Consider the following 576,716-nt stretch of genomic DNA (forward strand, 5'->3'; position numbering starts at 1 on the left):
TCCCCGACCCTTCCTGCCCGCTGTCACTAAGGTTGGCTCTCATTGCCTCTGCTGAAACTTAAAACACCGACGTCACTTGTGCTATAGTCTTTCAGTGTGGTCGCCACATGAGAGCTTGGGAAAGGACTTTTTTCTTTGAGGGGCAATAAAATGCTGTCTCAAACAGAGGCCCTGGGGGCAGTTTACCAGCATGGTCGTCTTCACAGCTTCTGTATGTACTCTTAGAAGTGAATCAAAGCGAAAGAGTCCTTTCCTTTCTACTTCATCCTTGCAGAAAAATAAATACCTTTACACCAAAGGAACTCACTCTGTCTGTAAGTTGTTTAGCAGGCAACCTTCTTCCACCTCTCCCCGCTTCCCCCCATTTGTCTAAAGGCCATCATCTCTTTGTGGAATTACTTCTACCGTCACTAATTGCTAAGCTTCAAGGACAATGTTTTTATAATTGGACATCAGCCAAAACAACAAGTGTATCTAAACTTCTCAACTGTGTACCTATTGCCAATTTTACTGCTGCTTAACCTCGAGGAATTCAGCTTTGCTTTGAAACAGTTCATTGTTTTGAGTCAGACTTACTTTTAATTCCCTTTCATCATTTAAGGGAAAGTTCTGCCAACTCCATAGAGCTGGTGAAGGGCATAATTGTAATGGATGAATATATCTGATTTCCTCACTTAAATGTACATTTTCACTCATCATGTCTCAAATTTTATGCTCCACAAAGTCGAGGTTGTCTAAATCCTTGGATTTAACACGCTGTAAGGAATCTTAGCTCAGAATTAAAACCAGTTAAGGGACTAGGCTATTATGAGAGAAGGGCTGGGATGCTGTGACCAGTGAAATCAGTAGGAGTCTTTCTTCCTGATTTTAATGGATGTTAGATTGGGTAATGGGTGGAAACAGGCATAATTGCCTGAAAAGCCTGTGTCTGTCATCAGGACGAACAGTATGAGGTGCATGCTCAGACTGACAAGGAAGCCATGCTCAGATCTGCTGGTTCCCACTCCACAGATAGCTACCATTTTGTGAGAGAGCTTTAAATTCCACTGCTTTTAGTGTAAATGGGCAAAGGAAAACAAGGAAGAGATTAATATCCCCAGGAAACTCATGAACTGTTTATCCAACTCAGAAAGCAAAGCAAACCGCATACAGAAATCCTTTCAAGGCATGATCTATTGGTGCAATATGAAATTGGAGCAATTTCCATGACAAATGCTGACAACAATCTCTAAATATTTCTTCCAAAAGTCAGTGGGAGCCGAGACAGTCCAGAGCACCACACCATCAGGCCAGTTCCCTCTTCCCTGCCTACATAAAATGTGAGATGAGACCTTTACTTCAATATATCCCATGAAAGACCTCCTTGGACAAACTGCCAGTGACGTTAGTATGATCAAAGCATGGGTGAAGCTCCCAGAAGAATAAGACTTGGACACAAAAGTTTTCTGGCCCTCAAGGACAGCATGCCCTTAACAGCAAGGAATTCCTCCACGACCATATTACAGCCATCCGTGTCCTTGCTTCTCTTCAAGGCCTTGGCTTCAACGGACGACGTCACACCCAAGCAGCTGTTTGTGCTTACAGACTCGTGACTGCACACAGAGGGACCTGCCCAAGCGTGTCTGCGGTGTAATTGCTGTGCTTTCTTGGCATGATAGGAAAGCGATACGGGTTTTTCCTGAGCATCTAGGAGAAATACATATTCCATCTGACACTGGCTTAATGTTATGATAACCATCTCCGTAGTATCTAAACAGCTTCTAAGATTTAAATCTTCCTCAGTTCAGGGCTGCTGGAACAGAGCGTTCTCCTTCCTCATACTTTCTCTCACCATGTGCTTTATTTCAGGCACTATAGCTAAGTGGAACAGGTCACAACATATAGAACATCAGTTGCATTTTCTTTTAAAAAAATGGGAGAAATAGCATATCTTTTGATGGGCAAGTGAAGAATCTAACCTTAAAAAATGCTGGACTTCCTCACTTTCAATATTATTCTGAATTATGTTACAGTTGTAATCTTTTAGGGACTGCAGTTGTACTCTTTCACTGACACAAAGTAAATAAAAAGGAACAATTTGAATGTTTTACTAGTGACCTGTTAATTCTTTGAGCCAACAGCTGTGCAAGCTGACTGATTATATTTATTGAAATTAATATTAACTATGCAAATCTTAAAATCCTCCTTCTTGTAGCTGTTGCTTCTGTGTAAAAAGCACATGAAAATTTGTAATAGTTTGTAATTCTTTATGTTAAAAAAATCTAATTCAACAAGAGGAGTGTTTATTTTTCCAGGGTTGCACGCATAGAAGAGAAAAATTGGAAACAGCACTTTTCTTCTATCTGTCTTCATGCATTTTAATAAATGTTCTTGTTATCACTGTCTTGGTTCCAATATGATGGAATTGATAGGGAGGGAGAGTCAACTGGCCATAATCATGTAATGACAGGACCAGAATGTGAAGACAGCGTGCATGATGTTGCCGTGATGCCCCCTCAACGCTACTCCTAGAATATGGCAATGCAAAATGAAAATACACAAAAGCAGAAAAGGGTTGAGAGAAAAAAACCTGTGCCCCTCACCTCAACCTTCAGAAGAAAGTCTCAGTCCCAGATAATGCTACAAAGTTCACCAATAGCATGATGTTGGGGCTGGACTGGAAATATCCACCACTATTCCAGTTTACAACAACAACAACCACAACAACAACAAACCCAACAGAAAAACAGCATTATTACTGTGTCCAGCTCTGAAGCCCTCAGCAAGGACAAAGACCTGTTGGAGCGGGTCCAGAGGAGGGCCACGAAGATGGTCTGAGGGCTGGAGCACCTCTCCTATGAAGAAAGGTTGAGAGAGTTGGGGTTGTTCAGCCTGGAGAAGAGAAGGCTCCGCGGAGACCTTATAGTGGCCTTCCAGTACCTGAAGGGGGCCTACAGGAAAGCTGGGGAAGGGCTGTTTGCAAGGGCACATAGCAACAGGACGAGGGGCAATGGTTTTAAACTAGAGCAGGGTAGGTTTAGATTAGACATTAGGAAGAAGTTCTTTCCAGTGAGGGTGGTGAGACACTGGCACAGGTTGCCCAGAGAGGTGGTGGAGGCCCCATCCCTGGAGACACTGAAGGCCAGGCTTGATGAGGCTCTGAGCAACCTGATCTAGTTGAAGATGCCCCTGCTTGCTGCAGGGGGGTTGGACTAGATGGCCTTTAAAGGTCCCTTCCAACCCAACACATTCTATGACTCTATGATTCTATGATTATTAATGTAGCTATGCTAGAAGAAGGCATTTTTTTGTCAGCTCACCTTACTTTGTCTGAAAGCCATGCCTCGTTAGCAGGAAAATCTCCTGATGCCATGCCCTGTATTCCTACCAGGGTACTAAGCAGTTACTCATAAGGGAACAACCTTAGAGCACAGGCAAGGCTCGTACATGGCTTGTACAAAATGGCACCATGGAGCGTGATGATTAGTGACAGACCTGGGGGAGGCAGGGGAGAGGAGGGGATGCAGGGAGAGATGGGAGAAAAAAGCTTTACATGTTTTTCTCTGAAGTAAACTGATTGCGGTTCTAATTTAATTAGCTGATACTGGGGTTAATTCAAGTTTTAATTAGCAAAATGTTCCTACTAATTATAATTCACATTACCATGGAAGGCTGTTAATTGGTGTAATTGACAGTGTTATTAATGTCCATGACTGCTATGGAAAACGCTCTCCATGGCTAATGGGACTATCCTCTCCTTTAAACTGCTAATCCATTATCTTCTGACTCTCTTTCCCACTGCCGTGGCAGCGTGGTCCAAGCTCGCCTGTCTGCCTCACATCCGCAGGCTGGGTCGCCGATGCATCAGCCATGGGAGAACCAAGACACGGCACAAATGACTCTGGCAGGCTGAAGCTCGACAAAGCAGGGGCATGAAGGGGCAGTTAGCAAGCAGTAGCTTTGCCAGTGTAGTCCAAGTCCCATTCACACAGCAAGACAAAACACCATACTGTTTTGTTTTTTCTCCAGCTAAGGCTCAGTCATCTTACAAACTCCTGGTGATTTTTTTCCACAGTGGGCTTTTTCCATTGTTGGCTGTTGATCCACAATCTGCTTTCAAAATCATCTCTGTAAGGCTCACTTTAACTCAGTCAGTTGCACTCCCAAGAGTTTGCAATGATTTAGACACTTCAGATCTGCTAAGACCTCTAATGCCTGCAACAAGCTTCCCTCTTGCCCTATTTAGTTCAGTCTTTTCATAAAAGTGAAAGAATGCGGAAACATAAATACCGTGTTCCCCCTAGGGAGTACTTACACAGACAAAATGTATTCCTCAAACCAAGCATTTAATTGATGATCTATATAGAAATTAACTAAAATATCCCAGAGGTTCATTTATATTCACAAAATACAAAATGGAAACATACAGAATGATTCTTTTCTAAACACTGGTTTCAGATTTTAACAGAACTACAGCCCTTGCTGTCTTCCTCATGTTAAGAGTGAATACCAGAGGAGGGAGTAAGCGTATCTTATGTGTATCTATCCCTGGAGGTGTTCAAGGCCAGGTTTGATGGGGCTTTGAGCAACCTGGTATAGTGGGAGGTGTCCCTGCCCATGGCGGGGGGGTTGGAACTAAATGATCTTTAAGGTCCCTTCCAACCCAAACCATTCTATGATCTACAAATCTTTATATTTTTTTTTCTTCTTCTTCTTTTTAATATGGTCCTGCTGACTTGCACAAGCCTTTTGAACAGAAAAAGGAAGTGGAGCTTTTAATTTTTTTCTGGTTTCATACTTGATTATGAGTATTCTTATTCAGTTCTTGCTACTAACAAACATTTGCATGCTTCCTTCTTTGTAAATATTGTATTCAAAAATCTGAGCGAAGACAAAATAAGGGAAAACATAGCCGGAGAGCATTCCAGTCTTCTGATTGGTAGAGTAAGCTTTGGTCCAGAAACGTTGGAATTTAAAATGGGTTAAAATCTGCAGCTTGACTGTAAATCCCAAAAAAGGAAGAAGGAATCAAATACCAGGCATACTGGTCATGGAAAATAAACCTTAAGACAACCATTCTGCCAAAGGGTATCTTTTTAAAAACCCACAACACAGAAGTTGCACTTAGTTTTAACGACAGTAAGGTATTAGTGGGCAAGAAAAATAATAAGCTAAATTACTTTATCTTGGGAATACCCATTATTAACTGGAATGCAGTTTCTCATGGCATGTCCTGTAAGAATACATCTTGTTCTTTACAGGTCTTCCCTTTTCCATTACTCCATTGCATTTGCCGTGAATAGTTTGGAGTATGTCAGCCTTTCCACTGTAAAACCTTTCTTCTCCAAAATGCATTCCTGGTGCCTAAGTGTGTGCTCCAGCCTAAACCTTGGCCAGCAGATTTGCAAGCTATGGGTGGGGTTTTGTGTAGAGAGCGAATTTAAAAAAAAAAAAAAAAAAAAAAAAAAAAGTGACTGTTTACGTAGTAAAAATAACGGAGAAATTTACAGAACAGATGCTCTGCTAGTGTATATCAGCAGAACTCTTCCTGTCATAACCAGGGGGAGGTCTGACTCTGTATGTTGTCGCCCTCTATGTCAATGACAGCTGGAGTGCATGGAGCTTGGCCTGGGGATGGATGAGGAGCTGGCCAAGAGTTCATGTATCGGGATTAAAGGGAGGGCAGGGACAGGTGACATTATAGTGGGGGTCTGCTACAGACCACCCAGCCAGGAAGACTGAGCAGATGAAGCCCTCTATAGACAGATAAGAGTAGCCTCATGTTCACAAGCCCTGGTCCTCATAGGGGACTTCAGCAACTGCAATATCTGTTGGAGGGACAACACAGGAGGCAATCCAGGAGGTTCTTGGAATGTGTGGATGATAACTGCTTCTCTAAGTGACAGAGGAGACAACGAGAAGTACCATGTTGAACCATGTTCTCACCAACAAGGAGGGGCTGGTGGGGAATGTGGAGCTCAAGGGCAGCCTTGGCTGCAGTGAGCATGAAATGGTGGAGTTCAAGATCCTTAGTGTAAGGAAGAGGGTGCGCAGCAAGCTTACTACCCTGGACTTCAAGTGAGTAGACTTTTGCCTCTTGAGGGATCTGCTTGGTAGAGTACCATGGGATAAAGCCCTGGAGGGAAGAGGGGCCCAAGAAAGCTGATTAATGTGCAAGGATCAGCTCCTCCAAGCTGAGAAGCAATGAATCCCAACAAAGAGGAATTCAGGCAAAAATGCCAGGAGGCCTGCATGGATGAACAAGGAGCTCTTGGACAAACTCAAACACAAAAAGGAAGCCTACAGAGGGTGGAAGCAAGGGCAGGCAGCCTGAGAGTAATACAGAGAAATTGTCTGAGCAGCCAAGGATGAGGTTAGGAAAGCTAAAGCCCTGATAGAATTAAATCTAGCCAGGGACATCAAGGGCAACAAAAAAAGCTTCTATAGAAACACCAGTGATAAATAGACTAGTGAAAATATGGGCCCTCTCTGGAAGGAAATGGGAGACCCAGAAATGGGGTTGCCCAGGATAAGGAGAAGACTGAGGTACTCAACAACTTTCTTGCCTCGGTCTTCACTGGCAAGTGCTCTAGCCACACCATCCAAGTCACAGAAGGCAAAGGCAGGGACTGGGAGAGTGAAGAACTGCCTACTGTAGGTGATATTATGTTCGAGACCATCTAAGGAACCTAAAGGTGCACAAGTCTATGGGACCTGATGAGATACATCCATAAGAACTGGCAGATAAAGTTGGTGAGCCACTACCCATCATATTTGAGAAGTCATGGCAGTCCAGTGAAGTTCCCACTGACTGGAAAAGGGGAAACATAACCCTAATTTTAACATGGGAAAAAAGAAAGACCTAAGGAACCACAGGCTGGTCAGTCTCACCTCTGTGCCCAGCAAGATAATGGAACAGATCCTCCTGAAAACTATGCTAAGGCACATGCAAAACAAAGAGGTAACTGGTGACAGCCAACATGGCTTCACTAAAGGCAAATCGTGCCTGAAAAATATGGTGAATTTCTATGATGGGGTTACAGCATTGATGGATAAGAGAAGAGCAACTGACAACACCTACCTGTATTTGTGCAAAGCATTTGACACTGTCCTGCATGATGTCCTTGTCTCTAAATTGGAGAGATATAGATTTGACAGATAGGCCACTCGGTGGATAAGGAATTGGCTGGATTGTCGCACTCAAAGAGTTGTGGTCAATGGCTCAATGTCCACATGGCGATCAGTGACATGTGGCGTTCCTCAGGGATTGCTACTGGGACTGACGCTGTTTAACACCTTTGTCAGTGACAAGGACAGTGGGATTGAGTGCACCCTCAGCAAGTTTACCACCAACAACGAGTTGTGTGGAGTGGTCGACACACTGGAGGGAAGGTATGCCATCCAGAGGGACCTGGACAGGCTTGAGACGTGGGTCCGTGCAAACCTCGTGAAGTTCAACCAAGACAAGTGCAAGGTCCTGCACCTGGGTCATGGCAATACCAAGCATAAATATAGGTTGGACAGAGAATGGACTGAGAGCAGCCCTGTGGAAAAGGACTTGGGGGTATTGGTGGATGAGAAGCTCAACATGAGCCAGCAATAGGCACTCACAGCCCAGAAAGCCAACAGCATCCTGGGCTGCATCAAAAGAAGTGTGGCCAGCAGGTCAAGGGAGGTGATTTTGCCCCTCTACTCTGCTCTGGTGAGACCCCACCTGGAGTACCGTGTCCGGCTCTGGAGTCCCCAACATAAGAAGGACATGGACCTGTTGGAGCTGGTCCAGAGGAGGGCCACAAAGATGATCAGAGGGCTGGAGCACCTCTGCTATGAGGACAGGCTGAGAGAGTTGGGGTTGTTCAGCCTGGAGAAGAGAAGGCTTCAGGGACACCTTAGAGTGGCTTTCCAGTACCTAAAGGGGGCCTGTAGGAGAGATGGGGAGGGACTCTTTATGAGGGATTGTAGTGATAGGATGAGGGGTAACAGTTTTAAACTGAAAGAGGGGAAATTTAGATTAGATATTAGGAAGCAATTCTTTACTGTGTGGTGAGACACTGGCACAGGTTGCCCAGAGAAGCTGTGGATGTCCCACCCCTGGAAGTGTTCAAGCCCGGGTTGGATGGGACTTTGAGCAGCCTGGTGTAGTAGGAGGTGTCCCTGGCCATGGCAGGGGTGCTGGAACTAGATGATCTTTAAGGTCACTTCCAACCCAAATTTTATGATTCTATGTGTAAGTTTTGTTGACTCATGTTATCAAACTTTGGTTTTGCAGGTAACTTACTATAGCTTCTATAATTAACCTGACTGGTTCTGAAGAATGAAAGAGTTGGGTAAATTGTCATTCCATAAAAACAGCGTTTTTAATTGGAAAAGATTAGTCATCAGCCTTAATAATCCTTCAAATTAGAACACCTCTCTTTTCTATGAAAACCTAGAGAAAGAACTGTTTTTCCTGAAATACAACTGAAATCACCTCAAAAGTGCCCATTTTGCATTACAAGTTTAAAGCATAAGTGCAACGTACCTCAGAAATAATAGCTTGGATTCCTCCTCAGGGTTGTTTCATATTCTTCTTGTAATGGGATGCTAAAGCCTAGTTAGAAAGACTGACAGAGTGTGAACAGAAACAAAAAAAAAGTAAATAAAATAAACAAAGGCTCCTTTCAACAAGAATGAGTCTACACTCAAAGGGTTTTCAATATCTTTCCTATTAAAATTCCCATTTGTCAGTCAAGACACCTTCTAGACTCCTAAGATTTTTGGTTTGTTTTTTCTTCTGATAAATAGCTTGAAAGCAAGTTTCATCATTTTATATTGGATATACTGCTGAGATAACCATGCAGTGACAATAAACACAGTCCTCTTTGTGCATACTTCAGCGAGCATCTGGGATTCATCTGGAATCTGTAGTTTGCATCAGGAGGTAACAGTGGTCCCTCCACATGACTCTACTTTGGTCAGCATTTTGTTTTCATTTAAGTTGTAGTGTGTCAACATCTGTCATTTCTTTAATCACCAGAAGAAGAATTCAATTACTATTTCATAAATGAACACTGACAAATAATTTTCTCTTGGGATCAGCAAGAGAAGAGGGGAAGTGAAGGCTGATGCATCTCCTTGCCTGCAGAACAATGCAGCACAGCCTTGTAGGGGTTTGTGCAAGGAGTTTATGAACTGTGCTTCAGAGTCAGGGATGGTATTAGCCTCACTTCATGGCAGCGGTGGCTAACAGGAGCGATTAGAGCCTTAGGGTTGAAAAGCTTTCCACATATGCTTTGCAACTGTCCCAGGTTGTGATCATTACTCTCTGCTTCTGGCTGAGTGGATGGGCTGTAAACTAAACAGAAGGCCCATTAAATCATCATACCTGTATGCTGCAGGGTAGACTAAAGAGCGCCCAAGCCCCAGTATTCACACAGTGGGAATCCATCCCTCCTTGTGTCGATGCACAAATCAAGAACATACCTGAATGCAGTACATAATTCTCCAGGAGAATGTCTCCCTTCTTCAGTATCGGTAGGTTTCTGTACATGGGAAGCTGCCTTGGTTTTAGACTAATGAAGCTACTGTGGGGCCTTCTTATTTTTTATCAATACTGCTGTATTCCAAAGAGGAACAAAGCCTCATTACTGTCTCCTTTCTGACTTATTACCTGAAAGTCTAAACAGCTCAAAACCAGGTAAGATCTCCTGCTGCAAGCTGATAGATGTACTGTGGAGCTAAAAATGACACCAGGGAGCCCCACGCAAAATCTAACCCCAGTTCTTTCTTTCTTTCTTTCTTTCTTTCCGTGTGCTCGGTGTTCCGTGCAGATGTGAGCACTGCCAGGTATAGTTGGGTAGGTCACTGGGGTCCTGCTCCAGAGGTCAGCGTCAAAGGGGCAAAGGGTCATGGTGCTCCCTTCATTCAGCGTGGAAACCCCAACACTCACAGCAAATCCTTGCTGTAAAACAACAAGCACAACAAAGCCTCATGCTTAAGGTGCCATGCTGTTGAACCGAAATACCATGTGGCACTGCTTGTTTTTAAAGCAAGTCCATTTTTCCATCCCTCTTTTGGGCTTTCACATGATTATCAGCACATGTCATTCAACCAGGAATTGTTTAAAAAAAATAAAACGAGCAGTTAATTCCTTCAGTTTCCATGTTTTTCTAGAAGCTCAGAGTTCAGCAGAATGAGATACTACCTTTCAGAGAACTCAAGGCTGATAAGCTGTTTTGTGTTGAAACCACGTCAGCCTCATCATTTCACTAAACGGGCATTGAAAAAGAAATAAAAGTAATCCTGGACCTTGCATGTAAAACTTCTTCATTGTAAGGCAGTTTGAAAGATGTAACTGTATGATAAAATATGTAAGTTCTACCTGTGTATGTGCAGGAACACTTAGTCCTGTGTACCAATAATGCAGAAATGGTGTCAAATGAAAACACCCAAAATGTGTGATGAGGCAACCAAGACAATGAAGACTGTCATTAATCGCTGCAAATCAAGGCTGTTAAGATGCATCAGTGAAGTACCTTTTTGACACAGCTACAGAGTTATTCTAAACCATTTTACTGGATTTCAGACAAGTGCTCTGCCGATCCATTGGCATGAAGGAAGTAGACACCAAAGCAGTTCTCAGGCCAGTCACAAATGCAATCATCTGGGAGGTAGCTTGGGCTGGGAAAGGATATGCACAGAGGAAAAGAACACAAAAATTAGGTTACTGCATGGGAGGTGGCACATGCTTTATGGATTTGGTGAGTAGCCCCTTGAATTTCTCAGTTCTTTTTCATTTATGTCTTTTTTTTTTCTGAAGGATCAGGAAGTAGGACATAGAAAATGTGAGGCTGAAACTGAAACTGAAATTGACTCCTGCTGCTGCTTCAGGCACCACCATCCTTAGCAGAGGATGCAGGTTTCTGCAGGTTGAGAGTTTCCACCTCTTCTCTGCTACAAGGGCCTGAGACCAGGGTTATATGTACCAGCACTGGCTCTCCCAGGCAGGCTGTACCCGGGTCAGTGAGGGAGTGTGCTGAGTTGTCCCATCCCATTTTGGTTCTGGCAGTGTCCAGGGGCCTTTGGGGAATAGGACTCTTGTCCATCATCTCTTTCTCTCAGAAGTCCACGCTGAAAAGGATTAGAGATGAAAAAAAAAATAAAAAGGAAGAATAAAATAGGAATAGAATAGAATAGAATAGAATAGAATAGAATAGAATAGAATAGAATGAAATCGAATAATATGAAAAATAAATAAATTAAATTAAAGTGGGGCTATTGTTTTTATTCTTAGAGATAAGCAATTCAGAGACAGAATCACTGTGGCCATTCTGCAGTGATACCGCACCTTACATTTGAGTGGTGCTATACAATGAAGCCATTCCTCATATTTTTCACAGCACTTATTAATCCAGTTGTCATTCCAGCAATCAATATATACATTTTTGGAATTAGTGAAATGCAAAATCATAAGGGCAGTAAAACTGCAATTTACTCTTCAGTTCTCTGCTGATTCAGAAGTTTTTTGGGGGTAACTTAAATGCTTCTGCTTCTGCTTTGAATCTGTATGTTACGTTCTTGGCATACTACGTGGAAGTATTGCAAAAGTTTTTATCGTTATCAGTATCAGATGCCCCTTCTTCTAAAATAATTCTAAACGAGAAACTGTGACACTATGTGGTTCTTTTGTATTCTGGCATTTTTCACTTACTTTGAAAAACTATACACGTAAAGAGATGGGTTATAAATAATCTTCCTAGTTTGCAGATTTTTTTGAGATTTAAACTATATTCTCATTCCTCATCAGAAGAAAATGAGGAAAAAATCTTCTTAGATATCAGACATGTCCCCACTCCACCCTGTGCTCCCTTCCCAGCGCTGATGGTGCTTTGGCACATAGATCCCTAAATCACTGCTCCAAAGCTTGAAGGAGATTACTTCTCCTTGAGACCTCAAGGGGTTTGTGGGCAAATGGGGAAGAAGAGGGAGTATTTGTCATTTGGCATTGCTGGAAAACTTCTCCCAGTCTGAAATTTCTAGTGGGCTGGCTGGGACCCCTGGAGATACCTCCCGTGTGCCGCCAAACCTCCCCTGTAAGGAGCCACGTGGGGGTAGGGAGCATAGTGACGCAGCGAAATGGGAAAAGGAAACTTCTTTAGAAAATGGAAGGTATAAAAAAAAGGCATTAGTGGGTGCAGTCTTTTCTACTGTCGTGGTATTCTCCCCTCCAGCAAAGGACACAATGTTTTGTTTTTGTACGTTTTGTAGTCAACTGTCTTTCTTCAAAATTCAGTGGGCAGATTCTGCTTTCGTAAGTAGCCATCAGCACAATGAAAACCAACGGCACATGATTTCTCTTACTATAGCATTTAATAATTGTAGCTTGGAGCTGCGTTCGTCCCAGAACCTTTTAAAGAACTTAGATCTTAAAGAATTAAAGGTCATTACAGCTGCAGTCATTATTAATAAGCTCACGGAATTAAAGGGAGCAAAAACTGAAAATAAGTAATTATGAGATGACTTTCATGCATGGTACCTACCAGATGAAAAGAAGGAATATTTTTAAAAAAGCTTTTTTTTTTTTTTGGCAAAACAATTGACGTTTTCTTTGCTATTAATCCCAAAACTAGTGGGGTACAGTGTTCGGCCACCCCTCCTGAAGTCTCCTCTGCAGCCCCAGTGATGTGTTTTTGGAACAGCCCAGTCAGTTTCTAGAGAAGTGAGTATGAAGCTAGAAATTTTAATTAAGACTTTACAGTAAGATCCCATAAAGGAGGGCTGTGGGCAAGGAATAAACAAACTGTGAAACGTACATTTTCTCAGACAAAGAGCACATCCATTCAGTCTGCTGAGAGCCCTACACAAGCAAATAAAAATAATGCTGAAATACAAGGTCTTAGCCCACATAAAACCATTTTCCAGGGGTACTTCTGCTTCAACACAGGAGTGGGTAGTAAATTAAAACTGCTGCCCACACCCAATGCTACGTATTCAAAATAGTGTTTGCATGTTTTGGAAAATATATGTCAAATCCTAGGTTTTTTAATTTTGATAGCAGCCGTTTCTTGGATAAAAATTAAAGTGGGTGTCTCGGGCTGAGCTCTCACCAAGCCAAGGAGTGTGTTTTAGCAGGACTGTGCTAAAATCAAGCCCTTGGCCTGGCAAGACGTCTTTTCCACAGCTTAAACCAACCGACTTACACAAAGCGGGGGAGTTTTGCCTGTGTAAAGCGGCGATGGGGAAGCAGAAGATTAGCTGATGAAATTGATTTAAACACTTTATCAGTTTACCATTTTATCATCTTTTATCCTATTTTAACAGTTCTGTTTTGGTGTTTTTTTCAAGAGACACTGGGTTATAACTCAGCAGAGCTAACTTCCACAGCATTCACACACTAAATTGTACAGGTACTTTTTGCCAAAATAGAGACAAAATTTCCAGATTTTAAAGTTGTATGGGTTTCTTTGCTGGAAAATTCAAACTTGGAGAGAGAAAAAGACCTCAGTCTTCTCTACAAGGACTGCAAAAAGAAAAATCTTAAGAACAATCAAAATACTGCAAATTTAAACAAAACTGGATTTTCAAAATGTTACATTCAAAAGGAAAGCTTTAAAAAAGCCTCATTCTTTTTACTGTTGGTTTCTTTTTTTCAAGTTTGAGCAACTTTTTTCAAGTTTTTAGTTCTCAGGGGAAAGTACAGGCTAACGAGCCTTTTCAGGATTAAAACCAAGGCTGCCTTTGACCCACTCGCCTCCGACCAGGAGCAATGTATTTTACTATGGGAGCCTGTTGGTGTTGAGTGTTATTAGCCGCGAGAAGCATTGCTCGTGTCTGCTCTGCAGATTGCCTGGTTTAAAAGAGGATGATGTAATGTGGCGCAGGAACAAGCAATTATTTTCCCTGCAGTAATTTTACCCAGTCCTTGTGAGGGGGCCACTTTCTAAGAGATAATCTGTCCTCATCACCACCAACACCAGCTTTGCGCCTTTTATTTTATTTGCCTTGATGTTCCACTAGGAAGGACGGTTCAATGCCTACATTCCAGAACTGGGACCAGAGCGGTCGGCTTCCAAACTGACATCTCAGCTAATCAGGAAATGGAGCCGGCTTAACATCTGGCTCTTATTTGACAGTAGCTTTGCATCTGAACAGTGAACTCAGGGAGTGGAGACAGCAGCAGGACTTTGATCTGCCACTGCTTAATTTTGCTTGGATTACCGAGGTCGTCATTAATGTCAGGGGGGATCCAACAACAGCTTTGCACTGAGGGCTTCCTGCTTGAAATTATTCTGCCTTTACTGGACTTGCTGCCCATGCTAATGATGTATTTCTGTGGCTGGCACCAAGGTACCTGAGGTAACCTCCCTGAGGGCTGTAGATATAATTAAATAGCTAAAATTAAGAGTGGGAGCTACATCGTCTCCTTCCATGAGATTTCTGCAAGCACAAAGGTGTGGAGGATGATGGAGCTCTTGTCTGTGGGCGCGGAATCCAGCTTATTTCTCACTTCGGTGTAGATCTTCTATATCCTCATGGATACCAGTGAACCTTCTCTTAAAATGGGGTGAATGAATGGTGCTGCACGGCAAGTCCTTCTGCTGGAATAAACTGGCTGCTTTCAGCACTACCAAGTAATAATTACTGTGCTTAATATCTCTTGATGGTGAATCTGGACAGCAACAATTTTTTTCACCATAAGCACTTGAAGCATCTGTTGATACATTGGGTTTTTTCCAGCATGTATGTAATCTAATTACCCACTGCTGTTGAATCACATCTAGGCACCCTAGTCTTGTCTTCAAACATCTAACTCCAGAGGACTTTTTTTTCTTTGCCCAGTGGAAAGCAAACTGATAACCAGATCATTTTTATCATTATACTAGTTTAGCTATTTTTATTTACTTAAATTGCTCTTAAACATGCATACGTAGAAAACCTGAAAGTTATCCGCTAGTCACAAAATAAGTGTTTGATCAAAATACAATCATGCATGTAATATGTTTCTTTAATCACTGACCTGAATGCCTTTAAAAATTTGAAAACGAGTGAGAAATGAGTATCTAAGGAGCTAAGTGACAGGTGAGAGTGGTTGAGGATGTTGGCAGTACCAATCATAGAATCATAGAACCATTTAGATTGGAAAAGACCCTTGAGATCGAGTCCAATCATGAATGGGACGTGGCCCAGACATCTCAGCATCACAGCACAATCCTTGGTCCTAGAGGAGCATTTTCTGGATTATGATGAGGAAGAGGCAAGAGGGAGGACCTCGGAAGAGTTTTCCTTAAGGGACAGATCCATTAGTCTTTGGACCATAACAAATCTTAGTCTGATGGTGTCTGAGGTCCTGGTAGCTGAGTGTTCACTGAATTTTCAGGCTGTGCTTCTGGGTGCAGATGGAGCCAGAGACATTGCTTTCATATCACTATGCAATGCCAGCTTTTATCAAAACCGAGCACTGAAGATCTAGTAAATTAATAGTTATGGGCATTATAAATCTTAATGGAGACTTCATATAAGCATTTTGCTTTTATTGAGTGGTTAAGAAGTACAGGTTTCATCACAGCACACATGGAGCAAAGGAGAGCAAGAAAGAATGGCTCATCAAATGATTAAATTAAAGGAGAAAAAGGCTTTGGCCAAAATAATTTATACTTATTTAGTTTATTATTTAGATTTATATAGGAGTTTAACAAAGACATCTAACCCAGTGCTCCAGGCACTTTTGCTCCATATTAAGGAGAAGAAAAAATAAACACAGCTGTCCTCCCTAAAACTAAAAGAAAACCATTATCAGTGCTCTGGTTCAGCAGCAGCTTAAAGTTGATCACCACCTTAAGTGCTTTGCTGGATCCATGGCAGAACTGGAGTGCTAATTTTCCAACTTGGGCAATGATGCAATGTTTATCTATCTATTTCCAAACTATTATTTGAAAAGGATTTACTTCACAGTCTTTAAGTGTCTTAAAAAAAAAAAAAAAAAAAGAAGAGCATTTGTCCATCACCATATCAGGCCTCAGTGAAGGATTTCGTTGTATTTATTACCTTTTGTAGTTGTTTTCACCTCGTTTCATTGATTTATAATTTTTTCCCCACTAAGGGGATGATAGGCATGCAGTAGCTGGTTTTAACTTGCAACAAGCACACGTTTATGAGTGCACATCGTCCAGGAAAAGCTTGTTCAGTCACTTGCACCTAATCAAGAAACAGAGCTAAATTTAACAAAACAAAAATGGAGTGGAGGACAAAGACAGGCTGAGGCTTTATCTGGCAGGCAAACCGAAGAGGTCTTTGGAATGGTTTCAGAAGGTTTCCATTAAGAGAGAATAGAAAGTTCAAAAAGACTGTTCATCAACAGCTTTTTTAAAAGCATCATTGTAAAATGGATGGTAATGATAAATAATGGGGAAAGATTTGTGCAAAGGGAGATTAAAGCAAAATATCTCACACCAAACGTTGCTGTGTTGGAACAGAGGCAAAACATTCAAGAATACCTCACTGTTGCAAACTTCCAGCTAACGTGATTTAGCAGCAGCGTAACTGTCTCACAGTGGCTGGGAGCTGCCGCCAGACATTCAGTACTGTATATTTTTCTTCATGTTATTGAGAGTGAAAGGTTAGACAGAGACAGGGTTTATAAAAAGCAGACTTTGCTCCAAATATTTTGTTTAACCTTCATAAAATATCCCCAGCTTCAGTGCAGAATTCCAGGACTGGGGAAGGAGAAAATATGAGGGATTTCAGTTAGTACATTTATTCTGCCTTAATTAGAATTCCTCTTTTGACAAACAAAAAAAAAAAAAAAGTTTTAATTTGGATGTAGCAAGACAGCAATAACCCTTGCCTTATCAAGGCGAGTCATCAGTGCGGTATAACAGAGTATCCCAAGCCCTTCAGAGCTGAGGTAATGTTGCTATATGTGACTGCCCTGTAGCTCAACGTGCTCAGAAAAAGTTATTTGATGCTTTTATCACCTCACAGTCCATGGCATTTGGCCACAGTGAGGTGCTCTCGTCAGCTTTTGCACTTAGGGAAGCAAAGTCACCATAAGTGTTAGTCAAAAACTGGGGAAAACAGTAAAGTTATTTTAATTCCACAGTCTTTCAAAAGGATATTAGGAGTTGTTTACCCCATAAAAAACACAGAAAGGGCCTTGTCTGTTGTTGGGATGCTTCTGGTGCATTGACATGCAGAAAATTAGGAGAGGGAAGATGAAAAGCACTACATTTTGTCTTCCAGCTTCGGCCAGCACATGAAAATTTGGAGGCAAATAAATGCTAAATTTAGAAAAAAATTGTGTCTGGGTGTGAGGTTTTGGTTCTTGATCAGCTGCAGAGAGAAGCAGTAACAGAAAGAAGAAGCTTCATCAAGTTTCTTCCTTTTTTGCACTGGTTTGGGAAGGTGTTTCTTCTTCAACTCTCGCTCTCTGTTCATTCCCGCACTTGCCCTTCACCCTTTCTGGGTAGAGGATTGCGATTGCTTTTCTCTGCATGGCTGATGTACTCCTCCCCACGTCCAAAAGTAGACGGTCAGGTCCCTCTGTGGGGATGCTCAGGCCCATAGGTGCCTTCTCTAACCAGTTTTTCTCACCCTTTGGGGTTCCCCGGTCACTGGTTGAGGAGGGGCACTGGGGTCTGCAAAGCTGCTCATGAGCAACGGGACTCGTGTCCCATAGCAGGCTGTGTGAGTTCAGAAGTCACGAGACTTCAGCAAAAGGAGATACCTGCAAACAGCCAACAGCATTGTCTGAGCCATGTAAACTGCTTAATGATTCCTAGACGGAGTCATCACTGTGGTCTTGTAAAACCAAAAGCAAGGCTCACAGGGAGATCAGTCTGCTCTCGATTATCATCATGTATGTCATCTGAAGAGTGTCCCACACCTCAGGAACTCATTGGCTACTGAAGGCAGTTTTAAACTTATCCAGGATGCATATATTCTGCTGTAAAGAGACGGAGGGTTTTTTTCCCTTTTGGGGTGGGTATTTCTGACTTGACACTGAAAATTTTCCGTAACAAAATAGAAGAAATCACAGCAGCCCTTCTGTTTCTTTGTTTCTTGAGATCCTTGTCTATCCAGAAATAGCTAATTTACAGTGCCAAGGGAAAGAAAGATTGCTGTTGCATTATTTATTCATGAAAGTGGTGCAGTGATAATATCCAGAGAATGAAGCAAATATTAAATTAAGTCCACGAATTTTCCCTGAACTGTGCACTGGATAAATGCACAGTTAGTGAGGATGTAGAAGGACTGCACAACAGATGAAAAGCACCATGGAGAGAGGAGAAACAAAGCAGAGATTGCAAGGCAAAAATTATTTGTCCTGACCTAAAAGCTGTCATGTAGGAGACCAGATAGGCCACCATAAGATTTAGGTTAAAAACCACAACATACTGCTGTGCTCCTGCCATTTAAGAATAAATGCTTCACAGTTGTACCGGTCTTTTTGGTTGCTGTCCTCCATGAAAGGCTCACACTACTTGAACCCAGGTAAGCCTTGTGGTATGGCAAGGGGCCCACCCCAAGCCTGGGGAACGTAAGGAGTTCTCCTGTAGACTACGGACACGTGACGTCCAACACCTCACGCATCTGCACTGCAAGGGACTGGATGTAGTGGGGCTTGGAAAATGGGAGAGACAACATCCCCTCCTTTATAAACCACTTCACATTTGTAGGTTAATTTGTAAAAATCCAAATTGCATCTTAGTGCTTTTAATAATGAGAACTAATCTCCATCTTTTGGAGCTCACATTCTGTTTGTAATGTAACAGGAACAGTGTTGGGATGATGAGGCTTCCAGAAACAACCTCAGTGTTCACGCCCTACCTGCAGCCCCAGGCAGCCAGCTGATGGGCAGAGCAACCTCCAAGATCTCTCCAGCCCAAAGATCTGTTTCCAGAACATCCAGCAGTTACCTGACTCCCGGGACACAAGCCCCAAAGCACTTGTCAAAGCCCTGCACAATGTCAGGTCCATGGAAAATGATCAGGAAGTAAAAATGCAATATCCTTGCAGCAGTAGACATTTTCTTGAGTATGTGGGCTGTGTCCTGTCCTGTTCTGAAGCACAGGACAGGAAAAACAGACAGGAGTCCTGGCTGAACTGAAGGAGGGAGGGAACATTTCCTAGTGCCAAAGCAGTCTGTCAGTTTAATCCTTAATGCATGAGGAAGATGTGACAAGAAGCCACCTAAGAAATCTTCCTACCCATAAGACTACGGGAGGATCTTACGCTCCTCCTCTCTCTGCAACTGTTCCCTGTGCTGCAGAGGAGCGGAAAAAACTCTTCCTATCCAGAAACCAGGATCTGGGAGGCAGGAGAGGAAAGACTGATTCGGGAGGGAAGGAGGGAGAAGGAAAAGAGAAGACAGCTCTCTGGCACTTAGTAGCAGAAAGCAGAAGGAGTTGTGCTCCATTGCAAATCTTCACCTTTCGCCCCTTCCTTTTCACGCTCTTCTCTGCAGCAAGTGGAAGCTGTGCCCTGTTTATTTTTGCTGTTCTGATTTATAAGGAGATGGCATAGAGAAGTGGAAAACTTTTTGTTCAAGCCAGAGGGAAGGATTTGAGGGCTTAGATACACTGGAAAAACCATATATGGTAAAGGCTGAGGGATTTTCCAAGACATTTTGAATATCTTCTTCATACTCATTATTATATATATTTTATTATTGTATCTATAGTATCAGACTATATATATAGTGTCAGACTATAGATACTATTATGAATATTGCATATATTTTTATATATATAGTACCAGACTGATGTTTATTAATAGCGAGGCTTTTGGAGTGAGGAGGCACTTGGGCTGTGCGGTGTTATCAGAGGGCATGGTCCCCTCTGGGCCAGGTGAAGGCAGAAGGCGAGAAGGGTGCCAGTACACCATACGAACCCGCCACTGCAACACCCACGTGGTAACCCAGACTAAACACAGCAGGATGGAAAAACAGATGAAAGTGACAGAAAGAGCGTCTTGAAATGATTTAACTCAGAGAAACGTTTTCCATTTTGGGAACAAAGCTTTCTAGACTTGGCTGTAGCCTTTAAAGATACACTATCTCAGAAGATTTTTTTTTTCCTCTCTGATTTTTCATAGTAGTAATCATGTGCACGGGCAGGGGGAAGGAAGGGGTAGTGATAAAAGAAAAATTGCACTCAATTTACCCTCAGGAAGGAATTTGATTATAAAGTAATTAAATGAATGTTACCCCTGAGTGATTTCCAGGCAAATTTTACAGATTAGCATTATTCCCTGTGAAAATGTTGGTGATTTTGTGTTTAAGCTTACAATAGTTGGAGACTGGGAGATATACTGGCACGTGCTGCTGTTGCAACTTCACAAACCCATCAGTCTTCAAATTTATGAGGAGCTGCCGGCTTTTTATTTCATTTTTTTCATCCTGCTTGTGTTTGGCAGTACGAGTTTGGGAGTGCATTCCCAGGGGCATTTCCCAAAGCAGTAAATGAAAGAGGAAAAGGGAAAAAAAAATAAGATGGGCCCCTTTTGTCTTGAGAGTCTAGTGTTGTATATCTTACATGCATTTCAAGAGCCTTATTCTACCCTCAGCCTTCACACCACAGCTCAGCTTACCTTCTCCTCCACCCACAAAGCCTGTAAGACTGAACCTTTTATTGCACTTTATAATATTTCCCTGCACTGTCACTGGTTTCTTCCCCTCTCTGATGCTTCCATTTCTATTTTGGATGTTATTCATTGAACAAATCTGGTAGCAGTTAAAATCAGATATCCGTTGTCATAGGACCTACATAGCGTGTAGCAAGAACTGGCCTGCTCCAAGCAGCTTGATACTGAGTGAGACAAGCGGAGACTGTATGAGGGAAAAAGATATGCTAGTGTGTTCAACTGAGGGTGCACGATTGTTAAGAAAATAGCTTAGGGTCATCCGGAAAATTATAGCAGAGCCAGGAACGGAATTCATGTTTCCTTATTCTTTACTAGAAACCCGTGCTTCCTTCTCCACATTAGCAATTTTCCATAAGCTGTCTTATAAAACAAATGAAACGTGTAATTCAAAAATACTGCGGGAACTAGATGTTTAGGGAATGTCTCCGTGAGAATGACATATTTTTTTCCTGAAATACAACTAGAAATATTAAATTATGCAGTGCTCATTAAACTTATTTTTTACAGGCCTCTTCTATAAGATTGAAACCACTTCTTCCATATCCACTGCTGAGAAAGGCATGATTATGTGATTTTATACTTACATCAGAGAACACCTATTTGTGATTTATTTCCAGAACACTTGAGTATCTTTCAAAATAGAACAGGATAGTAATAGCCCTTCTTTATAGCCACTCAGTGTTTTTTCCTCTTCAGAAAAAAGAAAAAGAAAAATTACTGATTTGATAGTGAGCTATGAGACTATTCATTTCTAAAGGCTGAGAAGTGATTATGCAGCAATTTTGCCTATGAATTTAAGCTTTGTCCTTTCCTGTCATACAGAGGATTTGAGACTGCAGCCAATGCTTAGTTAATGGTAAAGCGAGGATATGCCTCACAACATGCTGAAAGAAAACAGTTACAGAATAAATATTCAGGATTTACACTAGGCAGCCAATATCCACTTCACATCATAAAGTAACTTGAGTTTCGTTAGGCTGACTGCTTTCTTGGTATACTGAGCTGACATTTACAGTTCCACTTCTGTAGAGAGGCCCACATTCCCTGTTATATTATTCTCATGTGCCCATGTAATCTGGTAAACTTTGCTTTTGTTTAAAAGCTAAAGGTCTTTGCCTTATCTCAAGACATCCTGGCCAAAGAAAGAACTAACCTAGTCCCTCTCAACGTACTACACTAATTCAGATTGATGCTTAGGGAATTGGTCAAATTTAGTGCCGACCTAGTTAGATCAACTTGAGTTCTGGCAGGAGAGTAAATGCATGCGTGTTTTTAATTAATCCCCTGCCTAAATCAAGGGAAAGGGTATTGCGTTTTTCAGCAGAATTGCTCCACACAGTGCTGACTGCATAGATTTAACAATTTTTACTCATGTAACTGAGAAAAGCCATTGGAAACCTTCCAAACCTTGTGCAGTTTTTGCCTACCTCTGTTCGAACTCCCCTCTACCTGGTGTAGGGCTGGAGCACTTGAGCTGGCAGCCCCAGGAGGAGATCAGTACCTGCAGTCCTGGTAGCAGAGGCCGGTTCAACGAGGAACTTCACATTTATGGAGTACATTCCCCCAGGGTATGGCCCCAGCTCAGTCCAGCCATCAACATTAAACGTCATGAATAATCCCATCCATTCCTGTGAAAGACATCACGCATGTGCTTAATTTTCAAGTAAGTCCTTGGTGGGAAACTAGGTATTGTGTTGAGGTACGTCATTGAAATAGTCACCAAACAAGCTCATTATTTAGTGTTTGCAGAATGTATACATTACTTTTTTTTTTTTGGTCTATGCTTTGTTGTCTAGCTTTTCAGTGAACAGGTTAGTCCTTTCTTTTCTTCCTTTTTCCTTTTCCTTTTCCTTTTCCCTTTTCCTTTTCCTTTCCCTTTTCCTTTCCCATTCCTTTTCCTTTTCCTTTTCCTTTTCCTTTTCCTTTCCCTTTCCCTTTCCCTTTCCCTTTCCCTTTCCCTTTTCCTTTTCCTTTTCCTTTCCCTTTCCTTTTCCCTTTCCCTTTCCCTTTCCCTTTCCCTTTCCCTTTTCCTTTTCCTTTTCCTTTTCCTTTTCCTTTTCCTTTTCCTTTTCCTTTTCCTTTTCCTTTTTTTCCTTTCCCTTCCCCTTTTCCTTTCCCCTTCCCCTTCCCTTTTCCCCTTTCCCCTTCCCCTTCCTCTTCCCCTTCCCCTTCCCTTTCCCCTCTCTCTTCTTTCCCTTTTACTTTTCTCCTTTTTTTCTTCTTTCTATTTTCTCTTTTTTCTTTTTCTTCTTACCTTTTTTTTTTTGGTCCTAGTTATTTTCTTTTGAAGGATTTGGTCAGATTTTGGTTTCTCCAACTTCCTGGTCTGTTTAGGAATCAAATGACTCTTGAAACACGAAGCCTTTCAGGCCTTTTGATTCAGCTAACCACAGAGGTCAGTTTTTCATTTATAATTTAAATTATTCCAGATGCTAGCACAAATGAGAATTGCAAAGAGATCAGTTTTGACATGCTCTTTAATACAACATGTGGTTACAATTTATAATCAAAAGTCACCTTTCCCAAAATAGCTTGTATTTTGGAGGTCAGAGCAGGTAAGATATTTATTTCTCGATTAAGACAGTGAAAAGTGCTAAAGGCTGATTTGCAGTGTCTTAAAATATGTAAATCTATATGTAGGAAGAGAAAGAAACAGTCATTAAAAAGGCAGGAATCCTATCAGGGATGTTTTCCCAAGTTCCCTCACTATTGCAGAACAGATGTACAGAAGAAGCATTAAAGGAAAGACAACCTTGCCAGACTACATGTAAGGAAAGCCTTTGGGAATAGAAAATGAGCTCCAAAGGACAGAAGAGATGCTTGAAATCCCTTTCTGCTAGGCAAAGGACAGTGATCCAGACTGGACTATTGAAATTACTAAATTTACATAGTCTTTTCTTTACCATTTTACCATTACAAACCACTAAAAAATATTATTATTATTATTATTATTATTATTATTATTATTATTATTATTATTATTATTATTATTATTATTATTATTATTATATATTATAATATAATAATATATTATAGTTGGTGTTCGCTGAGGTGAGTAAGTCACAAACAAGTGACTGACCAATCAGACCATCTCCCCGGCATTGCCCCTGTCCCTTCCACATGCTGCAAATGATACAACCAAAAAATAGCCATTTTTCTTTGCCAGGTTAGCTCTCTGATGGATCGTCTCCTTGAACTGTCTTACTGCCCGCTTATACAGACTGATGAAGGAGGCTGGAAGGGAAAATTTTGCAGTACGTGGAAAGATGGGGCAGCATGTGGAAGCGGCAGCCATGGCTTAGGCTGATTTCAAAATTGCTGTGAAAGCAAGCCCCAGGTATGTACAGGTCATGGTGTTTCAGGGCACTGCTACGAAAAGGAAAGCTTGTGTTCAATATTCCTCATCTTTCCAGCCTTTTAGAGTTTTTCCAAAACCTACATTTTGTCAGAGCAGGAGACACTGCTTAAGTTGGCTTTCACAAGACGTTGACCACAACTCTTTGTAGCAACTTTTTTCTCACTTAATTATTTTTTTTATCCCAGCACGATGAGAAATATCCCTTGCAGGAGGTGGAGTTCAGTCATACAGTATAAACATATGGGTTAATAGCTCAGATGCTGGTTAACTTAGAGGTAATGCACGCCATGTAATTTTTCAGTGTATTTTTCTACTTTGTGCTGGATAGTTTCAGAAAGCTCTTGAGCCAGTGAAGTCTTTACAAGAAGCGATGAGACACATTACAGCAGATAAAAAGAATTACAAAAAAAACAGCAAAACACAACAATGAAAATAAAACTCTTGGGTTTACATCCCAAAGATGAATACAAGTAGGTACATCAAGTGAGATGACTCTTCTCCCTCTCCATCCTTCAGCACTATTTCCAAAGCCACCAGCACACAGAAAAGTAGCCCCTCGTGCTCTGGCACAGTCTGCACGTACAGAGGCAGGAGCTTATTTGGAGAGTGACGTTCTTGAGGCCATCCACACTGTGCCACACCAACGGTCCAGCTTCTTCCATATGCTGTTTCCAGCAGGCACTTTAAGTGTGTACCTGGGAAGCAATATGCACAGGCCAAGTATATACAGCACTTCTCTTTAACAACTCACCACTCTCCAGGTATTTGCACTTGAGGGTGTTTCCTGCACTTGCATGTGTTTCCGTGTAGTTAGCTAACCCCAGTGGCCCTTTGGCCATGTAAACCCCTACTATGGCAGCATCTTTTGGCAAGGAGTTTCACAGACCTGTTGCCTGGATAATCATCTCCCACTGTCTGTTTTTAACCTGGTTCCCACTCTCTGAATTTGGTGCCCCTTTGTTCTAGAACTGGGTGACAGTGAACTCGATCAGTCCTTCTCTGGTATTCATGATTTTATAGGTAGATGTCTACAATGACACCTAATTTTCTCTCTTTTGCAGCTTAAGGTGTCCCCATCTACTCAGCAGTTCCCTATACAGAAAATTCTTTATCTTTGAACATCCTTGACTTACCCTGCCCCAACTAAATTATATCTAATCTGGGATTACAGTGCCAAAATTACACACAGTATTCAAAGGGTGAGCAAAACACTAATTTATTCAGCGGCACTATGATATCCTCTGGTTTGTTCTCTGTCCCTTGCTAGCTTTTGGCTTGGCTTTTTTTTACCACTATTTCACACTGAGCTGACATTTTCTCAGCACTATCTGCCACAACCCTAAAACCTCTCTCCAAAGAAGTCTTCATCTGCTTGAGTCCATTATTTTATGGGGAAAGCTCAGATGATATTTCCCCTTGTGGAACACTTTATGTTTAACTTCCTTACACTGAATTTCATGTTGGTTTCTCACCCAGTCATTCAGATCTTTCTGCAGCTTTTCACACTTGGCACTTCTACTTGCTACCCTCAGTGCCATCCACCCATAGCTCACCCTTTTTCCTGGCTTGTTTATGAATACATTGGCTAACACAGGCCCGTGACTTCCAATAGCTTGACCTCTCAATTACTTATTCTTGCCAGGATCTTTTCTTACAACATGATGGCATAGTCTCCTTGAAACTTTGATACAGATCGTGAAATAATTGGACACGCATTTATATAGACACATAGCTTGAAAAGAAAAAGAAAGTGGCATTTTCCATCTTACGACAGCGGCAGCATGCTAGCTTTTAATGAGATCAAGGCACAAATCCTTGAGTCAGACTTCCAGTTCATGGTGTTCTTCAGCTTGCCCAGTTGTAATGACCTTTCTGTAGCTCAAATAATTATTTTAAAGCTTCTTGCCACGCGATAGTAATGAGAAGAGAAATAAATAGGATTCCCATCTGACAAAAACCTGTCTGTTCCAGTCAGGTACAATAACTCCCCTTTCAAGACAGTGTGTTTAAACATGCTGACTAGATACATTTCTCAGCGCTACATCAGGGAGGGAAAACATCCATGAGTCATCCTGCTCCTGGCTGAGGAGCACCTTCTGCTTCTACTTGTTCTTCTGAGGCTGACATTGCTGCGTTGCAGGGGAGCGGGCACAGGGTTGGGTCTTACGGCAGCACTTCTGCAGGATTAGGTGGTGATTTGACAGTGATCTTTCAGAGAAAGAAGCTGCATGGTACAAGAAACCTGAACATTGGCTGGAATGTTTTTTGCATCAGATGACATTTATTAATATGCACAGAAGCCAGAAGCATGATGAGAGTGCTGTATTGTAGTTTTCCCTGAGAAACATCTAGTTTGCAGTAGTTTAGATTTCCTTTGCGCCAAGCAGCAGCCAAGCACCCTGCTAAGCATCATTTTTCAGGGGGGGCACCCAGAATGTAGATGTAGACTGGAAGGTCCTGATTTCTCATCACTGACACCCACTGACATGTTCTCCTCTAATTTCTGAAGGATTTTAAAACACGGTGAACGCTATCGCGCTATTCAAATCAAACAAAAAGTGGTCAGCCTTTCCTACCAAAAGTACAAGTTATGAAGATCTCTGCAGGTTCATGGCACTTCCACTCACTGATCCTGTGTGCACTGACGTTGTTTCGGTACTTCTAGTTCCTTGTTTTTCTGTAAGACTTCACACACTTTTATCACAGTCTGTGAAGTTTGCAATGAGGGCACAAAGCTCAGCTAACAAACCCAGGCTCAGTGAATACAAGTTTGGACCATTTATACCAGAAAGGTGCTATAAAAATTACATAATCTGAGAAGAAAGTACAGCAGGAGTCCTTTGCAAATTACATCATCCCTCTCTGTAATTTTGTATTAGACATAAAGCAAAGACAAAATAATTTCTAGGGCACACCAAGGCTAACACAGGGAGATTAAATACAGTCAGCAAACCAAAACAGCATCTGGACTCAGTGGTTAATGGAACATTTCAGTATGGAGTTATAATGCAACATAATGCAGTAATGTTAGCTGATTTTTCACAGACTGATAGTCATACATCATTAAAGCTTTTTATGCCCTGATCAGCAGCTCTGAGTGCTGCTCCTGCTTGCAGACTAGGATCAGCCATGAATAAAATTTTTTTTAATGTCTTGGAGTGCATTTTCGGAGTATACAAAGAAAACCTAGACTTGAAAATACTAATTCTGCCATAGCCTTACTCGAGCCATGCATGACACCACAACACAGCTATTCCTTCTTCCAAAAATGGCTCTTTGGAAAGGGGAGGAGTTTCCTTTGGAATAAGTATCTACCAAGACGGATTTTAAAAACTAAGCTCTGTTTGCTTGGTCGTTTGTCCTGTCGTGAGTCACGTCTTGCAGCAGAGCCCAAGGCCAGATGCCATCCCCAGTTCTGTGTAGGTCCTGTGGTCAAACACTGGGGACTTGCATCATGTTTTTTTCTTAAGGAGAAAAGCATAAGATTGTTTCTGTCCCTTATACATATATTATCCTGTCTGCTCAGTGGCACCTCCATCCATTTAAGCTGCCACCCTCCGTTTATAGAACACTTCAATACTCCACGCTCACTTATATTTGGGCCAGCAAGTTAATGCCAACAGTGCACTGTACCATGCCACATGCAGTTAGGTGAAGAAATGATGCCAAGAAAAATAAGAAGGGGACTGAGGGACACACTGTTGTTTTTCTAGAATGGACTGCAACTGCGACACCAGGTTATCCCATGAGCATTATCATCTGATGAACTGCAGTTTGCAGAGATTACAAAACTTCTGTGTTTTCTACACACCTACAAAGGTTAAACTGAAAAATAGTTGCACCTTGTGGTAATATATGAGGCTGCTGATTCTCTATTGATCTTACATAAATTAGGAGTAAAATCTGTAAAATGAAGAAGTTGAGTTTCCCTTTGATAAAGGTCAACACTGTTAATCTAGAGCAACGCAGTCAATAATACTTCAGTTTACTGCAAGTAAATCAAGACGACCCTAAAGAGGTGTGGTGCAGAAATGTCTTTCTCAGCAAAAGCCCCTTTGTGACAGTACTTGTACTTTAGTGTCAGACAGAGCCAAGTGTTATAAAGACAGAGCCAATATTATAAAATTAATATTTTTCCCCATACAGCCCAGAAGGCATTTTTCTTGAACATAGAAACAAGTGTCATCAAGCCTCATGATAGTTACTGTTCTCCCTCAGGATCTCACATAGACTAGCTTTTTTAATGGTTCTTAACTCACATCAGGAGGAACACTGTACAGTCATGTCATTCTCAATGTGAATACAGCAGCCTAATTTCATGTGGATCTTAGGAATGGGACAAAAACAAGGAGGGTGTATTACACCCAGGCAGTGCCCTTTTGGGTAGCAGTGTAGCTCCACATCCTCTGTAAGATCTGCATCACACAGCCAGCCTGCAGGATGAATGCTGCCCAAACTGACCCTCACGGGCTTGACATATGCCTGTCCGTAATGGGATTACTTACTCCCTGTTAGGTAGGCAAAAAGCGAAAGCAAAGCTTTGCTGCTTCAGAGCTTGAATTCGTTTGCTTCCATACCCTAGATACAGCATGATATGAAAACTCAGCACTTTGCAGAAGTTGCTCAAATGGAAAGACAAAGATCCCATGGCACTATTTGAAAAGATATATGTAGATAACCTGCGATTACGAATTAGAGGAATAGTGCCACTAATTGGAGAAGATAAGAGAAGGCTGGGAAAGATGACCAGAGGGATGGAGTCATCCTTTCTTGCAAGTGATGGCTGTGCAGTCTGAGGTTTGTTAGCCTGGAAAGAGATGAACTGCGGGAAGCATGGTAGAAATCTATGGTAGAAATCTATGAACGGCTTGAAGAGGCATTTTTGGCTGAAGGATGCTGCGGGTGCTGAAGGGCTACTGAGGTTCAAAGGGTGAGTCTACAAGCCTGTGGCAGCAAAGTCCAGAGAGGATTATATCCACCTCAGGAAACCTCTGAGCCTCAAATGACTGGAGAACACTTGGAGGAAGCATCATATATGATCGCCCTTTTAGTGCATGCATTATTCCCTAAGGGCTTGCTATGGCCTGCTAGGCAATGGCTCTTTCATCTGACGCGATCGAGTTGCTCTTGGATTGTATGACTGCCTTGGAGCTGTAACTTGTAAGCTTGCCTAGATGATCTGACTGTCTTTTTCTCCATCAACAAAATGGTTTCTTACATCAAGACTGCTGTGGAGAATAAAGGATAAGAGTGGAAAGTAGCAGTCATATTGCTTTTAATATTGCAGCTCTGGACACGAAGTATTTAATTCTTTATTAGGCATTGTGCTTTGGCAAAGCTGCAGAGAGAAATGAGTCTTATTTTACTAAAAATGGGTCAAGGAAACAGAATTTAACCTTTTAAATAATTGGAGTCTAGCCAGAATAATTATTTTTGCCATCAACATGAGTTTGAGGTGCAAAGAATGCAGGACATTCTTGCAAATTGAGTAATTTGCAGTTAAAATGGACTGTCTTCGTTTGACAATGCAAGCATTTATTTCATGTGAGAAGATAAACATATTTGTTGGGAATAAACACTGCTATACTGAACTAAATGGTCTACAGTGCTGACAATGGATTTTGTGTGACTAACCTAAGACACCACAGAAGATCCTCATTTCCAAAATACTCTAAGCCTGCCACAAATTACTTATTTCAATTCTGTATGCCCTAAAACACGGTTTTATTTTCGCTCTTCTTTTTAATATAGGATAATAGGCTTCTTTAAGAAGAAGAAGACGACAACATAACTTTAATTTCCTTTGGGAAAGATGGATGCCAGATTCACTTCTAGGAAATAAGCCAAAGGAACACGCTTCCTTCCCTGATTCCAAAGCACGTGTTGTACTAACAATTATTTCAGAAAGACTGATGGGCTAGAGGAATTAGGCAGACAGACGTTAGCAGTCTGACCAAAAATCCGTCTATTATGCATCCAGTTTAACAATTCCAGTAACACTGTACTGATGATGCAGTAAACAAGTGTAAAAATCACAAAAGTATCTTGATTCTCAGAAGTTAGGAAACACCTGAATTCAGGAAAAACTAATAAATAAGTGTCTCCAATAACTCACACATTTTTTATCTTTTTTATAAACTTATATTTTTAGACATTGTGGTATCTAAGTTTATCTAAGACCTTACTCAGTCGTTACTAATAGAAGGTCAATCAAGTCATGATGTACCGTAGCAATAAAATATCTTCAGGGTACACCACAGGGAAGAAGCTCTGAAATGCATTAGACTGCATTGGTTTTGTATCAGATGCAGATCAGAAAGTAGGAGAGGAGCATAAGGACTTGGCTAACGGGATCATTGCTCACTTACTTACATTTTCTGAGACATCTAAAGGGCCTGCATGTATTTAAGACTTGACTCACTAGTGCTTGGCCTCAGTTATTCTTAACTGAGGAGCTGTTGTGTTCAACAAGAAATTATGTAACTGAATTTTCTTTTGATGTTTCAATGAAGATGATCTCATGGGAAAGGAGTGTGGATGGGAGGGTAAGACATCCTTTGCAGAGAAGCACGTTTGCTACATCTTGCATGGAAGCAGAACAATGATGTACCCAGATGTTGTAGCAGGGAATGATCACCCTCCACCATCACAGCTGAGAGAAACTCCTGGACCTGAGAAAAAAGCAGGGTCAGTCTTAAAAACTGGAACAGGAATTTTACGTATCAGATGGCCAGACTGCACTGTCGAATGTCATCATCCAAAATGTGTATGTTCCTATAAATGAAGCGGCAGGATGCTTTTCACAGGTGTGGCTGAAGACTCCATGCAGCAACACCTCCAATGGGACAAGTAAGAGCAAGCCAAGCTGCTATTCCCTAGCACATCAGCTGGCAACAGTGATATTGTTTTGACCCTTGAACTCCTCGCTGAATGGTGGTGAATTAACTGAAAGAAGCCTGAATGAGTGAAAGTAAAACCAAGTAATGCAAAACACCCCAAAGTACCTTGAAAAATCACTAAGCCTTTCCCAGGACACTTACAAAGTCATGTGTTTACACCTGAGATGAGGTGTACATACAGGTGTACCACAGCCATGCTGATCTGAGGATGAAACATCTGGTATAGATAGATGCAGTGACATCACAATTTTTTCCAGGAATGACAACATTCTGTCATTAAATAGGAGAGGTAATTATTATAGAGGTTTCAGAGGAGGAAATTCAGATGCCCCATCCCTGGAAGTGGTCAAGGCCAGGTTGGATGGGGCTTTGAGTAACCTGGTCTGGTGCAGTTAAGAAAAAACTGTAGACTGCTAAAAGTGCTTTCCTTGAGTACTGTTCATGTTCCAGTCGCTAGCCTCGCCTCCAAAATAACATTAATTCTGGTTTTAGGTACCGAGCCGATTTTTGTTTGCTTTTTCTACAGGCATTGAAATTCTTATTATCCCAAATAATCTTTAATCAGTCCTCATTGTCAAATGTTGAACCAGAGTTTTACTTATAAAACTAGGACACTTTCAAATTTCCACTACTTGTTTGACATATTTCTGAAATTGTTGGATGCTGTGCCCAGGGAGGAACATGAGATGACTTCTACAAGTGTTAACACACCTTAACAATGTCTTCTCAATGGATCAGAAAAGGAGATTTTACCATTGTATTGTTAATGGCTGTAGGAAGGAGGCTGATCCATGAGGCTGATTCATTGAGCAAAACAAATGCCTGTGACAACCACCTGATGCAATCAAGCCGTTTGGCTTTTCTTGTGAGGGATGTCTTCTAATTAAATATGCTTGAGATGATGAAATGAGATGAGATGTTGATTTCAAGCAATAGGGCCCCTGACATAACTGAAGGTTAGACACTTTCACGGATTCCAGTCCAGACACATAAAAAGAAAGGGCAAAACCTCTTCCCTCATCGTTGGCATTAATTACATATGAATGTGCTGATAGCCAAAGCAATGTATTTTTCACACCACACCTTTCATTTTAGATTATACATACAGATTTACAGAAGTTTCACATGCTTTTAATGTCTGCATCCAAAACATAACTTATACAAATCTAATCACAGATTAAATCTATCAGTTAGCAATCTGAAGTAGACAAGAAAATGGAGGCTTTCTGATTTATCATTTGAGGACTGAGGTAAAACTATCACTTCCTTCCCTTTCCCTTTCTCCTAACATTCCTTCCTCCTGTCTTATCAAACAATATTCAGGGGATGGCAGTGCTGGACAGACATGAAATAGGTTATGCAAATGTTGAAGCTCTCATGAACATTCAATAAAATACACACTTTAAAGGAATCATGGCTGGGTGGTCTTGCAGTACAAAATGAATGTTGCCAGCAGTGCTCTATTGGTAACAGATATGGTTGCTCTGCAAAATTGCTGTTCCAGCAAAAGCCCTTGTTGTACTTCAGCTGATCTTATTTCACAGAGTGATACTGGTGTAAATTCTTTTGACCAAAAGACAGTTTTGCCAGGTACAGCCGCTGGCTCTAGAGTTTTCACTGGTACAGGTTTGTTGATGAAAGTATATTAAAAAAAAATAGTATGATGTGGGTTTGTTATAGACATAGACCTGACAATGCTTTAGGACTTTGATCCTCAGCTGACAACATGCTGCATTCATTAAAACTCACATCAAACTTGCTGACAGCTTGTTTGGATGCTGCCCTTGGTAGGCTGCTGAGTCCCTGCTGTGGCCCTTCATTCCCACTCCTGCTGAGGTGTTATCTGAGCTGCAGCTGGAAGGTGGGACTGCAGCATAGGGAACGGGCCCACAGTAGCTTTGTGTTAGCTGCCCTGGGTAGCAGCAGAACATCTGTGCAAATTGCACCCTGGATACTGAATTCGACAGCTAACCAACACAGCAGAGGCCCCGCTACTTTATTACCCAAGTTATACGAATTTAAGCTAGCATGGACATGCTTTTCCTTTCTGCAGACGAGCCACATCTTGGACTGCACTTTGTTCAACACTTGTGCAGTGGCTGGCACAATGCACGTCTTTATGCATGGCCAGGCTGCTACTGGAATCCAAATAATGACAGATTCTTTTTTTTTTTTCTAGGTAATGGATGGCATCAGCTATCCATACAAAGGCAGTGGAGTTTAGAGATGATCAGTTATTCTTCCCTTCCCCACCCTGCACTGCCCTCCCCTCCTCTCCATTGCCCTCTCCTCCTCTTCCCTTATTTTTCTCCCCCTTTTCAGCTTCCTGAAACACTAAAGGTTAGGATGCGTCTTGGACTCCTCGACAATGAAATCAATACTTTCATGCTGTATCTGCAGTCCCTGCTGGATTTTTAGGAATATTACATCTTTTTTACTGTCTCACAGGGCTCAGTCTTCAGTTGAGTCACCAGTGGCACAAGGGAGTAATGGCTCTGTCGAAGGAACAAAACAACCTCTGTATAGTGCCTGTAGGAAATTCAATTGGTGTCTGTCTGGCTGCTTCCCCTTTCTTCACGGGGACACTTCTGAGGCACTATAATTGGCTTAGCCGGGGAGATAAGTGACAATTGTGGATGGGAGGAGGAAAAACAGGAGGAGGAAATCTCTCCACTTTTTATCTGTCTATTGAGAGGTCAGAGTCAGCCAAGAAGCACTTAAAAGAGATCTTCTGCTCTTATCTGGCAAGAACAAGGACACATGGAAAGATCTAGTCATGAGAGAAAAAGCCAGCTACAAGGCTGCACGTGCCTAGGGCTTTCTGTAATGTTTCCTGACGAGCGGCTTACTGGCACACTCAGGGCTACATCCCTGCTCCGGGAGACGATGAGAGAGAAAAAGTTCAAACCTTTGGGTTTCTACCAGCCACATGCATAGGTTCGTAGTCACAAACACTCAACTCTTCGGGTACCTTCTCCCACATTAAGTCAGTCCAGCCCCACTGATTTGCTCGATCTCGAAAGCATGCACGCCTGTTTCCCACAAGTCTTCCAGCGTCACAGGCTGGCTTACACGGACCCATCAAATTCAACCTGATATGGCTTTGCCTGCTTTTCTTAAAAAAAGTGCCTCTGTGTGTGATGGGGACACTTTGGAGTCTAATTACATGCAGGTTGATTCAAATGGTACCAAGCCATATGAAAATGAGAGAGCCACTGGAGCTCTGAGGGCCTCTGTGTTTCCTGGTTGTGTACAAAAGACACTGCAGCAAATTGTTTCGATTGGCATAATCAGATGAATGAATCATAAAGCAGACAAACAGCAATTCATCCCTCCATGCAGCTTCTCTCTCTAATAGCATTGTAGTTATTCATCTCAGTAATGATATTTTCAATAGAATTTCGCTTGCAGTCAGGTCCCTCTGCTTTTAATCCCACACTAACCAGAGAGGATAATGTACTCTCACAGGTGTTTTCCGTAAAATAAAACAGGTTTGCGACTCCACAGAATTTAATCCCAGGTACAAAGATCAGAGTTCGCCTTACCAGACACATGCCCATCAGCAGTCTCTGACCCAGGATAACCTTGGAAATGAATGTTCAACTCATTTTCATAGACTGGACCAGTACAAATCCCATTGAACGCGGCATGAGCTTCAAGCTGTTCATCAACTGGGCAGAATACCCACCAACCTGACTCTACAAAACCTGAGGTTTTTGTAGGACCTGAGTAGGCTTAACAAAAAAGTTTCTGGTCAGAGGCCAAAGCTTGTTTTTGTACTTTTTTGAGATCAGAGTTTTCAGTTGGTAGAGGTTTCATATATTGGCACATTGTAAAAAATGTTTTCCTGATTGTTGAGTTTCATTGCTCGATAGTGTAAATATAAAATGCTAAATTCTGCAAACTCTTCTCCTCTTGCCTTCACAGCTATTTGCAGAGAAAACAGCAGCTTTTAGGAACATCTTCTGTGTTCAAAACTATGCAGCAAAAATTACAAGGTAGTAATTGGCAGCATAGGCATTATCTTTGAAGCATGCAAAGGTTAGGTGGTGGTATTTGAGCTTCTGGATCTTTCCTGAACATACAGTTTTGACATCAGTCAAGGGTGGCATTATCAAAGATCTGTTCTGAGTCAAATGTCTTTTGACATTGAACTGTCTAGCTTGCCTCCTTGGCATTCTTTATTTGTAAATACTAAGGGATTAAGCGAAGTCAGACCCCAGCATCCATATATTATTTTCTGAAAAAGTTGCTTTGGCTTTCAGCCACCTCTTCCTACAAGCTCTGGAAGTCATTAGAGTTCTTCTTTTCTCATTACTACTGTAGATAATGATGCAAAAGATTAAAAAAAAATAATATGGGGTTTGTGGATAAAACATAGAGGAGGATATAAAGAAGTTTCCAGTGTCAGCAGTTTATGTCAGCCTGGAGTTTATTTTACACCACAAAAGGACTGCTTCAGGAGACTGGTGAAAGCTTTGCATGCCCTTAGCTAGACGCAAGCAGTCATGTATGTTACACACCAAATTGGGTCATACTTCAAGTCACTGGCCTGAACCAACCTAATAACAGGCTCTGACCCATCTGTTATATCTGCCTTGGCTAGTTGAGAATTTGTGTTCATTTCTATACTTTGATTCCTCTGACCTTTAGTTCAGCACTGAGTTGATATCCCCAAACTTGGTTCAGATTTGAGTGCTTCTTTTTTTCTGCATGGTATTTGCTTACATTGCCTTTCTCTAAAGTGTTTTTTTTTTACTTGCTTGTCTTTACCACCAGTCTTTTAAAATAACTATACCTCAGTCTGTTTTTTCTGGTCACCAGCTTCAGCTATTTGGTAGTTGAGAAAAGGCATTTCCTAGAGATCATGTGTCTTCAATGAGAATGCTCTTGTGCTGACGGATTTCAAATGTGATTTTCTGCAATATTCATTTAAGGCTCTGTCTTCATGTGTGTGCCTGCCAGTTCAATTAGTTGTCCATTTTTAGAAGGCCATGCACAAATGGGTGGGTTAATAGTCAAAACTAATCTGCTGAAAAAAGTTTGAACACTTACAGACAATGTTTAGTTTTTGTTATGGTTACAGACAAATGGCACTTTGCAACCCTCTTTAGTCACTGTCAGTTGTCATCTGCAGATGACTAACGTGGCTATCAGATCCTCCTTCAAGCCCTCACTTTAGGTGGCTGATGGCTTCCGTATTACCTTTTGGGGACTGATTTGTGCATGTGCCAGTGTCCCGCTATCCAGTGCCCTACCAAAACTTAGTCTGCCTTCTGAGGAAGATGGTTGGTATGATGTAACGAAGACGCATGGATGCATATTTTGCATCCATGACAATGCGTGTCTCACTGTTACTGAATAGGTTGCAGTGTATCTGAATTTGCCTTAGGACAGAGAGGTGCACCACAGGCATGTCCAAAGTACTTCCAGTCCTATCTTTGGCATCCATGAACAAGGTACCAATTGTAAATGACAGCTGTGCTTGCAAGCCCTTCTTGCATGGAGTCCTATTAGATCAGTTCTTGTATTGGGTGGCGGGGGGGGCGGGTAGGGGGTACCCAACAGCTGCCCAGTCTGTTCCTCCTCATCTGGAGCAAGGCTACCTACACACAGCTTCCTTCTAGGAGGAAGAAAATAAATCTCAATTCAATGGTCCTGCTTTTTGAAAGTAATTTCTTACTGGCAATCACACCTTTCTCTTATAACTAATAAAGGTGCTCTGAACAACCATGTTCACTTTGGAAAAGTGACTAAACATGCTTTTCCCTCTGGATACCCATGTAGGTTTTAGGTCAGAACCTGCATAATGTAAACAGGCAGCTGAGTATAAACAGAAAAAGCAATTGGAAAGGATTTCTTTTAAAACATCAGAAAATAACAAGGAAAGGGCTGGAACAGTAAACAAGCTTCAGTAAGAGAATGCAAATAGCAAAACCGAGAGAGAAAAACGTCAGAGCAACTGTCTGTGGGCACCCACAGGCACAGCTGTTAGACTGGCAGCAGTTTGATCTGATTTACAGGGGAAAGAGATGGCCCACGTCTTTCTGGCACAGTGCGCTGCTTTGTAAGTGAGTAAGCACCTTAAAGTATATTGAAGAGCTTCAGCAAAGGCAGATTAGAGGAAAAACGACTAAAAACTACTAGAAGCTGCAGCCAGCTGTAACCAGCAAGCAGAAGAAAAGGCAGCGAAACGCAGTGTTTTCAGTCTTTGCTTTCCAAGGCCTTTTAACTCCAGCAGAAAAGTATGGATGGTCCTCAGCCTTCACAAGGGAAGATATTAAGACTTCATCCCTGCCTCTGATGCACAGGGATGCCACGGCCATGCCTGCTCCACAGCCACAGCAAAATAGCTCTGCTGTGAGGTCCCCAGTGCTGCAGCCATTTTATTCACACTTTCTTGTTGTTGTTTGTTTGACTCCCTGAGTCTTTGGTGGGGGCCAGATTAGCTGGAGCAGGGGCAGAGCTTCATCTGTTTTCCCTCTGTGTTGCATCGAAGCATGCAGTGTTTTTCCTGCAGGTCCATGAAGAGGGTGTAAGGCAGATGAGCCACAGCTCCTCCTGATGCACCACGGGAAAAGAGGAGGGGTGGACGTACCCACACCTCGTGACCCCAAGAAAGTTGCAGGGTGGCAAAGTACAGCTCATTTACCAAGGAGGTTACCTGAGCCAAGTCTGCTCATTTTTTGTCATTGGTCTTGATTACTGTCACAGCTTAAATAACTCTGAATTTTCCGGACGTCAGCTCACAGAGACCTCCAAATAAGTTTTCTGCTGTGGAGAGCATCTTTCCAGAAGAAAACTTGATGTCCAACTTTACTAAATCTTAAAGACAGAATTAATGAATGACACTTAGCTTGTCCCACTGCAATAAAATGAATCCAAGAAGGGGACCTGATCTTAATTTTCTGGCTGAGAGTAGCCTGCAGAGCCTGAAATTCAAAGATACAATATCTGCTTTGTTACTCTATGAGCTTGCTGTAAAATATGCTGTAATCTTTGCCAGGGGTATGTTGCGCATTCCCTGGAGGTTTTTCAGCGCTGAGGAACACTTCAGACTGCTTAACAGTTTGTTCAGGCTTTGCCTTATAAGGCCTTTTAACTCCAGCACAAGCGCATGACAACCCCTGCAAGTGTCAGCCTGTTGGGAACAGATCACAGCAACAGTTTTCTCTGCTGAGGGAGCCGCGTTTGTCCTGTCTGTCTTGACCTGCTGCCCTTCTAGCCCCTCTCCTGACAGCTAGCATAAAAATGTGGCCTTTGGGTAAAGGGTGGGGAGGGCAAAAGCTTGACTGTGCCCGTGTCCATGTCCTTGCTGCAAAGGTTGAGTTACTTTGAATGCACCGAGGTATTTTTGTGTACTGCAGTGGCCCCGGCTCCGGCTGTGATGCCCTGAGAAGATCAGTGGTCTACCACTGATACACATTCTTCATGCAGTAAGGCATGGGATCTGCTGCTTTTGGGGAGACATCTAATCTGCCAGTAAAGCTGAGGGAGCAGTGAGTGAAAAGCCGCTCCGGGTTCATTCCGGCTGAGTGAAGATATGCAGCTGCAAAGGTAGCAGCAACTCTGTATCAGGGCAGCAGAAACATTTTCGCTTTTCTTTTCTCAGTGTGTGTGTATGTCTTATTTTAGCAGCTCTGAAACATCAGCAGATTAGGCTAAAGTATTGAAATGGGGAATGTAAACCACTGAAAGCAGAATATGCTCTGCTAGGACTTAAAATATCCTCTCTGAAAGCTGGCTGAGTTATAAGCCATGGGAAACAGCCATTTGTGGAAATCCAGGAGGACTCTTCGGCCTCTCCCGCAGTTCCCAGCAGTGTTCCCGTCATGGCTTGGCCAAGCTGCGTGTCGGTGGAGACCGCACTGGGCTTTGCAAGTGTTTGTAGCTGTGGGGAGAAGGAGCCCTATGTGGGAGGGACACAGGGGGGCAAAACAGGCAGGAACAGACCTCAGACCTCCTGCACCCCAGTCCCGCTTCAGAAGGCTGTAGAAAAAAGCCCTCTCCTTCAGCCCTCTCTGCACCCAAGGAAGCCTTCTGCGGTTCAAAACCCTACAAGTGGTAGCATCTTGTACTGCACAGACTCATCAGTTGAGTAAATCCAGAATGTCTGGGGCAAAACATGCAAAAGAGGCCACCCGAGCAGAGGGCTAGGTGGTTTCAGTGGGGTTACCGCTTGCAGGACATCTGTTCAAGGGCTCTGAGCAGAAACCAGGGCTTGTCACCTGCTCTGGGGGTGAAAGGTACAATGAAACATCACACTCCATGTCATCCGCATCGTCATAGCCACTATTTGTCATCACACAGTGATTTTTCCCGAGCCAAAAAGCAACAACTTAATTAAGCATTAAAGCTGTAATAACCACAGTATCCACAGTATTCATGGGCCTTAGGTTGCTCAGAGTTAGGGGTACAACGGGCTGAGTTTTTCAGCAAAAGGAAAAAGAACTGCCGAAGTTGCACATAGAGATCGTTATACAGGTGGGCACATTTATGTAAAAATTTAAGCTGCATCTGCTGGTCTCCAAAACAAACTAAACTACCTCTTAAAGCCTTTCAAACCAATTTTTATTCACAGTCCTCTCTGATGTGGGCAGTGCCAAAAGGTTTATCGACCCTCCTACCTGCAGCAAAACTGCATTTGACTCTTTGGCTTTGAAGCTGCTGAAATTGCACTCAAGGCAAACAAGAGCCAAGATAATGCTTATTGTGGAATCTTTTACATAAAAATAACAGACTAAAATACTTGCTCTGCTTCCCCTGAAACATCATTTTAATTCCACAATGCACACCAGATCTCCAGTCTAAAGGCAACCCCTGTTTTTCCTGCCATTTTTACATTATTAACTCATTTTTCTCAGTGCATTCTTTGTTTCTCTTCAAAGTATTAAGAATGTTCCTTTTGTTTTGCATCTTTCTTCCTCTCTGCCTCACTCCAGAAGATTATGAGCTACACTTTGTTTCTGCAATAGTGTGTTTTCTGTGGTGTTTGGGAAAACTGTGCTCATATTGATTGCAGGAACGATTCCCATTATAAAATTTCTCAGCTGGTACACTTTCATCATGGGATGAAATAGGCAGCCTAGAGTATGAAATCAAACCTCTGATAGCTGGAAAACAGGTACAGTGAAACCAAGAAAAAAAACAAATGGCGATTAAAAAGGCACAATTTTTGGAGCTAGTTTGTGGAACTCCTTGCCACAATATACCGCTGACAGTCCAAACTAACTGTAAGTCAGTAGAGGGCTGGAAACTTAGGTTGATAACAAGTGCAACATGGTTCAATAACAGGATCTTTGGAAAGAGAAATCAAATCCAGAGTTGTTCTTCAAGCTCTGATTATGAGTTCCCAGGCAAAGCAATATTATTTTGAAGAGATTAAAAGGCAGGGTTTCAAATAATTTTTTAGCAAAAAATAGAAACACTTCACATCATTTGAAAGTTTATATTCTCGCATTTACTTCATACAAAAGTAAAAAACACTGTCAACTCCTTTTTTCACAGGATGTATGTTACCTTCAGGAAAAAAATCAAACCTTTTGAGAAATTCACCAAATAAAACGGGAGTGGTTTTTAGTCTTTCTATCTCATTAAAATTAATGCATATCCTGTGTGTAAGCTAGATTTTAAAAAAAAAATCATTATTCTGCCACTCATGGTACTTCTCCTTAAACACTAAGTATCAGCTTAATTTTTTTGAGGTGCAGCTATAGCGATGCCAGACGTAATTTAACTAATCGTCATCCTTCCTCAGGAGCCACACAGCAAGCAGTCCCAGCACTGAGAAGTTCACATTAAGAGAACAGGCAGACAGCAGGCAAAGAAGCACCTTCATGAAAGGAGAAGTGATTTGCAAGTTGTCAGGGCTTGATTAGTAACCACATCTCCAGAATATCTGCTTATTGATCTACTCTACTAAATAAAATTGTCTAATGTTGTTTACGTTAGGGTTTCTTTTCTAAGTGGCGTTACTGATTTGGAGACAGATAAGCTTGTTATTCAAGTAGACTACTCGGGGCTTGAAATCATCACTTACACGCCCCATGTGAAATAAACTGCAAATGTTGTTACACTTCTACAGCTTTCTATGTGTGTAATCGGGGGGAAAAATACTAAGATTCCTAGACAGACCTGAAATGTCAGAAATCAAAATATAACTTTAAAAGTCCTTTCTTTCAAAGGGTCCCAGTTTTCTGAAAAGTGCCATCATCCTTAAATGGGACTCTCACATCAACACGGAGAGGTGTGCATTCAGTATAGCGGAATTGGGGTTCAATCAGTACTTTGGCAACTAGAAGATCTGTTGAAGATGTTATTTAAAACAGACACATCAGGGTGCCTTTCACCTCATTGCCATCACACACCAGATACAATATTGGCATCTGCTGTAGATACATGTACGTAGGTTTACGCAGGCTAGAGGTATCCTGAAACAGTTATAAAACCACACTGTGTGATTTCCTAGGCACTAGACTCAACAAACACTTTGTCTTCTGCCAAATCTCAACTGGAAGTATTTTATCAGTCTTTAAAAAAGTATATTTTTATAGGATAGGAACGGTCTAACATGTGGAGAAAGTTAAGTTGCCTAAGTAGGTCTGATGCAGACAGTATAGCACTCTCCATGCCTTTGGTGAATGCCCAAACTGCAAATGTATTGCCCATAACATCCGAAGATCAAAATAAATCATTCACCTAAAGAAATCAAGGGAAAACATAGAAAAAGGGAGATCATTTTTGTTTTCTATGAGAAAAGAGTAGACCGTCACGTTGGGTAACATCATGAAGAAGAGATGTGTTTTTTTCATTAGTGTATCTCTTTCTCTTTTTATAATCTCATAAGCAAAGCAAAGCTCCTGTACCATCCTTATGAAAGAGTGTCAGACTGTTATGCTGTGAAGAGTGGGCAGTGGCAGGAGCAGGCCTCAACTAACGGATTTTCTTCACTTTCACTAAATTGATTCAAACCTCCTAGGAGAAATTTGCAAGGCTGTAGTTCTGCACAAGAATTATTCAAGAAAAGAGAAAAAAAGTCTTATTTTGTCAAATTAACAACCTAATGTTTTTTCTTCTCCATTTGTGCAGAGGGCCCTGCTACATGGTTACTATTTTTTTATGATGAACCAGTGCCTAGAGCATATAACTATAGCAGACTCTGTCGTGCTACCTGCATGTTGTAAACCAGTCCCAGCCTCACAGGGAGCCTCTTTCTTTTCATTCCTGGCACACCTAGCAGTAATTATCCAGCTACGGGTGAACGCCCCTGCAGACCTCTCTCCGGAGGTCTGAATTTACCATGAGGTTGAGGATAGCTGCAGCCTTGCTCCATGTTTTTTTATTCTCCAGTACAAGAGACACCAACCAGAGCAAGTTGGAGAAAGATGAAAAGCCTGCTTCAGTACTAAATTAAGACATAACTAGAAGTTTTCACGACTAAAGCATTCAGCCTCTTCCCAAATATCTTTATTTAAAAGATTGGGTGACTGCTTACTGTTGAAACAATTACGTATTGTACTCTCTTCCAGATTCAAAAATTGGAATATATGCAGAAACTTAAAATGTAGACATGTTGACAGGGATTTTCAAAGCAGTCTAGAGGATTAAGAATCATTTTCCACTAAAATTAGTGGAAGACAATGTCAATCATTTTGACTAATTTGTAGATCATCATTAAATTTCATCCTAGGAACTGCTGACTACTAGGTTTAATGAATACTGTCTCTTCTGAATGCTACTTACCAGAGAAGGCATTTGTACATTAGAGGTGCAAGATATAAAGATGATTTCCTAATTAGCTGCACACCAGAGATACGAGTTTAATAGTAATCTCGAGTGAGGCTTGTATGCAGTATGCAATATAACGTAAAACAGTTCTCCAGTTTGTACTTTATAACATTAAAGTATGAAATAATACCATTAGAGTGACATGAATAGGAAGTCAGTGGAACTGGCATCTTCCTCAGGAAGCCTGATTATGATTTTTCTCAGCATCTACCGCTGCTGTCAGTAGCACTAGTCTTTAAAAAGCATTAGAGGGAATACTACATACTTGCCGCCGCCCTAGGCAAGGAGCCACTGGGGATGCCTTTCCCATGAAAGGGACATCACAGTGTGCTTGTGCCTTTCTGTTGTGCACTGGAAGTGGGACCATGGAGAAGAAACAACAGCCGTAACGATCCTTGGAAGAAATCACTTGCACATATGCAAGGCAGTGGCTTTGCATAATACATACCCGTGTTACGCTGGTTCAAGGCAAACCCTTGGCACCTTGTGGCTGCCTCAGGCTGTGAAAAGCTTAATGAATTCCCTAGCTAACAATGAAAGCTGGATGTACCAATTTGGGAGCAGCGTAGACTGATCCAAAATTCATATTAAATTTTCAGCATGGATCCAGAAAGTAGCCAGTTATTTTTTGTCTCTGCTCCTCCTATGTGACTTTCTGTCACGATCTGAAGCAGAGGCCAAAAGGCCAAAAGACGATTTCAGTGCAAAAGGTTTCCATTTTTTTCAGGTCAGAGGACCAAAGGTGGGATACTGCCTAAAAATGTGTGATTAGGGGGTCCTTTTTTTAGGACTAGCACCAATAGCTAGGAGGCTCAGCGGCTACGTGACAGGCCCCTACCTGACTCCAAGCTGACTTGCTCCACTTTCAAAGTTCTATCATACCCCTTATTTGAATGGATTGACTTAACTCCTTTTCATCAAAGAGAGAAAATCAAAATTCCAGCTCTTTCATGGCTGTAATGTGTTGAAGTGGACTGATCTGAAACTCCCATCATTAAATTATGGTCTTGATGCAGACAAGCTAAAGACACCTTTCTGTGCAGCCCCTCCGTGGAGGAGGAAGGCGTGCTGTCATAAATTTCCTGGTTATTTAAGCTTAGCTGAAATCTTATCATTAACAAAAGCTGCCCTTGTAGACTGGAGTGGGCTCCTTATTACTTTTTTGGCATTGCAAATTCACTGCCAATCCCCTAGTCCTTCTTTGAGGGGCCTGTTAGGATAGGAAACCAAACTGAGAATGGACTAGAGGGTCTGGAGCCAAAAGGATGTTTAAAAAGGAGGTATAAAGTTATCTTTTTGTCATATATGGGGGAACTGAAACAAAGGTCACAGTGATCGGATCATCAATAAAACCCAAATATTCAGATTCCGGCCCCAGTTACCTTCTGGGGCAGTAGTTAATTTTCACCTCTTCTATAGTTTTGCCAGTTGGGCTGCAGGTAGCTTCTTTCTTTTCTTTACTGTCACACTTCTGAAGCAAAATCTAGTGTACTAACACAAACCTCAGCAGTAAATATTTTGCAGTTTTTAAGGGAATATCATCTCAGCTATGTACTATATGTGGAGGATGATCAGCAGGCACAAGAACAGAAATAAATGCTGCTAAAAGCAGCTTTCCCACTACAGTCTGGGTTGTTTGAACAGAAAGGAGAGGGACATGACAGAATCTACAGGAACCAAGCTCTAGTTTTTAAATCCAAAATAAAAAAAATGTACATTTTTTTCCTCTTTCTATTGGCAGATTTGAATTGCCAAGCTACCCTTAAGGGACAAGAGGGGCAAGAGTCTCTTCCCTATCAGCATCAAAGTTGTCAGGATCCATGGAAACTCAATGCCACAAAATATTTCTAATGGGGTGGGTAACACAAGTCCTGGTGTACTCGTGTATCTCAGCCCGTTAACAGCTACAGAGGGATGCGCAGCTAAGGGGTGGTGATCTGTTTCAGTGCCATCATTATGCTGATGGAATAGAAATTCAAAAAAAATTCTCTTTTTAGTGAAGAGGAATATAATTATTTCAACAAAAATTCCCATTTTAGTGAAGAGTTGTCCCATTTACAGATGTGTATCTGCCCTGCACTGTAGTGCTGGAAGTATTACTTGCTCTCATCACCCTTCTCTCCCCAAGATGGATGTAAAGTGTCAAGGGGGGCTCTGAGATTAGAAAGTGGAAGGTAAGGACTAACCAGGATTTTCTTTTTGTGTAATGTCAGAGAGTAAAGGAAGCTGGGAAAGGTTGCCTTACGTTTCTCCACTGCAGTTCATCCAATCCCCCCCTGCTCCCCAGGAGCTCAGGCTGGGTAAGCGAGCTGCAGTGCTGGTAGCCAGCACTGAAATCCCAAGAGGAGACTGGCTGCTTCCTCCACCTGGGAAGCTTCAAATAACCCCAGCTAGCAGGAGAGGAAAGAAGGGACAAGGGTGAAATGCGTACATCATTTCTTCTTGTTCTTCCCTACCTCAGGAAAAGTCACTGCAAACGGGCAGGATCTCCTGCTTTACTGACCTGCAGGCTCTGACTGGGGGTGCTTTGTGGCTTGCTTCATTAATTACTGACAAGGACTGGAGGTGTTGAATAAATCTCAGACTAACACAAGGCTATTTAAGCATAGCAGGGGAGCTGGCAGGACATGAGGTCTCAGGAGACCCATTGCTTCTTGTCCCTGCTACCAGCAGAACTTACAAGCAGCTCTTTGTGGACAACAGATATCATTTGGCCAGGAGACCTCTGCTCTATGGAGGCTTTTGAGGGCCCCTTCCACACACAGTATCTGGTGGTCCCTTGCGATGAGGTGTCCTGCCGCTGGCATGACTGCATGGAGACCACTCTAGTCAGAGGACCTCTCAGTGCAAGCTCCCCATGGCTGCAGAGCGAAACCAAGCAAACACGGAAAAAAACCTAATAGGCTGCACTTATTAATAAATGATGGCTTACCTATTCATAAGCCTGCTGTCTTGGGAAGGTTTAAAACAAAGCCCTGTGCTCCAGCTTTTTATTTCTCAAACAATGCCACCTCTTGCTGTGTGTGCTTCAACTCCATGTCTTGCTAGCAATAGCAAAACTGAAAAAAACAGAAAAAGGGAAGAAGAAACATCTTCAGTTAAACCAAGTTTGATATAAAGATTTTTTTCAATGAAGAAAGCATGATCTTGTGCTCTTACAGAACTGGACTCAGAGGTACGGGTTGAGTTCTGTTACTGCCCTCCTGTTCAACTTCAGGCATGTCGCTGATGGCTTCGCCATCTGTATCTTCCAGGTGTGAAATGGTGGTGGGAGATGGAGGGGATCTTTCCCAGCCTTTGCTTGTCCTGTCGGTCAGGCTGGTTTTCCCATGAAAGCCCGCGCGAGGGGCAGTGGGGGATGGAGACGGTGTACCGGTGATAGCATCCGCCCCCCGGCAGTGGAGGGGTGAAGGCACATATTCGGGTGTTCAGCCACTTCTCACTTACACCATTACAAGTCATGAGTGGCAACAGACACCCCCCACCACCAGCCACCCAGGGTGGGTGTGCAAGGGCTTGGACACACAGCTCACACCATGCAGCCACCACTTACTGGGTTAACATGCCCGGGTGGGAGGAGAACAACTGTCACGGGGTGATGGCTCGCTGGGAGGGGTATCCCCAAGGTGCAGCTCACAGTGGTGAGGTTCCAGGTGGCCTGAGCACAACCTTTGGTGCTGCAGCCACTCTGCACCCCCAGCCAGCAGCCTGGAGAGAGAAGGGCAGCAAGAGACTGCTGTCTGACGAGGCTGAGCGCCCCAATTAAAACTGCAGATGGAGTAGGCTCTCCTGGAAATGTCGGGTGGTGCCACTGCCAAAAATTTCGAAGGCCGTGTTGTGTGAGACACTGTGTTTCAGGGAGTCCAAAAAGTGAGCATGGACGATGGGCTCTGGAACCTAAAAGTTTAGACGAACTTTTCATTCCTGGCCTATTTTAATATAGCATCTGAGGCCAGAGTCTGGTAAGGAAGATAAAAAACAGATTAATCAAACCTCAGAATTTCAACTTCGATGAAAATAATATGGTTCAACTATGCCCTGGGGAGGAATGCTTGACAATAGTGAGGGTGCCAGCACAGTGTTAGTGCAGCACAATGCAACATGCTGGCATGTGGTAATTTTAAGAGCCAGAAGTATCTCCTCTTAAACGATCTGAAATGCAAATGTGAAGCCTGTTTTCCCTCCTTGCTCTGTGTTTTCTTGACAACCACTGCCAGGATCCAGCCACTAACTTGTCACCACAAAAGTATGCCGATGTATTTGCAATGGCTGAGGCGTTAATCCTGACCTTCATGTGTATGCATGTGCCTTCCTTATGCAGTCTTCAGGCCAAAGTCTGGTTTCTTAGAACGAACCAGTCCTAGGAACAGCCAGGAGGGTGGGAAGCCAAAGGTTTTGCTCTGAGGACAGGATGCCCAGCATCATGCAGAAGGGTTCTGATTGTATGCAGGGCAGCGGTCAAAAAAACCCCTGTTTGTCAAAAAAAAAAAGGGGGAAAAAAAAAGAGAAGGTTTGTTAAAAATCAAACACAGGTGATTTAAACTAGAACCTTTCTTAATCCAACTCCATGGCAAGGACAATTGATTTCCACCATACACCACTTTCGTTAAAAGTTCACGCTATACATTGCTCAGGGTGCTTTCAGGATCCTCTCCAGCATTGAGCAGGGACTACAGATTGTTTCCTGCACTCTTTTCCAAAGAAATGAAAATAAAAATCTGTTTTGCATGGAAATGGGATGCAATTCACACATTATTAAGATGTAGCAGTTTTTGCTCTTTTAAAAATTGCAGTGAAAAGAACAGCCTTTTAACTGACATTTGGAAAATAATAGGGACATTTTCCCTTTCTTCTTCATTTCCAGCTACTGAACAAAGTCTATTAAAATACTTCTTTCCTCTTGCTTGCCTACTCTTCTAGAATCTTCTTACTTCTCCCTACACGCTCCAACCTCTCTTGTTTACTTAGTGTCTTCAAAATTTGGAAATACCACCATGCCTTACTGCCCTAAAAGTAAATCAAAAGAAATAAAAATCTGTGAGGCTTAACAAAATTTCCATTTTTTTTTTTTTATTAAGGTTCCTTACTAACAGAGCAAAACATTACGGAAACAAAAATCTTAACCAACATGGAAAAAAAATGTGTAAAAGCAGACTGGGTAGTTTTTTTGTTTTGTTTCATTTAAAGCTGCCTTCACTAACCAAATGTCCACAGGGGCTGTCCTCTGCAGACTCTGTCATGACCTCGTAAGTCACCTTATAGAGGTTGTTTCACCTGGGTGCGCTCTGTGAACCACCCGGGTGAAGGATTCACACCTCACTGCATCACAGGCTTCAAGCTATACAAGACACTGGAGTGAAATTAGTGGCTATTGTTATTGCATGACTGCCAGCCTTTCCTCTGCATGGTAAGTCACCAGCAAGAAGCTGCTCCACTGCTCATGCATCCTCTGTCATTCCTGTACAATCGTAAAGAGCCAGCAGGGCGGGCTGCCACACATTTCCTTGATGATGCGCATTTCACAGAATCACAGAATCACATAATGGTAGGGTTGGAAGGGACCTCTGGAGATCATCTAGTCCAACCCCCTGCCAGAGCAGGGTCACCCAGAGCAGGTGGCACAGGAACGTGTCCAGGCGGGTTTTGAATGTCTCCAGAGACGGAGACTCCACCACCTCTCTGGGCAGCCTGTGCCAGGGCTCTGCCACCCTCAAAGGAAAGAAGTTCCTCCTCATGTTTAGGTGGAACTTCCTATGCTCAAGTTTGTGCCTGATACCCCTTGTCCTGTCCTCGGGCACCACTGAAAAGATCCTGGCCCCATCCTCCTGACACCCACCCTTTAAGTATTTATAAGCGTTGATAAGATCCCCCCTCAGTTGTCTTTTTTCCAGACTGAAGAGACCCAAATCCCTCAGCATTTCTTCATAAGAGAGATGTTCCAGTGCCCGAATCAGCTTGGTAGCCCTTTGCTGTACCCTTGCCAGGAGTCACCTGTACTTCTTGAACCAGGCAGCCCAGAACTGGACACAGTACTCCAGATACAACTAGACTGAAGACGGGTGTGCAGCCTTGCAGCATGTTTCACTGGAGCCAGGAGCGCCCCAGCACTCACTAGGATGTACCCTGCTTACGCCTCACCTGCAACAACCACTGCAGTTAAATGGGAGAGAGGATAATAAACGTGGGGCAAATACAGTGTCTGGCTCAGCTGCAGTTACTCTTCATGAACCGTCGCGAGGTTTCATATCAGAAGTGAGGTGCGCACGTGCGCTTTTATATACAACTACCTTGAATGCGCTTTAATATATGTTTAAATGCTTTGCTGAGTAGATGTCACGCGGAAGGAAAGAGGGGGTGGCTTAAAGTGGTGCATCTCACACACCACTTCAGCAGCATCTCATGTGACTACAGGTCGTCAAGTCAATAGGTTGACCGTCTCAGCTCCAGTTAGCACTGGGGCATAGCCTTGCCTTTGCTGGATATAGCCTGTGGCAGCATTCCTCCCTTTGGCAGGGCTTAAGAGCAAAACATGAGAAGGGTACTGAAGGGATTTAATTGCATAGCTTGCAAGTCTTAGTAGGAGCTGCCCATGTATGTTCCCAGTGCACATGTGGGAGTATAGATGTCTGGATCCTGTGTGACAGGATATGTCAAAACCAGCTGTAGTAATATAAGCAGCAATACATGGACCTTTATGTGGTGACTGAAAACCAAAAAAAAAAAGAGAGGCTTTGAAGAAAAACAACAAGCTGAGGACCAAATAAGCTAAAGGACAGTTGCCATCCAACAAATTACTTAAAGCTGGAAGACTGAAAGAGTGTCCCGGTTTAATCTGGAGCTGTTGCATTTCCCCTAGCTGTGAGCCCACCCCAACACCCACTTACAGATACAACCTCACTTAGGATACAGCAATAAAACTTTGCCTTTTGGCCACAGAAACTACCGGAATTATATAATGTTCAGTGAGTTTTCTATACAACAAAGAACCTCTTTCATGGAGGCAAAGCTAAGCCAGAAGTCACTTTGACATGCTGTCCCGAGACAAGGAGGCTGGGCACCAGTAAGGGAAACGGGACCGAGAGGTGGAAACACTGGAGAAAGCAGCTGCCTTGGAAAGCACCCTGCAGCAAGTAGCACATCCCGGAGCTGGAAGTGGGACGGAGGTGGAGGATGGCTGGGAGAGGAGGCAGGAGTGCCAGCAGAGAGGTGAAATGCCAGGCTGGGTGGTACACAAAAGGGCAGGCACACGGAGAGCAGGGTGACCTCCAGTCCGCTTTCCTCCAAGATGATGGAGTTTCCCTGCTTTGTCAGCGTGGGTTTTTTAAACCAAAATTACATGCTGCAAAATGCACTTCTGCTCCTCGTGTCGGGATGGCAGCAGGATGGCGGGCTCAGCCCTGGCCTGGCCTGGGGGCATCCCTCCACTGGGGCAGCCCTGTGATCACCCCGTGGGACCAGGCTGATGGGGTGGGGAGCACTTTGCTGTTTATGAGAAAACAAAGCAGATGGGAGATTATACAGAAAGAAAGAAAGAAAAAGAGGTGGAGGAGGAGGAGGTGGTGGAGTCTCTGTCTCTGGAGACATTCAAAACCCACCTGGACACATTCCGGTGCAGCCTGCTCTGGGTGACCCTGCTTTGGTAGGGGGGGTGGACTAGATGATCTCCAGAGGTCCCTTCCAAGCCCTACCGTTCTGTGATTCTGTGGAAAAAAAAAAAAAAGTAAAAAAAAAAGCGAGGAGGTTGCATGCAAAACCGAAGCCACCCTTGAAATCAGGGTACCCTCACGATGCTGGCTCAGGCCTCCCCTCCCTTCCCCACCCGCCTCCTTCCCTATTTATAACGCACCTGGGGTCTTTAGTCAGATTGTTTTTACATGCGGCTTTGTCACTTACGAGTGCCTGATGCCAGTACAGTGCTTTAATGCGCAATGCACGTGCAGGGTTGGATGGACACCTTCCCTCTTCCCCTCCTCCCACACATGCTTTTCCCCGCTGCCCTGCAGCAGCAGCAGCCGCCTTTCTCAGCATGCCGTGCTCCCGCTGCATTCCCGAGCAGCTGTGCTGTCCCTGTCCTCCCTCCTCCAGCCATCCCTGTCCTTTCCCTTGGCCGAACCTGCTTTCGCTCAGGCGGCAGCCGCTGCCTGCCGCAGCTCCCGCTCACCGTCCCCGGTGCCACCGTCCTTCCCTCCCCACTCGCTAAGGACATGCTGTGGCACAGCCGCCCGGCCGCCGCTGCTGCTGCAGTCATGCAGGTTTGGATTACTGTGCACGCCACCGATGTCGAGCTCCTGTCGTGACCCAGCGCCCCATAGGAGGAGCAAATGAGCTGAGACGTCAACGCGAAAAATTATAGCCATGCGAGCTATCCCTGCGCTCAGCTGCTTGGGGAGCGCATACATGGCTTGTGTGACAGCAGCGGCACACAGAAGCAGCAATGAAATGCAGTTAGCAATACAGCTGGGAGACAGGCAGCCAGGCAGGCACTGGTCCAGTGACTAAAATGATCCTACCGTGAGCCAGCCCGCAGAGCCTCCAAAAGTGGCTGACTACTACACAGGAGCTCGACTTGCTTTGCAATTACTCCAGTTCCCCCCGGGTGACTGCAGTGTGTGCTCCGTTTTGGTTTCGTTTGCCTTTTTGTTGCCCTTCTTTTTTCTCTTTTTTTTTTTCCCTCCCCACCATCCATCTCCCTCTCTCTCCTCCTGTGTCCTTCTCTCCAGGATGGCGGAAGCAGAGTTGCACAAGGAAAGGCTCCAAGCCATAGCAGTAAGTCAGTTTCATTTTACTCGCTCTTTTGTCCGTCGCCGTGGGTTTGCGGAGGGAAGGGAGGGATCCTGGCAGGGTGGCTGGGAAGCGGCCGGAGAGCCTGGCTTTCCCAAAGTTGTGCATGGAGTTCCCCGTTCGGGAAGCGAGTGGTTAAAAGTCTGCTTTGCAGGGTTTGGCGGAGAAAGAGGGCTCTGAGGAAGAGCGTTGAGCTGACACGTGCAGAAAGAAAAATGTGAATGCACAGTGGCACGCTTAAAAGATTGATGATGGAGAAGAAAAGAAGGAATAAGTGAGGAGGAGGGGAGATAGCGGGAGAAAATCACTACTCTGCTGAAAAGATATTTTCTCACGGTGGGAGCTTTAGCTTAGCTGATTAAGAAGTTAAACAAAATGATCTGCTGCAGGGTGGCTTTTACCGCAGAAAGTAATTGTGATATTACAAATTTTTAAAACAATCGAATACAAACACTACATTATCAAATTTGTGTAATTATTTGATCTACTACTTAAACTGTCACCTCAGCTCTGTAGCTGAGCACACGCTTTCAGACAAATTCCCTGACAAATTGCACCCCGCCAGGGTGAAAGTTTAGGCAGGATTTTGCCCCATTTTAGTTAAAACTTTTGTTTTCACGGCTAGGACCGTAATATGGAGTGAGGTATGGGCTCAGCTGGTGCAGACCTCAGAGGAACGCGGGCAGTGACACCCAGTGAGGATTGGGCCTGGGTGTTGAAAAACCACCATCGCCCCGGCACACAGAAATTGCCAGCTCATCTTCTAGCACGGCACAGGCGCCGTGTCAAAAGGCCTGTGTTCCTGTGGGCACTGCCAGCCTGCCAGCCCCACACAGCCTGCCCTTGTTCCAGTGACACCCGGCTCATCTTCTTCTTTTTCCTCCCTGCGGCTGGGATGCTGCTGCAGCTGTGCCGGTCCCGGTGGGATGGCACGGTCCATGCCGGGGACCGCACACCTGGAGGTCTGAAGGGAAATGACAGACGACAGCAGAGCCCGCATGGGTTTTACATTCCCTTCCCCAGTTCCCCCAGTGATCAACAGATGCTACGGTTTACTGTAGCCGGCAGAGATTACAGATTTCCTTTGTAGTAAGAGGAATGGCTGCTGCTGCTGCTGCTGCTGCTGCTGTTCCAAGCTGTTTTCTTTAAGTCCGCTAATAGGTCCGTGGAGATTTAAAATAACCCAATGTAAAACAAATAGGTTGGGGGGTTTCTCTCTCTAAAATATTTCCTAAAATAGAGCAAATGGTATCATTTGATGGGGGGGGGGATACCATAACTGTTTAATTTTCAGGCGGCGGAAAGTAGATGCATATTTTTAAGCTGGTTCACAGTTTTCTGTCAGCAGTAGGCATTGCCAAATCTCCAAATGGAAACACAGGGAACATTCCCCTGGCAGCCACCCTCACCACTGCTTCTGGTTTTGGACTCCCGTATGGCACAACCATTCTGCAGAGCTGCTCCGTGCATTGCTGCTGTGCATAGCTCTGAAAAACTTCCATCTTCGCATTAAAAAACAATGGTTTACATTATTACAGCTTCTTTTGGCTGCTCTATAACAGAAAACCAAGTGGCACCCTTTTCCACTCCACATGATGTGCTTAAACTTTTCACCAAAGTAAATTAGATGCTCTGCTTCTTGGTGCTTTGCATTTCACACCAATGAGGCTACTATGGATGTAAAATTATCACCTGGTGTATTGCAGCTTTTTACAGTAGGTTTATGCTGGTATAAGAGAAGGCTTTGAGAATCTGGATATTCATTTTCTATATATATATAGAAAATATATATATTAGTGTGGTGAGCCGGACTAGGGAAGTGATCATCCCCCTGTACTCGGCACTGGTGAGGCCCCACCTCGAGTACTGTGTTCAGTTTTGGGCCCCTCGCTACAAGAGGGACATTGAGGTGTTGGAGTGTGTCCAGAGAAGGGCTACAAAGCTGGTGAGGGGTCTGGAGGACAAACCTTATGAAGAACGACTGAGGGAGCTGGGGTTGTTTAGCTTGGAGAAGAGGAGGCTGAGGGGAGACCTCATCACCCTCTACAACTACCTGAAAGGAGGTGGTAGAGAGGTGGGGGCTGACCTCTTCTCCCTGGTGACAAGTGATAGGACGAGAGGAAACGGGTTCAAGTTACGTCAGAGGAGGTTTAGGTTGGATATTAGAAAACATTTTTTCACTGAAAGGGTTATTAAACATTGGAATAGGCTGCCCAGGGAGGTGGTGGATTCACCATCCCTGGAGGTGTTTAAAAAAAGGGTAGCTGGGGCACTTAGGGACATGGTTTAGAAGTGGCTTTTGTCAGGGTAGGTTAAAGGTTGAACTCGATGATCTTAAAGGCCCCTTCCAACCTCAGCAATTCTATGATTCTATGATTCTATGATTCTATATTTCCTCTTTGGTTTCTATACCTTGCAACAAATAAAGCATAGGATAGCAATGTATGCAGTGAATTAGACTGACATAATTTTACTTCAGCTTCAAAAATATTCAGCCTTATTTTAAGCTTGAATGTGGTTCCATGAACTGGCGTGATCGCTTACCCATTCTGCAGAGCAACAGGTTTTCCATATAAGCTTGTTCGGTAACTTTTCTCCCATGCCTGGGCTGCTGCAAATGTTTGTCAGAATGCAGAGAAGTTATTTCTAGTGTAAGCTTTGCTCCATGAGGATGAGTAACATGACACAAGTTAGGCATTTCTCTTCGGCCACCAGTTGGCTAAAATAAGATCCATCCTCAAAAGTTGCATGGCCTTTCTTAGAAGAAGGAACAAGGCGGCATTTCGGTTCAACTTGGTTTTCCCTTTATTTTCAGAAGCTGCAGTATCTCACTCAGATAAGCAGGAGCTTACACCAGCACTCTTAAAACAAGCTGGCCAAATACTAGGCATATGGAAAGAAATCCATTTACCTTTGGGACTTCTACACACTGTTGCCTGTGCATTTGTTCTTGCCTCCATAATCAACACGGCAAATGAGCTTGCCAGGAAGACAGGCAGAGTAAATTTTAAGTGTGCATCACTAAGTATTTAAGGAAAACAAAATCCAAACATGAAAATATGAATATTTGCACCAGAAGGCTGATGCCTTGTGAAGAGTTTGATTTCGTACTTTGTTGCTGTGGCTAATCAGAGCTTTAATGTATGCCTGTCTGGCACAGAGGCAAGTGTCACGGGAAGAGGAAAAAAGGGGTCTAACTGTTAGGACGTTAGTCTAAACCTTGGTGAACATGAGTTAGCCACTTGTTTTGCCAGCAGCAAGCACTCAGCCTCTCTGTGCATTCATTTTCCTTCTGTAAACTGTGAATAATGGACTTTGGCCTTGTCTCAGAGAGCTGTTAGGGATGCATGCAAGATTGAGGAGAACTTGGATGCAAGATTGAGGAGAACTTGGTTTAGCAGGGCAAGAAACAGCTAAACAAGTCTTTAAAAAATAGAAAAAAAGAAGCTTTAAATGTATATGTTTTTAATATCATTGTACATGCTTAAGCTGTGATTTTTAGATCTTTCTATTTCTGAAGTTCCTAAAATTCACAAACTGAGAGACTGCAGAGTCTGTAAAACTCAGAGCACTGTGGCAGTCCAGTTTGAGAAGTGGGAAGATGTGAGACAACTACTGAAAAGTGGAACCCAGTTCTCTCTGCCTGGGAGGAAAGCATAAGCTCTGTGTCCTGGGGATGTCCTATGATGGCCAGGAGCAATTGGTTTTCTGATCCTTCCGTGAGCAGAGGTCACATCACATCTCGCCACTTGGGCATCACGTGTGCCACAGACAGATACTGGTAAATCTTTCTATCATGCTCTTAGCATTTGTTTGAGCCTGACCCTAAATCACCATAGCACAATTCTGCTGCTCTACTGCTAATGGAGCCAAGCAGTGCCCGCCCTGAACACTGCGGGAAGATGGCTTGCAGGAGGAAAGCAAGAGGTTAAAAGAGGAGGTCAGAAGCCTTCCCCTCTCTGAGCTTGTTCCTACGGCACACTTCAGTGCTTGCATCTGCTCTTTTCCTGAAAGGGGGTGTGTGTGTAAAATTTTGGGTGAAAAAGGACACATTTTTGTAGCTTTAAAAAGTATGCCTGCTGTGTGTGGCTCAGAAGTTTGGAATGCGACTAGTCCCAGAGGAAGCAAGCTCGGTGGCCAGGGGACAGGTGAGCTGAGTTAGTTGATCCCATTTTTGATAAATAAAGTGTGTGACTCTGCACACTCCACACACTCCGCAGTCTCTGTGGCTGCAGAGTTCACCACCAGATAGTGATGTAAATATAGACAAGCATTTTCAAAATGTAAATATTTTCCATCGGTTAGCAATCATAAATCTGGGAAGTGGGGGTATTGTGTATGTATCGGTGCATCTGGGGCACAAATGCACATACAATGCAGTGCCTTGTGAGTTGAAGGGAATCACTGAGGGACAGCACTGAGGAGAAACCATCCACTAGAGCAACAACGAACGCAGGAGCTGGAGGAGGTTTTCAGGTTAAGTATGTGCCCAGCCTACAGATGTAAGTGGGAAGCTAGTAAAATGTACTGATTTCTTAGCAAATAAAACCAGTGCCCATCTCTGAGAACCAGGAGCTCAGTGAAGCATTAAAGAAAAGTAATTATTGACATTCAATTAGCCATGTCAAAGATACCTCCTGTCGAATAAGACTATTCTTGCTTTTTCTATGAGATCATGAGTTTGTTGGGCTGGATCTAACATCACTTAAATGTCACCAGGTGTTTCACTTAGTATGTCAGGACACTGTTGTTTAAAAATAGCCCCCTCCTGTATCAGTGGGGTCTGCCTTAGATGGATTAAGGACTGGGTCTCAAAAAGTTGCTGGTAGCGAGGGAGACTGCTGAACAGAGCCTTGTTCCTTGAGAGCAAGGGCAGGGGAGAGCTTATAGGAAGCAGCTTTTCAAGGCTTGAAGGTGTTCTCTGTTGGTACTTTGAGGTAAATGAAAAATCAAAATCAATAGTGTGCAGGTAGCATAAAGAGAGGTGGAGGAGCAAATACAACGACAAAAACCAGTCCTGCAGAGCAAGTTGGATTATTTGGTAAACGGGGTCCTCCATTTAAAGAAGTCCTTCACCCACTATACAGCTGGTATTAAGACAGGCCAATGCAGGATGGTGCATCAGAATAAAAGTGAGTAGAGCCCAGGCCCACAGACGAGGGCTCTGCGGTCTGAGCAGTGCTGCCTTTCGTGGGGGACTAGAACTAGTGCAGGAGGTAATTCAACAGGGATGAGGTGGGGGAGATCCTTGTCCTGCAAAGGAGATTAATTTCATACCAGTTAAACCTATCCCATGTGAGGTTTGAGAGTCCTCCCAAAGGGGAGGCAGGTGCATGTATGTTTGCATATAGCATTGCACTAATTTTTCAGCAGGTCTTTCAGAATAGTAATACAATTATCTTTTGGAAAGGTAGTACTGGTTAGTTTCAGTATCATAATTGCTGGTAACCTAGGCATTCTACGTTTCTGGGTGGGACACTCAGCAACTTCAGTGAGTATCATGTGGTGTCCATAAACTTCAGAAAATTTATTGACAGAAAAGCCAGTATCTCTTTTTTTCCCCACATTCACCTATTGTCTATTACCCCACAAAATTAAAACTCATGACTAGTAGCTAATATGTGCAAGGTCATTTTACTGTGACACTTCTCCACAATTTTTGTGAGTCCTTTCAGAGAACACTGTTCATGAAAATTAGAATCTCTGGTGTTGGGGATCACATAGAAAGAAGAGGCAAATTCATTTAATCAACAGTTTACTATTTCTGTGATTACTTAATACACTAGTTTCCTATGCCTTCATTTAAGAAGTAATGTTTTTGTCCTTATAGTTAAGCACGTGATCAAATCTGTCTGAATTCAGTTGTTTTCAGACCTAAAGCCTGCAGAAAAAAAGGGCAGCAAGATACGGAAAGAGAAAGCAGGGTGGGACTTTTCTGCTTGGAAAATATGTGAGTAAGAAGAATCTGCAGAAGACTGTAAGGCCATGAGTGTTATGGAGAGAGAAGATAAGGAAATACTATTCACACCTTTTAGGACAAGAATTAATAGGTGTCTAAGGAGGGTAGCAGTTGTGGACAAAACAAACACAAAGAGATGTTCTTCCTAAAATGAGCTGTTGAGCTGTAGAGCCTCTCTCTCCAGCACGTGGTGGACACTCAGAGTGCACCTGGGCTTGAGGAGAGCTCAGGCATGCTCATGAAAGTGGAATCCATTAAGGCCTTTCTCATTACACAGAAGTAATTTTTGAGTTGCAAATTACTAGAGGCTGGCAGAGAAGTTTTACATGTACTTGCCATGTTCCTGAAGTCTTCTGCTTTAGGCACTGCGCTAGCATGGAGCATGGGCTAGATGGTCTGGTGCAGTGCAGCCCATCCTGTGTACTCAAACACATTCATGGAGTAACCATGTCTTTAAGTGCTTTCATGAGTTTCGGCACTAAAGAAAGCCCCCCTCGCAACTCATCGTGAAGCTTATTTGAACATTGCTGCAACATATTTTGATCCCATTTTTCCATTCCCATTTTTCCCTCATTATCCTATTTGAAATTGTATTTAAGGCTCTGATTAATCAAAACCATTCCTCTGCCATCTCGTTACTCAGCAGTCCTAACATCCAACTACCTGAAACAGAAAATCCTCCTGTAGCTGTGTCTGTCCTCCTTTTATATTCTGAGCTGAAAAAACTTGAGGGCTAGTCAGACCTTAACAGATTTCCAGAGTACTCTACGGTGAGGAAAACCTGGCAGGGTTGGGGAGAGTCTGTATCCTGCTGCAAACATTTCCAGGAATGGGCTTAGTGTGTGTAAACTGGGGATTATCGCAATGTAAATCTAAATGAGATCTTTATTGTGAGCACGATGTGAACCTGTGAGGTTCCTGTGAACCTCAGTGGGAATCAGTCATGGGAGAGGAAGCGTTATGTTTACATTTGCTGTAAGGGATGAAGAGAGGTTTCTCTCACACAAATCTGCAGCCCTGCCCTGGACTGCAGCGATATCATGAGTCAGCTCCGTGGCAGGCCTTGCAGAGAGAAACCCGGGCGAACACAGTTGTATCTTGTCTTGACTTCTAGAGAATATAAAACACTGCGAGATCGTGCACAGTGCAAGAAATGCTATGGCCTTTGACCATTCTAAGCCAAGAGCCAAAGAAAAATGCCAGTAATGTCTGAAAACTAAAATTACCATCTTGGGTTTTATCTGTACTTTTGCTTTAGGAATGTCTGCATGACAGCAAGAGAAACGGAAATATGACGAAAAAATATTGCTGTCAAGGTATCAGTGAAAACTAGGAACAAATAGAAACCAGAAACCAGCTTGCTCTCGAGAAATTTCTAGACAGTCTCCAGACTTACCCAAACTCAACTGTTTAAATTTAGAATTGTTTCCACAGCACATTCCTCGCCCTTAACACATCACCAACATCTCTTGAGCACAGACAAGGAGCTGAGATACTGGATTTTGTTTTGTGCCTTTCAAATTTATGTTTTGCAAAAGAAGTTGAAAATGGGTGATGTGTTTTTGTGATTTTCCTGTTGCTGTTAAGTCACTCTGGTAAAGTAAAATGGTTGTGAAAGATTTACCTTTTTGGAAACTATTAAACAGCTCTAGCCTGGCGTGTAACTTTAAGGACAGACGCCGCACACCATGGGTGCAGCAGTGGGGTAGATGTTGATGTGAAGTCAGAGGTGAGACTTTGGGATTTACATGCCATGATAAAACTGATGAATAGACAGATAGGTGGGACAACGGCGGGATGGGGCTGGAATCGGGTGCACGGTGATGCTCAGCCTCTCCTCGAGCACTCTTGCTCTTCCAGGAATCACTCCTTGTATCTAACTTCTTACCAGCTTTAGAAACACTGCTTTATTCTTGTACAGGATGAAGTCTACTCCTTCATCAGCTGAATACTTGCAAAGTAGAGTCAACAGCGAGATGGTTGGTCTGCAGGATGTATTTGGGAAAGCAGCGGACCATGCATGTGTAGTAAATTATGAGGACCCACACTAGTAATATATAGCTTCTGAGCCTCTTTGTAAGTGGGTCCCAAGGAACTCTGCAAAGATTTTAGTGTATTTGTTTATTGACAGGGGAAAGGAAGCTTGGGCAAGGGATTTGTTTGCCTGTTTCACCAAGAAACTTAACAGAGCCATGAACTCAACCCTGTGCTTCCTTATTTAGGTAGTATGGGGCTGAAATGTGATCACAAACCTTGGCCCCTCTTGAACGGCATGTGAGCCCGTCCTGAGCCTGCACGTGCTGAGGCACTGTTCGGACTCAGGATGCCATTCAGGAGCAGGACGCGGGAGCTCAGGGATGCTACACCTGCCTCTGGCCCTGATTTCTGTTGCAAATTCTGATCCATAAAAGCCACGTGCCTGCAAGGGTTAACATCACCTGACAGGTCCGGTGGCAGTGAAATGAGTATGGTCTTTTGGCAATTGCACACCAGACCTGTGTAGCTCTTGACACACAGATGCTTTTTGTTACTTAGCTGACTTGCAGCAAGGTTAGGCGCTGGAGGCATGTAAAGCTTTCTTCCTCTTCGCCAGTAAAAACAAATGCTCTCTGTGCACACACACACAAAAAAAGGCCAACAACCAATGCAGTTTGGGGAGCTCTTTTTTTCGAAGGAGACAGACCTGCTCTCATCTATGAGTTGCAGCCCTTTCCAGACGGCGCGGGACTCAGGTTGTTGATTTAGGCAGTGCTCTGATTATTTTAATTTGAGCTGCCAGCATCATTTGTCAGGATCCAGAGACAACGGTTAGCAGGGTGGGGCTCAGCCCCCCTGCAGTGCCTAAGAGTCGCAGTGGCTGACAATCAGCTCAAGATCTGGACAGCAGAGGTGTGCTCAGATTTTAAAAAATACATACCTTGAAAGAAAGCCCTCAGTTTACCAGCAGAGGGCTGAATAAAAGGTGCTTTCCAGCCTTTTGGGGACATGCCATTGTCAGCTCCTCTGCTTCAGCCATGTTCTTTTGCCATGCGGGGTTGTAAGCAGCACTGCGGTAGGAGAAAGTAACCTGGGCAGGTAATGGCTAAGGAGCCCCTGTTAAGAGGCTGAAAATTGCAGACAGAAATTAGAAGGCAGATTGCTGTGTAATTTATTGCTGGAGGAGGAAGAGTTGAGCCGCCCGCAATGCTTGCTGCAGAGAGTCACACAGCTGCAGTGTCTTTATGGCAGCAGCAGGAGCAAGTGCGGAGCTGAGATTACTGGGGAGCGGGCAGCGGTGCTAAATGCAGGCGTCTAGCTGTTAACCAGCTGAGTGCCGCGTGCTGCAGTGCCAGCATCAGGCTGAATGATCCTTCCCAGTGGGCTTGGAGTACACACACACACACAGACACACACGCACGCGCGCGCACACACACACTTGTTAGCCTCTCGTGGAACAGGTCTGCACTGCGACATGCGTCAGGTCCTTGGAAAAACTCCCGCTGACATCCATGGGTTTTTAAAGGATCCCTAGTCATCTAACTGTTTCCCGTTTGGAGCATAAAGCAAGCATTTGGCAACCAAGGTGTCACTAAATTTACGGTAACTGCAGCACAGGGGACTGGATTGTCTTATGCACTGGCTTTGGTTCAAAATTACTATCTTGGATGTGTTGGCAAGTCCTGGCAGCTTTGTGCAGATAGTATAGTGTTTGTGAGTTAATCCCTTATCTATTTTGAATTCCTACCTACATTGACATAAAAAGTGAGACATGGTTGTTAATCACGTATCTGTTCTTAATAAGTATAAGCATATGCAAGCACTTGCTGCACTTTGGAGAAGTAGACTCCAGCAGAAGGCTGGTTCTTTTTCCAGCATTTTAAGCTGGACCTTTAAGACCACTCCTTGTGGCAGGGATAGCTACTGAATTAAGAATGTACATAAACACATCCCAGCATCATGGTAAACTTTGTAAACTGTACTGGTTAAGGAAGTAACTTCTAACTAGACAGGAAAAGAAAAAAATCTCCGTTTCTTAAAAAATGAAATAAAGAACAGTCTAAACATAACATCTTTAAGAACTGTGCCCCTGTATCAGTAAGACAGTAAGAAATACCAGCTAAATTTATGCTTGCTATTGCTGAAGTTTCAAAAAGTACAAAATTTAGACTGAAATCCATCCAGGATATCTGCAACTCATCTGCGAAATAGAAACCCGCTCATACTTTTCATGCTTTTCATTATCAGCTGCCTGATCTCCAGAGAAAAAATAATAGAATCTAAGTGGTTTACAAGTGTTTTTGTCCTTATCATGTACAACATTGCATATAATGCTGAGCAAAGGTTTTGATGAGATTGATGTGACACTGAACAGTGCAGACCTCCTCCTCTGTGAATTTCTCAGCAATTCACACAACTGAATGTCCCACAGAGGAGTTGTTCCAGAATCAATAAAGTTTCTAATATAGATAACTCTTTATATTAATGATGATTTTTTTTTTCTGGGCTTTTAAAACAGTATAATAATTCATAGTTAAAGAGACGAGGTATCTTTTAAAGATTATTCCACTGCTAAGAAGGAGGGGACAGACAACGCTGCTGAATTGGAGAGAGCTGGTAGGAGTTGCTGCTACAACTCTGCCACTAATCTTGGGGCGCTGGGAATAATTCTCCTTTGCATTTGGTCCCTGTCTCTCAGGAGAGCAATGCACCATCCTTCTTTGCCTGAGAACTCACAGCCCATGAAAAGCAGACATAAGGAAACAAGACTAGTATTTTGGTGGTCCAAGTACCTACAGCTCCAGTTTCTACTTCGTGTCGGTTTGTGATGTTGTAGGGCAAACCACTCTCCTCGCTTAGACATGTAAGGGAACAAAAATAGTCTTTGGTCTCTGTTACTTTGAAAATACATGTTCCTCGATGAAAAAAATCCAGTTTACATTGATGTGGCTAATATTGACCATGTGATTGCGGGCCAGTCATAGGTGGCTGGTTGCAAGGTGGTAAGGTGCCCCTGGTTATATATTGTCACTATCTTTATGGATTGGAGTGTGGTTTAACTAAACTGAAGGCAGATGTGGTATCGGGCTGTGTGCTTCCTCGGTGACACCAGTGAGCTCACTGACCAGAAAAACATACCTGCAGGGCTTGTTGCGTGGTTTGTGCTTTTGGCTGCAATCGGCACACTGAGCTGAAGGAGGTTTCAATTAGAAGGTGGTAGATCTGGTTTATCATTGGCGTTGTTGTGTTGGTCACCTCTCTGTCTAGCTGAAGCTAACAGGTGCAAAAGTGGATGGAGAACTGAAGCAAGAGTATATATACTAGCAATCAGTTGTCACAGTGGAAACCTGTACCAAAGAGTGTCCAGCCTGGGTCTGACCCTGTTCCAGTTCTAGACAGCATGTCACGGACCTGGATCAGATAATGCAGGACAATCACTGTATCTGTAACCTGGGCTTCACTGAAAGGGACTGTGAATGCATGTGAAAAAGAGAGTTTAAAATGGTACTGGCAGATTACTAGCCTTTTTCACATGGTGTCTTCAAAACAAATGAAGGATTCTTAACACCTAGTACTAAACCATTGCTGGATAGCAGCTCTAAAGAAAAGATGATAGTGGATAGTCCAGGGAACATCAGTCAGCAGTGTCATCCATCGTGGAAAAGGCAAACAGGCTAGTATATATAAACAGGAATGCTGCCTATAAGGCACATGAAATGGTGCTTTGTTGAGACCCATGCTGAACGTTAATCTCCAAGAAAGTCATGGATTAAATGGAGAACAGTACAGGAGAGCCAGGAATGATCAGAAGTGGAGAAAAATTACTTCTGAGGGAAGACAGAATAAATCAGAGTTGTCTGGCCTAGTGAAGAAAATACCGAGGTTTAGCTGATCTTGTTTAAGGGTAGGAAAAACTTTCCATATTCCTCCACTATTTTTGTTTGTTCTCAGATGTTGCTCAATCAGCCAGTGATAAGTAGCTTACATATAAAGGGTTCTTCTGCAGCCAGTCAGTTTTCTCGTGATGCCAAGCACAATCCTTCCCTGAGACTTGGCAAGCGACATATGGATGCTTGGAGACCCAGGAGAACAATTTGATCCAACCGCAGTGAAAGAAGTCTGAAGCTGGGTTGGTCTACTTTGCATTTTGGATAGGCTTAGTGTCTGGGTAGTCATACACTGGAGTTCCGATATGTTGGGTAACATGATCATGTCCGAGTACATAAAATTACCTCTTTTGTTGGATTTAGAACACCAGTCCCTATACTATTCTCCTGCAGTAGGACTTCATCCTGTTCCCCACCAAGTTAATAGGAATTTTACTGCTAGTTTCAGTGATGAACAGGAACAGACCCGTAGTATCCCCAAAAGTGTTCACACTATTTCTGACTCCTTGTCATCATAAAAAGTGCCAGATATGTGCCAGATCACACATCTAAATCAGACTTTCCAGGACAACCAGTTATAAGGCTGAGGGTAAATAGAGAAAGTGGAATTCACAATTCCTCTAAACTTGAGAGGTGCATACTTTGCCACTCGACGCATATTCTTACATGGCTAAACTCACTTATCAAAAGTTTCGTGTAAAAGAATGACTAGATTTTAGACTCCACGTGTTCTCATTCACCCACAGGAGACAGCTAGTTTGAGAACCTGCGTGTCTTAATAGCCACTACTCTTGACTTCTTCTCTTGTACATTACCAAGAGGCCTGATATTTAATAACCTTTACTGAAATAAGCTTCCTGTACTTTACCTGCGCTTTCTAAGTAGGTGCTTTTTCAGTTGACTCTTCCGTCCAGCAAAAGCTTTTTCTCTTGCTAGAAATGTTACCAACAGAAAAAAAATATGTAGTAACAGCCTTATTTTTCCAGAAAGATGATGGGGAAGGAAAAATGGAGAAAAAAAAAAGTGGGGGTGTATTTTCAGTTTTGGGCAAATCATGTTTGTGGTTTCTTTGTTGCTCCTGGGAGGTGTGAAACTGTGAAGGCTTAGCAAGCTGAAATTTCTCTAATGCTCTAGCCTAAAATCAAAGGGGTCGAGTCCCCCGCCCTTCAGCTCACATAGAATAATGCTAGCAGAAGCAAATCAGGCCAATACTGTCACTGAATTTCATTGCTTTTCTCTTTCTTCAGCCTAACTCGTTTCTGAGTTGTCTTTGCAAATCAATGCAAAACTTTGCCCTGAAACTTCGTAGCAGATCCTTAGGACATTGTTGTGAGCTGGAAAACGCATTACGTGTAATCTGTAGGGCAGATGAATTGTCAAAGTCCTCTAGAAAGCTCAACTTCAGGCAGGTGATTTCATTGTGGCTGCATTTTGACCTGTATGTGCAGAAAGGCTTTCTGCATGCTTTAAAGGTAGGGTATCAGGTGCTCAGAATGTAGCACAACCTTACAGATTTATCTTTCTTTGTTTCTAAGTTTTGAGACAGTTCACATAAGTTTAAGAAACTGATCAGAGAGCTTCACTGCTGATGTGCTGTTAGCATTGCACTCCATTTCAAGCAGTTTCTCCTTTTTTAGCAGAATTTTTTGACTTAATAAAACCCCTCTTAAACCATGAACAATGAACAATTGCTTTGCTTGTGGATATATTGCTGAAGCATGATATGTTACCATGTGTCATCCAGAATCACAGATACTGGATACTTAACTAAAGTGCAAAGGTGGTGAACTTGGTGACAACCTTTTACTGTGTTGTAGCAGAAATTACCTCCTGAATTTTAAACCGTTGTGATTGCCACATTGGCCTGTGATTTGACAACTTAACTCCCTCTTTTTTGACCAATTTTCTTCCCTTTAAAAAAAAATTTAAAAACAAAAACAAAAAGACCCCTGCTTTGGCTGATTGAGAAGTATCAGCAGTTGGTTTGGTTGGTCCAAGAATTGGGATGTTTTTTACTGTGAAGTGCATCGCTTTCTTAAAAATGACTGTGTAAATGGCACTCAGCAATTCAAGTTGTATTGTCTTTCAAAGGTTACCATAGCATATTCCATCTAGAACATGTTGGAAATGTTTTCCTTGGCTAAAAGGCACCAAAAGAATAATTACGATCCTTTAGGGCATGTCTACATCTTACACTGAAGTACCTACATCTGTACAAAGGTGCACATCTGGCTTTTGGGTCTGCTAGGTATCCAAAACAAGTCCACATTGTGGCAAATCAAATGTTTATTGAAGTGGGTGTACAACAGATATCAAAGGTAATGGAAGCAAGCTGGTAACTCACTCCAAGTTCAGTAAAAAGCCACTAGGATGAGCACAGCTGCCGCTGCAGAGTGCTGTGGTGTATGGCATCGATTAACTCCCCATCTGACTGAAAAATACATGCCAAAGAGCCTTACTCAGTAAACTCAGCATGAAGTCTAAACTTCTGTTTCAGAAAGGAGGCATTGCAGTTGTTTATTATTCTCCTTAGTGTCCTTATTCAGACATTTTTCTCCCAACAACTACCGTCACAATTTTTTTATTTATTTTCCATTGCTCTGATGAGGACTAGCTGTCTCACCACTTTTTTCCTCACGCATGAGCAAGAGCAAAATTGTCAAAAGTATCCACTAACTCTGAACATTCAGCATGAGGCATTTTCAAAGCCTGCATTTTTCAGAAAATGTGTTGTTGTGTAATGCTTTGTATATCCAGAGTACCTCTTGTATTGATGTGAAAGACACTGTGAAACTTCAGTGCATCTGACTTTTGCATCTGCTAGACATACAACCAAATCTCCATTGTGGCAAGTCAAGTGTTTATGGAAGTGCTTTAGCCTGAAGAGACTTAGAGCATTTTGTAGGGGGAAAATAGTTTTTCTGAGGCAGCTGACCAGTTTCACAAGTGGCAAATTGAACAGTACACAGTTTGTGATAGGAGAAAATTGCATCCACTTACCTTTTTAACATTGATTGCATCATTGAGCTCTGTGCTTTTAAAATTCAATCAATCAATATTAATTTTGGGTTGGTTTGTTTCTTTGCCATGAAACACAGATAAAAGGAAGAAGGAGAGAAACCAAATCTATTCAGTAGTAAGGAATACAGGACATGCCATTGGAGGCCACGACATTTGTCATGCAAAAAGAGCAAAAAACCCACACCTCTATAACAGAATTAGTTTTGGTTTTGTCACTGAATTCAGGCCACTTACTTAAACTTCTGTCCCCATCCTTCCCTACAAAATGTGGACTGTGGTACTTACTGTTGAACTATATGAAAATCATCTAAAACAAGTCTAAATGGTCCTTTGAAGATGGGACTTCAGGCACAAGCACTTCCCAGAGCTTTATTATTCTGTCTCCAGCAGTTAGTGAAACTTGGTGCTACAAGGGAGGGAAAGGGAACCCCATCATGCACCTTCTGAGTAGTTTCAGGGTAGTTTTCTTTCTGTTTTGGCAGTGGAGAAGACGAATCTCTAGTGTTCGTTACTGGCATTAAAGCAGCGCCAGCTGAGGTCTGTGCCCTGTTGTGCTAGCGCAACAGCAAACGCATGCCCGACATCAGCCTCCAGCAGAGCAGAGACCACAGAAGATGAGAAATGAGTGCCGAAAAGTGAAATCATTTACCCAAGGACATTCGGCAAACTGAACCCTATAGGTACTTCATTTGACTCCAACATTGGCAGGCTACACGCTGAACGCCACTGTTCACGTCCACATTAACTGCTCTGGTCAAAGGTTCCCACCCCACACTGAAACCCACAGCCCACTGAAGTGCTTCTTTATGGGTGCAGAAGGGCCCTATGTAAGCACAGGAATCTTGTCTTGCCTACCTTCTTCCCTGCAGGATGCTCTGACCCTTTGGTGGCCCAAGCTCTCCACCACCTCCACCACAGCAAGCACTTCAGAAGAGCATCTTCAGTAGAGTTGTCATGCAGTTTGGTTAGCCGGCATCAGTAGACTTCATACTCCAACCTGTGGTGCAGCGCTGATCCTCTGCAGTGTTGCATATATTCTGTGACTACAATGTGTGCAGTCAATTAACCCATCATTTTTCTTTTTTTATGCCTTCCTGCATACAAGCAGAGTAATACCAATAACGCACTTTCATAGATCCTTCAGAGATGTCTCAGCACCAGAATTTGCATTGAACCTCTGCCTGCCAACTCCAGTTCAGAGGCATCTGAAGCCAGGGAAGGAACCTGGATCCAGCCCTTCTGACCTGGTGGTTCTTCCTTTTGCTCACATTCATAATCACTGTTATTGATTGCCTGGTCTAATTTGGAGTGTACAGGGGCAGGTTTTGTTAGTACCTTTGCAATGAGGGACAGAGAGAGTTTAGAAGCTGATGGGCCATCACACAGAATATGTAGTACAGCATTGCACCACTGAATACCTCATGCTTCTGTATTTCTAGGGAAGCAAAACAAGAACGTCTCTGCACAGTCTAGCATGACATAGGAAATAAATAGATTGCATTTCCTTCTCTGCAGCAACACCACCTATAGCTTGATTTCTCTCCCCTTCTATTTTGATTCACAGACACATCCAAAGACACTGTCCCTCGGCAAGTAATAACTCTTAGAAAGAAAAAATCATTTACACTGTGAGTAAAGAACGGCTTTAAGGAGGAGAAGCATAGATGGGAATATTTTCAGCTGTGCAGAACTGTTCTGTCCAAGTCATTACAAATCACGTAACTGTGGCATGTATTTTCAAAACCCTGTCAGTGGAAGAGATCATTTTTGCCTCTGCCTTTCAAGCTGTGATCTTGGACAGGTGGTGGGAAATTCTGAGTTTTTAAGGCTATTAAGATTCAGAGAGGAAAAGCAAAAAGGTGAAAGTGCTGGCACCGGTTTCCTAGCATGCCTCTTGGAAGGAAGAGGGCCTTTTTCTACCATTGCCAGTTATCAGGACTGTCAGCCAGCTAGTTGCATCCTTGTGACAAGCATCATATTTTATTAGTATGTCTGTCTTCTCTGTATGCCAGCTGTTCAGCACAGGACTGCAAAAAAGATCATTACGGCAGACTTTGACTTGGCAAAAGTTACATAAGATGTATCAGAAAAGAAGATTTTTTTTTCTGTATGTCTTTCCATTATAGAGGGCTGTCTTGTAAATGGGAGATAGGAGTATTACCGCCATTCCCATTGAATGCCCCACATGGGCCAAGATATGCTGTTAACAGTTTAGAAAAGTATTTCTAAACCTTCTCCCTTTTTAATGAATCCATGCAGATTTAATTTTTGGCCTCCACCTGGCATACCATTATCAAGCACCAGAGATTAAACCATTTGTGGATGTGACTGAACTTATGTTTGTTTCATTATCAAACTAATTTGATCAGATTTCGTTTTTAACTTTCTTCATTGCTTCTGACATCAGTGTGCCTTTGAGCTAAGCAAAGTAGCAATCCCGTGCTGTGCTCCAGCATGGCAACTGGCCACAGTGTAGACAAGTCAAGTCACCTCTTGCAGGTATTGCCTGGTGGCTCGAGCCTACCAAAGGTATTTGGGTGGCAGCCAGGGCCCAGCTTGATGCGTCGTAGAAAACACTCAGTAGAAATGTACAATGGCCAAAAAATACTTTACTATGGAAAACTCCATTGTTCAGCACCATGCTGTCTTTCTCCTTAACTGCTTTCTCCTTCCCCTTGACAAGAAAACTCAGGAGCTGCCGGCCATTTCATCCTTGGTGTGTGTGTATTTGCACATTTTTAATATCACTCCTTAATGTTTTTCATGTTTCTTTTCTTACCCCATGACCAACTTGGCTTGCAGTTTTTCTTCAGAATGCAAAGTCTTGACCAGATTTGCAGAAGAATTCAGCATGCAATGTAGAATAGGAAAGGGTTTCAATGGAAGAAGCACCCTTGGAAATACAGGCTCTGCTGTGCCCTGCCCCTTACTGCTTCTGTATGCAATGGTTATATTTTCATAACATACCTCTAAATGTAGTGAACATGTTTACGATAAACTCCTGGTGGGTGGATCCCATCTGTTTGTCACACTGTAAGAAAGCATTTCAGAAACCTAAAGGAAAAGAAAGTCATAAATGTACCCATCCTTACATCCTGTGCAGGCTTCTTGTTTCCTTGTCCTGTTTGATGTCTGTCTATGCAAATGCCAAGACTGAAATTCAGCTCTCTTCCCAATTTTTTTTCACGCAAAACTTTACCTTCATGTTTCTCTTATCAGCGTTTGAAACTCTGTCTTTCAATTTTCCTTTCAAATAGGGTAAATAAGATATATTCTTCTCACACTTACATGGCAATAACTTTTTTTCCCCTGCAATCCAGTATTTTTAGACACTGTTTCTGGAGAATCAGCTACAAGATACACTTTAGATGAGAAACATACATAGTAATTACCAGCTAAATCTTTTCTCATATCACACTTTAAAGGAAATTATTCCAGAGGGAAATTCTTAGCAAACTCACTATTATAAATACTGCTTAAATTAGTTCATGGTTATAGAAAATTAGAAGGAATGGGAAGCTCTGCAGGAACTACTGTTTTCTCCACCTTTAGATTGTAAACCAAGTCTAAGGAATTGTGGAAAGGCTACAGACATTTGGAAAAGAAAACTATGCAGATCTGAGCAAGAGTTAAGTTTTAATTTGCATTCCGTCACTTCCTTGGCAACTTTATTGCTTTAAACGTATCAGCCTTGTTTCCTGATGACAATGTGTTACTGACTTCAGCTCAAGTTGATGGCAAAGATATTACTGATTTAGAAAATAAACTGTCATCCATCAGAAATGATCTGCCTTTGACAGTTTGATGCACACCGAAGTGCCAGTTGGAGCTGTGGAGTCGTAACGTTCAGTTTTGGGCCCCTTGCTACAAGAGGGACATTGAGGTGTTGGAGTGTGTCCAGAGAAGGGCTACAAAGCTGGTGAGGGGTCTGGAGGACAAACCTTATGAAGAACGACTGAGGGAGCTGGGGTTGTTTAGCTTGGAGAAGAGGAGGCTGAGGGGAGACCTCATCACCCTCTACAACTACCTGAAAGGAGGTGGTAGAGAGGTGGGGGCTGACCTCTTCTCCCTGGTGACAAGTGATAGGACGAGAGAAAACGGGTTCAAGTTACGTCAGAGGAGGTTTAGGTTGGATATTAGGAAACATTTTTTCACTGAAAGGGTTATTAAACATTGGAATAGGCTGCCCAGGGAGGTGGTGGATTCACCATCCCTGGAGGTGTTTAAAAAAAGGGTAGATGGGGCACTTAGGGACATGGTTTAGAAGTGGCTTTTGTCAGGGTAGGTTAAAGGTTGAACTCGATGATCTTAAAGGCCCCTTCCAACCTCAGCAATTCTATGATTCTATGATTCTATGATTCTAACATTACCACTACTTGGGGAAACAAAAGGGATCACAAAGTCCCTACAGTGCAATAAAAGGAGGTGTTCACCCTTGCCAGTTTGCATGGAAGAATATGGTTTTATGTTGGCTTCATAATGAAGTGGAGATTTGGCTTGTAAAATACAGGTAACAAGAAAAAATCACAATATTTTATATACTTTGTTTCCCTTGCACATCAAATAAATGGTGACGATAAGTCTGATTTTAAAAATTAGTAGTGCCCTGTTAAGCTAATACATCTGCACTCCACTCCCTGCACTCATTTATCATCTCAAAGCAGGTTCAATGCGCTCTTCTCTCTCAAAGTATTGATTTAGAGTTTTGCCAAGTTGTAAGTGCTGGGCACAGAGGCACTGGAGAGCCTGAAGACATGTCGCAGGGGCGCACAGTCATGGCACGTTGTCCCCACGTACACGCTGGGACCTGGTCCCCAGAAGATACTTCAGCTGCACTTGCAGCTGTGGTACATGTTGGAGGCTGAGGCACAGCAGAGCATGAAAGCGTAGAACATGCAACATACGGTTCAGAGAATTTTACTGCTTTGGGGTTGTTTCTTTTTGTGTTGATGCAGTTAAGTCACTGCCGTTCACAGCTGGCTGACTGGGTTTTAGAAGCCACCACAAGGAAATCTTTTTTAGGAATGCCCATACAGCCAATTGATCTACCAGAAGGTGGAGAAGGGAGATGTTTCTGTGAAGAAGAATGTATAGAAGACAAGGTTTTCTAATTGGGTGGGAAAAAAAATTAGCGCTATTTGTCCTTTCTAAGAATCGATGGAAAACTGAATAAATTATTCTTTGCAAATCCTATTATCCTGTGCAGCTGCAGGAAAGGGCTGTATAATTTATGTGCGTTCTTGAACTAGAATGTGTGGTCTGGTGACTAGACGTGGTATGAGGGCAAGCATTCCTCTCACTCCACAGGATTTCAAAGATTCTGACTTGTCCTTTCAAAAATAAAAATGAAAGACTTTATCCAAAAAGTAAAAGCTCATCTTTCCTTTTAATCAGATGAAATATTTTACTATTAAAAAATAATTTCTTTATTTCTGCTTAATATTTGATTGTGACAACATGAAATGCAAACATGGCTTGTGGAATAGCTTAAAAGTAAAAATCTAAATTTTTAATTTCTACAGTGGCCCCCACTTGAGTCACACTGTGTGGTCATTAATAGCTCTTCGTTGTCAGTCCATCTTATAAGATGGCCACATAGCTAATTTCCCTACTGTGCGACATGATGAAACACAGAGCTGGGTTTGTGGGCTGCATGTCACATACAGGCTAGTTTGTTTTGCAGGTATCCTGCAGCAGGTCTCCCCCAAAGGGTGACAGAGACTCTGAAACAGTCCTTAAAAGTAGCATAATATCTGCTCAATAACATCCATCGGGTCTGGTGAAGAAGCGGCCAGCCATGAGTTATGGTTCAGTATGGCATAGAAACCCTGTTAAATCCAGTGTTTTGTATGCCAGTGACATTGCGGGTTGGAAACTGATCCTTTCTAATGCAATTTTGCTCTCCTGTTAGACAGGAGCTGACAGCTGTTAAGAAAGCATGTTGAGCAGGTTAGAGAATCCAACCTTTTATGAATCCCAGAACATAGTGAAGATAAAATTTGCTTAACTGTTAATTTTTAATAGGATTAGACTGGAACAGCAATAGAGGAAAACCTCAATTGTTTTAAATCTGCAGTATTCATTAAAAAACAGCAAACATGCCACTTTATGGTATCCAGGGGAACGATGTATGCAAATGTACTTAGAGGACCCCATCTTCATTTTGGCTAGCCAGAACCTGCGTGGCGTACGCCCCGAGCACCTCTGCTGCTGGGGCTGTTGGCACGCACAGTGTCAGGCCGTCGTGGCCGGCTGGTTTCAGGAGGCTTCTGCGAGAAACCGTGAGCAGGCGCCTATTAGCTCACCTGCGGTTATTTTCCCAGAATCACATGGGTTGGTTGAATACACTGTCCAAACACTTGAAAGGGACAGTGAAGGGGGAAAAACAGCAAGCCCATGCAATCCCCCTTTTGTAGACCAGAAAGCCGTGCCATGGACAGAAGCACATACATGTGCTATGAAGGAGATGCCAATATTTCTTAGTTACTAATTGCAGATCCTATATTCTGTGCTCAGACTGCACTGTAGAAGAGTTAAATTAAAAAAAAAAAAAATTAATTAGAAAAACTTAATGCAGGCTTTTAAGATCTTCGTAGCTGAACCGGAATGGAGGAAATTCTTATACAAAAGTGGTGGGGCCAGCAGTGTTCTTGGCTGAGCACAAACAGACAGTAGGACTGTAGGATCAGCATTTTCAAGAATACCTTGTGTATTAGTCCTGTTATGCACCGGCAACTTAAGTGTGTAGGAGCAGAGGAATATAGTCAGGCGCTCCGGCCACAGCTGCAGCCCTGAGGAGGTGGCAACACCCAGATGCTGGGCCACATTTTGGTAGAGGCTCCACAGTCAGTGGAGCAGAAAACCTGTTTCCTCCATTTAAAGCAAGGTGGCTGACTTTGCACTGAAGCAGATGCCTCGGAGCAGAAACATTACTGCAGAGCAATGTGGCTTCTGGGTGGAAGGCAGTTGCAAGCAGCTGGAGAGCAGTAATCTCCTGCAACAGTGAAGTCCTTTGGAAAGCAGGTATGTGCCTGCGCCTTCATTTGCAGTGAGACATAGGTCCTAAGTCCTATGGTCCCCAGGCGTATGAGTCCTGTGCAAAATATATCTGGAATGTTATGCATTTACTGCATGAATCTTTATGAAAATTTCTGACAAATTTTACTTTAAAAAATGAGATTTTTTAGTAGATAACATTTGCTCCTAGATAACAAATTAAAAAAATCAAGCAGGCACGGCATGCTTGTTAACTATAAAGGGAAGAGGTATTTTCTTTCATTGCCCTAGGGATGCTATCAGTATCTCTCTGTATAAAATGGAGTTCAAATGATTGCTAGAAGATGTGTGCATTCACCATTCATCATCTTCATGAGCACCTTTACCCAACAGTAAGTGAAGACTCCCCCAAATAACAAAACTTAGCAAGAGAAAAAGAGGTGGACAGATTCAAGTGTTTGTTTCACTGGAAACATCTGGAAAACAGAAGATAATGTTCCACAGACTTGTCTTTTGATTGATTGCTGGAAATTAGTTGCAAAGCTGAAACAGTGGAGGAAGCTTGATACAGAAGATGAAAAAATACCCTGTCTTTGCAGTGGCTTCACGGGTTTGTTGACATTTTTAGGACCTGGCACTTAGTCTGAGTAGCAAAAAAAAAACTTTGTGGTTATCATTATTTACAGGGAAATCTGTTTCAAGCTCAGGTAGGTGTTGGTCAGCTTCTTTGCATTATATCCCTGCAAAAACTCTTGGTTTTGTCAGCCTACAGTGCAGTTCAAGACTTTCTGCTTCCACATGACTGTCCCTAACGCCACTATCTCCATTGTCCATACATTCGCCTCATGCAAAAACCTCCAGCTCTGTGTCAGTTAAATCCCTAGCCACAGAGAAATTCAGTTAAAGAAATCTCATTATGTCTATTCATTTGCGAAGCAACTGAAAATAAATGCGGTTTTTTTATTATTCCAGAATCAATTAATTTAGTTTAAAAGGTCTGTTTTCAGGGAAGTCTCCAAGCCTGCCTGTGGTGGAAATCACAAGGTCTACCTGCAAACTTTTGCTATTGCATGTTCTGCCATACACAGAGCAATAGCGATGTGAGAGGCACAGAGGAAAAATCTTTCTAGTTCATCTTTTAAGCATGTAACTTAAGTCGCACATGTGTAACTTCTTCCTGTTGGAAGATAAACCAAATATTTCCCTAATGAGCTTAGTGGGGCATAGAGATGGCTATCCCGCCTTTGCAAAATGATCAGTAAGCAGTTGTTTATCTTTGGAGTCAAACATGAGCTTCCCTTGGCACTACATAGCTCTGAGTTAGACTTTGGGTTTGTGCTGCGTCTCCAGCACATGCCCGTGACAGTGATCCGGGAGTCGTGTCTCCCTCTGGGCCCTCCCAGCAGAGATGGCAATGGCTCAGCTGCCTTAAGGAAACCCCTGGTTGACCTTAACGTGGGGAATGAATGTTCCTTGGAATAAACAGTTTGCAGAAGGAGGCTGCTAATAGCAAAACCTCAAAGGCTCTTGCACAACTTCTGAAGGAGGAAGCTGGTGCTTTTGACTTTTCCCAGCTTTGAGTCTTCTGGGATGAGGGCAACAAAGGAGCTGTTGACATCCGCGCTCCGAGTGGCTCATGATGTACTCCTGGTGGGAAAAAAAATTACATTCTTGGGTTTCATAGAAACCAAAGACTTTGGGTTTTCAAAAAACTGCACTTTTTGAAGCTTTTTATAGCTGGTAGAATTTGCCTAGGTGAGCCCAGTTAGAGAGAGACTAGTGTATCACATCAGGAATAGTGTTAAAGGCTAAATAGCTCAAAGGAGGAGCCTCCAGGCTTCATCCTGATGCAAAAGTTTAAAATCCTCTGCTGCTTCTGTTGCAGAAGCAATGATTTTTGTGTCTCAGGAGTAGTCACTGTTCAATAAATATTATCATTTTTCATCTGTCGTCTCAGACAACAAAACGCACGCACAGGGAGCTTGCTGTGCCATTTGGCACAGATTTGGTGCCATTGCAATTTATAGACCATGGCCCCATTTCGAGCAGCAGCTTAGACACCTACCTCAGGGAGGCCAGAGGGACTCACACAAATGCACAAGAGCTTCCTTAAGTGGGGCAGACAAACAGCAGGGTACTTGTTGTTAAAAGCTTTTGAACACATAATCACCACATCTTATCCCAGCGAATTCTGATTATAATTATAAGAAGGAGGAAATGACAAACAGAGGCATTGACACGACTGTGTGGGCCAAGAAAAGAGAGAGACACTCGGAGAGAAGGGCAAGGATGAAATCAGTGTGCAGCCTTCGGGAGGCTCATGCAATTATTCATCAGGTGGGAAGGGATGGAGGTGGAGATGAAAAAAGTAGAGAGCCAGGCTTTGCTGCCGTGAGCTTAAGAAAATGACGGGAAGACTGAGCTCAAGCCTGCCGAAGTCGAGGGGAAGCTTGCCATTAGTTCCAGCTTGCTTCGCAGCAGGCTTTAATAGCCTCATCTTTGCTTCCAAATCCCTGTCTGAAATGCTTCTGGCCAGCCCTCAAAACCAGGTTTTGGGGATGTTCCTTCAAGCCTTTCGCCTGTGCATCCCTTGGAAGCACAGCAGCGGTCTGCCTACCATGTTCCGCGTGACAGCCTGTCTCGGGACGCACAAGGCTGCAGGGAGCTAATGGGGTTTTTATTATCATTTTTACGGGCATCGGAGAAAAGGGCCATTCAGTTCATCCAGTCTTTTGTACCATCCTGATGGTAACGAAAGCATTACTGCATTTGCCCAGTGCCCTACCTTCTAGGGGAATACAGTGCAGCTGTAAACCAGCTGTGCTTCATTTGCACTCAGAAACAGAGCCCTTTTGTCTGCTTCAACTGTTATTTACCATCTTTTCTTTCACCCTCCCTTCCTTCTCCTTCTCCCCCTACTTTTGGCTCTTTACAGGCAAAGTGGTTGCTGAAAGACAGGTTCACGCTTTGAAATGTGCCATTCACTGGGACTTAGCATCTATCCTGAGAATATTAAATGTAAGGCAGCTTTCCCTATTTGTCATACGAAGCGAAGTGAAGAATGACTCCTGTTGAGTGGGTTCAAAAGGGCGGTGTGTTGCTGCCCTGGCTGCAGTTTTGTTGGAAAGAATGGATTTCTCCCGGAGCTTTAAGCACTTGGCAGAGGCCCTGATCTGTTGATGTACTGAAGCAAGTTTGCCAGTCAGCCATGACCGCTCTGCAGACTCCACATTTAAAATCATTTCCACCAGCCACCTAGAGATGCTGTGTTTGATCATTGAAAAGAAGTGTCCCACTTCTAGCATCTCCAGGGTGCCTCCAGTGTGGCAGGAAAACAAAAATTTAAAAAAATCCACATTTCCCATTTTATCCCTAAATCAAGGACAAAGTGAGTCAGACAACAGGCACCTTTTCTAAGGCAAGATACCAAAATGAAAGCATAGAGCCTGGTTCTTCAAATGCTAGTGGGAAAGTTTGCTGTGAGCATCTCCATCAACACCATTTGGAGCACGGGTAGCAGCAGACTGCTTCTCTCACTTTAGCCCAGCATAATGTCCCCCACATTCCAATGTCATCTTTGCTGAAAAAAAAACCCAAAAACGACAGGGTTTGGTGCAAGTACTAATATGGCAGGAGCAAGTGGACCATTTGTAGTGGACAGATCAAAAGAAGATAGTGACATACTACTTTCATTTATTTCTTGCTCCCCTAATCCAATGGAGGGGGAGTTGCATCCATCCAACAGGCAGCAGAATTGATCCATTTCTTAAATGACTTTTCAAGTACAACATTATGGCCACAAATCCCCCAAAAGATTTGGTGCAGCCCAAATTCCTGGTGTGCAGCTATGGTAAACAACAAAGCGACATATTTTGCAGTGGTTTATATCACTTTTCCTCTGACCTGTGCAATTTTGGCAGAGATGGAATTTGTGTTGCAGGCTGCCCCAGGGTCCTGTTTTGAGTGGCTTTTTTAAGATCCGAGGTTTTTTTCTTGGCCAAACAAAGGCAGGACTGGCAGTGATATTTTGGATGCTAGTGCCATCCAGTGGCCCATAAAGAATGCCATAGGGTACTTCCGTGTCCCCAGGATAGACTAATGTGCTGCATTTTCAGCCAAAGTAGGGCCATGCTAAAAATACATGATCAAAAAAGTGAAAGCCATGCATTTTTGAGAGGTCCCTTTCTTATTATTACTTTAAGCACTATGAGCACAGGCCCATTTGCAAAAAGGAGCTAAGTCCTTGGCTGTGTTTACTTCCAATTCGGTGCTCTCTGAACAAAGGTGGGTAGTCGGAAGTCAGCACAACTGTCTTATGTTGCAGACCCTTGGTCATTTTTGTCAGCATTTAAAGCAGATTATCAGAAAATAATTCTGCTCATGCGAAAAAGGGGAAAAAACCCACAAACTCTGCTACTACAGTATGTTTGGGGTGGACAGTAATTCTGCAATGTAGCAAAAGGACTTTTCTGGCATCTTCTATGTATCTATTCAGGAACACATATACATGCATCCGCATGTCATAAGAAAACAAGGCAAAGTTTATTGGACCAGGTGATATGGCTGGAAAAAAACCAGACATTATTCAGGTAAGGGAAAACGAAGCAGTAAACTTCAGGCTACACATGAACCATTGCTCTGAATTGCATTACTGAGAAAAATACCAAAAGGGAATTTCAGTGTAAGTAACGGAATTATAGTGTGGGCCATTGGGAAAATTGACAGGTGCTCTGAAATTTGCCATATCTTTGCTGTCCTTACATGCTCTTCTTCAAGGGCGAAGTGTTTTTCTCCATGGGAATTTTTCTTCTGTTCATAAGGGTAGGTTCAGGAAAAATATTATTTTAAGATGTGAGCCATAAAATAGATGTTTGTAACCCAAGTGTATTTGCCAGTCTTTTTTGTCTATATAGAAGGTTTTGCTCTTTAAAGTGCTTTTCTACCCCCCATCCTATGGTTTCCAAAACTTGAAGGACCTTGAACATAAAAGACTAACACAAAATAAGCATCTATTGTGCTGAGCAGAGCAGGACCAGGATTTTTATCCTGTGGAAATTTTGAATCAGTCTTCGAGATTTCTGCTGAAAATTGCAGCTCGCAAAATGCCTTCCAGGAGGAATGTGAGCCGCATGATCTATAGACTACACAGCTCTGACCATAGCTAGCTACAGGAAAACAAACAGCCGTCTTCCAGTAAAATACAGACCTGAGGCATAAACCCTGGCAATGGAATTAAAGTGTGGATACACACGGCCTCAGAGTCTAGCCCGATCCCTTGATTGCTTCACACGAACAGAATAAATTGTTGGTAACAAACAGAAAACACGCATTGCGGAGAACTTTGCCCTGCACTGGCTTGGATGTGATGATTCTCGTGACATTAATATGAATAGACTGATTCACTATTTGTGTCCCTGCCTAGAAGATGGTATCTTTATAAAAACATATTTCCAGTTCTCGGAAGAGTGCTAAAAATAGTAGAAGTGCTAAACCAACAGCAGGAAGCAGACTCTATGGATCATCATTTTATACTCCAACCTAGTTAGCTACATTGGCTCCTAAAGAATAATAATGTGGGGAGGGACTTGGAAGAAATTATCCTTGTTCTTTTTATGCATGTATTATATTTGTTAAGGATGAAACACAATCTTATCTGCAAGGAACAGCGTAGCATTGTGCAGCTCCAAAGGGAGACCAGAAAAGAAATCATGGCTCCAGGAATCACGATTTATTTTAAGTCTCCTATTTTAGGAGCTCAAAAGTTCCCACTGATTCCCCTTCAGAGCTCAAATTTTCTGCACTGTTGATACCTCAGGGTATTTCCCTCCAGCCATGCTGCTGCGTGATGAAAGGAGTTCAGCATGGTTCCCAGGCCTCTTCTCACCTTGTGCAGCTTCCCAAGGCATGAATAGCTTGTGTAAAAAAAGTTCAGACCCTTCAAGCACTTTCCGTTACCTTCAATGTCACGGCAGCCTGGCAAGGTATCTAGAGCTAAATGACCAGTTGTGCTATGGGGTATACTCCTGCTCCGGGGGAGTGACATGGGGTCCAGCTATTGCTACCACCACTGTGCCAGAATGACCTCCTGTAATTCATGCCTGGAAGACTGATGAAAAGGACCCAGTAATAACAAAGTGTTGTGTTGCGTTGCTCTGGAGTCTGCCTTGGCTTTCTGCCATTGAAGTAGAAGCTCCTGAAGAAAAGGGGTAGATTGTGGGAACCAAACTATATATTCTGTGGGTAGCAACCAAGATCCTGTTGTGTTGTAGTGCCTGTAACTCTTCTGCATAGTTGTTGTAGTCAAATGATTAGCTGAATATGTGCTTTTCAGAGTTATGTTAACTAATTACCTTTATTTCACAAGAAAGGACAATGAGAACCAAGTTTAGCATGTGCTGGAGGAAGAGGCCATATAAGGGAAGATGTGTAGTTGTGTAGGGTTGCTTGCACCCAAAGAAATGTTCTAGGAAAGGTCTTGCTTTTTTCAGTAGTGTGACTGAGCTGATGCTTACTACAGTACAGTGCAGAGCAGATCTTGAGCCTGAAGGCACCTGGTGGAACAACACTGTTTTCCTAACCTTTGGTTAAAAATATTCCTTCTACAATGTGTACCTTCTATTCTGTCCTTTTTATTTTTTTTTCCTTCTTTTCACAGAAGTTCTCTGTTCCGTAGTGGTCAATGGTGGTTTTGAGTGCTTTTTGCTCACCACAAGGGTGAGCAGGAAGAGGTTTATTTAAGTCCCTTTTTTTTCTACCGGAGCAGGAGCAAGAGCCAGATTTTATGTACAGGTATCTCCAGAAGGAGCTTCTAGATATTGTGATGTTCACAGCTCTTCTACCACCTGGCAAAAGTAAACTGAAAACTCTTGCTCTCTCCAGGCTCACCCTTCGGGTGATGTTTAGTAACTAACCTAAATTACAAATTGTGGTTTGCCCTACATAACACTACTCAGGGGAATGCGATGATTTAGGTTTTGTTTTCACTATCAAAAGCTAGATGGAAGGAGGTTTGAGTTTGGGCTTTTTGGAGGGTGGCAAGGAGTCAGCTCTTTTTCTTCCCACAGAGCACAGACTGAGAAAGTGTGGACACCTGCAGATGAAACACTTTCTCTTCTACTGGAACCCAGCATTTTTGCCATTGGCAAAATCCACCATTTTGTCACAGACATAAATATTATGAAAGAGCTTGTGATTGTAGTGATTCTTACCAGCACACCTCGTCCCCCATCCATGCACATGGGAGTCCGTCTTGTAACCTGTTGTAGGCTGTCTGCTGGGAAAAAGGGAGACCCCGCCTGTCGTGTGAAAGGGGTAAAGCGGTTTTGGCAGAAAATAAACCCCCTTGCCTTCTAACACTCCTCACCGAGGTGGGAGGCTATGTGCGGCTAGGTTTAAGTTCTGAGTGATGCCCAATTCAGCACTATTAGTCCAATCGCATTTAATATATATTAAACTATTACGATTTGGATACACTAATAGTGGACTGCACCTTCAGTCTAGTCGTGCTCATGAACTAGCACGGCCACTCTCGAGTCTTTGGTCGCGTTCAGTGAGAAACCGAAACGACTAGCTACTTAAACAGTGCAGTTTATTTAAACAACAGATAGGTAGGTTCTTAGGATTGCCGGTGATAAATACACTGTCTGCAAAGCACGTGCAAATGAAAGTATTGTTACATCTACAAAACACGCGACAAAGTTATAAACGGTACACCCTGGCTATAAATGTAGAAAGAGACTCTCTAGAGAAATTTCTAAGTTTCCTGAGGACGCACTCGGTATAATCGAAGTCTTACCCAAAGGCGTCCCCATGGGGGGGAAGAGAGGCTCAGCCCCTCGACTGATCCTGGAAGTCAGTGAGGGAATTCTTCGCGATGGTGTCTTCCCTGGGTATCCCCCCTCTCTTTGGCTATTTTTATACTATTTGTTATCTTCAAGGTGGAGTTTGAGTGACTTTAGTCATACATACTTTTATCATGATTGGTGTAATTTTCTCTCGCTTCACAATTAAAGGTATAGTTTACGAGAAATTCAGGATGCAGACTCAAGAAGGAGTGGTCGCACCTTGGAGATGGGTAGCCTTCGGCATAGAGGTGTGTTTTGGTATTATAATGACATTATCATGAGCAAAGTTCACACAAAGGACAGCATTTCATCAAAATTTGACAAAATGTTGGCTCCGAGTATCGAGCAGGCAGCTAATTGGCAGTTTATCTGTTTCATGGTATCATCCCATTTCCGTATCCGCTATACATCATAAGGTAAAGCCGCAGAATAATTGCATCCCGTCCCGTACGTCATGTAGCTTCACAAGCATCCTTATCAGGGAACCACAGGTGTTGTATTCTTCATGCCAGCTGCGGCTATTTTCTACCTCAGAAGCCTCTTGATTTTATACTTTTCTTTAATGTGTGAACAATGCTGTACTTTTGTATTTTTAGTCAATTTAGTAATTATTCCACACCGCCTTCCCCATCTCTTCCTGGCAACAGGGAGTTTTGCACATTTGATTTTCAGGGGATGGTGGAAAGCACAGGTAGAGTGGCTTGAACCGATCAATAGCACCTTGCCTTCAGGCTGCACCATCCCAATCATCGCGGAGCAACCTGCTCGGCAGTGAACTCATCGTGAACTGTCTTCTTGCTGGAGCACTTCTGTAAATCAGTCCTTGCTTGAGTGGAGGGATACCTAGGAAACTCCCAGCATTTCAGGGACAGAAGTTCGCAGTTCATTAGCCTCACTACTAGCAGCCTTTCCGTGATGTGATTTTAGTGCCAGTGTGCACGCTCTGTCAAGAAAAACTCAGCTTGCTGTAAAAGCTTAGCGCTGTGCCCTCTTTTCTTTGCGGTATGTAGCTAGTCTTATAGCTTGTCATTTTTAACATTTTAGTTGCTGCAGCTGTCGTCTACAGACAGGGAAAATCTATTATTTCTGGGGGGTGCACAGAGGGATGATTTTGCAAGCAAGCTGACCCTTGTCAAAAGTGGGTTGCAGATGATTTCAGTGGTACAGGATGCTTGCCCGATCGGTGATGTAGTCTGTAAAGTTTATTCTGGTGCACTGGAAGAGCATGCACTGCAGATGTGCAAACAGTGACCTCATTCTGTTCATATTAAAGACAATGGGTGAAGCCATTTGAAAATCCCAGTGATAATAAACTTAAAGTACTACTGTTTTCTTAACAGTTACGCAGTTATACTATTAGAGCTTGATGGGGTGTCAAACTAGTGTCCTTCAACAGAAAAAAAGCCTGAATCATATAAACAAATTATAGATCCTGAGCAAATCTTTGTGGAAAATCAGTTCTCCCTGCTTTTATGAGCCACCACCTCAGGAATCTTTCCCCCTGACAGTTAGAAAACATCCTGATTCCATCAGTGTCCATCTATAGCACTGCTGAATATGATTAATGTTTAATGGCAAACATTATGTGCTCTTCCTTGAGCTTCCACTGTGCTTGTACTCACACACTGGAATGTGACAGGAGGAAAAGCTCAGGTACGTTTTGGTTGTTTCTTCCTGGAGAAACACAACGCTACATCTCTGCGAGATACTTGTCCAAGAATCTGAGCCACAAAAATTCACGAAATGCCTGGTAATGATCCATCTGGGCTCAGGATTTGGGAGTCCATTTAGTTTGCACAGAACTCTTGTGCAGAGGTTAGGTCTGGCTGCGAGACTATTGCCGTCATAACATAAGAACCCCAGGCAGGAACTAGGACCTCTTTATGTCAGATTTTGTGCAAATATGGAAGAGAGAGTCTGTTTCTGCAGCCTAAAAAGTTTCCCATCTCTGTCAGCAGAGCAGTTGGAAGCCCAATCAAGATAGTGTGGATAGTGCTGTCTCTGCCATGGATTTAGAGATCCAAAGAGGCCACCAAAGAAACAAGAGTGAGTGGCAGGATGGTCAGGGATGGAGGTACTTCTCTCTTTTTAAATGACCTTACAAAAAGTGAATATTTTAACACTCTACACACTGTCTGCAGCCCAAGCCTGGTTTTCCAAACTCTCTATGAGCACAAAGTAAAACATGTTTCTAACCTGACCTTACCGAGGCCTCTAAGTCCTCTCCTTATCTGAACTATTTTGTCCCCTCCTGTGTTGGCACTTGCAGCCAAGCGTGACAATGACCTGGGCTGTGGGAACTGGCTTTCATACAGAGCTCAGCAGCTCCTGCCTATGCAGGATGAGTGGTTCACACCTCCGTGAAAAACCTCCCTCAGACTCCTTCGTTATGAGGGATAACTGAATTACATATCACGGAATCACGGAATCACGGAATCATGGAATCTTCAGAGTTGGAAGGGACCTCTAGAGATCATCTAGTCCAACTCCCCTGCTAGAGCAGGATTGCCTAAAGCACATCCCTCAGGGCTGCATCCAGGCGGGTCTTGAAAATCTCCAGAGAAGGGGACTCCACAACCTCCCTGGGCAGCCTGTTCCAGTGCTCTGTCACCCTCACCGTAAAGAAGTTTTTCCGTGTGTTTGAACGGAACTTCCTATGTTCTAGCTTGTGCCCATTGCCCCTTGTCCTGTCGCTGGGAACCATTGAAAAGAGCCTGGCTCCGTCCTCCTTAAACCCACCCTTTAGGTACTTGTAAACATTAATCAGGTCCCCCCTCAACCTTCTCTTCTCCAGGCTAAAGAGTCCCAGCTCTTTCAGCCTTTCCTCATAAGGGAGGTGCTCCAGTCCCATAATCATCTTGGTTGCCCTACGCTGGACTCGCTCCAGTAGTTCCCTGTCCCTCTTGAACTGGGGAGCCCAAAACTGGACACAGTACTCCAGTTGTGGCCTCACCAGTGCAGAGTAGAGGGGGAGAATGACCTCCCTCGACCTACTGGCCACAGTCTTCCCTATGCAGCCCAGGATGCCATTGGCCTTCTTGGCGACAAGGGCACACTGCTGGCTCATGGATAATTTGCTGTCTACCAGGACCCCCAGGTCCTTCTCCTCAGAGCTGCTTCCCAGCATGTCCGCCCCTAACCTTTACTGGTGTTTGGCATTCTTCCTTCCCAGGTGCAGGACCCTACACTTGCTTTTGTTGAACCTCATTAGGTTCTTCTCTGCCCAGCTCTCCAGCCTGTCCAGGTCACGCTGGATGGCAGCACGGCCCTCTGGAGTGTCGGCCACCCCTCCCAGCTTGGTATCATCAGCAAACTTGCTGAGGATACACTCTGTCCCCTCATCTAGGTCACTAATGAATATATTGAACAAAATTGGTCCAAGTATTGACCCCTGAGGGACACCACTCGTTACAGGCCTCCAACTGGCCTCTGTGCCGCTGATCACAACCCTCTGAGTTCTGTCACTCAGCCAGCTCTCAATCCACCTCACTGTCACCTCGTCTAGCCCATACTTCCTCAGCTTCCTAATGAGGATGTTATGGGAGACAGTGTCAAAAGCCTTGCTAAGGTCAAGGTAGATGACATCTACGGCTCTCCCCTCATCCAGCCAACCCGTTATAACATCATAGAAAGCTATCAGATTGGTCAAGCATGATCTACCCTTGGTAAATCCATGCTGACCACTTCCAATCACTTCCTGTTCCTCAATGTGTTTGGAGACGACATCCAGAATGAGTCGCTCCATTACCTTCGCAGGGACAGAGGTGAGACTAACCGGCCTGTAGTTCCCTGGGTCCTCCTTCTTGCCTTTTTTGAAGATTGGAGTGATGTCAGCCTTCCTCCAGTCCTCAGGCACCTCTCCTGTTCCCCATGACCTTGCAAAGACAATGGAGAGTGGTCTAGTGATAACATCTGCCAGCTCTCTCAGCACTCGCGGGTGCATCCCGTCAGGGCCCATGGATTTATGAATGTCCAGATTGGCCAAGTGGTCTCTGACCCGGTCCTCCTCAACTAAGGGAAAATCTTCCTCTCTCCAGACCTCCCCCCTTGCCTCCAGGGTATGGGATGCGTGAGGGACGGCTTTATCAGTGAAGACCGAAGAAAAGAAGGCATTCAGTAACTCTGCCTTCTCTGTGTCTTCCACCACTAGGGCACCCGTCTCATTCATCAGTGGACCTATATTTTCCCTAGTTTTCCTTTTTCTGTTGATATACTGGAAAAATCTCTTCTTGTTGTCTTAACTGCAGTGGCCAAGCTGAGTTCTGATTGAGCTTTGGCCCTTCTAATCTTCCCCCTGCATAGCTTTGTTATATCTTGATAATCCTCATAAGTTGCTAAGCCCCTTTTCCAGAGAATGTAAGCTTTCCTTTTTTTCCTGAGGTCCAGCCAAAGCTCTCTATTTAGCCAGGCTGGCCTTCTTCCCCGTCGGCTCGTCTTTCGGGACATGGGGATGGCCTTCACCTGTGCTTCTAAGAGCACCTGCTTGAAGTATGACCAGCTTTCCTGGGCACCTTTGCTCTTCAAAACTGCCTCCCAAGGGACACTCTCAACCGTGCTCCTAAACAGGCTAAAGTCTGCCCTTCGGAAATCCAAGGTGGCAATTTTGCTGGCTCCCCGCCTCCCTTCACCAAGAATTGAAAACTCTGTCATTTCATGGTCACTCTGCCCAAGACGACCTCCAACCTTTACATCCCCCACAAGACCTTCTCTGTTAACAAACAGTAGGTCCAGTAGGGCACTTCCCCTAGTAGGTTCCTTCACCAGCTGTGTTAGGAAGTTGTCTTCCACACACTCCAGGAACCTCCAGGACTGTTCCCTCTCTGCTGTGTAGTATTCCCAGCGGACATCCGGGAAGTTGAAATCCCCCACAAGGACAAGGGCAGATGATCGCGAGACCTCTGCCAGCCGCTTATAGAATACTTCATCGGTTTCTACATCCTGATTAGGGGGTCTATAACAAACTCCCATCATGATATCTGCCTTGTTGGCCTTCCCCTTGATTTTTATCCATACACACTCAACACTGTCATTCACACTGTTGAGTTCTAGACATTCAAAACCGCCCCTAACATAGAGGGCCACCCCACCACCTCTCTTCCCTTGCCTATCTCTTCTGAAAAGCTGGTAGCCATCAATTACAGCACTCCACTTGTGTGTGTCTTCCCACCACGTTTCCGTGATGGCAACCACATCATAGTTTCCCTGCTGCACGATGGCCTCCAGCTCGTCCTGCTTATTCCCCATGCTGCGTGCATTAGTGTAGATGCACTTCAGTTGGGTTAATTGTCCTGCCACTTTCTTGGGGGTACAGGCCCTGATTTGCACCTGATCATTCTCGGACACTACTGTAGTTACCAAATTATCACTACTCCTTGTGTCTATGCTGCCACACAATTCACTATCCCCCACCATCGCTGAGACAGGCTGCAAGACCTTGCTATCACTTTTACCCATGAGCACTGCTATGTTGCTCCTAGGCACCACTTTTGTGATCCTGGTTTCGTCCCCATCCCCCATCAAACCTAGTTTAAAGCCTTATGGATAAGCCCTGCTGATTCTTGTCCCAGTCTCTTTCTTCCCCTTCGGGTTAGGCTTCCCCTGCCTGATGCCAGCATGCCTGGTTTCCTGTAGATCAGCCCATGTTCAAAAAAGCCAAAGTCCTGCCGGACGCACCAGTCGCGGAGCCAGGAGTTAATTTGCTGGCTCCTCCTATTTATCCCCTCGTCTACCCCTGCAAATGGTGGGATAGAGGAGAACACTATTTGTGCTCCCGATCCCTTAACCAGCCGTCCCAGGGCCCTAAAGTCATTCTTCATTGCCCTCAGACTTCTGGTACCTACTTCGTCACTGCCTACCTGAAATATCAGTAGCGGATAGTAATCTGATGACTGGACCAGGGAAGGGAGTTTCCTCCGTATGTCCTTAATTCTGGCCCCAAGGAGGCAGCTGACTTCCCTGTGGGATATCACACAATTACTAATGCCCAGAGGAGGGGGATTTTTCATCCTCTCTTCTGTACCTGGAAATAAATTCCTAGCACTCTTCCCAGACTCTCCTGTAATCCCTGGGAAAGCATTGGGTATGTTGTTTCTTAGTGGACCATGGGTGTTGGTTTTACAACCCCTCCTGCAGGTCCCTGCAAAGATCAAACTGTAATTAGCTTTGTGTTGAAGATGCAAGTAGTTCAATGGAGAGCCAGCAGTTTTCTTGAAAACATGAAGAAATGAAAAACACTGGGTGTTTCTCAGCAAAGCTGGTTTTAGCTTAGTTTGAAACAAATAAAAACATTAGTTTTGATTCTCACCTTATTCTGGCAAATGTTCCCCATTAGATAGGTAGGGAGCTGTTGTTGTCCCTGTATGTCTCTCCTTTTTCCTTTACCTCTAGCTGAAAAAAGAGACAATATGAGCACTTTACAAATGTAATAGAGTATCCCTGAGGAAGTTTGCCAGTAACATGTCCAGAAATGACATATCTCTGCTCCATATGCTGGCCGAGTCAGTTCTGCCAAGACAAAGCCAGCATTGCCCAAGAAACTGTGGAGCAACCTGGCCATCAAGGGCAGATCCCATTAAATGTGGTTTATGGAGCAAGATAGCTTTTTACTTCTCAAATTTATGATCATGATGTTAAATGCAGGGAGCACACACAAGAGTGGTTGATTTAATTTAGCATGTGTGGAGCAAATAGTATGTTGAATTCAGTGACAAAGTGACCTTACACTAGGGTTAGAGGGGCAGGTGCTTGAATTTATGTAGCGCTTTCCGTCTCTCTTGGCCAACATCCTCCAACATCTTTTGCCTTTTGAGCATGTTTCTTAAGGTCTTTCCATTTAAAAGGCCAGAGAGCTTCCTTGTGGATGTCTTTCAGGCCAAAGAGAGGATGCAGGGAGGGGCGGTGGGGTGGGTTCCTCGGACCCTGCTGGCTCTGCTGTGCTATGGCTTCAACGGCACAGACAGCTTAGGAGATCAGACCTTCGCTTCTTCTACGAGCTCCTGCAGGAGATCAGAGTGTAGAAGCCATATAAAATATCGCAACCTGCCCATAAGCTGTATTTTGCACCTTAAATCCAGGAGCTGAGTAAAGAGAAATATGCATTTCGCACAGACCTGAATCAAAACAAATCCTTCACCAGGGACTCCTACAGGGATGTGCAGAGCAACAGTTTGAAGACAGCAGCAGGTGATGACTATTGACCAACTTTATGTTGCCTAAATCCCTGGAGGTGACTAAGCTACCCATCTTAAAAAGATAAAGCCTGAAGGAAGGGTGATAAACCTCCTGGGGCAGCCTCAGAGAAGGATCTGACCTTCTTTGAGGAAGATCAGGTGTGTCCTGTATGTCAGGATGGAGTAACGATAGGAGGAAGAAAGAATATGACTTTTGGGAGGGGAACCTATCTGCAGTTGTATCCTCTCCCTCCTTCAGCTTCCTGGGAGTAATTGCTGCAGAGATGCATTTTCAAGCTAACAGAAGAGTAAAACTGGTGGAAATGCCCAATGGAAGGAGGAGAGGAGCTATTCCAAAATCCGAGGCTATAAAATAATAAGACCTCCTTTGCACAGAGGTCTCCAGAAGACCCAGGCAATGACAGAGGAGTTGCACAGGAGCAGTTAAGCAGTACCCATGTGGCATCCTGTTGGGGTTCAGAAGGAGAGTTCATATTGCTCTGAATGGAGGATGCAGGCTGGAAGAGGCAGGAATCAACCCGCATCCCTGAAGCTTCTTCTGGTATCCGCATGTTTAGGTGATTTTCACGCGCTGTTTGCTGTTTAATAAGCCATTCAAATGGTTCACAGTTTTATAAGCCTGTCAGGTGTGTCAGCTGAGTGTGAAATTCACCCAGACTGTACAGACTTTGTTATTTCAACCCGCCCAACACACCCTGAGCACCTGTGCAGGCAAACCTGCAAAAACCACGCAGCAGTTGTGTGGGTCGCTGAGATGACCTTGAGGCTGTGAATTCCCAGATATACCTCACAGCAGGAATGCCAATCACAGAGAAATGCAGGCAGTTTTCTGAAGGGAGGGAACCTTTGGCAGCACAGCAGAAATTTGCCCATCTATAAATGGATCCAGGTTCTGGAGCCAAGCATCAAAGCTGTCAGACCCAGTCTGCGCTCTTGCTGCACTGCCGCCGGTCTCCCGCATCAGCGCAGCAGACTGACACTGTGCATGCCTCTGCGTCCTGCCCAAAGCCACTGTGACCTGCAGCTGTGAGCACCCTGCCTCAAGGACCTGCAGCTAACCCATCCATGGAGAGACAAGCGGACACACGTCGCGGGCCTCACGTGCTTACCTGTTCCTCCTTACTAAAGGCGACACGCTGGTGGCGAGAAGCTGCTGTGGGATCTGTTTGTCTCTGCCTTTGATGGTACAGGGAGAAGGCTGGCAGATTAATTTCTTATGCAATCCATAGCATAGTGTCCCAACTGTTCCTATTCACGCAGCGAGCATTGGGATGCCTGACCTAAAGGAATGACATAGCAGTAATGCCTCCCACATACTGCTAAGGTTCAGTGTTGAAGCATGTGATCCCACACCTGTCAGATTAAATAAGCTTTCCAGAAGTAAGCTGGTTGGAGATGAAGCCAGTTCTTTTATGTGCTGCGTAGGCAAGACGCCAAGGCCAAGGCTGGGTAGGATTTTTAGCATACCTAGATCACACACCAAGCATGCTTTTTTGCCAAGCAGATAGATATATCCGCCCTCTCAGTCACGATCGTGTTTGTCATTTATGGGCTTTGGTCTCCCTAAGGTCCCATCGTGGAGTAACATGACTCTCCCAATGGACTTCAGAGGAGGCAGAGATGGCATGTCCAGCAGCCCCATCAGGCTCCGGGGCTCAGCATCGCAAGTTTGAGAGGATGCTGACAGCTGGAAGGTGGCAAGACTCAGGCTCCCAATTGCATCCCCCTGTGCTTATAGGGAAGTTTGTCTCCCTCTTTCTTTTCAGTGTAAAACAAGGCAGCATTTCCCTTCCTGAATGTAGAGGTTAGACCCCAAACACACCGGCAGCTGCAACTCATATCAGCCAATCCCTGAGCATCCGATGATGTGGGTATCCTTCGCTCATGACCAATGGTAGACAAAAGCTTAAAGACGGGGTTTTGAGCTAACAACTTTGTCTCGCAAATGACAAGAAGCGCTTTTCAGCAGCAGAGGAGCCCTGTAGAGTAGAGCTGCTAAACACGGCCCTGCGACCCCAGGAGATCCGGCGCGGTGCCATGCGGGTCGGCACTGACAGCCTCTGTGCCGGCAGGCAAGCTGCCACGCAAAGGGAGGAAGCCTCAGTAAAAACATTTTGATGTGGGGCATTGAGACTCTGAAATAATTGGCTAATCCAGCCAGACTGTAAGGATTAAAGCACAAAGCCCAGCTCTATATATTAATTCCTTCATTTGGGTCTTTTCTAGCATTACTTTGAAAATAACAAGCGAAAATCTGGATGTGATTCAAGTACCAGAATTAGCACCAGTGTCGTCCCTATGGGTCCTGGCCATTGCTCTGTGCTGACCAGCCAGACCAGTTTGTTCCCTTCCCACTGCAGAAAATCCAATTTCTTCTTCCCATTTAATATGCTGTGTCCTGGGGAAGTTTAAGTTTCTTGAAGTGGAGATGCCTGTCATATGTGTGATTAAACTGGATAAAGAGGGAAAACACAGCCTTGGTGATTCTGATCTAAGTTCTCACAGAGTGAAAAATAGCACATAGAGATCCTCACTAGGCAATTGCTTACGAGGAAACCAGCATCAGGTATCACAGCTTCAGCTTGGATGCCTTGACTTAAAAACCTTGTGATTTATTTTTAATTGCTTAATGCAAAAGTTAGAAATTCCTTAATAGTTTTCATAGTCTTACGCACCTTTTCTAGGTCAAGATCAGCCCTGTATAGGTGTTTTCATGCACATTCAGCGTCTTGCTGCAATCAGACATGTTTCCCCAAGTTTTACAACGCCCTGTTTGGCAGCTTGAAGAGATATTTGAGAGTGTATGGGACAGAAGGGTAAAAAAGAGACATGCACTTTTCATTGGAGATGTGGAAATATGATTAATTTAAGCCCACACTGACCAAATCCTGTCTTTCTCCTTTTCAGCAACAAACAGTGAAAGGATGTACGTTGAACAGCATGGATTTAAACCAAGGCCAATTAGTGGCAACATGAAAGTAGGGAGAGTTAATGAACTGGTTTTCTACAAGTGGTCTATTCAGCCTAAAGAAAACTCCTTGTTGTATATTTTTATGAATGAAAACTTAGATCAAAGCCTGCTTAACATTCTTTAACCAAAATATATTTTTAAGAAAAATACAGGAAAATATAGTTGATAAAAAGTTGCTTCTTTCAGAATTTTGCTGGTGTTCTAGAGAAAATAGAAGTTATAGAATTTGTTCGATGTAACATTATTTAGAAAATGTGACTTTATTTTTAGGAAGAAAAATAATTTGCCAGATGGAGACACTAAATTTGCCATCCAGCTCAGGCTGCAGTAGAACAAGGTCAGTGCTAGCAAGCAATAGACATGACCTTGGAGGTTAGCTGAAGCAGATGCCAGGTAATGAAGTTCAGCTGCCTATCATTTATGACTGGTATTCAGAATAATGGATAAATCTATTTAATGATTTGTACTAACAGTGTGCCCTGTACAGTCTTTTGAGCATTTTCCAGAAATAATTGATGCCTCAGAGAAGTTCACTACAGGAGTCAGGTGGTCCTGAGCTCTTACCCTTTTTCAGGGTTGGTGTAAAAACTTGTAAGTTTGTAGAGAAATGCTGATATAGAGGTAATAAGGGGTGTGAATCTGGCATTCATAGGTCATCGGTTTGATTCACTGCCACATCTCCCAGAAAAGATACTCAAACTCCAATGCCCCGATCACCTCTTAGCAGCCGTTTAAGAGCCTGACACCCTTGATCAAATTGTAATGCATAGGAAAGTGTGTCTTAATTCCTGTCAGTGACACAAGGGAAGCAGCATCTGTGGATCTCAGCCCATGTCCGGTTTCAGTTCAGACATGGGAGGAAAGAAGCAAAGCCAACCACTTCAAGGACTCATTATGGTGGTGGCCCAGTCAAAAATGTACATGGGTTGTCTTAGACCTGAAACGCTGCTTCCAGTGACCCAGTACCATCCAGTGAAAGGAGAATATTACAGGTAAAATCTTGGTTGTATCAAAATGGGGATGACTGCTCCATCAAAGTGGGAATTTCCCCATGGGATATCAGAGGAACCATGTTTTCTCCTAAAATAAATTTACTTCACCATCTCAATGAGACATTTTTCCATTGTGTCCCCTTTCAAAGTGTTAACGAGGGAGTTTTTCAAAAGGAAATTCCTTCCCGCGTTCATCACTTTTCATTAAGAGCTGTTGTTCTGGGAGCAGTGCCATCCTTTATTTGTTGTTTGAGATGCATGGTGATTTTAATTAAGTGGTCATTGTCTGTGTGCATCGTGGTGGTTGCATTCAGTGACCAGGGAGCTATAATTAAAAGCGTGCAGGGCAGATGAAGTTTTTCCTGCAACCCTTTAGCAGATTGTTGTCTTCACCAGAGAGGATCCTTTCTCATCTTGGACAGCTTTGTCCTGCACCTGCATAGTTTCAGGTATGACATTAGCAGCAGGCTTGTGGCAGTCATGAAATGTTCACATTCAGAAGCTCAGTGTGGATGAAGTCCTCCTTCGTTGTCCCAAACACACAGGATGACTCTTACAGTTCTCTTACTTCAACCTGGGTTGTGGGCAACGCACACGTGGAGGCAGAACTACTCTATTTTCTTTAGCAGGTCAGCACAGGAGAGACCCATCCTTTGACATCATGCAAGTGTTAGATGAAAAGGAGAAAACTAATTTTGCAAGCGCATCTTCCCCATCAGAGCAAGAATTGTTATTTTGCATGCAAGTGACAAAACCAGCTTTTTCTTTCTCAGAAAAGAAAGGGGGCTGCAGAGCAGAAAGAAACATTTGCTCCTTTACTGCAAACACTTAAGTTGGTTACAGGGAGCTATATCTCTTTATCTCTCTCAAACCACTCCGTTCTTGTACATAAGGAAATAACTTGTCTGACACTACTGGAGTAAAGGGTGCCAGGATGCCATGAAAGCCAGTGTATTTCTGGGCTGAGGGCATTTTCTTTCTTCATAATGAGGGTTCAGCTCTCTGCAAGTGATTTGCCTTCCCCTTAGCAGGAACCTGTTCAATGTATGAGAAACAAAGCATTTCCGTAAATTCCAGGCTTTTCTACTCACTCCCTCACCAGGGTCTGCCTCTGTGAATTAAGTCTGTTCTGTGTCCAAAATCAACATGCCAAGACATTTCCTGCATGCTGTGGCAAGCTGTCTATTCAATGGGAATCAACCCTTGTAACAGCAATCTCCAGTTTAAACCAGTTTCACAAGAGAGGAGGTGGAGGGCATGCCTGATCATTAACTGTTCACCTTGTCTCAAATCTCTCCTTGGCTTCCTGCTGTGCATGCAACCATGGAAAGAGCAAGCATGAGGAAGGGAGCTAAACCCAGACCTTATCTTTTAGGTGGTTTTCACCTGCTCCCCTCAGGGATTTATCTGCTCCACCTGTGCAATTGGGAACTCCTGTTGTTCATTCCTAAATAACCCGTCTTCTTGTTGCTTGGAGCGACAGAAATGGACATGGCTTTTTCATAAGATATGTGGGTATATGGAAGATACAGGGAAAGCATTAAAGCAGCACCTTGTACTCTTTCTGTCCCTGCATCCCACCTAGAACTCTACAGCGTACAATTCACTTTGTTCAGGTATGGAGAGGGTCCAGCAAAGTGAGCCACCAAGGTCCGAGGTATTTAGGACATTTGAAATCATGAATCTGGCTTTGAGTAATAAACCTCCTACACAGGGAGAATTTAGGCAGAAAAGGATGGCGTTTTTTTAAATGCTACATGGGAGCACAGAGTGCATTTTTCATAAGTTCAGAAGCTGGATTCCAGTATGCAGATGCAGGGAAATTGTCCCTGACTCATGTTTTAAGTGAAACAAAGCTTAGCCAGGTGGCCACGGATTTCAGGCAACTGGAGCAGAGAGGGTCTTGCAGGAGAATGCCTAAAGAAGCAAAGCCAATAGCTTACACTTATGTGTCGTTATTGGTGTAACTGCAGAGAAAAATGGACCTTGGAAACAGACAAGCACAGAACCACAAGACTGTGGTTCTGCTGGGAGCAGGGTTAGGAGAGGAGCTGCGGGAGGAGTCATTTCCCATAATCTGAAACAACACATATTTCCCAGTGCTCGAAACAGGAGACCGGACAAGCCTCCAGCTCGCAATTACGGAGGCTGTGTGGCTACCCATAACAACAAGATTTTCACCAAGCACAGTCATGCCAGTGCATATGGTGATCTAGTTTGATACACTTGGCAGGATGACGGGCTCCACCTTCTTGTACTGGCAGCAAGTATTGAAAGTGGGCATTGATGATCCAAAAGGAGCAGGCATCCTGCCACCAACATTTTAGGCATGTTTATTCTGCTGTAACAGTGTCTCTGCTTCAGTTCTGCATCCTGCCCCTTCTGGTGCTGTGATTTCTATTGTATGCTGTTTACAACAGCAGCAAATGTTTAGCACTGCATTTTGCAAAGTGCTGCCAGTACCGGGCTGCATCATTGCAACTGGTAGGGATGGTTGCTGTCAGGAGAGTTTCCCACTCTTCAAACTCAACAGGAAAATAAAACAATTGACCCAGCAGGAATGAAGCGGGTGGGGAAAAAAAGGAAGGGAAAAAAAAAAAGAAAGAAAAAAAAAGGGAGAAAATTAGCCTCCTGTCTGTCTTAGTATTTTCTTTCCTGTGAACCATTACAGTTGAACCACAAAAGAGGAAACAAATTTATAGATTTGATTTCAGTGCTGAGAGATGTGATGTCACCACAGTGAGGATGGTCATTTAAACTACCACCCTGGTGAAATTTTCAGTTTCCACAAGGAGTGATTTCTTGGGATTATGCTAACTGCAAGTTGGAATCGTTAGCAGAACCCAGATGCTCCTTTTCCCCTAGAGTTCTGGATGTCCCTGAACTGGCAACAGAAAAATGAGGTGTCAGCAGCTCTTTTGCTTGTTTGTTTCCTTACTTGCTGCCCTAAAAATCTGTGATCTTTAAATAAACAGGGAATAATATCTGCCAACTGTGCAGAGTGGAGAAAATAGTGTCTTGCTGAAGAAATTCACGTGATTCTTTGAAGGCAATTCTTTGTAACTGTTTTCCTTGCTTTGAAGCAGACTATAATTTTCCACAACCTGTGCCATTTTTGGGTGCATTTGTTTGGATTTGTTTGTTTGACAGCACCCATTCCTCCGTGGTGGGCTGGACACTTGCTTGGCGTGCAGGATGAAGCCAATAGGAAACCTCTTCACTGAAACTACCAGTGTCGTGCTACCCATCTTTTCAAGGGTCACAAGATCCCTGTCAAGTTTTTTGTTGTGTCAGGGATTTTTTTTTTCCCCACCATGTTTTTCTCGATACCTGTACCATAAGCCTGTACCTGCCATCAGATTTGGGCATCTATTTTCCCAATGAGGTCAATCAAATTGCATTTAGTTTCTGTGCTACCCCATGAAGTGCTTTCTGCACGTGTCTGTGATGGCTTTAAACCAGAGAAATCCGGTGCTTCTGCCAGCGCGAGGGGAATAAAGGTCTTTACCAAGGCCTCACTGCCCCAAGGATTTACATGGCTTTAGAGGTGCATGTTTCTCCGCAGTTACGACTCTGTGAGCTGAATAATCTCTGTATCACTTCCCACACTGTGCAGGCAGATTTCTAAACAAGAGAAAAAATGATTTAGTAATGGAAAATTGAAGTATTCTGTGACTGCAGTGTCACAGAGAAGCATTTTGGTATAGCTTGTTTTTCTCAAGGTCATATGTTTGCTTTGGGTTTGGGGTGTTCTATTTCATTGTTGTTGGGTTGTGGTTGGTTAGGTTTTTTTGACTGGGACAGTTTGACAAGTCTGATACTAAGCTGTAGGTTATTTTGATCAAATGTAACACACAAAATTCAGACAAAAATCCTGCACCCATTCTCTGGTGAATGAAAAATCAGTGGTGGTGGGATGAGCGTGAGAGAAGGGCAAGCATTCAAAAATTTAGCAAACACCCTCAAAACCAACAGTGGTTCAGGGGCTTCCTGCACCAGATGTAATTTCAGTTTGTGTAGTAACCCTCACAGTGTTCCTTCTCTCTAACTGTCCACATGCTCCCCTGGCACCCCCATCAGCTTTAGCACCCACAGCATCCTGAGACAGGGATTTCCACAGCGGAACGCTGCCTTGGCTTGAAACCTGTCCCCACCAGTTTCGTTTGATACCCCTTTTTTTCTTACAGGGGAAGACAGAGTGAGCAGTAGATGCCCACTGTCTATCTCCATGCCCCCATTCAGGATTTTACAGATCCCCATTGGGTCCTCCCGACACCTCTCTCTCTTCCAAGGGAACGGGTTCTTACAGAGTATCTGATTTATTCAGGTTTTAGCGACAGAAAAGTGGCACTGGCCACCTTTACCACTAATAAGCAATTGCTTCCTTTCCGAAATTAAGCTTCTTGATAAAGGAAATAAATTTGTGGTTCCCATGTTGCACATCCACATGTGAATGCCTGAGTGCAAATCTCATTTTTCATTGAAGAGATTTCAGGATGTGAGTAACCTTGCCATTTGACCTATGTTCTTTTCCCATCATTTGGGTCTGTGAGTAAAAAAATCAAGTACTTTCACTCTCCCATTTTCCTAGTATTTTTAGAGAAGGGAGGGATGTAATGTTTAAATCTTATTTAACTCATGAATATCCCAAATATTCAGAGTGTCCTGAGTGTACCTCCCAAATGGTATTCCTCTACCATTTTGGAAAGGTGATGATTACCTGTATTCTTACGAAAGCAGCACATCTTAAATAGGTTAAAATCTTTTCTTTTAGACCTACGACATTCACAGTAAACCTGGCTTCAGTGCCTGTTTTCTCCACCTCTTTTCAACCTAGTTTCTAAAATTCCTTCATTTCTTGGAAAAAAAACACAAAAAAACCAACCAAAACCAACCACTTGGTGCCCACAGAATAGCTTCAAGAAACTGTGTGTATTTGTGTTTGACATCCCAGCCAACAGTTTTCACTACTCCCCTCAAAAGATGCAGGAACTGTACAAAATCCAGTCATCCTTTATACACTCAAGCATCCTCCTGGCTCCTGCCTTCCCCTTGTGGCTCAAGCTCCACGCATCCTTGCCCCCGGGGAGGAGATCAGGGTTGCTCTTGGGGGTTACTTCTTGAAGATTATTTTTTTAATCTTTATATAGATAAAGATAAGTACACGAACAGAGTAATGAGGAACATTTACTGGCTTCAACCTAGAAAAGTGCCTTAATAAATGCTCAGGTGTAGGCATGTGCTTTACATCCCAGTTTTTTCAGTAAAGCACTGCTTTACGACTTTGCTGATCAGGAGCCTCCTTAAGTGCGTTTCATCTACTGAATGTCTAAAATCCTTGATATGCTGATTTCAGTGTGATTTTTGTCAGCCATTTTTTCAGAGCACGCCCATATGAACCGGGAACACATACAGTCACAGCCTTCAGTGACTGGGAGAAACCTAAATGGAATGTGATCTAGTGACCTGAAGGTGAAACATCCTAATAGCTAATTACCAATGCTGCGATTCACGCAATCTTCAGATAAAAGAAAATACTTTTGCTATCATACTCCTCAGCCATAGCTGTGGTACAAAATCAGAGGGTAAAAGGGATTCAGCCAGGCTGACCGAAAGCCAGTGATATAGAAATGTGAGCAATATTCCAATTTAACTCCACAGAAGCCCACTAGTTAGTAAGTAGTTCAAGTATTTTAGTGCCTGCTGTGTTGCTGCCTACAGGGAAAATACTCTAAGTGCTTTCCCTTTCTCACAAAGAAAAGAAGTTTCCATCTATGTTTTATAAGGCTGTCTTGTCACATCCATTATACAGCATGACACAACCAGCCAGAAGAGGTACTGTGGTGATTTCCATCATGTGCTTTATGAAGAAGGTCTTTGTGAAGGGTAGAACACATATATCTATACAAAAACATGTGTATGTATATACACACATGCAAATGTAGGTCAGCTAACTGAAGATGTAGGTGCCTTATGCTGGCCTATGAAGTGTCAGATGTGGGGTGTTAATGCCTACATATGTGAAATCCAAACATTCTGTCATCTGGCCAGCTTGGCTTAAATAGGGCAGAATTATCCTTATGCTGAGAATATTAGGCCATTAACTGAAACGGCTTTTAGAACTACTTTATTCCGGTCCATGGCTGACCAGCTATTTGAGGAAATAGCAAAGAACAAATTCTGTTTTTCAGTCTCCAAAGTATGCTGTTAATATCGATGAATGAAGAAAATTAGATCCCTGAAAAATGAAAAAAAAAGAGATCCCTGAACAGTGTTGGGTTTTTTTAATCCCTGAGCCATCCAATATCCCGTTCCATTCAAAAATGCAATGGGGGGATGGGGATTGGAGAAGTGATAGGAGGGATGATCCACAGACTATCAATTTTATATAAGGAAGGATTTTTAAAGGTGCATGCATAAATTTTATACGCTTGTGTGTGCAGAAATGCAAACTATCCCCTGCATGCACAGAGTAGTGAGATGTCAAGTTTTCAGCTGAAGACAGGCACCGTTGGTGACATTTTAGTTATCCAAACAGCCAATTTTGCTATTCTGAAACAACTGCAGCAGAATAATTTTTTTTCAGCAGTGATATGCTTATGTATTTCAGACAGTGGGGAGTGTGTGTGTGTGTGTAGATGTAGATGTACACAAATAATCATCATGTAAGAGCGTGCAGTGTATTACAGAACTGCTTGACATGTGCATCATTTGACTACTTTGCCTCTTCTGGGTTCATTACTCCAGCCCTCCCATCGCTGTTCTGATGTCTCACTCTTCGGCAGACAGTTAGGTAGCTCCATGTTTTGCTCTGTTTTGAGTAAGCCTGGCATTAAAAAAAATAGTTTCCTGATCTTCCTTGTAAATGTAATGCTTTCACTCAAATGCCCTGGTTTGAGGTCCAATATAAATACAATTAATTTCTGCATAGGCAGCATCTTATCGTATGCCCCTTGAGGATGAGGCATGAAGGTTTGAAATCCCTGGAAAGCACAGAATTCCCTGAGCATCAGTAGGGCACCTAGAGATGAGACAGAAAAATTACTTTGGGGATTTAAGGAATGCTCAAATGTCTTGAAGCCCAACCTTACACATACTGAAATATTTAAATAACAAAAACATGCTTTCACACGCAGGGAATAAAAAATGCTTTTCCCGTAAAAACTGAGGCTTTATGTTTATTTGACTGCCTCCATTTACTACTTAGTATTTCTGTCTTGGCTGCAAAATCTACAACGAGAAAAGACCTCCAGGAGAGGGAACCTGATCTGGGCTGGGGATGGGTGAGGAGAATCTCTCCCCACAAGGTGCAGAAGGCTGACAGAAGGCAAACAGTTGATCCTTCGTAAGAGGAAAGTGTTGCAGGGGCGAAAAGCAGGGCGTTCTCCTCTTGAAACACCTGAGAGAGTCTGCTGAAGGGAACAGCCTGGGCACGGATCAGTGGCCATGTTCATGAGCGTGACCGTGAAAACCCTCAGCTGTGGAAATGACCATGCTGTCCTCGGCCACTTGGCCAGCCCAGTTCCTGGGAGCCAGTAAGGGCCAGTTGCTGGTGCGTGCCAGTGGCTTGAATTTTAAACAAAGCCAGCTGGGGGCCACCCATCCCATTTGCTTTGCAGGTAAATCCCATGCAATCTGGTAGAAGCACCTTTTCGCCATTGAGCCTGGGGAAAGCCTTACCACTGACCTCACCAGGGAAAAACGCGTTGTGCAACCCAGCTCCCTTCCTCGGTGATGCCACCCACTGCTTTCGTGTCGCCTCACTGTCACACCATTGCACCACGCAATCCGTGTTTTTGAACACCCAGCGTCTCAAATGCAAAAACACATCTTTGTCCCTTTAACTTCCCTCTCAGCTGTTATGCCTGTTTTCTCCCCTCCTCTGGGACTGTGCACTCTGTTGCTGCTCCGGCTGCCGGGAGCGAGTGAGGAGAATTTCTCCTGCTGGCGAGCGACCGGCTAGTCTGGGGCTGGCGTCTTCCCCAGGACACTGCTGTTTGCATACCAGCAGGCAGAGGAGCAGGTGAAATGGGACTGGTGACATCTGTACAGATGCCTTTGACTGCTTACATGCTCTTACGAATCTGCTACCCTTAAAGCCTCCGTTTCTCTAACGAGATCTCTCTCTCTCTCTCTCTCTCTCAAATTATTTTTCCAAGGAGAAAAGGAAAAGGCAGACAGAAATAGAAGGCAAGAGACAACAGCTTGAGGACCAGATACTTCAGCTGCAGCATTTCAAGGTAAGGGACTGATGCCAGAAATGATGGATTGACTAAATCTGTTCATTATTAGACATGCAGATCACACGTCTGAAAGCTGGGAAGAGCCCACTCCGACATGAAGCAGCTTTCACTGCCGGAGCCTATCTCTTGCAGTGATCGTGTCCTGCCTGCTTTTCATTCCGTGTGCTTCATGCACAGGACCATGTTGCAGAAACGGCTTCAGAGCATGGAGTCGGAAGGGTGGGAGCGCAGGCAGCACGGCGGTGCTGTCATTATTAAACGCTGTTATTTATTATACATAATGATAAGACACCAATCGCCGTGGATTGGGTGTGCACTGCATGGCTTCAGTGAGCACTTTCTGCCTGCAGAGCTGCGTTGGATTTTTCTGGTGCCTGTCATTAGGTTTTGTGTGTGTGTGTTGCAGAGAGGGTGTTAGTTAGCATGCGTGTATGTGCGTGTGTAAAGCTTTAATTGTAGGATGAAGTTATTAGGTGTACGTGGCATAATAAAAAGGGCATGTATGCACACACGGGGAAGGTGTTGATGCATATGCGCGCGTCTACATGGAGAGGCACCTTGATATTTAACAGGGTGCCGAGCAGCCCCCATCCCTGTTGGACTCCATGACAGCTGCAGATAGCATCGTTTGAAAGCCATCCTGGTTATTTCTATCATTCATCCTTCCTGTCAGTATCAGAGTTTGTCTTTACATTTGTGTATAGCAAAGAGAAGAACAAAAAATATACGTGTGATCTTTTTGTAACCAGTACGTGTTTGTGGGTCAAATCTCATTAGGTTAGTTCAGCAGGGGAGCCTGAGGAATTTCAGTGATTATAATATCTGAGAAAGATGATCAGGACTGGACAGCTTGTCCTTGCAGCAAGTGAGCTGAGCTGTGTTTTTAAAAATATGATATTTAGGTTTCTTGTGCAATAGTGCGTGTGTGTGTGTGTGTGAGCAGTGCACCTGCGTGGGGAGATGGTGCGCAGAATATCGCCTCTGCCCACGCATGCACTTGAAGACCAGACTTCAAGTTATGCTATAGACAGGATCCTTCTCCTGCCTCTCCAAGCCCCTGCCGTCATGTTCTGTAAGCTATTCCTCATTTTCTGGTAAACTTGATGCAGTTAAACCCAAGTAATTGATTGCAGCCTACAGAAATGTTCCATAAGGTTCACCATAAATCTGTGAATGTCACGCATTGTTTTTGGTGTTATCAGTCAATGATGCGATTGCATTTCTGTGGGGCAACAGGAGTTGCTGTTTCATTCAGGCTGCCATTGACTACAGGCAAGGGAGCATTTCTTCTGACGACCGTAGGTTGATGCAGCAGGGCACTTAGATGCCTTTCCAGTGCCTTCATGATGCTTGCTTCTTTTTTTTTTTTTTTTTTGCTGCAAAGCTGAGGACTTCCTCTATCATGTTAACTGTTTCCAGGCTAACTGATTTATGCTTTTGCATGGAACGCTTTAAGCACAGCCTTTTGGAAAGACAATTCTGGCAATTTTCTACTTCATCTGGTTTATTTTGATATAGCTGTTGCTAAACTGAGTTTTATCATCACCCGTAGCGAAAAGTAAGACCTTTCAAGGTGGTGCAGTGAGGCCAGCCCCCCAGCTGGTGTAAACTGGCACTGACTTCAGCCCTGCTAGGCTGATTGCCACTTGTGCAGGTTCAGTCTTGCTGCACCGATTTCTAGAGTGACACACATGAAAATGAACTATTTTCCTTTATTATTTAGCTTACAGCCTGGAGCAAAAGCAGTAATCACAGGGGAAGCTAAGAGGAGATCAGGGTACAGAAATTTAAAATGGCAGCTTTCTCAGCTAAAAGCACAGGAGACTAAGGTCTGTAAACCTGGGTGTAAGGATGAACATCAAGATACCATAGGAGCTTCTTTACCTCTCCATTCAGTGGCATCACTTGTCATGGGAGGAGAAGTATGTTGCTTTTGCTGAAGTAGTCACGGTGACTGCTGCTCCAGGACACCAGTTGTTCCCTAAGTACCCAGACCCCTGAGCTAGAAGACAGGGATGGGGAGCAGAATAAAGCCCCCATAGGGGAAAGGGTGAATGACCTACTACTTAGACACACACAAGTCTATGGGGCCAGATGGGATCCACCCAAGGGTACTGAGGGAGCTGGCGGGAGTGCTCGTCAAGTCACTTTCTGTTATTTACCAGCAGGCCTGGCTAACCAGGGAGGTCCCAGTTGACTGGAGGTTAGCAAACATGATGCCCATCTACAAGAAGGACCTGAAGGAAGATCGAGGGAACTACAGGCCTGTCAGTCTGACCTCGGTGCCAGGGAAGGTTGTGGTGTAGACCATTTTGAATGCCATCACGCAGCATATACAGGACAACCAGGTGATCAGGCCCAGTCAACATGGGTTCATGAAAGGCAGGTCCCACTTGACAAACCTGATCTCCTTCTATGACAAGGTGACCCGCTTAGTGGATGAGGGAAAGCAGTGGATGTTGTTTACCTAGACTTTAGTAAAGCCTTGTTGTTTACCTAGACTTTAGTAAAGCCTTTGACACTGTTTCCCACATCATAATCCCAGAGAAACTGGATGCTCATGGCCTGGACAGGTGTACTCTCCGCTGGGTGAAAAACTGGCTGGATGACCAGGCCCAGATAGTTGTGGTGAATGGAGTTAAATCCAGTTGGTGGCCAGTCATGAGTGGTGTTCCCCAGGGCTTGGTATCGGGAGTGGTTCTGTTGAATGTCTTTATCAATGATCTGGACAAGGGGATCGAGTCTACCCTCAGTAAGTTTGCAGACAACACCAAGTTGGGTTGGACTGTTGACCTGCTTGAGGGTAGAGAGGCTTTGCAGGGGGATCTGGACAGGCTGGATGGATGGGCCGAGGCCAATAGTATGAGGTTCAACAAGGCCAAGGGCCAGGTCCTGCACTTGAGTCAAAACAACCCCATGAATGCTACAGGCTTGGGGAGGAATGTCTGGAAAGCTGCTGAGCGGAAAAGCATCTAGGGGTATTGTTTAACAGCCGGCAGTGTGCCCAGGTGGCCAAGAAGGCCAGCAGCATCCTGGCCTGTATCAGAAATAGTGTGGTGAGTAGCACTAGGGAAGTGATTGTCCCCCTGTACTTGGCACTGGTGAGGCCCACCTCAAATACAGTGTTCATTTTTCGGCCCCTCACCGCAAGAAAGACAGTGAGGTGCTGGAGCGTGTCCAGAGAAAGGCAATGAAGCTGGTGAGGGGTCTGGAGAATAAGTCTTATAAGGAGCAGCTGAGGGAGCTGGGGTTGTTCAGCCTGGAGAAAAGGAGGCTGAGCGGGACCTTATCGCTCTCTACGACTACCTGAAAGGAGGTTGTACAGAGGTGGGGGTTGGTCTCTACTCCCAAGTAATAGGCAACAGGACGAGAGGAAATGGCCTCAATAGTTGCATCAGGGGAGGTTTAGATTGGATATTAGGAAAAATTTCTTCACTGAAAGGGTTGTGAAGCACTGGAACAGACTGCCCAGGGAAGTGTTTGAGTCACCATCCTCGAGGTATTTAAAAGAGGTGTAGATGTGGCATTTAGGGACATAGTTTAGTAGTGGATGTGGCAGTGCTAGGTTAGCGGTTGGACTCAATGATCTTAAAGGTCTTTTCCAAGCAATTTCCAAATGATTCTAAATGACTCTATGATTCTGTGATCTGTTTTCTTCATAAATGCTAGGTTTAATATTAAGGCTGAGCGACTGGGGTCTTTTTAGTCTGGAAAAAAAGAAGACTATTGGGGGTCTTATGAATGTTTATAAATACTTCAAGAGTGGGTGTCAGAAGGATGGGGTCAGTCTTTTTTCAGTGATGCCCAGTAATGGGCATGAACTTGAACATAGGAAGTTCCATCTCAACACAAGGAAGAACTTCTTTCCTTTGAGGGTGGCAGAGCACTGGAACAGGCTGCCCAGAGAGGTGGTGGAGTCTCCATCTCTGGAGACATTTAAAACCCGCCTGGACGCGTTCCAGTGCAAGCTGCTCTGGATGACCCTGCTGTGGCAGGGGGTTGGACTAGACGATCTCCAACGCCTTCCAACCCCTGTCATTCTGTGATTCTGTGATTCTGTAGTATGGTTTATCTCCCGAATTATGTGGAATCCAACTAATTCTATGCAAGACATAAATTCAGGTCAGAAAGACCAGGCTTGTCTAGGAAGCCCATGCCTCAAATGCTTTGAGGTAGTTGATGTCAGTGTAGAGTGTAAGGACTTCATATCAGTGTTTATTAAAATCTGCTGTGGAGAAACCTTTGAAAATAGTATCTGGGTTAATCCTGTGTCTGCAGTATCTGGGTTGATCCTGCAAGTGTAACTGCTTTAGTTCACCCGAAGACATTCATGCCAGGATTCAATGGGTTTAGTTCATTTTTGTGCAATGCCAGAGTAATTTTCTTTTAAAAATACACTGTGTAAAATAGCATGTTTGGTTACCTAATAAAGGTTCTGAAAGCTACAGGGTTTCTGTTAATTTCAGACAATTTTATTCATGTAGGGAAAATATCTAATAGAAATAGTTTATTGCAAATGTTTATGCTGGATTACCTACAGTTTTCAAGTTGCTGATGCCAATTAGACCTGTGGCAAAATGACTTAACTCCACTACCAGTTCATTCATTTTTCCCTTGCTACATACCTGACTGAAAATTAGGGAACAGCAGCTGCTGTCCCATCATTTTAGGCAGAACAGCCCAGCAAATGCTAGAGTTAGTAAATGTCAGTACTGAATGTGGATGCGGCTTTGGCAACACGTTTTGCAAAGGCTTGTGAGAATGAGGCCAATGGCATTATGGCTGAGGACACCAGGAGAAAAACGTGGCTCAACTATTAATGGTCTGTGTGAGTTTCTGAGTTAATCAAGTGAAACCCTCCAAGTGTGAAAGTCTGGAGTAGGAGAGTCTGGAGTAGCAGCATAGGCTCTAAAAACTGAATCCCTTCGTTGCTGGCAGTGAGAGCCACATCACCTCTTCTGAGAGTCACTGGAAAGTAGAGACACTGGCAGGCACAGAGCATCCATGTGGTCCTTCAGAGCTGTCAGGACACTCCGTTGAAGGCAGAAGGCGTATTTGTCTATGTTACAATCAGATGCTGCATTGGAAGGGCCCTTGGTGTTGGAAAACATATAAAGGTACTTTGAAGTCCCATTTTTTGAGACTGAACGTGCTGTTGATAATAGGCAATTTACAACAGCTCTCCTTACCTCCCACCTATTTTAATACCAAAATCATCCTTCTTCTTTCATATAACAATATAACAATGCGTTTTGGTTTGTTTTTCAACAGCAGATAGAGTTTAAACTTCACGCATCAGCAGCTCTTTGGCCATACTTTTACAAATGGGGCTTGCCACATGTGTGGAAATAGGAGTTGTCACCATCTTCCATAGTTTGAAATCAGAAAAGTGGTCAAAATTCACCTTATGCAAACACACTGCCTTCAGTATCCATCAACATGATGTGGTTTCTTGAGGAAAACAATAATTTATTTTGGTTGATTAGTTGCACTGGAGAGAGAATCCGTAAGCAACAGCTGCTTTTAAGAGCTTGTTCAACTAGGCAGAAGTTGGGCAGGCCATTTTAATGAGGTGTTTACAATTTCAAAGAAACTCTAGGGTAGAAGTGTTTCTTCCAAGATCTGGCTGCCTCTGTAGTTAGTTCAACAGAATTTCTGTAATTGTTTACTGTAGCTCTGTTTGGTGGTGGCTGGTAATAAAATAAACAGCACAAAACCTCCTAATTGAATGAAAAATTACTTCTCTGCTGTTACTCTAACTATTACAATAAATCCATTTACCACAGTTATTTTATTTCTGGAGTGGTATAAATATTAGGGACCAATTTCTGTTAACATCTGCTGCTTAAAGACGGCAGTTCATGAACACTTAATCTATAACACAATTACTTCTTTATTCTGAAGGAAAGAAAGCCTTTTTATGTTATAGAGATTTTATTAGGGTGTGGTTTTAGCTGAAACTATCTTATCTATAAATAAATTTTAATTTTATTGTTCCACAGTTATATTGCTATCCTCAATTTATTCTAGTCTTAAAATAACTACTGTCAGAGGATATAAATAGATATATATATCTCTCTCTCCACATATATATGTATAAGCAACAGTGTGGAAAAACAGAGATAACTTTTGTGAATGAAGGAATCTTGTTATGCCTTTATGTTGAATCCCTTTATGATTGTCAAGTAAATTAACCCTTAAACTGAGTGACGACTCTGAAGCACACAAAAAGTGTTTGATGATGTCATGAACAGTCTCCATCTCTACAGGGTCAGTGCAATAGCCCACAAAACCTATTCTTATTAATAGTCAAGCACTCCTTCTGGTATGTGATGTCTGCTATGACAGTCCCAGGCTGACCCTCTGTTTTTAATGTACTGGACCCCACTACACCCCTGTGAGACTGGAAGGTCCTGCCATGTCCATTTCCCAACCGCAGCTCTGGGGCATGGGGAGGTTAAGAGGTAATTTGGAGAGAAATTTCCATTTCCAGAGCACAGGGGACCCCTATTCGTCCCATTCTGTGCATTAGCATCTTTGGGCTGACACCCACCTTACCCTGGGAATCTCACCTTCCACCAGGATTTAAGCTGAGAAGTGAGAGGCTCTCTGCCTCTCTGCTAACCTGTTTTATGATCCAGAAGAGAAATCCAGATTCGTTAGACAAGAAAGGGAGTGGGAGAGGGAATAAGACTGCACAGCTTATGGATTTAGGGCACTTGCTCATTCTGAATTGCTTACGGAGTGCAAAACCTTAGGATATCCTTCCCGGGAGCTAGTGTTTGGAAAGGAGGGATTTTAAAAATACCTATATGTTTCCTTTTCAAGTAATCAGAAAACAAACATACCTATTCCCAGATAACATCTTTTAGACACAATAGAATAGTTTCTCCAGGCCAGCAATACAAATTGACTAGCCCAAACAGATGAAAGTCTTAGTCCTTTAACTCATATTTCTTATCTGCTTGCATGTCATTGCCACGCAGCTGAATATACTGTAATCATTCCGGCATGATCTCTCTGTGAGAATGCTTTTATTCAGGAAAAAGTTATTGTTGTGTGAGTTGTACTTCGAACTGGGGCAGAGTTATCCTGGGATGACCATGTAAGTACGTGTCCCCATACAGGCAGGACTTCCTTGAAACTCACCAAAATCGGCACTCATGTTTCCACCACTAACAAGGCCCTTCAAGGAGGTCACTGCCACTCAGGCAGTTTTTCGTTTAGCCAGAATGTGCCAAAGTAGCTGGAGGATGTTTACAGCTTACTTCAACCCAAGAGCCTCCTAATGGCCTGATACGTACTCAAAAACTAATACACATGACCTGAATCCAGCTTTTTAAAACAGTGAATATAGGAATTTTTAAGACCAGAAAAGAAAGGAATCTCTGAAAAATAGCTTTTATTTTTGCCTTTTTTGACTGATGTATGTATGTGGGGAGGAGTGATAAACTGAAGCCGAGGATAGGCTGAATGTAGAGAGGAAATTATTCTTTCAGAAGATAATAATAAAAACAACTGTGGCCATGTATTAATGATGATAACTTGCAAAGCCTATTTGTTTTGGGCGGAGAGGGTTGCCAGTTTTTGAAATCTCATAAGTTAACAATTCCAAAAAAAGTTGATTTAATTTTCTTTCACTCTCAAAACCATGCTATATTTCCTTTGAAAACATGGAGTGAGTACTCGTAGGAAAAGCCAAAGCACACCTAAATTTCTGTCTCCAGGAGGTAAAAGTGTGATCAAACTCTTTTCATGTGTGTATCTGTAAAAGAGGGTCTTGTTCAATTTTTCAGTCCAATCACACAAAGTCCAGAAACTTCAGCTAGCTTGAAACTATTTCTTACTCTAGGTCCAATATTCCCTGGGAAACAGAGATGTTCTCATGGACTCATAAAGTAATTTATGTGTGAGGGGATGCTGGAGGTCTCCTTATTCCCCTGCCAACAGGAGCAGGTTGCTCCCATGCCCATCCTCGTTCCATTACATTTGGACTCTTGCCCAGGATGGAGGTCCCATGGCCCCCCTGGGAAACCTGCTCCCAGGTCACGCCACCATCCTGAGGACTACTTGTGCCCTCACTGCAGCATCCCCTTTTGCAAGCTGTGTCCCCGCGCTGCCCATGTGTGCCTGCTGGGACAGCCTGGTCCCCTCCTCCCTCCCCTCGCCTCTGCAGCAGCCACTGGCAGTTGTTTATTGTTTATTCTCATTATGGTGCTTATTCTCGCCACAAGGGAAACATCAAATAATTGGACAGAGCCAATATTATCATCCTGACATGAAGAAGTCTGAAATCTTAAATAGACGTTCTAAGAAGAGAAACTGAAAAATAAACTCCAACTCTCAAGCTTAGACATCAGAGTCTTTGTTTTCACCTGTTACTTCAAGCAGAACTTTCTGGTAGCCCAAATGTGTAGAAAATATATGTAGATAAGAGCTTGGTTTTGAATTATTTTTCATCTTATTGGTTGTTGGGTTTTTTTCTCTCTATGTCATCTCAAGTCTTTAAAGAATATTAGAAACTCTTACCTTGTATCAGGCCATACCTATGATCCCCTTCAATGAAACTAGTCTGTACAGACCAGGGCTCTGTGGCTGATCAATGGTGTAAGCAAGAGAGACACAAACTTTGTGTCTTCTCACATAAAGCCTTGACAGTGTCTCTTGCTGTGGTGGGCTTCCTTGCAGCTGAAAGAGTCTAGCATTTATATCTTCTTCATCGTCTTTGTATGGAAACAACTGTCTACTTGGTTTACAAAGTCAAATAAAATATGAGACCTGAGCAATTTAAAAGCAATGCACACAAAATATTTACACTGGTGATCTGGCTAATGGATGGAAAGCTTACTTTGAGGACCTAAAACAATTGGTGCTTTTTTCCCCCAAAGCATTCTTAACTGGCCCTCTATCTGTACAGCTGCAATATCTGTTCCTGAGAGCTTTTAAACAGAGAAAGCATGAGACCTTCATGAAGGACTACAGCTATCATCGTACCCATTCCTCAGGTAGCTTGCCACGGATGTGCCTTCCCCGTGCATCCGCAGCTCCACTTGCATGTGGCTTACATCGCAGTCGTGCTCCTGCATCCCCCCCCTTGCCCCTCAGCTTGCACCCAGATGAGATCTAGCCCTTCCCAAGTGAACACGAGTCATGCCAGCTTTCTCAGGCTTCCCTCAGCCATTTCTGCAGTCACATTGCACTGTTTAATGGGTTCCTGTCTGCTCTGTTGCTGTGCCGAACGCGTGCTTTGAGGAAGAGCAGTGACTGAGTAAATACTCAGGGGAGCTGAAGGGCTGTCAAATGTACCAGCGACAGCAAACAAACAAGGGGGAAAGATTATCTCTGCAAAGTCTTTTGGCTGCCTCGATTCCAGGTGGTGCTTATCATAATACTGGCCATTGTTTATTTATTTACTTATTTACTATTCTTTTACTCATCTCTCCGTGTGCACCCCTTCCATCCCTGCACAGTGGCTCACTGGTGCTGTAACAAACCTCTGCCACCCCAGCAGCTGTGGGGAAAGAGGAGGCTCCCTGGGGACAGGTAGGACACTAGTCCCTTCGATGAGCAGACTGCCTTGAAGGCATCAGGAAACTTTTGAGCAGCTCTGAAACAAGACCTGAGGACCAGTGATCCTGAGCCCCAGGGTCTGCTGCAGTAAGGGTTTTATGAAAAGGGAATCATCAGGCAAGTGACACGGTAGATGGTGACCTGTGTGGCTGAGAAGAAGCTTTGGAAGAGGTTAAGCCATCGGTCTGCAATGCCTGGTCACAAAAGTTTGTCAATTATAGTGGGCAGGTCTTAACATGCTTGAAAAAAAGTTAGTTAATGTGTTTTAATGTTCTGTGTGATGAATACACATTAACTGACTCCTGAAAAATGTTTGTGATGCTTGGTCTAAATGTGGGCTTCTTAAAAAAATTTTTAAGACATCACTTCCTTAAGGTATTTCTAAGACATGTTTTGTTCATTTCTTGAACAAAGAATAACAACACCAAACTTGCAACTTTACAGGATAATGTTTAATCTGCTTTATAAACATGCTATTTGGTCTTGGGCTGGCTAAGCTCTACCAGCTAACATACTTTTTTTGTTGAATTATACTTATGTTATCTATGACATTGTGGTTGCAATCAAGACTACGATCAAGCTGCAAATTTTTCAGCATGACTTAATTCCCTAATCTGGGCAATGCTTAATTCATATCCATGTATCATGCAGGCACACTCCTTAGGCTAGAACAAGTGTCTTAGATGACTGGAAAGGCAATGGAAAGTTTTGCTGCTATGCAAAACCGGACTGTACCAGCAAGCCGGAAATGGCTGCTTCTTATGTTCCAGGGCCAGCCATGCAGTACAAGGCCACATCCATCTTGTGGCAGAGCAGAGTAAAATCCCCTGTGTTTGCTGAGGACCACACCTCTCCCCTCTTTTTGCAAGCAGACTCTCTCGCACTGAATCCCCACATAGGAAAACTCCGCATCAGTCTGGGCAACGAGTCAGACTGTTTTGTTCGCCTATGGGAAAATGAAGTACTACAGCATCACTCAGGAATACATGTTGAGGAGATGCTTATTTCAAAATGGACCTACCTGTCATACTGCTTATGTCTGCAGCCTTTCTCTGCATTTGCGTATTTAATCATGAATGGTTAAGAGCATCTAACATTAACGTGCCTGCTCACACTACAGCCACACCACGCAAACAATTTTTTTCCCTCTGTTTTTTGGAAGGCAAGGGAAGGCCTGCTGGCAAAGGAACAAGTCTTTCTATCATCTTGGTACACGTCCCAGTAACCTCTTTGCTAATGCTGGCAATTGTGCTTGCACGCCAGCAGCTCAGACCCAGCCCTGCTGGGTAACCTGCACTAGCTGGGTTCGGGCCAGCTGGACGGCAGGGGAAGCTGCCTAAAAATATGGCAAGCAAGAGATGCAGCGTTCAGAGTGGCTGTGGGAACTGGGTAGAAAAGAAAAAGGAGGAATCCCAGGGGAGTTTCAGTGATGGTCATTCTTGCACTTGTTTTCCTTGCAAATTCAGTTTTACCGACCCAGGAGGAGCAGGCTCTGCTGCTGCAGGAAGCCCTCTTTCTTTTAGCTGATCTGCTGCTGACAAACGTGGGTGAGGGGCTCCAGGTAGCTGCTGAACAGGAAAGCCGGGCTCATTGCTGCTCCCAGAGCTCCTGATCTGCCTGGAAAACTCAGCCTTTTTGTACCGAGGGAGCCTTCTGAAATGCAAAGAGCAAATCTGAAATGCAGCCAGTTATGCTAGCATCCTAATGGGAGTGTTCAGGGCTAATATCTGACTCTCACACTGCCAGGTGAAGGAAGAGGTTTATTGCACTCTTTTAGTGGGGCAGGAGCTGGTTATATGCAGATTTGAGAATACGAAGAACCAGCCTCGTGCATTCACCTTTTTTCCAGGACAGAAATACTGAATGCATGTAAGGAGAAAAGAATTTCATAATAATAAATAATTCCAGCTCTAAATTGTTAATGTTTGGTGGTCTTCAAACCTCAAATCCCAATGAATTTTGGCAAATCTTCAATTTGGCAAAGATTTCAGTAAAAGTGCCTTTGATGTAGCACTACTGATTTCAGTGGAATTACTCCAGGGATCATTATTGCCCATTTTGCAGAGAAGAGCATCATTACCCTGAATAGTCCACATCCAGTAGTGTTTCTCAAGAGCAGGCACATTTTACTGGAGGAGGCTGTCTTGGGTCAACTTTTGACCTCTGTTTCTCCTCAGGGTTATCAGCTTCCTTGAAAATTACTCAGCAGCCAGAGGAGTGCTCTGATAGCACTGATTGCCCCTCTAACCACTTGTAAATACAAAAAAAAAAAAAAAAAAAAAACACCAAAAAATAAACCTCAAACTGCTTGAAGAAACTACCTCAAAAGGTAGCAGCAGAGCAAGAACTGGCTTTTATATTGTTATAAAGAGTCAAATGGCAAATCTGGCAAATGCATCTGGGACTCAGGTTAAGACACTGCCACACTTCATGTGGGACTGGAAATGTGTTATTCTTTACGAGCAATGTTTATGGAAGTAGGTCCGAAATCAGCAAGGCTGACGGCTAGTGTTACTCACCTCTCACAAGCAGGGAGTCCAGAGGTGGCATGTAATGGGCATAATGGTATATGAAAATGGTGCTAAAAAGATTTACTTGCTATAATAAAATGTCCCCCAACACTTAATTTTTTGATGCAACGTTAAAGCAAAATGCAACTTGGAAAGTAAAGATCTTCTTTTCAATACAGCATTAATTCTACTATGTGCATTTGAGGGACTGTGCATTATTTCCTTGCTAACACTAAATGTAAACAACTCAAAGCCCTTGGGCTTTACTGTCCCGAAGCATGAAGCTGGAATAAATAGCATGTATGGGAGCTGTGCACCACATTTATGGCCATCACTGTGTCTACTGCATTCAAACATTTGGCATGATTTCTTTCTGTCCTGTCCAACATCTGTTCACTTATTTCTGTCCTCACCATGATCAGTTCACAGAATCATGACATGCTTTTTTTCCTTTTTTTTTTTGCATGGTGCAGGAAAGTCACTCTGCTTTCCTACACCTGAACAAAACAAACGTGGAACGGCCAGTTATCTCTGCAATCTCACTTGTGTGCAGAGAAACCAAACCACCTGAGAGCGGTGGTGACCTAGAGCATCGCAAGCCCAGTGCCCTTTCCACTTCACTAACAGAGAGCCTTTTTAATGACATGATCTAATTTCTGCTGAAGGATTTAGCCCTGAAGAAATTGTACTCTTGCAGTAAATGAAGGAATACTTATACCAAACTGTACATAGTGTAGCTGTTGTTGTACCAGTGAAATGGTGCCTTCTGAAAGTACAGCACATTCACCTTCCAGTATTGGAATGAGCTGTACAAATACCTGCATTTTTACAATAGTGTACCTGGCCACTCTTGGAGCCCTTTATCATTTTGACAATGTCTAATCATACAGCACAACTTTGGTGCATAAAGAAGCTCCAAGATGCAGTAGGGAGTTAAAGCTCACAACAGACAATGAAGGAGGAGCCATGCTGAAATACTAGCTTGTGGCCATTTTAATCACAGACTTAAGTAAAGCAAATGCACAACATTGTTAAGCAGGGGGAACTCGTACAGCTAGCTATTTTTAGGCTCCATCCTCATGCAAGCATTCTCCTTTTAGCAGATTTGAGAAACACCCCCTGTGCTGCCTGGGATAAGATTTTGCAAGATTTTTTCAAGAAGCATAACCCAGATTTCGTAGCTGTGGAGGACAGATGGCCGCAAAATGTCTTTTGTTTCCAAGCCACATCTGTCTCTGGTTTGCATCTGGCTGGAGTGCCTCGATGCTGACTGCCTCACTGGAGTGTCTGGTACCCAGGCGCTGTGCCCGAGCACCCAGCGCAGCCCTACCACCACCTCCCTGTTGCCCCCTACCCACCCTTGGTCTCACCACGTGTGACAAAGCCTTCCCCCCCAGGTTTCTGATGAAAATGCCCTGGGAGAGGTTTGCTCTAAGCAGCTGAGAGATTCTCCCACCCCTACCCACTGCCTCAGCGCTGTGTCAGTCATCTGGCAGGGGAGAAAATGTTTCCCGGGCAGCCAGGCAGTCGCGCACAGTCCCCTGACGTGTGCCTGCCTGTTTGCCCATTGTATTTGCAGTGGGTGTATAAATATATGTAACCTCAACAGCTTGGCAAATGGAACGCCTGAATTTTGGGAAATGCTTCTTATAAATGTTTCCATTTCTCAGAATCTTCTTGTCTGGATTCCTCAGCGTAGTATTTAACGAATGCCTTAATTTTCATCTTAAAAAGGAGAGCCAGAAACATCAAAGCTACCAGCTTTCCTGTTATAGATAAAATATGCTGACATTTCACCCAAGAGGGAGGATTTTTAGTAGATCATAGCATTCTTGTCTCTAAATATGTCTTTTAAAAAATCCCATTGATGCTTTCCAGTTTCAAATTCATGCTATTAATAGGTCAAAAAAGGAGGCTTCTGGGAGAAAGCAATCATGTGATTTCGTAGCTTAAATGTTTCACATAAACAAAGACCAAAACGAAAGCTTCACAAAAAATCTTATTTTTGGTGTACAGCAGTTGTACTGAAGGGATTGGCTTGTCCCTGTCTGAGCATCAGCATGGAGATTCTGTAAAAGCACATTGAAAAAGTCTGGATTTTATCTGTCCTCCTGTAGCAAATGAGGAGTGACTGTTAACTGAACCTCTTTGGTGCCGTCCAAGCAGCACTTTGCCAAAGGCTTTATTAGGACTGCTGGAGACACATCTAAAACAGGTTTAATATAGGGAAGACTGCCTTCATCTTTAGTGTTCAGTGTTTAGAAACTTGGGTGGGTTTTTTTCCAACTGGGTATTACTCAGGATTTCAGATTCGAGGCCACAGCTGGGTATGACACATGGAGCAACACAGTGCCACATGCAACCGGCCACATTTCTTTTTAAAGAAAAGACAGCAATTTTCTAAAGAGCAATCAGCCTTCACACCACTTTGCACTGGACCAAGCCCAGCAGGTGCCCACTGAGTAGTACTACTGAGACTTCTTAAATGCCAAAGCACAGGCTGTTAAATGCTTAGCGTCTCAGGACCTGTAAATCCATCTTTGACTGTCTCACTTTGTTTCTTGGTATATGTGATGACTTGTGAGTCCTCTGTTGAGGGGACATTTCAATGGCACATTGGGCCTGAAAGAGCTGATGAAACTTCTGGGCAGTAGTCGGCCAGCTTGAACAGGAAAGCAGTCCCACAGAGGAATCTCACTACCGGCCCATGAAATGTGGCAGAAAGCACTTAGTAGATGGTAGTGGCAGCAAAAGGAGCAGCAAGCTGCAGAAACTGTAGCTGGAGATAGCCATCCCTAATGTTTTGTGCACTAGCAAACACCACTTTCTCCAAGTTCAGGATTGGTGCATCCCTAAGAGCAAGAAATTGGGCAAGAGACGCAGGAGACCTGCATGGCTGAGCAGGGAGCTTCTGAAAAAGCTCAAGTGGAAGAAGGAAGTTTACAGTAAGTGGAAGAAGGGACTGACCGCTTGGGAAGATTACAAGAATGCCGCCAGGGTGTGCGGGGATGAAACAAGGAAAGCCAAGGCCTCCTTGGAATTAAACCTGGCAAGGGATGTCAACCTCAACAGGAAGGGCTTCTTCAAGTATATTGGAGGCAAAACGAAAACTAGAGAAGCTGTGGGCCCGCTGTTGAACGAGACAGGAGCCATGGTGACAGAGGATGTGGAGAAGGCAGAGTTACTGAATGCCTTCTTTGCTTCAGTCTTTACTGCTCAGACCAGCCCTCAGGAGTCCTAGACTTCAGAGAAAGTGACAGGGAAAGAGGAACACTTCCCCTTGGTTGAGGAGGATCAAGTGAGAGATCAATTAGGTCAATTTGATATCCACAAGTCCATGGTTCCCAATGGGATGCACCCGAGAGTGCTGAGAGAGCTGGTGGAAGTCATTGCTGGGCCATTCTCCATCATCTTTGAAAGGTCCTGGAGAACAGCTGAGGTGCCTGAGGACTGGAGGAAAGCCAATGTCATTTCAGTCTTCAAAAAGGGCAAGAACGAAGGCCTGGGGAACTACAGGCCGGTCAGCCTCACCTCCATCCCTGGAAAGGTGATGGAACAGCTTGTTCTGCGCGTCATCTCAAAGCACGTGGAGGAAAAGAAAGCTATCAGAAGTACTCAACATGGATTCACCAAGGGGAAATCAAGTCTGAGTAATCTGATAGCCTTCTATGATGGCATGACTGGATGGATAGATGAGGGGATGCTGGTGGATGTTGTCTACCTTGACTTCAGCAAGGCGTTTGACACAGTCTCCCACCACATCATCATAGGGAAGCTTAGGAAGTGTGGGTTGGATGAATGCGCAGTGGAGTGGATAGAAGACTGGCTAAATGGCAGAGCTCAGAGGGTCATCATTAGGGGCACAGAGTCTAGTTGGAGGTCAGTGATGAGTGGTGTTCCCCAGGGGTCAGTACTGGGTCCAGTCCTCTTCAATATATCCATCAATGACCTGGATGAGGGGACAGAGTGCACCCTCAGCAAGTTTGCTGATGACACAAAGCTGGGAGGGGTGGCTGACACAGCAGAAGGCTGTGCTGCCATTCAGTGAGATCTGGACAGGCTGAAGAGTTGGGCAGAGATAAACCTTATGGAATTCAATAAGGGCAAGTGTGGGGTGCTGCACCTGGGGAGGAATAACCCCATGCACCAGGACAGGTTGGGGGCTGACCTACTGGAGAACAGCTCCTGTGGAAAGAGACCTGGGAGTCCTGGTGGACAACGGGATGACCATGAGCCAGCAATGTGCCCTCGTGGCCAAGAAGGCCAATGGCATCCTGGGGCGCATCAAGAGGAGTGTGACCAGCAGGTCGAGGGAGGTCATCCTCCCCCTCTGTTATGCCTTGGTGAGGCCGCACCTGGAGTACTGTGTCCAGTTCTGGGCTCCCCGGTTCAAGAGGGACAGGGAACTGCTGGAGAGGGTGCAGCAAAGGGCTACCAAGATGATTAGGGGATTGGCGCACCTGTCTTATGAAGAAAGGCTGAAGGATTTGTGTCTCTTCAGTCTGGAAAAGAGACGACTGAGGGGGGATCTTATCAACACTTATGAATACTTAAAGGGTGGGTGTCAGGAGGATGGGGCCAGGATCTTTTCAGTGGTGCCCGGCAACAGGACAAGAGGTAATGGGCACAAACTTGAGCATAGGAATTTCCACCTAAACATGAGGAGGAACTTCTTTCCTTTGAGGGTGGCAGAGCACTGGCACAGGCTGCCCAGAGGGGTGGTGGAGTCTCCGTCTCTGGAGACATTCAAAACCCGCCTGGACGCGTTCCTGTGCAACCTGCTCTGGGTGACCCTGCTCTGGCAGTGGGTTTGACTAGATGATCTCCAGAGGTCCCTTCCAACCCTACCATTCTGTGATTCTGTGAACACCTGGGAGGCCACGAGCAAAGCTGATTTCAGACAGGTAATATGTGTCTCCAGCATCAGTGGGTCCGACTGTTGAACACGACTGTATGGTACAAGAGCACGAGACCTTTTCTGTCATGCAGGAGTCCTAATTCATGTCGAAATTACTTAAAACCTACATAGAAATCCTCTAGTGCACAGCACAGTTACAGTTGGTGAAAGCTGGAGTCATTTATAACATCTAATTCAGTTGTGTGTTTTGTATTGCTTTCTGTCTGCTGCCTTATTAAAATCTAATTGCCTGATATCAAATAGGCCATGGAATGACAAGAATAGTTTGCGCATAGATACTATGTCTATTTATACACTCAAAAACTAACAAGTAAGCCGTGTCTGTCATGTCAAAAATCTTTCTATTTTGGGCTGGGTTTGAAGCCTGCTTTTGGTGGTGAATGTTTTTCTGTTATACGTAGTTTGCACAAGTCAGGTTCCATTCCAGAGAGGAACATGGCATCGAAAAGAATGATACTGCACATTCGGGCAGCCTCTGAAACTCAATTTCTTTGAACTGATGATTTCCTTATTAGCTTATTTTTGCTAGAGAGGATACATACTCTAACAGCTTGTTCCTTGAACTAGCACTACGAATCACTTTGCAAATTCAAAAACAAGGCTCCCCTTTTCTGGTCAATGCGAAGGGCTAGCTTGGTTGGTCCCTTGGCTGACCATTTTTTCCACCAGTTCCATTTCTTTCTTGCCAGGGGGCAAAGTCCTGCGTGGCTTTGGGCTCCTGATCTTCCTTTCAATGGGTGCTGTGACAGAGAGAAGAAGACTTCACTGAGAGGTTCAAATTAACAATTTATTTGGACTACACTCACAGGTCCTATACACCACTATTGTAAGTTCTTATGGATACAATGGAAGAATGCACTATTGCAATTCAAGGGGAAAAGAACAAAACAATTCACAGAATACACTATTACCACCTAACAAGTGATCCCAAAAAGTAACAACACAAACCACCTGCACACCAGATATGAATACCTTAAATGAGTGCACAAATCACAATCTTAGAGCATGCTAGACATCATACGTATGTTATTAAATCACTTACCCTCTCTCTCTCAGGTAAGGCCACTCAGCCCCGGGAAGTTACCTTGCACAGCGTCCTGGACAAGGCGGGGCAGAAATCTCCTACAGACCAGCTGTATCTTTGGAGGATTCCCCCTTTTTTCTCCCCAAAACTTTGGACTTAAATATCCTTTTTATGGGACTGTGCTTGAATGGATGACACTATCTGGGGTGGTTATCCCCGGTGGTTTGATGGCCCCTCAGATAGCAATGTTTATTTTGTGATGTCTGGCCTCACACTCACTGAATAGCGGTGGGGCGTGACTCAGGGCATTTTGTTTGTTAAAGGCACCATTCGGGTTTCAGTTCGGGTTTCAGTTCTTATTGTAACGCAGTGTTGAGACCACCCCGGGCCGAGCCATTTCCACAGCTCCCCCCAAGTTATCTCTGCATAGATAGGGATCGATAAGGGTCCGCTGCCGAGGTGAGATGGAGATGAGTCGAATGACAATTCCTGCATCTCACCTTTTGTGTTCTGAAACCGGTTTAGCCAGGTGCTCCCATTCAGGTGCTTGTCCTGTCTGCCAACTGATCTGCCACATCCCTCTGGCAGGATTTGGGCCAAACAAGACACAGAGGCTGATATGCTGTTTAAAGCGTTGCTTACAATCAGTGCATCTCCACTGGTGAACTCACCTGGGCGAACTGCGGCTGGATTAGACAGTGTCCTGCCGAGGTTGTAGCCATGTGTTTGATGTAGAAAGCAAAGCAAAACTCCCAGGACTAACTCTGCTGGCTGCAGGGTATTCCGCTCTCTGCAACGGTATTGCTGTGCCCTGAGATAGCCATGGTTTCTGGAAGACTTTTGTTCATCTGTTTTGATTTGTGTCTGGCTAAGATGTGATGTGTGCGCTTGTGTGCATGTTTGTGTCTGTATGCCTGTAAATGTATGGAGACACATCCGTGGTATAAGTCAAAAATAACATCTTTTGCTGATTTAGTAGCAGGCTAATTTGATCCTTCATGAAATGCATTTACATTTAGAGCACACTGCTCTTTTGGTTTTGAAGTTTTAAGAAGTTTATGACTTTAGGCCTTCCAGGACATGCCTTATCACAGAATCATAGAATCATAGAATCATTTAGGTTGGAAAAGACCCTTGGGATCATCGAGTCCAACCATTAACTCCACTCTACAAAGTTCTCCCCTACACCATATCTCCCAACACCACATCTAAACAACTCTTAAACACATCCAGGGATGGTGACTCCACCACCTCCCAGGGCAGCCTATTCCAGTGTCTAACCACTTTCTGTGAAGAATTTTTTCCTAATGTCCAGTCTAAACCTACCCTGCTGCAGCTTGAACCCATTCCCTCTTGTTCTATCGTTAATTACCTGTGAGAAGAGACCAGCACCAACCTCTCTACAATGTCCTTTCAAGTAGTTGTAGAGAGTGATGAGGTCTCCCCTCAGCCTCCTCTTTCTCAAACTGAACAGTCCCAGCTCATTCAATCGCTCCTCATAAGATTTATTCTCCAGGCCCTCCACCAGCTTCGTTGCCCTCCTCTGCGCTCGCTCCAGCACCTCGATATCTCTCTCGTATTGAGGTGCCCAAAACTGGACACAATACTCAAGGTGTGGCCTCACCAGTGCTGAGTACAGGGGGACAATCACCTCCCTCCTTCTGCTGGTCACACTGTTTCTGATACAAGCCAGGATTATGATTCATGAGAGATACACACTTTTGTTCAAAGATTTCAGTTCTTGCAGGACTGGTTAATTTGCATGGTTTAAACTCTTATTTTTATTAGGAACTAAAAAGAACTTCACATTAAGTCATTGATGGTGAATTAAGTGTACGCTGTAAAACTGACACACCTAAATCTGGAAGACCTGACACCTGGATAAACAGCTGATGGATTGCCTGAAATCAACTAGCTAAAGCAGTAATCAGAAATTCAGTCGGGAAAAGCTAATACTCAAAAGAAGAGGCAGCTCCTTCTCAATCTTCAGATTTTTTTTGTTCAGTCTGTTCCTAATGTTTGGGGTTTTTTACCTTACAGTCAAAAGCTCTTCGGGAAAAATGGCTGCTACAGGGAATTCCTGCTGGCTCTGCAGAAGAGGAAGAAGCCAGAAGGAGGCAGTCAGAAGAGGATGAGCTGAAGGTGAAAAAGCTGGAAGAAAACATACACAGGTAGGGACAGTTTCCCTTTGCTTTGTCTAAGAACACTCACTCCCATTAAGGCCAGAGGCCGTCCTTGACCATGTCCCCATCTCTGGTAGCAGCTGATAGCAGCTGCCCAGGGGAGAGTATAAGAGGCAGGCACATGTACAGCCAAATGTGCCCAGAATTTTTCTCCCAGGTGTCCATGGTTTGCAAGGTAGAGCCATCATGGTATCTTTGTGTTTAATGGACTTCTCTCGCAAGGGAGCTAAACAGAGGGCTGAGTTCCCCCTTCAGATGCATGTGTATGACTTGGTCAACACTTAAGAGTTTCTCCATTGCTTTACACCTCCTACAGCCAAAAAGAGTTCAAAGAGGGGTGGCACTCTTTTGCACTTACTGTTCACTGGTGCAAACGATTTTCAAAATGCAACAGCAGATGCCACCAGCAGATCAAATATCTACTGCTGTCAGAAGCAAAGTTTGGCCGTTACAATTATTTCCTTTTATCAATTTCCCTCTGCAGTCTGAGTTGACATTTGTCCTCTTTTTTTTTGTGTTTTCCTTTGTTTTGCTGCAAAAAATGGGCTCTAAAGCTCATAAGAAAAATGCTTTTATCCCTCACAGAACAAATTCCACAGCTGCTTCTTCTGCCATTTAGGCTATGTGGATTCAAAGTTTTTTCAGCTGGCAGAAAATTGGCAAAAGTTAGTCAAATTTGGCACCACAGCTTTTACAAATGTGTCAGCTGAGGCATATAAGTGACAGAAAAAAGCAAATAGGACCAACGGTGCAAGGGCTGAAGCATTAGTCTAGCATCTGGTGAACTCAGCTTCCCTTATGCCAGATTTCTTGTGAAATTTCTTGGAGAAATCACCGAGAATGTTTCTCTGGGGATATACCCGAGCAAACCTACCCTGAGCTTGGATGACACTAAATGGCTTCTGTGCAGAAGTAACAGATGAGCATGAATGTAAGGGTTGTCTCTTACCACTGGTCTCTATATTGTGATTCCTATTAATTAAAACTGATCTGAGAATGTGTATTGTTCTTTTACATCTGTGGTAACATAAGGCAAGAAAGCTTTTTCTTTTTTTTTTAAATTTCACATGCTACCTGATGTTTTACTCCATAAATTAATGCAGTAGATGAAAGAATACATGGACTGAACTTCAGAAGTGCCTACTGTAATACGTTATTTCACCTAGTGCTGAATGCTGCAAGGTGCTAAGTGCTCTGACCCTATTGAGCAAAACACATCAGCATGTGCTTAATTTCAGCTATGTAAGTACCACCACTGAAGGCAATGAAACCTGCATTGCTCAGTTGGCTCAAAGTGTAGGATAGAAGTCTGTGTAAAGCCTTTGCCCCTGTGGTTTGTTTTTTAGTTCCTTAACCTCAGCAATGAAATAAAATCTTTGAATATTTTGGAAGTAAGAGAGCTCTCTTCTGCTGTGACCACCTCCCTGTCAAGTGACAGGTCAGCTGCTTGCTCCTGAGTTGAAAGGACATTTGTTTGACAGCTTGGCTAGCATGCTTAACTTCCCTGTTATCTTTCTAAGGGAACTCCAAAGACAGTAAAAAAGTATTTTAATTTAAATGAGAAAATATTATACCTGAACTGTAGAGATAAGACAGTAGAGGTTGAGATCATTAGTCTAATTACAATTTACGTCCATGACAACATGACACATCCAGAGCCTATCAAGATAGACTGAGAAGGCAAAGGGCTGTAGAAGGGATTACAAGAAGAAAGATGTCAAGAACATTATCTGGAGGAGTGAAGTAAAATGAACTCATCCCTGAAAGGACTTTTTTTGCTGCCTGCGCACCACATTTCCCCTCTGCATTCTGGCCGCAGGAGCAGCAAAGGAGACAGTTGTCTAGCAGTGATACCAGGGAGGACTGAAAGAGGGGAGATTTAGATTAGATATTAGGAAGAAATTCTTTCCTGTGAGGGTGGTGAGGCACTGGAACAGGTTGCCCAGAGAAGTCATGGATACCCCTTCCCTGGAGGTGTTCAAGGCCAGGCTGGATGGGGCTTCGAGCAACCTGGTCTGGTGGGAGGTGTCCCTGCCCATGGCAGGGGTGTCGGAACTCAATGATCTCTAAGGTCCCTTCTAACCTGAACCATTCTATGATTCTATGATTATGGGGGGACCATTTGTATGTTCGTGTTTGCAGGAGCCCGATGGTCCTTTGAGGTTCACTGTGCGTCCAACGGGACCACTATGAAACAGCCCAAACCCTCTCCATGAGGGAGACAGAGGACAGACTAAGCTGGTTAACCAGGAGGATAGAAAATACTGCAAGACCGGCCATGGAATTGATGCCAGGGGACTGTATGACTGCTCTGCCATGGATCTTGACGATCCATTAGAGTCAAACTGCATTGTATGTGCAAGAACAGAGCAGCTGCAGTATTAAGATGTATGTGAGAGAGTCTTGTGGCACACATGCTAGGTTTGTCCCTGCTGGAAAATATGCAGTCTTTTACATCTGCTTACTTGTGAAGCTTACTCATGAAGGCCAATGCCCATCCTCTGCTGGCAGCCAGCACCTGTGACCCTCCTTTAACAAGGGGAACCCCCCCCACCGGCTTCTTCTTGCAGCAGAGCATCCCATCATCAACTCAGAGAGCACCGTTTGCTCTGCTTACACTGAACCACTCAGGAAGGTCCCTTCCTCACACATCTGAGGTTACCAGATCAACAGCCACGGCACAAGAGAAATATCTATCTATATTTGCAGGCTGGGTGTAAACAGTAGGTCTGACAAGCTGAGTGAACTGCAACACTTAGAACAGAAAACTGAAGGATATAGTGTTTGAGACCAGACTAACATTCACAGATGAGGATGTGGGCTCATGTAGGTTTGTGCTGTCCAGAAGGGGGCAAATATCTCTACCGCAGGGAAACAGTAAGGATAGCTATGTGTTTGTAGATGGTGTTGAAGGCCTTGCACATAATGCAAATGCTTCAGTTGAGTATTGCTTTTTCTAATTCAGTTTTAAATTACTTTCCCACTAAAATCAGACATTTTGCAAGATGTACACGTGCTTGTAGTGTTTATTCTTAGGCTAGGATAACCAGTTCTCCTTTGTGTGGGAGGTGTGTAATTCAAATGGGGAAGAAAAAATGCATGAATCCGCAGACTGCTGTTTATTTATTAGACTCCCATGTTATCAAGATACAAGAAATCACAAGCTTGTAGCTTGCAAGGATACGTGCATATGAGTAAACTTAGACGTGAGTAAGTGTAATGATTTAATGAGCTCCCTCATCTGCAAAAGCATTTGGAAGAAGGATGCCTACATTAGTCAGCATTTCTGCACACTCCATGCCAAGAAACTGAAAAAATGTCTGCATCACAAAAAAAAGAAATGAAGCGGAACAAAGAATGCAATACAAATAATTAAATAATATAATTATGCTGATAATTACCAACAGGAGGATAGAAGTACAAGACGCACATACAAGTTAAAAAAAGCAGGCAGTGCAAGATGAAGACAAGATGCAGGCATGGGAATAGTGTAAGAGTGGATTACAGACAGAATGATCGTTTGATAGTTGGGATTAGTTTAATATGTTTAGAGATTTTGAAATGTATGAACATTAGAAACAGTCTTCGTATCAAAGAATGCAAACTGGAAATAAAAGAATAAGCAGAGCTGAAGCAAGTTTGGTCCTGAACTCCTAGCATTCCTGCTTGCCTAACTGGAGTTTTCAGAATACAATTTATGCGACCTCGTTTAAAAACCCTGGTATAACGCCTTGCATTTCTTTAAAGAAGTGGTTCGTCTGGTGCACTTAACAAGGAGACTGGACCCCTTATTCAACATTCATTGAGTTCTTAAGTGGGATGGCAATCTGTCAGTAGTGTGAAGGATGGAAAGGTATTGCTGCATTATTAAATGTTTGAAACCTGGCTGCAAGATTGGTGGTGCCATTGTACCAACGGCAGAGTGAAGCCAGACGTGGGTTTAAGATATCTCTCGGCACAAACTGTCCTTAGACATAGACAAGCTTTGAAGCTGGTTTAGTTTTTTGTGTTCTCCTAAAGATCCCAGGTCAGTATTAGAGGAAAACAGCCATTTCTGAGTTTCTTTCACCTTGTCATACAGTGAGAAAGCGCTCTCCTGTTTCCTGCAGCTAGCTTAGATTTGGGGTAAATGATGCCAAAGGAGTAAAAAAATGAAATAAAAATGTTTCCCTTCCCTTAAACTTGTTCTCCAAACCACAGACCTGAAACATATTGTTTGGGATAGCATTGGTACAGATGCCCAGTGAACTTCCACAGACACATTCTGATAGTGTGTTGTAGGTGAAACAAGCACTGGAATGTGTTGCATGCCTCCCATGGTTATTTTTACCGCGTGACAGTCTGTTATTTTGCAGAAGTGAATGGAAAGTTGGCATTCGACATCTGGGTATTAACAGGCAGCATTCGTAGAGCAGAGCAGCCCACCCACAGCCTGCTATTCCTCCACAGCATTTGAAAGGCTCCCAAAATTATTTTGTTTTACTCGATTACATTATAGTACGTGCTGGCGGCCTGTGTTTACTACAAAAGGTGAAGAGTTCTCATTGCTCTGAAGCTTTCATGTAGCATGCCAACACGAAATGCTCTGTGACAACATATCTGCCTACTTGATGACAGGCACTGGCACGAAGTACAAGGACTGGACATGTTGTGCTCCTGGGGAAAAGAAACCCACTGCAATAAATCCTCAGTAAAGTGGAATATCCCTTCAGAAATCAACAGGGCATCTGTTCACGTTGGATGAGAAGGTGTGCATCAACTCCACGGAAAGACAGATTATTGTTCTAGCAGAGCAGCCTCTTTGGACACAGGGACCAGTAGACAGCTTAGAGCAGTGTGTGCTAAAAGGATCCCAAAAAGCACATGCAAGAGATGCTTGTGGCACTTTGGCCCTGTGGCAGCTCTTGGTGGTGAAGCAAGGCAGGACAACAGCCAAGGTGTACGTGTATCCCCTGTTCTTTACTCAGGGCTATTCAGCTGTCAGCACATCCATCTCCTAAAATTTGCAAAAGCCCTTTGGGATTGTGGAGTGTTTCATGCTCATGCATGCTGGTGGTGAACTGCAGCTGTGTCACCTATAGGAGAAGGCTTTTCCATGGTGGTCCAGCACGGAGTGAGACCCCCACCGTTAATGGTGGCAGGGGCAGGTCTGTGCTTTCGGCCATAGGTCGTGAGCTCTTTCCTGGGACGAGCACGTATCTTTGCTGGTTGCTGTCATCTTGCTGATGTGGTCAGGTGGTGAGTACATGCAAAAAATCACTCCCTCCCAGCAGCTGCCATCTCGGAGTGCTGCTGTTCTACATTTACAAAACCTTGGAAAGTATTTTAAAGAAGTGCTGAGCTGAAAGAAGCCTGTGAGAGGGACTGCAGGACGAGCACAGCTTCTACCAAAAAAAAGCATTTAATCTGATGGACCAAAAGAGATGTTGAATGTAAGCTTACACAAGAGAGATGAGCAGTGACAGAGGAAGAGAGATGACACTATGTCTCTCGAGCAAAAGGTTCCTCGGTTGTGTAAGCCTCTCTGTTGTTTTACTGCACTCAACCTATGTCTGCTTACTGAGTACTAGACAGAAGTCCTAGTCTAGATAGAAGCAGATACAAAATAGAGTAAAACTTCTCCAAAGCTGGCAGAATTATTTTTTTTCTTCCACTAGTATAATTGAATCTTTCCAGGTAAATGCTTAGATTTGAGTATTGTCAGAGAGAGTGGGCTAAGCCCTGAGAAAAAAACGCTCAATAAGCTGATTTGATATCAATATTTGATATTAATAGATTATGAGGGCTTCACAGATCTCTGATCTTAGATGGGGTCTACACTAAAAGCCTCATCTCATTGCAGAGTCCAGCAAATACAGGCTTGTGTTTCAGCTGAGCTTGTCGTGGCTGCTCCACCTTTAGCATTTTCTCTCCTCCCAGTGTCCATTCTTTCATTTCTTTCTAATGTCGTTTGTTTCCTACTTCTTCTTCTTCCCAGGATAAATACTTAGCATGTCTCAGACTGGGAACTCTGGATATAATTCAGTCTCTCTTGGGACTGTTACTAATAGTCTGCATGACAGAGGGAGAGAGAGCACGTAAGACACATGTGAGTGCACTCCGTCAAAAGAAGGATCATCTGATGTCTGGTTCTCTGCTAAGATTGATCAATATCAGATCTCATCTGCTGAAGCTCCACAAGTTCCAATTTCAGCAACCCCTAAGGACTGCGGTTTCCAAACCAGCACATCCTTCACCTCCCATAAAGCTTTTGCTGGGGTGCATTTCATATGTGATACATTTCTTAGGAAAACGGAGACCAAAACAAAACCAGGCAAAAAGCCTCAACAACAGGAAATCTCAGTTTTCCAAAGCAACCCTCTCTGCAACGTGATTAGAGAATCCCTCAGGACATGCAGGATGATCTCAGAAAAGCAATGAGTTAAGAGCTGCTGGGTGGCAATGGGTTTGAGGTTTTTACATGTGGTATAATATATTCAGATGTAGCACTTAAACAAAAAAACCCCACATTTAAGAATAATAATACAGCTTACTACCTCAGTTCTGAAACATGACCCATTTAACAGTTGCCTAAATGTTGGTGTGCAGCTCCTAGGCATTGCTAGCTTGTAATTATTTAATTATGCCTATGCGTCTTATAAAGCGGGTAAAAGGGTTGACTGCTCAATTTGAGCACAGACTCCCTCCACTCTAGCTGCTATGTCTGCTGTCCTCAGATATGTGTACCAGATATCGACCTTGATAAAGACACCCATGTGACTAATTTGGAAGCAAGATACAGAAGAAATTCCAAAGCCCCATCTCTACCTATCAAGGAATTTCCACCTCAAGTGCTTCTGACACTTCATCCATGTCAGTATGCTATAGATTAAGAGACATGTTCCTCAAGGAGAAGGAGGCACATAGGCTTAAATTCAGCTCTGGAGAGAAGCAGGTTTTCAAGGACACCTTTTTTAGGCAAGCTAACACATTGTAAAGTAACCTCAGTTTCTAAATGGATTAAAAGCTTCAATACAGTAGATCACATGCTACACCCCTTGTGAAAGGGGCAGTTAGCACCTCTGGGCCAGGTTCAGCAAGAAAAGTTCAATTTCAATCATTGCAGCCTTTCAATAACGTGGACTTTCTGCACAAGGCTGGGTTTCTGTTGCCATACTATATGAGACCCAGTGACAGATTATCGAGTGCAAAACTTCAGAGCCTCCTTGGCTTTAACATTTCAAAGCTAAAAAATGCACATGACTCTCCATGTGATGCTGTTTGCAAGATGGGGAAATCTCTTCATAACTCATGTATTTATCATATGTGTTGAATCACCACACTCCTTCTGTGTGCAAAGCCATCTAAGATCTTCACACTTCTTTTAAGCCTAGTAGAACTGACAGGGGTTTCCTAAAGCAGTAAATTGTGGTATAGCATAAAGAGTAGGAACTGTTGACTTCATTACATCGGAATTAAATCTTAATCAAGGGCCAAGTGGGATTGTTGCCTGGAGTAAAACAAAAAGGACCAGTCTTTATTCCTTTCCTTGTTATGCTTATCTTTGCTGGAGTTGGCTGGTTGATTGGCTTTCCTTCTATGCTGGCCCTACCACAGGGCAGTCCTAGTGGTGAAACAGCTCCTTCCACACAGTCTAAATAGAGCTTAGTGGATGGAAAAAACAATAATGAGGAAATTCTGCCACAGAAAGATGTGTTTGTGTGGAGGTGACATACACGTGCACAATTTTGAAAGAGATGACAAGCCCGGAGAATATTTACAAAGAGAAGGCACAGAGTTAGGCAACAGGCTGGGTTGATTTTATTGTGTTGGAGCTTTACAGTGATTATTTACTCTGTCTTCACCTTAAATCAGAGGACCTTCCTCTTCCTGGACAAACCTGTCTTTAAGTGCTGTATCTGTGTCTGGCAAGGCCAGAACGTGCAGCGTATACATGCACTCACGCACACGTGCTTGCAGAGCCAGGGTAGACACCCCTGTGGTTCTGGTCCTTGGTAGCTCCCTTTTTCCCCAAAGGCTCAGGTTCATGCTGTATAACTGTGGGAGTTTAAATAAGTCACCTACACTTAGAGCATTATCTCCTTTAGCCCCCCATGCAGTCAGCGAGGAAAGAGCATCACCTCCGTGGCCGGTGTAAGTCCATCTCTCTCACTCGAGTACAGGCGCATCAGTTAAGTGCCTTTAGTGCAACGGGTGGCATTTAAGCCTTCATGTTACTTCCTGCACAGGCACCCTCCACTGGGCCGCTGGGCGCTACCGTGGTGCAAATGGTCATTAATAGGCATTAATTATGTATCTGGTGCATCATGTGTTTGTTACCCCTGTCATTCTTGCTTGTAGTCAGCGCTTGCACGTATTTCTGCAGGTCTGGGCTAGCGCTGAGTAGGAAGAGGTACAGTTAGAGAAGGAGCGAGGTGCAGTGTCTGGAGCCACCCAGTGGGCATTGCAAGTCTTAGCCTCTTTTTTAAAAAAACTGCAGTCTGAAAAGCACGTCACCTTCCCTGGAGGGTTTTTAAACTGATGCAGTACGTAAATTCTAAGGCAAAAAATAATGCAAATCCCAGCTGGTGGTCCACAGAAGACAATGAAAGACTGGATGTGCAATCAGGAATCCTGACTGCTTTGGAATAACTGGATCACTGGTGAGATAGAAATTTCAAAAAGCTGTGAAACATGTTGTAGATTGTAACTGCTGTACAAAACCTGGCAGAACAATGCCATACTCATGCCGTCCCGCGCCCAGGAAAATGCAATTAGTCCTTCATGTGAAAGATTGTTAAATTATGCCTACTCTGCGCTATAACTTTTTTACTAATTCAACTACACAAGCAAAGCTTCCCTTTGTGGATTTGTTTTTTACCGGCAAAAACTACAGACACTTAAATGGAATGAGCTCTACAGGCAGAGATTATTGTAGCTCTGTATAACCATCTCTTTACTAGAAAAGATACTGAAATAAAAAGTGTTTAAAAATAATCTACCCACTAAGCAACAAAGGCACGTCAGCAGGATAGTCTGAAGTTAGTAACCGGAGAGAGATGCAGGGACCAGGTCTTCACATCCTACATCCCTCTAGATGATGCAAGCGGTGCAGAGTGTCCCTGTGAATTGCCTCAAAGGGAAAAAAACAGCCATGGCAGGATGAAGCCCAGGATTACCCCTGGATTAAACCCTGACCTCTGCCACTGATTTCTTGCATGACTTGGAGCATGGTGCTTCAACAGTTCTTCCCCATCTCCTATTCCAGTGTTCATTTCTGTAATTGTCTTTCACACACTTTCAGCATAACGTGAGCTCTTTGGTACAGGAATTGCTTCTCACTCTACAGAAAGGACCTCACTGGTGCCACTTCGATAGCCTGAGCGAGTTTTCTTTCTTCAGAATTCTTCTCTTATTTGGCAGTGGCAAGACAAACTGCAGTAGGTAGATGCTTATAGATAATAGATCCTTATTAACACAAATGGTTCATGCTTCTAGAGAAAGCATGGAAAGAACAGCCTTTCACTGAACAGAGTGATTCACACCGTGACTGGACTTGCACTTCTTGCTAACACTGCAAATCTGGCTCTTGGTTGTCACACCATTCTTATGTTTCAGAGCAGCACGATTTGAAAGCAGAAAAGCAACCCAGTATTTGGGTGGTGTGTGCAAGTCATGGTGTAAAACTTATGCTTTAACTCTATAATATGCAAAACACAGAGACAGGCGAGTTTAAAAAGTTCATCAGCATCTACTAGATATAGGCTCTGGTGATGACAACGTACAAAATCTGTGAGCTGGCTCTGAACCTCTGTGCTGGTTGCACTGCAGCTGTAGCAAGATGGAGCAGCTCTGTGAGTACCCAGGTGGTTGACTGTGCACTCCCTCAGCTGCTGGTGGTGTCTAAGCTAGCTTAGGTATCTTAACGCTGTGTTGGCATAGCACTGAAACTAGTGTGAACTGTTACACTGCAGCAGGATTACATCAAAACCAGAGGGCTGGCTTCAGCCCCAGTGGCTGTGGTAGTTTCCACTCGTCTGTAGGTAGCTGGTGCAGGACAAGCAGAAGCTGCAGCATGGTCCACCAAGACACTCAGCCACCTAGCATGAGCTGGTGTCTGAGTTGCTGCAGCGTCACCCATACCAATGCTCAAACAGTGCAAGCTCTATGTGGATAAGGCACATCCGTCCGTTCTGAGATCATACTTCTGGTGGTGCTGAAGACATGGTTTGAAGTGCCTCAGGCCTATGAGGTGACACAGGTGCATAATTAAAGAGGTAGCTTTTGTTGATAATTCCTGGGGGTGTTTTATTTTTTAATTCAGCTATCAAAATCCAGCTCCCAAATGATTCATTCAACTCTTTAATGTGATGGTGTTTTTCTTGTCCTTGCCCATTAACCACTGGGCTTGTTTTATTTATGTCTTAAAGAGCTTCTTTTAGTCATTTGTGTGAAGAAGAAAAATCTGCAGCCTACTAAATCCACAGTACTTTTGGGCAGGGTTACCGAAAATGGCAGAAGCATTTCATGGTTTTCCATGCAAACAGACGAAACATTGATTTTTGTGGCTTCTTTTTCTCCTGCTGTCATTCTCTGTATGCAGTGATCCAGGAATCCTGTATCCCCACTGGATCCCCAGGTGGGGTCCATCACCCCGCCAGGTGCCGTGCACAGTGATATATTTTCTTTCCCGCAAAGACTTTATAATGCAAGCCAGTGAGGCAAACAGTCACTAGAAAAAAAAGTGGGGACCAAAAACATGGGCTAAAGCATAGGTTTTCAAAGCTTGAATGGCCTGCCGAATAGATAAATCAAGCCTGCAGACAACTGATGGAATCAAACCACAGCATAGGTCTTTAACACCAGAAGAAATGCGTGTTCTCTACAAACAGATACGAGAGAGAGAAGCACAGACCCTGTCATCTTTAGTGGTAGACCATGGAAATGGCCTAAATGGTGGAGTTATTGCTGTGTTATTTGAAGGATGTTTTATTTGTAGGAAGCCCATTTGGGAAAAATGACGTTGCCTACAGAAACTTAACTACACAAAATGTGAATAAAATAGATATTCCTAGTAAACATGTTACTGGTGAATAGGTAAGAGTTGAGTGTGTATGTGTGTGGGAGTGTGTAACACTCTAGTTAAAGAAGTGACCAGAGAAAACAACTTTCAATTAAGTCTTGGAGCCCTAAGTCTTATATTGCAAGTTTTCTATTCAGTTTTAATTTTGTGCATATTTTTATTTTTATGTATTTAGAAAATTGCAAATACAGTTTCCTTGTATGAGTCCCTCTTTAGCCTCCTTTCTACTCTGTGAATTTAAGGGTACTTGTTAATCAGGACAGTAAATTTTATACAAGTAATCCTCACAAGAACCCGTATTGCAATCAGGATATGGGCTGGCAGCCTGGTCTGCAGTGAGATATTTTTCTTTAGGTCCATCAGATAAAGGGACAGTCACAACAACCCAGGTAAGGTTTGTTAAGACTTTCAGTTGAAGCTAAAGCTCTTAGTTCTGAAAGAATAGTGGGGGAAAATCAAAGACTAGTAAGTCACAGCGAAAACCTAAGGGTTTTCTCACTTGTCTGATCATCCTTGAGCTTTGTGACTTGGGACATCTGGAATATGGTCAGAAAGGCCAAAAGCTGCTAAATTTAGAAGCGTATTTGAGGCAGCAGTTGCTGCTGAGCGGCAGCATGTCACCAACAGAGCTGGGCTTGTAAGCTTTGTCTTGCTGGCAGCATCCAGGTTGGGAAACCAGAGAATCCAGTTCAGCCTCCAAATGCCATTCCAGACAGGTCGCACGGGGTCATCCATCGATCTGGTCCTGTGGGGACAATCAGTCCCACTGTTCACAAGTTATTCCCAGGAGCTTAAGATATCACTCCAGACCCGGAGGGAGGTGGTTCATATCTGTTACACTGCCATTCCAGTTTTCATGCCATAGGATTTTCAGCTGAGACAATAAATAAATAAACAAACAAACAAACAAATAAATAAATAAATGAAAAGCCATCATAACAGCATTCTGATATAGGAAAGGTTGTAGCAGGGGAAAACAATGGAGCTGCCACAGGCTTTGCACATGTACCATGTTTACATCCCAAAAACATGCAAGGGGAATGCCTCATGCCTTTGAGCCCTTGTCCCATTGCGACAGCTTTTTGGGGAGAGCTGTAGTGCCCAGGAGCGGGGCCCAGCGTGAGACAACTGTGGGGTGTCACCGTGCCAAGAACATGGTGATCCTCATCTCTGTTTTCTTCATGTGCAAAAACTGCACTTTCACCTAGGCACGACCTAAAAAGTTTTACCACCTGCCAAAGGCTGTAAGTACTCACCAAGCCAGATGTAACTTGGTATGTCACACATATGATCACTGAAAGCCCAGTTTTAAGGCTATGGTTAACATTAAGTAGTCTTCCAGGCAGGCAGCAGTGGCCAACACTCGCTTGTATAGTCTTTTAGACAAGTAATTTCACGAGCAACCACCCGACAAGCAAAAAAAAAGCCATGTAATTCTCTGCTCTTTGCTACTTAACATCAGCTTGACAAGTGTGGAGCATCAATCATACTGAAGCTATGTCACAGAAAAATCATCCTGTTTTCCAGTTGAGGCTATCAAGGAAAGTTTTTCATGGTTGTGTAGCATTAAGTGTCAGGTAGGAAGTCCAGCTTGGTCTGGACAGCAATCTCTGAAAATGGTATAATTTTCTGGAGGCATGGATTGAAAACAGGTTCCAGTAATAGAAGTCTGCATCACACCAGGGTTTTGAGAAGTTGTTTTTCCTTAATTAGCTGCGGTTTTTTCTTAATACTGGTAGTATATAGTTTCCACGCAGAGAACTTCAATTGTCAGGGATTGGTATAATCAAAATGATGTCACCTAAGGCAATGCAAAACGTAGGTGTAACAGAGAGACACTGCTGTGTTACCACTGGTTTGTTAAATGCTTTGATTTAAAACAGAGCATGAACAGAAAACGTTGTCAAACCCCTACAGATCAGACTAATGTCCCGCATATAGGAGTCATCTGAAATTCCACACACACGAAAGTGGACTTGCTCTCTCTCATCACTGTTCATTTTTCTAGCAGAAGAGACAGGCTTGAAATACCACATGAAAGACAAAAAATCGTTGTTGCAGCAGATACAAGAGAGAAAGAACTTCGGAACAAAACTCGAACTGAGAAATGCCCTTCCCTTCATCCATGCCTCAACATTTCCCTCTCTTAGGACTGGGAATGTGATAGTTGACAGACAGCTGACAAATGCGTTGATATCTGCAAACAATAAGCAACATACACAAGAGCCACATCCTGACTTCCTGACTCACGGTGCCCAAGTCTACCAGGGAGCCCAGGACCACACCACTTTCTTGCCTGCAGTATAGGTTGCTTCACACCACTTTTTTGAAGACTGCTGTTGCACAGCATTTTGTAGTCAGTCATTTCACACTTCAAGTGTTCTGAAGAAAGGAGAACAGAATATCCACACTTTCTCCCTCTCAAGTGTGAACAGAGGACAGGAGACTGCACTATGGTTCTCAGGTAGTGAAAACACCTGCTAAATACAGCATGTGACATATGAAGACATTTAATGAACAGGATGGCTCTGTGCTTCGTTAGGCCCCAGCAAGCACCACTGGACCTCCCTTGGGCACCAGGTTTGCTTTATGTGCCACAGGAGTGCTGTCGGATTTTCTTGACCAAACACAAACTTGCTTGCTTCAGTGAAGCTGTTCTCGTCTTGCCTTGTTTGCAAATGAGATAATGTGGATTTTCTTTTGGAAGACTACCAGATCAACAATATCCTTGTACAGCAATGGATGTGAAACAAAATGTCTGAAGCAAAATAGTGTGTCTGATATTACTTCCTTATTTCCAGTACTTACTTCATCATCTGTAGTGTCTGTAGGGGGTGACTGCAAAATTACCTATCCTGAAAATGTCTTTTTTCTCATTAAGAGCAGTGGTATTTAATCATTTCACAGCTTCATTAAGTGGCTTGTCTTAACACTGCATCAGTGCAGACTCCAAAGATCATACTGGCATCTTGAACGAGATAAGGAATGTATTGATATTTTTCCATCCTAGCAGCCCCTGCTGAGCCATCTCATCCCCCCATGGAGAAGACATTTGAAAAACCTGATGCAATGACACAGCATTTCTGAAAGGTGACTCTTTCTTCATTAGTCTTTGCTTTTCACGCTGCTGAGCTGAAAAGGATTCAGTGCAATAAAAGAAAGAAATAGCGATAGCTGGTGTTGCATTGGGAAAGAGGTAGATAGTGTTTAGCAGTCTCTGGCTTAACTGCTTGTTGTTGTATTAGGTATCGACATAGCCTAAATGACTATACATGAACAAAGCGGAAAATGGATTGTAACTGGGTATTTTACTTCTTTTTCTAAACACAAATTACCTTCTTTCAAAGAACAATAATTAAGGGAGTGATATGTACTATGGAGATCTGAGGTTTTTCGTTGAAGTATGCTTTGAAATATGTGAAGTTTTTTACTGGCTGTCACAAAAAAAAAATAAATTAAGATATTCTCAGAAGCTGTTGTAGCCAATAATATACCAATTTTGCCCCTAGGTGTTCGGGGCAAATTAACCCTTTCATGAATCTATGTTGGATTAATCTGATTTTTTGGTAAGGGAAGCTTTTCCTGATAGTACCTAGACAGTAAAATGGGACACGGAGCATCTTGATTTTACCTAAATTTCCTGTTTTATGATTTACTGGTGAAAAGTTCATGCTGTTCTACATACTGAGAACAATTTGTAGAGCTGCATATTTCAGAAGGAATGATTATCTTCATCCGAACACGTGTATTTTGGACATGGTCCAATCTTACGTAATTCTTTGAAGGATTTTCTTTCCTTCACAGGAAAGTGTCTTTAAAACAAATAATAGTGTTTTGTGTCTACCGTGGGAGGAATGCTAGCTGGGAAATAGCCCAGAGTGTACGAAGTGTGTTAATGTGTCCGTTTGCCCCAGGGATGCTGAATCATGTTTTTTGTGAGACTGTGCTGAGGGGGTTTGCATAATGAGAGGTTTGAAAATTCCATTTTCTCCAGCTTTTCCTCAAGAGCAAGAGACCAGTTTTTGCTGGATGAAAATTTACCTTTAACAAAGAACTGAGAAACCTTTGCAGGGAGAGAAGAGAGTTTCCCAAGGAGAACCAAGGTGAAGTGATAAAGCATCACCTTCAAAATCACCAAAAGCGCTCCAGCAGCTGCCATTGCTGCTTTTTTTTTTTTTTTTTTTTTTTTTTTAAGTAGCTGTTCTGTAGTGGTTAGCTGCATTTCTGCTTTTCAAGGCCAGGCGGTTTTCATACCATGGGTACTGCTTGTGAGATGTATGAAATACAGGCTAAGGAGCATGCACCAGTTCTTCATTAGGAGATAAGATATTCGTTGTCCCTCCTCTCTCTTCAGCAGCCAGGACGAATGAGAGGAAGGGGAAGGAACAGAAAAGCATTCCCTTTTTGCTGCAGTTGGGTGGGTTTAGCTTCTTGTTGGTAGGGTGAATCGTAAGGATTTATAGCTCTCAGGGCTATTAAAATTGCCCAGTCTTTAAGAGCTCCCACAGCTTTCTCTCTTTTAATTGCTGTTCACAGCCATCTTTTCCCCTCCTGCCAAGCCTCTGCTTTCTGTTTGATTTCATTGTTATATTTTTATGAGTTTGATAGCTTCTTCAATATCGCAATTCAAAGGGCTTGTGGGAAACAGCTGTTTTTTGCAGATTTCTCTCCTCTCACATCCCAGTAAGGTGACCTGCCTTACAGGCAGCCTTGAATGCAGGCAGCTAGGTCTGCAGGCAACATTTGGGTTCCTGCAGCCCTCTTTCACTGCTGATACCTCTTTTATGTCTGAACAGCAACGTGGCATGGCTCTGTGGTGAAACCCTTCTTTCCCTCCACACCTCCTCACCTCTCTGCACCCGTCGGTGGTGTGGTCCTCCCTGCCGCCCTGTCCCACCCTACCTGCTCCTCCCCAGGGCCACGGGCAGGGATGCTCTTGTCCTCTCCAGCAGAACGGGTACTGGGGAGCGCAAGAAGATTTTCCAGGCTTTATCATTAGCCTTTCTGCCACCTTTCATCCCAGAGATCCCAAAGGGGAGCACTTGCAAACCCACACCCATGAGTTGTACTTGGCGGCATTGCAGACCCTTGTATCTGCTGGCTATGTCTTCCGTGCTCGCTGAACCGTGCCCACAATGGGCTTCAGGCATAACCCAGCCCGCGTCAGAGTGTCTGGAGAGGGCCGGACTACACAGACAGATCCTATTAATCCAGAAAGAATGGATCACAGGTGGTATGGGAGTGATTCTTTACTCCCAGAAGGAATCAGGAGACGTCAAAATTACATCTTCTGTTTCAGCACAGGTTTCTTTCTAGTTCTGCTCCGCACTCCCTCTTTTTCCTCATTATCTTCCAAGGGACACTATTTTTTAATTAAGTGGGAGGGTAGATTTGGAGAAGAGAGGGAAAATCTTTGTTCTTCATGTCCTAAATTGATTAGCATTCTTTCAGCTCCGCTGTTTGCTTATCTAAAAAGAAGCTGTGGTTTGACTGAGGGAAGAATCGCTTTTGCATTTTAATTTTCTCCTAACCAAAAGCTTCTAAGATACCCTAATTATACTGGCAAAGATTTTAGGACTCACTCGCCATTCTTAAATTCGTCTAACTAGTAACATCCCCTGACAGGTCCAGTAGAAGAAACACTTACAGGAAGAGCAAGTCCTTAAAAACCCCTGCTTATTTAAAAAAAAAAAAAAAAAAAAGTCATAATCATCTTAACCTCACCTTGCCCAGGGAAGGAAATCTTTGGAGCATTAACTCGTCTTTTTAGCTAACTATGCAGAAAGAGGAAGCCCATGAACTGCATACCAGAGTGATCAGTCCACAGCGAGAGCCCCTAAGATGGAAAGGTTAGACACCCTCTAGGATGACTGTAATATCACCAAGTCTGTGATTTATGAACGGAAAAGTAAACTAAGAAGAATGGATTTGGGGTAGGCAGATTTCAGTAAGCTCAAGAGTATTCAAACTGAAAGCTTTGATGGATAGAGCAGTTATATAGGGTGAATGACAATAAAAGCACAAACTGGCCCAGAGGAAAGGTAGGAGGTGTAGTAAGAGACTCCTCGTACTAAATCACTGGCTTTTCCTTGGCTTTAAGCAAAGAAGAAAGTTCACAGAAAATGGAAAATAGTTCAGATCACTAAGCATAACTTGAATAGAGTTGCAAAAGCATGTGAGGACGAAAACCAAAAAGTCAGAGGCACAATGTGTCCTGTACTGTAATAGGAAATGATTCCGTGGCAGCCTTACTGGTTGAGAGAAAGCAAAGGAAAGTGTTGATCTCCTGTTCCACAGAGAGGAAAGACAATACATGACACTGAAATAAGAGCCTTTTTTTATGCTTCAGTCTTCGCTGGAAAGGTTTGCTGCAATCATATGGCAAATGCAGTTACACAAGGTGCATATCCAGAGCACAGCTGGGAAAAACAACTTGGAGGGTACTTGGACTAATCAACTGTTTTCAGATCCTCTGAGCATGGTGAGATCTGTCTCCAGACCGAAGAATTGTCTGAAGCAGCCTCAGAGCCTTTTCTGTTTGAGATCTTGAAAAGGCCTGCTTATAGGAAGAGAAAATGTCACACTTAACATTACCAATGGGACAGGGAAAAGAGGAGCTAGGGAATACGAGCTGCACTTCAGTCCTTGGAGAAGTACTTGTGGTTACCTAGAAGAAAACACAGTGAATTATAAACAACCTGAATGTATCAAATAAGGCCTGACAAGACCCATAATCTTCCTTGAGAGGCAGCTAGCAGACCTTACAGCTCTGGGTCGGTTGAGGATGCCAATTATCTTGACAGTAAGGAGACTTTGACACTTTTATAATCAAGCAGTACAAATATGGTTTGGACAAAATTTCCATAAGGCAGATACAGTACTGGCAAGAAACTATTCAGTCAAAATTGAAGCAAAGAGTTTTGATGGGCTCTCTGCTGGGTCTGAAACCATTTATTCCTCTCATTAACACCTTAGGTGATGAGGCAGTGTATGAGTAGAGGATCCATTCATTAAACTTGAAGACCACATCAAACCTAGGGGCACACAGTGAAGAACAGTATGATGATTACAAATCAGAGATGCTCTTAAAAATGCAATAGAAGACAAGTGAAAAATTTTACCTTTAGGCAGGAATAACCAACTGCGCAGACAGGGTGGGCTGTGGCTGTCAGCCCAGTTCTCTCAAAAGGATGTGGGAATTAGAGTGAATAAGAAGCTGGATATGAACCAAGGATTTTGTGCTGTAAAGACACATTGGTATGTAGGTAATGAGACATAAAAGAAACCCTCCTCTGCTGATCATTAATAAGGCCTCAGCTGGATTAATGTGCAGTTGGAGTGCTGCACTGGAAGTACAATGTGGACTGCCAGAAAATCAGGAGGAGAAAATGGAATGGTTGGGCAACATGGTCTACAAGGAAAGGCCGCTTGCTCAGTCTAATGCAGAGAGTAGGTCTTCAAATATTTCATCAGCCGTTGCAATGGAAAGGAGTTCTTTGTGTTCACGGTAGAAAGGACAGCTACTGAGATTAAGTGTTGGCAATGAAAATTCATTAGGGAAATCCTTCCAACGATAAGGACAGTGAAGCACTGGGGAGGCCATGGAGCCTCCATTGATTTGGGTCTCTGAGACGAGGTCAGAGGCACAGTCATCAGCAGCAGTGCCAGTTCAGCCAACAGAGCCTGCCATCAAGGACCTGCCCAGACCCCTGCTCCCGAGCCGCTGGGACTCAGCACTTGCATCCGGCCCTCTCCCAGACTTTGCTCCCTGTTTCTGATCACAAAGATCCACAACCTACAAAAGAAAACTATGTATTTAGGGAGAAGAAAGGTAAACAGGGACACGATAATGTCTGCAACTAGTTTGAAAACAGCTATAAATATGAGGCAAATAAATTCCAAAGAAAAGAGAAGTTGGATTAAAATGCCAGAAGTCCAGACCATTAAAAAGAAGTCAAGCACTCTTCCCCTAAACCTTTTCCAAGATTGAGCACAGTGGAGCAATGGAGTAGGTTGCCAATTGCCACAGGGGGATCTCTGCTCACAATTTTCAGAAGGGGCTTGACAGGGCTTTGTTGAGATACTAGAGGTAAGGGGGACAGCTGCACTATATGTTTCTGTAATGCTCTTGGAGAAAGGAAGTGCTAAATGTATATGTAAATGAAACAGAGAGGTGAGAGCAGGAACTGCTTTTTTACCAGAGCAAATGACAGACTGTGAAACCCAAACCAGGAAATTAAAAAAATGCGGACAGGGGAACAGAAATTTTTTCCATTATAACAATCAGCTTGTCGCACTTGTTGATTCCTCATAGTGATGTATTTTGCAAAATTCAAGGCAGAGTCTCCAGGGATTTACAGAATAAATTAGAGTTTAGGAAAGGGTGTTGGCTCTTACAGTGTAGAACAAAGCCAACTTCTTGCACTGCAGGTAAGGAAGAAACTTTCCTCCCTGAAAGTTGACTCTGAATTTTTGGTACATTTCCATGAAATATCTGGAAACAGCCACTGCCAGGCACAGAACTGGGTGGACTAACAGTCCAAACCAGCCTGCTAGCTCCCGGTACAACTGCTTGAAATCGTGATGGAGTTTTCTTTCCATTCCTCCTCCACTTGGTAGCTGGCAAAATATTTCTGTATTGGAGTCACTTATTTTAGAGTTCTCATTTGAAGACATAAATAAATCTGCTGGTTTGCATTCAGAGCTCCAGTTTTGTTCTCCAAATAATTTTACATTGTTTCATCACTCTGAAACAGGCTGTGGATTTTCATCCTTTGTCATTAGAGTTGGAACGGACATCTGTGAAGAGGAACAGAAGGCATAAATTTTAGACTCCATGCATCCTAGAGGGCAGGATGGTGAAAAGCTGAAGCTATAAATGAAATTGTAGCATAAAGTAAGATGTGAATGGGTCAAACTTAAAATTTCCATTTTACAGAAAATTCCGAGACTTTGAAATTTCACCTTGTCTCAAACACAGGTGAAGAACAAGTTTATCAGAAATACTACGAAAGAGAGGAATTTATGTTATTTGTTTAACCTCCTGGAAACATTTATTTTGATAAGACTGAAAGGTTGTCAACATTGCCACTTTAACACTTCTATCTGTTCATAGTTTAAACGGCAACATAAAAAGCAGATGTTTCTGCTTCACAGAAACAAAATATTGAGATAATCTCCTGTCAGATTATCATGAAATGGATACATTCCCATAAACATTTTACATTTAATTAAGTCAATGATTTCCAAAGGAATAACACTTCTCATCCCTGTTCTCATCAGGGAAATCATCAACCACATGCAATCATTTTCTAGTGTCCTGTAATCCCACAAATGTCAAAATGGTAGTATATACTTCTTAACAAAGAAAGAAAAATGACCTATGGTCAGGGAGATACAAAGCCATTTCTAGAGTGAAACAAAACTGCATAATACTTCATATGAACACTCTATAATTATTTAAGAGCTATTTAGCTCCTTGTATCTGTGAGGAGAATTAAACAGATATATTTTCTGTCCTAGCAGTTGCTCCATACAAATGGGTCTTATGAGTATTGTACTTCCCTTAGGTAGTTTGTTATATCTCTTCATTTCATATCTTCCAGGTTTCTGTTGAGAAATGCCAGGAGCATTTTCCATTCTCAGCTATTGATATAGCATGTTAAACATCCAAGGCAACAGGGAATTTATTAAGCTAGTTCCCTAACCTATATGGCATTGCTAATCTTGTCACAGGCAAATTGTGTTTCTCTTCCTTCCTCCTGCTTTGCTGTTGTGCTGCTGGGACCAGGTCTGGTGTGCTCGGCGCTGTACACGTCCCACACCGGGCGGTCCTTCTCCTGTGCCTTTGTCCTTGGCGTGGACAGGACAGACACCTCGCAGAAAGGGACCCAGGAGAGGTCAATGCTGGACCCAGGAGGGGAGCCCAGCCCTCTGCCTGTTGCTACCAGTCCTTCCGGGCAGGGACCACCGTGCTTCTGAGCTGATCTGTTCCCTCTCCTTTAAGCAATAACATAGCTGTGATTGATCCCACCTTGCAATGTGGAGGATGGGGCAATGCCTTCTCACTAAGCTGGCTTCCCGGTCCCAAAACACATAGTCAGCACTCCTGAGTTTGTGCTGCCATAGCACTATGGTCTCCAGCAGCACTGCTCTGCTGGAGCAGGACCGCTCCACAGCTACTCAAGCATCACAAGGCTTCCTGCCTCCAGAGTAGAAGTCTTCATTTGGCTTGTGTTCAGTCATGACTTTGGCTTCCTGCTCTGTCCTGTCACAAAAGCAGATTTTATACATACAACAGCTCTCCTGCCATGCTTAGTGTTAAGTGTGAGGCAAAGCAGTATGAGATTTTGTGGTGTTCCAAACATGGACAGTGGAGATGCTGCTTTTCAAGGCCGCCAAGGCAGATGTGTCCAACAGTCTGCATGCCAACAGGCAAACCAGGAATCAGGTTCCAGGAGGGACACTGGATGTTTACCATGGTGGCATGATGCCTGCCTTCCCTAGGGGCTCCTGTGACCCAAATGCTACCAGGTCACCTTTCCTAAGAGTACAACTGCCTGCCTCCCCCTTCCATGTATTTATTTATTTCTGTACAGTGGTCTTCTGTCTAAACACTTCACCCTCCATCAGCTGCTCCTTTCAAATTGAGAAGAGCAAAATTCTAGAGCATTTCTTGTATGGAAATCAGGTGTTTCTTGCTATAATCCCTTCTGAGGACATGTGGAAAGAGTCAGCAGCAGCCTGACCCCATATCTGCTTCACAACATAAATGTAATCAATGTCAAAAAGTACGTGCTTTTTGCATACTTTTTTTTTTTTTTTTTTTTTTACTACTGGAGACTAGGTCCTGACTGAATTGTCCAAAATACAAATAGTTAACTAAAATATCGAGGGCTTACATAACCCAGTTTCCATGAAATAATGTCAAGATTCCACCCCAGAGAGCGGGCAGCTGTCTGCAACCATCAGGAAGTGTCCCTGGGAAGGCTCTGGTTAACCACAGAAAGGTATTTTTAAGTCCCTCACATCCTCAGCTAAAACTGGAAGGCGGCTGTACATTTCATCTATTTTCGGATGTGGGACACGCAGGTCACCTGCCGGTCAGTGTGGCGTGGGAACAGGCTGCAGTGATGCGCAGAGCATCCAGGCTCACCGAGAACGAGCTGCTCCAGCCCCGGCGGAGAGCGGAGTGCCCTGCTGCCATTCCCCGCTGGCCCGTCTGCCGGCAGAGATGACACCACCAGCTGGCCCTAGGTCAGGAGAGCATCTCAGCACAGGTTTCTGCCAGGCTTAAGCATATTTTAAATGTGCTCCTTAATCAAACCTGGTTTTGACGGACCAAGACCAGCATGAGGATTCTGCAAATAAAATCAGCCGAAGCAAGATGCCTCCCAAAAGCTACCCAGAAAGACACTGGACTGTTTCCTTTCTTAAAAATACTGCGACTAAATTCAAGGGAAAAGTCTGGTGGAAATCAAGGATCAGAATATCAACAAACATTACACTGAAGTGTGCTCAGCAGATATCAGAGCTCATTTTGGCAGGCCTTCAGAAATTCATTATATTGAACATATCCCTTTAAAATTCTCATTCATAAACACTTCCTTGCATTCTTTGGGGAGCCCCCGCAGCCCCCTATGCAGCAGCCCTGCAGAGGACTATGGTTTCACATCTCCGCTATAGTTTTCTTCTTACCGTCTGGGGTTTTAACGTGAGCTTTCTGCCTGCTGTGCGTCATTTCCAGTGCTCTGCTCTCACTGCAGCCCAGGGGTTAACTCCTAGATGACTGTAACCACTGGAGGGTTAAAACACAGATTGCCAGCTCCACATCTGGAACAGCTTCTTCCCTATTATAACATTTACATCTGGAAAGTTCAGTGTTGTATTTTGGACTGTGTGATCCATTTTGATGACAGCTGTTAATAGCCTTCTCCTGCCCGTAGGATACCAATGCAGGATCTGTCTAGCTGTTCTTAAACCAAGGAGATGTAGGCAAGAACTGGAAGTGCAACACATGCAGAAATTGCCATTTTCGTTGTATTTTCCGAGTGAAAGGCAGCGTGTGAGAAGTCACCACAAGTGTGGTTGTCTTGATGCCTCAGTCAGTGGAAACATTTCTTGCTTTAGGGTTTGTAACTTGCAGAAATCATGAGGATGACCTGCTATCTGGATAGTAAAGAAGGCTCTACTGGCCTGCTCACAGGTATTCACCTGCAGAGCAGATTGAGGGCAGTGGTTGCAGTCTTCTTTTTTCTTTCGGTGATAGAAAATGTCAGCTGGCACCTCACTAAGAATAGAGAAGATGCCATCTGTGAATCAAGTAATTTCTATTTTCATATTTCCAGAGTACCCACAAAGGGATGCTTCAGGGCAAGAAGTTCAGTGAATGTAAGCAATGGAAAACGAAACCACAGGCTTTCTCTCTTTGACACGTTTTAAAGGATAAAGTCTTGCTCTTTGCCAGGCACAACCTGAGTATGAATGGACTGCAGGAGAAAGTTTTAGATGGATTGATGTCAAAAGTAATTAGTTCAATAGTGAAAGTATATGGTACCAAAGACCATGTTTTATGCCTTCTTTTTTTCTGGTGTGATAATGAGGTGGCTTGCATTTATTTCTCTTACAATGAATATTGAGAATAGAAGAATAGAAGAATATTAAGAAGGCAACTCTATCTAGAATAAAAATAAATTTGCATAAAATTACAGCCAGCAAAGCCAAAGAGATCTGCTTTCCTAAAATCTGGCACCACGTTTTGATGCCCATGTGTGCCCATCCACCAGGGGATGTATACTATAGTCTCCCAGACAGTTATAGTCAGGAATGTGGGTGTTCAGACTCCTAAAGAAACAGAGTACTTTTTTTGTTTAAGGAACTGACAGATCACCTGAAAGATTTTAAGCAACAAAACCTTCTGGGGAAAAAAAAGAAAACAACTTTGAGAACAAATCTGGATTTTATTTGCATGCAAATAATACTACTGTTATATCATAGTTTCCAGTCTTTAATCTAGAAACAAAATGTATCCGTCCTCCACTGAAACAATCCAAAGACTGTTTTTTTTATAGCAGTGTTACAGAAGATGTTTTCTATGGATTAAAAAAGTTGCTTTCATGTAACAAATTCTACCATAATTACAAGGATGTAACAGTAATTCCTTAAATGAGGAAAAGCTCCATAAGAAACTTTTTCTCTTGTGCCTTCACAGTGGCTTCACGTTTTTGAAATACCAGCCTGATGGTCTTTCAGAGAGTGACATAGCCTTTTCATATGAGTTGGCACATCTGTATAACATCCTTCCTAGATTGAGGACACTGTAAGGAGCAGGAAATGAGAATTTTGATTCAAGCCAAGCAATTGTTTTCCATAAATATGAAGAAAAGTGCCATGTGAGGTATACTAAAATCATCTGGTGAATTCAACGGAAAGAAAAGTATGGAGTTTTTTTCTAATGCAGAAATGTTATATTTTAACACTTTGCTGTTTCAAAATACCTGTTTTTGCTACAAAATTATAGTGATTTCAGAAATAAAAGTGCAGGGAAGCATTACTTAAACAGTACATAATCTATAAAAAGAAAAAAGAACTGTAGTAAAAGGCTCTATTTTGTCTTTCTCCTGAAGAGCTTTCTATTTTTATGCAACACCTACCAGTTTCCACCTCCTCTACCCACTGTCACTGTCCTGCATCTATTTCCTAATTTTCTAGTTTAGCAACATAGATCCAGCAACCCAACCTTGATCACAAACTGGCATTTCAGTGTGGTCTGGTCTTTCGCACATAGGCTGTGAAATAGTGTTTGCTGTCACATTCAATAACATTAAACTCACATGTGTTGTTTTATTATTACAGCATTTGGGAACTTTTTTAAAGAAATTTAGATTTGAGGCCTATAAGATTATTTCTGTCTTTAAATTAGATGTGGAGAAATTATCCCTTGAAAAAAGACTCTTCTGAAGAGTATCCCCAGTGCATTGAGCTGGGAAATAGGTAGGTCTCCATCTCCCATCTACAATGTGATGAAGTTGCACTCAAAAACTTCTTATGACAAAAAATAAGCACGCTTTTTATACGAAGCTAAGAATTTTTTGTTTAGGTAATTGAAATCCTACCAATCTAATAACAGAACTGTTTTTAGTCTCAAAGTATTATAGGAAGGGAAAAAGGAACAGTATTACATAAAAAGTCTCCAGAATAACAGTTACAACTGTTAAGCCTTCCTAGTACCTGCCGCTTTCTCTGCTCTTACAGTCATGCTTCCACAACCCCTTTGAATCAGTCCTGGAAAGAGATAAAAGACATGGCAAGTCATCAGCATCTCCAGCTCCTGATCAAGGCAAATATTACATTGATGGTGAGGGTTTCTTCCCTTTGCCAGGATGAATGTGATGTAGACGTTGATCGTTTCCTTCTTTTCAGCCTTAAGGCCACTGGAGGCAATTCGTATATATTTTCTAACACCCTTTATACCTTGGTCTTTCCTCGTAGGTCTGCAATTCCATATCAGATAGGAATTTGCTTTGTATGGAATGCATTGTAGATACTTGTTGTATGTTCTTTTTGTTGTTCTTAAGGTGGTTTTGTCCAGCTCTAGGTCTGTGTATCTCTACCTGACCATCGTGAATTTGCTCTTAGTGATGCGGTGCCCCGTCTCTTGTCATCCCACCCCATCCTCCTCTTCGCAGCACCCTGTGTCCCTCTTTCCAGGCTTCAGCCGTGGCATCAAGCCCATCTTCCTCTGCACTAAATCACTACAGTGGGGTCATAAATATTTCTTTCTACAGAAAAAAATGCTTGACACTGCTGACTGAAAAATGTAGCTACACCATATGATTATACAAACATGCAGAAGTAAGATAAATGGGGCAAGCTTAGACAGAGCCTGACAAGTCCTAAGAGCCTTGCAAAGCTATTACAAAGATTGGGACCTGTTACTAGCAATGGCAATACTGTATTTACTGGGCTGCAGGGCTACAAAGCTAATTATATTTTATTTCTCCTGTCCGCAGCCTGTATAAACACACACAGACGCATGTTGAAATAACAAATGCTTCCAGATGTGCACACACATATTCACTGGGACTAATAACGACATGCTGAAAGCTAATTTGGTATCCTAACATTTGCTGGTCAATACTTCAATGACAAGTCAGGAGAACGTGAAACAGTTTGTCATTATTATAATTACCAAGCTCCAGGTTTACATCTGTCCCAGAGACAAGCTGGTGGACATGAAGAGTTCACCCTTGAGGCAGGTCCAAGCAGGTCAAATAAGTATCCAAGAAATGAGGTAGTGGATGCATTCATTCTGCTGAAGGTAGATAAACTAGTAGGTGTTGTGCTCATCTGGCTTCTAGCATTCAATGAGATTGAACTGTCATTGGCTAGATAAGGATCTTCCAATGTTTCCCTTCCAGTTTTCTGAGGTACCTCTAATGCAACAGAAAAAACTTGTTTAAAACACTTAAGCCTATGCTGAAAGTGGAAAGTGTCACTGGGGAGTCAGGAGTCACATGCTAACACCTGAAATGCCCAAATACCCTCCTGTGCTCACATTCTCCGGCGTTGTACTGCTGGCTGAGCATGCATGGTTTGTATCAGAAGCTACCAAAATCCCCAGATGTTAATTGTTGCTCTCATAATCTGTCAGCCTCACAGGAGGCACAGGAGAGTGAATGGCCAGCACTGGTGGTCGCTTGTTCATCCCCAGGCAATCACTCCGGTCTGCTCAGAGGCGAAGCGTGGTGACAGGACTTTGTGGGTATAATGCTTTGCATTGCTGCAGTTTCCCTTCCAGGACTATCAGTCCAGCAACATGCAAAACACGAGCAATCAGTTCTCTGAGATCTTGAAATCATTAACACATCGCTTTCCCATTCCCTTGCCCCTCACCAGGTCTTTGTCACAGAAACTGCCACACAATGTCGAGGATCCAATGCCTCGTTGCTCCTCACAAGGTTTCATCACCGCCTCAATTGCTGTGGTGTCCCCTGGCTGAGCAGTTCCCCTTGTCAGCACCAGCTCTGCAGCTGAGGGCACAATTCAGTGGAAACTCACACGCCGCCTTTCCACTGCCAGTGTAGCTGTATTTCTGCCTTTCCAAGAAACCCAGGGCACCAAGAGCCCTGGCATCCGCTACCCCATTTCTCCTGTCGTCCTCTCCCCTTCCGCAGTAGTTTTCCTCCTTTCACCTTGCAGTGGAGAATATTGTTAAAGCGCATGAGTGTACCTTGTTGGCAGCAAGTGTGTGAAGCCTGGTCTTGGGGATCAGCAGGACAGAGAGTGCAATGGAGAAAGTGGAGCTGTTATAATGCCCGGGCTCACTAGATGGCCCCGTACACTGCAGAGAAACTCTTCCTCCGTCAATCCCACCGTGTAAAACCTGTTATGCATGCGGTGGTAAGGATTTTTGTTATTACTATTTTCCTGGCTTTTTAATAGCTAGAGCTGCATCCTTCTCCTTGATTCTCCACCGCTGTGGCAGATCTCTTTCTGTTCCCTGGGCAGCGGTGGTGTGTCTGCAGAGCAATGCTTTCCGATTACCAAAGCAAGCCACATAGCACGCAGCAAGAATGGGAAGCAGAAAGGGAAGCTAGTATGTGACCTTCATGATAATACTCTTTGTACAAACTGGTGCAGGAGCACAAGTGAAGGTTAGCGCTTGGGGCCATTCTGCAGTGCTCCATAGGTCCATTGAGGTATATTTAGCATGCACATCTGAAGTTTTGTTGTATTATTTTTATTAGGGGACAAAACTCTGCTAAACAAGCATTTCCTATACTGTGATATGTGACTCCACACAACCTGTTATGGGAAGACCCACGGCTCAGCAAAGGAGAAATGCGCACGGGAGGGCTAAGGGGAAATGAGAAAAGAGAAAATAGCTATGGGTTGTGCAAGATGTACTGGACATTTAGCGCTCTCTATTAAAAAGCTGCATCTATCTGCAATATTTTCTTGGTCACCACGGCCACAGTCTTTGAGTGCGATCATGTCAGGCAGGTATTTACTGCAATACTGATTTCAGGGATAGGAGTTTGAAACAGAAAGAGAGGCAGGGCTCAAAGTCACGGCCGAGTTATAAGAGTGCATCACCTTACCATGTTACAGATGAGCCATGGTAATGAGCCACAGCCCACCACCAGCCCTCCGCAAACATGAGTAAAACACAACTTCAACCACCTCCCCAGAGGGTTAAGAGACCACAGACAGGGTGGCTCTTGGCTGACAGGTGAGCTGGACAAGCTACAGCAGCTAAACTTCTGTTTCTGGGTGGAAATAATCCATCCGCAATTACCTACATCACGTTCACGAACGTGATAAAGTGAACGTGGATCTTCCCAGCTCTTGCTGGTGTGCTGTTGGACAAAACCACTCTCCTCCTTTGTTCTGCATCTTTTTTTACTGAGCGTTGGACCTCTTCACATTTGCAATTGTACCAACCTCTTCAAAAGCAGCAGCACCCCTCTGCTTCCTTTCCCAGCTGACTGTAACACCAGGACAGCAGTGGCGAGGCAGTTTGCCTGGTACTTTTGGAAATTATTTCTACTTTCTCTCTCAATGGCACCCACCTGAGCCAGCCATATACAGAAATAATGCTATGAAAACATGATGGTGAGAGATGTGCCACAGGGCCAGGCAGGAGACATCCTCTGTGACACCAGCATGCCCACCAAGCTCTGTGTGGGACAGCAACAACCTTCTGGGCTGAGCCTTCACACCGGTGGTTGTTGCATGGCCACCCTTTCCAATGCAAGTAGATGTTCCTGTCATCTTTAGGTTCAAACTTCAAGCCATCCAAAAGTAGCCTCAATCAGGCAACTTACATTTCCCCATCTGAACTGTGGTTCATGTCCTTCTACAAATCTACCCAAGCAGACTTTTTGGAGCTCAGCACAAGGTTGTTCCCAGGATTCTCTTGTTTCACAGAAACTGATGTTTTCAAGGACTTCTTGGACTTGAGCCTTTGGTACTTCCCAAAGATGACTTGCCAGTGAAGAAGGTAGGAACAAGGAAATGCAGGAAGACTTTCTGCAAAAGGAAATTCTGACTTTGATGCCACAAGTCCCAAATACATAGCAGAAGTAATGCAGTGGGGCAAGGAGCAGAGACCAGAGCAGCCCTATAGCCAGCCCACAAGAGCTCTGTTTGGGTTTGGATTGCTGGGGAGAATGCAGGGAGGCTTACAGGCATAGCTGGTTTGGGCACAAATCTCCATCTTTAGACCGTTCCTACTTACCAGTGTTAACATAGCATAAGGTGGCAAATATCAGCAGTCCTGTACCAACATCGCAAAATGCCTCTTTGACTGATCACAACAGCTGACATGAATATGAGAAGTCCAAAAAAAATAAAAAAGTAAAGGAAAGTGGAAAGAAATGGTGCTGTGGGTGTTTCACACTGCTAATGATGCAAATTTTGTTAGAGTAGGTCATGACCGTCAAACCCACAGCTCCTGCAGGGACTGTCACGCTGACCAGAGCTTGCATGCTGGCTGCAGGGTGTACGCCAAGGGGGCTGCCAACAGTGGAGCTGAGAAGCGCAGGCAGAGCCAGGGAGCTCAGGCACAAATGAGGCCAATTACAAATGTGGGAGAAAGCATTTAGACAGTTGGTGGTGTCCATCTGGTGCATAGTGACTAACCTGGCAGCCCTTTGGCCAGTCATCTCGACAGTCTGCACTTCCAACTGCCCTCGTCTAGTGGTAGTCGTAATGCAGCCGATGCCGTTCCAGCTCCCAGAATATTATTGCTGCTCTCAATTTCTATGCCTTATTTCAAATAAGGCCTCTTTAGTTTAATTTCATTTTTAATCTGCCCATTCCAAAGCACTGGGACAACTTTCGTATTTCTGAGCTGTCTTCGGCAGACTAATGTGGTTACCCTTTAAGCCTTGAGTCAATTTGCCTATTCAAACCACTGAAACTACATACATACCTACAATTTAATGCCTGCTTCTCTCTCTTGTTTAAATTTAAGGCTTTGACCAATGCTCTGTCATCAACCATAAACATCCATAGATGCAGTCCCTTTAAACAATAAAGCTGGAAAAGTGTTCATATGCTAATTAGCATGGAAAGCACAGGATACAAACTTTCAGAAGTACCTTCATCCCGTTTTCAATAGCACCTCTATCACTTTTAAGCTTTTTTGTAAATCCCTGAAGGTGTCTGTTTACATCTTCTGTAACTTAAAACCTGGTCAGTAATGTCATAAGTTCACATGCCGTGAGGGTGTACACACTTACCTGCATGAAGTCACCTGCGAAATGGGACATAACCTTTTCAATAATATGGGCATCTGAGAAGCCTTTGCCCTTGGTCTCATGTTGTTGTGAAATTTTAGGCAAAGCAAATGAAAATGTTCTGTCAGTGCTGTAAACCCGAGCAGATTTTCACAATGGCCTTACATTTACGATTGCCCATTCTTACAAGAACTTCTTTTACTTGAATGCCTTGTTCAAATACCAACATGAAAAAATAGCAGACACAGAAAGGAGATGAAGGGGGTCAATTGTACAGGTAAAACCAAGAAGGTTCACAGGTTTGCCAAGATTCAGAAGAGGTTTTCTCCATGCCAGGATCCTTGAGCATTAAGATCACTGTCCAAATAAACCATTTAGACTTTAGGAAACTCCTGCAAAACTCTAGCTTCTTTTCCCTAATTACATGGCAGGAATTTCCAGACATGTGACCATGAACCAGTTGCCTTTGCTACCCCATCCTTCAGAACCGCCATTCCAGGTGTGGAGATTGGCACAGGTGAGGAGACCCCTGGGAGGATGTTTTGCATGGTCCTGGGATCCAGTGAAATCACAGAAGGTGAACCAGCTCCTCACAACCAGCCAGCCCCTCCCCAGGAACCTGTCAGGCTATGCCTGGCTTTCCTCAGCTTGCTGCAGAAAGAATAATGAACTGAGTGCAAAGTAATTTATTAGAAAGTAGTGCGTTACCACATGCTGTATGGCTTTGAGGTTCTCTATATTTACCCTCAAAAATGCAGTCCCTTGCCACCTCACTTCTATGTCCCATGGCCAGCTGCAGGCCAACCATCAAAATGTAGACCCTGGCATGCTTTTAAAAGTTCTCTTAAAAAGGAAAATAATCCCTTTTCTAATCCATCCTGGGCTGCAGGTGCTCTACTGGCTGGTTTTTGCTCCCCTGAACTGAATCAGCCCAGATGTTTGCTTTATCCTGACTTAGAAGCTCTGTGGTTCTTGGGAAGTCCAGGGGTCAAGAATTTCACCCGTCCGAGACCCACGCAGGCAGGAAGCCATCAGCTGACTCCTACCACAAACACACGGCGCAAAGTTAAGACAAACTTTGCAGCTTCCCACAACTAAAACCATGCATCGTTCCAACTTTCCATGAGGCAGTAAGGGGGACTCGCAATCCACCATGGAAAATAAAAAGGAGGGCATTATCATGTTATTAAACTCACTCTCCTTTTCTTTAATTCCCACTCTAACACCATAAGGGATCAGAGAGCAATGACTCAGGTGTGGCTGATGTTAGGTAATGTGGAGAAAAAGGCCAGAAAAGTAAGCCCGAAGCAATCTCAGAGCAATTTTTCCCACTCATTTCTTCATTCACACAGCTGTGTAGCTGGCTCTGTTCACCAGTACAGCTCAGAAACACCAACACACTTCCAGGGATGTCTATTCAGACTTACAGATGCTGTCTGAGCACAAATTCAGTCTCACAATTTCTCCACAGCACAGGAAGTGTCCTACACCATAGATGAAAACCAAAGATGTGTTCATGATTACCGGAGCAGGTGGAGGCGATCTAGGAACTGGTTTGCTGTGATTTCCAGTTGAGACTGGAGCCTGAGGACTGCAGCACCCAGCTCTTCCTGGTCCTTCCCACTGCAGGTAGAAAACTATGAGATGCATATGATGAAAGAAAAGTGTACTTGTCAAACTCGGAGAATTAAAAAATGAGACATGGGCATTGTCCGTGGGTGGCCTGGATGGTTATAGCTCCTCTGGTCCTCTAATGGTGTGATGGGGTTAGGCCGTTGTAGATGACCTCCTGTACTCCTGGCAAGAGAAAACCAGGCTCTGGATGGCAGAGATAAAACTAGAGCAGTCAATTTCCAGAGTACAGTCAGTAATTCCTCAGCTTTCTACAGCTCTCAATGAATTCCAGGATGCTGGGGACTTGCTGCTTCCACCTACCCACCTTCTGCTTCTCCTGGGGTGGTAAGCAATTTTCTTGAGCTAGAATTCATTCATCATTTTATGGCATGATTTCATTCTTGTCTGGCTAAGCACGGCCAGCGAGAAAAGGCACTTTGCTTTGCTCACCGAGACGCAATTACCACCCCAGCCCCACCTTCTGTGCACTTGTATGCCGGAAATTTGTGCTGGGAGTCTGCGAAAGGAACAGCACAAAGCTCTCCATGTGCCCAAGAGGACCAGAGACCTCCCCAAAAACCCTTGCCAGCGGTAGCAGCACCACCCACCAGGCCGGTGGACACTCAGAGAAAATGACAAGAACAATAGCAGGAAATGTCTAAGGGTGGAAACAACAAACTGAGCACAACCCACGTTTCTGGGGGCTTCCTGATTGGCTTGATTTGCCTCGGCAGGAGCACTTTGGATAACCCTGGAGTTATCCCACCAGAGCAAAGCCTCTCCCCAGTGAAGCCACGTTTGTTCCAGTGTTTTCTGGGGCATGGGGACGCTTGCTGCCAAGCATAAATAAACGAACAAACACAAAAGCTCTAAGGTAGATCAGACAGATGAAGCGGGATCAGGACACTGCCGTTGCTGTGCTCAAGGCGGCAGCAGCTTGGTGCATCCCTTGTCGCCCCCAGTGGAGAGTCTGTCCGTTCCCACGGGACACGTTCCTGGCCTCACATCAGCCTTCACCCTAGAAAAATGGACTGTGAGTTCCTGCAAGTGAATGACAGTAGACGACATATTCGCAAAGCTCAAATCCAATAAACTGTTTGCATCCAGAAACAAACAAAAACAAGTTACAGCTCCTACTGGGTGTTCCCCTTCCTGCCCCGCTGCTTTTTTTCTGTCCCTGCCGTCCAAGTCGCTCTTGGCAAGCAGTGCAGGGGAAAGCATTTGTGCATTTGTGAGGGGCACGTAATATGGGGAATCTTTAAAGAGACCTAATAAAGCTGAGTGCCTGAGGCACGCTGACTGTCAGCTGCACATACCCATCCAACTCCATTGTTAAGGGCTTCTGAGGGCACTTACAGGTTCAGGCACTCTGACTAAAGCACAACAAAAAAGGCAAGGAAATGTTTGTTAAAAAAGGTTTGAGGGAGGCGGATAGAATCCCTGTAAATTGCAGCTTCCCATGGTAGTAAGTGGCTTTAACAGCCACATCACAGCAGGATGAAGGGAAGGTGTCATCACACCAATTATAGTACTTTTGTTAGGGTTTTCACATTTTCAGGGTAACAGCCTGGGGCTCAATTTTCATTTTTAGTATTATTCACAGACTATATTCAATCAATCGCATGGGGTACCTTGGATCAGTGTGCTGGATGCTGTGCAGAACTTACGTCTTATGCCAACAAGTAAGCTTGTAAGCACCATGTTCCTTGAAACAGCATATTTTATGCCACCACTGCAGAACGCAAATACCTAATGCCTTGTTTGCACCACAAATCCACTATAAAGTCCATGCAGTCCTTAGCAGCAAATCTGAGTCAGATCAAACCAAAATCATAGAAACCTCACATGTACAGGGAGTATCTATAACTAATAATATCAGTTAACATATCTACCAGGGATAGTGCTCTGCCTCGCAGAGGAGGAAAGCTCAGCTGCAGTCTGGTGTGAAAATAACCTGTGCAGGAACTCAAAGAAGACAAGAAATATCAATGAGGAGGGGAAAAAAGGAAAAAAAAAAAAAAAAGTGGCCCATACCAGGAGAAAGTTTGTCTTTCACTCAATGTGCACACACCTACGTATAGATGTAATAGGCAGATCCACAAATCGGAGCATTTTCATGTGTGCTCTCAGGTATTCCTGGTTAGGCTTGGACTATAATATAGCTAACATATGTGTTAACTAGTATATAATTTCCTTAAACAACCTTTAGTCTTCTCATTTACTTGAACAGGCATTACAGTGTGCTGATAATACTGTGCTTTTTGGTGCTGGTGTTTAGCCAGACAACTTGTGTGAACAGTAAGACCAGGGATATTACAGTGTAGCTCAGTGCATTATTTCAAATAATTTCTTCAGAAGAAATACAACCTTTGCAGTTGTATTTCTGCACCCAGAGTGAAACTCTGGTGCACATCTTCAAGGCAATAAAGAACTTCTGCATCTTATCAACACAGCCAGAAAATTAGAATTGTCCGTGACTTTTTTTTTCACAGCTCTACTATTTATCTTAACAAAGATCCTGAGTTTGCTAAGAGCCATGTGGAGCTCCAAAGAAATAAACAAATACTGACGTAACCACTGCTAGGTTGTACTAGCTTCCATTCCAGGCAACCTAAGTAATAGGTACATCAGAGGAAGAATAATATTTACATCAAAAATATTTATATCCTTGAGGTTGGAAAAAAAAAATAAAAATCTTTGGCCCAAAACAAGTGGAAAGAATTGTCACCACAAGCTGAGCAAGAGAGGAAAAATACAGTTCAGAAAAAAATTTAGAAGGGAAAAACCAGCAGCACACACTCTGCTGTATGTAGACTGGCTACAGAGAAAGTCTTTTCGTTAGGTCCGTTGCTGGCTCTGTAAAATGGCAGACCTTCTGCCAGACTTTCTTTCTCCTCAGAAAGTTTGGGCGCATATGTATCTTTGCTGGTATTTGTATGGCACAGTGAAAAGGGCTTTTCTGAGCAACCCCATGGAGGGGCTGAGTAGTGCACATCCCACCTCAGTGCTTCCTTCACCCTGGGTCGGCAGAGCTGCAGATCAGCACTGCACGGGCTCATGGTCCTTCCCTCATCATCCCTCTGCGTTCACTCTTCTCCAAGCAAAAGAGTCACAGACACAGCTCAGGGAAAGACATAGGGGAAAAAATATTACCAAGTGTCTCCAAAACCCATGAACTCTTTTCACTCATGAAAAAAACTCTTTTCACTCATGAAAAAAACTCTTTTCACTCAGGCCCTTTTAGGTGAAAGTTCTATACACAAACTGAAAATTGCATTGGGCTAACAAGAGGTCCATTGCTGGTAGCACGGTCAGGCGTCTCTCAACATCAACAGCAGCTTTCATGCAGCCTGATTCATCATTTCCCGATGGTTATGACAAGAAGAAAGGCACCAGAAAGTGAGTGATAATTTTAAGGCAATTGTTCTCTCATATATATATATACACACTATATGTGGTGGTTTATATATAACAATATATAATGAGTCAGATATAACACTGTACAGTGTGAGCACACAGGAATCCCTCCTTTGAAATGTGGCTGTTCCCATCAGCTGCAGCTGATGTGTAGATTTTCCACTTTCTATAATGTTTATAGAGCACACACTCCACCCTAGAAACTGGGAAGGGTCTTGGTCCCCTGTAAAGCATGATCCCCTGTGCTCTGAAGACCTCTTTACTGAAAAGCACAACCTTTAGTGAAGGCAACAAGACAGCCAGCCCACAGACATGAATGTTTGTTGAACAGTCAAAAGTGAATGCCCTCATCTTATGTAAGGGAGAGAGGAGAAGAAGACAAAGGACAATGGGGAGACAGTACATATGGGGATGATGTTTAAATAGGAAAGGAAGTGATATGATTGGAGAAGTCGTGAATGGAGACTAGCACAGGGAGGCAGGAGTGGCCAGGAGGTTTCAGGACAGGCATGGGACATGGCAAAAGGTGATGAAGGGACAGGATCCACCAGGAATGGCAGCACGTGAGTGAGAAAGGATGCAGCAAGTAGCAGGAAGAGGAGGTAGAATAGGAAAGAGAGCAGGTGGAGGAAAAAGAAAAGGAGGTGGACAAGGCTGGTTTATAACATGTTTCCCTGTCCTCTGGTCTTCTGCACTGTATCAGCAGAAAACAGTACTAGCATGCTGGGGCTTAGAGCTAGCTTAAATCAAGGGAACCTATAGGTCTCTGGTTACCTGAAACTGACAGCAAGTCACAGCAACATTTGTCTCTGGTCCAAGCAGGCAGCTGTGGTTGATAAACAAGGCTGGAGGGATGGCAGATACTGGAAGAAGCAGAGCAAAGGAGTCAGGACTGAGTAGCTCCAGAGAGCAAAGCTGGGTTCAGCAAGTTGGGAAAACCTGTCATGCTTCTAAGGCACCATCCAGTGTTGCCCTTGATCCCCATGTTCCACAGAAATAACTGCGATCAGTTCACTTGTTGCCTGAGCATGTCCTGTGGGCACAAGAGCGCTCCACTGCTCAGGAGCAGACAAGCATCACCAAGTCCCCAAACACTACTGTGGGTCACCACCAGATCTGACGTTCTGGCGCCCTGGAGTTCCGCCAGGTGCTGCTCTTGTGGTGTTCCCTCTGCCCTTGCCCTTCATGGCCCATGGGTGACCCGGAGGAACCAGAGCACTCATCTCTGCAAGACTCGCTGAGCAAGATCCTCATCAGGTCCTTGGGAAGAGCAGACGGGAGCACAGAGACCACCTCCCCAAGTCTTGCAGTCCAAGGGCAGGCGGCCAGAGCAGATGGTTGAGGAAAAGGCTGCAGTGACCTGAGGTAGGCAGAAGACAACGCACTCACTCCAGCCCTAGCTAATGGTGCTGCTTTTAAGCACAGCCTCCCATATGTTTTGCTTTTCAGTGCAGCACTGCTTGCACTCCAAGCTTGCAGAAGTTGATTGCATTTCTGCTGCAGCCCTTCCAGAAGCATCTGTAATTTTCTATAAGGGTGGAAAATGAAGAGCCAGTGTCTGCCTGGAGTTTCTGCTGTGGATAGCCACTTAACCTGGAGGTTACAGTGCCCACCTTGCAGCAGCTGGCTGCTACGGTATCCTCGTGGCCATTCTGCCACAACCCGAGGGGTGTAAATCTGGTGTCATGCTCTGCTCTGAGCTCCCCGTGACCCTGAGCAGCTCATCTCTCAGCTGACATTGTAAATCAGGGACAAAGGTGTATTCCCAGTCTGTACATGGGAAGCTGAAGTCTTTTCAGAGCAAATACTTTTGGTAATTTTTTTTTTTTTTTACTTCCCTTCATTTAAAAAGAAGGTGGAGATAAAACTCACACCCTTTTCCAGGCTTCCTGCCTTCCCTGTAAGTGCTGCTAGGTAACTGACTGTGTGTCTCCAGTAAACCAGTATGTCTATAGGAATTGCACAAAAACATCCTCCTTCCTTGGCAGCTTGCGGTATGGTTGCTGCGTAAGGTCACGCGTTCATTTTGATCGTACATCTGCGCTAACCTTGGGTAACGCTGCAGTAGCCAGCGCTGCTGTATTATGGAAGAATGAGCACTCAACAGTCATCCCCCTATTGCTCTCCCTCTATTTCTTGGACCTCTCCCAAGATATAAATAACGCAGTCCACTGTACAGCTGAACTGCTGGCATCTGTTGCTAAACCTAAATGAATTTTCATGTGCATATCTGCAATGTGCCAGCAAACTGTTTTTCACAGGGCTGGCCACACCTGCGTTGCTTTTTTAGTCTCTGGGTGTGTGCTGCCGTGTCTGGGGACTTTGTGCTGGGGAGAACTGCACGTGCAACCCTCCTTCGCCTCGGACACATCTTGCAACACGTGCCCTCCAACCCCAGGTCCAGCCACAATCATTGTGAGCTTTCTGGAGCCTATTCCCTGTGCTCAGAGTGCCCGATCAGTCCCCTGAAGAATACCTCAGTGGTAGGAGCAAAGCGTAGCATGGGAGGGGGAGAGGATTTCATGACAGCAAGCCACATGGGCACGTTTGTCCCTTGTACTCTTGTGTGCCCGCAGGCATCACAGGGGCAGCGTTGCTGGTGCTTGTCCTGCCATGTTTATTTAAAGCTGTGGGAAAGCAACCAAGTTTCCGCAAGGTTCAGTGTCTTCCCTGAGCCTTTGCACCTTCACTTTCCAATTAATTGCAAAGTACAGCACACATGTCCTCTCTCAGATGGATATTTTATCTTCCCTGCCTTTCTCCTGCCATCCTAGCAGGTACTGAACAATGAACCACAGATGACGCATCCCTGTACTTGCAGTGTAAGTCCCATTCATTGTCTGATGTGACTCCTGTCTGTCTGGACACAGAGAGCTGTGTGTCTGGCTTTGTGCAGCCCGAGTGTTTTATATCAGTTGTGGCTTTCACTTCGTTTACTTTATTTTAATGTTTTGGACACTGGACCAAGAGGATCCAGAAGCAGGACATTTGCCCTCTCTCTGGGATGGGAGGGAAAAAGAAAATGACAGCGCTGGTGAAGAGGAGAGATAAAATCCATCTTCAGCAGGAGGAGACATTTTCATCTCACAGGGCTGGGCCAAGAAACCAGGACATTTGTGCCATTTGTTTTAAGCACAGGTCCTCCAAGAGATAGATGATTCAAAAGCCAGACTCTGCCAGAGCAGGTTAAGCTATCAGGGTCTGTACTTGGCTGGTCAGGGAAATAAAGATCTGCCAGGTCCTTCCTGGAGCCTGGTCAGGAGCACAAATAGGAGCTTTCAGATCAGAACACTCTGGTATAAACAGACAGAAAGAAAATAAGTGGACTTTTTGCTCTTTCACCTCTTTGGCCACTGACCAGGGGACTGGGTTCAGACCAGGGTTGGTTTTTTTTCCTTTTTTCCCCTCCATTTCCCAAAGGAGGGTCAAGTCATGTGCTCCACTGCTGTAAGGGCAAGCATCCAAGGCATAGTGATTCACTGATTTCCAGTCAGCGATCTGCCCTCTTGTGAAGCAGTAGGAAGATTTTAATGTTGCAGTCTCACCCAGGCTGGAGACATCTCCTGGTTGAAGAAGACTGGAAGAAATTGGTGCTGGAAGACTCACACTTGTAAAAGTCCACAAACATGTGTGGACTGTAAATGCCACAGGGGCAAGAAGTTGTGTGTCCAGTTGGTATGGGAAGATGATACTGGAATGAGAGAACTTCCTTCTAAAACAGACAAAAAGCAAGTCATGAAAAAGTGATTCCAGCTGGAAGAAGAGTCACCCCAGAGAGCGCTGGAGGTCCCTGTGCTTGGAAGTTTGAACGCTGTATCAGGCAAACCACAGACAAAAATTAATACACAAATACAGTGTTGCTTTGGCAAGGAAAAGGACTCGATTGTACAACTGTTGAAATTTCAGGTCAAAGCATTTGCGTCACCTTGACACTAAGTCTTCTACACCTGGAGCAGGCAGCATTTTACTAAGTCAGGGTAATGATTGTTGGGTTTATACCTCATCATGTTTAGCACAAGAAATCCTGTGCCCAGTGCTTGACTTGCTGGCCTTGGTTTGTCTAACTTAGCAGGGATTAACCTGGTCCTAAATGAGGCAGATGCAAAATATCAACATAGGGCTCTCTTTCTATGTATGCGTGTATATGCATTTACTTCAAAAAGTAAAGGGAATTATAGAGAGTATTTCCTCTCTTCACAAGTTCATCATGGATTCACCCAGGGGAAATCATGCTTGACCAATCTGATAGCCTTCTATGATGGCATGACTGGCTGGGTGGATGAGGGGAGAGCAGTGGCTGTTGTCTGCCTTGACTTCAGCAAGGCTTTTAACACGGTCTCCCACAGCATCCTCATAGGTAAGCTTGGGAAGTGTGGGTTAGATGAGTGGACAGGGAGGTGGATTGAGAACTGGCTGAATGGCATAGCTCAGAGGGTTGTGACAAGCAGCACAGAGTCTAGTCAGAGGCCTGTAACTAGTGATGCTCCCCAGGGGTCAGTACTGGGTCCAGTCTTGTTCAACATATTCATCAGTGAGCTGGATGAGGGCACAGAGTGCACCCTCAGCAAGTTTGCTGATGACACAAAGCTGGGAGGGGTGGCTGACACACCAGAAGGCTGTACTGCCATTCAGACCTGGACAGGTTGGAGAGCTGGGTGGAAAGGAACATAATAAAGTTCAACAAGGGCAAGTGTAGGGTCCTGCACAGAGGGAGGAATAACCCCATGCACCAGTACAGATTAGGGGTTGCCCTGCTGGAGAGCAGCTCTGCAAAGAAGGACCTGGGAGTCCTGGTGGACAACAAGTTGACCATGAGCCAGCAATGTGCCCTTGTGGCCAAGAAGGCCAATGATCTCCTGGGTTTCATTAAAAAAACCATAGCCAGCAGGTCAAGGGAAGTCATCCTCCCCCTCTGCTCTGCCCTGGTGAGGCCACATCTGCAGTACTGTGTCTGGTTCTGGGCTCCTCGGTTCAAGAAAGACAAGGAACTACTGGAGAGAGATCAGCGGAGGACTACGAAGATGATCAAGGGACTGGAGCACTTCTCTTATGAGGACAGACTGAGAGACCTGGGTCTGTTTAGCCTGGAGAAGAAAAGACTGAGAGGGGACCTCATTTACACTTAAAAATCTCTAAAGGGTTGGTATCAAGAGGATGGTGCCAGACTCTTTTCAGTGGTGCCCAGTGACAGGACAAGGGGCAACAGGCACGAGCTGGAACACAGGAAATTGCATCTGAACATGAGGAAAAGCTTCTTTACTTGAGGGTGACAGAGCACTGGAACAGGCTGCCCAGAGAGGTGGTGAAGTTTCCTCTGAAGGTATTAAAAACCTGCCTGGATGCAATTCTGCGCAACCTGTTTTAGGTGATCCTGCTTTAGCAGGAGTGTTGATCTCCAAAGATGGGTAGATGATCTCAAAAGGTCTCTTCAAACCCCTATCATTCTGTGATTCTGTGATCAGCTGGTACTGGGATGCAACTTTTGCTTGGTGAAGGGAATGTTTTCCCTTTCTGTGTATTCAGGAAGATTCATATAGATTACCAGAGCAACTCATTCAGCATTGTGCCTGAATCTCATTTCCAAGCATTGATTGGTGATAATGTATTCTCAGTCTTTCAAGGCACAGAGGTTTGCCTTTTCAAAGATGCTAATTAAGTTTGCTGCTCTTGATTATCAGCTTCACTCTGTAAACAACAGCCTTTTAGAAATCATAAGATGTGCACTGCCAGCTTTCCTCTTTGAGGGTGAGCCGTTCAAAAAGAATGATCTCTGCAGAAAGACTAAACTTAGAGGCATTGAATTACTCAGCTCTGGAATCCCATTTCAGATCCTGCAACAGACCTGAAATCAAGCAGGTTTTTGCCATCAGCACTGGCTGTGTGTTGATATACAGTGACATCCACAAATGGTCCAGCTGGCTGCGGCACAACTGCCAGTGTTTGCTAAGAAAACTAAGCCAATGTGGAAACCAAACCAAGTACTGTTCAGTGATTTCCCCTTCCCCTACAGCAGATGAAGGGCACTGTTCATGGCTGCGGCATGTGGGTTTCAGCTCGTTTCTTAGGCATGTTGGTTTACAGACAGGTTGCTGGTGCTTGGCAGTTGATACGGGTATAGGAATCATGTCAAGGGCTGAGGTGCTGGACTGGGATTTAGGGTACAGTTCCTCATATCTTCTTCAGTTGTGTTGGTTTAAAGAGCCTAAATGCAAGACTTGCACATCTTGCAGGGGTAACCCTTTCCCCACCCCAATTCAAAGTAACTTATTCCTTCCCTTGCAAGTTCATTTTCCAAGGTTTTTTTGAGCCTGGGTGAGCTAACAGGTTCACTGCTGCCCCAAAAATCTCTACAGTGACCAAGAAGTGGTAATGAGAGCCCCATGGGGTGGAACATTTTTGCCAGTGCTCTTTGGCACTGTGGGAAAAGGCACATGGCTCTGCGCTCGCCGAAGGGTGGACCCTGCACATTAGGTTTCAGTCTCTGGTTTTACTGTGTGGTCAAAGGCTTTGTGTCGGCAAGACCCTTGAGATGAGTTTGCGCAGAGATCATTTTCATCCCTACAGGCAAGCACGGTTATCCCTGAACTTGGTGTTTAACTTTCTGTTTAGTAAGCATCAGAGGGGTTTGTGGCAGTTCTGTGCTTGTGAATCTGACATTTTATTACCAGCTGTAACACCTCAGGGTGTTCAGCTCTGAGAGACCTGGCACTAATTACTAATATACAGGCCCATGTCTTCTTTGTGCCTTTTTATATGAAATTGATTTAGGGCGTCAGGCAAGCAATAGCAAAATAATCAGTTTACAGCTGAACTGTCCCCCACCCTACGTATGCATCCGTCACCTTTTCCCTTCGAGTGTTTACTCTGATTAGGTCTTTCCTGTTTTCCTCTTAAGTTCTGGATACTTGTATATTTTCCTTATTAGTGCTGATGAACGTTCTTTTTTCCACTGACATGTCAGTATGTGCGCTGCAGACATAACCTCTATTACATTTCTATCTTCACTGCAGAAATGACATGGGTATTTCTCAGGTGCAACCCAGCATGCAGAGCTAGTACAGGCTAAAGAAAGTGGTCCATAAACCTGTAGCTGTTCTTCCCTGTTTATAATGCTGTTACCATTCCACCCCGAAAAACAGAACACAGCTGAACCAAATGCAGGTATCTCTAGAAATCATGTGTCTGCCAGAGTTAATGAGCTGGATAGAGGAGGCTGTTTTCTTCAGGCGTAGTTCTGCTTGCTTAGGATTTGTGTGTTGCTCTTGCAAAGCAGTGTGACTCTGCACCGGTTGTGTGATTGCCCTGCAGGGTCCTGCTCAGGGTCCCTGCTGGCGTCAAGGTAAAGGCACCTTGTGCCAGAACAGCCTCTGCCTTTCAGCAGAGAGGACAGTGACAGCCGAAGTCTGTGGGTTTCAACAACTCAGCATGAGAGACAGAGGAAATCCTTCACCTAGAGTAAGTGCATTCATCACCTTCAGGCTGGAGCACAAAACAGAGCCCTATATCCAAACATAACGTTTGCTGGATTTGCTAAACGTAAATGCACATGTACACATACCACAGTAACAAACCTCTTCTGCCTTTTCACCTTTTAGATCTCCCTTCTTAACTCCCCTTTTCATCACCTAAATTAAAGTCTTCTGTGCTGCCTGGTAGCTCCTTTGGTCCCTGATCCCAGCATCCCTGCAGGAGGCTTCATTTGCTGCTTCTACCTTCTGTCCTCTCAGAAACTGCCCTGCCCACCTTGCCTGCACTCCTGTGGCCACCTGGTTGGGTCGAAATCCCACCACATACACAGACCAGACTTCCTTTAGTAGTCTGGTGCATTGCCTTGCCCTGCAGTACTGAATGGTTCTGGTCTGAATTTTGCAGGGCATAACGTCTGATAGCTACAGACTATAAAAGAGAAAGCCTGAGAGTAGCCTTAAAATTATTCATTTTCCCACCAATCACTGGGGAGTTTCAAGCCTCAACTGCATGAAGCCGTGAACATCCTGGTCTGATCTCACGGCTGACCCTGCTTGGAGCAGGAGATTGGGCTACAGACCTCCCGAGGTCACTTCCAGCCTGAATCATCCTACAAGCCTGTAATCTTACTAACCAAGGAATCAGGGTCCTCCTAAAATGACAGCAATATGCTGTGCAAGAGACAGCATCCCTTCTGCTGCTCGTGGTTTCTTCCTCTTCATAGAGGGACAGTGCTGTTGACGTGAGCAGGAGGGACACCTAGCTTACATGGCCAGCTCTTCTCAGCCCCCCCAAAAATCCTGTTACACCCTCAGGTGCTTATGGCAGCCGTCCATTAAAGAAAGCTGTGGGACAGACAGACTAGCAGCAAGGCAGGCTTGGCTTTCTGAATGGAGAAATCTGCCCTGTTCATTTCTATGATATTCAGGGAAACAGGGCTCTGCATACATCCACGGAAAAAGCATGTCCATGCCAAAGTGACTCCAGACTCCCCAACCCATTTTTTCTCCTTGTATAAACAGTTTAGCAAATCCCAGTGATCAGATAACTGCTTGGGCCAGTAAGCAACAATACTAACGGTCTGTCTTACACCACTTCTGCCTCATCTGGATCTCTGTTTTCTTTCTTACTGTTTCCCTACAGCACTCCAGATACTGCAGTTGTTTATTTAACTAGCTTTATTGCTGTGACCGTCTTTCAAACGCCAGCCTGAAATCTGCTAAGAAGCCAGGAACAAGGGAATTATAAGGTTTCCTTGCCAGGTGTCAAATGACAATTAAGGCACATCCTTTTTAAACAGGGCTAGAAGAAAAGGACATTATTGAATATTTAACAAGTTTACATGGGAAGAATGTAAGCACTTTATATATGTCCGTACGTGCACATGTGCACTCTGAATGGATTTATTACTGTTTAAACCATTGTATAGCATGTTGCTCAAAACAGATGTGATAGTAGTGCATTTTGGTTTTCAGACCAAATTTGCATCTCTCTGTTGGATCTTGTTACTAAAAAAGCAGGCAGTTCTCCTTATCACTCAGCAATTCTGATGGTACAAAGCTCACTAAAAAAATAAAGGGTGTGAAAACCTCTTCAGCTTTCATTGTGATTTTAATTTTTGCATTGCCGGCCCCTATGTAAAAAGGCAGCCCAAAGGAAGTGGTGAGGACTCTAGGACCAAATTTTCCAGTAAGGTCTGTGATGCCTAGACGGTTTACTGATGAATGTATACAACAGCTCATGTGGAAACTGTAACCTTGAGTATTTCTGTTACGTCAGTACCTCAGCATCGTTACCTCAGCCTTTATGCCTAGAGAGAACAGATGAGGGGGGTATAAAATTGAGCAAAAAGGTATAAAGCAACCTCCTGTGGATACTAATGCTTGGTATATGACCCCTGTGCTATGTAACAGGTACTTTCTGGATTGATGATCCGTATTTTTCCTGCCACGATTAGGAATTCAGACCCATTCTGCACAGGGCCTGGGAGACTCTCATTCTATCTGCATTGATTTCAGTGGAAAAAGGGCAATTTGCCCTATGGGATGAGTTTGTATGCATTCTTACTCAGCGTCACATAGGAAATCTGTGTCCCTACCACCTTCACCCATGTTTCTAAATCCTGGCAGTTCTGTCTCCATCCCTTTCCTCTTTAGTGAGTTGTTGTTAATACTGCTTCTGAAAGGAACTGAAGAAGGGATTAAAAAAAAAAAATCAAAACAAAATGTTGTCAAAACAGGGTAACCTAATGTTGCATTGTCCCAAGTAATTTTAATGGCGTGGGTAAGCTGGCACAAATAAAGCAGAAACTGAGGAATTGACTCAGGAGGGGAGGATAAAAGAGACACCAACAAGTAAAAAAAAAAGAGCAAGTAGCCAGAAAGTAAGAAAATATAAATCCAATCAATTGCTGGGAGTGCATGTGCAAGTGCATATGTGCATGCATTATAAGCAAACTTTCTCTGGAAGACCAAACAATTAATGACCAACCTTCTACAGAGTTTTGAGCTGGTGCACAAAAAATGGTGCACTTATGATCACCCCAAATTACAAGGAGTCTATCTTGCTTATAACCTTGCTGACATCAAATAAGTTGCCTTATACCATGTACGCTCAGAGTGTTGTCATTGTCATAAATTATTAACTAGTACCCAGATCATTTGAAAGAAAAAGGACTTCTGTCTTTCCCTGCATTTTGTTGTTGCTGACTTCTGTGCACTCCCATTTTCCAGTCTCATCCTGGATCATGTAGCGAGCAAAACGTACCAGGCTACAGAAGATATACCCTGAAAATTCTGCTTAGTGATTCACGCGGGAAGAAAAGAAACATACCAATAAGCCCTGACTCACCCATCTCCACAATGTAGTTTCACCCAACAACACAACAGAATATTTAAAATGTCTTTATCAGCAAGGTGTAAATGTATGTGGATCTACTGATTGTTTCCAGGGATAAGGAACGAAAAGAAGCCGCTTTCCTGTTGACTTCTAAATTCATTAAGTAGGAGCATGGCAATGGCTGACCTCAGTGACCAAAAAAACAAACAAAAAAATATTTTTTTTTCACTTCACTAGGTATTTTAAAACAATTCCTGGGGAGAAAAGTCAAGATGAAACAGTATTTTTTGAAAGCTGTTTCCCTGAATCATAACACAAGGGGGAAAATGCATCCTGTATCAAATTGTTCCATTTCATCAAAACGAAATATTTCATTTCAAAATATTTGGCGTTTTTAAAATTTTATATTAATTTGGAGAAAACGTTAAGTGGATTGGCGCAGTCCTTTCCAGCAGTCCAATTTAAAATCACTGCAATTAAGCCATTTCAACTTGGAGATGAGGAGTTTGCCTTTAAGAGACAAAAACGGTGGTTCGACAAACCACCACGAATTTGAGACTATTAAGTATTCACATACTTCATGAGAGCAAAAATCTGCCTTTTTTCCATATGCAACAACTTGAGGCTGTGACACTTCTGCCTCACTCCAATGAAAAGCATTATCAGCAATTGCCACACGTCTTTCATCCTTGCACAATTAGGAAGTGGGGGAAAATTTCCCAGGTGTGTGCCTTAAGTTAGATCCTTGCATCTATATTTAGACACATGAATTTCACAAGCAACTCAAGCTGTCAAGCCCCTGAAAGGAGCAATCCCTCCCTCCCTTCTCCCTACCTGCTCACTCACTGTCACCTTCTCCTTGCCCTCTGCCATGTGATCAAACAAGAATTAATGAAGTCCTGTGCTGAGCAGGGCTGGGAAAGAGCAAAAACGTGTCTGTCCCCTTAGCTTGAATCAGTGCCCTGATCCTTCACTTGAGAAGTGGTGGCAGAAAGGCAGGAGCAAGCAGCCGTGGGTAACGAAAGTGCCGGGCAACGCTGCTCTGTTGCATTCAAAGAAATATGGTCCAACAAGCTGTCAGCAGCTGCAGCCCTTTCTGTAGACAAAGGGAGATTTAGGCAACCAGCCATGTTCAAAAGTGTTCATCTTAGCTCATATTACACAAGTTTTTAATTTTTTATTTTTTTTTTGGTCAAAAGTGGGAAAATAAAGAAGGTGGTATATATAAAAATAGAGAGAAAGAAAGAGGGAATATTCCTGCACCTGCACAAATCATGTTAAAAAAAGGAGGTTTGAGTTAAAGTAATGGAGAATCTAACCCTGGTTAAAGTGTATCCCAAATCACAATCAACGCATCTTAAGGAGTGAGTGCCATTAGGTCTCGACAAGAGAAACAAGAGTGCTGAATGCTTACCGCCTAGCAAAATAAGTCTGTTTTCTGAGCAGCCTGTGTATTTTATTACCTGAAGCCTCTGGGGTCCCCAGTATCATGCAGTAACCGTAGAAAGCACAGATGGATATCCCAAAGTGTTATTGTCAGGAGCGGGCAAAGTACTGATTCAAGAGAAACTCCTAACACAACAGGTTCACTGCCAGCTTCCAACAACTACTTCCAGTTTCATTGTATGCAGTATGGAGCATACTCTTCTAATTATTACTGCATATTTATGGTTATATCCCTGTGATTTCTAAAATGAAAGTGCACATCTGAGATACCAAGGTATATTTTCAGTTAATCTGCACATGCTTTTGCAGAAGTGGATAGTAAGTGAATTACTGTTTTTCTTTTACATAGATCTTTCTGTTTTACAAATAATCCACATGCCCTTCCTGCGCTAGGAAAGCAATTGTGAATAACAACAGTGAAAGTTTTTCCTGATGACATTTGAAATGCTAATTAATACCTACGAAATACAGCTCATTGAAAAAAATTTTACATGTTTTATTTTTGTGTGTATGTGCATGTCTGTATGTCTTCTGCAGGCTGGAACAAGAAATACAGAAATTAGAAAGTGAGGAATCCCAAATATCTGCCAAAGAACAAATCATTTTGGAGAAACTAAAGGAGACTGAGAAATCCTTCGACAACTTTCAAAAGGTATTTAAAAAAAAACCAACAAAACCTACACTTTGAGTACAGATTGAAACCAAGGTAGACTCTTAGCACTGTTCAAAAGCATCGGTTAAAATTGGTGCCCTTATGGGAAGATTGAGGGCAGTTGAAGAGCACATAGCTCAAACCAGGATGAACAAGACTAGAAAGGATATAGAGGCTTCAGATCTGGTTTGGTTGGGTTATTTGGATTTCCCATTCCCACTACAGCTTTTTTTTGAAGAGGGATTTCAGAGACTATCTCCCTAGCTTATCCGCAGGGAAACAATGTGAGCTTACGGCCCCACTGAAAGATGTCAGCATGATCCTGAAAGGCATCTCAAACTTCCCTGCTCCCAGTGGCACCCAGAGATAGTGGCATTCACCACAAACACGACCTCTGAACATCACAGCCTGCAACAAACAGCAGCGTTCTCCTTTTAGTTACACCATGTCCCTCTCCCTCAGCCTCTAATGGCACTTAAACCTGAGAAGCCACATCCCCAGTTACCCGTTTAAAATTACAAAGAACCGTAAAAGCAAGCCTCGCATAAAAATCAAGACTTCATGCAAATTATACCCAAAATATAAAAGGTTTAACCAAATATCTTATTTTTTCCCTTCACAGAGTTTTTCACACCAGGACGGTGGTAAGTGCCTTTTTATTATTGCATAGCTTTGGGTTTAACAAGGGTTGTTACTATGGCTTTGTTGCAAAGGTTTACGGAGTGGGGGTTCTTCTCTTCATTGTATGTTTCTGATTTATTGCCAGAGCCATTACTTTTTTCTTTGGTGTTGCTATAGTGCAAGCACACACGTCACTATTGTGGTGAAACAGTATTCCTTTGGCAGAGCTCCACGTCTTCTTATGTGCACACAAGGGGAAAGAACAGTATGGATGGTTTAAAACAGACATCATACAACTTCTGTGTTACTGACCCCTTCCACCACATGATAGCCCTGCACTGCAGGCTCCTTTTCACCTCTCTGTGGTCAATCTTCTCCATTGTATGTGCTCGTGCTCTGTTCATAAACAGTTAAATGCAATGAGGAGTATTCCTAATATACAGGAACAACTATTAAAATTAGATTATTTCACTGATGAATGATACTCTCTGTGTGATGATTCTTCAAAAGGAAAACCTCACATGGGTGGATGAGAATGTAATAATTCCTAGTTTATGAACTGTGTCACAGTATGTGTGATCAGTCTAAATATTGAGCTATAAATCTAGGTGTCTGAGTGAGCAAATAATATGGTCCGTTCCCAGGAAGATAGAGTAGTGCTTGTAGTGCCTCTCCAGGACCCAGGAAGGATCTCATGCTCATCCATCTGCAGATAAATCTGTGGTCCAAACATTAATTCTCAATACATGTCTTTGAACTGACCAGATTCAAAATACTGGGGTCAAGACTATCTCCTCCAGCTGCTGACAAAGCCATGCCCAACTGTACTGTGAGTAGAGATGAGGAATATGTCAGATAATCCTAACATTAGAGCACTGGGACGTAATGGAAGGTTAATACATAGTATGTGATCTGACTCAGAGCTATCTTTTTGAGGTGATTAATATTACTTAGTAAGAGGGTTTTCTTTTTAACTCAAGGATCTAGTTAAGAAATGCTCACTTCTGTTAGCAATATAATTCAAGTTTTATGTTAAATTCCATTGTCACGAAAAGAAAAAAAAAGAAAAAGAAAGAAGTCCCGGATAGGATGCTCCATAGTAAGAATTTACTCTTCCTTCCTCCTGGAGCATTTGAAATTGGCTCCCACAAAGTAAGTAAAAATGCAGAATGGCACATATTTTGTACCTGTGCAGAGTTTCACCATAGTTGTTGGTAAGTTTCCAAAAGAGGAATGGTGCCTACGGGAATTAGCACCCGAAGTACGCAGGAGCTTGCAAGACGCGGCATGAATCTGCCTCTTCATGCATGTTGTGATAAAATGGGAACCAAAGGAAGCCTCAGCTAGCAAATACGAAGCGGTGGTTGTCAAAAATGTATTTTCTTGTAGCAGTGTAGTATTTCAGTGGGTTCAAGAGGAGCCTCGCTGTTCTCCAGATTTTGCCTGCTTTCAGTGGATCCCTCCCTCACAGACTGAGCGAGAAGCAAGGGCAGCTCATGATTTCTGAAGGGTAACAGAAAACTGCAAAGTTATGCCAATGAGAAGAGGGCACGTCCGGAATAAATGTGCAAGCAGAGGGAGCAGCGGGTACAGCTACGTGAACTGGTACCTATTCTCTTCCAGACCACTTGCTTTACAGATCTTGTCTCTTCCTCTCGGCAGCTGGTCCTTGTGGGCTGAGGTGGTCCAGGGTCATCCTCTAAGCACTACCGTGCTCTGCTCCTCTAGGGATGACCGAGGCTTCAAGCTGTCCTGTTAACCCTCCCACTGTGGGCACGATGTGACTGTACATCTTCACATGGTGAAAAGCTGAGTGGGTCCTCTCTGTTTTGTGGGCCCTCTCTGACAACAGTCTGTGAGGGTAGCTGGTCAGAGCAGGAAGAGAACACATAGATATTTCCTTCCTTCAAACACGTAGGACTTGCTTTGTTGCAGCAGATCAGCCATCTGGCCAGCAATCATTTGTAACACATGCTGCAGAGGAAAATGGTAAGAGCCATTGGATAATACAGGAAGGCTGTGTAAAACACAGACACCAACCAGCACTGACCTGTTGGGGCAATTTCTTCAATTGCTGCCACATCCTGAAAGACTTCCAGTCCATAAACCTCACATTAGCTTGCCCTGTGTCCATCCATCCCTTTATTCTAAATGCCGTGACAGTACAGAAAGTGGCTTATCTCATCTTCGTGTCCCCGTGCATGTTTTTGTGCCATAGATACGGTGGTGACAGAGATTTTGAGTGTGCAGAAAGCACAACTACAGGGAGCTCAGAGCCCAGAGGGGTCCAGGTGAAGGCTGTGAGGGGAGGATGGAAGTGGTGGTGAGCACCACTGCCAATCAAGTGACACTGTGTCCTTCCCACCCTTCCGAGGAAACAGTTGTTGTATGAGTATTTCTGAGCTTGAAGTCATTCAGGCACAATAAACACAAATTACATGTTTTCCAGAGTAAGAACACACTTTGCCTTCATAGATCACTACATGAGAGAAAGGAGACCAGAAATGCTGAGGCTGGGGGCTGTGGCCCTGTCACCTGCAGTCATGCTTCTGCGAGCTTCTTGGTGGCTTGTCACTGACAAGCTCTCCATTAAACAAGGCCTGAGGTGATGCTAAAAAATTATGAACAAAACACCATTTGTTGCTGCTCAGGTCCGCAGTCAAAACCAGGCATGTTGTACTGCTGTTCTGCATGCATACCATGAATGGAAAGGAGAGGGCTCTTACTCTGTGTATGCATATGTTTATGGCTCAATGTATATATAAAATAAAAGCCACATTAAGATCTGATGTAAATCCCTTGACTGCTGAATTTGCCTCAGGGGTATATTTGTCCTCTGCAGTCTTTGGCCGTCTCTATGCAAACTACACGCTGCTACTTACGAGCAATGTGCGCTCACAGCACAGAAAGCCAACCGTATCCTGGGCTTCATCCTCAGCAGTGTGGCCAGCAGGTCGAGGGAGGTGATTTTGCCCCTCTACTCTGCTCTGGTGAGACCCCACATGGAGTACTGCATCCATCTCTGGAGTCCTCAGCACAGGAAGGACGTAGACTTGTTGGAATGGGTCCAGCAGAGGGCCACGAAGATGATCATATGGCTGGAGCACCTCTGCTATGGAGACAGGCTGAGAGAGTTGGGGTTGTTCAGCCTGGAGAAGGCTCCGGGGAGACCTTATTGCACCCCTCCAGTACTTAAAGAGGGCTTATAAGAAAGATGGGGACAAACTTTTTAGTAGGGCCTGTTGTGATAGGACAAGGGGTAATGGTTTTAAACTAAAAGAGGATAGATTCAGACTGGATGTAAGGAAGGAATTTTTTACAATGAGGGTGGTGAAACAATGGTGAACAGGTTGCCCAGAGAGGTGGTAGATGCCCCATCCCTGGAAACATTCAAGGCCAGGTTGGATGGGGCTCTGAGCAACCCAATCTAATGAAAGATGTCCCTGCTCATTGCAGGGCGTTGGACTAGATGACCTTTAAAGGTCCCTTCCAACTGAAGCTATTCTATGATTCTTTGACTCTATGCTTCAGCCAACATGGATAAGCCACAATTACAGTAACTCTACAGTTTGTACAAACCTCTGTTTGAATTTAGTATGTATTAGCATATATTTGGCAAAGCTGTGTCTCTGGAAACCTGTCCTGCATCGTTAAGTTCCCAGCACACTGCTTAGAGACCCTCCTGGTTTTACGTCCTCTGATCTTGATCAGCTGTGCAGTGCAACAGCAAAACAGACGAGCATGTCCTCAGAGGAGCCAAGTACAGATCTTTATAGAGTGCTTTCCACGTGTCCTGTAAAAACTCCTCTAAGATTGTTTTTCAGTTGTAGGGTTTCAAGTAACTTTTTAATTTGATCTGCTTCTATGGCTGCCACAATTACAGCACCTCTGGCCACCTGAGTAAAAATCATTGATCACCAACCTCTGACTGCAGCTTGTTAGCCAACTTCCTTCCTATCTCACAGATCACCCGTCCAATCTGTATCTTGCCAGTTTGTCCAGGAGAAGGCTGTGGGAAACAGTGTCAAACACTTTGCAGAAGCCCAAGTAAACAACATCCACTGCTCTCCCTATGTCAACAGATGTTACTTTGTTGTAGAAAGTCATCAGGCTAGTCTGTCATAATTTGCCCTTTGTAAATCTGTGCTGGTTTTTCCCAATCACCTGCTTCATTTGGTTTGCAGTAGTTTCTAGGAAGACTCATTCCACCACTTTCCCAGCAATGAAGTAAGAGTATGGGCCCCTAGTTTCCTGGGTCTTCTTTTGCTCCCTTCCTGTAGATGGGTATGACATTTGCCATCTTCCAGTCATCAGGGACATCCCCTTATCTCCAAGACTTCCACATATTATAGACAGCAGCCCTGCAACCATGTCAGCCACTTCTCTTAACAACCTAGGGTGGATTCTGACCAGACCCACAGATTTATGTGCTTTGGGCCCTTGCAAACGCCCATAGACCAGCTCTTCCTTCACTACTGGAGGGCCAACACATGAGTTGTCATAGCTACTTGATCTTGCGATCTGGGGTCCAACTACACCAGTAAAGGCAACGGCAAAGAAGGTATTGAGAACCTCTGCCTTGTCAGCATTGTTAGTGACTAGTTTTCCTTCCCTGTTTAGTAATAGGCCTATGTCTTCCCTGTGCTTCTGCTTACTGCTCACAAATCTGAAGAACCCTTTCTTGTTGTACTTGACATCTTTGGCCAATTTCAGTTCTAGCTGAGCCTTAGCCTTCCTGACTGCATTTATGCATGCTCTAGCAAGGTTCTTGTAGTCCTCAACGGCTATTTGTCTTCCTTTCCATAGCCAGTGTGCTTCTTTTTTGCTTTTAATTACACCTAAAAGCTCATTGTTAAGCCAAGGTGGTCTTTAGTTCAGCCTTCTTCCTTTTCCTTTGTAGAGGAGGGACTGTTCTTGTGCTTGTAGCAGGCAATAAGTCCCAGTAACCCTCAGTAACTCCCAGTAACTTCCGGTACTCACAAGCTCCTTTCAAGCTCACATCCATTCCGTGGATGCTTTCCATGAAATCCCTTGCAGCAGTGCTCTGAGCATATTGAAGTTGGCTGTTCTGTAATTCAGGGCCTTCGTCCTACTTTTGTCCTACTACTAGTCTTCAGTGTGCTCAGCAGGATCATAAATTCCTCAATTTTGTGGTCACTGTATCCAAGGCCGCCAGTCATCATGGTACTTACATTGTCAAGGAAGTCTTCTCATTCTCAGTTTGTGAGTAGTAAATGTAGCAATGTACTGCCCTTAGTTGGCGTGTCCAGCATCTGTAGCAGGAAGCAGCCCTCAATGCGTTCCAGAAACCTGATGGACGCATGGCCCCACTGTGTTTTTTTCCCAGCAAATATCTGGGTATCTGAAGACATCTATGAGGACCAGGTACTGTTGGCCCAAGACTTCCTTGAGCAGCCAAAATATGGTTTTGTCAGCTTTGTCATCCTGATAGGAGGTCAGTAAGATAACATAACGTAAGATCCCCCTTGGTGATGATCCCTCTAATCTTGATCCAAAAGCATTCATTTAATAGAACTGTGTATGGTCTCCAGAGCTCTCCTCAAATTTCTCTTTTACATAAAGTGCAAGTCCACCTCCTCTTCTTCCTTTCCTATCGTTTTGAAAGAGTTTGTAGTCATCTGTCTTGTGGTCTTTACATCATGTGAGTTTCCCCACCAAGTTTCTGTGATTCCTATGACATCTCTCAGACTGCACAGAGGTCTAGTTCCTCCTGCTTTCTTCCCAGATTACATACATGCACTTGAGGTGGCTGAACTTAGGGTTCTTGCCTTTGGTAAGTGTTGGGGAGCATTCTTAACTGCTCTGGTAGGTGCACTCATCCACTGTGTTGCTTATAGATAAACAGGTGGCAGCTGTGGACCCCACCCCCCAAGTTCATTAGTTTAAATCATGATTCACCAAGTCAGAGCTAGGCTATCAGCCTGCTTAAACCTCTGTTTGTGGTCTTATAAACTTGGTGGGAGGGTCATAATCTCTCTTCCCTCTGACTTAGTCCCATGGAGCCCTAGAGGACTTTGCAGGTGGAACAGCCCTGCCCTGGGGGCCAGTATTTGCAGAAGACCAGGCACTAATTTTAGTGGTAGTCAGACTTTTTAAAGATAGTCCAGCCCTTAGAAAATTAGCTTGTCTGACATTTGGCCACAAACCTCTATGTGTGAGCTATTCTGAGCAGTTCTGAAGGTTTAGTTTTGTGTAAGCACCCTCGAAGGATTATCTGGCCCAATATGTTTTCTGAAGCACTTGTCTGTTTCGTAATATGGAAGACTGCCATAGTCCTAAACTAGTTTATTTTAAGTAGTACAAAAAGCCAGAGGACATGTTTTATGACATCTTTAGATATTAATAACTCATCAAAGGTTGACATGAAGATATTGAATGCAGTCAGTTCAAATGCTTTAATTTATGTTCTGTCTTATTCCTCATGCAAATGAAATGCTAATTTGTGTCTCATACACTTCTTATAAAATTGATCTCTTATATCCTTTTTAAAGGTTCTAAATGAAACGGACCTTGTTGCCAGTGAGATAAAGGAAAATGAGCGTGTTCGTTTTGTTTTGGGGGATGGGGGGTGGCAGCAGCTAGACAGAAACTGGCAGAACCATCCAAACCCCAACTTCTTCTTGTCAAATATCCCATTTCTGACACGTAGCACCACCACTTGCTTCAGAAGAAAATACACTAGAAGCCTACCCTCACCACGGTGTGCCCTTCTCAGGACAGTAATGAGAGATTATCTGGAGCCCTGAAGATAATTTTTTAATATTTTATTCTAAGTAACATCCAGAGATATTTCTAAACTGAGTCAATATTAACAATACCTAACACTTACCTAGGTATTTTCTCCTAATGCAGGAAGAAAAAAAGAACACATAACAAAACAAAAAACCAAAAAGGTCCACAGACATGTACAGCATCAAAGTGAGAGTTTCACCATCAAGCTGTGCGGCTGATCTTGTTTACTGCTAGGCTTCAGTGATGCTAGCTGCCAGGATGGCCAGCTCAGTTCCCTGTACAGGCACCAGGGAAAAACAAACACTTGCAAAGGATTTTGTCTCCCGGAGTGCCCTGGGATGAGAACTCTACCCTCACCATGCCTATTTGTTCTCATGCACTGCAAAAGAAATAAGGATGATTAGTTAAGCAGCACAAGCCTGCATTACACCCACGTGTGGACAGAGAGGTCTGTCACTCAAGTCGCTGGATGAGTGTAGACTGAAACTACTGTTCCAGCAGAACACTCGACAGGGTGAATAATTGCTAAATTTCTGCCATTTCCAGAACACAAAGTGCCTTCTTATTCTCACCCAGAAACACAGTCCCCACTTCTTTCTTCTGAGAAATTACTTTGGTTTTCAATAATAGCCTGCTCATTTGCTGGTGATATTTCCCAGAATAACAACACCAATCATTGTACCAATTTCTCATCAGAGGCAAGAAACCCCGCAAAAGAAAGCAGCTGTTGCTGGCCGTTGCTCAGTCAGCTGTGTCCTAAACAATTATTTCTCCTAGGCTCTTCTGCTAAAAATAAAAAACTTTGAGGAAACACTATGCATTGAAAATATAAAAGCCCATTTGCCAAGACTGCCATTTGTCCACTGAAGTATGAAATAAAATAATATTTCCCTGGATTAGTTGATTTTTTTTTTTCAAATTCATCTGTTACAAGCTGGAAGTATATACTAACTTCCTGGGTTTCTGGAATGAATTTGCATTAAACCTCTGTGCAATTCTCCTCTTCTGTCCTATTCTCCTCTGAGGCTGAAAGGGGGAAAAGGGACTGCCTTACCTGAGTCACCTACAGTGCTCCATGGAGGGATGGAGAGTCTTCCTGGGGACTGTGATTACTATCTTCCTGCACCCAGCAGCACTGGTGGCCACTGCAGGCTGTGAAGGTGGTTAAACCATTTCACTAATACCAGGCCCAACTTTCCTGTCATAGGAGCAGACTTTGGAATTAGAGGTGGCACATCATGTCTTCGCTGAGGATGCCACCAGGTGCATTTTCTGGGACGGGTGTTAGCCCATAGGGAACGTGATCAAAGTATCTGCCTCTGCCAGATGCAGTCAAGCAGCCTACGACAGGAAACTTCATTTTTCTCTCCTTCCACCAGTTGACTTTTATGGTCTTCCTATCTCACCTGCTTATAACAACAAGGGGCACCAAGGAAGGCAGATTCTGCCTCCTACCCTGACACACGGACCGGGCTGTACCAAGAGGTCGACAAATTATTACCAGCAAAGTACCTTTGGAGGAAAAAGAATGCTCTGTTTCACACCAGATAGAATCTTATGTTTGAACAGAAACATAACCATTTCCATACAAAACTGAAAACGTTTCCAGTTGATAGCAAAGAATGTGATTTTTAGGTTTTTTTTTTCTTTTTTGTTTTGGTTTGGCGCCTGAACTGTAAGTTAGTTATTTTCACATCTCTGCTCTGAGCTCTGTGTTTAGTTCATCCACTGAATGCTAGCAGAAGGACATACACTATCTAGTTCTGTTCAGCCACAAAACATCTCCCAGTAAATATTTGTAAATTTCTTTAATGTCTCATCTAAAGAACATATTTAGCTTATGTTAAACAACCATAAGCTCAAATGTAAAATACGTCAGTTCTTTAAGATAGCTTTCTCCTGTTTCAGGGTTTGTTAATGAATGATGCCACTACAGAACTGGCAGGCGCTTAATATCTACTGAAGGTCACATTGGGCACCCTATCGGTATCTATTCGTGATTTCATCATTAGCTAAATTTCAGCTTGAAGAACAAAATGCCAAAGACCGGTTCAATAATATCGGAAACAACCAGGACAAAAGAGTTGGCCTTTCATCCCATTCAGTTGACACTAGCATTTTTAGGCTTTTATATCTCTATTTGAAATGCCATGTATTCTGGGTATCACGTTAGGTTTGTTCCTTACCTTCCCCCTCTCTCTCCCACATTTTAAAGGTCACGGACGTGATAAATCCAGAACCTCCTGACAAATAATTTTATGTGTTCAACTGACATAAGGTTTGAGTCATCTGGACCCATTCCCTCCTGCCTCAGCTAGTCTATTGAACACCAATCACACGACAGTGACTTTGCACTTTGTTTGCTTTGATCCAATTATCTAGTACAAAGCTCCGGTGACTATTGTCGGGGCTGACAACACTCTGCTGTCTAAGCAATGAAGCCACTGGGGCTCATAGCACGAATCTAACTGTTTCCTGTTCTCTGACACCAGATGCAGTAAATTACATTTACTCCCAGATCCCTGAACTCCCAACCCTCTATTCACGAACAGCAGAGCCAGTTCCTGGGCGGGACGGAGCAAGCAGAGTAGCTGGTAAGTCTCAAGGAGCAAAGTATTATAATACCAGTCCAGTAGCCATGAACTCTTTTTGTTGTATTACCTTAATGGGTCTGGTGTCCCGATATCATTTAAATGCCAGGAAATGCCGCTTGATTTGTATTTTGTAAATAAGTCAAGGCTTTTTGAGCAGCAATGAGCACTCTGAAAACAATGTAGTTGAATGACATGCAAGTAACATAGGAAATGCGTCCCATTTTTTTACATGGAAACATTCAGTTCTTTCCATCTCTGCTGATACAAATACATGGTATTTAGGCCAAGGTTTTGCCTCCTCCGTTGTACCCATGCAACTTCCATTAAGATGAATGAGTCAGACGGGCACTCACAAGACCCCATACGTGCTTCAAACTTTTATGTCATTTTATATTTATTTGTATGGCATTCTTTCTTTTTGGGGAAAAAGTGGGGAGAAGCACGGCACGTTTTGTGCTTCGAGTCATATAGAGAATTTTCTAACACTTATTTTTCAGATTGAGTATGTGTCTTAAATGTAACAATGTTGATTGTGAAAAGCTGTATGTTTTTCTTATTTCAAGATCCTTCTTTTCTAAACAATGTATTCCCTATGTTAAGACCAAAGCGCTGGTGGCTACTTAAGAGGTGTCCCAAGGAGTGGGAATGAAAGGTGGCTTACTTGAAGAACAGGTTAACAAGCGTAGCAAAGCAATGTCTGCAGCTAAGATGCTATACGCAGCTACGGGATATGTTGTTTTGTTCAGAGGTCCCGTTGCAAGCCATCCCAAAAGCTTCCCTTCCACCGGTGCTTACCCTGATCTGTCTTAAAATCAAGCTTTCCCTTGTGTGTTTTGTGCCATTTGGTCAACACCAAGAATACAATAATTTATTTAATTCTTCAAATGACCCAGAAACCTTGTTCATGCAGTCCTTATAAGAGTATTATGTGTGTGCAATAGCTTAAAGAAAAGGCACCAGCATATGTCCTCAAAGGTAGACAGTAAGCATACATCTTAAAACAAGCTCAAAGTCTATTAAGATTATTTTTATTCTTTTTAAAGAACAGCCTTTGAATCCACATAACAGGCAGAAGCCAGATCTTTCGTCTGCACGTTGGGATCTTGTTGTCATGAAGCACTGCATCATGTTACACTGTAATTAAAGCTCGTGCAGAAAACTTGTGCTTGTGAATACGGGCTGTCATCTTCATGTACTGCTGTCACTTTCAACTCTGTTGACAGATAGTTTTGCTTTTTGTATTAATAGAGCACATTTTGCAGTAAATAAGCTCTGGTTAAATAAAGACATTTTAGAAGTCAACATTAGTTCAATTTTCAGCTATTTTGACAAGCTGGGCTGTTAGGTTTTCCTGCACAGAACGAACATTATGCATACAGGCAGATGAGGCAGGTTCTGTTATTCGCTTCTCCCACGGCAAAGCACTTCACTAGTGAACAGCTTTCTAAGAAACTCACGTACATTTATGCATTTACTTGCACAAGTAGATTTAATGCCACCCCTGGGGCAGGTCATAAACAGCATGTTATGTAAATATCTTAAAAACAGTGCTGCTGATATCACAGTAGAAGAAATGAAAAGAAAATGTTGACAGTGGCAAATGCTTAAGCAAATTAGCCAAACATAAGGGAAAAAACATACACAAGGACCAAACCTGTTAATTTTCTAGATCAGATCAGGCTGTAGGACAGTCTTCCAAGCAGTGTTAGAACTTGTTGCCCAAAGTGTTCCTAATAAGTAGGACGTTGTTACTTATCAGTGCTCCATCCCATACATAAAAAGATGTATCTTGCAACTCTTCCTAAGTATGGCTGGGTCCACATGATTTAACTATCAGATTGTTGCCATCTGCTTCTGAATTCAGGCCCATTATACAAGCCTTCCTTTAACGCACACTACTGAATGAAATTTGTTCATCAAAACAGAGAGGGTCTGGCAGATTGCACCTTCTTCTGCACTAAAAATATATGCAATAACATGGTACTCGACTATTTCACAGGAAAAGCAGCACCCTTTATTGAAACGTCATGCCCTAGACAATATTTATATTTTTCAAAGAAGGGCAGAAGCACAGGAGCTCCAGGGGAACTCCTCACCAAGAAGGTGGCAGGCAGCCAGTTGGTGGGCTGGCAGTGCCCTCTCTGCAGGGCTGTGGTGCTCAGGACAAATGAGGAACTTCTGCCCATCAGAGATGATTTTTCTGGGTGTGCTGTTGCTCCTTTGTAGTTCAGCTTTGCTGCAGTTCAGTTGTCTGCCACTCAAAAACGTACCAGTGTGTCAGTTTTAGCATCTGCACCATAGGCTAGCCAACCCCTACTTTTACCTCTGTAATGTTTGCAGTTGTTGAACAATATCTGCCTGGGCAGCCCTGGAGAGGTCAAATGATGTTCAGAGCCCACTCGCCCAAAACCTGGGGGCAAGCTAATGAACAAAATTCCTCTTCCTTTCCTACTCCCCTTGCCACCGCTCACGAAACTGCACCTAGAAGGGAGCAAACTCCAGACAGTTAGTGGTGGCACCTGCACCTTTTTGTTTTATTACCCCTACTCGTTAGATTAAAGGCTTCAGGGTGGAGTTACTTGCATAAGACTTGAAGGACACTTGCCCACCAGCTCCTGGGCTGGGACTGTCCCAAGCAAGTGACCCATGCCAGCTGCTCTCTGAGCCACACCATGATGCAGCCTGCCACAGCTCCTCGGAGCAACATGCTCCAGGGCTTCACTGCTACTCGCCTTGTGGCAACAGCACTTTTCCTTATTTCCAGCCTAAATCTCCCGTTTCAGTCCATGTCAGCTGCCCCTCAGCCTCCTGCGGCACACCACAGAGCAGAGCCCAGCTCTTGCCCCTGCAGCCCCCTCCTGGCTGCTGTGGCTGCTGTGGGATGGCCAGGCATGAAAACTCCAGCACGGGGAGGGAGATGAGAAAGCTGATGTCCCTTCTTCCTTGTGAAAACGGGCATCCTGTGCTCAGGGTGGTGACAGCTGTGGATACAGCTAGCCCGCAAACTTCCCGCAGTGGTGGTAAAACACAGTCCTTAGCGATATCCCCCTGTCTTGGAATGGGCAAGGTGAGACCCCTGCCTCAGGAGCCCACTCCAGCAACCCCTTGCTCTCAGAGGCAGCACTGCTCCTTCACCCAGCAGCACCTCAATCCTCCGGCGTTTGTCTGGCATTGCGCTTGACCTAACCAGCCCTTCCAGGGCCGGCCAAGGTCTGAGCAGAGGCGCACAGCACGTAGACAGCCAGACCCCAATTTGTCTGGGCTGCCTACCAGGCGGCACTCCCAGGGCCAGAGGAGGGGCCAGCATGCACCATGCTTGAATTTTCTGCCTAGAGCTGTAGGGGGAGGGTCATGATGCACGTCATGATAAACTTCCTGTTGTTAATGAAACACTTTGCTTTAAAAACACAGGAAAAAAAATTCTACTCTGCGTGAATAATAAGGCTGAGGGAATATATTAAAGCAAGAGTAATTTTTTTTCATTCATGACTTTTTAAACACAAATACACCAAGCTACATGGGGTTTGGGGCAAGGACATTATACACTCACTTGAAAATAAGTCATGAAAAAAAGCCAACGTGTCAGTTTGTGGTGTCCCCACGTAAGACAAAGCACAATTATACCATTGAGATTCATCAGTGGAAACGGTCACCGTAAGTTTCACGAACACTTGTCACTGCCCGTGGTAATTCATAAGTAAGTGTCTGTGGATGTCTGTCCAGGAGACAAAATGTCTTCATCTGCATACAAGGAATGCTTAAACAGCTGACAACTTTGCACATTTTTCTTTGAAAAGCTGTCTAGTGAGATGCCATCGTATCTCAAAATGGGTGTTAGAGTGGTGTAGGCTGCCTGTCTATTCCTACTGTGTGGTCTCTACAATTTTCATCTTGTTACTGCGTCCTTCTTAACTGCCAGAAAGGCTTCTTTGCTATTCTAAAGCAGCATCCCTCACATGCATGTTTTTACCTGTTGTTTCATGGCACGTTGAAAATCAGTTCTTTTTTCTTCAACTTTGGCAATGGTGCTTAGGGCCCAATTAAAATAACTGAAGGAGCACTTCTTGTCCATTTTGTACATTCTCTTAAGCTGCAAGCAGAGGTCACTGTCGATGCCTTGGTGTGGAAGCTGAGAGATCTGCCCTGCCACGCATCCGCGGGAGAAATTATCCCATTCCTGTGTGATTTTGTTTTCCCACCTGTAGAACAGGGGTAAACAATGTTTCTTCACCTCTCTAAAATGTTTTGAATGCTACGGATGGAAGAGTTAAGCAAGAACAAGCATTGATAATAAAACAGTCTGGGTGTTACTTGCAGCAGTCAAAACTTGTTACCAGCTAACTGGCAGTTTGATGGCAGAGAAGGAAAAGAGAGTACAGAGGTTCCTGGAGATGAGTTTCTGTCTGAATTTTGAGGCAAGTTCAGAATGGAAAGGTTGAGGACAACCTGCATGCTGTCACCTCCCTTTGTCTAAATTACACCTAACCCAAGTGCTCTTGGCTCTCCTAGTTGATCAGAGAGAGCTCCTCGCAGCATGAGCGGGAAGACTAGGTCCTGTTTGACGCAGGTATGCCTACCCTCCAGCTGCACAGACAGCCGTAGTGTAATAACTATCTCCGTCCACAGCGTTGTGTCCCACCTTTTAACGTAGCACACTTGGCCCTTCAGAAGCAGGAGGTAGGAAAAGGGGCACAGTAGTTTTCTTTGTCTGTTTGGCAATTAACCATTCACTGGCTTTTTTTGTTGTAACATGCACTTCCTCTCTTGTTTTCATTCAAGCTTTGTGCACCATGGAAATTAATGTGGAGAAAGACAAACAGACAGGAGAGACCAAGATTGTCTCTGCTTCACCTATTGGCCCAGATGAGGCCCATCAAAGAGGATTCAAAGTCTATGATGATGGTACCAAGGTAGTCTATGAGGTTCACTCTGGTGGCACAGTAGTAGAAAATGGAGTACATAAATTAAGTTCAAAGGACGTAGATGAACTTATGCAAAAAGCTGGACAATCAAGTGTAAAAGGAGGGTATGAAACAATGACTGTGTCAGAGAGAAATGCGGTAGCCGATGGAAACCTTAGCCATATGAAGGAGCAAATGCTCTTCAAGGAGGCAAAGCTGGAAATGGTACACAAACCCAGCAAAGGGCATGCTGTGATCCCTCAGCCCCAAGACAAACCCTGCGGTGGCGAAGCCCTGGAGGCCAGCGCAGATCAGCCAGTGACAATGATATTTATGGGCTACCAAAACATTGACGACGAAGAGGAGACGAAGAAAGTGCTGGGCTATGATGAGACCATCAAGGCAGAGCTGGTCCTCATCGACGAAGACGACGAGAAGTCATTGCGGGAGAAGACGGTGACGGACGTCTCCACCATGGATGGGAATGCCGCTGAGCTGGTCTCTGGCAGGCCCCTGTCGGACACGACAGAGCCCTCCTCTCCCGAGGGGAAGGAAGAGAGCCTGCCCTTGGAAGCTGCCCCAGGTACACAAAAGAAAAAGCGTTGTCAATGCTGTATTGTCATGTGAACACCTCCTCCTCCCCCGCTCCGGGCAGCTCCTGCTCCATCACTTACCTAGACCTCACTGTACTTCTAACTGCAATACTGTGAACTGGAAGTGAATGCCTCCATTGCCTTGCAGTTGGGTTGCTTTGCTTTCTAGTTCTTCAGGAAGAGGAACGCATGGTTATTTTCCCATCAGACGTACTATTTGGGGTTTGGGGAGGGGGTTGGGGGGGTTTTTCCTTCTTTTTTTTCTGTTGTTGGGTGTTTTTTTTCCTTAATATTGCAGAGTGAAAGATAAATGGGAAATGGAACAAATGTTTTCATATTTATTTGATTTTTATATATATATATTATATATATAATGAAAACACTTTTTACGTTTTTTCTTTGGATATCTGACAGGCTTGATCAGATTCCTAGAATTTTGTGGGAGTCTGAGTTTCACAGCAGACATATGAGAGCCTTAAAAAAATATTGCTTCTCTTTTTTAAGAAAAATCACATTTAAACATTATTTTATAGATCCTATTTTTTATTTCCTGCGAGAAGGCTTAGATCATTTTACTGTTTTAATTTCCTAAAACTCGGGCAAGTCTTTCCCAAAAAAGTTCGCATAGTTTTGTTTTATAGTATCTTTCCGGTTTAGTTTGCGGTGTCAGAAAAACCCATTAGCCATTTCTGCTTATTGGTGATACCAAAAGTGGACCTTAATTATTCTTTCTAGAAAATGTATGAATGATGATTTTGCCTTATATAAATCTTCCAGATTACAGTATTGTATGTATATTTCATCTCCCCAAATTACAGTTGAAATTAACTTGACGTGAAAAAGATGCAGCTGTCACACCAACTGAAATGGAGTCACTGATCTAATTACCTGCCTTTCAGTAACTCTGCCAATGTTTATACATGAAGTTTTCCTGCTGAACTCCAGTAGATGAGAGATATTGCTTTCTATTTCCTTAGAATATAAATGAACTTCTCTCACAGTCTGACCCTGTTCCTGCTGGATTCAGTGACAAAATTCTCAGTGCTGGGAATGGGGGCAGGGCCAGGGATTAATTTTGTAATTCTTAGGGAAGTGTAATTTCTCATAGAGTGTACCTCCAGTGCACCTACGTAATGACAGGTGATGGGTCTGATCCTGCCCTGCTTATCCAGGTAAAACTCCCGTGGAGGCCCACTGGAGTTTTGTCAGAGCAGCTGTTTCGGGAGAAGATTCTACAGCCACAAGGCTAACATTTTCAAAACCTGCCGGTGGTTTTGGATGCTTCATTTTCAGGTGTGGGAGACTTCAAAGAGGTCTGATTTCCAGCAAATTTTTCTTCATCTGCCCTCTGAAAATCAGGCCTGTTAAAAACAGCTCAAGGTGAAAATGTATAAAGGCAAAGGCATCCAAAATCAGTAGATGTTTCTTTGTTTCTTGGTCCTTCGATTCTTCTACCTACTATGAAAAAGCAGCCAGCTTTTTCATGGCGAGATATCATGAGCCTGATTCTTGTCTCACACCGGTTTTGCTCAAGCGTAGCTTCACTCACTCTAGTGGAGTTAGTCTGGATTTAAAACTACATAAGTGAGATTAAAAATCAGGATTTATATTTTCTGATAGTGTGAAAAAGTACTGAAGATTATTTTGAAGTGTCTTTAAAACTATCAGACTTTAAAAATCAACAACAGCAACTGAAAAAAAAATAAAAAAGTAAAAAAAAAAAAAGAAAGAAAGAAAACAACAAAAAGCCTCTTTTCAGTCTGAGGTCGTTCCTATGATATTTCTGTTCTTTCTTGGATGGTGCTTTTACTGCATTAATTGTTAGTTCAGAGCATCTGATTAAACAGAGTTCTTGCTCTGTACTCTTTTCTTTCTGTGCCAGTAAAAAAGACACTTGTTCGTGGTGGTGGTGATATGAGGCACACTGAAAACATACACACACAAAAAAAATGCAAGAGAGTTCCTGCATTAGGTCACTCAGCCGTCAGTATAGAGCTGGTCAGTGTAACTTCTCACCACCGCTCAGGTGACGGTCAGGAAAAAAAAAGCAAGCGGAGAGTAGGAAAAGACAGCCACATCCGTATGACACCTCCAGAAATTTTGCTGGCCTCCATATCTGCTGCAGTGGCCGGATTTAATGGACTTCCACACGCTCCCTCCGCCTCCCCTGCGGGCTTTTGGATGGGAGAAGGACCAAACTCACACACAGAAGCTCTGCACATCCTCCCTTGACTCAGGCTTAGGTGGTTAAGTTTTATCAAAGAGGGCAACGGCCTCAGAGCCCCGCGTTGTGACAATAGGTCTGGTGGCTGTTTGTTGGAAACTAGCAACCTGTAGTTTGGGTTTTTTTGGTTGGGTTATGTGTTTTTTTTCTTTTTTATTTCCCAGAAATGCTAAGCATTTACATATCTCAACACTTCTTAAAATGAGACCCTGAGTTTTCAGCCCCAGGGTGGCCTGGCGAGGCTGTCCCAAGGCACTTTTAGGACCCCAAATCACTGCAACGCAAGGGGTGAAGCCCTTTCCCTCTCATCCCTACCCCGTGAGCGCTGCAGGAGCCAGGTACGCTTTGCAATAGTTCTCTCACTCTGGGGCCTGTTCACCTCACCAGTAATGCTCGAAAACAAATCTTCCAGCCATCTCCTCCTGGCCTGGCCAGTCGTCTTGTTGCTCACCACCCTTTCCTCTCCAGGTGTGATGCCACTTTCATGGCTACCCTGGCCTCCCGGTGTCTTCCCAGCCCGATCTTTGTTCCCTTGCTGCTCCTCTCCCCTACGGACATTTTTTCCCAAAGCCCTCTGCTTGGGAAATCTGGGGTGTCGTCTTTACCCTAACCGGCTCTGCCCATGCATCTCTTCAGCCACGCGCTCCCCTATCAGATGTCCTTCTGGTTCAGCACAGACTCAGCATTTGGGGATGACTCCCTCAGCGGCCAGCTTTGGGAGATGCTTGCTGAGGCTGGGACCAGAATGTGTCTGAGACCACTGCACCGTCTGAGGCACAATGTGGCGGGGAGGTGGTGGCACGCAAGAGTCCAGAAGTGGCCCTTTAGTGGTTAGAAGTAGAGCACAAGCCTTAAACCTTAAACCTGCCAAATATCTACTGCTCAGTACTTGTAGCTAACATTGAGTGCCTAGGAAGGCCAGTGTTTTTTATGTGTTCGTATTAACTCCATGGTTAATGGGCCCCAAAAGATCCAGAAAAGCTAAAGGTTTGTCTGCATAGGGTTTGTCTTTACGGGTCAAAGGCAGTTCCATGCCTGAGGTCAGGAAAAATGCGAAACAGGAGCAAGTCAGTCTGAACTCAGAAGGCTTTAGCCATGTTGGCTGAAACACATTGACTCCAATCATCCTCCTCCGCACAGGCAGCAGCCGTGCCTGGCCATCGGTGTGTCCCTTCTAGCCATTAGCCTGCAGCCAAGTAGCATGGGAATTCAAATGCGTTACCCTAGGCTGATGAATGTAAACTGGTTTTCCAGGGCTGCTTTGGGCTTCAAAGGCATTGGGTTTTTCCCCTCGCCCTCAGATAGGAAACTGCCAGTGGAAATTCATGCACAATCAGGCGCAAAGGAAGAGGTCTGCTCTATGGTCAAGCAGAGAGACATTTCTGCGAGGATCATTAGGGGAGGAGTTTTTTTCATAGTTTTAAGTAAACTCCCTATCTGTTTAGCTTATGCCATTCCATGTACATTGTCCATTTCAGCATGAGGGGATACAAAAAAGTAGAGTCAGAAACTGGTTCAGTGAAAGCATTTTGCCACAACAAACTGCTCGCCTTAACTTTTGTAAGAAAAACAAAAAAAAACCTCTTTTCAGTGTATCTTTTCCTAGACTGGGAAAAAGTAACCTATGAAACTTTTTTATATTTTGTATTTTCTAAGTTTCTATGAACCCACTTTCCATGTTGTCCCTTGTTTGCATTCAGGGACTGTTTCTTTTGCAAACCACTGCATTTTACTTCCATTCTCTCCTTTTTTTTTAACAGAAGGAAAACACAAATCAAAAAACACAGCATTATGATTAGTGGCTAGGCAATCTCTTTCAATTACAAGAATATCAATACAGAAAGAAAAGAATTACAGGGTTGTTTTCTTTTTTTAATTTCCCGTGGCTGATGTACTGTATGGTATATGTTTACAGAACTCCTCTGGTCTGCCTTTGTGATGTTATCTAAATGAATGACAAAGTAGGTATGATGTGCCATTTGACAGTTTGCCTTAGCACTCTTGGGTTTCCTTCTCCTTTTTGTATCTTTCTTTTCCTTATTTTTTTTCCAAAAAGTGCAGGCTGTATTCCAAAGCTGTATAAACACAACATTATCTTTCAATCCCCATCAAGAGAAGTGTGCACAAGCCCTTCTCCATGAAGTGTACCTCTACTGGTGCAATAGAAGACCTCAGCCCTGCGAACAAAAACGCATACGCCTAATTCTGCTGTGAGTGGACCTATTTCAGTCAACAGGACTACTCACAGGAGGGCCGTGTGTAGGTGTTTGCAAGATCAGGGCACGAATGATTAACACAGGATGTAGTTTGGGTGTTATTTGCGTACCTGTACCTATTTTATGCACTGCTGAGTTGGCCTGGCGTGTTGTAATTCTGGAGGCTAACTCTGAGCATTGCTACTTCTGCCGAGAAAAATACAAAACAAAATGGTGCTTAGCATCTGGTGGGATCAGGTCCCGAGTCAGCATTTGTACCACAGCAGTGGTATTCATGAGCAAATATTAAGTGGGACTTCCCTGACTGCTAATATGTTAGTCCCCTGCGGTTCTACCTAAGTTCACTACTCACTAAAATTATAGAGATACAACAAATTAGTCAGAGCAGAAAGATAGCATACAGTGTTGCTAGAGAAAGAAAAGGTGTTCTACCTTTTGATTTAGTCCAACATCCAAATGGCATACTTGGAAAGTAAGAGGGGATATAGTAGAAAACGTAGTATTTTACATTTGTGTATTTTTTTAAGGAATAAATATTTTTGTAATGAGATAAAAACCCTAAATGGGAATTGAGTTTCTGAGTATCATCCTACCCATGACATTGAGCCTTTGAACTTTTTCATATGTTTATGACAATGCCCAGCTTCTTGGGATCTTTTGTAGACCTAACCACAATTTTCTCCAGGAAGCAGGATCACAACACTTTTTAAAGAGTAAAGTTAGAAGAGTAGAATCCAATATACCTGCTATGAACACAGCTAAATAAATGATTTTTTTTTCACACAAAAAGGTGGACCTATGCTTACTATAGCTAGACAAACTTCTTTATCTGGAAAGCCAACATGGTAGACAATAGCTACCTACTTTCAGTAGAGAGGTATGGCTAAATAGGAGAACTATATGTTTTTTCACTTTGTCATACTTTATCCAACACAAGATTTCAAAATGCAAGGCATGGTGCCACTTGAAAGAGTAGAACAAAACCATTTAGACAAAGTAGAGGATTTTCCCACAGGCTGAAATGTGACGTCTTTATTTTTAATAAACTCATTCAGTTACAACCAGTTCTCTCTGTCTATTAGAAAGTTTAGGATATGCTCAGATTATGTTTCATCAGCCTTCTGGGCCACAAGAGTAAACTTTATTTCTGAGCTTAATCAGAGGTCGCAGGCTATGACAATATCCAACAAAAATGTGGACTGTAATTTTTGTATGTAAAAGAGTAAGTTGTATAAAATGACTGAATTTATTAAGTTTAGAATATAAATGGATTGTCATCTAGTCCAAAGAGAATATAAATCCAACTTGTAATATAAACTTATAATAATAGCTTAGCTTGTAAATAGTGACAAGGGTGCATGAAGTTCTTAAATATGTCCCACTTGTATTTAAAATCAAAGTATTATAAAACTGAGCCTTTTTCCTCATGGGTTCAAAGAGTCTTGCAAAATCCATAGCTTTTCTTAAGGTAAAACTTGTGGAGAATTCTGAGCCCCTTCCTCCAGTTTGCAAAATCTTCTCTTATTTTGAGGGTTTTTGCTGTTACTGTATTGCAAAGCTTTCCTGCAATTGTTTCCCAAGTTCTTCTCAAAGAAGGATTTAGGGGTTTGTTTTAAGAATTAATCTACTTCAGAAACTGGGAAAAAAAAACCAACAACAACAACAAACCCCAACCTTAATTAATTTTTTAGAATTAGCTAAGTTACTCAAGAACACCAACTCGAGCATATTTGTATATTTTTAACTTGCATTGGTATGTTCATGATTCATACCTGAATTTAGACCCTGCATATCTATTCAGTAGGTCTGTGAGACCTAAAGACTTGCCCATGGGCATAAAATTAAGCACCCAAGCAGCCCTTTTTAGTTTAATGGGATGACCCAGATGAGTGAAATTTAAGCACATGCACAAATGCTTATAGGGTCTGGTCTCTAAACAATATGCTACAAGCAAGGCTTATGCCGCTTTAACTGTGTCTTCTCATTCCTTTAATTAGGTAGCTTTTTAAATGGTGTTGTGAAACTGGTGCACTTTTCTGCAGAGAGGGGTTTAGAGCATGGTCTCCTTGCTGACTGTGTTTGAAAACAGACAAACACCCCCTGGGAACTCACAAAACCCTCTGTGCCTGAAAAGGGTGGGGGTGAATTTCATTCCTGCACAAAAAAAAAAAAAAACCAAAACCAAAAAAAACCCCACAACATAAAAGAGGCAGTGTAAGTTTTTCTTCCAAATTTTTCCCTCTGCACGCCTCTGCTCCAGACTCAGCCTGTCTCTGAACTTGCTCTCACGCTGGACACCATGGATCAGATGCTCCTTTTTTCCCCCCCTCTCTCTGCTTCCCTTTCTGTGCTCTCCAAAGAGCAAGGATAAGGGTAAGAAAGAGAGACTGGAGTTAAAAGCCTCACCTCAGGCCTGTTGGCATGAGTCCCAAGTTAAAAGAAATGACGGTATCCTGTCCTCAGCGTTTGAACATCTTCCTGCATGTTCCTAGACTCCTAGGGCAAATTCGATACTAGAGGAGCACTCTCCCCGTCTATACATCTGGCATCCCATGGGTTGCCCAAACAGTGGGTTCCAGTAAAATCTTACTGTTTAGGTAAATCTGCTGTCTCTCTTCCCATTCCTGTGGGAACGCACTAAGTCCCCCAAGCCCATGTGAGCTAGATATGCCCAAGTGCATAAAATATCAGCATCCAGATGCCACTTACAGGAGCAGAAGGCAAGCCATCCCCTAATTGTCGGGTTGCTGCTGGCAGGGTAAAGGAGCCAGGAGAAAGTGTGAACTTCCCCACAGACTGATCCAGCGTGCAAAGGCATTCTCACTAAAATTAGCTGCCAAGAAGCTACTGGTATCCCTCCAAGTTAACGTGTCGGTCAGAGAGTTGCAATCTCAAAAATAAAGAAGGTTTTGTGCAACCATATGAAGTCCCAATTGAAGGTGGCACTTAAACTCTGCTGGTCTTAAGCTTGAAGTGTAACATGTCCTTAAGCACTGTGCTGGTTAGGGATAGCCTAGAGGATATGTTAAGATCAGCCCATATCTATGGTTAAGGTGCTTTACTGATGATGAGCTCAAATTTTGTCCCTGCTATTTCACAAGTATGGATGTAGGCGCTGCTTAGGGGCAGATACGGGAGATAAATCCATTTGAAAGCTTTTTGCTTTTCCAGTGGCCACTGGACCTGAGTGCAGCAAAGATAGCCAAGCAAAAGCAGGTCAGGACAAAGGCAAAGAACACATTTCTCAAGGCTTGCTGCCTCTCCCGACTACGTTCGCTCCATAGATGGATGACTCTTTATAGGGGTTCAAGAAAATGTTGTGTAAAATGCAGCTTTTATGGTGAATGTAGGTTGTGGTTGAGATTTTTTTTAAGCTTTAGTCTCCCACTTTCTTTGTGAGCTAATGTAAATAAAATCCCATTTTGTTGGGGAAAAACTGCTGTGCTAACACTGGATTAGAATTGCTGGGGATAGCTGCTGTACTTTGTAACCTGAAGTGTACTTTTTTGACTGTTATGTTTTTTCTTCAGATTAAAAAAAATGAGTACAAAAAAAAAAAACAAAAATAAAAAACCAAGAACACTGCCAGCAACAGCCATGCTGTAACTGTGGCTTCTCTCTTTTTTTTTTTCTCTGTACAATATTACTAGTAAATAAATCTGCCTTTTCACTGCGCCTACTTCTGTGTCTTTTTACTGTGTTTCTCTCTAACTACCACTCTTCAAGATGCTCTGTGAACTCAAGGATGTACCGCACTGGAGCTGCCTCTCTCACTGAAAGAATTAAAGTACTAACTCCACAGTTGGTTGGTTTGTTTTTTTCCTTTCCTCCACTGATCTGCCCTGCTGCTCTGACTGTTATTTTTATTAGATGCTTCAACACATATTAACTCAATGTACCTGTTAACTGTCTCATTTCTCTTTCCCCTTTCCTTCTCATGTGATACTTTGCCAAGCATATTGTGGACCCTGTTGCTCTAGGATCCCATGGCATCTTTTCATATTTGCAGAAGATAAAGGATTGGCTTTGGTCAGCAAGGCAGCATGTCCCGGGTCAACTTATTTCCTAACTGGGGAAAGTATTCTATATGGCATATATAATCCCCCAGAAATAATCACTAGAAAATTTAGGGACTGCCAGAATAAACAGTGTGCATTTTTCTTCCAGGGCTTATCGCAGACAGTGTCCTCTGCACTTCAGCACTGGAAGAAGTTTGCCATAGTCTGATCTGTAGGGTAAAAAAGAAAAAAAGACAAAACCCTGGTGTAGTTTTTTCCCAAGATGTTATATGTACCTGAGCTTAGAACAGTGACAGGATGGGTAATGCAGCCCCGCATCATGAACCTCCTTCGCAGAAGTTTAAAAATTCAGCTCGAACTCTGCCATTTAAGAAACTCACCACAAATTGCCCATTGCTACATAAGTACCCTCCCTCTGCTCCTTTTAACCAGTAGCCATACAGATGAATGTATACGCACGCGCACATATGTATCTGAGCCTTTGTAATGTAGTATGTTTTAGTGTCACAGAAGGCAAAGTGGCCATGTGCCCTGCTTTGCTGCTTTATAGTTTAGTCCTGAAAGTTTTGCTGTAGGTGGGCCTTCAAGTTGGTTTCTTTCCCACTTGTGCTTGAGTGACAGAAAGCCAATTTTGTCTGTCCTAGAAGACTTTGTGAAAGACTGGATAACTGGTACGTTTCTGTCACCAAAGGATGAGCGTTGATTCAGCTGAGAAGAGTGATCATAACAATTTAAATTTGATTTGCAAAGACCTTCCTAATTCAGAAGGTGTGTGAACATGGCAAAAGGAAGGACCATGACCCTGAGTTAGCAGAAGTGTCTGTGTGAAGACCATGAAATAACAAGAGCATTATTGTGTGCAACTAATTTAGTGCTTGGAAACTTGGACATGTCAGGTACATATTCCATTTGTTGGTGCATACCACAGCTTGTGACATACTCTTATTTTCATTCCACTTCATTTAATTTTATAGCCAGGAGAAGGTTTTCAGCTGAAAACTCCTCCACTGCACAAAAGAGAGTCATACAAGAAAACACCAAAACCAGACTAGACAATTTTGATATCACTGTTGTTACTAAAGTTTCAGAAACAAAATATTTCCATGCATTTCCCCATTTCAAATCTCTAGGAAAAATGTGATTTTTTTTTTTTTATTTTTTCCCACCCTCATAGCACGTAGGAAGAAAGAAAAGGTTTAGCAGCTGGTGAGACAGTGTGGCACTCCCCTGAAACTCTTCCAGAGTGGTTCCCTGGAGGTCAATGACTTAACAGAGTAAGGGCATATTCAGCATGTGGAAGGTCAGCTCTCTCAGGTTTTTGTTCTTTTTCCTTTATTTTAATAGTTCTGCATGCTTCTGGTAACAGAAGAAAGATAGGCGCCTAGTCTGGAAGTTCAACACTCTAGGAGTTTCAGTAGTTTGTCTGGGGGTTGAGGTGCAATAGTTCATTATCAGACAGCCACTTTCTTTCCCACAGCAGCCTGCCCTTTATCCCTCAAAACTCATACCAACCCAGCAACTCTTCTTGCTTCACACGACGATATTTTTGAGGTTACAGGAAGAAACTTCTAAGGCTAATAACTGTAGGAGTGAATAATAAAAAGGGACAATAAATTAATAACAATTTTTGCTGTTCTAAGACCTCCATTCGCATTCCCCACCTGCTGCAAAAGGTCTGCTCAGATGTCCACTGCATGGTCACATATAAATCCTCTGTAACTGCTCATGGGGAAAGCATAGGTTGGTCCCTAAACAAGTTTACAAAACCACAGAATATGGTGCAGCTGTGCAAAATATCATCCACATTCACCTGTGATAGAAAAACTACCTGTTTCTTTGTCGCAAGTGTCTACTTGACAGTGACCACCCTCTCCGATGAGACAAGGAAGGAGATACTTGCATAGGAGTAGAGTTTGCTATATCAGACTCGGAGGAGGGAACTTGCTAGCATATAACCCAAAAAAGAATCGAAGGAATAATCAGCTGGCAGAGAGAGCGATTGGGTCACTCCAAATCAGAGGTAGGGAAGAGTTGTGTTGCTGCGCAGGCACTGGCCTGCAGACCTAGGGAGTCGGTAGCCTCAGGAAGGGAATTGCCTCCTGTCTTTTCTAGGCAGCAGTTCCTCCCAGTGTAAGTAAGCAAGTTCACCGGCCTCACTGAGCACTAATAAAGATGCTGGTCCAGGTCCTGGGAAACATCATTTCCAATTGCTGCTGCTCCATGCGGTTCAGCATGTCCTCACAAAAAGTCCCTCATCTCCAGATCTACACAGGTACGTAGAGACATTACCCCCTTGATTTGGATGGGAAGAATAGGTACCTAAATACCTCCGTCCGTCCAAGTTTTTTCATCTCAGTTTTAGGTCTGTAATTTAGGATAATTAGTACTACTCTACCTCATGGGGCTGTGGTGATGTGTCCGTTAGTGTCTGTCACAAAACTGCAAGAATGTGGGGCATGCCCTGGGTACACAGCATCATAAATGTCTTCCTACCGTTACAGTTTTTGGAGAGGTTCTGCTTGTAACGGCACTGATGAACCAAAAAAATAGGCTATATTGCAATCAAAACCGTCCATTCACGGGAGTCAGGCATTTGCGGGGAATAATGGGTTTGGCATGAACTAGGAATAAAAGATGCAGCAGTAGCACATTTGGTTGCTTGTAGGTGGGAGAACAAAGGGAGAAGAATGAGTGGAGGGGGGAAAGGAGACAAATGCAAAAATGGGTCACTTTCTCAGACAAGACAAACCAGTTCATCTTCCTTTTTCAGTATTTCCATAGTGTGGGATGCATCACTGGCTACAGATCCCCTCGGGCTATAGATGAGTCTGCTCCAGCGCTGGCAGCAATATGGCAGCTTTGGGGGGCAGGGGCGAGTTGGTTAAGCTAATTAGCCCTGCTGAGAAAGAGGCTATCTATTCGCTTGAGCATAGTCCCCTGCTCAAATAACTGTACTGCTCTTTTGCCGGTGTGGTTACCTCTGGACAGCATTACATTGTGGTTTGTAAGCATCTTACGGTTTAAAAGGAAAGATACTGTTTAATACCAGCAGAAGGTCTTGATTATTATATTTCAGTGGAGTGTGCTACATTTATCATTCAGTTTAAAGCAAATGAGATTACTTAACCCTGACAATTTTTAAACAGATTGTTGTGATGCTCCATTTTTGTTACATGGTAAGAGGTTTCTTCTTAAGACACTGCACAGTTATAGAAGCATCTTTATCACTGGAGAAATAAGGGTTCATAGACAAATTGGTGGTGAGATAGGATAAATTCTTCCTTCTGCCAACCAGCTTAGGCAATTTTATATTATTAGGTGTGGTTAAGTTACTAGGGAGATGGGGTAAAGTGATCAAACTGTTAAATACCATGTGCAGTTGCACACTGGGAACAGGGCTGACATCTGGAAATTCTCCACTGCTGCTATTTCAGTCTCGATTTTTTGTTACAGAAGCTGAAGGTCACCAGGGGGTTAGTAAATTGGGAGAGTTAACCAAGATAGATAGTTTCCACTTACACCAGCCTGGGAAGAAAACAGCCCTTAACATGGGAGAAGTCATTCCCATTTTTGCTGCTACAACTTCTGCTGCAAATCTAGTGCTATTTAGGGTCCTTTTTGAGTCTCCAGCTCATGGAGTCAAGCAATTTGGAGAGAGCCTTTGCTATGATTTAAAAGAGACAAGAAGAGAAGTACTAGTTTCTGGGATTCATGGCTGAGGATGAAATCCGGAAAATTGTTGCTCTAGCTGCATGTACATTGCCCTGCAGAGCTGTGATGCTCTGAGTTCCCTTTTCTGTGGTATTTGAGAGACTACAGACACTATTCTTAGGCACTGTTGAATACAATGAGGAAATGACAATAAGACATACGGAGAAGCTACTGAAAGATCACGCACAGTTTATTTTCTTCACTTATTTTACACAACAGGATTTAGAATTCACAGAGCTGGAAATACTGATTACTTTACTGATTTATCTTCACAATGTGCCAAACGTTTGCCAAATATAAACAAATCCAAGACCTACCACAGAGGCTGTAGCCTGCTTGCCTCCATTTTGTCTACTCATTACAACTCCTATAGACGAAACCTCAGGGATGAAAGCTGTAGACAACATTCAGAGTGTTTAAAAGCTGTAACTGAAAGTGGAAATAAAAGGAAAGCAACCCTTTTCTCTCGTCCAGCATCAAGAAGGGTCCTCCTCTAATCCATACAATTAGAGGGATTAAATCCAGTCTGGTGTCAGAGGACAACTTTCACAGCCTAACAGCTGCAAATACTACAAGCAGGGCCATCAAGCCCCTTAGAAAAAAAATCCACATGTGCTTTCAGGATCAGGACCTTACACCCCAAGCCAGCCCAGTGAACTCAGAGTGCCTGTGTGGGAAGTCAGTCAGGGCAGACATTTGCCACAAAGCACTAGAAATAAAGAAAAGTCTTGAAATTAGTTTGAAAAACCCTCTCTGATGCAATAATATTTTTACAGATAGGTCCCTGAGTGTGGGAGAGATTGCAGGCTGTAAATAACCAGTTCCAGAAGAGACAATCAGGGAGAGGAGCACAGGCTCTGGTCCAGATACCAAAGAAAGCACGCCCAGCAGATAGTGCACTACCTGTCATTGGCAGCACTGGAGAAGCAATTGCTTTGTCCTTTATAAGGAAAATAAGTGGCACACAAGCAAGATCTTCTGTTCAGCAAGGGCTCTGGTGTGGGCAGACCTTCAAACAGCAAATCTGCTTACGGCAGCAAGAGCCAAACGGCGGTCAAGGTTCCAGTTACACTGCCTGGGGCATCTGGCGTGTACCAATATTACCCACTAGAAAAGCACTTGACTCCCTCACAAGTTCTAGCCTTAATTTTCCTCTTATCTGTTCACTCATTTTCAACTATGTACAATTATGTTAAGAAAAGTTTGTCCAGAAGAGTTTATAGAAAAGCTAATAATTTTTTCTTTTATAATAAGCATGCAGGTTAGTGAATTATGATGATTCATGTTGCTGAAAGCCATGTTGTGCAGATGGGTGAGAAAAAAAAAGTCCAGTGAAATATAAAGGATACTTCCAGAGAACACACCTGTAAAAGATAAGTTGGAGAAAAATGTAACTCTTCTACTAGTGTTTGAATCCCCAGGAATGGCATTTGCCCTAACAGAAAAGAACCAGACATGTGCTTGAATTTTAATAACATGGGTAGCAACATTTACTTCCATGGATCTGCTCCTATCATCCCATTTTATTAAACACTTCTTCACAAAGCCTCAAACAACTGGGAACAGCAGAACAGTCCTCCAGATGAGCCATCCTATAAAGCAAACACCATTTTTGGAGAACAGGATTATTAAACAGTATCAGGCAGAGAGCAAGGTAATGATGAAATGCAGTTAAGTGCCTCAAATGAGCTAATCCGGCCCAACGTGCAGTGCTCAAGGTTTTGCTTTCTGTGTAACTAACAGTTTTTCTTCCAAAATCTCTATTTTGCAGAGACACCTTCCTTGGCCTTCCACTGCTAGTGGACTTGGGAGCCAACCATGCATGGTCCTAGAGCGCATGGGCAGCCGGGTTGGTGCTGGGCAGGGAAGCGAAGACAAAATTATTGCTGTATGCTTCTCTGTCTGAATTAGGCTGAGAATGCTGTCAGCATTAGAGCAAAGTAAATAACATTGTTTTGATTCACTGGTGAAAATGAACCAGAGCAGAGCAGGGGATTCTACCATGCTGAACTCAAACTGAAACTTTCTCAATTGACCAGTTCTTTCAAAGCAAACATGGGTTTTTTTCAAAATTGTAAGTTGCAATGCCAGCTGGAGGCATTTCAAAAACAAGAACAAAAAAGAACAAAACAAAATAAAACAAAAAACCCCAAATACCTCATTTGAAATACATTTAAAATATTGCTTTGACATTAACAGAACATTCCCTTCAACTTTTTCTATCCAAAATTATGAGTGGAATTCAATACGACTTAATTCTCTCAGAGCTCATTTTTCTCCAGAAACTTTGCTGTTCAGATTCAAAGGGGAAATTCACTTGGCTTCAGCCAGCACAGCACTCCTAGCTGAAGCCTGGAGGGCTGACACTATGATTTCAAGTCAAGTGTGTGTGATAATGAAGGGCTAGCCACGGGCAACAGACCCACAGCTATACGTTATCAGTACTGGGCGATGCTCCTTTCTCTCTTGACTCTGATTTTCCTTTCCCTCCTGCCTGCTGCTTCTTTCCCTTTGGCCACAAGCATATTTGCACGGCATCCAGCGAGCCACGCTGCACTGCATGGATGTCTCTGGAGCGGAGAGCGCTCTGATCCAGCTTGATGCTACCACCAGAAAGGAAGACTCTAACACCTCAGACATGGCCTAACATCCCTTTGCCATGCGTATGAAGAGTAGCACACTCTTTAACAGATGCTAAAGCTCATCAAGAACAAAACACTGATGGGGAGTGAGTGCTATTACTGGACTCGTCCTCCCCTGTACACAAATCACCCTTCCAGTGCCATGCGTGCATCATGAAAAACATAGGCAATACTGACGTCTGTAGAAAAAAGGGCTTCAAGCCAGGTGTAATGTCTGATCTGAAAATAAACCTTCTCTTTCTCACTTCCACTGCGTAAAGTAAGGAAAACTCAAACCAGGTAGTAGAGGTTGAGGCAAGAACATGATGTTTGTGCTAAAAAGATCTTACTGAAAAAATGTCTGGCAGATCCCCTAGCTCTCCAGAGAGCTCTCAGAGGTGAGAAGCAATTAGGGAGGTATTGTCCAGAGAGAAGAACACAGCCTGAAAGGCAGAAACTCTTCAGATTTGGTCACCGCTCAGAGGCACTGGTCTCTGCATCCCTTATTCAAGTCATCTGAGCTCTCTCCCTCAACATATCTGCTGCATATTTTTTCAGGTGGAGACACTGTACATCTTATGATAGCAATGTGAGCATTAATTAGTGTTTATAGGGACTACTCCAGAAGGTTTTAGAGCAGTTCTGGTGGCTTCTGCCTGTTCCAATATGAATAATTAACACTGAATATAATGGAGTTACCAAGACAGAGTTGCTAGCTCTGTTCAATTAATTTTGTCCTTAAGGAGAAATCCTCTCTTGAATAAAGTCTATGTGTGTTGGTAGAGGTAAGTTGGCACTCTCTGTCCGTATAAGCCCATAGTTCTGTGTAAATGTCCATAGTAAGTGCAAGATAATTCAAGGCCCATGTGTTGATTAGTCACAGGAAGAGGACAGATTAGAAAATTGCCCCTGGCACTGTCAGGGAACAGGATGCCCTCTCTACTGAAGCAAAGTGGCATCAGTGCTCCCCAGCAGGCTGTAAGATGGGTGATTTTTTGTAGTTTGACACACATTCCCACTCTGGCTCTTGCAGTGGGATTCAGTAAAGACAGACAGGTGCCTAGTTGGGCAAGGCATGGCAGACACCCCCAACCTCATCTGAGGTGAAGGCAAGTCAGTCGAGGAGAAACCAGACCTAGTGGTGGAAAGGAGTCCCATGAGAGGAGAAAAGGGGCAATTCAATCCTGTTTGCAGCTTTTCTCCACTCTGCAGGAGATAGGGAAGCATCAGGCAGCCCAATAAATTGCAGGTGGACAAAAAGCCAATTCTTCACAGCACAAATGCTGAACATGGGGTCTGGGCTCCGGCCTGCTTGGCAGATCCATCAGGGAGACCTCATGCCATTTACAAATCAGGGTCTTTTTTTTCTGAGAGCAACCAACACATCATCTAGTCTGCAATAAACAAAAAGTCAACAGGCAAGGGTAAACCTGGGAAACACACTGGAAAGCTTGTTTTTAATCATTTTTTGTTCTGTACTGCAGCTTATTGCAAGCCTTCCTTAGGTCAGAACTACCACAGCCTAAACACGGGTCTGCTGTCCCTGTAATTCAGAGCAGAGAGGAGCATAGGCCACAAAGATCAGGAGCCAAGCCAACCCCAAACTTCAGGGCCAGGCAAAGCACGGGTTTTGCACAAGGGTGAGAGACAGCCATATGATTTAGAGCTGGACCCAGGTCCAGACTTCCCCAGAAAATGGGTGAGCCAGCACCTGTGGTTTGGTGTGGACCCATCCCTGTCTGTGCTGTACAGAGCATTATGTCCACACCATGCCTACTATTAACCAGAGCTGTAGACAAAGATGAAGTGCCTCCACAACATTAACTTCAAACACGAAACATCCAAACCTGATCTAGACAAATTCCCAGACCTAAAGGTAAAAGGTCAGCTTCACCCAGAATAAAAATGACAGCATTCAGGTCTGCAGATGTGAACTTCCCTCCCGTTTTCTGTTTAGGTTTAAAAATAATCTTTCTGTGGAAAGTCATTATTGTGGCAGGATCAGCCCTTATAAGTTTTGTCTTGCAGGCTTCAATCAGTCTCAAAGATTGCCTTGGCTTTTTGCTGGACTCAGCACTGGACTGAGTTTGACCACAGACCTCGTAGTCATGAATAGTTCTATACTTGCAGAAGTCCTGGCTTGTGTGTGAGTGTGTGTGTGTTCATGTATGCGCAGACAACTTCCGCCTCTCCTGACACAACAAATACAGGCTTGAGTTTATGAAAAGATATTTGGGATTAATTCTAAACAGTCTGTCTTTTTCTCAGTGTTTGCCTTTGGATTTTTCAAATTTATCAGATCTCAAGCTCGATGAGACAGGAGTCACTTTTTTCTTGTTGGCAGTATGTCAGAAATATCCTAGAATACGACGAGAATTGGGCAAAGGTGGAAAAGTTCTTACGTCTCATGTCAAAAAGCTGGCCTCAGACCCTACATCTTACAAAATCTGGTAAACTTTCAGCTGTGTAGTACTACTCTCTCTGGAAGCAGCACCTGGAGTCCCGGCTCCACTGCAATCAATGGAAGTCTTGTTTCTGATTTCTTGGGACCAGGATACACAATGAAGCTGTGTGTGTAAATCTTTGCAGTCCTGGATCCTAAAAAATTTACATGGAAGGATGTACTACTTTACAGAAGCCATAAATTTAAATCAATATACTAGTATTACAAATACCTGCTTTCCATGGAGGGAAGTTAAGCTTAAAAGAAAAGTCTATTCTGCTGCCATAAGGTCCTGAATATCCTGTAAAGCTTCCCAATGTAAAAAAAGTATTTATAATTCTATGAATACAGTCAGTGTAGTGTATCCCTTTCCCCTAGTAAAGATATAAGAGTTCAGTCTGGACATCAAATATGTATGAAAAATATATTAAAAAAAAAAGTACTTCCAGCATAGCCATCAGGGATAGCCTACTGCAAGTATGCAGAAAACTTTACTTGGCATTTGTTTACTTCTTGAAACTCTGCCTATACAGACTTTTGCTGATCATTGACCCACCTTCAAGATTTTGCAGTGACGTCTGCGCGTGCCCAGCTTTGAGAAGAGCAAACTCGATTTCCAAAGTTGATGAAAGTACAAATTGTCCAAAGAAAAATTAGGATGACATTTGGATTAGTTATTACCAGCAAAGCTGTGTGGTTTAGTACAAGTTCTTGTTCTTTTAGAGTTCCTCTTTTTCATTTGTATTTGAATCAAAATTGTCGTTTGCACAGTACTGTGAATGAAGGTATCCGTAAGACAGAGGGCAGCGTAGTTATTTTTATTAGAAATAATATGTGGTTCCAGGACACTATAATTTTTGTTTTCAGGTAAAGCAATAAACCCAAGGTGGTTTCACATATGAGCCTTGGCTTGGCAGCTGACACAGTGTAAAGTTAGACCTCCCTCAAGAGTCATAACTAGTTTAATGACAACTTAATACTGCTAATAGCAAAGTGATAGCATCTTGCATTATAGCATGTGTGCCTTGTGCAACCGAATTGGTACATTTGGTTTTACTAAAGTACCAAGCAATGTAAGTATTTGTGGAATACTCCTCATTATTTCCAGGCAGTAAGTGAAGAATTGAATGGAAGTGGTCTTTAAAGATGCTGTAAGCTATATTTTAACATTTAGTGTATTTTAAGATAAGGCAAAGTTATTATGTAATTGTAAGGAAGGTGGCTTCTCACCATAAGAGTTAGCATCTTATGACCGTTCTGTGGAATAGGCGTCAGGGTACTTTCAAATGCACTTCAAATGACTACTGAATTAAATCAAATGACTCCTGCACTAAAATAATTCGTGTTCCAAAATTTTTTCTTAGGATCAGAAGGAAGATGAACTGGATTAAATTCTTGGGGTCCTACAATATAGTTTGCTGGTAAAAAAACTCCTAAGAAAGCAATAAAATAGTTCCACTTCTGCTCCCTGAAAGACTCAAAGAATGGCGGCACAGTATATAAAGATAGCAGATACCTGTCTCCAGAGGCAAGCATACTAGGACATCCTGTCTGCGTCCTGCTAGGATTAGCGCTTGAAATTCTGCTGTCTCTGACTGAGGCTGCTTTTAGTGTATTTCTGATGAAAACTAACAGATCATGCAGCGACACCACATAAAAGCCATTCTTGTGATGTTGAGAGTTTTAAGTTCCTCCAGTGCATGGGTATGGCATGGCTAACAACATTTTCATCCAGACCCGGACACTGCCACATCTGAGCAATTCACGGTCTTCAATATAGTGAAATTTCACAGCATCCTGTTAAGGCAGAGAAGTCCTATCGTTGTTATATGAAAAATGAGGAACTGAGGCAGAAGGAAATAAGTGGCAGCCTATGATGTGGGAGCCCAGGCAGTTCCTCAGAAACAAACATTTTCTGATGACAATGTGGCCCTTCACACGTTTCATCTGCGTGGAGGACAAGTCATGAACAGAAAAGCTACCAGGCCGGTAACGCCACTTCTCAGCTGCAGGGAGCCCTGTTAAAAACCCGTACACCCCTTGGGTGTTTCTATGCCCAGGGTGGGAAAGTTAACGGACCCAAAACCTCTCGTATGTGTAATACATCCCATCAGCTAACACTCTGCCTAGCAATGACCTAGCAACCATCATAAGGAGAGAATCTCCTGCCCTGTAAGTGTGCATCGTTGGCATTGGGAGCTGCTAGGTCTGGAGACAAGTTCTTTTTATTTTACAGACCAGCCTGTGCTGCAGAGTGTGCTTACGCAGCGCCAAAGGAAGATTACCCACTGTTGCTTTATGGCTGTCTTTGTGCTAGTGCACTGATACAGGGTGGGAGGGAAATGCCATGGCATTACACAACAGAAGCATGACTGTTCCCATTAGAGACACCGTCTTCTACTGCTTTCTTGTACAAGCGGCATTCTGACAGTGTTTTTGGAGGGAAAAAGAAAAACAAACAAGAACACAAATGCTATGTCTTCCTTTCTCTTTTTCCTTTCTTTTTTCAATTTTCTGCAACATTCTGGTAACTCCACCTCAACTAATGCATAGTTTGCCAGCAAGGATTATCCAAGTCACTGATTTGCAGCAGGAGCACCCTGACAGAGGCAGGCAAGGCAATCAATATGCTTTGAACCACAGTAGCCGGAGATGTCATTACACAGCAGCAAATGCAAATTAATATCCCATTTTACCATGATAAGATCTACCTTTTAATTTTATATCCAAAATAAAATAACAAATTACAAACCAGGAGTGGTCTGGCAAACACTGATCCATTAAAAAGGAAAAGGTGAGCCACCGCCCATGTGAAGATGAAGGGAGAGTATTTGGTATCCCGTTAGTCTCCGTGCCTTGTTTCTCAGATCCCCCACAGCTGAAGGCACCAAGACAGAAGGGAAAAGCAGAAATGGTGAAATGCTAGCTTCCAATTCTCATTCTCCAAATATTTATTTAGAGAATGAATACACTTCCCATTGTAATTCTAAGCAGAGTTGGGCACCCAGCAGTGACTCCTGTAGAAACCCAAAAATTAAGAGACCTTGCTCAGATTCAGGGAACAAGGATTCATAGTCCCATTGCGTTTAATTGCACTGAACAAGCCTCTGCTTGTATCTCCATCTGTTAATTTCCATTATGTATACACAAAGCCTTAGGCCAGGCACTGTCTCTCAACTGTATTTGCTTTATGCAGGAAACATCTCTGCACTAAAGTCTATTAGTTTTTAAAGCGCAGGCTCTAGGGTAGCACTGCAAAATTCATATGACCATCCCTGTTTTCCAAACAAACAAAAAAAAAATTATATCTGAATTCAACTTTTCACCTCTTTCTGCTAAACAGAGAGAAGCAAATTCAGCCCTGATACAAACATGTGAATATCTCATTGACTTCAATGATCATTCGGCTTAGCTATGTCAAAGCTGAATTAGGCCTTGGGTCTCAAACTGTCTTGTCTGCTCTTGCCATCTGTCTTTCTTTGCTAACCTAATTCCTTATTAAATAGGGTGTCCAAAGCGAATGTGAACCCATTCTGCTGCTCCTTTCCCTGCAACAAACATTGCTAGAGGCTAAAATTCCTGAAAGTTATGACTACTTTGACTGCCTCTGCTTATGGATATTACGTGAGGTTCTTTTAAGGTGGCCTGAAATTCAGACTGAATGCTTAAATTCCTGAGCATCCAATCCCTTTGCAGCCATATATTAGACATTCAAAATTACTAAGCTGTTTAGCAAATAATAATTTATAACAGTACCTGGATTCATTGTCCATCCTTCTTAGAGGTTTCTGAGCTGGTAGGGATAAACATGGTAGTTCACACACCATGTAGATGATGATGGCGTTGTACAGAAAACAAAAAAAAAGAAAAAACAACCCCAATACAGAGACAGGTAAATGTCTCCATGTTAACAAACCAATGGACAACAGATCCAGAAAACATATTAAAGGGATAGGGCAGAGATATGTCAAATGACATCCCTAGTCTAGTGATTGTGGATGCTGAAGGAAGTACAGGGGAGGGTCTGAAGGTACAGGCTGGGTGCAGGCATAGTCCCTGTATGAAGTCTCTTTCTGCTGCTGTCAAAGACCATTGCTCTGGGCCAGTGGAGCATTTCTTGTGTTCTTAGAAACTGCCTTCTGCTGAGCTAGGAAAAGTCTCACTGCTGTTCTCAGAAACAGAATGTGGAAAGTCCAAACAACCTACCTGCATGGTTAAAATAAATTAAGCATGATGGTTATTTTTATCTTACTCGGTGCAGGTCATGAAGAGAAAATTTGAATAGCCTGAATGAAGGAAAAAGCAGACGTGAACTTAATTTAAACTCAGACTGAACTATTCAGAAATTGAGAGCTGCTGAGGATCAAGTCATTTGGTTGTCATTTAAAGAAAAAAAAACAACAAAAAACCCTAAAAAAACCCACATCTCATCTATTCATTATGACTCCATGATTTCATGTTCCAGGCAAGACTTGACATGAAAGCACAGTGGTTCTTTCAAAAAGAGGCTTTCTAATACATTTCTAATTTCTAGAAATTTCACAAGAAATGTAGCTTGCTAGATTTCAACAGGAAACGTTTGAATTTGCAGCCTGACATTTCAGGACTTACTCTTAAACCTTTTGAAATTTCCTGATCTTTGTTTGTTTTCAGAGCTGGAATCTCTCTACAGGGCAGACTGTCTCTTTAAAATGTTACAGTTTAAAATCTTATAAGAGTAAGTAATAACTCAAGAACAGAAGCAGTAAGTATTTGAGTTACAGGTAATATGAAAGTTAATTGAAGTCTTGATGTAATTTTATGCTTTCTTCATGCTCTATTCCACTGGTATTACGGCCTTATTGTCAAGATGAGAGCTGTTAAAAATGTTTATTGGTACCCTGGTACAGGCTCTGTGCTGCTTTTTCTCAACAGGGTAGCTCATTCTCTTAGGAAGACACTTTACTGAATCAACACTCCTCACTGTTCATCCCAAGGAGGAGCAGAGGGAACAAAAGAAACAGGGCAGACAAAGGGCGATGCATGTACGCTACAAAAGCTACATTTTAGAAGGAGGTCAGCTTTTTTTACCATACCTTTAGCACACCCCCAGCTAGGCTCAGGGCTCAAGTTCTGCAAAAACTCTCTGGTCACATATAGTGTCCATGCATCAGCTTCCACTTTGGTGTAACCTGCCCAGATGGACTGCCTCATCAGGCAGGGAAACCTATCACATCATGAGACTGCCTTGCACGTGAGTTCTGTCCCAGCAGATAATGAGGGTGCTGTAAGTTAAAATCATGAGGCTCCGAAAGCGTGAATGCAAGCATAGCTACCAAAGGTGAAGAATCAGCCTTAGCTGTTCTTTGATGCACTGGGGAATGCAAGTGCTTAAATACATTCATTGCGTTGGGAATGTTTTTAATTTCGAATTTTGACAATGCACATCACAGGACAGATAAACAGCTGAGAGAGAACAAATAGAACTGAGCTAATAGTTTCCACAGGTCTGCAGAAGTCAACAGCATTTTCATATTGACTTTGGTCTGTACCGTAGCTGTTTGTTCTACCCTTGAAGAGCCATGTTTAGCATACCATGGACATAAGATATTTTGCATTGCATCAGCAGGGCATGCTTTAAGTCACAAGTTGGGACTTTGAAGAACTGATGGAGGACAAAGCCAGGATCCTGTCCCCTTGGGAATACATGGCTGGCCTGTGCTCATTTAGGAAGTGCAGAGGGAAAGCACGTCTTTAATGTCCCATCATGTTTATTAATGTGGAGGTTTGGTGGGCCTCCCAGGCAGAATCCAGGTTTTATGTTTCAGGATGCCACCTTTGCATGAGCCCCCAAAGTGTGGGACAGCCTGGAAAGTTGTATCCGGTTAGCCCATCAGGACTCAAAAAGTGCTCATGAAATGTAGCTTGTTATCCTTCTCATAATGCCCTAAGTATTGGCTGGAAGGTGACGGATGTGGCATCATTTGACATTGCACATTAATTTGTGATCTTTCTTTAAATATTAAACTTTTTAGGTACAATATATAGCCTAATATCATGACACCAAAATCATAACTTATTTTCTTTTTAGTTTGACTTTTTCTTTCAAAGCACTTGATCTCTTCCTCTATTAGACAGCCAAGCAATCCTTTATTGAACTCTTTCAAGCATATGGCTTCAGTAAGAAACATCACTGGAGTTTTGACCAGCAAGTCATGCCTGTTTTGAATCTTGTGGCTGGGAAATGAAACATTTCGCTACCTATTTTAATTCTGGGGAGGTGATACGTGAATAACTGAGGAGGATACAACATATCTGGATATTATGTTTGCCTGTCAGTTTGCTTTTTTGGGAAAACAAATAGTACTTTGAAAGCAAACACTATAATTTTTCCTAATTATATGTCATTTTCTAAGATTGCCAACCTTATCCACAGAGGCCAGAAGCATCTTCTCTAATTGAGCAGTAACTTACTCTATAAGTACTCCCTCTGAAATTACTGAAACCGATTACCATGCAGCACAGCTAAGTTTAGGTGAAGACAGGTGTCGTCACCCTTAAACGTCTGGATCTTATCTCTGAGGTCCTTTTGTTAAAAGTCATATTATATTAACCTTACATCAAGCAGTGATTTTAATCTGACTGTACAGTTACTAACCCTGTTCAGTGCTCTGGATCTTTTCTTGAAGATAATAGTTCTACTCTCAACTTCAGGTGAACCAAATATCTGGCCTGAAAGGGTCCGCTCCCCTGGACAGCATGGCTTTCCAGCAGTGTCATGGCTTATGCCATTATAACACCAGGTCACCTGCACCTTTCAACTCTCATGTGCCTGTCTAGGGAAGAGCAAGATTTGACTCCACCATTGCAGAATCTACAGGTTTTGCACTAACTTGGGTGTCTAGTACAAGTGCAGGGTTGAGGTGGGTTCTTTCATGCCTGGCACATTACTCTTCAGCACAACAGAAGATAGTGACAAGGCATTAATTAATGCCACCTTCTGTCAAGCAAACTGGCAGTTTTAGCTTTGCAATGAAATGTTGATGCAAATTTGTCTGATTGATTGATAGAAAAAAAATGCACATTTCTTCAAAGGAACTGACAGTACAAGCTTAACTCAAAAGTATGCAAAACTGGAGTTCAGCTATAAGGCCAGTCCAGACAGTTTGGGCTAGGTCTGCCTCATTGCAGTTTGGCCTTTAACAGCTACAATCTAATCAGGCAGATGAGCCCACCCTTAGTCTACTCAGGGGTCTTGCTGTTGCCTTGTCAAGGACTGAAATACTTCTTCAGGGTCTTATGATGTAAAACCCCCTTGTTTTATTTGTTTAATTCCTGGGTTAGCTGTGAAAATCTTGCAACATGGCTTTTTTAGCAGGGTGGAAGGAGGCTTCCCAGAATAAACTATACCTGTTTATTCCTAAATCCATGAGGTGGATGTGTGCAGTTCAGTCGTTTCTACTGTGCCTTCAGTGAGCCTGCCATTTTTGTCAGACCTCAAAACGCAAACCAGATCCAAAATGTCACCCCTGAAGGAGACCATGAGCTGTGAGACGAAAATCGGCAGTGATAGGTCCTCTTATATGCACTTTATTACACGCAGCTAAATGTCAGCAGAGTATGATCGTCCCTCCTCCTCAGCAGTAATGCAATCTGACACATACAAGGATTTACCCTGTTGAGACAGACTGCTTGCTCACCACAGGAAAGAGCAGAAAAGCATAATTGGAAGAGTCATTTAAAGACATAGTTTGCTGGAAAATGGAGATTGCTTTCCTCCCGTCCCCATCAGGTACACTGCAGAGGCATGGCCATTTACTTCAGCAGTAGTAACCGCTAATGGGGAATGTCCTGCCTGCTGCTAAAAGTCACCAAGGAGGAAATTAGGTTTAACTGGATACATACCACTTTTGACTGTTGGAGATGCATCCAGAGCATCCTCTGCATATGCGTGTAGCACTCCCAACTGTTGGTACATGCAGCTGCAGGTCTAACTCCAGGTAACAGAAGGGGTCATAAAAATACGCCTCGTCTGCTTCAGTGTGGGCAAGATTAATGTGATGATGACAGGAGATAAACTGTCTCACTTTGCAGCCAAGGAAACTGGACACAGCTCTTGCAGTCCTCCCGGTTGGCTCTGCTGAGAGGCTTAGAAGCTCATCTGCATCGTATTTACACACAGGCATTTCTTGGGGACAAGAAGTCCTCCAGGCAGATGCGGTGAGATGAGCACCAACAAGCTGTTCATCTCCCTCACTGCTTTATAGAAACACACTTTCAGAACTGTTTGTGTAACTGATAGCTTTTCTTTCTCCTAGTAGAGAAAATAGTCTTTCTGCTACCTTCTGCTTTCTTTCTGCAGTTGAGCTTAAGATGTCATGATTAAAAAGAATTTGCATGAGTCACTTGTGCTTCCTTTCTTTGTGTCATTCAAGGAGTTCTCTGCTATTTTTAAACCCTTGTGCAAGGCAATGAATTCACTGCTTGGCTGCACTGCTGCCACATTACAGGAACTAACTCTACGCAAAGTAAAGAGGCTCTCTGCTCTTTTAATGACAGAACATCACACTTCTTACCTGGCATTTCCAAACAAGAGAATGTACTCAAGGCAAATTATCACAAGTAATAGAAACAAAATTCACAATTTCTCCCTTTCTCATGCCTCCCAGTTCATGTCAGAATTTCAGCTTATTTCCTACAGACGTTTTTTCCTCCAAAAACTTCAGCATTTCTCTCTCAATTTCATCACAAACTGTTCACTGTGAACAAGATTGCTGAGATTGGGAGCAATTTTCTAAGCAACATTGCAATCTCATTCTCTTAGAATAGCTTTAACCCTAGGGCTGGTGTATACTTAAGGTTTCATTGCAAAATATACGTAGATTATGGTTCTGAGGGCTTTTTGCTTGCTTCACAGCAGAAATGGTGAACTTCATAGTACGCTTGCAGTTATTTTATGCTACTACAACCAACTATTAAAAGGGTTTTGCCCACAAAGTTAAATCTGTGAGAAAATGCATGCACAATCTGAACCAACATTAGTTTATCACTGCTGGTCACCAGAAATGATGTTGGTAGGTAGAAATTCTTACCAGGGACAAAGCGTGAGACTGGTGTTGCGTGACCTTGTAGTGAATGGCTGAAGATATGGCTGTTCTCCCAAGCTGCCATCACTTCCCACACAGAAGCATGCAAAAGCCACGTCAGAGTATTGTTAGCTAGTTCCAATCACTCCTGAAAGCCTGAGTGAGCTAAAGAGGGCTAATCCATCTCAGGGATGGAGATCTGCAATGCCTTTGACTGCTCCACTTGCATCCACCAATGCAAGGCTGTTTAGGTGTTTCCCAAAATGGTGCCAGACTACAGCTGCAACTAAAACGTGCACCTGAATTTTGGAGACTGAGCCTTCAACACCTATTTTAGTACAGACACAGCACAGTGCCTTTGGCACGGTCACAATCCAACCAACACCCGCCGACGGATGACACCAGCCAACGCTCCTTTTTAATGGGGCATAAGTAGCCCTAGTAGGGAGATTTCTGCCTTATTTGTATTTAAGTCTAAAATAAATAACAGTGTGAAAGCTGGGAAAAAAAATAGTTCAGAAGAGAAAAGCAAATCAGCAAAAGAGAACTGTGCCATTAGCCTTATAACCTGTGCATCCACCCCAGTGAATAACATTGCTATCAGATGCAGAAAAACAGATTAAGTGAGCTAGCGCTCTTAAGACAATTGCTATCAGAAAGACACTCACATCTCAAGAGAAGTGGCACCTAAAGTACTCTCTGTAATAGTTTTTCTAAAAATGAAGATTCTATGGAAACCGAGACTGAAATACTTTCTTAACTCTTAGAGGTGAGCCCTCAAAGCATTGTTAAAAGGGTGACAAAGTTTTCTTACTATTGTTTCAAAATATATCAATGCCTAAACATAGCATATATTAAAGAAAAGCAATGCAAAAAAAACCCCAACAGATAAATGAGTGGTTTTCTTCACCACTTAAGCTATGGCTTTTTCTTCTTGCTGATATGTGACCTCCTCCAATCTGAACTCCATGAAGCCACCAAGGCACCAATAAATAAACATGTCAGCACTCTTGCTGAAAGGTCTTTTTTTCTAGACTGTGTCCCTTTTTTCCTCTCCCTCTCCTTCTTTGACGATTTCATTTTTCTGTGTGACCTTTTATTATTCACAGGAATAATTGGTGACAAACTGTACCCTGTAGTTTAACATGGCATCTGTCTGCTGGCTCAGCTGGGCACTGCCAAGACAGCAACACAAGGACATAGTTTGGCTTTCGTTTTTAATGACAAGTTGTATGTAGCTGAAAGAAAGCAGATTCTTTGAGAAACAGCAGGAATCCCTGTGGTTCAAGTCAAGTGAAAATAGTTGCCCTAATAAATTGCCTCCTTGGCCTCTTCAAGACCAAATGGGCTGATTTAGTGATGATCCAGGATTTATGTGGTGGGCACTGGCCTGTTTCCTTCCAATCTGAACAGGGCAGGACACACTCTGGTGAGCAACAGACCAGCCGGTAGATCTGAGGTGGCAGCACCTTCCAGCAGGCAGAGAGGGACAAACTGGGAGCAGTAACATGTCCTTTTGGCACATGTGTGCAACATGCCTTGGCTCTGAAGAGGACTGAAAATGCTCCCACAAACAACCTGTCTCAGTGGAAGAGGATAATAAATCTTAAACTGCTCCATCTGCCACGCAAACGAACATTTGACTATGCCCTTACTTTTCATAGCAGGTATAAATGACTGTCGTGTGAGAAATGAAGAAAGCTTGATTTAGTATGATTCGATCACTGCAGGAGTTTTTGTGGTGAACACCCCTAAGTGCTTTATCTACCTTTTCCCCTGAGGAGTCCAATCTTTGCCCTAAAGCTGTTCTCTGATTCAGCTCCTCTTATGCCACAACCTGCCCCTTTACTGCACCAGTTTCTTTTGCAAGAGGATGTCGGCTGCCAGGTTTCAGACGGATACCGACTACCCCAGGGTTAATGCTTGTGTGGTACAGGGCTCGGAGTTGTTTCCTGCCAGCTTAGCAACACAGGAGCGGAGTTTACATGCTGAAGACATAGAGTACTCTGTTACTAAACAAATAGCAAAATTAAGACCCCAAGTCTGTGGTTTCTGGGTAATTTTCAAATTTGTGAAGGATCTTCTAAGGGAGTTGTGGGCCCCTGTAGAAAGTTCACATATTTTGGTAGATGAATTGCACCTTAAAGTTTTCTTTCTTTGTCCAGGTCCTATAGAAGTAGAACAGAAGCCTAAAGGGGTTGAGAGGCTGAGAAGGGTGGAGCAAGCACCCTTGAGATGAGTGTGCTGCCCCAGGTCAGCGCTACCTAATACAGAGGCGCTTCCCCCATGGTCACAGTGTTGACCACGAAGGCCACAAAGAATGTGATTCAGGAGCAAACTGCTAAAGTCTCCCCTTGTGTGTTAAGAGTGATGAGTGAGCATGCACAGCAGTTTTCCATATCCCTCATCAGTACCTCTATTTTTCATCCACATTCTGCACTTTCCCTGCCAACTACATCACCAGGTACTGGGCATCTGCCTCTTACACTTAAATTTCATGCTTCCTGCCTTGACAACAGCTGTTCCTTTCTTTCCTGGCTGATGCTGGTGAGCTGAGAGCCCAAATTACTTCTCATTATCTTCACCTTGATTTCTCTCCCAAGTCTGCATGGATATGTCTCTTAAGGAAAGATACTGTTAGCTCAGCTTCATTCCTGTTGTATTGTCCGATCCTCTTTATTGTTAAACTCCTGTCAACCATCAAACCCTATTCACAGTTGAAATCAACAGCAAATAAAAGGAAACAAATAAGTCAGCACAGTGCTGCACAGAAGTGGAGCTAGCATGCACAGAGACGGATGAAAAGCCACTGAGCCCCTATAGCGCTGATGGAGCTGCCCTGCAGCTGTTCTGGTTGAGTTGCTTCATCACTGCTGTACAGATGACGATAGATGTAAAAGATAGATGTGCGAATGGCAGCATGCCCTGGTAATATGTATGTGCAGCCTTTACAACAGGTCCATGGGTGTGAACATGCTTGGGATTTGGTTTTTTTTAATCCAAGGGTGGTTATAAAGTTGCCGTGTCCTTCACGCAGATCAAGTCACAGGCCCATGCTGTGGCAGACATGGCCTGTCACCAAATACAGATGGTGATGGAGATGAAGTCAACTCAGGCTTATGGCGTTTGTAAGTGTGTGAGATTTGGGGGAAATCTATCCTTCTCTTACGTGTGTTAATTTCTAGGCCTTGGACTGTCATGAATTTTTTTCTAGTTAAGCACATGTACTACTGCTGTAATGATCTTTTCTTAATCTTTCATGCGTTGCCACGTCAAGGGGGAATACTACTTACAGGTGGACAATTTAAGTCAATACCAGTGCCTAGCAAGGGCACTTTGCTAGGCACAGCAAGTGCCTAGCACAGAATGCTAGCTGTGGCACAGGTGTGAAATTAGGCAACCTGTATCTCCGTTTAGTATCCTAGTCACCAGATTGCCTTTTCTTGGTGGGCATAGGCTGCATATACATTAGTACTTAGGCAGAGAACAGTAGTATGTTTTTTAGTGAACTCATCCGTCTTTCCTCAACCACATTTGCAGCTGGTTCAGGTGTGGAGGGATTCACGCTGTGATGAGACTGTTGAATCACAGGCAAGAGTCCTTTTGGAGGAAACCAAACCAGAAACTCTTCTGCAGGGTCACATGAAACACTTTTCAAACCCTAGTGGAAACAAGAATATTCAAATCTAGTATTACTCCTTCTGACACTATGGTAACATTCAGTCCAGGGAACCAGACTAAATCTAATCTGACATTAAATCCTGGAAGTACAATATAGATCTAGAGATGTCAGATTCCTCCTAGAGGATTCCTCCGATCCTAGAGATTCCTCCGATCCCCAAGATTCCTTTGATCCCCTCCTACTGCACAACTACTTGTTAATGCAAACAGAGGCATCCACACAAGAACAATATGCTGAACGCTTCACTGTTCCAAAAATACTGCAGAAAAAGATGCACAGGGTCAGCGGACCTGAGTATGAAGGGATGCTTTAGCAAAATGGCAAAAAAAGGCACACAGCTCTATTTTACATCTGTATTTGAATATCAGGAGAGCATATAGGTATCAGTAGACAATCAGATGTCCACTCTGCTAAAATGCTCTACAGACACAACAAGGAAGGTCCTTTTGGCCTGAGATCAGCATGAATAAAACTATCCAAGTGAGCTAGAAAGAAAGAAAAAAAAAACAGCAGAAGAAAGAAATCAGGGCAGAATAAACTACATGCCTTTTCTGCAGCACCACTTCCAAAGCAGCAACGCTCTAGGGGAACCCCAGCAGAGATGAATGCAAAGGAGGGATCAGTCCTGTGGTGAAGTCACAGGATTAGACTTCTGCCTTTGTGGACTTCTCCACAGTGCTGAGAGCACAACAAGAAACAAAAGTCCCAGTTTCGTTATTGCACATTTCCATTGGTTTTAATGCAATCTTTAAGCCTCGCTGGGGGCTACCTATTAGCTTTGTGGACTACATGGGCACCATAGCTCAGCATGTGGGAAGAGGAGGGGTCAACTCCGAAGACCCTGTGCTGTAAAAAGTTAAAAGCACCTGCAGGATTTTGGCACAGAAGTTGCACTTTCAAATAATGTTCCCCCAGAGCAAAAGATGTCTCCATGTATCTGTAGCCAGACTGAAGCTCAGGCTAGCACTGTTAGCATGTGCCACTGTCTGCTGGAGCAACAAATAAGCAAAGGGCACCTCTGGCACACAGATCCTCTTGCATAAGTAATCATAACACAACTGTGGAGTATACACAGGCAGTAGCGGTCTGAAGAGACTCACTCAAGATTATAGAGTGAAGTAGCAGCAAAGGGCATGAATAACTGTCCTTGTATTGACCAAAGACTGCAGAGCCGTTTCAAGCTGTATTGTTACATGAGCCATATTTCAAATTTAGTAGCTGTGCACAGTGCCGTGGTACCACAAGGAACATTATTCAATGTATTCTCAGTGTCAATGCGTACAAACAACAGTGCTACTGGAGATGATACATAAATCCTTACACATCCTTATCCTGTATAGAAGAGATCATGTAAATGCTGAAATTTAATTTCATAGTTTAGAAAACATGCACCAATTTAATCTGACTCTAATACACCATTATTTATTGTAATTATTGCCATTGCTATGGTAATTCCAAAAACAATCAAACAGCTGTCTGTGGCTAGCTGTGCTTAAGCAGGACTGTTCCTGGAGGAGAAATCCACAGGTATGTTCTTACTTTCTCCAAGGTTTAAGCTTGATGTAGAAATAAAACTGCAGATGTTCTTCTCCCAGCCAGGATGCAGGCACCATGCCCTGAGAGCTGTACCTGTAATGTGACCTTGCCCGATAAGCAGTGGGGACTACTGCCAGGCTGACGAACAGTGCTCTCTAATGAGATGCTCTTAGTTAGGGTCCTAGATGCTTCTAGTTACCCTTCCCTTGGGATGCACAGAAGTGCTGAAAAGCCCTCTGGCTTCTCCCCAAGATGGGACCAGCTCATCCCAGGGATGGTGTGAGCACAGGTACACCTTCAGCACAGCAGTACAGGTGAGCACAGAGCAAACAGTGTCCAGGGGGCTCCCTGGAGGTGGCAAGGCTGGACCTGGCAGCCCAGGCCATCCCACCACCCCATCAGCAACCACAGCAGCCCCAGATCCAGCACTGGGCACCACCCTAGGGACAAGGATGGCTGCTGTGGGAGCTGAAATTGAGTATGTCCTTCCTGAGCCATGGTGTGCTATGTCAACCCACTAAGCACCTGCTGCATTTTCTCCTAGTGGTGGCTGCCTCTCTGCAGCACACAGACCTGTCTTCTGCTGGCAAAGATGTTTTTCAGTCATTGTGTTTGTACCCTTTCTGCTTTCTTTAACAATGCTGACAAGTTAGCGGGCTGGTGACAGAGCGGGGCCGGTAGAAATGGATCCAAGCAAAGCAAAGCAACCTCTCAGCCATGCATATTCTCCCATGGGCAATAAAATGTCTCTGGTTTTGTAGGCACAGGAGGATCGGATATGCTGCCGAGGGACTCGCTGGGACCGTGCTCCTGTGAAAGTCCTGAAGCTGAGGAGGGTGAAGAGGTAAGTGTCCTCCCACCACATCCTTGTGGGAAGCACAGGGAACTGCGCTGCCGCTGTGCTCAAATGTAATGCTTGATGGCGATCGGTGGGCTGGGTCACATCTTCAGCTGCAAGGAGGTTGTTGTGGTGGGAGTAGTTGGTGTAAACTGCATTCACTTGACTACGGCAGGGTTTCCTCCTATATACTTGAAAGCCTGGTGGGATTAGGAGGGCCTTCAATAAAATGCATCTCTTGGGAGGTCTTGTTAAATAATCCTGGCAGCTCAGTGCAAGATGGTGTCAGACCAATGTTCAGTCCTTCCTCACCATCAGTCATTCCCCTGCACACCTTCTGTTGCCCCTTCTCCTCTTCTCAGGCCCCTCCGTGGTTACCGCTACCCCACCTCCTTTCATCTGCTGGAAACCCACGCGCGAGCAGCTCATCAGCATGACGAAGGGCAAGCGTCTGAAAAGCGTGTGGTTGGTGTGGTTGGGTGGCATGTGGAAACAGGCCATTTTGGTGGAAAAGGCGTGATGGGGCTATTCCATTTCCTTTGTCGTTCTTGGTGTGATCACGTCCAGCCATGTGTTTTTAACAGCAGCAAATGAATTTGTTGGTAAGATGTTAGGAGTGGAAAATGAGTGAATGGGCAAGTGAATTCCTGCAGGGCCAAAACATTCATCTTCAGGGCTGCTGACACTGCTGAGTGTGAAGCATGTGTATTTAAAGAAAAAAACAAACACGTTAAAAACTAAAGGCTTCTCCAAGAGTTTTTTATCATAAATTGTATTTTTTAAATAAAATGCAGACTTAGACCTACATAGCCCATATTAATGCCCAAATTTACTTTAATCTTTTACATGTCTTTAAAATAAAACAGTAATCAACGCTGGTTCAGATGAAACAGATGTAGCAGATTTCAGACTTCTGCTATAAAAACAGAAGAACTTCTCCTTAAATTTCAATTAGTTAAATTTAGCCCAATAACTAACTCTTTCAGTTAGAGAAGCATCTAAAGATAAAAATGCAGCAAGTTCATATCTTCTTCTAGTCTATGAGTAAAAACGGGTGTGAGAAGCTCAGGTCAGCTAGCTTTAATATCTGAAAGACCATGGTGAATAAACACCTGAAGTCAGCACCTCCATAAACCTTTTTTTTTTTTATGAGGAAAATGTAAATGCAAAACACGATTGAAAACCTTTTCTTAGATTTTTCTTATCATATTTACAAGTTTCATTTACCATTTAAGAACATTAATAATTTTCTCAAAATCCAGGTTTCATACAGTGTTTATTTAAATGCAAATATAATCCAAAAGGGGCTGAACCAATCTGATGTTTAAAAAAAAAACAAAACAAAACAAATGAGATCTGCTAATAAAGAACAAATATGAATCTAACTAAATGTGGTTAACAATATAGAATGGGCAATATAGTACAAAATTTCATAGTCTTGGCTATCAAAAACAATGACCAAATTTAAGATTAAATCTATATAAAGCAGCAAACCAACATGTCCTCAGGGGTATCAGTCAGTGAGAATCCACCTTTCTTTAGGCAAATAATTTACAACACAAACAATAAAAGCAAGGTTCAAATTGATAATGCAAAGCAGTCAAAATGAAACTTTCATGTTATGGTTAAATTTGGTATTTAAATCATCCTGGTTGCGGCTGGAGCACGGACTTGCACAGGCACTCCCAGACATTTTGCACCGGCTACTATCAGTGCTCTGCTCAGTGTAGTAACGCTTTGTGGCAGCTGGTATATCGCAAGCAGGACCGCTGGGAAAGCTCTGAGCTAGGGTTTAATCAGTCCCTAACTTTCTCTGGCTTAAGTTAAGGTCATACTTAAGGAAGAGGGGAAAAAAGGATCAATGACTGTGGAACGCAATATGTTTTAATAACACAGTACTTCTAATGCTTTGGAGTGTAACACCACGCAGAACAAAAACTGACTTAGCATTGTTTTCTCCTTGGTTTCAAAAAAGAGGTCTCGCTTTTTTTAATAACGACCCCCCGCCGAAGGAGGAGGTTTAATGGCAGAACTTTGTAAGAGGGAGGCTGACTCAGTGCTGCCACTGACGCAGCGTGAGCAGAATCAGCAAAATGCTAGCACGGGAAAGTAAACAAAGTCCATGAAAGTATCCTTAGCAGCATGGGAGGAAATTAACTTAGTCATAGCAAATTATAAAGTGCTGAAATTTTCTTTAATAACTTGCTAACAATTTGTGGAAGGGAGAAGCCTGATGTTTGAGGCAAAGACTATATGGAGCAGCTGGATATAAACTCTTCTGAGCTTGGATTTGCTGAGATATAATCTAAAACAACCACCCTTTGTATCACTTAACAGTCAAATGGGCAACATCATTTTCATATAAGAAACATCGATTTTAGATTAATTCTGAAAAGAATCTATGCAGACCTAGTTGCAAGGTTTTTTTGATGATACCATGAGAACGTAGATTCTGAATTAACAGAAATCAGGAAATAGAAATCCGCGTATCTCTGCTAATTGCAACAGAGCCTGCTTACCCCAAGAATCATAATGATGGGCCATCATAATGATCCCTTCAACTTTAACAAAACTATTAACAAGAAGCAACAAGCCACCCCTAGGTCCAGACAGTGCTCGTGACTGTATGTTTCAAGTCAATGGTAATTGCACAGGTTTCAACAAAGCATAGAAGACTCTTACATGTAATAGGTAATGACATTCGTGACCAGTGGAGACAGGACATGGATCAGCAAACAAACGCTACACTTGATCGTGGTCATGAAGCAAAGCGTTATTCTCCCTTGCAAGAAAGGAAAAATATGGTCCTCCCAAAGAGCCACTCCATGTAACGTGCTCAGAACTAGCCAAGCTAGACCCATTGTTGAACATGCCAAAGTTTATGAATGATTTCAGAGTTTTTTATGTTTCTTCCTTCTTTTCTAAATAGCAAAATGCTGCCTCTTCATTGTTGCTTTTAAAACACATCCTGTTATGCCTGCAGCTGCTTTTGGAGTGCAGGTTCAGCATACCATGTACTCTATTAGTGAGCCTTTCTTGCAGCTTTTGCTCGAAAAGGAGAATGTGTATGTGTGTGGGAGTAGCATAAACTGCAGCTGCTTTTCTTTATTTTTCCACCATCCTTACTGCTGACTTGTAACAAGGAAGAAGACGTATGTGTACACCATTTGGCTTCTCTGCAACACTGCTGTACAGGAGGGTTGGGAGATTATCTTGGTGAACAAATCCTAATTTCCACATAAAAGGATCAGCAGTAGGGTGAGAGAATTTGTCTTGCAGTGAAAAGGTTGCTCCTGTTTTGCTGGTATGTTTTATCAGAGATATAGAACTTCAATTTGCTCTTTCATTGGTTTTATGAAAGCTTGTATCACCAAAGAACCTAAGCGAGTCCAGGAAACTCTGTAAAGTCACTGGACAGCTGCTTAAAAACAAAAAAACCCCCACAAAATACCCATGGTACAACCCCTTCCCCTCATGCCCCCCTCGCCCTGCTGCCCTAAATGCACCGTGGCTGAAAACTTTACAGAAAACTGAAAATGACAGAGGCTTTGATATTTTCAGCTCTCTGGAGCAGTTTAAAAGGCAGATGCTCTTTCTGCACAGCGTATGTATCTGAAGTATGTGAGGCCAGACAGCAAAAATCCCTGGTCATCTTTCAAAGCATAAGCCTGCATGGCCTAATCTCCCCTCCTCCCTGACCCTTCAGGCAGTTTAAGGATGTATCTTGCTGCCACGCCAGCCATGGAGGGGTGCTGCTGAAATTCAGAGACATTCACGCAGTAGAAACCCAAGGCAAGATACAAACTAGCATCACTGAGTTTACTTTCTGCAGCTGACATTTTCCCCCATTGGCTCCCGCCGGCTCTCATCACTGGTTTCCCCAGGTCGTGCTCTCCATCCCTGGTCCCAGACACAGCTCACCTCGTGCTGAAGTCAGCCGAGCTGGGCTGGGTGACGGAGAGGAGGATCCATCGGAGTTATTGAACTGCATGTCACAGCGCACAGCTAAGAGTTCATTTCCAATTATGGTCTCTGCTAATTGCTCTGGAGTTCATCTTCATATCATGACTGAGGCAGGCAACACTGGTCAGGGAAGCCAGAGGATCGTCAGTCGCTCAAAGCGATCAGAGCCATTATGTTTGACCTCTGGCATTGTAATTTTATTTCTGTGGCTCTTCATGGTAACTGTCAAAGCAAAGTAACGAGGCTGTCAAGTTGTGGTGCCTGTGTACAACATGCCCACCTGCCTTCATACCCAAAGACAAATAAGATTGCCTGCTCCAACTGTATGTGAGTTAGACATTAAAATGCACGGCAGTTTCATAGTGCAGAGCTGGATTTCCATACAGAATACTGTGTATTTTTAATTAGCAGGCCTACAATCAGCTTATCATCTCAATATAGTTTCATTTTGCATTATTTCACTTCTGATGAAAATGCAGTGAAGCTAAAACCTCAGCTTACTGCAGGGACAGCCAGTCCTTCAGGTTGGCCATGGGTTTAGTCTTTGGGCCGGTTCCCTTCCTAATTAAAGAAATGGGTGCATCTTTAGGAAACTCTGATATTGTTGTTTGATGGGAAAAAAAAACATTCTTTGTTATGAGGCAAAGAATTTCTTCTTTGAATCCACTTGTCTCCGACTTTCTGAGGACCTTCAGGCAGGCTTGCTTTTCTCAATCACTGCTCGTGTTGCCATCCACCCTGCAGCAAATGACACATCCAAGTTGGAGGCTTTAACACCATCGCAATACCACTGGAATGAGCAAGTATTCAGCCTTGAATATAGGAAGGGCTGGGTAAAATGTCTGGAGAAAGCAGCTCAACTGCTGAAGATTTTTACTTCAATGTGCAAAATTCAGATTAAAAGGTATCACGAATTTGCAGGAGTCCTCATTAAGGCTGTAGCAACGTAAAGGTGGAAATGTTAGGATTATGGCAAGAGGGTCTTGCTGTTCTTCTATATAGTAGGGATTTCAGTCCCTGGAGGCTGATAGGGTTCCCCAAAGACAGGATGATTTCTCTTCTCCATAACTGTCAGAGCACACCTGTGGCAACCCTCCAGGAAAAGATGGCATGACAAAATGTGCCATTCTGCATTTAGGTAATGTTTGGAAGTCGACTAAGCACTGCCTTTGCTTTGCCTGGTAGTTAAATGCACGGGATTATAGAATACTGACCTGTTTCTGAGGCTGCTACTTGTAAGCTGGAAAAGTTAGGAGCATTTAAACACAAGCAGGTAAAATTTAAATGGTATTATTTTCAATAGTTACAGAGATAATTTTGTGTAATATTATTTGTCAGCTTTTGATTCCCTTCTTTCTTTCATGGTATAAAAAGTTTTGTGTAATGTCCTTTTCTGCTCATCACACTTTCTTGCACCAGACCACACCAATTCCTCAGCTCTTTGAAAATCCACTTGTCCCTCCACATATTCATCACCAGGGTCTTTTTTGCTATGACTGCAACCTCTTCTAATCCAGGGACCTTTCCCGGTTTCTACTTTCTACATAAATCCATGCAGGTGTTTAAAAATACCACCCTGTTTTGTCTGCTGCTTTCACTCTTCCTCTCACTAGATCTCTTTACAGGATCTACCCAGGCGTCTTGAAAGCCTCCGATCAGATTCCCTTCATATTTTGTCTCTGCTGCAAGTCCCAGGCTCCTGCCCAGCTTTGTTTCTGCTAATTGTTCTTTCCATTTGCTGCCGCTTTTACTTCAGTCTACTCTCTTCTATCTCCCACAAGTTGCTTATCTATCTCCCTTGTTGGACTCTTTTTCCTGGGATTACTCTGGCCCCAGTTTTTCCTGCAGGGGCAAATGTCTCTGCTCCTCAATGCTCATTATTGCTTACATTTTGATAACATCTATGGGCCAGATAAGAAATCATTATGGTGAATGAGGAAAACTTGCCAAAAGAGAGCCTGCCTCTAGTCGAGGTCTCAGTAAACACTTTGGATCCATCTAAAAGCCATAGCATAAAATAATTTCCAGCTCTCTCTTCTATTCCAGTTTTGATGATTAATGGCAAGAAACTATTTCTGTGTTATCTTTGTTTGCACAACTGGAATTTGGCTTTACATTTATAACTCAGCCTTTGCAAATACTGAGAAGTTGGATGCTCAGTGAAATACACTGTGTTTGGGTGTTTATGTGTAGATTATTAAATATTTCTGCACTGTATATTTTGTGAATGGGCTACACAAACAATTTTACTAACTCTACAGGACTTTCTTTTAACTATAGAGCCTAATGTATTTAAGCTGCTGCAGGACAACACCGCTTTATTCTCTGCAGACAACTTTATTCTTTGTCTTGTCATTTTTATTGTTCGAGTGCTAGTGAATAAAACCCTGCATCTGTTCTTCGGGAAGGACTTAATCCAAAGCTCACTGAATGCATTGGAAGAGCCTCCATTGGGCTTCAGATCAAGCTCTTTAGTTCATAAACAAATGCTCTTTGTGAGAATATGCTACTCAAGTATTGTACAGAAGAGTTACAGAGGTTCCCTATTTCTAAAATAATGATTGTTTTTTAAATCATTTTTGCCATGCCTGTTTAGTTGGAGAAACAATATGCAACTGTACGTAGTTGTTGAAGTACTGTAGTCTGTGATTATCTTGCCCTGGCGGTTGATATAAATGTTGAATATGTAATGGTGTGGTAACAAGTAGTGCTATATTTACATGGCTCTTCCTATGCACGCAGCAATTCAGAAAATATATAGAGATATGGTCCCTGCCCCTGAGGATGTTCAGGCTCAATCAGGCAAGCTGGACACAGGCAAGCCATCTTTCAGGAGTGCCTTCTGTTGATGTTATTGATGAAGCAGACTTGAAAGAGGGATTTGTAGAATAAAAGAAGGATACTACTGAATGGGATTTTTTTCTGTGCTTAGGAAAAGGAACAGACTGAAAGGAGACACAAAGCCCACAGTAGGGGAAAGAAACAGGGTCTATTGTGGAAGGGGGTACAAAGAGACTAAGATAAGGCAGGGCTAATCAAAGCAGAAACATTAGCTGGGGTAAAACTGCAAAGAGCTTTAAATGAAACCTTACAGCTCCAGATTTGCAATGACGGCATTTTCCACGAGAAGGAGGGAGAGCCACGAGTCAGTTACACATCAGTGTCTCCACGAGCTGCAATGAAAAAAAATTTTCTTCCTTCACAGGTACCATCATAGGTACTGAATACTTCTTTGGATTTCTTGCGAAGGGGAACTAACAGTTCCCATGAACCGAAGAGAACACTATGCCAGTGAAATCTGGCTGGTTTTGCAACTGCAGAACAGAGTAACTTCTTCACGTGGGCGTAGATTACACAAACAGTTACTACTGGGTATTACTCCTGTGACAGAGTTGCTTGCAGTAAAATACACTTCACTGTGTGGTAAGTGCTGGCAGGGCTACGCATGCACTTTGTAAGCCGACGATGACTAAAACAGTTTATGGAGCCAGTACTAAAATATTACTCACTCAAGGAGTTACATTTAAATCAATGAGATTACTCATGTAGCTAGTTGCAGATAGAGATCTCGCCAAGCTATTCCACCACATAATAGATGTGTGTAAATGAGCCTGTTAGTCAGCTGAATAACTCCAGAAAATAATTTTGAAGTTCATACTATATTGGTATTTGAAGTCCCTAACCACAGCTGAGGTCCCGTTATGTTCTGCAAACACCCATTAACAGGCAATCCCTGTCCTAAAATTCATCAACTCATATAGACAAATAAGGGAGAATGACTTGCCTTCAGTCACACCACAGGTCATCAGCAACGCCAGGAATAGAACAGGGATCTCCAGTCAGTTCCCTGCCAGCAGCTCCCTGCCTCTGTAATACTCAACATTTCGTCCCTGTACTGAATATAAAGCATTTATGAATGTGACCTCCAAACTTCCCACAGCTCTTCTGCTAACTGACTGATGGATCTTTGCATTCATTAGTTTTATAAATGCACAGAGAATACACAGAAGAACCATTTTCATCTCACACACATTACCGCAAGCTGGTGCTCATGCAGCTCATCTGCATGTTATTCTGCAGTCAGAGAAATAGCCAGAACAACAAGGAAAGGAAAATGAATCGAACCACAAAGATTTCTGACAGCTAATCCAAGATACTTAAGAATCTGCATCCCAAGCAAAACTCATTTTTCATACTCGGTGAAATTCAGTGTGGAGGCTACCAGATCAGGCATCACCTTTCAGGACTGCATTTCATTTTATAAAAGTGCCTGGCATATCCAGCATCATTATCACAGTATTTTCCTTCCTTTCTTTATTCTGCACCGCTCTCAGCATCTTTGGGAGTTCACCGCAAACAAGAACAGTGTGCTGGGCTGTAAAACAGAAGCCTGAAAGAATTTCTTCCTAATAGGAAGGGGTATCCCCTTTGAATTATTCTCCATTTGAAGGTTTGCTGCATAACAATAAAAAATCTGCCTCACTGAAACTGGGCTCCAATATACTGACATAGTCCCAAAGCAGACTCTGAGTGACTCCTCTGTCTCCTGGATAAAGCAGGGGCAGCAGATACGGATATGGCTTCGCTCTCTTCTCTCCCCCTTTTTCTTTCTCCTCTCCTCCAAACATTTTTGTCTTTCATTTCCTTCTCTTTATCTCCCCATCCTGAGCTGCCCTGTGTCTCTTCCCCTTCCTCACTCCAGGCACTCTTTGTTGGCAATGGCTCTGTCCTCTTTCTACCCATGGAAGAGGACGCATCTGTACAGAGGCAGATTGTAAACTAGGTCAGCTTATGTGGCAGGGGGAAAAAAAAAAAAAGAGTAGAAATAAGAGCCTTTTTGTATAATAACAAGGTCTCACATAAGCATGTGGCCCAGTTGTCAGAGGTGTTGAGTGTCTGTGTTTCCCACTGACTTCAGCGGCACTAGTTCTTTTGTCCACAGGCTACGTACAGAGAAAAACATCCTCCGTTTTGCAGCCCCCTGCAAGCAGAAGTTCAGATACGCTGTCGCACTTCCTTGAGCTTTCCCAAGGAGATCACGCTAATCTCAGGATCTGCTGTTGTCGGGTTTTCCTACATGTTCAGCACAGCTGTGGCATGTACGTTGGTCAGTCACTGGAGGAGGAATGAGGGAATACCAGGGTGACATACCCCTTTCCAGTTCACAGGGCACATAAAGCAGGCCTGAAAGGGAATGACAGGCAAGGAACTGTCACTTGAGTGTTAAGAATAACTACTTTTCTTGACAAATATAGGGTTAACACAGCTGATCTTTATACTTTTCCTACTTTCAGGGTTTTTAGGAGAACATCAACTGATCTCCCAATTCATTATTTAGGTAAAGGTATTTTAACTTCACGGTAAAAATTAGGGAAGGCTGCATTCTGGAAAAGATTCATTCCTTCCTCCCCCTACCCAAAGCCCTCTGTAATGCTGTAAAAGAATTACAGAGCATTAACAAAATATATCTTTAAAACAAAACTGTAAGACGCAATTTTCTTCTGCTGTTGTAACTGTTAAAAATGCAAATTAGAGGCAATAGGCAAAACTCATTAAAACATACACAGTGAAATCACATTTCATTTCCTCTGTGCTATATTAGTCATGTGCTATGTAATTAATACCAAGTAAATGCATCCCTGTCATAAGAAAAAAAAAATAACAAGAATTCAAACAATATCAGTGTCATTTGTGATACTGCTTTATCTAATGGAACAAGATTTGCGCTGCAGTCACACAGTTCATTCCGATCCTGTATGAGGCCGGTAAGCAGGAGAGGAGCAGAAGGTAACTGTTGGACCAAAAGGGCAGAGGGGTGGGAACCCAGGAAGAGGAGCTCTGAAGTTGCCCCTTTGGCAGTGTAGCATCTTTGGTTGCTATGAATACACCAGATTTTTCTCTACAGTGCAGTATTGCTGGTCTCCAAAACATGAGGTCTTCAAAAGCGTGAGACTGGACTATGCTTATTTTAATTATGTTTCTGAGGCCTAGAAGGGACCTTTCTGCATGGTTCTGAAGTTTTCTGCAACTAAAAAAGACTAATTTATTTTCCTCCCTCCGTTGTGATAAACGGCTTACGCGGTTTCTAGCCGCTGGAGTTTCTAAAGACCCAACGAGCGTGGTCAGACTCGTGAAACATCCAAAAGGGATGCAACTGCCACCCTCCTCTTCCTCTCTCTCTCCCTCTCCTCTGCAGCCCCACATTGTGGTTTGGATAGCAGACATCTCTGTGGGAGTATGTGCCCCACACCCGTGGGGCAGGCCTGAGCAGTGATGCGCATCCGTGCAGAGCTGCTTCAGCCAAGCGTTGGAGGTGCAGCTTTCCTTTGCTCCTTGCAAACAGGCTGGAGGGAGTCATGCTGCGGTTCCAGCACATGTCGTGGAAGGACAAGGGGTGGGACTCCTGTCTTTGGGCAGGTAGCTGAATTACAGACGTTCCTGGGAACATTCCTAGATGGTGCGGCTGAAATACCCCTGGTCAGAGCTGCTCTCCTGTCCTGCTTCCCGTGACATATGCTAGTGGCAAGTAAAAAAATGTGCATTAGAAAAGGCCACCCTTGATGCAGAAAATTTGCAGCAAAGTATGGAAGAGAGAAAACAGATACAGAAAATGGCAAACAGTTCCCTGGGTCAAAGACCTTTGTGGAGTTTTTTCTGTACCATACCCTGTGTGCTTCCAGACACATACATTTGTAAAGAGTCATGGCCACATATAGTTAATTACTATGATAGCTTCTTATTTATATTAATAACACCGGTTTACAGGTCCGCAGTTTCGTATGTATGCATCTATTTCCTTATACCATTAGCTTTTATAATAAGCCTTTTCCACTGTCATGGCATTCAGGTAGCACTGTGCCTACGTGTGAGCATCTGTGTCCTTGAGTTCTCATCAGAGGATGCCGCAGCTGAATTACCAACAGCAGCATGTAACCTCCCATTTAAAACACTGGCACCTGAAGAGTGGAGGGTGGCAAATGTGACTCTAAGCTTCAGTGCAGACTGTGGAGAACTAGAGGTTTGCAAACCTCGTGCCTGTGCTGTGCAAATACAGAGATGTAATTGGGTTAGAACTAAAGGACACCTGGATTAATGCAATCTATCTGAGAAGAGTCAACATTGCTTCTGTAAAGTCCTGCCTTAAACAAACCTCTTGGAGGTCTCTGAAAGGGTCAATAAAAATGTGGATAAGGGTGATCTAATTTCCATATCAGACTGGGTTTCTAAAAGGCTCTTGACAAAGGCTTTTAAGGAGACCAGCAGTGATAGCAATAAGAGGGAAAGCCCTGGTATAGCTCAGTAATTGCTTAGAAGATAAAATGCAAAGTACAGGAATAAATGACCAGTTCTCACAATGGAGGGAGGTGCTGGATGGTGTGGGGTTCAGCAAGGGTCAGTGCTGGGAGGTGTGCTGTTCAGTGTACTCATATCTTACCTGGGAATGGAGTGAAATAGCGCAGCTCATCAGTGGAATTAATTTACTCATGTCAGTAATAAGAAGAAAGACTATGAAAAACTACACAAGGACGTTATGAGGCTGACTGGGCAATATAAGGAATCCTGTGTAAGTAAATGTGAAATGATGCACATGGAGAAACAATTGTGTAAAACAGTGGGCTCTGAGCTGGCATAACCCTGAGTAAAATCTCAGGGTTATGACAGACAGTTCCATGGAAACATCAGCTCTGTCCTCAAAAATTCCTCATAAAATACTGAGTGAAAAACATCATTGTGCCACTTCATGAATCCATGGTTTGCCTACATCTTAAACACCTTGTATTTCTTCATCTCGAATAGGATCTATTAGATCGGGGTGATGTTCAAGAGGGCCTCAAGGATGGTAAGAGGTACAGAATGGTCTATGGACAAAGGCCCCCATGAGCAACCTGCAACTCTTCAGCCAGAAGGATTGATGTAAAAGGATTACAGTGGAGGTCTGCACACCCATAAGCAGCTCAAAGAGAGGGTTAGGAGCTGTTCTTCATCCCCAGCACAGGAGATGAGGGAGCAACTAATTTCATATTGAAACCAAAAATAAAAGGCAGAGGTTCTTCACAGGCACGGCGTCAGACCAATGGAAATCCTTGCCAAAGCCTACTGTGAACACTGCCGGTGCTTTTGGGTTGAGGGGGACATTGAAGATGCCCATGGAAGTCGGCTCTACTGCATGTATTTAAAACCAACAACAACAACAAAAACCCACAACAAACAAAAAAACCCAAACAAAACCCAACAACCCCCCCAAAAAAAAAACCACCACCACCCCCCAAAAAAAAAACCAAAACAAAACAAACGAAAGCCAAACCACACCAATAAACTGAAAAAGAAAAGCAAAAGCCCCAAAAGCAACCAGCAGCAAAACCACCCCGAAACCCACGGCTCAGGAAAGCCCCGGAGCTGGCAGCGGCGGGGAGCTCCCGCTTTGCGCATCCCCCCGGAGCCGGGACGCGGGGCCGCACTGCATCCCCCCGGGACTCGCCGACCCCTCCCCGGGGCTCTCTCCCCCCCGCCCCACCTCGGGGCTCTGCTCCCCCCGCTCCCGCCCGGCGCGGGCATCCGTAACAGGAGAGGGCTCGGTAACCCGAGCGCGGCGGGGCGCGGGGCGCGGGGGGGATGCGCGGAGCCTCCGCGCGGGGCGCATCGCCCCGCGGGACGGGACGGGACGGGACGGGGCGGGACGGGGCGGGACGGGGCGGGCGGTGGCTTTGCCCCCCTCTTCCTGGCGTCGGCGAAGGGGGCGGGCGGGGAGGAGGAGAAGGAGGAGGAGGAGGAGGAGGAAGGGGGACCCGAGGTGCCGGGGCTGCGCGGAGCTGGCGGCGCACGCTGCGCGCCGGAGGAGCGGAGCGGGCGCGTTTTGGAGAGGTACCTCCGTGCGCGGGGGTGCGCCTGTGTCCCCGCCTCCTTCTGTCCGTCCGTCCGTCCGTCTGTCGGTCTGTGAGCGCGGCTCCCGGTGCCGAGGGAAAGGGAGGCAGCGGTGGATGCGGCTCCGGCAAGTTGTCTGGCCCTCGGCGGGCTGCGGGCGGGGGCGGGGAGCGGGGGGGAGGATGCCGGAGGTGGGGGGGGGGGGGAAGCGGGGGGTGGGGGGGTAAGGGGGGTAGGTAGGGATGCGAGGAGAGGCAGGGGAAAGGCGAGGAGGGAAGATGGAAACGAAGGGAGGGAGAGGCGAGGAGGGGAAGGGAGAATGAAAATGCCGGGAGGGAAAGCGAAGAGGAAAGGAGGGAAAGGGGGGGATGCTGGAATGGGGGGAATGCTGGAATGGGGGGACACCTGCCCTTTCCCCTCGCCCACCCCGCGAGGTGTGCGCCCCAGCGGGACCCCCCATGCGTGTGCATCCCCCTGGTGCGGGACGGGCTCACGGCGGGGGGTGCCGGACGGGGCGGGGGGGGACTGGGTTCAGCAAGCCGGGTCTGTGCCCGCATCCCCCCGATGTCCGCAGGTGGAGGGGCGGCTCTTCCCCCGGCCCGGCTGCCGTTTGGGTTGGGCGGGGGGGGGGGGTGTCTCTGCAGCCCTCCCTGCGGGGCGGCCGCTGTGCGCGGGAGCCGGGCGGGCTGGAGGGAGCGGGGAGAGGAGAGAGCCGTGGCGGCGGCGTGGAGGGGGTTTGGTGAGATCCAACCCGTGACGTAATTATTTTTTAATCAGCATGTTTTTTTCATGGCCCTCTCAATTTTTCCTGGACTCCCCTTTTTGAACTGAAAATCTCCCGTATCTTTGTTCCAAGTCTTTCTATTTTTAGATCCCTCAGTAATAGTGAAGCGTGAGTTTTAAATATTTTATTTCTTTTTATTTGACTTCCCCTTAGGACCACTGCAGTGTAAAGTTCTCAAACATTGGTGTCTCTTCCTAAAAAAGTTGTCGAAATTATTACTGAGGTGGGCAGGCAGGCAGCTACTGTGTATATTAATGTTTGAATTCTTGATAACATAAATCATTAGCCATAAAGAGCAGTCATCACATTGGTTTTTTTTTTTTTAATCTTAAGGTGAATTGCCTATCATCTCCCAGAAGATGTCCATTAGGGCAATAAGTACTGGCCTGATATTAGGAGAGATAGAGCAGATCCCCCCAGTTGTGATTTTACCAGCAAAATAAACATGTTGTTTTATTTTGAGCTGTGATTAACAGTTGAACGTTGTAATGATATCCTCTGATTCTAGCATTGTCTCATAGCTCTGGTATGTCAATTTGTATTCATGCTGTGTAAGTGTTTTGCAGAGGTTTTGCGTATCTGACAGGGATTTATTTCACTTTCACAATTACATTTTCTGGTCTCACCAGCCTCAGGAACTCAAGGAAGGTATATATACATCAGCATCTGTGGTAGTACATGACTTCTTTTTCCTAAGGAGTGCAAGTTATTTCTTATATTTTTAGATCATAACTTTTATGTCCCTGCACACAGCAGAGGATGAAGTTATAGCTGAAATTGTGTTTGTTGAAGTGTATTCATTGTCAGTATTTCTGGCCGGTCAGTATTGAGTGGCTTTTATTCAGTTTATCTTCATTTTGTATCTGAATGCCAGTCTATTTGCTGCCCTTTGATAGCCTCTGCCAAAGTAAGTTTGCACAAATCTAAAATGTTACATACAGGTATTGGCTGTACATAACTGATACGTTGTTTTTTGCATTAGTTTTCAAGCGCTTGTCCAAAGAGTACAGGTCCCAGGTAAGCTCTTAAGTAAATTAAGACATTTATAAATGTCTTGCAATAGTGCCGATAAGAAGTAGCTTTTGTAGCAGCTGATGGTTATTTTCCTTCCCTGTGGATGTGCAGCTCCCATACTAAGGGATGTTTGCATATCATCCCAGTCCTTTCAAATTACTCAAAACTGTTGTTGACTTCAGCCAGAGTTTTGGCTAAGCGAAGAATACAGGGTCGTATGGTTTACAGCATGAAAAGTATACCCAGCAGAATCCTGTGCAGTTTGGTGTATGCTTTGATCACGGGATAAGTTAATTCATGCCTGACTTGTCTTGTCTAAACTGCAAAACTCACTTTTGCTACTGGAAACACCTGCTGATTTAGCAAGCGCTATTGATACTGCATTTATAGCAAGACATGAAGAGCTACATAATGCAACATCTAGAACTGTCCCTATTATTACCGTTCACAGCGTGATTTTTCTCTCGTCAACGTGCTGCAGTACTGATTCGCAGTACTGACTGAGAGTTAATTTGTTTGTCGTTGTGGGCTAAACAGGTTTATTCAAGCTGCTAAAAGTCCCCCTCTCTCTCTTTCCCACCCCCCCTTTAAAAAAATAAAAGCTTTGGCAGCCGTCTCTCCTAGCAGTCTGTGCTGAAGGGGCACATCATGGTTCTCACGTGTGCCCTGTTGTTCAGCTGCCTGAAGTCCATCTTAAATTCTGTCTTAATCCGATACAACTTTTCATCCCTTGCTTCCCGTTTCTAGGCTGATTCTTTGTATTTGTTTCTATCCCAAACCATAATGAAGGTACCCTAGCAAAATTCTGGACCCACAATTCATTGAGGAAAAGTCCTTTCCAGCACTCCCACCCACTAGGAGCAAGTCCATTGAAGTTGATATAGATAGTCTTGGCATTCAAATTACGTGAGAAAAAAAAAAAGTTGGCCTGCTTATTTATGATGATGCTTATTTAACTAAGTATTGCATTTGTCCTGTAGAGGGATGGTCTTTAATTGACTGCTGACCAAGACCACTAGAGTACAGCTCTATAAAATTAAGTTTAATTATGAAATATAACAGCAGCACTGAACGAATGCCAGCAAATGCAGTTACATCTATAATTTATGTAATTCTTTTTGAGCCATGTGCCAAAATGGTACTCTTTTTCTTCTGCATCTCCAAAATTTTAAGTTATTTCTGCTTAAACAATGGTAAGACTTTGGGTTGCATTGCTCTGGTAAATTAGCATTCCACATCGTCTGTTTCACCCTTGTGAAGGATAAATCCTAATTACTCGTGGCAAGAGAAATGCAGTTGAGTATGAACTCCCCTATCTGTGATTCTTCTGCTGCTCAGAATATACTCAACAGTACAGCTTGATGGAGGGGGACCTGGAGAATGATCCTGTGGTTTAGTCTTCAATGAGGAGGCAAACCTTGCAGTCTCCTTTTGTCCTGGGGTAGGACAGTTAGAGTTGGTTTTCCTCTCAGCTGTCTGAAAAGGAGATGTCCAGTTTGAGTTGATAATGTAAACTACCTCTGTCATCCCAAGAACTTTGGAAGGTGCTTCCAGAGAGTCAGTCATCTAATGTATCTCAGATTGGGAAGATTTTTTAAAATAGCCTAATGGTAAACTGTCATAGTAGCCATCCTGGTTGACTGTGGGAACCTAGATGTTGACTAAGATGGCATCTCAGGGCCCTTCCAATACTGTTTTCTGTGATCAAGTGAGAATCATGGTAAATCAGTACTGAAATGTGTACAAAGCTTTAAAAAAGATGCATTGCACGCAGTAACTTTAGGAGACCACAAACATATCTCACTCCTTCCTGAAAGACAAGTCTCAGTCCTCAGTGCAGAAGTTTCCCAGCTGTAAAATGGAATTCTTGTTTCATATTCACAACACTTGTTCTGGTATTATGACAAAATGAACAAAAAAGAGGATACATTTTTCATATCAACATTCTGGGTTAGCAATACAAATTATGGGCTTATTTTTGGTGATGACCAATCTTCAGTAATCCATTACAACTGTAAATCATGCCATCCTTAATTTTAAAAAGTGATCCTTTGACTTAAGTTTATAATTAATAAGAGTTAGAGTTTCACTTTCTGGTTTTTTTGATGACAGTAAGATACTGGGTTTACAGGGGAAAGCAGAACTATGCCTTTAGAGTAATTCTTCAGAAATGTGGTAAAAATACTTACATGTAACAAGACTCAAGTGTTATATTGCTTCATATGATACTTATATGCAATATACTGCAAAAGTGTGAATTTTCCCTACGTATTGTTTAGCAGAGAAAATGATTTCTTTAATCCCATATTAATAACAGAGAAAACCAATAATGCATTTAAAATAGAGGAAATTCCCTTCAAAACATATATAAATCTTCAGAAGGGTTAGGAAATATTACTTTAAAAGGCCTGCAAAAGCGCTTGGGAAAACTTTCGTATGTGCTACTGAATCACAAAAGCGTGTCCTGTTCATTTTAGGATTTTCTTTCCAGCTTTATATAATGGACCAAAGAGATGATTCATGATCCAGAGGAAAAAGATCCTTTCAAATATCTGGATTTTTTTTTACAGAATCCGTTGATTCCACTGATATCTTTTGAGGCTCTGGGCATCATAATTTCCCTCTTCTCCCATTTTCTCAGTGGAAAAAGAGCAGAAAACTTCCTGTGTGTAAATTGCTGAATACACATCACTGTATGTACTTTGGAAGGGAAGGATTCTCCATGTATTACCAGCTTTTTTCTACATGTCTTTGTATCGCTTTATATAACATCTGTTTGTATAATGTATGAAGGAATCAGGAAAACTTTTTAAGGGTGTAGTGGGTGTAGTACTACTGGTAAAAGGTAGCTTATATCTGTGCCATTTATTCCCTTTCCCGCAGCTAACATTTACCAGTTTACTGAAGTAGTGAGAAAAACTTATCTCGTGCCTTGATAATTGCAAAATACCTTTAAACTGGCGACACATTAAGATTGTACCGACTTAAATAGAACAAAAAACCCCCAAACACAGAAACCACAAACACCGCTGCCTCAACCACTGAGTAACTTAGTGAGTGTGACAATTCTGGTGACTAGGCCTGGATGCAAATGCAAATACATAAGAGGATGTAAGTAGCTTCCTTCCTTGAACTTCTTCTCAGGGCCTGATATTTGACATAACAGCTGTTATTTTTTATCCAGTAAATCCAAGAATTCAAGTGGACGTATTGTGCCTCATTATTTGGGGCAGTGGCACCAGCATTGTTTGAGTTGAGCTTAATAACAGTCATTTTTTCCCCTGTACTCCAGGGAAAAATACAGCTCCATCTGTATACATGCTTGGAGTGCCCTATTTCTGTGTCTCGTTAAATGTGGGGCAAGTTTAGTAGTGCCAGTTGAGAATAATTCCCTAATAGGACTGGCTGATACACAACCCAGATCCACCCAGCTTTGAAAAAAACTTCACTTTTAAGAAGTTCCCTTTTTTTCTTTTAGTAACTCTTGGGCAGGCTTCAGGAAGACATTAGACCACAAATAGGAACCATCTGAAATGTACACCTGTATTAGCACTCTGTGCCAAACCCCACTGTCAAACTAATTAAATCAGTATAAATCTATTAATAAAGGTTGCAGTTTTGCCACAAGTAAAGAATAAAAGATAGTTTTTGTTAAAGCAGGTGAGGTTTAACCAGCAGTTTTTGTACAAACCTTTTGCTTCTGTAGTTCTGTTCTATTAGGGATTTATCAAAGCACTCTTGTACCTTTGTAAGAAAGACAATGTGAAGCCAATCTCAAATCTTTAAATATTATTCTATCAATTTCCCTCACAAATAGGTCATTTTATTTCCAATTTTAGAGTTCCCCATTAGCTGCTACCCTGCCCCAAGAGTGAACGCAAGAAAAGGTTTTCGCTGGTGATGCTCTTGAGAACCCACGTATTGGTATGGGAACTACTGTCAATAAACCCACAGAGTCACTTAACCTCATTTTAAAACCGTTAAAGTACATGCAAGGTGAAGAGGCTGTTGTGGTTTGTGTCGTGGCTTGATGTTCCAGCAGTCCCTGTTTTCAAGACACATTTTACTGGCGCAGCTTCTTCTCACTGAGATGTGGAGGACTGTGGCCAGCCAAAGTCCCAAGGAAGGGCTGGAGGCCCAGGTGTGTGAGAGGGAAACGCAACCACAAGAGTTCAAACACACTCGGGTCTCAGCACCATATTGCTTTGACTATTCACAGCCCATGGCTGGGAGAGGCACACACTGGGACCAGTTCCCAGTGGTGTTGTTCTGACACAGTTTGGCTGAGCTCAGCAAAGCCATGACACCAGTCCGGTCCTTCGTTCTCCTTGCTCCTGCTGCTGGTTGCAATCATCAAAAAGAAAAATTCAGCCAAAGTTGTGGTCTGATTCTTTTAAATCTTTTCCCTTTTTCTGCATATTTTCATCATTTTCGTAGAATGATTTAGGTTGGAAAAGACCTTAAGATCATCAAGTCCAACCATAAAATTATTTAGCAATTCTATATTTTTCTGTGGTGAAAGCAGTGGATATACTGAATATACTGAAATTGGCTTAATCAAACCAACTGTTTTTCATTTAGTCAGATCTAAAGAGTTGCATAAATGAACCTGTGCTGGCTTTAGATGCTGTTGTTTCACCTGATAGGAGCGTGAGTCTGTCCTGCATCCATTTGATGCTCTCAGTCTCCATGACGCTTCCCGTCACTATCTTTGGTCCGCCTGTAGTTTGTATTTTTGTTTATACTCTTCTGGTTCAATTCCTGGCTTTGTTTAATTTAGAAGTGTCAAACAAAGACATATTAGCTTCCTTGACATATCTTCTTGCCAATGGAAGTTTGTTCTTCCTCTCTGATTCTCAAGTCCGTGTGAGTCCCCCCTGAATCCCTGGTGAACAGCAGCTCTGAGGAAGCAGAGCAGTAGCCAGCCTTTTGGGGAGTTTTTTGGAATTTGGGTTGTTCCACCTGAAGCGCTCTAAAAGAGGAGCCAGCATAGACTGAAGAAGTGACCATTCACTTTCTGAAAATGAGGCCTTTCAGCAGCGTTTTTGATGGGTGCTCTCAACACCCCTGTCCTATTGTCTCTTTGGCCTTCTGGGGTGATATATCTGTAAGGCCTAGATTTATGCTCATCATGGTGTATAAAATGTGTTTATCAGCTTGGTTAATGAGAACAGAATTGGCATGGTACAGCGGATCAGAATGTGTATTGACAAAGATTTCTAGGGAATAGTTCTCACTTTAAATTAAAAATACCTTTTAATTAGTTGGCATTTTTGACCAGGATACCTTTTAAGCCCTTAAACTTCCTGAAAATCTTTTTCCATCTAATTAATTTAGAGACAGCAATGGGGAGCTCAGGTAATCTTGAAATTTCTAGGAGGGTCAGCCTTGGGGAAAAAAATTCATACTTGGAGTTGTTGTTAGAAAGCTGACAACAGTTACTGGCATATTTAGAGAGTTCTGGAGCCAGTTTGTGAAACTATTAGCACATAAGCAGGGCTTTCCAGAATTTAGCTTTGAGTGGCAGTTTATTCCGCAGAGGTTTTGCTGCTTTCTTGGAGCTGGGTGAAGGTATGATGGTGGCCAATGTCATGGTTGGATCCCAAGTAGTGTTTGGCAATTGAGCCAAACTGGGGTTGACTGGTACATAAACCAGTCTTTCAGAATTAGCTGTGCTGAAAAGAAGAGCCGGCAATAAAATTACTGTTTCTTTTAGGGGGGTTTCTTGCTCATGTCTTTTTGTCAGATGTCATCAGATGCCTTCTGCTCTGAACAAAATATTTTTAGGCTATTCTGCCTCTCATTCATTCCCCAGGCCTCTTCATAATTCAGGGCTTTCATCTGTATAGCAGCAACTATTTGACAGCAAAATTTCTTTGTTCTTCTCTGTTTCTTGTGGGCTATGTGGGAAACCCAGAAGTTCAGCTCTCGGGCACGTCTTGCCTACTGTTCTTGTTGACTCTGGCAAGTCAGTGTATCCTGCTGGCCTGGGCAAAGGACGTGACTTCTCTGTGACGAGCTGGATAGGGTTTGTATTAAACCATCTGCTGCTGGAAACCTGTTTTATTTCTGGAAGAAAAGGATGATAGGACTGTTCTCTTGCGTGCTCCAAGACTCTGGATTATCGCAAGCTTTTTGAAGGGAAATCAGGCCAACACCCTATGTTCTCTACAGTGTGAACTGTTGAAAAAGGGACTTTCCAGGACAGCCTGAGAGGATATTGCCAACGGATCGCCAACTGCCTGGGATGTAGATCTGTGGGGGCAGAGGAGCATGTGCATGATATTTGTTAAGCATTCCTTTTCCCATGCCTGTGGGACATGTTTCTGCAGAATGGAAAACTGGGATCTGCAGGTGCAGATGTTACAGTGGGAGTGTCTGTCATCATGTTAGGCACTGGTAAACAACCCAGAGGCAAAAAGCCAAAAAAACATGTAAAAAAGTCTTGTGATGTCAGCAACTTAGTTTCTTTTAAAAATAGTGGTGAGTGTGGAAGAAGGAGAGGGAGAGGAGGTTACTTACGCCAGTGTTCATTAAGTCAAGAACCAGATGTCATTTAAAGAAGTAGCCAAGTTGCGTCGGCCAGAAGTATTTATCTGCAGATGCAGGGAATCCGAGATAATTAAAGATGGAAGCACCTCTATCAATCTAACATGTGCCACCTTTGCCTTCACGTTAGCCTTGTGTCACATGGACAACACTCAACGCTACGGTGCATGGTCTCTGGAGGACAACAGGGTCAGTCTCACGTTGTGCCCCCCTCTCAGTTTCGTGGGAGGGGTTGATTCTTCAGTGCTCTACTCCTTGCACATGCTTACCCTTCCGCAGACAAAGCATGAAACGTCAGACCAGAGGTCCCCGCTCACACCTTTTCTTAGAGGGTAGCTGCTGGTCCAGACTTGGGGAGTAAGCAGTGAACATCTGAACACCAAAATGCCAAGCTACCTCTGCGGGTGCTCTGGCAGCTCTTTTAGCTGCGCGTTCCTAGGTGTTGAGGACCTGTGAGTTTAGTAGGAGTGTAGCAGCAGCGCACAGTGGGACAGCTGTATTTTACGGGTGGGTACTGACTCTGTAGTTAAAAGGGCTGTGCGTACATGTGCGCTTTGCTCAACATCCCACTGGCATCAGCTGTCTGTCAGAGTGCAGCTGCATTGGGAAATGCATCATGCCATTTAAATCTTCTTTCTGGCTGGTGGATCTAATGAATACTTTAATTTCCTTGGGAGACAGAAGGGAGGGGGAGAAGTAAAAAAGGAGACACTGCAGGGCTTGCAGTTCTTATTGTGGCAAATGGGAGTTTGAGATAGGATACATTAATTTTTTAAAGAAGACAAAGCGACCCACTTTCACAGCAAGAGGACTTCACTTTGCTAGGCATGATGCCAGGATTTTGTCATGACACGATGGTTTCATTCCTCAAGAACATGGTGGTGTGCTTCAGCACCAGAGGAAACCCATTGTGGAGGGTCACGCTGACAAAATTTCTCAGGCTTCTCCTAGTCAGGACCTTGAGCATTTTAAGTGACTGGGCAGCATGGAAACAGGCCTTTGCTGCTTTGTTGCTTTTCAGGTTTGGGACTAGATGCTGGGTGATGTGGTTAGCTTTTGTGGGTAAAGTGGATTTTGTGTGTATTATTCTTCTGCTGGACATCAGCGAGCTGCAAACCAGCAAACGGTAATAATTCATGCTGTAGAACAGTATTCGAAGTTTGCTTTTTCTAGTAAATTCAGATTTAATGGGATTATGTGGGCTTGATGTGGAGCTTGCTATAGATGAAGTAAATTTCTCCACAGAAAAAAAGTCTCGTAAGCAGACTAAAACGAAATTCTTCTCTTCTTCATCTTACAAGAAGCCCTAAGGAATGAGTAAAGTCCTTTCTTAACTAAAGAGCAGCTTCACGGATAACAACTTTTGGCTTGTTAACTGTAATTTTATTTATTTTTTTTTTAAATCTTTAAAGTTTCAGAACATTTCCTGGGCTGAAGAGTTAAAAACTAACAAAAACTTTTGGATTTACAGTGTATTGTAAAGATCAGAAGAGTCTGAAAGAATGACTTCTCTGGAGCCTTTGTTGTTCTTGTTGTTCAAATGCTGAGATTTATACTCTTCTCTGAAAAGCTCTGATAAAAGCCACCCCTCCTCCAAGCCACCCCTCCTCCAAAGCACCAAATCATTCAAACCCAAGGCCCAAGCTTTCAGCAATGCCAATGGGTATGGTTTGGCAAGAGAAGACCCTATGATTTTCCTCTCTGCTAACAAACACAGATGAACAGAGAAATATGTTATTAGTCTCTCTCAATATTTCCTGCAGTCTGCGACAGAGTTGCCGGAGTTTCTTCGGTTTGGCTGTTACAGAGATAACAACAAAAAAAATAATTGTCCCTGGAGTTGCAGGGCAGGGTCCTACTTCTCCTGAAGTCTGTGGTGGGAAGGAGGTGCAGAGATGGGGGGGTAACATCATTCCCCTGGAGCAGGTGACTGACCAGGGGAGTCAGCTTGGGCAGGGCAATGCTGTTGGCTCACATCCTTCATCAGCGGGAGCAAGCAGCTCTTGCACCAGCGTATTTTCTAGTCTGGGTCGCCTTTGCACCTGTCTCCCCTTTCCTTCCCAAACACCAGTGTCCCCAGTGTCTTCTCCTGCAGGGCAAGCTCCCTCCGCCTGTAACCTATTTATTGTCTTGCGGCCACCTCAAAACTTCTCTTCTTTCAGTGTTTTAGAGTTTTTCTTTGAAGTGTTTGCTGGCACTGGGTGTCAAAGGCATAAATGAGAGTAAAGTGTACATACCCTAAACCCTCCCCAGCTCTGGTCACCATCGGATTTATGTGAGGCTGAGAGAGAGGTTGATTCCATTTGTTCAGGGAAGCGCTCTGAGTGTTCAGTCGATACTGGACGTTTCTTGCTCACATAAGCTGTGTGTTTAAAAAGTAACATGGTATGTGACAGGAGCAGGAGGAGAATCCAGGAGAAGGTTGTCAGCTGAACCAAATTCTGCTGCCAGCTGTGCACCACAAAATGTCAGTAACTGCCCCAGCTGCCGGAGGGTTAATACAGATCTGCTGGTGTGGCAGAGGAAAAGATTTTCACCCTTGTCACGGTGACAGTCCTTCAGTCTGATTCAACACAGAATTATTTGCATTGTACCTTAGACCAGCTTGACCGAATTACATTTTTGCTCCTGAGGTACTGCCTGCATTTACAAAAGCCTCCCTGGAATGCAATTACCAGGCACGTCTTTTCACTTTGCTGATACACCCTGTATCTGCATTTTCAACATCAGATAGGTATACATGGAATGCGTAACACTCATCCAGAACATGAAGCCAGGAGGAGACCTTGAAGCCTTGACCTTACTGCTGGTCTCTTCCCACAGTGCTGCTTCCCCTTACAAAGGGTAGGCCAGGAGCGGTGCCCTGGTTTTGGGGAGGAAAGCCTCAGGATCTCGCCTGACACAAGCTTAATGCAAACAGCCAAAAAAGCACAATTCATCCATGCCTTTCTGTTTCTTCCTAGAGTGCTACTTTCTCTGAAGCAGCTGTGAGTTACTGCATTACCGTTGATTATTTCAAAGAAAGAGCAGAGCTTTCCAAGCCAGAGGCAGCAGTTGGCTTTTTTGCCATCAGTGGAAGTTACCAAGAGAAGCGAGAAGCAGCGTCAGAAAGCTGCATCAGAAATCGCTTTTCACTAGAGAAAACCTCTTGAAGGAAATTAGTATGAGTAAAGATTTAATTTTTGTTCCTAAATTCTTGCTCTTGGATGTTGCGGTATTGTTGCTGCAAGCCAAACAATTTATTCATAGCACCTTTTAACAATCAAAATTAAAAAGATATTTAGGAATCCCTGTTCGTCCAGGCTTATAGTAGGAACGCTGCCCATGTGCTGTTATTTTCTTCTTGTGGTGGTAAATTTGGCACTCTGTTAGAATGGAGTAAGGTCTTGCTATTCGCTACTTTGGTTAATGTTATTTGGTGAAGTCACATATGCCTTTTCTCAATTTTAAGTCCAAATTGCTCTGGTCTTGTGTTTATACGTTGCTTGTATCTTCTGTGAGCATTGTGTGGGTACTTTTACCAAGCTTGGTGGCATTTCTGATTTCTTACGTGACCATGGCTTTTGCCTCTCCTTTGCCTTTTGTATGTATGTGGCTTTTTTTTTTCTTTGTAAAATTAAGTCAACCTGCTGGGATCAAACTCATTGCATATAAGGAAAAAATGTGAGACGTTTCCTGCAAACAATTGATGACAAACTCATTGTACTAAAGCTTGTTGAAAAGGAACTTCTTTTTTTTTTTGAAGGTGAGAAGAAAGGAATTTCCTCCTCCACCCTTGTGTTGTTGAACAGTAAACTGATATTGTTGAGAGGGAAAAAAGTGGCAAGGCATTAGTTTTCCTCAGGATATTATTGTGTGGTTTTAGTGAAAACTTTTAAAGATACAACTGTCACTCTGAAGGTTTCAGCAATTCCATTCAGAATTGAAAAATTAATTCTTTGCTTGTTTTTAATTTAAAGCGCAGTCAGTTCAGTTAATTTCCACAAAAGACATAACCTTCTGAAGACTCAGAGATTCCTCTGGCTAATTTTATAGTTCAGTGGGATTGAAATCTTTTTTATGGTTCTCTTTATGAAGCAGTTTGATAATTATTCCAGCAGACAACCAAGTTTGCTCCGGCAAAACACTGAAGCCACACAGAGTCTTGTGGTTTTTTCTGGGATGTATGACTACAACTTGATTTTGTCAGTCAGCAGCAATTATGTATTTAGCATTTTGGCTTTTCATTAGAGGCTTCTTAACCAAGTAAAGCATCGTTGGCATGTGTGCCCAGAAATTCATTCCTGGTCTAGCCTGACTCCCATCGAGGGAATGCGAAAATGCTCTTTAAGGGTGGTATTGGGGTGGGGCGTATTCCATTCTGTATTTATCAGGCACGATGCCTAAACTCAGGTTTGACACTAGACTTTTTTATCTTCATTGAAGCTACTTGTATTGAAAGACATGCTCAGCAGCAGGGTCTGAATCCTGTGATGTCCTGTGCCTTTATTTTACTTTATCAGACTGTGAGTAGGCCCACCATCCCACCTTTTCCTGTTTTCCTTGGTACCCACGGGATTTCCCACAGACATAAGCTGTTGCAGGAATGCAGATCCAAAGCTCTTGTTCTGACATTTCTCTCTAAACTCAAATTGTCTGTAATTTATTTCTCTGATGGTCTAGTTCCTGTTACCACTCAAGTCAAATAGCAGGGATGGATTAATGCTGCTCTGAATATTATTAATAGTTCATCGTTGGATCCCTAATTAAGATTGGAAATTGGATTTAAGTAATTATATAAACTAGTTATAAGATACAGTTTCTGTCCCAAAATCTTAACTAGACAAAATAGACATTAAAGAAAGCGGATACAGCTCGTTGCTCAGTAGACAGTATTGCAACCAATAGACTCCACAGGGCTGCCAAGTCCCAGCAAAGAACAAAATCATCTCGTCTCTTTGCATACTAGTTCCAGAAAAATTGAAGCCTAAAACATTTTTTAATGGCTGTGATTGACAGGCTGAAGTTTCCACAAGTCAGTTTGACTCTAGGTAATAAGTCAGTTCCTCTACCACGGATGAAGAGGAGAAGGATGTAAACTGTGCGGTAGGTTCTTAATTTCAGCCTCCTAGGTTAACTTTCACTGTTTCTGGACATACTTCTATGACATAGAAGTCATAACTATCCCTGCTGCAGGACCAGCTGGTCAGAGAAGATAAAGGAGCCTTCAAAGGTTACCAGCTTCTTTTTCGTTGCAGCAGGGCAGGATCAGGCATATTGCTTATTGCTTATCCAGACTTTTGCATTGCTAGAACTGGGTATGCCTTGGTCATAGGTGGCACAAATATTAATAGTTTAAAACATGTAGCATTTTTGGTGGTTCTGGACTTGTGTTACTCCACCCTGAAACTGTCATAAGATGAAGCCTGGGAAGTGGTTGGAGGAAACGGTGAGGCAGAGGCAGGGCGAAAGGAAGCTCTCACGGTCTGAGGCTGGGGTGATGTCAGGAAGAATAATTGTTTTGTGCTCTTAATTGCTAGCTTGAATCATGCAACCCCAGTTGACATGGGTGGGGAGGTAGTGAGAATACGGTGTGCCACAGCTGCACTGACTCATGCGGCAGTACTCACCTGCCTGCTCACTGATTTTTGGCTTCCATTTGGCTTCCACCATTGAAGGTGGAAGGATGATATAAGTGGGTAGCACAGGCCTTTGATTTGTTAGTTTGGACTGTAGCTCAGTCGTCGTAAGTGGTGATAACCGAAGCAGAGTGGCAGTTCATGGCTCTATCCCATTTCAGTGGAGATGTGGTAGGGCAGGCTTTCAAATCTGCAGTAGCTTCTCTAGAGGCACATCAGATAACAATGACTTAACAAGACCTTGTACTTAGTTCTTACAGCTTTCCTAAAGCATGTCTGTTGTCTACCCAGATGCTTTGATCTGTTCAAGAGGAGTTTAAATGAATATGGCACATTAAGTTCAACGCATTGGTTTTAGTATAGATGTTGCAGAACATCACCTACATCCTGCAAAAATATTAATGTATGCAAGTAAAAACAAACAAAAGTTAGCCTTTTAGATATGTTATATTCTCAAATCAGTGTATTTTACTTACCTTATTTACATGTACCAATAGGTCAACTAAAATAGACTAAGTACTGAAGCATGGGGATTTTGAGGTTGAATCAGACTCAGAGAAGATTTAGCCAGCGCCATTTGCAAGGGGTTCTGCAGGAGGAGGGTACTGTGTTACTTAATTTCAAACTAAGTTCCCCTTTCCTAGTTAGAAGCTAACAGTCCCACAATTTGACTGGCTTCTGGCTCCTTCCCAAACGTTTGACCTCTGCGTCAGCTCGTCATCTTCATAAAGCTGACCACATGAAGCAGATTTGTAAAGGGGTCCCCAATGTCGATGCGTCTCTTTTCATACAGCTGTTTTTACTTGTGTGCCTGCTGTTGAGTACTGACTGTCTTTTTTTAACTGGAGAGGTGCAGGCGAGTATTTGGATTTGAAAGCATGTGTGCATGGTGAACCATTTTGCTGGGTCTTCGAAACCCTCATGTAATTGGAAAGGGATCTGTATGCCAACATTTGGTTAGCAGCATTTATAGCTTCCTTGATTTAATACCCATTTCAGCGTACGAAAGCCTCTTTCATACTAAAGAAAGGGTTGCCTAACAAACTGTGCCCATGGTATGTTCTACTCTGGAAGGGTTTCCAGCAGTTTTGCCAGGCAGTGGAGGCTGTGCAGGAACAATGAAGCCAGCAAAAAGTTTTCTGTCAATTTCAGGTAGATTTGGATTTAATTGCCATTCCCCTACAGATGGCATGACTGATTTAGGATAAGAAGCTGAAATTAGAGGTGGGGGGAGAGAGAGAGGGAGAGGCAGCCTGGTCTAAAATCTGATTAGGGCTATTCCGCTGCTGCTTTTGATCAATCTGTCGGTGCTCTAGATCAGAAAATAAGGCTGATCAAGTTTATAGGAAGAATCTAAAGCCAGAAGAAAATGTTGTGTCATATGACCCTTACTATTTTTTGGTCAATTAAGACAACTTGCTGGAAAAATTTTGAAATTTCCCTAGTGATGCATAACTGGGACAGTATTGAACGTGCAGGGGGAAAAAAATCTTAAAGGTTGACATCTGTCAACAGAAGCTAAATGGAAAATATGTGGGACAGTACTGCACAAAAGTGATTGGAAATCCCAGGGGTACAGCAGTGAATGACATAAGTTTAAATCAGGAAGGGCTCATAAACATGTTGTAGCTTCAGTGGTGATCTCAGTTAGGGAAATAATGCAGTGATGGAAAGGATTCTACTCAAATACAGTTTCATTTGCCTTGAAACTTAAGGCTTTTTATCAGCAACTTCAAATCCAATTAGATTTAATCCTCTTCGGTTTGGAAAATTCCCCATTACCATGCATACATTTTCCAGCTCGGAATCTTACTAGCCCTCGATACATCCATTACTTGCCAGCAGTTCTTCACATTTTTTCCATATGGAAATTCTCCTTGAAATCAGATCTGAGTTGCTGTTCACTTGAATTTCAAATTATTCTCCCTAGTTCAGATGGTAAAAAGTATCTTGGTCAGAATCCATTTGTAATAAAACCTTGATTTGTTCTGGCCACCATTAACTTGGGAGTCTTTCTGATCAGTGAGTTATCTTCTGTTGCTTGTTTTTACACACTGATTTCTTACCGTCCACACCCTCAAGCTTCACGTGGCAGCACTTCTGTCGTTGATCAGACTTAAGTCTCTAAGTGCTGCTATAAAGCTAACATACTCCTTTCTCAGCCAGCTAATTAGCATGTCTTTGGCAAGCTGCCTGAGGTCTTTGGGTCTGAATTAACTCACCTGTGCACACTGTTTAAAACTAGAACATCACTGAAATATCGGTGTAGGGGTAGGCTTGAACTGGGTGACAGAAGGAAGGAGCAGGTCTACGAGAAAAAGCATTAGCAGGACAGAAATGCTTTCGTGCTAAAGTCAGTGTTTTTAAGAGGGCAATGGGTTGTTAATAGCCAGCTCTTCTCAAAACGTGCTTTGCGGTTGTTGGTTCTTCATCTGCAGAAGGCAGAAAATAAAATCTCGACTGAGGTTGTGCTTCCTTACGCTTCTGTGCACATTTAAAACTTATCCCTCAGGTCCAACATTGCCAAGTTTTAATCCTTGGGACTGAAGCTCACACCTCCTTCCCCAAGCACCTTTTGTCATCTCAAGCAGTCAAGGGATAGCTGACGGCCATGAAAAATGACTTGCACAGGATGGGAGGGAATGTCACACACCCCAGATGAGCTGCATCTCCTTGGGGAGCAAGGCAGTCAAGGAATGCAGCCTGAGCATGCTGCCCAGCCTTAGGCCCATCAGAAATGCTCACATGTGCTACCCAGGGTGAAACTGATCAACAGATGGTCCATAATCCACATTCTCTACACAAATGATGGTGTATGTCTCCTAATCCATTAATGAGTGGTAATAACATGTTTCTTTTGCTGTTCATAGGACTCTGATTGTGCCTTCTGGCAAGCACAAGCAGACTCCCCCTGCTTTCCTCTCTAATGCTGCCTTTATGCAGGTCAGAAAGGAAAGAGCCATAAGGAGAGACAGTGCTCTGAAAAACACCAGGAATCCTTTCTGTTGCTCCATCAAACTTTTGTGAGTTTACAAGCACGCCTCTTCTCCCTTCAAGCAGTCTCTGGGTCTTGCGGAGCAGACAGGATCCTTTGTCATTTATAACAAGGATTTGTCAGGTCGAATTTTGCTGCCGGTTGTGCTGCCGTGACCCTGGCCAGCATCCAGCCTCACAACCCAAATCTGATGAGCAGCCCTGTCAGGGAGGCACTGACAAGAGCAGATCTAACATAACCATCCTATTTTGTCATGAGTGCTGCTACAACAGTGATAGTTCACATGGAAAACCACTGTCCTGCCAGGATTCTGGTTTTTCATGCTGTTTACCCCATAAAGGGAGGCAAGCGCGAGTCTGTTTCACCTTGAGGGCAGAGCTCTAGAGGGATTCTAACAAGTGCTGTTTGTGCTGGTGTCATAGGCAGGAATAAGGACGCAAAGACATGCCAAGGAAGGTGAGAGCAGGCGGTCCATGATTTATTTTTTTCCAAAGGGGTGGGAGCTTTCCTAAAATGCAGGAGGTTTCAGAGTGCATGGGCAGCGGTGAGAGAGGCAGTGAGGGATCTGCAGCCTCCGGCTTCCCACAGTGGGTCGGCGCTGAGGCTTAGCCCCAGCATTTGCTTATTTTCAGTGGGGTGTTAAGGAACAGCAGTTTGCATAGGTTTTGGAAGAGAGAGGTGAAAAGAAGATTTCCATCTGAAGATAAGGACAGCTGGGCAAACTTTCAGATGACAGTGTCATAAAGTCTGCAGTCCTTAAGACCTCTGGATAAACTGAGGAGCATTTAATATTTAGCCAAGCCAAAAATTGGAAGTAGCACCCTCTCCTACTTGACTTTTTTCTTCTACCATGTTAACGAATCACTCTGCACATATATACTGAATGGTGTGGGGTTTTTTAATCCCCTTCTGTGTACTTATCTTTTTATGGATGGTATCTGTGATTCTCAGGTTCACCCTGGAAGTCATCTGCTCTGCCTGCAGGGAAGTCTAGCCCAAAGAGCATGCATGGGAAACATACCCGAGTGTGGAAATGGCCACGACAGATAACTGAACGGAGGCCACCATCCAGGGAGGAGTGTCTGGGAGGAAGCTTAACAGCAGGAGAAGTGATGGTTGCGTTGTGGCAATGTGACTGCTCCCATGGTGGCTTTTTCCTTACTGAAAGAGGCCAACGAAGTTTGGAAACAGGGCTGGTTGGCAATACTTTGGCTACCTGAGCAGAGCAGGGCGAGATGAAGCCAGGGTCTTTGTGTGTAAGAATTTCAAAAGGGATGTGGAAACATACATGAGGGTTGACATTTGAGCCTGGCAAAATCTGGAGCCAGTTCAGGAACCACAACCAGAGGTTTTCATCTCTACCGCGGTGCAAACAGCATCCTCCCGCTCCAAACATCCACTTCCAGTACTGCAAAGGAAGAGGTTGCTCCCACAGCCCCCACCCCTGCTATGTCCTCTCACCTCCACGACAAAAGCTAGGGGAGAGCCAATTTGGCTTGGTAATGCAATAGAGCTTGGACCGCTGTCAGGGCTTTCATCTGGTTTAGTAATTTATTGCTTAATTAAGTTAATATTGTGTTCTGCACTGGAGATATGGCTGTCAGGGCATTGTTTAATTAAGTTAATATCTTGTCTTGCACCAAGGCTGCGGCTGTCGTGGCACAGCCAGCATCTCAGCTGGAGGAATGAGCAAGGAACCAGTGGCAGAGGGGTCAAAGCCCTCTGCAGACATGCCCGCCTCAGCCCAAGTTTGCCCTCAGACCCGAGAGAGAGCCTCTTCCCAGCCTGTGGTGACCTCATGCTGGGCTGTGCTCTGGCGGGAACCCTGCAAACCTTCTCCCACATCCCTGACAGCCGCCGGGCCCGGGGAGGGGTGAGCCAAGTGGGAAGTGAGCCTTCCTCCCCAGGGACGGCCCTGCGTTCTCCATTTCGCCTCGGCCCTGGGAGGACTTCTTGCTCTCGCTTACCCGAACGGCTCACACACCTGCCCCAGCGAGAGCAGAGGTTTACACCCCGACCCGACCATCAGACGCTCTTTTAAAACTGATGTTTTATTGCTAGTGCAATGCTTTCCTTCCCCAGTTTCTGGCAGCCACCAGCCGTGCAGTCGTATGGAGCCATCGAAGCAGAGCCTGGCCATCTAGCCTGGTGTTCTCCCTCTCTCTGCACTCGCTTCAGCTCTCCAGCCACAGGTGAAGGACCCAGCAATCAGCAGAGCCAGCAGGAACTTAATTTGTGTCTAATCTTCTGCCATCATTTACCTCGTTCAGTTGCACACCTTCCCAAAGTTCATCTGCCACAGCAGGTCAAACCCATATTCCTTAATAGTAGGAAACTGAAAGCAAACACATCCTGCCTCAGTTACTGAAAGCTTTAAAACAAAGATGTCCCAAATGTGATTTCATTTGTAAGTAGAGCAATTTTATTCTGCCTTTGGGTTTGTTCTTTTTTTTTTTTTTAAGGAAGTAAATATTTAAACAGTTTCTGCATCTGAAGTAAAATTTTTATGACCATCATTAGCATGTGTGCAGTTTTGAGTGAATTGGACCTAAAAATAAGCAGCATTCCTTTCCCTAGGGTAGATTTAGTGGGCACAGTGTTACTCACTCTTACACCACTTCAGTGGATTTCCTCAGACCTGAGGAAAATAATTCCAAGTTGTAAGTTTTAATTTATACTATGAAAAGTGTACAGATTTAAGATGCAATTGTTGCCTCCTGGAAACAGTTTTGTTCCCATCTTCTAATTTATTTATTTTTTTTAAATTAATTTGATTCACTTGTGGCAGTGGCAAGTTTTAATGGGATTTCTTTTTAATTAAAGCGAGAGCACATGAATCCCAGAGGGTAGATCCTGCTTTTGTTGAAGACTGCCCTCATACAAATAGGATGCTGTTCCATTAACAAGAAATAGATTTGAGGATTATAAGCAAGGCATGATGATAGCACAGTCCTGCTCTAAAAATATCTGAGACTGAGAGAGGCCCTTCTCCATCTTGATGTGCCTTTTATGAGAGAAGATAAAGGCAACTAAATATAGCGAGGACGGTCGCTGTAGCCGTTGATGAGGGAAGAAAATAAAATGAAAGCTGATGATCTTTGTTATTTGGGAGAACTTAAGTGCTAGGTTATCTTCTGAGTCCCAAACTAAAGGCAAACCTGTGCCAAGCCTGAGCCTCTCATCTTGTCCCTTGGACTTACGTGTCTGTTTGTATGAAGTTGAGAGTGGGAACTTCAAGATTAAGTGCTTGGAAAGGAGGTTTTAAAAGCAAAATCTGTATAGGGTTTTTTCTGCTCCCCCTAAAAATACCTTCACTTCATTTTGAAGAAGAAGAGAGGCAAGAAACGGGTGAGCCCAGGGCCAGAGGGAACCTGCCCAGCTTCCCTGCTTGTCAACTCTTGTGTCTGGGACCTGATGCACAACCCTGGAGACCAGCAGATATGCTGGATGAAGTCCTCACCCTAATTCAATTAACAACAGACACCTCGTCAACTCCACTGTGACCAGAATGTCACCTGTTGCATTTCTCTGGGTATTTTGTTGTTATTACCCTGTGCCTTTATGGTGCTGTGTACTACTTACATTGTTCAGCTCCAATTCCCAGAAGAAGGCCTATTCTAAACTTAAAAAATAATAATAATTTTGTTTGATTAGATAAAAGGGGAAAAAACCAGCTTACATATATGGGAAAATGCAAGATAAAACCTGTCAGAGGAAATTATATTATGTTTTTGTTAGGCTCAAAGAAATGTGTTTTGTATTGTGCAAACACAAAACAGTTTGCTCTCTTCCTGCACAGCTTGCCATCTTTTTTCTTTCTTTTTTTTAATAAAGGTTAGGACTTAGAAAAAGCATATTTTCTGGAACATTTTTATTTTACTATTTACAGATTAAATAAATCTAGAAATACTTATCTCCGATGCCCTTTTTCTCAGGGACTCTGGCAAAATTAAGAAATACAGATTCACAATCTGGTTTACTTGTATAGCAGCATCCCAATCGCTTAGTCTTTGCAAGTCTCAAATAATTTCTAAGTTACTTTGATAGCAAAGTAAGTAAAAATAAGTGAAGTCTGTCTGAACCTCATCAGCTGCTGGAGCTTGGTTAGGGAGGGAGCAAGATGAGAGATACTTCAGTTTTGATTTTTAATAACCAAAATCTGCAAAAAAAATCTTTTTTTGTCTATCCCACTTTTATTTCGGTAGCAAGAACTAAATGAAAAAGTCTGTTAACTAGGTGCCCTTTGTGACTTGGAGAATAGTAAAGTAAGATTGTGTTTTCTTTGTAGCTGTCACTACTGTGACTTTTCCATGTGCCGTTAGTGCTTTTATTAATCTAAATTCCCTGTACTTCCTTCTTCACCCAAATGCCAGGCAGTCTTTAAAAAAAAGTTAAATGAACACAGACTTGATGGGGGGAGAAAATAAGTAATTGCTGAGTCATTCCTCGTTTTCCTGCAGTCCCAGCTGTGAACCTGTTCTTACTAATCAAGCGATAGAGACTCTCATCTCAGCGTCGTTAGATATTTGCACGGCACTGCATATTTTATGATGGAAATCCCATGTGAGTTACTGTGGGTTTTTTATCAGCCTACCTCTTCTATGGTTAATGGCTTGGTTGGAGTTCACAGAACACACAGATACAGAAGAGGCGGTGCAGCAGCAAGAGTTTACATTTGGCCAACTTGGCATGCTGCTGTAATTAATCCAACATCATCTATTGCAGAATCTGACCTGAGCAGGAAAAGTCACTGACCATGATGGCCAATCTTTTAATTGCAGGCAGACCATATATGAGCTTGCTGATGTTTCTCAGTGCTTGCAGAGAGTGGGACACAGCATGGTCATTCCCACCCCACCCCCAAACAGCCCCCAGTGCAACGGGAGACCCCAAGAAAAGTGATGCACAGGCTTTGCACGGCAGGTTTAGAAGAGAAAAGTTTGGCATGCAATACACCTGAGGTCCCCGAGATAACTAAGCTATATATGCCTTTCAGCAGCTGAAGAGCCTTCAGTACAACGTGGGGACCCTCTTGGGGGGAGTCAGGACTGTAAATCTGGAACAGGGAAAAATGCTACTAAGCCAGTGACCACAGTCTGAAATGAAGGAAAAGCTAGAACTTTTAATGAAGAATTCAAAATTCAGCTGGTGTGCGCAAAGTATTTTTAACCTTCTTTGCGTTCTCTTAGTGAAATACTAGTTGGTCTTGTTACAAGCGTCCCTCAAACAGATAAAATCGCACCACGCTCCTGATTCAAGGATACATGAACTGAGGGCAACTTGTCACATAGGGCAAATGGTGAACGTGCACTGGAGATTTTCAGTGCACTTATGGAGCGGTATTTAGCAGCAAAATATTATCATTATGTTGGGCAATGAGACAGAGCTCCCAGATAATTCCTGCTCATTACCTCTGTCTTATTCAGTCCAGGGGGAAAGCTTTGTTAAAATACAGTATTATGCACCATTCAGAGGTGGGAATTGCTGTTGGGGTACTTTCAGCACAAGTCCTGTCATGCACATTTTTTATTGTTCTTCGAAATAGGAGACTCAGAGCTATGGCATATGGCTAAGGTCTCTAAACTTACTTAAAGATACAGCCAGAAGGAGTTCTTGAAATACATTTGAGAACAAAAATAGGTCAAGACAAAATGTTTTGCCTTTGGGTTTTCCACTAATCATTTTGTTGCATATGTTTAATATTAAAAACCTGATTTTATTCCATAGTATTACCCTTACAGCTTCTGTGTCATGTTCTGCCTTTCCATACAGAATTCTCAGTTTTTATTAGCATACTTGAGAGCGGCACACTTTGGTTTTGGAGGGCTAAACTTGGCCATAGAGAAACCATTGACACTGTTGATTTCTAGGTGTTTATGAAGTCCTCCTGATGCACATGAAGATTTTCCTCTAATTTAAGGCATGCTAAAAGCATATGTCTCATAGAAGATTTTATTTCTGGTTAGGAACAAACAGGGTATCTTCAAATAGAACACAATAACTTGTCATTGAGGTGACCTTAAAAATAAAAGCTCGTGTACTTTGTTGTAGCAGGTAAGTTAGGACTCTTCATGTGGGATGTGTTTTCTTAGTTGCACCCCGAGGATTTATTACCTCATTCTTACACTAGATTTACACCTATGAACTGTAAAGTCCATTAAATTGTTCAATGTTCTCTTATTCTTACATCTATCAAAAAATACAGCAATGTAAATGTCTCCTTAGTCAGGACTTAATTGCCTGTGGGGTTGGGTTGCTTTTTTTTTATTTTTTTTTTTCAGAAGGGTTTTATAAGTCTGTTGGAGCCAACTGTTGGATTTGTTCGAGAATGTTAATGGATCTTTTGCCTTTGAGTTGTTTTCCACAAATACGACACCTGTTCTTGGCAGACCAAGAGCAGTGCTTTCTTGGTGCCTGCTTCCAGGGGAGTGGAGCAGTTTTGAAAGGGCCCTTAAATCTCTTACGAATTCAGGGTTGACTAAATGCCATCTACAGAGCAGTTGCTAGTATAGTCTACTTAACCCACAGCTCACCCTTTCTGCAAAAGATGGGGTTCACGGCAAGTCAAGTGGATTGAATAGGGAGAGCTTGAACGTTTCTGATTGACGAGGGGGAATGGTCACAATTGTCCCCCAAGCCCACATGGTCCAAGCAAGAGTGGGGTGTGATGCCTCCTTTGGAGGCACTCATGGGAGGCACGGTATGGCCAACATCTCCCCTTCAAATGGGTGTGTGGCTCTGGCAATTTGCACCCTGCCAACCAGGAGAATCACAGACTCTTTCCCTCTCCGATATCACAAAGCACACTGGTCATACAACAAAATGCAGGATCCCATCCCTCTGTTCTGTATGCATGCCTGCCCCTTCAATCTTTTGAGTTAGGTGACAGGAGGTGCTCACGTGGTCTTTCATGTACCCACAAGTTAACTGAGATGAGCAGCTTAGCGTTGATCAGAAGAGGTTCATATCCTGCCACATAACTGCAATTCTGCCCATCACATCACCAAAATGTAGATGTCCTTTGTTGTATGAGTGAATATGCATCCCCTTTGCATGTCAGAGTGCACATTATGTAATGATGCCTACTGTTCTGGGCTTGTAAGTGAGGAGGGTTCAGGGCCAACTGAAGGCTAAAGGTTGTATTTTGCCTGTTTCCCTGGTGCATAGGTACATTGCAGCTGCTTCCCAGACAGAACATCGGAAAATATGTGTTATCACCATGCCATGGTGCTTACCAGCTCAAAAGGTTCACATAGAACAGGCAGCAACATTAGTGAAGTATCTCTTTATTTCAAATGCAGACATTGCAGACATGGTTTTTGGATGCCCATTGCTTTGGTGGAATGAGGGTCTATTGTGGCAAGAATAATCGGAAATTTCCAGGAGTTTTTGAAATGACAAGTGGTGTGGCTATTGTACGTCCCTGGAGGATTATTCAATGTGTGAGAGGCAGCATAAAATAAGTTACAGTGGTAACAGGGTCTAGAGAAGATGAAAGGAACTGCCAGGACTAAGATTCATAATAAGATAATAGCTTAAGCAGTGCAAGAGACATCAAAGTATATATACTTAAGAGACCTCTGTCAAGCAAATTTGATCTGAGACCTGATGGGCTGGTGGGAACAGTGCTTTTTGCAGATCAGGGATGGGCCTCTTTTGGCTACCTTTTCCATGGGGAAGGTGGGGTTCCAGAGAGCTCTGAGAGCAGGCCAACTTGCTGGCAGAGTTTCATCCAGCAAGAAGCAGTTTGCTGAATTTGGGTAACACCGGAGTTAAACATCATTTTACCATATTCAGACTGTCACTTCTAGTGAGGCTCACCTTCCTGTGTCTTGTGAACATCAAACAGGCAAGAACGATGTTGCCAATCAGACACTGAAATATTAGAAACTTCAGAAATAATTTCAATTGCTGTCAGAGGGCTCAAGCAAAGGAGAGGTGTGAGATTGTCTGGATGGCTTGATGCAACCTTTTAATCCTCTGGAATCTCTTCCATTAACTTCTCTAGCTTTTGTGTCATTGTCTATATAATTATTTATTATTTTTTTACTATAGTGTATCTGACTTTGGAAGAAGCTAAGTTAGAGCACAAAGCAACCATGCTGAGCTATCAAACCAAATTACCAGACTTTTAATTCATACAGGATGGTCCTCCCCAGGGAACTTTCAGGCAAGGCAGCCGGATCACAGCCAGTCTTTCATTTCACCCTTTGTTCTCAGCACAGAGCGCACCGTTTTGCATTTCAAGATTGTGGTTCATTTACAGATTTGCAAAAGCACTTTTCCATTGAAAACCATTGCATAGAAAATCAGGGAGCAAATGTCTCCTTATCCTAGAGGAAGGAGATATTCACAAGCGTCTGCATATCAGCTGGTACGAGGTGGAGCTGAGCTCCCTGCTTCCTCCTGGCCAGGAGAGGCGTGTGTGCCCCTTGTTATGCAAGACTTAAAAGTGTATTAAAAGATAGCTCACCTCCTTCCAGGTAAAGGATTGGAATATAAGTGTGCCAGAAGAAATAATAAAATCCTTTACAAAAGCTCCTTACATACCAGCACTGAAGCATGGAAGTTTCAGAGGCTCCTTGACTACCTGTGCCTTGTGGAAAGGACATTCAAAGCAAGGGAGACATTTTGAGGAATACGGATCAGCGTCTGTCCTTGTGGATGTTCTTCTGAGACGCAAAGACTGAGAGTGCTCCTGCCTCCCATCCCATTCCCTGGTAGCTGGTGCTGTGCTTCACTCACTCACTTTTGTTTCCCTTGCAGTTCCAAGTGGTGTTTGCTTTGAAGCAGATATAGCATCATCAAAATGTATAGTCTGAGGCAGACGGAAATTGTAAAATGAGTGAGGAGGAAAATAAGGAGATAGGAAAAAAATCAGTCAGTTGTTTCATACCACTGCCAGCTTCAGCTTTAGAGGGTGGATGAAAACTCTGGGGCAGACAGGAAGGATCAGCATTGCACTTCAAGGACAGGCAGAAGATTTAGCTTGTCTTTTTTGGACAGTTTGGACAAGATAGAGATTGGAAGTGGGGCAGAGAAAATGAGATGGAGTTTTCTTAGATTTAAGTATTATATTGAAACAACCCAAGAGAAAAAAGAGAAAAAAATAACAAATTAGAAAGTATTTTCCTGGCACAACTGGCAAGGTTGTGAGAAACACTGAACCTTGTCATTCGGGCTTCTTAATTTAACCGGTTCAATATCTAACCATGTCTGGAAATATTCACAAATGTTTTTCTGCAGAAACACTTCATTTTAGTCATACTGCTCTGTGTCATCAAAGCAGTAACGGCCTTTAGAGGACCCATCCTTTTTCTAGTTTATTTTTTGCACTAAGTGTCCATGAGTGAGCTTGATATAAACAAAGTCACAATTCATTTTTTTTATGCACACAGTTACTCTTTTAAGTAAGAACTTTTGTCTCATACATTACTTGACATAATTTTTCAAGAATGTCCCCTTCTACTTTCATACCAGTTACCCTCTTGCAATATATACTTTGTTCTTTTTCCTTAAGGGCACATGAAAAATGTCCTTTTTGACTAATATAACTGTAATATGTGCATATTAAACTCTTTTAATGGAGCTCAAGGAATCACAGAGGATGCCGAAGGTGAAATGCAGCATGAGAACAGTGAATAGTAGAGCAGTTGTCACCAAGAACACTTTGTAATTAACCTATTAAAATGTCTTAATAACACTTTAAAAATGCTTCCCTAGTTTCTTTCGACCTTGGAGGCAGTCACACAGGTCAGTCACACGCCTGTGGATTGAGGGAAGGGCTAGCACTTCTAGCCTGTGCACCCTTTGCGGGGAGAATTCAGTACACGCAACTGTGTTTCGCGTAAGGAGGTGGCATGGGGAGGAAGGACAAACCTAGACAACGGCAAACCATGTGTGCATGCTGTTATTTAACACAGATGGCCCTTCGTCCTGTCCTTTTGTGAGGTCAACAAACCAGCATCCCCCAGGACTTGACCTCTGAAAGGGGGCAGGTGAGGGTTGCTGCTTGGATCCTCTCGTGCTTTATCTTCAGGTAGATCTTCAGGCACGGCTTTTAGGATCTCGCTTCAGGCGTTGATTTCATGTGGAGAAAACACAGGGTGGATCTGCCCCAGGAGTGCCACCGGCGCTCTGGAATTCATATTGCCTTTGCCTGTTTCTCCTGTGTAAAATGGGGCGTGGGTTTAGCAAAGGTGCTTAACGTCTCGGCAGTGCCTTTGCTTTGTTCCCACTGGACTCAGGTGAAGCTCTGCACCCAGTTTCGGTAAGATAAACTGTGATTAATGGATTAGGCGAAATTGGCCGATGGTTGGTGCTTTTGAGAAGGATTCCCCCTATCGTGCTTCTAAGATATACCAGACAGCATCTCTTACCTCTGGCAGAGAGATCTCTGCCTGAGCAGTGAGAAAAGGCCAGTGAAATCAGGGGGATTAACAGGCCTGGTAGGAAGAGCAGAAAAGAATGAGAAAAATGGGGATGGGCCGACAGGTTCTCAGTGGGCTTGTCTGGGAACCCTCGGGCCCAGCATTTTGTGTTTTTCCCTAGAATGGGTCTCTGTCACACCAGATGCACCCAGCCATTCCTGCTTAAATTGGGGCAAATCCCTGTGCTTCCTCACAATTTAGCTTGCCTGCCAAGAGGAGTAACACCACCGCCAGCTGCTGCCTGTAAACACAGGACGGAGTCCTGCACCTTCATGCAGTGCAAACAACCAGTCTTCCTTTTGCGTGAACATTTCTTCGATAATTGTCCTTTAGAGTAAAGGAGAATAGCTTTCTGTTTGACTCAGCAAACAGACCTGGTTGTGCTCAACATGGGGTGATAGTAGTCATTATCAAGGGTGATGAAGTGCTGTCCAAGCCCTTCATCCTGATAAGCCAGTTGTGAAGAGGTAACAACGGTGTGATAAGTTAAGTGTTGGGAGGAACTGGACTTACCTTCTGTGGCCAGTAGGCTACAATTTCAAGTATCTACTGCCCCTCCTAAGCAGGTGGCTGAGCTGCTTGTAAAGCATTCCACCAGTCCCTGCCCTTTGTAGCAGGATGCCCCCAGGCCATCCTTAACCACAGAGCAGCTGCACAAGAGACTGCCGTTATTTACACACAGCTGAACAGCACCATACAGCAGAGGATATAAGTGAAACACGGGGCCACAGCATCCTGACCCAACTCTCACCAAATGCATGCACCTTCTTAAAGGCTTTGCCTTCGTCTGCCGAGTGCCTCCTCTGCCTGGGAACACCACATCCCCCTTGTTCCAGTGACTTGGGCAGTGCCCAGGCTGCCTACGGCACAGATGTGCTCAGCATTTGCACCAGCTCTGTTAAATCTTCCCTGAGCCCTTTCCAGCACTCAGGCATCCGCAGAGAACCGGGGTACCCCAAAATGTTGGCCTTGATGAAAGTGGTGCCATGCCGAGTTGTGAGCTATGCTCTTTAATGAGAGGAAAGGATGCCAAGCCATTCCAACCGCACAGCAATAGGATATATAATCTAATTATGCTAGTAATCCAATCTGGTACTTCAGGGGGAAATTCAAGCGTCTATTATAAGCAAGAAGTTATTTTCTGGGGTCTTTTTCCCCAATAACATCTATGAAGGCCAGGCACAATAGGTATCCTTCATTAGTATCCTTCAGAGTAAGGAGTTGTGCTGATGTGTCCTCCATTTCTCTTCTGGACGTAAACAGTTGTCTCTTCGGCCCCAGCAGTTATCAGGGAAAAGCACAGCAGGACTGACAGTAAAATTTAGAAAACCCACGAATAGATAAGGCTCAGCCAAGAATCATTAAGTGGGATACATTCCCCACTTTCTGTTTGGTTTTAACTTGAATTGTGCAATGGCAAATCTTCTTTCCAACTATCTGGAGTTCTTTAATATCTTAGTGAAGATTACATACCGTGACAAAAATGAATGTTATGAACGCCATTTTTTTAATTACTTGCGTTGCTCCCTTTTTCCCTGTTTGTACACCTCCACAGTCTTAACATCAGCCTTCATCTCTGAAGGGATGTTACTGTGTCTGCTCTCTTTTGGCTCTTCCACATCTGTAATGCTTGCTCCAGTTTCAGTTCCCTCCACCTGCCTCTGCCAGTTAATTGGGATCTCCAGCGGGAAGCAGGGAAAGGTGTCACCAGCACACCCATAGCATCCCAGACCCTTGGAGTAAGGTGTAAACCTAAGAGGAAGCTCTCAAGGAGCCGTTCTTGCAGCCTTCCTTCCCAGGAAGATTTCCATGCTTAACCTACTAGAGATAAGGAAATATTGAGGTTCAATGGCAGACACGGAGATGTGTTCCAAGAGAAGTACAAACAATGAATTTGTTTCATGGGCCTCCATTTCTTGCTTTTTCTAACGAGCACCATTTGAAGGCAGACACCTTATTGCTTGACTGTAATAGGAAAGTGTTTCATTTAACTGTACAAAGAGGCCTTGCACTGACCTTGACTTTCCTTTGCCACACTTGATACAAAAGGTACAGGAGTAAAAGCACCGTTAAAACCAAGCCACAACCATGTAAAGAATAGATAGAAATTGAAAACAGACCCACCAAAACTGTTTGGGCATGGTCTCTGCCTGAGGCTCTTAGGGTACATAATATGGGGTTGGATGGCCTTTCAGGAATGGGCTTGTTTCTCAAATCAAGGGAGAAACCATTGGAGAAACAGCAAAAGCTGGGAAATTCCATGTCAGAGAGGGAAGATGGTGGCAGTAAGGTAATTTTACTGTGTCTAAAGATGCAGGTGGTGCCCTGCTGCTTGCTGTTCGCTGTCTTGTTCGCAGGCTGGCGTTGGTAACCTGTGCTATGCATTGCAACTCATTTCTGTGGATCTGCTTCCACCAGAGATCAGCTAACCAAAGGTTGCATTTCTCCCGGGCTGTATGCAGCATCACTAATGAGTCGTGCTTCATGGAGAATACCTTGCTGGAAGCAGTGTAGAGCGAGCATGGTGGGAAGCCTGTGACCTCCAGGCAGGGAACAGCCCTCCGTGGGCAGGAGACAGTCTGAAAGTATTGCTATGCCTTTAGGATAGCCTTTGGGTGGGCTTGGCACAGCTCAGACCCAGGCTGTCCGTGCCTTCTTCATACCTAGTCCTCTGGAACAGTGCCCATGGAGCACTTGGGGGGTGAGGAGAGCTCTTCAGATTAACCTCATGGAGGGACAGGCTTTCTGCCTCTAAGGTCATTCTGCCCAGTCCCAGCCTGCAAGGGCTGGCTTGGGCCCTGTCTGGGCATCAGAGCCCAGTGTACAGGCTTTATAATAAATATCAAGCCGCAAATACCTCCACAAAGCCCATTAGCACAAGTGGTGCAGCAGTGGAAGTGCTCTCCTCAAGCTTGGTCTCTCCCAGTGGGTGGACCTGGAAGCATAGGAGAGCCCGATTTCGTAAGAGAAATTCCTAGGTGGAGTTGCGTGCTGAGAAACTTGTTCAGGCTGCAACGTTTATCTTATTTTGGTGGTATTTTTTTGGTGGTGCTCCTTAGAAACCAAATGACTGCTTCCTTTCTGGCTCAACAAGGCACTCTCAAACAATACTAATCAAACAGCGTCAGGGTTTCCTTTTAAATGTTGCTTCTGACTCTCTAAGAGATGGGCTGCTACTCGCAGACAGCACCCTGGCTCCTTACATGCAAAGGTGCTCCAGTGAGTCAAAGCATCTGTTTCCACGCAGCTTCGACCCTCACCTGTCCTTTGCGTTTGTTTGCAAATTACACAAGTTACAAAGACCAGTGTTTGTGTTGTGATTTCCTCACCAAAAGCAACAGTAATAGGAACACAAAAGTGATGGAGGAGGGCAGGCGTGTCTCTGACACAGGCCGAGGAGATGTATGGGCAACCGACAAAACTGCAGTCCTGCATTTAAGATTAAGGAAGAGAAATCAGTGAATGGACCTTTTTCTTGTTTGTAACCTTTCAATTGGAAACCAGATCACATACCTCATACTTTATTTATGCTTTATGATTATTGTATTAGCTACCCAATTTTAAAATGCATGTGTTTGCTTTTGAGTGAGTGTGTACTGCTAGCTGCACACTGCTAGCAGCTGCAGGATGATCAGCTGCAGGAATCTTGACTTTAATGCATTGCTTCTGTAGCACTTGTTTAGTCTTGCACCTTAGAAAACACCTTGAAGCGTAGGACAAGGGTAACTCTCCATATACAGCACCACCCAGTTCTGGGAAGTTTGGATCCTAGCTGAATGTTGGTGGTTGTCTGTGAATGATAGATAAGATCAGTCTCTCTATCTGAATTGCTCTAATCTAGCAGATCTTCCTTCTTTCTGTGTTATGCCCATCACTGCGAATGGCAGCTGCAAGCCCTGATAAAAAAGGCCTGCAAACAACACCCTACCTCAGCCCAAAACTGGTACATGCACAGAAGCAACCTCTTGAACTGAATGAATCTGGGATTTTAGACTAATTTATCAACATCTCTCTTCACATATACTCAAATGACAGTGTTCCAGCCATAACAGTCATCTACGGAAGGCACAGCTGGTCTCAGTATCTTGAGCCAAAGGAGCCTTTGTGGTTGTGTAATGAATAGCCGCTCCTAGTATCCATACAGCACACCCAGCCAGACACATGCAGGAGCCGGTGCAATAACCATATGGCTACCAGTTAAATACCAGTAGCAGATATTTTGTCTTAATGCATCGTAGCCACTCAGCACGGGCAAAAAAGCAGTGTGTAACAAATGATGCTGCAAAAGCAGGGGATTAGTCCCACTGCTGGGTTTCCAGGCAGCTGGTAATCCCCAGAGTGCTTTCATCCTTGAAAACGGTCCATATCTTAAGTGAGACTCTTGTGCAATGGCAATTTTTATCTGTCTTGGCAGGGACAAAGTGAAATTTTGTGCAAGCAACATGAAGTTACTGTTAACCATAAGTGGATACCGCCACACCAGGAAGCCACTTTTGGGCCCACATGGCAGGAATATATCTCCTTGTGCACCAAGACGGACATACACATGTGTGTGTGAGCATGCAGAGGCATCCGTATGTTTCTAAGTGTGTGCACCAAAGCAGCCTCCTGCCTCCTCCTCTCCCCCTGCAAAGGTTATTTCCCGTAATTGTGCCCTACGGCCGCGACATCTGGGATAAGGGAAAGCTCTGACTATCCCGGCCTCTGCCTGCTCTGGGCAGACACTCTTTAGGCACAATTAATGCCACAAGGAGAAAACTTCACTTGCCAAAAGGAGAATTCGGATTGTGCTGCACCTTGGAAGCACTGTTAAATGGGTGAAGCTACTTATTAGGGCTAAATAGAGGGTACTGTCTCACAGCCTCTCTCAGCGGATGGGAGCAGGAGGTGTGTGCAAGGGTGTCCCTAGTTATTCTCAGAGAAGGTCTTTTAGTAGAAAGTCTTCAGTGTAAGAATTTCTCTAGGGGTTCAAAAGGCAGTGCAGTAACTTTTCATAGCTTGTATATAAACGGTGCTTCATTATCACTAATTAATGAACGGAAAATGAGGGGATTTGTACAAATCTTATTATGGAATTTCTCCGTTTTTAAAGAGATTGGGCTAAAAGGCAGAAGAAAAGAATCATTGTACTGGAGAATTAGAGGAAAGGAGCGTGCCCTAAGGCAGTTGAGTGCTTTGCACATGATGGGAGGCTGTTGTTGCTGTTGAGATTTAAAATAGGATGAGACTTTGTGTATTGATAGAAAAAGAAGAAATGGCCTGGGCGGGCTGGGGCAGTGCTGAGCATTCATCAAAACTACATAAAATACTTGGCACACCTTGAGCAACATTTTACCAGCGTTGAATAAACAGAATAGTTTTTAATTGAAATGACAGGAAAGAATTTGACATGGCTGGATTTTTATTGATGTTTGTCCAGCTGATTTTTACCTCTCTGAAAACCAAGCTGCCAAGACTGTTGTATTGTCGTTGTATCTATTGTTCTTGAGGCAAATTTCTACATGGGGTGAATTCACAAATCCTTGTTCTTTAGCCACCAGTGGTTCGATAATGGTGTTTATCAGAGAACACAACTCCTGAATACATCCTTTTAAGCCAGACCTTGTCTTCCAAAGCCCTGAGCAGGGCACAGGCCATTAGCTGTGGCAGTTCACTGTGGGAAGGACAGGACCTACACAAGAAAAGACACAGTTTGGCGATAACACAAGAGATCAAAACAAGGCAGGAAGAAGCCATGAAGGAGTCAGGAGGGATGAGGGTAACACACTGACACTGCAAGCTTCTAAGATTTTGGATTGAGTGGAGCTGGTCCCAGCTCCCCAGACTTACCCAGGTAATATTTAGAGACTATTTACTTTGTACTCTCTGTATATGCATGCAAAACCTACCTGCTGCAAGGGAAAGCAGATGAGTTTCAGGCTAATGTTTCATACTGCCAGCTTTTTCTCCAGTGAACTGTGTGATCCAATGCATTCTTTGGCACAAATATGTATGGTATTACTCCCATCCCCTAGGAAAAAAAGAGAAAATGTGGCATAGAAGCCATAAGAAAACCGTACTATAGAGCTGGTGAACTTCCCGCAGACGGCGAACAGGAACATCTTCACATGGCCAGGGCTGCCTGGGACTTTCCAGTTGGGACTTTTCCCTCTTTCCATTCCTGGAGCTCTTGTAGTGGAAAAGTCAATGCACATGAGACCCAGATGTAGGTTTTATGAGAAGTTTTAAGAAGGGGGGGAGACCCGAGTGAGCAGAAATTTTCCTCCGTGCCCAGCTTCCCAGCCCCAGCAGAAAGCACAGGTGTTGTTCTGCGAGCGCCGAGACCTGCCTGGCCGTGCACGAGCAACCTCTGTTAAAACCTTCGCAAGGTCAGGGTGGATATCTCTGCCTCAGAGCCCTGAAATCAACATGTTGGAGAGCCTCTGAATGCCTGCAGATAGCATGGGCGCCGCTCGCCCACGCCTGCCGCCATGCCAGCAGTGCCCAAGTCGGGCAGAGGAGCCAGGCCGCAGCGGGGAGTGGGCTGTGAGGAGGGAATGGGGCTGGCGGGCGGGTCGGGAGGTGGCAGGCCCTGCTGCAGGATCCAGGCAGGCTTGGATCCATATTTATGACAGTTATTTGTTATTTATTGCTTTCTGGAATAAAGCCTGGCAGGGCAGTGCCTGGGAACTGGTGGTCTGACAGGTGATTGATTTTGTGGCCGTGGTGGTACGGACTGCTCCGACACGAGGCATCGGAAAGAGCACGATGCGAAGGGAGAAGGGATTTTCCCCCCCGAGTTCCTCCGCGGGTTGTTGAAACTTTCTCCTGTGTAAACAAAGTGGTTGCGTGAGCATCCTCTGTTTCGTTTTTCCCTTCTGATGCCATTTCATGCAAAGGAAATGAGCTGCAAGTGTTTAGCTTGGCACCGTAACTTTGGTAATCGTATCCAGGGCATAGAGTAGCATGGGCTGGTGCTTAATCATTCACTCATTAGCTCAGTGTCGTTTGAGCTTGGAAGACAAATAGAGGGTAAGAAATTGTGTCAGCCCGTCTGAGAGGAGCGGGTATAAGACAGTTCGGGAAGGACGACATACTTTCTGTGCTTCTTGATGCACTAGCTCATTGGCTTTCCAGCACAGCTGTTGCTGCTGCTCCTGCTGCCACTTTTGGGAGAAAACGTCTGTATTTGAAGGGCCCATCTGCTTGCAGCTGTTGTCATCTTTTAATTGGCATGATCCTGTTGGATGAGAGTAGCACAACTGTGAGCGTCTCCTGCAGCATCACCCAGCTGCCAGCACCTCCTGTGTCATGCACTCTCTTTGTATGCTTTCTGCATTAATATCTTCCTTATGCACTCAGGGAGTCCCCCGAGGGCTGTCTTCACTTATGCGGCCATGCAAAGATGATTTCTCCCCTCTCCAGCTATGATTGCTTACCAGTCAGGGTATTTCCAAAAGGGATGGGAACACATGAACACTGTTGTAGACACCGCTGATAAGACCATACCTGGAACATCATGTGCATTTCTGGCCACCCATGCTCCAAAATTTTGACTTGACACCACATTGGACTGAGGGTAGGTCTGCACAGACAGCAGGGAGATGAAAGCCTGGCATGCCATTTGAGATTAAAGGAGCTTTACTTGTTTAGTCTAGAAAAATGCAGACTGGGGTATATCAGAAGTTTATATATGCATCAGGGAAGGAAAGACCAAGAAGGGCAGTAGGTTACTAAACAAAATGGTCAGTACTGGACAAAGAACAGACAGGGATGAACTAGCCATTAGTAGATGCAGACTAGAAACTAGAAGCCAGCCCTTAAGGATCAGACTAACGCTCCATGGCAACAGTGCAGGGAAAATTTTCTTAGCTGTTTTTAAGGCAGAGCTCAAGTAAGTTCATGAAGAGGATGAGCTGACTTGCTTTCCTGCCATCCGGGTGATGGGACAGGATGACACAGGAGATCTTGTTTCCTTCTTGTATCAGTCTATTCACAACATGCTTTTATTTGAGTTCCTGCAGCAGTTTTGCAGTGGAGCCTGAGATACTGGAAATGGAAAACACATTTGTGGGTTTGAACTGTACACCAACAGACTTCAAACTATGAGCTGAACAAGTTTCAGAGGATCAGGAGGGGGACGCCTGGCGGTGGCCTGGTAGCTGACCATCCAAGGTAAACGCAGTGCTTAGGAAACTGCAGTGCCGATTCACGCTGGGTGGCGTTTCATCTCGTTCAGTTGGAAGCTGAATCCAGCCAGACATAGGCCACTTTTTTTTTTTTTTCCTTTTTACTAAGATTACTTTTCAGCCCTATCACCAGACAGACAACCAAACCCAGCATGCCCGGGGAGGAGGTGAGCCATGTGACGGCGGCTGCCTGTTCTCCCTGCGTCAGTACCAAACCACAGTGCCAGCACCATTGTCAGTGCTGTGGGGCTAATGAAAAGGCTGTTTTTCCATGGTGATGCTACCCATGATCGCGACTGGGGTTATGTAAGAGCTTGTGATATTTTCTGCCAAACCACAAGAGGTGGCACTTTCGTGATTAGTGCGTAATGTCTTGTGCGGGCAGCCCGGGGACAAATTTGGCGTATTACCTAGGGAGGGACACCCTAGAAATGCTGAGAAGGAGAATCATTAGAATGATTCAGTATCTTCCAGGACAGCCAATTTACATCCATCTCGCACCACCTTCTGATGCGGATGTGTTCCTCTTGTTCTTTTCATACTAGGGGTCTCAAAGGTACTGAGTTAGGAAGCTATATATATATATAAAATCCTGGTTACAGTGAAGAATTCAAGGGAGTTTCCTCTTCTACTAATTGTTTCATGATTTTTGTCATCTTTCCCACTTGTAAAAGTGTTTGGCTTTTGGTGTTTCAGAGGTTAAAAGGTGGGCAAGCAGCAGTTGGATCTGATTTAAAAAGACTATGAGTGAGAATTCAGGATTTCCTGCCTAGGGAAAGCCATGTGAATACCAGTGAATGAGCCCAGTCCAAAGCTCATTGCACTGTATACTTAGATACCCATTTAATTCCATGTGTTTTGAGACATGCCTTAAAAGCACAGGTTGCTGAGATCCCAGAGCTGTGGCTTGCAAAATGTCTTCTTCCTGCATTTTTGGTGGCAGGATTTGCTTGACGACGTGCTGGTAAGCTCTTAGAGATCTCCACCAAGCCACATCATTTTCTATATGATGTGAAAATGATTTTTGCCTCTGTGTCACTACTAGTAATGTGCAATGCACAGAGTGATGTATTCAAGGGAAGTTTTGCATCCAGTGCCTGATAAGATTTTAGTCTTCATAATCTCATGCATTCCTTTTGAGACATGTCGTCAAAAGAGCCACGCTCGTGTATAGCTGTGGTGCAGACCATTTGGGCAGACTGCCTTTTTCTTACACCCTTTCTTACTGCTTTTCCTTTCAAACAGAAGGTAGAAAATTGTGCTCCTCACGTTTCTGCTGTTTATGTGAATTTGTCTTTCCAGACGATGTTAGTCCAGCCCATAGTCACCTACTTAGCCTTTTTAAAATTTTTTTAACCTTTCTTTTTCAGAATAAAGGCTTTTTCCCCTGATAGTGAAAGTATTGAGCATTTAAGTAAAAGTCTCTAAGTATTGAGAAAATTATTTGGTACTGAGCAACTTCTTGCCTACGCTTTTCTTGAAATACTCCTTATAGTATTACTCTTGGAGCACCAAGCATCAGCTGATGTTGCAATCAAAACACACTGTGTTTTCCCAGAGATGGCACTTATTTGTTAGGAGGATGGACATTTAATAATAGTAGCAGTGTTGTATCCACAGAGGTTTATCAGGCAATAAGGTTTTGTAGAAAGAAGCAGTTATCTTTTATTAGACTGAGAGAAGCAAGAAAGAATGTCTGGGGCTCAGCAAACAATCATCAGCTCACATGCATGATAACTTGACTTTCTTCCACAAAGCCACAGGATGCTTTCCAGGTTTGCATGCTCCAGGCTTGCCATCCAGCCTCAGATAAAACTTTGCTGTTTTTTCCAAGCTTTTTCATTTGTGTATGGAAATACGCTTAGCCTTTGGGATACGTGATTGGAAAAGACAGGCTCCTCATGTTGATGATACTGCATATTTTTGGTGTACTGTCTGGGATCATGCACAGATTGTCTGGTGATATAGATAATTTTGAATCTGATCTTCCATGCCACACATAAAATAGGGGTATAATAAAATTATGTGCAACAGAAGAGAAGAGCTGAGATGAACAAAGTGATAAATTTAAAGCTGCTTTAAAATTTCTAGCTTACTCCTTTTCCAACCAGGAGGTAGGAATGGAAAAACAGGTCTTTGTTCCTGTAGGAGAGCTCTTGCCATAGGGAGGGAGGAGCAGTACAGTAGGACCATAATAGTAGTCAGAAAAAAAAATAATAATAAAAAAGCAACGTATATTAGAACTACCTGCCACTCTTTTGTGAAGAGCTCACCAGGCTGAATTCTTGGGCTTTCTTATTCAGTCCTGCCGTTCTTGTTATTGCAATATTGTGCTCATGAAGTTCAGGAATTACAGATTGAGTCTATGCAGCATTAGGCTCCTACGTACTTTTGCCCGAATTTCAGATCATCAAACCATGTATTTTGCTGTTGCCAAACTTTGCGACTACTTAAAGTCTTTGAGTGTTCATTTCCAGGACTGGGAGAGCCTCTGGCTCCTATGTAGCAGTGTCCTATGCCAGCCAGGCTACGTTCTGTACACAGGTATGAATGCAGTTTTCTACCTGTTGTAAGGGAAAAGCAGAGCACAGCAGTGCATGCTTTCTCACACCAGTTTTGTGTTTGCACGTTGCATACAGCGTGGACAAAAGCAAAGGCATTTCAGGAAATTTCAAATGTCTGGCTGTCAAACGTCAGAAGTGTTGAGCAGAGGAAGGGGAGCCGAGGTCTTCCTCGCACCTCTCTGCAATGCACTCTGCTGCAGGAGACATGGCGTTTCTGTGGAGCACTGAGAGACCAGGAAAACTGCAGCGGACCATTTTAACAGGGAGTAAAATGAAAAATGAAAATTTAAAATCTTGCATGTCTCTTCCTCTTGGGTTCTTTGAATACCAAAATTTAAGAAGATACAATATGGGTGCTTCTCTCACGTGCTGATTTTATGTGAAAGATTGTTTTTCCTGCTTTCTTCGAAGAAGGAAATAGATTAGCAAGTGTCCTCATAAGCATACTTTTTGCACACAACTCGCAAATATGCTATGAACGCCTTTCTGATAAAAGGCACAGTGAGATTAAGTGATTTTTCCCGAGACGTCAGAGCCTGGGATTGGACTTGATCTCATAAATTCCAGTCTAATATTTTAGCCATGCATTTTTCACAGCAGGAGGTTTAATCGCTTTGATGATCATCATCTTTACTCATGGACAACTGGAAGACAAACAACTGTTATGGCTTCATCAGCTTGAATAGGTTCTTAACCTTATCCAAAGGCTTTGTATTTATTGGGAAATAAAAGGAGCTGTAGAAAGGCAGCACTGGTAAATCCTGTGCTGTCAGAGTCTCAGAGGAAGTCGAATGACCCTTGCTTGAGAAACACAAACCACAAAATGTGGGTGTGATATTTATTGGTATGTGCTTTGCATTCTCCTGCGAGGACCAATCGCATTTGGCATCGCTACTGTAAATCCTGACAACCTTTTCCAAGAAGATTTCAATAGTAACTCTTCTGAAAACAGCCCACTGGAGAGAAACACTGTTTTGGGTGTTAGGGTTTTGACTTCTGAGTGAGTCCTGGAAAGCTCTCCCCTGGTGCTAATGATTTCTGGTAAGAGGGAAGAAGGATGGGCTTTCAGACGCAGTGGGCATTCATTGCATGGACCGTCAGTGTCAACAGACCCCTGCTTGGGCGGTACAGTCCTATCTCTTTGTGGCTTCCCTTTAGTGTATCTGTTTGTTTGCTGTTTCTCCCTGAAGACAAGTCAACAATTGCCTTAACTTTCTGATTTTGGTATGGGAATGTTTGTATTAATTTCCTGACATCAGCGACTCTGTGAACTCTCGTTTGAAATCAGCTATGGGAGGAAGCTGTTTCAGTAGTCCTGTTTTTTTAATTAAAAAGAGAGAGGGGAAAGCCTGAAATGAAAGGGGAAAAGAAGGCTAACTTTTGCAGAAAATAAACAGGTTATATTTGTATGGGTGCAAGGTCACAAAAGTTCAGATTGTGTCTTCTTATCTGTTTACCTGTATAATATTTTTTAATGCAAAAGATGTAAAAGCGGCTTTAATGTCTTGTTCACAGTTAATTATCTATCCTAAATATGGCTGATATATCATGGTATTTTCGGCTAGCAGTTTCTGAGCTATTCAAGAGCACTGAGTTCACCCGCAGCGGGACTTGCAGAACTGCATTATGACTATTTTCAGTTCGTTGAGCTGATGGGGGAGCAGCGCTGTGCACAGGCGCCTCAGTTCTCTGCTAGAAGTAGCTGCAGAGATGAGTCTTGCACAGTTCTTCCTGCATCCCTGTAAGTTATTTGTGTGGGATTGCAGCAATACACATACCTGGAGGTAAAGTATTGAGGATCACCGAGTCAGGTTTGAGTCAATATCAATCTAAAATTACTGCTTCTTCCTCGACTGAAGTTAAAAAAAAAAAAAAAAAAAGAAAAAAAAAAGAAAAAGGCAAGGTAAGTTAGTTACTTATCTGCATGGGTGGATTTGCATCGGTGATGATCTGAAAAGCAAACATGGCCATGGTGTGCATACAGCATCCTACCGTTTTCTGAGCTGCAGTAGGGTACAGAAGTACCACTTCAGTTCATCACTGAAATAGCGTAAATATAGAGAACAACAGAGCTTTACTCCTTTACCAGTTTAATCTCTTGGAGACTAGGCTTTGGCCTCTGACTGAAAAACTGACAATCCATTATGGAAAACTCCACCACAAGCAAGGCTGCAGCATATCGTGTTTCCAATGCTGCAAAGAGCTCACTTCTGTATATTTTGGAGAAAACATTTCAGTCTCATCTAGGGTGGTAACTTCATTTACTATAGTGGTTTTATCGTGAGAGTGTTTATAGCAGATTCTGTGTGAATTTATTCAGCAAAGTCGTGCTGATTGCCAAGTAGAGGTCAAGATGTCGGAGACAGGGAAGGGGAAACCCTCCTGACAGGAGGAAAAGGGATTTCCTTTGAGCCAGGCTACAAGATAATAGCAAAAGTAAAAAATGCAAAGCTACAGACGGTCTCTGATAGCTGCTTCGGGACTTGTGAAGCGGAGTCTAATGCCAGCTGTGGAAATACAAACTCGAGATTTGCAAGGGAGGGAGCACCCCTGCCGCGACGTGCTGTCCGCCATCGGCCTCTCCGAGAGGAGGAGTGGGAGGTTCAAAGGTTATCATCCTATTTATGCTAATTGAGTTTGAGCTAAGCTCTTACCAAGGAAAAAAGCCTCTTATTGAATTAGTTATTCAGTTCCTCAGGGTGCAAGTGGAATGGCTGTAACGCTGTCTTAGAGTCTGCTCGGGGGGCCCTTGAAGAGTTCAGCTAAAGGATTTCTCTCAATTTAAGCGTCCCTCAGATGAAAAGCAACCAGGAGACTTGAGAGACTTGCGTGCCTTTTGCTAGTCAGTCTGTCTACAGAAGGGGCCAAACATGTTCAGGTACACAGCACCCTGGCAGGTCCTCTGCTTGTCCATGGAGCAGGGTCTGAGGGTAAGACCAATTTATTTTCATAATATTGTTTAAAAAGCATAGTTTGTAATCTTAAGAAGGTGCTGTAAAGGGGAGGCAGCATCAGAGATACCTACACAGAAAAGGAAGGATCTGTGCGGATGTGTAGTGTTTATTCCTTCATTGTGTATTTCCATATTGCTGTTACTTGAGGGAACAGGTCTGAAGGAGTTCTGTGAAAACATGTTGTGTTTGTTTATGTGTCTCTGCATTTATATTCACACAGCAAACATATTTCACTCTGTACCCCTGCATGTAGGAAAATACTGTTAATAATTTTCATTTCCATAGCCTCTTCTATCCCTAGGCTTTTGAAAGGTTTATAGGCATGAATTAATTAATTAAACCTCATAGCAGTCTTAGGAGACGCATGTTAAGGTAGGGTTGCAGACTGGATAAGTTCAGTATTTTATTGAAGGTCAGCAGCAAGTCAGCAGCAGATCGGAGAATGAAATCCAGATCTTCTGATTCTGAGTCCCTTTAGTTGCTTAATACCTGTTAGTTGTCTTCTAAATTGGATTTTCTTCAAGACTGTTAGCCTTGAGGGCTCATGAAGGTACAACAATTAACTGTAGCAGTAGAACACATATGGGCAAGATTGACATCTGAAAAGTGTCAATTCAAATCAACTTGGCCTGTCATTATTAGTACATTTATTCTTGCAGTACGTTGCTGTATTCTTTTCCATGAAAGCAGTCTACTAGTCTCTGATGGCATTTAATATGAAAGAGTTAGTTTGCAATTCAAAAATACCTATTACGCTTCCCTAACTGTCCTGATTTTATCCCAGCTCTTGAAATATTTGGTATGGTTTTTCTTTCCAAAAATGCCGAATGCCAGAAATACTTTTAATTTTTGAAAACAGGTTTCCAGTCTCAAAATTTGCAAAGAGATACTGAAAAAATATGGCTTCTAAATAGTACCCCCTGATTTGCCTCTTTCTGATTTCCCTCTGCACCCGAAAGAGGCAAATCAAAATTAAAATGCTATTTGTATCATCTTGTTTTTACAGCTCACAAGACTTGCGTCTCGATGGCTTTTATGATTTTTGAAGATTGATGTTTTTTATCAGTCTCTCTAGAAAGCACATCCTTGGAAACAACGATCAAGATCTATGTACACAGCTGTTTTTCTGTACAAGGATAGCTTGCATTTGTTGTTGCTAAGTACATTTTGACAATTCCCTTTCTAATCCTTTTATCTTAAGGGATCCAAACTGTACAGATTGTATAGATCACTTATCAGGCATTATGTAATCTTCTTGGGGATGGAGGTGGGATTTCGTGCTGTCACAAAGGTGGCACTAGGACTTCCAAAGTGCTGGTATTTGCGCAAAGTCCAGCCCTTGGAATGGGCTTTCTGGCATGTTTGTGGGATCTCATTCAGCAGAGGTTTCAGTTTTTTGACTGTGCCTTACTACATTAGAAAAACGTCATTCTGGGTAAAAATAAATCTGCAATATATGTGGTACTGACTCTTACAATTAGCCAGTCTCTAAACACTCTGTTTTTGCAGAAGCTTGTCCCTTCTTTTTTCCCCTGGTATGTTAATCAAGCTTTACTGAAAAAAAAAAATATTCAGAAAATCCTTTTTTGTCCTGGTTCTATTTTAACATAGACAGCTCTGCAGTCATAAATTACAGCATATCTGAGACACACCTGTATATTACCAGAAGGTGTACATGAAAAGAAAATTTGGCTGTGTGTCCGGTGGATCCCTGAAGGCATGGCATTCTTCATTGAATTGTATGCAGTGCAGAGCTGTTGAAGTACTGGAGCAATGATAATAAATTTTGGATGTTTGGATCCAAATGCATTAAGGTGTCAGAAAGCAGAATGCCAGCCTTGGCTGCAGTTCAGTCTCTGGGCTTCGATTCAGGATATTGCCTGAGCCAAAAATCAAATAGCGTGCCTGGGGAACACTCGCATCAAATGAAATCAAGTGCCCACTTTCCATCAAAAAAGTTAAAAGATTAAATACCTTTACTGTCCTTGCAGTATAATCTTGTGGTTGTGATACCAGCTCACACAGCAATGTGTGTACTTCTGTTCTAATTGAAATCCATCAGGCAGATGGCCCCTTCAGTGAAGTAAGTGGTGCCTTCATCTTTCTGTCCTTCATGGCATACTCAGAAACAGGCAGAGGTGGTTTCCCCCTAGTAAGTGATACTGCACCCCGATTAAGTGATACTGCACCCCCATACGAATGAGGTCATGCCTGCTGTGGCTATGCCAGGCTATGAAGTCACGGCCTGCTGCCCACATACCGTGCGTTCATTACACATGTGCACGGGCAACTGGCTAGGATCAAGCTGGGAAGTGTTACCTATGTCTGTGCTCAGAAGGTGCGAATTCCGCGGGATTTTCTCTGGGTAGTGCTAGGACGCTTTGAAACCTCACGTATGGCAGCAACGTGGAAGCTGTCCATAGCCCCCAGTTTGCAATTCTGCCTTGTACATGTTGAAAACAAGCAATACAGTTTAATATAAATATTTGTTTCTGTAAGTTATTTACATTTCTCTATTACAATGAGCTAACTTACTCAAGCCAGTGATAAATTTCACATTACCTTTTTGCCTATGCAGGCACGGTTGTACATTAATATTTATTAAATCATATTAATTAGACAGCTGATGAGAGTACACCGTTGACCTTTCTGGAGGAAGGCTGCAGTATTTCATCTCTACTCTTAGGTAAGGCTGTGGCTCCAGCCAAAATCGTCACTTAGCATTTAATACTTGGAGGACTGTCCAGCTCACCTTTGACTTGCATGAAAGCTGCGGTCGACATTCCGGCGTACAGCCTGCTCCTGCTGAAGGAAGCCAAGAGCAAAACGCTCCTTGGTTTTTGCTGGTGCAGGGCTGGGTGTATGCAGATAACGTGACAGTTGTTTAAAGGTACTATTTATAGCGATACCAAAAGTTTTTCCGAAACATTATTGCTAGGGGCTTTGGAGTTAGCACAGATAGGATTAGTGAAAAGGCAGGGCCACCTCTTGTCTCTTGGTACGTAGCAAAACTGTTCTAAGACTAATTAGGGGCACATTCAGGCAGTGCAGCATTACTCGCAATTTGATTTAATGAATGCTGCTCATTTAAGAAGCTGTAATTTGTGCTCAGCCCTTAGGAAGTAAGGAGGAACTGCAGGAACATAAATTCCATAAAGCAGAGGCACAGCCTTTCCAGGTGTGTGACTAAAAGACATCATATGCCTTACCAGAAACAAGTAAGGACTGCAAATCATTACAGTTCTGCAGTTGCTCTGTCAGGTTTGGCATTCTGAATTTCACTGAACTGTTGAGTGCTGCATGTTTGCACTAAATCATTTTGAATTTAAGATCAGATAATACTGAAAAGGTCTTATTGGTAAAGGTAGGTGCGACCCCTGTATTTTGTTGGGGTGCTTTTTGCTTGGCTGGGTGGTGTTTTTCCTTTATACGTACAGCTGTTTGTTCTAGCATTTCTAGGTTTTAGTACATTATTAGGTGATATGGTAAAGGCAAGATTTGGAAGAAATACTCGAGTTACTGTTACATCCAAATAACCTGTACCTAGATGATGGTTGCCAGGCTCTAACTACCACATATTAACTCCTGCACTGGAAGGAAGTAAGTTTTCGTACCTAACCAAAGCTGTTCTCGTTATGTCTTCAGTGATTCAGATGAATTAACTCGTAGCTTGTTCTCTGGAGCTCATACAGTTTCCTGGCATTTTTCAGGAAGGAGGCTCTTGAGAGTGACATCTAACATAACTCTCCAGCCCTTGTAAGAACCTGCGTTCCCAGGCAAATAAATATCCCCACACAGTGAAAAATAATCATCTTGTCTTGCAACTCAAGTGGTGTTTTCAGACCAGTAATTTGTCTTGGTAACAGGTAAACACAAAAACATCCTAGGATGAGTTGACTAACGCTTGATGTTATGTGGTATCAGAAGATGACAGGTTTTTTGGTTGTGTTCGGAGTGTTGGAATAGTTCGCGTTTCTCTGAAACTCTCCGTTCATGCTATTGCAGGAGCATAGAAGAATTTCAGCTTGCTTTAAAAATAATTCAAGAAAAGTTTCTAGCTTTTTCTGGTTGCAGAGAAAAGCTTGGAAAAAAAAGTCAAACTGACCTCTGAGGGCTTAAAAAGCATGATGAAAATGAAAAGGACTGTATAGCTAGGGTTTTGTGCTTTTAAATGGCATTTCTTGGCTTTCTGTGACTTTAGTAATAACTCCTGAGCAAATGGAATTAGTTTTATTGCTGTATGATTAGGGAGGTTTAGTACCATCAAGTGCCAGCAATACCTGTTTGTGCACATTATTATAGCAACATGGGTCATTTTATCTCTGCTATGAGTAATCACTCTGCTACAAACTGCACTTAAACCACTTCTAGCTTCTTGTTTCTCTTGCTACATGATGCCCGTAATTCTGCCTTGCAAAAGTGCGCCCAGTACTTTTAACTTCCATTTTCCCCCTTCATCTTTTAATGTTGACCCCATGCGACACAGGTCTGCCCAAGGTAGAGAAGCACTCATCACCCTGTGTTTTTTCATATGAGCAATGAGCAAAAAAATTACATTTTTAATAGATTGAAGAGGAGGGTTGTGGGAATGGGATTTGAATAGTTGTCCTTCAAGGATTTGGGGGTGATGCTTCCAGGCTATATGTTCAGCAGAAGACATTTTCAGTTTTCTCTTGAAAACTACAAATTTATTATTATTTGTTAATATTATTTGCTATTTATTATTATTTGGTAATTTATTTTTAATTGTTATTTGTTAAGGATTTCCATTTTTGGAGGGGAAAAAACCCTTTTTCAACAATTACTGGGTTTTTGTACATTCCATATCTTGGAACTTAAACCTTATAAGAATTATAATTTTTAATATTTTTAATAGGGTTGGAGAGCAAACATATAAGCAAGCATACTTTAAATGAGAGATAATTAACTGAGTGGAAGAGGTAAGGTCCCATATTGAAGGCTCAGGATATTTATCTGGTTGCCCTTGAGCAGCCCAGCAATTTCAAACCAAGAAACCTTGTTCCAAACTTAAAAAAATGCAAATGAGCAAAACACATTAATTTGAATTAATAGATCTGGGACCCCAATATCTGATTTACAGAAGCACCTTCTAACAAGAATGCCTGACTCCTTGTATAGTTCCTTACTCTCCAGGTTGTAATAATACTCCCTGCTAATTTTTAACCACATAATTTTAACTGTGTGCTTCAGAACCTAAACCTGTATTTCTCTCAAGGCCTTAATGCCCTTTGACTTTTCTAATTATTTTCTTCACTGTAAAATATATCTGCTTTGGTACTGAGCATCACTGTTTGACAAATGAGAAATATTGTCCTCAGTACACTGGCATTGGTCAGCTTGGAGATTGCTAGGTGATTTTTGAATGCAACATCAGAGCCAATCCAGGGAGTAGTCTAGGCACCAAAGTGTGAATTTTACTGATACTAGTGAAAATCAGGAAACCAGAAGCCAAGAAATGGAAGCTCCAGACATCCACAGAACTTGCTACAAACACCAAAAAACTGTTAACAGGTTGCAGAATATCATGCATTCATCTCAGTAAAGCTCAGCCTGGATTTAGGATTTAAAACATAACGCCCTGCATGAAGGAATCCAAATCACTTGTCCACCAGTGGGGCAGAAAGGAAATCATGGTGGCAGCAGCTCCTAGAAGTGATGGGAGAATGGGACAAAGGGATGAGAAAATAAGGGATAAATAGACCAATCCATCCAGCATCAGAAGGTACAGGAAGGCCTTATATGAAATTGAGGTCCCAGTGCCCTCCGTGTTAAGAGACTGGAGAAGGCAGAAGAAGGGTAGTAATGATCAACTGGGGAAAAGGAGTGATGGTATCAGCAGGTTCCCAGAACCTGGCTAGCAGAAGTGTCTTAATCTGTTTTGAGCTGGCCACCATGTTCACTGTCCTCATTCAGTGACAATGACCTTCATGGCTCCTCCTCAAGATGGTTATGACTATATGTTTAAGCATGCTGCTGTGTACCTTCACTCCCATTTTCTGGCAGTAATAAGAACCAGGTTCTGGTGATGTGTTCACAATTTACTCTGGGCCCATGCTGGTATAAATTCTAAATAATTAAAACTTTTCTCCAGTTCCCATTAGAAGATCCTTGCTTATTTTGTGCTGGGAAAGCAAAATAGTACCTGGACTTAAGGACATAAAATGGAGGTTTTGCTGAAGTCAATTTTTTATCATAATTCCTGGAAGAACTTGTCCAAGCCATGGCAATCATCTGGGAAAAAAGTTCTTGAGCAAAGTCACAGTGAAATATATCATTAATCATAACCCACCCACATCCAGGCACCATATCACCAGACACTTCATCGGAGGAAGGAACAGTACTGTTGGTATGCGTGAGTCATTATATTCATGGGTTATAAGGTTTAAAGAGTCAGCTGTGATCACGCTATGACTGGCATTGTGACATAGACCACTGGATTTCCCTAAATTGACTTCTGTTTGGATTAGAGCTTATCTTTTAGAAAAACATCCAGTTTTGATTCCACATGTCTGCAAGGGAGCATTCATCACAGCCTGTATTAATTGTTCCCCTCATTAATTATACGCACAGCTAACAGCTTCCCCATTATTTTACCCTTGGTCTCCCTGAACACTCCCCAGTGCAGACAGAAATGTCTTGTGCTCCTTTCTCCTCTGCAGAGTTGGCTTTGTCTGAAGATTGTTGACTGATTGATAGCTTTTTTTTCCTTGCCTGACATATGGGCTTGGAAGAAGTTCTTATTTGTGGCTTTAATTAGAGCCCGTCCAGCCATTTAAAAAACCTTCTCAGTGTCTTCCTTCAGGTCTCACCATTGTAATGCCAACACACTGCAGTGGTGGGAACAGTAACAGTGTGTGCAAGGCCTCTGCTTTTCATCCGCACTACTTTCAACTTGTTGTCACCTGATACTGCACCCAACCTTCATATGTCCACCTCTTTGCCTAGATCTGTTTGGAGGCTGTGACCAGGTTATTATTGCTGTGTTAAAATTAGCATAGTGTCTAGTACGTTGAGGTCCGCACCTGGGCTGTGCCTAGAGCTTCTGAGCATTATTCAGATTTCCTCAGGAAATGGTCATGGTGAAGTGTCTTGGTTAGAGTTCTTTTTGCAGTTTTGCCATAGTTTGGGGCTGTAGTTACATTACGGTTTCTGCTACAAAACTGAAATATGTGTTGACATCAGAGGCTTGCATCCTCATCCTTTGGGTCAGATGAGGACCATCGGCAGTCACGTTCATCCCTTTCTGCAGAACAGGCAGGTTTAGAGGGGAACCCAGCAGCCACGTGGACTCCAGCCTGTGTTACTAGCCCAGAATGGTACTTCTGCCAAACGCAGGAACCTGCTTTCTGTGTACGAACCAGAGTGGTGATGGGATGCGACATGCAGGTGTGAGTCTGGGTGTGCTCGGCTTTGAACACGTACCCTTAATTACGCTGTGGGTTTCGTCATTGCTTCTGTAATAGCTGGCTGTTGCATCACCACACAAAGCTATGATCTTTTCTTTATCCTTTTTGAGACCACGCTAATTGGCAAGAAGAGATGTCAGTGCTAACTCACTGATAAACACATTAGCTAGGTTGTTACTTAGTCAGTTCCTGAGATGTTCACAGTTCCCTGATTGAAGTCATATATTACCTTTGGGTAAATTCTGCTTAGCTGACTTACTCCGCAAAGCTCTGTCCAGATGTGTTTTTGGAAGTTCGCAGCTGACATAAAATTAAATACCTCTTTATGCATGTCTGTAGAGAGTCCAAAATTGGAAGGCCTAGCCAACCAAGATGGTGCCCACTGAGCAGAGTACCAGGGTGCTATGAAAACCATTTCTGGGTGGAAGAACAACATGCTTTTTCCATGCCCTGGCAAAACAACCCAGAGGTCCCACCCAGGTCCCATCTAGGTCAAGCTGAATTATCCTTTGCAAGCTGGTTACTTCCTTACCTCGTCAATAATGCGAATAATGATCATCCTTAGTTTGGAGGAATGTCAGCCCTTGGATTGCAGTGTGGGTATTTTAAATTCATGGGCAAACTTTTGAAGTACTCTGGGTAACTTTCCTATTGAGGTTGTAGTGAAAATTAAGTAGCACTGCATGCCTTTCCTTTCAGAATGTGAGATTTTCAAGCGTTAGAAGTTATGTTAGTGATCACACTAGCCTTCTGTCATATATTTTATTTTTCCTCCTGATGGGACCTTGACAAATCCCAAACTTGCAAAGCTGAACACCTGAAATTCAGTGTTAAAATCTGAATGTATATGCATCAGTCACGTCTAGATGTATCAGTCACAGAAACCACTTTTTAAGGTGTCAGGAACTGAATGCGGGAGTTTAACTTTCAGCAGCAGGGTTCCAGCATTTTTGTTTTAAGGGCCTGGTCTGCAGTGTTTGTGGTTCCAAAAAACAATGATCTCTGCTTTCAATACATCTGGAGCTGGTCCAGCTCTCTGCTGTTGTCCATGTGCAAGCTGCCGCTCACCATTCCAGAAGAGAGGCTGTTTCCCACGTTCATCCCACTTGCAAACAGCAAAACACTTGGTTTTCTTCAAGTGGCTTTTTTACAGTGAGTGACTTTTTAATGGTACATTTGTATCCTTGTATTCACAGAATTGTTGAAAGTTCATGGTGATTTTGAAGTGATGCTACGATTATGGGTTTAATTTTATTTGCCTTTTAATACTAGAGCTACTAAGAGGATTTTTTTTTCACCTGTGATGTAAGAAATGTTAAACACTACCTGATGAAAATGCATTTGTTATTTATAGGTAAATCCAATTATTCAGTTAGTTAACGGATCTTAAAAATAGCTGTAAGAAATGGTCATTCATGTATTTGCCAGCAACTGACTGCTACTTTCCCTCATGAAAAACATCCATTCTGATTAATTGATCAGTGGGCATTCAGCTTTGTGAAAGGAAAACCAGACCTGTTAGCACAGCTTTATCGGACATGTCATAGATTACAGACAAATCAGTGCTTATTGAGCCACCCTGTAATTGCATTAGTCTGTAAACTTCTGGTGGCCTGATTTCCTCTCTTATTAAACTGAATGAGAAGAGTTGGAGACATGCTTGGATACTTGCATTTGCAGATTAGAGATTTCCTTTTTTGGAGGTCTGCTTTACTGGCTTGTTTTTTCATTAAAAATGAGACATGGTTTTGGTCTGTTGTTATTTTTTGTTCTGCCAGAAAACTGCAATGCATTAAGTCCTGCATGTAAAAAATATTCGTTTGTTCTAAGCTAAGTTTATTTATAGCTCACAGATCTCACATGATGAGAACTGCCTGCTTTAAGTCATCATAAAGAATACAAATTGAGTTGCGAGATTAGCTCTTGAATTTATTTTTCTAGTTATGATAACTAATTTAGGTCCTTGCCTTATTTTGAATGTGTCAATTTTGATAAATGATATTCAGTTCATAGAGTACACACGGCTGCTGTCTGTCATTTTGTGAGTTGCAAAGCACATAAAAAGAAAACTAAAATGTGTTTTTATCGTCCTCATAAAAGTTCTTTTTGAACGAGCATGTTCTTGTTAACCTGTCAGTCAGAAAGAGAAACCACCAAAACTAACATGTCAATTGGTGGGGCGGGGGGGGGTGAAGTGCTGCATTGTTTCTGTTGTGTGAAAATCAGCTTGAGATTTTTCCCAGCATCCTGAGTGCCTAAACTCCTGCATCAAAACCAGAGAAGCCACCTGGGGGCAATAAAGTTAGACAGGTGCTTCAGCGTGTTTTGGGAGCCTACGGCAATGGGAAGGAGTTTTGGGCTAGGGGAAGGAGTTTCGAACGGGATGCCACAGGCACATGTGGCTGCTTCAGCTGCTACTGCCCCGGCCCCTGCCCTGGCCCTGCGGCTGCTCCTAAGAAAGTAAACAGTTACGGTTTGTCCCAAATCTGCTCTATGACCAGAGAGTTTTGTTCAGACAAGAGCTCAGCAAACAGCAAAAAAATAGACACTTTGTACTCCAAACCTCAGGCTTTCAGCCTAAAAGTGATTACAATTCCATTACTTTTAAAGTAACTGCTAATAATGCAAAAGGAATCTTGGCATTAACCCCTTCCTGCACGCTAAACCCCTGTTTACTAACCAGTCAGTCAAAAAAGTGGCAATGAGAAATAAAAGTGAAGCTAATACTTGGTCTAAAGTTGTGGCTCTAGAAAGGCAGATGGTGCCAAAGACTCTACATGGAGTCTTCTCTGGGTATCTCTTCAGCTACAGAGAGAATAAGGATCAGTATAAAACCCTAAGAAGGATCAGTATAAAACCCTAAAAAGGCATTTACTTTTCCGCTGGTGGACAGAGGACGGCCGTTAGGAGAAATTTCTCATAAGTCCCTCACTGCATTTTATTGACAACCATCCTTGCCCTCCGTATGGTTGTCTGCTTATAGGAAAGTGGGAGGAGGCTTCACAGTGGGCAAATTTTGTCTGAGTTTCATGCCAGAGTAATATGCTAAGAACAGAGGCATGAGTCATGTGCTTTCCTCCTTTTATCACTATCTTTCACCTGATGGTGCTCCACAAGTAATTCACAGGATGGTAATTCAGCCCTTCGTACCTGAGTTTGAAGCTGCTCTGCCTCTCCCACAGGACCATGTTACAATATCGTGGTGAAATTTTGGCCCAGCTTACCCTATTGCAGGAAAAGACTTTCTTGCACTGGAGGGAGAAGGAAGTGCTGGCACAAAGCCCTTCACCAGCAGCTCCCAGCTTAAAACGGAATGGAGACACCTCAGAGCCTCTACAGCATCTCGGGTGCAGTCCCATACCCAAGGCATTAATGCCTGGGCGTGTAATCCATGAGTTTGGTTCCTTGCTATGAGTCAGACATCTGATGTGTTGCTTAACGCTTGTCATTTTTTCAGGCATTCCCCAGTTTTAGCTTGTCCCAGTTTGGTGGCTGCCTTACTGGAGAGTGTTGGGGGCTGAACCTCCACGCTCTTGGTAAAATGCACTAGGAGGGTGGTCTCCTAAGGAAGGGAGTCGTTTTAAAAGATAGTTATTTAGATAATTTTGTAAAATGGGGATAATTTCCTGGCATGTTGTGATGCACCTGGGTGCCTACGGTGTGGTTTGAGGTCTTTGTAGTGGGACTAGAGATACGGAAGGTATTGTTCTGCCCATCATCCCTGTAACAGCAAAAGAAATACAGATGGGTTTTATGGGTTTCTTCTTGTGCCTACTCTTTCCAGATTGCATCCTTTAATACATGAAATTTCAGTGCCATCCCATGTTTCTTCAGCTGCCTCTGTGCAGACTGTTACATTAATCACACAGTAATACAGGTTGGGAAGACACTCCGAGCTGGGCAGCCTTTCCCAGACCTGGAATTTGCCACGAGACAGCATATATTGGCATATGCATAGAGGCATGAGATAAAGCTCAGTGTAAAGCCATCCCCTGGTCCCACGGTGAGTTACCACAGTGGGGGCTGCTCCTTCTGTTTCCCTCTATCTATATAAAAATGCCAGGAAGAGGAAGAGGTGGGCTCCTTCCTCGTGCAGGTATGATGGCTGTGACTCCCGGGCATATTGCTGCCGGGGAGAGACTTTCACTGCGCCCAAAGACAGCTGCAGACAGCGGACGCAGCCTGGTACAATATTTTCAATTGTTTTCCAAAACCCTGCGTCCTTGCCATTGTTAGAGCCCTAATTTACTCAGCAGCTGGTGCGAGCCCAAGAAATCATTATGCGTTGATTTTATTGTTGCTATTGTTGTAATAGGAGGAGGGACTTAAAAACAAATGTCTCGGTGCTGATGTTTGCCTAGAGTGTGAGACAGCACGTTGGTTTAGAGACTGATACATTACCCCAGATTGTATCTGAACAGTTGAAGATACCAAGCAGGAGGACTGCTGGGTGGTTGATGAGCTGTGTTTCAGCATTGCCTTCAGAGTGGGATGCACAGACAGAACCTCAGCAGAGGTCAGCTTGGGCAGAGGCAGGATGAACAGGCTCAAACCGCAGGGATCTCGCTATTACAAGATGTTACAGGGAAGGAACGTGGCTTGATGCCCTTAGCGTGACTTCTTTCACTGAGATGTGAGCAGGTGGTGGATTGGGGAAGTCAGAGGGGGAAAAGGGACAGTTGACACTGAAGAGAAAGCTTAAGGAAAAACAAAGACCAATACAAGGAAGAGAAAACATTCTGGGAAAAAAAAAAACTCAGAAAAGAGAAATTGCGGACACGTGTGTTTATGTGGGTGATCATCACTGCCAGTTCTGCAGTCTCCAAGAGGCAGCAGCCCCCGTTTGTCTCTCAGCAGTGATGGAGCAGAAGAGGTCTCTGCCAGACCTCCCCCACAGAGCCGCTGTGATGCTCAGGGCTGCCTGAGAGAAAGTTCCTTTGAAGTGACGGAAGTGGTGGGAGGTCTCGTGTCATGAACTGTTGTCTCGGGGTCTGGCACACAGCTGGCAAGTTTTCTGCCAGTGGTAAGCATCTTCATAAACGTAGCTTGAAGATGACACTGCTTAACAGCAGCGCACACAGTGCTCATGGACCACAGAGGTGTGGCAGAGCATCTGGAACGGTAGATTTCAGCAGCTGGGGAGCCACCATGTTTCTTCTCATCCTCTGTAGACTGCTGCAACTGCATTTGCTAGATCTTGCAAATGGAGATAATAAGGATTAGCAATGTAGGGAGAGCTTCAGAATGAACCCTGTGTGTTCACAATGTGCGTTCACAACCCCTGCAATGTCTTTGTATCTTGTCAAATGTAGACAAGTCTTAGTGGGATGGAAAATCAATTCTGTTAAAAAAAAAAAGAAAGAAAGAAAGAAAAAAAGAAAAAAAAAAGGAAAGGGAGACAAACAGTTGCCCCAGATAATTCTTACCTTAGTAAACTGTTCCAACCAAAAGCATAGTATTTGTATAGTAAGATCTGAGGTCTGTCAATACCTAACAGTTTGTAATTGCTGTATCTTGGGCCTAATTTGTGCTGTCCATGTTGAATCTCTAGTGAAAAGAAACTGACAAATACGGCAACACAGATCAATGGGGTATCAGCAGCAGTCCTGTAAGCTCTCTGTATTTCACATGGGTACAGATTCACAGAGCTCTTTGCCATCCGTTCTTAAATGAGGATAAATATTTGCAAGAAAATAAAAATATATTGCAAAAATAAATCATGTCATCAGCAAATCTTGTAATGTTCTTATACAATAAAAAATAGTCTCCCTTGCATATTCCATGAATTAATCACTTTTAGCACGCAAATAAAATATATCTGTAGTCCTCTCTTTAACAGCATTTTGGTATTATACATCTTTTATTTAAATTGGTTTTTCTTTTAAAATGCACATGACTTTCATAATCTCAGGCATACTTCAGGATTAAGTATGTGCAAACCTGTATGCCCACGTGTTGACTTTCAGAGTGCTTAGCCTTTTCTTCTGATCATGTGAACTTTGAGCATCTGCTTTGTCCTAGGACAAGTTGTACCGCTTAGAAATTTCTTATATTTGGGTTTTCTGCCCCAATATGGAAAAGCTCCTTCAGCATTCTCCTTCACCTCCCTCTCCAAAGTGCGAAAGGCAGTTCAGATATTTCCAAACCAGCGTTTTTTTTAAAATAAGAAAATATTATTGCATCGGGAGGAGTATGCTTATAGTGGAACATGGTGCTTGTTTCAGTGCATTTGCCGTTGTCAGGCTCATTCCTGTTTTCTCCTGTTCAGCTTTATATTTGAACCTTATGTCTCAGAAGGCAGTGGAACTTCAGGGGGATTCTGCAGCCCTAGAATTCATGTTGTATCACAGTTTCACCTGCTTAAAGAGAAATTCATTACTTGCACTGTTGAATTCATGGAAGAATGAACTAAGTTTTAATGCTGAATTTATGTAGGAGGTTGTACTGCAATCATATCTATACCTTTTTCCACACTGCCATCAATACAGTGAAGCATAATTTTACAGCAGAGAGCATTATAAGAAATTTATAATGATGAGGAAAATAAGCCAGTGCCTCGACACAAGCTTATTGATAAGACACTACTGGAAAATTTTAAATAATTGCTTCTAAATACTAGAAAACCACTGCAACTAGGGAACGCATGTTTCTTTTGTAATTAAAGATACCTTAACATTTCATGATATGCCCTTGCTCATTTGATAAGCAGCACAATGCTCATCATTCATTGTCTGTATTCCTGGAGCCTTGCTGGATGGCTTCATCCTCTATTGGCGCTAGATATGTGCCTGAGATTTAAGCTGCGACCAGCAGACATCTTACTTGTGCTTGCTTTTCCCACGCCTTTCTGGAGTCATTGGAAAGCAGGATTACGGATTTCTGAAAGGTTTTAGAGAAACGAACTTAAGCTGGCTTTTTAGACCAGGAATAGCCTGCCTGCGCCTCCTAAGCTATGTGCGGCTGTTTTTCGAGGAAAATGCAGTTCTTTGAATCCTGGGCTCTTGCGAAGTTTAGCTTCAGACGTTGCTGCCTGTCACGGGGAAGACTTCACGTCAGTCGGCCAGTCAGCATCATGGTGCCACTGTGCAGGATTCCCTCTGAACACCCAACTCCGCTGGGGCTGGGCCATCGAGAGGCGCAGGGGTCTAAGGGTTTGGGGTGGGAGGGAGGAAGTCAGGGGAAAGGAGTCTGAATGGTCTTTTCCCTGCCATAAAGTAATTTTATTTACTTACAATACTTTATTTAAAACAGACCTACCCTACTAATAAAAGGAATCAATTGTAACAGAGCAAAATTGAGTGTGTTTTGACATTTGCCAATATTAAGTGTAGGCGAAATGACAGCTGAGTAATTACAGCAAAAGAAGCATTAAATGCAACTAGAAAAAACACACATCTTTACTAAGCCTGGGGCTGTTTGACATTTTGGTAGTGCTGGTTCTTGGTTTGTAATAGGCTGGTCATCTCCAGTTTATGTTGATATGTTGCCCAGTGCTTCTTACTGGTCTCCTTCAGGCAGCAGTGGGTGCTGTTATTGCAAGCAGATGTTCTTTTCTTTCCAGACTGCTGGGATTTCTCCTTTCTGATTTTCTCTGTATATGTTTAGTTAAAGTACTGTGTCTGTTCAAAGCTATGGCAACCCTGTGTCTGCAACAGCCCATACATTCTCGGGTTATGCTTAGAGGAACTTGCTGTAAGGCTGTTTTATTTAACATATTCAAGAGAGGGTAACGGGAGGCTCTCCTGATAATACCTGACTTTCTTCTGAAACCCCAGGTAAAATGCAGACAGCCGGAAGGATTTTCACTCTGACTTCAGACCTCTAGCTCCCTCAAAATTCAGTAGATTTTCTATAAACGAGGGAAAAGCTTTGACTCCACTGAAGAAATGCTGATTCCCATAACCCTGCGCCTGTCCTCTCTGGGTTGCCTGTGCAAGATATGTAACTCTTCAAGACGGCACCAGAGTTAAAATGCTCAGATTTAGGCTGAATAAATAGAAATTAACAGGCATAACTCCGACTTGTGAGGCTGGGAGTTACCTAAACATTTTGTTCTGGTTTAAAACAAACATTTTTCTGTTAGCTTTTTCAAAATTCCCAAGGATCTTTGTTTCCAGCCACCTTATCTAAACAAAAATCAAAACAAACGCTGTGCACGCGTTCCTTGCTACCACAATAAATGGCTTGTTTTAATGCGGGGGGTGGTGGGGTGGGTTTTTTTGCCTTATCTTTTGTGTTTGCCTGAGAAGCAGCCTCAGCGTGTAGGGATAACAGGTCATCTCAAGTGCTAGCAATGTTTAAAATCAGTCCGGAGGAAGTTTCTTCAAATCACTTTGCATTTATAGAGAGGCAAGAGCCTGCACAGGACCATTCCCATCGGGCAGTTGACAGGGGACTGCTTGGTTACCCTGTTGGTGTCCATGCACACCTAGCACATGGGAGCACGAAGCAGCTGAAGATGGCTTGCAGCAGGGCAAAGTGGCTTCCTACTCTTATTGCAAGCGCGGGTCAGGCCAGCTTGAGTTACCTCACCTTTAACATCAAGGAGAACTCATCTGATTGCATACCTCTCCAGCGAGGGATGCTGAAACGAGCTTTAGACTTTTAAACCTCAGAAAAGCGGAGGTGAAAAGTTTACTGCGAAGTGACTGCAGTTCCTGGCCACAGGAATTGCACTGGGTGGCAGCGGTCGCTTCTGCTGTCACAGGTGGTGGAGTGCAGTTTTCACCCCCAACAGAAGCGTGTGCTTTTTAAAGGTACCGAAAAAGAAACGACCAGAGGGGAGAGGAAGTCTTTTCCCCTATATATGGCTCACAACAAACATAAGTAATTTGTCATTTCCATTTCTTTGTTTGCTTGCTAGTGTAGATAAGGAGATGAATGGCCAAATATTAACTCTCAGTAGATGAGGAAAACAAGCAAGTGGGATGCTGTATGGCCTTTCTATTTCCAGACATCTTCTTTTCATGAAATCTTGCACTGTCAGCTGGTTGGCATTTATGGCTCCAGCCCTTGTAACTTTGACAAGCTATTTTATGTTTGCCGCACTGGGAGTAGTAACCATGCCACGTGCCATTTTCCCTCTGAATGGAGAATGCCCCTGAGCCCCAGTTTTCAGAGCAGTCAAGCGTGAATACATCTTTTAAGAAGTTTTACATGTTCAGCATGGGAAATGAGAAGGATGAAGACCGTTTTTAGCCTTGGAAATGAATTTTAGTCTAAATAGCATCCAGAGGGGTATTCTTTAAGTTGGCTTGAACACAAACTCTTGGTTTTCACCAGGGTTAAAGGTTTCTGAGATGTGAGTCCTACTTACATTACCCAACCCAGCTGCCAGTACACATTCATGCTGCCACCAGAGGCATTTTCTTTCTGAAGAAGCTGTAGTCTTTCTCCATCATGAGAAGACACATTCCCGACAGCAAAGAGGGACAGAGCCTGACGCTGGTCCCTTCCCCTGCATGTCCTCACTGTGAGTTGCCCAGAAAATGCAAAGCATTAGTGAAGAATAAGAGCCCTCTGCTACCTCATCAAGGTTTAATGTGACGATTTCCTCTTGAAAATTTATTTCCGTGGCCATCCTTGGGTAATCCATGCTGAGCAGTTATTCTCCTGCTGCTACAGCGGCAGACCAGACTTTGGATCGCGGGTGTTGGGGGCGGGGGGGGTCTGCACTGGGAAGGAGAGGTTTGAGGTGTGAGCGAGCTGCCCCTGCAGCCTGTCCTCAGAAATCGGGGTTTTTTTCTGTCTTATCCTGGTTGTCTTTGTAAGAACAGCAGGTCCAGTTACAGCACCAAGGGAAATTAAACTGACAGAGCCAATTTGTTCACATAAAATAAATAGAAATGGCCTTTGGGTTTAAAGCGTGTGATTTCCGCGAAAGGAGGAGGAAGAACAATTAAGATTGCTCACCAGATAAAATTCTTTGCAATTGCTGTTTATCAAATAGCCACTTCAACATGAGGAAATATCCAAGAAAACTATTTATTTTTTGAGCTTATTTGTTGCAAGAAAGAATTCTGTCACACTGGCTTCCCTGGCTGCTATGAGCCCTCTCTGCCAAAAATTGAAAATTGGCTTGTGAGCAGGTGTGACCTGACCAGCGTCACGGGTGGATAGGCACAGAGATCTGCCTCCCCTCACCTGGCCTGTGCTCCCTGCACCGCCTCGCACCATGTGGGGCCACGCAGAGAAGTCAGAAATGTTTTACCTGGAGAGAGGGCTGAAGAATGGAGCGGTTCACTGAAAAGCCAAAACCCCACCGGACTAGCCAGCAGCAGGGCTGGCATTAAAAGCGTTACCATATCTCCTGTATCTTTGTTGTTTTAATCTGGATCCCTTGCACATGACACCCTCGAACGTTCACCACCCGTATTTATTTCTGTGCTGGCCTGATAGGGTAGATCTGTATAGGAGGTAATAGAAATGAGAAGGAGATCCTTAAAATGTTTAGTAAACTTTAGCAGTTGCATGCTGAAGCACCAGGTTTGCTTCCAGCAGCCAGCTTTGCGGGGCACTTTTCATTTTACAGTCCCAGACAGAGAGATCTCTGAAGATAATATAGTTTGAAGATAACGAGCTGAAATGGTGACTCTGGTCCCATAAGACTTTCCTTCATCTGCAGGCAACTTTGCTGTGATATAGAGGAGAGAGATAACACTTTTATAATGAGATATGTGCTGTGAAAAGGCTGTTGGTACAGAAGGAGGTAAGGGAATACTTCTGGTATTTGTTTTTTCTTCTGCTATTGCACATCTTGAATTTAGGTCACACAAGGGTGCTAGTCCGACAGGCTCAGAAAGTCAGGCAGGGTGTTTATTCCTTGAACAGGAAAGGTATGCACAAGAGGATTTGGTTGGTTTACCTTAAGCTTGCATGCACTTTCCATAAACAGGAGCACCTCTTTTTATTCTCTTTTCTTTTTTTTTCCCCGCCCCCTCCGCTCTCCAAGCACATGTTTCGAGATTAGGATTAGCCCTTTGCAACGGTTGTAGTGACGGCCCTGTAGTTCAAGTGGTGCAGTTACCTCCGGCATGGTAAGGTCTTTGGGCAGATAGGGAAACATCTGTGTCCTGGGGTAGCTGAAAGGGCTTATGTGACCACTATAGTCTTGTTACAGCTTAATCAGGAGGTGTAACACTGCAAATCTCTGTTTCTGCCACATTTTTAAAGAATTCATGGTCCCTGCTTTGTTCAACCATAACCACAAGTTGCAACCAGCAGCTAAAACCTGAGATGACTTCTCCCAGAAATGCTCATAGTGTAGACCGTTCGCCACATCCAGTGCCTCATCAGGTATCTTGGAGGTTCACAAAGGAGGGCTGCTTTGAATTAAAGACGTTTTTCCCAAAGTCACAAGGCCCTTGCAGAGAACATGGTGCCACCTACGTATTTTTCTTAGTGACTGGTTGAGCTCTTGCTTGCACATCTCATCTGCCTCTACAGGTGGCCCCCTGTCATGGACAGAAGCAGTTAGAGTCTTTCTCATTGATGAGTTTAATTCAGCACTAAAACTACACATGGCCTGCCATTCTGAGTGACCGATTTGGCTGCAGACCCGAGGCTCTTGAGATCTGCAGCCAAAACCAGGAGTTGTCTGCCTCACACTAACTTTTCATATACACAGATTTAGCCACAAAATCCAGCATCCATGGCTTAAATGTGCATTTGTGCTGCAAGTTTTGAAGATTAGGGGCCTGAAATAGGTATATCACTTTGATACACCTTTTTTCTCCTTTTTCTCAGATTCTGATGCCAGCATCACTCTGTCTTTTATAATCCTGCCCTTCATGTCTCCAGGAGACAATACTTACTGATTCAGTGGATCTGTGATACTCATACAGATTCTCCACCACATTTCAGTCTTTGTACACTTTCTGCCTTTCAGTATGGTGTGATGTAGAACACCCAGGGCCCAGCGACGTACTGCTTACAGTCGTGCAGGAGAGGTGGTTTAAAATGCAGGCATGTCAAGAACCTTTGCACTTCAAGAAGTTGAGAGGAATCCCTTTGAAGCATTCTTGGACCACTTTGAGGTTGACTTCTGGCATTTTTACTTGTTTCTTGATCATTCAGCCATTTCAAATTTCTGTTCAAGCTTTTCATTCCAACAAAGAGTACTAGGCTATTATATTTTTTAGTAAACTTGAGGTTCTGTTGAAAGGGACGAAGTCTGTAATGGGGAAAAAAAAAATAACACCAAACCAAACCAAAAACAACTTGAAAACCAAATTATTTAAAGTTGATGGTAATGGTGTGTCTGAACTCCTGAGGGGAAAAAAGGTTTTTTAGTTGTTCATTCATTTGAGGCCAGCTCTAGCAGTTGAACAGGGTGTATCATCTGCTGCCTTTGCTACTAAGCCGCACTGCTATACAAGATCTTCACTACCCATAGCCCAGTTCATTCTTGTAACATACCAATATGTCTAGGAAATGTTGTTATTCCTGTTTTCCAAAAACTAATTGGTATGAGAAATAGATGTGGGTTTTGTTTTTGTTTTTTTAAAAAGAGCTATTTCCTAGTGTAACTCTTTTAGGCTTCAGTGAAAACTGAGCATTTGCATGTCAAGTGGACAACTGTGAGTCTGTAGCAAACCGAGTGTCCTCGATCTCCTGCTCACCTGGGTAGTGCTCCAGTTACAGCTCTGTCCTCCAGTGACCTCCAGGGCACGTGGGGCTTCAGGCAGTTGGTGGCAGGGAGAGTGCGTAAGATATGTATCTTGTGACCCTTGTGACCTTCTGCTCCTTCAGTGGCCACAGGTGAAGAGAGTTACTTGAACTTCATATTTAATCAGTAAGGAGCTATAGAAATTGCATTTTAAATCCACACGGTTTAATATAGAATTTAATTTCTCTGTGAGGCATTTATCCCTCATCATAGCGTAAAATTATTGAATGATTCAGGGGAAAAAAATGAGAAAAGTTATAACTGTGTATCATAATATCTGCTTGTCCAGATGTATGTCCAGAGAGTCTCATGTCCAGAGAGTATGAGAGGTGGTATGTGAAAGCACACAGTATCTCCTGTCACTTTAGGCTCACCAAAGCCACTCTTAAGTTTTATTTTAGGTCAGGGATGTTAAGTGTCTTTTCTTTTTTTTTCCTGTGAGAACCTTATTTCGATTCTGTATTCATAGATTCATTCAACAGGTGACAAGGAGCTTCTTACCTACCCATTTTAAAACTGTAGTGGCCTGACTTGCCTCATTTAACGTGGCTCAGGCAGGTGGTCGAGCATCGGATGAATTGAGCTACCACTGCCTTCAAGGGTTCTCGCATCAAAAATACCACTGCTGGTCTTTTTCAGCGTTGCTGGTAGAGGATAGCTGTGCCTTCCCTTTGCTGCTGCCCTAGAAGTAGTAACAAAGCAAATTAATATCTTATATAATTCTTCAGGTGAGTAAAATATGCTATTCCAACACTTAAACTATTCTGTCTCCAGCAACACGTATAAGGTGACACTAAATTCAAGCCATTTTAAGCCAAAGTCCAGAGGGCCTTCACAGGGGATGCCTGGTCAGCATAGCTCGTGTTTTTAGCTTTAACTATCAAGCCTCCGGGAAACCTAATCGGGGCTACTCAAATGTCACTGGCCCACAGGCAGCAGTAATGAACGAGTACTCTGCTATAGAAAACATTGTGCCTTCTTTTTTCCCAGCCACCCTCCCTTCTAATTTTATTTTTTTCTAACGTTCCCTGTCTTCAGCTGTTTTCCATGTGGCTGACACATTTCCTCCAAGCTGGAGGCTGCTGCCCTGACCTGAGTCTCCTGAAGCAGAAGGTTACAAAAGGTGCCCTAAGCACTTCACTTAATGTCTAAGCCTCTCCCGTGGAAAGAATATAGCAAATCCTTTTTTTTTTTTTTGTTTCCTAGTAGGTAAAAAACACTGCAAATTACCGCCTGGAGCTTGTGCCTTTCACAGCATCCCATCGTGTAATTGCTCCTTTCTAGTACAAAGCCAGCCACATGCTGTGTTGTTGGGTTGTGCCTTCTGACCGCTCCCCCCTCCCCAAAAAAAACCAAACCCACAACAGTGAACCCCGGCTTATGCTAGCTGAAAACAGCTCTTTGGGTCTCTTGCCAACATGATGCTTTTGAAGGGATCTCTAAGGAGGTGGCTTTCTCACAGGTTAAGTGAAGTCATGCTCTTTTTGAGTAGCATGAACTGGCATTTTCCATTTGAAACAGCCTCTTTGTGTGAATGGGCTGAGGGTGTGGGCTGCCTCTTTTTTTTTCTTTTTTTTTTTTTTAAAACCAGCCCTCCCTCAGTCTATGACATCACAGTCCTGTAACGAGCTGGGGAAGGAATTTGACTTAACGAGCCAAAAAAAGTGAAGACTCTTGTGGAAAACGACATTTTTGGGGTTTGCTTCAGAGATTACAGGAACAGAGAGAGAGAGAGGGTAAGCTAAGATTTCTGACCTGTGACTTTTATCTTCATTGAGCCTTTATCATTTGATAGCAGGGGGAGTATTTAAAATACCACTTCTCCCTGTGAGGCTGTGGAATTCATTGCTCTGTGGCTGGTCTGTTCCTTGTAAACAGTAGGCAGAGCTTTACGAAATTTACAACTTTCTACTTGCATGTAATACAGTAGAATACTGGTTCTAGGGAGAAAGATATGTTTGTATATCCTGTACATGTGATAAACTACCCACGTGTTCAGTGTCTGTATTGTTTAGGCAGCACTAAAGGCTTTTAGCTGAATTTGTAATTGTTCTGAGGGAATATGTTTCCCACTAGGCAAGTGTGTTGCTCTTCTTGACCCTGTAACTTGTGTTGATAAAGAGGCTTTAAGGGTGTCTGTTCAGCTTCATCTTTTAGCTGTTTAGCGCTGAAGGAAATTAAGCATAGTACTGTGAGCAGTCACATTTAGCAGCAGCAGCATTCCTGGTTTCTATGGGATTTGATGCACGCTGTGACACTTGGTTTATACCTCTGTGCATGCACCAGGATAGCACATTCTTTACTCCCGAGAAATGAGGAAGGATATTTTAGGGTAAAGTATCTGAAAGCCAAGATGACATGATCTTTCCTTCTAGCCTGTGCTTCGGGTTTTGTGTACCCAGACTCCATAGCTGAAGTCTCATGCAGTCACTTCAAATACTGGAAATTCAGTTACTGCTTGTGTAATGGGCTAATAAACAATAGTCTTTTTGAGCAGAACTAGTTAAGCCATTTTTGTCTGTTCCTCCTCTCCTCTAAAGCAACTTGACATGGAACGTGTCAAACTTCTGTTTGTACAGAAATGTGAGGTGCTGCTTGCAGCTTAACGGGGAGCCTTTTTACAGCTATTTGAAATACCTCCAAGCAAGCTTTTTCTATCAGATAGCAACGTGTCTGAGAAATACAAATGACAGCGACCCTTAATGTAGCAGCTTACTTCACGCTAATGATCTTGTCAACATTAAATGAGTTAACCAATGTTTATTTCATTTTTCTGTAATTAGCAAAAAAAGAATCCACAACTGAGGGACTGGAGCAATCGGACTTTTCAAGCAGAGCAGTTTGAGCTGGAACAGCCAGTTCAGTTAACACCATTTTCCCTCGCCATTATCTTAATTCTCCACTTGCTGAAAGAGCAAGTGATGAATGCCTTAATCAAATAATATCCTAATGTAGTCCAGATGTGCTGTAGGTCATTTAATCAGTGGCTTTTCAGTAGGAAAAGAAGGAATAATGAGGCTTTGGTTGGAAGAGCGGAGGAGAGCAGGGGCAGAGGGACGGGAAGTAGTAGGTGCTGAAAGGGAATGTCTTATTCCCCGGGATTTCTCAACTGCCTTTTTTCCCAAATAAGGAGTGAGAAAAAAATGCTATCCAAGTCTCACTTTCAATGAAATATTCTCCTGCGGGAGATAGTGAGATGACTGTAGTGCTTAGTTTGCGTTAAGAGCAAAGCTTAGATGAAGCTGCTAACTGCTCACAATGCCTGACTCACATGGTAGGTCATATTTATAGCCTGGGTACAGCAATGGCATGTGGAGAATTTAGCAACATCCTCCTTTTTAGAGACTGTACACATTTAGTCTCTTACTAGCAAAACCATTCTGTAGACCCTGTAGTCTTGACTTCTTTTTCCGTTAAATATTACTTATTTGCTGGCTGTTTGTTGAAATGGTATGTCAGAGTCCCCTGATCATCTTGGCTACATCGGACTCATCATTTAAGGACAGTGGTTTTCATTTTGTGTATGTGTGTGTCTTTGAACGGGCGTTTTTCTATATGCACCTAGCAGAAAGTTAAATTACGTGCATGCCCTTAGAGGAGGAGCCCTGCGAACTGCAGCCCACTGGAGTTACAAGGTTTCGGATCTTGCATAGCCTCCAGCTTGTGGTCCAAATGCTGATTTCACCCTGGTGTGTTTCTGGAAAAAGGGGCTGGAGTGAAAGCATGTTTGTGTGGTGGTTTCCTGATGGGTTCTGAGCGTGGTGAGACATCAGAGAGCGTGACTCAGGGGGGGTGGTGTGCCAGGCTCTTCTTGGAAGTGGCTTCTCTCCCCACTTGTGTGCGTAACGCAGCTATTGGCAGAGGCTTCAGTTATATCCTTTGACCACCATCGTTTTTCCCACCTCTCTACTTACGTAATCCAAGCAATTTTCGAACTAGGACTAGGCTAGATTTCCTCTTTCTTAATGTCTTCTCAGTTTTCCTTTGATAATATTCCAGTCATCTGCTTTTGCCTGAGTCTGGAGGTTACAGCCTAAAATACATTTTGGGTAAAGCTAAATATAAATTGGGACCTTTTTAAGCCACTATGTGCTTTCTCTTTATAGAGAGTTTTAGGGGCCTCTAGCTTTAACATAACCCCATTTCTTTGTAAAACTGGGAAGAAGGCAATACACAGAGTGCTCGAGCCAGCTGGCCAGTCCAGCCCTGGTACTGTAACCCTCCCAGGGTTCACTGCCTGCAGTGAAATAAACATTAGAGCAGGGCACCATTGGGTGAGACGCGCTTTACTAGGTGAGACACGATTACCTAGGCATACCTTCATTTAAGGAGATTTTGCTGTGATGGGTCTTAATCTAATGGATAAGAGCAGGTGTAACAAGTCCTATTGATAGAGGCAAAGCATGAATAACAACTCTTAACCTTCATCAGCTCTCAAAGAGAAACAGGTGTTTAGCCTTTTTTTCACATTTCTGAGCATCATTTGTTCCTTTAGCCCTCTCCGCAGCATCACTACTGTCAAATTCCAGTAGATCGTGGACAGCCATGCCCTTTAGATGCGCAGCAAGTATTAATTAGGCTTTAGAAAATAGTTAAAAGCAGTATGATCTCTGGCAGTTGGCGTTTGTGAAGCGAGAAGTGAAAGAAAGTGAAAAATAATCTATTTTAGGCTTTGTTTGCAAAGGTTTGTTGGTGCTTGCTTCAGTTAAAGCATTCAGTTCCTACCATATTGCCATTGAAAGTAAGTGGTGAAAGAGCTCCACTGTAGCGAGATCATGTGTTTTTGTTCAGAAAATGCAGTTTATGCCATTTATGAAAGATTTACAGAATTGTATCAGCCAGTGAAAGAATCTGTATCATCAGAAGACTTTAATTTAATACTAATACATCTCAGAAAGCCTACTTGTGTGCTTATGGCAGGTTTATCCCTGTTCCTCCAACGTATTAAAACAGTTTTCCTAGCAGTCGTAAGATCTGCTTGGAGAACGAGTGAACTGCATGGCCTTTTGTCTCCATTTACTGCCTTCCTCCTGCCCCTGCCTAACCCAAATTCCTTCCTCAGGAGGTCCCTTTCTCATGGACCAAAATGATTAATATGCCAGTGTTTTTCTCTAGAACTCACATTTGCAGAGGAGGGTTGTAGCGCTGTCCTTTAGATGGAACAGGAACCCCCCACCCCCGATGAAAAGACTAAGGAATTTTGGAAATCCCCTTGTCTCATTGTTTTTTCATGCAAGTGACCGTAAAGGTCACCCTTTCCTTGTGCTGACATTATCTAGATGGGTTAGAGAGTATTAAAAGCAAGGCTTAGTTTAGCGTCCTTTCCCCTCCCCGCTGGGATTAGATCATGCTTTACCGTAGCAATTGTTCCATCCTCAACGTGTGCTGGGCAGATTTCAACGGCAGCATTTTGTGAAACTGTGATTTTTCATGCATACATTCAGAAGCCCTGTTCTGCTCAACTCAGTATCTCTATCGGGCACTCTTTTAAGCTGAACATTTTTTCTGTCCTTGTTCAGTTGGGATTTCTCTGCTTTCACTTAACATCGGACCAGAGGCTGAACATGAGAGAGGGCTGCTAACAACAGAGCCGTAAGCTCTGAGCTCAGATCCACCACCACCGACTGAGGGGAGCCTGTCCAAGTGGACCCTGCAGGTGCAACGGTTCATGGCACAGGACCCCATCTGTGACCTTCAGCTGTGAGGAAGAAATTCTCCTTCTATTCCTTAAGGATTGTATCATACCTTATATTCCCTGCCAGGTAGTGGACAATTTTCTAATTGTGCAATGCTCCTTATGTGTTAGTTGGATGTGGTGCTCTTCATTTCCTCCAGCAAACCGTTTCACTTCCTTAGGTAGCATTGGAGACCGCCTCAGGAGATCATATTTACCTTTGTAAGTGACTTAGCGCTAAATGCTCTGTAAATCAAATATCCCAGCTGTTGGAAGCTTTCGTTCTTGTTTCAGCAAAGACAGATTTTAGAGACAAGTCATGGAAAAGTAAGTCTTAGGAAAAATGTGTAACACGGTTTAAAAGTACGAAGCATCTGTGGTGGTGTTGTTGATTAACATGCTAATATGTTTGTATTGACCTTGAGTCTAGTGCTGCCTCTCTGCAGCATTGGTTTATTTCCCGTGCCCTCACACAGACTGTACTGTCCTGGTCATTCTGTCCTGGGGAACTGAGTGAAATAATAGAAGAAATAATGCCCAATTGTGCACTTTTTTTTGAGATAGAAATCAACGTGGAAGTGAAAGGAGCATCAGGAGTGGGATTTTAACTGATGAGAGTGACAAGACAGTCGAAAAACACATTTTTCTGGATTAAATGCCTTCTTATGCATGCATTTACTGCTCTAATTCAGTTGCACTTTCAGGCTGACCTACATTACAAGAAGCCAACATTGCAGAGAACAAGAAAATGGTCTTTTGAATGTGGGTTCTTGTACCAGTTCATTGCAGGAATGAAAATACTTAATAAAAAGTGATTAACCTTTTGGGTTGTTGGGTTTTTTTACAACAGATGCACAAGCATTTAATTTAAAGAGGGAAGATAGCTGTTTTTGTTGCCTCTGTAGCAACAGTTGAAATCCAGTCATTAGGATTGCAAATTCTTCACAGAGAGACCAGGTCTATATTTTTAGGGAGTAAGAGAAAATAACTGGCACAAAGGATCGGGTAGCTTCCTACCTGTAGAAAACTGCTTCCAATTTACATACCTTGGAGTTAGTGGGAAGTAATAAGGGTTATTACAAAGCTGGATTCTGGCTTGCCCAGGAGAAGCTTCAGTTGCCGGTCTTTGAGGGCACAGGAAATACTGGAGCTATAGAGATATGTTTGGAAAAATACGTTATCATTCATTATGTGCTCCTCATTAAAATATCATGCCATACAGTAAATGCTCCTCATTAAAGTATTCATAATTTTTGAACCATTTTTCTCCATCCTTAATTTATTACAGCAGCAAAAGAAGATTGGACTTTGATTTGATAAAAGAGCTTTATAGCGTATCACATGGGGAAGCTGAAGGCTGTAGCTCAGCTGGAATGAAAAAGAATACTGCAAAGCCTTTCACACGCTTTTGGAGCAAATGCAATCACAACTCCTTCTCTAAAACAAACCAAAAAAGGACATACAGAAAACCACTCAGAAATTGTCACACAGCAAGGTCTCCAAGTAGCCACTTGTTTGGGCAGTGTACCCCCATGTCCCTTATTACTGTCTATATACCAAAAGAGCTCCCCACTGCTTCTTAGAGGGAGGTAGGATGAAGTTGCATTGTTTTTTAGACTGTGCTCTCGTGATTTCTGAAATGCTTAGAAGGAGTTAAACCATCTTTTCATAAAGAAAATTTTCCCGTTGTACTGTCTGGCTACCTCAGACAAGTCACTGAAGAGCGTAAAGAGCTGCTCACGGAGAGTGTCGCTGGTGACATTCAATGCTAATACATTTTAGTCATCAGAAATGGTTTCCATCTGTGTGTTGAAGACACCGTGTACTGCACTGTGAGAGGAACAGGCCAGGTTTTGCTTTTTGTGTGCAAGTAGGACTATGAATGGGACTATTCAAGGGAGTGCCAGCATGTGCCTGACATGTCTTAAATTCAACCAAATTTGGCAGCAGGATTTGGGGATTATTTTTTTTTTCTGAAACTTGAATTTTATACAATTTCTTTAAGTGAAAAATTGAAATATTTTCTGGACAACATTTTACAGATATTTGTAAAACCGTTAGGAAACAGTATAAAAATATTCTATGGAAAAATGGGACCTTTTGACACAGGAGCAAGAAGACAGAACTTTGGTTTGGGGCTTTTTTTTTTTTTTAATGAAGAGACCTGGTTGCTGTAGGTAGTGCGAGTGGAAATCCCCTTCCTTTCCTTGAGCCCTCCACCATCAGCTGCATCCCTTTTCTTCTCCAGTTCCAGGAGCTTTCTGAAGAGCTTTTCTCTGCTGCGGCTTTCTCTTAGCTGACCAGAACAGGAAATTTTGAAAACACAAAGTGTTTGGCTCATTTCTTCAGCCTGCTTTGTCCAAAGGCTCACACCGGGAGCAGTCCAGTGAAGGAGGGGGATCACCATATTTTTGGAGGTGGACAGTGTGGCAGATGCAATGGGAGGTAGGGAGCATACCCTACCATACCCGTGAGACGGTTGGGACTGTCCTTCCCATCTGGGATGGGGTGGGATGGCGGCACATTCCTGAGCACCCATTGTGTAGTAGTGAGCCTGAGCTGTGAGGGATGGGTGCTAGCACTTCATATGACCCTGCTTTTGCATTTTGTTCTCGTTAGGAACTGCAACACTTCCGTGTTGTGCCATTCTTCTACGCAAAATGACTTCTCTAAGAAATACTTGCTGTTGCTAGCAAGAGTGGAGGAATACCTTGTGTTGGCTAGGGGTTTTCTTGCTGGTTAGGGTGGCCATCTGGAAGCACAGAGGTGCAGATGACTTCTGTATCTTTGCAGTGCTTGGGACTGGCTCCATCTGTGGTGCAGATGGCGACTGCGTTCTTCAAAAGGATGAGCTGAATGAAAGCAGCCGCTCTCTTGAAGGTTTGCCAGGCTCAGCCTCCTAGCAAATCCATCATTTGGTTCCTTCCCCTTTGCAAAGAGACATTGGAGAGGCAGGCCAAGACAGTAAGTGAAGAAGGAGAAGCTGATTGACATCAGCAGGGAGTTGTGGATTAGTGAGTCAACTGTATGCAGATGTGATTTTAAGTTATGCTATTGTACTAAAACTGCTAGCGGCATGGTAGGCCCAAGAGTCAGATCCAAGAGCAGAGGGGAGAGGGTGGAACAAAGCATGGGCTCAGTGATCAGGCAGTGGGAGGAGAAGCAGGTGCAGTGCAGGACATCTCCAAAGGAAAATGAAATTTGAAGAAATGGCAACTCACCAACGCTAATGATGCCAGGAGACTAACAGCATCAAAAGCTGTCCTGAAACTTGGCTGGAGTAACTGGTAGAAGTTCACAATGAGGAAACTGTGTTTTAGATTTTTTTAAACTATGAAATGGTTTTGGTTGTTTAATCTTTTCCTCTCTCCCCTCCAACACTGTTGCTCCAGAAGAATGTTGATGTGGCTCAGAAGAATTGCCTCCCACTTGTTGTCATACGCATTTTCTGTTGCATCAAACAAAGGGAGGCACTGGCAGTACATTTGCTGTGTCTTGCCTGTAGCACACCCACATTTTCTCTTTCTAAAAGACTTGATTGCCCAAACACTTACACTTTTGTAGATAAAGAATTCAACCAAGGAGGAAATATGCTAATAATTCTCTAAGCTGCTAATAACTGCAGTTTACTAAAGTGCAGCAGCATTGTAGAAATGACACTAATTACCCAGTTGCATCTTGACTTAAGCAGAAATGAATGCACATTCAGAAACTGTGTAAATGTAACAGTAACTTCTGGAAAATCTGGGTCTAGATGAGCAGTGTATGGGAATCACTGTGAACGCTGTATTGCTGGCTACAATTAGGGTTGAATGCAGCCCTTTTCCCATTTACAGGCCTTTGTAATGGTGCAGGCTTTGAAAAGCCTCCTCCCTGTAGGCGGCAAATACAAAGCTGTTGGTACATACTTATCCCCAAGGAGCAAAAGCAGCCCCCTGGCAAGCTCGCCTCCTTCTGCCGAATAGCTGAGGCAGGGGGTCTGTGTGTATCCCACGACCCTCCTTCTCCTCCTCCTCCAAGCTTCCTCCCACCCATGGTGTCACCATCCCAACGTGTGCCATTTTCCCAGACCCAGACAGTTATCCTCCGTAGCTCAGTGGTCTCAACTGTCTTGAAAAGCTTCCTTTTGTTGGCTGCTTCCATCCTTATGATCTTCTCAGTTATCTTGTGCAGGTAATTCATCAGTAGATTGACTTTTGCACCTCACAGAAGTTTCTGGAGCATACTCTCATTGCCGTGACCTCACAAAATTGTCCCCAGATTCTGCCAGAATGTGTTGATGGAAAAACTGAGTGGGTTTTTTAATCGTATTTTTTTCCTCCCTGACTTCTCTGCCCGGCTGGGAGCCCTCCTTCTTTCTCAGTCACTAATCCCCAGCAAAGAAAGACTCCCTTCCATAAGTAGCAATGTTTCCTCATAGCTTTTACTGCATAATTGTCTGTCTTACTACATAACTACATGTGCCACGCTAATTGCACAGACACATGCACTTTCAGAATTATATACTGTCATAAATGCATGCCCTGATTAGACAGTTATGTGTGTATGCCTTAATTGTGAGCTATGGATTGCAGCTATGATGACAGGATGGGCTCTTACTCATTAAGAAATTGGTAAAATACTGCGCCTGTGGTTCCATTCCCTACCTTGAATACCCAAACATGGTTTGATCTGAAATGTTTCATACATTAAAGCAATGATGGGAAGTAGACATGCTTTAGCGAATGGGGTCTCTGGGGCAATCGGGGGCATATTCCCAGCTCCATGGCATGGAGGTACTCAAAGCACAGGACTGGGGAGCCCTTCGCCTCTGTTTGGCTCTGCAGGGAGGTGGGTTTCTGTGGCTGGGGGACATAGCTTCATTACCTGATTTTCTCTGTCCATTGAAGATGTTTTCTTGTGGCCACAGAGGACATGTAGTTAGCTACCAATGTCACTAGTGGCTTTGATCTGTCTGATTAGAAGCAAATGTTAGGCAGGAGCGTGATGGCTTGCTCATGGTTTGTGTGAAAGGAGACAGCCAGCAGTCCTGTGCTGATGCCTGTGTCTCTTTGCATAGACTGCTCCAGGTAGCAACATCCCCCAGTTTGCACCAGCAAGGGTAGGCAGGAGGGATTTAAACCCAAATATCAGAAAAGTATTGCAGTCTTAGTCCTGTTACCTGAGTACCTGTTGTGTCATGGTACCTGGAGATCTGCAGGCAAATCAAGAGCAATTCTTGCCCTTTCATGTTAAAAGAAAGTTTATTCTTTTGTTCCTGCTGTGCCTACTCAAAAAAGTAAGGACTTTTTATACTGGTTGTTCTGTATTTGTTTGCAGAGCATCTGATTTCTTGAATACATCCTTAATAGGACTAAAGAATAAACTGGTCACATTTAGATATTTAATTAGTGAAAAATGTAATGTGCTTTAAGAAAAGCACTGCTCGAAACTTCAGCTGGAGAATTTCTAGGTTCAACAGAAAGTGAAACGCAAGTAGAACCAGTGAAGTATGTCAAGTTTACTTACAGACAAAAGCAGATGATTGTTTATTTTTGAAGGTTTTTTTCCCAATGTTTAAGCACAATTAAGAAGAAAATATCTAATGGCAGAAGCCAGCATTGTCTTCAACTCTGTACAATTGCATAATTAGACGGAAGACCCTTTCCAAGAGCTTTTAGAAAGAGAGCTCTTCTGGCTGGCTAGCTATAATTCCCTAAGGTGTGCCACATGCGTTTTACTGCCTGTATAAACCCAGAGGCAATGTGATTGTTCAGGTCACTGTAAGTGCCATTGTGGTCCTGGCTGATCATCTTCTGCTGCAGTGTGTATTAATAGCATGTGGAATAAGGGACAGCAAGGGTGGGGGTGACTAGCAGACAAGGGTGCCCTTGTCGGGTGGCCACTGAATTCACAGGGTTTGATCCGTGCTGTGTGCTTCCCAAGCCCATGCCTCAGCAGTTGTACTACATAGAAACACATGTGGAAAGGGAGACGGAGACCTCAGATACCAAGTTTCTGTTTTAAAATGCTAGTCAAAGTGAATAGATGTGTCGCTTCTTCTTTTCAGGAGTTACGAAGAGTTAACAGAGTTCGCAAGATCTTTTTGAAGAATAATGTTGAAAATGCCCTCTTCTTTTCTTTTGTCGTTTCCTTTTTTTGCCTTTCAGCAGTAAAGAATTACTGAGAAATTCATTATCATTTGATAATAATATTGAGAAATTCATCATGTTACCAGCTTAACCAAAAGTTCCTTCAGACTTTGCTCACAGGAAGTTCAGTAGGCTGTTTGATCGATGGGTAAAATCTGACCATCCCAGAACATAAATAGTGTTTCTTTCAATACCCTCCTTGAGAGCAGAGGCAACACATAAGGGAGAAATATGAATCCAGTGCATCTGCACTGCAGATCAAAGCAGTGGGAGGGAGGAGACCATGACTCTGGTCCCTGTCATGCTCCTTGTGGTGGTCTTCATGCCGTGGGAGTTGCGAATTCTTCCTGTCTCCCAGGTCCAGTTGTGTGTGGGTTTCCGTGTGGGCTGGAGAAAGACCCCATGTCTTTCCAGCACCATGTAATTCTACCCTGTGTTCGATGACCAGGAGTGATCCACTGAGAAATGAACATTCCCTGCTGTTGCCATGTCCTTTTTCCTAATTTGGGATGAATCGCCTACTCTTCCTGCATGTTAGCATCTGTTTCAGCAGAATGGGGGCAGTAATACTGTTCATCTGAAGAAGCATTATGAGATTTCCTTCAAGTGGAGAAAGCATTTTTAAAATACCAAGATGATGGGTGTTGTGTGCCGCATGTGCAAACCTCCGAAGAACCTAAACTCCCAAGCCATTTATAACTTGGAAATCCAAAGCTCATTTTTAGTGGCAAACCAGGACACAGACATGAAATAATGGCAAAGTGAGGATGGTAAGCAGGTGGGAGATACTTAAATCAAAGTTTGTTGTTCTAGTGCTTTGTCCAGCTTATGGTAACTTTCTGGATTTTGTGTTAATGATTTGCCTTGCCTTCCCACGCTGAGTGACTGCTTTAATCTCAAGTTTAAGAAGTGCTAAGATTTGCTTTCCAGATGGTGTTTACTCTGCAGAAAATGAAATGTAGCTTTTTAGGACTTCATCATAGTTTTGTTCTCTTTTATTTTAGAAATCTTCCAGAATCCCTGAGGATGACATCAGGTTGAGAAAAAACAGAGACCAAAACTGTGCCAATTTCTTGGAGCCAGCTACTGTGCTTGCTACAAAGGAAGAGAAAATGGAAATTGAAGTTCCAGTTTCTGAACATAAAAGCATCACCACAGTGGCTTCACCACATCCCATAGACAATCCAACCCACTTCTTTTCCCCTGCTGCCAGCCACAATGGACTTAAGGACAGGCACGAATCTCTAGACAGTGAAGTTGCTAAAGAGATCAGATACCTAGATGAAGTGCTGGAGGCAAATTGCTGCGATTCTGCTACAGATAATACCTTTAATGGGACATCGTCCCCTGAACCAAGTGCAGTCTCCATTATGGAGGGCTCAGGACCATCTGTTAATGTCAATAATGATTCAGTACTCAGCGAAAGGGAAGAAAATGTAGCCGACAAGCAGGCACCCTCAGTAGTTGAACCACATGAAGCTAGCATAACAGATGAGAACCTGAAATCTAATGGCCATTCCTTGGGTGGACTGAAGGAAGACACTAGGGAAAGTCTGAAGGTGCCAGGAAGTCCCACTTCTTCAAACAGTTCTAGAAGATCCTCTAAGGATGGAGAAACAACTCTTACAACCCTTAAGAAAGAGGCTAAGTTTGAACTACGAGCCTTCCATGAAGACAAAAAGCCGTCAAAGCTCTTTGAAGATGAGGAAGAGAAGGAAAAATACAGGGTCCGTAAAGTGAGACCATCAGAGGAAATGATGGAACTTGAAAAGGAAAGAAGGGAACTCATTAAAAGCCAGGCTGTCAAGAAAAACCCCAACATTGCCGCCAAATGGTGGAACCCTCCCCAAGAGAAGACCCTGGAGGATCAACTGGATGAAGAGCACCTGGAGTCCCACAAGAAGTACAAGGAGCGCAAGGAGAGACAGCAGCAGCAAGGTGCAACACCAACATCCCCCAAACAGATCAGCTACTCCTTTGCACCACCAGAGCCAGTCAATATCAAGAAAGAGGATATTGTCACAGAGCAAATTGACTTCTCAGCTGCCAGAAAGCAGTTCCAGCTGATGGAGCATTCAGGTCCATCTCAGGGTCAGGCACCACCAAGGCGGTCAGGAACACCCAAAATGTTCTCCATCAAACCCTTTTACAAAAGCCTCAATTCTCCGCATGTGGACAGGCCACTGTCCTCCATGACAAGACCTGTTTCAGTATGTGGGCAGACAGGACAGCTTGAGGGTAACAATGCCACTGTTGTCAAAGCACAGAAGGTCTCCTGTACCTCAGAAGATGATATAAGTACTCAGACTGCCACTGCTGACCCAGTAAGAGAGTTACGGAGCGGTGATAGCCCCAGAGCTGGACAGGCCTCAAAACTGTGGGCAGAGGATGGAGAATTCATGAGCGCGAGAGCAGTCTTCACAGTGGTGAAGGATGATGGACAGGGCGTGCTCGACCAGTTCCCAAAGTCAGCCAGCGCCTCTTCCCCTCCAGAGGAGCTTGACTCTGGTTTGGATGACCTGTCTGTCAGGTCTCAGGATACCACTGTCTTGGAGACCCTTTCGAATGACTTCAGCATGGATAACATCAGCGACAGTGGTGCCTCCAATGAGACCATGAGCGCCCTGCAGGAAAGCTCACTGGCCGATTTCTCCCTGCCACAGACCCCGCAGGCTGACACCCCAGCAGAGTGCAGGGGCGAAGGCATCTCCAAGTCGTTCAGCGACCTGGGCTGTGACTCACCCTCCTCAGCCTTGGCAGACTCCATGCTGATTGACGACCAGCTGGAGTACCATGCTGGGCTGCTGGTTCAAAATGCCATCCAACAAGCCATAGCCGAGCAGGCAGATAAAACAAACCGCAAGGAAGAGGAAATCCCAGCGGAGAAGGAGATCTCAGTCAAAGAGCAGCCAGCCACCACCAGGCCCACTGCAGCCTCCAAGGAGCAGCAGAACCCAATGTTCGAGCCACCCCAGGTGTCTTCACCTGTTCAAGAAAAAATGGACACCATACCAAAGACTTCAAAAGAGGAAGACTCAGGACTCAGGGAAGGGAAGAATTTGCAGCAGTCACCCGTGTACTCAGCCACCCAGCCATTCCTTGTGGAGGAAAATAGGCATGAAGTCAGCTATTTCAGCAAGTATTCAGAGGCAGCTGAGTTGAGGAGCACCGCCTCCATCCTGGCCACACAGGAGCCTGAAGTGACCGTGGGCCCTTTCAAGTTACGGTCAAGGAAGCAGCGGACTCTATCGATGATAGAAGAAGAGATTAGAGCTGCCCAGGAACGAGAAGAGGAGCTGAAGAGGCAGCGCCAAGGTCTGCAGGTGGCATCAAGCCCTATTACGAAGAGTGCACCACCCATGCCCACTAAAACTGTGTCTTACAAGACCGCACCAGGTAAGAGCCCAAAGCATCAGGGTGGAAGTGAAATGTGACTGTTGGTCAGGTCAGATTTGGGTTTATGTCATTCTTGAGTGGATACATCATTTTGCAGGGGGTGGGAGGGTTGTCGTGACTTTGTCTGCCTGGAAACTGCAGGCAGGAGGAGGGCATAGGACAACCCAACTTTTTGTCTGTGAGCACACCTGAGGACGTTTTTGTTTTTTCCCAAACGTAGCACAGAAGTAACTTACATACCCTACTGATCATCATCAAGAAACCCTGCACTATTTTCATCCTTTGCCACGTTGTAACATGACATGTCTATTGCTGTGCTGCTCAGACCACCCACTGAGATTTAGGATTGTCACAAGGAAGGACAGCAGCAGTTTTTTTGAAGCTGTGTGGTTATTTGAAGGACAAACATACAAAGCATTTTTAACAGGCTTTCTGTTCTCTTGCATGTCATTAAGGAAGGGCAAATGTTTTGGAGTTTTGCATCAGATTTCTTTTTGTGTGTCTCTGTTTTGCTTTCTGTTTTCAGGTATTTCTTGGTCTTCTTAATGAAGTTTGTCTGGTAAAAAGATGTCCAGAGCTGTGAGTTGCCATGTGTTTCAGCTGGTGTCATTTACTACTGAACTAAAGAGGTGTCACAAATTAAATGCTTAATAGATTTCAGTAGAAGTCCTCCTCTGATTAATCACCTTCTAGGTCCTTGTGGTGCCATGCACAGCAGTTGCGACATATCACTCTCCTCCTTCCCCTTTTCAAAAAACAAAGTCAAACACTCATGCCTTCTTAATATAACATAAAAAAAGAAATCTAAAAAAAAAACCATAGAAACACATGCCAGGCTTATTTCTGTGTAGTGAATTTTATAAGTATAGTCTTACATATGCTTTGCAAGTGCTTAGAAGTTTTTATTAACAGCAACCATTCTGAAGAAGTATTAGTTTTACCCAGAGTACTTAAATTCCGTCCGTATTTCCACTGATGTAAATCTGAGATAGTGATGTTTCCAAAAAATTGTGTAGGGTGAGCCTTCTCTTTTGAAAGTCATGGCAAACTTGAATAAGGTCTGGATTTAGTCCATTACCCAGTATAATTGTGAACTTGGAGTGTTACGCAGCACATAAATAGCTAATTCTTGTTTTTGTTTCTTTAGCGAAGATGATTTCAATTGTGTTTCTTGCCAAAAAAAATGCAGCAGATGTCGATAATTTCTTTGAAGTGTTATTGTTATTACTCCTCTAGAACAGCATTTTTGATAGGGAGTCTCCATAAACTGAGGTGTTTTGGGCAATGACTGACAAGAGGTGAGACACAAGGCACTGGAGACCTCAGCTAGGAGGACTCGTTGTGACTGTTTTCAAAAACAGCATCATCTGTAGCTGCAAGTGCTCGAAGTGAGGCTGGTAATGGTTGATTTTTACTCACAAGTGATGCTGTAAGGGCTGCTGACACTAATGCTTATTTTAATGGAGCATCTGGGAAAACAGTGTACTTCTCGTTCCTATTTCTCTACACAACAAGGCATTTACTTTGTGTCTGATGTTAAAGTGTTCATTGTAAATTACATTCTAGTGAGAATGATAAACTTGTGCTTATAATGAATCATTCCAGACAGTTTCCTTTAAATGTCCAACTGCCATATGTTCAAGAAAGAAAATTGGGATCTATTAGCCAATGACTCAAGCTACTGCAATTTGCAGCTGGTGACAAGGCAAAGAATTAATTTCTAGGAAAAGATGAGTATGTGGCAATGTGTAAGGATGTCATTGATCAAAAAAACCACAAAGAGCATTGCCAAAGTCATTCTTAAATCTTCTACTTTCGGTGCCTTCTAAACAGCGGATGTGCTCAGTAGAGCTCTCAGCTGGCAGAAATTAGCTCGGCACCCTTAGTGTTGCAGGGTGCCTCAGCTCATCTCATCCTTGCTGTCCCTTTAGCCAGCTGCATCGCAGTTACAGCTTGCAGACATCCTTAAAAATATGGAGAAGAAATACCATGCAATTCCTTGGGAGACTGCAGCAATGTTCCTTTTATTTTAATATATACGGCACCTTTTTTCAGTATTTACAAAAACAGAGGCAAAAGGTGATTCAGCAGAGGCAACAAAATCTGGCTGTAAAGCTTCATTGTGGCGAGTTACGGAGGTGAATTGCAGAGCAGAAAAGAAAATCTATTTGTGGTAGGCACAGTAAGGAATATGCTGTAGAACATGTCTGATACTGTAATCTGAATATCTAATTTCAGATAGAAAAATAATAATAGTAGTTCTAAGAAGAAGAAGAGGAAGAAGAAGAAGAAACAGAGGTATTTCGGTCACCAAATTGTCTTTCCCAAAGAAAGAATTGGCATTCTTCTTTTAACATCAGGATACCTCAACAGAAAGGGATTAGAGGGTCAAGTCTAAATTTGAAAAATCTGTTGCTAAGTAGGGAAGTGTAAATTCACCAGAACTCTTTTGAGGAGGTGTAGTAATTAACTTAATTAGCAATGGCCTACCTATCACGTTGCTTGTTTGGTGGTGGAGCAGGCAGAGTAGCTTTACTAGGACTCCAGGTGGTCCCTGATTGTTTGTTACTCCTGCCCCATTTCACTGCTTTGAACTGTTGTTATGGGGATAGCAGAAACACAAATGACAAAAAAGGACTGCAGTGAACTGAACTGCTATTTTGACTGAAGTGTGGAAGATTAACACAATTCATGTGGGTGTATGTGTGAAATAACTGCTAATTACTTTAGATAGCAAACAGGCTGTTTTTGCCACCCTGACATACAACTTCCATACAACTGACAGTAGCACTAAACTTGGTGTCTGCCAACCACCCAGCACAAACCAACGTGGTTCCTAGTAATATACTTCTGTACTGCTAACAAGTGTCCTTTAAAGCTGCTTGGGATGCATCAAAGCAGCCTTTTAACCCACTGCAGATGACTGGAGCAAGACACAGAGTAGTTTCAGTGGAACAACGGCTATGTGTTGTGTGCCCACAGGATAAGACCTTCTCCAGGGTACTCCTGGAAATGTGAAGGGAAGAGCGTATGTGAACTCCTTTCCCCAAAAAATTTGGTTTCCTGCATGAGAAACCCAAGAAAGATCAAAAAAATGCTTGAGCGTGGCTAAATGGAGAGTCATCATGGATGACCCAGTGATTGTGGATCCCAAAATATTTGTGGAGCTGTATTTAAATTTGAACGTTTCCTGTGTTGTTTTGGTGCAGTACCTGCTGCACTTGGCAAGGTGTTGAGCAGCTGCGTAGCAAGCCAGTGGTGTTCTCCTACAATGTGCGGGTGGTACATCATCCCTCCTGGACAGAGCAGCTGGAGCTGTTTGATAGTTTATTTGAACAGAATGATTCTACCCCTCTACTCTGCTCTCCTAAGACCCACCTGGAGTACTGCATCCAGCTCTAGGGCCCTCAGTATAGGAAAGACATGGAGCTGCTGGACCAAGTCCAAAGGAGGGCTACGAAGATGATCCGAGGGCTGGAGCACCTCTCCTGTGAGGACAGGCTGAGAGAGTTGGGGTTGTTCAGCCTGGACAAGAGAAGGCTCCGGGCAGACCTTATAGTGGCCTGCCAGTACCTGAAGGGGTCCTACAGGAAAGCTGGGGAGGGACTCTTTGTAGCAATAGGATGAGGGGTAACAGTTTTAAACTGAAAGAGGGGAGATTTAGATTAGATATTAGGAAGGAATTTTTCAGTCTGCGGGTGGTGAGACACTGGAACAGGTTGCCCAGAGAAGCTGTGGATGCCCCATCCCTGGAGGTGTTCAAGGCCAGGCTGGATGGGGCTTTGAGCAGCCTGGTCTAGTGGGAGGTGTCCCTGCCCAGGGCAGGGGGGTGGGAACTAGAGGATCTTCGAGGTCCCTTCCAACTCTAACCATCGTGTGATTCAATAAATGTGTGACATGAGGATACAGCATACATTTGGTGGTGTAAGTTCCATGTTCTTTTATTAGGAATATGGAAACTTAGACTATGATGAACTTGTGTCTAACTTTCTGTAGTGCCTGGCTCAAGTAATCCTGTTCATCAAAAGACATGTGAAAATCATTACATGAGGATTGTTTTAATGAAGGCTTTTCTGTTGGGGAGAAACTCTTTGTGAATATTTGCTGTCTCATGATGAGGCATCGGGAAATCCCTAACACGAGAAGCCATGCCTGGGATAAGCTTTCCTGAAGCTGCCACATCTGCCTTTTTGGTGTTTGTCACCATCGCATTGTCAGGTGAGGCAGAAGGCACGTTGTGCTACCTGCACCCCTCTGCAGGCACTCAGACCCATCTGTGTGCCCATCTGGGAGAGCTGCCCCCCCAGCAGTCATCTTCTCTTGTCTTCAGTTGATGAACTAGACAAGAGAATTTCAGTGAATGGCAAAAGCCCAGAAGATGACCTGCAGATTAGAGATGCAAATGATCAGGTACCTTTATGTTTCAGGTAACTGTTCCCTCCAGATAGTGAGGGATGTGTGTATGCTGTTGTCTTCTTTCTTCTCCTTGCTTTCTTCCCCTGAGTGATGGCTGTGGAGTGTAAGCCTCTGTCAGAGAAGCTGCTTCAGGCTCAAGACCATTTTTCACTTTAATTTTTCACTAGTAAATACCTACACTAAGGAAGTTTGTCAGGTTCAGCCACAGCCTGAATATACATTTTGGGTGGTGGGGGGAGAAGGAGAAATTTTGGGGCAAGATATTTTTAATATTTGTGGCCATGGCAAAATTTTTAATGCCCTGTATAAGGGGCAGAAGAATAAGGATCAGTTATAATACATATACATGAACCCCTTTTTATAATGAGAACGTTGAGAAAGGCTAGAGCAGAAATGCCGCCTTTGAGTTTATGGAAGATACTGTTTCCTTACCCCTTCTTAAACACCAGTATTAAAAAAGCAAGGTTCATCATTCTCTTCAAGGATTCCTCTGGAGTGCTCATCACTCATCCGCTGAACGCCTTAACAGCATAGTAACCCAGATCATTTGTCATTTGCTGTCTTATTCCTTCCCTAGTGGAGAATGTGTATGAAGTGAGAGAATCTCTGAGAGGTTCATTTTTTAATGTTGACTTGTCTGTGTGTTTGCATATTCATGTTACTCACTTGGTGTTCAAGAAGACTGAAGAAGCCTGCCTTTCACCTGGAGCAATACTGAGACTCCACATTACCAGAAGGACATTTTTTTACACACTTCAATTATCCCCTGACTTCAGCACAAACAAGTCTCCTAAAACAATCTGTCTTGCTGAAATACCGTATTTTGAAAAGTTTTCTCTGCTGTGGAGGTGTCTTAAAAATGCCAAAAATATCTCTAAAATAGTTGTTCCTACTAGTGTGAAGACCCATTCTTCCCATCTCCGTTGCACCTTAGTTAGCATTACATGATGGCCCTTGGTAATTTAGTGGTGGTCCTTGTCCCAGGGCCTTGCCTTAGTCACTTCTTGTTTTTGATACTGCAACAAACCAGCTGAGCATCCTTCCTCAGCTTGCAGCGAGTGCTTGGACACCCGTCAGGCTTCACAGGGTAGATAAGTCACTATCACAACCCCTCTTGCTCCCCAGAGCTGTGCAGAGGTTTTGGTTAGGAGGAAGCTAATCAGTCCCCAGCTCTTACACATCTTTGGTTTTGCAGAGAGGTATCAGGCCATGTCTCGCAGACACCAGATGGGGACACGGCAGCAGCTGCCCCTTCCCTGAGCTTTCCCTTCCCCTCCCCAGGGCTTAGAAAGAGCATTCTCCATAGCAGCGGCTCCTGCCTGCCCCAAATAGCACAAGAGGCAGGAAATTAGGAGAAATCAAATTACAGGAGCTTTCTGCTAGATCCCTGAAGCCAGAGAGTGGAGGGAGCCATCATCGGAACTGAAGCCACGGAACATTTTTTGGAGTCCCTTTGAAAGAGGAGAAAAATGTTAATGTGTAGGTGAACATCTGGGATGCTGTAGCCTGTACTCGGTATCTTGTGGCAGCTCTAAAGGTGACCTCAGGGGACTACCTTTCCTGGAGGGGAAGACGCTGCTAACTACTGTTAACTTGCAAGCGTGACCATCAGGCTGCAGTTTTTGCTGGTATCCTGCAGATGTGACCCTGTTTACATCCGAGTCAGAGTACAGTTCCTTTCTTACTCAGCTTGGATTTGGGCAAGGACCACCAGCAATGTCTGTGTGCATCAGGTGTGGCCACGGGACTGCAGAAGGAGAAAGTGCCTGTGATCATCCTGTCTCATGGTGCTTTTATGCTGAATGACTCTTCTGCCTGAGAACAGTACCTTATCTGGATGAAAATATGCCAGAAGAAAATTAATCCAGCGACATTTCTAACACGATCTGAACTGGCAGAATAGGTCTACTCCAGACCAGAGCTCTGCGTCAGGTTCATTGACTTTTTTCTATGGTTGTTCTGAGAGCCCTGAAGCCTCAGACACTGTCATCTAACCACAACCTCACTGGTGGTTGTGCTGGTTGCTTGCCTTCCTGCCACCATTGGCACTGGTAGGATCTCTCTCTTTCACCTGCCTACCTGTGCTCGCTAAATTTTTAGGAATTTGAAAGAGGCACTTGCTCCTCGTGAAAAGTAGTTGAAATAACGCTGTGAATTCCTGAGTTTTTAGTGGAATTCGAACACTTACTTACATAGAGAAAATGGTTGTATAAGCATAATTTCTTGTGGATACAAACCATCAGACCACTGTTTTGCTGTGGGCAAATCTCCTTACTACCTTGGCTTGTCTATTTGTGAAAAGGGAACTGTGACACTGTTCGTGGTGAGACTCCCCAGCTTGCGCACAACAGTTGCGTGTTACTGCAGGGTTGCTGCCACAATGCAGAAAATGATGGGCCTTCCATCCAGGGAGGATGGATCTGCTTGGAGATACCCCCTTTCTAAAATGCAGGTCCCCAAAGGCTACGGTTTGCATTGTTTTCCAGGGGAAGTGGGGTGGAAGGAGCGCTTTTCAGGCATGAGGCTTGCCTGTAGGTCTGAGCATCCTGTGAGGGGTCTGCATCCCTGGGGGAAAGCAAAAGCTGGGCAGATGTCTGAGAAGCCCGATTCTTCATGCATTACTTGCATACATCCAGGACAGTTACTTTTTACTGTAAGAATTAAGTAATACGGCAAGATATCTGACCCTAACCAGGCCTTTTATTTTCAGCAGACTTTTTTACCCACTGGACCTAATGGGCAAGGTGACGGTTGTTCTTACTCTCTCCTGCTGAGCAGTCCAAGGTGTCACACATGGGTGCAGCTCAGGACCTGTTGTTGGCCCCTGCTTTGGCCGTGTAACTCCTGGTTGTCTGTGGAGCTGGTGCTGATGCAACCCAGAGGAGAACCTGGACACACAGAAACTCCCCCTCCAGTTTCTGGTGGGGTGATTTAGGGGGGACGAATTCCCAGCCTCATCTCTGTGCCAGACAGCTTCAGCTAAGTCTGTAGGAAGAAACTAGTGAGGCTGGGGTTTTCCATACTGGTCGGAATTGAAACATGAAACAAGCCAGGCAAAGGGATTTCTTGTAAAAGACTCTGGTTTCACTTCTCCCTTCAAGAATAAATCCTGCTGATTCTTACAGGAGGTTTCAAGGCTGCTCTCTAGTGGCTACCACTGTCATGATGCTTTTTGGAAGAGCAGCTAAGATTTTCATTTCTCAGCAACAGGAAGTTTCATGAACATCTGCACGACCCTTCTGGTTACTTCACTTATTTGCAAGGGTTTTGTGGTGGGCTTTTTTTCTCCTTTTTTTCTTTCCCATACGTTGAACCGTCTTATTTCAAGGAGCTGACATGCCATGGAAAATCTCCTGTGATCTCCTGTTGATAGCTGAGGACCCCCGCACCTTATTCCTACGCCCATGACCTGCTACCATCATCATCGTTCTTCCCACTGGAGCAAGGTGGATGACTGACCGCAGATCAATGCCTGGAGATGAGAAACGCAGGCTGTCTTGCCCGGAGAAGCGTGGGTTGTCCATCCCCTGAGTTCTCCCACAGCTCGTTGCAGTGGTCTCCTTGCTCTGCCCTGCCTTTTACCCAGCTCTTCAGCTGGGATTACTCTGCCTACAACAGGCTCCCCTGGGTGAAACAGGTTCAGCCAGAGAGCAGCCTGACTTCTCTCTGACTTTCTTTCCACCAGGAGACTGAAGGGCCCTGTCTGAACGAGGGGTGTGTGGGATGGAGATCCCATCCCGCTCTCCACAGGTCTCCCTCCAGGAGCACCCTCTGCAACTTGCAGGACACAGATGCAGGGAAGAGTAGCACCAGGGACCAACCGAAAGCCTTTCATGCTTCCAAAGCATAGACAAAGCACTGGAAGAAGCAAAGAAGCTAGCACCGCTTAACCAGATGCCTTCACTGGACATTGGGCACGTGGTCCCTCGTGTACAGTGGTGGCATCCTGTGCGTTGTATTGTCTGAATCAGAAAAAAAAAATAAACTTGTGGTTTTCCAGAATCTTAGAAACATTTCCAGATCACTGAAATGTGTCATACAGGAGGGAATGGGAGTAATTCAGCCAGATACTACTGTAAATAACGGTGGTAGGTTAAATTTGCATTGTATCGTTTGGTGACTCTTCTAGGTTTTGTAAAAAGATTTTCTAGTGGTTTTTGGTGTAATGCATTTAAAGAAGAGAGAGTGTTTTAAAAGCCCATGACCATTCTGATTTACCAGATTGTTTCATAAACTTCATTCCAAACTGTTTCTTCATTCAAACCCTGCTGAAAATGCTTCTTCTGCTGTTAACTTTTAGAAACAACTTACGAGTCCTTCAGCTTAGAAAGGGTCCTTCCTTTTCATGTAATTGCAGGAAAGATAGAGAAGATCAAGCCTCCTCCGTCCCCCACCGCAGAAAGCCACGTCTCACAGTCTGACCCACCGTCCGAGGAGCCGGCGGGAGCCCAGCGACCCAAGAACCTGATGCAGACCCTCATGGAGGATTACGAAACACACAAAACTAAGAGAAGAGAAAGGATGGACGACAGCAGTGTAAGTGCCCTTGTCCTTTTCACTTTTTTGCTCTGCGATAGAGACCATGTCTCATGAGAACCAACACTCAAGACAACAAAAATATTTATTTCCCAAGAATCTGCTGAGATCACTTTTCAAGTGTGTAAGGATTTTAACACATTGTAAGGGCCAGTATGTTTGAAAGCGAAGGATGAGGGCTAATGAAGAGGAAGGGAGAGAATCACTGCAAACATCAAAGCCAACTCATATTAAGATTCGTTTAAATTAATTAAGTTAATGAATAATACATAGCTGCCCTGCAATTGGCAGACTCTGTTAATTCACACATCACCAAGACCCTCCAGCAGATTATTTTAGTGGCTGTTTGAACTTGATGGATCAAGCATGTATTCATGCCTGTGTTTGTAGACTCCCAAAGTCCCGTCCCAGTGTGCTCATGATTCAGTGTAAATGGATAACGTCCCGAGAAACCCTCCCTTGCAGAACTGGATTGGCAATGTCACAGAAATTAACTTGGGTCCTTCAGGGGGCAGCATGCTGTTTCCTGCTGGATTTGCTGTCTTTGCTGTCTTTTCTTCCACAAAAACAGAAGATCAGCCAGAATTTCAGTTTGTGAAATGGGTGCTTGTATTTCAGTCATTACTGTAGTAGAGTTTAACCCAATTAAGTTGTTCTTTATTGGAGGTACTAATAAGAAGAGCCATGAATTTCATAGCTGGAAGTATCAAAATTCAGGTGCATCCATTATACGACCTGTTTCCCAGCAGAGCACGAGGTGTTTCCTGTTCAGACTCGTTATTACTGTGGGCAATGACTGCAGAAGGTGGTGAGATAAAAGTGCGATGTAAAACTTCTTACATGGACATAGTCCTTGTTCTATGTTTGCTGAAGCAGCCGCAGTCCTCCAGGCATTCCCCCAGAGATGTCAGAACGGTGACACCAGCACCAAGGAGTTCATGCTCCAAACAAACTGCTTTCTAGTATTTCTAGTCCTACCTTCTAGTTTCTACTTTTCATTAAAGGTAGAGTTTCATTAGGTGTGTAGAAGTAGGTGAAAGTTTGTAACAAGAATGCTGCACTAGTCCGACAGCTTTTAATCATTACTGGTGAATATTGCACAGTAGCACAAGATAGTTAAAATCAGAAGGAATACAATGTGGAGGGGTCCTGTTTTATTTCTGCTCATTAACTAGAACGTAGTAGGAGACCTGACTCAAAATGGAAACAGATTAGTTTCCAGTGCACACCAGAAACTTTCTGGTCCCTTCTTCTACTGAAGCCATTGAAAAACAAGATCTCATCGTCCGTCAGGTTCCTGCTGCCACCACATAGGAGACCCGCTTGCGCATAGGAGTGTGCCTTGTTCTCATAGCAGCATCTTGGGAAGGATCCACTCTCGGGTTTCTCCTCCCTCCCCAGAGCACCCAGTGAAACGGGGTGGCTCCACCTGCTCCGGTGGATGCTGTTTTCTGGCCTCTCCCTGGAGCGTCTCTTTCCCTGAAGGGCGCTCAGAGGCAGGAGATGTGTCACACCCTCATGCCCTTTGCAGAAATGGTCCTCGGGAGTCCTGCAGCGAGTATCTGTCAGTCTGGTGGCTCGAGAGCTCAGCACAGCAGAGAAGCTGCTGGACTAAAGAGGTGACACTTAGCTTGGTACTCACCCTGAGCTTTTCTTTCACCTCCGTGAAGAGCGAAGGTGACTTGCCCAGCCCACGAAGCGGTGGCTTGTGGTGGAAATCTTCTCCCATGGCTGTGATGGCCACATGCCATTTGTCGTGCATGTTGTAACACACAAAAACGGGTAAGATGTCATTGGATGTAACTCCCTCTGCTCAGCTGCCAGACTGCAACTCCTCAGGTGCTTACAGACCTGCACACGTGCCCCCTAGAAAGCAGGTTGGCCACGATTGCTTAGTCTCTTCTGCCGTTGGAAGCAAGCCCTGATGTCCTGACCAGACCACTGATCCGGGCAGTGTCTGAGCGAAGAGGTGTGCTGTGGGTGCCAGCTCAGCTGTCTACTGCTGATAGAGCTGCCCAGGCATCGACAACCCAAGGATGCATGGCCAGAGCATTGGTGCCGGTCAGACAAGTTGCGGGATGGACCCTTTTCTGGGACGAATTGTTGAGGCTGCAGTGAGTTCATGGAGCCCCAGTGCACACCGAAGTCCCACAGCATTGCAGTTTGTTGTCCTTCTCCTCTTCTCTAAGCCCATTGCACACAGCCAAGCAAGATTTACATTCTTGCTGCTGCCTACCCAAAATCCTGTTAGAGGGCAGTGTCCTGCAGAGCCTGGGGAGAGCTTCCTTGCACCAGCAGGAGCGTTTTGTTTCTCTCCCTTGCCTTTTTCCGCTCTCCTTTTGTAAACAACTCCCACCATTGGCAGGGGAAAGATAATTCAAATAAGCAGTGCTGCACTTCTACCACTGTTAGTTCAAGCTAATATTTTACGTGCCAGGCTAAGCAGTAATTATTTAAACAACAAATAGCTTTGATTTGTCAGCAGAGGACATTTGACCGTGTGCTCAGGAAAAAGATTTCCGTAACTAATGAAACAAAAGAGCACATCACTGTCCTGTTTAAAAGATTTATTAAATGTAGCGGGGGAAGGAGCATAGCTGACAACCAGACAGGCAGCTGCCACTTGGACCATTAAGTCCTGAGAGCTGAATGTGGCTCAGCGTTGCTCTTTGTGAGTGAGGGGAACCAGAGACTTGCTCATGTACAGGGATCAGTCACGCTGAACAGAGCCAGCGCTGCCGCAGGGGCAGAAGGCAGCAGCCACAGTCTCCGGAATGGGGTTGTGGAGAGGTTTGATGTCCGTGGAAACTCCCCCTGATATGGTGAGCACACCAGCAGTATTAATGCATAGAGCTTCTGCTTCTCCCTACGTAAGACACGCCAAAAGGCAGGAGGGTGGTTTCAGTAGGGCATCTGTTCCATATCCCCTGTAAATATCACCGCCTCCTGTTTTGTGTCTGGCTTCAGTGGCTACAACGCGGGCGCTCTGGCCAGGGCTTGCGGGTTTTGACTTTCAGAGACAGAGGGCAAATCAAGCGCATCTGCTCTTGGAAGAACTTTGCCGCTCAGGCAAGGGGGCAGTTTCTTCCAAAAAGAATGTGTTATGGTAGAGGTTTCAACAGGTGAGAAAAAGAGAAAAAGCAGCAGCAAGAAAACAGGTCAAGCACTGGTGGTAAACAAGACTGAGACTGGCCAAGCAATGTCATTAAAAAAACACCGAACTGACTAATCTTACTTTTTTTTTTATGACACCAAGTTGCTTGAAATCCTGTTCTCTGGGATGTGCCAGTTCTTGCAATTTCTTTGTTTTGTTCTTGTTTCCTAGTTATAACATGCTTGTTCAATGTACTAATGCTGGTCTTTTCCCTTTCTACCAGTACACCTGTAAATTACTGTCTAGCAAGGTTACTTCTGAGGTACTTTTCAACTGCTTATATATTTTTGCTTCCTCTTGCATGGTGATTCCAAGTGCATGTCGCTGCAGTGTGCATTTCCATGCTGTGTGCCAGTGCTGTTTCATATCAAAACCAGGATGCAAATGTGTGGTGGGGGAGTGGGGGTGCGGGTATTCCTTCTTATCTCTCATCAACAAATATTTGTGTGGCTGGTTTTCTAACCCTTGGATTCTAGTTACAATTCCTGGCATGGGAGGGGTTGTAATTAAAGGGATGGCAGGTGTTGCCCAGGACTGGAGCATTCCTGAGGCGTGAAATGAGAACTTTTCCTTAATCCCTGTTACCGTTTAGCTGGCAAAGCTGAACCAGGGATCCAAGCATCCTCAGATGCTGAGTGAAACTGCCATGGCTTTCCTGTGTCTCTGATGACAGTGTATTTAGCACTGTCACAACCTCTAGTATTCTGTAAAGAATCCGCACACCAACCTTTCACCTGTGGAAGAAGAGAGTCAGATCCAAGCGCACGGCCTCAGTCTGGTGAATTTTGTGAACCTGTCGTTGTCCCTGGGTGTTGTGATGTGATGGCTGGTCACAGTCCACAACTTAGCACCAGTGTTGGTCTCAGAGTAGAAGAAACCCAGATCTGCTAAAGAAAAGATGTTTACAGCGACATCTGGTATTTTAGCAAGGCAGTAATTTGCACAGTCCTTATCCCTGCAAAGCTGGACTCTGCCAAATACAACAATTTTAAGAGCGGGGAGTTGATGCCAACTACACTTTTGCCATGTTTGTAGGAACAAGGTGCTCAATAATGTGGACATTTCAATTGCCTGCAATTTTCTTTGCAGACATATGTTTAAATCTGGACTTCTCTAAGAGACACAAACACATTGTGCTAATGACTGACATTAATTCATTCAATATCAGCCATTTTTTTATAAACACGAACCTTCCACTATTTCCCTATTCCATACCAAATTTGACCACCACCAGCTACCTCAAGACAAGTATATGAACATTTTCTGTCCTGGAGAGTAAAGCAAAGTCAAGTCTATGCCATTTCCTATTCATTAAATAATTTAGTGTGGGTTTTATCTGACAGATACAAGCCAGTGATTGATCGTTGAGTAGAGTATTCATAGATAGTTAATCAGTACAAGAGCAGTGTGCTTTCAGAGACCTGGTTTTAAACACAGGTTGGGCCTCTTCTCTCCCACAATATCTGCACAGTAATCTCAGTTACAATTAATGAACGGTAAGTAGTGATCAGAGTGTTTGATGTTGTGTGAGAGGCAGAAGCTCAGGTGTAGATTTTTTTTTTGTCCTTACAACTATATATATCTCTTCAAATTTACGGGACATTATCCTGAGTTTGCTTAGTATCAATCATACTGTAGGAGATAACTGCAGTAAGGTGACATTTATGCAACATTAAACCCTACTGCAGAAAAATTCTGTTACAAAACAGAAAACCAACATACTAGATTCGATGGCACGGAGCCCAGGGTTTATGTTTTACAGAATCACAGAATGGTAGGGTTGGAAGGGACCTCTGGAGATCATCTAGCCCAACCCCCTGCCAGAGCAGGGTCACCCAGAGCAGGTTACACAGGAACACGTCCAGGTGGGTTTTGAATGTCTCCAGAGACGGAGACTCCACCACCTCTCTGGGCAGCCTGTGCCAGTGCTCTGCCACCCTCAAAGGAAAGAAGTTCCTCCTCGTGTTTAGGTGGAATTTCCTATGTTCAATATAATATGTTACTATCTTGTTTCAGGTAAACACATCGTTGTCTGAGATACCCAGCTCCTCACTGTGCTCCCTAGAGGTCTGGGGTATTCAGTGAATAGCATTAAGTAGGTACAGTAAAGAAGATACCTTTATACTGGAGAATTAGATGTTCTTTGGCCCTCAGTAGTTACAGTTTTATGTTAAAGCATTTAGTTATCATTCATGAGCGGGAACACTCACATCTGCAGGAACAGGCAGCCTGTTCCCTGCCTTTGAGCTTCTGTCTCTTTGTGCAGGGTGTGCTCCAGGCAGATGTCTTGTGCCGTGACTTTCCCGCATGGTACTGGTAGATTTTAGACACCCAGACCTTAGCATTTTCTGTTTTTGTTGCTTTTAGATCATCCAAGTCCAGATGGGAGGAATCGCTAAATATTAACCTCCAGAAAAATCATGTTGCTACCACATTACTGTTCAATAAAGATTAGCCTGTCCTATATAGTAGTCAGTTTAATTCAGTGGTGGGGATAAAAATGCTTTGTACTAAAGCATGTCTGTATTTTGCTTTGTATTCTCTTGTTGCCACTAAGAGAGCAACTGTCATTACATCTGTTGGAGGGAAATTCAGGACAGGTTAGTCTCCATGTCTAGGATGCATAGATAAATTAATCTTATACCTGACAGTGGTAGCTGTTTCCATCGGGTTTTTGGTTTTTTTTTTAAATTCTCAAAAATAAATGAAATCTGTCAGGAAAGAGCCCTCTGCAATTCTTAGCGAGACCCCAGAGCTGCAACCACAACATCCACACATGAGTTTTTTGCAGAGAGAGGTGAAGAGCAGTTTTTACAGCCCTATGTATCTTGGTACTTTTGTTGGCACATCACAGCTACTCTCCAAACATCTACTGTGTCCAGCTCTGGAGCCCTCAGCACAAGAAGGACATGGACCTGTTCGAGCAGGTCGTGAAGAGGGCTACAAAGATGATCCGAGGGCTGGAGCACCTGAGGACAGGCTGAGAGAGTTGGGGTTGTTCAGCCTGGAGAAGAGAAGGCTCTGGGGAGACCTTAGAGCCCCTTCCAGTACCTGAAGGGGGCCTACAGGAAAGCTGGGGAGGGGCTGTTTGCAAGGGCATGTAGCGACAGGACGAGGGGCAGTGGTTTTAAACTAGAGCAGGGTAGGTTTAGATTAGACATTAGGAAGAAGTTCTTTACACTGAGGGTGGTGAGACACTGGCACAGGTTGCCCAGAGAGGTGGTGGAGGCCCCATCCCTGGAGACATTGAAGGCCAGGCTTGATGAGGCTCTGAGCAACCTGATCTAGTTGAAGATGTCCCTGCTTACTGCAGGGGGGTTGGACTAGATGGCCTTTAAAGGTCCCTTCCAACCCAACACATTCTAAAAAAATAAAAAAAGATTCTTCCTCTTCTATTGCAGCTAGTAGTCCAATATACTCCCCCAAATAAGATAAATATACTCCCAAACTCCCCCAAATAAGACATTTTATATAACATTGCTTTTTTTTCACTGAGGTGGCCTTACCATTGGGACGTAGACAGCTCAGTTCTTCAGCCTAAGCTGGAGTGAACTGTCTGCTCCTTGATCTTTCTGATTTTCATCCTTCACCTTCTGCCTGCAGTTTTGAGCCTGGCCACCTCAGGACACCGTGACTACCCGAGCCTGGCCCTGCGTGGTCGCTCACCGCAGTTCACCCACTGAGCTGACGTGGGGCATCATTGGGGAGGACACTTAGGAAGCCTTGAGGTAGCATCCTGTAATGTGGCCAAAATGTGGCGTGTTACAGACCCCCAAAAAGGCCACAACAGCAAAAGCAAAAGACTTTCCTTCCATCCTTTGACCTGCTGTGAAGAGCCTCTGGGCACTGGATTCATGAGGGGTCTATGGACAGCCCTGATATCTGCCAAGAATATTTTAAAATGGAGATTGTTTGCTATTTTAGGCAAGGGGCTTCCTGGGTTGTGAATTCAATGCTCCATTGAGGACTCCCAATTCTCCACTCAGTCATTCCAGTTGCATGCTATAATTACCCCATTGTTTTCTCTAGCGGGTGTAAAACTGACACAGCCTCGTAAAGATGAGGGTTATTTTAGGTCAAAAACTCTTCTCAGTAGATTAGAAGAATAATTTTGGTGTAACTGTTCTAAAGGACCTTTAGCTTATTAGTATCTGCTCTACTATTTAGAGGACTTGTTTATTAGTACTAAGCCGGACATCAATACTTGTTTTCCTACAAAGGCTAAGTCCACATTCAATGCCCTCGTGGTGTCTCTGATACAATTCTGTATACAGTTTTCCTTGGAGAAACCAGCAGTGTTTACAGAAGTAGACAAGCTTCTGGGCAGTTTTGCAGACAGGGGACAAATGGAAGAAACCCTGTTGCCATCTATTAAGACAAAGACGAGCTGACTGATCAGAAGCAGAAATCTTTTAAGTTTAAGGGCCATCTCTAGAGACCATCACAACATTGTGATTTCCAGCAAGGAAGACACTGACTGGAAACTGTTGTAGCTTATGTAAAATACACTTTATTTTCAGCTGGCATGAATGTACAGGCCAAATTCAGCAGACCTCATTCAAATATACAGCTAGTCTGTGACAGTGGCAGTTGTAGTTTGAAATTTATGCTGAATTTGCTGTTTTTTTCATGTAAATTTCAATATCCAGTGGGGAGAACATCAATTTTCTGTGTTTTATTTAGTCATTATCCTATACTGGTCTTCTTGATAGTCTCCTGTTTATCAGTATTTGGCTGTTGCCATCCAAAAAAGACCAAAAATCACTGGGGTTTTTTTCCCCCTTCATTGCCAACCCTGGAGCAGACACTGTCTTTTCTTATTCTGAGAAGATAGCAAGATGATGCCCTGATACCCAGTCCCAGTTTCACTTCTCCATTATTTGGTTTGGGTTGGTTTTCCTTGGTTTAGGCACTTAGAATCCCAAATATGTAGTTTAAACTGCTGGTCCTCATCGCTGCACCTCCAGTACGCTGCCTACAGGCTGATGTCTCAGGGCTTTTTTTAGCGATCTCATTTGTTGATGAATGGCTAGGTTTGTGAGCACCTTTGCCCTCTACTGGGTAAAATGGAAACTGCTCAGCCTTGCTCTCTGTTAGTTGCTCTGCAAAAAGAGGAGGCGTGATTTTGGGCACAATTTCATCAATTTGATGGTGGACCTGGACCAGCTTTGTAGCCCTGGTCAGTGCCAGGAAGCAGATGGAGACTTAGCTCAAAATCATCTCTGTTGGCTGAATTTTGCTTTTAGTTCTTTGACTTGTTCATAGTCATCATTGAAAGAAACTAGGAGGGCAAAGAAATAATAAAGCTAGCCAAATTCCACCCTACGTCAGCTCCTGAATGGAGGTCTGGATCTTAATGTAAATGCAGAAGTTTGTTCTCCTTCCTGTGAGAAAAGTTGTGGCTGGTAATTTCAGATGACAGTTCAGAGCAGATTTCCAGATATTGCCTGTACAGAAGTCGCTAGTACCTGCATACCTTTACAGCCACAACTTGTTACGAGCTGAAAGAAGAGTTTCTTTCAATTCTTTAAATTATTTATTTTTATTCCAGTGAAGACTTAAGTCCTCACTGCATTTGTCCTTTCTTAAAAGGCCGGCTACTCTTCATCAGTCAAGGAGTGCACAGAGCAGGTTGTAGGAAGCATTAAGGACCAGGGATGGCAAGCATTGGCACAATGCACAGTCATGTATTTGTTGGTGATTTTTTTACAATTTTTTTTTTTAACTGACTGTTTAAACATTTCAAAAGTTTACCTCTCTGGGAGGGCTGATTTAAAACACATTGAGGGTAGTGGACATTGGCAGCTTTGTAGTTTGATCATGGAGCTGTTACTCAGTGTTGGTCAGAAAATAACATTGCCATGTGCTTCTGTAAGAAAGCCCCAGACCCCTTTATGTCTCACTCTGCTGGGAGGAAAATACCCACTGCCATAATTTAGTTAGGATCATAGAATTGTAGAATGGTTAGAGTTGGAAGGGACCTTAAAGATCATCTAGTTCCAACCCCCTGCCACGGGCAGGGACACCTCCCAATAGACCAGGCTGCTCAAAGCCCCATCCAGCCTGGCTTCGAACACCTCCAGGGATGGTGCATCCACAGCTTCTCTGGGCAACCTGTGCCAGTGTCTCACCACCCTCAAAAGAACAAATTTCTTCCTAATATCTAATCTAAATCTACCCTCCTTCAGTTTAAAACAGCTACACCATCACTACACTTCCTGATCAAGAGTCCCTCCCCATCTTTCCTGTAGGCCCCCTTTAGTTACTGGAAGGTGGCTATAAGGTCCTCCCAGAGCCTTCTCTTCTCCAGGCTGAACAACCCCAACTCTCTCAGCCTGTCCTCGCAGGAGAGATGCTCCAGCCCTCGGATCATCCTGATGGCCTTTCTCTGGACCCGTTCCAACAGGTCCGTGTCCTTCCTGTGCTGAGGGCCCCAGAGCTGGATGCAGTACTCCAGGTGGGGTCTCACGAGAGCGGAGCAGAGGGGCAGAATCACCTCCCTCGACCTGTTGGCCATCCTTCTTTTGATGCAGCCCAGGATGCAGTTGGCTTTCTGGGTTGTGAGTGCACGTTGCCAGCTCATGTTGAGCTTCTCAACAACCAGCACCCAAGTCCTTCTCCTCAGGGCTGGTCTCAATCCATTCTCCACCCAGCCTGTATTTGTGCTTGAGATTGCCCCAACCCACGTGCAGGACCTTGCACTTGGCCTTGTGGAACTTCAAGAGGTTGGTGCAGGCCCATCTCTGAAGCCTGTCCAGGTCCCTCTGGATGGCATCCTTTCCCTCCAGGGTGTCGGCCATGCCACTCAGCTTGGTGTCATCGGCAAATCTGTCCAGGTCCCTCTGGATGGCATCCTTTCCCTCCAGCGTGTTGGCCATCCCACTCAGCTTGGTGTCATCGGCAAATTTGCTGAGGGTGCACTCAATCCCACTGCCCATGCCACCAACAAAGAAGTTAAACAGCACCAGTCCCCATATCGACCCCCGAGGAACATAACTCATTTGCTGAGGAGTACATCAGATGCGTGTCACAATAACACCTTTTGGTTTCATCTGACTTTTTTTTTAACCTTGTTAAAATACATATTAAAACTTTTTCTTACTTCTTTACTTAATTGTTTCTGTGTTTGCATGTGTGTGCATATGCATAATACATACACAGTGTATGTTTTTTGTATGTGTGCATATATATGTGTGTGTATGTATGAAAAATATATACATGTATCGGGGCCCATCTTGCACTGTATTCTGCAGGCTGTGCAGGTCCTCCATATGTAAATCTCCTTTCCCATATGCATGGAGTGATTTTCACTCCAAGATCACCTTGGCCACAGGGCATAGGCTTTCCTGTTGGCCAAGCCGCAAGCCAAAGACCACGAGAAGATGTGAGGGAAAGCTGCCTAGTTCTGCCTGCAGGGGTGATGTGCTGAAATAAACAGCAGACGGCTTTCCAGGTTTCACCTGCAGCTCCAAAGCAGCTTCTGGACAAAGATACCATGTGGTTGCTGGCTCCAGGTACTGAAGGTGTGCAGATGCCTCTGGCGAGAGGACCAAGACCCTGTCCTCTGCCTTCAGCAGGCAGGGATGCGGCAATGTGCAGCTGGGCTGGTACGGGCCAGCTGGGGCTCCCCTGAAGTGATCTGGATGCTGCCAGCCAGCTCCTGCCACCTCTGTCCTCCCGTGGTGTGGCTTTGCTCTTGCGTGCTATCCACCCCCCACACCTTCACATCAGCAAGTTCTTCATCGCATGAGTCCTCCCGGTTTGCACGAGGTGCAGCACCGGGAGCCCCATGGGAAGGACCAGCCCAGCTGGTCCCTGCGGTGCCGGATGCCCCAGCACGGGGTCCACAGGCAGCTGAGTGATGTGCTGTGTTCTCCCTTTCTCTCCTGACCAGGTCCTAGAGGCGACCAGGGTGAACCGCAGAAAGAGCGCTCTGGCACTGCGTTGGGAAGCCGGCATTTACGCCAACCGGGAGGAGGATGAATAACCACGCAGCAGCATGAAGACAGCGACGAGGCATGCCGAAACCAAAAAAAGAGAGAAAGGAAGGAAAAAAAGCAAACACAAAAAACCACCACGAAAGCAGCAGCATTTTAGTCCAATATTTATTAAGTACACAACAAACTCAGTGATGCACATAGACACAGAAGTGATCCAACTCCTGGCAATCCTAAAACAACAGGAAAACCCCACCTAGAAAATACCCCCTTCTCCTTTTCTCCATCCCCATCTCTGAAATGATGCAATGGGGAAGGTGCAGGGGGTGGGAGCCATCGGGGCTGGGGGGGACAAGGGGCGGTCGTCCCCACAGACCGGAGAGGCTGCAGGCGCATGGTGGGAGGTCGGCGTGGAGGAGCCTGCAGCCAGGGCTCAGGCTCGCGCTTCCCGCTAGCCGAATTGACTGCCCTGCCTTGCCCCCGGGGACCACCGTCCCTGCAGAAGCTCCCATCGGACGCTCCTGCAGCTCCTTCGCCTCCCACGGCCGCTGCACCAAGACCGTCAGCGTTACTTTGGCGTACTTTATCCAGCCACAAAACACCATATTGCCCTCTGTTGCTATTTCTTTTGAGGGCTCTGAAGGCTTGGGTTTGGGATTAGGGTGGTTTTTTTAGGGGGATGGGTTCTGCTCCCCCGTCTAGTAATTTATCTGTTTAAAAGGAAAAAAAACCCAACAGGGCGGCAGTTATTGCAAATGTACAATCCAGTAGACTCAGTAAAACAGTCCTTGTGTTGCAAACACAAGCCATCACAATTTAGGAGTGGAATAGATGGGGATGAGAGCTAAGCCAAATGGATTACCTTAGCTTTAGGATCCTATACGCTTGCAATATCACCTGAGCTCCAGGTTCTCAGAGCATATTTACGTAACAAAGTTTCTAAATATAAAATCTGTATTTAGTGGATGACAACTATTTTTTGATGGTGGGGAGGGAAAAGAATGGCATATGTGTAAAATCTATGAAGAAGGATAATCTGAAGTAGAAAGGTAGTGGGAAAGGGATACAAATAAAGGACATTTAATTTTTAAATGACGCAATAATTGAACTAAGCCAGACTCTGGCCTAGAAAGAGGTATGAAATAAAGAAGAAAGATAGTTAACGTCTTCAATTATATTTATACAACATAAAAAGCCTTTGAAGTAGAGTGCTTTGTGGAAGGCTTCACGTTTCCAGGCAACAAAAAAAAAAGCTAAAAGGCATAACAAGTTGGGAGGAGCGAGCAAGGAAGAGCAGACAAGGGAAGAAAACATTACTTTTACCATTCAGCCAGTGTTTTCAGTGCTACGAGCAAACCGTAGAGCCTTTAGTTACTGCTTAGGCTTGGGATCAGCAGTGAAGGATTAGTGTGGATCTGTGTGTGTGTGTGTGCGTGTGTGCAGGTGTGAGTGCCGGTGTGTGCGTGAGGCTGGCATACCACAGTGTATGGCAGCGCGTGAACTGATTATTTCCTCCAAAGCTGTTTACCAGCTATAGGGGCGAGTGCTAATTTCTTTTGTTTGTTGGTTGTTTTGTTTTTTTTTTCTCAAAGGGGATATAAAAACAAGGCACTGAGTTAATGCAGTATTTGTGATATTAAAATTTGACCCAACATGGTATTTGCATGAGTCACAATTGCAAAGTATTGACCAGTTTTGTAAGCTGACAATTAGGAAAAGAAATGTGGTATTTATTCTTGTGCTTTGTATTTGTACGTAGTATAGGGGCTGCGGGTTTACTCTTTCTTTTCACGCAAGCAATACAATAGGAGTATTTTACAACTGGGAACCATAATTTCTGGATTAGAAACCAACAAGTTTGGGAGATGACAGGAAAAAAAAGACAGTGAGCTTTTTTCTATATAAAAAATACTGTCTTTTTTATAAAGAAACAATTATTTTATTTTGACATCTTTTTAAATAATCATCAGCCAGGATACTGGTCCTCCCTTAAGCCTTTCCTTGGTTTCATAACCTGCTGTGCTGTTTTCTCCTGAAACAGTGAGCTCATTTAAAATGAGTACCGATACTGTGAACATACTTCTGGTGCTTTTCTTAAACAAACACAGAGCTTGCAACCAAATGACTCCTGTCCCCATCCCCCTCCCTTCCTCCAGCATGTGATTTCTGTCCATGGACGCTATCATTTTGAGGCTTGTTTTCAGGGACTTGTAGCAAATACAATTATATATACGCGTTAACTCAGTTCTGTCAATTGTCTCCCTAAGTGCTATTGAAGAGAAGAAAACCCTGCTGAACTGAGCGTTCACTGTGGTAAGGGCAGCAAGCTTATCTGAAGGATGCTCTCTAAACCCAGATGGATGGGGTGGCACCATGCCTATGAAGGAAGTACATACCCAATGAAGTGGACCCATTGTCCAGACATGGCAATCAGCAGTGATCTGTGACTCACGTCTGCAGGCGGGTCATTACCATAAGACTGTAGGAAAAGCAACGCCACCAATGCAGCCCTCGAGTGAGACCATACGTCGTGTAGCCACATCCATGAGCTCTGCGCATCTGTACCAAGAGGAGTCCTGGCTCCCTCCAGCCTTGGGGAGAGTGTAAGTGAGAGTGGGAAAAGGGGGTTTCCTGAGCAGAGGAGACGGCCCCTGAACTTACGATGAGGTGGTCTTGCACCAAACGACGCTCTTCGGAGTCTCCTCCAATATTAGCTCCCTGAAACTGGGGCAGCCCTGGTCTGCTTTCCCAGGAACCTGCATCTTTATTTTCTTTATTCAACCTGAAGGCTGTTTTTCCCTCCTGCTCTCTCAACTGTGAACCAGTGGTATTGATCACCCATCATGAGACATCTCTTCATGCTTTGCCACATCTTCCCCTACTGCCACAAACGGCCCTCAGTCTTTGAAGGGAAAATTAAATTGCTCTAAGGAAGGGGATGTTGTGGTGAGGAGAGGCCAGGCAGGAGTCCTCTGCACTAGGAGCATTCGCTTTCAGCCCCTGCGACAAAAGTATTTGCGTGTGTCAGTGCGGGACAGCCAAACTTTCCACCGAGCAGAGTTTTTCTCTTCCAGAAATTATGGACACTCGAGGTCAGCAGCACACATTCAGTGCTGCGGTAACGCGAGTGCGATGCAGTTTACTTGCCTCTGTTATTTCATTTGCATGCTACCAAGCTTAGGTGTTTATAAGTATACGCCAGTAATACATATCTATCTATATATAAATATATCAAATGCAACAGAAGAGCACTATTGCAGAGTTAACTTTGTCTCCACAAAAGAAGCGCTCAGATCCTTTCCCGTGGCAAAGACTGGTTTTAATGAAACTGTGTATTGAGAAATAGTTAAGCATTAGCATTTGTGATTATAATCACTTTGGGGTTACAGTGCAGGTTTTCTGAACAATTTGTTTTAAAAGCTGCCAGTTTGGGCTTCATCTTGCTCCGTACTGACATTATCTGAAGGAAAATACAGTAGCATTGACATGTTTGGCAACCAAAAGGTGGCATCCTTGTCATGACTTATCAACCAGTTTCAACAATACCTGGCTTTCTGTATGTTAACCACTTAAATGTTATCCTGCTTCTGTTTTATAGTGACTGTGAGGCCTACAATGCAAGTATATAATTATTTTCTCATTAAAACAGAAACCTGTGTTGTGTTTCTACAAAGCTGCCTGTTTCTTCACATGTACCCCTGCAAGCAGCACACGGCTGGAGGAGAGTGGCTTGGCTACCACCTCTCAGGGTGGTCGGTCTCCCCCCACTTGACTCTGCTTCTGCCTTTTTGCCAAGAGGGAGGAGATACCTCTTTTTCTGCACTCAGCGGCATCAGCTGCAGATACAAGAGTGTGTCCAGAGAAGGGCAACGAAGCTGGTGAGGGGTCTGGAGAACAAGTCTTGTGAGGAGCGGCTGACGGAGCTGGGGGTGTTTAGCCTGGAGAAGAGGAGGTTATAGCATGGTGGGGGTCAGTCTCTTCTCCCAAGCAACAGGCAATAGGACAAGAGGAAACGGCCCCAAGTTGCATCAGGGGAGGCTTAGACTGGATATTAGGAAAAATTTTTACACTGAAAGGGTTATTAAGCATTGGAACAGGCTGCCAGGGGAAGTGGTTGAGGCACCATCCCTGGAGGTTTTTAAAAGACGGGTAGATGTAGTGCTTAGAGAAGCGGTTTAGTGATGGTTTTGTCAGAGTTAGGTTGATGGTTGGACTAGATGACCTGAAAGGTCCCTTCCAACCTTGGCAATTCTATGATTCTAAGATCATCCCTCAGTATTTCTTTCCCATTGACATGCTTCTGGAGGGTTGCTGAGGCCAGATCTGCTTCGGGATGAATTGCAGGAGCTTTCTTACCTTGCCTCCTCCACACCTGCAGGGCTCCTGCCATCCCGCACAGCAAACCACGTCGTTTCAGCCAGTTGTCCATTTCTCACATGCCCAGCTGCAGCAGCCAGTCGCTTGCCCGTTGCCGCAGTCCCTTGCCCCTCTTTCATGGCCAGCTAGACCAGGAGAGACCCCATCCCTCAACCTCAATAGGGAGCTGCCATCACGTTTGCCGTCAAGAGCTGGAAGGTGCCGTGGCACCAGGTGCATGAACCGGGCACGTTCTGTCCCCTCCCCATGCCAGGTATAGTCAGGCATTTAATTACAGCCCTGCTCCACAGCCCTCGGGAGGAGGAGGAGGAGGACACTGGGGTTTTCCATGGGAGTTGATCACGGCCAAGTGCAGCAATTCATTCTGTGCTCTCCTTGCAGGAGCCCTCCTCTCCATTGCGCACACAGCGTCAGAAATGCCTACAGAAGAAAGTCAGATGTGTATTTCCTTTCCAGTTAGTAAATACTGATGGAAGTCATAAAACAGGCTAGAAAACAAGCCTGATAATTTATCCACCAATTCTGGTCTCTGTGTGTATGAAGAAAAAGAGGTTATTGTGTCTTCAACACAGAAGAGGCTTTCTGTCTTCCTCTGCCTTCCCTTGCTCTGTGCTAAGAGGGATAGCATATCGGACTCCCTGGCACACAGTGAAAAGAAAGGGAAATCCTTCTAGACCTCTCCTTTGGGCTTTATGACAATTAAAAGCAGAAACTGGACATTTGCAAGGGAGCATTTAGACATTGCAAAACTAACGCAGTGATGCCAGTGGGTGTCAGCAGCTCAGGAATTTTTGCAATGCGTTCTGCTGTTACCAGTGGTTGGTATTTGTTTAATAACACACATTTAGGACACTTAAAATCCCCGTCACCCCATTGCGTAGCCAAAATGGCATGCAGCAAGCTTTTACAAAGTAGTTAAGGACTATAAAAGAGCCATTTTGTCCCTTATTTCTGGTGTAGTCCCATATAAGGTAAGGATATTGCGCCTCTTAACAGTTGTAGGTGGCTTTAAGAGGCCTTAGCACCATGGAAAAGCAAATGGAGAGGCAAAGGATCTCCTCTGCAGAGGTGGGTTTGATTAAACCGCGTTAAAAGGAGGGACAGCATTCAGTACAGTTTTCAGTTGTGAGTGGGAACAGGAGATGTAAAAAAAAAATAACACAAATGGGGTCTGTAGTGTAAGAAAGCCAAGAAAGCACTACAAGCCATAGCAGGGAAGGGACAGGGCAAGGCAAGGCCAGAGCTACAAATATTAGCACGAACATGAGCGCTAAAGATGACCTTCAATTATGTTCTACTTATTGAATTAACCAGGACAGGCAGTCCAGAAAACTATTAGCAGTGTGTGTGTCCAGCCCTGCACTCTTCCCCAGGTGAAAGAGTGAACAGCATCCCAGCATTTCACATGGGCAGGGGATAACCTGCCACATCAGCAATAGCACGGGGGTAAAAAATAAATAAATAAATAAATAAATAAAAATTAAAAACCTAACGAACAAAAGAACCAACAGAAAAAAAACAAACCCAAATGCCATCCAGATCTCAGGGTCTGCTGCTAGCTCTGGATGAGCCTTGATTAATGGGCAACCTAAACCTCTGCTTTATCAACGAGGTCTCCAGGAAGAACGCGTTTACGGTTAGCACTAAATATGGCGTCAGTGTGAGAGCTCAGTCTGCTCAGTCCCAGGAATGTGTCATCTCCGCAGCGAATTCAGGGCGGTGTGCCACCAGGAGCTGGGAATGTTTCAGGCCTCCTTCCGATCCAGAGTGTGGCAGTAGCGGTGAGAAAAATCAATGAGGAAGAAAAAAAAAGTGTGCAAAGCTACTTGATCACATTGTCCATTACTGCGAACTGCATGGGGAAAATTGCGTGGATTTGTGCGGCAGCAGTGGCATCTGGAGGGTGGATTGCACTGACCATGGGAATACTTTAGTTTCCAAGGATGTCTCCTGGAAGCCAAATTCTGGGAGCAGACAATACCCGGGACAGACGTGCTGGCTGATGCTTTGGCACCAGTCTCAGGGCCCTATCAGTACCAAGCCCACTGCTATGGCACCGTGTTACCAACACAGCAAGCCCTCTTAGGGTCAGAAAGAGAGCCCTGGCACATCTCACGAGCTTCCCAGAGGGAGATAGTTGGGATGGGAGACCCCAGAAAATGCTGCTGTGCCTTGGGCATGCCTCGTCCCATACAAGCTTCTGGGGTGCAGCAGACCTCCCAGACAGCCCTGGTTGGGAGCAGCTGCAAACTCTGTATTGCCTCGGCAGGCAGCTCAGCGCAGGGCTGGGGCTGGGCATACAAAACACTTTGCAAGGGGCCGTTGTGCACTGAACTCGCTGTGGAGACTGTTGCTGGCCAGGAAGGTGTCTGCAGGGCAGGGGGAAAGAAGAGTAGGAAGCTGCAAACAGATTCGCCAAGACAGGAGGGTTTCACCTCAGGCTGCAGCGGACAGACCAGAGCGACGCGCTCCCCCTTGGGTTGTCCCTGACGGCAAAAAGCTGTGGCTCAGAGTGACGCAAGATGCTCATGTAAAAATGGCCCTCAATAAGCACTTCTTCCTCTTGTAGCATCTGTGAAAGCTGAACTTTCTCAGCTTTATGTTAAAATGAGCATCAAGTCATAAGCTGCAACTGAAAGACAAGAAGCCAGGAAAATGCTAGCAAAAACACATGGATAATGACATAACCTTGGTGAAGCCGCACTTCACAGCACTCCTGCGAGGTTTCAAAAGTGCTGCAAACAAATAACCGATCATTAGAAAGGAGGGAAGAGCTCGGGTCTCTGAGAAGCGTCATCTCCATGGAGAAAGGTGGAGTTTCTGGATACACAATGGGAATTGACTTGCCAGGCAGTTTTCTCACACCCACATTGTGTGGAGGAGGCAGAAAGTATTCAGCCCTACTTAATTGGAGTGAAATAAGGAAGGTGCTTAAGTAGGGCGTTTGCTCACTCCCTGGTAGGGCTTGTTTGCTCCTAGGAGCATGGCTTTGGGGTAGAGCACCAGCCCAAGGTGGACCCAGACTTTCACAGTATTACCCTTTCCTGCTCCTTGCCATCTCCTTGCCCCCTGCTGTTCCCTTCTGGTTTCCATATGATGCTATCCACATCCAAAACATGGCTGGTTGGGGCAGCAAGATTAGATGGCTCCCATGAGCAAAGGTATCTCACCCTGCTTCCACTGAGCTTCACAGGATGGAGTAGACCCTCAATCAGACCAAGTCCCTAACCACAGGTCCCTTATTGACCACCACTGCAAGGTCCACCAGCCTCCAGTAAGGCTCCCTCCCGGACTGGTTTTATCTCCTCAGGTATTTAACTGGATTTACACTTCTTTGCCAAAGCACCCCATGGAAGATGGATAAACCAAGACCCATGAGATAAACCTTAAGTGGACCAGATCCAAATATACCAAAGCCAAACCTCTAAGGACCTTGTTCTTTGAGGGCTACCCAGCACTGAACTCAGCTGGAAGCCCACGGACTGAGCTTGTGCCAATGCACTATAAAATAATGCGGGTATGTTAGTGGGGTTGACCTGAAAGGGTGTTGCGGGAGAGCCAGGTGAAACAAAAACCTTCTCTTGGCTGCATTACTCATGCCAAAAGGGGCATGATTACAGCTTTCCTTTAACACTATGTTTGAGGAAAACAACTGAGCCAAGCTCCATCCATAGAGTGCTGCAGAGAAGGCATACTGAGATTGTATGAGGTGGAGAGGATTGTTTTTAAAGAGAAAGTTAATTGCAAGTTGTGGGACTTGATGTATAAATAAAGTGAGGATTTCTGGCAGGAACAGAGGGAGAAGGGTATAAGTAACGCAGGTCAGAGGGGAGTGGTATAAACAGTGGAAACAGAAAGATAAATAGGGGAAAATCTTGGTGATGTGAATTTTTCATGCAGGGAGACATTTCTGAAGCCAGCTGAAAGCACGCTCAGACAATATTTGAGCAGGGATGGAAGCTATATGGCAAAAAGCATATTTACCCAAGCTCTCTGGAAACCAGACAAAAAACTCTTCCAGTTAGAGCATGGGTCTCACATTCTGCCAGGTCTGGACTATGGTGGTGCAGGTGATGATTCAACTCGGCTGTCCTTCTTGGCCACTGTTTGCTGAGTCAGTCTTCAGCAGGAGCCAGGAAATAGCTGAATGATATATAATATATAGCTCATGAGTCCCATAATTTATTGACATGCAGACTCTTTAAATTTATAAATTAAAAGATACGTCGATATAGTCTGTCTAAGCTTTGCAGGATGTTTCCAAGGAATTTATTATCAAGATGCCACAGCATTAAATGATCAAAACAGCTTTTCAGTGCCACAAAGGGCTTTATTTTTCAAGTCTTGATTAATCTCTTGTTCCTTCCTGTATTAAATCAGTATTAAGTCAGAGTGGTTTTAAATGTTGGGGAAGTCACTCTCTCAGTTTACTCTGTAGGCATCTGCCCGCTTTGCCCTAGGCTGCCCTGGCTATGTGTCCTTGCAGAGGGTGCCTGAAAGCTCATGGCCAGACATGACTTGTTAGTGGGTAACAGCTCCCACTGGCGTCTTGGAGGTGACATCCAACACAAAGTCCCTGAAGGTGTTGAACTGGGATAGCTACTGACCCTTGGAAAGTGATGGTGTGGAAGTGCATCACATATGAAAATGGTAGGCAGGAGCCCACATCACCTGCACGTGGTCCAAGCCCTGCAGCAGCAAAGCAGCCTCATCTACAGCAGAACAAGAAAAGCAAAGTCTTCTGGAGGGAAGCACATGCACTTGACATGGCCCTTAGCCACATCCTCTTGATTTTCAGCAGATAAGAGTGTCTCAGGTCCTGCAACAACTGGGAAGCTCATGAGGCATTAGCAGTCCTTCAGGAGGTGACTGCAGCTGGCAGTCCTCCTTTCAAGGGCATCACTGGCACTCAGCTGGTGACTGAGGTGCACTGTGCAAAGCCATGCTGAAATGGGCAAAGTGGTCTGGAGATGTCTCCCCACTGCCCACGTGCAGTTATCAGGAGGTATGAAACTCAGCGGAACTCGCCAAGAAATGCAGAGGGTGCAGTGGGAAGAAGCAGTGCTGCTCTTGACCGGAATGGGCAACTCAGCAACTACGCAACAGGGCATAAAAGCGAAGTCTTACTTCAGCAGAGCTTTGCATACCCCAGAGTGCTGAAATGAAGGGGCAAGGGAACAACAAACACCAGCTACAGCAGCTGTCTTGCCACACAGCTTAAAATGTACAGTGGTGTATATATTTATTCATGCTTGGTAGACATTGAAAAATTGCCGCCTGGAAAAAGTTAGCAGCAACAACATTGCTGGAAAACTGCCGGGCCTTTCTTGTTTCCCTGGTGCCTTTTACCCAATAGTGCTTTTCAACTCCAAAATTTCCTGCAGATACAACAGGACCCTTCAGAGAGAGGAGAGGAGGTGCAATATTTTAATTCTTTTAATGTCTTTTTTGTACACATGATGGAGTCCTAAGGATACACAAAATTTGCCAAGGCTGTTCATTCACTAGCTGCCTGGTAGGGTGCTAGCTAAAATTCTCCTGAGTAGCATGCAAAAAGACCTGCATTGCCCTATCTACATGATCTTTCTCCAGAGACTGGACCTTTCTCCTGGCGCACCTTGTCTGATGCAGAGTTGTGGGCCTGGGGAACCCCAGGCACATCTTCCCTGTGTGTCCAGTGGAGGTGACAAGTCTGCATGGGGCTGCAGAGCCTCAGCAGCCCTCGCTGCTTTCCAGGGAGCGCTCCTCCAGCACTGAGGCTGCAGCTTGCCCACCCAGGCATACCTCTGCTTTCTTATCTGAAGAAGGTTACCCCCATTGGTGCCATTTTCTACTATTGCCCTGCAGCAAAGTGGGAATGGACATGGTCCCCTGTGTCCTTCCAGGCACCTTCATGGAGCTATCTAGCAAAGGTCCCACCAACCCGGAAAAATCAGCACTTCTCCTTCTCTTGCTCTTCATGGAGGATGCTGGTGCCTTTCCCTGCTGTCCCAGGGACTTCTCCACCCTACCAGCCCAAACAGGTGCCCCCACCCTCAGGCTGCAACCTGGATAATTAGTCAGGCGTGGCTGCAGCACGTGTTAAAAAACAGGGTTATCCTTCCCCGGCAGTGCCTCGTGATGCCAGGTTGCCTGGAAGTCCTCAGCCAGCGGTGGGGAGTGTTTGCAGTGAGACAAACAGCGATACGCAGTGCTGTGCAACCCCGTACCCCGAAACCACCTTGGGCTGGGTTTGGCAGCCACCACCAGCTGCCCTGAGGGGCTGGTCCATGGAGGACCTGCCCGGCCCTGAGCAGATAGTGCTCTGTGTACAAGGAAAGGGCTTGGGAGCTTGTTACTGAGTTTCTTGCGTTTTTTATTTCTGAGCTGCAGAGGTTCAGTAAACACCCCCAATGGAAGAGCTGCCACGTGGAAGAAGAGGGTGGCGAGGCTCATAAATGTCACCAGAGCGTGCTGCAGCATCTGCAACTTTTGGGTTGCGTATGCGGTTTCTTGGGGTTTTTTAAACAAATAACGTGAATGTGTTTGACAGGATGTTGTGCATAGAATAGCCTGGAAAATTTAAACACCCAAGTGACTAAAACCATAGTTAATCTTTCTCGCCACTTTCTGCGCTCAGGACGTAGCCCAGCAGAGTACACAGAGAGAGGCTGTAAGGAGTGTTACCATCTGCCTGCGCTGAATGTCTGGGGTGGATATCACTGAGGCTAACTGCAGGCGATGGCTTCAGCTCTTGCTTTACCTGCATTTAAAATGTAAATTTGGTCACACAGAGGGCTAACCTGAGATCTGCCAGGGGAAAACAGCTGGATAACCAGGCAAGGGTGTCTCCAGAGGAACTAAGATTTAAAGAAATATTTTACCTTCCCTCGTCTCCTCAAAAAGCACTATCCCTTATACATAGCAAGAGGAAGAGCCTTTATCTTTTAGCATTTATAATGCTTTTGATTGTGTCCACGTCTCACCCTGGAAAATGGGGTGGATTCATCCTTTTTCTCTCCCCTGCCCCGATGTCCTCTGCCAGGACTGTTCTTACCTCCATGGAGCCACAGGCTTATGCAGAAATACTAATTCCCTCAAATTGCGCCTGGCTGGGGCTGAGCTATCTAGCAGAGGTCCTACCAACCCTGATAAATTAGCACTTCTCTTTCCCTTGCTCTTCTTTTCTTCTTTTCCCCCTTCCCTCCACAAGGACGCATAGCTTAATATATTTTCCTCCTTTATTCTTCCACATTAACCCTTCCAGTATGCTCTCTGTATACTCTTCCTCTAATTCACATCCACAGTTAACACACTGTTTCTCTCCAATCTCATAAATCCCAAGTCAAATTTACTAACACAATCCTTCTTCTACAGAGCTTTTACTCACCCTTAGTTCTTTTTCTCGAAGTTATTATTACTTAAAAGTGGTTTTAGGCTTTTCAGTACCCATTCACTATTGCCATAAAAGTTTCTAGACTTACATAAAAGATGAAAATGTGAAGTAGAAAACCAAAATTATTTCTAAATAGCTTTGGAGAGCACTTGGGAAGGGGAGGGCAGTTTTTGGTTTTGAACCGAGTTTTTACAGATTATTCACTGTAGTTCATTCAGTAGTGAGATTTTTTAATAGTTATATTTTTGCTATAGTTATTTCATTTTTCCAGACTGTCCATTTTTGCTTTATTCAACATCAGATTGCTTAAACTGTAGGTTTCATCCCATTTCTCAAGTCTATTGCTGCCTGCACACTCTTGAACTTCGCAGTGCTTCCGTGCCAAACCCATATATGCTGACAACAATTTTAAAAAGACATTAAAATTAATGAAATGGAGGATGCGCACACACAAAAAAAATCATTTAGCACCAGGATTATCTGGGGCTTATCTAAGAACGACAGCAGGATTTGTTCTGTCGTCCAGCTGATCAGGCAAGCACCAGGTACCTCAAGAAGCTTTTCTTCTTGCCTCCATGGAGAGGATTAATGTTAAGGCATACAGTTAGCTGTCAGCACTATTAATCACCTAATTTCCTCAAGCTAAAGAAAAAAGAAGCCAACTCAGCAAAAAGAATGTGTCGAGGATGCTGTGTTTTGTCTTTCCAGCAGAGGGAGAAGCCCACAGGAGACTCCAACCAGGTAAGCAGGAAACTCTGAAATCAGAAAAACAGACAAAAATGTGACATCTGGGGGTGAAAGCAAGACAACGCAGATTTCTGGAGCTGCTTGGTCAGCCAGTGTCTGTCCTAAAGGAGAGGCTGCCATTTCCAGCCCGTCACTGCTCTCCTGTGTTGCTCTCAAAGCAGTGGGGAACGCCAGCTTCTTCCAAGGGAAGGATGGTGGACCTCCCCTGCCCTGGCATGGGCTGACCATGCTTCACGTCAGTGCACCCCATGAGGTCTCTCCATGGAGCTAATCCGTTCTCCAGTTGTTCTGCAGCTTGCACACTGCCCTGGGCTCTGCTCCTGTGGGGCAAAGATGAGGCCTCAAGGCATGGGGGAACGAGGCGCCATGTGCTTGCACTGGTGTGGCCTGGGCTTCCTCTTCCTTCCGTGAGCAGCAGAGGAGAGCAGACGTCCCCATAGGTGATCTCAACATTTCTGGTGGTGCTGTGCCTCCTGAATGCCAGACTGATGGCCCAGGGGTCTCGGTGTCTGAGACACTTCAGGGTGCACCTATGAGGGCATGGTGCTGTGTTTTATTATGGCAATGGTGGACTTAACCACCTGTTGTGCTACAGACTCCAGCACCAGCATCATGAGTTTCCAAACAGCCTGGATGTTGTTTTCCAGAGCCACTGAAACAAGGCTGACAGGGTGGCCTTTTTCAGCCAGGTGTTAGCGTCTGCCACTGGTGGCTCCGGATCCCACAAGACAGCTGCCCTGGACAGGGGTGCCACATCCCTGTGGCGATGCAGCAGCTGCCAGCAGCCGCTCCCCCTACCCCACGCTGCCAGCTTTCTGTGCAGCCCCCGCTCCCCTTCATCTTCCCCAGCTCTGCAAGCGGAACCACAGGCCTTGTGAGGGCAGGGGAAATAGATAATTAAACACCAGCCAGTGAGGAAGCCAACCGCCCAAACCACAGAGAGAAAGAGCACAGCTTGGCATTATGGTCTGTGGTCATTTATGACAAAGACCTATTTTCTGAAGGAAAACAGGCCATCACCGAAATAGATGCTTCTCCCCACTGTTTTCAACCAGCCCTCCCTCTCTCCGGTGCTGCAGTGAGACCACAGCTCCATCCTGGCTCAGACCTGGGCTCTTCCCAGACTCTAGTCATGTTTCCCTGCTTTGGCACCACCACGAAGCCGCAGCGTGCATCAGGACGATCTGCATGTACCAAGTAGGAAGAGGAGTTAGAGAGCTGGTTCACCACCTTGGAGGCGAAATATCTTTCCAGCCAGAGACTGTAAATCACAGATCCCATCAGCAGGCTTAGGTGATGGAGAATAAAAGGGTTTACATCCCCATGACGGGTTACAGTGCTGGATGTCAAAAGGACCTCTTCAGACGAGGAGGGCTGAAGACCAAGCTCCAAAATGCTGGTACCCGCCAAGCCTGGCTGACCCGGCATACTGAAATCCCTACAGCAACCCTGTTCAGAAAGAAGAAGTGATGTAACTGTCATAAATCATTTAGAAAAAAGAAAAAGCAATTCTCCATAGGAATGTATAATGTTGCCACAGGGAGATATTAAACACCTTTATTTGGCCAGACTGACAAATGTTCACGAGCTGGTGCACCATGGTACACCATGGAGGCCTCTAGTGGGCCTCCAGACAAGATGGCTCTAGAGAGGGGTGCCCTAAAACAATGTGTTCCTTTTCCAGCAGGCTACGCCAGTGTATTTTTGCTTTTTGACTAGTCTCAGTGATTCTGTAGGTGCATTTTTCTTAAATGTCAAGGGCCACTCTCTTAAGACTCCATGGTGTTTATGCCACACAAACTTATTTTAAAGTGGATGCAAATGTCCCTATAAATATTAGTAATATGAGACCTGGGCCCCGTGGAAAAGCTGATGCTAAAGAATAGTAATTTTGGAGTCTTTGTGGCATCAAGTGAATATGGTATTCATGAAAAGCATTTTGCAGTGGGAAATATTCGAGAGCCTGAGTTAAACTTTTACTTTAGCACTCACTGTTTTGCAATTACTGACGTGAAATTACATCCTTCCATGCGAACTAGTTCTAAAAAGTACATTTAATGTGAATGAACACTCAGAATATCTTGGAAATACGTATGTAATTCATGAGATCACTAATGGCATTTAGCACAGTTCATTAGCTATCTAGGCCGGAATAGCATTAAGCATAACGCAGTATCACCTAAATGTCAAGAGTGTCAGATGAATAAGCCAAGCAGCCTGTATATGCAACAAAGTGTGGAAGAAAAATATCCCTTATTTAAGAGCTGAGCAGATCTGCAGTCTTTCAAGCATAGTGCCTGTAACATACCTCTGCACTCCAAGATAACTCACGTCCCAAATTGCAGCTTGAATGGGACAAAGTCATTTATCTTTCCTTCTAATGTCTGGTGGAAGAGACAGGGCTCCCCGGGTGACACGAAATGTGGCAATTCCTCTGGTTGCGTTTGTTGCCTCAATTGGTCACAGGCTGATGCTTTGGGGTTTTTAGTAAGGCTGTCTGGAATTTCCATCCTCTGGAAATGCTCCAGGGTTTGGAGAAAAAGATTTGTCCCACTTCTGAATAAAAACTAAAGAAACTAAACGCCTTTTGCAGAAAATCTGGGGGGGAAAAAAAAAAGCCAACTGTTGGAACAACCCACATTATATTTTACAGCTGTCTAGGAGTCTTTTGGCCTGACAAAAACCCAAATTCTGTGGTGAAACTGAAATTGTCTAGCAGCAAATCATTCTAGCAGACAATTCCCCACTACTTTCCCTGTTAGTACTTGGGACCTTTTTTCCTTGAATTGAAACATAAAACAAAAATTATTGCACAACTGAACTAAGAGTGAAAAAATTAAATTCTTGAGCCGTGAGTACACAGGCATTGAGTAAATGTCACCTGAATCAACACAGAGTGCAACAGATGGAGGTTTTAACATTGTTCTTACAAATTAATCATTAATTTATTTTTTAAAGTAACCATCATAAATCTTCCTGGAACAGACTGTTACTCTGCCTGTTATGATTCATTAAACCAGTGCAGAATGAGATCATTATCATTTAAGTTAGCATTTTTGTGGCTGCCAAATATCCTCCGAGTATTTCCTGCAGCTGGGACCGCAAGCATCTTCCTCGGAGCTGGCAGCCAGCTTGCGCCATATTCTGCTCCAAGAGCTTCTTGTGCTTCTGGCCAGCCGTCCCCCTGGCCACACCGCCGTCCCCGCTGGGACCCTGAGCTGCTTGCCGTGGGTCACTTCGCATGACCCTCCTCAGAGGCACGGCCACTGCCCTGAGGATCTGGGACTGGAGAAGGCTTCCCTGAAGGTGGTCTCTCACCCACCCCTGCCTCCAGCTCAGCGGTCATCAATGCCTTTTGGATAAAGTGGGACTTTTCCCCTCCTCTTGGAAATTCCCACGTTGTAAAGCCAAAGGATGCAGCAGGCAGAGTGGCAGGCGTGGGACGCAGGTTACTGAAATTAGGCTTTTTCCCTTTTGATTTCTTTTTGGTGTAATTTCCTGACCGTGTTATTGAAACAACGATGACATAAGGGGCACGATGCAGCAACAGGGCGGATGGGAGCAGGTAAGAGCAAAAGAGCCAACAACATATTTGTGTAGAAGAAAGAGAAAATAGCCGTCGGTAAGGGGAATTCAAAAATTATCTGACAAAAAAGCACACACCCATCCCCCGCTCCCCCACAGTCACCTTGAGACTCCTCTGGCATGTGAAGGATTCCAAAAGGGAAAAACAAACAAACAAACCAATGCAAAACAACAAACCAAAGAAAAAACAAACCACGACTCCAAATTGCAGCAATTACTTGATCAGGGCATTTTCACTTCCTAAACTAGGAGAGTGAAATTCCCCTGGGTCATCTGACCTCTGTTGAAACTGCACCAGGAAGAGGAGCAGCGGCGGCCAGCGAGTGCAGGGCGTTCTCCGGCTCTACAAAAGCCTCTTGTGCGTGAGCTGGAGATCAGAGCACTGCAGGGATGTGCGTGCGTGCATATACGTAGCAAGGCGAGGTGCAAATATCCTCCCAGCCAGATCATCTCTTGCACAACTCTCTGACTCTCTGCAGCCCGTCTGACCTTTTGTTTTTCCCTCCGCTGCTCCTCTCCAAGCATGCCTCCAGAGCAGAGCTTCTGAAGAGCCGTTTCCTCCTGTGCATCTCCCTGAAAACAGCTCTCCCCAAGAAGAGGTGGTCGCCGGCAGCATGGTGGGGGTGATGGTGATGAGGACGTGGATTGAGCCAGTGGTTGCAGGTTCTCAAGTGGCCAGTGCCTTCTACGATACAGCACTGCTGCTGGTGGTGAAGAACTACTACAATCAGACCAACTCCACTGCTCCCTCCCATGCACTGGAAGATGCTCAGCAGAAGGCCGTCTCTAATTTTTATATCATCTACAACCTAGTCCTGGGCCTGAGCCCCCTGGTGTCAGCCTATGGCTTGTCCAAACTAGGGGACAGGGTGCATCGGAAGATCCCCATCTGCTTCCCTCTTCTTGGCTACTTGGGCTCCAAAACTCTCCTGCTCCTCCTGATCCTGCTGGGCTGGCCAATCGAGGTGATGTACGGGGCTGCTGCCCTCAATGGGCTGACGGGTGGTTTCACCACGTTCTGGGCAAGTGTCATGGCTCTGGGGTCCCTGGGCTCTTCCGAGAGCAGGAGGTCTCTGCGTCTGATCATTATTGAGCTGGTGTATGGCCTCGCTGGCTTTCTGGGAAGCATGGCATCTGGCTACCTATTTGTTGGCTTCAATGACCGCTATCGAGAGGGCACTGTGCTGGTGGGCTGCAGCATTGCTTGCTATGCTTTCTGCCTCCTCTACAGCATTTTTGTCCTGACAGTCCCCAAGCCAGCAGCTTCCTGCCCAGCCAAAGCCAAGAGTGCAGAGGAGGTGGGCAGCCAGCTACCAGCCCACAAAGAAGCAGCAGCAGGGAGTTCCCAACCTTCGGAGAGCAGCAGCTCCACTCCAGTATCCCCCTCAAAACTCACCATCATCATGCTGTTTGTGGCAGCAATACTCTATGACCTTGCCGTGGTCGGTGCAATGAATGTGCTCCCACTCTTCTTGCTCAGGGAGCCTTTAAGTTGGAATGCCGTACAGATTGGCCATGGCAATGCTGCTGGGTACGTGATCTTCATCACCAGCTTCCTAGGGGTATTTGTGTTCTCCAAATATCTGAGGGACATTACCATGATTATGATCGGAGTGATATCCTTCAGTGCTGGAATCCTCATCATGGCCTTCGTGCGGTGGACGTTCCTATTCTACATCGGTGAGTTGAACAGCCACTCTCGCAAGTGAGTGAGAAAGGGATGTTTTAGTGTCAGGAAAAGGGCTTTTGCTCTGTTTCACCATGAGTTTTGGAGTAGGGAGCTCAGAAAATGAGCAATTCGCAAGAGGGCCACATCACCATTCCTCTTTCCCCACATCTCACTTTGTACTCAGCACCCTACAATATCTAGAGGAGGCATACACTCCTGCCGAGGCTTAGTTTAAGCCTGATTAACTTGTAACTCATCACTTGGTCATAGCAGGGGAACAATGCTCACGCCACAGGGGAGGGGGAATTGTTGCTGGATACCTGTACTAGTCAGACCACACCACTGCATTAATGGGAAGCACTTGCTTCTCGTGAGGTAAGGCTTAAGCTGCAACAGAAACAAATTGGAAATTACTATTAAGCGAATGTCTTAAGATGTGATTTATTTTTGTTTCATTAGGGCATTTATGGTCAATGGGAAACTTAATAGTGAAACACTGGAGCTGCTTCAGCAACCAAAATATCATGAGAATGTAGTGTACAAATCTTACACTACGTATAAACCACCAGGGGACGGGTAACAGTAGATGGGGCAGCATCCCACGAGGAAGGAAAGGCAAGTTTATTGTTGGGGGTAGCCTCTGGAGGAACAAAGAAAACAAAACCCAGGAACTGCATCCATTGTGGCGGTGAGGTGAATGATTTATATCTGACAGAGTATCGTGTGTTGCATGGCTTTGAGGTTTTGCTTCTGAAAGTGAGGAAACGATCTAAGAGAAACAGCCTGAAGCGATTTTTCTGTCTGCCCCTGCAGGGAATGAGAAATTGAAAATCAAACAAAGTTATTCTAAAGGGAAAGACAGTAGGTTATTTTATTTGTGTGCAAACATTGAGTGCAATTTTTGAGATTTTATTTGTTTAGGCGTCGGGCTGGGTAACAAAAGATAAAAAATTTTAAAAATGCCGGTTTAATATTGCGCCCATCATGAACGCATGCTGCTACACAGTGTGCAGGATGCTTATTCCCTGCATTGCAGAAACACCTCGGTACACTAGACATGGACCAAGTCTTCACTGAGGTTGGCCATGCTGACAGGAAGGTAATTCCAGTTCCCTAAAAGTTTTCACACTGGAGAAAGCCTAAAATACTGCAAGCCAGAAGCACCAAGATAGAAAACAGCTATAGTGTTACAAAGGTACCGTTGCTGTCAATGCTGGGTAGCATGGGGTCCTCTCTCTGCTAGTTAGACTCAAAATCATTGGCCTCGCTATCTCAAAGGACAGTGCTATATTCCATCCATGTCAGAATTTCAGGCTGAGACCAAGAGACCACAGCTCATTTGGGGAAAATACCTCTGCTAGTGGGAGCAGAAGGTGGCTTATCCACCATCGCTTCAATGAAGTGAGGACCTACACTCCTACCAAAGACTGGTGGTTCTTTCTGGTCCTCAAGGGACAAGAAAAGGTGAAACAAAGGCCCTGCCCAAGCCAGAGGCACATAGTCTTCAAAAGCAGTGGTTGGTGTGTTTGGAGATAAGGAGCAGATACTGACGATAACTACATATTCCTTGCATTGCAGCACGGGCGGTGATGCTCTTTGCCCTCATCCCCCTACCAACCATCAGGTCCATGTTATCCAAGCATGTCGAAGGATCATCCTACGGTAAGTATTTTTGTTACCTTACTGATCAAAAAACCCTCAAATCCTTCCATTCAGCCTAAGGTACAAAGAGAAAGGTAAATTATTGCCGCAATCTGTGCTTTGCGTAATAAAAACAGAACACAAACGGGAAGGGAGGAGCAGAGAAACTTGCAGGACAAGACTGTCACATCCAAACTTCTCCTTGGTTGCGTCATCATTTATTCACAAGATTTGCAGCATGTGCTTCAAGAGACTACTATCAGTGTGCAGCTCAAAGGCAGGGAAAATACCTGAGGAGCTGCTCAAAAACACAGTGCTGCCGGGAAAACCAGGAGAAGCAAGAACTTGGGTTGAAGCACTGTGATAGACCATTTTTTGGCTTCTTTTGCTTACAGTTTTGGGAAGGATGGATTTATTTAATCTTTTTTCAGTTATGCTCTCTAAACACGTCTCCAAGTTTTACCTGGCAATTCATTCCTGTCAGGCCATGATTTGACTAAGGAAGGATAAGCTTTGCATAAAAATTATCCCATTTTAGTAATCAGGAGCCGAAATTCTTTCCTATTAAAATTTGTATTAGAAAATAGTAAAATGTACGCATTTTACAACACCGTGGTCTGGATTTAGACACCACAGACAGGACCGGCCATGCAGTCAAATAGCACTTCAAGCCCATGACTGCTCGTGCCTCCTCCAGGCATGTTCCCACAGCCACCCTTTGCACCCTTTTCCCTCCTGCTACATGAACCCCACACTGCTCTGTCACCAGCTCGTTCCTACTGCTTGTCCTCCCCGACGTGCTCTGTAGAAAACTTGCCCACCTGCCACAAACACCGCAGCTCACACCCCAAATTAATCATTATTATTAATCATAATGTTGTTTTTAACCTCCGCCATGAGCCACACAACACAGGCTGCACCCGAGCAGGATGATGCAGCAGGGCAGCCCTTGCCTCCTGGTAGCAGCGTTGTCTCCTTCAGTGGTGGCCACTGTGTGGCTGGAGAAGGCTGCCAGGGCAGCAAGCTCAGCACAGAGCCCTGACCTTGCTCCCAGTTTGCACATCCCAGCAGGGCTGGGTTACTTCCCCTTCCCCCATTTACCATGGCAGACACAGAAGGGTGCACTTCAGCAAAAAAAGCTGGCTCAACTAGAATTCCTTTTATGCCTTTCCTGCACCCTAAACATGGCACAAATCAGACACACACCTCCCGATTTCAGGCATTATTATCATTTCAACCCAGCAGACCCCTCCTGGGGCCTAGGGCAGAAGCAGACCCTGACTAAAATTTCTCCTGTCCTGAAGATGTTAGCCCAGGACTACCTTGCTACATCCTGTGGAGAGGAGCACTTATTGCCCAGTTTATGCTGCTTTTCCAAGCAGCTACCTCAATATCCAGTCTGTTTAAAACAGACAGTTTTCTAGTTGGATCTCTTGTTCTATGCCTAAAAGAAGGAAAAGTCATTTAATTCTGGTCCAGAACCGCAGTGGCTGCAAGCTCATGCCAGCTGGCACTTGTGAAGCAATGACCGCATCCCTCCTCCATGCAGCGGTGATTCTGGGTTCCGCAGGGAGGTACCAGGGCTGGCTTTTTTTTCCTCCCAGGTAACAAACTATGTTCTTGTTTTACAGGTAAGGTGTTTGTCCTGCTGCAGCTGTCTTTAGTCACCACAGGAGTAGCGACATCTACACTCTACAACAAGATCTACCAAAACACACTGAACTGGTACAGCAGCTTCTGTTTCATTTTGTCTTTCCTAGTCGGCTGCCTGACTCTCCTCCCCTTAAGGTAAGGAATTAGGAAGGGTTTTGTTCAAAGGGAGATCCTGTATTTTCTCCATGTGTCTTTATTCTATGTCTAAAGTGTATAATACAGATGGGAAAACTAAAAAAAAAATATTTGGATTTAAAAAGAAAAAAAATTGGAAAAAGATAAAAATTTTGCAGAAATGAGTTGACAACTGTCAAGGAGATTCAAAGCATGAAACCTGCAAGTGATCTAGTCAATATTTTTAATCTTCTTTTTGTTGAAAGTAACATGAATTGCTGTAGGAGGAATATTTGGCAGTGTTTAAGAGCTGATAATCCCAGGGGACAAAGCCTTCACACAAATGTAGTGCTTGATATTCCAAAAATAGTAGTAGGTAGACCGAGGGAAAAATCCTACACAAAGTAAAACGTTTTTTAAAAAATCCATTATGGGTTACATACTCATTGTGATAGAAAAGAATAACCTGAGTCTCCCTCAGGTGTTCCTTTCAAAGAGAAACCATTACCACACAGTGAAGAAAATTACTACTTTTCTGATCCAGTGAATTTGCCCGACTGTACAGCTACAGAGCGACTGAGAGGTACAATTTCCAGAACAAGTTTTAAGCAAAAAACCAACTAAATTTAAGAGAAAAAGCTGAAACAGCATCTCCATCTACTATTTCAGAATTTTTGAGGGATCTCCCTCCAATTCCCACCTTGCCTGTTGCCCCCTCCCCAAGACCCTCCAGCTCGTTGCATTACTAGAATAGCGAGACTCATCCCATATGAAGTTAAAGTGAATTGTGATAATAACACTAATTAACCCCTGCAACAATATTTTCATTCAGATATAGGGCAGGTACTGGATAGGCTAATGTCTGATCCCAGCCAAAATTCTTGCCAAGTTTTGCTGTAGTTTTTTTAAAAAGATAATCGTAGAAAGTCTAAAGGCACTGACTTCAGTGTTATCACTTAAGAAGAAAAAGCAACGCCAAAGAAAGGTCCTAGACCATCAGCTCTGCCTCATCCAGGGCACCGAAGGCTTTCTGAACTCACGAAACACATTTGACACCTGGTGTCAGCAGGACTACGAGTGTGGGGAAGGGTACTTCATACTCATCATTGCCCTGGCTCTGCTTTCCTCCGCACTTTTTCCAGACACAAGTGACTCGTCTCTTAGGCACAACCCTGCTGTCTCTAACAGTGAGTCACTGCTTTTTAACAGGCTCTCCAAATAGAAGTTAGCACGATTATCAGCACAAACACTGGGATTAAGTCTTGAAGTATGAAAGATGACAAATGGTGACGATTTCATTGCTTGTATCGAGAGTAACTTATAGAGAGGCTGGCAGATCCTCATGAGGAATCGCATGAGCACTCTGCCAGTGCCAGTCACCCCAGCAAAGTTTGAGCAAAAAAACTGATGGGGAAAAAGCAAACTGTAGTTTTATAAAGTAGCTTGCTAGCTCTCTTGCAACCTGCATTTTTGTTGCTCTTTACAGCATTGTGGCCATCAAACAACGTTCAACCACTGGCTCCCTTCAGATTCTGACCGAGTGACAGAGGCTGCACCAGCTAAAGCATCTACTGGTCTTTATCAACTCTCTGAGCTGCCCAAGTGGAAGGTTTGCCAACCATTAATCCCTGCAGTTATCATCATTACAGGAAGCATCTCATTTATGCTTCCACTCGACAGCGTACCCCGGCCTCTCAGCCTCTCACCCAGGACAAAGAAGTTTGCCTTGTTACTTCTGCAGTGCATCATCTCTCAGAGTACGGGCATTGGCTATTGCACACCAGCAGCCCTCAGGGCATCTTCCTTTCCCACTGGCTTGCTTAGCAATAGTGACAAGAACAGGGCAGAAATGAAAACACATCATTCTAGACACATCATTCACCACGGAACAGGAAAGCAGAGCATCAGTTTTCCATTAGTGCTGCCTTGTGCGTTCATTCAGAAACCTCAGGGCAGTTCTGTGACTTTGGCTGATGAAGCAGCGGTCTGCAAGCTGCACGTGCACGGCTGTCAGCAGGACACACTCGCTCTACAAGTGGTACGGAAGATGTGTCAGCCCAGCTGATCAGTATTATGTAAAAGTCCACTAAATACAGAAATGCCACTGTAAAAAAAATAATGTAAGATTAAGACACTCCTAGTAATCCCTACAATAAACCACTCCTGAACAGATGTTGATGCCCCTGACTTCTGGGAGACTGTCCTACTGTCCCCAGACTCCTCAGGGGAGGACACCTATGACTCAAGAGCTGATACCGGCATTTCAACTCACACCATCAGGATGTACTACTCTTCTAACAGGTTAAAAACAGGTAAGTGCAGCACACGACTCCTCCAGGCTTTACAGGGATGTAGGGACACTGATGCTGGGTAATGGTCACCTTGTTACCCCAGCTTTATGCTGGGCGAAACCCCTACTGAAAGGAACCTCATGCAATATAGCAACTGGCATAAGATATTGTCAAACCCAAACATGATTCAAAAGACTGGCATGCCCCAAAGGGATCAGTTCTTAAATTATGTGTCTACTTACATGCTAATGAATCAACACGGATTAAGTGGCTTCCAAGATCCTGGACTAAGTAAAGGCAAGTTAAAAGCCCTTCAGTAACTGAAATAATCTGGAGGCACATCAGGCAGCTTCAGTTCAAGCCAGAGATGCAGAACTTGATTACTCACTATGCAACTCCTTATTCTGAGGAAGTTGCTGCCAGTCCTGTTCCCCCCGCCACACACACACGCACTCTTATAACCTTTCCTCAGCTCCAAGCTTCACTTTCAAGTAATAACAGATGTAAGACAGCAACAGACACGTGACTTTTAGTTAAATCAGCAGCAGAACAAGATTTTAAGGGAAGGGTACTTCTGCAGTAAGATAGTGATAGCCCAGTAAAATAAGTGCACACATCATTTCAATGGCGAGGGCTGCAAAAAAATGAAACTTTATATTCTAGGTAAAGGAGTCATCTTTTAATACATTTATTGGTCCATTCCATTAAATTAATTGAGGTAAACAAATGGTGCATTTTAAAAAAATGTACACACTCATAGAGAATTACAAACAGTTTTACCTCAAAGTGTTTTTCTCCATCAATACTAGTTCCATAGTAAACAATGCACAAAGTATATTTATACAGAGATATATGAAAGGGTATAGAAACATGCCAGCACCAGAAGGCAAGACAACATTTCATAGCCTGCAAGTCTGAACAAGAGCACAGTTGCCAGATTTGGTCAAGTGCAGGAAAAAAAAGCCTCCTTCCCATTTTTATTTTGTTTACTAGTGAATTCACACAGAGACAAGTCTTTTCACAGCTTTCGTTTTGGTTTTTAAATGGTATGAACAGTGACTCATTGCGGTGAGTGGGTTTACAAAGGCTGAAAGCGGAAGAGCCTGGGGAACGAGCCAGCACCCGTTTTGGTCCCCAGTACTGCCACCTTCAACAAGGAGGGGGATGAGATCCACCTCCGCTCGCAGCCAGCTTGCCTTCACCTGCACCCACCAACTCCCCAGACCTTAAGGAGGGACTGAGGGGTGCAGGCACAGAGGAAGAGAGAACAAGGACAGTGCTGCTTTATTTTCATATGCTGAAGACAAAAGCCCTTTGGCTGTTTGCTATGGTAAGAACATCCCTCTGCAGTCTGTCCGCCTGTGCGGTGGGAATGTGGCACTGGCCCCAATCCTGCTGGCTTGATCCAAAGGGATGGACACATATCACAGCAGCAGAGTCAAGGAAATGGTTTAGCTTCAAAGCATAGAATACCGAGGCCTCAGAGTAGTCTAGGACAGTGACTAGCCTTTAGTGTTTCAGCATGCCACTTACATAAGGGTGTTCCGCTTAGGCCTTTTTGGAAAGTGCATTATTTTCTGCACAAGTACTGTGCCTTAGCCGTGCAACCTTAAAACTAGCCCAGTTCGTTACTGAGTACTTGTACAAGTCAGATGCCCCACCAAGACTCCAAAGTGCTAAGCATGGAATTAAGCATTAACATTTCACTTCGTACAATTGGTTAAATAGCACTCCCAAAAGTTTAAAATGCAATATTCACACTGCCAGAAGGCTAGTTTATTCCTGTGATCCCCAGTTTTACTTTACAAAAAAAAAATAATAATCTGGTAAGCAGTAGCAAGTTCCCTACCTTAAAAAAAGACCCCATTTTCTCTATTTATTGGTTGTTGTAGTAAAAGTTAATATGCCAAGGGAAAGACTGTTCTACCTTCAGAATTTAAGAAGGCTGAACATCTGATGAGCTAGTTTAGTCTATGCAATTTCACTCAGCAGCACCAGGATTTTAAACAGTCTGCAACAGTAATCATACTCAATTAAATTGTGCAAGTTTTAACAAAAGCATGGCTCCTGTTAAAACGCTGAACAGTCCCTGGTGGGCTAGGAGGGAATTCTTTTGTACCTTGGCATATGCAGGACTGACACCTGAAGCTATATGCAACACAAACAGGCTATGCAGAGCCACTGCTGCAAGGCTACCTCACTGTACCTCCGCAGGACCATCTCTGCCGCTCACGTGTTGCGGATGTTTCTACCACTTTATCCCACTACTCTCTCCTTAGCACAACTGCCAGTGTGACAAAAATCCAAGTAGACTTCAGTGAAGAATCCATAGTTTATTCTTTGATACAACTTGCATCAGAAGAGTTCGTGTCTTTAGGGCTACACCTATTACCTTTTCATTTTTCAATGGATACCTGAAAAAGCCACGATGTTTCAACATCTATGTTTATTGCAAGAGTCAGAACCTGGTAAGGATACATACGAACAATGCACGGTTCATTACCGAGCATGAAAACAAGATCTCAGTGCTTGCTTTATTGTGCTGGTGCCAGTTAAGAGAAGAAACAAACATCCCAGAAATTACACAGAAATAACCAAGACAGCAGTGAATTATGCATCATCTGAGAAAGAACTTGGTCTGGCTATGGATTACGAGGAAAACTGGGCTAATTTAAGGATTATTGAAGGACCCACATGTTACACAGGCTCACAGAAAGGGTGCGACTACTTTTGATTTCATTTTAGTGCATGTGGAGAGGGTGGCCTTAAATGACTGCACACTCCAGAAGTTACTCAAAGATGAAGCTCCTATGCTACTCCTGCTTCCCTTTACCAACACCATTTACTTTTCACACTTAAGGTTTGGGCCACCCAAAGGAGAGACTCCTATCCTGTAAGGGTTACAGGATAGTATGTTAGAGTTTCACTAACATCTCAGATCTCAGCCCCCCCAGTGGCAGTTAAGTAAGTGCACTCTTTACAAGTGTCACTGCTTACATGTTACAGGAGTTTCCTGCTATTTTGTAGTTCTCCTGTTCAGCACTGCTGCCCTAAACCTCACAGTCAGGATCCTCCCCACACCTCACAGCCTCTCCGACACGTAACTAGAGATTTACAACAGCTCTTTATGAAGACACTCCTCCATAGCCCACAGGAGCCGAGAGATCCACCACTACACACCCTTCTTACACTGCAGCAATGAATGCAGTAGTCCTCTTTTGAATGTTAAGTTTTACTTTCCTTGTAGGGGCTTAAGAGGTTTTGGTATTCCAGATCATATAAGAAATCCTATTAGTGGCCACAGACTGAGGTGCATGTTCCAGCCTCTCCTCCAAATCAACCTGCCAGTGCCACATACTCCAACAGAGACCTGAAAAGCATGCCTGCCTATCAGCAGCTTAGCCAGAAAGGGATTTATCTGAAATTAAAACATGCTCTGGTTGAGGAATAGTTTAAAAACCATCCCGCAGAACCAGTGGTGTCAGATTAAAGAAAATCTAAGCTGATCTTCAACAGCTCCAGGCTCAACAGTTACACATTGATTTGAACTTCACTTGGCACTCCCCACTGGCTATTATGCTTCTCGTGAACAGCTGTCAATTGCTAAATTCCCCAGAACCAACACCTACTTCAGGTTGACATAAAACTATGAGGGAACAGGACCTCAGTGTTGTAAGGCATCAGACAGAACCTCCTCACCTGTAGGAAAAACCCACCATCCTTTCTACTCATTTTGCACTTTTTTTGATAAGGTGAAGGTAAGACTGCCCAAATATTAGTGCAAATTACATTTTGCTTGACTCCCAGTTATTTTGTAGAGTCAACTACAAAATTCCATTTTCCACACAGGAAACAGCTCAAAAAAGCATGTTGATCTTTGTTTGTGGGAAATAAGGAAGACTGTAACCCTGAAGGGCCAACTGTTAAATGTTATGCAAGTGCTTATTTTACAAGGGAAAGACTGAGGAAAATGCCTGACTACCACTTCAAGATGATCCCCTTAAGCACTTCCCTTGCACAACAAGAGTAGTTTGTCATTCTGGACCTAACAGCACCTTAAAGGAGAGTTCTCATTTACACCAGATAAGTGTATATTGATAAACTGTGAGCCTAAACCAAAAAGCATAGTTTTAGTACTACAGAGCTGTCAGTGGAGGCTGAATCAAAAAGGAAGACCTCTTAAAATATCTTAACCTTGACTTTTGCACCCAGAGAGCATCCTCTCATTAGCCTAACAGCTACCACATCACTACAATTACTCATCTTGACAGTAGCTGTAAAGCCACCAAGTTGAATAGAGGGGCCTCAGTATACTTGGTATTTATGAAAGGATAAAGTCCAAACCAGAGTGGTACCTGGTAGGTCATCACAGGAGAACAAAGTTGCACATACTCAATTACTGCTCAGATTCTCTGCAAGAATATTGCCAGACATCAAGTAACCACTCAAGTTTGGCAGTAAGTGCTCAGAGTTATTTATTCCCCCAAATCCCAATATTACACTGATATTAGCTCCAACCCCCCGCACTTAGGATGGTTAAGAAGGATTTATCTGCATGCTGTTAAACCAAGACTCTGTGACCCTGGGAATCACCTCAGCATTCCTAAGGCCATTGACAACAAACAAGACATTTACTTGAGGTTGGACTGCAAGAGAAAGGAGGGGGGGAAAAGGGACTTGCAGAAGCAGTTACATTTCTAAAGGCCAAGAAAAACTACTCAGAAAATAGATCTGTACCAAAAGTAGTCTTAAAAGACTTGCCGTGTGGTTCAGTAGAGACAGGTATGAACGCTATGGGTAGCCAACAGGGTACTTATCTACCCCCACCAACCTGTTTAAGGCAAGTTTCATACACAATGATGCTTGGTGTAAGCAAGCATTTGACACTTTTTGGCTTTTGGCTGCTGCTGCAAAAAAAACCAAAACAAACCAAAACCAAACAAACATGGGGAGAGAAAGCAGAGTTCTACCTTTACTACAGCAGGCACCTTAACTGACCAAGCCCAAAGTGCCTTTAGTTCAGAAAAAAAAAACACAACACAAAAAACATTTAAAGCATGGACCAAGAGAATTCTACCATGCAACTTCCAGAGCTAACTTTAGAAAAAATACACTGAAGACTCACACTTTCTTCCACCATTGCCATAAGCCTTGAAAGGTCGCAGTTCAACTCACTCCCACAGCTAGGCTGATTTTGATCCCCAAGTCAGTCACAAGTACACTTCAGCCAACTGACACTACTTCATAATCACCAAGGTAAACAAAGATACTCAGTATGAACCAACAGCATGCCACACTCACAAAAACCACAGTTCATGCTTGCATCACAGGCTATCTGCAGGTGGTGTTGGTATGTTCTGTCTAGGACCAGCCCAACTCCCACACAGAAAAGTCTCCAGAAACCATTTTATCTAGAGGGAGCATATGGGTGGTAGCAAAACAGAAAATATTCATTTCCAGCCTTTCCCTGTCCATCCAAAAAAAGGGATGAGGATTGGTTAGAGAGTACTGTATCATAGGAATAATTATTTTTTTTTTTAGCAAACAAAACAGAATGGTAATAAAGATGTCATTTGGCACCTTGCAGTAGAGTTTTATTTTCATCTTTTTAGTGTTCCACTCATCAGTTCCTTCCAGACTAAAGAGGTAAGTTTTATCAAGATCCCCGTGCACTTTCAGTGTGAACCCCCAATCACTCCATAAGATAAAGAAGGAACCATTCAAGATAACTCAAAAAGATGAAACATACCCCAGTTTAAACACAGAAAGTGAGGAAAAAAACTCAAATAGTTTTCAGAATGTCTGTTCCAGCCTAAGTCCAGCTGGCATTTCAGTTAACTTGACAAAAAGGAGTTCTTCATACAGTTCCAGTATGTCTAGTGGTACTGAGCATAGAAGTGCTAGACTGTCCATGAAGGTACTTCTTATTTGGTCTCTGGCTTGTCTTGCAATAGTGGTATAATTGACTCCCACGCCGTAAGGCACTGAAGAAAGAAGTAAAGATTAAAAAAAATGGATTGTACATCAGTTCTTGTAACTTTTGATCAACCCTTCCAGATCAACAGAATGCAAGTTCAGAATGGCTAGCCACGTCTTTATAGATTATTACAGAAAGGAGCAGAGGGGACGGGGACAATGTCTAACAACAAGAAAGTGTTCAGAAAGAATAGCTGCAGTTTCCAAACAAAGAAAAAAATTAAAGCTTTCTAAAGTCATCAGCTGGACCAAGCTATTAAAAATCATCAGAATACCCAGTATTTCCAAATATCAAGCTAGATTATTCTAAACCGTCAGCTACGCAGACAAACTGTTTCTAGTAGAAGTTTACATCTTTGTGGTCTGACTGTGGGAGAGGGCTGATCTGGACACAATGGCAGCTATGACAGACTACCTCCAGCAATCCAGCAAACTTATTTGAAAAACCCATGCATCTAGGGAAGGTAGTTCAGAGACACAGTGTACTCCGGTACACCTCTGGGACTTGACTACCCTCACAACAAACTGGTGGCAACTGGTATAGTAAAGTGAAAGTGGAATCTAGCTTCTGGGTTATTAGAAAGTCACTCCACACTTTGGAGTCATTTTCCTAGACACATATACTTACTCCAGTTCTTGTGCTATGTATCATTACTGTCTTTGAATGCTGTACAGCCCAGAAGTCAAACTGGACAAGTATAGACCATGTAATACATATTATTAAACACTGGCAATGGCCAAACTCATCACCAGCCCTTATATCCACAAGTCACTATTGCCAAGCATCTTCCTTCTAAACTTGCTGAATGTACTGAAGGCAAATAGATTATTTCTAGTTGTGCATCCTGAAACAATTAGACGCTTTCCAACCAAAGGGCTTCCTTGCTGCAGCTAAGAGAAAAACTAAGATGTACAGATTTAACTGTCAATTGCAGGGACACTGCTGGATGTTCAGTGGAGTCTTTAATCCCTCCCTTCACAGCAGTCTCAGAAGAGAGGAGAGACCAGTGCGAAAGAAGTTCTGTGTGAGTAGTTATGAATTACTGACAAGACAGATGTTGGCAGGGGCAAAGGAAGTGCATATTAATATTACATGGATAGGTAACCTAGGTAAACAGGAAGAAGTTTGTAAAGCAGGTGTGGAAAAAAGCAATAGGCAAGATGAAGTATGTCACCATGCATAAGCCTAGTAGCGTTTAATATATCAACCACTATTGCTCAGTAATTTGTTCAATTCAAAAATGCAAGACAGGCAAGCATACAGGAGGAAATGTTGCAGGGCTGCCTTGCAAAAGACTGCTAGCCTCATGCAGATCACTTGAGCATGACCAGCAACTCATCAGATTATGCTAAGCTGCTGACAAAGAGCAGCTTCCGCAGCACTAGAGAACTGATTTACATGTCCAAGATTCTTTTCTTCAAGACAGCATGAAGATTTCCTGAAGAATCATCACCTCAGAGGAAAATGAACTATTCTTATTCCTGCCAATGTTCCAGCAGCGTCACATACCTTCTCGTAGTACTGGATGTTTTTATCTGCCATCCCCATGAGTAGCTGCCTGAAGTCTTGTCTTTTGTTGTTCTGCCATCTCTCCATATCTGCTTTCAGGTCAGCATTGAAACACTCTACGCGGTCTTGACATTTCTCAACATCTGTGGGTACCTGCAGGAAAAGAAATGAAGATTGAAACTGTCACTGAGAGTGCCGGACTGCTGAATTAGCTCAAATCTCACTGAGCAAAGCTACAAAGGAAAGGGTAAGTAACAGTCATTACCCTGAATAAACTCAGTTATGGCTGCAGGGACAAAAGCCCCAGTTCTGTATTAGTGAGGAAATGCGATTGCTTCATTTGTTCTTTGCTGTCTGAGGTGGTAGGCAGTTGTGCTTGTCCATCTCCATGCCAAAAATGGAGCCAGACTGAGGAAGAGCTCCCTAGAGGCACATAAAGAGGTAAGCCATTTGGTCGAAGGGCTGGGTGCTTAGGCCCAGTTCCTAGTTCTCAAACTGAGCAGCTTGACTACAGCTCCAGAGTAAGCTTTCTCTCCTCCTTCCCATTTACAGTTGCACTAAGCATTTCCCAATTTCAAGTAATGTGTATGAAAGAACAAACATTCAGGTTTGTCCAAAAAGCTGCATAAGAGACCTCAGTGTTCTCTCTTGACCATAGTATACAAACAGCAGTGATCAACTATTGCTGCAGAACAAAATTTCTAAGTCTCTAGTTTATAGCTTCAACTTTTAACCTTAAGGCTGCCTGCAAAAAATGCAAGTGCAAAGCACCAGGGACCATAATGCAAAGGGAACAGGAAGCATTTCACTGTGGATTGGATCATGGGCCTTTGGGCTCAATACTGGGCATATAGTCATACCTAAGCAATGGGAGAAATCTTGAAGGACAGCCTACTCCAAGCCTAGGTAGAGATTTAAATGGATTACGACAGTAGCCACCAGCCCAAGGCCAAAGAATCTGGCATTCTTTGCTTATGTTTTAACAAACATTATGTATACCAGGCAAGCACAGGAACAATTTAGAAATGTTTCTTCAAGCGGGAAAGCCATGAATTCCTTTCTCTCCCTTCATGGTCCACACTGATGGGAAGCCTGTAAGGACATGCAGATTAAATCCATGACCTCATTAGAGGAAACCCCTGAGCTCTAGCACCAACATGAAAAGTGAACTTATGTTCTGGAACCCGTGACTTGCATAAAGACAAAGGGCAGAATGATGAACATTCGCAGAAGTTTGTAGTGGCTCCTCTCATACTTGATACTTTCAGGAAATTCCCTTTTTCTTTGAGGGGCGTGAAGGAAAAAAGAGGACGAACAAACTATGTAAGAAGCTTTTCATGGGTAACAATATAGGATGTCAGAGGTGTGCTACTACCTTGCAGTTTGGCAAGGTACACAATTTAGGCAGAAACATATCAACTCTTGTTCTTCTCCAGGATGTGCATTAGGGCTGATCACTGAAGTATTCCATTGACTAATACTCAAAGAAGGTCCCACATTTGTTCACCAATAAAGCTGTTTGAGACACAGGAAGCACCTCCTTCATACTAATGGGATTTAAGTACCCCCTTTATTCACACAACTGGATTTACACTACAGGCACCTTGGGGGTTCATTAGGTACACACTTCCCCCACCCTCTGAGAGCACTATAGTTCTGGCTACAGAATCCACTCTGCTACAAGTCTAGACATAAAGATGTCTCATAGGCTTCAGATAAGAATCATTGAATGGTTTGGGTTGGTAGGGACCTCAGAGATCATCTAGTTCCAACCCCCTGCCATAGGCAGGGACACCTCCCAATAGACCAGGTTGCTCAAAGCCCCATCCAGCCTGGCCTTGAACACCTCCAGAAATGGGGCATCCACAGCTTCTCTGGGCAACCTGTTCCAGTGCCTCACCCCCCTCACAGTGAAAAATTTCTTCCTAATATCTTATCTAAATCTACCATCTTTCGTTTAAAACTGTTACCCCTCATCCTGTCACTACAATCCCTGACAAAGAGTCCGTCCCCATCTTTCCTGTAGGCCCCCTTCAGGTACTGGAAGGCTGCTAGAAGGTCTCCCCGGAGCCTTCTCTTCTCCCGGCTGAACAACCCCAACCCTCTCAGCCTGTCTCCATAGCAGAGGTGCTCCAGCCCTCTGATCACCTTCGCGGCCCTCCACTGGACCCGCTCCAACAGGTCCACATCCTTCCTGTGCTGAGGACTCCAGAGCTGGATGCAGTACTCCAGGTGGGGTCTCACGAGAGCAGAGTAGAGGGGCAAAATCACCTCCCTTGACCTGCTGGCCACACTTCTTTTGATGCAGCCCAGGATGTGGTTGGATTTCTGGGCTGTGAGTGCACACTGCTGGCTAATGTTTAGCTTCTCATAAACCAAGGCCCTCAATTCTTTCTCCTCAATCCACCCAGCCTGTCTTTGTGCTTGGGATTACCTAGACCCACATGCAGGACCTTGCACCTGGCCTGGCTGAACTTCATGAGGTTTGCATGGGCCCATCTCTGAAGCCTGTCCAGGTCCCTCCAAAGGGCATCTCTTCCCATGGACGGATTTCACCAGGTGCTATGGACTTATGTACCTTCACATACCTTAGATGGTCTCAAACCTGATCTTCTCCTATAGTGGGAGGTTCTTCATTCTCATAGCCCCTGCCTTTGCCTTCTGCAACTTGGGTGTTGTGGTTGGAGCCCTTGCTGGTGAAGACCAAGGCAAAATATTCAGTACCTCAGCCTTCTCCATATCTTGGGTGACCAGGTCTCCTGTTTCCTTTTGGAGAGAGCCCACATCTTCCCTTTATCTCTGACATACTTATAGAAATTTTTCTTTTTGTCCTTGATGTCCCTGGCCAGATTTAATTCTATCTGGGCTTTAGCTTGCCTAATCTAGTTCCTGGCCACTCAGACAGTTTCTCTGTATAGGTTTAGAAGATGCCCCCCTCAAGGCAAATATGCCTTACATCATATTTATAAGTACTCTGCTATCTTAATGGGAAAGGCTAGGCTATCAGGAGAAAGCGACATGAAGTCTGGAAGCAAAACCACATAAAATTTCCCATCCAATTAAGTTAGTTTCTAACCACTCACCAGCTTCCTGCTTCTTCTGCCACAATCTGAAACCACAACGAAGCTATAAAAAAAACAAAACAGTTCTTTCTCACAGCCAGTTCTCCTGCAGGTCAGGCTGAGAGGGCTGTACAAGTTTAGAGCTACAGGGACAACTCAGTGGTCAGAAAATGGGTCACATATGCTCTAATTAAGGAACAACGGCAACGAACTCCAGCTAAGTCTCCACAGGCACCATGAAAGTAATGCCTACATATGCACCGGTCCTGTTCAGGAGTGTAAATACCTTTCCTTCCAAAACCGCAGCTTCCCAGAAGAGAGTTTGCAACTTGGTAGTAGCTCAAACAAAATTTTAAGTTAATTAACAGCTTTTAAGCACTTCATATCTAGTGCAACATTAATGAAAAGAGAGGTTATAGTTCTAACGCCAAATTTGGACGTAAGTTGAAACATCAATGCTGATGCTTTTATCTGCTTTTACCAGTGGAGATATTAAATATTAGCTAGCAACTAGGAACTGAGAAGAAAGAAGACTGGACTGGACTTTGGGGGAAGTTGCTACTTTCTTACTGATGGCTGCTCTCAGTTAATTTGAATAGCTCAAAAAAAAACCCCAACCCCAAAACCAAGGGACAACAAGCTTACACTGCAATACACTCCAGAAGGGCCCATTACTATTTTAGTATTTACTTTCCTGGTTCTCTGGAAACATATACTGTAACAAGACTTTTTCTTCCTGTAAATACATATGGTCACCTTCTACATCAAATTCTGCACCGCCATATTTAACGTTCCCATAGATCACCACGCTGCAAAACCTCATGGCAGACAGAATAAATTAGGTCATCAGAAGTAGACTTCATGTCACCAAAAGGAACAATGCCTGCTCTTCACTAAATTCACTGGATTACTGCAAAACCAGCTCCAGCATGGGTCAGAAATGGCTAAGAAGCAATTCACCACTGTACTTGTCATAAAAAAGAAAGGCTGCAGATTCCACACTAATACTATTATGCTAGTGTTCAAAAACACTACACACACATTTGGTGTAAACTTCATCATCCTGAGCAGTACTTGCTGACAGACATTTACAGTAGCCCTACAAGCCTTCTGCATTTATAGACCACCAAGTTTTAAGCTGATCATCTCAGTGTGAGAACGACCTAATGACACTGACAGAGCTTCGTGAAGCCAATCTGATTATGTGTACAATGAGTCTCAGAATGCCCTCCAGTGGAAGAGATTAACAAGTAATGATAGGCCCTTATTTCATGATCCAAAAGTAGGCCTTTTTTCCCCTTAAATTTTGGGTTGTTTTTTTTTTTTAACATAATCTCTGCCAAATCAGCTAAATATGCCAAAAGGAACACAAATGCCACTCACCGCACAACCCAGTTCATAATCATCTGTCTGCTTCTAGTTTCCAGTAGCCAGGAGACCTCATTAAATGTAAGATGTGCTGCTAGCCACTGCTCTGAGCTACCAGCTCTTACAGACAAGGACATTTCCTCCAGGTGGAAAGAATCTGACAAACACGAGCTAGTATTTTATGAACATGCAGGGAGTTCTATTAGTTTGTTCAACTTCATCTAGTAAATGACACAAAAGACGTGTTAAGAAAAAAGGTACAAGGAGTTGCCCAAAGATATACTTGTAGTCTGGAGAGGAGACTTAAGTATTCAAAGAATTCTTAGCTATTTGAGTGCTGTGCTTTACACAATAATCGCACTGAGAGGTGAGATGCAAAAGCCTTTTAGTAGGTGAGAGATTAGTGAAGTTCAGCAGTTCCACTGCACCACGATCTTGATATGAGTCAAATGCCAAAAAACCTCAATTGGCTTGCTGGATATGCTAGATTTAGCTCCCTCTGTCCTATATACAACTTGTTAGAATACCCACTTATACAAAGCTATATGAGAAAATAAGAGAGCATACCACACCTGCCAGCAGTGGGGCAGGCAAAAGACCAAAATACAAGAGCACCACAAGATACCCAAGACACTACTATTTGTAGAGTCACAGACACAAGACCAGAAAAACACTGTCCTCTTCAGCTTCTTAAATTAAAGATGTTATATGAACCTCCTGTAAGATTATTGCACAGTAGTCCTAATAATGGAAAGTCATCCATTAGTTAACATAGATGAAGAGGAACTAAAAAACCCGAAGCAGAGGAAGGGAACAAAACCTGTTGTCATTGTTGGTTAAGGATGCAGTGATTTAAGATAGAGCTGTTGCACATTACTTCATGCAGAAAGCAGGTGGCAGCATAAGCACGCCAGTTTACAGCTTTGCTTCTGCATGAAGCCCAGCCAAAACCTGTCACCCAGCGACAGCTGCCGTGTCTGTTCAGCATCACACAGGAAGGGCTCCTTAGCAGGAGGGGCAAAACATGGAGTCTTCCACAGTCAAAACAGGTGTCCTACAATACAATTCAGCAGTGACAGAGCTAGTACCTTAGCTCAGCTAGCTGACATACTGCTAAATCACCAGGGACTGTTCTACCACTGCTTCAGTCCCTGTCACTAAATGCTGATTGCTGGCTGTTGTTCAAGTGTTACATATCGGAGCCATCCTGCTCCGAATGGCAGGCAATCAGTAGCACAGAAGTTGCTAGACAGGTTATATATGTTCATACCTAGGTTTTTATTTCGTACCAGCTTGCCTACAACAAGCTTCTGTTCTGCCAGAAATTGCTCATACCGCAAAGAAGGAGCCAAACTCAGACAAAGCAAGTTCTGTTTCTCCGTTCTTCTCAGCTAGTAACTTAGCACAGCTAGTAAGCGCAAGCTGGTTTTGTAGAGTAGTTTTAAGTGCTAACCTTTGGACGGTCTTCTTTTTTCAAGGCTACTGCTTCCAGTTTTGCTTCATACTCCGCTTGAACTTGGTCTCTCTTCTTCAACACATTCTATGGGCAAGAGAAGAAACAGTTGTGAGAAGGATCCTCTTGTTTCTTCCCTCCCCAGCCTGCAAGAAACTGCGAAGTGATAGAGCTTAAGAGCTAACTCAGTCTGATGTCAGACTTTCAGACTTGCTTTGTCCTAATTTGCATTATTTAGGAAGTAGCTTTTAAAAACAAAGAGCACTTGCTCTCCAGCAGCTGGCAGGGTCAGATAAAATTCAACTTTTTGACAAGCTGTAAGCATGCAAGATAGAAGCTGTCGTGTAACCATGAACATAACCCTGACTAAGTAAATTCAATTCATGAGTTGACCTATTATTAGCATCATAAGGATATAAACAAAGCATTAAAGCTGTCAAGAACTAGTGCAAAGCTTTTGATATCCTCAAGCAGCAGACAAACAGCATGGGCTAAGGGACAGGAAGGCCACTACAGAAGGTATTACATCTTCCTTTTCACTTGCTAAGACTCCTCAAAGTCCTTTATAGCAAGCTGTTACATTCTCATGTTAGAACAAAAGCAAGCATTGCTTTTAGATGAGTCTGGGGGGTTTGATTGTTGGTTTAATTAAAAAAAAAAATCAAAATGACGAAAAGCACGATTTACATGAAAGGCACTGAACTACCTGAGTGACTCTCACAAGCAGTAAACATTTTACTGACAGAGTATTCTCAGAATAGACAGCAAAAGATGCTACCTTTATCTTTGGTTATTTGTAAGTGTGCTACTATCTCCACTAACTTTACACTACAGTCTTATAATTTAAAAACAACCACAGAAATTAGTCTTTTTAAGAATATACTACTAAAAAATAAGCAGTTCTGTGTCAGCAGAAATGGGCAACTTAACTTCAGTCTTCACAAGGAAACAACTAGTAATTTTTTTTATAGGTCAGTTGATGCAAAGTTTTTATTAAAAATGCTCAGAGGGAAGACAGCCACTCACAGCTGAGGCACATGTAAATTTGAACTTCTCTTGCAGCCCACTTGGCCAGTTCATGCTTGCAGTCTTCCTTTCTACCACCCAGAAGGAATTACCGCATTAGGACAAAAGGAGGTAACTTGTCATTTTAACAGTTTCAGACAAGGCTAGTAGTAAAGCAGGACTAGTCATGCACACTGATGCCTACAGAAATATCTGTGTTTAAAGATTAGTTCTCAGAGCTCTAAGAGCCAGTCTAGCCAAGATCTGTTTCCTAATTAAAGATGTACAAACCCTGTATCTACTAATCACCATCTTCCCCCTCCTCCCTCTTAAGTGAAGGGAAGTTCACTAGTGCAGTTGCTGTAGAGATACAAGACATTGCCATCAACATTCTTAAAAACCTCAAGTCCACGATAAACAGGAATGGCACCCCATCCATGAAGTTGCAATTGGTTTAGGCAAAAAAAGGGGGGCAAACTGGAAAAATTCACCTTCAACAGCTTAACACTCCCTTTTGTCCCCAAAGAGATGCAAGCAAGCATGCCACTGGTCATGTTTGCTTGAAAAACCACTGCATTCCCTTTCCTTTTGGAATCCAAGCAACTATGCGGAATAGCCCTTAAGTGACTGAGGTTACCAATGCAACAAAAGCCTGGGAGATTTAACCGGTATTTCTACTTCGTATTGCTTCTTGAACCTGAGTCAACTGAAATTTCTTCTCAGAAAAACAACCACCTCCAGCAATTGCATTCAGCCTTTCGGAGCCTGGAGTTAGTGCAGTAAGCTGGATCTGCACCAGGAGCAGCCAATGATTAACAGGCATCAGCAGAATGGATTCGAGGGGCAGGTGTCTTATTTCTCCTTAAGTGCTCAAATCCATCCACTTGCAGACCATTAACAATATGCTCCTGAATAATACAGCTTTAAGTAGCCATTAATGGCTGACCTGTAAGTGATGAGAAAAAAATATTGCCTTCCCTTTCACTTGTCCCATACGTGAGAGGAAGTGTTTCCTCTGGCACCTCCAGGCAATCTTGTCCCAGTTGTAGATCAATGCATTAATGCTCCAGCAGCACCTCTGAAAAGCTCTGTATCGAGTACCCCCAGACTTACCACAACACATGCAATACTTAGATTAGTTAAGACCTCACTTAGAGAGAAAAAAAAAATTCAAAGTAAAAAAAATAGTTGGAACAAACCAACAAACAAAAAACTCACACACCACATACCAGTTATTTGAGCACAGAACTAAAGCACTAGTCCCTATACAAGAAAGACTTAGCTTGCTTTCAGTAAGGCAGGTCCTTCTCCATTTTCTATTCAGCTGAAACATTTCACCTTGGCTCATATCTCAGAAGGAGCTTCAGGAGCTTGCCATCAGCCTCCCTTCTCAAATTGCGATTCTATGACATGTGCACATCACATATCTTGCTACTACAACTAGACCTCACAAGAGGATCCTTATTTACTGCAGGCCTTTAGAGAGACGGCTAGCTATACACGGGGTGCTTGCTTTAAACATACATTAAAAGTAATGCTCAGGCACACAGCTGGGGACTGCATCATCCAATAAGCCTTTCTGTCAGTGTTAAACATAGAATTCATATAACCTTTTAAGATCAGCATTGAATTATGTAGAATGGAGTTTGTCCTCTGCACTTGCCTCCCTAGGGAACACCAGCGCACCACAAAAAATTGTGATACCGCACATTTGTCCACAAGGGCCTCACTGCACCAGGATTCAAGACATCATCTGGCCACCTCATACACGGCCTGTATTTTAGAAAAGGTCTCTCCTAGACACTACCAGAACGTATTTTAACTCAAGCCCACAATGCCAGCCTCTCCCCACTTCTGGAAACCTTTCAAATGAACCCAGAGACAGGGCTTCCCTGGAGTCAGCCAGTACTTGTTTCAACCAGAACTACTGGGCTTTGGCTCCATATATGCAGTTCCCTCAGGCTGCCCTCCTCAGTTACAGCAGTGCTCCTGAAGACGCTAAGGTGAACATTCATCTCTAAAATAGTGAAGATAACCTCGCAGTTCTTACTCTGAGGACAGTCACCCAGCTAGAGATTGCTCTACAAATCAAGTTCCTGTACCTATATCTGGGGTACAGTGTGCAGAGAAGGCTATCAAGGTTACACTGAACTCCTAGCATCTAAAGAATTACCTTCTATCAAGTAACCTATACAAAAGCTGTGCTCAGAAAAAACCAAAACTGACTTGAATTTCACAGCAGCTGATGAACAGGACTGCACTGCTAGAGGAGAGACATCCCTTTCAGCAGAAAGCCTCCTGCACGCCAAGAGTAGACTCCTTTACAGTTACTTCCTTGGTTTTAGGGAGTCTGGAAAGACAGCTCTGTAGATGCTTACTACAGAAATAGAAAATATCAGGCTGTTGCTAGCCTAAGAAAACTGCACTTCCTGTCTGAAACCTGAGGCATTTCCAGTTTTGGTATTTGGGAGGGAAAGATAATAGGAAGAGTCTGTCTTGGTTGGCAATAGTTTTCACTCTTGATTTTCAGACAGACTAAAGCTAATGAGATGCCCATGCTGGACACTAAGCAGCGTAATTCTTATTTGCTATTAACTGTTATTTTGCAAGTGTGGTTTCTAGATCAAACCAGTTCCAAAACACCAACACAGTAAGTATTTTCAGTCCACTACCAGAGAATAAATGACAGGAAGAGTGAATCCTTCAGGGCACTAGAAAGTCAAGTCAACAGCCTAAAAATTAAGCTAAAAAGCAAGTGTTTCCTCAGCTGAAGAGGTACTTCAGGCAGTTAAACACCACTTAACCACAGGGAGAGCAACATTAAAGACCTGCAGCTGGGCTACCTGTTGGCTTGGAGACTGCACTTAGTGTCTTTGCCATCGTCTGACAACAGCCCTTTTAGAATGGGGCTGTCTCCAAGCCATCAGGTAGTCTAGCTGCAAGTCTTTAATGCTGCTCTCTCTGCAGTAAGTGGTGTTTAACTGCCTGAAGTACCTCTTCAGCTGAGGAAACCCTTGCTTTTTAGCTTAAAAAAAAAATCTTCCCCTGCTACATTTGTGAAAAGCACCTCTCACAACTCAGCTTGCCACTCCAGATGCCATCTCCAGTAGGCTGTGGCAACTGTGGCATCAAAATGCCAGATGTTCTGGGCTAAAAGCTTTAACAACTAGCCTCGTGTTCTGTTTATTTATAAGTACACACCCACCCCCCTTCCTACAGAATAAAGGTAAGTCTGAACATCCTCGGTCAAGGCTTCCAGCTTCCAGATACAGCTCAGGGTGTTCCAGCAATGCTTGGGTGCTAATGGTCCTGTAAAGAAAATGCACCTCGTTTATGCTAGGGTCAACGACTACATGACTACCATGACTACAAACGCAAGGAGTAGGCAATTAGTGCAAAGCCTTCTGCAAAATACTTCAACCAGGCAAGTCAAGAGCCATACAACCAGCAATCTGAAGCTGGGGAAAGACATTTGCAAGTGTTTATATTCTCAGTTTGAGAAATACAGAACAACTAAGATTAAGATGGAGAAGGACAACTGTTTTCAGACTGTAGGTTTACAACAGGCTATTAGGTCTCTTAAGGACTGCATACCATAGCCTTGTAATGGTTGTTCCAAATGGAAAGTCCTCAGAAGGAACTTGTCTGTTAGTAACCTATAGAGGGACTGCTAATACATACTGTACGATGGGCCTGTGGTGAAAAGCTCTAACAGCTGAGCTGGAATCCTTGGTTTCAGTTTTCAATGCAGTTAACTCAGTGATTCTTTTCCCCAAGCAAGGGTATTGACTACCAATGCTCCTTTGCTTCAAGAAAATAACTGCATTGAAGTACCTTTTATTATTTCTGCACAAGTAGTAAGATACCAAGTTCTTACAACATCTTTAAGCAGTTACTTGGCATGCAGAACTTAACAGAACTTTACAATAGACACATCCTGCCAAGGGTATGGGGATGAGAGAGTAAACAGCGTCTGTCATTTGGACACATGGTTCTAGAAGCAGCCACCCAATCCTGCTACACAGAAGTGACAAAAGCTGCTAATGCTACCTTTTCTGCAGGGCCAGACACTAACTCGGTAGTGAAGAGCTGAGCCACGACTGACATTCTAACAATTCAAAGACAAGATTCCAGGCAGCCACAGGATGCCTCCTATGAAGTACCACCTACCACTCCAATGAAGGAGCAACTCTTCAACACTTTGTGTGCACCTCAGCATTGCTGACCTTAACTTGACTGAGTAGCAGAGCAGAGAGGTAATGCTACCCATGCAGTACCCTACTACTAAACATACCTAGATTTGTTTTGATTATGAAGATATCATCCTACTTCATGTATGATTTACTTCACCACTTTTCCCACCACCAACACTTCTCACTGCTAGAAGGAATCAACTCGCTGATACATCATTCCATGCAAACACAATGACAGTGTCTTCTGCCACAGGGCTCTCTTTACCTTCATCGACTCCGAGTACAATATATATTCCCTAAGCACAGGCAGGAAGTCTTCTGTCATGTCTTCACTGAGTTCTTCAAGAGCTGTGCAGCAGTTCCCAATACAGGCAGACACCCCTTCCAGTGGCTCCGATAGCTCAACCTCCAGCCCTCCCCAGGTTGAATAAACAGGCCCATATTCTCGTAGTTCCACCAAGTATTCTGCAAGAGGCAGATGGAAAAGTAGATTAACAGAATAAGAGTCATGCACAAGGATCTGCAAACACTCACACTAAACAGGAGAAACTAAGCTTGGCAAACATCAACTCCCCCAGGCCTCAAGTCCTGTGTTGCATTTGCATCTTGACAGGCAGAGCTCTATGGCTGCAGAGGTGACAGGTCCAAGTTGCCTTCTGCTTAAGTGACCATTCCTACAAGCGTCCAATAAAGAGACGCTTGCATCTGTGCAGTAGCCAAAGCAATTTTTTAAAAGCATACATAAAATTTGGCTCTGCTATGACAGGTCTGTAAAGGTTACCTTTATCTAGGAATTCCATCTGTACTCCAAATGGAATCTACAAGTTTCCCCCCCGCCAAAAAAAAAATAACTCTAATAAGAAAGTAGGTTGGTGTAACAGTAAGAGTGACTTTAAAAAAATATTTGGAGAGTTGACCAAGATAACATACAATACTCTGTTAGGCTTTGGGCTGGTTTTAAATCTGCAAGAGGCATTATATTTTGCTCTGTGTATGGCTCGTTACAGACCAGAATCATTGACACAAATCGTCTTGGTCATGACATCATCCACAAGAAGATACAGAGCACTCAGACTGAAAGTATTATGACAGAGCACCTTGTGTTCTTACCCAGCTGTTCCTTGATAATCCGTTGTGCTATTCTGTCAATGGTACCAAGTTTTAGAGAGAACGTGTCTAGGTACTCCCCAATTGCTGCAAACTCCAGTGGACGACTTCTTAATTTGTAGCCTCCTGTGACATATTTGACAGACTCCCCCATCTTTGATAGCAATGCCATTCCTTGCTTTTTGTAGGCATTAAGATCCTAGAAAGTTAAAAAAAACAACAAACAGATTAGAAATATTTCATATATATGTTGGAAGATTATTACAGTGAAGGATACTTTCCAGTCAAGATCAAATCTTGTGAAGGCAAGAGATGATGTGACATGTAGGCTTGGACAAAAAAAATCTCACTTTGTACAAAGTTGTACAGCTGATCACAGTTTCAAGACTACCTCTAGGTAGAGATAAGCTATCCAGGAGAACGGTATGAAGTACATTATAAATGAGTAAGTGGTCCACCTTTGCACATGGCCAGACTTTCCCATGTTCTTGTACTGTCACCAGGGAAGTAGTGATATTAACAGCTCTGTTTCAACCAATACTGTTCATGCCATTCATCCACACATACTTTTAAGCCACAGCGCACAATACCAGTATTATGCAAATGCACCAGCTGGCTCTGATGACCTAGAACAGAGCTAAATATTGCATGCCTATTTGGTCAGCAGCCTCCTCACACCAGTTGTGTGGTCAGAGATGGGGCAGGGGAACACTGTATACAGAAAAAGCGCAGCATGGGGAGACTAGCACAGCTTCTCTGCAAGACAAACTGCAGCTCAGGCTAGGTCAGATGTAGCCATGGTGCCTGCACAGAAAGCCTAAACTTCCTTGCTAACACTTTTCATGATTGCATAAATGAACATACAGACAACCTGTGTTAACAAGGTTGTTTACCTACAATCTTCAGGGGATTTCACTTTTCACCTTGACAGCACATCAGAAAAAAAATGGTTTTAGTTAGACAAAAAGCTGTCCATTTTGCATTTTACTCCTTCCAGCAGGGGTCCCTATTCAACATCTCAAAACAGGCTTAAGAGCTATAACTAGGTCATCCTATGCAGCCTGAGGAAGAGATGTTTTCAAGCCAAGTAGACCTGTAGAGGTCAAGAATCAAGACACGGTATTACAACTAGACTAAAAGCTTAAGCATTGTTAAAAAATACAATAGCCATCTTCAAAAGATGTACTACAGAATTCTTTCCAAGTACTTATGTGTAAGTCAAACGTAAATCTAATTAAGAGTACCTGACATCTTAGCAGCTACTATAATTTTGAATTATGTTTATGTTTAAATGCAGTGGTTCCTTGACTCTTGCCTCTGTCTGTCCTAACCACTACCTGCAAGCACGCATCAGAAAAAGACCTTGAACTCAAAATAATTTACTTACTCTCTCAAGCATTCTGGCCCATTACTGGTCCAAATGAAGAAAGGCTGGCTTCTCTTTTTCAACCTGGAGGCAGTCTCATGACTTTCTGCAGTAACTAAATTCTGAAGTCTAACACACTAAACTGACACCTCACTGCTGCAATACCGCAAGTTCCAACACTAGAGACAGCCAGAGGAACACATGTCCTTTCTCCTCAAGCTCCCTGGATGCTCTATGTTCTCAAGGCAAGCCCTGCCAGGGGTTGAGGATAAAGCCCTTGTCACTTATTTTACAGGAGTGGGAGAAGACAGCTTAGCAGCTAAGAAAGTTGATTATCATGCTTTGACAGCTGAAAAGCAGAACAAAGCTATCTGACATTTAACTATCAAGGCGCTAAACAAATTCTGCATTTCTGGCTTGCTTCAGTGGTTAAGTTCACCATGGAGAGGAAATAAAAGGGAACTGGAGATTGAGTCTCACATTACCAGCAAGCAGAGCATGAGCCTTAAGTGAGCTCAAGTTAAGTGTCACATTTGAGTGAGCGAGCATAATGTGACACTGGAAAGACATGCTTTTATAGCTCTCTCACTTATCAGGTCGAACCCAAGCATGACTGTAGGTCCTCCTAGACTTATTTAAAATGCAGTTCAAAAGATAGCCAAAGAAAATTGCACTGTTGCTGGATGAGTCACACAGAAGATGACTGAGAACAAACAAGAATGAGGCCTTCACACTTAATTTTGAGGGCAACAAGTGCAAGCAGTATGAAGACACAGACAAGAAAAAAGTAAAGAAATCTGCAGGCTTTTGTGCAAGAGAGATCTCTTCTCCCGCACTTCCCTCCTCCCCAAAAGAGAATTTCACAAAGTTTACAGTTTTCTAAATTATGTACGTCTCTTAAAAACAGAAGAGTACATTTGAGACATAAGGATACAAAACAAGCAGGTCTGAAGAACTGAATTTGTAAATCTGCAGACCACCCCTCCCTTCAAGCACAGAGAACCTGTACGGTTGTCACACACAGGGGTCTGTGACACACAACATTCAGGGTCCCCAACAACTCTCTGGTATTTTAGGGGAAGATCTGACCTGCACGTTTTATTAATGCCTTTTTACCTCATTTCAAACGAGACTGCAAAGGTGCCTGTTCTGTTGTCCCTGCCAATCATTGTATTTGGAAGTTACTGGCTTACCTTGGCTGTGAGAAACACGTTGAAGTGCTCATTAAAAGAAAGCACCGGGTGATCAGTTATTCGCTTCAAGAATTTGTCTAATGCTTTCCTTCTTGTCTCCACAAATTCTTCAGAAAAGCGATCAACAACACCCTTCACCACAAATTTCTCAGGAAGAGGCTGTCACAGACAAAAAAAAACCACATAAGATACAAAAGACCAAACCTTGCTTCCGGTATTTGGAAACATGCAACGCAATCAATCTGTAGTGTCAGCAGGAGCCGAAATGTTGTGTTTGCATCATCACATGGGATGCAAGACCTGCTCTGAATTACCCTTTAGCCGCTCCGGCCCAATGCTAGCAGTTCTGCTGTGTGGTTTCTGAGAGCAGAGCGCCACACCAGTGAAGCCCAGTCAGTACTCACACTGAGTACTCCTAGCAGAGCTCAGGGTGTTTCCCCCTACTGCTATCCATGGTCAAGCTCCAGCTCTAAAGGAGACGCCAGCAGAGCTGCGCACTATTCGCTACAGCAATGCGCACGCACACACCCACCCCACAATGCTGAAGCAAGGCTGCTCCGTCCTAGGAAACTCAGAAAATTCTGAGTAATTTAGAGCTCCTGGACAGCCTGACAGTCTTAGTGATAGCCTCACAGTGAGCAAAGACAGACAAGCAGGCTTACCACAGCAATTGGTCAAGTAGTCCAGGCTGGAGCTTTCCTGAAGAACTTGAACATTCAGTCATCTACCATAGCCAACATTCCTGAGCATGTTTGTGTAAGTGACAAAAGTCTGCCAACAGATCTACTCTTTCATCTTACTCCTATTTCGATTCCACCACAGTGGAAGACCGCAGTTCAGCCTAACATGCGAGCCCAAGTCTGCCTCCAGACTAGCTAGTTCTGCAGTCTCTCCTGCTGCACTTAGACACCAGACTTCAAAGTACCATTTGAGATGGAAGATAAATCTTAAAGCTTCAGCATGGTTAGTCTCAGCTCTACCATCAGATCTGCTTTTGGTCTCTCTAGACAGCATGGATTCCAATATTAATTTCAGTTTTAAAACTGTGCTTTGCATTTTATTCTTGTGAAACAGTCCACCCAGATAACCTGTTTACTCTTAGGCTAGGAATGATATTTTCACCCAATTCAGGAATTGGGATTCTCCCCTGCAAGTAGTCTTTGTCACCTGAAATCTGTGACAAAAGTAATTCAAAGGAAAAAAAAAAACAAAACAAACCTCTGTTTGCATATGCCTTTCCCACCAACCCTAGCTGATGTGGAATGTTTTCCACATCATTTCCTTCCTGTGGAACATGAAGATTGCACCTCCTAAAAAAACCCAGACAGCATGACTTAGCTGCAACACAGCTACATTTTGACCATTACATTTAGTTCTTACATTTTAAGACTTATCTTGCTGTGCATAGCATTCAGATCAGTCATTCTAGTTAAACCAGTGCAAGGTACAGTCTAATTAGACTTCTTCAGAAGAATAATGCTTAGTGCAGTAGTCTTCAGGGAAGAGAAACTCTCTTCACTTGTTTTGTAAACCTTAGCAGGGACTCTAGGAAGTCACTAACCCAGCAGAAGGGTTAGTGCAGAAGGAGAAGTACAAGCTGGAAGACTAGTTTAAAGAACCCTAGTTCAACCAAACACAGGGAAAAACTGTCACTGAATAATCACTAAAGTTTGAGCATTTGAGACCCACAGAAAGTGCACCTCTATTACAGAGACTTCTGCCATTTAACCTGGTTTTAGCTATAGCAGTATAGTCCTTTACATTTTAGGCCTTTGGAGGTCCATCCAAAATAATCAGTACACACAGCTAGCAACTGATATCCTGCTTTAACTGTGTGTTACTTATCTACCTTATAGTCTTCCAGTTTAATAGTCTGCCTTTCCCTGCTGTGACATGTGAGTAGAGTTCACTGCAGTCATAAATGGCTTCAAGTATCCAAACTTCACCACCCAAAGACAAGATCAATTGGACACGTTAGGCTTATCTTTCTAGTCTAGAGACAGATCTGAGAGCATTTTTACTGTTGTTTGCAAGAACCGATTAGAGTAAGTCTCAAATCATTAAAAAAAAGTAAAAATCAGTAACTTAAGAGACGAAAAGGAACCCATATTCATTTTAGTTTGGGCTCCTAAGTGTAGTCTATCATGACTCACTGCACTGTGAAGACACATCATTTGTTACAGGAAGATTTCAAGTGGAGTCACTATACCAAGATTAAGACAACAATCCCCTTCCAGTATTTTGTTAGACAGAAGGCCTCCAGGGACAGCAGTATCTCCAGTTACAAATACAGATAACTGATTGTCTTGAAACATCCCTTCAGAATACATTTGAGTCACAATGCACCTGAAACGGCCTTTAGCTTCTATTCCACATTGACTTCTAGGCAATAAATACATAAAGCATTCAGCAATCTCCTCACCATACCACTGGAGAAGGTTAATAGGAAATTCCCTAACTGCTAACTGGTGCAGACAGGTAAAAGAGGGCAGTGCATTCTTACACTTCCAGATTTTCTAGAAGAGAGGCACTTCAGAGATTGCCTTGTTTTGCAGCCAGTTTCATGTCCAGTATCAGAGCCACTTGTGCCAAATTTGCTGTTCTGTGTGCAACAAATTCCAGGTCACTGCAAAGCAGCTTGATTCCCTGGCTGTGACTCACCTTCTGCTACTAGACTATTATTTATTGCCTTGCAGCCTTCAGGCAGGACTGGCAGCCTTGCTAGTACAGTCAAGAATCTGCAGAAGCTTAACCTTGATAGTTCCAGCTGTTCAGAGAACAGTGAGGGAGAAAAGAGTGTCTGGGCAGCTAACACATTAATCTCATGTCTCCACCTTACCCCAGCAAGCTTGCTCTCTCTCCTTACCCCTCAGTAAACATATTTGCTGCCAGTTACAGGTGTCACATGATTTTGTGAAGTATTTCTTGTCTTTGAGAGACTGAGCTATATTTCACTTAGAGGCAAGTCCTAGAGAAATTAAGGACTTAAATAGCTCTCTACCCTGGAACAGCCTAACTGAATAGTCCTCACACAGCCTAGTCCTTGCTGAGGGAAGGAGAGCAACCTCCCCCCCATCCCAGATGGGCAAGTTAAGGTATGCTAGCAGTATTGTTATTTCCTGACGATTCACCTCCTACAAGCCTTCTTGAATTTCTTTGTTCAAAAGAGCTGATGGTGGTGATCTCTCAGGCTTCCTACCTTTTCACATCTTCTACAATATGAACAACAGACTGCTGAAGATCAGTATCAGCCTCTTCATATGACATTAATGTAGTCAGACTACCAGCTTCAGCAACAAGGGGTGCAGTAGTTTAGCTAGTCTAATTAGCTAAACTTATGCCTACTGAAAGCATGCAATAGCTACCAAGTCAGAGGCTAAGATTTGTAAGTTTGTGCTATTGAATATTAGCACAAATAGTTTTAAAATACTCTTTAAAACCAGCTCAAAATACCATCTCAAAAACTGAGTGAGACTAGGACCTGCAGTACCTGTGTGACTTTTCATAATCCTCAGACATGAGACTTATTCAGATAGGAATTTAGATGTAATAATTGAGAAAACAGATGAAGCATATTCCATCTATGCCACAACAAATGCAGTCACTGTGTATATTGCCCTACGGGAGGCTGCCAAAGCTCGTGCCTCAGGTGTGCCACCGAAGGTAAGTCTAAGCTTCATAATCAGTCAAGAATGGGAAGCTCTTCCCACTCCACCAGAAGACAATGAAGTACCATATTTAAATCTAAATATTAGAAGAGAATGAAATACTGTATTTAAATCTAGAGGGACACGTCACCAAAACAGCACCCTTGCAAGACAGATAGAGAACTGTCCTTAATAGCAGATTCTTGCTTACTACCTACGGGAATGAGATGTGTTGGCTGAGACTCTTCCAGCTTGTTTCTCAACCAGTCGAAGTCTTGGTACCGCCGGCGGACAGAATACTCTGGCAAATCAAACTCTGCTCGTGTGGTCTGAAAAAGAAAAACAGGATATGCTTAGTGTGCACCGAAACCTCTCACTTCACAGCATAGCAGCAAATACAGTACAGCCATCACTGGTAAGGGTGAGGCCACAGAAGCCTTGCATGTGTACTCCATCCCGAAAGTCGTGTTTGCGGCCAGCATGAGAGAAAGATCCTCTGGCCTTTCAGGCACGCGGAAAGCAGTATGAAAAATTATTACTTGGAGCTGATGTGTTCTTAAGATCTATCCATACTTCAATATATGTTCTGCTCAGATAAACTTTATGGGAGGAGTCTGTGGAGAGGAGACTGCTGTGCACCACGTTAATCTTCTGGCAGTTACAAGTTTGCGGGGAAGACTATATGAAATCTTCATTCTGAGGACAAGGCTATTTTAGCCATCAAGAATTAAAAGCAAAGATATTCAGTGACTTGTGTATTCTATTAGATGCATTAACCATGGGTGAAAAATGTTTCACGACTGCCCCACATTCCAGAAGTGACACTTCCTAGGCTCCTTCAAGGGTAAAAGATTAGAACATAAGCAATTGCTAGGTTTGTGAAGGACAGTTTTTGTTGATTTCTGAGAGGAAGAAATGAGTTTGTTTACATTAAGTTTGTGTATACCTGATTAGAGATATCAGTACATTGAGTTAAATCGTCAAAGTTTTCATTCTTCAGCACAAGGAAATAAACTTGCCATTACAAGGTTGAGACAGAAGGCAAGTATACAGAGAAACTTCTAGCAAATGTTTTATCCAGTCCTCGAACAGCCCATAGCCTGGAAAACTAACTGCGTGGGGCTGCTTGCACAGCACATATTGCAACTGTCTAAAAGCACTAATGAAAATGTATACCAACCAGCAGTCTCTGCTACAGAGCCTGGTATTCTGATAGCCCTGATTGGAAGGTAGATGGCCCTTAAGTCCCACTGAGAAGCACAGCTCACAGAGAAGCCCAGAGCACTATATTTAGTTACTTGCAGCATCAAGACCGTCTTGCAATGAAGGTGATGCTGCGGCGCCAGCACACTACATGTCTACAGCTGGACATCAACACCACCAGCTCTCTTAGCTTTAGTGCTGGACTCGATGCCAGTTCCTGTTGCTTTGTTACTCCTAGCCACTACAAATGCCAGCTAAATCCCAGCAGAGATTTTCTGTTTACTTCCAGACTGGGGGCAACTGCCACATATTTGGAGAGCCAAGTAGCAGCCCTTAAATGCATGGATATCTCTTCACTTGCTCTCTGGATAGCTCCAGCTCTTCAGTGACTGCACATTATTCCCATCGGTCCTCACTGGGAATCCTCTACAAGCTCTATACCAGAAATCTCTTCCTAAGGGGAAGCCAGCAGCCTTAACACACTATCATCAGAACAGTAGCTCTAGTATACTATAAGCAGCATGATGGTGTGATATTACATATGAAATGGTTTGGTTTCTAGAAAAGGAAGGCATAGAGAGACAGTAAAGAAGAAATCAAGCTCACCTCCCTCCTTTGACCTGCTAGCTATGGTAAGAGATTCACACGTTAGTCCATGGACTAACATCATGAATGCTCACCAATGGAGCAGTTGTGTTTGTAGATGAGGAACTACCAAGACCCAGATACCCACTGAGGCTTTGTGCTTTACTCAGCTACACCTCAGAGTACACCAGCTTATTTAATGTGTTAGAGTGCCACACTATAAATGAAACTTCTGTGACTTTGTATGAACCATTTTCACTTGTTTTGAGTAAGAGACTGAAAGGCATTACTCTAGAACAAGATAATTCATGCACATGTAGACAACCCTCATCAGCCAGTGGTGCCAACTGTTTTGTTCTGTTAATAGGGCAGCTATACCTGAGCCTTGCAGTAGACATCCTGAAATTAAAAAAAAAAAAAGTAACAATTTAGTAGGGAGAGCTTTTGTGAACTGGCTGTCACTGAGCAAAAGCTTCTTAAAAGAGATCAGAGAGTGAGTAAGTGAGAGTAATCAGGATGTATACACACTACAGCGTCTTATCCTGTAGCATGAGGATGAAGGTAAAGGCTCTCATCTGTTAGTGCTGGGAACATTATTAACCAGTATTCTGATAACAGTTAAGGAAAACTGTATAGGTACTATTTAGTCTAGAAGTAGGAAAGCACAATAAGTCCCAGTGCACAAACTTTACAGTTGTTATTGCTCATCTCTAGCAAACTGCTCCTGCTGCCTTTACATCACAGAAAGATTTGCAAAGTTTTCCATGTATCAGGTTTTGTTCCTCCAAGAGAAGCAGATGAAAATACATCATAGTCGTCAGCATTTCAGTGTTTACTGTACAGGCTGTCAAATCTAGACAGCAAATAAGCTCTTCAAGACTATTTGGACAGAACATAAGGGCTCTTCAAGGTTTTAATGACACTTCAATAATGCAGAAAGAATTTGGATCTTAGATCAAACTGTTCATTAGCTTAGCACGAGTTATTTTTTCCAGACTGCACACAAAAAGGAAGAGGGTCTTGACACTGTCTGGGGACAGTAAGTAAAACATCTGTGTTTTTGACACAGTTGAGTTCCTCCTGCTTTCCTACTAGGATCCATAAATCTCATCTTGCAAGGACACAGGTCTCTCCCAAAGGAAGCTGAGAAATTTATGTGGCAGACCTCAACCTCCTAAAAATAATGGGCAAGACATTTCCAGGGATTTATTGAAGACTCCAGCACAGTTCCACTAAGTCAGCACTGCAGTATTCTGGGCTCAGTTTTACTAGCTGGAAAGCAGGAAGGATTACAGACACTTTTACCTCTGTTTTTGGAACAGTTTTGACTTGAGGCAATATTAAAGCAAGCATCAACCCTTGGTCTTGTGTAAGACTGTCTTTCTTAAGAGGAGTTAGCAGCCAAACCTAAAGCTAGCCTGTGATGACTATGTGAAAGTATCTTTGTACCCTAGTTCTAGTCTTTTACTCGCTACACCTGACTGTGGATTCCCCTCCATGTTACTATTTATCTGGGACAAAATCCTCAACTAGAAAGACGGGAGAACAGCAGAGGGGGAAAGGTAGCAAGGTTAGTGTTCTTGGCAGTTCATAGTTTTGTTTGCCTCAGTTTAGTCTGTTTGAAAAAGAGATCATCGCACTTAGACCTGCTCCTCTCTAGTGATCTAGCTGTTTCATGCGCTCAGGTAATCTACCCAATGCATGCGCTGGAAGCAGGAGGAGGACAGGAAAAAGAAAACAAGACCTCTACTTCAGTATTGACTGGTGTGAAAGCCTCTCCCTTCAAGCCTGCAGAGCAACTGCATGACTGAGGAACAGCACACAGCTATTCAGACCTCCACGGGGAAGGGCACATAAGAAGGCCTTGCCAACCTAGAAAGCACACAAAAGCAAAGTTAGAAGTACACTTATGTTTCCCTTGGGACAGATGACTACACAACATAAGGGTAAGCTTTATTTTCCCCCTCCCTCCCTCCTCAGAAAGATCTGCTTGATAAAATCCCCCTAGAGTGCACATCAGTCCATCTGAAGAGCACAAAGGTGTATCATCTAGAACACCCGAAACGCTTCAATCATCACAGCCACAACCAATTAAGTTCAGGCACAAGTTTCACCCACCTTTTTGGTTTCACTAGCCTCACTAGCATAAGAAAACAGGATATGAAAGAATCAAGACAGCCAGGTCTGAATCACTGTCCCCATTATTTCGGGGATTCCCATTTTATTCTTTAAATGTGTTCATCCAGAAGACAGGCTGGAGAATGCTACCTAGCTCTTACTTGGAAGCTGCGAAAGCAGGGACACAAACAGGACCAAGTAAACTCTAAGCTTTCTTCTCAGCTTCCCTGCAAGCCATTGGTTTGGACCAAATGTTTTAGACCCATCCTCAGCCATCACCACCTGCTGACAAAGGTGTCAGTAAATGAGAAGTCTGGGGCATACTGCAAGACTTCTTTCTTGCTATTAGGATGAAGGAGCTTTCTAAAGAAAGAAAAAAAACCCCACATAACAAAAACAAGACTGTCGTCAGGTTACATTCTTGCCTACAGTGGTGTCCAGCCACAGCCACAAGAAACATTACAGCACTAGCAACTACATTCCCCTCTTCCCCCTAGTGATGCTGCTTTTCAAAGCAAGGAAGTCTTCAGCATAGCTCATTCTAAGACCTATGTTTATTCAAACCTTTGAGGTTCCGGTAGCATTCTTCAGCAGCCACCCCACCTCCTCATCCAGAGCCACCACAGAGACCATTTCAGCCCTTTATGCAAGTCCTCATGCAAGGCTGCAAGGGAGATGGTGGGAAGGTATGGCTTTACACTGATGACAAGAGCAAGGTCTGCTATAGACCTTTAACCTACAACCTGGAGGTGCAAGCATCACTCATCACTGTCTAGGGATTATTTCTGCACAGCTTTTTGGCAATGTTTAATTACTGCTTTCAGCTACAATGGCTGATTGGGCAATTAGCTTAGCATTAAAGAGGCCTTGTCTGTATGGCAAGGATGAGTCAGACCATTAATACTGTTAGTCTTCCAAACAGCCTTTTTTTAAACAATGGTAGATAGTGTTAGAGGTGCTGACCCTAGAGGTTAGCCAGAAGTTTACAAAAATAATAAACCCAAATAGGTGAGGCTTTCATGGTGATTGATAAGAATAAATTATGCACTGTTTCACAATAGTATTGTAATGCTATGATATAGCGGATTTATGTGCTACAGTGAGATCCAAAATAAAACAAGTGTTAACAGACAGGTAGGTAGATATGCAAAATCAGAAGTACAGGATGAGGTTTTTTTAATTTAAAAAAAAAAAGGTGCTGTTGGGTAACACACCTGCTCTAAATTCAGTAAATACCTTACCCACATTCCAGAGTTCTGCTTTAAGAAGGATGGGAACCCTTGTATGAACACAGGTTTCCAAGCAGAGGAACATGATTAGGGTGCCACTGCATAGAGATATTTTATCTTGACAGAATAATCGGGTCTTAAATTAAGGGAGAAACAATTTTAGCCAGTTTTAGCCATTTGCCTGTGGAAAGTTGCATCTCCTTTTGTGCATCATATTCCTTCTGATCATGTAACAAGTTGCTCTAAGTAGAAAAATTTCCTACAATAATTCTTAGCATTTTCTAGCAGTTAACATATATAATTTCTTGCAAGATTAAGACACTCAGAGCAACAAAGAATGACAGGACTACAATAAGTGTGCAGGAGGAGGTAGCTACTATTTTAGAGAAACCACATTTTGTCCTGTGCATCCTTAAAGGAGGAAATTTGGAGTAGGCATTTGGGGGGCGGGGGAAGTATGTCTGCCTTGTAAAGGTTTCCTTATCTGAAAGGAAAATATTCTCTCCAGTATATAGTGCCATTTAAGTACGCCAGAGGAATGTTAATCTTTTTGGACAAGTGGATCAAGTGTACTCCTAGTGCTTTTTGCCTTAGGTAACTGCAAGTGCCCAAAACAGATGTCAACATCACCTAGGAGCTCATGCTAATGAGAATGAGCTAGTTAACAGAAATCAGTGTTCCAGTTGTGAGTGCAGTAGACTTTTCAGATCACTTTTCCTATTAGTGTAATTAGACTGCATTAGTGCTTGAACTACAACACATGCCAAAAAAAATCTTGAGTGTGTTTCTTTTGGTAGGCAGTAGCATTCTTAGGCTACCTAGTTTCAGCAGCAGCTATACAGCCTTCTGTACCAACAACTGCATGGAAGCTAGTTTACAGCTGACGATCAAGATTATGATTTAGGTAAGTGGCTGACAGAAGAAGCGTGGTAAACACTTAAAGCAGTAAGATTAAAGCATTTCAGAAAAGGACAGACACAAAATGTGAGATGCTTAACAGTGAATCAACAAGGCACATTCCCCTTCAGGGGAGGTAACTCAAGCCAAATGGGTGTCAGATTACTTTATATGAACAAACTTTCAAGTTAATGAAAGAAACTGGCCTTGCAAGTTTACAAACAGTTCTATTTAAGAGTCAGAGACAAAAACCTAAGCTGATCTGTTAAGAGTTTTCCATAGTTTCACATACTGAAGCAGTAACAGTTCTGCTAAGAGAAGTCACCCCTTCAACATATTCACGAGGTACTGAAAGGCACTAAGTTCTTGTCTTTAAGATAAGGAAATACAATACAAGGCACAGACATCCAAGAACATGTCTTAAAAAAACTCCCCAAAGAAAAACACACTAGGAACCGGAACATTACTTTGTACCTTTGTTGTGACCCTGTACGTGATATATGTCTCCATTGTGCACACGTGTTTTTTGGGATCATCGACAGTAACAAAGAGGTCTCTAGTTTCCCCATCCAAGTCATCATCCAGCTGCAGTCTGTTGAGGAGAGATGAGGAGGAGGCTGGGCTAGAAGTGTCCACAGGTGTGCCATTGGGTAGACTGAGATCCTGTATTGGAGAGGAAAAAACAGCAAGTTTTTAACAAGTGAACAGATTCACTGCAAAGTACAACATTCTCAAAGATGCCACTGACAGGCTTCACTGAGATATTAAATGGGCTATTTATTTCAGCAGCACCAAAGGATCACCCTTTTCCAGGACACCTGGGCAAGCCCCTAAGGTCTCGGCTTTGAGCATTAGGTTGTTCTACTGTTCCAGAAGTTGAAGAGAAAGCACATTACCACCATACCTCCCCCTCGTATGCACTACCTCCCCCTAGTATGGCACAACCTGGTTTCTATTCATAAGGAAGTAGAAGTGTTGCTGAACCAACTTAGACTCTGAGAACAAAACAGCTAGGCAAATCAGAAGAGCTACTTATGAGACAGGCTTCAGGCAAAGTGGCAACAGTCCAGTGGACTGGAATGCAGTCAGCCTTCCCCTCTGGAGACTCCTATAGTAGAGGAAGGAATCAGAGGCTTCCCATCCAGTCCATTAACTTCCAAACACTTCTGACAGCAGTCAGAGACTGACTTGCCATCACTGCACTACAGGACAGTCACAGATCATACACCCGAGCACCAGTGTCTATGCACACCTCCCTTCTGGAGTAATAAGGCCAATGAAAACACTGTGTTTTGCTCGTAGAGGTCCTCATTCCCATCCTCCCAACACCAAGATTATCATCCAGTGCCTAGGGAAGACAGAGACTAAAAGAACGAGCAAGTGGCTATTTTAGGAAGAGACTCACAAGGATTTGGAAAGTCTGTAATTCCTTAAAACTGACTCAGCAGCAGGGTGAAAAAAAAAAAACACACACAAAAAACCCAACCACTTTTATAGCCAACTTGGTACATTCCCACACCTTCAAGTCTCACACTTTGATATAGACCAACTACTTCCCAGAGCTAGTGGTTACTCCACTTTGCATAAATATCACAGCCACTTCACATGTGTTCTCTGCTCTGGTTTTGTAGCAAAGGGAGCTGGCAGCATGTGACAAGTTGTACAATATGTAGGAAAATCTGACAACAGTATTAGAAAGATCCATGTCTCCTCTTTTCAGAGAAGAAGTGAGGTTTTTTGTTTGTTTTAACTAGTAGCATAAGAATAGATTTATCTACACAGTGTTTCCCTTGTAAGGACAAAGGTTCCTCTGATTGCTAGACAGAGAAGCATCACTACAGCTAAGCAGCACGTTAACTAGAAGTGTTTTAGTTTTAGAATTACTGCTTAGCCCCAGCTTCACATGGTCCTTAAGCAGACAAATGAAATGTGTGATCTTAGCAAAGCAATCCTGTTTGGGTAAGGTCCTCCTCTTTCTCCATCAGTATTCCTTATGCAATTACTGTTTATGTTCAAGCCGGACATTGATAGTCCCTGTCTTCAGAAGAAGTCTGCCTTTGTTCAAGGGTTCAGAATTACAGATGAGAGCTTCAAGTTAAAGCTACTTGGAAAGGTCTACCTTTGATGATGGCTAAGAATAGGGTCAAGTTCCTACCAGTCACAAACCCATCACGGGAGTACTGGGATTTTATAGAGCCTCTGCCTCTTGCAGTCCCGCAGAACTGTGGCAGCACTGCTCTTCTCCTCAAGGACTGCCTTACGAAGTAGGGAGAATAATGCTTTAGCCTAGACATTTTGTGAAAGGGGTGATCTAAACTATTGTCTACTAACAGAGAGGTGAGATGGATTCTCCCAGCTAATCCTCAGAATTGGTTGCCAACTGATGAGAGATTTCAAGTTCGACTGGCAAGTGAGCAAGAATTGGAAGGTAGGCACTCAAATGCTCTCTTAAGAGGGCAAAAGAGCAGGATGAGCATGGCACATACATGAGGCAGACAGCTTGAACTACACAAGCATCTGGCTCAGACTCAACATAGCAGAAGCGTGTACAACAGGAAGAAGCAAGGCTACAATAACTCAGCAGATAAGGAGTTCTGTTGGAGTTACACAAACAGAATAAGCAGAAGACAGGATAAGATTAGCAACAGGAGATGGCTTCAGAAGATCTGCAGTTCAGCTAGAGGGGAGAATTTGGCTGAGCACAGTAAAGAGCAAAGCAAACCCTGGGACACCACAGTAGCTGTAGACAAATGTGTTCCTGTTTCCAAAAGGAAAAGACAGCTCTTCATTGCCCATGTGCAATAAACATTAGTTTAAGACAAGTTGTGCCAGAACTACAGCCAGTCAAATTCTAAATGGAAGTGAATTAACTTGCGGAAATAGCTTACGCCTGGTTGCACAGGAGATCTCAAAAGCTTGTAACAAAACCCTTCCAAGAGAGCTTAAAGAATATGATGGAATCTGCTTAAAACATGAAAGCTCTACATCAAGGTGTCCGAATAACTGCAGGAAGGACCAAAGATGGAGATTACAGCCACTTGCATGAAGTTATCAACTTTCCTCACCAATTCTGTTGGGAGATGACAATATCATATTAGCATGTCTGGCACTTTTTCAGCAGGGCAGAAGTTTGTGAAGGCTGGAATCCACTTCAATCCACTTCAGTGTGTTCTTGCAGTCATGGGTCCTGTGGAATGTCTCAGGTCTTAAAATAAAGGCTGTATAGTTTTACTTGATCTCAGCCTTAGATGAAACACCCCAGATCTAGATTAAGTAAAGATTCTAGACTAACTCTGGCTAGAAGCAGGAGGCTGCTAGGTGTGGTGCGGGGAAAGAACAGAGGATGCCTACACTGAAAGCACTGCTGTGCTATACTGACTCATCTGCGATTGCAGAACCTTCCCCTGTCAGTCACAGCTGGCATCAAGCCCTGCTACTTGGCTAGTTTTCAGTAGTTGAAGGCTAAGTGAGAAGCTAACTATTTGTCCTTCTTAATGGGTGGAGCCTCCTAGCTAACTGCACAAGAAACAACGCTTATGACTGTTGAACCTTTGTTTAACAGTAGGCAGGATCAGTTTGCTGAAGCCTTATGCTATTGCTAGAAAGAGGTAGGCTTTGAAGCATCACAGCAGATGGCCTAACAATCTAAGTTGTCTCAGGCTGTAATCCTTTCAGCAGAGCACCTCCTCGTCATGTTAACTGGCACTGGCTTTCTTCCATGGGACTTGGATTTTTTGCAGTTGGGGAAGCAAGACTGCATCATCTGTTCTAGTCTGATTTTACCACAGAAAGAGGAGCACGTCCTGCAGAACCTAGCAGGAAAGGAGATCTGCAGCCACCTGCATTTCTACTTGTTGGTGTAGTTATCATACTCACAAGCTTATGAAACACTGACTGGTATTAATTGTTTTATATAACAAAGAGTCTGAATTCAGTGCCAGGGACCCATGGATCAGCTTCATCTTTAGTGCACCAAGTAGCTGCTCACCCACTGTTTTAAGTGCCTATCTGCATTATCAAAGCTCAGCACAGTCCCAGTCCCAGCAGGTACCTACTGCTCACAGAGCTCTTCACAGAAAAAAAAAAAAGCCTTTTCATCATATCACCTGTTACTCACAGTACAGTCAGCCTGCCATGATCCTGAGCAGTCCCACAGTGGGGAGGAGGCGAGACTGCTTCTGGCCTCCAGGCAGATGGAATGGAGGACAGGTTCTGTCAAGACATTCTTCAAGTCTTAGAGAATATCCATGAGAAATGCCTCAAGTTTCAAAGCTTCGTCTAAAGTAAAGGGCAAAGATCCTTAGCCTCTGTCCCTCACCTCTTCAGGACAGTCTCATAGCTTTGTCACCTGCTGAAGGAGGTCAGGTGAAGCTCTAGCAAGGTCTCAATCACAACCTATGGCAGAAATAGTACGACATTCAAACCTTCAGGTTCATGATCTCCTGGTTAAGTACTAGGCTTTTGTGCACAGTTGTACAACCACCCACAGCCACACTCTTCACCCATTCCTATGGAGTTTGCAGGATTCCTCAAGACACCCAGATTTATGCGTACATGAGATCAGATGACTCTAGCAGAACACGTTTGGTATCCTACAGTGCAGGGCAAGTAGGAACTAACTGTGTGTGTTGGAAATGCATGAGCCCTGCCAACTATGCAGGCTGCTATCTGTTAAGGAAGCAGTTTCACATTCGTTTGTTGTGTTATGCAGTCTAAACACCTTGACTGGTTAGCCTGCCCAGAAACAGATACTAAATCTATCCAGAAGCTCATTTCATCCAAATTAAAATTCAGCTGAATTTTATAAACTTGAAGTCTGCATGTGAGATGCAAAATGAGTTGGGAAGTTTCCAGTTGATGTCATCTGCTCCCTCCATTCTCCCAGGAGATTTTCCAAGACTCTGGATTTACAGAGCAGCTTGGATACCCATAAAGTAAAACCTCAAGAGCTTGGTATTCAGTCTTCTGGAAGGCAGCCTCCCCCAACAGAGTAGCACACACCAGAGAAGGAATCCAGGATTCAACGCTTGAAGGCTAAAAAAGGGTCTAAAATTCTGTAGGTACTGACTTATCGTCAAGTGAAGATCACACAGTCTCCTGCCAAGTTAAGTGCAGCCAGTCAATACTGCAGGTTCTACAAATTTAATGTTAGTTTTCACTTATCCTGCCTTAGCAAGTGTACAGCTTAACCAGATAGCATTGCTATCTAAGGAGCAGTCCATGAAGGAAGTGGAAGAGGTGGTTCAGCTAAGTCTTCCACGCACAGATAAGCTCATCCCTGGAAAGGGTTAGCCTGAAACCACCTGATGCTGCAAGCCCATTGCTCTCATTCAACAAGTATTAGATGACAGTAAGAGACATTTGGAAATGTTGCTGTTTAGAGGCAAGTGGTGCACTTAACCCCAAATATCCCTGCCTAACTTGGGGATCTTACAGCCAGGCCTGTACTTCTCCTCACTGCTTCACTTCTGAAATTCAGAGTGCTGTACCTTTCTCCTTGTGTTTCAAAGACTTCTGTTGCTTTTTGCCATCCATTTCCCAGAGAGACACAACCACAGATAAAGTCATGTCAAGGGGACAGTGATTCCATACAATTGCAGCTGATTTCTGTAACAGTCTTACCTCCCTACCTTCAGTACATGACAATAAGCCACAGCAGAACTGCTGCTGGTGACTGGAAAACTAAAGTGGTTTAGATGTTAGTATTCCCAAGAATATTATAAAAGCTTGCATTAACTCAGCTTTCACAGATCTGTTCATAGCACTACTTGTCTGTCTCATCCCAGGAAGTTTTAAAACCAGGTATTTTTTGTTTCTAGAGTTCTCTGCTACTGGCCTCTACAGGTCATCTCTGCATGGAAAGAGAAAGCGCCTTTCCATCCTGCAGCCCAGCTAGATCTGTTCATCTGTCACTGACAGCATAGTATCCTATTAGAAGATCTCACTGAGCATCTGTATAGTGAAATCTGAGTCCACACAAGATTATTATCCAACATCAGCTGCAGAAAAATACCTAAACTTCTTTTCAGATGGAGAACAAGGAAAGAAAAGGCATTTGCTTCCCCTTTATATACGTTCAGTTTCATTCTCTACCAGGCATCAGCATCATACTTTGTTTACTGCAAGTCACCTTTGCTTCCCCTCACATATCTGAGGTAGATATGAGACACTACATGTCCCCTCCTCTTGCACTTGTCTTTGGGCAGCTGCTGTAAGGCCAGAGTGAACAAAGTGGGGATCCAGACTGAAGAGAAGGGAGAATGCTCGAGACATGGTAAGGAAGGGAGGATAAGAAGACAGTCTTGCTCTACAAGGTTTAACAAACAAAAAAAACCACAGTGAACAAACTCCAAAAGCCCTATTCATCCTCAGGAAGAAGTACCACATTTCTACACTGATCCACAAACAAGACAGTGCTAACTTGTAGTTTGACTAGAACTGTAAGAATCAGCTTCTAACGCCGGACCTACCATCCTGGCTCCTGCTACACCAGCTCCTGACATCCTTCTCCAGTAACAGGAAGAAGAGTACCGTATGTATGGCTGTACTCACAAGGAACAAGATTATACCCACAGAAGAGGTCAGTGTTTTCCACTATATTAATCATCTAGAATCAGACTGCAAGGTTGAGGCTATTTTAAGAGCAATACAGACTAAGCTCAAATCAGAGGCAATTCTTCTTGCTCTTACCTGGAAGTGTGTCAACAGAGGAGGGACAGGGCTGGGTTGAGGACGCAAGCCCAGATTTTTACTTCCTAGCCCTGGAGGGTGCTAGGCAATAAGTCTGTGGGCCCTGCTGTGTTGGGTGGAAAGCCCCTAACTCTAGTGGGGCATGCATACCACACCTGGTCCAAGCCTCACTTCTACAGTTCCAGCAGTACCACTGGTATTCCGCCCATCTAACCAAAAAAGTGACTAGATAAACACTGGATCAATTTGTTCTCAGGATATTTTAAATAGGTGTCAGAGTACAGCATGCAGCCAAGCCATGAGTCTGATGACTTTGTTCTGGAGTTTATCACTCAAACTGGCGTTTCTGCTCTGTAGGTCAATTGCCTGGAGACACACTCCTCAGGATCCCTGAAAAAAATAAGAATTTCAGGTGCAGCAGCTGATGGTAACAGCATGCAGTTTGGTACCACTCAAGACCTGGGAGAAATCTTGTTTACAAAGGTATCATACTTGGAACAGTGTTTCTTTGCACTTTGGCTGGACTATAACAAACACTAGAACAAGCTTCACAGAGACACTACCTGATTGACACAAGCACTTTCCAAACCTTCTTATGCAGGTCACGGGACTCCCACCCCTTTCCTCAGGCTAACAGCCAAGTTTTATAGGATGGATTATTGTACTCTGTGGTTTGTTTTCCCATAAGTCATCACAACTAAGCTAACCAGAGCAAGAACACGTCCATAGAAGTGCCTCCTGCAAGCAGCGTTTTCAGCAAGAGTAATAAGCTTTCTCCTATCTCTGTTGCTGTAGCTGGGTCCATGAAGACTTCAATACGGCTCAGTTTCAACCTTCCTGTGCACAGGGATAATGGGGGATGTCACAAGAAGGTGTCAAGTACCACACCAGACCATCTGTTCATACAGTCTGGCTATATGTCTGTCTTCTTACAGAGTCCTTAAGAGGGTGCCCTCTTTTCCTAGTCTGGAAGGGGAACTGTACAATATCACACTAAAGCTAAATGTGGTTCAGGTTACTAAAATGTTCAGCTCTAAAAATGATGATCATGAGTGGCATCTCACAGATGTTTTACAGTAGTTAAGAGAAATCCTTTGGTATTAGTAATAAACCATGTCACTGTGCACAAGAGGTGAAAAGGCTTTGGGGACTGGGCATTTGGCAGATGAAATGGGTTGTTATTTGGAGCAGGCATTAATTGGGCAAAATGTAAATAGATAAGACATACTTTTGTTTTATTAACTCCCACTGACATGTACTTCCCCGTATCCTTTGAACGGGAAGGAAAGTGTGAGAAGTAACTGGATGCTTGCCATATCTTACAGCTGCTTTACTGTGGAAAGGTATTTTAAATGCAAAGAGGTATTTTAAAACATCCACAGGATGAACTGTTCTCTTGGAAGAAACAGTCCCAGACCCAAGGTTAGCCTTTACATCTGTTTACAAAGCAATAGAGTCCTCGCAGAAAGCTTTATCTATCTTCCTAAGCAAAAAGCCAGTCTGGCAACTGTCCAGTAAGATTAGTTTAGTTATGTTTAAGCTGTAGAAAGTAGTAGAAAAGTGTTTGTGTCCTGAAGGAAAGCAAGAGAATTTAACATTTGGGCAGACTTGGATGTGCATCCTTTAGCAGAGTGAAAGGTTCTTTCTTCGTTCTAGTGTTCTCAGGAGAAGGCAACAGGCACCAACTCTACTCTCTCTTCAGAGCTCAAAGATCTCCACAAACAGCAGAGGGTTGATGTCCTCAGAAACATCTAGAAAAATGTAGACCTTTTGAGTCAAGTCTCCAGTTACTCTCCTATAGCTCTGTTAAGTTCCATGTCCATTTGCAAGGAATCTGTTTCAAGACTGTTGTTTGTTACAAGACCAGAAGGATTCCGCAGCTGTGTGCCCAGAAACATCATAACCCATTTTAACATACTAAAGAGCACCTTGTTAATGAACAAGCCCAACACACCCAGTGTTTTGTTTAAAGCTTAATTTTCAGAGCCTGAGCTCTGACCTTCTAAACAGCGAAGAAGCAGCCAGGATTCAGACCATGAGCAGGAAAACTTGAATCCAACATATGACTAGGAGTCATTCCCAATCTAAGAAGCCAGATTTATACCTGATTACAGATGGAACAGTTTGTTAAGTCTGTCCAAACTAAACAGCTTTCTCCTAGAGACATCGGGCTTTGTGTTAAAGCTCTGCAGACTTACTGTTCAGCAGTTTTTTCCTGTTCATGCTCTAGAAGTAGGTTTAGCTGCATCAAAGTTATCTAGGTACCTGGTGTCACTAAAGTGCCTATTTGGCTGAGATTTTTTTGAAAGCAAACAGTAATTTTTTTTAAAGTGTGAACAGATGCACAGGATTGGGGAGAAGCAGAGAGAAGAATTAGGAAGGAAAGTGATGACAGAAGGCTGGAAAGCACTGTAGTATCCTGGTGAACACTTTGTTTAAACAAGCAAGAATACACTTACATATTGCATTATGATGTGGGTTTCCTCATGCTCACTGTTTTTAGATGGGTTGCATTAGCATTTCCCCACACAAGATCAGCAGAGGTTTCATGAGAGCAAGTCAGACAGACAAGACATCACTGTGAAGTAAAGGAGGCAGAGCTATTCAAACAGAAGAACTTGTGTTTTCATCTCAAAGCCTGGAAGAGCTGGAGGAGTGTGCTCTTGGAGGAGGTCTCAGAGTTAGTTTGTTCTGGTGCAATTTATGGGATAGCCCTCCATCACCTTTGCTGATAAGCAAGATATTTTCCAGCAGAAAGGCATTTGTTCCCAGAGGGGAGGAGTACACAGAGTGTGTATCTGTCACAAGCAGAAAAAAAAAACAACACAAAAAACCCAAATACACCAAACAAAAACCACACAGTATGACTGCTTTACTCCCTGCTTTAAGGGGAGCAAGTGATGAAAAGCAGTCATGTAGTATTTCCTCACAGCATGAAAACTATCTATAGAGACCGATAGAGGGAAGAAACAAGGCATGAGATCTACAGACACACCTTTTATTTATATGGCCTAGGCTCCTGACACCCACTGTGGCACATACAGGTGTTCGGCACACACGACTTCAAGTGAAGTATACTGATCCAGGAGCAAGCTGGTCAGCACACTGAAGTCAGCATACAGAACCTGAGGCCAAACTGATCACTGGCAATAAACAGTATTGATTAAAGTTTTCCAGTGATTTTCTTGGTAACAACCCAAGACACAGATTTGTCTTGGCAGAATCCAAGACTTCCACTTCCAATTTGCCTTATACTAGTACCGAAAAAGCTATAGCAAAGGTGCCATTCTAGCCAGATAAGCACGGGTGTGAGTGTCGTCTATCACCATTCCCATATGTCAGCGCTTTCACCACTGAGCTAGTCGAAAGTAGCTGTTGCTAACACCATGTGCAGCAGTGAGGGGGAGGAGCTCTGCCCTTGAGCAACTCCTGCACTGCAGCATATTGCTTTCAAAGAACACATCACATCATTCAAGCTCACTGGAAAAGCGGGGCCAACTATACAGACAGATTTTAATACAGCTGGTTTTATACTCTAGGAAGACCTTCAGAAGGATACAGCAAGTTCCACTGAAGCAGTGTAAGGCCATGCTTTCCCATGAAGACAGGGCATTGAACCAGCGTAGTAACAGTTTTCCTGGTAGATGTGACAGAGAGAAACTTCACCCATTGCTAGTATTTTGGCTTTGAGAGGCTACTAGCTACTCATCAGATATGCAGCATCAGGGTGGTTTAGAAGAGCTTGTTTTTTTCAGACAAGTTCAGCTTGAGGATAGAGCACAGACTAAAAAAAAAGAATCAGGATGAAAGCACGTGCTTCACTGCTGTAAGTCATCCCATCACTAGTAACACCACATACAGACCACTGCACCTATTCTTTTCCAAAGCAGGCAGAAAGGTTCTCATCCTCACAGTAGGGTCTGCACTCCTTAATTTGAGGGTATCATCTAGAAGCAAGAAAAGCCAGTTGCTATTTACATTTTGCTCATTTTCCTGAGGAGTAGAGTACTACACATTTTCACGATGTCTTTGCTCCCACATGCTAGTGCAGTTCTCTTCAACCTAAGATACATAAAACCACAAACCAGAGTCCAGCCAAAGCCCACCTTTGGTGGTTAGAGACACCACCACTCTCACTCCTAGAGTAACTTCTCACCTACTGCTCACTGCTTCATAGAAGAAGCAGTGTAGGAGCTCTGAATGTAAGACAGTGATGTTCTTCAGAGGAATTTATGCTTTGAGGACCACTCTAAATACAGCTCTTGGCTAAGCTCTTTCCTTGCCTGTTGTATGAATTATGGACTATTGCCTTTATTTTCATAACAATTTCAGCTAGTTGCACTAACCCATGTCACCTACATGCTTATTCAGACAGATACCTTATTATTTCTGTGAACTATCTTGTTAAGAATCAACAGTTTTGGCATTATAACAACTCCTACAGCTGAAGGCAACACCTCTTTCTGCCCCCTACCCCTCCCAATTTAGAAAGTAAAACATGTACCATAAATTAATCTGCCAATAAACCATTTAAGTTGGACTAGCATTGGGAATGCTAGATTTGCAGCTCCCTGGATTTGTTTTCCATCTTCAGTTGGTCACTGCGGTATTGCTAGCAGCTACCTTGCTGCCAGTTACCACCCTTAGTAACTGGAAGAGAAACACGTTCCCCACTTTTTTTTTTTTTTTTGAGAACTTACTAAGAGTAAATTCACTCAGCTTTTACCTTTTACCTCAGGGCTACAGCTGCCACCACCTCCACGGTGGAGATTGGAGCTTTCTGCACAATTTAATCCAAGCGATGGGACCAGTTTTCCCCAGCCACAAGAGCCTGGAGTCTCAGCTGCACTGCAACCCAGGCTTGGGCAGTCAAGTTAGCCACAGCTTAAAGAGTCATTACGGCTCAGCATTTAAGACCTTGCTCAAGGTCAGCAGAGAACAAGCCTCAGTGAAGTTACTTCTGAGAAATACACAAGATCAGATGCCACTTTTAGTTGGTGTATTGTCTTCTGCAGACTGAACGCACATTCAAGTTACAATCTCAAAGATGCAGTTTAGGCCTTGCAAGTAGATTTTCATGTAGCAGTACTGAATTAAGTCTCACTGCACCATAAGAGCTTCCGTCTTGTTTCCTGACCTACTTTATAGAAACTAGCCTCTCCACTCAGATAAGGAAGAGACTGGCTAGTGTGACAGCCAGATGACCTGCTTGAGATACCACAAGAGTAGTCCACAATTCTAGAAGACACCGGGACAACAGTTTGCAGGTTAATATAGGAACTGATGTCTCCCAGATCACAGATGTGTTGACAATAGAAAAGCCTCAGTCCCTATCCTCTGCCCCTCCCATCATTAATTACAGGGACACACTGCCTGAGGCTTACCACAAACCCCTGAGGCACCAGTAGGAGAATGATGTGCCTACACAGCTGTAAAAAGAGAGCTCCTTAATCAAGCTGGTTATCCCATTCTCTGTGTGAAGGAGCTCAGAGAGCATCTAGCAACTCGGGTAGGTTTGAGGTATTCCAGCACAGGCAGCCCAGAGGATTCTTTCCGACCACCAAGCATAACTTTTTCCACCATGGCTGGCAAGTTATTGCCAAGGCCCTCCCTTCTGAAACCCAGCTGAAGAACCAAGTTCTTCTACATACATTTTGAATATCTGTTTTCAATACTCTGTCTCATTAAGTATGAAGCAATCCTGTCGAAAAGATTATGAAAGCTGTGCAACATCGCATTCAACCTCCAAGTATACCCCTCCTTCCATTAAGTTGAAACAAGTAGTAATACTGTTATACAGTAGAAGTTTTAGCAGATGGAAAGATTAAAAAAAAAGTAACAACACTAAGGCAGTTATGTCGATACAAGTGTTTGTCCCAAGTTAAGCATTAGCTGTCCTTCATCTTGTTCAGAAGAGATGGGAATTGACAATTCCAGAGAAACTCACTGTACTGGGAAGTTGTGGATCACAAAGAGACCAGTGAGTACAGTTTTACATCAGTGCTAGAGCACCTACTGTAAGATACCATTAAAGCACTCTTATCAATGAAATCCTATTTCTATAAATGAAGGCAACAGTAAGCAAGCACACCAACGAGACGTACGTGCTTCTACACCATCAAACTCCAGACTGGCTACAAGCAAAATGGAGACAAGCACTCTGTCTTTTCCTTAAGATACCACAATATTAACCTATCCAAGTGACATCATGAGTTTGAGAGAGGAAACAGCTAGAGAAAGCAGTTCTAGTTACCACCATTATGAAAGATGGGAAACTGGATTCAGCCAGCAGGTTTGCTGTGGGTAGAGCCCTGATGGCAAGCTGAAAGTCATGCTAGGTTTAAGCCAGTTCTTTTAACTAGGAGACTAAAAAAAGAGCTGCCTGATGCACACGTGTGCACGCACGCATACAGTGCAACAGAAGAGACACCTGTTCGTTTAAACAGGACAACTAAGCTCAGCCTTTGAGAGCCAATGGCCCACTTAAAACCGCGTGGCAGGCAAGGGCTTGTACCTGAAAGCTTCCCGGCCTCAGAACCACGGTTCAGCAATTTAACACACACCTACTATGCAACGTAACCTCCCCATTTGGTGCAGTAACTGGGGGAAGAGAACCACAGGATCCCTCAAAAGCCACAAAAACAGCTTCACAAGTAGATGAATTCTGAAACAGTTAGGAGACAGTGCAACCAAACTAGGAATCCTACTGTCCTGATTGGAAAACAACATTCCTGTATCCTTCAAGCACCACTTCTGCAGACAAGGACAGGGACTTACTGGAAGAACTCTCACATTCACAGGTCCTTATGGGTAACATGAATCACATTTGCCGGAGGGACAACACAGCAGAGGTGACATCAATCTAAAAGGCTGAAGTGCACTGATGAAAACCACCTTGCACAGGCGATTCATAAGCTGACAACAGGAGTTGCTTTGATGAACTTTAGTCTTACGAAGAAGGAAGAATTGGTAAGGGATGGGAAGGCAGGGGTCTGCCCCAGCAGTCACGAGCTGGTGGAGTTCTGGATCCTGAGAGGACGGAGCAAAGAAAAAAGCAGGATCACAACTCCAGACTTCCATGGAGCAGGCTTTGGCCTCTTCAGGGATCTGCTAGGAGGAAGGCACACAGCCAAGGAGAGGCATTCAGCAGAACTAGTTTATTTTCAAGAAACACCTCTCCAGCCCTGAAACTGGTTCATCCCAATGACCAGGAAAACAGGTAAAGGTCACTGAAGACCTGCATGCATGAACATGGAGGTCCTGACTAAACTCAAATATGAAAAGGAAGCATAAAAAAGCAGCAGCACACACAGCAGACCCACTAGGAATACAGAAACACTGTCTAAGCATGCAGGGATGGGTTTAGTGGGATGGAGCCAAATCTGGCAAAGGATGCCAACAAGAAGAAAGCCTTCTGCGGGTACATCAGCAGCAAAACAAAGAACTAAATGCAGACCTGATGGGGCAGAAGATTTGATGACAAAGGACACAGATAAGGCCAAAGTACTCGTGCTTTCTTTGCCTCAGTCTTTATTGAGATGACCAGCCTTCAGGAATCCCAGGCCCCTGAGCCCAGTGGGAAAGTCTGGAATAAGGCAAACTCCTCATCAGTGGGGGAGGACCAGGTTAGGAAGCACATCCATGAACTGGACAGACATAAACCCATGATGAGATGGGGTCCTCACAAGTGTTGAGGGAGCTGGATGATGCCACTGTAATACCACTTTCAATTATCTTATCCTTATTATGGTGATGAGGGGAGGTTCCTGAGGACTGGAAGAAACCAAGTGTCACTCCTGTCTTCAAGGCAGCAGATACAAGGAAATACAGGCCAGTCAGCCTTACTTCAATCCCTGGAAAGGTGATCGAGCAAGTATTGTAAACCATTTCCAAACATACAAAGGACATAGTGAGGAGAAGTCAGCATGGACTTCAGGGAAGACATGCTTAACCAACCCAATACCTGCTATGAAGATATGACTGGCCTGGTGTACAGGAGAGCTTTAATGTTGTTCATCTCAACTTTAAGAGGGCTTTCAACACTGTCTCCCATAACGTTTCCTAGACAAGTTGGTGAGGTACAAGCTAGGCAGATGTACAGCAAAGGAGCCTGAAAACTGGCTGAACTGCTGGGCTCAAGGGGTTGTGATCGCACAAATTCCAACTGGAGGGCTGTCATTAGTGGAGTACACCAGCAGAGAGTAATAGGACCACTACTGTTTAACACCTTCATTAATGACCTAAATGATGGGCCAGGGTGCATCCTCAGCAAATGCACTGAGGGTACAGAACCGGAGGGAGTGCATGATACATCAGAGGGTTGTGCTGTCATTCAGAGGGACCTCAACAGGATGGAGAAACAGGCTGACAGGTACCTCATGATATTCAACATGAGGAAATGCAAAGTTCTGCACCTGGCAGGAATAACCCCATACAGCTGTGTGGTGACTGATTGAAAAGCAGCTTGGCAGAAGGAAAGGGAAAAAAAAAAACCACCACAAAAAAACAGCCCACACAACAGATCCCAATGGAGAAGCTGACCGTGAACCAACAATATGCCTCATGGCAAAAGAGGCCAACAGCCCAGAGAAGACAATATTAAGGGGATCTTACCAATATGAATAAATACCTGATGGGGATGTACAAAAGGTGGTGACAGACTCTTTTCAATGGATCCAACAACAGAATAAGAGACAATAGGCACAAATTGAAGTTTTGGAAGCTTCAGATAAACGTGAGAAAGAAATTTTACTTGGCAGGTGACTGGATGTAGGAGCAGGTTACCCAGACAGATACTTGAAAATCAACTTCACAGCATCCTGGGCAGCCTGCTCTAGCTAACTCTGCTCTGAGCCAAGGCATTGGACTAGAAGATACCCACAGGTGCCATCCAGCCCCAACTTCCCTATGATTGTCAGATTTGCGTTCCCGTAGATTGGAACTGAGATCAAATCATCTATACTGACATTGTTTCACAAGTTCACCAACTTCAGTTCCTGATTTTCTGTAGTCCTCAGTCTCTCCCAAAACGGAGAATTTACCTTCAGCTTGCTTTAAGAACAATACATGGTGTTGGTCTAACAGTTCTCATTTAGTCAGAGAAGGAAGTTTTGTAAAAGCTCAGGCAGATCTATTTTAAGCTTTCAGATTATACTGCAAACTGGTTTCATCTGTGGGTGGATGAAGTTAAGAGCAATAATTATAAACTAGAAACCAAGGAGGCTGGAAGTAGAGGTTCAGACTCAGTATATTTTTTTTGTTGGAGAGCTACCAGGCTCCCTTCCAGAATATGAATGTTAAGTAACAGCACTCCAGCAGACACACCAAGTATTTATACTTGATCAGGTGCTAATACAGGCCTAGGGGTTCACCAGGGCGGTAACTTGGAAGCAGATGAGAAAGGGGTCACATGCAAGCAATAGTTTTCCATTAGTAACCAGAAGTTTGCAGTAGGAGTTTTAACATAACATCCATCTCCATGAATTAGCAAGTTCAAAATATGCATTCAGATCAGCTCTGCTTGATATACTACCTGCAAAACAGCTTTGAAGCTCACTTCAGTTGTCTAGTGTTAACAGAGACAAATGCAAGGAATGCACACCTTCAAAGAAGAAAAGCTGAACGGATTATAGGTAGCTGGCCACAACCACAGCATCAGGTACTCAGAGATGTCTGAAAGAGGACACGGGAGTCTGAGCCCTAGGACAGGTGACATATGAAAGCTTTTGAAGTGATAAGCAAGAAACCAGTACTGGGACTCTGGACCCTATCAGAGAGCTGCCAGTCTCAAGGCAGACCATAGCAAGAACAGCCAATGTTCTTCTTCACCCTATTAGGAAGGTACTCTCACAACACAAGTCTAGAGGGACTACAAGGACCACAGCTAGAGGACAGTGGGAGTAAGCCAGACAGAACACTTTCTTTCTAATTCTGCATAGCCTGGCACTTCCAACACATAGCAGCACATAATTCAATCTGCACAGCCTCAGTGGGGCTTCATCCTGAGTCGTATCATAGTTCTACAACCATTTGGGTACAATCTCACAGCAGAATACCATCTACTTCTCACCTCTGCTACGAACTCAGTAACCCATTTAATAATACCTTTTCTCCTTAGTGTCAAAGTGTTTGTCCTAGTGCACAGAGCAGATTTGCTACTGAAAGTGACAAACCAGTGGAGTCAATTAGTCATATGCAAGCAGAACTTCCTTTTTAAAAAAAAAAAAAAGGAGAGAAATCCACACTGACACTTCCCCATTTGTCTTATCTTCCTCTGCAGAGGATCTGCTCTGAGAAGCACATCTCAAATTAGTTGGCATGCCTTCCAAAAGCTCTGTTAAGACAGCAAGAACTCAGTTTTACAGCTAACCGCAATGGACCTTGCCATACATCCTGAGGGAGTTTCCTCCTGCATGTTGCCATCTCACCTGATGTCAAAAAAAAAAAAAAAGGAGGGGTCAGTACTGCTTAGGTTCAGCTTTAGCTGTCTCCTCATTTGGAGGTAGCAAGGGTAAAGGGAGGATAAGCTTGAAAAAGCTGACGGTGGTCAGGTATCAGGATAATGTTTTATGCAATTAGACTTGAGGGGAACAAAAAGATCTTTTTAGAAAGATCTAGCCAATACAGAAATGCTTCAGAGACAAGAATCTACAACTCGAGTGTTTCATGGTTGCTGCAGCACCACTGCGAACGCCAAGTACTTAGGCAGAAACATCCATTTCATTTAAAAGGTTAGATGCTGCTCAGAAGTCAAGGTTTCCTGGCTCCTAAAATAGCTCTCTTCTACAAGGCAGGATGAAGACGCTATTTCATTTCAGATAATGAAAGCTCTGCAGCCCTCTTCATAAGAGTCAGAAAACTTGAGATTAGTCTACTTAGAGGGCCTCAGAACCACGGAAGCCACAGAAAACAGCACTGAAGGTTCTCCTTCCCTTTCCCATGACCTATTCCCATGTCTGAACCAAAAACCAACATCAGACATGCAGCCAGTGTTCCTGTCCTCCAGGTTCCTCTGACTCAGGATAAAATAGCATTCTTAAATCAGCGGCTTCAAAAAAGCAAGGAAAGCATGCTTTAAAGAATGCAAAGCAGTAATGGTAGAGGTTCATCCACTTCATGCTGTACATCTGTGGCATTGCTTTATAGGCAGACAGCTTCCCTTTCTTCTGCAGTTTCTCTCCTCAGAGGATTTCAGCCTTAGGTACTTTTATCTCGCAGCAGTGCTTAGGACTTATTTGCTCAGAGCAGGTAAGAAGAACCCAGAAAAAGCAAGTTATCCAGTTCATGGTGATGGGTCAGCCATTGCCACCATCCCTCTGCCAGAGGGATGTCCTAGTACAGGCCTGGTTATGGACAGCAGTCCTTACAGAAGCTCACTGTCTCAGAGCCACTTTGAAGTGGAAGACTTCAACCCACACTTCTCCTGCAGTGCCAATCTCCACCAGACCCTCCAGAAAGGCCCTTGGAAAGGCCAAGAGAGCAGACAAGCACAGCTCCTGTTCAAGAATCAATAAAGAACAGCTGCAGAGCTTTAAGCCTGAGTCAGACTTGAATACTGACCTCCCTCTGTTTACCAACTGTTGGAGCTATCCACACATTGTTAGTTGATTAGTGACCCAGCCTTTCAGAGATTAATGACCCACCACCAGAGGTTAAGACCAAGAGGCATACTAACCACCTAAAAGGCAGTTTTACCTATTTGCCTCCACTTATCATGCTCACTCCCTAGACTACTCAATACACAGTGCCAGCAGTTCAGGCTTACTATTGCTTTGAAGTTAGGAACACCTGTTTGCTTGCTGAAGTTTTTCCTGAGGTGGGAGAGAAGTTAACTCATTTTTTTCTTGCCTGTGCATCAGGTATTAAGTGGAAGAAGGGGTATCCCTCACACTGCAAAGCTGTTGGACTCCTTCCATTAGAAGGACCATACTTTTAGCTTTTTCTGCTAATTCTGCTAGAAGGAAAAAAAAAAAAATATTGCTCTTCCTACTGAAAATCCTTTTATTCTGCTCATTACCCTAGTGCCGTTTCCAGGTCAACCACAGAACTGCTCTCAAGCCCTCAAGTCTAAAAATTGCTTACCCCAGCCCCTTTTTGCTCCCGCCCTTGAGAGTACTTCTGTGCTGCCAAATGCCTAGAACAGGACAGTACTACATACAGGTAAATGTAGGAAGATGGGACTTCACCTGTGTTGCTGGTAGAAAAGCTGGGCAAGAACCTTCCTACTGAGACATTAACTGACCACAGCCTGAGGCTAGAGAGGTATTTATACTTGTGCATTATCAGGGATGCTGATACACTTCTTAGACACCTCACAGCAGTAAAGAGGAAGGGAGCTTGCTTGTACTCCAAAAGCAAAAAAGCTTTTTAATATAGCTGAGGAAAGAAGTTATAGGGTGTGAGCTGCTTCTCACCAGCTATGCAGCAGTGTGGATGGTCAGTGCTGACAGAGTACAGTACCCCCACTGCACTCCTGAGCTGCGAGAAGAGCCATGAAGGCAGCTGCCAACTCCCATTGCTACAGGATGGTCAGACAGCAATCTAGTTTCATGAGAAAATCCAATCTATCATAGACAAAAAAAGTCCACCATTTCTACTCCCACCTTAATCACACATCCCCTTCTCTCTCAGAGCCATCAGCTCTTCAACAGGTTTCTTAGATGAAGGCATATGCTCCCAGAGGGAAGGAAAGCCTGGCTTCTCAGTTGAACAACAGTGGGCAAACGTTCAAGGAGAGGGCTCCTTACATGGGCAGGAACAAGTGCTGAATCTGTACAGCACAGTTGCAGGGCAGCAGAAGGTGACACATGGAAGAGGCCAGACCACTTTGACTCATTCCCTGAGAGCACAGGAGTTTATCAGACCAGATACTGCTGGCAGCCCCAAAGATTTTGGAGGCTAGCAGATCCACCCTGCCCAGAAGCAGCTCCAGGGCCCCCAGGACAACAGCCATAGGAAGCACCTCTTGTCATCAGCAGCTCCGTAACACCTTGCACACACACCAGCCGGCAACCCAGAACTGCTCGTTATAAAGTTTCAAACCAATCTCATCCCTTGCAACCCTTGCTCCCAGGAAATCCTACATTAACGCATTTCAGGAAGTCTTTCCACAGAGATACTAAGTCCTTGCAAGAGTAGTTAATATATCAGCAGTGCTGTGCTGCCACTACTGCTTTCACATTCAGGAATTACTACATCCAAGGCCCACACATGAGCAAGGCACTTTCCAAAGCCTGCTAGCGTCCTGCGGACACATGTCAGAGCCAGGGAAGGGAAAGCAGGCACAGGAACTCCTGCAACAGCATCCTCTCCATATTACACCACAGAGATGAAGCGAGCAGGAGCTCAGCTCTGGAGAGGACAATCACGGACAAGCTGATGACAAGCCCGGGGGTAAGGAAGCAACAGCAGCTCCAAGCTTTCCCTGTGAGGGCTACAGGAAGGAGACGGCGAGGGAGCTGCAGCAATTCCTGAAGCATTCAGACCCATCCGTAGAGGGTACGAGCCACGGGAAGGCACAATCAGTAAAATCTTGCTTCTCGCACCCAGTGAGAGCAGGAGCACCGATGTCCCAACCGGTCCTCTGCAGAGAGCGACACGATACCTGCAGCCCCCACACCGAGTGCCTTCGCCCCCCCTCCCCGGGCAGCCCCGGGCTCCTGCAATGGATGTCTGCATCGCCCAGGGCTTCACTTCCCCGCGGGGAGCCAGGGATGCAGCCGGGGAAGGGGATGTGGCGGGGAAACGCCACACACAGCCCTCCTCTCCACGCTTCCCTTCAAAAGCGGAGACACCCCCAAAACGCCTCCCCACCTCCCTTCCCCGGGCCGTACCTTGTCGCCGATGCTGCGGGGTAGCAGCAGGTCGGGGCTGGGGGTGAGCGCCGGCCCCATCTCCTCGCTGCTGGACGTGGCCAGGGGATGCGGCATCTCCCGCAACGACTTGGGCCCAGAGGACGGGAGAGGTTTGGGGGCGCCGGCCGAGCCGCCCGACATCGCGCCGGGGGCCCGAGGCGGCGACCGAGGGAAGAAGGAAGGAAGGAAGGAGCGGGAGGGCCGCTGCGCCGCCCAGGCTGGGGAGCTGCGGGGGCCGTGGCAGGAGCCTGCCCGCCGCCACCACCGTGCTACGGGGAGGAGGGGGAGGAGGAGAAGAGGGAGAGGGGGGAGGAGGAGCGAGAGCAACGCCTGCCCGCGCCGCCACCGCCCGCCCCCTCAGAGCACCGGCCCCACCTGCCCCCGGCGGAAGGCGCGGGGCCGCCTCAGCGCAGCGGCAGGGGGCGGGGCTGCGGCGGGCGCTGGCCCCGCCCCATGAGGGGCGGTGCGGGGGGGGCGGGGCCCCGCGAGGGGGCGTGGCCAGCGAGCGACGGAGGGGGCGAGTCCCGGTGGCGAAAAGCGGCGAAACAGCAGAAAAACACAAGGCGCGCCTCGGGTTTTGCGGGCTCGGGCCGGCGCCCGCGAGCTGTTCACGAGTTCGAAGGGAAACGCCGCGGAAATCGGCGGCGGGGAGAGAGGCCTTGTCTATCGCGATATGCTCGCGAGGGTGGGTGAAGCGGCTGTAGGGGCGACGGGGTGCCTCCAGCGGCAACACCCACCCACCCACAACGGGGACACGGGTCTTCCTCGGGGACCTGGGTGTGCAGAAACACCCGTTCAGCCACGGTCGCGCGTTTCCTGTCACCGCGGTCAAGATATTTCTCATTTTTGTAGAATAATGTTTCCTACCGAAGCCGCTTGGAATTCGTTGACGGGAATTCGTTTTCTATTCAAAAGAATGAGTTTTAAAGAAGACCCGCACAGAAGTTTTACTCTGACCGTGCGTGGAAAGGATTTTTGTAATTTTTCAGGCAACCTTAAATTCAGGCTCTCTCATTTGCTAAAATGAGCCGAAAGATTATATCGACTCATGTGGAAATGATCCATGCAAATTTGTGTAACAGCACAAATTCAGTGATCTCTCCACAGTTAACAATGTGAAAAAAGTATTGATGACTGCTGAATAATTAATAAATAGGAGAAAAAACATAGTCTGGTTTAAGATATTCCCTGAGCAGATAAAGCAGCTACATTTGTCTGATAAATTATTCTTTGTGCTGATAAATTATTCTTTGTGAATAATCTGCTCAGCACTGATTAGACGTAGTAGAGTAACGTGCTACTGGGGGAAGAGATGGATCACTGTGAGACTGTCACAATCCATTCCAGCTATATATATATATATAAAGATACGCACACAGATACGTGACCAAACAGGACTCGGATGCTCTAAGTGTTTTTGCTGCTGTTTTCCCAGGGGAGTACAGCCCAGTGAAACCAAAAGGGCAGCACCACGACCTAAAGCTAAGCTTGTGAGTTTTACAGGTGTCAGTGCCAGGTGCCTTGCAGCAGGACAGACATGGGAGTCGAACACTCTGGACCTGCATGACAAAAAGAAACGCCATTTATCATAGGGGTAAACTATGAAAAAAACAATCCTTACTATAAATAACTACTTAATATTATGTAATGTTTGAACTCCGGTGACAATCAAAACCCACAACTGAGTCCCAAGCCCCAGTGAAGACGAGGCTGTAAAGTATGCCTTGTTCATTGCACTTAAGAAATAACAACTTATTTATCTATCGGGAAAAGGAGACACTACAAATTAGCCAGCATAAGTGCACGCACCTCAACTTTCTTCTAAGCTACCCAAATCTTAAGTGGAAATGATTGCCATAAAGCAGCAGGCAGGTTTGTGCATCTGCGTGCTGCTCAGGAACCAGTTCCCTCTGGTTTTATCAAAGCCTGTATCTCAAAGGCTTACCAAGAGCTCTTCCTATTTTTTCCTTTAAGGATCCTCGCGCAGCTGTGTTTCCAACTCAAACCCTTCTCCAAAGGAAGCCTGTAAGGGACGTTCACACCAACACTGTCAAAACTTGGAAACCGGGGTACATTCTAGCTCTGTGCAGGTACAAACGACCTTCTACCCATTAAACCTGTTGGCTCGGTAGGCAATGAGCTGAGCCCAGGCCTGCTGCATCCTTGAAGACCAACAGTATCTGGGCTGCCTGAGCAGCAAGCAGCACAGGCAGCAGATTGAGGGAAGGGTTTATCATTCTCTAATTGGCACTCGTTAGACTTTATCAAAAATACTGTGTCCGATTGTGGGCCCCCTAATACAAGAAAGACACTGACAAACTGGGGAATGTTCAGAAGAGGGTGCTGAGATGGCTGGCGACTGGAGCACTTGCCCTGCAAGCAGAAGCTGCAGGGCTGAGGCATTTTCAGCCTGGAGCAGAGATGGCTTCATGGGCAGCCCCCAGTGCCCCATGGAAAGGGGATGGAAGAGATGGTGCTGCGCTCTTCGTAGTGGTGCACAGCAGGAGGACAAGAGGCAAAGGACATAAATTGAAACAGGAAATTCCTGATGGATATTAGGAAGAACTTTTTCCCCCTGAGGACTGCCAAGCATTGGAGCAGGTTGCGGAGAGAGGTTGTGCAGTCTCCACCCCTGGAGATTTTCAAGACCTGACTGGGCAATGCCCTGAGCAATCCGGCCTGATCTCATGTCTGATCCTCTGCTATGCAGGAGACTGGACCAGAGACCTCCCTCAGTCCCTTCCAGCCTGAATGATTCGGTGATTCATATTATGTTTGTTGCTATGGAAGTCATATGTCTAGTTTCTGAAGTGATGTGAGATGACCTCTCAATTTTCCTGTATACAAGTATGAAGTTCCAAGCTCCAGTGATTCACTTACTGGTATGGCTCCCTGCGATTACTGTATGTACAGGCAATATCTGCCTCTTTGTTTATTAATCACATTTAACTGTGTTACCTCGATGGTTTTTCCTTGGAGCATGTCATCCTTAGTCTTTTCATCTGACACAAATTACTTGGAAACATTTTCAAATAGATCAGTACATGCAAAGTATAGGAATATTTGTGCACCTGTGAATACAAGCAAGCGGAAATCTGGTTGGAAAAAGTTCAGAAGACACTAGTGGAAGGACTTTTATCCAGGAAAATAGACAAACCTGGTGATTATTATGGTGATACTCGTGAATTCTGACTATGATAGTTATGTGTAAATTTCAGAATTCCAACACCATAGCATGCTATAAAGTCAAGATGGTTAACTGTTGAGCAGGTCTTTTTCCTATATCGATCCCTAGGTCACTTCACTATAAATGTTCACTACAACTCATTTCTGATAATAACATGCATTTTGTGAAACCAAATAGACAGATTAGGCTACTCTCTTAAGGGTAAATCTCTTAAGGACTAAAGACGGATGTCTCCCTCTGATTTCAGTGAGTACTAAATCTGTAAATATCTGTAAAGGCTGCATATCTATATAGGCTATCTGTATATCATATAGGTTTAACAGTGATACATAACTTCAGCAGCAGATGCAAACTATCATAGTGAGAACCAGGAGAGTTCAAAAATCCTAAATTGTATCTCAAAATATATGAAATTTACTTTAAATTTGTAATCTGAAAAATCTGTACAAGTGGCTAACTGGCTGGCCTTTTCTTTGCTGTCTTCTCTGCGAGTTTGTATCACAGACTGAGGTGAGTTTTTAGCTTCCTCTTCAGCCATGAGAAAACACCCTTTTTTTTTTTTAACATGGAAGATGACAATTTTATGTACTTGATTTCAAGAGCTGAAGCTTCAAAAAGACAGAAGATAAAACACTTTAGGACTTGCATTTGAAAATTTACAGTTAGGAGCAAATTCTTGGACCTTGATGAGCACTAGTTATGCATTATCAACAAAGGCCATGAACAACTACAAACCTTTTGTGCATGAAACAAAACAGAAAAAAGGTACACCATGCAGCCGACTTCTTGTAGGATATTTTTTCCACACACAAATAGAAAACCTCTAAATGCATCAGCATGTGGGTCACCTGATGAAGAAAAGTGTCTATTTTTCTAATAGTAGCAGCACTGAAATAAAGGTCTTAATTCTACTAAGAAATTATGAGTGATTAAAAACATGGTAATGTTTCGTTCTCCAGTTCCTACACCATACTACCAACTGTGGTGGTATAATTTTATGACTAATATTTTCCTTGACATTTTTATTGATAGTTTGCTTTTTGTTAAACATTGACCAAGCTAAAAACAATCAACACATGAAACATGCAACCAGCAGAATAAAATACACAATGAGAAGCAGAATCAGTGACTGGCTGAAGAGAAACTGCAATTCAATGCCCACCTCTTAACACAAGTTAACCTGAAAAACTGGCACACTCTCCTACCAAAATCCTAACTGTTTATCATGTTTACATCATTTCAGCTGAGAAATGAGATAAAGCAGAACAGGTATAATACTAACTGGGCAAGAAGACAAAAGGTAAATTTGGGGATCAAGAATCTCACTAATTCAAGACAAAGGTCACTAGTTTCAGGTGGTTTTTTTTCTGAAGAAAATAGTTCTGCCTCTGTATCACTGGAAGTCCCACAGGCTGTCTCTTTAGATTTTTACTAGGATAAACAGAGAGAGGAAGGGTCTACAGGTTGCCTTCTCATCCTGCCTTTTCAATGATACTCTTGCACCCCCATTAAGGCACTGTTAGTTCAGGAAGTACTCATATTACTTCTGCTGTTTAGCTGTATCTTCTCAACCAGGGCTGATGTGTATCATAATTAAGCATTTCTGGCACCAACTGGAGACCATTTTGTGTATGTTACCTCTCCTGACATTTTTACTAAGTGTAGGACCTAGGCCAGCCTAAGCAAGAACAGGAATTTTGAAGAGATTCTATGCAGTGCCATTTATTTTCATTATATACAACATACCTGCGGTTGTTGGTATAAAAGCAAGTTTGGTGGTGTGTTCAATCCACTAAAAAAAGAGCATTTTCTTATTTAACACGATTCTTAATTTTAAAATAAGTTAAAAGATGTTACAGACAGCAGCAAATACAGTACATGGCAGCAATGCAATATTGGGTGGCAAAGTGCTTTTCTTCAAGGATTGGAGCAACTCCTTAATAATAATGGCAAGTCACTTGCAGGAAAACCTATTTACAAATTTAAAGATAGGCAGCACCAATGGTTTACTGCTGTTCTGATATGCCAGGTACTCCAACAGTACCACTCAGGATGTTTTTATAATGGCAGATAGCTTTGTACGTGCTCAGTATAAGCCTGAAAAAGACACTCAGTTGTTTTGTAACATTATTTTCATAATGCATCTTCATATTCTTGTTCAGATAATGAGACATAAAATGGCAATAGGGTTTACAATGAATAGCAGGAGGCTAACTTCAGGTTGAATTTATTTACTAGACCAGACATGTAAAACCCACCTGCTTTTCATCAAGTATTCTATTTAAAACCTAAATTATAGGATTCTTCTCTATAGCGCACTCCAGACAGTACAGACAACAAACACTGAGGTAGGCTGGCGGCCACACCAGCCAGACTGTCAGGCTTGGCTGGTTTGCCAGGTCAATGCAGTAAAAGGTTTTTTCCCCACTGTGGACAGCCTCTTCTTCACTGCTTTATCATTTTTTCTCCTTGTGCTGTACCTTTTTTTACATGTTTGTGTCTGTCTGCACATAAGCACATGTGAAACTAGCACGAAACAAGACCATTCTAGAGGATGTAAAATAATTAAAATCCATCTGTCTTTTGAAAAAAGGTCCTTCCTTCCCTATGCTACTATAGCTCATGTCTTGTACTGCAGAGATGGAAGAGGGCAGGCTTTTGACTCGACCCAGTTAAATCTTATGCAGAGAGATGGGATCTCTATAGAGATGGGATCACTTTCAAGTCAACAGCACTACTCATGCACACGTTTAAGCTAATGGGTAAGCTTTTGCTGCATCAAAAGCCTTGAAAGCTTTCAAGTTTGATGAGGAAGCAATAAACAGAATTGTGGGAAGACAGAGCACTTGTGATAAGAACAGGAAATCTATGCTAAATGGATATTGAATGAAAAATCCAACATATAACCATGGAGAAGGACTACAACTATGGATACAGGATCTTGAGGCAACTGGATATAAAAAAGTAATGCAACTAAAATGTTTAAAGACTCTTCAAAACATTATAGTTTGTTTGTTTGTTTGGGGTTTGGTTTTGGTGTTCGGGTTTTTTTTGTGCTGTACACAATAAATGTAGGAATAAAAGGAAGTGTTTAGAATGGATCTGTATGAGTAGCACTGCCAGTTGGAAGTAACAGCACCGGTCTGGAAGATTTTGGCTCAAGCCAAGGAGACATACCGCACAGCCCATTTTCAATTAGGGGAAATTAAAAAAAAAAAAGAAAAAGAAAAAAAAAAGTAAATCACTGCACTGCTTTATCTCAGCTTTGTCAATGGCAAGCACCCTGTAGTGAACAGAACTGCCCATGGCCATTCTGAAATATTGCAGTTTGTGATCATTCAGTATCACATCCAATTTAACTCAGCTTTTATTTATTTAAGAAGATACACAGCTCCCTCTACACCAAGATTATGAGAGCAGCCAGCCTGAAAAACAGCATTTTTGGCTTAAGTAGCATGGCCAGATTTGTGAGGCAATGTTCAAAAAAGCCTGTTTTTAAACTGAAAATTTTGTAATGACTTTACAACAGACACACTATAAATGCTGCATCTTATAATTTTTTTATTTGATTATGGTGAACAAGAATAGAAATTTCAGGGAAAATGAAAGTATTCTGCTGCACGAGAGATTGGACTCCATTCATTTCAAGGGCTACATACCTTCCCATTTCTACAAACCAAGGGGGAAATTAATTTACTGATACAAAACTCTTCCCAAAAGCCAAAGGATCATTTGACTTCAGGCAGGACCATGTTTTCATAGAGATGCTCAAAGTTACTACTATGATCAGTTTTTGTCACACTTGTACAGACCTGCAGAATTAATGAGTCCCAGCCTTTCTGCAGCTGAGTTTCCTTGCTGATGACTCCTCCTCCATGCCCTGACACCTCTTCCTTCCTCAATCCCCAGCCCAGGACCACTGTCCACTACTTAGTTCTTCTAACCAATTTAGCTGTCTGTCTCAAACTGCAGCTTTTCAGAATGACTTACATACTCAGTCCTGGCATGACAATGCAGAGAAATGCACCAGGTAGGATTATTAGCTTGGGCACTGTGCTGCTCTTCACTCACAATGTTTCTCAGCAATTAAGAATTACAAATGAGATGTCTACATAAAGTGGGACTGCAGATCACCCAAGACAGAATAATTAAAAGGGAAAAAAAGCCAGCACATAGGACAGTTCCCAAGGCACAATGAGACCTTACAAAAATTTTAAAAAAACAAACCATCAGGAGGGAAGGCACTCAATCAGCTGTTCATGCAAAGAGAAATGTTGAAAATAATGCCCATATGTGGGAAAGGCAGCAATGTTTGCCTTCCACAGTATTAATTAACACAGCTTTAAAGCAAACAGAAAACTCCCTGAGATTGTCAGATGTTTGCCGGTTGCTCGGGTGCTGGTTTGGGTTTTCATTAACACACACAAAAACAGAGACTGGTTTTACCAGGCAAACAGTGTAGGTAACCAAATTCTACATCTGGAAGTTACAGGTCTCAAGACATAAATTTGTTCAGTTTTACAATTTTCACACTTAGTGAGGCTTTGAGAAGTAAGTATAAATGCATGGACAGACAGAATATTTGGTTAGCAGAACATTCCTGTCTCACAGAATTTGTATGCATAATACCAATGCACACTATTTTAAGTCAAATGAAATGTTATAGATACTGATAGGATTTTTATACATTCTGTACACTCTTAAAAATGTAATTTATTTTTGCATCATCCAGTACAGCTGCCTGCAGCACAAGATCTTGAAAAACTGTTAATTGCTTTCAACAATTGTATTTGGTTGTCCAAGCTAATAGACTAGTGTGGCGTTCTGCACTGGGTACACCCCGTGTATGTTCTTACCAATATAAATAATTCCATCATAACTAAAACAACAGTTCCTATTAAGCTCTTTTTCCACTTTAAACCTGGAACGTGATGAGGTTAAGGGCTTCTAAGACTTGACGGAAGAAATGAAAAGCTCTGCAGTGTATAGGAGGTTTGACTATGAGATCCGAGGCCCTCCTTGCCGTAATTGTCATTTGCTCAGAAAAGCCTGTTAATGTGCACCACCAAAATCTCAGTATTAATATCCTGCACTAAAAGTGTATCTAAATAAAGATATCTTGAACTATGATACACTAAAAAAAATATATTTTCTGTACTTATCATCACATTTGGTTCTAAACTAAAAAGGCCTTTATTTCATGAAAATCATTGCCTTAAAAAAAAAAACAAACCACCCTGCGTATAAAGTTTAAGTAGGCAAGTGGCTGATTTCTTGGCTAGCCAGAGGCCAGCGCTGGCCCCATCTGTTTGCAGCCTCTCACGTTATTTATTGCCGGTCTTAAGGATTGATTTTACCAGGGTATGATCAGAGCTGCAGCTGTTAAGGCCCACAGTTCTCAGTTCAGGTTATTAAAATAACCAACGGCGGTTATTTTAACCACAAGGACGTAAAATGGAAGTCAGAGATTGCTGTTTGACAGCTCAGGCTTGATCACTTCACCACAGACTCATTTTAATTGAGAACAAACCGTGCGTTGGTGCGGTGAACGCGCGGCCCGTTTCTGGAACCCCTGCCAAATAACGCTGCGTTTAAACTCAAACTCGGCGCCTAAGATTAAAAAAAAAAAAAAAAAAAAAAAATTAAAACAGGCCTCTCCGACCTGTCCGTCAACCCACGCGCCGTGACGCGCTTCTCCGCCGACCGGGAAGGAGAAAGGCAGCCGGGCGGGGGGGGGGGCGCGTCGGCTCACGGTTTGTGCGTCATGAGGACGTAGCGGGAGCTGATTGGCTGGGGCGGGATGGCAGTGCGGCGGGCGGGCAGCGGGTAGGGCAGCGCAGCGCAGCGCAGAGCGAAGCGAAGCGAAGCGCAGGCCCCGCCGTAGGTGGGTGGCGGGGGTTCTGCGGGGTTTCCCGGGGCTCCGCGCCTGGGGCCGGCCCGCTGTCCGTCCAGTAGCCCGCCGGCGGGTGAGGGTAGGCCCCACGGACCCCACGCCAGGCCTCCCTGGGGGCCGGGCCTCCCCGGGCCGCTGCAGGCCAGGCGCTGCCTCCCCGGCCCTGCCTCCCCTTCTTAATTAGTGCCGTTGTTTAATTACTTTCTCGTTGCATTAGCGTTGCTTGGGGGTGTGCTTGTTGGCTGCGTCTCCTGCTGAATCCCGCCCGAGGCTTCCGGCTGGCGCTTCCCGCAGGATCCGGCGCCCCCGGCCCTCCTCGCCGCCCGGCGGAGCTGGAGTCCTTCGCCTCGGCGCTTCGCAGCCCGGCACCTGCATGGAAACTAGTTGATGGTGGCCCGAGGTGACGTACGGCTGAGGGGAGGGCATCCCTCTCGGTTTTGCCACCGCTAACAGGGTGATAGGCCTCGGCAGGCCTTTTCTTTCTAATTTTCCCTCCTCAGTCAGTTTTCCTGAGTTGGACCCTGAGCTGAGGTCTTCCAGGGCTGTAGCATTTAAGGAGTATAACGCTTTAATGCGATTCTTAAGTGTAGGCTGACATGCTTTGTCAGCAAGCAGTTCTGTTAGGAATAAGTATGTATGATTCCAGAATGACCCTAAAGATTATTCTTAAGTTGCTAGAATATGAAAAAGAATTGATCACAAGCGTTGATATTTCAAGATAAAAATTTCAGTCAGAACAACATCAATAGCATTACATATTTTAAGCAATACACATGCTCTGTTTGGCTTATGCTTTGTCACAGTTGCCATGTTTATGAAATCTATAACAGAATGAAATCCAAGCTTTTCTTTTAAAGGAGTATGTTTATCTTGCATTATACCTGTTTTGCAGATATTTGTGGGGTTAAAAGATTTGAACTGCAACCAAATAACACTAGGGCTGAAAATTGAAGGATGGCAGCAAATCCTTCAGGACAAGGTACGTTTTAATTTAAGTACTCAAGGGGAAACACTATGTGCGAAATGTCAGTGAAGGCACCAAAATCATAAGTTAATTTTATAGAAAGAGTCAAAAGAGGAAGAGAGGCAGGCAGGTGGGGCTGAAGGTAGCAGAATGTCAGCAAGCCTTCTGGGAAAAGACACACACATTAAATGGTTGAAAAAGACCAGTCATGTCTAGGGATCTCCGAATTATTGTGCGTTCCTTCATGCTCAGGTTAGGAAGTACCTGTCATGCCTGTGGTGCTGTGGTTATTTCCTAAAGCATATTTCAGACAGTTACAACAACTAGCATTGAAGAGCTTTTGCGCTCAGCATCAGGGAGCGGCCATAAGTCTTATGTGTTCCATGTCGTGATGGAAGCAGCAAGACCCAGGCAGTAATATCTGTCAAAGATAGATAGCAAGTGGCCAGGCCTAGGAGGAAAAGCCAAATAAAATCATAACACTAACTCTGATTAATGGTGGCGTATCCGAATTGCATCCGTAAAATCGTTCAAGATGTGGAAGTGGTCCGTCTGTCTAGCTGAGGCGTTACAGGGAGCTGAGGGTCGGGGCATGGGGGGGCATCAAACGGCTTGATTGAAGGAGGGTATTAAACCGCCCTCTAGAGGTGCTTTCTGGAACAAAACCAGAAGAAATGTGATGGTCCAAAAGACAGATTTTCACTTGCTACTTGACAAAAAAAAAAGCTAGTTTTTGTAATGCTTATTGAGCTTTTGTGAATTGTTGAGAGAGGAGTACTGCATATTGCAGGTCGTTGTCTGTTTGCAAATTTTGACTCTGAGCAGTTTGTGGTACATAATGGTAAATCTTGCTTTATTCTGTGAATACTAAGCATCATTACAAGGTATAGAATGTTGTCATAGAGGGTTAAAAGTTACTTTTTCTTAAATATGAGAGTTCAATGAGAAGTGGGATGGGGTTTTAGTGCCAGAGTGCCTTTGCTTCCCTCCAGATTCCATAGGCTTATAATTTAATAGAGTCGTGGAATCTGCTTGTATACTTTGAGATACCCTTTAGAGACTCACTAAAGGAACTGTTTAATTATCACATGAAAATTGTTTGCACTAAGCAGACAAGAAACACTATCAAACTTAATCACCCAAGTGAGCCTCTAAATAATGCACCTAGGAAAATTAGAAAGGAACAGGTAAATATGAGCAACAGTTCAAGCCTCTGTATCTTTCTCTTGGCCAGATGCAGTCTCGTAGTGAAAATGATTGAGACAAATACAGCGTTTTCAGCTTGCTTGTGCACATGTATCGGTACTGTTCAAGCAATTCATTCTGTCGTTTCCTTCTTCCTGGACAAAAGGAATAGGGATTTACTGAAACTGGAAGGGTTATGAATGGTAGCACTTACTCAGACAGAACTGTAAGGATGAATTAAACATTAGCCTTCTACACAGGTAGACCATGTTTGTAATTTTTTGTTCTGAGTTTTTTCTTTCTCTAATCAGTACTGGGTATTTTCCTAGGAGTTAATTGAGTTTTCTGTTCATTTCAGACTCGGACTACAAAGGTTAAGATTTTGTGGACTGAACTTCACTGGAATTTTAGGAAAGCAGTATTTTGATTAGAATCTCAAAAATTTGGAGCTGCGTATGAGAGCACCAAAATAAAATAGAACAGAATGAAGGCCTTATTTCAGGCCGTTAGTGCCATATAGAACTGATTGTACTGATTGTATGAGACTGATTACATCATTTAAAATAAATAGAAAAGCTTTTAGCATGCTGTGTATTGTCCACAAGATGAGCTCTTAGATCAGAGTGGTACGTTTTGGTAACAAGGGAAAAAAAAAAAAAGCAGCTTCTAAATTACTGTCAGGTGCTTGGTAATACACTGCTGCTGCGGTAATACTTCACAGTACTTAATGCAACTTGCATTAATTAGGCTGCTCTTGTATTGCTTTTGCTTTTGCACAGCAAGGTCAGACCATACCTTGCATGTTATTAAAGACTCCATGTGTGAGTTCTTCTAGAGGAAGCCCTCTGAGATGAGAGAAATGTGACAGGAAGGAACTCTCCTTTAGGTCCTCACAGGTGGAAGAAATACAGGTCCTGCTTCAGACAGGGCTGAACCTTTCTGTAAAGAAGAGTTTTGGTACATTGGAAGAACCAAGCTCTTGAAATACAGTAGAGAATTCTAAGGTTCAGGATGTGGCAGTTCTACAAGGTCTCTTTCTGTCCTGGTGGGTGTTTATCCTTTTGTCGTAAAGGTATGTGAGCACATTCATGTAACACAGTCTGAGCAGCTAGATTTAGCATTCTGATCACTGAGTCTGTGTTAAAAAGGAAGATTGTGCTGGTCTGCATTAAATTACATCATCATCTATGAACTTTGCTGCACTGCGTCTGAGTTTGATCTGTGTGCAAGCATGGTATTTGAGGGCAGTAGCATATCTCTTCCCTGGAGAACTTTGCGGCCATAAAGACTCAATGACTTACTCAATGACCTATGCATGTAGCTTTTTTCTGGAGGGACAGGCAAAATATTAATATATGTTTTAGTAATTCAAGTTAATCTACTGAATTACTAATATCCCTTTTGTTTGTCACACAATGTATATGAAAGCATATCCGAATATAAATTGTTACTGAAAAGTATTGATGTGCAGCAGACTATTAGATGATGTGTTGTGATGCCAGTACTCATAAGCAAAAATGGAGATCAAAATACAGTTACTCCATCCTTTTTCCCAAGTGTTTTGTGTTTAATAAGGTCTTTGGATGCTAGTTTTTAAGTGGTTGCTGCCCCACTTCATAAATGCTACCATTTATGAAAGAATGCACTTCAGTAAAGAAATTGCTGTGAAATGCTTTCTGAATTGAGCAGGCGGAACAGTGCGCAGTGGCAGTGCTTTCTAATGTGCAGAGTGGACATCCAGCTTTGAAACTGCTTTTCCAAGTAGAAGTGTATTGTGAACACACAGTGGTGGAGGGAGCTTTTGTGCTGTTACACATCTATGAACAAACGATAAATAATGCGTGTTAGAAAAAACTTACACGTACTGTGAAATTGAAGCAACCAATAGATCAGAGAAAAGGGATGAGATGAAAAGCAAAAACTTTAAAGTACATAAAGGTAATACTGTTTCTTGCCATGCAGAGTTAGCTAGTAGAATTAACTGACATAGGTATCAGTGAGGTAGCGTGGTAGGATTAGGCGTAAGGATTAGGTTAAAGAGCAAAGCTTGCTGTGAGTTCTTAAAGCTACCGGTATCACTCAGCAAGGCATCAGCTTTCTCTGATTTTCTGCCTTTCACGTGCAAAACATCAATGCAAGTAAACTTTTAGCTCCTGCAGAGAGCACATAATACAATGCTTTATGTCAGAAAGAACAGGTTTAAATTTTAAATGTCTTGAATCTGCTACCTTAGAGGGTAATCTGAGGATCCAGGTGCTCAGTTTGACATCTGACACTGCCATTAACCTATTTAGCTGCCTTGAGCGGGTCATTTTGTGTCAGGATTCTTTGAGTCTACAAAGCAGAGAATATTAATGAACTGCAATATTCATGAACTGTTCAAACTCAAAATAGTAGGGCAACACAGCTTAGCTTAGGGAAGTCTAAACTTAAACCTTTACTAAGATGTTGCTGTGTCTGAAAATCTACTCTTCCCTTTACAGATGGGAATCTGATCTGTACTAAGGATGGCTATTATTTTATTTTTGCATGTCCCCTTTTTTATTACTAGAAAGCAGAACAGACATATCAAACATACAGAGGAAAAATTACTTTCCTTGTAATTGAAGTAGGAAACTTCTGTAGCTGTTTCAAGTTGGTCTTTATGGAAGCACTTTGGGGTCCTGTACAGGGAAGAATCTAAATGGAAGTCTCACTTATATATTGCCAGATATGATGAATTATTTTGTAAGGATGCCAAATTTTCACTCTGAAAGGGATTTATCCTGTCCTGCCCTCACCATTGTTAACTGTAAATTAGCATGTTTTACTTCACATTTTAAAAAAGTTTAGAATGCCTGTAGAACCTTCACATTACTCAGCTGAGGAGCACTAACATGTACTTGTGTATCCTCCTCCATTTTCTCAAGTAGGCTTTTTTTTTCTACTTACCGTTAACAAATTATTGTAAACCAATGACTTTCAGTACATCAGGTTGCTGATGGGCACTGTCTGAATTCTAGCGCAAAATACTACTTTTTTTTTTTTTTTTTAAAAAAAGCTAACACCTACCCTTTCTTAGTAATAGAGGGCTAGTAAAAGGAAGAAAAAATACTTGGGTTTCTTCTGAATCCCTCTAGAGTTTCTGCCATATGATATTATAGCAAGACTTGTACTAAAATGGAAGACACTGATAATCATAGAATCATTTAGGTTGGAAAAGACCCTTGGGATCATCGAGTCCAACCATCAACTCCACTTTACAAAGTTCTCCCTTACACCATATCCCTTAACACCACATCTAAACAACTCTTAAACACATCCAGGGATGGTGACTCCACCACCTCCCTGGGCAGCCTATTCCAGTGTCTGATCACTCTCTCTGTGAAAAATTTTTTCCTCATGTCCAGCCTAAACCTACCCTGCTGCAGCTTGAACCCATTCCCTCTTGTTCTATCGCTAATGACCTGTGAGAAGAGGCCAGCACCAGCATCTCTACAGTGGCCTTTCAAGTAGTCTTAGAGAGTGGTGAAGTCTCCCCTCAGCCTCCTCTTCCTCAAACTAAACAGTCCCAGCTCCTTCAATCGCTCCTGATAAGATTTATTCTCCAGGCCCTTCACGAAGTTCGTTGCCCTCCTCTGCACTCGCTCCAACACCTCGATATCTCTCTCGTATTGAGGTGCCCAAAACTGGACACAATACTCAAGGTGTGGCCTCACCAGTGCTGAGCACAGGGGGACAATCACCTCCCTCCTTCTGCTGGTCACACTATTTCTAATACAAGCCAGGATGCCATTGGCTTTCTTGGCCACCTGGGCACACTGCTGGCTCATGTTCAGCCGCTTGTCAATTAGAACCCCCAGGTCCTTTTCTGCCAGGCAGCTCTCCAGCCACACTGCCCCAAGCCTGTAGCGATGCATGGGGTTGTTGTGGCCCAACTGCAGGACCCGGTACTTGTCCTTGTTGAAGCTCATACCGTTAGCGTTGGCCCATCGGTCCAATCTATCCAAGTCTCTGTGTAGAGCCTCCCACAGTCTCTTGCACAGTTTCTGATCGTAGTTTAAAACAAGCATTTAAAATTTTATTCTTACATGTCCTAAGCCTTTCTGAATCATACCATCTGCTTCACAATAAGTGTAAGCATATTTAGTCTTCATTTTTTAGTTGACAGCATCTTACATTAAAAAGTGGTCTCCTTTTTCTTGCCTCAGTCGCCATATCATTTGAATTCCAAGCATACATTTAGATCTATGCATTTCAGGATAAGCAAACATTAGCAGAAGGCTGCTGAGTAATATGTCAAGTATTAAGCTTTTTGGCTGAGAACTCTGTAGAATGAGTATACAGACATGGTGACATTAGCTCAGACCCTCTTAGAGGTACTTCAGTAGTCCATTGTCTCCAGAATTTATAAGAAAGTAAAGTCTGGGGTAACTGTAACTCAGAAATGTTGAATCTTAGCTTATTGTCAAGCTCTCTCAGCCTTTCTGCATTCAACTGTGTTTTAATGTTTCAAACTCATTGCAAGTGCAGGGTGTTCAAAAAAAGATAGTGTAAAATACCTAAAGAGCAGAGAAACATCAAAGACCTGAATCGATACACTTACAAAACAGAGGGAGTTAAGTGGAACTAATGGCATGTAGGAAGGAGAGGTTAACAGACAGGAAATAGCAATTAATTAAATTTAATTAAAAAATCTGTTAACAAATGTGAAGATGATTATGGGTGATCTTGCATAAAATCACAGTAAAATGTAATCAAACGACTGTTCTTTTTGAGAACTCTGAGACACCGAGGCTCAGGGGTGTGCATTAGGCATAGTAAAAGAAAAAGGTGAGGCAAGGCAATACGGATGCAAATTATTATTTAGAGTGGAAGGTTTCTACCTGATAATTGTCTCCATCATTGAGCCATGCAGATGAAAGGAATATCGTATTATGTAATTGAGCAGCAACAGAAGATCTCCCAAAGGGAATGAACTTTAAGTGAAGCTACTGAAAATAAATTTGGAATTATTTTACCTTGCCATGCTAATAATCCCCTTACGAGTTACCCTGTCAGGCCTTCACAACAGCTTGTGGGCTACCATTTTTAGTGGTATTGCTAAAACAGCACTCAGGATGGGGGGGGGGCGGGGGGCACAACATGCAGGAGTTTCCAATGGGAATGACTTTAACTTTTTGTATGAAGGAAATAAAGGAGATAATTTGAGTTGTACATATTTTATATATGACGGTGTAGTGGTTTGATATTTATAGAATAGTATCAAATTAGAGGTGAAAAAGAAGTGTATATTCTTGACCTGAGGAGTGTCCTTAGTGGCACAGAGGCCTGTAAGGGTCATTTCTGTAGCTGTTGTCCCCAGTTGTGCTGCACAGGCATACTGGGCAACAGCAGGGACTTGTGTACCTGGTTGTTTGGTGGCCGCAATGAGATCCTTTACCGTGTAGGAGTCCTGCGTAAGTACAGCAGTTTTGCCACATTTTCATTTAGAAGGCAAATTTGAAAATACACAAATGGCAACTATCGTAGGCATTTTCAAAGTTGCCTCAGTCACTGCAATTCCTGACCCCTTCTCTAGTCTACAGGGTCCCCTTTGGGAGAATGATGTACTGTGCAAATAAAGGCAGCGTTCCCTTATTGTGCCCAGACAGTTTACTTTCGGTTCTCTATTCCAGCATAGTGGTTGTAGTCAGAATAAGGGTAGCGTGTATATGGAAGGACATCAGTGTATTAAAACTAAAACTTTTCTGCATGGATTGAATAAAAGGTTGTAATTTTTTCTGTAAGCACATGTGCAGGTTTAGTGGTCATCAAATTCTTACCTGTTACATATGTAAAACTTCTATTATAGTTTGAGTTCACTGGCATGAGAATTAGGCCCCGTGAGTGTATTACTCCGTTATTATAATTGAGTTGTATGCTCAGTGACTGCATTTTAAATCTAGAACCTGGTAAGTACTTTTTTTTGAAAGGCGAGTATTTGATAATGTACCTTGTTTATAGCTCCAGGGCTTGCTTGGGAAGGGGTAGGATCTAACTTGACATAGAAACCTGTATTTTAAAATGTATTAATATGTATGATAGCTTAAGGAAGCTATTTCATGTTGTAAAATGAGAAAAGGAAAAATGAAACCTATTTATTAATAGACTTTCAGATGGGTGCAAAGCCTTGAAGATTAGTATATTTGTCATAATGTCATATTGTACAGAGACTTCTTAGTTCCACAAGGTTAGAGTTGGGCCGTAGAAATCAAGTAAATGTCTAATATTTTTCTGTCATTCCCACCAGGTTTCCAGAATAAAAATAGGGTTGCAATCCTGGCAGAACTAGACAAGGAGAAGAGAAAGTTACTTATGCAAAACCAGTCTTCCACAAATCACCCTGGAGCCAGGTATTTTATGTTCTTAGCGCTATTTGGACATCACTGATTAGATCAAAGGAAAAAAAAAAAAAAGCAAGTGAGCTGTAAACTGACATAAACACTAATGGGAAGTGTTTTCTGACCATCCTCAATAATCAGTCAGAGACACCTTGCACTTTACGAACATATTAGTATTTAAAATGGTTTACAGACCCTGAATTTTGGCTTACGTAATTTCCATTTGAGAAAGGGAGAAACAAATATGCTTACTCAACTGTATTAAAGTTTACCTTAAAGAAGAATCAGAGCAGGCACTGAGAAAGCATTTAATTATTAAGCTAAAATGCCCTAAGGAATGGAAGTAGCAGACCATTAATTTCAGGGTACTGTGTGTTTAGAGAAGAGCAGTTACAGCAGGGAGTGGGTTATCCTTGAAACTCCCTGTGTGCCAGACAAAGCCAGTTTATGTTGCTGCAGATCTTGTAAATGAAGGTGTGCTGTAAGGATGATTTTACACTGTAAGGTGTAATAATCTAATTGAGTTTAGGAGTTGTCACTGGGATTTCTCCCATCTAAACCAAAAAGATTAGATTTTTGTTAAAAATCTGTAACTAGAAAATCACACTGTGGTTTACTTGGAGAAATTGAGATAGTTGAACTTGTGGGTTAGCATGAAATGAGTGCAGTGCCATATTCTAGACACAGTGTGTTACCTGCAGTCTCTCACGTTACATGCAGAGTCAAATACACTGAATACAGTCTGAGTATTGCTTGTGTCTTTTTTCAAGGAAATTCTAGCTCACCTTTAATTCCTTCATACTGTGAAAAAGCATGCAGAATATTTGAAATCGCCTGAGGTGGATCTCTGATTCACTCTGTATTCAGTTATTATTCAAGCAAAATTGTTGATTAGAGAAGAAAACAGAAATATCATACTGTTACGTACAACCTCTGACTCCTGACAGCAGTGTTTCTGTACTCCATTGCAAGTCTGTCAGAGTTTCAGGGTGTGCTTATTTGCTTGCTTTTTTCTTTAAGGAAAAATAACACTGTATGCTAGTGAGCAGAATTAGAATTTACTAATTTTGAAGGTGGGGATGGGGTGGGTGGAGGACCTACAAAGCAGCAGCCAAACTCTCTGCTTTGGCATGGTGGGCTGAGGTATGACTTTTTGAGAAGCTGACAGTTCTGTAGTAGGGATGTTGTGCTTGATGTGCCCATGGCCAGCGTAAGGATGAATGTGTTACCTTAGGGTAACATCTTAGGGAACCCTTAGGGAATCATCTATCCAAGAGCAGAAGAACTCTCTTGAAAAGTGTCATGAATGTTATGATGAAGCCTTAAGATTACCTACAGAAATCAGGTGGAAAAGTTAGAGGGTACAGAATTAAATGGAAAATAAATACCTTCAAAATAACTGAAAATATTGTAAGTAAACTGAGTAGTTCTTTTCTCCAGCAGTGAAGCTTATCTTAATATTTGTCATAAAATCTGTTCAGAGGCTTGTTATTTAGCTTTCATTATGCCCTTAGACATAGATTTGACTAAAGGTCTTTTCATGAGCGTGGCTGCTTTTGATTTACTGAATCAGCTGTTGACATTGAAGCTGCTGGGAAAGGTCAGTTGATGGGTTTGCTTGGATCCCTTGTCGTCCTTCATACTTTTGTCTCTATGACTGAGGAGAGCTGGGCTTTCAGCACCAGCCTCCTCCAGAGCCAATTTCAGAGGTAGTTATGAATTGCCTTGCAATATGGCTCTGATAGAAACCGGTGAGGACTCCCATCTGGAGTAGGGCTGATCATGTTACTTATACAAAGTTTGGGGGGCAGGAGGGAAAGTTAATTGTTTCTTTTGTTGGTTAACAAGGTGGACAAGCCTTAAGATGCAAAAGCCAAGAAAACATATTTAGAAATTTTAATTTGAAACCTAATCTATGCTGCACTGAGATAGATAAGCAAAATCAATTTTAGGTACTCTGAGCCATCATCAGAGGATCATTATTTCAGTTACATCATGGGAAGCTCCTCTACCATAAGCAGTGAGCTGCTGCCCACCTACCAAAGAACTGGTCTTATACTGAAGACTGCAGAGCGCTTGTTAGTGCTTCTGTTTATCGCAGTCTTTTAGAGCAGTCACCGAGTGACTGGGTAATGGTGAAAACAAGAAGCTGTTGTTTTAAAAGTTGCTGACATTGTCTAACATTGCACCCCAGTGGTTCCACTGACTTCAGCGGGACTCCACCCTTGAGCAAAATCTACAACAGGCTTCAGGACTGTGAGTCTTCTGGGTTTAGTTTGGCATCAGTTGTTCATGCTAGGTCAAATGATACAGCTGTGGTCACTCCATTTTCCATACCTCTCTTATCTTAGCAAATAGTAATTCCAAACAATAGTTAACAATTGTCAAGCTATGAGTCAAATAAATTGTGAGCTGTGGAAGTCATGGAATCTATGGCTGAAATGACAAGGACAAATTTTTTCCTGCTGTATATATCATACCATATTGGGTTTTGCAGCATTGCACTTGCAAGATCACCGCTGAACAAGGATTTCCGTGATCATGCTGAGCAACAGCACATCGCAGCACAGCAGAAGGCTGCACTGCAGGTAAGCCGATAGTCAGGTTCATTTAGCTTGGTCCTGTTTTAGGTGTGCGTCCCTTCAGAGAGCAGTCCTGCACCTAGAGAGAATGAAAAGCCCGTTTTAGAGGGTAGATTTCATGCATTTCTGTATTTGTCACAAATGAAGTTTCTTCTTCTGTTACGATGAAAGCTTAAATCTATTGACTCATTCTCCCTTGATAACGGTTGTAAGAATGTAGCCTACAGTATCGTCATAGCTGTTTTGTACATCTCAGTCAAGAGTCAGTTTCATTATACTTCCAAATGTGTCATCGAGCGTAGGGAGAAATAGACACGTGGCTTTCCTTGGTTGAATATGAGTAGATGTCAAGTAAATACCTTACAGTTACAAGTGACAGGGGTGAAAGATTTGAAAAACTTACTTGTACATTTACAGGCTTCTATTTGCTGCTATTTTGCTCATGTCTGGCAAGATTGATTTGGGTGTTGAATTTGGAAATTGAGCAATAAAGCCAGTACATGGCCACCTGTCTTCCTGGCACTCCAAACAGATTTGTCAGGCAGCACAGGAATGGGAAAAAACATTGAGATGAAAACTAGCAATGCTGTTATCATATCCTTGTTGTATTTCTGTCACCCAGTAAAGCCCCCCAGACTGCTTCTCTGAAAAATGAATGGGAGCAGAACTGAGCTCTGGCGGGTGTCCTGTGTTGATCACAGAACATTGTTGGCTGGGAGGATCCTTGGGAGATTTCTAGTCCAGTGCCCTGCTCCAAGAATTACCAACAGCAGTGCTATATCACATTGTTCAGGGCATGGTCCGGTTGAGTTTTGAAGCTCTCCAAGGATGGACTTCTCACACCCTTTCTTGGCTCTGAGTCAGGCTCTGTCTTATCTATATCCTGTCACTGGGTATCTGAAAATAGCGTAAGATTTCCCCACAGCTTTCTCTTCTTACGCAAAGCTCAGTCCTCTCACTACCCCTTTGGTTGCTGAGAGCTCCAGCCCAGCCCCCAGCTGCCTCTTTGGGTCTCTGTTGGATTCCCTGCAGTTTGTATCTCAAACCAAACACAGTATCACAAATGCAGCCTCATGGGTAGTTTCCCCTGGACTAAAGGCTGTGCTGTTGCTGATGCAGCCCACTGAGCTGGGAGCCTTTATCACTGCAAGGGCACATTGCTGGCTCAGGCTAAATTTGGTATCCACTAGGGCTTTTCCTTAGTGGTGGAAGGAAGGAATATGCAGGCCATCCAGCTTACTGGAGTCCAGTCTTTGAACTGGGAAAGCTTACGTATGATTTTACAAAGGTTGTCCAGAGTCATAAGCAGCAGCTGCCCCCCTCAGGTGAACAAACATATATAATACATCACATGAGCAGAATGACGGAGTCTGATGTTGTACAGGAGTGTGTCTGGCCACATGTCACTTGTACGTACAGCCTCAGGTTGTGTGATGCTACTGACGCACGCTTCTGGCAGTCATGTGTGGTAGCTGTCACGTACCAAGACCTGCAGGCTGGTTATAGATGGGAGTGGAAGCATGGGGTCCAGGCAAAGGAGAACGATCCAGGGTTCATTTACCACTCTCCCCACCTCCATGGGATTTGATGAAAAATGAGCAGCATGGAATGGCCAAGTTATTTCCCTTGATGGGCCCTGTTCAGATGTGGATGATCTAAAATGCCGGGTTTGAATTTGACTATCAGAGCTGAGGAGCAGACTGGGAGAAATAAATAATTAATGCTGCAGAAGCTGTAAAGTTTTGAATTATATCAGTGCTGCGGGGAGTTATGCTTTAACAAATGTTTTTCTCTTTCCAGCACGCACACGCACATTCCTCAGGATACTTCATAACTCAAGACTCTGCATTTGGAAATCTTATTCTTCCTGTCTTACCTCGACTTGAGGCAGAATGAGGAATGTTTTTTCTCAGAGCTGCAAGGTCTGATTTTTGTCTGAAGCAGGAACTGTCTGACCTTTTAATTTCTTTACTTAATCTTAAAACCTTTTTTTTTTCCTGGATTTTTGTGGTTGCCTTTCGGGAGTGTGAGCTCTAAGGATGAAAAAGCAATGTTGTTGAACAGCAATTTTTATCCTTTATTTCTGTTCCTCTGTCAGGTCAAAGGCAGATGTAAGACTTCCTTGGTGTGTGAAGTGCATAGAGCTTGCTTTTCCCTGTTTCTGTGCTTCCTTTAAATAAATGTCCAAACCAGAGTCATCAAGAGATACGCGCTGTCAGCCTTTGTGTTTCTTATTATTGTGTACGGTTATTATATTTGACTTCAATGAAAGGCAAAAGTTACTTTGTCCATCAAAACAGACATCAATTTATCAAATGCATCATTCAGTCTTTCTTGTTTTTCCCCTGTATGCAGGAACATTGCTGGTGTACTGTTTGCTGTTGTACTATCATCTGGTCTCCAGTCCTTAGATATAGTGAGCCTGCCTTTTACTTTGTTTTGTGAAATACGAAAATGAATTAAAGCGGTGAAAAAGCAATTGTTTCAAACAGTCTTTTAACAGACAAAATAAAAGAACTCTTAACTTCTCTGGACATTTCATATGGAAAGTGTTGTCTGCAAGGACAATTCTGTTTAAAAGGTCATATTTTTCTAGTCATACCTTCTTTAATACTTGTTGTATTTCGTTTTGTTTGCTTTTTTCCTTCCTGTCTCCATGCTGAAAGAAAATCTGTGAATCTTAAGGTAAATTATTTTGGAATTGTGATCATGTTACCTGGCAACCAAGTAACTTAGAGTGAAAAATAGTCCTTACATACATGTTCTTCTATCTTCACAGCTTTACTAATAACAATTATACTAGTACATTGATTGCTTTACCTGTGGAGGCAAGTTTTGGAAAACAAAAAGGAACAGGAGAACTTAAGTGAGAACCAGAAATCAGAAAGCATCTGTTAAATTGGTGCCCATTTGAAGCAGCTCTGTCCTTTGCAGAAGTAACTTAGCTGTCCCATGAGGCTTCCAGGGTTATAGCCTACAGATTTCCTTAGGGACATTCAGGTATCCTGTTTCCATCTGCAGGGGATTGCCTGAACCCAGTAAGCAAACTGTGAGCACTGTTAACAGTTCCATTCCTCGTGACTAAGAATACAGCAAGGACCAAGAGACTGATGCATGGGGTAAGAGGAAAATGCCACCACTTTCATATACACCCTTGCAGAAGCTGTAGCATACTGAAGTGTTTTCAGTAAGGAGAATGTTGTGGAGGAGGCCTGATAGAGCTTAAAGATGTGCAATTGTAACATTAACTATTCATATCGTGTGTTCTTTGGGGGGGTCTGATGTGGTTAATCGTGGGAACAATGATGGTTTCTGTGGGCAATGGAGAAAGGAGTACTGTCATTTCTGTTTTCCGTGGTTGGCTCTGTGTAGCTTTTTCCCTTTAATTACCAAGAGTAACTTCACCATGAAGCTGTCATGACCACTCATTATTCTGCAGTGTGAGCTGAGTATCTTAGGTGCTTTGAAGAAAAAGATCTCTTTCTTCTCAGTGGTGCCCGGTGACAGGACAAGGGGCTACGGGCACAAGGAAGTTTGGATTTTAGATTTTAGTTGAATTAGAAAGGTAGGTTGGACACTTTATCATTAAAGGAGCTTTCTTTTGTTGTTTCCTTGAGTGTCTGCTTTCTCTAGAAACAGACCCTCTGTGCTAACAAATGGAACTATAAAATCTCTGTGTTTCTGTGCAGACTGCGTATCATCCAGGCAAACAAACAGTAAAGATCCTTCTTCTTTGGAAAGCTATTGCTCCAGTGAAGGAGTTAAACTTGCTGGCTGTGTTGTTTTCATCTTGGGTATCGAAAGATCTGCTTTGGGAAATCCAGGGCCTGGGCTCAAAGATGGAGGTATTCAAAAGAGGGGGAAAATTGACACAGCTGTTGTAATATTTTTAAGTTATAATGCCTCAGATTATTCTGTGTCATCATGAGGGACTTGGTGATGTATGAAGATATAATTAACTGTCAAAGATACAAATGTTGTATATGGAAGCTTCTCTCTTAGAAACCACAGACTGTAGCAATTAGTGTCAGATGCATCAATTTGTCTTGCCACTCTTACTTTTTCTTCTCTACTATTAATCAGTATTAAAACCATTAATCTATCCCTGTACAGTAATTTCAGCAAAATCTTTTCTCCTGTTGGAATTGCATGTTCAAATTCAAATCATTATTAGTTAAAATATACCTGAACCAGGAAGTGCCTGGGGTGTCTTGTGTCTGGCAGTAACCATTACCTATAAAAGCACAAAGCTTGTAATCTAGTGCTGACCTGTGTACCTAAAAGTGCCTTAACACACAAAAATCACTCAAGAGTCATTTTATTCCCTTTGCTACAGTAGTAATCAGCCTTTCCACTCAACACAGGTGACTGGTGTAGAGTCTGTATCAGAGCAGGTTGGTGGGTGAGAGGTAGGTCTTACACTAAACACATCAGATAGATGGGAGGTGAACTAACACACAGTGAGGTCAGACTTCCTAAGTGATGGCGGAGTCATTATCTTTAAGAACAGATGAGGGTAAATCAAAGATCTTGAACTGAAGTGCTGGAAGAACTGAACCACAGCTTCTTTCTTCTTAGCTCTGTGCTCTTTTTCTTCCACTAGACAAGTTTTCTCTCCACACCCATATTTTCCAAAGTCACTCACTATCTCGCCACCACTACAGACTCTGGAAAATGCTTAGTTTTAACACAAGAAGCCTGACCTGTAGAACCATGCGTGGTTTCCTACCGCTACAGGGTTGTAGTCTCCACTTTTTCTTAGTATTTTCACTGTAGTGATCTCCTGGAAGCACTGGTATCAAACTAATCAATAGTACCTGATGTTGTATTTGCACTTTACGTCAGAACACAGAATACCCCACGAAACTCATTATTGGAAAGAAATTACAGCCCCTGCTGTCACTTGCCAGGAGCTTCCTAGTTGCTGTGATGTGTCCAATCAGTTAAAATAGCTAAATGCTACTTCTGTCTTCATGTGCAGGCAGTACAGGACATGCCAGGTGTAATTTGCAAGTCCTATGGATGCAGCTGATCATCCTGTCTGAGGTAGACACTTTGGATGGCTCTAAGTTTTTTATTAGACCACTGGTGTCACTTAAAGGCTGGAGGTCGTTTATTGTCTTTGCTGCACAGCAGAGGGGTCAGTGCTGTGACCTTAACCTAAGAAATGCGTGAAGAGACCAGGATTTTCCCATCTGCAGAAAGAGGAGTGAGGTCACGATTATCAACCAGGTCACAGGGAACGTGAGCTCGAACTGGTGGAAGGAAATGTGAACAACCATGTCTTGGAGCGTGCAGCTTTTTGTGGCTTGACTTACCATTGCGTTTGCAGTGTTTTAGGGACAGAGCACAAGGGCTAAAGGAGGACAATGAGCCTAGAATAGTGTGGCATACAGGCACAGACACACGAGCAGGCAGTGGCTATCTCAGCGCGTTTTCTTAAGCATTATGATAGCTAAAACAGGGCTTGGTGTCTTCACCAGGAAGAAGCATTGCTAAGAACAGCTGTCTTATGCAGGTGTTCTTTCACCTTGTGTCTGCTTAAACATATATTCGAAGTCAGGAGGACGCCTGAGAAAGCAGCTGGATGATTCCTGTAGGTCAAAATTATGGCACTGGTGATTCCTCCTGTCAAACCAGCTCAAATAGCAAGTTTCCTCAAAGGACAGGGTCAGAGCACTGTGCTATGGACTTCTGCTGACACCGAAGCTGATTCCTGTGTCCTAGGCAACAGATGGTAAGCACAATGACACATGAATCCTAAGGAAACCACTAAGAGGAGGCAGCTCTCTGCTGTGTGGTCTGTGTGCACAGACGCCTCCGAAAGAGGAGGTGGAAGGGGAGGGAAGGATTTTCTGCACCCAGCTGGAAGAGCGTTCCCATCCAGAGCTTTATGTGCCTGATCTATGCTTTGCTAATGCACAGGGAAAATCCTATAGCATCTGCTAGTAACACCCTTCCCTCTGGCAAGTCTGATAATAGGGGTGTTCTGAAACACTTTTGGAGGCTGTAGGGAATCCTTGAGCTAAAATACACTGTACAGAGCTTTCTGAACTGAGCAGTAACTTTGAAGATTAGTGGGGGAAGTGGATTTCACATGCTGTTGGGTTGGAAGCTTGCTCCAGTGAGTTTCTGCATTTGTTGGAACCACAGAGCTTGCCCCAGAATTTTTACAACAAAAACACCACCTTCTCCTTCGTTCCTGGTTCTTGCTCTTAATAGAAGGAATGAAGTGACAAGCCTCCCTGCGGAAATGATTTTTACACTCATCCTTGAATACAGGTTTTTCAAAGAGGAGGAAAGCAGATTAAACGACTAAGCACAGAAAATTTTATATTAGTGCAGCGGGACATGAAAAACGATACTTCTTAACTACTGATGAGGAAATAGCTCTTCTCCTCAATTACTCCACTCTGCCAGGCTCTTTGGGGCATTGAATTATGAAAGGTGTTGTCACAGTTCTCAACTTGTTCTCATTCAGACCTCTAATCCTGGATACTTTAGTGTCAGTGGATGCTACTTTTGTCATGCAGGTTCCATGCATTGTGGCTGGAAGTTGTTCAAAATCTACCTTATTTTTCTCCCAAGACTTGTACTGGTTCATTTAAAAATGCGAATCACAAGCTTGCACACCACCCTCACTATGCACATGTTGTACTGTCCATTAGCATATGCGTGTTGCTGGTTGGTAGAGTGTGAGTTTCTTTCAGTAGGGAACGATGTCTCACTGTAAAAAAAAATACATGTAGATTTATGGACATTTTTACATCTTCAGAGGCTTATTCAGTGCATTATCTGAATCCTCACTTGAGGCAAACTAAGTTCTGTTATCTTCAGTTTTGCAGATGGAGAAAAAGGCAAAGGGGTTGCAATACCTGCAGGTACAGAAAGCCTGTGGAGTCATCAGGATTAGCTCCTGATTAGTGAGCTAGCGAAGCATCATCTGAAAGCTATTATTCTGCACCCCACACCAGCAGCTGGCTCATCTCCCCTCTCCTAGAAGATCCTGAGCTCTTTGGTTTCTGGTTTGTCTTTGCTTTCATGGATAGTTCAGTGCTTGGGTTTGGTTTGGATTTTTTTTTTTTTTTTCAGATGGTGAAGGCAACGAAGTTGGGCAGAGTTTGGGCCTTTTATGTTTGAAATTTTGGGTAGGGAGGATAGTGATAAAAAGACAACAGTATTGTACTCGGTGTTGGGAAGCAAGGGCAAGTGTAGTTCCTTCTCCGTGACAGTGACCAGATACACTTGCCCATTATGGTGGGGTTTGGCCATCATTTCATGCCCTAAGCAGAAGCACATTAGAGTCTCTGTCTGCCTGTATGACTGTAGACCTTCTCCATCTGTCAGTAGGTGGCCACGTATGGAAGTGGGAATGGCCAAATGCAAGCCCAATCCAAAGCTGCCATCTCCGTCTTGCTCTGCCGGCAAGAGCTATGCGCAGCTGGCTGACAGCTGGGACAGGGCCACGGGGGCTGCGTGTTCGCAGCCATGGATCATTACAGCCTGTCCAGGAGAGACACACCAAGAGGAATACGTTTTCAAGCTCTGCCCTAGCAGATGCCTTGTTAGTCCAAGGAAAGCAAAATGCAACACTGACCTGTGTACATCTGGCTGACGTTCATGCTGCAGTGCCGGCAACCTGGGCAGCCCCTCTAAGAACTGGGCAGCTTTTGTCCCATCCAAACGAAGGTGTGTTGTGCTGTCTTGGCTTGAAGCTTCTCCATTCTGAATATAGCTTCCCTGGACTTCGAGGTTTTCAAAGGCTCAGTTGCCCTCTGAGCTGAGCCTGGATGTATGTCCCAGTTCTCGCATACAGGCAGAGAATGTTTTTGGTAGATTCAGGCCACTTCATTCACTTTCACATTTAGTATCTTGCTCTGTCAGCAAATGAGCCTGATGATTGTGTTGGCTTGGATAGACCATCTTTCATTGACATCTTTGTTCGTCACTTGGCACAGTGGAGTCCTGACATAAGACAGGTTGCTAAGCCCAGGAAGTCATTTACAGTGGCAAACTATAGAGGCTGGTTCAGCCTCTGTTACTGATCTTCCTTTCAGTTGAGAACTCATAGAGCAATTGCAAAAAAAATATTCCGATTTACAGTAATATCCCCCATGCTACTTTGTTTCTTATACCAATGATAAACTCAGAGACTGGGTTTCAGAGAGACCTGCCAGTATGATGTCCTGATGCCCACATGGGGCTCTTAGCAGGGGTGCTGCAGTGCATCAGAGGAGCCAGCACCACTTAGCAGAGCTTTCTGACGATCCAGTCTGTTCATAGATGTTAAGGGTAACAGGTGATATTCAGCCACCTGAGAGTGAGAAGCCTCAAATCTAATAAATGATGGCTTATCCAAACCCCAGCTCAGTGATATTCTCCAGGTCTTAGTCAGCAAACTGCCTGCCTCAATACATGGTTGAAGACACCTCAGTAGAGCAGCTGACCCCTAAAGCAGATGGGGAAACATGGTAGTTCTTGTTCCGCTGATTATTACTTTTCAGCCTTTCCATGCTCTTGTCATCTGTGATTCTAGCTGACCTGTTTATTGTACCCTTTTAGTCCTCTGGAAGGCTTTTCAGCATTTTCTGGACAGTCTAGGGTAACACCCGTCAGTGCTACCATTTCTTCCTCTGCCACACACGTTCATCTCTCTCAATCATGCTGCGTTGCTCCTCCAACTCCACTTACTCCTTCCCATTAGCCTCCCTTCCTTGCAATATCCCTTACATCAGCTACCTTGTTATGCCATAACAAATGTGCTGTAATGAAGCTCCATTTCAGTACTGAACAAGATGTAATTAGGTTTCTTGACAGATGCAAGCAAGACTGGGATCAGAAAGTTACTTTTGGGAACTCTGAGAGTGCGTTCAGCTGTGGAAAGGTTCATGACACTATTGTGAAAGTAGCTCAGCATCCCTGTATGTGCTCCGGTTCATTGATGGGGAAGTTTGCTCTCTACAAGTCCCTGAAAGGAGCCTGTAGCCAGGGGGGAAATCGGTCTCTTCTCCCAGGTAACAGGCGATAGGATGAGACGAAACAGCCTCAAGTTGCGCCAGGGGAGGTTTAGACTGGATATTAGGAAAAATTTTTACACTGAAGGGGTTATTAAGCATTGGGACAGGCTGCCCAGGGAAGTGGTTGAGGCACCACTACCAAGACAGGTAGATGTAGTGCTTAGAGATATGGTTTAGTGATGGTTTTGTCAGAGTTAGGTTGATGGTTGGACCAAATGACCTGAAAGGTACCTTCCAACCTAGGCACTTCTATGATTCTAAGTTGTCTTTCGCACCACTTAAACAGCTCTATTATTGGAGAATGACATTTGATTGCCTAGAGCTTGGCAAGCCACGCCAAAATAAACGCTGGCTGATTCCAGCCTAAGCCCGAGCCTGGTGACACATGTGAGATATGCGACCTGATTTTGGTGAACTTTACATTAGGTAAGCACCAACACTACCTGATGAAGCTCACGCCAAGCCACCTCAGTCCAGAGCTCTGGGGGGCAGGTCAAGGCGAGGGGATGTACGCCTTCGCTGCCCTTACCCACCGACAGCACGTGCAGCCCTCGCGTGCGGTTTGCCCCATCCCTAGGCTCTGACCCAGTGGAAGCAATTGGCACAGCACTCACAGAAACTTATTTTTGCCACTGGATTGTAAGGGTCAGAAAAAGGGGGCAAAGTGGGTGAGTGGTAATTGGAGAACAATGGCTTCTCTTGTGGGCTGAGGGGCCGCAAGGTGAAATGCCAGTGCCTGGTTTTTCCACATAGGTTTGCATTGTGCATGCGGGAGCACCTCCGTTCTCTTAGCCCTGGAGAGATCCCAGTCCCTGTTTGTTCCCCAGCAACAGCCTCAAACTCCAGCCCTCTGCTGGGAACAGCAAATGTCACCTTTAATTCAAAATGATGATTACAGCTGAGTGAGGAATATTTCTCCTTTTCCAAGGAAGCTCTTGGGACTTCAAAACATTCTTATTCTGTGCTGATCTTTCTCAGACCACCTCGGAAGGCAACCAGAAACCCCAGAGGTAGAAGTTCACCACCCAGGAGCAATCTGTGCACCGCTCTGTCCATGCCTAGGGTATGAACCTGACCTCCATACCACAGGAGAGTGCCCACATTCATGCTCACAAAGGCAGTGTGCTCTTTGTCTCCTCTGATGGAGCACCCATTGGATAAATGGTGAAATAATCATTGGAACAAGAACCTGACCCTGGGTTTTCTGCAGGCCAGGTGAGAGCCAGACCCACAAGGTAACAAGGCCAGTTTTGCTCCAAGCCAGTGAATATTCATTGTCTATCTGAGCAGGATCAGTTCCAAAGAGGGTGGTTGAGAAAGGTGGGTTAGGAAAATGCCTACCCCATGCTAGTATGGGGTATTTTTATGCATGGTCAGGACTAGCATAACACCAAACCGAAATGAGAAGAGGAGGCTACATCTCCTCTCAGTAGTTCACACCCAAATGGAATTAATACAGGGCTTTTTCCTCAGTCACAGGACACAATTCTCCATCAGATGCAAATTCCCAATTCTATGATATGTGTTCGTATGCATTGCGCATTCCATGTAGGTATGTCATTGTAGATGTCTTCCTTGATTTTGATGCTTAGAGCAATGAAAGCCAACGCCTGGGCTCCTTCCCCCTCCCTGACTGTTCTTCTTTCCTGTAAGCTATTTCCTGCAAAAATTGGTTTCAAGTGGCAGAAGGAAATACGCCTATGGGATTTCCTAACACATACAGTGTAGTGTAAATTATACAGCCTTCTATCTGACAGCCAAATTGATTTCAGAAATATCCCTGTAAATAACATTTACAGTGAGTTACAAAATGCACCTTGCAGTCCCCCATAAATATGACAGCTTTTCAAAACTGAGACCATTTTCACGAGGAACAAAGCAAAACACTGAATCACTGCTGTGGTTCTTACTAGTCTGACATATAATGCATTATTTACCAGCAAATGTTAGTTTTCCTGCATCTCATAATGTTGGTATTTCACACAACGGGTGGGAATTATGCCTTTAATTCTTTTGTGTTCAGTGTCTGGATTTGGAAGTGAAGAGAATTCAAAACTCAGATGAAGGAGGAATCATCCTTTGGTGACTTAGGGATTCCAGCTGCAGGTAAATCAGTTGAAAGATTTTACTCTCATTAGCAGTCAGATGATGATCTACAATTATGCCATACTGCTCTGCTTTGTTCTGATCCAGCAGGGGAAAGGTGGGAACATCTAATCTCACAGCAGAGCACTCCTTGCAATGAGAGCATTTGTTCCAAGTGCAGAGCCCCTCTTCGACATCCTTCTGTCCCCAGGTTTGTGGAAGAACGTTATCAAGCAGTAGCTGTTGTTTTCTTTGCTGAAGAGCAACGTAAACTGAGTCACAGAAAGGGGAAGTGCCTTGCTGAGGCCACCTAGTTATGTGTTGGCAGAGTACAGGTGAGAACCCAAACCTCCATATACCAATGGTGCAGGCAACTGCCTTCTCTTCACTATGAGTTGAGGATGCCCAGTGTCTCGTAGGGCTGTGCCCGTTCTCTGGTCCTAGCAGATCTCAGTGGTGAGGTACCTCAGAAAGAAAGAACTCACCCTCCTCCACCACCAGTGTCCTCATTACTGCACGTCCCCCCATCTCGCCTTGTAGAAACATGTGTGTGTTTTTACAGTTGATGGGTTCTCTAATGTCTGTGCCAGGATGAGCTTTTAGTCATGCTTTCTAGATTAATTGTAATGCAGAATACGCACAGTGCTCTAAAAATGTATACATTTGTGTCACCGCAGTAGCGATATATTCATGTAACACACATAGCTCTGCTGTTTATTGCACACCTTTAATCTTATATACCCCACTGTTCTGTCATTACAAACTGCCCTGGAGCACATTTGAACAGCAGGGTAAACCACCTCAAACAGCTTGTATTCATTCTTTTTATTTATTTATTTATTTTTTCCCAAAAATGTTTTTAATATCCCTTTAACAGGATCTATCGTCTGCACTTAAAAACATCTGAGATAGAAAAGTAGAAAGAGGAATTTCACTGGAAGAGAGCTGAGAGCGTTTCTGTAGGGGATAAAACTCTAGAAGTGCAAGAGTGCAAAAGCCTCCAAAGATGGCATATTTTTTTTTATATCTCGAGAATCTGTCTCAAGAAACTGAGTAATGATGCTTTTGGACACCTCTTCCCTGTTTTGACATAGCTGTTCCGAAGAAGCTTAGCAATACCCTCCCTTGCCCAAGAGTGGTCCCAGACCACTGCTCAAGATACAGTCAAATCATTCAAAGCCTAGATGTCAAGGCACTTTAGCAGCTCACAGCGTTTATCCCTGCTACCCTTCTGGTCTTTAACATCCTGTTAAAAATCCCCCTGAGCTGAACAGCACTGCCAAGCAGCAACAGCACTGTGTGTGCTGTATCTGCGGGAGATATAATCCCACACTGCTGCTTCATGCAGCACTGGGGAATGAAATCCCCGATGTGAGTTGTAGGGCATGTTTCCATTCAAAGCATTGGGACCTATCCCAGGGAAAGATGAGTCCTGTCATGATGTCTGGTAGTTTCTTCAGACCTGCCTACAGAGCTCTGAATCACACCAAAAATGGGCCAAGAGCCCCACTTCTGAGTGTTGGCACCTGGCCCAAAGGCAAGTGCACATGGTGCAGCTGAAATTCAAAATGCCTTAAAGGAAAACCGTACATTTTTTCCCCTTCTAAGTGCAGGGCTTTCCTTCCTCCTCAGCCTGTACCCATATGATCTAAATGGGCTTCCTCTGAGACTTTACAAACTTAAACCTGCACAGGTCTACTCTCTCTTCATCGCATACACAGTGCTCGTGATTTCGCGTGGAGCATCATCAGCGCCTACGGTGTGGGGTATCCTTTGCTGTCACTATTCAGAGCAGGTGAGGGAAGGAGGAGTGTATTTGCGTTTGATCACTGGGTCATTACCCACTACAGCCGCACGTCTGTGGTTTCTGTTTGGCCCTTAGCAGTCAAGAAGCAGATGCCCCAGTCCTGCTGGAGTGTCCAAGTGCTGAACTCCCCATTCCCCTGCAGATACCACAGGGCACGGCTATCACAGGAGGTGGCTAAGACCAGGCTTCTACTGCTGTGGCTTTGGGTACGTCATCTCTGATGTCAAAGCCCTCTGTATGGACCATAGGCTTCTTCATGGAGCATATTCAGATCTCTTGCAAGTGTCTTGGTCAGTGAGTGATCACGAAATACATCATCCCAGCACTCAGAAAGGCTCAGAAAAAAGCCCAGCAGTTAAAGCAGCCATCAGGGGTGAAACAAGCTTTAGGTGTCCTTCTAGAGCACAGGTCAAATGTGAGACCTCTCAAATTGACTCCAGCTATTTGAACAATCCCCTAGGATCAGCACAACAAAGAGAGTCTAACTTCCCACTGTGATTTAGCTTAAAGGCTCCAAGGTGGCAGTTCGTCACGTGTTACAGAGAAGTATTACAAAGAGCACAAGAAGGCAGTGTTGAAATCTTAAAAATAATTTTGCTATAACAGGACTTTTTATAGAAGTCAAAGATAGCCAAGGGACATTTCAGGATTTTATTAAAGTAACATCAAAACTACAAACTGTATCAAGTGCAAAGGCCAACACCATTGGTATGGGAAAAGTGAGTCTCCTCCAGAAGCGTGTAAAAAGATATGTGTTTGTACTGTCATTTGGCTTTCCTGACAACTGCGGTATCTCTAGACATAATAACTAAATAAATGACACCTAGTAGCCAGGCAAGCTTTCCCGTGCTGTGATACAGTGAAAACATTAATGTCTCAGGCTGGCCTCCATTTAGTATTGCAGCAGCCTGCAGTAATGACTGTCTTTACAGAGGTCACCATTAGATCCCATTAACCTCTGTAACAGGCTGGTGGCAAAGAGTCAGAAAATAATCAAGTGCCTGATGAGAAAGGCTACAACGCCTTGACATGGACTTCGCGTTACTAAATCACAGGGTAGTGTGTGACTTGGCAGCCAAGTGTGACTTGGCAGACGATTATGTTTCCTCCGAAAATAAGAATGCCAGCACTGTTGGGGAGAGATGCACTGTCAGCACGACTTGCACAGCTACGAAGGAATAGGCATGGCCAAAGTCAGTCAAGATGCTCCAGGGTCCCATCAGACCATAACAATGACACTGCCTCAATAAGGAAGACACCAGTCACAAGGCCATAGAATGTGCTGGGTTGGAAGGGACCTTTAAAGGCCATCTAGTCCGACCCCCCTGCAGTAAACAGGGACATCTTTAACTAGATCAGGTTGCTCAGAGCCTCATCCAGCCTGGCCTTGAATGTCTCCAGGGATGGGGCCTCCACCACCTCTCTGGGCAACCTGTGCCAGTGTCTCACCACCCTCACTGGAAAGAACTTCTTCCTAATGTCTAATCTAAACCCACCCTGCTCTAGTTTAAAACCATTGCCCCTCGTCCTGTCGCTACATGCCCTTGCAAACAGCCCCTCCCCAGCTTTCCTGTAGGCCCCCTTCAGGTACTGGTAGGCCACTGTAAGGTCTCCGCGGAGCCTTCTCTTCTCCAGGCTGAACAACCCCAGCTCTCTCAGCATGTCCTCATAGCAGAGGTGCTCCAGCCGTTGGATCATCTTCATGGCCCTCCACTGGACCCACTCCAACAGGTCCATGTCCTTCCTGTGTTGAGGGCTCCAGAGCTGGACACAGTACTCCAGGTGGGGTCTCACAAGAGCGGAGTAGAGGGAGAGAATCACCTCTCGATCTGCTGGCCATGGTGGGAGGTGGATCAAACACTTATTACCCAGAGACTCCCACCAGGGGAAACCAGGCAGCAATGTCCCAGTGTGGCAGAGGTGGGAAATTAAGGACTTGATTGCTTTGCTCAAAGGGGAGAAGAGTGCAAAGGAGCCCCAGCACATGGTAGCCTCAGGGCAAGGGAGTGTTATTCTTCCTTGCAGGATCAGGGCTGCTCGTTGGTGGGGCTCTGCAGCCTCACCTCCCTGGCATGCTCAGGAGCCCTGTGAGCGCCCCAGGGCCAAACAGTCGCTGAACAGCAGAGGGTGGCTCTCGCCTGGGGCCAGGGCTGGTGGGAAAGACTAGGGAGCAGAAGGTCTGGCTCGGAGACATGATGCAGTCAACAAATGTGCAGGATGGCTCCTTGAACAGCTTTCAGTGCCACTGTCAGAACGACTTGAGTCTGGAGAGTGAAAACTTGAGTTTCCTCTTGGACAGCTTCTTTCTAGTAAATCCTTGCTTCTGACAAGCTGGGATTGCTTCTGACAAGCAAGAGCTTGCTTCTGAAGCTGATGCCAGCTTCAGCACGCAGGTTTTGTCATCTCCTGTTTTTCTCCTATTCTCTCTTAAGCTTTGCTCAGATGTGACTTACAGCTGGTCAGTAGTTGTCCACGTGCTGGATGAATGCCCATTCATAAGTTTAGGTGTATCCTTCATGAAAGAAAACTAAGGTGACCAAGTAGGAACGGAAAAAGAAGGAGAGCCATGTTCCTCCAATCTCTCACCCCAGCTTGACTCAGCTTGCGTGCTGTGTCAAAATGATGCCAGCCACAACAGATTGCCCCTGTGGGGACACTGTCCCACCCACTCTGCTGTATTTGAATGAATAGCAGAGTAATCAACACGGCATCACTCAACTTCACAATGAAATCCCTGCTCACATAAATAGTGGTCCTGCCCCTCACACCTACTATCCCAGACATCACTGCTTTGGTTTAGAATATCTGCAAGTGTTTAAAACAGGCGTGTTCTCCTTTAACAACATAAACCAGAGGCAAAGTGCCCCCCAGAAAACTCCGCTGCTTTGAAAAGCAGCCATGAGCCGGCCCCTCAGTTTGTACACATGTAACACCAGAGGAGCCATTCAAATGCCATGGTGTTCCCGCCAGTCTCTGTTAGCATCTTCCTCCACCCTCCTCCCCAGCCCACAGCTGCTCTCCCTGCTGGTGGGTGCAGCTGCACCCTAGCGATGCAGTGATGGCAACGCTAAAAAGCAGAAGGCGCTGGAGCAGACCGACAGAGCCTGCTGTGGCTAAGGAGGGGGTCAGCAGGCTTCGAGCCAACTCGGTGACTCTCTCGCCCTTGGGAAAGGGCCTGCTTTGCAGCTGCACAGGCAGATGGCAGGAAATCGGGTGAGGTCCTGTCCTCCCTGCTGAGAGCACGAAGGGTCTCGGTAACATGCTGAAGAACGTGGGTGAGGTTTTGCTCGCAAAGTGAGAGACCCTCTTAGGGCAGGGTTAAGGGTTAAGCTTTCAGGCAGAGTAGAAACCCGCCCCATGGACTCATACCCAACTGGCTGGGCCTTGCCCTGAGCTGCTCCCAACACACGCTGACAAACTGGGAGTAAGTTTTAAAATACAACGGCTTTATTCAAAAGCTGCGGATTAAAAAGATCCAGACACATTCTCCAGGACTGCTTCCAGCTAGACTCTCCCTCCACACCACCAGAAGCAGAAGGCAGAAAAAAACCAAAAGTGCAGAAAATACTCCATAATTGTCTATGGGACTTCTTCAAGTCACGCGCAATGGCTTGTCCTCCAACTACCAGCACACCTGTGACCTTGCTGGCAGGTCTGGGATAGATTGCTCCGAGCTCCTGAGAGATCAATGACTGGTATGGTTTCCTTTGGGATTAAGTTTTAACCTGGTATGAGAAGCTCTATTTTGAGAATAACCACTGTGGCTCAACCTCGCTTCTCTTGCTCCTGCATGACATGACTTGATCACATCCATCTCCCAGACAGGCTTCATTTTCCCACAAAGCTCATCAGAGAGCTCAGCCAAATCAACTGTATCCATTGTACACATCTACAGAAGTCAAATCAGGTAGGTCCTGAAGTGTCTTGGCAGGACCCTAAGGAACGTGTAATTCACCCAGGGGCTGGCCATGCTGCAGCTGTCCTGAGGATGACTAACGGCCCTCAGCCACCAGGCAGGGACCTTCCCTGCAGCTGTCGGACTTTCTCCATCCCGTGTTCACTTGGTGTCTCTGGGAAGGACTGCTCTGATCACCTTCCATTCACTCCTAGAACATCTGTGAATGGGATCATTAAGGATCATTCTCTGCTCTGCTTCCTGCATCCACATTTCTTCCTTAATGCCATCTGTTTTTCTCTCTGCACTTCTTGACTAACTGTCTGTTTACCTGCCCCTTCTTCCACAGTTGCCCAGTTGCTTTTCTCACCCTAGCGTTAGCACCAATAATGAGAGCTCTTGTTTCCATCAGGGAATAAATTATTCAGGGAGGTGTAGAGTTCCAGGTAAGGTTTTCCTTCAGAGCAGAAAAACAGTCAATAATTAGCAGAACACATTTGATTGTGGCTCTGCAGACACTCCCACACCTGCACGTGGGGCTGCTGGTTGAGACTGGGAGGTATTTCCCTGTTTCCTTGTCTGAGTGTCCTCCCAAGTGGAGTTTTTCAAGGTGACATTTTCCTGTGCCTTAGACTCCTTCACGGAGATTGAGTGTAGGATTTGCAGCTCTCTCTGTGCCTTTGCTTCCCTAACTTTGATGTGGTGATCTGCAGTCCTGGTTAGTTCATGTTTTGTCTTCCCCTTGCACAAGGGTCCTCAATGTAGGTCACGGGATGAGCCAGACGTGCCCTATGGATGCTGCAGTGTCTGTCTTCAGTAGGAGCGATTCCTTCTCACGCTCTGTGTAGTGAATAGCTTGTCTACAATGAAAACTGCAATTACCCTTGGACCACCATGGCAGGTAGAGACTTCCAGTCCAGAAAAATGGACGACAGCCTTGCACCCAAAGCATCCAACTCTTTTACGTTGCCCCCCCGCCGAGTCATCATATTGGCAAAGAGACAACAGAGTGGGAAAAAGCACAATGCATGAGTTTGGGTTTTAAGTACATGATACATCTTAAACTGTTACTATTTTCCCTTCTCATTCATCTTTGAGTCCATAGGAAATGTGGGTGGGTTACAAATGCAAGGTTCTGCATGGCCTGGCTCAGGACTGTGGTATGTGGCATTTTTGTTTTGTTTTTTTTTTTTAGGAAAGCTTAGTGACTTACTAAATAATATTGAGCAGATAGGGTCTGAAATCAATGTTTTGAGTAACTGAAAGTCTGCCAAAGAACGGAACGCTTTACTTAATTGAATTAAACATATTTCTTGCATTGCTTTCAGAAAAACATTTTCTTGGAGCAAAACTGAAACATCACTTAATTTCAGCTTAAACCAAGTGGACTGAATGCATCATGCCAGATGCTCTGCTGGCTCCATGCCCTTGTAAGTTCAACTGTCAGGAGGACACGTTTCAAAGTGCAGAGACAAACACACACTCACACTCTGATTCTACCTCGCTCTCCAGTCTGCGTAACAGGAGCGTCTGCCTCCCTCCCCAGCACACAAGACTGCAGGAGGACATTGTATTAATCATCCATCCTGAGGACAAAGAATGTTAAAACTAAAACATCAGGTCTGTCTGCTATAACATGCTTAATTGCACAGCCCCACCCCGATAACGAGAGATGTATGTGTGTTCCCTTTCACCCATGCCCATGGTGGTCATTGGCTGTGCCAAGGTCTTCCAAAGTAACTAGCCATTAAGAGTGCCCATCCAGACACACTGCAGAAAAGCCTCAAAGGCCTGAAAATCGTAAACCCTGAAGTCTTATCACGCTAGTCACTCAGCTAGGCAGTATTTTGATAATCTTGGGCAGAATTCTGTAGCCTGCCAGGGTGAGTGTATGCCTCGCACCATGTATACGTTTGGTCTGGGGTGAGTGGGGAGGGAATGCAAAATGCAGTTAACAGCAAATTCTGAATGAACCATAATCCTACCTACTTTAGAACCCAAAATAAGGAATAATGCTCTGCCAGAGTAATCTTCATGGCTGACAAAAATGAATAAAGTCAGGATTTGCTAAGTGCTCTGATTTTGCAATATGAGAGGTATTTTAAAGGAAGGTGTTGAGTGCAAGAAACACCCACTGAATAATGCACACCTGGCTGGAAGTCTGCAAGAGGGAGCTTCTCAACAAGGACAGAGCACAGCCCCGTGTTTGAGACATGGCTGGAAAGATAAAACTCATGGCCTGGTTCTCCAGTGCACCGTAGAAGCACAAGGCTGCTATGAACCACATCTACCTGGAATTTTGGGTGTTTAGGCACAGAACAGACTACCTGCTTTGGCTGGAAATGGGGCTGTGCCGGAGATGCCAAGGGGTTGTTTCTTTGTCCTTTGCAGCATTTGATCATTTCCTAATAGTCAAAAAGGGTAAGTGCTGCTCTTGACATACCCTGATTTTCTTTTTGGCTAGGTGATTCTTGAGTACCGGCTCTCACAGGACTCCCAGTGGAGTTCCACTTACCAATAATGACCTTGCAGATGAGGGGTGCCACAAGTGGACACGGCTGAGTCAATGGCCGTACCCTGCTACTGACCCGCATTGTGGCCTTTGGCAAGTCACATCACACCTCTCTTGGCCTTGTCTTTTTGCCTTTTGATAAGAATTGCTTCATGAGGGAAATTGTCTCCTTCAGATAAAAATAAACACACTAATATGATGCTGGTCTCATTAACCACTGCTGAAATACAGATAATTATATGCTGAGCCAAAGAAGTCAAATGAGTTAAATATTTTTAGATAAAACATAGGGTTTGGGATCACGGATTTGTGGAGCTACCAGAAAAAAATGACCTTGAGTACTGAAGAAGAATTTTGGCTAGTAGGCAAATATTCCTTGTGACAAAAAGCGATAGTTAAACACCACATGTTATTCCTCATATCTAAGTAATTTCTATAATGGTTCAGTTCATAACAGTTCCACAGTTTACAAAGGTGATATTACTTTTATTTCAGAACAAACGCTGCTCGTAAGTGAGAAAAGAGACACCAAATTGTCAAACTCAAGGACATCAGACAAAGGAATAAGACATACTGTGAGACAAAATCAAGACTAACTCTTCTTCACAAAAGCTTTCAGTAACACTTTTTTTTCTTTTTCACTCACTTTATGTCGCTATTAAAAAAACCTCTCATAGTACTCTGAAGCACTGTGAGCATTTCCTCTGCGGCACCAGATGCCCCTGCAGGAGAACAAGAAGAGGACAACAAACAGGACAACTCAAAGTCAGTCTGAATTGTATGGTACCTACCAACCCCGGGGATTTACTCAATTTTCATAAATAGAATATTTAGTGCTTTGCAAAACATGGAAAAGGAACTATCCTCCCGCCTGGGACATTGGACATAAGCTAAATGCTTTCCTTGCATATTTATTGACTCTTACAAACAGCATATGCATGAGTAGAGGAGTGCTGTCTAGTTACAGCCACTGCTCTTACTGCCTTGACACTGTTGGGGGGAACAGGGAGAAGCTCGCAATTGTTGAGAGAAACCACAGCAGTCCCTATCACCACGTCTAAGAGCAACCGCTCCTGCTGCTCTGTATGTTCCCTCCACTAATATACGGAACCCCATCAAGTGCCCACCTCTCCTGCAAGTCCAGGTTTCCCCTGGGCACATGGAGATGAGGTCTTCTCTATGAAATCCTCCACCCAGTGCTGCCACAGGGCCAGGACTCTGGAGCCCACCGCAGAGCATTCCTGACCCACCAAATACGGCCAGAAGAGAAGCGCGCGCACACACACACACACACAATTAAGGGCAAAAAACTTGTAGAGATTAGAAGAATGGCCAGTGGGCTTTCATACCTCCTATACATGCCTCAGAAAACATCACCATGACCGCTTTTATTGCCACCAGCCACCAGAAGGTCCCAGCCTGGGAACTGCTCGGTGGCAGTGGCTGCAGGATGAGCTCCAGCAGGTCAGCACCTCTGGAGAACAGGTTCCTGGATTAGTTACCAAACAGAGAGACTGATTTTCTGGGGGCACTCATGTTTCAAAATGGTTTTTGTTAGAACAGCTTCTTCTGCTCCTCTCAAAGACAAATAAACCCTATCCCCGTCCAGCTTCTGCTTTTCCTCAGTCTTAACTAATGATTTGCTCTGCAGGACTCAGAATGGTTTTTTTTAACAAGGAATGCCCTTTACCATTGCCCATGAAACAAAAGAAAATCATGACAAATAGCATTTTTCCTCTGGGAGCAATGCCCACAATGCACACCTGAAACCTTGTTCAGGCAGAAGCTCCTATTTCCACTACATGACCTTGTCTGGAAATCCTGATCCTCTGCCTCCTCCAGCACAGACTGCCAAGGCTTTTCCTAGTAGATGTTTCCCCTGCTAAAGTTGATGCTACTCTGTGTTGTTTCAATATCCAGTTAATTACTTCCTTAAAATTAAAATAATGCTGTGCAAAAGCATTTAAAAGGCAGGAGCAATACTATATTTTGCAATATAGAGATCCTAGAAACCAAACTAATATTTAAAAAAAAAAAGATAATTCAAGCAATTTGGGGGAGGGAGAAGCTGTCTTTCAAAAAAAGTACAACTAAATGTCACTATTTTATCTTTGCAATCATGTGCCTGTTGGACTGAGCTGTGATTTCAAGACGCTATACAGCGCTAGAAAATCAATGACTGTAGAGTGGGCTCAGTAAACCTCATCAATCCTCTCACAGCCCTGCAACCTCATGGGAAAAAGCCAGCCATATCTTTCCATTAGAATAGAAGCAGATTGCACATCATCAAATCGCACGTCCCCAGCTCTATTTTAGGTCTTCCAGGTTTTCTTTTTTGTGACTTAAAGGCTTGCCACAGCTGCAGCTGAAATGAAGTTTTCCTCTTTAAGGCAATTATTTTTACCATTGACCACTGATTTTTGAAAATTACATCACTTCGATGCCAGACTTGAGACACCTTAGAGCGCTTTCATTTTTAAAAGATGCTGAGCATTTTGACTTCTGATATAAGCCCCCTTTAAGATGTCTCAAAACCTGGACAGCCCCAAACTGCTGATTTTTGTGCTCAGCGTTTATAAATGATTGACTGAAAATACTGCCCTTTGGGGTTGCTGTAATTAATTTCATTTGTTTGTTTGTTATTTGGTAAAGCCAACAGCAGTTTTTAGCACCTACAGATCCAGCGTAAATGACCAGGTATTGAAAATTATCTATATTTACAATACCCCAAAGAAGTGGAGAAAACTGTGAACTGTATTAAAAAATGGTTCACAAGAGAGTAACTTTTGTACAGTAGCTCTGAAAGAAAGTGTAGGCACTTCTTCAAGAGTTTTCGGTCCCCAAAACTCAGTCTCCTTTCTCAGAGCTATGCTCGCTAAGGGGGAAAGTCCACAATACACGCGTCCCTGCCTCCAACGAGGAGAAGGCTCTCCACCACCTCTTTGCTCAGAAGACCAGTGGTGAAGGAGACCACTGTCCCCCATACTTTTCAGAACAAGGCTGTATTCACCCCCAAAATGGAACCACACTATGTGCAGTCCTCCTCAGGAAGAATTTAATCCTGTCTTTCCACTTTCTGGTGTTCTTTGAAAGCAACTCACCCTCTTCACATCACACTAAAGCTACCGGGTGAAGCACTTTCTTGGGATGCTGGCTGGTGAGAGCAGACAGAGAATGGAGTTACTGGTGGGAGCCAAGAGGGACAAACTTCCTGGATGCCTGAGTGAAGGAGACAAAAGTAAATTTTTCACATGGCTCTAGCTTCACTTTCTTCGCCAGCTTGGGGATGACACCCCTGAGGGAGCAGAGCCCCATCCTCTGCTCCTTGTACCAGACGTTCGCCATGCCACTGACCTCCTTCTGAGCCATCAGGTAGAACGGAGACTTGGCCTCCATCTGTATCAGGGGCTGGTGTACTTCTAGAGGAGGCAGTATGGGCAGAGCTTGTGCCCTTTTGAATGCTCATGGTAGATTTGGCCATAACATGCTCTGTTCATTTTCACCCTGTTTTCTTGCTTCACGCTACCTGTTCTGGCAAAAAACAGCTTGTTCTGGGAGTCTTTGAGCAACTGAATGTCACCAAACATTAAGTCCGCATGCTCCTGTAAGGTTCGCGTGTTCAGGTACTGGCTGTTGTATGTCACCACCGCGGACAGCAGGGCTACGGGGCTGTCATCTCCCAGGCATCCCGTCCTCCACATCTCTTCCTCGTCAGAAAGGGAGAAGTAGACAATGTTGCGAGAGCAGGCACCAGACATCCCAGCTTTACTCAGGACCTTAAGCTCCTCCTTGAACTTTCTGGTGGAAGAGCAGAAGGTGCTGCTGGATATGGAGAAACCAGCACCAGCATTCTTGAGAATTTGGTCCAGGCCTCGCTGGATAGCATGGAGGGACGTGGCTAGAAAGTCAGACCCATCTGTTTTCTTCACAGTGATGTAAAAGTCCTCCAGGAGTTCATTGAGCTTCACTGCTGGGATCTGGAAAAAGATGAAGGGGAAAGATGTGTTAAGGTACTTATGAGAAGGAAATGCATCACAGGTGGGAAAGACACATTTAGGTCTTCTCCGTGCTCTGACTGAAGAAACCTACAGCAGCTTCCGTGCTTCCCCAGAAGTTTCTTTCTGGGCATCCTCAGAGTCTTGGGAAGAGGTTACATGTTTATCTAAGCAAAAGAGATGCAATGAAGCGCCATGGTGTAAGGATGCTCAGGCAGACCAGATCTATTTCACTGGCTGGCACCACTTTTGCTCCAGATGTAGAAACCCAGATTCAGAAGAAAGGAGCCGACTTCCTGGCTTTTTTGAAGTGAATGAAGGTTTCAGTCACACCGAGGTGTGACTGTGTGCAAATGTGTGACCTGCCACTTGGGTGTAATACTCTGTACTTTTGCAGTAATATGGTACCTATGGAAAGTTTTCAGGAGGAGGAGGAGAAGCAGGAGAAAGAGAAGGAGGATGAGGAGGAGAAGGAGAAAAAGGAGAAGCAGCACCAGCTTCGTTTTTTGGCCATGAGATGTCAGTATTGCAGTCGGGCTGCTTTAGCCTGCCTGGTCTTAGATCAACCTAACAGAGAAACTTAGCTATAAAAATGTGAGTGGGGCTTTTGGGGCTTTGTACTTTGGCCCTTAGCCACAGTCCTTATTTTGGTGTCTACTCTGATTTTGCTGGGAGTTCATTTTTGGAGAAAAGTCCATGAACGCTCTGAACTGCGTTGGATAGCTCTGGGAGCAGAAATCATGCAAACAGTATGTCCTTAGGGTAACAGCTGGAAATCTTGTCACGTGGCAGCATGAGGCTGCATGCAAGTGTTTACATACATGGAAATCTTTACTATCACCCTGGATTTCCAAGCTACTGGCTCAACCATGAAGGCACTATGGTATGAATCAGAAGAGGTTACAGCTTTATTAAGAAAAACTTGGAAGGTCCCCAAGACCACAAAGACTTAAAGAAGGCTGAAACCCCATCTCTTTTCAAACATTATGATAACTTCATTTGACCAGGGGAGCTGGCTCCCACCACTGAAAGAAAAACAGTATTTTGCTAAGTTTTCTGACCTTAGTGATGTCCATGTGATCTCTGAGTCCTTTGGTCAGGCACCAGTACCTCCACACTTTGAGAGCACAGAGGGTGGCCTTGGTGGTGTTGGGGCTCACAGCACTGATACACAGGTACTTGAGGTTGTCATCAAAATTAAAGATGGGAAACTTGTTGAGCTTAGTTGAATACGCTAGAAAACAAATAAAGAAAGTGATGAAAATAGCTTATCCTAGTGACATGCTGCTACCATTTCTGGCCAAGAGCAACTTGATGTTTTTCACAAAATGTGAAGAATTTAAGGAAGATGAAACACAGCACTTCCCTGATGATTTCCCACAGGTTTGTGCACTGAAAACTCAGATGTGGCAGGAGGGGCACCAACACGAAGTCACCCTAAGGTTGCCGCAAAGCTCAAAATGTACTGCCATGCAGAGGCAGTAATAGAGAGGGAGTAACACAGCATCTTTTACCTTGCTGCAGAAACAGCAGAAAGATGACAAAGGCAAAGGTTTTCCCTTTGTTAGCCAACTCAGGAGCAGGGGAAAAGCTCATCCTCTTCATATACAGCCTGCCTCTGTGCTGCTGGTGTGCCACACCACCATGAGCGTCTGCGCGCGCTGGACAGGCAATGCTGACCAGGCAGGATTTTCCACTCATACCCACTTTCTGCTCCCTGCTAGGCACAACAGAATCGGGCCCTGTTGCTTCAGTGGACCAAAGGCAGGTGCACCTTGGTGAATACCATGAGTTCAGTGAAGCCATGCGGTGTGCATTTCTTAAAAGGAGAGCCTCAGCCACACAGACAGGGACTGAAAGTAGAGGATTGATGGAGAACCTTTTTATAGATGTTCAGACACTTAATATCCTTTATGAAAGAGTAATACGTTTTTATGATACCACTATAATTTTATTATATCCACTATACTTTAAGTCTACTTTTTTACAGGGCTGAAGCTAATGGATTTTGCAGCCCAGTGCATGTTAGCTGTGAAAGGTTGCTCTGAACATCCACGCACTGAGCTAGTGATCCCCACGGTGACCATCCCAGCATGACAGGACAAGGGAAGAGGTGGTACACTCAGGAGGAGGGAGATGTTGGATTTCTCATTCTAACCTTCAATGCTGCAGCCCCAGCTGACTGTTAGTGCAGGCCCAGAGGTGTAACTCTGCGCACTAGGAAGAGGCAATTTTAAAAAGAGGTTTCTATTGTTGCAGCTTTTGCTGTAAATACAGTATATAAAAGTTAAGGGAATTGCTTAAACCCAACTGAAGAACCCACTGAAAGCAAAACAAGCTGGAAATCTGAATAGATGCACCATGCACAGGCTAACAATGTAATAAGCATGTTGCCTGATCCTCCGAGCCCCGGACACTTCTATAACAGGAGTCCTCAGTCTGTGGTCTGAGAACCCTGACACGCCAGGCTCTCCTCCTGAAGACTCCAAGAAAGATTGCTGTGATGCTATGCAGAGGGCACATCTGAAAAACACACATTGCCGTGCAAGCCCGTCCAGGGGCAGAGGTCTCACAAACTGAAGGGACCCTCTCTTCCTTCCGTACACTGCACCTAGCCAGTGGACAAAAAAAGTACCTCTTTCCATCTAAAAGATAGGCTGCAAGTATTTTTTCTAAACTGAGCTGTGTTTACCAACTTTGCTCATGGCAAATGATCCTCCTCTGTCTGTACTGATGACCACTGCCTGGGGTGGCTGGCAGCTGCCCTGCTCTCCTAGCAGGAGGGGATGGTGCTACAGAACGCGGGAGTTGTGACAAACTGAGATGCCATGAACTTGGGTGGAAGTTCCTCTGGTCAGTGGCTTCACAAGCTCTGCGTGGCGAGTTATTTGGCAGACAACCCTGCCAAAGAAAGTCTGGGATGCTCACGGAAATGACAAGCCGTTCAGTCGGCAGCAGTCTCCTCAACAAGGGTTTGCCCTCTAGTGCCCTCAGGCCTTGCTCCAACCCTCCCGCAATGACCACTCAGGCACTGTTTGCCCCCTACCAATAAGCAAATCTGAGGTCAGTTCTCCGTAACGCCTTGTACCTCCCAGGATGTTTGTTTGCCCAGCCCATGGATTGGTAACATTTGCCCCCACGGCACATTTACCCACAAATTGCTTGCTGCTCTGCTTCTGAAATTGCCACCTCATGAGCTGCCAGTGGCTCACACTGCTGTCCCACCCAAGGACGACTACTGAGAGCACCAAGAGCACTTTGGGAAACAGCCTTCTAAAACCAAGAGCGGAACTATAGTAGCCCTGGAAAATATAACAGCACCAGCCTCGCTGAAGTTCTCAGACTGCAATTAATCCCAGAGGGATTAATTAACTTCTGACAGGCCTCGGTTTGAAAATTATGGTGGCCATTTCCTGAATCACAGTATCAAGTCGGGCAATTTATTGAACCACAACAGAAGACAGAGACTTAGATTGCTTCTGGCTTCCCAAGGCAGGGTTTATCATGTGCTAGGAAATGAAGTCATAGTTCCTGGTTTCTCCCAATGCCAGATTTTCAAAATTGGGTCATCTGGTTTGAGCTGAGCTCTGATACTTGATAGTCCTAACAGCAACAGCTTGTTATTAGTGCTGCGTCAGTCCTAAAAGGAGACAGTGAGTCAAGTGCTGCACCAGAACAGCATACGCAGATGGCCGTTCAGGGAGGTTTCATAGCTTATGCACAGTGATACCCATTGACATCTACATCACTTTTTTCTTTTCTTCCCACTAAGCACCTTGTCCTCATAAACTCAGAAACTACAAAAATTGGCATGAGTTGCTCTAAGGCTTGAAAGTGTAGCCAGATTCGAAAGTGATGGCTACTGTGAGCAGCGTGCAGCTCTAATACTTGCAGCAAAGGAGTCTTAGCATAACAAAACAAAAATTAAATAAAATGATGGCATTGTGATGGTAGGCATGTATCAGTTACCACCTGTAAGGGTGTTGTATCATCAGAAGGCTGAAACAAGAATTAGCCAATTTTCCACTCCTGCAGGAAACCGATCATCCTTGCTTCTCTTTATTTTATAAGCATAGTGAATATTTGCTTTCTTTCCTCTGGGAGAAAACAGTTTATCCCTTTCATTCTCGGACAGTGTGGAGGAGTCCTGGAAAAGGCTGGGGTCTTGGTTCAAAAGCAGACCGGAGCACGGGCTCTGCTTAAAGATAAGGGTATTCCCATCCTGCCTTCAGCGATGACTTCAGCGGTTGATACCAAACCACAAAGCTCTTTGCCTAACACTGCCTGTCAGCAGCCAGATCACACTCCAAGGGTTTTAAATGCTGTCTGAACACCTCGTGGAGAACTTGACAGAGGTGTTGGGACACAGCCCGGGGACACTAAGAAAACCTGCACCAAGCGTGGATAGGAGTTCTCACTGGGAGCTGTCAGACATAACTTGGAAAAGCATTAAGTGGCCAGGAATACACATCCCATTTCCAGAAGAGCCTCGCAAAGAGTGGTGCTCTGGGTTATAATCACATCAACACTTCCATGTTCTGGATCAAGCCCCGGCAGACTGCATTTTTATGCGTGTAACTCACAGGCTGCCTGTGCAAGCAAGTCCTGACTCAGTGCTGCTGTAGGTACGGCATCCGTAACAAACACAGAGGAGATCTTGCACCTAAATCTCCGAGTCCTGCTCCCTCACCCCTCATCGCCTTTTGCCTCCCACTTCCTGGAGGTTACCCAAGGGCTTATTTTCAAACATTTCAGGGGATGCGGGCAGGTATGTGAATACGCAGCACTTGATTACCTCAGTATTGATGGTCCCTTTGAAAAAGTCATCATTGTATTCAGTTCACCTGATGCCACACTCGCGGCAGAAACCCTGCGAAATCGCACAAAACGGCCATCTGCGCAGACACAAGCCCTCTTGCCAAACTTCTGTCACTGAGATGATACATCGTACAGGAAAAAAACAGTTACATTTGGCACTGCTTGCCAAAACATGTACACACCCTACGTCCATGCAGACAACCGTGCTATTATCTGATGGTTCGTAGGTGCTCCATGGCAGACCTTTTAAGTTGAAAAGCACATGGTAAATGTCTAGACGCATAATGCTCTGCTCCATGACGAGGCCAGGGGTTGTACCATGTGTGTGTTTGGTGAGGGAAGAAGAGGAGGGTTGCCAGGCAGGCTAGTAAGATGCCATCAAACTGGTGAGGTCTCAGATCTGATTGCTCTTTACATCTCTGCATTCATGCCCTAAAGCCAAGGCAGTTCCTCACACAGTGCCTGTTGCTGTTCATGCTGCAAATTAGCAGTCATTGGCTCAGTGGCACGACATCAGAAAAGCTGGGGGACAGTATTCATCCTCCCTCTATGGAAGCAAACATGCTAATCCCCCACCCATCAGAACATAAAAGATCTCTGCCATATCCGGATGTTCCTAAAATCCCCAGATTTCTACTGGGCCTTTAGTCATTTTTGTGCTAGCCCATGCTACAAACACGTGTGTCACAGGCTCCTGGCAGGCAGCAGTGTTTTCCAGAAAGAGCAGGGACTTTAGATGCTGTTTAGAGGCCACCCGGCTCTCACAAGTTGAGCAGGGAGACGCTGCTGTGCTCCTGGCTGGCTTGCAGGCACTGTGCATCTGATAGAGCACCAACATGGCCTGACTGATGTCTGGTCTGATGAGCATTTTGATGACCACATTTTACAACCATGTAACCAGTCCCTCTTCTAAAAAGGGCTCCAGCCCCAGGAGGCTGAAGGACACAGATGACGTGGAAAGGCGACCCCATAGCAGATGGCATTGCAGAGGACACAGCTCAGCTGTCTGGTTTTGTAGGATGGCCAGTGCTTGTCCGCTCAACAGTTTCCTCAGGCGACCCTCTGTACACGAGAACATCTGGCTGCCCTGAGCCTCCAAGAACATTTCTGAGTGTCCCTTACCAAGGTCCACGTACACACAGAAGCCTCCTTCCAAAGGCAGGTGAATGGTGTCATCTTGTTTTATGGGATTAACAGCTCCATGGCTGGCAGCATCCTGCCTCCTCAACACTCGGTGCTTCTTTCTGCCTGATTTTCCCTGGGTATACATTCAAAGCAGCTTTTTCTCCAGATCTGTTCTGTTTCCCATGTTGCATGGGGACAAGAATAACTAAACATGTCGTGCTTGCAAGTACGCGAGGAGCTCTGAGGTGAATAATCACGGTTACACACACGATTTTGCCTTCAAGGTCTTCCAGGTATTGCCTCCTTACAGCTTTCAAAGGAGAAGCAATAAGCATATCTCATGTGCTGCCAGTCTTGCGTATGCATTCTCTTTTGGGTACCTGTACAAATTTGGCCCTTAGAACAAAGTGTCCATATATAAATAGCCATATCTTCTTACACATAGCCATCTTTTTTTTTTTTTCTTTCTCATTATTCTCTTTGAGAGCTAATCAATGCTATCAATAGTGAAGGTTGTAACACAGCAAGCCATCAGGCTACTCTAAAAAGAAATCTTGTGGATCTTTCCAGGGATAGCTGCCAATTTCTATTTGTCTTTGGCATATATTAAAAAGTAAACCACTGGTGAGTTACAGACCCCACTTTGCCATCTCCAAAGCCCATCTGAAGCAGCCACGTGCCGTAATGTCCCCGAGCAACTTCTGTGTCAGTTGCAGTCAGAATATTCTTAAGCAATGTCTCGAGCACAATGGTCAGATATTTTCAGCTGCAACCAGGAGACTTCATCAGGTTTGTGAGATCCTGGGGAAGCACTCCAGATTGCCCACGCCAAGTTCCTCAGCGCTGTTTGCCTAGCTACCCAGAAGGCCGGAACCCTGCAAGACTGCACACAAGGTGTGCACGCTGCTGCTGGTTATCCTTGGGTACGAGAGGAGGAGGAGAGGACACGGAGCCATCCCACGGGCTGTGGAAGCATGGAAGTTCTTAAAGTGGCAATGTGGGAGAAATCAGTGTACAAAAGGAAAAGTGAAAGCAGCTATCAGAACTTTCCCAATTTGCTTAACTGAGCCTGCATTAACCCCATTAACCATTAGCCACCACCAGTATACTCACTTTTAGACCAAAGGAGAGCACATTAACATCAACCTCCATGAAGGCAGATTAATTCAAGCTATACAGTTTAATCCAACAGGTTCACTGTACATTTGCAACAGACAGCGAAAGGATCTGGTAGCCCATGGCCATCACCTGTCCATATCTCATCTCTGTGTCTCTTTATCTGAAGCCTCTGTTTTTTCTTTCCACTCGTCACTGGGATCACAGCAGGACCTTCAACACGGTGCTGCTGTGCTGAGCAACACCACACAGTGCCACCACTAGCACCAAGCAGCAAGGTGTCCTAACACCCACAAAAACACATTGCTCTGGACGGCAGTTCCCTGAGGGATTTGTCTTTTTCCTTTTTCTTATGTTCCTTTGATAGACCCTGAGACACTCTGACTTTCTCCAACACAATTGTCATCCCATGAACAGCAGCTCAGTGGAATTTCGTTAGAGCTCTCAAGGGTTTTTTCCACTTGGAAGTTTTCTCATTCATAATATAGGGGCTAGATTAGCTTTAATTTTCGGGTCTTTTAATTTTAAAAATTCTTGAACCGACAAAATCCAGACCTGACAAGGAACTGCCTTAAAAGATGCATATCCTTGGAGGCACATTTAATTGTATTCTAGATGAACATTAAAACTATGTGCAGAGCAGAACCTTACTGCTGAAATTCTAAGTGCAAAATAAATAATTTCAAGCCAAACTGTGCCTTGCAATTGATGTAACCAGATCACGTTCAGGAAAATGTCTTTAATCCAAAAAGGCTCTCAGGATGTAGGCTTTCAGTCCTACTGAAGTGAGATTGAATGAGCACATGTTTCAAGTCAAGCTTGCTTCTAAGTACATTCCTGGGCAGCAAAGGACTTAAGCAATTGTTTAAATGTTTTCAGGAAAGTTTTCCAGAAGTTAAAGAGGGTATGACAGCAACTATCTCTTGTTGAGCCTATCTGCACTCTGCTAATTGAAATGCATCACAGGTCCATGGGAAGTTCCCAGCGATGCTGATACTCGTACTTCATAGAATTGTAGAATGTGTTGGGTTGGGAGGGATCTTTAAAGGTCATCTAGTCCAACCCCCCTGTAATGAGCAGGGCCACACTTGAAATGCATGAGAGAGCATTTTCCTTTTTTGATACAACATGCTTCAAAATGCCAAGTAGATTATTTTCACTTGATTAAAGAAAGTAGCCAACTTTGCAGAAAACAGTTTATTAAATACAGGACACTTGGTTGCTACACCTAATTACAGACGAAACACTGTGAATAAAGCATGCAGTTATCACAGACATCAATGAATATCTTGATTATTTTTTAAATGGTCTTTAATTCTGCAACTTTAAGGCTGTACCAATACAAATTTAAAAAAAAAGAAAAATAAAAAGTCACACTACAATAGTAGCTAATATTGTACGGACAGTGTAATCAATCTCTAATGCAGCAGAACCAGACCTCTTAAGGATTATCATAAGGGAATAAAATGGAGCTGAAATGCAAAAAAGATTAAAATATCTCTGGAATTTGCAGCTCAGTAGAAGTGAATGTTATACTCCAATCAGAACACAACTGAATCCATTCTTTTCAAAAGCCTAACTATCTGACAACTGAGCAAGGGATGAAACTCAGGACACCATTAAAAAAAAAAAAAGACGTCTTGGTTTTACTTTCTTTTTATTGAGGGCACTTTTTTACTCAAACACTAAAAGAGCATTTTTGAAGGGATGTCTGACTGAAGTGTGGCAGACAGCAGTACAACATATGTTTGTTTACTGCATCCCAAGGAGAGTGGAGGGTCTTGCAGCAGGGGAAAAAAAAGAAAACCACAACAGAAAAACAGTTCGCAACTGGAACAAGTGACAGACCACTTTGTTGACCATATTGGTCTTCACCTGTGAAGGACCTTACCCTGTATGACGTTTGCTTCTTAAGAATACAATGCAGAAATAGCAATATGGCATCCACAGGGCTCAAAACTTACCCAGCTCATGAGTAAAAAGCTTACAAGCCCTGGAAACCCGGTTGGGGATCTGGGACTCAAAGTAGGTTATGAAATCCTTCTCGGTTATAGCAGTGAAGCCTTTTTGCTCGTTTTCCTCAGGTTGCTGTGCAATTCCAGAAAGAAGGTAATTTGGGGACACTGGGGTTGAACTGGTAGCTCTGAAAATGGACTGCAGCTGACAATTTTGCTCGGGTTTTCAGAAAACGATCCAGTAATCTCTCTGTTCTCCTCAGACATTCTAGATTTGCAGAGTTCAATGCAATAAAATGCATCAAAATATTTCTTCTCTCTAATAAACTGTTGTGTTTATAATCTCCCAAATGCAGGGGCAAAAGATCTATGTAAGAAGGTGCCCCATGTACAGAAAACTGCATTTTGAGTGGAAGGTATGCAGCACTGCTCATGTTAAGATCTCTGCCTTAAATAGCAGATTACAGCTGGGGCTTGGAAAGGGGTCTAAATAAAGCTAAGTCCCCAAATTCCAGTGGGGTTTGGTTGGATAATTCTCTCCTGGCTCCTTTCAGCAGCACAGCCTAAGCTACATTTTTTTTCTAAAAACAAAAAAACAAAAAAAAAAAACAAAAAAAAAAAAAAAAAGAAAAATGAATGAAAGCTTCTCCTGCAATGTAATGCACTTCAGACAAAATGCAATTACAAGAGCAATTACAGGATGGACAACGTGTACACAGAAGGAGTCACAGTGATGGGAAGGTGGTATCTAAACCAGCACACCATTAGTATCAGCCAGTTTGTGCCTTGAAACCAGTGAACCGTAGTGAAAAGCAAACAAATGCAACCAGAATCTCTGATATGCCACAGGCAGCGGGATAAATCCTAATGCCAGGTCTGCACCTGTAGAACCATAACTGCATTTCCAGCATGCAAAGCGCTAAACAGAGGATATTGATCGCTTTCCTGATTCAAATCTAAGCTGAAGATAATGCAGATATATCTAGCTTCACAATGGAAGAGAAAAAGATGGGCAACAAACAGCTGCTGTGCTGCAGGACACATTTTTTTTGGCAAGTTAAGCCAAGATAATTGGTAAGACAATTAGTGCAATTGGCGGGACCATGGAGACTCAGAATTAGCTATAATTAGAAGAAATGCAGGAAATAAGACTATGTATCACTGTCTTGCATATTTAATATTCGGGCCACACAGGCAGGAGTTCTGCGGAGCCATAACTCTTCACTCATACTAGTGGAAGCATGCATTCATGTGTAAATGGCTACTAGACAAGCGAAACATTTTAACTGGTCTCAGCTGTTTTCTGATCTGGCAGAAGGAGCCTGAAGAAGCTACCAATTTTTAAAGGACATTAAAAGGGCCAAACATTTCTGAAGAGGGCCCTATTCCATCCAAAACATGGGACCTGAGGTGCTGCAAAAGGCTTCTAAGCATCATAATCACTTGTGGAAGGTTTAGCTCTTCAGCTGGGGTTTTCAAATTCATCGGTTTGTGGGGGACTGGCTTGCAACCTACTACTTGGGACAATTCTCAGTGTTCCGGGCTGCTGCTGCTAATACTGCTTTTTGCAAACATGCACAAAAAAAGAGCAGCTACATTGAAAATTTTGGCATTAACTTCTTTTTTGGAAGTTATTTTACATCTCAAGGGCTGTAAATTGTCTTGCTGGGAAACTGAGATGGCTTTAGACCAGTACCTGTAAGGATGAATTCAATGCCTTCTTATTTTCCACATTTTTTCTAGCAACTTGGTATTCTGATTTGAAAAGTCTTTTCAAGATGTGTTACAGGCTTTTCATCTCTCAGTAGAGACAGAAAACTGATAGTTAGTCTTTCCTTTTTTCCATACAAAATACTGTTTTAAAGACCAGCCTAGGTACAGTTGACCATGGCTGGTGGCTGGGAAATGCATGAGACAGATGAACATCTCGCATTTCCCTCCTGCCCGTTTCTGTTGTATGACTACAGCATGGTATGATTTCAGTCCGTCAAAATCTTATCAAAAGCACAATGAATGGGTATGTGTGTGGGTACTTGCTATCCTGCCAGATTCTAAGCAGAGGGTGCAAAAGGAACTGAAAATGCAATGTCAGAATTTTGATAAACAGGGCTTGTCTGCCATGAAAGCAGTTGGAAAGAATGAGACCAAAAATCTTGGGGTTGAATTTCATCCAAGTCTCATTTGGCAGCAATGTGTGGCTTCAGCGGAGGCGGAACTGGGACTGGAATCCAGCACTTGACCAGGCTGACACTTGTTTACAAGAGCAGGCTCACAACTGTTATGAGAGCTAACAGTTTCTTATGGTAATCAGAGGATTGCTTTCATTAAACCGCATTTTAGCATGCTCCACAATGACTTGAACAGCCTCAGCTAATCACTGGATCCATTACCAACAGGAACATTTGGGTCCTACGCATTCCCTCGTACCCCTCACGTTCACAGTTGGCAGACTGCTGCTGCAGTAGGTGTAGCTGGCGAAGACGGCTTCTTTTCAGCTCTATTAAAGGTTGGTTTTTTTCCAAATGAAAATTAATCAGAAGACACTTTAAAGAAAGATGGAGAGTTCAAGATATATTTTTTTTTCCTTTTTACTTTTTTTTTTTAAGCTTCAAGCTGGTAAGTGATCATCTGTGCAGAACAAGATATTAGAAGTTTGGCACCTCCTGTCTACCACAACATATTGATTCCTTCTACAGAAGGCACTAAATACTGGCTTAAAACAGGAAATGAACAGCAGAATGCAGAGTTTTACCATGACACACAAAAAAACCTGCTAACTGGCACAGCTTCTTAGTACAGTTTTCAGTTACCTACAACAGTGGTGATTATAGCAGCAATAGTTATCGTTTTTACAAGTACCACATAAACATACAAATGTCAGAACATCTAGAAAACATGCACATTTTCAACAGCAACATCACTGAATCACACAATGCATAGAAATATTATTAATTATTATTATTATTATTATTTGGCAAGACAGTGACTCTTTTCCTTATAAAACAAAACAAAAAAATTAACAAAATCTACTCCTTTTACAAACTGTTCTTTAAAAAGTTGAGTTGCCATTAAAGTCTCTACGTTAGCCTTAGAGAGAGGTTTAACTCTGAGAATGAACTGGTCATTTAGAATAATTCACATTGTTAGGTGGAAATTTGGTTACTTTTAAGCAAAATATGTTTTTCAAATGCTGTTTTGGGAGAAACAGTGCTAATCTCGTCAATTTACAAAATGGGAGAAAACACGTTGACATTAAAAGATTAGAAAGATTAAACGCTGCATGCAGGGAAAGATAAAAGCCTTACTTTAGTTGTTTCTTCCTAGCACTGCTCACCATGAGACCAAGGGTTGTCATAGCAAAAATGCTTTTCAAAGGCAGAGTTAAAGCCAGCAGATAATTAAAACAAATGGAAAAGATTTTATAATTCCAGTGTAAAACAAAGTAGGATATTAAAGGCTAAGGATTATGCTTGCCTTCTTTAGAAAAAAAAGACAAAAACTTCCACTGTGTTTGCCAGGCTTTCCCACTGCCTTTCCACTATCTTCATCACGCATAGATATTCTGCCATTGCTTTTTCTTCCAATCTTGAATAATTTGGTCTACCCTCACAGTTCTCAAGATGACCCTGAGACAGATCGGTCATGTGGACAAAAACAAGCACCGACAATGCAACTGTGGCCAAGCGATGTCCTTTCCTGCATGCTTCAGACCCACTTGCTCCAGTGGGGCTACTCATGTGCTTACAGCTGAGTGCAGCTTACGGCCCGAGCTGGGTGGAAGCAGGTGGCACAGGTGGGCATTTCTTTCCATTTTTTTGCAGAACTGGCACCAAATCCCCTCTGGCAGCAGCACCACCTGGCTTGCAGGTACTGCTATAAATGGGAGCAAAATCACATTCTCATAATTTCTTCTCCTGACACCTTTCAGACTCCACTAAGACGTTTTGAGTCATGTTTTGTCTGCATGTCCCTGAACGCTCTGGATGTTTCTACACCTGCGTTTCACATCCATCACCCAGCCTTGTGCAGACGAGCCCAGCCTTGCAAGCCGCTCACAGAGAAAGCTCCCACAGAGGGCAAAGCTTGCCAGATCTGAACCATAAGCACCATGCCAGAAAATAAAGGCCTCCACAAAGCAATTCACACTGCAGTCATCGCTCAGTGCACCTTCAGCCTCAGAGTCACTACGAGAAGATTTGTCTTCCTACACAAAAGTTACCAAAATCAGTTCAAAGCCAATTACTATTGCCTCGCCTTCTGGATCAATAGTTTGCATCCACTGCTGAAGATACAGAGGCTGAAGTGTGTCTCCTCCATTGGCTTGTTTTCAGGCTGGAAATTTGATATACAGTAACTGTATTAAATGTGTGATAGTAGAAGGGAAGGAGCAATGTGGGGCAGACCAGGGACTACTTAAGGCTACACGTGAGTTAGGCCAGCTGGTACAGAGGGCAGACTCAGTAAGGTTACAGCCTCCAGAAAGCAGATCAAATTCTAGTCATGAGGAATGTTAGAGAGTTGTCTCTTTTCACAAAAATAACAGCTGAAGGGGCAAAGATAATATCTGTAAAATTAATTTTAAGAGTTTAGTTTTCTAGTGTAAGAATAATACAATATTTTTGTTCAAAACATTTTGCATTTTCTTGATTCATTTCCACTCACTTGGCTGTTTCATTATTTTCTTGACACTTACAGACTGTATAAAACAATAGTAACCAAAAACCACAAAGGCGGATTCCTGAAGCATTGTGAAAGGGCTAAACACCTCTTCTCATTCCCATGGAAAGTCTATCGCACTGAATTTCAATGATAGCACCAACCTCACCAGTCTCTTAAACACTGTGAACCAATCTTCTATTAATTACAAAAGATGAAATCTGAAAAGGTTAACCAATTCAGTCAGAAAACAGAGGAAATAAACTCCTCACTTGAGACAGAGACTCTAGAGGCTATGTTAAAACCCATCAGTTCATGTAATAAGCAAATGGTGTGCCAAACCAATTTTCTCCCCCATCAGATTAGGAATTAAAGCTTTAGACATCACCACTACTTTGAACGTGCTCCAGTGAATGGCTAGTGTCAAACTTTTCAACAAGCTCTCAGGTGTCTCTAAGCTGTGGGGCTTTTTAGCTTTCCAGCATTTCACCGCTGTAAATGCCTCTCTGCTGCTCTCAGGAAAGGTCGAGGTGCTGGAGGACAACTTCATCAGAACTTCACAAGGCTTCAGCCAGAGACAGTGCAGTGGGGAAGAACAGGCTGGCACCTGGTTTGCACGAGTGGAGCTGGTAGCAGTGCAACCACACAACTCGTTGGGGGCTCAAAGAAACCCAATTTGTCATCAGAAGGGCAACTCCAACGCCGGCTGAAGTTACGTTGCTTTGAAAGAGGTGCAGCAGAGATGTCCCTGGTGGCCCTTAGCTTTCCAAAACCCTTGAGGAGATATGGCACAGCCTCACACGTCCGTCATACGCTGTTCATGGGGAAAGCACCATCATTTAATTGTGCTTAGGGCCTTCCCCCTTCTTGGCTTGCAGACACCTGTCTGATAGGGGTGTCCTTGACAAGCTATCCCCAGGCTCTCCATTTCTGGAGAGAGGTGCAGCGACACCCATGCTGGCTCTGCACAGAGCCAACAGATGTGCCGGGAGACACCAGCTGATGCGGTACTGTCCCCAACCATCAAGGCATGCTCAGCACGTGGGGACTATCACCAGAAAGTATAGTTCAAGTTTTTCGGCTAGGAATGTAGCCATACTTTATGCTGGATTGCCTCTCTCCACACTTCTCAGCACTGAGGGTGCAGATTCAGCACACACATGAAAGCACAGAAAGAAAATAAAATACATCCTCTCTCTTAAGAACAAGGACAGTAATTCACCTTAGGCAAAGCATCCATCTCTTCACACTGACATTTAGCAAAGAACCCTCATTAAGAAGTGCCAACCCACTTCCCACCACATTTCACAATGAATAGCTGAGTCCTTCTCTACCCTAACCCAGAGGGATGAACTGGCTCATTTCAGGCACATCAAATCACATTTGTGTGTCCCGTAAGCTCTCCTCCTTCCCACACATTCTCAATGCCTCTGGGAGTTCAGGGAGTCAGGAGGTGTCCCAATGCCCCGTTGCCTGCAGTGCGTGAGATGAACTGATTTCCATGATGGAGCGAGCCCAAGAGTTACATATGGTGGAGGACCACTCATCTCAGTCCTGTTTTAAGGATGTCAATGGAAGGTCAAACAGCACACAGATGTGGGCCTGGTCCTCTACACAGGAGTGAATTTCAACTCATTTCCTTATTTGAAAGCTCTCTCACAAAAAGCAGAGGAGATGAGAGAGGGAGAGTGCTTCCAGCACAAGAAATGCGAGCCTCCAGAGTGCTCGCATCCCGTATCCCACAAACCCCGCGTACCTGACGCGAGGAGGTCCGCCCTGAGCGCGTTATCCCCAAAGCACAAGGTCACTTGATAGGCAGGGAGGGAGCTCTCAGCCAAGAGTCGCCCTGCACAACACGGTCCCCTTGCCCCACAGTGCAGATGCTGGGAGAGGGGAACAGTAGAGGATCAGGGACAGTGAGAGGAGCAGGGATGCTGGGGATGGGGAAGACCAGTCAGTCAGTCACAGTCACTTGCAGCTTATTGTCAGGAGGAACGATGAGCCCATGCACCACATGTGCTAATCAGGTCAGTCAATGCACTTATGGGATGTACTCAGACATGGTGACAAGAAAGGGTAAATATGAGCTGGACAGGGAGGAAACCTAGTGCAACAGGAATCTCAGTTTCCTTGAAGGCTGTTTTTCAGTCCTTAGGGCAGCCCAGGCTCTGGAGTGACAAAACACCTGCTCTTCCTGATCCCCATCTTCCCACCCCACATCACCTGCGCAAACAGCAGAACAAGATCCGGTCACAAACATCTGAGACAAGCACACACAGCAGTACAACATGTTGCTTGCATCTCATTCTCTACACAGCTTTCTAAGAGGACAATTACGCTGTAGACTGTACACGAGTGCACAGCAGCTTCTAAAAACAGAAACACAAAACAGCTCAAAAGCGTTGATACTCTTCACGAAGGAGAATGTGCAACAGGGACACTGATTCCATTGTTAGATTGTCCTGTATGTCAATAGCCTGGATGCTGCTATCATAGAATTATTGCACTATGCAAATGAACAAGGCATGTGCTGTTATTTTAGATATCCCTTGTAATTTAGTCTACAATGTAGTCCACAACAGTATTTCATTCTCCTGCACTTAAAAATACATTTTGTTGCATAAATACATATTTGAAAATCAAACAGGCAGTTTGCAACACCCAGATATCAATGACTTCAGTCTCAACTACCTGCATGAATACATGTACATTGTGCAAACCCATAATATCATAAATACATGCATGAATGACTAATAAAACAGAGCTTAAGCTGTCCAAGAGCCCACAGCTCTGCCCAGCTAAATGTGCAATCACGTGAACAGATCCAAGTGCATGTATTGTGCACAGCTGCATCCAGATCGGTCCAGTGACAACCATGTATAATCCCCATGTCGGACTCTTGGTTTGGTGTCATGAGAAGGCCACGTGGGAAAGCCTGCGCTAACGTTGGTGCAGACTCCTTTGCACTGTGTGCAGGCCTGTGCTTTGGCACTCTGCCTCTTAAGTTCAAGGCCAAATTTTGCTCTTGGTAGCACTGAGCACATCTCCCAAAAGCTGGTAGATGGTTCTGAAGGCAACCAATACATCTGCAAATGATTCAGAAGGGTCTCAGTCTGCATTACCCTTTTGATGGTCTTCCAAGGCTACAGTAGCTGAGCCAGGCTAATGACTCTGTGATACTAGCAGAGAAACACTTTCCTCTGTCTTCCTCACTGGCTCTGCACCTCAATTTGTGACCAGATTCAACTTGGTGATCTGGCAGAAAATTATCTGACTTTCCCTTTTTCTGCTGCATTTTCTGCAGGGCTAGTGAGTTGAAAGAACTCACTGGAAAGGTCTAACACCAGATAGAAGAAAGGTGAGGAAAGGAAAAAGGAAGGAGAAAAGTGAGCCCCATTTTGGAGCCAGCTACCCCCATCTTATGGAAATTACAGCCTGCACTGTGTACATCAGAGCACAATGTAGTCGGAGCACAGCCAGATGCTGCAGTGCCTCACCATCAGCCACCCCACACAACTACCAGCTGTGGTGGACAGGACCAGTACGGTGTTTTGCCCGCTGCCCTTTTGATTTCATGGTAAGAGGTACTCAGCACCAAGAGTCATGGTAGGAGCCCCCAGTCTTTTGCTTAGGCAGAGAGGAAGGCTAGTAAGAGTTGGCAGCACCAGCCCCTGGCCACACTGCCGTGTCTTGGCACCAGGGAAGTTGCACACCACCACCGTGAGTTTGCAACTTGGTGGTGGTGGAGCAGGTTTGACGCCCTCAGTTGGAGTACTGGGACACAATTGCAAGCAACTGAGCTGTCACCTGTCAGCTGAGCCGCAGCAACTGGGACATCTACTCTCCTGCCAGCATGAGAAAAACACATGAGAGTGGTTTAAATTAGAAGTGTCCCTCCCAGTGAGTTAACAAACCTCCCAGGGCCTTAATATAAATGGTAATTCATTAAGCTGTGGTCACTCAGTTCCTTGCAACTGTCCACAAATGAATACTGGGTAATCTGTTATGCTAAATTCCCTTCAATGCTAATAAATTTATTTTTGGAGTATGATACTACTTGGGTATCATATTCTGGCCATATGTGTTTAACCGCTTCAACAAGTAGTCTATTTGGGGCTGCCCTGTCAGAATTTGCCAGGCAATCTGCCATCAGCACCAACTGGAAGCTGGAATTACTAGAGGCGCTGCAAAGCAGAACAAAGCCACCCCTATAATATTGAGGCTAACACAATAAGCACACATACCCCACAGCTTTTCCCACAACCAGACAAGCAAAAGTTGCTGATGTGCCTTGCTAAGCCAAAGGTATCAGAGGCGTTGCCTCACCCAGCACAAACCATCCTAATACCGTGGTAAACAACAACTCAAAGTATGTGGAGTCAAGAAGTCATGGGAAATGCTTTTTATGACCTCCCAGCTCAAAACCCAAGAGCGCCTGTATTCTCTCTTCTGGGTCACTCTGAGCATTTCTGGCTCCTGCCAACACAGCCAAAGGTCAGTGTTAGGGCTGAATTACAGCACTGATGTGAAGCACCACTTCAAAGACCTTCTTGCAGCATGGCACATCCACAACCAGTGATCCGCCTCCTTGGAGACAAGAATTGTGGAATTAGCGCACAAAATAGCCCACTCTGAAGAAACACGCCTAAGGCACACCCATGGAAGATGTGAACCATTGCCAAACTTTGAGCCTGATAATAGTATGAAAAGCAATTTGGTTATAAGGTCTAGTTACCTGCCTTGTGGGGCTTGAGGAGAGACATGAGACAGTCACACCTTGGGGTGGCTTCTTTCCCCTACTAGCTCAAGGCAGCTCTTCCCTGCAAGGAGGGGCAGCTAGGCAGTGGAGGAGAAGTGGGAAGCAGAGATCTGCTGCCCCACAAAGGCCAGCTGATACCCAGCCTTTTGTTGCAGCACAGGAAAGGCAAAGTGGAGAAGTAGGTCAGATCCCGCAATAGCTGCCACTGGGAAGCACTGAGATGTGCGCCAACAGGGGAGAAACAGAGATCAAAGACTTTTCTAGAGGTTGGCTCCATGCTGAGCTCTCACCTGGCACCCCTAGGGAGCTCCTTGGCATGGGACCCTCCCACTCTCCAGCACATACTAAGAGCAGCTGCGTGAGTCCTCAGTGGGAAACAGCAAAAAAATCCCCCAGAGAGCAGCACCAGCCTTGCAAAACTATTTTTAACTTTATCACATTAAAAGCACTGCCATGAAAAGGCAAGGCTATGCTAACAGCAATCAGATGGCTGGCCTCATCTAGAAGCTGGGCATCTGTCTTGCTGGCTGCACCGCAAGTCTTTTTGTGCTTCCCTCTCCTTCACGACAAGTCAGATTTGCCATGGCACTGAAAGTCATGGAGACAGCTTGCACTCAGTTCAGTAGTGTCATGATTTGGCCTCAACCCCCAATACCAAGTCACAAAAGCAGTATGAATGACCACTTGTGCCCACCAATCCACTGCCTACCCTACAACCCTGAGAGACAGTGGCCAGTGACTCAGAGGCTGCAGATTTTGTGGTTACATTGCCGTGGCATCCAAGACCTTAGGACAGCCAGCACACAGGAAGGAAGCCCAGACTTGGTAAGTGCAGAGCACAAAGACATCAGAGCCAGGCTGTGTCGCCTGCAGGAAGCTTTGTGGGAGGACAGATGTTTATCATAGTTGAAATCTCTGCTCTGAGACCTTCCAGTGGCATGCCTGCTACCTACCCCATCCCCAAAGCAGACCTTCGATAAAGCTTACGTGAGGTGCAGGCATTCTGCGACCTCCCTTGCACATAGGAACATTTTATCTCAGCAACACAGAAAATGGGCTTTAATGGTGCCAGGTAGGTCACTTCTACTTCTGTCTACTACCTTTGTTTCACCCTTTCTTTGGAATTAGTGATGATTAAAGTCACTGCACTGTTGCAGATCTAAAGAATATGAAGGATATGCAGGAATGTGAAGGAATAAAGACAATCAACCATAAAGAAACACAACAACAACAACAAAAGAACCCAAAACAAAAAAGCCTCTCAGTAACAGTTTGATCCAACACCCATGGGAAGTCAGCTGAGGTTGACTCTGACTTCAGTGGCCCTTAGATCACCCCAGCAGACTTGTCTAAAGCCTCATCGTGGCCCTAGGATATCCTAGTGGAACATACACTCAGCCAAATTATTTGAGAAGTACTGTACATCATTTTAAAGGTCAAGAATTATAATAATTCACTGAAATACTGGATTTGTTAGTGTTTTCCCTGTACTTAAAGAGCAATTAAGTTGCAAAGTCAAACATTGGAACAGTAGCATTCATTATTTCAAGGCTTTAAGGACCAAATTCTGCCTTCAGATTCATGTGCACATTTTCCATTGTCTACAATGGAAACAGATTATATGTAGTTGACTTAAATTTGTTTTCCAGCACTTAAAACTACCCAGCTTTTTCATTTTCTGTAATAAATAGGAAATTATCGTTACACTCTCTATACTTTTTTTGTGGATTTTAAATGATGGCTTAAAACATCTTTGATCTATTTTTTTCTGTATAGTTTGGGATAAAACTGTGGATTTTTCTGCACTGTTGCATTCCCCAGAATACTGAAAGAGTGGCTCTAAGTCAGTAGAGTTTACATTTAGTATACACAGTGACAAAATACTAACAACCCGTGCTTAACAGTTAAAATTATGTGTATGACAGTGGTTTTGCCATTATACTCTCGCATATTGTTGAAAACAATACTTTTTAGTCTAAAGACCAGCAACATTTTGATCACAGAAAATCATCAATAAAAACAAAAGCTAAAAATAGCCTTTAGCTGACTTCGGGATTTTTTTTTCCCATCTGGCATAAATGAGCCTCAGGAAACAAAATAAAAAACAGACAAAAATTTTTGTAAATGATTTCATGAACTTACATTGACGTATCTCTTATTTCTTGGTCTTGCTGATCAAGAATAAGCCAGCAGGTAAGAAGCAGCAGCCAGTGATAAGTTTGTCTCCTCCACTCTGGGAGGTCATGTTAAAATAAGAAGTTGAAAAAATGCTTCAAAATAGAATTGCTACGTAAGCCTCCCTGGGGATTTACACTCACTGATGTGTGCATGTTAAAAATGGTATTTCCAGTCTATCTGGTGTTGCCTGAGAACCATTTTTGTCCATTTAAAATCTGCATTTATATTATAACCCATTAGTACCTTTCATTTTTGTATCAACACTATAAATACTATGTTAGTAATACTAAACTATTTCTATTGACTTATTTGTAAAAAGAAAAATATATTATATATTTATATATTTTTATAAAGTGAATTAACACTGGAGAGAGGGCTATGGGGGAATAGTGTACAATCACAGTTGACGTGTATTATTGGGCACAAATTCAACGCTTGAAACAAAAAGGAGAAGAAAAAAGTGTTCATGTGATATCCCTCTTTCAAGCTGTGTCAGAGGAAGAGTCATAGGATGCTGACACTATGAAGTTGCCAGTATTGGAGTGGCTGGCCATGGACTGGGCAGCCTGCTGGCTCAAGTTATTGCAGATCAGCACCAGCTGGTTGCTCTGCGCTTCTGAGAGGGTGCTACAGCTCTGGTAGACGCTGAAGTTGGTCTTCCGACCCGGGATGTTGCCTTTCTCGCACATTGTCTTTACCATCTTGGCAAGCTTGTTTTTCCCCAGGGCTTGGCAATTGTACCAGTGAAGCGCGGCCAAGTTGACAACAGGTTTGATGGATAGGTAAAAAGGCGCGTCCTCGTAGCGCATGGCTGGAGGCCGCCTCTGGGCGTACTCCTTGTAGTCTTGCACGGGGCAGGTCTGTGGGGAGTGCTGGGTGGCATACACCCGGGAGTCCGTCCCGCCTCTCTTGCTTTTGGCATTGACATCTCCATTGTCTGGCCCCATCCACTCCAGGTACTCCAACCCAGTCTCTGTCACCCGCAGCCGGATGTCTCCCCACTTGAGGGTGGACCCATGGAAACCCGTGCAGTGTCCAAACGCCTTAGTGTTGTTTAGCCAGACAAGGTTCAACAGCCCTTCAGGATTGTACCGGCTCAACAAGCCTCTTTTGCGCAGGATAAGCTCATCAGCAAAGGTGAGCTTCATGGATTTGTGTGGCTTGTTTCCTTTTCCTTTACACCTCAGCTCTATCTGCTTTTGCTTTAGAGCTTCCTGGGACCTCTTGAACTCCTTATCCCTTGTAATACTGTATCCATACCTGTGCTCTTTAAGATACCTCTCCAGCCCACACTGATAGTTGGCCAGACTGTTTGGCTCGTATTCAGACCCATCCTTTTGTCTGGCATCCACAAAGAAGGAAGCAAGGTAGGCATCCAGCTCTTTGCAGGGGATGACGTAGATCTCCCGAGTCTCAGAAGGGTACTTGGAGATCAGGAACTCTCGGAAATTGCGGAGAGCTGTCTGTGTGCTGCGAATGGTCTTCTCATTCTGCTCCCTGCTGAGCTCTGCCGCTCTCTCATCCTGGTCTGGAAGAGGGAGAAGGGGAAAGACAAAAGAAAGCAGAAGCAGTGAGTTTGTGTGATACGCTTTTCCCCAAAACAAATTTCCTTGAAAAAGAAAAAAAAAGGCAAAAAATTAAAATCAATTTCACATAGAGCACTGGAAAACATCATTACATACCTGTCACATGACTGAAAAGCCACCTTCAGTTTCACAAATGATGTACTAGAGTATGGCACAAAACCAAAGTGAGCTCCTCATGACACTGGGGCACAGTTTTGTACACGGAGATTTGTGGAAAACAGTGGGATTAGAGGCAATCTGCTTTTTAGAACAAATGGAAGGTAGAAGGTTTTTCTGTGGATCCCAATGCTGTGTGCAGGGCCCGATCCGAGTAATAAGCCCATTCTGAATTGCTTCATTTGTGAAACCAGAGGTTGTACTGGTTCCAATTATTTTCTACAAAAAATAACTAAAGCATCACATTTATGGCAGTAAAAATTATCTTTAATCAGAAACATTTTTGAAAAGCTAAATAAATATAGATAGAAATGTACAGTACAAAACAATGCAGCACATCCTAACAAAGGAGTTGGCAGGTAAAACTACTACAGAGCAATTTGTAATTTACAAATGTACAAGAATAAAAAAAATAGTTAATATGTTCACATTGGAAGATATGGAAGAAAAACATGATTATACAGTCTTTCTACGCAATCAAGCAATATATTGACACTGGAAGTACAATTGTGACCATTTCTTTTAATTTTGCAGAAAATCAAATTCTGGAAACAACTATATATTGATCTATAAGGCTATACTCAAATGTCCTTACAATCAGTGACATACCAAACCACAACAGTCAGATGCTACCGCTACAACGGTTGTTACTGACACCTAATTTTCAGGCTGATCATAAGGTAAGCATAAGAAGGAAAATCTTTCTACATGTAAGTGATGTGTGTACTTAAGGACGGTTTTTTTTAAGGACTGCAAACTGTCCATCTGTACAAGGATGCAGCTCACTAGTACATAGGTGGAACTGTCCTTAGGAATATGACAAACCTTAATGGTTTTAGAAAATGAACAGCAAATGCAAAGAAGGAAAAATTCAATGATTTTACTATTCTCTCTAATTGTGAATGGAACATTTTTTTTGTCTCTCTTACACTTAATAAGCAGAAGAGGGGAAAAAAGCCAAGTTCTTTTTTCTTCTATCTCACTGCAAAACCCATACAATCGGTGTCCTTTCAGCAGTGCCATAGTTGCACTTGCCAGGTGTTTCCCACCCAACATACACACCACAAAGTGGTATGAGACCAGGTTAAGTTCCCACTGCCTCTCCGTCATTCCAGCCAAGCTCCTGTCAGGTCATGTAGTACACTCATGCGTTGCAGCAGCACTCAGACACTTGCTCCTTGCGCCTACTCTGCCCTGCAAGTCTGTTAACAGGGTAGGCATCAGGAAGGTGGCCCTTTCTCCTTCCCTAGCCCACCTGCAATGTTTCATATGGTGCAGAAACGTCAGTACACAGCTGGGCAGCCTCTCCTTCCACCCATCTACAGAGTGACTCTGAAGAGAACTCATCCCATCACCTCCCTACCACAGCTGCAGACAGAGGCACGGGGAGTGACTTGCCCCAGTACTTGCCGGCAGGCCAGAAACAGGACTGAGTTTATTATATCCCCCAGGACCAGGTCCTGTGTCTTCACTGTGAGGCATCCTCTGCATCCACAGCACTTGGTGAAACCTGCTGAGAAAGGTTCTCAAACCCTCTGCAAAGCACAGAGAAGCAGGGGTCTGCAGCTGAGGCCTTTGGAGGATTCTGCAGCCATGAAATATGCTGCCACAGAGCACTGAGATTCGCTCAAACTGTGCTGAGAGCGAAAAAGAAAAGGTCACCAGCCTGTTTCAGAAACTGGTTTTAATATTGATGTCAGTATCAAAGAGCTCCTAGCAGCCTGCAGTGAAGTCTCATGCTTTAGGCAATGTATAGGACAGATCCTTTTATTATGGCTAGATGCAAGCTGGAAATAAAGAGACAACTCTGCTTGAAGCTCTGAAACAAACACCTACTCTGGTACCTTGTTCACTGCACCCACCGCCACTTATTATAGCACTATGTAAGTAATCAGTGCTTTGACTGACAGCCCACATTTTAAGTACTGTTTCAATATAAACAGCACATATAACAGCTCAGTTTTATACATGTCATCAATCACTACTTCTTACAGGACAGCCTGTCACAACACAGCAGTGACACCCAGTCAGTCATTTATGTTATGGCATCTTTCATTAATCTGCAAAGGAAATTGCCGTATCTGCAGCTAACTGTTATAAAACCCATGCTGAATTAAAGATCCCCTGAAGTTGCATGAGTGAAACGGTACTCGAGAAACACTGCATTCCTGCAGTGCTGTGGTGTGTTACTCCACGTGGCAGGGCGGAAATGTTAAAGATAATGGATCAGCTTCTCGTCCAGCCACATCAGGAGAGCTCTGTCAGTTTTGACTGTGAATCCAGCCTGCAGTGGTGGTTGATTATTCATTTCCTATGAGACCGCTCACATGTCAGGGATATCTCGTAGCATGGTACGAATGCAGGGAGGCAGTGAGACCCAACAGACAGTCTGAGATATAGCCAAAATCATCTGATGTCAGCTGAGCCACTGTCATCATCTGCATATGCTCTTCATCCACAGCAAAAGCAGATGATGTAGCTGAGCCTAACTTAACTAAGACAGCTCTTTATAGCCAAGGATAGCTAAGGAGACATAATTCTTCATGTCATTAAAGTCTTACTTCTTCATTTAACCAAGGAGATTTCATAGTGATGAAAGAAAACATATAATTCATCTCCAGCTACCATGGAGACATAAATTGTATCCAGGCATGCTTTTAGTATCACCAAACATTGTTTTTTCTGCTAATTTCATAATCTTATTCTCTATTATTGCGGTGGTGACCTTGGTCAGCACCTAAGCACCTCACAGCCACTTGCTCACTCCCCACCCTAGAGGGACATGGAAGAGAAAAGAGGGACATGGAACGAGCAAAAGCGAGAAAACCTGTGAGTGAAGACAAAGGCAGTTTAATAACTGAAGGAACGAGGAAAAAGAAACCCAACCAACAAGTGATACAAATGCAATCACTCACCACCTCCCGCAAGCAGACCAATGCCCAGACAGTCCCTGAGCAATGTCACCCCCACACACCCCCCTGCCCCGGAAAACCCCCTCCCTTTAGTTTAGTCTGGGTAGGCTGTTCCTGTTGTGTCCCCTCCCAGCCCCTTGCCTACTTTAGACCCAGCTCCTGGGGGAACAGCATGGGAAAACCAGAAAGCCTTGACACTGCGGAAGTCTGGCTCATCAACAGCCACAACACTGGTGTGTCATTAACACTGTTTTAGTCACAAATCTGAAACACATCAGGTTATGGGTGGCTATGAAGAAAGCTAACTCCATCCCAGCCAGACCCAGTATAATTACGCCATTGGGATCACAGAATCATAGAAAGGTTTGGGTTGGTAGGGACCTCAGAGATCACCTAGTTCCAACCCCCCTGCCATGGGCAGGGACACCTCCCACTAGACCAGGTTGCTCAAAGCCCCATCCAGCCTGCCCTGGAACACCTCCAAGGATGAGGCATCCACAACTTCTCTGGGCAACCTGTTCCAGAGCCTCACCACCCTCACTGGAAAGAATATCTAATCTACACCTCCCCTCTTTCCGATTAAAACCATTACCCCATGTCCTATCACTACACTCCCTCATAAAGAGTCCCTCCCCATCTTTCCTGTAGGCCCCCTTTCCTGGAGGTACTGGAAGGCTGCTATAAAGTCTCCCTGGAGCCTTCTCTTCTCCAGGCTGAACAACCCCAACTCCCTCACCCTGTCCTTATAGTAGAGGTGCTCCATCCCTCGGATCATCTTTGTGGCTCTCCGCTGGACTTGCTCCAACAGGTCCATGTCCTTCTTATATTGGGGGCTCCAGAGCTGAATACAGTACAGGTGGGGTCTCAGGAGAGCAGAGTAGAGGGGCAGAATCACCTCCATCGACCTGCTGGCCACGATTCTTTTAATGCAGCCCAGGATGTGGTTGGCTTTCTGGACTGCAAGGGCACATTGCCGGCTCATGTTGAGCGTCTCATCAACCAACACCCCAGGTCCTTCTCCTCAGGGCTGCTCTCAGTCCATTCTCCATCCAGCCTGTATTTGTGCTTGGGATTGCCCTGACCCAGATGCAGGACCTTGCACTTGGCCTTGTTGAACTTCATGAGGTTGGCATGGGCCCACCTCTCAAGCCTGTCCAGGTCCCTCTGGATGGCATCCCTAATCATCCCTAAGATGTATCACTAATGAAACACTGCCCAAGACTGGGCACACCTTGCATCCTCTCCATACAACCTTTGACAGGACAAGAAGACCACAAAACTTACTCTCCAGGTGCAGTCTGCAAATGACCCTTGTAAAATACTTACAACAAACCCATCTACTCTATACATCTCTACTTTGCCTATAGGAAATAAGCAGAAACAGAATCAAAGACTTTACCACAGGCTGCATGGTTGGCATTGATTGCTTCTGCTCTAGCCACTGGGCCTTGCGACCTTGTCAGATGGTGTAACGTCATCTTGCTCCTTACAAATCCACCCAGACTGACAAATAAAGAAATGCTACATAAAAGTAATTAAATCATTAAGAACTGTCCTGGTTTGAGGTAAAACAGAACCAACTTTCTGTTCAGTGATTTTACTTCTTAGCTAGGCCTCTTCTAACTCTCTGAAATTAACAGCATGTTGTGTCGAAAATGGTTCGTTTTCAGAGTGGTAACACCAATGTTTACAGTTTGTGCCAGGGAAGGGTATGCAGAGAGGCTCTTGCTTATATTTATTGCTACAACAACCAAGGTCAGCTAATTTCGTTATTTGCGTTTCGGAAGGTTGGAACCAGAAAAGCGTAGAGGGGTCCCACTCGCTGGAAGGAGCGGACAGGACAGGTAACCCAAAATTTTCCAACAGGGGTATTCCATCCCATCTGCCCCGTGCTCAGTATAAAAGCTGAGGGATGAAAGGGTCAACTCTCTTTCTTCAATGGCTGACATCCAAGGAGGACTCTGCCCGTTCACCTGCTTTTGATCCCAATCTGTGTGTTCCTGACTCTATCTGTGGAATCCAGTTCCCACTCGTCGCTGAGTCCAGTCTGAGACTTCCCCAGTGCCTGCTGGTGATGTCATCCTGTGAGCTTAATACGGTTTTGTATATACTGTATCTATTTAATTACTTCCTTTATATTTTATTATTAATATTTCGTTAAAGTAGTTTAGTTTCTTCTAAACTCGTAAATCTCTTTATCTCTCCTCTTCCTCTCCGTGTATGAGAGGTTGGGGCGGGGAGAATCTGCCGCCAGCCACTGGCCAATTTGGATAAAACCTCAACAGAACTCAAGATCAAAAGGCATCCTAAGTGCCATCACAGTGAATTTTTGAAAATGTGTATGTTATGATAAGAATCTGACAAGTTGGGAGAACTGATGAGGTACAAGACTTCATCTCTGTGTCTGAGTATTGAATGTAAATGTTCTTGTCCTGAGACAGGAGTGTTTCCCATGTAACAGTTCCTAGATGTTTGCTTGGTCTCACTTTGCTGCATCTTGCTGAGTAGAGACCAGAAGCTCTTTTGGCCAGGACTTAGTTTTTATTTATTTTTTTTTTTCATTTTCTGTGGTCCTGCTGAAAACTACTGAAAACCCAGGTGGGGATCTACATTAGTTCCTTGACCACTGCAACCATAAACCTGTTTGTTCTTGGGCCTCCACTGCTCACAGTATCATCAACCCTTCAGTGTGCATGGGTTCCAAAACTGGGTAAAAGCACAGAAAAAAAATCACAAAGCGCTCCTCAATATGAGAGAACACCTCTCTATCAGGAAGGCCCTTACCTGCAAATTGCTGGAGGATAGGAGAGTGGGGAGGTGTCATCTATGCTTGCACCTTTCTTATAGTCTTCTGTAGGTGTCTGTTGTTAAGCTCTAGGAAGACAGATACTCTCATCTTATGGTCTAATTTGTCTCAGTAAAATGGTCTGAACCAGCCAACCAAAAATTATTGTCATCATTGATCTACCAAGCCAAGCTATCCTTAATGCCTTTTCCTTCTCATAACACAACCTTTGGAGTTGGTAATGCTGTTATCCCTGTTTTACATACTAGGAGCAGAAAGACAAAAATAAATTGACTTGAAGATGCATTTCCTGATGTCCTGCCCCCTCAGCTGTACCCCTGCACAAACGACGTGGCTGGAGCTCTCATGTTTCCTATCTGATCCCATACTGGAATTTAATTTTCAAGAAAATCAGAATGTCGCAGAAAAAGCCAGTAAAACTGTGGGATCCAGGGTAAACTCCCAAGTAAGAGTTTGAAAAAGTGCCTAGTAGTTTAGATGTCCCAGTTTAAATGTAGCCAAAGAGATAAAGTGACCTGGCAGAGATTAAACAGACAACCTAGTGGGAGACGAGTGTCTCAGGCTAGCCCACAACCATGAGATGATCCCTCCCACAGAGCAACAGCTGTCTTTTGATCTTTTAATAATCTGATCTTAACGCAGCCAAGACTTAATGTTATCAACGGAGTTATCAAACTCAGGGTTGTTTTCATTTTAGCTCGCACACACACACACTCAGACGCCCTGAAAAGGACATAACCTCTGTAATTATGTATGGCAGGGGGAAAGACACTTACTTTCATGACAGACAGACGCAGATTGTTAATGTTCAGAGGGGTTCTGTAACATTAGTGGGAGTCATGAACCTAAGCTATTATTGCAAACAGTCTTAAACTCTGCTTAGGGCAGGCAGTGAGATCTCAGAAGAAGTACATTAAAAGTAAGGTGGGGTTTTTTGGTGGTTATCACACCACCAGCCAAAATATTCTCTGCCCAAGTTGTGTTCTGACTAGGAAAATGCTTCTGCAGCAGACCTGCTTCCACCAACATGCCTTCATTCAGGTGAAAAGGCCTAGTTAACTGCACACAAGGCTCCACACTGGAGCTAAGTGCTCTCTCTCTGCTTCTCAGCACTTTGCACGTTGGCTCTTGCCGCAGCTCTGCAATCATTGAAAAGCAGCAATATCCAACCCATGGGCCATGGCCATACATAGCCCACTAAAACAGTTAACGTAAACCACAGCTTGCTCCTACCTTTCTTTTCTCCTGTCCTCTCCTGTTTCAAGAAGGTATCTGCAGGCAAATGACATTCACAAGTAAACAACTGTGGTGGGCAGAGGTTGCAAGGGTGGTATGGTCAAGTCATGGTGGGGCAAGGTTGGGGGACCCTCCGTTTCTGCATCCAAAACTCAAAAAGCTGACAACTGGTTTTCACCCTATCAGAGCAATAACCAAGTGAAAGCCATTCTTCCATCTCACTGCTGAAGGGCAAGGGTGAAGGTAAAAGCAGGAGGTCTCCCCATCAGAAGTGCCTCTGAGCATTTGCAGAAACACCCTGAAATTAAAAGACAGGGAGTGCTAAACACTTGGAGAATGATATTTTTGGCACTTTTACTGTCTGGTACAGACTAGCTTCCTTGAGGCAACTCCTACACACACGCAGTAGTCAAAGGCTTAAGTCAAAAATATAGATGTTCTAATGTAATTATTTCATATTCAACAATAATAATTTCTTTAGGAAGTCCTAAGGCCAAATAAAATGCGTTTCCTGTGCCATAATAATCATACATATTTAAGCTTAGGTTTGTGACTCAGAGTGAAAAGAGAAGGGAAAACCCTAGGACCGCCTGGAGACTTTCATCAGGTTTTGACATCTAACAGCTTCGGAGCTCTGCAGGATCAAATGATTAACTTGTTAGCTGCAGATTACTGAACTAGAACAAAGTGCTCCTGCACTTTTTCTTGAATTTCTGCCCTACCTGTCTGATGTTGCTACTAAATTCTGCTTAACAATTATAAGTTCCCTACTTCCACCACATTAATTCAAACTCTATGTAGTCTAACATTTTCAGAAAAGGCTTTCATTAGCATGTAAAATCTGTATTACGATAGAAAATTATTAATTAAAATCCATTTATGAAAGATATTATGTTTTCTGGCCAAAACAAATTATGCCTCTATTCAGTTAACCTCCTCCAACAAAATTATCAGTGAAATATTTTATGATTCTAAAATTAAAAAGCTTTAGATTCCGTCAAAGGGAAAAGGACAGCGATTCCAAGCAAATGAGCATGGGAATATTTATACATTAGCATCTCCATGAAGTAAGAGTCACAAAAATAAACTTTAGTCAGCTGTACATTTTTTTGCAAGGTACAGAATGGTCTGATAAATGGATGCTCGCTCAGATGCTACTGCTGGTTTTCAGTTTGCATTCACTTTCACTACTTTCTCACCACAACCACCTGAAAAGATACGAGGTGCAGTCTGGCTGCTGGCAAAGTCAACAATAAAATTCACATAAATATTAATGGGACCACTGCATGATCCTCAGATGATAGAAAATTTCTATCTATGACAAAAGATTAAGAATTTCTGTTCTCCTATGACTGACTGGATCAACATTTTCACAGTGGATACTAGCAATCGCTAGTGAACAGTGCAAAACAGCAGTGCTGTAGGGACTTCAATTTGTACAAGGCTCCTTTCCTTCTCCACCTGACTGTACGTGGCATCTGAGCTATTTCAACACAAAGGTTCTAAAAATGCATTTTCTAAATCAAAAATGTTTTAATTTGCTCAAAGTATGACTTCCATTTCATCTAGTTGTCTGGTTTTGGTTTTGTCAGGGCTAGTGGAAAAGAGAAGTGTTGCTAGTTTTACCTCACCTTTCACTTCTTCCACTGAACACTTACAGTGGTATTTCTGGAGTATGAGACTGTATAGCTTCCTGTCTCCTTTTGAAGTTGTTCTGTGATGCACTGGTGTGAATTGCTGCAACGCAAAATGGGATGCACCTCCTCCGTACCCTGACAGTGGGGCTCTTCGTTTCACGTTTACCCAGATCCCACCTCCATGTGGCAGGAGCAAATATACCAACTCCAGCTCTCCCAGGAATGCCCAACACCGCAGCACTCCACAGCGGGACACTGCAGCTGCTCCCTGGGGCACAGCACAGAGACCAGTAGAAGATATTTTGCAAGAGCACTGGAAAAACCCATATATCTGATACTTAGGTGATGTCCAGGCAAAAAGTACTCAGCCCACGGCTGGACTGGAGTCTGCCATTTTAGCTGCCCTGTTCTAAATCAGTCACCTGGATTATAAACTAAGCCCGGAACAAGCTCCAGGTCTACCTGCCCTGCCTCATCCCTCTTATTTCCATAAACCTTTACAGGAGGTTTATAAAAACAAATTCTTTGGACCCTTATATAAATGACCAAAGTTCAGGGACCTAACTTTTCACACGGGTAGAGGATATAAAAGCCGTGTTTGTAGTGTTTTATACTGCAAACCTAAAAACATTATAAAACGTTTGAAGAAATGTGAAAGACCTTTCCTTTCAAAATAACTGTCTAAACTTGCTTCAACTGTGTTCACTTCTAACACATAATTGCTCCTCTTTCAGAGCTCAGGTTAAAAACATCAGGTAGACTGGTGAAATTGGAGGGCTGCTGGAGTTGATAAGTAGCAAAACACTACCCAGAATGTAAAACAAATGTCAGCTTTATGTTGAGCATGCATTTTTGTATTCAGATGTATTTTCCTAGTAATTTTTCCTAGTAATTTCCTAGACGTATTTTCTAGTAATTTCCAACCAATTTATGGCTAACTCCACTTAGAAAACTCAAAGTACTCGTTGCAGTTTAAGGCTAAAGACAAGACACACTTTTTGTCAATTAGTTCTTCAGGTTAAATATTTAACTCTAGAAAACAAAATTATTTTTTACCCAGGGTGTTTTAGCAACACAGTAAAATGTTGCCTTTTCAAAGCATGTTATTTACTTCATGATCTGTGGCAGAAGGAATTAAAGGAAAGGAGTACATCAGCCTAACCTACCCTGAGAACTGGAAGCTGGATGATGCACAGCAGAAGCGATGCATTCATTTTCCAAGAGGAGTTGGCTGGCTTGGCAGCAGTCCAGAATGTGTTGCACACACGTCCTCAGCACAATATCTGTTTGTCTCCCAAATAAGTTTCCAGTTCAGCAAAGCATATTTTAAGTGCATTCTGGATTGAGGTCCCTGTATTTAAGTATATGCTAATGTGGAAATAATGTTTAGAAGGTGGAAGACGGGCACAACTGAATAATACATGTATACGATGACTCAATTCAAAAGTTGCTAAGAGAAAAAACAAGTAGAAAAAAACAAAATGAGGAGAAAAGAAACTGTAAAGATCAGAGAAACAGGTCCTTTGTTCAATTAAGCTTATCATTTAAAAACTAATGAAGCATTAGGGGAAAAAATACAAATTCTCATGGCAAAACCACAGTTCTTTTATAAAAATAGGTTTCCACCTTTATGTGCTCATACAGAGAAAGCCAGATTTACATGTATAAACAGATCAAGAAGAAAGCTGGAGAGGGACTTTTTACAAGGGTATGTAGTAATAGGACGAGGGGTAACGACTTCAAGCTGGAAGAGGGCAGGTTTAGATTAGATATCAGGAGGAAATTTTTCACTATGAGGCTGGTGAGACACTGGAACAGGCTGCCCAGGGAGTTGTGGAGTCCCCATCCCTGGAGGTGTTCCAGGCCAGGCTGGATGGGGCTTTGAGCTGCCTGGTCTAGTGGGAGGTGTCCCTGCCCATGGCAGGGGGGTGGAACTAGATGGTCTTTAAGGTCCCCTCCAACCTAAACCATTCTATGATTCTATGATCTTGTAAGCACCGATTGCTCAGCCAGCAATTTAACTAGTGGGCTGGTTTGCATAAAATCACATGTACAAATTTACATGGCATTTTGGAAAATTTGGTGCCATGGAATTTTGTGCCCCTCTGCAGTTGCAAGCTCTATGGAAGAAGAATGAGAAATGGGACAAAAACATGTATTCCCTTACTGTTTAGTCTTCTCTGTACATGCCACCCCTTATGACCAGAGGCTTAACGTGTTCTCAGCTACAGCGTACCACCAGTTTTAATGCCATTGCATTTAAGAGCTAGCTTTAATAAGTATAGTTGAGAAAGCAATACAAGAGGTCTTGAAGGGATGAGCCAGGGCTATGAAGTTTGCCTGCTTTTGATTCACTCCAGTCAGCAGCTGAGAATTAGAGTTGGGAAATATGGGAGGGAAATAAAGACGAAGAGGAGAGAAGGGAGAATTAGAACAAAGAGATGTGAAAAAAAGAACACTGAAGAGAGAAATTAAAAACAGATGAGTATCCTCATCATCTGAAATCTAATTTATATAACTGTTTCAGAATGAGGCAGTCTAACTGGGTCAACAACCAGTGAAACAAAGAAAGGAGTATGTAATAAATATTTTATTACATTAATCATAATAAGCTGCACTTTAAGTCTTGGCCAAAGCATATTCTTAAATCAAGCTGAGAATCTGAGCTGTTTCAGACTTAAGAGCATGAGGCCCACATGACTGTAATTAACATAATAAATCATGCTGTGGAGCTCTCTACACAGGCTGACAGAGCTTAGTTGATATATTGCTTATTAGAGACTGCAGACATTTCTCCCTCTGTTTTCTTAAAGCGCCATTGGTAGTGAATCAAAAGGTATCCTTTTCTCTTCTGGCTGAACTATCTACTGCAGGTGTAATAGGAAACACGTGTTGGGAGCTCGTGCCATTGACTTCTGATAACACAGATCACAGCATGTGCATCCCGAGGAACTGCATTTCAGTACCTTTTCTCCCACCCTCATCTTTAATTTAGCAAAGTACTTGAATTGCCTTGTTACTGAGCTTGCAGTTTTATTCTGAAATTCTTTGTTGGTGATTTTGCCCACCCAGACCAATTTTCTTTTACCTTTCCGCACTGTGTTCTCCAGTATGAGTGAAACAAGCTATGAAGGGCATAAACTCTACGAAGAGCTCACCATTTACAACCTTGCCTAACTAGTTTCAATGCACACTTTTAACGCGCATATTTCCATTGCCTTCACTGGGTCAGAGAGCAGAATTTACGGACCAGCTCTTTACACAGTTCTCTAGAGAGGATGAAGTACAGCACTTAAAGTGAAACAGCTCCAAGGTGGATTTTTTTAGCCTGCTTTTCTGTTTTGAGGCTCTGCTAAGAGTCCTCTCCTCCTCGCACTCCAGAAAAAAAGACGACTTTGAACTTCATTTTAACCTTTGCAAATACAACTCTTACCATATTAGGAAGGGGTTCAAAGATGTAAAGGTCCCACAAAGTTGGGGGAGATTCAACAGCTGGGCAGAGGGCAGAGACATGAATACATCCATCCCAACTTGGGGAAAGGCCAGACCTCAGGTGATAGATACCCTCCTAGGCAGCTGCTCACACACCCTGACTGACCACAGTGCACACACTTTGCTCCAGACCAGCCACGGCATGTCCAGGCATTTGCCAGGACAAGGAGTCCCAAGAGGCACAGGAGCAGCTGGAAATTCTGCACAGAGAGGAGATGAAGAGATAAGGAACGCGCATTCAGCAGGAACCAGGCACAACTCATTTATTTCTTCCTTGGATACATGTTTAAACTTTATCATAGTTTAACTGAATAGATACTTAATCACATTTTGCAGCTCTACGTGAGTAAAGTCTCTTCAAATAAATGTAGGAGTTTCAAATTTTTTCTAGCTCTGTACACATGCAGAGAGCATACACACACATACACACCTCTTTGCTGCTCAGAATATTGTTATTATTTCTCTTCTGTAATTACGTTGTCAAAATTTTCCTGTCAGGATTGTAGTATTATTTCCATAAAAATAATTTGTTCTTCTACATAAGATAGGAACAATCAGTTCCCCTGCTACTGAATGAGTTCATACCAAAACTGACACCAAGTAATTCATGTAAGAGATGACATGGGGTATAGTTTCATGGATATAATTACGGATGTATTTTATACATATATATATATGGCTATTTTATTATGCACCAGCACAATAAACAGTCTGATGTATGTAATAACTGAAAAAGTGAATGGTAAATGGGACAAGTTATTTGTCAAACTGTAAGTTTTCTGAGGGCTATCTGACATCAGGTGAGAGGAAACAGAAGCAAAAAGACACTTCTTTATACAGAGAGAAAAAGAAATGTAAATCTGTGAGCAAAAAGCAAAGCATATATGAGCATACAGGCATGAACACTGTGCTGTGATGCCTGTTTTCCTGTCTTAATTTGTTTTCTTGGCTGTATTGTCAGTAAAAGAGAGCAAGTCCCAAACAACTGGCAGCACTCCACTTCCCAGGAGCCAATGACAGAAAAAAATCCCCATAACCTGGCACATCCACATGACTGAAGGACAGAGCTCCCCACAATCAGAAGAGCACTTCAAGTTGTGGACAGAATTAAATTATTCCCATACAAAAACATCTGTGCTTCTGTGGCTCATTCACACTATCCTTGACCAGCCACAGTAGTAAAGCAGAGATTAGGCAGATACCCCAGTAAGAGAAAGGAGAGTGTAAACAGAAAATCGAAGCAAGCTATTCAAAGATCAGAGATTAATGCCCTTATCTTTCACAGGCTTGATCTCTGGGTACAGGTATGTCCTGCTTGAAATAATTCAGTAATACAGCACATTCAGCTTTGGCACTGGGGTGATGTGATCTGGGCCAGAATAGCTCAGAATCATTTTTTTCTTTCTCTGAACAAAACAGAAGGCCAGCTTTTTCTTTCCTTTTTTTCTTTCTTTTTTCCCCAAGGACAAATCAGCAAGCGATTAATTATTATTAATCCATAGTTGTATGGTTTCAAGTGATGTTTTCATCACGAAGACCCAATTAATGAAAAGCAACAACAGACCACAGTGTTACTGCCAGTCTAAAGATATCCCAAATTTAACCAACAGGAACACACACAGTATTTCTCTCTCTGTGTGTGCACTTACTGTTTAATTAAAGTTAATGGGAGTGACAAGTGTAAGTTAGAAGTAAGATGCAGCCAATGTACTTAATGGTCAATGTATAATTAAGCACGTAAGCACAAAACATAAAACATAAAGCATCAGGCTCAGTAAGGTCCTCAGCACCACTTTTTACATGACATGCATGCGGGAAGCTCAGTTCCTGGCTCCCACCAGGGGCAGGATTCAGTGGTAGCCAGGATCTGGGAACTGCTGCCTCCAACACAACATTCGTGTGACCAGCAGCAACCTGCCATTTTTGCAGAGCAGCATTGCTTGGCTCCAAACAAATGCGGACTCATTTGGGAAACGAAAATACATCTCTGCCCACCAGTCCCACAGAGGCCACTAGCCACATTCAAACTGTTCAGAACAACCAGTGTCAAAAGCAGTTTTTGTGTGACCAGTTCGTGGAGTGCCCCAGCAAGAAAGATTCATCAGGGAAAGCAGGCGTATCAGTTTCTCTCTCTTGAGGCTCTGATTTAGTAGCCTGGTTCAACACTTCCTGCAAGTAGCGTGGTCATATGCTTCATTTAAGCATACTTTATGAAAGAAAGATGGATTTCAGCATGTTCCAGTGCTTCCAGGATATGGATGTTTTAGCAAGCACTGCTCTGTGCTCTGCTAGCCATGATAAAAAAATCTACTGTCATGCTTCTGTTTTCTTTTCTGGAAACACTTGAACCGGAACTTCTGCATTCAAAATTCTTATCTTGTTTAGATAGACAGAAAATGCACTCAGAAATTTTTACTGATCTGTTTCATGCTCAAGCAGGTTCTAGGTTCACTGCAGGCAGAAAAAGAAGATGAGACATGACAGAAGAAAACTCATTAAGAGGGAAATAATTTAGGTATTAGGAAAATGGAAGAGATGAGAACTCACTGTGTGCTGACTTCACAGAACAGCTTATGCAAAAATGGCATGCTCCCATCATGGAGACAGGTGAAAACAGTTCTTCGCAAGGCTTACTGCTGCTATTAACAGCTTAGACCTTGAACACATATGTGAAATGGTTCTTCCGTATATATATTTACTGAAGTACCAGCCTCATCAGAAGTGGAAAAACACTCTTCGAAAGTATCCTGACCTAAACCACCAAGACTTGTACTCCCTTTCCATTCCAGCACTCCATCCAAAGCGCATGTCTGAGGCCTCTCCAGGGTCAGTGTCTCTCTTGGCTGCTCTGCTGCATCTCCTCTGCAGATCCCAATCTGATTCTGCCTTGCCTTGCTTTTCTTACTTAGAGACTCACAAATCAGAAGACGAAAATAGCTCCAAAATTAAACAGAGCAATTGCAAAGACCACACTAAGAAAACAGATCTCTGATCAAAACCACGATGTTAAACAGTTTTCTATTTTCTGAAAATAAAGTGATGTGCAGTACAGACTTGGCCAGTTTCCTTTTTTGTTTCCATATATTTTTAGGACAGCTGGAACCAGTAGAGCTCTTCTTTTCTTCTGTTATATTGCAATACCACAAAACACAGCACTTTGCACGGAACAGTAGTCTGTTTAAGACACCTTTAGTGAAAGGGAGAGCTAGCACCTAGCTCATGTTACAGAAATTACTGTTTTCTACTTCTCACTTGTGCTTTGTTTTTTTGCTTTTTTGCCTTTCACGTTGGGGTAATGGGGGAGAGGGTACATTTCTATGTCTGAAATAAGCAGTGATGCTCCAGAACACAACCATTCATTGAAGTGGGCAGTTTCTCTTCTGATACAACACACCATCTTACCTACTACCATTTGCGCTATAGTACTTTGAAATAAAAATAAATATTTAAATGAAGTGTCAATAATTCTTAGTAATGCAATTTCCCTAGCCAGATCCCCAGAGAATATTCCTGACTGTTTGGCAGCTGAACTTGGCATGCTGTACGGACTTACTCCTTAAAAACTGCTGTGGCCTGGCTGCAACAGATCTTTCTGAGGGTACAGATTCAACACCCTCCTAGCTAAAGGCAAGCAACTTCCACAGACTGCATGGAAGCTACCATTTCTCACCAGTTACAGAGGATCAATAGGCCTGTGCAGCTTTTATTGCAGGAATACAACTCAAAGCCCATGCCCAAATACCTTCCACACCAACCTACTTTCAGGATGAATACCCATGAACAATTTCCTCCAAAATGTGTGTGTATCTATCTATCTATCTATCTATCTATCTATCTATCTATCTATCTATCTATCTCTCCAGCAACGCTGCTACCAGATGATGGCTCTATGTGATGCAGGTGGTTCCACTCGGAGGAGTTCCATTGTGAACAGGGGAAACAAGTCCTGAAATCAAGAAAAGCTGCAGCGTCATCTCTTGTATGCATAGCTGCTTTGATAAATACTTGATATTCAAGATAGGAAGAAGATCACCCTCTACATGACAAGTCCACTGCTGGTCTTCAGGGTTGAAAGAGGCTGGCATGAGCCTTCTGTGTCTGGAAGGAATTTCCACTAGAGAAATTTCTTAACTACAGTGAAAATCTGAAGAGGTTGTAATACTTGATGAGTTTTCATTTCAGCGTTCTCCTGCAAGAATTAATAACTTGATAAATGCTTCTTGTAGGAACAGCTTCACAAAACATACTCTTTCAGTAGAATTTTTAGTACTATGGTTTCTTTTTTTTTTTCATTTGATTGTCATGCTGTGTACCCAGATGATAAAAGGAAATAGATGACTATTTTGCCAAGGCTGAATTTGTCCTTTTTATGTTACTGTCCTGCTTTTAAACAGAACTCCCTTACAATATTGTAAAGATCAGTAATATCAGCCTCATTAGCAGAAATTTTAGAATAAAGCCCCCAAAACAGCAGTTTATAATTTAGCAGTGTTTGGACACAGATAATTAAGGGTGGGAGTGTGCTGGCAAATCCATACTGCAAGATCAGCAGGCAGTGGTAGTGCAGGAGGCTTCCTTTTTCTGATGATTAAAACTATGATGATCTAATTTTATTCTTCTAAATAAGCCATGCTCTTGCAACTTAAAAAAAAAAAAAAAGCACTATGCTTTTTGTAATTATGTATTTCAGTACTTACTATTTTTAGTTCAGCTACTGGAGCAAGAATAGATACCAATTATGGGACCTAAAGAGTCATCAGTGGACTCTGAACTCTTTAGTCCAACACAAAGAGGAAGAGACTGTCTCACCCCTGCATATGTTTAATTGTCCGCTTGACCACATTCAGCAGCAAATGTCCCTGGAGGCAGGCTTCAGCAGTCACTTTAGCCAAAAGTCATCAATCTTCGTATGTAAATTACAAATACAGAGACCGATCAGCAATTCTTTGATTGTTCTTGGAAGAGCTTAAATAAAGTTCTGTAACTTTCTGTTGACATGATTATTTGCCTTGTGTTACATTCATTCTTGGCACAGTTACTGGACTTGGAAGAATTACAGCAGGGATTAATTTGGCCTTTCTGTATGTATGGCTGATGCTTTATATACCTCTGAAAAAAGGCATTATTTTTTCTTGTTTGCACTTTGGAATGCGCTAGCTGACACATTTTTTTTCCTTGCAGTGTAAACAGTGATTTAGGAGCTAAAGCTAAACCTCTTCAAAGCTGTCAATCCATGAGGTGTGGGGGACTTCTTTCTCCTCTAAGTCTTGTAACATTTTGATGCTCATCTAACAGCTCCTAATCCATAAATCTTCACAACTCACACTAGGATGTCAGCCCCCACTTAATTTAAACCCACACAATTGCACAGAGAGGCAGGAGGAAAGGGAGAGGTCCTGGTTCTTTTGATTGCAGAAAAATACTTAAAAATATTCCACCTAAAAGCTCTACATCAATATCACACAACCCCCATATGCACTGCATTTTTTAATGGTCGTGTTCAGATAGAGACATTGTACAAACACCTGCAACAGACAGGGATGTCCACACTGGCAGCACAGTGACAGTCAACCCACATTAGATGCCAATCATGAAAGGCTGCAATCCCTGCTCGTACCTTCCCATGATGAGAGCACAGGACCAGAACTAGATCTTTGCCCAAGTCACCAGTTTAAGCTGATCACCTGGCACTGATCTGGGATCCTGACATACCAGCTACAGAAAAGAAAAGAACTGGGAGAAGCCCAGAGGGGAGACATCAGAGTCAGCAAGGCTAAGTACTGCCCTCAGCACAGACCAGGTCACCATCCATCACGCCACGCATCCAACCGCTGATACCGTTCGATAACCACTGCAGAGGGACCATGTGAGGCATGCTGACTAAGAAAGCAATGGTGCTTGTGGACAACCTGTTTCCCTTCCAAACTCTGCAAAAACCTGTACGTGTACAACATCACCCAGCAGCCCAGCAAGTTCAGCAATGGGTATGCATGATGGCATTGTGATGGTACCCACAGAATATGATTTGCCACATCTCTGAGAGAAGCAACAACCCTAGCCACTTCATTTACAGGATTTTTTATTTTGCATCTCTAGTCACTATTCTTTGTGTTCTGCACATTTTGTACATGTGGATTTGACATCTTTTTAGTATATCCTTATGGAACACTTTGCTCCTGTATTTGTAATGTTGGACCAGAGATGTCTTGCTGCACTGTCTTCTTAATCCAAAGCACATCTTCACCCTCAGCCTCCAGGTGGAAAGTGAGTATTCTTCATAAATACTTCAGCAATTCTGCTTACGAAGTAAGTCCTACCTCTCTGAGGATCAAAATTTGCCTTTCTACACAATAAGCTCTATTCTCCTCTGAGCCATAGGCTTCCTCCATATCCTTCTGCAGTAACACCAAATCTTTTCCATTCATTGTTTCAGACATCCAAGTGTCACTAATTTCTCTAGGCTGCATGTACTGCAACCTAAAGCATCTTATTTTTCACTTGCCTTCCATCTTCACTGAAGTGACCTACCTTGCCCTTGCAGGTTCTTGGACATAAAAACCAGACCCTTTATTAGAAAAAGGAAAAGACAAAAGAGGCTGTTTCGGAAGCAGAAATTGCAGAAATTCCCTGCTCTCCACCATTGCAAAAATCTCTCTCCTATCAGATGTAGGTCCTCTTATTTTTTCCGCATGAAAAAAAAGACTAAATAATACCTACGTACATTCTGGAAGGCTTTGCTAACGAAGTAGTAAAGAACAATCTGAAAATTGACAGATGAATGTCGACTTATTAAGGCTGAAGTTTAACAAAAATAATTCAGTATATTCCACAATGCTTAGATGGAGACCTGAATTCAACAGAAATCTGTGTCTAACCTCACTGAATCTTCACTGGGATGCCGCTTCACTTTCAAGACACAAAAATACCTTTGTAAAGTCCCTGCTTACACATTCAGTTGCCATGGTTTAATTAAACAGGGTAAAAGAGAAAAAAAAATGTTTGAAAGAGAAACTAATCCAAAAGTATAATGTGGCTTAAACTGGCCTAAACTAACACATATTATCAATATTTTTGATTTCATGGAGAATATCACTCAAACTTTCATGACCTGCGAGATTAACATGCATGGAAACTATCAGCTGTGTCTGATATAAATGCGAAGATATGTGACAAACTAAAACTGAAAGCAATTCTTCTTGCTGGTTGGATCACACTCTTTATTAATAAATTATCATTTAAGGCCTTAGTCCTGCAAAGACCTCATAAACATATGACCAGTTCTAATGAGACAAGGAGCAAGGCTTCACATATTATTTTAAAATTAAGCAACAAGGGGACAAAGCACAATTTAAATTCCCGGCTCACTTTCAGCCATACCTTTGTTTGTGTGTCAAGCATCCACTGAGTCTATAAACTAACAAAAGCTCTAGGATCTTTGGTATACTTATCTTCTGCCCTTTTTTTTTTTTTTTTTTACGTAAGAATTATAGTCATCCTTGTTTCTGTCTATTTGTGACAGAAGAATTTTTACACAGGATAGATAAATATCCTCTCATAGTTCAATATTGCTCAAATTTCATACATCATGCACCACTTCTAGTACATCGCTCTTCGTTAAGAGACAACCTAATGAAATCACTGTACATGAGCAATCACCCTACTGTAGTCTTTTATCAGACCTCCACATTTTATCTGCAAGGATCTGCTGTGCAGAACTACTCATCTGTAATAAATTCACTTGCCAACATTGCCCACTTTTCTGCAAATTGAAGATTTATTAACGCCAGCACTTCTTTCCCAAAGGAGCAGGCTCTATGGAAATCGGAGACTTTGCTGACATGAGTATCAAGTTTTAGTTGTACATCAATCATTTTACCCTAGTTAAAGTGTAGCTACCTCTGAGTACAGTAACAGCTATTACAACAACACTATACCAGGCTGAGGAGAGGAATAGCATAACACTTTTTGAGAAGAACACAAGAAATGTGAGTATTGAAAACGTAACTGACTGAACTGGAATATGGACAGCACATGGAGATAACGTTGCTGTCTATGCAAGAAGTACTAGGAGGTTCTGAGGGCTGATTTACACAGTGTGTGTAAATCCAGATGCAACCCCAACTTTGTCCTCCTAGTGAGACACTAGACCTGAAATAACCCTGATCTGGAAACCGTATAAATGTGGAAATATGTTGCTGCATCCTTCTTGTAAGGTTTAACCCTAAGCAGTTAACAACTGCTGACCTTGTTTGGCTTCTGAAGACCTGGCAAAAGTAGTTTGAAAGGGTTTGGTTTTTTTAATGAATCTGTCAAAAGTAAAAGGAAGTTCCGTTCAAATACACGGAAAAACTTCTTTACGGTGAGGGTGACAGAGCACTGGAACAGGCTGCCCAGGGAGGTTGTGGAGTCCCCTTCTCTGGAGATTTTCAAGACCCGCCTGGATGCAGCCCTGAGGGATGTGCTTTAGGCAATCCTGCTCTAGCAGGGGAGTTGGACTAGATGATCTCCAGAGGTCCCTTCCAACTCTGAAGATTCCGTAAATCATTCTCACAGATAACACACACCTACATGGACAAATTCTGCCTAGGTTTGTATTCCACTGTCTTAGCTTCCAAGTTTGAGACTGAGCAAGTTGCAGGGGCAGGCTGGTAGAAACCATCTCTATACAGCAGTGATACACTATAAACTAAGGAATGCAGAATAAGTAGGTTTACCATGCAATTCAGATTGACATCAGGCATCCCATATCTCTCATAGTCAGGTGAGCAGAGTCAGTTTTAAACCAGACAGAGTTTTGTAGGGAATTTCCACAATGGATGTTACATGACAGTACTACTGCAAAGTAGCATCTCAAAGATGCAGTCACGCAAAAATGGGTCCCAAAGAATAATGTCCTTTGGTGCAACTAGGACAATTATCATCCTTTGTAATTTCTAATGCTTAGTTGGGTTTTACTTAGAAAAACTGGGTATTAACTTTGCCCATGGTTTTATCTGGCAACAAGATCTGCAGGATCTTGCCCATTAATAGATTCACTAGCGCTAAATGAGATTTCAGGCTGTCCAGGTTGAAGTGTCATCCAGGCTGTAAAGTGCTTCTAGTGCTTACAGTAGCTGTTACAGGGACTGCATATAGGCAATTTTTTCCCCCTCGACTGTTCTGCTCTGCTCTGTCTGGCCAGACCTTCCAAGGCTGAACCGGCAAGGGAGCAGAGAGAGAACTTGCTCCTGCCCTCGCCTCCTCCCAGGATGGCACCACGCATCACCTCAAAGAGCAAAGCCAGCACTGCTTGCACTCAGGTCCTGAAGGAGCTGGCTGCTCAAGAAATAGCCGTCCTGCCCCTCCAGAAGATGTACGTCCAACACTGAGTTATTCTGCATGTGGGATAATCATTCAGCAGAACTACACTGTTTTAACATGCTCTTTATCTGATAACGTTGATCTGTCTGTGCCAATTCTCAATGCTTTGGCAGCAGTGGGGGATGAACAAAATGAAGGACACGGGATAAGAGAACTTCCACCAAGGCAAGGGAAAAAATCTTTTTTTTCTCTTGGATTAAAGTTTTAAGTATTGTCAATTTCATGGTTAAGGTTGGGGTTGTCCTTCTTGCCTCTGCAGGCTGCTCTGATTGTGCCCTCCTTTGCCTCTCCATGATAAACATCAGCCTTCTGACAGGGTGAAGGCAACACCCGACCCCCAACTCTAGGCTTCACTGTCTGAGACCACTTCTTTCTGGTTCATTGAAAGAGTGCACGGCTGGGCTTCATGTCCTCCCCACCCCATGCACACAATGAGGCGGCTGCATGCCCTCTCCCATGACACAACTGCACCTAAAACGGACCTATAAACCTATCCTGGAAGAGCCCTTTCCCTACGGCAATGGTACACCTTCTCATGGAGGGTGCTCCTGGCTTTCGCTCAGCTGAGGTATTCCAAATCTTCTTCCAAGCAGGAAGAGGGTTTCTCTATCTACTGAATTAGGAGCTGGCAGGACCAGGGCACCCTCGCACAATGCAGCACCTCCTCCCTGGCTGCCCCCTCACTGCCCTGTCGCTGGGGAGCCACCCCCAAAACATTACCACCCCTCGATCCCCCACCAGCATCCTACCTGGCATGGACTGCACCACCGCCTCAGGGGTGGCGGTGGGGACGGCGTGGGGCTGCTGCTGGCTGGAGCTGACCTCGGGCTCGGCACTCACTGAGGGCGAGCCAGCCACCTCGCCACCCGGGACCAGCGGAGGGGCGGGCGGGAGGTTCTCCTCAGCTGCTGGTGGCTCCTCCTGACCGGGCAGCTGCAGGGCTGACAGGGGGATGCTTATGGGTTTCCCAGCAGTGGCGGTGGCGTTGGAGCTGGTGGCTGGCACTTGGAGGGCAACCACGGGGCCACTGCCTGCCCCTCGTGCCGGGGAGGCCAGGGGTCCGCGGGGTGGCCTCTGCGTGGCCAGCCGGGGCGGGCCAGGGGGGGAGGCGGAGAGGCGCTGGGGGTCGGGGTCAGGGCCGGCCACCAGCTGGGGCAGGGCCCTGGCGGGGCCCATGCAGGAGGGCCCGGCCTGGGGCTGTGGCTTGGGCTTGGACATCTGCGTCAGGGCCAGGGCCGGCCCGTCGGCACCGGCCGTCAGCTCAGCGTTGGCCACAATGTAGTAGTCCTCGGGGAGCTCCTGCTTGATCTTCTTGAGGAGCACCTCGCCGCCACCCTCGTCGGCGGGCTGGGCCTGGGCAGCGGTGGGCAGGCCGGCAGCCGGACGCTTGCGGGGGCCGGCGGGGGCCCGGTGGGGGTGCGGTTCGAAGTCGCTGTCCTCGTCGGTGACAGAGGACTCGCAGACCATGTCGAAGAGGGTGGCCTCGTCCTCATACTCCTCCACGGGCTCGCCCAGCTCCGACGGCTCGCTGCAGTAGGAGAAGTCGCAGGAGTCGCGGGTGCGGGTGCAATCCAGCTTGGCCTTCCCCGGCCGGCCCGGGTAGCGCTCCAGGGGGCTGGCCTGTGCCTCCGAGGGCACCCCCAGCATGCTGGGGCTGTCTGAGTTGAAGCTGCGGCTGTCCTGGAAGCAGACACGCTCCTGGGAGCCAGCCCGGCAAGTGGCAGCCAGGGGCCAGTGGTAAGCATGGCCAGCGCTACAACCCCACATGGCCGTCAGGTTGCCGTGGGCCCCCTCGGAAAGCAAGTGCTTGAGGTTGGGGATGAGGCTGCAGATGGTCCCGTGGCTGTGGGCCCAGCTCACCAGCTTGGAGAGGTTTTCAGAGGAGGTGTGAAGGCAGTCCTCCATGGTACAGGATCAACGGGGCCTCGCTGCGGTGAAGTCAGCTGGAGACACGGTTCAGATCACAGGGTCCTGGCACTCATGGTCACGTCTTGCCAAGCTCATGCTTGCTGCTCGCCTGCAAACAGAGAGCAAAACCCGGCTCTTCAGCACTCCCAAAGCAAGAGCACGTTCGCATGGGCAAGTGAAACATTCCTAAGCTCAGCTAAACCCACTTCACTCTCATCGCGTGCGCTCCAAAGCACATTTCTCAAAACAGCGCCTGCTTTTAAGCAGCCTCATTCCTTATTCTGCCTGCAAAAAATCTGCCTTTAAACCCAAGGGAAGGAATATCCCTGCAATACATAACTAAAATAAGCTAAAACAGCTTTTCGAACAAGCCAGTTCAGTATCAGTAGCAATATGATTTGAAGCCTAAATCTCTGAGAAAACCCAAATGCAGCCAAAAAGATGTCCTCATACTTAGGAAATGAAAATTGAATAAAATCTTAAAACATAAAATTCATCTTGAACATCAAGGAAGCAATCAAGAACCAACTCAGACACTCCCTCTGCACCTGATGAAAATTTATGACATTTTACATCATTTACGTACATCTCTCAATATCTCAACTATCTCCTTTTCAACTGAATTTTAGAGTCATCAAGGCCAGAAACCTTAGTTTTCAATATAAGGAAAAAACAACCAAGTTCACCCTTCGCTGTGCTATACTGACAGTCATCAGTTGTCCAAAGGCTTAGGAGAAGCTTCAGGGACTTGCAAGATTTAATTCGTAACCTTTCTTAAGATCTGAGAGTTAACCTTTTGCTTTTTTTACCATATTGTCTATTTTCCCAGATCTTAATGATGATTCTGTTCAAGACAAACACCTGCCATTTTCACCAGAACTCTTTAGAAATCTGCAGCACAAGGCATGGATCTCTGGGGCCAAGGCCATGAATCCTACAGTATTTCAGGTCAAACATAAAAATACAAAACCTGTTGCATGTTCATCTTTTCCTGCCAGAAACTGCTTCCTGCCCGTATGGTATAGATACTTTACAGGCAAGGTCGTCCCACAGAAGACTGCAAGCCCTCAACTTCTCAGGACTTCAGCAGTAGGACTTTCTAGGAGACCCTGCAGCTGTTTCTCTGATCTGCGTTTCTTTTAACGCCATGCAAAAGACAATGAAACATGATGCAGGAGATGCTTAATTTGCTTAAATGAATAGAAAAGACGGGAAAAATAAATTTAAAGATTGCCCATTCTTTCAATAAACAAAGAAGAGCAAGGAATTGTAACATAACTCAGCTAAAAATACTGAAATTGTTTCCAGGTAACTTCTTGAACTGTAGCTTTCTTTTCCCCAAGAGGTTTACCGAGGTATCTGCTATCAAAATTCAACAATCGGAGTTGAATTGTTGACCAAGCGGGGCTTCGTCACTGCTTGATGAACATCAGGGCACAGCTGGGGCTGGGGGCCAGGCAGCTGGGACAGCCCCAGCCCCAGGCATTGGGCACTGGACTGACAGACCCAGGCTGAGCTGAAATGGGGCTCCTGGGCGGTGGGCAGGGGGTGGGCTGGGGGTCCCAGGGCAGGCTGGACAGAGCTGTTAAGGCCCATGGGTGCCCTCAGGTCCCTGACAAAAAATTAAGGTTGCAGTGGGAATGCTCAGTTTGTATGTGTCTGTTGGCCTCTAGTACCTGGTCTAAATCATCTGTTTAAGTCATCAGCTGGAGGAGGTTGTTCATAGGAACATTTGCTGTTAATAATTATTTTTTAACTTTTATTTTGCTTGTTATGCTCTGTATTCCACACACTTCCAGATTTAAGCTGCAGTCAATGCCTGTTTTCCTGTTATCCAGGCATTTTAATACTTAACTACTGCAATAACAGTATTCTTTTTTTTTGTACCACAACAAAATAAGATCCAGTTTGTCAAATGCCTGTAAAATCCTAGAGCAATGATCACATTGAGAAAGATGGCACAAACCAGTTTTCACACAGATCCCACTACTAGGATACTGGACCTCCCAGTAGTCCATTTCTGAGGTGGGAAATTATTACCCCTACTATAAAGATCATCAAGGACAATGGCTGAAATAGATCAAAGTAAACTGTGAAGCTGTAGCTGACTTCAGCAGGTCCAGGTAACTCGGACCCCAGAGGTCTGTAAGAAAGTCAGCACTTCACAGATGGACCCCAAAACATAACCCTCACCCAGGGTCCTCGCTATTATTAATACAGAACTGGACAGTCTCTTTCTTTAGACTATTGTCTTACTTTTAAAAACTAAGGTTATTTGAGTTGCTGGAGAAGATCAGTAATAAAAGAGCTCAAACAACTTGAAATTTCATGGTTGCTGGGCACAGGCTGGGCATGTTTTGAGGTTACTGCTCAGCTAAATTAATAGAGATTAAAGGTATGTGTATATTCCTGTAATGATATCCATGTTTCCTATCTCACCAGCTGTTACCTGCTAGAGGTCACTTTTTCAAACAAGGGATCATATCTCAATACAACTTCGATTCAGTAAATATAAATTTTAAATTATTAATCACCGAAGTGGAACTTTTTTCATTAAAGTAATCAAGGGATACCAACGAAACTGCAGCACTGTCAGATGATAGCTAAGTCTGAGTGTCTCTCTTTGTGTACACCTGATGACAGAGCATTCACCTCCGGTGACTTTCTCAGACAGCTAAAAGTAACTGTGAACTTCTGCTCATTTCTGCAGGCCTGTTTGGAGGTTCTCCCTAACCTTCTCCCTCCTGTGCTTTGTGAACATGACCTGCAAGACTTGGAGCCCCCATTGTTCTCAGCTCATATTTTCACGTAGGCAGAAAAGCCCTTTACATTTTTCCCAACATTCATGCCAATCTTACACCTCATTTTGTTCCCCGTCCTCTTCTACATCAGCGTTCTTAGATGCAAAGTGAACTGCATCATGGCACAAGAAGACAGCTACACGGTGGCTAACCGCCCCTGGAGAATGCTTTCCCTAAAATCAACACAAATTACTACCTGCCTACTCACTTGCTCTTCAAAGTCGCTTGCCAGCTAGCTGCAGATAACTGTGTTTGCTCTTTGCCGACAGAGGCGAGGAGGCTGTGTTTCAACAGTTCTGCAGCCTGCATATCCCTGTTCACCCAGTCGCATTCACCAGGCAAAGGGTGGCCTGTGCAAACAAAAATGGGAACAGACTGGACAAGTACTGCCTACGATTCCCTCCATAAGGCTCACCATGGGTCTTTCCTCCCCACCCAGGCACGGTGCCTCACTGGTGGGGTCAAGAATGGAGCCAGCATAGGAATTTCTAGATATATTGCAAACTTCTAGCTATTTTTCCAACATATTTGAAATTAAGCATGACACAGAGGGAAGTCCTGGATAATGGATGAACAGGAAGAAGAACACAGTTAGGAAACAGAGCGAAAGTGGTGTAAGATTCAAGCTTGTTTTTGCAGTAGCTCAAGCCAGGGTGCGTGAACAGAGAACAACTGCTACAATAACTCAAAATCCACCTTCTGTTTTTGCCCACATAAAACCCCAGCAAGGGGACAGATCTCACAGCATGACCTGCAACACAAAGCTCCTTGCATGACCAGTGCCTCTGTGCAGTATAATAAATGCAGGAGGTTCTCACCTTGCAAGCCTTTCAGGCACTGGAGAAGGCTGCCCTTTTCAAACACACAGCTTTTAAACATCTAAAAGTTGTTTGTTATATTCGGTTGTTTGTTTTAAGCCTTTTAAAGATACGCTGTCAATCTTGACAGGGGTCAAAACCTCCGGTGCTTCCATATTTCTGCTTACTGGTATATTCAAAGATGCAGACATCCTACCCCAGAAGAAACACCAAAGGACGGGAGGAGTAACACCATACTCACAGAAGGCAAAGAGGACCATCTGGAAAGAGACGAGAGGAAAGGAGGGAGAGCTATAGTCAGGGCTACAGTCAGAAGCTGCATCTGTGTAAACCCATGGGAAAGCACAGAGCTGCTCAGTTGCTGCACGACCAGGAACATTATCTTGGGAAGACAGAAATCCCGATTTGGATGAAGAACCACTTTCTGCACAGGGAAGGAGATCAGGTCAACTGCTACAATCTAGATTGTTTGTGCAGGGCTGAAAATCCAAGGACATCAGTTATTAGAAGCAATGTGTCTTGGGTTTGCCAACTGCAAGCAGAAGTTGACAATGGCACTTTGGCAGGGAGGGACTCGCCCTGTGAAAAGCACAGCAAATCCATCATTATCTGCCCAGTTTCCTGAAAAGGGACCTTGTCTGCTCAGTCAGACAGCATGCTGCTGGCTGACAGTCTGCTCTTGTTCGCTAAATCACATTTTAAAGATTATATAAGTCATTCATTCAGACTGGCAAGATTAGATAAGATGACTCATGCTTAATAACCTGCTAACATGTATACTCTGAAATCATGCAGTAGCTGGCAAAAACACACCATAGCTTCAGTGTGAATAACACTGGTATTTCAACTGCACTACAGATGGCAAAGCCTTAACCTTCCACAGCACTTTTCTGCCGTTCAGAGCCTTGCAATATCTAATTCAGAGTGAAGCATGTCTAGGTGCTGGAAATGCTATCTGGACCCTAAATTAAGAATCCTATTTTACGGCTTGTTTAGCTTTTAGGACCTCATTTACAGTATGTCGCTGTAATGATTAATGTGTACAGAATACGTGTTATGCCAGAAAGCGTTACTGTTCCAAAACCATTCCTTGAGATCTGTTAATGCATTAACTGCAACATCATTTGATTTGGGAAAGGGAATATTTTCTGTATTCAGAACCAGGGTTTTGCCATATGAGGTCTACTTGGTGACCAAAGGGTAATGAAAAATAGCTCTAAAGAGCACCCCATTTCCATGTTCTAGGATGGGACTTGGCTTAGCTAGTTTCATGGAGACAAAATTCTTCCTGATTTTACACACAGCCATAGGAACGGGCCCATTGTCGTGGCCCAGAGAAGACGCACTGATGCCAGGCAAGTCCCAGGCGCAACAGCAGTTGGTAGCTGTGGCCACCATGAACACTTTCCTTTATCCCACACAGAGAATGAATGAACACTGGTGGGGAGCAAAGACTTGGCTATCTCAACGACTCCTCCTCCTTTCCGTTCTCGTGGATGAGGGTGTTGAAGTGGAGTTTTGGTTGGGACCTCATGAGAGGTTTTTCAGGACAAATGGAGAAATCTGTGATGCGGCTCCCCCAGAAAGGAGGCAGTAGACGTGAGGATGCAGTGAAGGAGCTGAATGCAAAAAAAATGGCATGAAGCAGAGGTGTGCAGTGGGAAGCAGGTGTCCTCCTGCAGCAGTGTCTGCATTTGGTGGACCTACAGCCCAGGGAGGGTGATGTGTGCATTCTGTTGTAAAGAAGGCAAGAAGCCTCATTGGGATCCTGTCTTCTCACAGACTCCCAGGCAGTTAGCAATGGATTTCCTTCCCAGGGTAATGTTAGAGAAGTTGACACAGACTAGCTTGCACTACACAAATGTATGTTTGAAATTCTATTACCGCTACTGATTATTAGCATTTCAGGAACTTCCGTGCTGATTTTTGTTCAAGCAAACAGTACAGCCATGGGTACATTAACCAGCTCTTGAGGCGTGATCCCAAGGTTGATACTACTGGGCTTCTAAAAACCCAAGATTCTCAAGTAAGACTATGATGCAAAAATTACTTTTGTTAATAATAAATGTGGTCTTTCTAAGCCCATGGCTCTATAAAAACTCTAAAACCTGACTCCTAAAACATTAAAAGGTGTAAAAACCCCTGCATTTATTCATTTTATGTAGCATGGATTTTAAACTAATCTCACAGCGCTGAAACCTAACTTTTAAGTGTTTTTATGGAGAAGCAATCTTTTATCAGCTTCTGCATTTAGAGGTCCCAAACCCTTGTGTGTGGGGCTCTCCTTTCTCATACTAGCAAAAGCAGCTCAGAATGTTTTCAATCCTTTGTTTTCAGGCTCTCTGCCCTGGCCAGAATTACTGAGTCACCGTCTGAGGTGGAAACACTACTTCATTTTTAAAGATCTTTGCTTTCATACTTACAAGTAAGGAAACACAATTGCTAGCTAATAGATTGAGAGCGCTGTGAATTAAAGGTCTGGTCACCATGGTGCAAGTATCTGTCTCATTCAAGATTTTAGCCAATGGACAGTATTAGGGCTTCTTCTATTATTAGCATTTCTTAAGCTGAATGCTTAATGTTGCTAAAGGACTGAAGTCAACAACAGCATAAGTCAAAGTATCCATTGGTCAGAGAAGGCAGAGCAGTACTGAGGTCCCCCGCAAGGTCCTGCTGCAGACCCATAAACCCCACTAGCTGTCAATCCAGGATCACAGTGAGAACAGTATTTCTCCTTCCCGAAGTAAGAGGCTGAAGCAGGCTCAGCAGGAGCTGCTGCCTCCTCCAGATATCACTCTCCAAATGCCAGAGGCCCCAGCCATGCAAAAGGACACCCAACCACGCCACTGCTAATTACCTTCCCTGCTATCTCCTACAAGGGGACTGCTACTAACAGTGGAGTTAAAGCTCTGCCTCTTTGGCCCAGTATTCTGATTTCTTCACTGATAATGCTAAGGATGTCATCAACTTGTCAAAGGACCGGCATGGACAACCACTCATTCAAACCAGGCCAGCAAACTGCAAGAGCTGGGAATAGGTCAGTGATTTACGCTAATTTTAGACTTCCGGGGTACAAAACTTCTATGTCAACTAAAATATTACTAAATTTACTTTCTCCTTGAAAGATTATGAAGAATAAGCAGAGAGGGAGAGAAATAAGTATGTGTAAAATGATGACATCCTACAGGCAAGGTATGAATTAACTAGGTGTTCCACTTTACTATGGGGGGAAAGGGACAGATCTCCATCTCTGACACAACGTGCAATGGTTCCCTTTAGTTAGGAACACATGTTTTTAACTGAATGTCTCTCCAGGAAACAAAAGGGTATAAATTACAGAGGAAAAGCTCACAAATTCTGGCAAGTTCTGCAAGCCTGCGAGATAGTTTGGCAATGTCATTTATCCTTAAACTAGAGAGTAATTCCTCCAGCTCTCCTCATTTGTCACTGTTTCCTTATCACTTTTGTACAGTCTCCAGCTGGTGTCTGCAAGGGAAAAACAAACTCAACAAAAATCACTATTTCCAAATGTGAACTTATACTATTTGTTTATGTTTTTAGGTCTGTAAAAAATGATTTAGAAATAAACAGGGATGTACAGTAGGAACAAAATCAAACCTTCATGCTAGTTTTCCACCTCCACAATTCTAGGCTCATCTCAAATTTTATATTGATTCAATCATTTATGTGTAGCAAGTGCCCTCCCTTTTGTGGGAGGGTGTCTCTCAAAAAAAAGTGTCTCTTTTTTGTGAGCTTTTGTGTGAGCTTCTGTGCTCACATCTTGGTCTTTATGAAGCCAGTATGAGCTCTGCTATTGAATAAGCATGTCAGGGTTTCACCCACAATGAACCACAACTATCATTCCTATGACCAATAAGCAGCACCAAGAACACTTTCCTGAGATGGGGGTGATGGGGGAAATAGAAGACAAAACTTCCGCATCTTAAGATTAAAAAAATCACACATCTTTCTGGGCAAGCAGTGCTGTTCTCCATTCAGAAAAAACTCATGGCTGTCTCTCACACTCGCTCCACGAGACCACAGCTCCTCCTCAGCTGATGGTTAGTCCTCAGGGAAGACGCTCTCCTTGCCAAGTGTGGCATGCCTTCAACTGCAGCTGTCATCACAGCAAGCCCAAGGAAAGCGGCAAAACCTGTTTGCTGGTTAAACTCCTTCAGCAGGCTGAGGAAGAAAAGGATTTGGCTGGGACAGCATTTGGGGGTTTCCTTGTCTTTTCATATGGAAGACTACCACAGAGATTATGAGTCTCCCAAGAGCCTGCCTCATTCACAAAATGAAATGATCGGACTGAGAAACAGTGTGGGGGCTCAGTCCTTAATCCAAATGTAAGGCTACAAGCACCACTGCTTCTATTTTTGTATTCTTTCCTCACTGCCCGCTAAATAGGAGCTACACAAGTCTTGCTCTTGCACAGCATGGCTGAAGGGTCATAGAGGGACCAAAACAGCACCAAGAGGAGAAGCAGGTGAAAAGGGAGCAGAACAGATGGTGCAGCAAATCTGAGCGTCCCAAACAGGATCTCATCACCTAAGAACTTTTCTTCTCATCCAGATGCCGATGTCTCAATTTAAGTCCCCTCAGACTGACCCGTTCCTCACTCCATTTACCCCACCTCACTGTGACTGTCTTGACAACTGCTCAGACACGTTAATTCCTTATCATGAATCCGCTACCAAGCCACCCCCTGTGCTTGTGCTTCCCAGTCCAGTTTCACTCAGGAATGTATGTCTGATTTGGTTGTCCTCATTTGCAGCACGTAGGATAATCAGAGAACAGTACAGAAATGCATAGGACTGCTTCTTCTTACTGAGGAAGGATCTTCCTTCCAAGGAACATGTCAGAAAGGAAAGTGAGCTTTCTACAGTTCATGAATGTATCGACAAAGTTGCTGAGCACCTCCAGCTCCAGAGAAGTCAAAGTACTTGGCAGTGCCATGCTTCATTTTTTTTACCTTGCTTCTTCCTTGCGTACCCCATAAAGTACGTGTTCTGCCTTGCTCCTTCTAGAAGCTCTGTGGCACTAAGGTAATCCTGTAAAATATTAACCCTCCACACTGCTTACAGCTGAGCAGCGTATAGCTGAACCTAGAAAAGATTTTAGGATTTTGAAAGCACTGAATAGCGTAAACATTGTTATAGTGCTTGAATAGTGTAAACAGAAGGCAGAAAAATCCTGCTTGTTCAATTCAGTATTTACCAAGTGCACCCCTGAAACTTCCTCTCAAAGGCTCAATGAAACATAATTCATTTTGTTAATGCAGATACTTCTCACCGTGGTCTGCAGCAAAGACCTGAGAGACGAGATGAACTCCGTGCCAGAGCCTGAAAGCTCTGTTTCTTCAGGCTGACAAATGAAAACCAAAAAAAAAAAACCAGCAGGACAAGAGATTTACCATGCTCTGGCTCCAACAACATTTGCTGAGGAATTCAGCATGAGTGGGTAACCCCACACGCAGCAGTGCCTGCTCATGAGTTTTTCTCTAAAGCTCTTTCCACAGCTTTGCAAGTCATGTGTAAATATACAAGCTGTGCTCAAACACAGGTGTGTTACAGCTCTGGAAAACAGCCTTTTTGGAGCTGTTTGGTTTCTGGTCCAGGCTTAGATTTTACCCAGGAATTTCCAACTATTCATGAGAGCCCAAAGCCACCTCTGTAGCACTCAGAGAGGGGCTGAAGCGTAGTAAGGACGTTAATCCTCCAGAAAACAAGAATACGACCTCTTGCTCCATTTCTCTCAATCCATCATCTGTTGTAAGTGCTGGAAACTCCTACCTCCACTTCTAATGACTGACAGCTATGCTTCAGACAGGAGCTGGCATCCTCACTCAGCAAGCTGGGGGCGGGGGGGGGGTGGGGGGAGCTGTTGGGTGACAACAGCAACGCGGCTTTCCAGAGCAAACACAGGGTGCCCCTGGTTTGCTTTTGCCAGAACTGGGTCCTGCAATAACCAAGCAGGGACTCTCAAGTACCTCTAGTACTCGACGTGGAGCCCCTGGGATAAAAGCTGCTGTGGGCAGGAGGCAGCAGTGACAGCGAGAGGGAATTCTGCATCCAGACAGCACCTTGAGAGTTCATCAACGCTGCTGAAACAGCGCTGGGGTAAAGACCCGGTATTCACAGCACCTCCACGAGCCTTGTCAAATATGAGTGTAGACACCAACATCAGCATAAATATCATGGTGACACCAATGTACACCATGCAACCAACGGGACAGAGAAGATGCCTGTGCATTAGAATTAATAAAAAGTGGCAGGGAGTTTTCCTGTAGCCTCAAGTCAGTCTTGGCTACCTCTCCTATTTTACTAGCTCCACGTTCAGCAAAGGACATTTTTAAAGAAAGAATGCATTTTCTGGTAAATCATTTCTGAAAAGTATAACAACAATAAGATTTTAAAGCACTGAGTGTTCGAAAAAAGGCCTAGCTTTTACTTAGCTACCAGGGAGCTTACGTATCATGGCGTGGTTATTTTGTGTTATTTATTAAAATTTGTTCCAAAATTGCATCTTTCTTCTTCTTTCACCATTTCTCAGGATAATCTGAATATAGAACTGCACTATATCAAAGACTCTAGCATTTGCCTCAGCTGGCAATTCATTCTTTAATGGAGAAATCACACTACATGTTTGGAAAATCTTTAAAACATGTAATTTCCTAAGTTTACAATGAAGTGTGTGTACCCTCTCTAATTTTAGAATTACAATGAGAAGAATGAAGCACACACAGCCTGAAGGCAGGATGTTTTCCCTGGTCTTTCATTTTCCTAGAAATTGTGTTAAGAGAAAGTCTGCGTGTATTTACTAAAAAGAAAACAGGAATATTAATGTTGACTTGCACACAAATTATGAAGACCAAACTCTCCCATCTTCTTAGCGGAAAACTGGCCTTTAGTTCCAGCCCAGACAACTTAACTATACCATGTTATTCCTCACAAGCAAATGCAAGCAGCTTCTGTTGATGAAAGGCTTCACTGTGCCAGGCTCAGTTTGTAGTTCTTATTTGTAGGATTTCTCTCACTTCAGGGCTTTTCTAAGCTAAGGGAAATTTGAATAGTGCAACTAAGGCAATATTGAAATATGCATTATTTGGCTAACTAGTGCCAGTGAAACCACACTGCTAACTACTACGCAAAACAGAGGGGGTGTTTTCTACAGAAAACCAGAACAATCACAGCAACTCAGCATTTATGTGTGAGGATGAAATTCCATTTCTATACTAGAATGTAATGGTTTAGGTTTTCCCTTGTCGTTTTAGTTTAGGGTTTTTTTAAACACGGAGATGGTTTTGGATGTTAAATGATTTTCCAGGGACTTAATTCTCAGCACGAAAAACATTATGAAACTGTCCTTACAGTGTGCTTTTTGAAGTATCAACAATTATCCTTATCATTAAACTATTGGTATCAGACTGAGGTCATGCCCCTCATTTGCTTTTTAAGATCTTCAAAAAAACCAAACCACCACCAACTTGGAGAAAAGAGTTGCAAGAAAGAACAGACTTGAAAAAATTACAAGAAACATAAAGACAATAGATTATTCCATGAACAGGCTTGTGTCCAACTGTGCGTAACAGATCACATGTAGCTGAGTCCCTAATGAAGTTCCTAGACAAGACTTTGATGTGAGGTAGAAAAAACAGTAACATGCAAGCTGCCCTAGAGATGAGCCAGTAAAAGCAAGGATTTGCATTCAAATGTAAGCCAGTCAGAAATACTGGCTAACATCCTGTAGTCAACAGCCAGTGGATAAAAAAATTAGAAATGCTCCACCCAACTATGCACCAATTTTTCTATTATCCCTGGAAACATTTCTAGCTGTGTGCCTCTAACATAATATAATCAATCAACTCAGGTTATCCTGAAATTTAAACCAAAGTTTAAAACAGATTACATTTTAAGATTACCGAGATGGGTTCCCTGACAGTGCCCAAAGAGATGGAAGCCTCATGATGCTGTAACTTCATACAGGTGAGGAGTTGGTGGCAACCCCGCAGGGTGAGCAACCTGATCTGCTGCCGCTCTTGATGGAGAAAGCAGGGAAGGGTCCACAGTGTGACACAGACATCTCAGGGACAGAGCCTACCTAGGCTGTTCTGCACGGCATCTCGAAAGCCTGCATGTCTGAGTTAGTGGGACTGGAGCTACAGAGGCTTAAACACAGCCACATGGAAAAAGGTCCTTTCGATGTTGGCTGGCTCAGTCAACCCAGGCCCCCATTCCTAGAGGCATTTATGTCATCAAAAGGACGGACCCTGCATGGGATTTTCAGAGGTCTCTACAGGCATGCGAACATATGTAAGATCTGACCCTGAGTGTCCAAAAACCTGTCAAAGCTTTAAACAGGCAAGTTCCAAAGCTTTGGCCAAAAAGCTAAATTTGCTTTCTCAAGCAAGCACAGTTCTTATTAACATCAGTGCAAGATTCGGCATGTACAACACAGAGATTTAGGGATTGTGCATGATTAAGAAACAGAGAGAAAGTCCAGAATATTCATGTTTTACTGGCGGCTGACACACGAAGTCTTTGGAAGAAGAACTCTGTCAATCACGGAGGACTCGAGTCTCAAGAGCCCTCACTTATTTCTTCGTGGAGATTCAAAAACAGAAATGTAGCCTATGGACAACTGGAGTTCAGAACAATGTGCTACTCACACTGCTGAATGTTTGGCAAAGCAAATAAAAATAATATCTATCTTGTGTAAGTAAGTAAAAATGAAGGGAGCGTATAAGAAAAACCATGAATATATTGTTGCATATATTGTTACACAGTTGCATCGCATGTCTTCATTAAAGTCTGTTATTGCTATGCTTCATTAGCACTGGATCTACTGCACCAAATAGATGAGGGAATTCCTTCCGGAATTACCCGTATCTGCTACCACTGGTTTATTTCAAGATTAGAGTGAGAAATAGCCCTAGACAAAATGCATGCTAGTAAAAACAGCTGAATAAAAGTAATTACAAGCAAGATAGTAATTTATTTTAAGGTACACACCTCAAAAGCACACCACTACCCTCCTTCAAGAAATGCATCCAGATAAACTTCTTAGTCTCTCCAAAGATGACAGAAAAAAACCTTTTAAAATATACATCTTTCCATCTGTGGTACTCCAGACTTTCTCTTCTCAATTAAAAGACAGTCAATAAACCAAAATATTTCTTAAAACACAGTAGGTTTCAAAGATACTAGAAGATATTTTACTGTATCAACTTGACAGCGTTTCCAACTAATTCTTTCTTGTGGTTGCATTTATTCCAGCCTTTGAATAGAGTTAGTAGAAAACATATAGCCATTGCTCATTCAAAAAAAAAAAAGAAAAAAAGAAAAAAGAAATCTTTATCCCATAAATATGAGCTCAAGTGTCATCCCCTATAGTCATTCCAGGGACATTGATATCAATATCAAATTTATTTTAACTCTCTCCAGACATGAATAACCTATTAGCAATTTATTACAAACACTGGAAAGCATGCCCAGAATAACTGAAGATCACAATCTAGGTAACACAGAGCTTTCCAACATATGTAATTACTAATCTAATTTTTGTAGACATTTTCAGCAAGGACATGCACACATTAGATACCCAGTCATTCAACTGTGTTGTGGAGTGTATTTGCGTTTGAAGCCAGTCAGGTCTCTTAGAACTGTTCATGAAGATCCAGCAGGGTCCTGTTTGACAGGACGTGTCTTGTTTGAAGGAATAAAGCAGAACCTAGAAGGGGCTCTGTTGGAATTGCGCTGAGGAATGGCACAGGCTTTTATTTAGAAATTACAAACCGAGCAAAAAGGAGAAAGGGTGAAAAAGAACAGGCTGACATTATATATAGGGGCTAAGTGTATTGAACTGCCCTGACCAGCTTTCTTGAATTTCTGCTCACGTTTTTCCAAAAGGACTTCTTTGGCAATGAGCTTGGACAGCTTCATCCCCTCTTCTTATGGGGCACTTAGGGACATGGTTTAGAAGTGGCTCTTGTCAGGGTAGGCTAAAGGTTGGACTCGATGATCTTAAAGGTCCCTTCCAATCTCAACAATTCTATGATTCTATGATTCTATGATTCTTTCAGAAAGAGCTGCTCCAGTCAGAGCTACTGATTATTTACTATTATGGTGAGTCCAAAACAACAAAAAAACCCTGTATTGTGTATTCTTATATTAATGCCTTGCACCATTCTTTATGTGTCTGCAAACATAGCTGGCTTCTTCCAATTGCAAACCATTAACGGTGAGAGGGAGTTGGTGGTGGGAGCAGTGAAAATGACTACCACCAAACTCAGGAGTGATGTTGGTACCTCTCTTTGGAGAGTGGGGAACGCAAGTGCTGAGATGTTGCTTCTGATGGGGCACGAATGCTAGCACTTCTGTACCCATGCCCGTTTGTGACCAAATTACAACAGCCAATGTCCAGTTGTCCAGAAAACAACTGAAACAAAGCACTCAAAGGCTTTACAAAACACAGGGGACATCTGAGAAGTTCAGGCATACCAAATTATACTTGCAAAGGGCAAGCTCCACATTACCATCTTCATAAAGCCCAGCAGGAGATAAAACTTTCCCGCTTTAAACATCTCCTATGTCACTGCTCTTAAATCAGCTAAAAACATAAAGTACGGTCTTCAGTTTGGCCCTCAGAGGTGCGGCCACCTTTGTTAAAATCAGGTTTCATTTCAAGCTGCGGCCACATCGCACTACAGTGGAGTCTAACCCTACAGTCGCTAAAGCGAGCAAAACACTCGAGGATGTCAGGGGAAATTTAACCTACTTACTGCCTGCCAGATTGGAACAAACAGACCCAGGAATACTTCTAAAACAGATACGAACAAAAATAAAGCCTCGCAGACCATTTTAAAAGGCTTGTGTTTAGAATAGCTGTGCAGTATGAGAATAAATCTGCCAAGACAAAAAGACAAGAAATTAAAATCTCTTGGCTGTACACTTTTGAAAGATGATAGATAGGGAAAGGGCAGTCGAAAGATTTCTCTCTCTGCAGCACAGCTGTGCAAGTTAAACATTTCATAGCTAAGAGCACTGTGTTTGGTAACTAGCCATTAAAAAAAAGTTATTTAAAGGTAAAGCTTCTGGTTGTTCACATTTGGTGTCCAATCCAACGGATAGAGCAAGAAGGGGCAAGGGGGGGAAGCAGTATCTGGGACAAATACATCATTTGTCAGTCAGCATTGGTCCTGTGCCAGCAACTAGAAGTGATACTTGAGGCAACCCTGTGAAGATACAAGGCGTGCAGAAGCAACCCTCTCCCCCACTGCCCTCCAATCCAACCCCCGGGGGCCGCTCCGGCCAGCGGGAAGGGTGGGAGAGGGAGACGGCTCCTGGCTCCCTCGGCGCCAGGCAGGCGGTGCTCGGTGAGACGGACCTGCTTACCTGGCGGGGCTGCAAACATGGGGTGTTCATCACTGGAACACGGTGCAGATTTGAACCACAGGCAGAGCCGTGCAACATCCGATGTTGGGCTCGGCTAGAGCGGTATCGTTCGGGGCTCCCTGCTTTGGTGTCATTCTGTATTTATTAGTTTCACACCTTAAAAACAACCAGCTCACTTCTGCTACTACCATACAAAAATATGGAATATTTTTGATGCCAATAATGTACGATGTCTGTGATACCACCAGTTAACGTTAGGAAAAGACTGGCTAAAGAAATGAATATCAGCAACAAGCCATCAGAAAACATAACACCAATATATTTTAAAAAATGTCCATGAAGAACACAAGTCCTAATGTTACCACTGGACCAAACTGTTCAGTGAAACACAACAACGCTGTCACGTGCCTGTGCTTTAACAGGTACTTCCACCGAAAGTTACAGGCCAACTTTAATAATTACTATTATTCACTCTTTACCCAACTGTCTCACCCAAATACTCACCGCCACTTTCAGCAGCACTCACGTATGCTTGTAACCTTCTTAATGCTTTCTCAGAGCATTTCACTGCCCCAGCAATGCCAGTAGTTCTACTATTAGGCATAAAGGCATGGAGAAACATGTGCGACACTTAGGCCCATCCAGAGGGACTGGTGCAAGGCAAGGTTTTGTGCCTGGCTCAACTTCATCGGCTCCAGCCAGTCCCTGTACCTTCATGGCACGTGCTGCTGCCAGGCACGTCCCAGCCACGTGGGATTCCCAGTTGCCAGTCATATGCCACATCCTGAGGCATGCACAAGGAGGGCACTCACCTGATTCTCCTCACACTTCCCCATTCACACCACACTGAACTCCTTTGTCATAGAATGGTTCAGGTTGGAAGGGACCTTAAAGATCACCTAGTTCCAACCCCCTGCCATAGGCAGGGACACCTCCCACTAGACCAGGCTGCTCAAAGCCCCATCCAGCCTGGCCTTGAACCCCTCCAGGGATGGGGCATCCACAACTTCTCTGGGCAACCTGTTCCAGTGCCTCACCACCCTCACAGTCAAGAATTTCTTCCTAATATCTAATCTAAATCTCCCCTCTTTCAGTTTAAAACCATTACCCCTCATCCTATCGCTCCGCTCCCTGAACAAGAGTCCCTCCCCATCTTTCCTGTAGGCCCCCGTTAGGTACTGGAAGGCTGCTAGAAGGTCTCCCCGGAGCCTTCTCTTGTCCAGGCTAAACAACCCCAACTCTCTCAGCCTGTCTTCATAGCAGAGGTGTTCCAGCCCTCGGATCATCTTCATGGCCCTCCACTGGACCCACTCCAACAGGTCCATGTCCTTCTTACGTGGGGGGCTCCAGAGCTGGATGCAGTACTCCAGGTGTGGTCTCACGAGAGCAGTGTAGAGGGGCAGAATCACTTCCCTTGACCTGCTGGCCATAAGCAAGATGTATCTCACTAGTGTGACAGTCTGCACAGTCTTGAAAGGGGGAGGATTTTGGTCAGGGTGCAGGAGCTGGAGCAGTGTGCACTCCCCGTACCACGCAGCACGGAGGGGGCAGTTGGGAGCACTCTTGGTGAGCACTGCATGCACAAACGCCTGTAAAATCAAATTCACAATGCTTGTAAATCTTCTCAAACCACCCCTACCACAGAAAACCGAGGATTGCCCTTTATGGCAGTTTCTAGACAACCTTCTCTGTTAACTGCGAAGAAGAAGCTGGCAACCAGACAGGCCACAGGTTTCATTTACAGCGGCAAAAGTTCCTGAAAAACTGCTCTCCCCAGCAGTCTGCAACTTCACACTCCCAGCCCACTCAGTCCACAACGTGCACTGCAGAGGCCTTTACGAACACAAAAAAAACCCAGAATAAAATCGGATTTTGTCAGAACAAACACTCTGCCTTGCCCCAGGGTATGCATGGTCTTTCTGTCTGCCTGCCTGCCCAGGTTAGTCTGTGCTCCCCGAGCATAACAAGCACACACATCCCATAAGGAAGAGCAAAAAAACTTTCCGTTTCTTTCAGCAAAACGGGGGTATGTTGCTTTGCAGAGGCAAGCCTGGTGGCTTGCATGCTGCAGGTGCAGTGGAGCACGAGGTCCACATGAACCACACACAGTAAGCGCATCTCCTGATGAGCACCAGGCAGCACCAGATACCTCCTTCATTGCCCAGTTTTTTTCTTTTTGCTGCCTAGCTGTAGTCCCTTTCCCCTCAAGGTATCACTGGCTAAGGTATCATCCCCCAAAAGACAATGCTGAATGTTGTTCCCTCCTCTTACCAGAAAAACCTATTGCTTTGACCCTGCCTGTGGGGAAGGGTATTTTGTGTCTCACTTCTACCACATCCCCAGCCCTGGCTGACGTGGGACCCAAGAAAGCAACAGGAGCAGGTTACTGTTAAACGGCCAGGACAGCTCATGGTGCTGTGCCTGTGCAGGATGGTCTGCGACTGTTCATTCATGTTCCCCCTCCTTTATCCTTGCTATTATACATGTGTGTCCTCCACGACATTCTCCCCATTTTGTGCCCCTCTGACCTGTAAGACCACCAGACCTGCAGTCCCCTTCCTCAGGGACTGCATCACTGGTTTTGCGCTCTGGAAACAACTCTGCTTTTGGAGTGATGGGGTGGCAGTGGCAAATAGGCTGTTTTCCTTTAATTAGAAACCTGACACTAATGGGCTAGCTGAAAATCCAGCCATATGATTCAGAAAAAAAGCCTAACAAACAGAGCTCTTGTCCTTGTATCTCCAGCCTTGGGGATGGTGGTCTGTCCAAACACAAAACTTTCCAAACTCTGGGGCAGACACTTGCAGCAGCAACTGCACAGCTCAAGCCCAATGCTATGACACCCTTCTTTTATCCTCCGGAGTTCACCCCTTTGCAGGCAGGGAGGAAAATCCCTGTAGCAGTCAGCACTCTTGGGCACAGCAAGGCAACCCCAGCTCATCACCCCAGAGGTGATTGTCAACATGGGGTGTAGTCAGGAGCTCAGTGGTCTCTGACTGCACATAATGGCCTTTATCAACAAAAAACCCCTTCATCACACATCTCTGGCTCAGTTTCTCCTTCTACAAAATGTGAGCCATGTTTCTATGGTGCAAAGGCTAGTGCACCGTGGACAGCCCACGTGGACCTCCTTGGGGTCTTCAGGGGCTGCTGGATGGAGAGCAGACAGGACCAAGGCAGACCATTGCTGACCATTTCAGAGGGAACTGTAGTCTCTTGCCTAGAGAACCTGATTCAGAACTTGGTTTTCCCTTGAGAGATTTATACCAAAATACAGTAAGCTCTTTCTGGAAGCACCAGTTCTGAGTTACGTGGCTTTTGAGGCAAACTCAAGTTTGAGAGTCCCACCTCATCTCCCACCTGAACAGCAACGAGCTGTGTAGCCACCAGACTATCTGATGCACCAGATAGTTTCTTACATCACTTTATTTCCTGCTTGAATGGTAGGAAACTTCTCTGCATTTTTTGTGTTGTTTTCTTCCTTCTCTCATTCTCCATCTAAGCATATTACTGACATCTACCTCTTCAGAGCAGTCAGGCAAACCACTTTTTCAAAACTTGACACTTTCTTCCCCTTCACAGTATATTCTCACACTGAACTATCCCAAAACTGTCTTCCTGCAGTCTCCTACCCTCACAGCACAGAAATGTTGGTTTCTTACAACAGTTGATCACAACTGCTGCTTTTCACTGTCTTGAGATAAAATACTGGGACCATTGCATGCTAGTGGCCAACTAATACGTGGACTTGTGCAAAGCATTTGACTGTGTCCTGCAGGACATCCTTGTCTCTAAATTGGAGACATGGGTTAGATGGAGGGACCATTTGGTGGATAAGGAATTGGCTGGATGGTCGAACTCAAAGGGTTACAGTCAATGGCTCAATGTCCAAGTGGAAACCAGGAACAAGTGGTGTTTCTCAGGGGTCAGTACTAGAACTGGCACTGTTTAACACCTTTGTCAGCGACATGGACAGTGGGATTGAGTGCACTCTCAGCAAGTTTGCTGATGACATCAAGCTGTGTGGTGCCACCAACACACTGGAGGGAAGGGATGCCATCCAGAGCGACCTGGACAGGCTTGAGAGGTGGGCCCATGCCAACCTCATGAAGTTCAACAAGGGCAAGTGCAAGGTCCTGCATCTGGGTCAGGGCAGCCCCAAACACAAATACAGGCTGGATGGAGAATGGATTGAGAGCAACCCTGAGGAGAAGGACCTGGGGTGTTGGTTGACGAGAAGCTCAAGATGAGCTGGCAGTGTGCACTTGCAGTCCAGAAAGCCAACCACATCCTGGGCTGCATCAAAAGAAGCGTGGCCAGCATGTCGAGGGAGGTGATTCTGCCCCTCTACTCTGCTCTGGTGAGACCACACCTGGAGTACTGCATCCAGCTCTGGAGCCCCCAACGTAAGAAGGACATGGACCTGTTGGAGTGGGTCCAGTGGAGGGCCATGAAGATGATCCGAGGGCTGGTTGTTCAGCCTGGACAAGAGAAGGCTCCGGGGAGACCTTCTAGCAGCCTTCCAGTACCTAACGGGGACCTACAGGAAAGATGGGGAGAGACTCTTTATCAGGGAGTGCAGTGATAGGACGCAGGGTAATGGTTTTAAATGGAAAGAGGGGAGACTTAGATTAGATATTAGGAAGAAATTCTTGACTGTGAGGGTGGTGAGGCACTGGAACAGGTTGCCCAGAGAAGTTGTGGATGCCCCATCCCTGGAGGGGTTCAAGGCCAGGCTGGATGGGGCTTTGAGCAACCTGGTCTAGTGGGAGGTGTCCCTGCCTATGGCAGGGGGTTGGAACTAGAGGATCTTTAAGGTCCCTTCCAACTCTAACCATTCTATGATTCTACTAATGCAAATTTTAATTTTTAATGACAGAACTACAGCCTTAGCAAGGAAAGAAAATTACCCAGAAAAGCACTAGCAAAGTAGTTGTTTACAAAATAAAAGCTTTTCTGAGGCAGCTCTTGTACGGAAAGTCCAAACAGGACCACCCTACCCTTTCCACATGCAGACACAGTATCTGATACCAGGCAGATGGTGGTAGTATCAGGTGTCTGCTGTACACTTATATCAAATACAATAAATAATACACAACTAATGCAAAATATCAGTTTCATTCTGTTCCTACTTACTTGAGACCGCGCTGCATGCATTACCTTATCTCTAGCTGAATGCAACACATCTGCCCAAACCCATCACTGAAGACTGAATTAAATTTCCTTGGCAGTAATATTATTATACATGCAGCATGTTTATCTAGTGCTGTCTTTTCTATTTTCTATCTTAAGTGTCTTGAAAATGTAAAAGCAATTCAATTTGCCGCCTACTCAAATACTTTCCACCAAACAATCTAATGGGTCAAACCATGTGAAAAATGGTAATGCTGTTTTGTCAGTCCCCTGCAACCAGCAAAAAGCCCCACAGACAACAAAAACAAGACGTTGTTCCTCAAACAGCATGTCATATCAGCACAAATTTTAGTTTGACATCCTTCTGAATTCCTTGTAGTATAATTATAAATACAGCAAAAGTGATATGCTTCTATTATTTTTGAGAAAGTACCTTGCACAGGCAGAGCATAATTAAAAGTAGTGCAGCACTTAAAACAAATGCAACCAGATAGGATCCCACTTGTGCAACAGTCATGAGGGAAAACTGCTAGACCCCTGATGGCTGTGAGAATGTTCAAAGTAGTCATTAAATAGAGAGGAAAGGGGAATCAAGCAGAGGAAAATGACCTGTACGACTTAATTTACTCGACCTTCAATAAAGCTTCAACAAGATACCTCATGCCTTAAGAGCCCCTATTAATCCACGTAAAAGCAGTATGCAATGGGAACAGCAAACCTTCCCACCATGTGCGAAGGACCTCGCTGACGGAGGGCTCTGGCCTTAGTCATGGGGGCCTGGGTCCAACTCCCCCAGTCGCCGGTTGGCTGGGAGGAGACTTTTACACCAGACAGCACTGCAAACCTCTGCTTAACCTGGCCCCAGAAGCACATTTCTTGGGACATCAGCCCTGGACGAAAAGCTCATGCAAGACTGCAGGAAATTCAGTGCACCTCCAAACTGTTCCAGATGGACAACCCACATAAGCCCCAGAGGAATGGCAGGTTCACCCACACAAAAGTTCTGGTCCCTCTGTATAGCCAGGATGTCCCCACCTGTTGCCCTCTCCAAGGCTACCAAAGGGTGCCTTAATTTTACAGGAAGATCTGTGCAGTGCCGTTGAGGCCACGAGGTGTGTCCTTCAAGCCTTCCTACTGACTTTCCCAACCCAACCACGACAACAACATCTGTGTGGGCCAGGGCAAAACTGCATTTGAGCAAAGGCTCCAGCTGCCTCCTCCACGCAGGAGCCTCAAGAGCCACAGGCAGATGGTCCTCCATCTCCTCATTGAGAGGCACAATGAAGTCCCTCCTGATGAATGACCTGAGTAGGAAAAAAGGGAATGTGCACTGCTCACAACAATTTCTTCCAAAGAACTATAGTCTGACAAAAAAAAGAAGAGAGGAAAAAAGAAAAGACTAGCAACTCCCTTGGAACATGTCAATGAAGATAACTGCCCAGTGGCCATTAGTAGTGGAAAAAAAGGGCATTTGATGAAAGGGATGGATATAATGTAATATTACAAATTTACCCCAGCTATGCCGGTGGGAACAAGAAAACCTGTCTTCCAAGTAGTGAAATTCACAGGTGGAGGCAACCAAAGAAAGACACTGAACAGCTGATGTCTAGATGCGTTCACTCAGACTTTCCACTTTTTAATTCTGCTAGGACAGCCGTAGTGTGTCGATGAAGTAAAACACGGAGCAATTTGCTCTGCTTGTGTCTTGTTAAAAAACCTATTGCTCATGCCAAGTGTGAATCTCGCAGCCACAGTCAGGACACTGACACCAGGGTACGGCCACAAGGGGAACCGCTGCACGGGGGGAAATCACCGCCTTCCACTGAAGGAGCAAGAGCGACTTCTCCTCCAGAAGAAAAATAAATCCCTGAGCCCAAAGGGCAAATCCACACACAGACATGCTGGATTCACATCTCTTTGTTTCATAAAGCCTGCTGAAGTGGTTCCAGGTTTCTACTTCCCTCGTCTTAATCGCCACAGTATTATCCCATGTAAATACTTCTGCACCAGTTAAATGGTCTGTAAACTAAGCTAATCAAACACAGCCAAACAGTTTAATCAGTATCCACGAGGTCAGCAGAGGTGAAGACAGTTTTAGAGATGCCTCGCTGGAAAGAGGTCACTTAGCTTTACAGAGTTAACTATCCAACAGTAAAGTATCGAATGTTAACACACACACACACACACAAAATTAAATTGCAATGGTTAATAGTGCATATCTCTAGAACATGGCTCTGAGCTGCTATTTCTCCTTGACTCCTTGGCTAGACCAAAACAAATTTTGACCATCTTTATGAGGCTGTTGAAATGCATACAGCAAACACAGAGCATTAAAGCAGATGCAGCATATTGAAGAGAGCTCAATTAAAGTGTCGAATGCTTCTTGCAAATAAAGGGCCGGGTGAATAACCACCCTCCGTATAAATTGCCTGATGCTATATTCCAGTAATGCTTCACTATCTTGTGGAGCTCTTCCAAAACATGACTTATCTGTGATGCTCAGTATAATGTATTCTCTCGCAGTCCAAAAGAAATTGTAAATCCAAGTTTACAAATTTTTAATTTTTTTTCTCTGCCAGACAGCCTTTTTTTTTTTCCATACATGTGAATACATTGCTAAGAAGGGCTGCTGTACATTTCCATACTGAAAAATCAGTCTCATTATTTCGGAATAGATTATCTAACAAGACAAAAAAACTAGCTGAAGGGGAAACTTATTCACAGACAATTTGGGAAAAAAAATACAGGGAAAAAAATGCATGCAACTTAATTACCTACTAAAATTTGCACGCATTAATTGACCAGTGCTTCTGTTTATGGGAGAATTATTCACCTGTGTTTTGCTGGATTACACTATAACGTCTAATATGTTATAGGGCTGACCCCTGAGACTATTTATGGCAAGACAAAGGGCAAAAAAAATCTACATACTATGGATTTATACATATTGCGTATGTAATTTTCTGGCATTCTTCACTCCTCCCCGCCACCTAAATACCTTCTCTCCCTCAAATCAAGACAGATTTCTAAAATGAAAAATACCTGACCCAGCTGTCCCCAGACAAAACATCTTCACCAGTCACTAGCATTTCAATCGGATCACGCTGCCCGTTCAGCAAACGCCCCCCGCCCTGCCTGGTTTTTAGGCTGATGCCAGGCACTGGCTCAGATAAAGTGGGTGGAGACCTCACTTGCTTGTTTAATTCGTAATATTCAGTTCAGCGAAAATATGCCATTTATGGGGTTCTTAGCTATATCCTGCTATGAAGTGAAGCTGTGTGCAGAAAACAGGATTTTACTGAAAGAGGTTTTGGACAACAGTTATTTGCATGAGGGGTGTTTTTTGCATGTCTTGCCTTAGGAGCACAAGTTTTAAATTTGTAAGGAGAAGCTACATTGACACGTAACTTGAAATCTAGAAGATTTGGAAATTATCAACCTGCTGTTGGATATTTAATGTTCATTTATTTGGTATAAAAGACAGCACTTCTTTTTAACTGGGTTAGTTCCACAACAGTTAACTGTATTTTTGGAAATCGGAGAGGGAAATGTTAAAACCTGAATGGTTGAAAATTAAGTCATCAACACTTATCAAGTCTGCTGAAATTGCTAGGATTCACACATCTGGCACAAACTATGTCAAGCACTTTACAGAACAGTTTCAATTGCAGTTTACTGGTTGCACAATAAATGTTTGCCTCTTGGGTCTAAAAAATTCAGCGTTGAGTCTGTGAGTAAGAGCTCAGTTTCTAAAAAGGCACCCTTCATTTTATAGTTATAGATGAGAAGGTTAAAATATGCTTTAACTAAAAAAGAAGGGGGAAAAAAAAAAAGAAAGAAGCCAGACATTATTTTTCCCCCTAATAATGCTAAAAAAAGACAGTATGAAATCTAAATTTCAGACAGGAAATACTCACTTTCCTCGTTAAAGACACACATACACACACACACACACACAAAAAAGACTCTATAAAAAGCTTTCAGCTACAATAAAACTGGAGTAGATATTTAACCTCACAGCGTAGAGTGGCATGACCTGGCGTGACTAAGGACTGCTGCAAGGGGATAATCCATATGATGGAGAATAGAAAATTCCACTGAATGAGCACATCGGCATCTTCTGTGCAAAACTGGCTCAACAGCAAGGATTAAAATCCCACAGATTAAAAAAAAAATTGTCAGCTTCTACATTTTGAGAGTAGTTAAATTTTTTTCCCATCCTGCAATATTTTGCAAATTCTAAGCGATGACATTTGGAGTGTTACCAGCTAAAATATGCTGGCTCCTTATGGTGTGCTGCAGCAGATTTTGCAAACTATCACGGGGCGACGAGGGTCTTCTCTACAGCTTCAGAACACTTAGCAGAGAACGTAAATACACCCTCTCCCCGCTGTACTTAGGCTGGAGAGACATCAGAAATACAGAAATTACGGGCTGCGGCTTCAGGTTTAAGGAGAGGAAACAAACAGAAAAGTTAAGAAAACACTGCAACACCAAGCGTGTGCCAAAAGCTCATTTTTCCCTAATTTCGGCTGTCATTCTGGAAACTCCTGACTGCCTCCCAGCTAAGGTGTAAATACCGTACTAGCGTGCTGTTCAAAAAAAGGGAGGAGGTTTCTAACTGTTCAAGCACTTTCCGGCACCAGGACTGCTTCTAGGGAGATATCGGTACTGTGACAAGGACCGAGATGAAGATATGCCAGTTGAAAAGCATTTTCATCTTGCCACAGCGTTTTCCTCCTCATGCCATCGACATCCCTCCCCGCACCCCTTCACACCATCACAGTGGGTTGCACTGCTCCATCTGACGGGGTTGCGCTTTGCAGTCACCTACAACTTCAGACAGACACCCTTCTCCTGCCCCAATTCTACTTCCTATTAAAAAAAAAAAAAAAAAAAAAAAGTTTCTGGTTGTCTTCCTTCAGCCCCATTGGGAAACCTCCATTATGCTCCTGTTCTAGAGAAAAACTTCCTGCAGACTAGGGGTTTAATCATGAAAGAAAAATCAGTAAAATTAGGGGTCCTCCTAAGCAGACACAGTTCCTCCCTCCCTGCTGGCAGATGCTCAGGTAACCTCGCTGTGTGGACCTCCCATGGCCACATCCTCACAAGTTATCCCAGAGCTTCACGAGCCTTTTCCTTAAGGGAGCGCGTTTTGATGACCTTCCCTCCTACTGAAAATACCTGTTTTGTGTCCCATCCACCTTGCCCATGGAGCAAAGCTACTCCCTTCCCCTTTGCAGAACAATTTTTTTTCTCTTTTGGCTAAAAAAAAAAATATTGTTGGCCAAAAAATTTGGCTTGTAATTTCAGCATTTCCCTAACCTGGCCACAGAGCAGAATCCTGCATTTTACAGCTCACACCCTGTCTTCTCCAGCCCACACCTCCAACCTGTTGAAATGATTTTGAAACCCGATTCTCTGCTCCCAGGTCTTTGCGGGTCCTTCCAGCCTCCTGCTGCGCGCAGGTGCAGCACGGAGGGAGGCGTGTTATTCCTTCCGCTGCATCATTCGGGAAAACACTGGATAGGACTTGGGAGCAGGACAGATCCTTCACCCCGTAAGTCAGACACCTTCTCTGCCAGACCTATCTTTTCTCTCTCATCTGACTACTAAATAGAATATGTGGAATAACAATAGTAATAATAATAACAACAACAATCATAATGTAATATAATTAACAACAACAATAAAAACAATAATAATAACAATAAACAACATGCATACCATGTTAATATAAGAGATTATAATATATTAAATTGTATGTAATACATAATAACACAATATCAAAATAAATGATATATGTAGTACAAATATTATTTATGTATTTATTATATGTATTTTTATAAATATGCATAATTTTATATTTGTGCATTGTTCATATTTACGTATGATACATCTTTACATATGTATAAAATACGACAGCTGTTATTTTGGGTCACTACTGGGCAAACGGTTAAGTGATTTCCCAAAACAGCTTGTAAACCACAGGCCTTGGCCATGTGGAAATTCACACCCACAAAATAATGGTTGGGTTCAGCAGAGACATACTAGAAACTCTGCTTTTTTTGGGGAGGTGTGTGTGCATGTGCCGGGGATGGCATTTGACACCGGCCGCCAAAACAGCAGAACCCAAGAACAGGTTTTAAGAAAGGCAGCTGCCTTGTTGGCAGGCCAGCTCTCCCCCGCGCAGGGGAAAACACTGCTTTTAAATGCTGCTGCCTCTGAAACTAAAGACGATGATCGGCAACCAGGAGCCTCAATACGGCCTGCTGTCTGGCTCTCGGCCATTCACGGCTTCCCACTGGAGCCTTCCCTTTTAGACGGATTTCTAACCCGCCACTTGTTCCAGTGAGTTTTATTCCGTTTGCCACAGCCAGCAGCAATCTTTAAGGCCGGGTGGGTTAATACGCAGCCAAGCACTACAGGTCATTTAGAGGCTGCTTCTGGCAGGGCAAAGAAAGAATTTCGGTGCAAACTCCTAGACCACCAGCGGGTTTTCTTTTCTCCAGCCATAACCCATGACAGGATAGCCACTGAAATTCAGAATTACTAAATTCAGTTGCTTCCAGCTTAACACCTCTTTTGAATAAAACTGCCATAGAAGATAATTATGTCACAGGTACCTTTCCTGTCTATTTCTTTCATTAAGATGCAGCTGTTCATAGGTGAAGGGCCTAAACAATACGGCGTTCAAGCTACAGCATCAATGATTCAAGAAAAGAAAACTTCTCATCTAGTCCAGTTGCCAAAGCTAAGTGACATGCGTGTTTGGATGTTTGCCCACTGCTATATGTTTATGTTCCTGCTTTTAAAAAACATTTTGGTTTTGGTTTTTTTTCCCCGATTGTCCACACTGACCAAAGACACTCACTCACTGACAATCACAGAAGAAAATAATAGGGCAGACCATACCAAAAAAAGAGTGAGAAAATTAATGAAATAAGCAAAGCTGGAGAGAAAAGGGCAGAGGCACCTCTTCCCTCCCCTTATCTCTTCCAGTTATCTTACACAGATTTATAAACCACGTTACGTAAAATATTTTAGGTACACTAGCTGTTTTTGGAAAACAATTACTTGAACTCTTGCAGTGGAAATAAAAACTTGCAGAAGCCCATTGCGATCACTCCGTGAATACCACAAATCTAATCCTGTGATTTCGCACTCACAGGAAAACTTTTGTTCCTGTAACTTTTCACAGGACTGAAACCCCAAGATGCCTGGGTCCAACAGGACTCATGTGATGTCTCTGAGCTAACAGCAGTAAAGTGAACAGAAGTTTGCAGATCCTGCCTCTTGCTAAACAATAAATAAGAAAAGGGCATGGAGCACTACAAAGGAACTAGGAAACTACGAACATCAGACTAGGAAATGTGGAAAACACCTGTAGTTGAGAACAGCCCCCAGATGATGCAAAATAACTTGCTTCTTTGCATGTTCAGCTGGCCACAGAAGAGGTACACAGAGCTCAAACTAAACTCTGGGATGGGTCCTTCTCACCATACCCTTCTCAGAAGAAAACACAATACTGAAAGCTATCTGCTTGTATCCCATCCGTGTGCCTGTGACTGAGGCTAAGTTACAATACCTTCTCACCGTGCCATCTATTCTTTCATTTCTGTTTCCATTTTGACTGCTTGAGTTCTGATGGTCATATGCCCAAGACCTTCTATTTACTTCAAGGCCCAGAACTACCAAACCAGAAAAACGCAGACAATCAGTGGCCAGCCAAGGGTCTCATTAGGGAATCTGTGCGGTGTACTCGTTACCACGGAAACGAGGGAGGGCTGGCACACTGTAATTTCTGTCTTGCAAGAGAATTCACCAGCCCTGCCAGTAAATAAAGTTCATAAATCAAGAAATCAGAGCCAAGGTCAAGTAACTGAAGATAGAGCGGTCGTGCTCCCCCAGGTCTTCTTCATTATTAACAGTACTAAGGTGTAAGTCTTTCGAGTTCCTTTGAGCTTTTATGCAGATCCACCACGGAAATATTTGACTCAAACTAACACACCTTTTTGAATATTTTTCACAGAAAAGGAAACGGAAAACCTGGTAAAAATTTGCAGTACTTTAAGTCACCAACCTTCACCTCACCCGGTTTTACTTTGCAGAAAGGTGTGCAGCAATAACCTCTGACAGCAGACCCTTACATTCAGCTAGTTACACTTGAATTACCAGGTGCATAACAATCCTCCAGAGGACTAATTGCCATGTACAAGTTCCCGTGAAGTGCCTTACAAACAGTCGTTAATTTTCACACCACCCCCCTGTGCTGCGCGGGGATGGGTTATCGCTCCCAGTCTGCAGGTGTGGACAAACAGCAGCACCATGGAGACAAGCGCCTGGGATCACCTTCAGACCTCTCCTGCCTGCATCTCGTAGCTGACAGAAAGGCACAAAAAGTCAGGAGATGGAAAATACTGAAAGATGGCATTGCAGAAACTCCAATAGTCTCCGATGAGCCGTAGCGTGTGGACACGCGACAGCCCGGTCAAACTGGCACCAAGGCGAGGTTCGGTGGCCACTGAAGGTCCACCTGGTGACTGCCAGATGTGAGCTGCTAACAAAGCAAACTACTACCACTTTGGGAACTCAGTGACTATAAATCCATTATCATCGCGTGAACGGAAGAGAATTACACCATGCTTTTGAAACTTTCATTAAATTCAGTCACAGGAAACTTTCTGGCATAGCAAAGAGACTACTAGTGCACCGATGCACCAGTACAGCAGCAACATCAATGTAAACTTGCTTAAAAAACAAAGCAAAACAAAACACCAGCTTGCTAAAAAGTACTTGAGTTGTTAGAGTTTCTCCACAAGTGTTAAGTTACCTCCTGGAAACCCAGGTACTTTAGTGGAATATGCAAGACCTGTGCTACACTCTTCAGATGAGCTACAGGCAACACCAGAAAGAGTAATTCCATGCTGATCTCCCTCACGACAAGCTTTTACACTGCATGTAAGACCATCTGTTATCCTCTGAACACTTTCCGTTAATACTTAGTTCACACTGCATCTTTTTGACCATTCTTATCTCATTATTACTCATTTGGGCGCAAGGTTTTTAAGCTGTCAGGTTGGTTTGTTAGTTGACCTGTGAGGGCTTGCAAAGAGCTGATAAACTTGAGCAGGAGGCTTTAAAGCAGCTTTCTGCTGAAAGGCAGAGCGGACAGAGGGGCCGCGGGCGTCACTTCGCCAGGTGGCTCGGCACAGGACAGCAGGAGAAGGCATGAGCCGAATTTGCCTTTTGCGTGGCTTTAGGGGTGGGCAGGGATAGGTTTTAGCCAAGCCTGAAATGACGTTTGAAAAAAATCAGGCGGAGACAAGTGGCAGATCCGAGGCCCCAAGGCGATTTGACCGGGCTCCTGGCGATGCCGATGGGTTGGGAGCACCCTGAGCCGACGCACGTTGTGCGGTGGGGCAGGTGTGCAGCCCCAGCACGGCACTGGCAGGGGTTATTAGGTTAATTGCAGTACCACATGAGTGCAGCCCTGTCGGTCCGAGCTCTGAATTATACGGAGGGGAACCGTAGCAGCCGGGGCCGGGGGGGGTGTGTGGAACAGGAACTGGTCACTCCTGACCTGAGAAGACCTTTTTGGGGTTACTGTTTAAAGAAGGAAAGTCCCTGACCTGACAAGCCGTCATCCAGAATGGATTACATCTAGGGATATAACCATTTGATTTATGCAAATTCTCACTGCTGCTAACAAGCACACGCAGGGCTTGGTCCCATTTCTCTTCAAATCAACAGAAAAAAGGAAAGCCATTGCTGTCCCTAGCAGTTCCTCATCAAGCTTTAGCATCTATCGCAGTTTTAGCATTGCAGCACCACTAGCAGAGGTTGTATTTCTGGGAAGGATAGTGGGGGAATGGCGGGGAAGGCAGGCAAAAGCAAACTTCACGGATTAACAATTCAGATGTCAAAAGCCAGGCGTATGCGAGGACTTCATTTTTACCCGGCGTATTGTTTTGTTTCTATGACAGATCTTCATTCACTCGAATGGAAACAGCCTTACTCTACATCTAGTACTACTGAATAACCAGCTGCGTTCAGGGGATATTTATAACCATTAACACTGTAGATGGAAGGTGAGTTTTAACGTATGTGTCACAGTTATTCCTTTGGCTGGAAAGTGTCTCTGTTTCTGACAGCCGGAATTAAATCGTGGAAGGCTCAATAGATCTCTGCATCGTTTCCACTCTTTTTCCTTCGCCTTTAACCATCTTTTCCAAGCTTGTTTCACAGTTTTCTGGCTTCCCTTTATCGCTCCTGCCTCATCTCGGTGACAAGCCAAGTTTGCGAGGGGCTGGCTGCCTTTCCCAGCCCGCACCCCACTGCCTGCTCGGGCGGGGGACGAGGGGGGACCCCCCCCGCCGCTCCCCTGCTCTCCCGTGGGGCTGAACCCCCCGGGGGGGGGGGGGGACCCAGACCACACCAACCAGACACTGCCCCTCTGCCCCCCCGCAGGGTCCCCAAGCCTTACCCCCCCCACCCCCGGCTACCCCCTTTCCATCTCTATTTGAGCCTGCGGGGGGGGGGGGGGGGGGGCAGGAAGGGTCGCTTTTCTTTTTGCAAGAGGATGCAACGGGGGGTGGGGGGGACACCCCGCTCCCTATGGTGTGCCAAACCTCGACCCCCCCCGCCTCCCCCCGCACCGGCACCTCCCGTGCAACAGCGGGGGCGGGGGGGGGGACACTTACCCCTGCCCCACGGAAAGGCCGGACGGGGGGCCGGGGGAGGGGGCTGCATCTGCCCGGGGAAGGCTCCCGGCGAGCCCTCCGCTGCGCACAAAGAGAGAGGGGGGGAATACCGCCCGCCCCCCCCCTCTCGGCGGGCAGCGCTGGATGCGCGCACACACACACACCCCCCCACACACACGCACCCCACGCAAAAATACACACACACACACACCCCCGCACCCCCACCCCAGCACACAGAGAGTGCAGCTGGGCGGGTCACGTACCTGCAGGTGCGGGGCGGGGAGGCTGCGCGATGTCGCCTGTATCGCATGGGGGGGACTACCGAGGTAGTGCTCGGGGGCTGGGGGCGGGGGGGGCTGGGGGGGGGCGGGGGAAGGGCTGCTCTGCTCCCTCCGCCCTCTTCCTCCTCCTCCTCCTCCTCCTCCCCCGCCCCGCCGTGCGTGTGTGTGCGCGGCCCTGCGCGGTGGTACTCCGCGCCGGAGGAGGCAGCGGCGGGCTCCGGCTCCTGTCAGCCACCGGAAACCGGCGCCGGTCGCACACACCGCAGGAAGTGTGCAATGGCACCCCCCGCGCAGCCCCGCGCAACCCCCGCGATCCCGCACAGGGACTCCGCGCACTCGCCCCGCACGCCGCGCACCCCCCGCGCATCCCCCTGCGCACCGCCCGCATCCTCCGCACGGCCCCCGCAATTCTGCATACGGACTCCGCACACCCACCCTGCACACCGCACAGCCCCTGCGCATCCTCCTGCACACCCCGCGCACCCCCCGCACACCCCCCGCACACCTCCTGCAATCCGGCACACAGACTCCGCACACCCCCCCCTCACACCCCGCACACCCCCGGGACACCCCACACACACCCGGAACACACGCACGTCACCCGCACACCCCACACACAGCCGGCACACACGCGTACCCCCGGCACACCCTTTGCAACCCCACACACCCCCTGCACACGCCCTCCGCACACCCCCCCACTGCACACTCCACACACCCACGCACCCACCCCGCACACCCCCTGCAACCCCACGCACCCTCCACACACATCCCCTGGCACTCCACACCCCCTGCACGCACTGCGCACACACCCCACAGCCTCCACGCACACATCCTGCACAGCCCCCAAACACCCGCACGCACACCCTACACCCCCTGCACTCCTCACACACCCCCGCACACCCCCCACCACCACAGACTGTGGGGTGTCGCTGGAGGGAGGAGACACTGCATCCTCCCAGTGTGGCACAAGGCAGCAAACCTTCGGTGGTGGTGGCCACCGGCCACCCCTGAGTGGGAGCCGGCAAAGAGCCACTTCATCTGCACTGCCACGGGTGGGAGCCTTCACCCTCAACTACAAGGGGAGAAACGTGGGCACGCAAAAACGGGAGGGTCTCACTAACACCAAGGAAAACGTTCTCAGCTGACATAAAATAGTGTAATCTGATTTTTCCGATGAAGATCTGATGACTTAACAGCAGCCGAGTTTCTCAAAGTAGCTGTCTCCAAATGACCAGAAAAGAGAAGGCTCTGGAGAGACCTTCTAGCAGCCTTCCAGTACCTAAAGGGGGCCTACAGGAGAGATGGGATCTTTATCAGGGAGTGTAGTGATAGGACGAGGGGTAACAGTTTTAAACTGAAAGGGGGGAGATTTAGATTAGATATTAGGAAGAAATTTTTCACTGTGAGGGTGGTGAGGCACTGGGACAGGTTGGCCAGAGAAGCTGTGGCTGCCCCATCCCTGGAGGTGTTCAAGGCCAGGCTGGATGGGGCTTTGAGCAGCCTGGTCTGGTGGGAGGTGTCCCTGCCTATGGCAGGGGTTGGGACTAGATGGTCTTTAAGGTCCCTTCCAACCCAAACCATTCTATGGTTCTATGGTTCTATGACTGACGTTCAATTATTCTGTACGGACACAGAGACACACTAGTAGTTATTTCACTTTTTTGCATGAGATCATAGGTACAGCACCACGTGCTTTTTAATTTTATGTGGGGTATACACACACACGTGCACCCCTCCTATGTCTGTATATAGGGCAATAAAAATTGCAAGTTATCTGTTGTAAAAACTGCAACTTTCTTCGTTTGCCTGCAACCACAGATCTCAGCAGCAACATTACTCACAGGAGGACTTTTTTGCAGTTAACCACAGGAGGGCTCACCATGTGCTTGCAGTGTTTTCTCTGGGTGCTGGTTCTCCCACAATAAGCAAGGCATGTGCCAAAGCAAACTCTGTGCATCTCCTCGCTTGGGCTTTTTTTCCCTGCCTTGTTGCATCACTCCAGAAGGAGACGGGGCCTGGATGCTGCTGGGAGGAGATCAGCCGTCCAAGCCGCCTGCTCCATGCCCCAGAGGTTTCCTTTCCTCATGTTCCTTATGCCAACATTTGCAAAACTTGAACGGGCTAACACATGCTATGAGCTACGATGGCAACAATGCTTACGCAAGAGTATAATGGAGGCAATCTGGAAGTGTATTCGTGCCAAAAATAGTGCTCTTTCCCGGTCTGCCTGCGATGCGGCGGGGGAATCTGGTAGCAGCGTTAACCTCGCCTGGGGAAGATTGGCATCCCTTCTGCTCCTGTCGTTTTCAGTAGGATGTCATTGTCATCTCACTGCAACTCAGCGGAGGTCTTTAATACTCCAAAATTAACATTCAGTGTTAGGCTCCTAAGGATGGAGAACCCTACATGGAAGAAGTAATTACTCCAGGGAGTAAAGGAGTGGATGGGTCTGCCCCCATCCATAATGACCAAACACATGACACCCTGCTCCCACATCTCGCTTTTAGAGCAAGGACCTGGAGTCAAAACACTGGCAACATCAAGGACAAGACCACCACCTTCCCGAACTCTGCTGTGTCCACAGGCTCCTCCAGGGGCTGGGGTGGTCTGCTCTTCAGGGACATGCCCCCACCGTACCCCTCTGCCACCAAACGCACCTCTGGGCAGAGGCAGCACAGGTCCATAGGGTTCAAACCAGTGCTCAGTTTGCCTGCGAGGTGGGGCTGCTGAGCCCTCTTTTCAAGACCAAATAGTTACATTCTCACAAATGATGTCAATAAGGAATCCCTGAAGAAGAGAACTGCCTTCTAAACAAACGCTCTGCGTCCCTGGGGGCCTTAAAACCAGGCACATCACGTGCAGTCAGGCAGCAGAAGGGGCTTGCGCCTGGACTTCAGTCCTGTAGTTCCCCTCCTCTCTGCAGCAGAGGAGCTGACTCCGCTGGCCAAACCTTCGCCATAGATTGCTGAATTGCACACAAACGTGCTTTTTGCAGTCAACTTTGCAGTTGACTTGGAAGCAGTCCGCAAGCCACAGTTTGAAAGCCATTACCTGTCTTACTTATATGCCTTCTTCATTCTAATTTCTGATCCTTCCTTCCTTTCTCCCAACTCCTTTGCATTTTTTTCTTAGGTTTTCTCTTTTTTCTCTCATGCTTTTCTGTGGCAACAGGACAAAGTAGCCTCAAAATCTGCCCTCCTCCCACCTTCTCCCCCCACCTCTTTCTACTCCTTCACTTCCTCATTGTTAGGAGCAGCCCCAGCTCAATGCTGTGTCTGCACTCGTTAATTAAAAAGAGGGTTTGAAAATGCTTCTCAAACCTCTGACATGGTTCTTGGCTGTTGCGCCCTATTATCCCCGCAGCGTTGTGCACAGGGCTGTAATTGCATCAGAGGTTTCTGGTTGGTATCATACACGCTGCCGAAGAGCTCAGCTAGCCTAGCAATGTCACCAGCACTTCAGCACAGAATTGCAGTTTTAGATTAACTTATTTTCGCTCAATCCCAGTATTAGTAACTGCGCTGGAAGGGCAGCGAGCAGTGCATGCTGATGTCCCGGCGAAATCCAGGTTTTCTCCGGGAAGGAGAGCTGCTGGTGTTGACTCGACAGGACTGTGCTGGCCGCTGCAGGGCGGGCGGGCTGCCCTGCCTCTACTTTGCCGTGGTGAGGTGGTGTCACCGCTCCTCATTCCTCCTCCTGTTCCTCACCTGGCAGAAAACACAGGGAGGCAGAGCTCTGGCTGTTGGCATGGACGCCTGCCGGAGGGTCTAAGCATCTCCTCATAGATGGTCAGCATGCTCAGATGAGACAGCAGGGTCGTGTCACTAATGCAGTGGGCTGAGGAAGAAAGGTGTATCACATCCTCATCCCAGACCTAACACAGACTTTCTTCTGTGACCTTGGGCAACTCATAACCTCTGTTTACCCATCTGTGCTGTGACCATTTATCAGCCCTCTCAGGCCACGTGACGAGGAGGAATTTGCGCACTCCAGGACCCAGTGCCAGGAAAACTACAGCTGGTGGTGCTCAGAGGAACCTCATGCTCTCCCCTTCTCAACCCTGGGCAGCCTGATGGATTACCTGTCATCCCACTAACACCAATGCCACCAGTAGGCCAAAATCAGTGATCAAAGGCAAAAGCATCGCAGATCCCACAAGAACTGAGTCTTCCACAGGGAAAGACCGGCCGGACCAGTAGGCTGTGAAATGGGACATGCAAGATGCCAAACAGGAGAGAAAGGAATCGCTGCCCTCCTGTTTGGAATCACAGAATCACAGAATTGGAAACTCCTGCCTGTCTGCTTGAAGAGAGGTCTGACGGTCACGGCGAGTTACAGCTACACCGGAGCACACGTGCCACCACCTCACAGAAAACAGGCGGATGCCCAGTGACAGCAGGGCTTCGTTGTGAAGCCACTCAGCTTCCCCAGCATCCCTCCAGCACCGTGCCATTCCAGCAGTAGCAGCGCGGAGCTTGGCTTTTCCCAGGGACCTCCCCTGTGAGAAGAGATGGTCACCAATTCATGTCAGTTGCACGGGCAAGGGCCTGTTTCCCGTTTGTGTGGGGATAGCAGGTGAGCTGGGATTCATGCCAAGGGGCTTGTTCCTGCTGCCCTGCATTTGACCCAGGCATCAAGGAAGCAATGAATGAGTCACGTCCCTGCAGTTTCTGCCCCGGCCGTGCTGGCTGGCTCCTGCCCAACTGAGCAGGGTGGGCCAGCATGCACATACAAGAGTCAGGACAAGAGGACATGGTCACAAACTTGAGCATAGGAAGTTCCATCTCAACATGAGGAGGAACTTCTTTCCTTTGAGGGTGGCAGAGCCCTGGCACAGGCTGCCCAGAGAGGTGGTGGAGTCTCCAACTCTGGAGACATTCTAAACCCACCTGGACGCGCTCCTGTGCAACCTGCTCTGGGTGACCCTGCTCTGGCAGGGGGCTGGAGTAGGTGATCTCCAGAGGTCCCTTCCAACCCTACCGTTCTGTGATATGCTCTCCATCAGCCCCCACCAGCCGTTGGGAGCCTGACCCTCTGCCAGAAGCTTTGCCAGCTGAAACACAAAGGCAAAACAGCACCCCTGTTCCAGCAGGAGGGAAGCTGCTCTGAGAGGTGCTGGACAGGCTGGGACAATCAGAAAATAATTCTGGTTTTAGCAGAAGGTTGGCCATACGCTAAAGACATACCACAAGAGCAGCTGGGATGAGAAAGGCAAAGAATGCAGCTTTTGGCCACACGTAGGTTTTAATCAGGACTGGCTGCATCACAGGAAGAGGAGCAGGACCAGGCCACTGCCTCACCAGGCTTTTGCATCACTTCACCATAAGTTCCCATCAGCACGTCTCCTCCAACACCTGCTGATCACGGCTGGCACCAGTCAAATGCAGATCATGAACCAGTGTCTCATTGCAGTTGGAATACTCTGCTGTGTTTTTCAAAGGTATGTTCCTCAGAGGAATGTGTGCCCAACCAAACTAGCTCCTGCAGTGCAAGAAGTTAAGCTACAGCCATTTTTGAGTCAGGAAAAATTCCTCACACAGCCAGGAGCTTGCTGGAAAAGGCAGCCCCTTGAGACAGCAGTGTGAGTTAAAAGAAACTTTTTCCTTTTTAGACTTCATTTGCTGTGACCCAAGCAAGATTTGACCCCATCAGTCAGCTGTAGCATGGAGAGAGTAATATCAGGGAGGTTCCAGAAGGTCCCAGAAGAGCTGCAGTGCCTGGCAGAACCTTGTGGTGTCCTACCCTGCCTCCTCCGTACTCTGTGAGGGGAGCCTTTCCAGCATGCAGGCAGACAGCTGGATCTCCACTGAGACCACATCTAGCTGAGTCAAAGATACAAGCAGAGAAATTCCAGGGAGCTAGTCCCCCACCCCAAAACCTCTGTGTGTCAGTCTGGAGCACTCTTGCAGTCCCCTCTCAGAGGACTAAACAGCAGGTAGACCCACTCAGCCTTTGCTCACATGCTTCTCTGGATGAAAGGGCTTGGGTGAGAGACAGGCACCTGTGAATCAGTATTAATGGTTGGAGAAGGGGTGGGTTCCCTGGTGGGACATCAATGCTCTGGAAGGGCAGAGCAAGAGGTGGGTCTGTGGGGCAGGTACAGCTTCCAGACACCCAGCCACAAGGACTGGAAGTCAAGGACAGCGAGGTGGGTGGCAATTTCCTCTCTAACCGCAGGAAGACAAGTGGTCTGACTTGCAGACAACTGGTGTGACGAGTGGAGCTGGGGTGTTACGACATTCTCCGTCAATGCCAGGGATTAGTGAATAAGGAGGCAGAGTCCTTCCCTCATGGCCTGTGCAGAGGGCTTTGTATCCCAGGATTTTCTGTAATAGTGAAGCAGAGCTACACTGGCATAGGCAGGACCAGAATAAAAACCTTCATGCAGGCTGAGAGCACCTCTGTGGACACCAGCTCTCTGGCACTGTCAGGCAGTAAAGCACAGGACAGGACAGGGATGCTGCTATTGGAAAGTTCCTTGGAAAATTGCTAATAAAGAGAATAGAATATAACAGTGAATAAGATGTTTGTCTGTATTTTTAGGTTTCCTATAGAAAACATTGGAAATGTAATGTTTGAAAGGTCAATTTGTTTACCAAGGCACAGCAAAGCTGTATCACATGATCCGTTTCCTTAAGAGCGATCCTTAAAGAGGAAGAGAAATCAGGCAATTTCTCCCTCACACTGCCTCACCTTCTCTTTATGTAAGGAAGGTCCTACAAAGCAGAGCCTGCGAAGCATCATATCCTTATTCCTGCAACATCTGTAATTAAATACACACAATATTTCAAAGCAAAGCGCTGACAGTTAATTTACCCTTCACTTACCTGCCAGTCCAAAAGTGACTGTGGGGACACTGCATGTTGCCGTAAGATTTCTGTCACTTCTCGGGATGATTCCAGACCAAGTTCACCTTTGGTAGACTATGGTGCTTCTGCTCTGCCACTCCTTCCCCACAGCACCTGGTTGCACCCTGCTCGACAGGACTTCAGCGCTTGTAATGCTGCTTTTAACACTGATCCCACACCCCTGCTCCACAGGTCAGAAACCAGGGCACAGGGAGCTGAAGGGATCCACAAGAGAGGAAGGCGTGCTCCCTTCTGGGTGAATAACAGGGGACACAAGCCCACAAGGAGCCTGATTCGAACAGGGAAACTTGAGGGGAGTGGTCTTCTGCTCCAGCCGCCTGCAGTAGATGGCTATGGTGGGGTGTTGCAAACACTGCTCTGCCTGGCTGGGGCAGGGCGGCTTATGCAAGCGCTCAAGCAGACGTCTTTCTGGTCCTATAGGAAACACCAGCCTGAATTAGAAGGGGTGATCAGGCAAGGAGTGTCCTGAGCTTGTTTCCTAAGTAGAAGGCAGCATGGGACAATCTGAGCAAGGATTCAGCCATCACAATGCACTGCAAAGGTTTTGTCTTTTTCCAGTAATCACTGATTAACAGAAGACTCCTGCCCTTCCCAGACTCCACTGGGAGATTCACAGCTCATCCTATGGCACACATGTGGGCACTCGCATTTTTCTCTGGACATCCTGAAGGAACATGGGGGAATAAGTACCAGCACTAAAGACCACTTGACTCTTGACTCAAAATGACTGGATCCGTTTGCATTGCGGTTAGTTAAAAAAAAAAGGAAAATGCCTAGCTTCAAGTCAGAGTTAAGATCAAAGTGAGTAAGAGCGTGTATTGACGAAATACAAAACAGGTAGTGGCTTACAAAAGCCTACAGAGAGATGGTAGTGTCCAGGAAAAACACCTGGCCTTTGGGTCAGCTCTTCTTGCCCCATTGGGGGCAGCTAAAATCCTGACAGAGGTACCTGTTAGTTTTCTCCTTGCGGAGACAGACTGCTGTGCTCAGCAGCCACCTTCCCTTCGCATGTGTATGATGCTGTAGGAAACACTGCAGACAAATCCTGCCACCGTGGGCGTCGCAAGGCCGCTCCGAATTCACACCCCATCAGATCGGTGCAGAACTAACTTCCTGCTCGTCCTTTGTTAGGTTTGTTACTAGACTGCAACCAGCAATTAGTAGAAACACAGAAAGAGCCATATGATGATCAGACCCCAAGGTGCTTTTGAATCCCGTGCTACTTCACCAGAGGCCTGAAACACCCTTGAGAATCCAGTCTCTGCGTTTTCAGAGTTGTCGCCACATGACCCTGCTTTGGATGGAATTCCTGTGGATTTCAATTTAGTTTACTTTCCAGGCTCCTCTTGCCTGATATGACTTCAGAGAGTTCAAGAAGCTTTGTTTTCAGCTCTCATTACACTTTTACTACACAAAAGAAGCAGTTTCAGTCGCTTTTTCTCGTGGAAGGACAAATGAGGTTGACAGTGCTCCCTGTGTAAATCAGACAGAATGTGAACTGCTGCAATACAGAGAACCTTCTGATTTCTTCAGTGTTTGCTTGGAAGACAGAGCTCTTACAAAAATGTTTTAAAAATGTAAAGAATGAGCTTCTTTCACTATTGAGAATTACTTCTGCTTTAGGTGAATAACAAAAATGTCTTACAGGCAAAAAAACCCCACTAACCTGGAAAATAAAAAGCAGAGTCAGAGAAAGCCTTGATGAAGTGCATGCAAGGAATACTGTACAGCTTCCCTAGAGCAGCTGTCTGCAAGGAAAAGTTGAGACAGAAAAGGACGGGAATGGAGTTCTCCATTTCCTCTTTAACTTGAAACAGCTCCCTGTTTCTTTTGGGAAGACCCATAATCATAGTAGAGACACGTGGGATTTGGATGGAACAGGACCTGTCTGTGGCAGCAGCAGCCAAGTGCCAGCTGCTGCATGAGAGAAATACACAGGTAAAGCAGAGCTATTTAAACAAAAGCCTGAATAATGAGCACGGTAAAAATGCATAATAACAGCTCAACAAGAAACCTACTTGAAAGAAAGCAGGGGACTTGTCAGTGTAAGTATGTGCTAATTATAGGATGTAGATTTGGCTGACATTAGTAAGAATGTACAGTGTGTAGTTTCTGTATATAGGATAAGGACAATGGGATGTTTTCTATGTCTAAGAAACCATGACACTCGTTCTCCAGCCTGTGGCCTCAAGTTATTCCCTAATGTGCTTTACAGCACAGGGAGTGGCTTTAGAACATAACTGGGCCTTGTTCTTCACCCCCTTGCGTTGCTACCTGTGAGATCTTGGGTTCAGAAAAAGGGTAGCTTTCCACCAGAGACACAGGAAGGCTGTAGCAGACCCACAGCACGTCCATTTCTGTTCCCTTCTTGATGCCAGTCTGTGAGGGCAAGCCTGCTTCTTTACAGGATGCTTTACAGAGCTCACAGTGCAACCGTGAAAGAGGTGGAGGGTGGGGAAGAGCTTTGGAACAACAGAGCTGGGCTGGTGCGGGGGCTGATTTTCGGTTCCGCCGCAGAAATCCTGGGGTCATTTACAGCCTTTGGTGCAGTTGCCCATCTGTAACAGTGTCTCCTATCTCATGTCTTTGGGGAGTCTCCTTTTCTTCAACGAAAAGAGAATGACAGCAGCCAAGGTGGTAAACATGAAGACAGGACATTATTTATTTAGGATATATTCAACTGTCACCATCACAGGAGCCAGCTGGGCTTGTTTCCTCCCAGCATTGGGTAAGGTAAATTATTCCCTCCATTTTTGGCCTGTTAAACTTAAAAGTTTGAGATCTGAGTTTCAGTGAATACATGTGACCACAGGCACTCTGCTCTTACAGTAAACTCTGGATCACAAAATTCCCCTGTATCACATTTAATTGTTTAGCAGAAATTGTAAGCTTTTAGCTTATAAAGAAGTAGCTGACAACATGCTTCTGGACAAAATATTTTTAGGGAGTATGAATTATATGTCTAGGAAAAAATCCAGAACACTGCACACGGGCTTTATGCTATTTATTCTCCCCATACTGTATCTCACACATACACCGTTAGGGCAAAGATTACAACTGAAGATAATGATGTGGTAGTTATCCCCCAACCTGCTAAAACTTTAACCATTGATGAAAAGGTATGTTCTGAGAGTTGATGGCCGTGCCATGTGGTTCCTATAAATGGGAGAAAGTAAAAACAGGGAAAGAAGATTAAAATTACAGTTCACATTTAAGAAATTTAACAGAAGCCACTTTTTCTTTGTTGCATAGGGACTGATCTTAACCACAGAGCTTGAGCTTAACTGTGCTGTGCAGAAACAGTGCGTGCACTTTCCTGCCTCCTTGGTTGTGAAGTTCTAATGGCATGTTTGGACCTCCGAGTCCAAACTTACGATCGCAACTTAATTTTACTTAATTTTCACAACTTTTAGCACTGAACAGCAAATGCCAGACACGCCAACTGCAGCACATACAAGAGCATGTCTTTTCCCTTCTCCTTCCTAGGCTGTTGTGTTTGTACTGTTATTCTCATGGCCCTCTACCTGCAAATCTCAGTATTATAGTAGGTTCTCATGGAAGCAATTGCTAACAGTCTGAGAATCCCCCCCTTTCTTCTTCTTGCGCTTCCTACCTGTTTTGTAAGTTTAGTTTACATTAGGGGAAAAACGAGAGTTAGCGAATAGAAAAGTAGGTAATAGTCACGTAAATATCCCGTAAGCATTGCCAGCCATGAAGATGCACAAAGTGGAGTGACCAGCATGCATCACCTGTGACTGATTAAATGTGATCCTGTCAGCAATGGCAGCACCATACACAGGAACAACCAAGAGGGAGCCTGGCTGGGTCCTATTGCCAAGCACAGAGCTGACAGAGTAAAAAGCCTGACAAGAATAGTTATAGTCATCTTCCTCATCCTCAATGCTTGCTGACACTGGAAAAGACGCTCTTCTGGGGGCCCCACTGCTTCACTTCTTGGCTGGCCACTGGGCAGATTCCCCCTTCCTTCTCTTTCTGTTATTTTTCCCCTGTGGTAATTTCAAGTTGACATGTGTATCCTGCTGATAAAACTCTGTGCAGGTAAACCTGTCTCAAAAGGTGCAATGATACTGTCCCCATACAGTTGGCAAGGTCCCCTCCCCTTCCTTCAGCGTCAGCCACTGGTGGGAATGGTGAGAAGCAGAGCTACAGAGGATCAGTGAAAAATACTGATTCTATGTATTACTGCTTGAGTTCGTTATATTTAGTTAGTTATTGCTTAACTTCACTATATAAAGCAATGTCTTATTCTAGGATAGAATGCTGCGCAGAACTAAGATTAAGCAACACTCCAATACAAGGTTTTAATTTTGTCAAAATTTTAAGCATTCCGGCTAATGTTCTTCCAAACCAACTCTCTCCCTGTCAACAAAGCATTACTCTCTCACCGATTATTTTGCTGGGAGAAGTAAGTATGATGAGTCCTGGTGCTCTGTCACCAAGAAGTACACCCTCACTCCTGCTCTGTAGCGGGGACTTGTACCAGAGGCGAGGCAAGGGAGGTGAGGGACTGCAAGGCACAGATAGAGATTTTGCTGTCACCACAAACTTGCTTACCCCATCCTATCCCACTTTTGAACACTACTAGGAGTAGAAAATGGTATTGATGCATGTTACCAAGTCCTTTAGCGAGCCTGCTGCAAGCCTGGCAGCACAAGCGCCTTTTGCGGTGCCCGGGGTCCTGAGGGTGACAGTGTCCCCGGGTCTGTCGCCGCAGGGGCACGGCCGGACCCTCCCGTGTGCGGACTGCTCCCTCTGCCGGCAGCCGGAGCGCTCCCGGGTCGGCTCAAAACGGGGAAAAACACCCAGACGAGGAGCTGAAACTGTACTGAAGAGGGGGGAGAGAGAACATCGGCACAGAGCCCTTGGGCACAGGAGGCATGGGCTTACGTTTCCTTGGCAGCAGGATGAGCCATCGGTCCTCTTCATGGCCGTCAGCAGCGTGCAGATAGTGCCTGTGCTTTGCACGGGTCTTAGAGCTGTTTTCTTCATTTACTAACTGGAGCTGTCACCCAAAGAAACTTGTAGCTTTATCTCCCATTATTTGCAGTAACAAAACAGTCACAGTTTGACTAATCACTTCATTTTTATGGGCCTCAAAATCTGCGAACTGAGCAACAGGTTTCTGCCCTCACGTAAAAATCCTCTGAAGAATGCAAATACCTGCAGTAATCCCTCCATTCAAGCACCCGTTGTAGGTCTCGTCCTAACAGCGCGCAGCAGACTGGCATGTTTTTCAGCCACGTCTGTTTACAGGGGAAACTCCAGGAATGGCATAATATGAATGTTCATAATGCAAGGATCAAACATCCCTAACACTCAGCATCAGCAGGTCCCACAGTACCCATCCTGTGGCACTGCCACCACCCCACTTACCCTAAGGACTTTGAGGGAAGATAGTGGGATACATACCCACATTCTGACGCTGCCTGCAGGACACACTGATCTTGATTCAAGTAGTGTAAATACATTTAACTGAAAAACAGAGGTCCAAGTTTTCTTGCTAATGAATTGCTTGTCCTGCCAGGCGTGAATCCATAACCGCTCACACCAATCAAGGTGCCAGAAGCAGTCAGTATCCCCCAGAGCAGCATGGTGACCTCCCACTCTTCCATCATGCAAGCAACACTACTGACGCACTAGAGAGAGAAGAAACAAGAGTGGCCAGTTGGAGACAGGTTGTGCTGCTCTGGATCCATCTCCAACTAAATCACTTTTCTTCTAAAGATGACACCTCTCTCTAGGATTACACAGGCATCACAGTCCATCACCAAATGGCACAACTACCAACCATTTTGCACAAGAGCAGTATTACTGACTACACAAGAAACGACACCATTAACTATAGATACAGGCAGGGAAGCAAGTAAGCACATTCTGCCTTCAGGTGCCAGGCCACAGTTAATATTGAATTAGAAGCTGCAGACCTTTCCCCTCCACCCCTGCGATCCTGAAAAACAAAACACTTTGGCAGAAATGTTGCACAGAAGGGAGAACTGCAAAGGCATGGGGCTGATGATGAAATAGGTATGAAATTAAACACCCTTGCTCCCGATACCCAAGTTCTTTGATCTACTTTAGTTCTTGTAGTCTTACAGGTCAGCGTTTGGAAACGTACTTTGAAGACGTATGTTCACTTGAAAAACGTTTTCTAGTATCTGTAGGTTTCCAAAGACGTTTCATAGTTTAAGGTGGCTCATGAAGGTGGTGAAGAAACCAAATTTATGTGACCATATTTTGCACACAAGCACCTACATTCCAATAGCTTGAGATCATCATCAGCCTCTTTTAATAACATCTGATCAGGATGGTCAGCTCCTATAAGCTTTGTGAAACCCATACAGGTGAGAAAAATGCTGTTTGTGCCCCAGTCAGAGGAAAAGTTAGTGCTGAGTTCAACTCTTACAGTACACTGGGAACATGTTGTGCATCCCCTAATCCTGGGATCAGAACTCACACCTCATTAGACATCAGGTAATTCAAAGACAAGATAACCTTATTAGAAATTAAGTTCTATCAGGTCCACATCTCACACTAACAGAGGACAGTTTGCAATCAGAGGAAAAAGGGAAAATGAAAAAAAATATCCTTGAAACACCAGAATTTTGAGACATCATTTTTCTTTTAATCATTATACTAAGTTACTAAGAAAAAACTGTTCATTGTTGGGCGTTACAATCAGACTGAGTTGTGCCTTCTCTAACAATTACAAATTTTATTGATACCTATACTGCATCAAAGAAAAATGAGGACTGGTATTTAAAAACAGTCCTGTGACTGTAGTTTTAAATACCAGACTGGTATTTAAAAACTGGTCTATGAAAAGCCAGTGTTACGCTAGTGTTAAATAATGAACTGTGGCAGCATCTTCTCCAGACACATTGCTAGCACCCTCTCACCTTTAACCCTTATGTTCCTGATATGAAAGCCATGATTGTCTTTAGCTTATCTAAAAAGAAGAAACAATCACCAGAAAAATGAAAAGGAACTGGATACAGGCTATGCATAGGAAACGGTAATACTGCTACACTAAGATCTTAGAGTTCTTTAGAAATTCCTCTTTGGTATATATCTCATATTTTTATCCATGTGATAAAAATGCTAAATCAGACTTTGTGATTACATCTCACGCTCTTCAAAAATCTCAGTCTAACAAAGTATTTCCATATATCTGTATCTATATATCCCTCCATATATCACAATATTGAAGCACTTTGCTGAAAAGGAGGAGGTTGATTGATGGAAATAGAATTTGCTTTTCTAGTCCATTTTAAAAGTATTTTTTGAGGACTTGATTATAATGATTAACCTAGTTAATGGATAACTTCTTCTTTCATGATTAACCTATTCTTTTGTGGCTCCATGTTGAAGCTTTGCTAAAGAAGATTCAGAACTGTTTTGAATAGTGACAAATGCAGAAATCAGACTTACAAAGCAGTGCAGCAATTTAACATGATGACAGTTGTGACACTGCATCTTGTCCAACAAATACTTCGCCACAAAAAATCTTTTCCGGAGCCAGAAAAAACTCAGTAAGAGGGCCAAATTGCATCAGATGTTATATGTTGTTACTTAATGAAATTACTAGATTATGACTGATTTTAACTAAGATAAGACCATATAACTCAGGACTCTCAGTGAAGAAGGAAAAAAACCAGGTTACTTTCCTACCATATTGTGTCGTAAAAGCAGTGCACATTGAGGAAAGACCGATTAGAGATGTGCAGAACAGAAGTCCAACAGATTGACTGGATTCTTTCTGAAGCTAAGCTCACTGCTAAAAGTCCAATACCCAGTTAATAAAAGCAGCGTAAGCTTTTGTGCTCTTCCTGTTCGCAGAACAGAACAGGTCGCAGAAATCCCAGCAGTTCTGTCCTACCAAAAAGGAGCCACAGAAAGTCAAAAGCTCCCCCAGCCCAGGATCACCAAGCGAGGAGGCTCTATTTGCCTGGCAGCAGGTGGTTTTCTGGGCACCAGCACTGGCGTCCGCCCTGGCACACGCCTTTGTCACTCACCTGTGAACATTTTCACAAAGTCGGCACTCGACATGCTCATAACCACGTCAGCCGTCACAGGAGGCTTTCCGAAACCGGCACTCCCACCCTTGGTTTTCAGGTCAATATACCAAGTGCCTCCTTCCTCACCTGCACGGACAGTGACAAGAGGTGACAAGGCAGCAAAGAGCGCTGGGCCCTCCCTATCCCTCCCCGTCACGCGGACGCTGCCGTGTCCATTTGGAGCACTTACACCACGCTACACACGCTGGCGGTGCTCGGACACAGGTTACCCCGTGCCCCGCGTTCTGCGTGCAGGCAAAGGCCACCTCCGGCAGACGCCCCGCAGCACCACGTACCGGGGACGCGGGCAGAAGGGCCCAAAGGCAGCCCTTTGCCGGCGGCAGCCCGCGCTTTTCGCCTGGCCCTGTCTCTGGCCACGCTGAGCTGTGCCGTCGGGCCAGCGCTGTGACAAAGCCTGCCCACACACAGCACCAGTGGCAGCGGCTTCCTGAGAAGGAGCATCCCACAGAACGGAACAAAAGGCGGTCTCTCTCGGGACCAGCTCGAAAAGGCCAGCCTTTCTGTTTGAAAACACCGGGTACACGGGCAGGTTTCACAAGTGATGATCTTACCAGATAACTCAAACTGAAAGACACCCTGGGTAGTTCTCACGTACTCTTCACTCATCGCCCCCTGAATGACTCTGAATGTTTCTGCAACAGGACTCTGCGGCTTGGCTGAAGCAGATTCTGTGCTCGCCTTAGCTCCATCTGCTCCTTCATGCTGGGATAATTTCTTCTCCTCTTTGAATGCCTGGGAAGCACCTACAAGAAATTAATTCTTCCATGAAGGCTTCTAAGCTGTAAATCAATTCACTGCTTTATTTGGCATTTTACTATACTGCAGTGAACGTGTACATTTAAAGGACAGTTCAAGTTGAACAGCCTCTGAAAGTGTTGTCAAAAGTCTCTTAGGTCACTAGAAAGCCATGGCTATTTTCTGAGTCCCGACTAAATGTGAGTCCCTGGGCGTTGTCAGTCCCAGGGAACTAACACCATCCATCCCTGGCAGAACAGTCCTTCTGAGATTGCTCAAATAATATGTACAAGGGAAGGGGACTCTGTTCAAACTTGGACTCCTCTGCCTCTCTCTTTTCCCTATTTTGTCACTCCTATGAAACCTGTTCAGCATTCTTAGTTGCTCTCCTACTTGACACATTACAATTCTGAAAAAGCAAAACCCATGCTTCTGAAAAGAGGTTTCTGCATTTCATCTAAGAGATTGTAGAGATTATAAATCATGCAAGTTTCATCTAGGCAGCAACAGACTTTTTTATATAAATTTATCAAGACAGATCACAGGCACTCCTGTAAAATGTACTGTTTGCCACTTAATTTCTTTTTCCAGCCATATTTACCTGTGGCCTTCAGTATGAAAAAGGATTCTTCAAAACAAGGCACTGATTATAAACCATGAAAGTTTTGAAGTCCTGCAGAATGTAACATTCTTTCTCCAGCTTTTAGTACAGAAGCCCCACAGCCACTTCCATAATACCCTCCAAATGAGAAAAGGGGTTTTGCCAAATAGCTTGAGTGGAGTCCAAGTTCTTGGGAGAGAAAAAAACCCAACCAACTTGAAATCCAGAGGGCATTCATTATTACTAGAAACAATTGATTTGTACACACAGTGCTTTCCTACCACATCTTTCTGTCTTCACTGCTACCATCAAAACGAGAAACCTTTTAAAGTTGCAATGAAAAACAATTTAAGACAAAAATCCATGTCATTAGTTGGTAAGTAGTAATATACATGTTGTTCTGGGCAACTGAAAAAAAAACACATTTGAGTTGGGGAATTTCAATCAGTTTAAGTTATTAGCAATTAATATAAATATGTAATTATTCTGTTATTAAGAAATAAAAACAAAAAAACACTTAGCAAACCCCACCTAAGATCCCCTCTGCACGCCTCTCCTCCAACCTCCTTGTTTATTTCTAACAAATTCTTAAAGTTTGAGCCCAATTTGGGCATCACTTCTAGTAGCAGTGTACCCACAAATGTTCTTAGCCTTTGTTGTTAGGTATCCAAATGTTATTTAATATTCTGATCAAGTAGTAGTGTGTTTAAGTGGTAATTTTAAATATAATTATTCTTCTGCAAAAATTTCTCTTCTTAATATGTTGAAATAAGAGCACTGTTCATTAGGGTGCAGCTTTGTTAATAGTGAACAGATGGAGAAAATTATACCATACCATGGTATATTATGGAAATTATACCAAGCCATGGGACAGGAATACCAGTGATCTATGACCCTTGCATGCTGGCTAATCTTGGATAAGTGGTTCTCTGCTTGCCTCACTTTCCACCTGAAAAATTGGATGTTTCCACCTATTTCTATATTCATTTTGAGACATATTCATTAAAAACAGGCTTAAGACTCGATCGATGGTAAAATGCCAAATGCCGCTCAAATATACAGGAGGCTGGAAGCGCAGAAACAAGTTTGTTGGGACTGTCAGCTGGAAGAGGCATGGTGTTTCAGAGCCAGTAGCTGGCCTGAAAGATCTCACTGCCTTGAGGATGCTCGGGGCCCAGCTGACATCACTCACTAGAACCATTCTTGCTACCTCCTTCTTTTCTTGCTACCAACTGCTTTTTCCTCATCACCTTCCTCAATCGAACCCAGCTCAGACACAGGTGAAGGCTGGTGGTGATAAAACAGTTGGCAGAACAGCGCACTAGCAGAGACAGCAGTTTACAGTGGCAGGGGAGCAGCGGCAGCTAGGGAGGTGTTGGTGCAACGCCAAGGCAGTGATTGCATAAATTAAAAGGCTGATGGGCAAGATACCTGACCCTACAAAGTTAAAGCAGTAGTTTTCAGAAGAGAAGGGCGTACCACCTTCTCCTGTGAGTAGCCGTGGGGGCCAGGGGCTATCCCTGGTCCAAGCTGGATGCTGCACCATGGGAGGGAAGGGCAGTTTGGGGGGTGCCTCCCCCACCGCAGGACCACGGGCACAGACACAAGGGTGCTCAGCCCATAGTGAACCTGTGCTTCCCCACTGCTTGTCACCTGTAGCGAGGGGGGTGAGCAGTGGGACTACTGCGCAGGCACCAGCAAAACTGCAGAAAGCCCATGCGTGAGCCTTCCAGCTTCTGTAGCACCTTGTCAAATGCTCTCTGCTTCTCATGCTAAACAACCTCCAGGGAGGTAAACTGAGTCTCCTGGTGTATAAAAAAGCCCCATCACTCCCTTTCCCCTATTAAACACTGGAGAGAAAGAAACACTGGAGGGGAAGGAGGCTGAAGGTGATGCCGAGGGGCTTCTCCGGCAGAGGCTCCTGTGCATGGCTGAAACCAGCAGCTCTACACAGGCACAGCGGCTCGCTCACACGGAGCGCATGGCAGGCAGCAGGCTTACGAGCCCGGCATGGAGCTGTCACAGTTGAGCCCTGCGTTCCTCCTGACTTGGGCTGTGTGGGTGGAGAAAGGCTGAAGGAGAGTCGTGCCTGAACAAGATCTTCTCAGCACAGCGGTTTTCGTCCACCTCTGCTGGGTGCCAACCTTGGGAAAGCCAGCGGCATGAAGGCATGCCAGTCGGGAAGTGACAGCCCTTGGCCCCTTCGGCTCGGTCCCGCGTCGTCCCTACAGGACTCTGCAGCTCTGTGACAATGGGAACTGCAGGGACAGTGAAACAACAACTGCTGTTAAGTCAGCACACAAGGACCGGTGCATCTGCTGATGCCTAAATCTGATTTCTGTCTCAGTCAGTAAAACCGTCCGTCTCAGTTCTTATGGTGGGTTCAGGCCCACCAGGTGATTTCCCCTTCTGGCATCAGCTCCCTGCGAAACCCAAATCCCATTCAGGATGCTCTGCAGTATCTCAGCGTCAAATCTGAAGGGGGAAAGAAAAGCCAAAGCTGGAAGCTGGTGGAAGATCTGCCAACCGCAGCAAGAGGCAGGCAGCACGGCAAGGGCAGGAGGTCAGCAGCTCCGTCAGGCAGCAGAGGGAGGAGGAGGTGGTGCGGGAAGAGTTATGGGCGGATGTGGCGGAGCAGGATTTGGAGGCGAGGGCCGACCTCGCGGTCCCTGTGAAATACGAGAGGGACGAGAGGAGGAGGTGCAGGGGGGACAGGTACGGTTGGGCGAGCAGAAGGCAGAAGATACTGCCGCAGGCATTTTGATGGACTGGGGAGGCAGAAGATGAGATGGAGGCAAAGCTCCAACGATTTGAGCGGGACCAGGAACAGAGTTCAGTTTGCAGTGACTTTCTGCACATCCAGCAGAGAACAGAAGGATGTTGGCAACCACTCGTCTCCACAGAAGATGACAAGTGGGCGGCTAGGCACATTCCCGGACAACAGGATTGAGCCGCAGCATGGAAAATAAAACCCCGTACTGTGTTGCAGGCAAGTGTCGGTCCTGAACTTTAGTACCCACTTTTTCAAGATAAGGCGGCTTCACATTTAGGAAAAAGGTGTAGTCCAACACCTCAATGCCCCTGGGAGATCTCCAAGGGGAGACACTCGGATTCAATCCTGTCGTTTCCCTGGTGTGCAGTTCGGAGGAAGGCCGCCAGCCATCACTGAGGAAGGCTGGCGGCAAAATCCTCTTTTCATGTCCTGTAGACCCCTACCTAATCTCGGGTTGGCCTACGTCCCCTCACCCCGCCACCCCCGCGCTCCTCACAGCTGGGGCGGCCTCCTCCCCAGCCGTGCCGCCGGTACGCGGGACTGCCTCCGCCTGCTCTCCACGCTCTGGGAGAGCAGCAGCGCCTGCGCCCGCCCGCAGGTGGTGATGGGAAACACCTTCCCCATGTTCCTCGCTGTGGGATCTGGTACCACCGGCCCCTCAGATCGCACAGCAAAGCTTCCCAAAGGTTCCGTCTCTAGGACTCTCCCTTCAGCAGAGCCTACCTCAAACCCAGGCTGAAACGCACCACAGCTGCCCTGTGCTTTCTCCAGCTCTAACACCCAAAGCAGCCGGCGGCGGCCTCCCGCTCCTCTTGCTCCCGCTCCTCTTGCTCCTGCTCCTCCCGGCCCTCCCGCCTCACACGCCCGCGTCCGCGCCTCAGCCCCGCCCGTCCTCGCTCCCTACTCGCCCACGGCCGGGCCGGGCAGCGCGTCTGGCCCTGCCGCTGCCCTTCACCTTCGCCCGCCCGCCCGCTCCGCCCCTCGCCGCCGCGGAGGCTGCGCGAAGCGGGTTGGCCGCCGCTGGGCCCGCTCCCCGCTCCGGGCCGGCCTGCAGCCGCCGCGCCGCCATGCTGCCTAACACGGGGTAAGCCGCCCCAGCCCTCCCGTCCCGCTCCCCTCGGTCCGGGCCGCCGCTCCTCGCTCCTCAGGCGGCGGCGGGTAGAGCCGCGGCGCGCCGGGGTAGCGGGGCGAGGCCGAGGTGAAATCCGCGGCCTCTCAGCCAGCGCAGGCCTCTCGGGCAGGGGGCGACGTGGGCTTGGGCCGAGGGCCGTCGTGGGGCCGGGAGGGGTGATTCGCGGGGTACTCAGCCGTCCCCGGCGGGGTGGTGAGGGGGTCTCGGCTCGGCTCCCCCGCCCCGGGGTCGCTGCCGGTGCTCGAGCAGCGTGGGGTGATATCGGGGGGCCGGGCCGGGGGGTTGATCCCCGGCCCGGGGGCTGCAGGCGAGTCCGGGAGATAAGGGGGCAGGTGAGGGCTGGCAGAGGTCCTGGAAACCTTCCTGAAGATCGTTTGTCCATGTCCTTGAGCCCAGCGTTTTGCAACAGAAATAGTTATTGGAGGGCTTTCAACTCAGTTGGGTAGTGTGTCTCTAATTTTATATATATTCAATTATTTTTCTCTCATATTCTAAGCCAGTACCTTCTTACCTGGTGATCAGATTTTCTTCCAGTATAGGATCTTAATTCAGAGGTATTTTCTGCCTTTCTTCAGAGCCAGTACTGCTAAAAACTGGGAAGATAAGTTGGTATTAATTGTTCCTCTGTGTTATAAACAAGATTATTCATTAAATTCCTAACATATGTGTAAGCAAGCTGTAAAAAGTGGCCCTGATGTGGCCTGCGGGTTTCTGTGTTAGCAGTCATGCCTGGTGGGAAGGGAACCTGTCATCATTTTTTTCGTTTTCTGTCATATTACCTGAATTCAACTGCGATGGAAGCAATAAAGACACAACCTTCACAATACAGGTCCTAAGCAGTTTTAGACAAGCACATGCTTTAAAAACATGTGAACTGTTGAACTGCTGAGTGAATTAAGAAATAAATCCAAAGTAATAAATACAAAGCCTTGAAAGCTTCTCAGCTTGCTCAGGAGAGTAAAATGCTCTAAATTCTGGGCAGTTCTTTTGGGGACACCGTATGAACATTTTATGTTGGTGCATCTGGCGTTGTGGATGCTGTGATGCCAACTTGCTGAGGATAAATCAAACTTCTTGAGTGAGATGTGATCAGAAGTAAAATTAGGGAAGAAGCAAGCATGTTTTTTTTTAAAAAAAAAGAAAGGAGTGTAGAGAGATAGTATCAAGTCAGCTCAGTGTTTCAGAGGTGATGAAAATGAATTTTTCCTGTTAATAGGGCTTATTTTGGTGAACGCTATTTCTGTAGGGACAGAATTGGGGATTGTGAAGGAAGGGAGCTCCAGAGAGTGCGCGCAGTCAGTGGTGATTTTAAGCCTGGGAAGAAAAAGAGGTTTACATAGGCTGGAGATGCAGTTGTGCTGAGAAGAAAGAAGACTTGGGGGTGGTGGCCAGTGTAGGAAAGGTTGGAGGTAGAGAGAATGTAACTAGAATGAATAGAATATTTTACCTGACTATTTTGAATAGCATAATACTTTGAGCGAAGGAATTGAATCTGCACCTGGACTCTTCCAGTTGGATCATCAGATAATTCAGGTTGGAAGGGACCTTGAGAGGTCTCCAGTCCAGCCTTTTGCTGAAAGCCAGGTCAGTTGGGAGATCAGACAGTGTTGCCCAGGCCTTTGTCCGTTTGGGTCTTGAAAACCTCCAAGACTGAAAGCAGCTCTGTCCCCTGCTCTGTCATCATGGGGAGAACATTCTGAACCTCTCCAGTTTGAACTCTCTTCTTTCAGTTTGAAAGGGCCTGTTGTGTCTCATCCTCCTGCCCAAGCACCACTTGGCTCCATCTCATCAATCACTATGTAGGTATTGGGGGGGGCTGCTGCTAGGTGTCCCCAAAGCTGTTTTCCTGGCTTAACTGGACACAAGTGCTGAGCCTCCAGCCATCTCTGTCTCCCGTCGCGGAACTTGCTTCCATTTGTCAATACATACCTTGTGTTGAGGGACACAAAACTAGTCACAGGATGTAAGTGCGGTTTTACAAGTGCCAAGTAGAGGGGCGTAATCCCTTTCCTCAATCTTCTGGTTGTGGTGCTCTTGCAGCCCAGGATGCTGCTGACCTCTGTTGCCGGGCATGCCACTAGCTCATGCTCAGCTTGCTTCTCTGCCAAGTCCCCCAAGGCCTTTTCAGGAGACCACTCCCTGGCCATTCTGTCCCCATTCCTGTCACTGCAGGAACTCTTTCTTCCCAGATGCAGGACTATGCATCCGTCCTTGTTGAATTTCATGTGGCTCCTCTTCATCTAGTCTGCGGGGACCCTCTGGGTAGCAGCTTTGTCCTCAAGCTTGTGAAGTGGTTGTTGTCCACACCCTGGGCATTTTCTCGCCTCCTTCAGGTCATTGATAAAGATGTGAAACAGGACTGGTCCAGGAGTAGAGTCTGGACCCCACTTGTTACACGTTTCTGGGCAGAGTATGACTTATTAACCACCACCCTCTGAGCCTGACCAACCAACTGGTTTTTTACCCGTCACGTTGTGTACCCATCCAGACCATAATATCTCAAATTGCATGCAAAAATATTGTGAGAGATGGCGTTGAAAGCCTCGCTTTCACCCACCCCAGTGTGCAAAGGGCCTGCCTTTACTACCAGTACAGCAGCAGAAGCCCCTGTGCCCTTGACGTCCTTCACAAGCTTCAGCTGCAGGTGACCTTTGGTTTTCCTGACACCACCGCAATGTGCCTGGGTGATATTTCTGGTTCCTCCTTTGTGGCCTGTCTGTGCTCCCACTCCCTGTATGACACCTTTGTACATGGGAGCTGAGTCATGAGGTCCCTGTGTAACCATGCTGATCCGATGGTACATCTACTTGTCTTCCTGGGTGGACCGCTCTTGCTCCTGGAGTGGCTTAAAGCCCTGCCAGCATTCCTCAGCTTCTCCCTCTTGCTGGACCCCATTTGCCTCTTCCCTGACTAAGGTGGAGTCTGCTGACCTTCTATCAATTGGCTGAAGGTAAACACCAGATTCTGGCCTTATTTGACTAAGTTTTATGGTCTGACTGTGCATTGCAGAGGTGAACTTTCCTCACTGTGCATGTGACTTGATTCAGAGCAGCCGTTTTTTGTGTTTTGCTTTTTGCTGTGCTGTTCTGAGATTTTTCTTCCTGTGTGTCTGTAGGCTCCAATTTTGCAGAGGAAATCTGTTTGAAGTGGCACCTGCAGGGCTTCATCAACTTTTTTGGCACCCCGGAGATGCCTAACTGTGCCACTGCAGGGGAAGATCCCCCCCCTCCCTGCCCCATCCCAGCTTTCTGCCTTCTGAAAGCAAACGCTTACTCTCCTAGAGGGTGTTTTCAAGAGGGACGCTCTCAGATTGGAGGGAAAAAACAGACCTGGAGAAACAGTAGCAAGTCAAGCTTGGCCCAGAGTGAAAGGAAAACTAAAGCAAGCTTGGAGACTGGTGTGTGTAACATTTGTGATAGGAGTGAAAAGTTCAGTGGCTGTAGCACATAATTTATATGCATTCTGTAGCTGGGGTTGGAAACTTGGACCTCTTGTTTTTTTCCACTGAGTGACAGAAAGCAACACAAGCTTTATGCAGAACACTGAAATGCACCTTCCTCCATATGAAAACCTGTGGTCTAAGAGGCTTTATTGTTGAATATGCTTTAAACTTTAATTGATCTTTTGCGTTTCAGAAATTCAGTGACATTGTTTATGTAAGCCAGAAATCTTTCTGACTCTCTAAAACTTGTTAGTTTCTGCAGAGCAAGTTTTGATTAGACCCATTTTTGGGGGGGACCCATTGGATTAAATGTAGTTACTGGGAAACTGTGGTGTTTAGTGTAAAACCTTTAAGAGGAATAATTGCCATTTCTGAAAATCAAGTTTTTGCATGTGGCACCCTGCATTAGCATTGTGGTTCTGGACTTGAACTTTATATCAAGTTGACACAGCAGTTTTTTGTGTTTAGAGGGCTCTGACTAGTAAATTACAGAGAGCTGCGTAGGTGTGTTGTCTCATTAGACACTGGCATTAATTTTAATAACTCTTCCATTGTTGGAGAACATAGCAGCTCTGTCATAAACAGTGTGTTGGATCATTTTACAAACAGGGTGACCTGTGTAACCTTGGTTTATAGCGCTTGCAGACTTGGAGAGCGTCTTAGCTTCAGTGGTCCTGCACTGTGCTGTAGCTGTAGCCATTTCTTTTGTATTTAGGAGCTGCTTTCTTAGTAAAATGACAAAAGCATTTGTCTGGCTGGAAGACTGTGCTAGTTACTTTTGCCCTTACAGAGTGTTAAAGTCAATGATTTACAGGTTTTGCTTTGTTCTCCCTCTTCTTTACCCTGTGCTTCCCCCTTCACCTTTAGGAAACTAGCAGGATGCACTCTCTTCATCACGGGCGCAAGCCGGGGCATTGGCAAAGCCATTGCTTTGAAAGCTGCCAAGGATGGTGCAAACATTGTGATAGCTGCCAAGACAGCTGAGCCCCATCCTACTCTCCCAGGGACTATCTACACTGCTGCAGCAGAGAGTAAGTTGTAATAAATGAGGGTGGGCTTCGGGTGCTGGGCTAGGTGTATGCCCTGGCTTAATTGTCATAACCACTATGTGGAAAACCACATAGACTCTCTTAGCTCCAATTTACCTTTAATAAAATAAGCTTAGGGCTTCTCTTGCCTCCCAGGAATGCTGGGAGGTATCAAAATATTGCTGTAACGAAGATGTATGTGATAGATGTGAAAATGCTGTGTTAATTGAGATGTATGTGTGTACCACCACATTCTTAGTGTTAAGATTGGTTTTGGCTTCTCTGTTCTTATGCAACATGTAAAAAGGTCGCAATTTGAGAGTGTGATTTTTCAATACCGCCTTGAAGCATGTCGTTGAGTGAGAGATTCTCAGTACGTTCATGCTACTTGTTCCATCTGCGAGCAAGTTTTCAAGTGTTTAATTTTTTAATTGTACAGTTGAAGCAGCTGGAGGAAAGGCTTTGCCATGCATCGTTAATGTGAGGGAAGAACAGCAAATTATTAATGCTGTGGAGAAAGCTGTGAAGACTTTTGGAGGTATGCTAAGGTGTGGGAGAGATGTTAACAGGCAGATTGTTCAGAAAAAAAAGAAAAGAACAGCCTGCCCTACTCGTGCCATTTGTCTTTAAATGCTAATGTGAAATGGCTTATTTTAAAACCAGGGATTGATATTTTGGTGAACAATGCAAGCGCCATCTCTTTGACCGGCACCTTGGAAACAGAAACGAAGAAAGTCAATCTTATGATGGATGTCAATGTACGAGGAACCTACCTTACGTAAGTGCTGAGAGAGGGAAGCTAAGTAGTTGTAACAAAATATATGATGTTATCTTAGTTTTTCTGAGAAATGGCGTAGCTGTCTTGCTGCCCTCAAGTTGGAGTGCAAGTATTCTATGTGTGCTCACAGGAAATTGCGTGGTTATTGGCCAACTGATACGAAATTAATATTTGCAAGAATTAATTGCAAATTGGAGTAAACAGGAACCTTATTATGTAGTCATTAAGTGTTCACAAGCCCCTCCATGCAAGTAGGAAGCAGAAGCTAGTTTATTTCTAATGGAGCTCTCTCTTGGCTTTGCTAAATGTTGTTTGCTCTTTCATTCAAGCAAAATGACTAACTCTTTGCATACACCAAGTGCAACATCTTGTTTGCCAGCTTCCTTCTCATAAGCCTCTTCCTCATCTTTAGAGACATATAACTTACCATAGTTAAAAAAGAAATGTTAAAGATACAATGTAACAACAAGCGTTATTCACCTGCTTTCAGCTTAGCAATTCTATCATTTATATAAATTACCATACCAAGATTTGATTTCACGATTCCTGTGATCCTTATTTTGCTCACTTTTTGGAAATGAATTCAGTAGGTGGGATCATCTTTAGATTTACAGGATGTCATTTAAAGTTGCCCTGCATTAAAATGGAAACTTTGATTTTTTGATGGGATTGTGTTTAGAAAAACTGAAAAAACCCTTAGGTTGATGCAGATTCTCTAAATTCAGTTGTTGCTTGATGTGATCAGCAGCTTTTGTATCAGAGTTTTATCTAGAATAGTGTCTGTCATTCTCCTTTGTGCAGATGAATCTGATTATCAGATATTATCATTATATTCCTTAATATTTTTTTGCTAAGAATCAGTGAAGGGATTTGCCATTAGAATAGTGTAAAAACACACATGAATAGCAGCTTTCTGAATTAGAGAGACACGTGCACAGCATGTAGATAGCATGGAGAGAGAAGGAGGGTGGAAGAAAGAAAGACTTCGCTTGCAGAGTGGGATTTCTGTGCTTCTACCCTGCAGTGTCTGCTTTTGAAAGGCTCTAAGTGTCAGTGGTTCTACCCTCAGAAAGGAAAATTGGTTTTAGGGTTTGGCATTCCACAAAACGCTCTGTGGATGTCTGTTGCTAAATCTCTGAGTGGGTTCCACTGTATTGCCAGTGGCAAGATTGGTTTCCCCCTCACCACCTAACACCAGCAATCACTTCCTTGATGATACTTCTAGGTATTCCAAATTGATGGAGAATCTTTCCTTTTGGTGCTACTCTGCCTTAAAAAGATGAAAAAGCAAATTCTGTGTTGCTGCGAATTAAGAGTATATGAAAGATTGATGCCTCTCAATGGAGGTTACAGGTGATCTTAGTTGTTGCTTTTAAAGCTGTAAGTTGGGAAGACCTAGACAAGCATTTCAGCCTTTTCTTCCCCTTGCTTTCTACGTGGCTGCTGTTGTAATTTGTAGAGATCTGTTTTCAATTTAATGTTAAGAAAGTTATAATACCTAAAAAAGAAAAAGATATGGATTTTTCATCAGTGTGGAGGAGGTAGGGAGGATATCGCATCTTATGGAGTATATCTGTTGACATATTCTTGGTTCCTGTGCATTAAGAAGTAGAGACATCCGTTAGTGAACCTTGCATGCTGCCGCTGAAGAGAGTTGAGACCCCAGGACATGTAAGCAAGTGGTAAATCATTTACTTTATTACTTTAATGATTTTGCCGTTGAAGGTGTCCTTTCTGTGACTGACAGTATCGGTAGGTGCTATTGAAATGTGTGAACTGTAGGTCAGTAGTGTAGTTCACTTTGGTGCTGTTCTCCCTGTGAAGCTTGATTTAAAATTCTCCAGCAGAATGCAAACATGCACCCAAGTGCTAGAACTGAAGTCGAATGACGGTTTCTGTAAAGTAAAAGTTATGATTTACAGATATGTGTAAATTCTAAGTTGAATGAAATAGTAACGTTTTCAGTTTTGCTTGGAATATCTGTAATAGCCTTTCACTATATAGTATTATTTCTGTAACGTGTTTTTAAAGAGGAAATAGGCATGGGATCAGAAGAGAATGTGACTAAATTATGCTCTGCCCTATTATGCTCTATTATGTAGTGTTTTGTTGCCCTTACCAGAACTATTAGAAGGAGATTATGGCTTCTGAGCATCTGGAAAATCAGCTTTAGTAGATGCTGCTGCACTGTTTGGAGGATGTGGTCCAGTTAACAGGAATGAATACTAGGCCTGAGATAAGTGAGCTTGTTCTTTATTTCAGTTAAATAATTGATACAAGGGCAGGGTCTCAGCTGAGTGTTGAACTTTCATGAAGATGAAAATACTGGTCTGCTACTATGGTTTTTACTGTAATTTACAGGTGTAACGTGAAATAAGAGGTAACTGATTTGTCTGAATCTGTCTTTCAGGTCTAAAACATGCCTTCCCCACTTGAGGAAAAGCAGGAACCCCCATATCCTGAACCTCAGCCCACCTATGAATATGAATCCTATGTGGTTCAAAAATCATTGTGGTGAGTAGCATTCAGTGCCTTTGTTGTCATTTTTTGAGAACCACGTAAATACCTGGCAAAATGTGTAGGAGTGCCAGCCCAGAATGCCAGATCTTTTGTCTTTAGTACTATGTACAGAGTGGCATTAATGGTTCCCCAGAGTGTTTCGTACCTCACCTAAACAAAATTGTTTTGTGGGAAAGTATAGTGCAGGTTTCATGGCCTGATACTTCCCTTATGTTTTCAAGAATGTGTTCAAGGTAAGGGTCTGTGCTTTTTCATGGGAATTCTTAAGACTACAAAATATTATCTGTTCCAAATAGATTTTGAAACCACAAATCTATTTTCTTACCAGTCCACATTCACGTTTGATTTAATAGAGATAAAGCTCGATGTTGTCTTTTAAAATTAAAATTAATTTTGAAGTGGGAAAGCCACCCCATTTTGTCTTGAGGTTAATGTTGCTCATTTTAAAACTCTAAAAAACCGCCAAACTTCCGATATTGGACACTTGTCATGTTAAAGTCCTCCAGCAAGCCCCAGTTCTTTCCCCAAAAAAGTTTGCCTCTCAAAGCAGATGACAAGGATTCCAGGATTTAGACTTTTTTTTTTTTAAATTTTGTTTATTTTTTCCCCCTTTTTGTTTTCTATAGAATACTAGTTTGGTCGTTAGCAGCTAGTATGCTTAGGCCTCTTAAAAAAAATAAAAATACTCTTGTCAGTGTGCTGTGTATAAAAAGCGTAACAAAACCCACCATACAGGTAGTCTTCAGTCATTGTTTTTGTCAAAGCATGCGTAGCTCTCATTTTATTTGTAGTGAAAAGATGGCAAACTACAGTTTGTATCTGCTGGGGGTGGTGGGGAGAAGGGAAAGCTCTAGACTCTAGGGAGATACTAGTTTGTCCCCAAAAGCTTAATTTTCCTTATGAAAAATCATTTGGTTTTTCTTACCTTCATAATTAAAGTTCTGTTGATAGAGTGTAAATTTTTATCTTACTAAAAACAGGGGGTTTTTTTTATACTTCTTGTCTTAGCTTATACTATTTCTAAATATGGGATGTCCATGTGTGTCTTGGGAATGGCAGAAGAATTTAGGGGAGAAGTTGCTGTCAACGCTTTATGGCCTAAAACAGGTGATTATTTATTTATTTATTTTAAATGGTACTAAATGAATGACTTGCCGTATTTTGTCTTCTACAGCTTGTTTTATTTTACTGTGAATATACATCAGACTTCTGGAATTGATTCAGGAGACTGAGCAGTTCTTTGCATATTCTTTGTTCATCCTGCATGGGTGCTGGTTTTCATTCCTAGTTCTAACTAGAACATTGCCACTTGGATCCAAATTCGTCTTCAGCTAGACTGAAACCCATTCAGCCCTTTCAGTTGGCTGAAGCAGTTGTGTAGTGTTTGGGTTGTCTGTGCTCTTTCTCATGCACCCTCAGTTTTGGTTTGGACAGAATCACAAAAGTGTTAGCATGCTTTCAGTAGTAGGTGTTAAAGGTCTGTATAGGTTGTACAATTTAGAATTCCTTGGTAGTAAAATTGTCAGAGTGTAGATGGAACTGACAAGATATATACCTCTGTAAATGCAGAAATAATAAAAAAAATTCTTCAGTACAAAAGATGTTCTTTTGAGAGGTTTATCTTCCAAAACTGAGAAAGTTAACTACTTTAATGTGGTCACCAGAGACATAGAGTTACAGACTTCCACCGTATCTAAAATACAGTTGCAAAGGTCTTAATTAGAAAATCCACTGTAATCTCATACAAATGTGATTAGCCTCAGTGCTAGTATGGATGCCAATATCTGTTGATTAATCCAACCCTTCAAACATGTGAAAATATGCTAGAAATATATATATATATCTCCTATCCTTGAAAATAAGAAAAAGACCTAGGGAGACCTACGTGTATGTACAGTATATCTGTTCACCACTTTTTATTTAGGTGTGTGTTATAGCAGTTCAGTTGATTTGAAAAAAAGGAGCTGAGGTTGGCCAAAGGTAAATGAAAGCTAGGGGCTAATCTTCACTGCAGAATAGTAAAATAAAGGAGTCAACAAGGACATATACCCACTCTTGCAGTTTCCTAGAAAACACTTTGAGAGGAACTCCCTGGCCAGCAGTGAAGACCGCTGTCCTGTTTCCCAGTTACTATTTTGGAAGGTGAATGATGCAGCTCGGATAAGAGTGTCCTGCACAGTTCCTGTTCTTTGGTTTTTAAGGGATGTTGGGATCATTTCTGTACCAAAGCTGCTTTTGCTTTGTGTGGAATGGAAACACTGAAAGGAGGACAAAAGTGATTTAAAATCATGTTTATCCTTCCACTTCCAGGATCTGCCAGTGCCAGGTGTAGGAGAGGATTTGCAAACCTGTCCCAAAACTTAGGGGCAGAGTATTGAGTCTTAAATAGCAGATGGGAAAATGTCATGAAGCAGAACTGTATGAGGGGAAAACAGTAACATGGCAAATGCCAAAAGCTACAACCAAACAGCCTCTCTGTGGAACAGGATGAAAGAAACCGGAATGGATACATCAGCCTGGAAGAGCAAATTAGACTGGAACATGCCACAGTGTTAGTAGCAATCTTGGTGGAAGCATAAAGATGACTAATGGAGTGGTGCAGAAGTTAGTAGAATTGGTTAATTAAAAAAAAACAAAACAGAAGCTCAGGAGATCTGGATTTTATTGGGTGTAACACAGCCTTTCTGTGAAATATTGAACATGTTTTTTGAGTTTTTGCTATTTGGTTTGTCTTATGAGACACTTTGGTGTCTCATGGGAGTTATTACAAGGCTAAAATTACGCATCAAGACTTTCAGTGTGATAATCGCCAAAGGAAATACCTCTTAATGACTGATATATCATACATTTATTTTGAGAGGAAATCCATGGGGTGGGGCACTGATAGAGGGATATAAAGAGCCATTATTCCACTTTTTGGGTCCTTTAATAGTTTTCTGTTTTTTACTGGTGCTTTACTGGTAGAGAATTATATGTTGGTTGATAGTATTTCATAGCTTGGTCTTCCTGCAGTTTCCTTTTGTGTGAAAGGAAAGCAGAGTTTGTGTTCTTGCCAGAGAAATTGGAATTTCTTGTTGTCAGTCTTAAAGCTTTGTTTTCTTACCCTCCAAACTTTCTAGCCATACATACAGCTGCTATGGATATGCTGGGAGGATCTGGAATAGAAAAACAGTGCAGGAAAACGGACATTCTTGCAGATGCTGCATATTGCATTTTAACAAAGCCAAAAAGTTTCACTGGAAATTTCATTATTGATGAAGTTCTGCTGAGAGAAGAAGGAGTTAAGGATTTTGATGTCTATGCAATTGCACCAGGTAAAACAGATCTTTAAGATGAGGAGTGATTTCAGGAAGGAGGAAAGGCCTTATGGAGAACATTAATATAGTTCTGTTTCTAGGGGCTCTTTAATTATCCTGTAAAAAGTTGCTTTGCCTTAGCTTTCAGAATATGCCTTCCTGGAAGGCACATACGACAAGTCCACTGAGACTCTAGGCATCAAGTGCCTATTAAATTAAAAAAAAAAAAAAAAAAAAAAAAGAAAATGTACCTGTACTGTAGATGCATACATTACTGTTTAGTAGCTAGTGAGGTAGATTTTTTTTTTTTCAAGTGTTTTTCGTTGCAACTTTGAGAGGACTCTAGATCAGATTTTAAATGAACCAAACTCTGAACATGTTATTTCATGCTATGTCTTTCCTTCAAATTGTAGTTTATTTATTTACAAACTTGGCTGTAGTTTCATATGAAATGGATCTCTGTGTGTGCCGTCCAACTTTACTTGGACTTACTGTTACATTTTTCCTCCTTTTTAGGTCACCCCCTGATACCTGACTTCTTCTTGGATGTTGAAGCTGATACGACAGCCATGGAACAAGAAAGATATGGTAAGGAAAGCACTGTGTATAAAAGTCAATCATTTCTGACAGTAATGAATGCCCTCTCTATTTCAAGTTGTTTTTTCTTTTCTTCTTTTCTCCGGAGAGCTTGGACTCAGGTCAAGCTATTTGCCAGGAGTGTATGGATTGCATTGGAAAACAATGTGCTGTGTAAGCCTTTGTAATGAACTGTGAACAGTCAGAATTTTGCTGTGGTTTTATTTTCACTTTTCTTTTGACATATTAGGAAATGAAATACATTGCAGAATTACCATTAGTGCTCTACACCTGTTCATAACTCCAGGGGCAAAACCCATGCTTTATCAAGATTAATACTGAAATGGGAAAATACTCATTTTCCCTACCTTGAAGCTTAAATCTTTTCAAAAGGAGTTCTCTACACATGTTTCTACATGCAGTTTTAAAGTGTTTTGCAGGTGAAAGAAAAAGATAATATCTTTCATGTAGGTGCTTCCCAGGCATTCAAAGAGGAGAAGAAATTATCCCAGCATGAAGGAGCAGATGGAGCTAAGGCGAGCACAGAATCTGCTTCAGCCAAGCCGCGGAGTCCTGTTGCAGAAACATTCAGAGTCATTCAGGGGGCGATGAGTGAAGAGTACGTGAGAACTACCCAGGGTGTCTTTCAGTTTGAGTTATCTGGTAAGATCATCACTTGTGAAACCTGCCCGTGTACCCGGTGTTTTCAAACAGAAAGGCTGGCCTTTTCGAGCTGGTCCCGAGAGAGACCGCCTTTTGTTCCGTTCTGTGGGATGCTCCTTCTCAGGAAGCCGCTGCCACTGGTGCCGTGTGTGGGCAGGCTTTGTCACAGCGCTGGCCCGACGGCACAGCTCAGCGTGGCCAGAGACAGGGCCAGGCGAAAAGCGCGGGCTGCCGCCGGCAAAGGGCTGCCTTTGGGCCCTTCTGCCCGCGTCCCCGGTACGTGGTGCTGCGGGGCGTCTGCCGGAGGTGGCCTTTGCCTGCACGCAGAACGCGGGGCACGGGGTAACCTGTGTCCGAGCACCGCCAGCGTGTGTAGCGTGGTGTAAGTGCTCCAAATGGACACGGCAGCGTCCGCGTGACGGGGAGGGATAGGGAGGGCCCAGCGCTCTTTGCTGCCTTGTCACCTCTTGTCACTGTCCGTGCAGGTGAGGAAGGAGGCACTTGGTATATTGACCTGAAAACCAAGGGTGGGAGTGCCGGTTTCGGAAAGCCCCCTGTGACGGCTGACGTGGTTATGAGCATGTCGAGTGCCGACTTTGTGAAAATGTTCACAGGTGAGTGACAAAGGCGTGTGCCAGGGCGGACGCCAGTGCTGGTGCCCAGAAAACCACCTGCTGCCAGGCAAATAGAGCCTCCTCGCTTGGTGATCCTGGGCTGGGGGAGCTTTTGACTTTCTGTGGCTCCTTTTTGGTAGGACAGAACTGCTGGGATTTCTGCGACCTGTTCTGTTCTGCGAACAGGAAGAGCACAAAAGCTTACGCTGCTTTTATTAACTGGGTATTGGACTTTTAGCAGTGAGCTTAGCTTCAGAAAGAATCCAGTCAATCTGTTGGACTTCTGTTCTGCACATCTCTAATCGGTCTTTCCTCAATGTGCACTGCTTTTACAGCAGAACTTGGTAGCAATGTAGCTGCTAGGTCTTGCTGTAGTGGCATTATGTTTTCCTGTGCACAGGCTGGTTCCAGTTCATTTTCTAATGGTTCCGTTTCTTCTTTTTAGGTAAACTAAAGCCAACCCTGGCCTTCATGTCAGGAAAATTAAGGATTAAAGGTAACATGACACTAGCAATAAAGCTCGAGAAGATGCTGACACAGCTTAACTCTAAACTGTGAGGGGAAACCCTAACTAGCAGAACAGTGGCCTTTCAAACATAACTGCAATGCTGTTTTAAAGTGGCAATCCTCATTTTTTTCTGATGCAATATAATAAGTATGGATAAAATGTGAGATTTTTAGAGAAGAAATAACTCCATCAGCTTTAGACAAGAAGGTGTTTGTTTGTGATTAAACTAATTCCTTCTCAAGAATATGCATATTAGATCGCAGGTGTTTTCTTTTCTTCTGCTCCTCTGGGTCAATGCAGGACACCTGAAGTGAGTGTTTTCTCACGTAGCTGCTCACACACATGTACCATAAAAAAGGCAGGGGGAGCAAATGTCACCCTGCAGATCTGTTTCTGTGATAGAAGTGCCATATAGGGATTCCTGAGCTGGCTTAGAAGTGAAAACGATACAGTTTAGCAGGGTCCTAATTACCACTGGTAAACTAACATCTCATTAATTTTTATTTTTGATTTCCTGAGTTTATTACCTACACTAATTCTCATCCCTCTATCTTGCACTGACTTAGGCTGCACAGACATGCTGAGTGATGTGCAAGTTTTTGTGTGAAGGTACACACATGCACGCACCCAGAAATAGCACATGCACACAGACAAGGTGCTGCCTTCCACAGTCCCTTCATGTAGCATTGAGAGGATTAACATTCATCAGTGCAGCCAGCCACTTCCCCTTCCTTGCCTTTGGCTGGTAAAGATTGAACCTCGCTAGTGAAAGCACACATGCCCCCACTCCGTAAGTGGACAAGTGACGCGTGGTCTGCAAGTTGGTGTGACAGCATCCACAACGCCAGATGCACCAACCTCTTAAAATGTTCATACGGTGTCCCCAAAAGAACTGCCCAGAATTTGGAGCATTTTACTCTCCTGAGCAAGCTGAGAAGCTTGCAAGACTTTGGATTTATTTCTTAATTCACTCAGCCCAATAGTTTACAAGTTTAGACAAGCATGTGCTTGTCTAAAACTCTTATGACTTGTATTGTCAAGGTTGCATCTTTATTGCTTCCATCGCAGTTGAATTCAGGTAATGAGACAGAAAATATCAAATTCACCTCTGTGCCCTGGAGTTTACGGGATCTTGGAAAAAAATGAAGATAGGTTCCCTTCTCACCAGGCACGAGGGGCTGGGGGTGCAGAGGGAGGGAGAGGGTGGCGTACCCCACATTGGGCAGCGCAGGCAAGGGCTGCCCCAGCCGGGGGGGAGCACTGCTGCGCTGTGACAGTTCCCAGTCCGGCACCTCCACTGAGCTGTGCTGGCGAGCAAGCTGTGCTCCACCAAGCGTGGTACCAGCACAGCTGCTGTGGCTCCCCGCGATGTCTGCCTGTGTGCCCGCTGTGCGGTCCTGACTGCCTGCCCCTGCTGCCAGGGGTGCTGCTCAAGGGTTTCAGTCTCTACCAGGCAGTGTCTGCTTCCCACCCCCATCATGGTGTCCTCTGTCCCCGACCTGCTGCTTCCAGAGCAGCCTCAGTCCGCACTGTCCTGCTACCTGAAGGAGAGCAGGAGCACTGGCATGCACAGGGACACAGAAGCAAAGGCTGCAGGTGGAATAGGAGGGAAAGAAGATCCAGCACTGGAAACCAGAGTCCTCCGGACGAGACCAAACGTCTGAACTGATGGTGCAATAATGCAGGCATACTACATGCAATACGGTAAGAAGTGTGTATGCTTCTATGAAGCAGAAACCCCTACAGAAGAAATTAAAAAAAAAAAAAAAAAAAAGGAGAAGGAAATAATGTCTTGGGACTGCTTTGGGTATTAGAGCTAGAGAAAGCACACAAGCACATGGCACATGGCAGCTGTGGCTCGTTCTGACCTGACTTTGAGGTAGACTCTACAGAATGGAGAATGCTAGAGAGAGAACCTTTGGGAAGCTTTGCTGTGCGATCTGAGGGGCCGGTGGTACCAGATCCCACAGCGAGGAACATGGGGAAGGTGTTTCCCATCACCACCTGCGGGCGGGCGCAGGCGCTGCTGCTCTCCCAGAGCGTGGAGAGCAGGTGGAGGCAGTCCCGCGTACCGGCGGCACGGCTGGGGAGGAGGCCGCCCCAGCTGTGAGGAGCGCGGGGGTGGCGGGGTGAGGGGACGTAGGCCAACCCGAGATTAGGTAGGGGTCTACAGGACATGAAAAGAGGATTTTGCCGCCAGCCTTCCTCAGTGATGGCTGGCGGCCTTCCTCCGAACTGCACACCAGGGAAACGACAGGATTGAATCCGAGTGTCTCCCCTTGGAGATCTCCCAGGGGCATTGAGGTGTTGGACTACACCTTTTTCCTAAATGTGAAGCCGCCTTATCTTGAAAAAGTGGGTACTAAAGTTCAGGACCGACACTTGCCTGCAACACAGTACGGGGTTTTATTTTCCATGCTGCGGCTCAATCCTGTTGTCCGGGAATGTGCCTAGCCGCCCACTTGTCATCTTCTGTGGAGACGAGTGGTTGCCAACATCCTTCTGTTCTCTGCTGGATGTGCAGAAAGTCACTGCAAACTGAACTCTGTTCCTGGTCCCGCTCAAATCGCTGGAGCTTTGCCTCCATCTCATCTTCTGCCTCCCCAGTCCATCAAAATGCCTGCGGCAGTATCTTCTGCCTTCTGCTCGCCCAACCGTACCTGTCCCCCCTGCACCTCCTCCTCTTGTCCCTCTCGTATTTCACAGGGACCGCGAGGTCGGCCCTCGCCTCCAAATCCTGCTCCGCCACATCCGCCCATAACTCTTCCCGCACCACCTCCTCCTCCCTCTGCTGCCTGACGGAGCTGCTGACCTCCTGCCCTTGCCGTGCTGCCTGCCTCTTGCTGCGGTTGGCAGATCTTCCACCAGCTTCCAGCTTTGGCTTTTCTTTCCCCCTTCAGATTTGACGCTGAGATACTGCAGAGCATCCTGAATGGGATTTGGGTTTCGCAGGGAGCTGATGCCAGAAGGGGAAATCACCTGGTGGGCCTGAACCCACCATAAGAACTGAGACGGACGGTTTTACTGACTGAGACAGAAATCAGATTTAGGCATCAGCAGATGCACCGGTCCTTGTGTGCTGACTTAACAGCAGTTGTTGTTTCACTGTCCCTGCAGTTCCCATTGTCACAGAGCTGCAGAGTCCTGTAGGGACGACGCGGGACCGAGCCGAAGGGGCCAAGGGCTGTCACTTCCCGACTGGCATGCCTTCATGCCGCTGGCTTTCCCAAGGTTGGCACCCAGCAGAGGTGGACGAAAACCGCTGTGCTGAGAAGATCTTGTTCAGGCACGACTCTCCTTCAGCCTTTCTCCACCCACACAGCCCAAGTCAGGAGGAACGCAGGGCTCAACTGTGACAGCTCCATGCCGGGCTCGTAAGCCTGCTGCCTGCCATGCGCTCCGTGTGAGCGAGCCGCTGTGCCTGTGTAGAGCTGCTGGTTTCAGCCATGCACAGGAGCCTCTGCCGGAGAAGCCCCTCGGCATCACCTTCAGCCTCCTTCCCCTCCAGTGTTTCTTTCTCTCCAGTGTTTAATAGGGGAAAGGGAGTGATGGAGCTCTTCCTGGTCTGGTTAAGCATGTCTAAGCATACCCAAACTAGTTGCATTTGATGTCATTATCAGCTACTCCTCACCATCTGTGACGACCATTGCTCTGTGTGCACACCCACAAGACAAAGGTTTAATGCTCTCACAAAGGGGAGTAACCTACTTTACACACAGGCATACACAGCCTTTGGCAGCCCTTAGTGGTGCATCATGTTGGGTAGAGGGAAAAGCGTGAAGAGGCTTAGAGAAGAAAGCACAAAGCACCACTGTTGGGTCCTCTTCTGATGTTACTCAGGGCATTATGAGGGCCCTTCCATCATGGAAAGTGTGTTTATGGGCTCAGAGAGACCTGGGGAGTTCTGAAGATCCTCCAGGAGAACACAGTCTGGGTGCTCTCATCTACACAGAGCAAAGGAAAAAAGAGACTGGGGCACTTGGAGATAGGGTCAATGTTCTCAGGTGCCGGGGCTGCAATCTGTGAGTTTGCTAGCTAAGCTCCCCCCTCCACCATATTTAAGGTGAACAGGCAAATTACAAACAGAGAAAAAACCTCCATTGCCAGTTGAAGCAGTTCAAGCCCCCTCCCACAATTTTCTTCTCTGTCCTGCAGGGTGCCCCTGGCTCAGCTCTGCTGGTATAAAACTGTGTGGCGCTGCTGTGAACCAAAATGGGAAATCAACCAGTGAAATAATCTCCTTTGTCTTCAAAGTTAAGCCACATGAATTCTTCAACTTTGCTCACAGTAAAAAAAACGCACAAAACAAACCCCAAAGCTGTAGAGAAACAGTTAATTTTTTTTCCATAACAGTAGGAAATAAACAGTGGAAGATGGATATGTAAAGCTGGTCATACAGGGATCCTTGAGCAGAACAGAAACTGTACTGAAAATTCACACCCTTTTAACACGAACACTGCAACATTATTTTAAGTTATTCCTTCCGTTTGTGGTTCTGATTTATCTGAAGTCATCAAAGAAGTCCTTACTCCTTCCGAGTCATATAAGGTTTGACTCCAATGGACAAATGAAACTATTTGGGTAAAATATTTCACTCTGTAGGATCTGCTGTGTCCTTCTGGAAGAACATTCTTACCACCTACTGCTGTTGAGTGTCTCCCCCATGATGCCTCGCTTAACTATGCAGCCAATTCAGATATTCTGTTACACTCGGGTGATTAGTATCAAGGTCAGTTATTTTTTCCACAGAAGCAGTTGGCTAAATTGCAGGTGTCCTCTGATTATTACTGTGCAAACAATAACATGGAATAGCAAATATGTATGTTATTTGGATAAGTACAGCTGAAATAGAGAATTCTGTCAGAAGTCATTATCTACTTAGACACCACATTTTCCGCTGCAAGATACTTCACTCCCAGTTATAAACAATTTTTAAATCCTTAAAAAACGACTACAATCATTTTATTGCAATGGAAACACCTTTCTACACACTCCATACTCCAGAGACTGAGTCTGTCAAAAGAAACTGATGATCAAGAGAAACGAAGCTTCATAGCAACGCATGAAAGCTTCAAAAACCGACAGAAGACTGAAAAGCTCTAAAGGGGGAACTGCAGCTTTTGCTATCATTCCAGGGGTTTTCTCCTTAATGGCGTGAACAAAGAAGGTATGGTATGGTATGGTATGGTATGGTATGGTATGGTATGGTATGGTATGGTATGGTATGGTATGGTACAGTACGTAAAGACCATCACGCTTGCAAGTAAAACGCACAAGCCTGACCTGACATGAAATAGTTTCCCTCACCAAATGAGACTGTATGTCAGTAATACAACTTTGCAAAGAATTTTCTCTCTTTTCCAGGGAATTTTGAAATCAGTGTCTCTTGAAGGCCTACTGCTCAGATTTTCCTGTTTAAAGCATGACTGCAGTGTTAACAGGCAAGAGCCTTTTTCTCATATTCCTCTATCTAATTTTGTCACGCAGTGCCAAGTCAAGACAGTTACATGGATTTATAAATCCTTTGCATCTCAGCACCAGCCTGGAAAAATGAAGCAGGTGTACCAAGAGATTCACACTAATATTTTTTTCCTTTGTCAAAGATCCTCTCCATGTTTTAGAGGATGCCACGATGGGACAGCAGGATTCTCAGTGATTTGCTCTAGAAAACCATGAGGAGGGAACGACAGGGAATTTGCCCACAGGGGGGTGCGTGTGAGTGATAAGGATGAGGCGGTCGCCGAAGGATTTCGGGGAGCAAGACACTGGCAGATAAACCCCATTGTACCTGTGCAGGTTTTTACACTGACTTCACCTAACATTCGGTGGAAATAAACACCATATTGTATTTCTCTCCATGTATTCTAAACAGCATAGACATAATAATTTTATGCTTAAAGAGTAGTCACTTGTGACTTAAGACCAAAAGGATTTTTACCTATGACAGGAAGATGCAAGATCACTTGGATGAAATAATAAAAATAATTAAAAAAAAAAAAAAGAGGACAGCACAAAAGGAACAGAGTGTACAGCCTGATTTCCTTACGAGCTAGCTTAGGGATGCCAGTCCATGATACACAGAAAGATACCCCAAAAACCTTACTTTCACATGTATACTGCTGAAAAAAGGAACTGTTCCCTTAACAGCTACTATAGTAAGAACAACGCAGTGGCAGAGAATTAATCTGCAGAACATATTCTCCTCCTTGATTTCTTAAGGAAAACAGAAAGTGGATCTTGCAAATAGCTCCCTAGGCATGAAAACCTAAAAAATCTGTGACAGGCAGAGAAAGCCACTCTGGAGCAATAGCATCCTGCAAAAACATTAGTTGTTAAAACTCAGCAAAGAAAGAAATGAAAGATGTTTGAAACAGCTTGAAAATTAGGTGAGGTCTATCAGTTTTAAAGCTGCTTGAGCTTGTTTGTGCTGTTTTCTTCTGAGCCTGGGCACATTGCTTAAAATAAGAAGAAATAAATGAACTACTTTACGTGGGAGAACATTACAAGGTCGTCTTAAGCTATCTCACAGACAGAGCGTATTTCTAATCCCTTGATGTTTTTACCTGACCATGGAGATAAGAGAAGAATCTCAGAACGAGCTAGCAGTAGAGGACTGTTTTTCAGTTATGAGAAAATTTTAATCCTTCTTGATTTGAACCCTTACAAATCAGGTCAGGTGGCTTAAACTAAAATATTACAACAATTCCAAGGGGAGAACATCAAAGTTTCTTCCTTGTTTCTTACTAAACAGTAGATAAAGGAAAGCCTTCCATTATTTCAAAATTAGTGGGAGAGTCAATTATTATTAACTTGAAGCCAGGAGATAAGTATTACATTCACGAGCTACAGCATATGACTTTGATACTGAAGCAGTGGTGAATATGTAAGATGTGTATTCTTTTTGGTTAAAACTTGTTATATTCATTCAGCATGTATTAGAGATTGGTTTGAAGCCAAGAGAAAGTTTTAAGTAAGACAAACTGATAAGTGTTTTGGTTTTGCCTCTTGTTGTAATAGACTAAAACCATGAAACCTCTAGGGAAAGAAGCATACAAGACTATTTCAGATTAAAAGATTTAAATGAGTATTTTCACTTTTGACAGAGTAAATAAGGAACGCCCAAGTTGTACAAATTGCTGAAGACTACATCCATAGTGTCTAATCCTGCAAGCAGTTAAGTATCTCTCTGCTTCCAATGTTTTCAAACATCTCACAGACACTGGAGGCATTCATGAAGTTAAGCATTTGGCTTTTGAATAATATGAGTAAAGAAACACTTAACTTATATAACAAAACTGTTTGGTTCTTAGGAATTGTACTGGGATAAACCACCATCAGACTTAAAACTTAGAAACTTAACAACTGTATCTCCTATAGGATTTATGAATTCTTATGTATGATATTATTCAGTTACATTTTGAAAAAGCATTAACAGTTGCCATTTCCCATGCAACTCCATCAGGCTATTTCATAACAGTTCCATCAGGCAAACGGATTGTAAAAATGTGCTGCATATCAGAACGGTTTTGATTTGAATGTATAGCAAGAAATTTCTGTGAAATAAGAACCGCATTAACAAAGCTGGCACTTGGCCACAACTGACTTTGTTCTGGTTGCTGCCACCCGTATCACCTGCAAGGCCATTTACTCATGAAAATAGGCAGAGTACAACTTGTCCCACTAATGTCCCCAGGAGCCTCTGGTACAGGTACAGAATATACAGCCTCCTCTCAGGTTCATGCTGCAGATCATTTCTGTCATTCATACTTGTTACAAAAAGGTGAATCTTACAAGTGTAGTGCTGCAGCAAATTGCTCTGGTACTTGGACACAGAGTTACAATTTCCTACTGTACCTCATCTGCTCCATGGATTTCATAGAAAAGCATAGCTGTCAGCTAAGTCAGAGAGAAAATCCAAATGAGGGAGTGACAGGGTGAGGGAAGGCTACTTTCTCTCTTCAAAACATTCCATTAACGTTTTTAAATTAAGAGGCCATTTTAAAAAAACTTCTTTGCTGACATCTTAGAATGAACAGTCAGTGTAATGCTATCAAGGTTGCTGCGTCCTTGGCCTTCAGGCAGGTATGCAGGGAGGAGGGTACAATGCTTTCCTCCTCCGTTCCTTGGCAAAAGGATTAAGACTATCTGACCTCTGTGTGAAAATTTAGAGAGGCAAGTTAAAACGGACGCTTAGTATGTTTCCTAATCAGAGGCAGCAAATAAGTATTTGGTTCATTGAAGGTTCTGTGTGTGGTTTTCTCTTTGATAACTCCAAAATCAAAGTTTCTCATTTCTTAGGAATTGACAACAACAAAAAAAAAATTGACAGCATAGAACCAGTAGAGAAGACGGGTATCAGAGTACAGAACTAATTAGCATGGAGCTAATATAGCCAAAGTATGGGTAAGAACCACAATTAGAACACGTATTATGAAGCACAAAGGTTTCAAAAGGAAGATATTATGATTCATTTCTTAAAATAAGACAAAGTCAAGTTAAAAGATAGAATGGAAGCAAAACTTTATATGTTACCCACTGTTTCTTCTGTGAGTAGGTGGTTTATTTCTGCAGTGATGCTGTGGCAAGTTACAAGCTATTAAGCAAGGATTCTGAAAGCAAAATCCTGCCTAAACAGGATTTCCAGCATCAAAACCAGAGATACCTACCTAATTGCTGCCTTAAAGCCTTAGCTCATCTCCTTAAGAATACTAATTCAGATTTTACAGTTAGCAGACATTTCTAGTCATGGGCTAGAAAAGAAGGAGCAATGCAAATAATCTGTAAAATGTCATGTACAAGAAATACTGCTGGATTTACCAAATGCTTTTAAAACTATCTAACTTTCAATAATGCTATTATATATGGCATTTTCAGACTGTATTCAGTATTTGTCTCACCAATACCGTATGTTACACTGTCTTTGAAAGTTGACTGAGAATTACATTCTGGTTTCGCTCACCATAGTCCTAAAATGAAACTACAGGTGACGTTACATGAAGAGTCAGAAATTAAGCTAAAGCTTCAGCTAAGAGCTGAGCTATGGCACAGAAACTTGTAGCTCAGCCCCAGCCAGCCCTTCTGTCAGCAGACATCTTTGGTCCCAACGGAGAAGACGAAAATGTAGTATCTTTGCCATCTATGACAGAATGCACCATTCCTTCTTAATTTTTGATTTCTAATTCTATAAGGTTTATTCAACCTTGATAAGCATGGTAATGGAAACGTGTGTATGAGTTAGTCTATTCGCACTTGGCTAAAGGCTGAGGGTGAGAAAAGGTCATTCAGATATTAATGGGTTTTCAGTGCAGGAAAGGGTTAATAAATGCTGAGTGGTTTGCGGTGAGGGAGAGCCTTTGAGAGATAGTGCAGCAGACACTTTGCAGGCTGCTATTCTTTTGGCAAGTGCTACCATGAAGTATGTTCCTAAAAGCCAAAGGAAAGATTTTTTTAAAGAGAAGCAACTAACAAACAGGAAAAGGTGCCATGCCGTTGTCTGCCCTTCTGGGGAAAAAAATATTGATAGTACTAGGAGAGATTTATTGCCACACAGACCATGCATTGAATCAAAGCATTACTCTGTCACACTTTTTTTAGAAAGCACAGATAATCTCACTGCTGTATTTCAGAAAAGAAGGGAGCCCCTAAAGAGGCCCTTTAAGAGGCCTCTGGGCAGGAGAGCTGCTTTACCAGTCTCTCCAAGTATGCCTGCCGTGGGGGTCACCATCCATGACTGACTGGGTGTCTCCTCTGTAGCAGATTTGTTACTGCAGGTGTTCACAAAAGACAACAATGGGGTTGAAGGGTCTCTCATAATCAGTCCATTTCATCTGATTTGAAACCACAGGCCTCCCCAACTCAGACAGGCGCACTCCCATCAACCTTGCTCTTGGTGTAGGAAGAACCCTCTCCCTTTGTTGCCACATCGGCTTGAGTTTGTGGCTGGAGACGTGGGCATCTCCACGTGATCAGGTGGCAGCAGAGTCTAGAATCTCGGCCACGAGCACCTGGGCAATTGGCTAACTGAGCAAGCAAGAAAGGCAATGAACTACCTTACAGGGCAAGAGAGAGCAAAGAACAGGCATTACTACCAGAGGTGTACAAAGGGGTTGTTCCCAATGAAATAACAAAAAAGGCCATGAGACTTTATATGAAAGAAAAACTACACACATCCTGCTGAGGATAAAGGCAGCTGTCATCTCAAGGAGGACGCTTTCAAGAGCTGTGCTCAGTTACCTGCATCCGAACACTGGTGATTTATTAAAAAAATCTTCCTTGCGATCACTTCTCTCTGACAGGAAACAACTTAAATGATCTCAACTTTCAAATGCATTCAAGTACTTGCTAACAACCTGTAAATTCTGCTTCCTAAGCCTGGATGCTTGAGAGAGTTCCCACCCCAAGTTACCTGCCTCACCCTTTCTGCAAAGGGGTCAGGGACTTTTGCTGCTTGCATAGCAGCTGCTGAACCCAGCCAGGGTACCTTCAATATGCTGGGCTCCGCACTGCACATTACCTGACACGACTTCCTTCCAACACGGATGCAAATGACTGCACACAATGTTCCAGCTGAACCACAGCTCTCTTATCTGGGAACTGCCCACAGCTCATGTTCCATTTCACTTCCTGAATGTCACTGGATCGTTTGGCCCTTACTGGGCCAATGCTGTGAATGTATATTAAAGTCATAGTGAATATTTTGTTCAGGCAGGCGACCTGCAGGCTGAAGTGCTCTATCATTTACTTTTTCCCGGTTTCCTAAATGACAGACATAGCCCTTAAAAAACTGCCTCTACAGTTAACTGGGAAAATACCATACACGAATCATTTCAGTGCAGGGCATCTCTGTGAACCGTGAAATATGGTCCCATATATTGAAGCAATACACAGAGATAAACACAGCACCGTTCAGCAGGTTCACAATCTGGCTGCTCCTGCCTGTCTCTGTCTGCGTGACAGGCACTTGAATTGCTACCCAGTGAAAACAGACATGTAGGATTATGCTTCAGTCTGTGACTGAACAAGTAGCCACAGGCATCAAGTGGGCTGGAAGTTTCTCATGTAGCTCTTAAATCCTTGAGCAGCAGAGGGAAGACCAATCCTTTACAATTTACCACTAGATACTGAGTCACTCTCTAAACACAAATGTTCATAGTAACTCAAAGCAACCCTAAGTCAGTTGTCCATGAATGAGAACACTTGTTGCTAGAGGTTTAGCTTCTACAGGAACCCAGTCTATCGTTTTGACCTTTCTCATGTCTCCGTGTACTTCTGCAGACTTACACTCATAATACCAGACTCACTGTACTAATTGTACAAATAGCAAAATGCAGGTTTGTTCTTCCATTTCCCTCTGGATGCTGTTGCAAAGGCTTTCATTCTGCATGTCCTGGTTCAGCTGATATATTTTTCAAAGCCTTATCATTCCAGCATACAACAGCAGGGATCAGTTAACCATTACATTAATGGAGTTTCAGTGTTGCTTACACTGCTTCTAATGCAACATTGCAAAAGGAAAGCTCATCTGTGCTAGCTATGAAACCATTCAGCCCAGTTCAGATCCAGTCCTGGAAGCCGTTGAGAATCCCTCATTGAAAGTGACACTCAGGATTCTGCAGAAGGAAGTCCACCACAAACTTCAACAACCCATCAAACTCAGTGAGGGAAAAAGTAAACTTTGGCTTGATGCTGTGCATGCTGTATATATATATACACATTTATGTGTGTATATATGTATATATATGTGTGTATGTATATATATGTACATGTGTTAATCTTTACCTTCCAAATCATGAGAAGAATAAAAATAAAGGCACAAGTAAAGGCTGACGGATCAGTAAACTAGTCAATTTTTAACATAATTCTCTCTTTTTTTTTTTTCCAAATGGTAGAACTCCTTTGTAGCACTCCTGCAGATTCTGAATATCAGATCTTTCTTATTTTGATGCATCAATAAATGTTTTCTTCCTACTCACTCTAAAAATTTGGGGCAACACTCCATGCTGACAAGGCATCCTAAGTAGTCCTATTGTTGTGTAAATCAACCGATGACTGCATTAGTAAATGCATTCAACAAAGTACAGGTCAGTATAGGATTTATCCTGACATTTGTCACCAAAATAACTTGCCTAATTTCATTCTGAGCATGCAATGCTGAAGCAAATAAAGCTAATTTTCTTAGCATGGTGAAGCATCTGGCAGAGAAGTGGAGACAGCGGCTGTACCAGTTCCATTTTTTCCTAGAAGAGAGTGAGAACAAGCAACTGCAAAGGAAAAAAAACCCTCCACACACACAGAGACCCAAAGCTGTGTGCAAAGTGTCCACAGCCATTAAAGTACCATGCAGCACTCCTGCAGAAGCTGAACAACTGCTCACCAGAAGTAGGGGTTTCCAAACTAAGAGATGGATCTTGTTAATAGTAGACGAACTTCTCCAAAGTGATAGGCAAAACACTGCTTGATCTGCCAAATGTTTCCTGCTGCTGCACATCTACATAGCTGTCGCCTCTTCCAATCACAGTTCCAGAGAAAACTGAGGCTGGGAACACTTCCACTAGGCAAGGCCAACAGCTTCAGCCTTCTGATCCATGCAGGAGCCTCTCTGGGGAAAGGCACATTTTATTTACAAGGAATTGCCTGAATGGTCAGCTTACAGAGCAGTTACTTTACAGATCAAAGGGAAAAGAAGGGAAATGTGCCAGCAATCAGAACGACTGCCTTCTGAGTTATGTGGTATTCTAATAAACAGGTCAAGGAAAAATGTGAGAATAGGTCCTAAGCTGAGTGCAATGGTTATCTGAACACTATTTAAAAACAAAACAAACAAAAAAAACGACAAAAAAAAAGCTTTCCAAAACAAAAGTATAAGCCAAGCAAGTTGAAAGAAGATCTAATTGGAAATTCAGGAGAAGAGAAATTCAAGGGAAAGTAAGAAACCTTGTTTGTTAGAACAAACATAAGGGCAGCCCTAGCACAAGGAAATAATATCAAGTACCAGCAGGCCTATGCCAAATATAAACCAAAATAATTTATTTTTGGAAATGGAAGTCCATTAATAATAAGTCACAATGAAACACAGCAAAAGAAAGCTGTGATGCTAATGCTTCGAGCAATGGCTTAATTCTATGAATATTCTTTAGGGATAATATTTTTTGGAGCAGGAGAAACAAATTTAAAAGACAAGTATTGTCAGATGCACAGGATCAGAACTGAGCAGGACAACTTCACACAATTATTATAATTACTCTCATTAAAATAAAAACAAAACCTTATACACAAGGATGTTATAAAACTGATGCTTTGAAGTACTATCATGGGGTTTCTGCACATGCTTGGGTTGAAAAAAAAAAATCAGTCTGCAAACAGGGTAATAAAATAGGTGTTAAAAGTAATCCAAAACAAGGGAAAAAAATCCAACAAACCCCCAAATCCAGGAGAAGCTGGTAAAAGAGGTTTTTTTGTTACCTAGCTGACACTACAGGATTATAAAATATTACTCCTTAGGAAGCCAAAGGGAGCCTGTATCCACTGGCTCCAGTGGCTACCACTATAACAAAAAGCTGCCTCAGGCTATGCAATGATTTCAATCAGACACTGTGCAGGCACAAAGGTCTGCCCACAGGGATCTAGCTGTGAGCTGGGACTTGACAAGTACAGCCTGTGATAGGCCTGGCAGCACCCTCAGTTAACCATTCACCACTTTGCTGTTAAGGTAGTACAGTCCTGAACTCAGCCATTTTCACCTTCCAGGATCTACTGTGGGGCCTCTGGACTTCATAGAATCATAGAATCTTCATGGTTGGAAAGGACCTTTGAGATCATCGAGTCCAACCGTACACACACAAAAAAATCTCCAAACGCCTACAATCTCTGCCACTAGAGCATGCCCTGAAGTGCCACATCTAGATGTTTCTTAAACACCTCTAGGGATGGTGACTCAACCACCTCCCTGGGCAGGCTGTTCCAGTGCCTGACCACTCCTTCAGTAAAGTAATTCCTCCTAATATCTAATCTAAACCTCCCCTGCCGCAACTTCAGACCATTTCCTCTGGTCCTGTCATTATTCACCTGGGAGAAGAGGCCAACACCCACCTCTCTCCAACCTCCTTTCAGGTAGCTGTAGAGGGCAATGAGGTCTCCCCTCAGCCTCCTCTTCTCCAAGCTAAACATGCCCAGCTCCCTCAGCCTCTCCTCATGTGACCTGGTCTCCAGACCCCTCACCAGCCTGGTAGCTCTCCCCTGGACACACTCCAGCACTTCGATGTCCCTCTGGTACAGAGGGGCCCAGAACTGGACCCAGCACGCAAGGTGAGGCCTCACCAGTGCTGAGTACAGAGGCACCATCACTTCCCTGCTCCTGCTGGCCACGCTGTTCCTGATACAAGCCAGAATGCTGTTGGCCTTCTGGGCCACCTGGGCACACTGCTGGCTCATGTTAAGCTGGCCGTCCACCAGCACCCCCAGGTCCTTTTCTGCTGGGCAGCTTTCCAGCCACTCTGCCCCAAGCCTGTAGCGTTACTTGGGGTTGTTGTGACCGAAATGCAGGACCCGGCACTTGGCCTTATTAAACCTCATACAGTTGGCCTTGGCCAATTCAACCTGTCCAGGTTCCTCTGTAGAGCCTTCCTACCTTCAAGCAGATCAACATTCCCACCTAGTTTGGTGTCATCTGCAAACTTACTGTGGGTGCACTCAACCCCCTCATCCAGATCATTGATAAAGATATTAAACAAAACTGGCCCCAAAACTGAGCCCTGAGGGACACCACTGGTGACCGGCCACCAAGAGGATTTCACCCCATTAATCACAACTCTATGAGCACGGCCATCCAGCCAGTTTTTCACCCAGCAAAGAGTACACTTGTCTATGCCATGATTCACCAGTTTCTCCAGGAGAATGCTGTAGGGCATGGTGTCAAAGGCTTTACCGAAGTCCAGATAGACAACGTCCGCAGCCTTCCCCACGTCCAGAAGGTGGGTCGCATGGTCATAGAAAGAGATCAGGTTGGTTAAGCAGGACCTCCCTTTCCTAAACCCTTGCTGGGTGGCCCTGATCCCTTGGCTGCCCTGCACTTCAGGTTTCTGTACATCCTCCCTGGGCTAAAAAATTTTTTACAAAATCTTTTCTTGAGATTTGGATTCTGTAGTTCAGCTGTCCACTGAGTTTGGCTCTGTCCAAGCTGCTTTAGTTCCAATTTCTGATGGAAATAAGCTATTTCCAAGAATAACAGAAAACTGAAGCTTTCGGGTTCATACCTAAGCCCTTCAGAACACCTCAGGCCCACACAGGCAAACAAGCCAATGGTCAGTTTGCTTAGTGTTTCTAGACACATCATTACTTTCACTTGAAGAAGAAAAGCCAAAACCATTAGAATAATCCCCAACTTAGTTTTAGTGCAGTATCCTTCCTTCCAGCTCACTGGAAGCTGAATTCCTTTCTTCTAAGCAGCAAAATTCCCTTCTCTCCACCCAGCCAGAGATGCTAAAAATTGTTAAAGAAAGCAAATAATTTGGCTCCTTTCTTTTTATAACCCTGCATTTCCCTTCTCCTCAGATGATTCATACAGGGTCCTTACAGACCCCTTCCACAATTTTCTGCAAGCAAAGAAGTTTTCTTCAGAAGCAGTTAATTTGTTTTTTTCCAGCTTGTATTTTGTGATAGAGAATGGGAGTCAGCACGTCTTTACTGCTGGTCTCATGCCAACAATTCCGTGGAGTTGTTGTAAACTGTAAAATCACAGTGAGAAGGCAAAGCAGCTGAAATGAGACCAGCTATCTGATAGCTGCCTCTGGAGTCCCCCACCAGAGTCAGAATCCATACGGTCTGCAGACAGACTCCCAATCCTCCTTAGACCTCCCCCTGGATTACTGACCTGTGGCCAGTCAGGAAGCTGCCCTGAAACAAATGCACAAAGTGTGAACCTGTCCCCCATCCCCTGCTTTATTAGTTTTACAACTGCAGCTAAAAAATAACTGGTACTTTATGAAGTATGCTGTGTTTCTCTTTGTAAAAGCAATGCAGACCTCTACTGACACAGCTAAGAACAAGCAAGTCACATTAATGATGATCCTCCTGTTAGTCTCAGTTAGCTAGTTTTGTATACTGGCAAAAGGATTTATATTTTGCCAGTATAGCTATGTTTAACTGAGCTATGTTCAGCTATGGGGGTAAGAAATCTTTCCAGGCTCCTTCTTAATCTACATCATTCATGTCAGCAAAACTCCTTCAGTGTTGATCACACCCAAATAACAGGCAGTTTCATTATGGGGCTATTTCTATTTCAACTACATTTCCATGTTGAAGCAGTGGGGAGGACTGTGTATTGTATTCAGTTTGTGGACACTGCATACTTTAGCATATGTGTGCATCATACAGAAAACCAAGGAAAAACGGTAAAAGCAATAGCCAGCCTATAGTCTTCATAGCACCATATGTCAAAATAAGTTGATAAATGGAGAACACTAATTGTAACAGCACACCTAAATTCAGGTGGCTAGAAAAACCTGTGACTAAGCCAAGCGTCCAAGTGTAATGTCTTATTTCTGTTTGATTATCTCATGGATGCAGACTTTTTGGTTTTAAGAAAGCAAACAAACGCATAGCAAACCAAACCAAAAAGCTGTAATGAAGCTATTACCCTCTTCAAAGTGAAGCTTTTTAATAAGTCTGTAATAAATTACCAGTGAGTTCAACTACCATAAAAGCTAAGCTGACAAAAGAAGCAATATCTCACTACATGACATAACTAATGTGCAACCTCCCCTTTATACATTCACATACATAGGCATACAAAGAACTGAAGGGCCAATGTAAACATGAAGATTAATTAAAAAGACTCCTTCTGCTACATTCTTCCTTCATTTCATAGGCTGAGGCTAACTCCAGACAGTGGCAGATCACCTGTGCCAAGCACAAAACTTGCTGTTTCCTTTTCCCAATGCCTTTAAGTATGAAAATTGTTCTATACAACTTTGGATTGTGCAGACTTTTAATAACTGTAACTTATTTTAATGCAGTCTGAAGCATGAGATTACAAGTGTCTGTTTATGCAGAACAAACTACACATTCTTTAAAGATCTTGTGATGAATCCTAGTGTGGCTCTTCTCGTTGTTTTCTTCAGAAAGCTCCATTTACCTGGTGGTCTTGCAAGTATGGGTATTGACAACAGGATGGGCAAGGAATGATACAGGAGAAGCATTCAGATAGGGTGAAAAACAGCTCAGAAAAAGGGGCCACATTTCAGCATTTGTCATGCTGCCAGCAGTGGGGACAAGTAGTGTCATGATATAATCATGCATTTCTTGATTACGGATGTATCAGAAAAGCCATTTCAAAACAGGTACAAATGGGTAACTCCATTTCAGTGAGACTAAGCAAAGTTGCCATGCAAGACAGCCTATGAGGTGGAGAGGACCCTGTCAGGTTTCAGTTCCAGCTCAGCTGTGTGACCTTGGGCAATCATTTCTATGCATGTTCCTCTACCCTATTTTATCTATCCATATTGTGAACTCTTCAGGACAGAACTCCTTCCCCACTGGATTTAGGAAAGGTATCTGTGAAAATGGGCCATACTTCTAGCAAAGGGTAGGGAGATTCTAAAGGAGTAATGATCGATCATCTATCATACTAGCCTTAATATGTTCAGGAGAAGGACCTAAATCTTGGAATAGAGTGAATGTTCAGCGTTAAAGGTTGAGAAATAGTGTCTCTCCGGAAAAACAAATTTTAAACAAAAAATCAAAGTACCGTATGTTACAAACCCAAGTTTTCCAAAGCTTTAAAAGAAGGCTTGCAGCTTCAAGTAATATCTACAGCCAAGGAAACTTGCTTTATAATTAATAAGAGCCAACAGGGCTGCCACTGCTATCTTGTGCCTGCTGCTCCATACAACTGATTGCAGAAATAAGCCACAGCAGGGTATGCAGTAGGCAGTTATTGATGCCCACATCCAGTGCGATGTTAGGGAGCAGGTGAGAGGTTGAATGTGTCTCCAACCACCTGAGAAATACTTCAGGAACCTAAAAGTGTGCACCTTCCTGTGTTTGGTTGTAACCAGGATAAGGCTCTTCCATTTCACAATTTACATTCTGTAACTTTTATCTTGTAATTTTGACATCTAGGAAGGAGGGAGTGTCATTCAGCATTATCTGTTCATGATTTACCATTTTGCAGGGCTTTAAAGATGGAATACCTTTTACTTGAGCAGGTGAAAGATGCTATAGATCCTTACAAAATTAATATTTCGCATGCTTACATTGTATTTTAACATGTTGAGGTTTAGTCAGGCTCCCTCCCTCAGATGCAGTGACATCCTCAACAGCTTCTGCCCCCAAATGTTTCTATGTTTAAAAATTGTGCTCTGAAGCCCAGCTTAGGCTTTGAACTCACAGAGAGAGGTCTGACACCCAAATAAAACCTCAGTTTCCCTCTACTCTCATTATCTCTTTGTCCATGAGATATACACATTCAGCTTTACACTGAAAGGAAAGGAAGATGGATGGCTGAAGGGCAGTTGACCAGCAGAAGTTCCCTCCCTTCCATCCTTCAACCAATGTGACTTTTATAGGAATAAGTATGTCCGACCACACCTCCAATGTCATGCTAGAGGACCAATGCAGAGGACTGCTGCCAAAAGCATCAATACATTTGTATGTCCTATCACTTTTCATACAGGTATAACTGAGCTCCAAAGGTTTTATTCACAGCATTCTTACAACCTTTGTAAAGGAATTCCAAAACTGTACCAGTGTTGGAAACACCCTGGACAATTTCTTTACACACCTCTGGCAAAGGCAGATACGCCTGTCTAGGGTGCTCTGCTTCAAGGCACCATTGAGATGGGTCCAGTTCCCTTCTGGGGAAAGGATGGCACGCTCCGGTTTTTCTTTCCCACTGAAGGTTGTATTAGCAGGAATTAACAAGGGTGTTCACTACACACAAGGTCTGAGTTTACTCAGAAGTCTTCTGGTGGAGGGTGAAGCACAAGCTATTGTGCCACTCCCATCTTCTTGAAATGCGTCAATTTCATAGATAAAGAAACCGGCCAGCTACATGTTCAGCCCTGTTCATGTGGCAGGTGCTGGAGGTCCCACTGAGTTCAGCAATATTGCTTGAATATACGGAAAACTGGATTTGACCCTCAGACTGTGTGGCTTGAAAATATTAACTTTTTAAAACAGATTTTTTTTGTGAGTATGAGTGCACACCACTATACTGGAGTTTTAAATGAGTGGGTGGGTAGCAAGAACTAACTGACTTTGGATGAACAACGAACCTGCTCTAGGCTTGTAGGATTTGCCCTGACCATATCTATCACTATTCATTCACTCGCAAAGCTCCTGCTGCTGAATATCTGGACTTAAATTTTAGAATACTCACAAATATGAGCTGAGCGAATGACAGCAGTAAGGATTCTCTCAAAAAAAGTGAATTAGTATTTAATATTCTTCAAAATAGTATTTCTGTTAGAAAAGCTTTTAATAGTTTTTTCATCTTATGACCTCTGGCTGGAGTTTTTCAAGAGGCATTTTCTCTTACATTATTCCCTTGAAAAGTGGCATTTCTGTGTAGATTTAGAATGATTAGAACAGTCACTAATTGGCTTTTTTTTTCCCACCAATATGGTTAGATTTAGACAAATATTATTATCCTGTGCAACATCAAATGGTGAAATTTGAAGATAAGTTTTCATGCAATTTGTGATGGCACTTTTGCAGGATGTGCTTGACGGAACTTGGCTGTTGAGTAAAATGTACAAAACACTTTAAAAAATAATTAGTAGTAGCATCCATAGCTTAATTCCTTTCCGTTTCTGTTTTCAACACACACTGTTCATTTCCATTTAACCACAATGAACATGTCTAATAAATCACAGAGGCACTGTTCTTGACAGCAAAGAACCAAAGACCTAAGTAACCAGCGGAAATAATACTGTATGGCTTCCAGGTGTTCCCTCCTGAACATGAGAAATTAAGGTACAACATTTGTCCCCGTGTCTCTCAGTTTACCACTCTAGGCTACATTTGCTTTAGCTTTTTTTTTTTTTTCCCCAACGTGCCAAGAATTTCTTGGACACTTTTACAACAATAATACAAGGAGAACGTACGGTTAATTAACTTGGTTCTGACAATACGAGGAGAACTTATGGTTAATTAACTTGGTTCTGACACAATGCCCCTTAAATCGTTCTCAAAACCAGGGAAATTCATCATGCTACAACTGACTATATCTTATATTAGACAAGTTCTGAAAGCACAGTTTGAAACCAGAAGCAGGTACATAAACACATTTGAGGATCTAATCCAGTGACCTCAGCTCAGAAATGAACTCTTTGTAACTTTGACCCAGTACCTCATAGAGCCTGAATTAAATCCTTGGGTCTCTGTGCAAACGTCTTGCAGAATTGGGCTCTGGTGGTTCAAGTACTACCCTTACAAGAAGTCAGACTAATATGACTGTCACCCAGTGCATTATATAATTTCAAGCTCTATCTATACCAGGGTACAGTAAGCCACTGTTTTATACTACATATTTTCTTCCTTCAGACTGTGAAGGGCTCTTGGTATTCCACTAGGTATTATAAACTAAAATAAGGTACGGATCATCTTCCTAACCTGAAGCCCTCATACCATGGTCAATAACATTTGCACTTGAAAACAATGGGGAATACGTACTCACCAGGTATTCGTACTCTGAGCTGTCAGGAAGAAAGAACACCAAGAAATGCTACAAGAAACATACAAAGAAGAGGCCGCTTACTGCAATTGCTTGAAGAAGTTTCTCAGTCTTCATACAGTTCTCTGGAAGAAGCAGAAATACAAGTCTTCAAGGAGAATGGCAGACTGTTTCACGAGCCTATCTTATGAGCTGTTGTTATCCAGTGACAGGACACATGGGAATTGTTCAAAGCTGCCAGGGGAGGTTCAGATTGGACATTAGGAAACACTTCTTTACTGAGAGGGTGGTCAAACACTGGAACAGGCTTCCTAGAGAGGTGGTTGACGCCCCCTGCCTGTCAACTGTTCTAGAGGCATTTGGACAATGTCCTGAAGCGGTCAGGCAGTTGGACTAGGTGATTGTTGTAGGTTCCTTCAAACTGAAATATTCCTTTCCATCTTGTAACTTATCCGTAATGTACTAAAGGCTGAATCCCACTGGGCCAGTTGCTGAGCAAATACAAGAGTGCATGAGTAGCTGTGCCCTGAAGAATGGGCATCCCAAAGAGAAAACAAACAACAGGGTGGGGACATGAAAGAGTAGAGCAACAATGCAGTCATTAGCAATGGGGCTGCCAAATGGTAACTGTTTTACAGATTATGATTTTGATAAATGGTGATGACCTTTTGACATCACTCTCAGAGACAC

The 576,716-nt window shown here is 43.9% G+C and overlaps 7 protein-coding genes and 2 long non-coding RNA genes across 25 annotated transcripts; 4 read left to right on the forward strand and 5 right to left on the reverse strand.

The window, feature by feature from the left end:
* Positions 1-27,365: 27,365 nt before the first annotated feature.
* LOC128902944 (uncharacterized) lies at positions 27,366-50,889 on the reverse strand. Its single transcript, XR_008463915.1, has 5 exons — positions 50,756-50,889; positions 50,238-50,342; positions 46,931-47,112; positions 45,575-45,701; positions 27,366-30,627 (listed from the first exon to the last, which is right to left on the reverse strand). It is a non-coding gene; the product is annotated as an uncharacterized LOC128902944 (long non-coding RNA).
* A 94-nt stretch (positions 50,890-50,983) lies between these two features.
* PALM2AKAP2 (PALM2 and AKAP2 fusion) lies at positions 50,984-329,262 on the forward strand. 10 transcript variants are annotated; one of them, XM_054186713.1, is made up of 11 exons: positions 50,984-51,408; positions 100,420-100,500; positions 120,566-120,696; positions 168,334-168,448; positions 169,071-169,092; positions 178,315-178,416; positions 183,196-183,900; positions 216,189-216,271; positions 303,070-305,461; positions 314,235-314,413; positions 325,462-329,262. In XM_054186713.1, exons 1-11 carry the CDS (start codon positions 51,364-51,366, stop codon positions 325,552-325,554), a joined length of 3,948 nt encoding a protein of 1,315 aa, XP_054042688.1. In that variant the 5' UTR covers positions 50,984-51,363; the 3' UTR covers positions 325,555-329,262. The 10 variants fall into 10 exon arrangements, with proteins under 10 accessions (XP_054042688.1, XP_054042690.1, XP_054042691.1 ...); XM_054186715.1 differs by lacking the exon at positions 183,196-183,900 and having other exon boundaries at positions 51,000-51,408; positions 325,462-329,205; XM_054186714.1 differs by lacking the exons at positions 50,984-51,408; positions 100,420-100,500 and adding an exon at positions 125,264-125,456 and having other exon boundaries at positions 120,575-120,696; positions 325,462-329,261.
* Positions 329,263-337,424: 8,162 nt separating this feature from the next.
* On the reverse strand, positions 337,425-342,166 carry LOC128902310 (uncharacterized). The gene is made up of 3 exons (XR_008463739.1): positions 341,692-342,166; positions 339,231-339,452; positions 337,425-338,011 (listed from the first exon to the last, which is right to left on the reverse strand). It is a non-coding gene; the product is annotated as an uncharacterized LOC128902310 (long non-coding RNA).
* Positions 341,918-349,563, forward strand: SLC46A2 (solute carrier family 46 member 2). The gene is made up of 5 exons (XM_054185067.1): positions 341,918-342,011; positions 342,111-343,268; positions 344,836-344,919; positions 346,530-346,686; positions 348,152-349,563. Exons 2-5 carry the CDS (start codon positions 342,203-342,205, stop codon positions 348,207-348,209), a joined length of 1,365 nt encoding a protein of 454 aa, XP_054041042.1. The 5' UTR covers positions 341,918-342,011; positions 342,111-342,202; the 3' UTR covers positions 348,210-349,563.
* Positions 349,564-351,387: 1,824 nt separating this feature from the next.
* Positions 351,388-401,811, reverse strand: SNX30 (sorting nexin family member 30). 4 transcript variants are annotated; one of them, XM_054185068.1, is made up of 9 exons: positions 401,391-401,808; positions 381,343-381,531; positions 375,055-375,165; positions 371,190-371,348; positions 368,634-368,829; positions 367,789-367,988; positions 362,326-362,412; positions 356,443-356,595; positions 351,388-354,940 (listed from the first exon to the last, which is right to left on the reverse strand). In XM_054185068.1, exons 1-9 carry the CDS (start codon positions 401,550-401,552, stop codon positions 354,881-354,883), a joined length of 1,317 nt encoding a protein of 438 aa, XP_054041043.1. In that variant the 5' UTR covers positions 401,553-401,808; the 3' UTR covers positions 351,388-354,880. The 4 variants fall into 4 exon arrangements, 1 of the variants encoding a protein (XP_054041043.1); XR_008463736.1 differs by lacking the exon at positions 351,388-354,940 and adding an exon at positions 356,708-356,865 and having other exon boundaries at positions 356,457-356,595; positions 401,391-401,811; XR_008463737.1 differs by lacking the exon at positions 351,388-354,940 and adding an exon at positions 357,442-357,534 and having other exon boundaries at positions 356,504-356,595; positions 401,391-401,810.
* An 8,570-nt stretch (positions 401,812-410,381) lies between these two features.
* INIP (INTS3 and NABP interacting protein) lies at positions 410,382-423,790 on the forward strand. 4 transcript variants are annotated; one of them, XM_054186252.1, is made up of 6 exons: positions 410,382-410,482; positions 410,709-410,891; positions 411,384-411,470; positions 418,912-419,014; positions 421,500-421,590; positions 423,385-423,790. In XM_054186252.1, the coding sequence occupies exons 3-6, from the start codon at positions 411,446-411,448 to the stop codon at positions 423,478-423,480; spliced, it is 315 nt and encodes a 104-aa protein (XP_054042227.1). In that variant the 5' UTR covers positions 410,382-410,482; positions 410,709-410,891; positions 411,384-411,445; the 3' UTR covers positions 423,481-423,790. The 4 variants fall into 4 exon arrangements, with proteins under 4 accessions (XP_054042227.1, XP_054042230.1, XP_054042228.1 ...); XM_054186254.1 differs by lacking the exon at positions 410,382-410,482 and adding an exon at positions 410,555-410,570; XM_054186255.1 differs by lacking the exon at positions 410,709-410,891 and having other exon boundaries at positions 410,392-410,482.
* Positions 423,791-453,170: 29,380 nt separating this feature from the next.
* KIAA1958 (KIAA1958 ortholog) lies at positions 453,171-521,794 on the reverse strand. 2 transcript variants are annotated; one of them, XM_054186672.1, is made up of 4 exons: positions 521,707-521,786; positions 494,592-494,693; positions 489,437-490,699; positions 453,171-467,030 (listed from the first exon to the last, which is right to left on the reverse strand). In XM_054186672.1, the coding sequence occupies exons 3-4, from the start codon at positions 490,590-490,592 to the stop codon at positions 465,985-465,987; spliced, it is 2,202 nt and encodes a 733-aa protein (XP_054042647.1). In that variant the 5' UTR covers positions 490,593-490,699; positions 494,592-494,693; positions 521,707-521,786; the 3' UTR covers positions 453,171-465,984. The 2 variants fall into 2 exon arrangements, with proteins under 2 accessions (XP_054042647.1, XP_054042646.1); XM_054186671.1 differs by lacking the exon at positions 494,592-494,693 and having other exon boundaries at positions 489,437-490,704; positions 521,707-521,794.
* Positions 521,795-531,385: 9,591 nt separating this feature from the next.
* LOC128902749 (hydroxysteroid dehydrogenase-like protein 2) lies at positions 531,386-541,688 on the reverse strand. The gene is made up of 7 exons (XM_054186236.1): positions 541,545-541,688; positions 540,170-540,283; positions 537,241-537,432; positions 536,627-536,755; positions 533,229-533,439; positions 533,000-533,121; positions 531,386-531,749 (listed from the first exon to the last, which is right to left on the reverse strand). Exons 2-5 carry the CDS (start codon positions 540,195-540,197, stop codon positions 533,237-533,239), a joined length of 552 nt encoding a protein of 183 aa, XP_054042211.1. The 5' UTR covers positions 540,198-540,283; positions 541,545-541,688; the 3' UTR covers positions 531,386-531,749; positions 533,000-533,121; positions 533,229-533,236.
* A 47-nt stretch (positions 541,689-541,735) lies between these two features.
* On the forward strand, positions 541,736-555,605 carry HSDL2 (hydroxysteroid dehydrogenase like 2). The gene is made up of 11 exons (XM_054186235.1): positions 541,736-541,882; positions 546,240-546,403; positions 546,840-546,938; positions 547,064-547,178; positions 549,589-549,692; positions 550,707-550,805; positions 552,818-553,012; positions 553,511-553,582; positions 554,042-554,233; positions 554,719-554,847; positions 555,293-555,605. Exons 1-11 carry the CDS (start codon positions 541,866-541,868, stop codon positions 555,403-555,405), a joined length of 1,299 nt encoding a protein of 432 aa, XP_054042210.1. The 5' UTR covers positions 541,736-541,865; the 3' UTR covers positions 555,406-555,605.
* Positions 555,606-576,716: the final 21,111 nt, after the last annotated feature.

This window comes from Rissa tridactyla, chromosome Z, assembly GCF_028500815.1.
Source record: "Rissa tridactyla isolate bRisTri1 chromosome Z, bRisTri1.patW.cur.20221130, whole genome shotgun sequence".
NCBI classification, from domain to species: Eukaryota; Metazoa; Chordata; class Aves; order Charadriiformes; family Laridae; genus Rissa; species Rissa tridactyla.

Coding starts and splice junctions, on each gene's coding strand:
- PALM2AKAP2 (XM_054186713.1), top strand. CDS start 51,364: ATGGCGGAAGCAGAGTTGCACAAGGAAAGGCTCCAAGCCATAGCA. Junction 169,093..178,314: donor TTTTTCACACCAGGACGGTG/GTAAGTGCCTTT, acceptor CTCTGACACCAG/ATGCAGTAAATTACATTTAC. Junction 183,901..216,188: donor GCCCTTGGAAGCTGCCCCAG/GTACACAAAAGA, acceptor CTGGTTTTGTAG/GCACAGGAGGATCGGATATG.
- SLC46A2 (XM_054185067.1), top strand. CDS start 342,203: ATGGTGGGGGTGATGGTGATGAGGACGTGGATTGAGCCAGTGGTTGCA. Junction 344,920..346,529: donor TGTCGAAGGATCATCCTACG/GTAAGTATTTTT, acceptor CTTGTTTTACAG/GTAAGGTGTTTGTCCTGCTG. Junction 346,687..348,151: donor CTGACTCTCCTCCCCTTAAG/GTAAGGAATTAG, acceptor TGCTCTTTACAG/CATTGTGGCCATCAAACAAC.
- SNX30 (XM_054185068.1), bottom strand. CDS start 401,552: ATGTCGGGCGGCTCGGCCGGCGCCCCCAAACCTCTCCCGTCCTCTGGG. Junction 375,166..381,342: donor CGTACAGGGTCACAACAAAG/GTACAAAGTAAT, acceptor TTTCTTTTTCAG/ACCACACGAGCAGAGTTTGA. Junction 354,941..356,442: donor ACATCCAGTACTACGAGAAG/GTATGTGACGCT, acceptor TTCTTTCTTCAG/TGCCTTACGGCGTGGGAGTC.
- INIP (XM_054186252.1), top strand. CDS start 411,446: ATGGCAGCAAATCCTTCAGGACAAG. Junction 411,471..418,911: donor AGCAAATCCTTCAGGACAAG/GTACGTTTTAAT, acceptor CATTCCCACCAG/GTTTCCAGAATAAAAATAGG. Junction 421,591..423,384: donor AGCAGAAGGCTGCACTGCAG/GTAAGCCGATAG, acceptor TTCTCTTTCCAG/CACGCACACGCACATTCCTC.
- KIAA1958 (XM_054186671.1), bottom strand. CDS start 490,592: ATGGAGGACTGCCTTCACACCTCCTCTGAAAACCTCTCCAAGCTGGTG. Junction 467,031..489,436: donor GGTGGTGCAGTCCATGCCAG/GTAGGATGCTGG, acceptor TCCCTCTTCCAG/ACCAGGATGAGAGAGCGGCA.
- LOC128902749 (XM_054186236.1), bottom strand. CDS start 540,197: ATGCCTTCATGCCGCTGGCTTTCCCAAG. Junction 536,756..537,240: donor CTTTCAGTTTGAGTTATCTG/GTAAGATCATCA, acceptor CTGTCCGTGCAG/GTGAGGAAGGAGGCACTTGG. Junction 533,440..536,626: donor CTTTGTGAAAATGTTCACAG/GTGAGTGACAAA, acceptor CCCCCTCTTCAG/TACAGTTTCAGCTCCTCGTC.
- HSDL2 (XM_054186235.1), top strand. Junction 546,404..546,839: donor CTACACTGCTGCAGCAGAGA/GTAAGTTGTAAT, acceptor TTAATTGTACAG/TTGAAGCAGCTGGAGGAAAG. Junction 549,693..550,706: donor GTGGTTCAAAAATCATTGTG/GTGAGTAGCATT, acceptor TTCTTGTCTTAG/CTTATACTATTTCTAAATAT.